Raw genomic sequence first — 507,532 nt, 5'->3', positions numbered from 1 at the left:
GGCTTCCTCTTACTACCCTCTTCCTGAATGTTCTTTCCTCTAGATTCAAGGTGTGTGGCTTGCACACATACCTCATCTAAGTTATTTGGATTAAACATAAGAATAATATGTTTCAGATAGGAATGTAAACCCCAATATATTTTAGCAGTGTATCTTGGGAATTCAAATTCACTTCTAATAACAAGGCCCTTTTCCTAAACTCTAGTGTATAATCTTGGACAATTTGGCCTTTACGCTGCCTAAATTTTTTCCAACTCATAATGGATTTTTGCATGTAGGCTAAAGGATAAAACTATATTTTAATTGCAGAAACAAATTCAACCCAAATAATGGATATCTTACCATGGATTCTCATTTCCTCTTGAGTCTTTGCTTCCCACCAAACTAGTGCAGCTCCTTCTAGCCTCAGTGAAGCCAACTGAATCTTTATGTCGTCTTATTGAAGGTTCTGAATTCTACAGTATACCTCCAATTGTCCAAATTTTCTGCATTCACCTCTCCATTGTACATGGGAAGTTCGAATTTTATGTCCAATTTAAGTAATGGAGTCTTTCCTTTTGGGGTTTTTGAATGAGTATGGGCAGTTCAGTGGTGGTAGTAGAAGATGATGCTCTGTGAGATGATGAATATGATGAGAAAGATGATGAGGATGGTGGAGATGGAGGTGGCTTTCCACCATTCCCTTTGGAATTCTTCTTCTCATCTTTTTTTGTCCTCCGAGCTCTCTTCTCCATGTGGAGGTTTAGAACTCTCTCCAACCATTCTAGTGTTCCTCTCTTCATAGAGGACTTTAACCATCTCAGTCAAAATATAGAATCTTTTTTGAATTCTTCCTCTTCTGAGGAGGGACCTTCAGGCTCTCTTTCTCTAGACATAATGGTTGTGGATTCAGGCTCAGAAATTGGTACTGCTTGCACCTCTTGAATCTCAGTTGAAGGCAAAACTTGAGGAGTTTCAAGTGCATCTGCAATTAGAACTTTGGGTAGTGGAGATTGTGGCCTTGTGGCTCTCCTTCTTCTGGGCATTACCTTAGAAGTTGCAACCACTAGCTTCCCTTCTCATTTCTGCAACTTTAACCTTGTAAGCATCACAATTTTGCAACCATTAAAACCCTAATTGCACAACTCAAGAAATAAAGCAATTCAACCTTTGCTCTAATACCAAATTGATCGTTTTTGTATGATTAATTTTCTCGTGCTAATAACAATTACATATTTCTAAACATATGCTTGCTTATTGCTTCTTGTATCGGGGTTTCCTGAGCTGTTTGTGCATATAATCAGGTAAATTTCCTTAAGTTTAAAAAGACATTCATGAGAAAAATAGCTTCAAACGCAAATATTGAACAACAAACATTCAAAGTACAACAAATGTTCAAAGAGACACTTTAACACAGTGTTTTGAAGGAGTTCACCCCTCCTGGGCTACATCTCCTTGGTCCAGCTTCCATGGCTTGGGCCTCTGTATTAGGTCAATGTGGAAAAATGTTGTTTGAAAAAGCTCTATGGCTCCTGATACCTGCACCAATGTGTTTAGAATGTCCAAATTAGTGAATAAAAGCTCCTCCTAAACTCAATTTGGTTGAAAATTGGCTTCTTTATGGCTCAGTCAATCTTTTCCTATAAAAGCTCCGCTAAATCTGGAATGACTCCAGTTAGCGCGCTAAATTTGGAGGCAGGCCCGAATTTGGGGGCACCGCCAAAACCTTCGCCAGATTAACTCAGAGTTAACTGGTTGTTAAACTACGCTTAATGCTTTAAACCCAGATTAATTAATTTAAATCCCGTAATTAGCGCAAACTGCAACCTTTATATCTGACAGTTTTGGTGGGGTTGTCACATGTGATGGTTAACATCGCATTAACCATTGGATTGGAGTCGTCGGAGTACTGACCGTTGAGGTTGTGGTGATAGCGTTCACATGTGAAGACTTAAACTATCGCGAAGTGGTTTGGATAACCTCCGAAAAAACCGTTTGATGTAACCCCCCACTGCATTCACATGTCAACTGTCGTGGTTTTGGAGTGTTGGAGCCCATCGGTTTTCATAATTGTTTGCGGTTTGTGACATTGCATTCACATGGCGGAGGGTTGTCCTATGGGCTGGCCCTCCCCTAACTGCTAACCCCATAACCATTACACGTTAAATTGATGCAGAGAATAGTTATGGTAAGAACTACCAGGTAGCGGAGACGGTTAAGGCGTATGGTTTGTGTGCCGGAGGTCATGGGTTCGACCGGACCTCCAACCATAAGTTTGTTCCACTATATATACCTCTAACCCGACCTTTGGGATGTGACACGTGGCAGCCTCTGGGCTTGCCACGTGGCATTCTTCCATTGGTCCAAAATAAACCAATAAGAATGCCCCAACACACCACTATACAAACCAACCAAATGATGCCACTTGTCCATCCCTGATTCACCGTTGACCATTCCTAGTCACCTGCCACGTCAGCAGTACAGACTTCTAACTGTGCAGTGACTGGGCATTTTTTTTACAAATTTCACCTGTTTAGCAAAGCGATTAGAACACAATAACTTTCTCATATGAACTCGGTTTTCGACGAAACGAGTTGCATTAGGATCGTTTTTCCGAGATGGACACGGTCGTTCAGGTTTTGAACCATTCTAAGAACTTTGATTTTTGAGCTAAATACTAAGCACTTGATCACTGCAATTCAGCTTCAACTTTTCCCATAGGAAACTGCTTATCTACTTAGTGTAATCACATTGTAAAAGAAGGTGTTCATGAGACTCCTCCTATAACTTGCACAATGTGCACCTATTTGGACCATACCAGGCCCTTCTTTGTAGCTCGTCCCATGTTAGAAGTTTGTTATTGAAAGCCAACCACAAATGTATTTTGGATTTTTATCTGTGTTTTGAGCCTCCGAAGAACCTTCAACCACCAAGATCTTGATCCAGTGAAATTTTCTTTAAACCAAGAGTTGTATCCACATTCACTGTAAAATCCCCATTTTGGGTATTATTGGTCCAACAATGAGAGTCTGCTACATTTTCACGAAGGTGAACTTGTGACCCAACTAATAGATCCACAAAATTGTCCCATTCATTTACCAAATCAACTTTTAGCCCCAATTCCCTGGTTGTCTTCCAACCTTCCCTTCCTCTTACCCGAGGGCGTTGTAAAGCCGCATAAGCCAAACTCATAATATTATGTTGTCTCAATTCTTGAATAAGTGGTTCAAATGGCCTGTAATTATTCTCGGCACCATACTAGGGATCATAACCTATTTTAATAGCTTTTCCATTCCCCACCATCCAGGGCAGCCATTGGTTGACTAAGGGAAAAGCCTTAATTAAGGCTTTCCAAACTATCGAACCTGCAGAAGATTTATCAACAATTCTAAAGTAGTGATTATTGACATGCTTGAGAAATACTTATTCTACATGACAGTGTACCAAAGGGATGACTCTCGAGTTAGTAGCCACATGTTTTTTTCCTGCTGACGCCTTCATCCAGATCTTGGGGGGAGGCCTCAAGATCTAAAATATTGAAATGGATCTTGGGGGGGAAGCCCCCAAGATCTGAAAAAAATGAAATTACCAGAAGAAAAAGAGTAGAATGCCCAATAAACAAAATCACAAAGATTTTTTTATTAAAATAGATAATAACTGTAAGGACTACGTTGTGGTGGACAATCTGTCCTTTTACAAAATGCGACTTGTTACTTATAGTATTTTTAGTTACAATACCACGAGTCAATTCCATGGGTGAATGAATACCATGGATGGATGTCACAATACCACAGGTCAATTCCATGGGTGAATGAATACCATGGGGGGATGTCACAATACCACGGGTCAATTCCATGGGTGAATGAATACCATGGGTAGATGTCACAATACCATGGGAAAATACCATGGGTGAATGTCACTTACAATACCATGGGTGAATGTCACTTACAATACCATGGGTGGATGCCACTTACAATACCATGGGTAAATTCCATGGGTGGATGAATACCATGGGTTGATGGCATTTTCCATTCGGATCATTCCTCCCTCCTTAAGAAGCAATGGTCCCCATTGCGTGAAGTTCCCTCCTGGGAAGCCTTTGTTGAATATGAAGAGCCACTGAAGAGAAGGGTTTTATGTTGTTAGTCCACAACCATGATGAATGAAGATCCGAGGATAGAGATACCCTGTAATGATTGTGACCAACTGTGACATTGACAGTATGCGACCTAGCAAATGGACTTCGATGAAGTGTGGGTTTGTGGATGACTCATAACCATGACAAACGAAGATCCGAGGATAGAGATACCCTGTGATGCTTGTGACCAACTGTGATACTAATAGTGTGCGGCCTAGTAAATGGACTTCGATGACAAGGATATTGTGCGGTTGACCCATAACCGTGATGTTGGTGGTTGATGAAGTAGCAGGTGCCTACATAACCTGGGGTAGGAGGGCACGTCTCCAAAGAACCCAACCAAATTCTGTTATGCTAAAACTGATGAATGTGAAGCAGGTGCCTACTAAAGTGGGGTGGGAGGGCACGTCTCCAAAGGGAACCTGCTCCGAACGCTGCTCCAGAATTAGAATGGACATAAATCAGTCAATATAACTCAGAATATTTATTATAACCTATTTTTGGAAATAGAAGGACTATTTTGAATCTTCCCATGGACACTTTAGAATCTCATATTCGCGCTACAATTTTTTTGCCGCCACAAAAATTCTCAAAAAATAGTTGATTTTAAATCAATGATATCTCCCACATCCGAACTCCGATTTGCCCATTTTTTTTTTTGAAATTGGGCGATTTTTCAAAAGGAGCTCAGATCTACAATCATTTTTCTAAAATTATGCACAAAAAACTTCAAAAAATTATAGGAGAGTTGTTGTCCACCAGTTGTCGTCAATATATATATATATATATATATATATTTATATATAATAATATATATATATATATATATATATATATATATAACATAGCTGATTTTAAATCGCGATATCTCCCTCATCCAGACTTCGATTTAGCCAATTATTTTTTTGAACTTTGGTATTTTTCGCAAGGAATCCAGATTTGCTACTTGTTTTTGTAAATATTGCACCAAATGTTTCAGATCAGATCTGCAAACTCGCCGCCCAAAAAAAAGTCCTGCAAAAAAATGAAAAAAGAAAAATCTTCGTGCTTGGCCCAAGACAGTTCTCTTTGGATGTTGTAATGCATGCTTGATGTTTGTTGAATATTGCTGCAAAAATTTGAAACTGAAATATGCATGAAACCCTCATTCCCAAGGAATCATAACCCGCTCTGATACCACTAATCTGGATCTTGGGGGGAGGCCCTCAAGATCTAAAAGATTGAAATGGATCTTGTGGGGGAGGCCCCTAAGATCTGAAAAACTGAAATTACTAGAAGAAAAAGAGTAGACTAAATAAAACCACAAAGAATTTTTTTATTAAAACAGATAATAACTGTAAGGACTATATTGTGGTGGACAATCTGTCCTTTTACAAAATGCGACGTTAATTATAGTATTTTTCAGTTACAATACCACGGGTCAATTCCATGGGTGAATGAATACCATGGGTGGATGTCACAATACCACGGGCCAATTCCATAGGTGAATTAATACCATGGGTGGATGTCACAATACCGCGGGTCAATTCCATAGGTGAATGAATAACATGGGTGGATGTCATAATACCACGGGTCAATTCCATGGGTGAATGAATGCCATGGGTGGATGTCACAATACCATGGGAAAATACCATGGGTGGATGTCACTTACAATACCATGGGTGGATGCCACTTACAATACCATGGGTAAATTCCATGGGTGGATGCCACTTACAATACCATGGGTAAATTCCATGGGTGGATGAATAACCTAGGTGGATGAATACCATGGGTTGATGCCATTTTCCATTCGGATCATGCCTTAGCAAAAAGGTGGATCTCCTTGAGCCCCCAACCTCCAAGATCCTTTGGTGTCAAAATACGCGATCCTTTTACCAAAACAATACCTTTGTGATCACCAAAACTTGTCCATAGAAATCTAAGTTAATCTTTGATAGCTTTTCCATTCCCCACCATCCAGGGCAACCATTGGTCGACCAGGGGAAAAGCCTTAATTAATGCTTTCCAAACTATCGAACCTGCAGAAGATTTATCAACAACTATAAAGTAGTGATTATTGACATACTCGGGAAATATTTATTCTACATGACATTGTACCAAAGGGATGACTCTCCAATTATTCGCCACATGTTTTTTCCTGCTGACACCTTAGCAAAAAGGTGGATCTCCTTGAGCCCCCAACCTCCAAGATCCTTTGGTGTCAAAATACGCGATTCTTTTACCAAAACAATACCTTTGTGATCACCAAAACTTGTCCATAGAAATCTTAGTTAATCTTTGATAGCTTTTCCATTCCCCACCATCGAGGGCAACCATTGGTCGACCGGGGGAAAAGACTCAATTAAGGCTTTCGAAACTATCAAACCTACAGAATATTTATCAAAAATTCTAAAGTAGTGATTATTGACATACTCGGGAAATACTTATTCTACATGACATTGTACCAAAGGGATGACTATCCAGTTAGCCGCCACATGTTTTTTCTTGCTGACGCCTTAGCAAAAAGGTGGATCTCCTTGAGCCCCCAACCTCCAAGATCCTTTGGTGTCAAAATACGTGATCCTTTTACCAAAACAATACCTTTGTGATCGCCAAAACTTGTCTATAGAAATCTTAAGCAAGCTTTCTAGATGTAATTAAGAATTCCTCTGGGGATAACATGTACATTTATATTCATTATAAGACAGATATCTAATTCCTTCACTCTATGTGTGTGTGTGTGTGCATGTGTGATCTTAGCTTGAGTGGTTTAGCGAACAATTTATTTCCCTAGCTGCATGGGTTCAAGTCTGCAAAGACATGTTGTAACTGGTTTGAAGTTACCGATTCTCCATAAATTCTCATTCTGGTTAAAAAAAATTAAGAAAAACTATATTTCAATATCACCTATATACGAGAAAAATGTATAAGTGAATACATAATATTTAAAAAAATATCAATAATAAAAAATGTTTCAAATACAATATTTCAATTTCCACCTTAAATAATATATATATATATATATATATATATATATATAACAATTGAAAGTACCTGAGATGGGGGTGCTTAAGAAGTGAGAAATGCAGAGGCGTGTTGCCTCAATCCACTAGTTGAGAAAAGGGGAGGTGTGTTGCCTCATTCCCACTAGTCAAGAAAGTGGGAGGCATGCTGCCTTAATCCCACCTGCCCACATGTCAACAGGATGTGGCAACACACCCCCATAATAGTTCATTTCCTATCATGTAGAGCACACAAGCTAGCAATAATGTTCCACCATTTGACGATTTGGTTAGTTAATCTTTGTAGGGTTTATACATCAATGCAGATGGTAGAAGGTATGGGGAAATCTAGAGACGTTAATGATGGATGTACTGGGTTGCTAAGTGAGCCTGCCAAGATGGTAGCTCACACTAGAATGACATTCAATTGGAAAAAAAAAATAAAAAAATATATCTATATTAATAATAAAAAATTATTTGTTAAAGGATCTTAGCTCGAGTGGTTTGACGAATAATTTATTTCCCCAGTTGAATGTGTTCAAGTCTTCAGAGACATGTTGTAATTGGCCCAAAGTTATTGATTCTCCATAAATTCTCGTTCTGGTTAAAAAAATAAAAAATAAAGCGAAAATATATTTCAATATCACCTATATACGAAGAAAATGTATAAGGGAATACATAATATTTGAAAAAACTATAAATAATAAATAATATTTCAAATACAATGTTTCCATGTCCACCTTAAATAAAATATGTTAATAGCATATACATAACAATTGAAAGTACCCCAAATGGGGTGCTCAATTGGGAGGTGTGATGCCTCAATCCCTCTAATTAAGAAATGGGGAGGTGTGTTGCCTCAATCCCACTAGCCCACATGCCAACATGATGTGTGAACACACCCCCATAATAACTTATTATATATTATGTAAAGCACACAAGCTAGCATAATGTTCCAACATTTGATGATCTGGGTAGTTAATCCTTGTAGGGTTTATACATCAATGTAGATGGTAAAAGGTATGGGAAGATGTAGAGATGTTAATAGAGGATGTATTGGGCTGTTGAGTGAGCCTGCCAAGTTGCAACTTCACACTAGAATGACATTCAATTTGTAGCGAAAGGTGGACACTTAGTCTTAGATAACATCTTTGAGAGCGAAAATTCATCTTGTGCATGGTACAGGGCATGGCTATGGTGCATTATCATCAAAAAGGGGGTTTTTAGGCACCCCAGAGCTTGGGGGTTCTTATTAGCTAACCCATAATGCGTGAAGGTTAGTCCTCTCCTTCGTATTTTTTGGTTTTTAGGGTGAGCGTTTATGTATTCAGATGTCTATCCTAGGAGGATATGAAGGAAAAGTCGACTATGCCAAGATATTCCATCTCCCTCCTTGTTGTTTAGGCTTACTCTAGGCTTTTCGAGAAGTCCCAAGCTAATCGAATTGTGTCGTAGTGGAAATTGTTATCCCAACTACGATTTCTCGAGTTTATGCTCATTCTTTCTCTCCTTGGCAAACCACCTTAATCTGACTGCAACTTAAGGTGGCATACGGCTGTGTTTTATTTCTCCTCTTTAGTGGGCAATTCTGATGCTCTTTTTATTCCAGACTCAATATTTTTTCCCCTCAAGGTAGCTTTTGGATCAATTGGCCCATCAATGTGATTGAGCCTCACCATAGTTCTTGCATGGTTGACATTAAGAGGTGGAGCAAGGGCTTCATAAACACAATAGCATTACGAGTCCTAGAACCGAGCGAAGAACCTCCCAACTTCCTCGGTTCTCTGGTATAAGATCACCAATCAATTATAGTTTGGGGTGGCAATTTGTTGACACATTGGAAAAACTTTCTCAACTAATGTTCACCATGCCCCAACATAGAGCAAGGGTGTGTCGAGATGTGACATATTATCAAGAAAGGGGGCACTTAAGGGCACACGTGAGAGTTGAGAGCTCGACTGCTAGATATAGGGAGTTCACCCTTCAATTGGTTGAAGAGGAAATCACCCAAGCAAAGAGGGAATTAGCAGATGAGAGGTACACTCTCACAGACATTGAGGTTTTTGCAGAGGTGGTAGACTGGGTTCCAGATGTGGGGCATACTACTGGCTGCTACAATAAGTACATGTACATTATAGACATCTATTTGCATTCAAAATTTCTCCTAAGTAGAGTACTTATTGGCAAAAATGAAATCAAGGAGGACATCCTCCTGATTCTGAATCAAATGCAAAGGCACATGATATCAATGAATCAAAGGCGGGGCCACATACCTTCCCTTACAATATCAAAGTCTCGATCATGATCAAGTGAAATGATGACCTCTTCATCGTGCATCTCTTTGTCAGAATTGGATGAGGTCCCTTTGGATTAAGAGGGAGATATTTCCCTACAGAAAGTGCAGGAGAACGGCGGGAGCTCTGGTAGGAACTAGGGTTTGAAGATCACGGTTTCTACAGCAATCGAAGTATTAACTCTGGAGAAGAACAGGGCCAAAGTGGTAGAGATTCACAAAAGGGGACAAACTCTGACCAGACAGATGGAAAATGCGGGGTCCATTGGGACCCCATCATACAAACAGATAATGATGAACAAGAAGACAACACAGGATGGGGTGCAGATAGTAGGGTATGAGAAGTCAGATCAGGAGAATCCATCCAGCAAGGGGAAGAGGAGTAATGAAGGTAAAAATACCAAAAAACTGAAGGAAAATGATGAAAGCAAAAGTACAGAGTACAGAGACAGCAAGAATCCCTCCCAAGTACAGTTTTCTCAAGGAAACAAACCGGAGAAGGAGCAGGCAGGGGCAGAGGAAGAGGTTCTAAATCAAGATAAAGAGGAACAGGGGGGGCACAACGTCAGCACCCAATGGAAAAAACCAGGGTCTGTGCAAGCCCAAAGCCATAGAAACCCTAAGGGTTCTGATTTCTGATTCGGAAATTCAGTCGTACCGGGATCACATGGTCGAACATGCAGTGATTTGTAGGGTCATGGGGTTTTGGCCAACAGAGCAAGCACTGTGCCAGTGGATAAAGCAACAATGGAAACCTAGAGGTGATGTAAGGCTGCACTTAGGAGCCAAGGTTTCTTTACTGTTGTTTTCTCCAATCTAGAAGACAAGGATCGATTATTCCATGGAGGGCCATATTTCTTTGCCTTAGCGGGTCTTTACATAAGGCCATGGAAACCCAACTTCGTACCAGAAAAGGAAACCTTCAAGCAGGTACTAGTTTGGATACTCCTTTTTTCTCTTCCAATTGATTATTAGGGACATGCAGCTCTGGAACAAATAGGTAACAAGCTAGGGACCTTCATCAAGGCCTAGAAGCGACATTACAAAAAAGGTATACCTCTTGTGCTAGAATCTACGTGGAGATGGATGTTTCGGGAGCATTGCATGAGGGCCTATGGCTAGAATACAGAGACGAGGATTATTTCCAAGCCATAGACTATGAACAAATCCCGTTCCGTTGTAGAAAATGTCATGAGCATGGTCATTTAATCAGAGAATGCCCACTGAACAAAGTAGCAGGGGAAAATAAGGAAAACAAAGGAGAGAAGAACAAGGAAATCTTCACAAGACCGAAAGCCAAACAGAGAGCAAATAAAAAACGCCAAACCAAGGCAAGTACTTCACATGGCAGTATGCGCAATGCATTTGAAGTATTAGAAATAGAAACGGAATCAGAGGACAACAATAAAGAACAAGAAACCATGGAAATAAGCAGATCTACAGCAATAACCAGATGCGAACCCTTTAAGTATCATCCATCAGGTTCAAGAAACAACGGAGGGGGTAGAAGAAAATTTGGAGATGTTCACCAGTGAAATCAGGCTCGAAGATATGGAGTTAAGCGACATACTAGAGCAAGAAGGTATGGATCTACCAAACATGGTTGAGAACTGGAAAAAGAAGGGAATGGAACATATATCGGAAGAGGAGGTAAAGAGAATCAATGACATATTCATAGCACGACAATGGGCAGAGATGGAGCTGCAAAGTAAGTGCTTAGGAACAACTAAGGGGCTAGGGGTCCACACACAGGGATTGCATCAAACCTCCATCAACTCCAAGCACCGGAAAAAGAGAGGACGAAGGACTAACAATGAGGCACTACAAGAACTGGGACAAATGCTCTTAAATTCAGGTAAGATGAAAGCCCTTGAAGCTTTTTCACTAACCACCTACACTCTATTTAAAATGAAATTTCTTTCTTGGAATGCTAGAGGGCTAAATAGCCAAACAAAACAACGTCTATTAAAGAAGAAGGTCCAAAAGGAACAACCAGACATAGTGCTTGTGCAGGAGACTAAGTGCACAAGCAACACGGTAGTCAATGTTAGCAAAAAATTAGGTAAACGCATAGAATACTTGGAGACAGCTAGCAATGGATGGGAGGGAGGCTTGATCGTTTTGTGGAATCCACAGGTAATTCACTCCTTTCCTCTGAGGCAGCCAAATCCTACATAGCTATAGAAGTCCAAGTAGTAGGGAACTCAGAGACTTATCTTTGCACCAATGTCTATGGCCCCCAGAAACTAGAGGCGAAACTTCTATTTCTAAGAACACTATTCAACCTAAAGCTAAGATATCCTCAAGCAAAGGTGATCTTTGGAGGTGATTTCAACATGATCACTTCACTCACGGAAAAGAGAGGAGGTATCAGAAAACTCAACAGAGACTCTGAAGCTTTCCTAGACTTCATTAGATCGGCCAATCTGGTGGATGTTTTCCCCAAGAGCGGCGCTTTCACGTGGAATAACAAAAGGGGAGGTGAAAGGCAAATAGCCTCTCGTTTGGATATATTTTTAGTGACAGAAAGCATTCTTATGGAAGGAATCATTATTGTTGAATTGGACATTCTTCCCAGTGGAGGGTCAGACCACTAGCCCATCACAATGACTGCAGCAATCCAAGGCACTCCTAAAAATAAACCTTTCAGATTCGAAAAATTCTGGCTCACTCATCCTGAGTTCATTCAGAAAATTAAACAATGGTGGAAAGAACCATTGGGTATAAAAGGTACCAAAATGTATCTTCTATAGGCTAAGATGAAACACATCAAAGCCAAAATCAAAGTTTGGAATCATGAAGTCTTTAGGAATATATTCAATGAAAAAAAGAAATCTGGAGGAGCAAATGGAACATATTCATGAAGGATGGATTCAAGGTAACATAGACCAAGACACTGTGGACAGGGAAAAGAAGCTCATGCAGGACTGGCAACTACGATGCCAACAGGAGGAAACACTTTGGAAGCAAAAGTCTCGAATCCAATGGCTTAAGGAAGGAGAACAGAATACGAAAATCTTCCATAGATCTGCCATTGACCACAGAGGGGCTAACAAAATTCTAAGCCTTAAAGATGAACAGGGAGCCACTATATAGACACATTAAGAAATCTCCAACCTTCTTATAACCCACTTCAGCAGAATTGCTCAGGAACCTGGAATTGACAGAGAGGAGGCCATTGAGGAACTTATATCCTCCATCCCCATGCTAATTACAGAGGAGCAAAACATAGCTTTAATCCGAGAAATTTCCCTGAAAGAGGTGGAAGAGGCAGTAAAAGAGATGCCAAATGGTAAAGCACCTAGGCCTGATGGATTTACCATCAACTTTTAAAAATCTTGTTGGGAGATAGTCAAGACAAAAGTTTGGGAAGTAGTGGAGGATTCATGGTGCTCCTCTTCAATCCTCAAGTCCCTCAATTCTACCTTCCTTGCGCTTATTCCAAAGGAAGAGGAAGCTAACACACCCTCAAAGTTTTTTCCAATTGCGCTATGCAATGTCCTGTACAAGATTGTCTTCAAAGTCATAGCCAATAGAATGAAACCCATCCTTCCAGGTATTATTTTGGAAGAGCAATCAGGCTATGTAGAGGGGAGACAGATTTTGGACAACATCTTATTAGCACAAGAGATGATTCACACACTTCAAATGCAGAAGAAAGCAGGTATGATGATGCAACTAGACCTGTAAAAGGCTTATGATAAGGTAAACTGGCACTATCTGGAAACTATTTTGGAATCCTTTGGTTTTGCTAAGCAATGGATAATTTGGATCCTAGATTTGGTCAAATCCACAAGATTTTCAGTATTGGTTAATGGAGCCCCTACTACCCAGTTCTCTCCTTCGTGTGGTTTGAGGCAGGGTGATCCCTTATCCCCATTACTTTTCGTGATTTTGATGGAAGGTTTAAGCATACTAATCAGAAAGGCTAAAGAGGAAGGAGTCATTGAAGGATTTCAGCCCTTGCCCTCAAATACAACAACTAATCATCAACAGTTTGTAGATGATACAATGCTGCATGGCACTCCCTCAGTTAAAGAAGCTTTGGGATTCAAAAGTATTCTCAATCTCTTAAGCAAAGCCTCAGGTATGGAGCTAAATCTCTCAAAATCCTCTATCTTCTTTTTTAATATGCACCTAGCTGTTCAAAAAAATCTCTCTACCATCCTAGGCTTCAAAAGAAGTAACCTCCCCTCGAGATACCTCGGAGTTCCGCTAACGGACAAGCCCTGGCAAAAATTGCACTGGGAAAAGCTTTTAGCTAGCCTGGAAAAAAGATGTCATCATTGGACACACAGAGCCCTTAACTTCGCAGGTCGACTGGTCCTCACCAAAGCAGTCCTCCAGGCCATTCCACAATACATGCTTTCCATTCTTCCAGCTCCCAAGGGAGTTCTGCAGAAGATAAGGGTCATCCAAAGGGCTTTTCTCTGGTCGGGTAATTCATAGAAGAAGAAATGGTTGCTAATGGCGTGGAATAAGCTTTGCAAACCCAAACATCTGGGAGGGTTGAACCTGCAGGACCCATTCACGGTTAACCGTGCCTGTGGAGAAAAATTATGGTGGAGGTGGCTAAAGGAACCCAAATTACCATGGGCCAAACATTGGAAAGAGAAGTACGCTCAAAATTACAGATTGCAGAACTTAATCTGAATGCAAGATACTCCAAAAGGCTCTCCAATTTGGAACTTGGTGAGAACCAACCGGCATATAATTCAGGAGCAAAGTTTTTGGGAAATTCGAGACGGAAAGACAACCCTTTTCTGGGAAGATGCATGGCAACAACTCCCTAAGCTGGAAAGCCCTGAATTCTTAGATATCCAAAGAAGAAACTAGGAGCTAGGAAGAACCATAGTGAATCAATACTGGAAGCCTAACGAAAATGACCAGGCATGGAGAACATGGATATTCAATGAGACAGAACCTCTGGCAGAAGAAAACAATAGTTTAAAGGACCTGCGAACACAGCTGGCCAAAAGAAGGATAAGGAAAGCAGGGGATAATGACCAATTACGCTGGGGAAAGCTTGAAGGGGGCAACTTCACACTTAAAGAAGCAAGAACACATATAGAAGGCACTGAGCATGAAGAAAAATTCAAGTGGCACAACAAAGTATGGGACGCCCAACTATGGCCGAAGATTAAAACGTTCCTCTGGCTCCTGATGCACAGAAGAACGCTTACATGGGAGAATTTCTGTAAAAAAAAATTCATAGGTCCTTCTCGCTGCCCCATGTGTTGAAATGAGGAGGAAACCATGAATCACCTCCTCAATACCTGTGAATGGGCTGACAACATATGGAATTGGGCGGAAACCATTCTTAAAAGAACGGATAGGGTAAGGAATTCAATTCAAGAAACAATAGAGAATTGGAGAGGTAATTTCTCCAACACCCAACTGGTTAATACAATATGGAAACTTATACCAGGGTTTATAGCATGGAGAATTTGGAAAGAAAGAAACTGGCGAGTTTTCCTAAATGAAACAATAGGCATAAATTACACAAAAGACATAATTCTTCAAAATATCAAGCAAACAATTCTCTCTAAAGGGAGAATGGAACAGGACAAGAACATCTCTATTTTGGACTTACAGATTCTGAAAGCTTTTGACTTTAGCATGGAAACCTTCACGTCTTCTTCGAATCCCCCTCAGGAACTAAACACCAATGTGAATACCTGGATTCCTCCGCTGACAGGCTTCCTCAAACTCAATTTTGATGGAGCCTCTAAGGGAAATCCGGGACCTGCAGGTATTGGGGGTGTTCTCAGGGACAACAAAGGTGAAAATTCAGCATATCTACAGTCAATTGCTGGGGGAAGAGACTAATAACGAAATGGAATTTGCAGTGCTTGAGCAAGGTTTGAGAATTCTCAGAAGACTGAAAGCTGGAGCCACTGTGGTGGAAGGGGACTCTCAACTGGCGGTCACGGCAGCAAGAAGAATGTATACATGAGCTAAACCAAGTAAAGTCACACGGCACTGGAGGCTTGCCAAGGTAACAGAACTCATCGTAGAACACCTATCATGCCTGGACGGATTAATCCTTCATGCAGTCAGACGTAAGGCGAATGCAGTGGCAGATCATTTGGAAAATTACAGAATCGATAATCCCTCAGCCCACTTGGACACCTGTTGGCAGGAGATCACATGCACGGAGCTAAGAAACAGGTGCACTCTTCTTTCAAGGCAGGACATTATTTAACGAAAGAAGTGGCGAAGGGGTACGAAGAATTTCCCCATATGAGGAGAATGAATTCACCCAATCGAAGGGACATAAGGATAAGTGGATGGCAGGCTCAAGGAGTACAAGAAAGGAAGTGGCAATTAATTCACAAGAACGTAGGGCTAGTACCAAGGAGCACAATGAACAAAAATTATGGGCTGCGCCGGCATCAAAATACAAAGGGAGACACTTGGCAATCCGTGAATTGGCTCAAGCGTGGCAAAGTAAAGAATAAGGATTCGTATTATCAATAGAATTGTGGGGATAGGAGCAACATTTATTATGACTAGACGGGCGCTCATCAGACGAAGAGGTGGGAAGCCTTAAGCAGTTCAAGGTTTCCATCTACTATAACTATGACTTCCCATAGCAAGGGTAATGCACTGCTTTCCCACGACACTCAGCATAGTATCAGTTGCGTTCTCAGAAGGCTTCGAATTTCTGTTCTCTGCCATAGAAGCATGGCGCGTGAGGGTAGCCGTAATGCCTCGGCTAATAGAGACCTGCAGAGTGCTCAGGACTCTTATGAAACACGAACCTCCCTTAAGGAAAAGCGCAAAATTGAGGAACTTGAAGCGATTGTTGCAGAGGAGGAAGAGCACCTGGAGGAACAGGATTTGGAGAAGGAGGTGGAGTGGATCCAGGATCCCGGAACGGCAACCACTCGGGCAACCCAATTTGTGCATACTCAGGCGGAGATGTGGCGGATGAAGACTATGTTAGCAAAGGCAATTAGTATGCAAGGGGAATACCTTAATCAGGCTCATCAAGCTATTTCCGTTATTTCCTCAGATCACACGGCGAAACTGGAAGCCTTGGATTTCAAGCTCAGTGCTCTAGTGCAGCAAGTCGACAATCTCTCCCAAAAAATGAGTGTTTTAATCAGTCTTCTTAGACACACCATTCGCCAGGATTCCTCTGCTGTGGGGGAGGGTGCGGAGGAGGCCACAGGAACCAGCAGGGGAAGCGTACATCTCAGCGCTCTCCTTTGCCTGGTAATTCTATTGCTTCAGCCAACCCAGGTACCACCACCAAAGATTATGTCATCCTCAAGCTGTAATGGCTTGTTTTGGCAGCTTCAGTTTGCTATTGCTGCTCAGAACTTGTTTTGTCTCTGTTTCTCAAGTTTACTGGTCGCCTATCTATTTTGTCTTTTTTCTGTCTCGGAGGTCCATCTGGTCTACTTTTTATATGTTTTCAAGTTTCCAAAAAAGGGCACTCTGTTTTGCAGGCCCCAACCTTTCTCTGTGCTACCCTGCGTGGTATGCCTTGGGGTAATTTCGACAGAATTTTTGCGGCTGTTAAGCGTTGTAAACGGGCAAGGTTGTCTCTCTTTAGTCTGCTTGAGCAAACCCTTTTGTACTCTATGTATTCTATGAATTAATACAAAATGCTAATTTACAAAAAAAAAATGAATCAAAGGCTCAGATTTCTTGAGAAGCACATGGGCATTCCACCTAATCCCCACTACTCTCAAGGAAACAAGGAGCACATTCTAGTTGAAGTCATCGATTCAGATAAATTTGGTTGAATATCTTTTTGTTGCCTTGTTTTTAATATTTCTTTGTTTCAATTATGTAGTTTTTTGTTTTTAGGACTTTGAGCTTTTGTGATTTTGAAACAACTAAAGTTCTATATGTGGTGTGGTTTCCCCAATGGCAAACCACTTCTGAAGATACAAATGTACACCTCTAATTAAAAAAAAGGGAGAAATTTACATTACAATTTTTATTTTTTTTCTCTCGATTCTATAACATTTCAATTACACGAGGGAGATTTGCAAGTCCTTCCGCACTGAAAGTGGAATTGACTCTTACCATATATATAGTTAAAACATTTAAATACATATTGCTTAAAATGAAAAATACATATAATTTCTTTCATAAATAACATGGAATTAACACATACATACATATATATGCTCCCAAATCTCAATTTTCAAAATGAACAATACCAATGCCTTTGAAGGTTGTGGCTAACTCTATTAGATAGACTTATGGTTAAGAAAGAAAGAAAGAAAATTCTTTTAATGTCCATGAGGCTAAAGATAGCTTATGGGACAAATTGCTTCTTCATTTGCTTGATGTATTTGATCGTTTTTCTGTGAAGCCTTGCAATAAATTCTCCCAGCTTCTCGACAAACCCCTCGCTAAATAGATTATCCCAAGAGCTAGCTGCTAGCATATCTGCATAACTTTCCTTATTGTCTTTGAAGGCCTCACATTCTAACATGAAATGTTTTTCTGTTTCCACTTTTCTGGAAGAACAAAAAATGTATACTCTTTCCTCCCACACTTCTTTTGGCCTTTTCTAGTGCCTTGTTTCACAATGTAGTTGATGAGAATTAGTCCTTAACTGAGCAATAATAATTTTGGCTCTCCAAGAAATATTGGCCTCTATGTATGCTTTTGGTCGATGACTATGAGTGGGATTAAACACTTCAATATAGTATTTTTTCTTTCTTCCTAGCTCCTTATCCCAAGTACGTTTGTGGAACTTATCCATAACAAAAACTTTATCTCTTTGTTGTTTATGGGGCACATGTTCAAACAAATACCCCATTTACTAAACAATTTGTTATTTTGTTGCATCCAAGTATTTTTTCTGTTACACAATATGTCATTAAAGACAACCTTAGGCCATCTACCCTCTTCCATTTGCTCATTTTTTTTAAATACCTTATGATTCACACCATAACTATTGCTTCAATAGGATCAACCCCTGTTTCACTTAACAAAATAGCATAAGAAACTGCACTTTTAATCTTGAATTTGTTTGTAATCAAATGCTTCTGAATTTTCTCAATTTGTTTCCACTGCATGTCGGATGCACTGCTAGCCCATAGTTCACAACCATAGAGAATCACCGGAATCACTAGAAGCCCAAAAAGAGTTTGAGATGTTTTCGAGTCCCATAACTCTGTCTCTATACATCTATTTTGAAAAGCATAAAATGCTTTCCAACCCCCCAAAGTTCTTTTCTTTCTACAACCATCCTAACTTAGATTTTTTTTGAGGTCAATTCTGAGGTATTTATAATCCACAACTTCTTCAAGAATGTTGCCTTCAAAGTAGAACTTACGTTGGTTATGTTTTTTTTTTAGAGAAAACCACTACTTTCATTTTGCTAATATTGACTTGCATCCCCACACTTCTACAAAAATGCTAAAGGGATTGTAAGTGCTCTTGCAAACCAAGAGCCGATTTAACAATCAGAATAAGGTCCTCTGCACACAAAAGAAGCCTTATAAATTTTTTTCCCAAATAGATACCATCATCCCCTTGTGAATTTAACCACTCCTCAAGCTTGTCGATATATAAACCAAAAAGGGTAGGAGACAATGGGCAACCTTGCTTGACCTCGATATCGCTTCTTAAACTTTCAGAAATGCCTATTGAAGTTATAATTTTGACTTTCACCTCTTCATACAGCCTATGCATAGCTGCTCTCAAATGTTTAGGAACCCAAAGTTCCTCCATTCTATGCCAAAGCTTATCCCTAGGAACCCTGTCAGACGCTTTTATGAAATCAACAAAGCAACAAAAGACTTCTTCCTTTTTCTCCCAAACTTTTTCAATGATGTGCCTTAAAGTTATACAATGATCACCTGTGGAATGTTTAGGTCTAAAACCTGCTTTCTCTTTAACAAGATTATCTCTTTCTTATACCTACTTGCTAATTTTATTTTCTAGAATGCTTCCAAATAACTTTGGAAACAAAGGGTTTATCATTATGGTCCTATAATTGGAGGGATTATTGACGTCACCACTCTTGAAAAGAGGTGTTTCTATACTAGTTCTCCAATTTGTGGGGAGCCCTTGTTGTATGATGTTGTTGAAAATTTTTGTAATGTAAGGTGCAAGAATCTTTGAGCCCTACTTTAGATATTCTGCTTAGAGTTCAACTAAGTCTTTTGCTTTTCCAACACCCAACTTCTTGTTACCCATCTCTACCTCTTGCACCGTGAAGAGTTCAATATCAATGTTGACCAGGGGGGGGTGTCAACTTTGGGATCCTGTTCATAGAGTTGTCTTGCATAGTCAAACCATTTAGAAGTTATAATACTATTTCTAGTTTGTATCTTTCTCTGTTTGAGCTCCTTCCAAAATAATTTGGGATTATTTTCCCAAGGAAGATTAGTTCTTCCCTCCTTGAAACCATGAAATCGACCTTTTTCTTGCTTAATAACTGCTTGTAAGTTTTGAGCTTTATGTTATCATTGTTTGACTCTTTCCACATTCTCCTTGCCTTTTTGCATTCCTCATTAAACCAAGCATTAACCGGAAAACAATTTGTTTCAGACTTCTTAATTTTTTCTCTTTTGCACTCTGCAAGTGCGCATTGAATTAAATGTGTTAATTCATGACTATGAAGGTTGTGAATTGTGATTTTCTCCTTCTCAAAGAGCCTCTCTAGCGCCATTTTGAAGGTATTACAATTTTCTGGAGACAAAAGAATTCTGCCCTTTGGGAGATTTTGTTGGACATGCTGAATTTTTGACTCTAATTGTTTATTTCCGGTGAAAGAAAAGCTTAAATAAATTGGCTTGTGATCTGATTTTAAGTCCCAAAGCTAATCTCCAATCAAAACTTCCTCCATTTTCTCATACAAACCATGTGAGCAAATTACATAATCTATTACACTTGCTCCATTGTAAGTATTGTAAGTGAAATTACTAGACTTTGCCCATCTAGTCAAGCCATTACAAATGACTAAATCAAAGGCCTCACATAGAGTAAGCAATTGTTCATCCAAGAGATTGCAGCCCTTGTCCTCTGAAATTCTTTCCCACTGATGATTACTCTCCTCTGTAAGCCAAATAGGGTTGCAATCTTCTTTACAACAAAGAATGCTAGCTTGCTCACTTACAATCCTAGCATTGAAATCACCCACTATAAGGACTTCACCTAGCTGAGAATATGTTGCAATATCTATTTTTAAGGCTACAAAGGGATCTTTGTGGTCAAGCCCTCTACCTTTGTAGATTTTTGAAACTTGCGGCGCAAAATAACATGCTGCAATTCTGATGTGGTTTCCATTTTCTGATATTTTAAACCAAATGAATTGCTTATTTGAGTCTTCTTTTTCTAACTAAATGAAGCGACCACCTTTCTCCCCCACTAAAACCATGATACCCCCGTGCCCTTTGCCATTCCCTGCTACCTTGTTCCACATTGCCATCTTCCAATATCCCTCAAACAGAGGTGTCTTGCACCCTTCATGCTCATGTGTTTCTATGAGGCAAATTATGTCTCTATCTTCCGCAATAGGCCCTAACCCAGGTCCTCGTCTCCATGGGTAACCTCTGCAGTTCCAAAAAACTAATCTTAAGGAAACCTGAGTATGACTTGATTGCTATTTATTTTGACATGCAAGACTCACATTTGAGTCTTTGTCCCTACTTACCCATACTGACCTTGCTTCCTGATTTCCTGTTGAAGAGTTTGTTGCCTCTTCTTTATTACCATCTTGCTACTCTGCTTTGGAAGGAGGTCCAAATCGCGCTATCACAACTTTACCTTTATAAATCCATGCTCTCTTGCCTTCATCTCTTGCTGCCCTAACCTTTAACATTTCCTCCCTCCTTTCCTCCTGTTGTCTTACAGTTAAATCTTCTTCTAGAAAAAACGAGAACCCTCAAGAGATGCTTCTTGCTTAGAATGATATATTTATCACGCAAGCTAGGCATGATGACTTTTATGAGCCTGGTTCTCTCACCATTAAACTTACCCACCCTCCATGCTTGACATATTTGTCCTTGCCATAACAACTTGTTTTTCAAGAAGCCTCTTGCAAGGTCAAGAGTACATTCATTTTTCCCATAATCTTTCACCCCTTTAATAATTCTCTATCTTGCATATTGTCAACCAATATTTCTTTCTCCTTCTTTATTAAGAGAATTGCTAATAACTTGAGCTCAAATTTTGAAAATTTGGTGAAATCTCAAATTTATAAAACCCATAAACAACCATCAATTGGTAAAAAGTGATCTCAAATAAAAACCATTTGATTAACTAGCAAAGTAACTGAAAACCATTAAATTAAATACCAAAATAACTGAAAATCTTTTGTTTAATTAACAAAGTACCAAAAAACTTGCTTTGGTATGTCTGCAGTAAACTCCAATTTATTGTATGTTATTTAAAAAATATTAAATTTCAAGAAATTTAATATTTTTAAACATTTATTTACACGATAAATGCATAACATTACAATAAAAATGTGAATGAGGAATGAAAGGGATCATGAGACCATTTCATAAATTTATATATATAAAAACATAGATTCCATCGAAATGCTTATCAGTCGCTGGAAAATGTAATAAAAAATATACAGAAACTGCGAATGTATTTTAGCATTTCGCATTGACCATTAGGTGGCCATCATCTCCACCGCTCGTATCTTCCATAAACTGACAACAGAGCAAAAACGAGATTTTTGCCTACACGCTATTTCCAATTTTAAAATTTCCTGACCAATTACTTGTAACTCAAATGCTCTTGAAAATCAATTCCTGCGAGCGGCCATAGTCTGTCGACAGCAACTCAAAGATCCGACCCTCGACCTTGTCCTGCTTTCATTCAACAGATGTTTTCCTAGCGGAATAATTCAGTTTTGGTCCAAATGAGTGTCGGGCCCTGAAATCGATCTCGTGCCTCCCTCCCGAATGTTCTAGAGTTAAATTAAGCGGAACACCTGCAAGACTTGCATTGAAACCCTAAACAAAACCCTGGATGCAGGAAATTTTGCTAATGCGCGGTGAATTGTGAATGTAACGAAGATTTTGAGGGTGAAAATGGAGAGAACGAGGCCAGACACAGGCGTGGATAGCAGTCCATTGTTGGAAAGCGGCAACACTAATAATGATGCTCGAGGGACAGTTTTCCAAAGCGCCGCGCGATTCATTCGCAGGGCGGGTGGCAGAAGAATGATGAGAGAGCCGTCGATGCAGGTGCGCGAAAACGCGGCGCAGCAATTGGAAGAACGGCAGAGCGATTGGGCGTATTCCAAGCCCGTGGTCATATTGGACATCCTGTGGAACCTGTCGTTTGTGGTAGTTTCGGTCGTGATTTTATCGTCGACTTTGGACGAAAGGCCCACGACGCCCTTGAGGATTTGGATTGTAGGCTACGCCCTGCAGTGCATCTTACATATGATTTACGTGGCTTATGAATATATGAGGAGGTATCGGCAACGTTTGCCTTCGGTTGTCAGTGCGGGGGGTTCTGAGAGCGCTTCCAGTGCAGGTGAGCAGGTCAATTCCCAAGGCGGTGGGGTGCCTCGAGAGGCAGAGACAGGCCGCCAGGAGACGGAAGAACGCAGCAGGTAGATGGACTTTGAATGAATTTATCCGCGTGAGATGCTCTCAACTTAACTTAGAACTAGCTAATTGGCTAAAATTAAAGTGTACATTTTTAAGTGGTGAACATTATTTGGGTGATTGATAAATTATAAGTTAAATCAGTTTTGCATATTAAAATGCAAGGGCCAAAAATATATGGCGCATTTCAACTTGCAAATGATCGCACATCCGTTATCTCTAAAACACAGAAACAATTTACCGTTTAATGCTGTATTTGTATCTGAATTATTATGTGGAAAAAATAGGACGAGGCCTACGATGTGGCCACACACTTGCTAACATAGTGGTTTTTATGTGTAGCTGCTTGAACGCATGTAAAAAATCCAGTTTGCACGCATGCATGTGCAACCCCTCCAACTGCTTGCTTGCTTGCACGTGTGTGTACTGCTTTTCTTTCTTTCTTTCTTTGATCTTTGAAAGTGCTTCAAAAAAATGTCTCAAGGGCTGCAACACAAAGAGGGTCGTAGTTCCTTTGGCTTAGTTTCCAGGACTGAGGGGTAGTTTGCTCCTAGCCGCATTCCTTTTAAAGTCATGCCATATGTATGGGGTAGGCCGTGGCAAGAATGGAACCTTGGTCAATAGCTTAGCACATTGTCAACCTCGCCAGGGAACAAATGGCTCACTGGCATGTGTTTGCTTTTGTGACCAGCAATCCATTTTAAAATGATCGTATCTTTTTAATATCTATTCCCAGCAAGAGTATCACACATGAAAATTGATTTTCCATGGTTATAGTTATTAAGTTACTATATAAAACAATTATTATGGCTGTGTGTTTGTAGGTTTCCTCTACAATTACTGGCTTACTCTATAGCGTGAATGTATGTGAGATTTTAGAATCCTTGAATGATAATTGACTTAAAAGTTCCATATATTTCTTGGTATTAATTCCTAAATATTCCACCATTTATGAAAATTGGTTTACTTTAGATGCCTTGCAATCAAAGGAATGTGACTTGGACTCGACAAACAAATTGAAGAGAGTCAACTTTGTAAACATGACAATAACTCCATGTTAGCTCCGCATATTAACTTGAGAATAATAGACAACTAATTCCAAAAAACTCGTTGTGACTCAACAATAACTCTCGTGTGTCTTGAGGCTGACAAATAAGTTGATTCATTGAGGTTGCAGGGATCTCAAAAGTGCCTTATTGAATGGTGGTTTGGAAGAGGAAGTCTGTATTAGGTCACATTAAGTTGCTTAAGATTGGTGAGTCTTGAGGTTGACTGGTAAGTTGACCAATTGAGGTTATTGGGATCTCAAAAGTGCTTTATTGAATGGTGGTTTGGAAGAGGAAGTCTGTATTAGGTCACATTGAGTTACTCAAGATTGGTGAGTCTTGAGATTAACTGGTAAGTTGACCAATTGACATTATTGGGTTCTCAAAAGTGTCTTCTTAAATGGTGGCTTGGAAGATGAACTTTGAGGTGACAACTCCAAGGTTTTTTGCAAAAAAGGTGCTAGTCTTGAGGTTGACTTGTGACTAGACCAATTAAGGTTGTGGAAATTTCAAAAGTGCCTTTATGAAAGGTATTTTGGAAGAGGAAGTCTACAACTCCAAATATTTTTGCAAAAAGGGAAGGAGAATCTTGTAGGCAAACATAAAAAGGCACTATATGGTCTTGAGCAACCTCCTAGAACTTGTATCCAAGAATTGATGATTTTTTTAAGGCCAAAGGTTTTAGAAGAAGCCCATAATTTTTATGTCAAAAGTAATGATATAGATGACATCATGGCTGCCATCTTTATGTTAATGGCATCACTGTTATGGGGGGTATATGACAAAAAAAGTATTGAGGTGTTAAACATCAACTTGTATGAAGCCTTTGAAATAATAGATGCAAGATTGCTTCAATATTCTTTAGCATTGGAAATATGGTAGAAAAAGGACAACATCATTATGCCTCAAGAGTCAAAACTAAGTTTTCATGAGTGATACTTATTGTTTAGGAATGGAAATATGGTAGGAAGGGACAACATCTACTAATTGAAATGATTGCATGAGAGAAATTGATGGTACTGTAATCATTTTGGTCCTCAGTATCTTTGGCACATTGACAATCTTTGGCCACTGTGGAAAAATGTGCTCATTTGTTTTGCAGTGTTAGCAACATATTTGTGGGTGTGAGCTTGTATAGAATTTGACCTAGACCTCAAATATTTGCTTGACAATATCCACCCCAAAAATGACCCCTAAAAGCATGGAAAATGAGAGAAAACTCCAAGAATGGAAGCGAAAAGCTCCAATGTTTTGTAGCTATAGAGGAGAAAAATGTTGTCTCACATGTGAAATCTTGATGAGAATTGGTTGCCAAAAAATCGTGACGGTCATTCATTTATACTCAAGGGTGGTGAAGCACTCAATCTTGTGTTGCATCATGTAATTTATTACTAACCTCTCTTTATATTACATAACAATAATAAGGAGGCATATATATTATATAGGTTACATGCACATTGAAGGTTTACAGGTGAAGAGAATCCAGGCTGACCAACGATCAAAGTTTATTGAGGTTTGTATATGCTAAAAGCACTGGAAAAGCACCAATGAAGTAAATGTAGGGCCTAGAAGGCTCTGGTATCATAATATCCAAAAATAATAAAAAAGGAGTTGCAAGATGAATTTAGGCAATTGAGGTTATGGAAATCTCAGAAGAATCTAGTTGCAAATCTCATCAATCTTGTGGATGATATGTAGACCGCTGATGTAGATTCTTGATCTACTGAAATCAATCCATAAATCAGCTCCAAGTTCATGCCAAACAAACTCTCTTTCTCATGGCATGGAATATCCAAACTCTTACAAATGATCAATGAGAAAGGACAAGTAGAGGATAGGTGGATGCATGATCAAATAATCTTCCATTAGGGTTTAGAGGGTTCATGCTTTTCAAGGTTTTTTTTTTTTTGGGGTGAGCTTATGCTCCAAATACATCACAGGTCTATATCGGTTCTGAAACAAATTAAATTGGCACCCGTTTGGCAAATGACCACATTGAACTAGTATCAATTTGGTTTGTTCTATAATTGGACATGTTTTCTCTCTAAGTTGTGTAAATCAACGAGCCTTGATAACTATGCTTTGTGCATTAAATGTGGTGTGGTAAACAAATTTATCCATCTATCAGTGCTCGAGCTCAAGTATAGATTTATGACCAAGTCTAGGATTTGACATCACATTGGTGATAATATGTTGAAATTGCTTATTGAGTTATTTTCATTCTTTTATTTTCATGTCTAAATGATCAAGGATGATCTCAACATACAGAATCCACTTTAACATCAAATCAATCATGATTATACAAGTCAAGAATTAATATTTTATCCTTACTAGTCTTATTATTATTATGATACTATTATTTATAAAATAGTCTAAAATCATTCATATTTAACGGATTAATAAAAATGAATTTTCAATAGTCTCATGGAATAAGTCAATTAAATTGAGAATCTTTTACTTGGAAAATCAAACCTCTCTCTTGGAATAAAATAGTAACTCCACACTTAAGAGAATGCAACTCTCCCTCACTAATTCGATGTATGGAAAAAGTGTAACTCATAAAATGCACTTGTAACTCCCTCACTTAATTCGATTTATAACTCTCACCAAATATTCTCTCATGTCTAAGTGTAACTTTCTCTCTCTATTTCGAATTGTAACTCCTCAAGACAAGTGTACCTCTCTCTCTATTCTTGGGATGAGTTACACTTCTCCTCAAGTAACTCCTCCCTCATGGAATTCGATTTTCTTATTGTTGTCTCAAGGCATGAATTCATTTTGTAACTCCTCTCCTTTCTCATATATTTAAGCAAGAGCAAGTGAAAGTTGAGAGTAGCATGCTCATTGTGAAGAAGGAGAGCAAGTGTTGAGTGTGTGCAAGAGAAGTGTGAGAGCAAGTGAAGAGCAAGAGCAAGGAAAGAGCTAGAGCAAGTGTAGGAGGAGATCTTCAAGCAAAGAGCAAGAGCACTTCAACTGCAAGTTGATCAAACATTGGTGACTATTCATTCTCATTCTCTCTCTCTCTCTTTGTACTTTGAACAATTGAAGAAATTTATTAGAAGAAGAATCATTTGGGTTTTTCCCCTTGAGAGGTTTTTCCTTGGCCATTAGACCTAAATCTCAGTGTCTCATATTTGTGCTTGATTGTCTTCATATGATCCTTAAGTTTATGTTCTATTTACAATTGTTGATCTGAAAGTTTTGAAGAAGAAATCTGCATTTTAAGTAATTGTAACAACATAGAACATTTAGTCTTCTGCAAAGTACTTTCAAGTCCCAACATAGAACATTTAGTTTTCTGCAAAGTACATTCAATTTTCTACAAAGTACACTCAGTTTTTTGCATAGAACTCTCCAGTTCTTGCAAATAATTTGTAAGTTTATGCTCGCATTGATAGCTACCTGATGAAGCTTGGTTTCACTAGAAGCAGTGCAGAACCAAACCTCTACTTCAAGACTGTCCAAGGTATACCTTTGATTTTGGTATTGTATGTTGATGATTCATTCTTGATAGGAGGAGAACCTCTCATCCTCCCGTGTAAGAGGGAGTTAGCTTCTGAATTAGGGTTTGGTGCATTACTTTTTGGGTCTAGAGGTCTGGCAAAGACCTGGTGAAATTTATCTTTCTTAGGGAAAATATGTTGTGAAACTTCTTGAAATATTTGCTATGGTAGAATGTAAGTCCATGCATACTCTTATGGAAATGAACTTTAAGAAATTATGTGGCAAAGTTGCAGGACCTAATCTGGCAAATCCCACAGAGTATAGACAACTCATTGGTGCTTTGATGTTTTTGGTAAACACTAGCCCTGGCATATGCTTTGCTGTAAACACTTTAAGTCAACATATGATTGATCCCTTTCATGCCCACTGGATTGCTGCAAAACATATACTCAGATACTTGCATGGAACTATCAATCTAGGATTGAAATACACTGTTAAAAATGTAAGACTTCATGGATATATTGATGCTGATTGGGCTAGTAACTCTGCTGATAGAAAGAGCACTTTTGGGTGCTGCTTTAGCTTGGGATTTGCCATTATCTCTTGGATGAGCAGAAAGCAGAAGTTTGTTCCACTGAGTACAACTGAAGTTGAGTACGTTGCTGCTAGCATGGCTAGTTGTGAGGTAGTTTGGCTGAGAAAGCTTTTTGGGGAACTATTTGAGCAAGTTTTAGACACAACAGTCATATATTGTGGCAATAAGAGTGAGATTCGTCTTGTAGAAAATCTTGCGTTTCATGACAAGTCCAAGCATATTAAGATCAAGTATCACTATATCCGGGATATGGTGCAGAGAGGAGCAGTGAGGCTCCATCACATCTCCATTGATGATCAGATAGTTGACATTCTTACCAAGCCTTTATCGAAAGGAAAGTTCTTGATTTTTAGAGAGCAACTTGGACTTATGGATGTGTCCCTTCTAGGAAGCAGTCACAATTGATCGAGAACACAAAGCTTCCTTTCCCCCCTGTCAGAGCTCAAAAGATTAGGGAATAATGTCGGAAAGCTCTTGAGGCTGAGGGATCTCTTGTGTAGTGTGTGCCAGAAGAGTAGTCTTAGTATGCATTTGATCCATAGTCTAGGATGTGGGAATAACCACCTATCTGGCCAATAGGTGTAGTGAGACTTGTCTAGGATGTAGGCGTTTCACCACTTGACAAAACTTGGTTGTGTTTGATTCTTGTCTGTGTGACTTGTTTGAATCCTGTCTATGTGATGCCTCTGTTCTATAACTTAATCTCGAAAATTGATTGAGTGTAATCCTTGTCTATGTGACATGTGATGATCCTTTCCTTTCCAAATTTGTGTCAAGTGGATGATTCTTCCTTAGATTGCGACTTCATTGTTACAAAGCAGAGTTCAACTGAGATGAATGAAAAAGATCAGAGAAGCAAAGATCTTTGATGCAAAAATAAATTCCTCCCTAGCTGAGAGGGAGTGTTAAAATTTGGCAGCTTAGGGATGAATTTCTCCTAGAAGAAATCATATATTTTAGTTCTGTTTGAACCACTTATAATAAAACTTCATTTCTAACAATTTAATATAACTTTCCCAAAATAGTAAGTATCGTCTCAATTTGGAAGTGACTTTCCAAAAATAGAAAGTCATGTCTAAATGATCATGGATGATCTCGACATATGGAATCCGCTTTAAAATCAAATCAATCTTGATTATACAAGTCAAAAATTAATGTTTTATCCTTACTAGTATTATTATTATTATGATACTATTATTTATAAAATAGTCTAAAGTCATTCACCTTTAATGGATTAATAAAAACAAATTTTCAATAGTCTCTGTTAGCCTTGAGGTACAACGCTGACGTTTTGAAGGCTAAAGAAAGGACATGGTTTGCTTTGCTGTCCCAAAAGAGGGCCCCACACGGGCCATTACCCCACTTTCCTCACTCTTCCACTTACATTTCATTCTGCTCGTTTCCTAACCCAACCCTCAGATCCCGACAAAACACTCTTTCGCCTTGGCCTTAAGCAAATTAACCCAAAACCCTCGCAAAATCCTACCTTTCCGTCTTACATGCCCTCCGCACATTTCCCGAGGACATCTCGTACCTCCGGGTCCCTCCGCCGCCGATCTTCCCCCCGCCGATCCGACAGCCCACGTTTCACCCGATCAACAAAACATGCTCGATCGCTCCCTGCCATTAGATCACCCTCGCCAGATCTAACGGCTGTTACCCATATCGCGCGAGCAACAAGCGAGAAGAGTACCCGCCCAATAAATGCGATTTTTCTCTCTCCTCCTCTGCGATGTGTCATCCACTGAATGGAATTGGGCGGACTCCGCCATTTACCACTTACCGCATGATGCCCTTCTGATGGACACCATAACCACCCGAACAAAACCACCCCCATACTTTATCATTTGCACACCTCCACCACCCTATAGCCGTTCGATCTGCTCACTCGAGATCTAACGGCCCGGACATGTTCGCTCTCGCCACGACCTCAGGCCTCCTGCGCCTAATCTCTGCCGTGCATTCCCCGTGATCCAATTGCCCTCGTCCATGATCGCTCCCGCTTGTCCTCCTCCACTCTGTCATTTCTCCATCCTTCCGATTTGGCGCGTCCCTCTGCCCATGCACCTCGTACTCCACTTCCTATCAATTACCCGAGGAAGAAGGTGGTTGACTCTGACAGTATTGTAATAGTCAGACCATCGAACCGAATTAACTGAAAGCATGGCCGAAGGGAGAAGGACATAGCACAATCTCAGCAAACATAATTAAATAGTCATGGAGCCTCACCAACACAATCAAGCCAACCACCTAACAAGGCAGTGTTGTACCAAGATTAATTACCGCTTTCGTGATGAAGGGGAAATTGTGTCCTTGAACGCAACCAGGCAGTTAATGACAACAGGGGATAGATTAAGACACCTCCAGCCCTAAAAAGCTGGAGACTGTAGATATTCTGTTCCTTGCAGTGTCTCCTTCATTCTCAGTAATACAAAGCTTCTTTCGTTGTTACATGTTCAATGTCCATTTCCCTCCTGTTCTAAACTTGCACTTGGATAGGTTTATTCATACTTTCTCCTATGTCTAATGCTAGATAGCTGTCATCTTATCTATGCATTGGTGAATATGATTTGCTATTGAATAGATCATCTATGTTTCTACTGTATCTAACGCTAGATAACTGTCATCTTATCTCTGCTTAGATAGATTGGATTTGCAAGCTTCATTCACTGGCTGCAGCTGGCCATCATATGTTATGTATGCATTTGCTGCTGTGGTTAGTATTCTTTATTCATTCACTTAACCTGCAAACTATTGAGCATTAGTGGTCTAAAGCCTTGTAGGCTGAGGGTGTTCATGCATGTTTGGAGTGAAAACAGAGTTGAAGTGGTTATCTGGCTTGAATCAAACCATCATCCATTCCAATAATTCCTAGAACAATATTGAAGATTATATGTTACTAGGCATCTCCGAGCTACAACCTAGGAGAGTTTCCCGGAGTGATAACATAATTGGCGCCGTTGCCGGGGAGAGGAGATTGAAGCCCAGCTTCCCTAGGAGACGACACAGATCCAAATTTGATAATAGACAAAGTCTGGACACATTTTTGGTTGTAATCATCTATCTGGCGACTCTACTGGAGGCCGAACCTCTTGGCGACTCCACTTCATAGTTCTAGCTCAGTTTGTGAGGCATACTCGGAGAAATCCTCAGAAGTCACCAGCTGTCCCAGTACCTGATCCTGAAAAGATTATCAAAGAAAGAAAGATATCACAGAAAGGAGCATCGGGATCAGGTAAACCTAAACAATCCTTTATACCTCTGCAAGAAAGGCTAGTAATAGAACAAATACATGTTGAGAGTATAGCCTCTGACACTAGCAGTGAAGAAAAACTTTCAGAGATTCATAAAGCTCCTTATCCTTTAGGTTCTCCTTTTGCTTTAAGCCCAAAGGAAACCTCACCCCCTACCCATCATATTCCTTTAGTCCTGTCAGTCACTCCTCAATTCCCTACCTTTCAGACTGCCAGTACTCTTGTATCCACCACAGCCATGGCAGGTCCACAGGCACTCACCAAAATGGAAAGAATCATAGCTGCTAGGTATGGACCTCTAGTACTGCCCACTCCTTTGAATGCACTGCCCACTCCTTTGAATGCAATGCCTACTAGAGAATACCAGAAATACATGCCTAAGTTCACTGGGACTGAAGGAGTTACACCTGAAGAACATCTTGAGTCCTTTTATAGCTATGCTGATAATCTAGACATTAGTGAGGATGATGTATGGATGAGAGTATTTGTCCAGAGCCTAGATGGAGAGGCCAGAAAATGGTTCAGAGAATTGACCCGTATATCCATAACAGATATTGAGGCTTTGGATGATGTATTCCTAAAGCATTGGGGGGATAAGATCTGCTCTATTATCATACTGAGTTTGCGAATCTGAAAAGGGAAAATGGGGAGTCACTTTCTGATTTCAATAAAAGGTTTAACCGCATGTACAACAAGATACCAGCTGAAGTGAAACCGACTCCTACCTCTGCTAAACTCACTCATGCTAATGCTTTCGATTTCGATTTCTGTCTACTATTAAGGGAGAGAAGATGTGCTTCTCTGGTTGAAATGCAGGATGCAGCCTTGGAAGTAGAGTCCAACATCATAGCTGCAGAGAAACTCAAGGGACATGTTGACTGAAGGAGATAGAGAGGTGAATCTTCCTCATCTTCAGACCCCAAGATAGATAAGATGACCAAGATGATAGAGTCACTAGCCTCTGAAATCTCCAAATTAAAAGTGGAGCAGCACCCTGTGAAAGGAAGAATTCCTAATACTTTTCCCCCGAGAAATCCGAATCCATATAGAAGAGCAAATGAGCAGTTGCAGATCGTGCAAAGGAGCAAAGATGTCAATGAAGACCAAAGAGTGAAGACCCCTTTCCAGAATGTAGTCATGTAAGAGGAGCAGTTGGATGAAGATGATGAGATCCATTGCATGGAAGACAAAGGCAGTGCCTCCTTTTTGGCGTTAGCCGCCTATGAGAAGTCATTATTCAAGGACCAGGCCAGCCAAGAATGGGATGGTGGGGCTGTTCTGCAAACCGAAGATCAGCAAAGATATAATCTGAGGTCGAAGATGAACAACGCCAAAGAAACCCCTATTCAAAGCGCTGCTGTTCCTGCAATACAACCGCTCAAGCAAAAACGAACTGATCCCATCATTCTAAAAGCTCAGCTCAAAAGAAGAATCCAGCCAGACATCAAAACCTAATCAAAAATAATGATACAATAACATAACAAGCAATAAAATACAATATATACAACACAATACAAAAACCAAAAACAACAACAACGTCCCATCATTTTAAAGCTACTCAAATCATAATCCAAGACTTTGAATTACCAATCCTTTCAGTTTTGAATCAGAAATCAGAAGCTGAAAATATCTATATCTCTAGTTGAACTAGTAAAGAATGGAGCCTTTAAGAGACCCATCCTTGAGGTCCTCGAGCTTAAGCCCACACAAGCATCAAACGACTTTGTGAATTTACAAGATGACAAACCTGCAGTTGTTCTTAGCCCAATGACTGAACCTCCTGATGACAATTCCCCATCATTCTATGTCTCCTTGACTATCCATGACAAGATCCTTCACAACTGTCTGCTGGATACAGGTGCCAGCCATAATCTAATGCCCAAGGCTATCATGGATGAGTTAGGCCTTGACATCACTAGGCCTTATCATGATTTGTTTTCTTTTGATTCTAGAAAGGTGAAATGTTTGGGGTTAATCAAAGACCTAGCCATCACCTTGGCTCAGCTGCCCATGAAGAGCATGATGATGGATATAGTAGTAGCAGATGTTCCCCCTAAGTTTGGCATGCTTCTTTCTAGGGGATGGATTAAAAGATTGGGTGGAACGTTACAAAATGATCTGTCCTATGCTACTGTCCAGTTTTTGGAGGTGAAAGTAGGAGATTATACAGGGAAGCTCAGTTAGCTTATATCATCAGTGATGAGAAGAATCCCACTAATCACCCCATCTATGCTGTTGACACTGATTTTGGAGCTTGTATTCTTCAAGTGGAACAATCCCAGTTGGCCTCCATACAACTCAGGAAACCAGTTTGTCAAATCATGGAAGAAGAAGGCCCACAAATTTGGGACATGTTCTTTGATGGAGCTTTCTCTAGGGAAGCGACAGGAGCGGGTGTAGTTCTGGTATCTCCCACACAAGAATGCATACATTTATCATTCAAGCTGACTTTTCAAGTCACAAATAATATAGCAGAATATGAGGCTTTGATCTTAGGCTTGAATGCGGCTAAAGAAATGGGCATCAAGCATCTGAAGGTGTTTGGAGATGCAGACCTTATTATTCAACAGGTGAATAAGACATTCCAGGCGAGGCATCCCAGGCTGAAAGCATACAGAGATGAGGTATGGAGGCTCAAGGATTCGTTCAATAGCTTTAGTATTTCATACATCCCTAGGGCTGAGAATCAGCTTGCTGATTCCCTTGCTGTGTCTGCTAGTATGTTTGTTCCTCCTTTACCCCCTAGACTGACTTATGAAATCCAAGTAAAATATAGACCGTCATTACCTGATAATGTCAAGTATTGGAAAGTCTTTGAAGATGATGATGAGGTCAATAGGTTTCTACAAGTCATTGATGAATTCTCTGAAATGAAAATTGATCAAGAGAATGAAGCCATGGAGGAATGCCATCAGTCCCAGCTGAGAAACAAAATTGGTCAAGACAGCATTGTACAACTGCCTAGTAACCATATACCCAAAGGGCTGGTGCCTCTAGAGAAGTTGTTTGATCATAATGATGTGCCTTATAAGCCTGCCCAGAAAGAGAATGAGTCTGCAGTCCATAGACACAATATAGGGAGTCTAGATCACCCAAAGTACATAAATCTATCCGCCCACTTGTCTGCTGCCCAAAGCTCTGAATATTGCTCCCTGATGAAGCAATTTGCTGATGTCTTTGCCTGGGAGTACAGTGACCTTAAGACTTATGACAAAAACATCATCCAACATAAGATTCCACTAGAGAAAGACACCATCCCTTTTAAGCAGAAGCTGAGACCTATCAACCCTCTATTACTACCTTTGATCGAAAAAGAAATTAAGAAATTGTTGGCTGCCAAAATCATAGTTCCCATAAGGTATTCAAAATGGATAGCTAACTTGGTGGTAGTAAGGAAGAAAAATGGAGAAATCAGACTTTGTGTTGACTTCAAAAATCTGAACAAGTGCTCTAAGAAAGACAACTACCCCCTGCCCAAGATGGAACATTTGCTGCAAAAAGTTTCAGGGGCTAGAGTCATGTCTTTCTTAGACGGTTTCTCAGGTTACAATCAGGTTGCTGTACACCTAGAGGATCAAGAGAAAACTGCCTTCACTACTCCTTGGGGCACTTTCATGTACTCCAAGATGCCTTTTGGACTAATGAATGCTGGGGCTACTTTTCAGAGGGCCATGGATATAGCCTTTGTGGGAGAGAAGGACAAGTTTGTCCTTATTTACCTTGATGACATAACAATCTTTTCCAATAGTCACATGGAACACTTGCAGCATTTGAAGAAGGTGTTTCTGAAGTGCAGAAGGTTTGGAATCTCAGTAAATCCCAAGAAGTCACAGTTTGCTCTAGAAGAAGGCAAACTGTTAGGACATGTTGTTTTTGCTGCAGGTGTCAAGATTGATCCAGAAAGGGTTCAAGCAATACAGACATTGTCCATCCCAAGGTCAAAAAAGGACATTCAATCTTTTCTAGGTAAGATTAACTTTGTGAGGAGGTTTATTCCAAATTTTGCAGAACTAGTGAAGCACATCACCTCCATGCTAAAGAAGGGGTTGGAGATAAAATGGACAGAGGCTGCAAGAAGATCGTTCGAAGCCATCAAAAGAGCTATCATGGAGGCTCCCACCTTGGTCAGCCCAGACTACACCAAGGAGTTTTATATTTTCTCTTTCGCTTCTTATGATACACTTGCAGCAGTCTTGTTACAGAAAAATGATGAAGGTATAGAACACCTAGTGGCCTTCTTTAGCAAAACTTTGAGGGATGCTGAATTAAGGTATGGCCTTATTGAAAAATAGGCATATGCTCTTATAAAGTCTTTAAAGGCATTCCGAATTTACATCCTGCACTCCAAAGTGGTTGCCTATGTACCTTCGGCTTCAGTAAAGGATGTCCTAACACAGCCAGATGTTGATGGAAGAAGGGCCAAATGGATTGCAAAACTCATAGAATTCAGCATAGAGGTAAAGCCCACCAAGCTTGTCAAAGGCCAGGGCCTGGCTCAACTTATGGTTGAGGAAATTGCAGTTTGCTAGACATAAATTGCATAGGTGCAGATTCAGATGTTGAACAGGCAGAGGAAGCAACAGGAGAACAAGGGCAGAATCAGTCATTGGCTGAGAATTTGGCCACTTGTGAGTGGTATTCCAGTATATCTCATTTCTTGTTGAAGCTCGAAGTCCCTCCAGGGCTTAGCTCAAGTCAGGCTAGGACCATCAAGCTCAGAGCAGCCAAGTTTTGTATTAATAAGAACCTGCTTTATTGGAGGGACCCATCTGGAATCCTCTTGAGATGTCTAGACAAAGAACAATCTGTGGAAGTCATGCACCAGTTTCATTCTAGCATCTGTGGAGGGCATCACTATTGGAAAACCACAACCCACAAGATCCTAAGGGCTAGGTATTATTGGCCTACTCTATTCTCTGATGTATTTTCATTTGTGAAGTCTTGTGACAAATGCCAGAGGTTTGCAGGAAGACAACAACTGAAATCTTTGCCCCTGAAGCCAATACACACCAATGGTCCTTTTCAGTAGTGGAGTTTAGATTTCATAGGGGAGATTAATCCACATTCCAGTGGCCAACATCGGTGGATCTTAGTAGCCATTGACTATTTTACCAAATGGATTGAAGCCATACCCACTAAGAAGGCTGATCACCAGGTTGTCATGAAGTTCTTAACTGAGAATATTTTTACCAGATTTGGCTGCCCGACCAAGATAGTTACTGATAATGCAACAGCTTTCAGAGCAAGGGAATTGGTGGACATGTGTGAATCAATGGGCATTAGATTAGTGCATTCTACCTCATATTATCCTCAAGGCAATGGCTTGGCAGAATCATCCAATAAAAGCCTGGTAAGGATAATAAAAAAACTGCTGGAAGACAACAAACGGAACTAGGATTCCAAGTTGAAGTTTGCACTATGGGCTGACAGAGTTACCACCAAGAAATCCATAGGCAATTCTCCATTCAAGCTGGTGTATGGTACTGAGGCTGTTTTTCCAATCCAATTGACCCTCCCGTGGCCAAATTCTTGCAAGAGGAGCAGGATGAGGAAAGTGACATGGCAAGGAGAATGAGTGACTTAGTTGAAGTTCACTAGATCAGAGATCAACTGATTGAGAAGTCAGTAGTGCATCAAAGGAAGATCAAGGAGGTCTTTGATAAAAAAGCAAAGATGGATAGTTTTCAGGTTGGTGACTGGGTTCTAAAATGGGATGCATTGAAGGAAAAGAAGGGAAACCACGGTAAATTTGATGCCTTATGGATAGGACCGTTTATCATTGCTCGAGCTCAGATGAACAACACTTTCACTTTGCAAAATTTAGAGGGGGAAGGTGTTTTTGATGGCCCAGTCAACGGGTGGTTTTTGAAACTTTATTTTGTTTAAGGATTTAAAGCCTTGGTATTGTAAATATGTTGTTCAGTTTTATTTCATAACTAGTTAGACTCCATGCCCAATGGAATGCTATATAGTAGTTGTAATCTTGTTGTTTACTGGGCAGGCAGTGGTCTACAGTTCTTGAAACCTCACAGGGAGGCTTTCATCTCCAGAAGGAGCCAGTGTTAGCCTTCAGGTGCAGCGTTGACATTTTGAAGGCTGAAGGAAGGACATGGTTTGCTTTGCTGTCCAAAAGAGGGCCCCACACGGGCCATTACCCCACTTTCCTCACTCTTCCACTTACATTTCATTCTGCTCGTTTCCTAACCCAACCCTCACATCTCGACGAAACCCTCTTTCGCCTTAGCCTTAAGCAAATTAACCCAAAACCCCCGCAAAACCTTACCTTTCCGTCTTACGCGCCCTCTGCACATTTCCCGAGGACATCTCGTACCTCTGTGTCCCTCCGCCACTAATCTTCCCCCTGCTGATCCGATGGCCCACGTTTCACTCGATCAACAAAACATGCCCGATCGTTCCCCGCCATTAGATCACCCCCGCTAGATCTAACGACTGTTACCCATATTGCGCGAGCAACAAGCGAGAAGAGTACCCGCTTGATAAAGGCGATTTTTCTCTCTCCTCCGCTGCAATGCGTCATCCGCTGAATGGAATCGGGGGGACATCGCCATTTACCACTTACTGCCCGATGCCCTTCCGATGGAAACCATAACTGCCCGAACAAAACCACCCCCCTACGTTATCATCTGCACACCTCCACCGCCCGATAGCCGTCTAATCTGCTCACTCGAGATCTAACGGCTCTGACATGTTCCGCTTTCGCCACGACCTCAGGCCTCCTGCGCCCAATCTCCGCCGTGCATTCCTCGTGATCCAATGGCCCTCGTTCATGATCGCTCCCGCTTGTCCTCCTCCACTCTGTCATTTCTCCATCTGTCCGATTTGGCACGTCCCTCTGCCCATGCACCTTGTACTCCACTCCCTATCAGTTACCCGAGGAAGAAGGTGGTTGACTCTGACAATATTGTAACAGTCAGACCGCTGAACCGAATTAACAGAAAGCATGGCCGGAGGGAGAAGGACACAGCACGATCTCTGCAAACAGAATTAAATAGTCGTGGAGCCTCACCAGCACAATCAAGCCAACCACCTAACAAGGCAGTGCTGTACCAAGATTAATTACCGCTTTCGTGATGAAGGGGAAATTGTGTCCTTGAACGCAACTGGGCAGTTAATGACAACAGGGGATAGATTAAGACACCTCCAGCCCTAAAAAGCTGGAAAACATTGTAAAGAGCTATAAATAGCTGAAAGCAAGATGTAATCAGGATTCAACCTTTGGAGATTGTAGATATTCTGTTCCTTGCAGCGTCTCATCTTCATTCTCAGTAATACAAGCTTCTTTTGCTGTTACATGTTCAATGTCCATTTCGCTCCTGTTCTAAACTTGCACCTGGATAGGTTTAGTCATACTTCTTCCTATGTCTAATGCTAGATAACTGTCATCTTATCTCTGCTAATATCTGGTGATGATATAGTGATTTGCTATTGAATAGATCATCTATGTTTCTACTGTATCTAACGCTAGATAACTGTCATCTTATCTCTGCTTAGATAGATTGAATTTGCAAGCTTCATTCACTGGCTGCAGCTGGCCATCATATGTTATTTATCCATCTGCTGGTGTGGTTAGTATTCTTCATTCATTCACTTAACTTGCAAACTATTGAGCATTAGTGGTCTAAAGCCTTGTAGGCTGAGGGTGTTCATGCATGTCTGGAGTGAAAACAGAGTTGAAGTGGTTACCTGGCTTGAACCAAACCATCATCCATTCCAATAATTCCTAGAACAATATTGAAGATTATATGTTACTAGGCATCTCCGAGCTACAACCTAGGAGAGTTTCCTGGAGTGATAACAGTCTCATGGAATAAGTCAATTAAATTGAGAATCTCTTACTTGGCAAATCGAACCTCTCTCTTGGAATAAAATAGTAACTCCACACTTAAGAGAATGTAACTCTCACTCACTAGTTTGATGTATGACAAAAGTGTAACTCCTCATTAAATGCAATTGTAACTCCCTTATTCAATTCGATTTGTAACTGTCACCAAATATACTCTCATGTCTACGTGTAACTCTCTCTCTCTCCCTATTTTGAATTGTAACTCCTCAAGACAAGTGTACCTCTCTCTCGCTATTCTTGGGATGAGTTACACCTCCTCAAGTAATGCCTCCCTCATGGAATTCAATTCTCCTATTGTTGGCTAAAGGCATGAATTCATTTTGTAACTCCTCTCCTTTCTCATCTATTCAAGCAAGAACAAGTGAGAGCTGCATGTTCATTGTGAAGAAGGAGAGTAAGTGTTGAGTGTGTGCAAAAGAAGTGTGAGAGAAAGAGCAAGGGAAGAGCTAGAGCAAGTGTAGGAGGAGATCTTCAAGCAAAGAGCAAGAACACTTCAATTGCAAGTTGATCAGTCATTGGTGACTTTATTCATTTTCATTCTCTCTCTCTCTTTGTACTCTGCTGAACAATTGAAGAACTCTAATAGAAGAAGAATCATTTGGGTTTTCCCCCTCGAGGGGTTTTGCTCTGGTCATTGGACCTAAATTTCAGCGTCTCATATTTGTGCTTGGATGTATTCATATGATTGTTAAGTTCATGTTCTATCTACAACTATTGACCTGAAAAGTTTTGAAGAAGAAATATGCATTCTGAGTAATTGTAACAACATAGAACATTTAGATTTCTGGAAAATACTTTCAAGTCCCAGCTTAGAACATTTAGTTTTCTGCAAAGTACATTCAATTTATTGGATAGAACTTTCAAGTTTCTGCAAAGAATTTTTAAGTTTATGCATCGAACTTTTAGATTTTAACATTCGAATGGGGTCGAAAAGGATTCTCAGAGATACAACGAGAAACATGAGTAACTTAGAGCTCCAATGGGAGGAAACTTAGCTTCAAGGTGCTCTCTTGATTTCACAAGTCAACAATTTTTTCTCCCCAAACTTACGATAAATGGTTAAGAGGGCTTCCCTATTAAACTATTCAATCGACACAAGTCCACTTGGAATCCTTGCAATGGATGAGAGCATAACAAGACTTGGAGGGGAAAGATTTGTTACTTTTGCAAAAAAGGAAATCTAATCTAAAACAAAAATGAAATCTAGTCTGTTAAATCAAATCAAACTAATCTAATTGTTTTACAGTGCATGGGTTAATTTTAGTCCAAAAGGCAGACCGTGACAATGAGACAACAAGCACACAAGGCCCTCTCTGGGTAGGGGGAATGGGATGCCTAGGAGACTCCCTAGCTCCCTCAAAATTACAATGGTTTTGTTATGCTAGGTATCCCTTGTGAATAAAGGGAAAAAGGGACTTTTTGTCTTCTTTTACAAGTGGAGAGTAATTTGTTTTTTCTTGGTGCCTTGGATGGTCCAAACTGGTGAAAATTCAGCAGCACCTTCCCTTGCATGTTTGTAGACCTGCAAAAATTCAGTGAACAAAAATGGTGAAAGATGCCCCAAAACACTTTGAGAACATCCACAATATTAGTAGAAACAATATATAAAATTCCAAGTGAAAATTCCAAAGAAACAAAGGGGAATTTCTACTCTAAAACAACCAAGAAAAGCCAAATTTAATCAACTTTTCTTAGCTGATAGGACAGCAACAAAATTTGTTGAAGAATGTAACTAGTGTCAGTCTTCATAATTATATTTGTCAAAAGAAATTTTATTATTAAAGAAAATGACTTGTTAAAGCATGTGTTTCATGCTTGGGTCAATGTTTTTTAGGTCAAAACCTCCATTGTAGGCTCCTAAGTTTTGTATCGAGTCAATAGAGTCATTGTCACTTTTATTAGACCCTTCTTGGGCTTTTGTATCATGTAAAAAGAATTAGTTTTTAGTCAAAAAAGTCATTTGTCACCTCCACACCAAGTCGGCCTTTTCCTCATGAAGTTGGCTTAAATCAAGGGAATTTGACCCAACAAAAATGCTATATATAGAGAGGCAACTCGATCTATTTGGAGCACTCACTCAACAAGTTTGATCTACAAGAAAGAGAAGCCAAAAAGAGAGCGAAGTAGCTGGAGAAGAATAGAAGAAACTGGAAGACCTAAATTGAGTTTTTGGGCAACCTTTCTCTCATACGTGCGAAGTTATTGGGCTGTAGCTGGGGCCGAAATTCTATATCTAGTGCAAGTTCGAAGTTCTAAAGTTGGGGTCGAAAATCTGTAGTATGGGGGCTGAAATTCTGGATTGAAGTTGCTATTGGGAAGCTGTCACTTGGAGACTTTGACAGGGATCATCTATTGGAAGGAAGGGCTGACTTGGTGATTGGAGGAGGTCTTTGTCTAGGTCTATAAGGTCTTGGATTGTCTCATCTTGATTTGAATCTACTAGTGGAAGAGTTGGATTGGGTTTTCCCCTTGGAGGGGTTTTGCCTTGGTTGAGTGCCTACATCTTGTGTTTGTTGTTCTTGTGGTTTTCATATACATTTATTTTGGTAATTGCTTGATGAAAGATAAGCTAATAAAGAAGTAAAAGAAGCCAACATAATTCACAAGTAATTATCAAGAAAAAAGAATCAAACCTTAATTCATATAAGCATTGGTTTCTCAACAAAATTAGCCTTTAGTGTGCTAGATTTGACAACAATATTTCATAAAAGTGAACCAATAATTTTATGAGATTTCGTAGAATTTGTATGCAAGAAGAGAATAAAAGAAGTGGGTGGAATTTTCAAAGCATTTGGAGACTAGACTTGGTGCTTGGTGGGAATATAGCTTCTTATATGTTGAAGAACAATGGATACTCCACCCAAGGAGGATCCAATACTTCAAACTTGAGACACCTACAACTTCTTAAAATCTTGCAAAGGGATTAGTGAAAATAGGTGATGCTTTGCATATGGAATTTGGAATAAACATGACAATCAATCTAGAAGCACATGTGAATTTCAATTCCAAAATAGAAAACAACAAAAAGACAAACAAACCACTGAGTTTGTTTATCTTCTCCTATGGGCATAAATGCCCTTATAAAGGCCTCCTATAACAAATAATTTCAAGGCAATGCATTACAAACAATTATACCTCACATGAGATTCAAGCCACCACACAAAGATCAATACACCTTGTAGCCGCCAAAGCCTTTTTACTCAAAATGATAAGCAACAAAAAGACAAACAAACAACTGAGTTTGTTTATCTTCTCCTATGGGCATAAATGCCCTTATAAAGGCCTCCTATAACAAAGAATTTCAAGGCAATGCATTACAAACAATTATACCTCACATGAGATTCAAGCCACCACACAAAGATCAATACACCATGTAGCCTCCAAAGCCTTTTTACTCAAAATGATAAGCAATTACAATAGCAACAGCGCTTCGCTAATCGTCCAACCCTTCCACACTAGCTTGCACAAGAGGGGAATGCTTTGATTTATAGAGAAGAGGGAGGAGATCCCAAAGAAGAAGACATGGATCTCAAGAAGGGTGAGAATCCCAAGAAGAGTGCGTATCTAAGAGGGCATATGTATCTCCATGAGGGAGTACGTAGGTATGAAGGGGGAGTGAACTCAGCCTGTGCCCACTTGACTTGTGGCGTAACTTGGCTTAAACTTACTCCAACTCATCCTTATAACTTGAGAGCCCAACTCGGCCTCACTGGGAGCCAACTCGACCTCCCAACTCGGTCGCTTGACTTGGCCTCCATCTCATCACTTAACTTGCTCTTGAGTGCTTACTTAACTCCTCTTTTGTGGTTGAGTGCCTTAGTTTGACTAGAGACAATGAGAGAACTCAGCCTGTGCCCACTTGACTTGTGGCGTAACTTGGCTTAAACTTACTCCAACTCATCCTTATAACTCGAGAGCCCAACTCGGCCTAACTGGGAGCCAACTTGACCTCCCAACTCGGTTGCTTGACTTGGCCTCCATCTCATCACTTAAGTGCTTACTTAACTCCTCTTTTGTGGTTGAGTGCCTCAGTTTGACTAGAGACAATGAGAGACATGTTTTTGACATGTTTCCTTTTATTTAATATCCTAATTTTTTTGTCTTTTTCCTCACCTTTTTGAGTAAAATTGATTTTTCATAAGGAAAAGTCAATATTTTCCACCCAAAAGGCAATACTAAGGTAATGTTGGCACACTAAGGATGAAAAAATGAGTACCTACATGCCATACAAAAATTTCTAGTACCACTTTTTTATTTGCTACATAAAAATTCCCATTATGCGGGAAATTTTTAATTATTAAAAAATCCTATAAAAAGCTAATGCAATTCCGCGAGACTCAAGATATTGCCTAACATGGTCATATACATCGACCCTAGACTTAGAAAACACCCCTAGGGCCTAGTTATTAAAATTTAAGACACATTCTAGCTTTGGAGGATGTGAGTGAAAAACTGAATTAATTATTTATTGCTAAAAAGCAAGAATAATTAATTAAGTTAAAAAAACACTTTGGAGCAACTTCCTTCGTAGTTAGGTCCCAAGGGGCTAAGCCTTTTACAAAAGTTCATCATGCTAGTGGCATTTTTTACAATTTCCCCATGGGGTACGAAAATTGCATAGAGAAAGAAGAGAGAAGAAGAAGGGGCAAATTTGCCTTGTAGGACTTATGGATTTGAAATTTGATCAATGCCTTCTCCAACCTTGATGTTCTTCTTCCTATCTCTGCTAGGCACATCTGGCAAGTAACACTTCCCACATGTGCCATGCAATATCTTTTTCGGTAAGGTGAGGTATTAAGTGATCCTTGACTCCATCAAGAATGATCAACTTGGCCTTCGCATTGGCTTTGTTATGCAAAGCCAAAGTGTTGGAAATACTGAGAGGGGGGTGAATCAATATTTCTTTTCAATTATTGTTTTACTAGTTAAAACATTTATATTCAGAACACAAAATGAACAGCAAGTATCAATGCTTTTATTAAATATAATCTTTACAATAAAATAGATACAATATGTAGATGGTTGCAATCAGTTGCCAAGCACCAACTTGGACTTTTGTGAGGCTCCAACCTCCTGACCTCCAACTCTGTTTTGCCAAGGCAACAATCTTGCACTTAGGAGCACCAACTCCCAAGGACTTCTATCCTTCCAGTTCTTGAGAAACCAGTCCTAAGGACACCAAACCTTCCTACTTCTGAGGCACCAACCCCAAGGACTCCAATCCTTCTTACTTTTGAGGTACCAACCCCAAGGGTTCCAACCCTATCTTGTCAAGGCATGTTTGATAGTGATGTTCTGCTCTCAGACCTCTTCTTTACCGAGTTATGTCTGTTTATAGCTTCACTGTAGTCTCCATGCTATAGCATCAATGACAGCCAATCTTCTTATGAAGGAGTCTTTACAGCTCTTCATACTGTCCACACAGAGTCTCCAATAGCCTTCATGACCTCTGATAATATCTCCACACAACTTTAGTGAGTCCACTTTTCGCTACACTAAGCTCTGCATAAGAACCAGCTTTTTGTTCAAGCATATGTTCTTATTGTCACAGTGAATGCTTCAGCATCACTGTTTCTCTGCTGGCTACTTCTCCCCTTCAACTGTCTCCTGTCCTATTGGTCCTTTGACCCTTTTTCTGTTCTGCTAGACCGTCTAGCTACCTTTGTTTCCTCCAGCTTACTTCAACAACGTTCAACTCCACTTTGTTCTCTGTTTTTCCTGTTTTATGCATTCTTGATGCCTTTGTCTGTTGGTTTCCTCTTTCCGCTGGTTCTTTGGCTTCCTCCTCGATCTCTGTAGTTTCCTCTGCCACGCTTGATCCTTCAGCGTCCCTCCTTGGTTGCTGTGGCTTCCTCTGTCTCTTTAGATTAGCCACTGCTTCACGGACACGTTAATACAAAAGAGCAGGCCGTATTACAAAGGAAATGATGCTCATTAACCGATATCAGAGAGAGCCCTTTTTTTCTTTAATAACGTTCATACATAGGACTTTATTGTTTTACGGAGAGACTGTACTAGCAGGACGGACCCACATGCCACGTCCCAATCACAATCGCAATTGGCTTTCGTTCAGGCCTCTTGAACTATCGGAATCGTTATCATAAGCCTTTTGGCCTAAAAACCCTACGCAATACAATTACTGGAATACACATGAAAATTATGACCGAAACTCTAAAGGGTGGACTTCAAATTTATTACGCCCACATTAATACCTGTATTGGGTCTGCAGTGTAATTACAATTGGTAGTCGCAACTTGTTGCGGTCCTGTATAGGTTGAGCCCAGAACATCGCCGATGGCCAATGGCCCTGCTGGACGCGACATTGTATTGAGCTGTGCTACAATCGGACCATTGGGTCCACAACATATATCGCAATTGGCGCTTTCGCAGCGGCAAGGCCTTAAGCTCTTGCGATATGGCAGGCGACATACAATAAACCGTTTCATAATGTGCAGCGGGTCCGTTATATATATATATATATATATATATATATATGTTGCAATTCGCAAGTGTTAATGCGACAAGGCTTAGAGCCCAAATATAACTATATATATGAAATACACTTAAACCTGCTTTGAAGCACTTACCTGGTCTTCACCTGTTTATACACCGGGACATATATGTCGTTGGGTCCGCACATATATATCCAAAGGGGGGTTTTGGGGTGATGGCATATAATCGAACCCGCCAGTTACAATATGGCCGATCCCATAGTGTATTCCTCTATATCTACACTATTCTCCGCTCCGATAGTGTATTTGGATACAGCTATGAATTCCGCCTTCAATAGTGTAAATGCCTATATATATGTGTTTGTGCTTCCGATAGTGTATTTGAATGCATGTACACTATATTATATATAGCTTCGCTCCTTTTAACTCTTCCGCTTTTCTTTATGCTCCGCTCCTTTAACTCTTCTGCACATATGTATTATGCTCTTCTTTGGTTGACATACATTATTCCCGATAAGACTATTTGGCATGTATTACTCCCGATAAGACTCTTCTTGAGCTCCGATAGCTCTGTTTTCTCCTCCGATGGCTCTGTCTGCTCTTTGCTCCTCCGATATGCTCTCCGATAGCTCTGTTTTCTCCGTTTGCTCCTCTGTTTGCTCCTTCGATATGTTCTTCTTTGGCATATATATATGACATATATATATGGCTCCTCCTGTAGCTCCGATTGTGGCTCATCTTGCTCCAGTTTGGCTCCTCTAGCTTGGCAATGTCTTTCAAAGACCTCCTGTGATACCTTCATACTTTGATGGCTTCTACCTTTTCCAATATGCCTCTCTTGCTCTGATATTCTGCAATATGCTTTGATATGCCTCCTTTGTTAACTCCTCCGTTAACAGACTCTTACTTATGGCTTGGCTATCCTGATGGCCTTGCTCCTGTCTCTTCATGGATCTGCTTTGCTTCCCGTTGGCTTCATATCATCATCTAGTATTTAGAATATTGCCATATTTACATCAATGACAACCTAGGTCAACAATCTACCCTTGTTATTGATGGCAATATTCTTCTTTTCTCCCCCTTTGACATTGTTGACCACTACGTGTCAACTACCCATAGCAGTACACTCCCTTTTTCGACAAAGGGATAGCGCCTGATCGACGTGTCCATGCCATTCGACTGTCATCATTAGTGCGATCATGTTATGTTGTAAACCTAGTCTGGATGTGTAAATTGTAAATAATCTTAGGAGATCTGAGTCATGCATGTAAATTGCCTAGGCAAACCTAATTTTCTCGTGATAATCTACGTTCTGGAAGGTTTTTTGTCTCACCGATCCATGATCGACAGAGTTTTCCTTCAGCCTAACCACAAAGCTGGAATGAGTTTTGTCATTAGAATCTTAGGGGAATCCTAGTGTGCTTCGAGTCTATGTAAAAGTAATTTGGAAATAATTCTAACTATTTGGTTAAGTTATTACAAATTGCTTGATCTGCTAGATTATAGTTGTGTTGCAGAATTGGGTGGTCTATGAAGGTCTATGTCAAATGGGTTTTCCCCCTTGAGACATAAAATTGTAAAAGTCATGATGTAAAGTGTCTTGAGGGTTAGAAAATGTTTTAATCCCCTCATAAGTCCTAAGTCCTAAGTCCTAGGTCCTAGGTGATTTTTCCAAAGGCTAAGTTCAAGGATCCAAAAAAAAAAAAAAAAAAAAAAAACAATAAAAAATAAAAGATATAAATAATAAAAAATAAAATTAAAAAATTAAAAATAACTAAAATAAAATTAAAAAAATAAATAAAATAAATAATTAAAAAATTAAAAAATAAAATAAAAATAATAATAAGTCAATTTTTGAGAAAATAAATGCAAAGTTTTAATATATTAAAATGCATTTAAAAATTCGACTGATGAGATTAAAAGGGATTTTGATCCTCATCGACGGTCGAGATTAGTTTGACATGGATCACTCGAACTAGCTGTTGGGAATTTTTCCTTTAAGTAAGGTGTTAGGGGTCATTTGAGATCAGATTTGATCTGAGAGTCTGGTGCTAAATAAAGCTCTCTTGTAGTCATTTTTTGTGCAATAAAGAAAGACTTTGGGGTTAAAAATCTTGCTGGTGTTACTCTTTTGGAAGTGCTGTAAGATGATTTATTTTTCTGCATAATTTTATTTTCAGCGATTGATAATAGCTTGATGAAGATTGATTTAGTCACAGGTATCTTGTCTGATCTCTGGGGTTTGAATGATCGTTTATATTCTGAAATATAATGGTAGGTATCTCCATTTGATCTCGATTTCACTATTGTTTTCTCCCTCTATGTTAATGGTTGATTTTAAGCTGTGCAGGAAATCTTATTTTTGAGTTTACCAGGCGTTAGGGGAAGTTCTCGGCTGAACCAGCCAACTCCCGGATTGCGTTTTCTGAAAGAGCCCAGCGAGTTTTAATTCCGGGCTTATCATTTAAATTTTTCTTATGAATGCAAGAAGGGTTTTCTGAAGTATCTCACATTAAAATTAAATTATGAGCATATTACTGTGGATTATTGACAAATCTGGCTGCTTAAGAGTCGAAAATCTGTAAATATTGTAAATTTTTAGTTGGTTTTAGGGTTTTCAGTTTATTTTTGGCACATTTTACTTCTGGGTTTTCTGTTTTTGCCAAACGCAGGTTGCAGGTACAGGTTTTGAGAAATATTTCAGGGTTTCATTCAGGCAATCTGGAGCAGGAAAGATTTTAAATTTTGATCAAGTTTTTGGACTACGGGTCTGCAACCCGTGTTTTCATTTTTTATTATTGCTTGGGGTTTCATTAAAAAAATCCAAAGTACATGCATGAAATCCGTTTTCTGGAATTTGGGATATTTTTATGAGGGTTTCAGAATTGTTTTATCATTCTGGCATGCTTCAGAATTTTTCTTTGTTGCTGTGGTCACCCTTAATCATTGCCTAGCACTCCCTTCCTCACGCTGTCAGTCTCAGCGTATTTCTCAGCACCTCTATTTCCTGCAAAGAATCCCCACGTCCCTCAAATCTCCTCAGCTCCCTGCGTCCAAATCTGCAAGCAAAAACTTCAGCTCTCCTCCACGCATTTGGCTTTCTCCCTACTGCGTCCCTTCACCCTCGCTCTCTCATCATTTTCTCCACGCAGCCTCACGTCCCTCTCACTCTGCGTTTCCTCTGTTATACCCTGTTGCAGCTCCAGTCATCCTCACGCAGCCAGATCTGCATCACTCCACGCAGCGATCATCGTCTTTTGAGCCACCTGCGTGTTTCATTTTCTCTCCACACTGCCTATACCCAAATCATTTCTGCCGTCCAATCTTCAGCCCGCAGTCTTCACGCAGTTTTCCAGCCATCGATTCACCCTTGACCTTCATTTCCATGGCTTCTGCAAGCTGCTCTCATTCGTTTCTACCATCCCGTCAAGCTGCCATTCCATCCAACTCCCAAACCCTCGGACCTACACACAATAAACAATCAAAACAAATTTCGATTTCAATTTTTTTTTTTTTTTGCCTTCCTACGTTGTAAATGTAATATGCTTTAGTTATAGTTCTATGTATATGCGATTAGTGTTAGATCTTTTTTTTTTTACAAAAACGGTTATGGAGCTTTTATATTAATCTTGGGCTGAATGCCAAAATCTGATTACATTATGAGCTTCTTTGTCCTGATGCATTTCTCTGCTAAGGATGTAGCTGAAGCTTACAGGTTTCTTCCTTGGATAGACACCCACTGAGTTGATTTCAGAGATTTTCCCCCACTTGAAGATACAAACAAATTTGTTTAATAACAGACAGTAGAACATGGCAGCAATCTATTTATGGAATGGGTTCCCATGATTCTTCTTCCTCTTTCAGCTTGACCCCGGCAGAGAGAAGGGCAACTTTATTGGCTTCGATGTCCGCCTTTTTGTTATGAGTTCTCAACACGTGATAGTACTTCAAGTTCTGAAAATTGTTTTCCATACCTTTGATCCTAGTAATCAACCTTGCTAGATTGAGGTTCGATACTAGAGTATTGGAAACCATTGCGTTTATAATGACTTGAGAGTCGCCTATAACAATTGCTTCATTTATGTCCAGATCTTTAAGGGTCTTGAGCCCTTGGAAGAGGGCCAAGGCCTCAGCTTGAATGTTGGTAGTGTATCCTAGTCCCCAAGCGTAGGAGTGAATTTTTTCCCCAGTTTGATTTAGAACAACGCCTCCTGCGCCAGCTTTGCCCGGGTTTCCCTTTGCTGCTCCATCAAAGAAAAGGAAGTGCCTTGCTTGCGATTTAAGCCAATCTTGAAAGTCATTCTCAGGTTTCCTTATTTGCCATTCTTTGATAGTGGGGGCTTTTTTGACTGCTGGATGAAATTGAAGTTCTAGCGTTGATCCCCATGCTATGTCCTGTTGACTGAGGTTGGAGTCGTCTTTTATATCAGTCAAGCACTCCTTTATGTGACATTTAATCTTGGCTTCTAAGACTTTGTGGCTCTGTTTTGTATTTCTAAAAATTCTTCTGTTACGCTCTATCCATAACTGCCAACAGATGATCTTTGGGAGAACAACCCATGCTGCTTTAATAATCAGATTTTTAGGAGGAGAACCTGGAAATCTGTTTGTCCATTCAGAGAAAAGTTCAGAAGTGGAGCAAGGGATAGTGAAGTTAGGATCCAGATCATGAGTAAAGAAGGACCAGATCTGCCTGGAGAAGCTGCATTCTAGAATTAGGTGAACTGCTGTCTCAGCGTTTTCATTGCACAGTGAACAGATGGATGGGCCGTGGAATCCTTTCTTCTGCAAGTTATCATAAGTTAAGATTTTGCCGTGACAGTAAACCCAGGCAAAGAAATCAACCTTGGGCCATGAGGACAGATGCCAGACACCTTGCCAAGGAGCTGGATCCGGAGGAACGTATGGTCTCTCGATCAATTTAGCATACCCCAGTGAGACTGCGTATCCTCTGGCTTTCGGCCCCCAGCCCATCTCATCTCTTTTCCTCGAATGCGTGGGCGCCAATCCGTGGAGGGAGTCGAGGAGCGTGATCCACTTGGAGTTCAGGTTATTCGGCACCTTTAAATGTTTCCAGCCTGTCCATATCGAATCGTTCCAACATGAGATATCCCACAATTTTCGCAGTTCTTCTCTGTCCATCCAGCAGCGCAGCGAATTAATGGAGGCTCTGACTTCTATTGGCTCCTTGTTCATGATTCTGTCAGACCAGATATTGAATTTTTTCCCGTTTCCTGGTATCCAGTAAGAGTGGGCAGTGATGAGAGATGCAACTCTGTCATAAATTTTGAGGAATGTCGAGTTTGGCAGATGAATCACATTTTCTAAGCATCTGGATCTTGGACCTCTGAAATATTTTTTCCAGAGCACCTTTTGGGCCCAGCCAGGATTGGGCGCAATGATCCTCCAAATGATTTTTGCAGCCATTGCCACGTTCTGTTGACGAAGATTTTTGAAATTTAGGCCACCTTCCCACAACGGCTTGGAGATGATATCCCAGCTGATAAGAGGGATCTTTTTTTCATTTTGTTTCCCTCCCTTCCAGAAGAACCTCCTTATGTATTCCTCCATTTTGTTTAGAATGGATGCCGGAGCGAGAAGCCCAGCGAATTGAAATAGAGGCAAGCTGTTGAGAACAGATTTAATTAAGACTGTTTTGCCTGCAGTATTCAGCCAGGAATATCCCCAGGCTTGGATCTTTGCCTTGAATTTTTCTAACTGTGGGAGCCATTCTTTGCTAGTAGGTCTCTTGTGAGATATTGGGAGGCCCAAGTATTTAAAAGAAGACCAGGAGGTGGAAGCTTCAAAGCCCAAACATCTGGAGATGGCAGCTAGCAGTTTAGGCGTAGTATTCCAATTGAAAATATGGCATTTGCTCTTGTTAACAACACTGCCTGAAGCTTCACTGAACTCATTCAGGACCTCTTTGAACTTTGTGGCAGAGGGAATAGAGGCAGGACCCAACAGCAAAGTGTCATCCGCGAACAAGGCATGGTTAATATTTTTGGTCCTTCTTGCAATACACAGTCCATTGATTTCTTGTTCATGCAACTTTTTGTCTACCAGGAAGCTAAGGGCTGAGGCTTGGATGACAAAGAGCAGGGGGGATAGAGGACACCCCTGCCTAAGTCCTCTCGAGGCTTTAAAAAAGTCTGTGGCTCTTCCATTAACAAGAGGAGCAATCCATGGCTCCGAGATGCATGCCCGGATCCAATTAATGAAATTTGCTCCAAAGCTAAACTTACACATAACATTTAAAAGAAAGCTATGATTTACTCGATCAAAAGCATTTGCTAAATCAAGTTTAATTAACATACCTTGCTCTTTTCGAAGGAGACTTGAGTGAATTGCCTCTTGTACCAGTGAAAAGTTGTCCACGATTTGCTTACCATGGATGAAGCCTCCTTGATTCTCTGGAATTATTTTGGGGAGAATAAACTTCAATCTGTTTGCAATTACTTTGGTGATTAATTTGTACCTTGTATTACATAGAGAAATCAGCCGGAATCTGCTGAAGTTATTGGCACCTTTTTCCTTAGGTATGAGTGCTAAAAACGCAGAATTAGTACTGCCTCCTATTTTCTGAATATTTTGGGATTTTTGTACCATTTTGAGTAGATCTTTTTCAATAATCGTCCAGCAAGCTTGAAGGAATCTAGCTGAGAAACCGTCTGGCCCAGGGGCCTTATCCGGGTCCATATCGAAGAGAGCCTTTTTCACCTCATCTTTAGTGACTTTGGCCTCAAGAGATTCATTACTTCGCTGAGAAATTACAGAGGGTATATTTTCTAACAGATCAGGATAGTGGCTTGGATCCTTGTCTTCACTATATAAGTTCTGGAAATGGGTAAACGCTGCTCTCTTTATGTGATCAAAATCCTTATGGATATCTCCCTCTTCTTTAATCTCTGAGATGGTGTTGAAACATTTCCTTGCCTGGGCTTGTTTGTGAAAATAAGCAGTGTTCCTATCCCCTGCTTTAAGCCAGAGGTTCCGGGATTTCAATCTCCAATACTCTTCTTCAGCTAAGCAGGCTTTGTGGTATCGCTGTTGTAACTGGGTTTCTTGTTCTAATAAATCCTTTGTGGGCATTGCGTTTTCCATACCATTTTGATGAGAAACAAGAGCAGCTTTAATGGTTTTCCTTATTGTGGCCGGATTGGACAGCGTTTTGGCCCATCTTTTTAGAGCTCCTTTCACCCTTCTGAGCTTTTCCTCCCAAATATAGAATGGCGATCCTTTAACTGGTTGGTTCCAACATTCCTTGACAGTTTGCATGAAATCGGGCTCCTTTACCCAAAGAGGGCTGAATCTAAATGGGATAGGGCCCAGATCATGATGAGCTAAGAGATCTAGCTTTATGGGCTTATGATCAGAGATGCTGTTGGCAAGAATATGCATTCTGGGCTCTAATCCTAGCAGCAGATAGGAACTTTGAATGATAAACCTATCTAGCCTGGCAGCAATGTGTCCAGGTCCCACTCTTTTATTAGACCAAGAGTACTTACCTGAAGAGGGTTTGATGTCCAGCAAATCCCAGTCTTGCACTATGTCCTCCACCCATTCTCTAGCCGGATCTCTAACTATGCTGCCTCCCCTTTTTTCTGATGGGTGCAGGGTGAGGTTGAGGTCGCCAGCAATTATTATATTTTCCAGGTTTGTCAAATCTGCTTGATGTCTTATAGAGTCCCAACAGTCTTTTTTTCCCCAACGTTGACTGGAGAGTAAACATTGAATAGACAGAACGTTTCCTTAGTGTCCAGGTTTTGCATTTTCAGCAGCAACCAATGGATATTCCTGGCCTCGAATAGGACTGTAAATTTATTGGCGTTCCAAAGAGTGCCTATCCCTCCTAAGGCACCCCGGGCGGAGATTGCTCTTGCTTCGCTTTTATTCCAAAGTTTCTTGCTTGTTTGAAGGAAGACTATGTCTTCCAGCTTTGTCTCCTGGACGAGAAGTAGATCTGGGGTTTCTGTCCTGATTAGACTTCTGATGGCTTCTTCTTTAGCTTTGCTCCCCATACCTCTGCAATTCCAGGACATGGCCTTCATTATTTATGCTTTTGGTGGGCTCCCTTGGAGCCTTGGGGCAGATTTTTCAATATCTTAGGCTTTGAGGCTAGCATTTTCTCCAAGGTTGGTTGACTGCCCTGAAGTTTCTCTTTGTAAGTCTCTTGCTCCCTTTTTCCCTATCGGTTTTCCGGCCTCTTGTTGATCTTCTTACCGAGGTATGGGACTCTCCTATTTCTCCTTCCTCTTCTGATTCTTCCGTTTCCTGCCCTTCTTCTTCATCTTCTATGATCATGCCTTTTGGATCTTCAACACTTGTTCCTTTGTGGGAGGTTGAGGGAGTACCTTTGCTTGTGGGGTGAGCCTTGGTCTCCTGTGTTGCTTCTGCCTCCTTTTGAACTTCGCCCTATTGTGTGCTCTCTGGATGCAAACTCAGGGGATCAAACTTGTTTTCAGGATTGGATTTGGTGGGGATCTGCTGAGCAGTGGTTTGCTGGGTTCCTTTGCCATTAGGGCCTCCTTGCTTTTGATTCTTGGGATAATTTTTGGATCGCTTGACTTGATTCCATCCATCCTCTTTCCCCTGCTTAGCCTCTTGGTTAGTTGGGCAGCCTTTGGCGAAATGTCCATAAACATGACATTTCCGACATTTGAAGGGCAGCTGCTCGTAGTCCAGTTTCTGCATGTGCGTCCAGCTTCCGACCTTTATTGTGATGGCCTCTGGTAGTCCCACCTCCAGATCTACTTCTACACAGATCCTGGCACAGTCGTACTGATCCTTGTTGTTTGCGCGATCTATGAGTTTTCCCAGGGCGTTTCCAATGTGCTTCAGCGAATCCCAGTTCCAGCAGTGCACTGGGATATTTGGGAGCCTGACTCACACCGGGACTGCTTTGGGCACATCTACTTCCGGATCGAAGTCCGGGGTACATTTGTTCAGATATAGTCCCTGAGGGCCCATGAAGTAGGGGCCATTTTGGAAGATCAGGTATTTATCTTCTTTTGATGTGAATTCAAAGAGGAAATAACCTCTCCCCATAAAGTAAGAGGTGACGCTTTCTTTGATTAGAGGTGCCCAATTTCTGTTAACCCAACTTTCTGTGGTTTTTGGAGACGACCATAGCCCGATGAACTGGCCGATGAGAGCCCTTTCAGCCAGTGACAGGGCAACTTGGATCGGGGTTTCTAGAGGGAGGGAGATCACCGGAATATTGTCCAATCTCTTGACAAACTTCGCAGCTTCAGTGTTTTTCTTCTTTGGCAGTCCTGCCAAAAGCCTGTTAAAAGCCTCAGAAGGTGAGGTCGGCAGAGGAGGCGGAAGAGGCGCCTGAGGAGTGCCCAGCCCCTCCATGGCCACAATCTCTGAGAGCGGATCTGTCAGTCTGCTGAACGATCCATGAAAGGCAGACCGCAGCAAGCAGGAGGCTCACCAGCGGACGGGTTCGCAGGAGCCGGGCCAGCAAAGGGCAGGGCTCGCTGTCTGCAACTCGCGGAGGATGCGGATCTCGTTTTGCAGGGCCGAGGGTTGCAGTGCTCGTCGGTCAATCGAATCGAGAAAATTGTGATTAGTGTTATATATATATATATAAAGTATGCTTTAAAAAAAATGTAAAACATTTCGAATTTCATTTTTAGCCTTTTATTTAGTTTGTATATAGTCGGCGTATGCAATCTCCTTTTAAATTTCATTTTTTTCAGTTGGTAGAATTTTGATTTTGTTTAGTTTTTATTTTATTCAATATTTAAAATCAAAAAAAAAAAAAAAGGTTAGGTTTAGGATATTTTTTGATTTTGTATATATTGGCGTGTATTGTCATGAGGTTAGGATTGATGTTTTAATTTGTTTAAGTTTCATTTAGTTTAAGTTCTAGTTTGATTTTTTTTGTTTGTTTTGATTAAGTTTTGATTTCAATATTATATAAAAAAAATATAAAAAAAAGGTTTTTCGATTTTGTTTTCACTTTTATTTTTCTGATTTTGTTTTGTCTTTTGATTTAAACTTAGGCTCAAAAAATATCAAAGTAACAAAACATCTAAAAAATAAATAAATAAATAAAAAATATTTAAAAAATCCTAAAAATCCTAAATCGTTTAAAAAAATAAAATTAAAAGGTTCCTTTTCATTTTTAGAAATTTAGTTTAGAGTAGATTTAGGCTTTTATTTATTTATTTTTTAATTTTAAAATTAAAAAAATAAAAATAAAATAAAAATATAAAAATAATAAAAGTACAAAAAGGGCATCTAAAGGTTCTTTTTAGATTTTAGATTAGGCTTTAGTTTAGATTAGATTTTATTTTTATTTAGGATTTTAGTTTTGTTTTATTTTGACTTAGAAATTTATAAAAAATATAAAAATTAAATTTTTTTGAAAAAGCTTAACAAAAATTGAAAATTCATTTTTGTGGTATCTATGTTCCACTTCTTTATAGTTAAATGCGCTTAAATGTTCGTCTAAAGTTAGCTATATGGAAGTGGTAACTAGTAAGCATTTAAATTTTATGATCACTCAAAGCGTTTGATTTTTCTTGAAGTTTACTTGATGATAAATGATTGTTTTACAAAGTTCATATTACTACAACATCTAATAAATAATCATTTAATCATTAACTCTATAAGGCATTGGTACTTTAATTTCCAAAAATCAATCAGGTGCTAAATCGCCTTGTTGTGTCTCCCAACCCAACTGATCCACAGTTGGTCTTCATTCATCCCATAGGGTCTACCCCCCTTAGCCTCGGGAGACGACTTAAACGTAGGGATCGAGGATCAGGGTGACAGCCCCCGGTCTAAGTGTTGTCGTGACAATCTATGCGACAACAGACATCAATGGCAAAGGAGTGCTCTTCTTTTTACTCAAGATAGAAGGATTGATGCTTTATCATCAATTAGCACATTATTCCTTTTTCATGTCTCAGAACTACTTTATCATGGCTTCAACAATGCTTAAAGATGCTCTACTTCAATGCTTTCAATCAGATTGCAAATAGCCATACACCAAGTGTCCAAGTCCAGGTTTTTATGCTTCAATCCATGTTGTTATCTCCATAGTCAGAATTAAGAGGCCTTCATAGTCCAAATCAAGAGAAAACGCCACTGAAATTTGCTTTCTTGCCATCTTTCTTCAGATCCGAGTTCCTTTGTGTTTCTGTGCTTCTCCTTAAGTCGCTGTCATCCAATATTCAACATCATTGCATTTGGATGAGATGGTGAGAGGTTGTGCTCCGATACCATGTTGCTATATAGCTTAATACTATATTGCGTCCAACAGTTTTCCCTTTAATTCTATTATAACCCTCGTATAATGGAAATATACCTAAACACACGGGAACTTGCATTTTCCGCTTTTCCATAGCCTTGGCGCGTTTATCGATGCTTACCTTTTTTCGGTTCAATCCTCCAATGTAGATCCTACCATCCCATCCGACGGTTGATATTACACCCGACCATCAAAGTTGCTTGGTGATCCTGCACCATAGATCAAAACCATATTTGATCCAATGCTCGACAACGATATCGGGTGAGTTATATGCACGAGGATTACTCACTCGATAAGGCGGTTTCCTCTCTCCTTCTCCTGCCACGTGTCGGTCGATGAATGGTATCGGGTGATCAACCCTAAATATCACTCACAGCCTTGAGTCCGCTCGAAAACTGCTGCGACTGTTACAAACCCGCCAGTTAGCTGTTGAACGCGGATACGATGTCATATTAAGGATTGTTGCTATATTTTCTAAGTGACCAGTATTAGCATAAGTTATATTTGACTGCACAACATTCTCCTTTTTATGAGCCATCTTTTCCTTGTGTTCTTGTACACATCTCTGCAAGTTATTTCCGCTAGCATATTTAGATATCTAATCTGTGACTGTCTTTTAAATTCATTTTGCTGATTTGCATTTTCTTGCAATGCTTTAGTTTTTGTTATATGCTACCACCTGCTCTTACTTCAAATTCCATTCCAGATGTATTTGTTTGTTTGAAGATTGCCTCTATTAGTGTCCATAATTTATCTGTTCTCACATTAAATTCCTGAGTCATGACATTTAACATCTGTGATATCAGCACCATAGTTATTTGCCCTATTTCTCTTAGCATTAGATGACCTTCTCTGTTGCTCCAAATACTACTTAGTGATTAAGTGGAAAGCATTCTTTAACAACAGTCCAAATAATTGTTACAGGATCATGTTCTTCAATGGAATACTCCTGAGAACTGATCTTTATCAAAGAATGACTTTTAATATAGCTCAACAAGGATTTCATAGGGATCCTTTCACTAATAGTTTCTGTAATAATGATCAAGAATCACAGGCTCCCCCTAACTGTATGCATCATCTCTTTTGCTTCCCATCAAATGCTTAGATCGTCAAAATTTAGGCCAATGACATGTGCTGTGGGCTGGAGAGTTCAAGGGACTTTCGGATAGTATTTTCTTCCTTCTCCATACTTTCGGATTGTATTTTCTTCCTTCTCCATACTTGTGTAACTTTCTTCTTTTGCATGGTTCTAGCTTGTGTAAGAGCCCAAGTTAAGTTACAATCACGTGCCATATGACCAATGTTATGACCCTTGAAGCATTCTTCATTGTTCATGAATAAGAGTTCATGATTTCTTCCTGCAAAATTGTTTCTTGGAGATTGTTGGGGACCACAATATCTATCTTTATGATATGCTTTACAGTCTTTTGCCATGTGACCAAAGTTTGTACAAGAATAACAATAACCAAAAAATGAACTTTGGTACTTGGGAGATGGAGATTTCCTTGATATACTTCTGAAACCTTTCTGCCTTGAGATCCTTTGATGATAACCATTGCCTCTCGCATCTTTGACATCATCTACATTTCTTCTTGGAGCAGGATTTCCTCCATTGTAGCCTTGATGTTTCTCCTTGCCTTTGCTGGAACTGGGAGCATCACCATTTCTTTCTGTCTTCTTCACATCCCTTTTGTTGAAGCATTATCATTCTTGTTTAAGGATTCACCTGCATACCTGAGACCTGATTTATCAAATGGACATCTGTGATAGCTGAGCATGTCATTCAAGGCCTGAGAGCTCTTCAAGATTTTGTTCATTCCTTCAACCTTTTTCCTGAGGAAGATAATCTCTTCTTCCAATCTTTCATACTCATTGTTCTTCTTAGCAAGTTGTTTCTCAGTTTCTTCCTTGATACGAGTAGCTTCAGCTATTTCTATTTTAAGGGAGATGATATCTGTCTTCATTTTGAAGATTTCTTCATTCTTTGCTTTTGGTTGACATATCATGGTGTTTCTTTCCTTTCCTGCTTCATCAACCTGTCCTTCTATGACTTCTAATTCTTCCCTGGTCTTTTCAGCTCCTTGTGCTTGTTTCCTTGCTTCTTGTAGTTGAGATTTGAGAGAGGAGACCTCTACCTTGTACTGACCAATCTCTTCTTCAAGTTTATTCAAGCTCTTGTGCCTTTGTTCAAGTTGACTTGACAAGGTATCTTCCCGTTTCTTTGCTTTATCCAATTGATTTGTCATGGATATGACTTCTTCATAATGCTTTTTTTTGCTTTGACGAAATTCCTTCTTAAGCTTAGCAAGCTCTTCATCCCTTTCTTGTACTTGAAGCTTGACAAGGTCAACTTTATCCCTTGTTTGATCTTGGTCACCAACTAGTGCTATCTTCTTAAGTTCCTCAATTTCCTTTTTCAAATTGTTAATCTCTTCCATGGCAACCATAAGTTGAGCGAGGAGATCTTCTACGAAATCTTTTTCATTCTCTTCATCTTTTAGGTCTGCTTTGGCTCTGATGTCATCATTCTCATTTTCAGCTTCTATGATGGGTTCTGGATTTCCTTCTTGATTTCCATCATCTTCTTGATTGATGGTCATGGTCAATGCTCCTTTTGAGTGAAGGTCATGAAGTTTGTCCCATATACCCTTTGCTGATGAATATTTTCCTAGATTGTTCTTTATAGAATCAGGTAGTCCATTCAAGATTGCCTTCATTGCTTTTGCATTGTAGTCCTTGGATTCTCCATCCATCCTGCTATCATCAATCACTGATTTCCAGATTTCAATGCCTTGAGTCTGTAAGAAATTCCTCATTCTTGCTTCCCATATATTAAAGTTCCCATTGAACCATGGAGCCTCCTCAAATTGATTGTCTTCTATTTTAGTGGTAGAGGGAGACACATCCTTAGGAGGATTGGAGACTTTCTTCCTTGACTTAGCCATTTGTGTTCTAAAGATCAACCTTCAAGTTGTTAGGCTTTGAATGAAGGTACTGGCTCTGATACCAATTGTTGGAAACACTGAGAGGGGGGGTGAATCAGTATTTCTTTTCAACTATTGTTTTACTAGTTAAAACATTTATATACAGAACACAAAATGAACAACAAGTATCGATGCTTTTATTAATATAATCTTTGCAATAAAATAGATACAATATATAGATGGTTGCAATCAGTTGCCAAGCACCAACTTGGACTTTTGTGAGGCTCCAACCTCCTGAGCTCCAACTTTGTTTCGCGAAGGCAACAATCTTGGACTTAGGAGCACCAACTCCCAAGGACTTCTATCCTACCAGTTCTTGAGACACCATTCCCAAGGACACCAAACCTTCCTACTTCTGAGGCGCCAACCCCAAGGACTCCAATCCTTCTTACTTCTGAGGCACCAACCCCAAGGGTTCCAACCCAATCTTGTCAAGGCATGTTTGATAGTGATGTTCTGCTCTTAGAACTCTTCTTTACTGAGTTCTGTATGTTTATAGCTTCACTGTAGTCTCCATGCTACAACATTAATGACAACCAGTCTTCTTATGAAGGAGTCTTTACAACTTATTGGGATACAACTATGAATTCTGCATATATGTATTCCGCTCTTCTTTGGCTGACATACATTATTCCTGATAAGACTCTTTGGCATGTATTACTCTCGATAAGACTCCTCCTGAGCTCAGATAGCTCTGTTTTCTCCTCCGATGGCTCTGTTTGCTCTTTGCTCCTCCGATATGTTCTTCTTTGGCATATATATATGACATATATATATGGCTCCTCCTGTAGCTCCGATTGTGGCTCCTCTTGCTCCAATGTGGCTCCTCTGGCTTGGCAATGTCTTTCAAAGACCTCCTCTGATACCTTCATACCTTGATGGCTTCTGCCTTTTCCAATATGCCTCTCTTGCTCTGATATTCTGCAATATGCTTTGATATGCCTTGTTTGTTAACTCCTTCGTTAACAAACTCTTGGTTATGGCTTGGCTATCCTGATGGCCTTGCTCCTGTCTCTTCATGGATCTGCTCTGCTTCCCCTTGGCTTCATATCATCATCTAGTATCTAGAATATTGCCATATTGACATCAATGACAACCTAGGTCAACCCGAAGTTGTTGCATTAGTCAGTGCCTTGATCTAGCTGTTGGCATAATCCCATGAAGAAAACAATGATAAGATTTCTAGAAATGTGGATAAGAGGTGGGATCATGGAAGGAGAAGTGACAGGGTTGTTTGTGATGTGCTTTGTACTCATTATGATACCACTAGATAATAGGGATATATTTGGACTTTTGAGAATGGGATGATGAACTGGTGGTATGGGGATAGGAACTAAGGGTTGCTTCCAAAATAGTTGAAGAGACATGGGTGTCTTTGGAGGAGGTTGACTCAAGGAATGTAAATTGGGAGTGGGGAAAGAGTAGTGGGTGGAGATGAGAAGATCAGGCATCTGGGTCACCTTCATCAAACAAAATAGTGGTTCGAGGGGCCCTCAAGGTTGGGGGAAGGTCAATTTGGAGGGAAATGGATAGGAGGGTATGTCAAGGATAGGGATAAGGATACTTAAAAGTTAGTTGATATAAGGGAGAACACCTTGGCTACCTAGGACATAGTTAAGCACACTAACGCTGCCCCCCCCACCCCACAGTGAGGGAGACATAGGGGTCTTGAACCCAAAGAAGAATCATTCAAGGAGTTGGGACACTAGAAAGTTCCATGACTTGATGACATTTTGCCATGAGAAAGCTCCAAATCATTTTGTAACAATTACCATTCATGTTGTGTATTGCATAAGTTTGTTGCTTGATTCTCTACATATAATTTCAATTAATACATTGATTATTGTTTTCCTTAACTACTATTGCAAAATTGAGGTCAATTCAACCTTTGTTTAGCAACGAATGTTATTTATATTGTGTTGAATTACGTGGCACTGTAGTAAGGTTTGACAAACAATGTTGGCATTGAACTTGATTGAGGTTGTTGCGTTGCGATGAGTAGATGCCTCCTTTGGTTTGAATAAATATTCAACTTTAAAATGTGGTGTGAGAATCTTAGGTTGTGATATGGTTTCAAAAATTATGATATGGATTTATAAAGTAGGTGGGGACTCATTTTCTCATGTTTTTTAGTGAACTAGTTTGCAACATCATAAATGTTTCCTTGATGATGGACCAAATTGATGGTTCAATATATCGGTTTGGAAAATAGCATGTAAGTTATTCTAAAAGGGTTAAAAACAGATCAATTTTATTGGAATCAACCAAATCAAACCAGAACCCTCTTTGGATTGGTTTGGGGTTTTTCGGTCAACCATACCTCCAAAGGCACCAAATAGGCTTCAAATCAGTTCAGGGACCAATTCTTTTCCCCTCCCTCATCTTGATGGAAGACATTAAATTTCTCCTTTGCTCCTAATCTCCTGCGTTTGCTTTTCAAAGTGAGTAAGTCATTAAAAAAAGAAGAAAACAAAATTTAAAGGCAACTTTTTCTCGACCATGTGTGGCTTGTCCCAGACTGGTTTGGAACTGAACCAATAATGTACCAAACTAGTAGGTTCGATTTTTCCTCATGTAAGATGTTGAATTTCCCCTTTTCTGTCTATCCCTTGCTTTTGCTTTTCAAAACAAGTAAAAAAGGTTAAAAACACCAAATTTTATCGGCAGTTTGTCCCAGACCTTATGCCACTTGTCCTAGATCAGTTTTGGTTTGTTCCATAATGAATTGGTCCATCACAGGCCATGTAGGTTGTGGAATAAGTTGCCCATAAAATCTGATTTCTTGACTTTTTTTGAGTCATTTTGAAAAAATAACAAAGGGATTGAGAGCAAAAGATAAATTCAACATCTTCCATTGATTTGAGGAGGTTAAATCAAGCATTTCTATCACCATTAGCAAATTTATTATGGAGAGAGATTGATGCATTGATACTATGGGAAGTTAATGGAAATTGTGCGAAACGGACTTAAAATTTTCAAAAGAAAAATGAGGGCTTTGCTCTTGACCTGCCTTGTAGTGGCATAGAGAGGCCGCAAGGGGATTGTTGCTTTCCTAACCCCCAAAATGGCCCTTGAAAGTAAAAAACCCCTGGACTATCATCTTGAATGAATAATAATCAAATAGGGGGGATAGAATCATATTCCGTTTTGGCTATAGCATGTAGACTCAGATAAGTTGTTAACTAACATAAAATTCTTGCACATGTGTCATAGAGTCTATTTTGGCAAATAAATTCACTTAAACAAAGAGTACAATATGCGCAAGATAAATGGTTTGGAATTTTGAGTGTGCATGACTATATTTTTTTCTTTTACATTTTCGCATTTCATGTATTTCTTAATAAACCATTTTATAAAATATAAACTGGTCCTGTTTCGATTTGAGTTGGATCGACATCCAATTAGACACTTGACCTATTTCAACTTTAACTTTGACTTCTAAAACATTGTTTCCAAAAGGCTTATAAATGAATCAATTTTATTGGGATTGGTTGAACTAGACTTGAAGCCTCTTTGGGTTATTTTGGGGGTTTTCTAGTTGGAATCGTTTACTCAAACCATTTTGACCAATTTTGTCTTGAATTGGTTGGTTTCGTACAAAACTGGTGCAATGCTGACTGGTTATATACCAACATAACACCACTCATGAAAAAGTAATAGCAAAAACAAAAGTCCTAAAATTGATCTAAATTTTGATTTTCCTATATTTAATGATGAAACATTTGCTTCCTTTCTAGATTGGTGAATCCTTTGATAAGGATTCCATCAGAGAAACTTGAGGATCTTTCATATCCTCACCCAACAAATGTTTCCTTATTGACTATTGTATGATGATCCTAGTCGATGATGACCTCTACTTCTTTCTATAAGTATCACTTGAGATTTCAATGAGGTTTCCAAGAGCTCTTATTCTTTGTAATCAATAGAATTTATTCCAGACATTCTTTCTGCTTCCCATGTCAAGAGCTCTTACTTCTAATGCTTCTATCATGATGCTATTTTCTAATCTGATGCATCCTATCTTATTTACACTACTTCCTATCTATAAATTACAAGTGAAAAGTACCTTCTAGTGAAGAAGATCATCTCAGTCATAGTAGAGATCTTTTACTTCTTCCTTCTTAAGTTTCTTTGTCTCAGGTTCTTTCACTTCCTCGGTAATATGGGCTTCTTCCCTATCCCTCTTGTCCTTATTATGTTTAGGACAATCTCTTCTATAGTGCCCAAGTTCCTGACAACCATAGCATCTTATCTTTTAGCTATGTTCTTCTTTTTCTTTGGAGGACCAAACTTTCCAATTACCCTTTTATTCTTGTCATAGCAGCCTATTCTTGATTCTGTCATTTGATCCTACATCAACTTTTGCCTTCAGTTTGGTTTCTTTGATCTTACAGAGACCATAAATCTTGAAATGGAGTAGTTTCTTTCTTCCCATATAAATTTGAAGTGAAGTTACCCCACTCTTTCGGTAGTGCATTTAGTACCACTGTGGCCATATCTCTATCAGACATAACTTCTCCCATTTCTTGAAGTTGATCTCGAATTTTTGATATCCTCATGAAGTATGAGGTTATTCCTTCTTCCTTGGATAATTTCAGTTTGTAGAGTTCTTGCCTTAATGAGATTACTTCTCCACCAGTACTTACGACAAAGAACTCTACCAGTTTGTCATATATAGCTTTTTCAGTCTCCAACTTTGATACATATGGGATTAGAGAGTCTTTTATAGATTCTATAAGAATCCTCTGGGCTCTCAGTTCTCCCTTCATGAATCTAGCATGTGCTTGAGTATCTTCCTTTGGAGGCTGGGTTATCGACCCCTTAATGTGATCCATGACATCATTCTCAATAAGATTTAGGTCTGTCCTTTTCTTCCATGCAAGGTAATTTACGTTCCTAATCAATTTATTCCTTTCCTTCCAAAAAGACATTTTGATGTTATCAGATATAGTCATAGACTTACTTGAGTGATTGTTTCTTGTTTCCTCCTTAATCTTGACGTTGATAGAGGATTTGCTTCTTGAGTGATTGATGAGAGAGAGCTCGATTCACAATCCTTCTTGAATGTTCTAGTCTCCTTTCTTGAAGATGGTTTCAAGACTCTTGCTGGTGTAGATTTCTTCGATCTAGGGTTTTGAATATTTTGCGCTCGGTAGCCCTTGAATGTGCTACTATCCTTTTTCGAGGCTTGATGTCTTCTTGATTGAATGCCCTTTCTTGACTTCAACACCTAAGCTCTGATACCATGTTGAGAAATCTAGGGCATGAATAGTTAAAAGATTTTTCTGCTTGATAATTGCTTGTGATATACTTTTACTTCTTAGCTTATAGTCTTTTCTTCGTTATGTTATTATTGTGTTCTTTTCATCATGACAATTACCAATATGCACAATAAAAGACAAGTGACAGTATGTAGGCTTGTCAGCCAGGGCCAAAACCTCACACCTCTTAAGAGGAAAACCCGATCAAAATTCTTCTTCTAGATCTTCAATTGATGAGTACCAAGACCATGACAAAGACCCTTGACTCTAGTATCCTCCCAAGAACCTTGTCACTAACCTTGAAGCTTTGCCTCTTCCCTTTCTCGACTTTCTTCGAACTGCTCCCCAACTTGGTCTCTATCCTTCACACTGCTCTTTCTCGTTTTCCTCTAGGAAACTCGATCTCTATGATCTCACTGGCTTCCTCTAGAGAATCTCGTTCTCTAGATCTCTATCTCGGTCACCCAAAACAAGTACCCCAAAAGAACCCTTCCTTTGTTGACCCCAGAAGAATCCTTTCTTCGCTATCCCAGAAGAAACCTTACTTCACTAACTCCAAAAGAGACTTCTCCTTTGCTATGCCTAGAAGAGACTCTCCTTCGCTTGCCCAGAAGAATACCTGCTTCGCTGCCCTAGAAGAATACCTTCTTCGCTGACCCAAAAGAATCCTTCCTATATCTTCTTTTCATTTCTCTTTGTAGCCTCTTCTTCTTCGCACTTATTCACCGAATTCTTGTCGATTTGCTTGCCTCAAAGTGAGGCCGAGTGTGGCTATATATACACATCCACACATGTCCTTTAGGTCGACATGTTTACTAGTGTTTAGGCCGACTTCTTCTAACATGTTCTTCCATCGTTGTAGGCCGACTTGAAGAGCATAGGTGACAAGGTCTCAGAGGATACTTTACATAAACAAGATTGACCTTTTACAAAGTGTAAGATGACTTCATTACATGACAAGGACTCTATCATTTTATGACTAGATGACAAATAATTCTTAAAGATTCTCAATGGGAGTCTTGACTCAAAAAAAAATCTCTTGCTCATGAAACCCATGAAGCAAGCAATACAATAAATTTATTTTTCTTCTTTACATCCCATTACATAAAATCATAATTGCATGTCATTATGAAGACCGAACCTAGTTACACTTTTCAACATGTGGTAGAGATGTTGTAATGTCCTATCCTATCCTGTAAACATTTTGATTGGGTCAAATTACATAAAAGCAAATAAAATAAATTAAAATTAAAAAAATAGTTATAATTATAATTAATAATTAAACCATCCTAGATCCATCTTAACTCTGGATCTACCAAGCCATGAGAGGGATCAAATCTCTTAAAGGGCAAACCTCCTTAAGAGTGGAAAGAGATTTGATCCCTCTCGGTGCTTGATAGATCCAGAGTTACGATGGATCTAGGCTGGTATATGTTAATGTTCAGTTTTTGGGTAAAATAGTCTATCCCACATTCATAGTTAGAAATGGTTTGCTTAATGAACACTGATATATAAGGAGGTAAACTCCATTTTAATAAATGAATCAATTATTCATTGATAATATGATATATCATATTATGTTCTATGTTGTAGGAAATGTGCCCCTTCCTCGTCCGCCCATTGTATTGGTTGTGTTTTCATATCGAAACACTGAAACACAATAAAAATGTGTTTCAATTTGTACAAAACACTCTTCATGTGTGGAAAATGCATTTCGTATGGATTGAAATGTGTTTCAAGTGCATTTCAACATTCGTATAACACGTTTGCTCAAAAGAAAAGTTTGATTTTTCCTTAATTTGATTGTTGGGACCCACATTTTTGGTTTTAATACCTAATTTGAGGGCACCAAAAATATTGGCAATTAATGGCCATCTTAAATTCTTGAAGTAAAAGGGTAAAATGGAAAAATAAGGAAATGTTAACTATTGAATGAAAGATAAAGGAAATGTCAACTTTCGAATCAAAGATAAAGGAAATGTCAACTTTTGAATGAAAGATAAAGGAAATGTCAACTTTTGAATGAAAGATAAAGGAAATGTTAACTTTTAATTAAATTTAAATGTTACCATTAAATGTTTCAAGACATTTGAGAGCAAGAGATTGAGAAGTGCAACATGACAAGTTAGTTGAAGCATTTTCATCTTCAAGCAAGGAAAGGGAAGTTGCTGAAGGAAGCCTAGATGATCACATGAAGGAAGAGGTATGCATATATTTGTTAACTTTGATAGATGGATAAAGCCATGTCATCACTTAATTGCAGATAGAATGGTTAGAATGCTCTATCTCATGAGCATGATTGAAAAAAAGGAAACTCTTCCTTCTAAATGATACATGAAGGCATAAATACAATATGCCTTGAACTCTTCTATATGATGACATGATAGAATCAACATTACATGACCTCATGAAAAATATGAGGTGGTTGGCAACCATTGTTCCTATGATGAAGGAACTATGTATTGAGATCCCGAGGAAGCAGTATATGATGAAGCTGGAAGAAGAGTTCGTAAAGATGTACCTATAGTCACTTGAGATAAGATGAGTAATCAACATCTGATAACAATTAGAAGGATTAGCTATGACATCTCCATGGAGAAGGTATGAAGACCCTGATAAGTATGATGAAGAAGGAGAACCTTGATAGTAAATGTCTTGGAGATGGGTTCGAATAGTATGCAGGATGTTGATGTTGTAGAAGTTGATATTATGACGAAAGGCCATCATGAAGAGGTAATTATATTTTGAAGTTCACTTTTTGATTTTGAAAGCAAGCATCTGGTTGGGTTGGAACAAGGCTACCAAAAGAGGGTTGTAGAAATTCACCTACAACTAGTACACATAGATTGGATGGATGATTTCGAAAGAAACATGACTTGGAAAGTGGTAGCATTATGAAGGATAGCCAGATGATGACGAAAAAGGTCACTTCCCGATGAAAAGAAAATGGCATGACTAGCATTACCTCATTCAACACTACAAAAAGGAAAGGGAAAGTGATGTAGAAGATGGCGAAGACCTACGAAGAAGTTGGCTCCATGATGAAGAAGTTGAAGTTTATCCATGACATGATGATGCAGAAAGGAGGATTCGTACAAGCAATGGATAGTACCATGATCTCCACTAAAGTGCAGATAACTGTTGTGGGAAACAAGTCCCTAGTTAGGAGGGAGCTTGGGTATATTCCTTTTATAGGAATGAGTAGATCCTCCCTAGTTGAGAAGGAGAGATAGACACATCATTCTTGTTTTCATATGATGAAGAAAGAATGGAGGATTGGGTAAGCATATGAAACCAATAACGATACTCTTTGAGGATGAGGTAGGGCATCCAATATGCAAGAGTAGTCGAAGAGGAGATTCTTGAAGGATGTGTAAATCCAAGACAGGAATGGTCCTAAAAGGACAATACCTTGTGAACATTTGGATGGGGTATGTGCCTTGAGAGACAGTGATGAAGGTGCCTACAAATGATGAAGTCGGTCTCATGAAGGAAATTCGTACCCCTTGGAAGCCTATATATAAGTGCATTCAACCTCATTTGAAGAACACATCAAAGCAATTCAATAAAGCAAGAGAAGAAGTTCGATTACAAGAATAAAAAGGCAAGAAGGAAAGAGAAGGACAAAGAGCAAGAAGAAGAAGAAGGAAGAAGCTGGAATCGAAGTTTTTGGGTCTCTATCTCTCACATGTGCGAAGAAAATCTAGGGCTTTTGAAGTTGCGAAGTTGCTGGAAGTTGCTAGGTCGAAATTGTTGGAGAAGTTGCTAAGTCGAAGTTGTATGAGAAGCTGGGGGTCAAAGTTGTAGGAAAAGCTGGGGGTTGAAATTGCAATAGTAGCTGGAAGGCCGAAAATCTGTTGCTGGAAGTTGTTTTGACTTTGAAGGAAAGCTCATCAAGAAAGAAGGTTGACTTGGTCTTGGAAGGGTCTTTGTCTTGGGTCTAAAGGTCTTGTAATTCGTCATTTAAAGATTCTATAAGAAGAGAAGAATTACTTGTGGGTTTTCCTTTTTAGGAGAGGTTTTGGCCCTAGCTAGCAACCTATATCCTGTGTTCACTTGTCTATTGATTTTCATAGTTTGGTAATTGTTTGATGATAAGAACATTATAATAATCAAGTGAAGAAGAAGATAATTACAAGTACATCAAGTTAAAGTAAAATAACATCACCAGTAGTTATCAAAGTAAAGAGAAATCACCGTATTCTAACTGCCATTGATTTCTCAACATTTTTGAATTGGATATTGGCACAAATTTCTTGACAAATTGGATTTGTAAACCTTGTTGGAGAATAGATTCTCCTAAAGAAAAGTTGTTGGGTTTTTCCCAGGGTAAAAATATTGTCTCTATTGTGCATTACTGTCTTTCTATGATCTTTACTATTTTTGCTGCTTTTATTGTTGATACTTTCTTAAGTGTAATTGGTCAATGATATTAATGGCATAAGAATACTGTGTGTAAGATCATTAGGAAGTAATTATCTAGCAAAAACAGAATTCTATTGTGTACGTTGTAGAAAATTCAACATGGTATCCAAGCTTTCTTGAAAGAGCAGCCATTGAAGTTAGCAGCTTGATTGGTTTTTGGATCTCTTGTCAAAATGGCATAGTTTCAGAGTTGAAGACAGGTTAGATGGTGTGATCGACTTCAGATCTTGGAAGACCAGGATACTCCTTATCTTGGAAGAGAATGAGCTTCAAGATCATGTGGAGAAATTTATTACAGAGTCAGAAGGAGCTGAGGAGAAAGCCAAATATAAGAAGAATGAAGCCAAGACAAAGAGAATCTTGGTAGATTCCATAAAGGACCACTTGATTCCTCATGTTGTTGCATTGAAGACTGCCGAGGAAGTATATGATGCTTTGATAGGTTTGTATGAAAGCAACGACACTAATAGGAAGTTAACCTTGAGAAAACATGGATGACTAGATCAAATTTTGTTGTCTCTATCTTATGAAAGTTCCCAGATAAGAGATGAGCTTGTAGCCATTGGAGATGACATTGATGATATAGAGCTAGTTGCAGTGACTCTCAATGGATTTCCTTCCTCATGGGAGTTATTTATTTAGGGACTCTCTGCATGAGAAAATTTGCCTACGTTTGATAAGCTATGGACTGATTGTCTCCAAGAGGAGACCAGATTGTTGTCCAGGAATAACTTGTAGAATCTGCAGGATGAAGAAACTCAAACTCTTGTAGCTCATACAAGGAAAGGAAAAGGAAGAAGGAACTTTGGAATGTTTGATAAGAAGAATACATGTAGAAGACCCGCTCTTGTTCAAGATAAAAAAAAGAAGGATATGTCAAACATCAATTGGTTCATTTGTCATGATTTTGGACACTATGCCTTCCAGTGTGTCCTGAGAAGAAAAGGGAGGGAAAGTAGCATGCATCAACATTCAATGTCAATGATGATGATGATGAGCATCCACCTTAGAAGAAGTCAAAGGAATTCTTCCTTTAGGATCTACTACCAATAATGTTTGTGGACAATTGTGCCTCTAGGCACATGACAAGTTTTTGAGTTTCTCTTATAGATTTGTTAGAGAGGAAGTTGACAATCCTCAACAGTTTCTTCCTTAATCAAGAGATAAGTACTTCATATTTTTTTCTTGATTATTTTTATTTTTTGGTCAACCTCTTGTCCTTGTATTTTGCCTCATTATAATTCTTTTTTCTTCCATGGCCTCTTGAGTGAAGTTTTGCAGAAGGAAGAATTGTGGAGATTGCCAATGCAATGATTCATGCAGTAGATGGCAACATCAAGAAGTACAAAGCAAAGTTTGTGGCAAGAGGGTTCTCCCAGAAAGAGGGAGTGGACTATGAGGAGATTTTTGCTCTAGTCGCTAGATGATCAGGTTCTTGTATGACTTAAGAGCTTGAGCATAGAATCAATAGGAGTGATTAATGTTTGAGAGGGAGGATTGTATAGATTGTTAGGACATCTAGGACCGTGCCAGATGACCGGAAGAGCTTGTAGTTCCGAGGAAGCAGACAATCAAATAGAATGGAAGGAGCAACCTTCCAAGAGGATGTCATGGGTTGAGATTGTCAGAATAGATGCTTAGAGACGGGAGGTCTCTAGGAGCAGTATGCCTTCTATGAGGGGACCATGCCAGACAACAAGATCTACTTCATTGTCAGAGGGAGCACACATTCTGGATGACCAGAAAGAAGTTGTGGTGATGGATTCAATGAAGGAAGCTAACCAGTTTATGGTTGAGCCAAGGCATGCAATGAAGCAAATGTTGAGGTACCTGCGTAGTACAATTGGATATGGTTTGAGACATGTCTTAGGTTGTGAAGTGAGGTTGCAACTTGTAGGGATATATTGATTTAGATTAGGCTGAAGGTGCAGAAGATAGAAAGAGCGCCTTGGGGTGCTGCCTCAGCTTGGGATCAACTATGATTTCCTTGTTTTGCAGGAAGTAGACATTCATCGCACTCAGTATAGTAGAGGCAAAATATATCGTAGCTAGTGTCGAGCTTCGTAAAGCAGTGTGGCTTAAGAAGCTTCTTGTAGGACTCTTTGATCAGGTCACTTCATTGGAGACATGGTGGAGAAGGGAGCAGTGAAGCTCCAGTACATATCCATAGATGAGCAAATTGCAGACATTCTCACCAAGTCTCTGTTTAGAGCAAAGTTTGTATACTTTAGAGACAAGCTTGCCATTATGCAAAATGTCTCCCTCGTTGAGAGGGAGTGTTGATGTCTTTGCAGGATTGGGCATGTTGATTTTTGGTAGCATCAGATATACTCTAGCCATGAAAATTGGTGGAGAGGCTAAGGCACATGAGATCTCCATGACCCAGAAATCGTTTGGGGAAATTCCACCAAGATGAAGAGATATTAAAATAATTAATATTTTTAATGGCGTTCCTAAGTCTAAACTTAGGAAAATTAAAATATTAATGTATATTAATATAATATGGGTAAGAAAGTTCTAAATAACGAGGATCAAGCCAGATCTAATCTTAGTCGTTGATTAGGGACTTAATCTCAGCCGTTGAATCGTCAACAGGAAAAGTATAAGAAGAGGCTTGAGGGCCAGTTGGAGATACACCAAATTGATTAGTCAGTTCGATTTTCTGGAGTGGGGTTTTGCTGAGAGAATCGAGCTAGTGATTTGTTGTAGCGAGGGGCAATTCGGCACGAGGTCGAGAATACATTGCAGAGAGGCAGAGATAGTGCCAGAGAGACAACGTAGAGCGTGGAGAGGCTGATGTAGAGGCAGTTGGGACTTTCGCAGAGGCTGAAGAGGCTAGTGTGGGTGACACAGAGGGTCAGAGGTCTGACGCAGAGAGCCAAGGGGTTGACACAGAGGCATCAGTAGCTACGCGGAGGCTACCAGAGCTGACGCAGGGCCAAGAGACAGCGTTGGAGATTTTTCGTGGGGTAGACTGGAGTTGGGAAGGTTGACGCAATCCCTAACTGAGTAACGCAGAGCAGTGGAGAAGCTTGGAGCAACTTTCGTTGTCCAGCTAAGGAGCTGCAGTAGTTTCTATGGGATCGATCATCTAGCGACTAGCCGGAATATCTGTCTCTGAGGAGAGGTACTTCTGCTGAGGGCATTCTCTGTTGGGTGAGCCATTTCTGGCACCCTAGTTGTATTCAGAAATTGCATAATAATAAAACCCTCATATCTGTTGCACTGGTTTTCTCGCATTGGGTTTTTTCAGGGACGATTGTCCAAAAATAACGGTGTCCCTTGTGTGTTTGTCTCAGTTATTTCAGTTGTTGTTTTGTATATGAGTTAAGGCTGCATTTGTGTTTATTTTAGTATTTATATTTATAAATAACTTCTTAATGGAATGAATGAGTAGGAGAAGTTAAACCAGATAATGTAGTAGGGATTTCTAATGTGTCAGACTTAGAAATTTCAACAAATCAGACCATCTCCTCAGAAGCCAGACAAACTTGGTTGGGTCATGTTGATTTGACCAAGGGAGATGGATACATTCACTTGAGTATCCGTGAAGGACTTTGGCTGGGTCATGCTGATTTGACTAGGGGTGAATGGCCCAAGGCAATTGTAGGATTGAACAGATCTTTTCGTGAGAAGCCATAAGGACTTGGATAGGTAATGTTGATTTGACTAGTGGAGGATGAAATTCCCCTGAGAAGCCGTAAAGGACTTTGGCTGGGCCATGCTAATTTGGCCAAGGGTGAATGGTCCAAGGGCAGATCCTCTCTTGAGAAGCCATGAAGGACTTTAGCTAGGGCATGCTAATTTGAATAGAGGAGATTTACTTGAGGAACCATAAAGGACTTTGGTCAGGCATGCTAATTTGGCCATGGGTAAATGGTCCAATATACTCACATTGCCTACTCTAAGATGGAGTGATCTATAGACGTGCATGTGAAGAGTTGCATTGCCTATCTAGGATGGAGCAATCTATAAACATGCATCAACATAGCAAGAGCATGAACTTTTCTTATGGAGGAAAAATTTCAGCTAAGATGAAATTGTTGCAGCTAAGGAGAATACTTCTCTTGCTAAGAGGGAGTGTTGATTTTTTCATAGCGTTGGGAGCTATTCCCACTTGCCAAAGAGGTCTCCAAGTCATCTTAAGAAATTAAAAATATATATTTTTTTTGGGACACCAAGTCGGCCCAATTCATGAAAGGTTGTGTCCCTTGGGGTTAATTTACCCCCATTCAACTAGTACATCTCTTTTTCTCCACCAAGAAAGTGAGTTTCTTCATCTTTCTGAGGTCTCTTAGAGAGTTGCACATGTGGAGAAAAGGAGGACAAGTTGATTGTTGGCTGAGCTACTTGACTGAGATTTGACTAGGCTGTAGGAGTTGACCACAAACCACAGGAGTTGACAATAGACTACATGAGTTGACCACAGTCGCAAGAGTTGATCGAAGCCACAAGAGTTGACCACAGACCATAGGAGTTGCCTGTGGACTGTAGGAGTTGACCACAAACTACAAGGCCAAATTTAATCGCAAGTTGATTGTTTGACTGGTGTTGACTTTTGGTTGGTTTGACCAACATTGACTTGCTGGAATTTGACCAGGATTGACTATATTTTTTACTTGGATATTGGCACAAATTTCTAGACAAATTAGATTTATAAACCTTGTTGAAGAATAATTTCTCCTAAAGAAAAGTTGTTAGGTTTTCTCCCAAGGTCGGGTTTCCCATGTTAAAAGATATTGACTCTATTGTGCATGGTTGTCTTTCTATAATCTTTACTGTTTCTGCTATGTTTACTATTGATATTTTCTGAAGTGTAATTGCTCAATGATATCAGTGGCATAAGAATACTGTGTAAAATCATTAGGAAGTAATTATTTGGCAAAAAATAGAATTCTACTGTGTACCTTGTAGAAAAATCAACACATGACGCCCATTGGAGATGATGTGTGGCACCCATAGCTGGATTTTGGACCCTCAGAGCTACTTTGATGAATAATTTGGGGATTTTCCTCAAATGGAGGATGATCATGATTCTTGGAGACATTTTTAGCCTAGATTTTGCCTTGATGGACCATTTGGAGCCCTGAAAGGGCATGATGTCATAACACTTTTAGCCTTACGGATCACACGTGGGCTTATAGTGGCAAATTATGTTGTAAAGCTAAATGATTGGTTTGTAACCCTAATTTACTTTTTGTCCACTCAAAAATCAAACTTGTGTAGGGGCTTTTAGTTAGAAATTAAGTGAGGTAGACTTAATATAAATAGAGAGTCACCTCACACTCATTCATTCATCGTCACTTTGTGGAGAACTCAGTCTCTCTTAGAGATTTCGACCTAGCTTGTTGTACTTCGCTACTTTGTGGAGATGTGATCTTTTGTGGATATTTGGCTACTAGAAACTAGTGCTTGTTGTGGAGATGTCATTTTGGGATAAAGAAGGCTTGTTTCTTGGATATATTGTGAGTACCTTATTATTGAATATCTTTCATGATTATTGCATGTAATGTTGCTAGGTTTTTCTATGTTCCATGTCTAAATGCTTATGTTTATATGAAATACTTGGTTAATTTTTGCATGCTTTAATTTGTATCCTTGAACTTCCCTAGAGAACCTCCTAGAGAGCTTTTCTCTAGTAAATTTATCCCCGCTTAAAGTGATAGTTAGGGTTAGCAAGTGAAAAGCGAGGCTTTCCCCCTTACTCCCTTCAAGGATTTCATATTTCTGTGGTTAAATTCCCTTAAGACTCCATCACCCAGGTAGATAGAAGGCATTGGCATCCATATTTGTGGTCAAAACTCAAAATCTTATCTTTTTACCCTCCTTAAATCTCAACCGTTCAAGGCAAGTTGCTAGGGTTAAGGTTTGAGGCTAAATTCAACTAGGGCATGAACATTGGGCTGGTTCGAGGTCATTCTACCTTGTTGAGCCTTAAAACACCAAAATCTAGCAATTTGCATGGTTGGAACTCCTCTGTAGGGTTGACGTCATCAACCCTAGGCAATTCTAGGGCTAGAAAAACCCTAATTGTGCAGCAAGGCTTCAACTTAGGGTCATTTGAAGGTTTGTGACTCCCATTGTTGATCATATCCTTATAGCAAACCTTTTCTCTTTCCTTGTATGCCTAGTTGTATACTTTTGATTATACACAAAAAACCCTAGGTTACATCCCCATTGTACGTTGCTTCCTAGGTATGCTATTCCTTGTCCCAATGATTTTAGCCTTGTTCTTAGCCTGAGTACCTTGAGTAAGCCTATTGAAGTGTCACCTTTGAACCTTTGACCTAGAATATCGTTTAGGTGACCTATGCTGGGAAGCCTCCCATGTGGTGAAATTCCACTAAAGAGCAGGAGGTGCAGTGTTGAGGTGACGGTGGCATCTACCTCATTGTTGTGTCTTAGTCTGGCTCTCATGTTGTGAGGCATCTCAGAGGACTGGCTAGATTTTGAGGAACAGGGCTAAACTAGTATTGTAGATTAAAATCCAGTTTGTTTAGGCATGAAGCTTTTATCCAATGGTACAATGTTGGAATAAATTTCAATTGGTCTTCTGTTAGGTGTTTACTGCTTCAAATTGGTCTTGCGTTGAGATAAATTGTGCAAATAATATCGGTGATCATGAAGGTGGAAGAACACCATTTGTTGTATTGTTGAACTTTTTTTAGATATAGGTATCCCATGTTTAAATCAAATAGATATTCAGAAGAACCATGTAGTGCTGAGGATGCATCCCAAGAGTTTCTCTGTCCAAATATGTCCCTTTTTGGCACAGACTGCTTCCCTTCCGAAGGACTTTTCTTGGAAAAGGGAATATCTGTGGGAATAACGAAATGCCCCTTAATGGTCCTATGGCGTCTAGGCATTCTTTGTCTAAATTGATACCTCGTAGGCACCGGTTGTATGGACTATGGATTGTGGAAGAGGTGTAGAAAACTCCAATATATTAGAATCCTATGGAAGACTACTAGTGTGGGTAATTGGCCGAGATGTAGTATGGTAGTTTAAAATCCAGTTTGTCTAGGCATGAATCTTTTATCCAATGGTACAATGTTGGAATAAATTTCAGTTCGTCTTCTGTTAGATGTTTGCCGCTTCAAATTGGTCTTGCTTTGAGAGAAATTGTATGCAAATAATATTGGTGATCATTGAGGCAGAAGAAGACCATTTATTGTATTGCTGGACCTTTTTTTAGATATAGGTAGCCCATGTTTAAATCAAATGTATATTCAGAAGAACTATCAACTATGTAGTGCTGAGGTGCATCCCAAGTGTCTCTGTCCAGAGATGTCCCTTTTTGGCGCAGATTGCTTCTCTTCCGAAGGACATTTTCTTGGAAAAGGGGATATCTGTGGGAATAACTAAATGCCCCTTAATGGTCCTATGACATCTAGTCATTATTTGTCTAAATTTATACCTCTTAGGCACTGGATATAAGGACCATGAATTGTGGAAGAGGTTTAGAAAACTCTGTTGAAGAAAGTTTAACTAGGTTTGGTATTTACAAATGTAATTTTGATCTTTGTACTTGTCAAGAAAAAGAATTTTTTTTTTTGTAAATTATAAGAATGAGTTTCTTGCTCATTTCATAGGTCTAGGAAAGTAGCAGAGTCAAAGACATGTATAAAGAGCTCTTCTTGAGCATATATGTAATGTATATGAGTCTACCTAGTGACTAGATTAGCTCTCCAAGACAAGCACAATCCTCTTGAAGAAGGCAGCAAGCAAAACAATGAAGAACACAGTCATGTCGGCTTGCAAATGAATTAAATAAGCTAAAGAAGTGATGTTGGCTTGCAAATAGAGACACATCGGTTCACTGTGACATGTCGGCTTATTTATGGAGACATAACTACTATATATACCCCACTGAACTTCGCAAAAGTACAGGTGCAGAACTCGTATCCCTCTGAAGTTTCGGATGTCAGTTACAGGAAGGTTTTTCGTATGCCACAGTAAGGTAATTGCGGAGTCTGTCCATGATGCAGCATGTGCATTTTTCAGATGAGTAGCACAGTTACAGTCTTGACACAATTGCGATGGAGAGGATCACGATGATCCCACAGTAGCACACAGTCTCGGCACATTTGTTATAATACCCTCTCGGCATGTTCACAGTCACAGTCTTGGCATGATTATAATGATGAGGATCTCGGTGCATACTCTGTCTCAGCATACTAGACAGACGCAGCATATCTATGATGGTGAAATGCAGGGAGAAAAATCACAGTCATGATCTCGGTATATCTCACAGTGACTCACCATGTCTTGGCATACTTATAGATATAATCATGATCCTGATAAAGACACAGATACAAGGAGAAGATCTCAGTGAAGATGTGACAATAGTGCAGCAGTAATGATCTCGTTGTTATAATGAATATCTCAGTAAAAGTGCAGCAATATTCTCGATGAAGGTGCAGCAAGGTGTCAAGATCTCAGTAATGCAATAATGATGACTTCGGTGGAGCAGCAGTAATGAAGATGATCTCAGAAGTGACAAAGAAGAGGATTGGTGTCTTGGTCTTGGAGTGGCTTAATAGGTCAGGGGTCATGGTCTTTGTATTCGTCAATTGGAATCTCTATAAGAAGAATTTTGTGCTGGTTTTCCTCACAAAGAGTGAGAGGTTTTGGCCCTTGCAGAAAGCCAACATCTTGTGTTCTTGTCTCTTTGTTTTGGTAGCTATTTGATGAACTAAGAAGACACACTCTAATATTAAAGATTGTGCTAATAAGAAAATTAAAAACACCTCACAAATAGTTATCATGATAAGTAGAATCACATCAACTCTAACTGCCCTAGATTCTTCAACAAACTCCAATATTTTAGATTGTTAATTTTGGCTCTCCTATGGAAGACTACTGGTGTAGGGTATTGGCCGAGATGTTGTAGGATGAGTCTGTTACTTGCATGAGTCCCCTTATGCAAAAACAAAATTAATTTTGAGTTTATCGTGATTTGCAATGGTATATTCATATATACCGTGCATTCCATACTGGTTGAGCCACCAAAGTACATTGAACTTCACTAGTGTTGGCTGGTCAGTTAGATAAGAAGAGTTCCATATTTAAAGTTGGATGTTTAGCAGTTGTTTCTATCTTGGTCCATTTAAGAGGAATCCTCTCTCGTGTATTTATTAATGCTACGACACATTCACATTTTACCAAGATGATTCAATGTATTTCGATGCTTTATGTAACTCTTGTGATACTTTGCTATGATAGTGGGATGGCACTTATAGTTTGGTTGTCTGTACTTTGAAGTTTATTTTATATGCTCATTTACTCCATGTTTTTATGGACTTTTATTGCATATTGTTTACATCCTATGTGCAAATATGAGATGCTACAACTATGAACTGATGGAAATATAAGGGGAAGCATATTTCATAAATTTTGCTACAATTAGTAAAAAGAATCATTGCAATTCCTTACCATAAAGGATCAACCTGAAGAAAAATTGAACATTAATTGGCAAATTTACGGTGGGCAGTGTCAGATCACACGAGTTGAGTTCTAATCATGCCTCAAAACTAACCAATATGTAATAGAGAATCGACAAATTGCAAGTTTGGAGTAAGGTTTAAATGTGTCCTCACTAAGCGTGCGATGCTGCGAAATGTATGCATGACAGTTAGTGTGGGATGGCCAACTCTGTCAGGAATGATATTTGATTAAGATTTATACAATATTTTTTTTTTTCATTTTTAAATATACTTTTTGCTGTAGCTGTCTTCTTGTCCATCCACACCTGCCTCCCTCATCCATGAAACTTGATGGACTATATTAAGAAAACTTGGGGAGTGAAAATAATCCGTATCCCAACAGTGTAGTTAGCCAAGAGAAGTGGATGGGATGTCAAAATCATTGGTTATGTCCTTGACATTGTAAGCTACAACTGAATGAAGTTGCCCTTAAAGTTTACAGTCTTAAATGTTGAAATAACTATTGATTATGTGGGGGTCAACTCCCTTTGACAAAATGCTGAACCTTTTACACACTCTCCAGTAAGTGGGTCCCTTGAGTATCTGAATACTTGCCTGCCAAAGGCAAAAGCCCATGTGCCTGGAAGCTATGGCTGTTGCACACTGTTTCAATTTTAAACAAATCTAAGCCACTTGTGCTATCTTGGGGTCATGCACAATGATTGCATACAATCTACTGTGTTACCTCCAATTTATCGTCAACTCATGTATAGTTGACATTAGCTTGAGTGAGTAATATTATATAGCTTTAATTAGATTTTCCAAGCCATAATTCATACCAAATTCAACATCTCTTTTTAGTGTTTCATCTGGAGTTTGCTGGCTATCTTCATCAGCCATTGTCATAATGTGATCAAGTTACTTTGTTTTTTTCAATTCAGAGTATGTAGCTATATTATTTTCGTAAGCTGTTATCAAATTGTTGTGTGTGTTCCTCCGCAAACTATATAAACATGACTCAATCTTCTTTTTCCGAAATCTGGTGGAGCATATTGTATCCTATGTGCTTCATCGTGTTGTGTGTTGTTGTTGGGTGTGTTCCTCCGCAAACTATATAAAACATAACTCAATCTTCTTTTTTTAAAATGCTGGTGGAGCATATTGTATCCTATGTACTTCATCGGAAAGTATGACACAAAAGAGCAGTGGTGGATATGGCATATTCAATGTGAAATCATTAAATGGATATTTCGGAGGATGCTCTCTTTTAACATTATATCTCCTTGCTTAATCACCTAGCGTGAATTTGGTCTTATGATGAATAACTGGTGTTTTAGAGTTACTTCTTGTACGGTGAATAATTTTATACATTATTTGATTATTTTTCTAGAATAAAAATAAGTCCAATAAATGCTTGCATATGCGATTCTTATTTATCTTGTCTTCCCATATTTTTATCAACTAGGCATCACATGTTATACCATTATTGTAAGTCTTACCCTATTACTTGTTTTAAAATATAAATATATCCGACATCTCATTAATTTCAATCACTTTTAAAGTTCTTGTTCTGTCCCTTTGCAATGTATCTGTGACATGAAGCACATGTACACAATTGTGAATCCATGTCAAATGATTGAGATATGATATTCTCCCATAGTATGCATAAGTTGACAACCAACGCACACTCGTGATGCTTCTACGATCATTGATGCTTTCTGCAATTTCATGTTCATGCTTGGCCATGGGAAATTTGAATCCTTGACATCATGAATTTTTGTGTTAGATTTTTATAAATACATAATTATTTAATTCTTCCAATATATAATTATTTAATAATTTCCAAATCAAAGATAAATGTTTTGTGCATGTCTAATATCTTACTATTTATTTTAATGCCAAAAATTTGGAAATAAAATCTATGTATGATCCAAGGTAAGGGGTATGTCTAATATCTTACTATTTATTTTAATGCCAAAAAATTGGAAATAAAATCTATGTATGATCCAAGGTAAGGGGTAGGAAGATAGTTATTTTTATCGATGTCATTGTCTCCCTTTGTTCTCCTCCCTAGCCCACTCTCACACGCACATGGTGATGGTTCTTAACCTTGATAACACATTATTTTGACTTTTGTGTTGAGAGGTACATCCTACAGCCCAGTATGGTGGAAAGATGTCTCATATCTGTCGATACACTGATATTGGTCATTTTTTAAAAATTATTTTATTAAATGCTAATATAAACAAAGTCATATATATATATATATATATATATAAACAAACAAACAAACGAACGTAACCAGCATAGATCCCACTCTTGGTACTTAATAGATCCAAGTTGAGATGGATATAAGCTGGTATTAACTTAGAAAAAGGGTATTCTTGTCAGCGACTTATGCATAGTTGGATAAGGACAGGCAACATTAGCATGGTTTCTGAATTTTTGGAACTTGATCAGTGATGCAATTTTGTTTGTTTGTTTGTCAAGTTGTCTGAGTTTGACTTTAGGCTTGACTTGTGGCTTGATAAACCGCAACCCAGGGGCATTTAAGCCGTCAAAATCACCCGGGGATCACACCCGGCCTGGGCCACACCAGCCCTTAACATGACTGAATTTTTGGCCACAGAGTTTCAAACTGGTGACGTTCACATGATGGAGTGACTTAACAGTACACCCCATCACCATCTATTCTATGCCCCTTGATCAGTGATGCAAATTGAATGAAGGGATTTTATGCAAATGTGTAGAGCTCTTTTTATATTTTTAACTCTTGAAAGATTGGGGATACCGCTTCCCGTGGAAGATTTTACAAACATGCTATAAATCAAATTGTTTTGTGAATGCTACTTTTATTTAGAACTACTTTATTGTCAGGACAACACATTTAAATCTTGAAACTTGCAAATTGATTATTAAGTTGGAAGTTTATTTCATTCAGGAGAACTACTCTATTGTTAGAACTTCGGACAACAAACTCAGATGTTGAAATCTTCAAAGTAATTATTAAGTAGGAAAGTTAATCAATCTTGACAATTGTCTTTCCCAGTTATATCATGTATCCAAATAATCTGAAGGGTTGTTTGAAGCTTATCATTTTTTGACATGGTAACTGAATGTTCTTCATTTTTACATCAGCTTTTATCTTGTACAAAAGTGTAGTTTTTCAGATTCTTACGCACTAATGTTTTTCTATTCAGTATAGCAAAGCGGCTGGAATCTGTGAACACAATGTTTTCATTTTTTTGGTGGATTGTTGGATTTTATTGGCTAATTGCTGGTGGGAAATCTCTTTCAGAGGATGCTCCACGGCTATACTGGTACATAAACTTATGCTTTCTAGTATTTGTTTCCAACAAATGGAGTTAAGGGCTCAAAATTTTTATATAATGACAAATTTCTTGAACTAATGGATTGCATGATTGTATGGTTACATTGCAGGCTCTGTATCGTGTTTCTGGCATTTGATGTGTGTTTTGTTGCATTTTGTGCTGCGGTGGCATGTATGATTGGCATTGCTGTCTGCTGTTGTCTACCTTGCATTATAGCCATTCTATATGCTGTGGCTAACCAAGTAAGTCACTTGACAGTGATTTTGTTGCAATTTCAAGTTCAAACTTAATAAACACTTTGTTTATTGATTCAAGTGTCTGCAGTATTTAGGTTTCCAGTCCACCCAAGAGTATTAGGGGCATTAAAATGACTGTTTTCTTAAATAAAATGAGAAAATCTAAGTACTGTTACATGTTTATGGAAACTTGGAACTTTCTGAGTTCAGTGCAGCAGACACAATATTTGCAAAGTTTGTCCTAACATATTGACAGTTGATCATAGATGTGGCTCCTTTGCATTTTAACTACGTTCAAGATGATATCCAGCACCATGGCTCATTTCTCTCTGTAACATGGAAGCCTCAAATCAAGTGGTCGATCAAGAGAAACAGTGCAAGTGTTTTATTTGTCAAAGGCCAGAGGCAAAGGCTGTCAAATGCAGAGGCAATGGGCTATATTCCAGAAATACTTACTTTTGCTACTATTGCCATCTGCATTACATGTTAACAATCTCCAACAAGCTATATTCAGTGGTTTAGACTTGAAGATGGATCATGTTAAAGCAGTTACCACTACCTTGCAAGAAAAACCCATCGCCCCTTCATACTGAAGCCAGCTGCCAAACACTGAAACAGGTATGAAACATGTTCAAAATTTCCCTGAAATACTAATCCCCTTTGTACCAAATCCCAGAATGAATCGCCGAAATGAGTAGAAGACATATCTGAAACGTTTCTGCTGTCAATCTGGGAATGTGGGGTTGTATGGATCAGTGGGTTTTGTCCCTAGACCTCTGTGTTTCGGTTCTTTGTTTAAGTTTTCAGGTCCACTCAAGTGCCCAGGAGGATCAGGGACCCATAGAAAGACTAAAACCTCTAATATATGGAAATTAAGATAAATTGACCAATAATTCATTTTTGAACTCGGTTGTTCACATTCATTCGAAAAAAAGAAATCTATAGAAACTCTGACAGACTTTCGTTTCCAATAAGAAACCTTCTCTTCTCATTCATTCCTCACAACTCCTTCAACAACAAGGGTTTCCGACAACCACAGCAAGCATTTTTTTGTGTTTTTGAGCATTGGAAACAAGCTTTTGTGCATTTCTAGTGAGAGGATGGTTGTGGGCATCCTTATCTTTGGTTAGCAGCTTTCTTTATTGTTTTTGTAGCATTAATGGCTTTTAAAAGTGGTGTTAGTCATGTCCCTAGACCTGTTGAAATTTGGGCAGCTTCGGGATGAATTTCCCAAAGGGAAACCCAGCTATCCCAAATGAAGCCCATTGTGCCCGAAAAGAGAATTTATAATGGTCAAAGGAAAATTCAAATAGATAAAAGTAATATTAATATTAATGTGTTGGGCACTATTTAATGTGACAAATCATGGCACATGGAAAAATATGTTTAATATTAGTTTGAGCGAAATTTGAATTTAAATATATTTCACTCCAAGTCACAAAAGTTGGCTTCATGTTTGCCGCCTCTAATGGATGTGTCGTCTGGCACTTGGAAACAACTATAAATTAGAGCCTAACCTTACATTGGTGTGACAATTTTATATATTTTTGCGGATCTCAAATTTATGAGCTTCGCTTTTAGTGATTCACTCTCCTACTTTGTGGCTCGTTCATACACAGAAGCTCACATTGGATTTCTACAGAAGCTTGTTCTTGATTACTTTGCGGCTCGTTCATGCACAAAAGCTCGCATTGGATTTCTAAAGATGCTCTTGATTACTACAGTGGCTCGCATGTATACGAGGCTCACATATGTTAATTCTATTATGGTTTGTGTTTTAGTACGCTCTTAGGTTTGCATGATGCTTTGAAGCTCACTTAATGGATCAGAGATATATCCCTGTGATTGTTCGATGGCATACTTGTATGGATCACATACTATTCTTGTGGCTCATTCTATATTCTTTGACTCACGGTACAGGGATTTTGAATTTTTCTCTATAGTAACTATGAGGCTTGCATTATGATATCTTGCATTGTGATGGTTCACATTTGTTTACATTGGTTTGTGGTGTTTCTCAATAAATTTCTGCGTGGATCGCATATGGTATATGGTTCGATTTCTTTATGGTTCACTTTTCTATGGTTCACATTGAAGCTTGCATATGGTATACTATGCAATCTCTATTCGTGGTATTCTCTGAAGGATAATTTCTATGACTCGCATATGTGACCTTGCTCTCCTACATAATCTGTATATGAATTTTGTGATGACAATAACTCAATGTGACAATGATTTAGTATGGCAGACCGTAGTGCATGTCCTTGACAGTAATGTGACATGATGGTTGTCACCTTGTATGGTTGTAACATTGACTTGGAGAAATAATAGGGATCCTCATGACAATGACCTATTATTGTTAGAAAATCAGAAAGGTAGAAAGATTTTCTTACATTGACAATTGCTTGTGATATTCTTATATTCTTATTAGATTTCTTTATGTTCTTCTTTATCTTCTCATCAAGCAATTATCAAATCAAAGCATGAAGATCAATGACACCAAAAGTAGGCACTCAACTAGGGCTTAAACCCTTATGAAGGGGAAAACCCAGTGAAACTCTTTCATTAGTAGTTTCAAATCAAATTGAGACAAAACCAAGACCTTTGACTAGACCAGAAGACCTTCCTCACTCCACCAAGTCAACCTTCCAAGATGGTTATGCAAACTTCAGCAGTCCCTTCATGTCAATCAGCTTCAACACAACAACTACACAAAATTTCGCCCCCAGCTTCCAGAATTTCAGCCCTACTGCAGATATGAAATTTCGGCCGCTCAGCAATAACCCAGGAACTCGCATGTGTGGCAAAAGAGAGAAATTTGACTTCCTTTTGCTTGACAAGTATCTCCTTCTTCATAAGGGTTTTCTCCTTCTCCTTAGGTATTTTGCTCTCCTTTTTCTTCTCCGTCTACTGCAGATCGAACTTGCTTGTCTTATGCTTCAAATGAGGTCGAGTTGCTGCCTTTATATAGTGGATTTTGGCTCCCAATTAGGCCGACTTGTCTTCCTTGAGGCCGACTTGTTGGAGGAGGCCTAAATGACTCATTTTTCATAAAAATAATTTTCCTTTCTTGATAGACAAAGCCCAAGAAGGGTCTATTACATGATGACATGGACAAGGACTCTTGATATAAATCCTAGAAGCCTACAATGGAGGCTTTGACCTAGAAATGAAATAATAAAGCATGAAAGTTTGAAACCCATGCTAATAAATAATTTTCTTTCACAATAAAATTTCTTTTTCTTTCCGTGGATAAATACATTATATCTTGACTCAAATACAATTATGAAGATCGACAATAGTTACATTCTTCAACAATTATATGACAATGTGATCTTTGATAACCGTGATATTTGGAAGTGAATATGTGAATAACCGTGATATGTGATCTTGTCTTCACTTGGGAAGAAAGAATGGAGGATTGGGTAAGCATTTGGCATCCAAGATAAGAGTAGTCATAGAGGACCGATATTCTTTGAGGACTGGGAATCCAAGATAAGAATAGTCCTGAAAGGACATACCCTGAGAGAACCCGGTTGGGGTATGTTTCTTGAGAGACAATGATGAAGGTGTCAATAAATCATTGGTCTTGCCAACATTGTGCTCTGATCTTGTGGAGAGATAGAGTTGTTAGTTAAGGCCTTGCTATGTGACAATGCTGGATGATATGATACTAAATAGATAGGTTACCAATCTGACTCTTCTTATGAGAATTCTTCAGATTGAGAATGTCCAAGTACCTTGTATGGATTATGAATACCACCCTAGTTAAGAGGGAGTGTTGAAATATGTAACTAATTTCGGTCTTCATAATGACATGTAATGTTGATTTTATGTATTCAATGAAAAGAGAAAATTAATTTTATTATTATTGTTCTTGAGGCATGGGCTTCATGCTCAAGGGAAATATATTTTAGGTCAAACTCCCATTGAGAGATTCTAGGATTTGTCATTGAGTGTGTAAAGTCAAAAGAGTCATTGTCATGTATGAATAACCCTTCTTGGGCATGTTACATACTGTAAGAAAATAATTTGATTCAAATTAGAGTCGAAAGACCTTCCAAGACCATGTCAAACATGCAAGCATCAAGTCGGCCTCATGAAGCAACAAGTCGGCCCAAGGACATGTCAAGTCAGCCTAATAGGAGGCTCAAGGAAGCCTATATATAAGGCACTCGGCCTCATTTGGAGACACTTCACTCTCACACACAAGTTCGATCATAAGGACAAGAAGAAGTGCGAAGAAGAGGAAGACAAAGGAAGGAAGAAAAGTCGAGTTATTTTGGATTTGTTTTGGGGCTACTTCTCTCCACATGTGCGAAGAAATTAGGGCACATATTGCTGCAGTGAAATTGAGTTGCAGAAGTGAAGTTAGGTCATCAAGAAGAGTTGTTTTGAAGCCGAGTTATCTAGGAGAGAGAATCTAACCAAGCGAAGAAGAGAAGTTGCAGTTTTTGGGCAAGTCGAATTTGCGGTTTCTGGGCAAGTTGAAGTTGTAGTTATTGGGCAAGTCAAAGTTGCAATTTTTGGGCAAGTCGAAGTTGTAGTTGCAGTTCCTGAGTAGGTCTAAGTTGCTGGATGGAGAAGCTATTGAAAGAGGAAGCATGGACTTGGTCTTGGAGGGGTTCCTGTTCAAGGGTTTAGGTCTTGGAATTTGTCAATTGAAGATTCTATAAGAAGAAGAATTCTGGTGGGTTTTCCTCTCAAGTTGGAAAGGTTTTGGCCCTGGTTGATCGCCTACATCTTATGTCCTACTGTCTCATTATTCTTTATGTTTTTGGTAGCTATTTGATGATAAAGAACACTAATTATAATAAAGGAAAGAAGAAGTAAATCAAGAAAAGTAAAAATACATCACAAGCAGTTATCAATAAGAAGAGAAATCTCCTACACATGCTGCTCCTAGATTTCTTGACATATACTTGACATAGGCAAATGACAGTGATATGATAGCTCAGACTTTGGATGTGTTTCACTCGGTTCACAAATGAAAATGTGAACTGACTTAGATTGGCCCTAGGAGGCCTGATGTAATGATGTATCTCACTATGAACGTACTTTGTATCTCAACTGAACAATTGATGAATATTTCTTAGAAGAATAATTTGGTTGGGTTTCCCCCTTGTGGGGTTTTGCCTTGGTCTCTAACCTAAATCCCAGTGTCCCCTTTGTGCATGCTTTTCTTCTGTTGTTCCTTTATGTTCCGTTGCAATATTGATGTTATTGTTCTTTCTACATAATTGCGATTGATGTTAAGATGTTATGGGGTTAATGTGACATGAAAATGATGAAAACATTTAAAATGCAATTATCTATAATAAAGAACAATATAGCCCTAAGGAAAATCAACAAGACCCACTAAAGCAAGCAAACAAGATTAATATTATCCTCTTTTGAAGTATGTTATCAAGCTCAAACAAATGATTGGTGGGGGTTCATGTGGATGGAGGTGTGATCTATGCAAAATAGAAAACAATTTCAAGGGCTTTTACACATGATTGAGGTCTCATATTTTGCATGAAAGGGGATTTTTTGTTGATGTTTGTGTACATACAATAGACTTAGAGGTAAGGGTCGAGTATGAGAAAGAGTATAAGGATGCTCGAAAGATGGAAAGATTGAAGAAATAATCTTGGTAGCACTACTTGCTTCGATATGGGTTGTGAACCAAGGATTTTCCATGAATCAAGGGAAAGCTATGTGGTGTGGGCTTAAGAAGAGCCATCAAAAGCTCTAACCGCAATTGAAGAAAGCAGATTGGAAAAAATGCCCAATGTTTAAGGGAGTGCAAAAGTTAAGAAAAGAGTGGCAAGGGCCATCTATGCTTGTGATATCCTTCTAGAATCTAAATGTCATTTGGTCTCCCTATTTGTAGGATTTGGTGATGGTAATTAACACATCCCCAACGGTGAAACTATGAAAATTTGTAAATCGTTTTGCTCAAGAAAAGTGGCTTATTGAAGATGTTTTAAGACCATTCACACGAGATGTAGGGGTTTCCATTACTTCAAATGAATGGATGGATACAATGCGTAGTCCATTGGTCACTGTCATTATGTCAACACTAAAAGGAGTAATGTTTTTGAAGGTGGAATATTGTTTAGGTAAGGTAAAAGACTAATCTCATTGTTGAAATTTTAATGTTTGCTATTGAGCAAGCAAGCCCAACCAATGTGGTGCAAGTTGTTACATCTAACACCACAATTCAAGAAAGCAGATTAACAAAAATGCCCCAATGTTCAGGGGAGTGCAAAAGATAAAGAAAAAAGTGGCAAGGGCCATGTATGTTTGTGATATCCTATTAAATTTGGTTTGGTTTCCCTATTTACAGGATTTGATGAGGGAAATTAACACAACCTCCAATGGTTTCAAGGGGTGAAACTATGAATATGTATGAATCATTTTTCTCAAGAAATAGAAGTGGCTTCTTGAAGATGTGTTAAGACCTTTCATACCACATGGAGGGGTTTCCATTATTTCAAATGGATGGATGGATAAAATGCCTAGTCCATTGGTCCTTGTCATTGTGCCATCACTAAAAGAGGTAATGTTTTTGAAGGTGGAAGATTGTTTAGGTGAGGTAAAAGAATAATTTCTTGTTGCTATTCAACAAGTGGGCTCAACCAATGTGGTGTAAGTTGTTACGTATAATGCCCCTATTTGCAAAACCATGGGTTTGCTTGTTGAGTAAATTTAATCACATTTTTTGACTCTTTGCATTGTCCATAATTTAAATATTATTTTAGAAGAGTTTGAGGCTAAAACTCCATGGATTAAGGAGCTCACTATGCAAGTTAAGGACCAAAAAATTCATCACTAGCCACTACTAATATTTAGCAATATATCAAGAATACACGAAAGTTGTTGAGACAAGATATGTCTCAAACTTCACCATGCTGTGTTGTCTTATTGAGGTCAAATCTACATTAGTGACTATGGTGGTGGTGTGACTTGCGCTAAGTGGAGATGAGGAAATTCAAAGAGGGGAACAAGATAGATTTTATGGTCATGTTCACATCACTTGCATTTGAACTTCTTTAACATGTGAACATGGAAACCTTTTTTGGGAGAGATGCGGTGTCATTTATAACATGATTGAGAAACTTGTGAAAGTTATTTCTCAAGAGGCTCTCTTTATTTTGTTGACACTGATTTTGCAAAGCTTATGAGGTCCATCGTTGTTAAGAGGCGGAACAATTTCAATACTCCATTGCACACTTTGGCACATGCGTTGAATCCAAACTTTATGATAAAGACCTCATAGCTAAAAGTAGTGGGAAGAGGAGGGCTTCACATAAATATAGGGAAGAGGTTAATGGAGTTAAGAAGGTTTCAAAGGTTGTTTCAAATTTCTTTACAAATCTAGGTGAGGAAAGAATTTTCTTGCTTTGCCACTGGATTAGAAGAATTTTTAGACATATCAACTTTGGATGAGAGGACCATGGATTCAGTTAAGTGGTGGGACTTATCATAGGGTAAATGGTGTATAGTTCCAAAATCTTGACACTTATATTCTCTGGCAACTAACAAGCTCTTCATCAACACAAATGAATTATATCCCCTATGGTTTCATTCAATCTATGAAGTGCTACAGGCTGGCATTCTAGAATGTTGGGGATCTTGTCTATGCACATATGAAACTATCCCTTATGTCTTCTAGTGTTGAATTATGGTATGTTCTATGCTTAGAGCAGTTTACTTCTTTTCTTCTTATTATCCACAAATTAGCAATCACATATACATTAAGTAAAGTGCAGATAGAACATTAAACGATCAACAAAAAACAAGCCAAGACAAGAGACACAAGATGTAGCAGCTAGCCAGGGACAAATTCCAATGCCAGGAACCCTTTGATCAAATCTTCTTTTATCTTCAATAGTTCAACAGAGAAATATTACAAAATCGGAATTCTGTAATTTTATATCAGCAGCAGCAAACCCTAGATCAGCAAAGTCAAACTTGGTCAAACGAGTTGAAATTGACCTCCAATATGCATGGTCAATTTCTAGTCAAGTAGTCCTCGAATAGCCTAAAGAAACAACCCTTGAATAGCCCCAAAAACATAGTCAAACTGTTGTTGACTGAAGTCAACTTGCTGCCCAAAATTAGGGCAGTCAAACTGCTGTTGACTAAAGTCAACCTGCTACCCAAAACTAAGGCTGTCAATACTGGTCAAACTTGTGGACGGATTGCCTCGATTTTTGTGCAGCTTGCTTAGGAGAGGCAGCCACACCAAAACTGCACCCTTGATGAGTCAACGCTTGGTCAACGCAGGTCAAAGATGCCTTCAGCTACTTCTACGTCCTCTGTACCCTAATGCGTCCTCCTCCTTCCCACGTGTGAGTTGCTCCTTGTATAACCCAAAGCTAAGGAGAGAGAGAGAAGAATGAGTGAGATGAGATGATGAGAAAATGAATCAACCTCTCTTGTATTTATATGATTCACTGGGCATGTGTGCCACACATTTAACTGTTGGCCGACCTTGACAATTTGTCAAGTAAATACAAATAAATTCATATCTCCATAAATACTCGGAATTAGATGATCTTTAGATCAATCCTACACCTCTTCACAAGAGGAATCTAGGAAAAATATTATCTGCCATAAATGAGGTGACCCACATGGAGTTTGGCCCTAGTTTCCAATATTAACACTCCCTGTCAAGTAGGGAGAACTCCATCTGCAATCTGTCTAACCGTCGCTACTATCCCAACCATCAATTGCACTGCCCTACACTGCTAGGTCCTGCTCTGCTCAAACTATGAAGAAGAAGAAATGATTGAGGATGTATCATACCATCCTCCATTGACCCGAAGTCAGTCTCAGAGTGTGTCAACCACTCTCACTGATCCCAGATCAGTATCATTGGTCCCAGATCAATGGAGGTCATCTTAGCATAGGGAGTACGGTAGATACAACGATGCGTCAATCGATAGTACTACTAATGGTCCCTAACCCCATTTCCCTACTCATTGATCAGGTGAGAGGTACTTCGCATGAGTCCCAGACTGCATGGGTAGGATGCATCGACAAGAGAACTAATCATCCTGTCCACAGGAGAACGAATCATCCTGTCTAACAATCACCACAGGAGAACTAATCATCTTGGCCCACAAGGGAACTAATCATCCTGTTCCATAGTCTCCACGAAGAACTAATCATCCTGGTCCACAGGAGAACTAATCATCTTGTTCCATAGTCGCCATAGAGAACTAATCATCCTGGCCCACAGGAGAACTAATCATCCTGTCCTACAGTCGCCACAGGGTGTCACAGGGGAAGTTTGAACCTTTCACCCTGTACATAGTGCACCACCAGGGGATGGTGAGTCGCCCTGTGGTCGCATGTCGCTCCAAGAAGTACCCCATGCCCCCTGGAGCTCCCAGAGCTCAATACATCATACTTGACCCTCATAAGAGGGTCTCTGAACGACACCAAGTCGTTCTCGAAAAGTCAGGAATTTGACCTTTCCCAGGGGCTTCGTCAATTGGCGACCTGTTCATTTGTACCAATATGTTGGAGCCTTATTGCTCCCCGCTACACCATATCCCGCATATAGTGGTACTTGATATTGATATGCTTGGAGCGATCATGAAATACAAGATTCTCCGATAAATGAATCTTGCTTTGGTTGTCACATAGGATCACGCTGGTATCCAATGTAAATCCACACAACTCATTAAAAAGCTTTCGCAACCAGACCGCCTCATAAGAGGCCATACTAGCAGCAATGTACTCTGCCTCGACGGTGCTCAAAGCCACTGGCTTCTGCTTTTTGCTCATACAGGATATCAAGGCAAATCCCAAAGAGAAACAACACCCAGAATTGCTCTTTCGGTCCACCACACTGCCTGCCCAATCAGCGTCGGTATATCCAAGTAGTCTCACATCTCTGACAGTGTATCTCAACCCATGAGTGATTGTGCCACGAAGATATCTCAACAGATTCTTGGCACCAATCCAATGTGTGTGGTGAGGCTCAACCATATGTTGACTCAACGTGTTGACTGCAAAGTATATATCCGAACGGGAGTTCACCAAGAACATCAATGCTCCGACGAATTGATGATATTTAGTAGCATTTTGTAAAACAGGTCTGGCAGCACTATCGCTTAACTTCTTGAAGTCAAGATCCATCGGGGTAGTCACGGGTTTCCAGTCCACCATACCGAATCTCTCCAATATTTTCACCACGTATTTTCCTCGAGATAGGAAAATATTCCTTGGTTTCTGCCAGACTTCCAGTCCTAGGAAATAGTGCATCAGTCCTAGGTCTTTCATCTCGAACTTGGAAGCCAACTCCCTCTTACATTTGAGAATGAGAGGGTCTGCACTTGTTAGAAAGAGGTCGTCAATGTACAACACCAGTATGAGAGGTTTGTCATCTTCAACCTTAAAGTAAAGGTTAGGGTCGGCTTCACTCCTAGTGAATCCTAGCTTCATCAGGTGGCTATCGATCCTCTCATACCACGCTCGGGGTGCCTGCTTTAGCCTATAGAGGGCTTTCTTCAACATGCACACATGAGATTCTCAATCACGAATCTCAAATCCTTCGGGTTGCTCCACATAGACCTCCTCTTTGATTGAACCAGGCAAGAACGCGGTCTTGACATCCATCTAATGTAGGTTCCATCCTTGCGAAGCAATAAGGGCTATGATTGAGCGGATGGTGGTATATTGAGTAACAGGTGCAAATATCTCGTCATTGTCTATACGTTCCTTCTGAGAGAAGCCATGAGCGACAAAACGAGCCTTATATTTTTCCGCACTTCCATCAATTGCATGCTTTATCTTGTAAAGCCATTTCGAAGTGACAATTGCTTTGTCCCGGGGGCTGGGGACCACATCCCAGACATTGTTTTTCATGATGGACTCATATTCCTCAGTCATAGCATCCTTCCATACTTGATGCTTGACAGCTTCTGCGAATGACGAAGGCTCATTTTGGATGATCGTGCTCATGATGGTCAAGTATCCCTGATACCTGGTCGGCTTCTTACTTTCCCGGAAGGTTCCCCTGGGTGCAATGTGCCCTTCAGCATCATCAAGTGTCCCCCTTAGCCATGAAGGCCTCTTCCTAGAAGAGGAAGGCTCTTGTGGAGGGGGATTAATAGGATCCATAGGTTCTTCCACATTGGGCATTGTCTCATCTTTCTTTTCCTTTGGTTCCCTAGTGTCAGCTTCTTTAGATTCCCTTTGAGTAGGAAGATTGTCAACTTTGCTAAGAGCCATATCTTCGTCAAAGGTGACATCATGGCTAATCTCGATTTCCCTTTGCCCAGCCACATAGATTCTATAGCCCTTAGTGTTTGCGCTATAGCCCACGAAGATTCCTTTCTTTCCAGATGCACCCAATTTATTCCTCTTCTCCTTTGGCACACGAAAGTATACTGGACTTCCAAAAATTCTAAAATGAGATACGTTAGGTTTCTTACGAGTGAACATCTCTTCTGGAGTCTTGGAACCCAATGCTTGATGAGGGCATCGGTTTTGCACATATATGGCGGTATTTGCAACTTCGGCCCATAGAAACTTCGGAAGTCTTTGATCGTGAAGCATAGCACGGACAACTTCCACAATCGTATGATTCTTCCTTTCCACCACACCATTCTGCTCAGGAGTATATGGTGTTGTAGTCTCCCTCTTAATGCTAGCTTCTTTGCAAAAGTCATGGAACTCATTGGATTCATACTCAGTCCCATTATCAGTCCTTAAGATCTTGATTTTCTTTTCGGTTTGATTCTCGATCAAGGCTTTGAAGTGACGAAACCAAGTGAACACTTCATCCTTCTTTTTCAAGAAGTATATCCAAGTCTTGCGAGAATAGTCATCTGTAAAAGTGAGGTAATATAAATATCCTCCCAAGGAGTTCACAAGCATCATACCAAATATGTTTGAGTGAACCAACTGCAATATATCGGAGGTCTTGCTTTGGCTTGAGGGGAATGGTCCCCTTTTGAGCTTCCCTTTGGCACATCCCAGACATACACCTTCTTGCTCTACTCGGAACTCGGGCATCCTTGTCACCATTTGTCTCGCATTGGGTAGAGCTTTATAATGAAGGTGAGCAAACCTCCGATGTCATAGTTTGGACTGAAGTGATGTGTCACAAGACATGACACCTAGTGGACTTTCTCCAACCTGATATAATGAATCGACTCGAAACCCAAGAGTGAAAGCTTCTTTAAAATTCTTTTTCCATACACGTACCTTGCCATTGATGAAGGTTACCTTGTAGCCTTTGTCTTCCATTGCCGAAACGGACACCAAGTTCTTTTTGAGATCAGGTACATATAGGACTTCTTGCAAATGAATTGTATTACCTTGATTCAATTGAAGAGTGACATTCCCTACGCCTTTCACGGGATATTTAGCATTGTCCCCAAGAACAATTTCCAGGTTGGTCTCCTTCTCTATTAGATTAGAGAGAGCTTGTTTGAAACCGGTGAAGTGCCTTGAGGCACCACTATCAATAAGCCAATTTCCCAGCGTGTCCGGGGGAGCAATAGTAGAGAGGGCCGCTGGTAGACAATATTCATCTTGCTTATTGTTAACAACGTTGGATTCATACCTGGAGTTTCTTGCCTTCTTGAAGGGTTGTCCCCTTCCTTGATTTTTGGCATTTCTTTTACCTCTGCCATTGGACCTGCCATTCCTTTGATTGCCTTGAGAGTGATTTTGGTCATCGGCATGGTGTGAGTCCCTTTTATTAGGGCACTCCCTCGCATAGTGGCCCATTTTATTGCAATTGTGACATCGTCCTTTTCTTCCACCCTTCGGTCCAACCTTTCCTTTGGATTTAGCCCCATAATTGTTTCTTCTTTTAGCATGAGAAGAAAAGGCAGACGGATGGCCTTTAAGTGCAGGGATTTCTTGCTCTTCTATCCTTGTCTCTTCTTGAATACATCTAGCCATCAATTCCTCAAATCCTGGGATGACATTATTGTTGAGAAGAGTAGTCCTGAATATATACCATTCAGGTGGCAGTCATCCAAGAGTTGTGATAGTCATTTCCTTGTCAGGAACTACTTCCCCAATAGATAGGAGATCATTCTTGATCTTGGTGATCCTTAAGAAATATGCTTGCATACTCTCATCTTTGCCCTTCTTAATTTCCTTCAACTTGTTTCTAAGGAACAGAACTTGATTTGCATCATTAACTTTAAGTAAACTCACCAGTCTATCGTAGATTTCCTTGGAGGTTGTCAGCTCAAAAACATAGGCCACCAGGCGCTTGCCGATAGAGTCCTGGATGATCTTCCTTGCTTTGACTTCTCGTTTGGACCACTTGCTTTTGGCGACAGTGGATGCATTTGATGGAGGCGCAACAATATTGCCTCTCACATGGTCCAACACTTCCTGATCTTCTAAAGTCAGATCGAGAGACATCTTCCATCTGTGATATTCAGACTTCTCATAGAGCTTGTCTTCAGCGGGGAAGAGTGTTGAGGACCTCATGAAGTTTTTAGGATAGCCTTGCCAACCTTCTCTTCGATGATTGCTCTTGCTCTTGCTCTTGGCTTTGTCTTCACCTCAGCGACGATACCATGTTGAATTATGCTTACAGCGGTTTACTTCTTTTCTTCTTATTAGCCACAGATTAGCAATCACATATACATTAAGTAAAGTGCAGATAGAACATTAAACGATCTGTTGGACACCTAATCCTAAAGGGTTAGTGTGGAAGCCGAAAGGACAAGCAGTCCAAGAGACCTTGGGATCTGAATCCCAAGAGTCACCTATTGTACTATAAATGTGTATCTTATGTTAATAAAAGATGTACTACATGATTTATCTTTCACAATTGTTTTTCTGTCCATGTGAGATTAACATGGTATCGGAGCCATGATGTGTGGCCTGTGCAGTTTTGTGCAACTGGTCTGAGCACTGGCCTTTGTCATTTTGACGTGAGCACTGTCCTCAATGCCTCTGTCCTCTGAAGGATTAATTTGGTGAATGATTACTTGGTCCAGAGCGGAAGGCAGAAGAATGCCTCTGTTGAATCGACATACCACCGCAGCCGCCACCACTGAAAGCTGTCCGAATCGCTGCTATATCCTACGAGCTGCCACGACTGTTAGCGAATCAGAGCCGCTGCCACCACCAAAAGTTGTCGCATTAGTTGTTGTATCCTATGAAAATATTATTTTTTTACTTGAATCTGCGGCCGCCGTTGAAGCATGATGATTCATGTTCGAAGATCTCTGAAGGAGTGAGTTTAATAGTGTATCACTGGCATCCATAAGGAATCGGGCCATCATTTTTATGACCAGTCTTCTGGCGTGGAAGATAAGTTTTTTTTTGAAAGTAAAAAGTAATTAAAGTATTTGCAGAGCATAACGTATTTTAAGATTTGGGATCATTAAAACTAGATATATTGGCAGAGAAGTAATCGGTGAAAAGAAACTATAGTGTACTTATCAGTAAAATTTTTGAATCAAAAAAAAGTTTATGGAGATGAAAAAGGAATTCTCTCTTAAAAAAAAAAAAAAGGTAACAAACGAAACGAAATCCTATATTTTGTGTAACTGCCGAGTGTGACAGCCCAGAATAAGACAGCGAAGAATACAACAACGAGCGCATTTGATGGAGAGAAGGGAACGTTTGCTGCCTCTGCCATATGCGTTTTAAAACCTGCCGCCTTAGACCAACTTGGAAATCTGTGCAGATCCGTTGAAGGTATATACGTTACCTCGGTCCCTCGGCCTTCCTCCTCCTGTGTAACAGCTTTACTGCCATATAACGCATCTGTCCTCTGCGTGATTCTCTGCACCTCCTGCGCTCTCTGTCCATAAACGCCTCCGTCCAGAGCGCTACTCTGCCATAACGCCTAACAGGAGCAAATTGGTCAAGGAAAACTGCGTTCCTCACACTATCAATCAGCAATTCTACCATCTCCGGGAAACAAAGTGTCACGGATCGTTTCACCCTGTGCAGCCGATCCTTCAAGAACGTACACAGGGTTACATGTAGAATGATATTACGAATTAAAGACTGGGAATAGATGGCGTTGAGAAAGGAGTAGTTTGTTTTGCAGTAACCCCGCGGTCCTTTGATTCAATCATACAACACTACTCTTCCCCATTGCAGGTTGGAATCTCTGTGTGTGCGCTCCGAGAAACCATCGATCCCAAAAGTCTTCTGGGCGAGAAGGGACTTTTGGTAAAAATCAAATGGCTTACGGAAATCAGGAGTGCCTCATGGGTTGTCAATGCAGAAATATAATAAAATAGGGTTTCTATATGGTTTTCTAAAGTTTTCCTTTAATTCACATTGGTATATATGTTACATGGCTTTTGTTGAATTCCATCATCCGCAAACATCTGGCCATTAGTTTGAGCAAGTTGCAGGTTTTGTTGCGATGCTTTCATCTTGTACTGTAGAACTTTATGCATTTCACGTCTTGTGTATTGAAGAATAGCTTCTTTCTCTGTAAGTTGCTTCTTAAGGCAAGCTATCTCCTGCTGAAGATGTGTCTTGTCAAAGTCCTCTCGACGTATATTATCAAGGTTCTTAATGTGACTTGAATAAAAGGAAAGACCACTATTTGTTACATCGGAAAATTGCCTTCCACCAACGGTTGCTCTTGTTGATCCAGCTCCGTGGTGCTACAAACTGAAACTTTTCTCCAGTTGTTCCTTTCAAGGAATACATCTCCGGGCTTCACAGTCTAAACAATCGAGGTGTATGGTTGGGCGTGCTCTTTTTTAGGGTTGAAGAGTTCTGAAGTCCTGGCACATTGATTGGAGGCTTAGAGTCGGGGATTCTTGACGAGTTGGTATCGAAGGTATGCTGAGCTTATTCCCTGGTGTGGCATAACCTATTATTCTTCAAATCAGCATACTTCACTGCTCCATATCCAATTGCTTCAGCGGCATTATCAAGTTCTTCCGCTGTCCACTCATCTTCCCTGCCAAGAGCTATCAGTTCCCGAAGGCAGACAACATCTGTGCATGGACTCCATCAGATTTACCATATATTCATGAGCATCTTCCTGTCTTGAAATGCGGAAATTACGAGATATGCAACGCAAGTTCTTCACCAGATGAGAAGGTGCCAAAATCTTGCCACTTGAAGCCAAAGCATTCATGACATGGTTTTGTATTGCACACATTGCACAGAATCCAGATGCACGGAAAATTTTCTTATGCCGACCGCTCTGTAAATAAGCAGCCAAAGGCTCTGTGTAAGTGAGACATTGTAGAACCGAATTTAGAAAACAGGTATTGCCGAGGTTTTCCAAGCCAGCACCAATTTTCCTAAACTCAATTCGCCCTGTGAGCTCTAGATCCATCGACTGTTCTGTGGGTTCGTTTCTGGTGCATATATCATTATAGAATAGAATTTTTAAAGGGTCATGGGTCGAACCCATGAAAACCATTGGTCCGGCTACATTCTGTGCATTTAAATAATGAAGCCTCTGTAATTTGCATGCCGGTCATTAAATTGTGATTGAACTCTGCCTCTGCACTCAAAATCGTGAATCGTGCTGCATTGAAATGTTTATGAAATCAATGGTGTGAGACAATTCAGAATAATGATTTCCAGACTCCATGATCCTCCTCTGCTTGCGCAATCATAAATAGTACTAGTGCATCTAGCCAAAGATAAGTTTGAGGCAAAGTCCCCACTTGGTAACATCCAGCTTACTCAGGTCCTGCTCCATCAACCATTTTCGCGACATTGTTGCCACTTGATAAGCCCTTACAATATCTTGTAGTAAGAGTACAATATTATTTTTCTGTTGCTGTTGCCTCAGTTGTGTTTTTTAAGTGACATTGAAGAAAAATGGCCAGACTTGAAGATGCATTAAAGTTATTGAATATCCTAATTCATTCCACTGTTGATGAGATGGTCAAAGTTAACAAAGAAACTCTCTTTGACATCCAAACCTCTCTGCAAACTGCACATGAGAATATTGAGTTTTTGCAGCTTGAAACAAAGCTACAGCAGGAAGAATTACAGCAATGGTGTCATCATTCTGAACCTGTTTCTGTTCAGAAGATTGAAACAGACTCCCATAAACAGCAAGTCAATAATGTTACAGTTCATTCAGATAAAGCAGCAAAGTTACATGCAGATGCAGAGGTTCAGTCTGCACTTCCCAAGCCCATCATCAGACCTTGGGAACAGCTTGTCCACAACAAGCACAGAACTGGTCTTGGATATGACAAGGACTTGTCCTTTCATATTCCAGACTACTCAAAGCCCATTCAGTTTCAGAGTGCTGGATTCATTGATGACAGTTCACCTGCTTCTCATGACAGTTCAGCTTCAGCTGTTCCAGATTCTGCCCCTCTTCTACAGCAACAACAACAACAACAAAAACAACAGATCGTGAAATGCCAACACTGTGATCGAGTTGGCCATCTGAAAGATCACTGTTTTGATCTTCATCCATGTGAGCACTGTCATAAAACCAGCCATTCTTCACACAGATGCTTCAAAAACAAACGTCCTGCAAGAACAAAGATTCATCTTGGATGGATCGCTTCTTGGCAATGGGCATCAACAGCCAAGAAGATATTCCAAACACATGTCAGAACTTGTTCCAGAATATTGAACAGTCTTGCATTTGAGTTTTCTCCATCTTCTCACCTTGTACCTGACAGGGGGGGAAATGATGGTCATCTACAAGCTTCAAAGTCACATCAAGCGAGCCTGAGCCACAACCTGCCACACCAGTTTCAGAGTTGCAGCCAGAGACAAAGATGCCTGTGAACACAGATTGAGAACACTTCCTCTAGCAGAAGACTCCAGCTTCTTGCCAGTTTTGGAAGAGTTCCAGAGTTGTTGGTCATCCTTAAACCATCACAGATTGAGAACACTTCCTCTAGCAGAAGACATCAGCTTTTTGCCAGTTTTGGAAGAGTTCAGGAATTGCATTAAGCATTCCAGAGTTGTTGGTCATCCTTAAACCATCACAGATTGAGAACACTTCCTCTAGCAGAAAACTACAGTTTCTTGCCAGTTTTGGAAGAGTTCCGGGAACTGCACTAAGCGTTCCAGTGTTGGTGGTCATCCTTAAACCACCGCCCTTTTTTTACCAACATTTCATAGAGCACATTCAGCCTAGTGCTGCCATGCATTTTTTGCACATTTTGTATTACAGCTCTCTTCTTGGACTCATACATAACCCTTCGGATTAAGGGGGGGAATGTTGGACACCTAATCCTAAAGGGTTAGTGTGGAAGCCGAAAGGACAAGCAGTCCAAGAGACCTTGGGATCTGAATCCCAAGAGTCACCTATTGTACTATAAATGTGTATCTTATGTTAATAAAAGATGTACTACATGATTTATCTTTCACAATTGTTTTTCTGTCCATGTGAGATTAACACGATCAACAAAAAACAAGCCAAGACAAGAGACACAAGATGTGGTGGCTAGCCAGGGACAAACCCCAATGCGGGGAAACCCTTTGATCAAATCTTCTTTTATCTTCAATAGTTCAGCAAAGAGAAATAGTACAAAATCAGAATTTCGTAATTTTATATCAGCAGCAGCAAACCCTAGATCAGCAAAGTCAAACTTGGTTAAACGAGTTGAAATTGACCTCCAATATGCATGGTCGAACAACCTAAAGAAACATCCCTTGAACAACCCCAAAAACACAGTCAAACTGCTGTTGGCTGAAGTCAACCTGCTACCCAAAACTAGGGCAGTCAACGCTGGTCAAACCTGTGGACGGATTGCCTCAATTTTTGTGCCAAAATCTGCGGCCTGCCTAGGAGAGGCAACCACACCAAAACCGCACCCTTGATGAGTCCACACTTGGTCAATGCAGGTCAAAGATACCTTCAACTACTTTTGCGTCCTCCTTTCAGCATCCTCCTTGCCCTAATGCGTCCTCCTTCCTCCCACGTGTGAGCTGCTCCTTGTATAACCCAAAGCTCAGGAGAGAGAGAGAATAATGAGTGAGATGAGATGATGAGAAAATGAATCAACTTCTCTTGTATTTATATGATTCACTGGGCATGTGTGCCACACATTTAACTGGTGGTCGACCTTGACAATTTGTCAAGTAAATACAAATAAATTCATATCTCCATAAATACTTGTCGAAATTGGATGATCTTTAGACCAATCCTACACTTCTCGACAAGAGGAATCTAGGAAAAATATCAGCTGCCATAAATGAGGTGACCCACATGAAGTTTGGCCCTAGTTGCCAATTTTAACATCTAGGGAGGAAGAATATGCAAGTGATCCTCATAACATTGTGATGTTGATCTAAAATCATTTGACTTGGAACTCTTTTGCTGCTCTTAATATTGATGGTGATGAAAGTGAAATTGCAACTTTATCTTCCTTTAATCTACTCTCTAGCATTGATTTTTTTTTTTTGTTTCTTTTTGGTTGATGAAGATGAATATTGAATGGATATTCCATAGGCATTAGCTCATGTTATATTTTAGCACATATAGACTCATATAAAAAGGTTGATTGTGGATGTATAGCCTCATCTTTTTTTTTTGAACTCTCTTTAACCAATGAAAACCACAAGACATGCCCCCTTCCATGAAATCTGTAGATGAAAGGAAACTCAATTGCTAGCCTAAATAGGCGTTAGTAACCTTGAGGGACTCGACCAAAGTTGCGCTTGTGACTTATGGCATCCTTGTCAACAACATGCCTTGGGTAGATTTTTCAATTGATTAACTAACCCTTGGGATTATGTATAATCTCTTCTATAAATGCCACATTTGGATTTTTCTTAATGTTATCATTTATGGTATTTAATATATGCATGGATTTCCTTCTAAAATGTCACTTACGCATATCATTTTTATTTCCTTGCAAAATAATGTCATTTAGAAAATTCCCCCCCCATCCAATATATATTGTATATTTTATACCTTGAATTTCCCTAATGTACTCATTTGTTGCTTGGGGAGTGGGGGTGTAGGGCAGGTGGGGCCCTATTTATATTTCTATGATGTTCTCTTTTTAATTCCTAAACTTGTTTCCAAGTTTTGTGCAACATAGAATTTCCATAATGATTATATCTACTAACTATAGAGTATATTTATTAACAAAATGATCAACAAGGCCAACTCGCACTAATGGAAGCAAGAACCACCAATGCTAAATGCAAATGGATAATCCTTGAAGTAAACCTTCATCGAGCTTTATGTCTTCGATCAATTCTATTCTAAGTAGTGAGGTGATATCTTCTCAACAAGTGATTGTCTTATCAATTTGTAGAGAAAGTTGTTGCAAAAGCATGTAATAAATCAAAATGAACCATTGGATGCCTAAGTTCATAACAATAATTTGTTGAGATTTATATAAAGATCAACAACAATTTTCACTCAAAATTTAAGGAGTCTCTTGATAAGTGCGTTGGTGAGTACAAAACCAAACACAAGTGCATCTAGGAGAAAAATACTAATCGCAAGGAAAATGAAAAAACTAAGCACCCTTAGGTTTATAACACTTGGTATTTCAAAGCAAGAAGATTGCAAGATGAGATGATATAAATAAGAGTTTGAGTCGTTATAAATACACACCTCAAGTGAGGCATCCCTTAAAGAGCGGGCTATGGGTCCACAATGTTTATTTTTCGAATGGTCTTCTGAACGGGTAATTACTTCAAATGATTTAATTTGTTTTCCATATTCTCATCCATCATTAAGCAATTATACAGAAGAAATCAACATATAACACATATGACAATAGGATTATGAAGAGACAACCAAACAAAGTACACAAGAATTTACCCTGGGAAAACCTAGATGGGGGAAAAACCCAACAACCTTTTCCTTAGAGAAACCATCAAGTTTAACAGAGATACATCAGTCAAATACAAAGTCAAACATACCAACAACATAGCTAGGTCAAACCTGGACCAAAATCCTTCCTAGTCAAGTCAAGCATGATCAAAATTTCAGTTTGCTTCTTCATTCATGAATTTTAGTGCTGCAACTTGTCATACCTCAGGACAATTCGGTCCTACAATTCGTCCATCTGCACCCAAGACTTTGATCCTGCAACTCGTCTTCATTACCAGAGATATGTCCTCCCTTTTCAACAGAAAATCGTGCCTCAAATAACCTTTCTTTCAGCCTCAGATTAGGCACTTCTCTTTTCCTCAGGCTAAGCTCTTCGCTTGCTTCAGACTAGGGTCTTTTGCTTTGCCTTAGACTTTCGCTCTACCCCAGACTTGTGCCTGTGCCTTAGACCTTCACTTTGCCTCAGACTTTTGCCTGTGCCTCAGGCCTTCGCTCTGCCTCAAACTCGTGCCTTTGCACCTTCGCTTGCCTCTTTTGTTGACCTCAGATAGACCAAATTGACTTGCCTTAGAAAGATTCAAATTTCTTGTTTGGAGGGAGGCTGAATGACACATATAGATAATATTTTGTTGGGCCAAATGGATGCCTCTTAGGTTGGGCCAACTTGACTAGGAGGAGGGCCGACCTAGCTTCTTTGGAGCCAAAAATTCAATTTCAAAATTTCAAATTTTCTTCTTTTTTAAAAAAATCGACACGAGGACCATGTCAAATATTTTTCTCTTTTGACAATAGCATGAAGAACATGCTTTACAAATACATCAATAACTAAAATAATTATGAATACCGACCATAGCTACAAAATTCAACACTTCCTCTTAGTTAGGGAGGTATTCATAATGACTATTTAGATGTTCTCACGTTGACAAATTTCTTGACGAAAAGGTTATAACAAATCCAAGTACCATAATTGGGTCAACACTTTGTGACACATGGTAAACCAAGTTACCATAATCAAGCCAACAATTGTGACACATGGTACATCAACAACATCAAACAAATACCATAATTAGGTCAAACAACTTTGACACATAGCATCAACAAGATACCATCATTCGGGTCAGTACCTCAGACCTATGGTATGTCCTTACCATAATTCGGGTTACTAATTCAGACACATGGTACATCCACACCATAATTTGGGTCATTACTTCAGACCTATGGTATAACCTCACCATAATTTGAGTTAGTACTTCAGACACACGGTGTATCATTTAGCATCAACTAGTTGCCATAATTCAGGTCAGTACTTAACACATGGCATCCAAACTAGTCTTGGTTCACCATTATTCGAGTCAACATCTTGACACATGGTGAATCGCCAAAGGCCACACTCTTATTAGAGTATTTTGAGGCCTAATGATAAATGAGGGTGATGCTCCAGGACCATTCTTCCTAATTTGGGTGATACATGAGTCAGGAAGAATGCCATTCCTTTGCCAGATCATTCTCCCTAATTCGGGTTAGTGTACTTGACACAGGGATAATTTCCCTGATTTGGGTCAAAGTACTTGACACAGGGAGAATGTCAGTCCACGATGCTATCTCATCAGTGCTATCTTTGAATGAGAGAGGCTTCTTAACAAGTTCAAGCTTGTCTCTGAAGTATACAAACTTCACTCGGGATAAAGGCTTTGTAAGAATATGAACATTTTGCTCATCATAAGAGACATATAGGAGCTTCACTGCTCCCTTTTGCATCATATCTTGGATGAAATGGTACTTGATCTCGATGTGCTTCAACCTGTCATGTAAAACTGGATCCTCTGTCAGCTTCACACAACTTCACAATATATCATGGTCAGCTTGAGCACATGATCAAATAGTCTCGTGGGTAACTTTCAAAGCCACATTGCTTTGCAACTTGCCAAGCCAACTGCAATATATTTTGTCTTAGCAATGTTGAGTGCAATAGATGCCTGCTTCCTGCTCATCCACGAAATCATTGCGGAGCCCAAACTGACGCAACCTTTAGATGCACTTTTCTTGTCTTCAACACTCCCTACCCAATCTGTATCTGTATAACCTTGCAGTTGTATATCATTGTTTGAGACAAATCTGAAACCATAATTGATTTTGTCATGAGCAACTGTACCATGTTGGTACTCTAACTCATGTTGAGTAACATGCCTTTCACTGGGTTCATCTCCACAATTGCTTTCTTGTCACCCTGACTAGATGCTCCCTCTCACACTAAATCATATTGTGCTGTGTGTTAGTGTCGGTCTTGAAAGCCCTCCATCAGTGATCAAAGCTCTTTGCATTTGCATAGGTAGGTGTCTCATCAGTGTTAAATTTTGCATCCCGTTAGGCATGCCATAACCCTGATGGAGGAGCTGGTTTATTTATACCCCTCTTGGTTTTGCTGGATCAGGTCATATCAGTCATTAAGCTCTTTCAAGCTTGTCTTGTTTTGTCTTGAGGTCAAAGGTCCTAGGTCTAGGGTTTTGGTCATTTATCTCTGCAAGGACATGTCTTTGAAAGTCCTTAAGTGCCCAGCAAGCCAGATGGAGGATTGTAAACATGTTTCTTTGATATTTTCATCATGTACAGTTCATTTTTAACCTTGGATTTAAAAACTCTGTTTTTAAAGCCAAGGTCATGTTAAATTTTTGTAAAAAGAATGAAATTCCAAAAAGTCTTCAAAAGGGCAGCAGTAACCCTGGTCCCCTTGCTAAAGTCCCTCAGATGATCTACCTGCAAAAAGAATCAAGTCAAAGCACTCAATGAGTCAAATTCAAGATAAAGGAAACCAAAAATCAGTGTTATAAAGTGTCAAAAGAAAAAACATTAGTAAGTGGGTTTGTAAATTAAATTTTTTCAAATGAGACTTATAAAAGCCCAAATTCCCTCCTTTCACTCTCATTGTGCATTCTAACGCTTGCAAGAGAGATAGAGAGAGTGATTGAGAGAAAGGAGCGAAAGAGGAACAATTTCGGGCAGCAGAGAGGGGCGCGACCCGTCGAACTAGGTGCGCGACCCGTTGGGTGGTGCGCGACCCGTTGAGAGTTCTTCCGCAGTTCAGAAAAGCAACGTGCGCGACCCGTTGGGCGGCCTGCGCGACCCGTTGAACTGTTTTGCTGCAAACTTCAAACAAAATTACCCAATCTTTCTCCAAGCCACAAATTTGTTCGAGGTAGGTGGTCTAATCTTAAAAAGCTTGTTGGTTATGAATGGTGGATGTCTTGAAAATGTTTGAATGATCAAATCATGCAAGTGAAAAGACATTATATGGCTGCAATGTTAATGAGCAAACTGTGCTAGGGTTTATGTTGTTTCAAGCTATTTTTCCCTTTGGTTTGTTTCCCTCCTTTCCCTTTCACTCACCCTTATATGTTCATCTCCTTTCCCATATTATTTTACAAATGAAATGCAAATCTTTCCCCATCCCTAATGACTAAAAATGTAAACCCTACCCCTTTCCCAAAGCATACAAAACCCTAATTTCCCTCTACCATATACATGTGTAAACAAAGGAAAAATTCATGTGAAAACAAAAGAAAATGTTGATGAATATATCAGCAGGTTTTGTGTATGGTTTCCCTATTTCCCCTATTAATACATGTATGCATATTCCCATGTTCACTTTCATACATGTTTTTTCCCATATGTAATGATCTTCGCAAATGATTTCCCAATTACAAATATGTGTTCCTATATGCATAATGATTTGCAAAATTTCCCTTAAAAATTCCTTGTAATATTTATATATTCCCATTCCTTGTTAAAAGATCCCTCCCCTAACACTTCCCTCATGTCTTTTTCCCCTTGAAACAGCATAGAGTTCAGCACTTTTTGCAGGCAGAGACAGCAGTTCAGTTTGTCCACTTTGCTCCTAAACCATGTCAGAAACTGAAACTTATGAGCAAAGTGATGACCATTCATCATCTACAGAGGCTGAGGTACAGAGGAGGCCTCGTAAGGGTGGTAAGGGTGGACATCATAAGCGAGAGGAGCCCACCTCTTTGGCAGAATTACAGGCCTGTCCTATGGCAGTCACTTGTTTTCGGTACATGTCTTGTTATGAGTTCTGTGAGAGGATTTCTCAGATTCAGCACCATAGAGAGTTGGCCCGCTTGTTTGTTTTACACCTCCATGATGGACATGTCACTCTGGCAGGGGTGAACTTTACATTGACACCCGAGGTGATCTCACAGGCTACAGGGATACCGAATGTGGGTGAGGTGTGGCCTAAGCGCAGGTTGCTAGATTTTGTTCACTTTGAGCCCTATGTCCGGCCACCATTCGTGAGACATTTGGCGGGTGTTTTTCCATTCAGATTTCTCCGGAGCGAGTATGCTCCCATCATGAGGCTTATTATGCATTATTTTACCTGTGAGGGCAGATTTTCACAGGTGTACTCATATCACATTCGCCTTTTGATGCATTTCACCCGAGTGAGGATGATGAACATCCCGGTCTTCTTCTTTCATAACATTCAGAGGATGGTGCCCATGTTGCAGAAGAAGACCCCGGCCCAGCAGTACAGGAGCTTATGTCATTATGGTTTGATTCAGCTCATAGTCTCACATCAGTTGACTCAGCAGGGCATCTCACGGGAGGAGTTCATCTCTCGTGAGTTTTTCACAGCACCACCCTAGCCACATCCCGAGGTCATTCATGAGGAGGGTGGACCGTCTCAGCAGCCTGATATTCCGGTCACTAGACATGTTGTTTCTTCACCTCAGCTCACATATCAGAAAGGCCCGAGGGCCTTATTTGCAGCAGCTAGGCGAGTACTATCTCCACAGCAGGTGGAAGGGGTCTCGCCTTCATCTTCAGCTCAGCGAGTGTTATCTCCACATCAGGTGGAAGGGGCCTCGCTTTCTTCACCAGCACAGGTACTACAGAGGGGCAAAGAGCCCATGATTCATGAGGGTCCGGTGATTGATCTTGAGGCCAGTTCTCCTAGCCAAGAGGCGAAGGAGATCATTCAACATCTCAGGGCTGAAAATGATGTTTTGCAGAGGAGACTTGAGGGTGCCCAATGGACTATCACTTACCTGGAGCAGCGGAACAAACAATTGGAGGAGGAGAAAGCACTTGATGAGCTATGGAGGATTCGTAGTGACCGAGTCTTGAACCGTAGAAGACCCGTTGATCCATTGCCTGCTGACCGAGAGTCTATGCTCATTCAGGAGAATGCCCGCTTGGAGAGGCTGTTGGCTAAGGCCAACCAAGAGAAAAAGCTGCTGAGAAACATGAAGAATCACTATTGGGCAAGGATGCATGTATGCAAGGCCAAAATGAAAATGTTCCAAAGGAGGTTGTCCGAGGCTCTTAGGCTGAGGAAGAAGACCAATCCACTTCGTATCTTGGCTGAGGCATCCCTCAAAGATCATGGCACTCACTAGCTCAGCCACAGCACAAATCCCAAATTTTTTTGAGAATTTTGGGTAATTTTCTCATTTTTTGGAAATTTACAGGTTTTGGCTCCTCAACGGGTGAGACCCTTTGTCATGGCAGCTCCTTTTTGCAAAAACTCAGCATTTCTAGGTTTGTCATGCAAAGTTACATATGCCCATGGATGGACTTGAGTTTTTATGGGGTTTTGGGCCTCCAGAAGGTCAAAATACATGCAAAATTTGACTTTCTTCCCCTTTTTTTGAGTTGCAGAAAGCAGTCTTGGGAGAATTGAGTTTTGACTGGGCAAATGACCTCCAAATTCAAAAATTCCAGTTGGGTTGGAAAGTAGACTCACAGACCTTTCCAACGAGCTATCCTGCACCCAATTCTGACACCTGCAAGTGCCCCAAACAGAGCTCCAAAGGGGCGCGACCCGTTGAGCAGGGGGGCGCGACCCGTTGAGCAGACTTTGCCAGATTTCACTGTACAGCTCGGAAAAGCACAGTTTGACTTGGTTTGACTTTTTGGGGTTGAAGATGATTATCTTTGATGTAATTTTGGTAACTCTAAGACACTTTTACTCTTGTTTAACACTTCTAGAAGATTCATTCATGTAAAGGGTAAAAATTGATTGTATGAACTGGTTTCCAAGTTTATAGAGGCAAGTTGTTTTGACTGCCTATTTTCTAGTGTCTAGTTTAGAAGTTGTTGAAACAACTCCTAGGATAGTGAGCTCGACCCATGGAGGCAGGGAAAGAGGTTAGATCATCTATATTATGTACTTTCTTGCTCATTTTCATGGTTGGACTCTTGAGGGAGAAGCTATCATTGTATATTTTCACTGTATCTCTGCAATTTTTGGCTAAGGAAGACCAGGGTTTTGCAGTCATCTTTGGGATTCTTGTGGACTCATGTGTTGATGGTGTGTTTTCTCAATGTTCTTGTAAGCTTTGTTATGTGATTCATTTCCTTTCTTTACTGCTGCACATTAAACAAATGAAGTGTTAAAGTATGAATTCATGCTAGCCATGCTCTGCTTTTAAATTTGTTTAATTTCAATGTTTTCTACTGTCTAAAGGGAATTCAAAGTCATTGTTTGCTCTCTTTAGCTCCTCATCTTTCATTCCTGATCATCCATCTCAATCAAAGGCATCAATACGGTCTCCTACCTCGCCCCAAAGAACCCCCTGCAGAAACTGTGTCAAATCCCCGCACCCAAAATTGCAATTCCTCAATTTGCCACCAAAAAACCCAAAAAAACCCCAAATCAACCTTTTTAATCAGTTTACTAGCCTAATATCAGTGTTACCTTGTTGGTCATCTCATCCCATTGAAGATCTACCGAGATTGACCGGAGAGAGCCTTCTCCTGCCCCGTAGGGCTAGCTACGAGGCTGAATGGTTTGATGTAGCCTTGAGGTTTACCTTTCTCAGCCTGAGGTGAAATTTCAAGCGCTAACATACTGGCGACCATACTGGGGAGAACATCTAATCCTTTGCTCATTGACGTGTTATTTCATAGGTCTTAGACGGAGCCTGAAGTTACGCCAGGTAGCCTTCGAAAACGCTCTTGTTTTACATCAGCGCAAGTAGATAAATGCTGCTTCAGTCAATCTCCGTGAGCTTGTGAACATAGCGCTTCATTGACATCCTATCCCAGTGTAATTGTTAACTCTGAGCCGTGGATGATAGGTTGAGAGTTTTCACAGGCTGAATGCTTTTTCTTTCCTAGTATTTTTGAGAAAACAAGCTGGCTACAGATCCTAGACCCATTTTCAGATCTCATTCATGCCCAGCTATCTTTGATTATCTTGAAGATTTAGATTTTGACGAAAGCTTTGAGTTATCTCTGTTTAAGGCTAAGTCTGAAAGTGCGCTCGATTCTCTAGTTCTTGACCCTGATTTTGCAGCTGCTATTGAGTTTGAAAGACATAATAAATTGGTTGAAAATTTCATCTTAAGACATCTTCAGTCAAGTGTTCAAGCTACTACCCTTGCTGATTTTGTTGAGAGTATCTCTGATCACATTGGATCTACTATCACGGCTCACGAAGAATCTTACCCTCCTTATGTTTCAGTTTCACCTATAATTACCTATCCCGAATCAACAGTTGGTTCTCCTCCTTCTTCTCCTACACCTCCGACTCCCCCAACTCCACAAACTACACCTCCTCTTGTTATAATCCCTGCTATCACAGCTCCTCCTCCTCATACTCATCCTACTCCCCCTCCGAGAGCAATGGCTGCCCGGTTTGCCCCACTGGTTTTACCTGCAAATCTTCATGATATGCCAGCTGATTATCAAAGTAAAATTCCCATGTTTGATGGCACTCCACAAAGCATTACCGCTCAGCAGCATATCGACAAGATGACCACATTCTTTGATCTATATGAATTAGATGAGGAAGATGTCACCATGCGGTTATTCGTGCAAACATTTGCAGGAGAAGTTAGAAAATGGTTCAGAGGATTGACAGCTAACAGCATCACTACTTTGGAAGCACTTCAGAATCAGTTTTTAGATCGGTGGGAAATCAGAAAGGATCCGCTTCAAATTAATGCCGAATACAACAACCTCAAGCGTAATCCGGGTGAGTCTGTTCAAGATTACATAATCAGATTCAATACAGTTTATAATGCTATTCCCGATGATCTGAGGCCATCTAGAAAATCAGCACTTCTTAAGTTCCCGGATGGTTTTGATCCGGAGATGGCTTATTCATTGAGAGACAGAGATCCACCTACATTGGAGGAAATGCAGAAAATTGCTGTCAGCGTTGAGGCAAATTTGAATGACAAAAGAGCAAGGATGAAGGCAGAAAAGCGAGTCACAATCAAAGAGGAAGCATCCACTTCAAATCAGTTACATCGTGATGTTGAACAGATAAAGAGGGCACTTGAAAAGATTACTATTGACAAGCCGGAGCCTCAGATTCGTAATCCCAATTTCAGAGGTCAACAGCAGCAACAATATAGGATCAAGCAGCGCGAAACAAAGGCACAAGACATAGCAGTTCAGCAGCAAATGAAACCTCATTTTCAGCAGAATTTTGTTAGCCAAGAATCTGAAGATGAAGGTGATAATGTTGGCGAGGAAAACCATTTCTTCACTCCTGATGATATGCCCACATATATTACGGAAGAAGATGAGTTGGTAAGTAATTCTGTCTTTCCCCAAGATGAGCATTATATTTTGTCAAATGATACAATACTTGAAGAAGAATCTGAAGAATATCAAAGAGGGTACTTAAATGCTTTATCAGCTCAGCAAGGACAGCAAAGGCAATTGAGAAGCCGAGCTATTCCTATAAATCCCGTGCAGAAAAGGAAAGACATTGCAGCAAAGAATGATTCGGTTTCCTCAAAAGGTAAAGATATAGTCGGTCCATCAACAACTCAATCATTACCAGCAGCAAAGATAGACCAGCCATCAAATGCACCGAAGGATAAAGCTGAAAAAAGAGATAATCCGGCAAAAGAAGGTGAGAAGCTTCCAGTTTTCAGTTTGGAGAATGAGATTGCAAAGGTGAAGATATCTATTCCTTTGACGGAGGTCATGAAGAATGCCACTTACCGAGGCCAAATTTCCAAGTTGCTGAATTTTGATCCAATGTTAGACATGGTTAATGTACAAGATGATCAGCCGGAGTTGATCTTTGGGCCAGCTTTAAATGGTGAGTCTCCCGAAAGTGATATTCCTCCATTTTATATCAGTTTGCGTTTGCATGAGTTTGTGTTGCACAATGCCATGTTTGACTCGGGAGCTTCACATAATTTGATGCCGAAAACAATCATGGAGAAGCTGGGACTGGACATCACAAGAAAGTATCATGATTTGTATTCATTTGATTCCAGCCGGGTAAGATGTATTGGCTTGATCAAAGACTTAGTGGTGAGTCTAGATCAAATTCCAGCGAAGAATGTTTTGATGGATGTGGTGGTGGCGGACATTCCTCCACGGTTTGGCATGTTGTTGTCGAGATCATGGGGAGCCAAACTCAAAGGTACAATTCAGCTTGATTTTTCATATGCTACAATTCCAGTTTTCGGTCAAATGAGGAAGTTATATCGGGAACAAAAGATGAAATACATGATCACTAGTAAGGAAAAGCCCGTCAATCATCCTGTAAATTATGTACAAACAGATTTAGAATCTTTTGTTTTGTTTGCGGAAAATTTCAATGAGGTAGATAGTCAGTTAGTTCAAGTAGAAGATATACCAGATATTTCAGAAAATTTCAGGGAAGTTTTGAGAAAGGAAAGTGAAGAAAGGTCTGCTGTCATAAGGCCAATTGCAGAAATAAATGGGCAGCAAGCAGAACATGAATCAAAATCAGATTTTCAGCACTTAGAAGATGATGAGGATGGTCTTTGGACCATGGATTTTGACGGGGCAGTAGGCAGCGATGGTGCTGGTATAGGTGTGTGGATTCGAAGCCCATTCTCAGCCCAAAATCAAGTTCCAAGCAAGGTACGGGTATGTTCTTATAAATTGGCATTTGATTGTTCAAATAATGAGGCGGAATATGAAGCTCTTATTGCTGGTCTGAAAATCCTTCGGAAGTTGAAGGCAAAGAAGATAGCGGTATATGGCGACTCCGAATTAGTTATCAAGCAAGTGAAAGGTGAATTTCAGGCCAAACATCCTCGCATGAGAGCATACAGGAATGCTGTTTTGGACATTTTAAAGAGGTTTTCTGAACATACTTTGACATGTGTGCCCCAGATTCAGAATGGTGTTGCGGATGCATTGGCTAAGGCAGCGAGTAATCTGAAAATTCCCATGAATTCCAGCAATAAGTTTGAAATATATGTGAAGCATCGTCCTACAGTTCCAGATAATCAAAGGTGTTGGCAAGTTTTCCAAGATGATGAGGAGATCAAAGATTTTCTGCAAATTGAGGGTAAATTCGAAGACATTTCAATAGACACGGAAGCTGAAGGAGTAAATCAGATGGATGTGTTGCAGCTCAAAGACAATTATATTCCTAAAGGATTGATTCCTTTGGAAGAATTGTTCGATCAAGATGATGTGGCTCGCAAGCCAACTTTGAGGCCTACGGATGAAGGAGTTGAAGATGTAAATCTTGGGACAGCTGCAAATCCAAAGTTGGTAAAGCTTTCAAAAGCTTTGCCGCCTAAGGTAAAGCAAGAGTATATCAGATTATTGTCTCTGTATTCTAATGTTTTTGCATGGGACTATTCAGATTTGAAAACTTATGACACAAGCATTATTCAGCATACCATACCCATAAAGCCAAATCAAAAGCCTTTCCGGCAAAAGTTGAGAAGAATTAATCCTAAATTGCTGCCATTGATTGAGAAGGAAGTCAACAGGTTGTATAAGTCTGGAATCATAGTGCCAATCCGGTTTTCCGATTGGATCTCAAACTTGGTGCCCGTGAGGAAGAAAACTGGTGAGATTCGCTTGTGTATAGACTTCAGAAATCTGAACAAGGTGTCATTAAAGGACAATTATCCGCTGCCCAAGATGGACCACATATTGCAGCGGGTTGTGGGGGCATCTAGAATGTCATTGCTTGATGGTTACTCCGGATATAATCAGATTTTGGTGCACGAAGATGACCGTGACAAGACAACATTTACTACTCCATGGGGTACATTTCATTATGCCAAGATGCCGTTTGGATTGAAGAACGCGGGTGCCACATTTCAACGTGCAATGGACATGGCCTTTGCAAATGAGAAAGATGTCTTTTTAGTTGTTTATCTTGATGATCTGACCGTGTTTTCTAAATCAGATGAAGAGCATTTGTTTCATTTGACTAAGGTGTTTCAAAAGTGCAGAAAATATGGCATCTCATTGAATCCGAAAAAGAGTCTTTTTGCTATGAGCGAAGGCAAGCTGCTGGGCCATATCATTTCTAAAGACGACATTCGTATAGATCCTGCACGAGTAAAAGCAATTCAGCAAGTGGAGCAGCCCCGTAGCAAGAAAGAAATTCAGTCCTTCAATGGTAAATTGAATTTTCTGCGTCGTTTCATCCCCAATCTTGCTGAACATCTTAGAGAGATAACAAATATGCTAAAAAAGGACAGCGAGCTCAAATGGACCGAAGAAGCGGTGAAATCTTTTAATTTGATAAAGGTAATCTTATCTTCAGCTCCAACTTTGATTAGCCCAGATTATACACAGGATTTCATTTTGTTTTCATTTGCCTCTGAGCATACATTGGCAGCCGTGTTAATGCAAAAGAGAGATGGAGTTGAAAGGCCCATAGCTTTTTTCAGTCGCATCATAAGAGACGGAGCGCTGAATTATAATATCATTGAGAAGCAAGCATTGGCGCTGATCAAAGCTTTGAAAGATTTCCGGGTTTACATATTGAATTCTCATATTTTAGCATATGTTCCTAATGCAGCTGTGAAGGATGTTTTAGTACAAACGGAACCGGAAGGAAGAAGGGGTAAGTGGATCGCTGCACTATTAGAATATGATGTAGAAATTAAGCCTACCAAGTTGGTTAGAGGTCAAGGTCTTGCTAAGTTGATGGCTGAAGCAAACCTTCACGTTCTTGATATCAATTTGATTGCTGCCTTGTCCGATGAAGATGAAGAAAATTCAGTTCTACAGGTGTCCGATATCTTTGTGTCTTCTCCTTGGTATGCTGATATAGTTTATGTGCTTCAAAACTTATCTTCACCTCCTGGAATGCCTAGAAACAAAGCTAGAACGTTGAAGCTAAAGGCTGCCAAATTTTGCATTATCAAATCTGCACTTTATTGGAAAGATCTCGGTGGCATCTTGCTGAACTGTTTGGTCGAAGAGGAAGCAAAGACAACAGTAGATGATTTCCATAAAGGTGACTGTGGGGGTCACTTATTTGGAAGACCACGGCTAATAAGATCTTGAGAGCTCGTTTCTATTGGCCTTCTTTATTTTCTGATGTGTATAAAGCGGTAAAGAGCTGTCATGAATGTCAAATTTTTCAAGGAAAACAGAAATTACAGCCATTGCCTCTCAAGCCGGTTGAAATCAGCGCACCATTTCAGCAGTGGGGCTTGGATTTTATTGGCGAAATCCACCCAGCATCTTCCGGGCAGCGTCGATGGATCCTGACCGCCACAGATTACTTCACAAAGTGGATTGAAGCCATTCCCACCCGGCAGGCTACGGATTCGGTAATTATTTCTTTTCTTGAAAATAATATCTTGTCACGTTTCGGCTGTCCACAAAAGTTGATTACAGACAACGCAGCAGCATTCAAATCGAAGAAGTTGGTTGATTTTTGCTATAAATATAACATTAGCTTGGGGCATTCAACCGCTTATCATCCGCAAGGCAATGGGTTGGCTGAATCTTCAAACAAATCTCTAGTGAACATCATAAAGGAATTGCTGGAAATAAATAAGAAGAGCTGGCACAAGAATTTAATAAATGCATTATGCGCTGATCGGGTAAGTCAAAAGAAGTCAATTGGTATGTCACCTTTTGAATTTGTTTATGGAGTAGATGCAGTGTTTCCTACTTCACTTAGTGTTCCAGTAGCCAAGTTGTTTCAAGAAGCTAGTGGTGAGGAGGATCCTATGCAACGGCGGATCAGTCAAATGATTCATTTACAGCAGACACGAGATGAGGTTCATCAGAATTCCCTTAAATTGCAGGAGCGCATAAAGAAAATCTATGACAAAAAGGCTAAAGCAGATGATTTTCAGATTGATGATGTTGTGTTGCGGTGGGATGCCCGCAATGAAGATAAAGGGAAGCATGGAAAATTCGACAACTTATGGAAGGGTCCTTACAAAATTGCAGCATACCGTGGTCCAAATGCTTTTCTTCTCAAAGAAATGAACGGTGATGAATGTCTCGGTGGGTCGGTGAATGGCCGGCTGCTCAAAAGGTATCATGCTTGAGCATTTTCTGCTCTAATCACTCTCATTGTAATTACCATTTTATTTTCATTCTGCAGTAAGTGTGAAACTGATCTCTCATCTTCAGTTTGGGGCCCGCGGTGAAGGCTATAATTCTGAAAATGGTGATTAGTTGGTGTGAGTTTTACAAGTTGTTTCATGTCAGTTCATTTTCTGCATAAAGTAAGTGAGTTAGTGTCAAAGTTAGTCTAGAATTTCAGTCAATTGTCCAAGTCAAATAAAGTTGTTTTAAATTTGGTCACATGTGAATAAGTTGACTCCATTGCCCAATGAATAAAGCACTGGTCTGCTCTCCCAGAGGTCTAAGGTTCTTGGTACCTCCAAGGAGCTACCATCCCCATTGGAGCCAATGTTAGTGTCGGTTTTGAAAGCCCTCCATCAGTGATCAAAGCTCTTTGCATTTGCATAGGTAGGTGTCTCATCAGTGTTAAATTTTGCATCTCGTTAGGCATGCCATAACCCTGATGGAGGAGCTGGTTTATTTATACCCCTCTTGGTTTTGCTGGATCAGGTCATATCAGTGATTAAGCTGTTTCAAGCTTGTCTTGTTTTGTCTTGAGGTCAAAGGTCCTAGGTCTAGGGTTTTGGTCATTTATCTCTGTAAGGTCATGTCTTTGAAAGTCCTCAAGTGCCCAGCAAGCCAGAGGGAGGATTGTAAACATGTTTCTTTGATATTTTCATCATGTACAGTGCATTTTTAACCTTGGATTTAAAAACTCTGTTTTTAAAGCCAAGGTCATGTTAAATTTTTGTAAAAAGAATGAAATTCCAAAAAGTCTTCAAAAGGGCAGCAGTAACCCTGGTCCCCTTGCCAAAGTCCCTCAGATGATCTACCTGCAAAAAGAATCAAGTCAAAGCACTCAATGAGTCAAATTCAGGATAAAGGAAACCAAAAATCAGTGTTATAAAGTGTCAAAAGAAAAAACATTAGAAAGTGGGTTTGTAAATGAAATTTTTTCAAATGAGACTTATAAAAGCCCAAATTCCCTCCTTTCACTCCCATAGTGCATTCTTACGCTTGCAAGAGAGATAGAGAGAGTGATTGAGAGAAAGGAGCGAAAGAGGAGCAATTTCGGGCAGCAGAGAGGGGCGCGACCCGTCGAACCAGGTGCGCGACCCGTTGGGTGGTGCGCGACCCGTTGAGAGCTCTTCCGCAGTTCAGAAAAGCAACGTGCGCGACCCGTTGGGAGGGGCGCGACCCGTTGGGCGGCCTGCGCGACCCGTTGAACTGTTTTGCTGCAAACTTCAAACAAAATTACCCAATCTTTCTCCAAGCCACAAATTTGTTCGAGGTAGGTGGTCTAATCTTAAAAAGCTTGTTGGTTATGAATGGTGGATGTCTTGAAAATGTTTGAATGATCAAATCATGCAAGTGAAAAGACATTATATGGCTGCAATGTTAATGAGCAAACTGTGCTAGGGTTTATGTTGTTTCAAGCTATTTTTCCCTTTGGTTTGTTTCCCTCCTTTCCCTTTCACTCACCCTTATATGTTCATCTCCTTTCCCATATTATTTTACAAATGAAATGCAAATCTTTCCCCATCCCTAATGACTAAAAATGTAAACCCTACCCCTTTCCCAAAGCATACAAAACCCTAATTTCCCTCTACCATATACATGTGTAAACAAAGGAAAAATTCATGTGAAAACAAAAGAAAATGTTGATGAATATATCAGCAGGTTTTGTGTATGGTTTCCCTATTTCCCCTATTAATACATGTATGCATATTCCCATGTTCACTTTCATACATGTTTTTTCCCATATGTAATGATCTTCGCAAATGATTTCCCAATTACAAATATGTGTTCCTATATGCATAATGATTTGCAAAATTTCCCTTAAAAATTCCTTGTAATATTTATATATTCCCATTCCTTGTTAAAAGATCCCTCCCCTAACACTTCCCTCATGTCTTTTTCCCCTTGAAACAACATAGAGTTCAACACTTTTTGCAGGTAGAGACAGCAGTTCAGTTTGTCCACTTTGCTCCTAAACCATGTCAGAAACTGAAACTTATGAGCAAAGTGATGACCATTCATCATCTACAGAGGCTGAGGTACAGAGGAGGCCTCGTAAGGGTGGTAAGGGTGGACATCATAAGCGAGAGGAGCCCACCTCTTTGGCAGAATTACAGGCCTGTCCTATGGCAGTCACTTGTTTTTGGTACATGTCTTGTTATGAGTTCTGTGAGAGGATTTCTCAGATTCAGCACCATAGAGAGTTGGCCCGCTTGTTTGTTTTACACCTCCATGATGGACATGTCACTCTGGCAGGGGTGAACTTTACATTGACACCCGAGGTGATCTCACAGGCTACAGGGATACCGAATGTGGGTGAGGTGTGGCCTAAGCGCAGGTTGCTAGATTTTGTTCACTTTGAGCCCTATGTCCGGCCACCATTCGTGAGACATTTGGCGGGTGTTTTTCCATTCAGATTTCTCCGGAGCGAGTATGCTCCCATCATGAGGCTTATTATGCATTATTTTACCTGTGAGGGCAGATTTTCACAGGTGTACTCATATCACATTCGCCTTTTGATGCATTTCACCCGAGTGAGGATGATGAACATCCCGGTCTTCTTCTTTCATAACATTCAGAGGATGGTGCCCATGTTGCAGAAGAAGACCCCGGCCCAGCAGTACAGGAGCTTATGTCATTATGGTTTGATTCAGCTCATAGTCTCACATCAGTTGACTCAGCAGGGCATCTCATGGGAGGAGTTCATCTCCCGTGAGTTTTTCACAGCACCACCCTAGCCACATCTCGAGGTCATTCATGAGGAGGGTGGACCGTCTCAGTAGCCCGATATTCCGGTCACTAGACATGTTGTTTCTTCACCTCAGCTCACATATCAGAAAGGCCCGAGGGCCTTATTTGCAGCAGCTAGGCGAGTACTATCTCCACAGCAGGTGGAAGGGGTCTCGCCTTCATCTTCAGCTCAGCGAGTGTTATCTGCACATCAGGTGGAAGGGGCCTCGCTTTCTTCACCAGCCCAGGTACTACAGAGGGGCAAAGAGCCCATGATTCATGAGGGTCCGGTGATTGATCTTGAGGCCAGTTCTCCTAGCCAAGAGGCGAAGGAGATCATTCAGCATCTTAGGGCTGAAAATGATGTTTTGCAGAGGAGACTTGAGGGTGCCCAATGGACTATCACTTACCTGGAGCAGCGGAACAAACAATTGGAGGAGGAGAAAGCACTTGATGAGCTATGGAGGATTCGTAGTGACCGAGTCTTGAACCGTAGAAGACCCGGTGATCCATTGCCTGCTGACCGAGAGTCTATGCTCATTCAGGAGAATGCCCGCTTGGAGAGGCTGTTGGCTAAGGCCAACCAAGAGAAAAAGCTGCTGAGAAACATGAAGAATCACTATTGGGCAAGGATGCATGTATGCAAGGCCAAAATGAAAATGTTCCAAAGGAGGTTGTCCGAGGCTCTTAGGCAGAGGAAGAAGACCAATCCACTCCGTATCTTGGCTGAGGCATCCCTCAAAGATCATGGCACTCACTAGCTCAGCCACAGCACAAATCCCAAAATTTTTTGAGAATTTTGGGTAATTTTGGCATTTTTTGGAAATTTACAGGTTTTGGCTCCTCAACGGGTCTCACCCCCGGTGAGACCCTTTGTCATGGCATCTCCTTTTTGCAAAAACTCAGCATTTCTAGGTTTGTCATGCAAAGTTACATATGCCCATGGATGGACTTGAGTTTTTATGGGGTTTTGGGCCTCCAGAAGGTCAAAATACATGCAAAATTTGACTTTCTGCCCCTTTTTTGAGTTGCAGAAAGCAGTCTTGGGAGAATTGAGTTTTGACTGGGCAAATGACCTCCAAATTCAAAAATTCCAGTTGGGTTGGAAAGTAGACTCACAGACCTTTCCAACGAGCTATCCTGCACCCAATTCTGACACCTGCAAGTGCCCCAAACAGAGCTCCAAAGGGGCGCGACCCGTTGAGCAGACTTTGCCAGATTTCACTGTACAGCTCGGAAAAGCACAGTTTGACTTGGTTTGACTTTTTGGGGTTGAAGATGATTATCTTTGATGTAATTTTGGTAACTCTAAGACACTTTTACTCTTGTTTAACACTTCTAGAAGATTCATTCATGTAAAGGGTAAAAATTGATTGTATGAACTGGTTTCCAAGTTTATAGAGGCAAGTTGTTTTGACTGCCTATTTTCTAGTGTCTAGTTTAGAAGTTGTTGAAACAGCTCCTAGGATAGTGAGCTCGACCCATGGAGGCAGGGAAAGAGGTTAGATCATCTATATTATGTACTTTCTTGCTCATTTTCATGGTTGGACTCTTGAGGGAGAAGCTATCATTGTATATTTTCACTGTATCTCTGCAATTTTTGGCTAAGGAAGACCAGGGTTTTGCAGTCATCTTTGGGATTCTTGTGGACTCATGTGTTGATGGTGTGTTTTCTCAATGTTCTTGTAAGCTTTGTTATGTGATTCATTTCCTTTCTTTACTGCTGCACATTAAACAAATGAAGTGTTAAAGTATGAATTCATGCTAGCCATGCTCTGCTTTTAAATTTGTTTAATTTCAATGTTTTCTACTGTCTAAAGGGAATTCAAAGTCATTGTTTGCTCTCTTTAGCTCCTCATCTTTCATTCCTGATCATCCATCTCAATCAAAGGCATCAATACGGTCTCCTACCTCGCCCCAAAGAACCCCCTGCAGAAACTGTGTCAAATCCCCGCACCCAAAATTGCAATTCCTCAATTTGCCACCAAAAAACCCAAAAAAACCCCAAATCAACCTTTTTAATCAGTTTACTAGCCTAATATCAGTGTCACCTTGTTGGTCATCTCATCCCATTGAAGATCTACCGAGATTGACCGGAGAGAGCCTTCTCCTGCCCCGTAGGGCTAGCTACGAGGCTGAATGGTTTGATGTAGCCTTGAGGTTTACCTTTCTCAGCCTGAGGTGAAATTTCAAGCGCTAACACTGTGGTAATTCAGGTTGTTCCCTTTGCAACTGTTGTCTTTCAACGTATTAGCTATCTAGCCTGACAATCCATCAGTTTGGAATTAGAGGTCAACTCCCTCTAAAGCTAAAAACAAGGCTCCCTGACTGCTCCCCTGTTACGAAAGCAATTTCTTTCTGCTGCAATTGCTCCCTCTGACACGAGTCCTCCTGCTTTCGTCATAGAGAAGTCATTATAGAATCAAACTTGATCGATCAATCCAACTAAATCAAGTCTTTGGAGCTTGTACAAAGCCTTCTTCTATTTTGCAAGTATAAGACTTATGTGCACTTCTTCTTTCATCGAGGAAGACGATTTGTACATCCATCTGATGTAATTTTCAACAGAAATCATAAAGATATGAACTTTTAACAAAAGTGTACCTGACCTCATAGTCTTCTCCCTCTTATTGGGATAATCCTTTGCTTTGTACTTTTTCTTAAGTTGCTATCTATTGCATACTTCATCACAGAGGTCACCATTGACTTCCTTTTGACATAGATCAAGACATACTTCACTTTTTGCTGATTTGTTTGCTGCCTCTAAGTCCAAATCTCATCTAGTACAATATCTCTCAACAATAACCATGATTCTAGGAAATTCCTCTTGTCACATTCTTTGCCTCGTTCTTCCAATTCTTCCATCTGGTGCCAAAGTCTTGGTAACCTTTAAAAAATATCTGCAATCCTCAGTAGGAGGCCATGGAAGAACAATTATGACTAAGCAAAGACCACAAAGACAAGAGACTAACTACTAATAGTAACAATAATAATCAAAGAAGAGAGATATAGGTTACTTATCTTTTGAGGATATTACGGAAATGTTAGCTCCCTCTTGATCTTAGCCTTCTTACATTGAACTTGCAACTTTATCATCCTCGTCCTCATCATGATATCATTCCCTCCTTGCTAGGGTTAGGGTTTCTACTTTTAGCAGAAACATTTATCTAGGTTCAATCCTAGAGTTTTGTCCATAAACCCTAAACCTTTCTTGTCCAAGTCCATTTTTGCCTGCTAGGGTTTACAAACCCTAGATACTCAAATGTCCAAAAAACTTAGAACGCATGTGATGATATTTATCATTGTCATCAAATAGGAAAATGTGTCAAGATCAATGATATTCCAATGAGATGACAAATCCATATCATGATATCTTCTTATATAAGCTGCACATCAAATTTTACTTTTTCAACCTAAGAGATTATCCTTCATTATTGTAATACTTCCAGATCTGCACAACCTTCTTCAATAATACTGAGGTTTATTTCGACTTTTATCTGAGGCTCAGACCGAGGATTCTCAGATTTCGGCCTGTTGCGAATTGCACTGAGATATTTCGACCTTTCCTGTAGTCAATTTTGAGGTATTTCGGTTTGTGGAGATTGAGCTCTGAGAAATTTCGTTCTTCTGCAATATTTCTTGATGTCTACAAACTCAGAGACCTTCACATCTTCTTTTCCCTTTGAAGACTTCAACACTCCTTTTTGTACATATAAACAAGCAAAGACAATTTTTCTCATTTTCAGACCCTAGTTAAGGCACAAATTACACAGTGGCATTTCTTCCTAGATTTGGTCAAAACAGAAGATAAGCTTCTAGTGCTAACTTGAATTCATTTGAAGTATGTTTCTAGGGCTTGTTGACAAATCATTCCCTAAAGAATTGCTTGAAATGAAGATGATTTCCTCTTTTAGCGCTGCTCTTACACCATGAGCTCTGATACCATGCTGATTTTTCGAATGGTCTTCTAAATGGGTAATTGCTTCAAATGATTTAATTCCTTTGCCATATTGTCATCCATCATTAAGCAATTACACAAAAGACATTAACAATATAACATATACGATAATAGGATCATGAAGAGACAACCAAACCAAGTACACAAGAATTTACCTTGGGAAAACTTGCGTGGGGAAAATTCCAACAACCTTTTCCTTAAAGAAATCGTCAATTTCAACAGAGACACATCAGCCAAATACAAGGTCAAACAAACCAACAACATAGCTAGGTCAATCCTGGACCAAACTCCTTCCTAGTCAAGTCAAGCATGATTAGAATTTCAGTTTGCTTCTTCATTCATGAATTTCAGTCCTGCAACTTGTCATACCTCAGGGCAATTTGATCTTGCAACTCATCCATATGCACCTAAGACTTGATCTTGCAACTTTTCTTCATTACTAGAGATACATCCTCCCTTTTCAACGAGAAACTGTGCCTCAGATAACCTTCCTTTCAGCCTTAGATTAGGCTCCTTGCTTTGCCTCCAACTAGGCTCTTCGCTTGCCTCATACTAGGGTGTTTTGCTTTGCCTTAGACTTTCGCTCTGCCCCAGACTTGTGCCTCTACTTTAGAGCTTTGCTCTTTCTCAAACTTGTGCCTTTGCCTCAGACCTTCGCTTTCCAGTTTTATTGACCTCAAATGTACCTCAGATAGACCAAACTGACTTACCTTATACAAATCCAAATTCTTGCTTGGAGGGAGGAAGAATGACACATATATATAGTCTTTTGCTGGGCCGAATGGGTGCCTCTTAGGTTGGGGCTGAGTTGACTAGGAGGGTTAACCTGGATTCGTTGGAGGCAAAAATTCAATTTCAAAATTTCAAATTTTCTTCTTTTAAAAAAATCAACATGAAGAACATGTCAAATATTTTTCTCTTTTGACAATATCATGAAGAACATGCTTTACAAATACATTAATAACTAAATGATTATGAAGATTGACCATAGCAACAAAATTTAACACACAAAACAAGGGCACACACCTTAGAGGGTTATCAAGTTTGCATATCAAGTTTGACTAGGTCAACCTTAACCACAAACCTAAATATAACAAATGAAATAAAATATGGCTTTATCTATAATTACAAGTACATAGTGACACATATGAATGAGTTTTAGCCACACATATAGATTACACCAAGAACACCCCATCTTGAGCTAAATAGGTAGCAATGGAGAGAATTCATTGTGATATGAGATTACAAAATTTACTTCCCCTTTTAATGCTGAGCAAAGGGTTAGGTTGACCCCTTGAACTACCATTGCTCCATGAAACCATCAAATCATTAATGACCAACACAAAGTTTTAGAGAGATTTAGGTGGGAGATGTTGTAGTTTGACAAGGCCATCAAAATATTGGATAATGACATGTGGTGGAGAATATTCCCTCTTATAGTGCTCAAATTGGCCAACAAGAAACTAAACTACATCAGATTCATTGTGGAAACAATGTGTGATTTGAGAAAAAAGGGCTTGAGGTGGAGGAGATTCCTCTTGATAGTTATCATTGATGGATGAAGAAGAAACTCTATCACATCAACAAGAGTGTAGATAACCCACTTAGATATAGGCTTTGAAGGCTTCGACCTCTATTTGAAGGAAAATTAATCAATGCAAGCGAATCATGTAGGGTGTCCCTGTTATCGACTTATCATTGATTAAGGAGTTGAACTATAAGAGCATATATGACATGAAGATTGGTATCATTGATTAAGGAGTTGAACTATAAGAGCATATGTGACATGAGGATTGGGTGAACCAGTTGACAAGAGCATCCTTATTGGCAACATGAGGACTTGATGAGTCACTAACAAGGGTATCTTGAAAAAGTGAAGAGACGTTTGCAATAAGAAGATTAGATGAGTCATGAATAGGGACCATAACAATAATAGGAGTTTATATAACAACTTTCATTACATCTAGGGTTTCAATGTTTCTTTCAAAGGTAAGAAATACCCAACTACAACATATTGCAAACCCTAGAAACAATTTAAATATAGATCTACAAAGCAACTTTCAAAATTCATATGTTTCTTACTAGGTTTTCATGTAAACCCCAGATTTTATACATGATCTCTAACAATCAAAATCAATCACAACTCAACAACATGAATAACTACTACTAGGGTTTGATGTACACCCTAGATTTCTCATTTTCACAATCTCAACAATCATTATATAAATTCATAGATTCCAGATTGTCATATCACACACACTAGAGAATTTAACTAATACTAGGGATTCGCTGCAAAACCCTAGTTTTACCAATCAACATCATCCTAGAACTTCAAACTCATACAAGAGCTTATAGATTAAACCCTAATACTTATGACCATTAATAATTAGGTCAACACATTTAGAAATTTATCATCAATCATAAGCATAACATATGCCAAGCAACATATTAGACATATACCGACCTAGACCAAGCTAGGGTTTCAACCATATGGACACATATAAACCTAGGGTTTCATTCCTAGGATCTTACATTACATAACAAAGGTTTTGCTTATAGGCCCAACCAAATGTTGAAGAATCAAGGGCAATTATGTATAGGAGGATTCTTTTAGATTTGATAACAATTTGTGAAGCACTTTTACAATTTATCTTTGTTAGCTTGATCTTCTTCTCTTATTATGAGTTTGTGTGTTTACTTCGTCAAACTGCTACCAAAACATTAGGATAAGTACACAAGATGTTGGCTCCAAGCCAGGGCAAAACCTCTCCTCTTGAGAGTAAAACCCTTGAATCTCTTCTTATAGATATTTAGATGCTGAATACCAGGACCATTAACAAATAGATTCAAAGTTACCTTCAAGATGTTTGTCACTATCTTCTACACTGTTTGATCTATGATTCATTGTCTTGACACCACTGTACTCCTTCTCCTTATGTTTGCATTGCCCTGTCACTGTCTTTGACATCTTCTCTTCTTGAATTGCCACAGTGCTTTGATTCCTCGTCGGTTATACCAGAGATAAGTTATGCCACCAGTTAACGTTGCATTGAGCACTTGTTACTGTGTGAGTATATGCGCAATCCTTTTATCAGTCTTGAGATATATACATTACAATGGATGATTTTTGCACTTCTGAAGGATGTCATCGAAGATCCCTTTCAGGCTTTCGAGATATATATCCGAGTATGATTGAGAGGTTTTTGAGATATCCTTACAGGCTTCCGGGAAACATACCAAGCTTCACATATAGACTTTGAGAGATATACCGAGACTTTGAGATATATACTGAGACTCTGAGAGAAATACCAAGACTCTGAGAGATACACCGAGACTCTGCCTTTGAGATTTGTCCGAGCTTTAATTACAGACATTGAGAGATATATATCGATCTTCTGAGAGATATATCGAGACTTTGTCCTTCGAGATATGTCCGCTGTCTATTTGATGACTGTAATATGTCTTCCGAAGACTTTTTCTTCATTGATTCTATGTTACCCTTATATCTATATATGTCAACGATAATGCCTCAAGCTGATAGGAGACCCTTTGAATCTAAGCCGACATGTCAAGGAGATATACTGTAGTTTGTAGAGAAAATTTGCATGATGATGGTGACACTTATCTTGGAGTGTACCCTTCGATCTTTGACCTTTTGAATTTCATAATATTTATGATGAATCATAAAAATCCTAAAGACATAAGTCTTTGACCTATGGTAAACACATCTTGCTCATGAAACCCATGATGCAAGGAATAACAATTTTCTTCATAAAAGTATTGTAACAAGTCATAATGAAAACCGAACCTAGTTACTTTTCTTTGAACACTCCCTCTTAACTAGGGAGGTATTCATTAAATGGTACATGGCTATTCAACACTAAAGAGATTTCATAAAAAGAGTCGGACTAGTAATCCATTTGTATAGCATCATTATAACCAACATTGTCACATAGCAAGGCCTTGACTAACAACTCTATCTCTCAATAGATCAGAGCACAATGTTGGCGAGACCAATGATGATAGACACCTACATCATTGTCTCTCAAGGTACATATCCACCCGGGTGTTCATTGAGTATGACCTTCTAGGACTATTCTTATCTTGGGTTCCCAGCCCTCAAAGAATATTGGTTTTCTTGCCTACTCTTGTCTTGGATGACCTACACATTCTCAAAGAGTATCGGATGCTAGATGATCACCCAATCCTCCCATTCTTTCTTCCCAAGTGAAGATAAGAATGTTGTGTCTATCTCTTCCTCTTAATTGAAGAATACATGCCCAAGTTTCCTCTGACAAGGAACTTGTCCAAGCTCCTTTGTAATTCGAACTTGTTATAACTCCCTCTTAGCTAGGGACTTGTCCATTCATCAACAACTTCTTCTTTGTGGGTCCTTCAGCTGCTTGATCTCCTTCCTTCCTTTGATGTCATGAAGTCTTTTTTTGAACTTCTTCTTGGTAGGGCACTGGCTATCGATCACTTTCCTTCTTCGCTGGTCATGTCATTGCTCCTTTGTGGAAAGTGGCCTTCTTGATGTAGGTCAGTTTCTTTTGTCATCTGGCTACTCCTTTGTCATTTGTCTATGCTTTAGAAAACTTATCACATAGATGCTTAGTTGTACTTGCTTGTTCCCATTCTAAGATTTAGTAGCCCTTCATGACTTTTATCCTGATATTGCTCCAACATTAAATAGTGCTTTTGTTGGATGGCTTCTTCATCATGACATCTTTGTAGAGTTGAATCAATTATCTGCACCTCAATATCTCTAGGGCCTTCATAGGTGTCAAGGGTCTTTTGATCTTTCTCTTCCTTTGTCAGAGTTGTCATGCCTTCTTTCAGGAGATGTCTTTAATGGATCTTATCAAATAGTGATTCCTTATGACCATGGTGTTCTTCACATGCTTGATTTCTTTCTTCATTTGCTTCTTCTTGAATGGTTTAGATAACAACCTTATACTTCCTCATGAGAGCACTTTCTTCTTTACCTGCTTCTTGGACTAGTCAACATTTCTTCTTTAACTTACTTCTTAGTCAACAATCTTATACTCCTTAAGAGATTCTTTCTTTATGTTGACCTTTATTGTTGTACATGCCTTTGAGCAAGTCATTGGTGAAAGAGATTCCTTTTTATACTTGATATTGCTATAGAAATGTTCCCATGACCCAATAATATATATATGACTTTAACCTTTGATGCATACATACCTCATCTTGATTTTGCTTGATCATCTTGGCTTCATTTGATGGTCCTTCTTGATTGATGTAGCCTTTCTTGCTTCATCTATTCTTGCCTGCATATCATCCTTCCTTGTATTCCATGAATGGAATTCTTGTTGATACATCTGCTCTTATTTATGAACCTGAACCTTCTTTTGAGGATTCTTGTAATAGGATCTTGAAGATCCTTATTCTCCAAATGTTTCTTGCCTTTGATGATGGAGGCCTTCTAGGATTTACAATGATGATCAATTATTCTTTTATCATGGATGAGGTCCTATAATAGGTATGCTCCTTCTACATGGATATTTTGAGCTATATGTACACCATGCTCCTATATTCTAGAAGATATTTCTAACCATGCATTTTGTTCTATTTCTACACACTCCTGTTCTATTTCTACACACTCCTATCCTATCTAGTGACATGAATTTTCTTATAATGTTCGTGATTCCTCTACTAGCTTTCCTAATGTCTACCTTCATGAACTCAAAGGAGACCTTATTCAATGACTTCATTCATATATGAGGACCATAACTATCGTCCTTATTTCATGCAAGGATCTTGTCATGAGTATTATGACTATCCTCTAGCATTTCCATTCCCTTGCAAATCCAAGTCATTAAATCAAAAATTGATTAAACATGAGAGATACTTACTTGGCATGTGAAGAGGAGATCTTCACCTTGATGCTTGCTTGGGCTGCCCACATGAATCACTAGTATCCTTTTACCAAAACTTCTTTGGAGACCTTCTAGCATTATGACTTTTGTGATCGTGACATCACCGGAACTGCTTTATGATCTTGAGATCATCTTGACTCCTAATCATCTTCAAGGTACTTTCAACTCCTTTTATGCTAGAGCTATTGCTATCTCACAAGTGGACTTTATCACACTCAATGTTCCCAACAGTGTATGAGCATCATTCAAATTATGATTGTGATATTGAGAGATTCATATTCTGATCCAAGCACCATGCTATTGAGATCATGTTCAGATCTGAGCTTGTGATAAGTATATCAATATGACACTATAACGAGATAGTGATGTCTACTATACGAGTTGTGTAGAGAAGCACAGTGTTTGTGAGCCCGAACTTCTCACCGAATGACTGCTGCTCCATTGCTATAGCTTCACTCAGATCTTCTTCATATTGATGTACGTATATACCCATGGATGTTGTATTGAGATTCTGCCGTTGTTGTAACTTGTGATTGAGTTTACTCAATTACTCGAGTATCAAGACAGAGTATTAAAGGATCACCAAGATCCTTATCATCATAATTATGCTGAAGCGTGAGAGTATATGATCCTTTACGTATGCCGAGACCATGAGTGCTTCAACGTGATCCATTTATGCGAGACCGTGATTATAGTTATATTGAAATAGGGATTAGTGTATATGTGAAGACACTGTGTGTGTCACTGTTAAGTCTGCGATTTACATATATCGAAATCAGGACTGTATGCCGAGATTGTATTATAATGACTATGATTGTGATGCCGAGACTGTATATTCTCTTCTTCACCGAGAGTATTACGATTGTATGCTGAGATATCATGCTGTGCTAATCAAGATTGATAGAGGAGTTCGAATATACCATTGAACTTCATCATCGAGATTCTGTACCATCTGAATATTCATAGTGATCCAACTTCTAAGCACGAGTATTGGGACTTCACTTTAACTGAGATTGATCTTGACTTGTCTTACTATTGTATACTGCTTGTGTCTCTTCCTTCCTTAAACTGCGACCATACCTCTGAAACCATGTTGAAGAATCAAGGGCAATTATGTATAATAAGATTCTTCTAGACTTGATAACAATTTGTGAAGCACTTTTACAATTTATCTTTGTTAGCTTGATCTTCTTCTCTTATTATTAGTGTGTGTGTTTACTTCATCAAACTGCTACCAAAACATTAGGATAAGTACACAAGATGTTGGCTCCAAGCCAGGGCAAAACCTCTCCTCTTGAGAGTAAAACCCTTGAATCTCTTCTTATAGATATTTAGATGATGAATACCAGGACCCTTAACAAAATAGATTCAAAGTTACCTTCAAGATGTTTGTCACTATCTTCTGCACTATTTGATCTATGATTCACTGTCTTGACATCACTGTACTCCTTCTCCTTATGTTTTCATTGTCCTGTCACTGTCTTCGACATCTTCTTTTCTTGACTTGCCACAGTTCTTTGATTCCTCGTTGGTTATACCAGAGATAAGTTTGCCACCAGTTAACATTGCATTGAGCACTTGTTGTTGTGTGAGTATATGTGCAGTCCTTTTATTAGTCCTGAGATATATACATTACAGTGGATGATTTTCGCACTTTTGAAGGATGTCATTGAGGATCCCTTTTAGGATTTCGAGATATATCTCCGAGTATGATTGAGAGGTTTTCGAGATATCCTTACAGGTTTTTGGGAAACATACCGAGCTTCACATATAGACTTTGAGAGATATATCGAGACTCTGAGAGAAATACCGAGACTCTGAGAGATACACCGAGACTCTACCTTTGAGATATGTCCACTGTGTAGTTGATAACTGTAATTTGTGTTCCAAAGACTTTTTCTTCATTGATTCTACGTTACCATTATATGTATATAGGTCAACGATAATGCCTCAAGACGACATGAGACCTTCGAATCTAAGCCGACATGTCAAGGACATATACTGCAGTTTGTAGAGCAAATTTGCATGATGATAATGACTCTTATCTTGGAGCGTACCCTTTGATCTTTGACCTTATGACTTTCATAATATTTATGATGAAACATAAAAATCCTAAAAGATTGTTTATGTGATTTTGCCGAAGATTATCTAAACAATGTTATGGATCACAGAAGTCTAAATTCCTTAATAATCCTAAAGACATCAAGAAGAAGTCTTTGACCTATGGTAAACACATCTTGCTCATGAAATCCATGATGCAAGGAATAACAATTTTCTTCATAAAATTATCGTTACAAGTCATAATGAAAACCGAACCTAGTTACTTTTCCTTCAACACCAAATCCTAAATATCTAGGATTTCATAACGTAACAAAGCAAACCCTACTATATCAATCCTTCAGAGATTCAAGATTTTAGACAACATCATTTCAACTCGAATAAGTTAGGGTTTTCATGATCATACCAAAACTCCAAACATGACATCATCAACAAAAGTTTCAAATAACATTTCCCAATAACCCTAAGCATTTTTAGGGTTTTGATCTTCGCTAAAGGACTTCGATCTTGGCCCAATACAACTTCTTGAGGTAGAAACACCCAACAATAGCAACTTCGACCCATACTTGATCTAGAAGCAACAACATGCAACCACTGGCTACGAAATCAACAAGAGAACTTTGATCTTCCAATCTAGGGCACGAGAGAGAGAGATTTAGATGTGCCAAAACTTTGATTTTCCTTTCTTCCTTCTCCTAGACCAAACTCGCACTTCCTTTTGTCTTCCTTTCTTGATTTTGCACTTTTTCCTAGCTTCAAAGAGATATCGAACTAGCTTGAGTTGATTGTCCTCAAATGGAATTCGAACTACTTCATATATAACCTTTAGGTGAGGCCGAATAGCCTTCCTTGAGGCCGACTTGATCATCTTAAGGCCGACTTGCTATGGAGGTAACATAATTCATATTTGACTTAATACTTAACTCCTTTACATGATTCAAAAGCCCAAGAAGGGTCTCTTTAAATGTACAATGACTCTATTAACTCAAAATAAACCCTAGAAGTCCTCAATGGGGACTTTGACCTAAAACAAGATGACCCAGGCATGAAACCCATGCCTTAATAAGTCATAATAATAATAATAAAATTTCTTTTCTTTATTCTTTTGACAAGTACATTACATGATGACTTAAATACATTAATGAAGATCGAACCTAGTTACATTTTCCAACAATTTGCTTCTGTGAGAAGCCTGGAGTGATTAAGAATTGCTCTCAGAGAGGGAGCATTGATTATATAGCATCATGAATCTTCCCTAGGTTGTGACTGTGAGACCAATGGATTGGTTGGGAATATTGTCACTCCCTTAGGTCATTGACCGAGAGACCAGTGAGTTTGGTCGGGGAGATTGGTTTTGAGGCATAGAATGATCCCTTAGGTCATGATGACTGTGAGACTAGTTTGGTCAAGGACACTGAGTTTGTGATCTCTCCCTTAGGCAGTTGTTGTGAGACCTATGGATTGGTTGGGGAGATTGATCTCGAGTTCTCTCCCTTAGGTCATGGACCATGAGACTATATAGTCAGGGATTGAGATAGGGATTCCTCCCTTAGGCTGTGGGTCAAGAGACCTTGTTTGTGGTCGGGGAGATGTACCTTGTGCATATGATTGGTTTGGCCTCATTGATTGATCCCATTGGTTAGTTGGGCACTGACTTGGATGCCATAGGGTTGTGGCTTACAGGATGTGTTGGATGCTATGTATCTTTCCTTACGATACCTTAGGTTGTGGGCTGTGAGACCTATGAATTGGTCGGGGAGATTGATTTTGATGGAGAGAGAGACTTGTACTTGTGATCTGTCCCTTAGGCTGTGGCTGTGAGAGCTACGGTTTGGTTGGGGAGATTGATCTTGAGAGAGAGAATGAAAAGTACTTCCTTGGCTAAGAGGGAGTGTTGGAAATATAATAACCATTGTCATATTTTCATCATGTGAAGAAATAGAAAATTTAAATTTAAATTTTGCCTCCTAAAATATTCAAGTCGACCTCCTTTTGTTCAAGTCGGTTGGGCCCCTAAGTGGTAGCCATTCAACCCCCTTTGAAGACTATATAAACGAGACCACCTCACCTCATTTGACACATTGATCTATCAATGATGATCACTGTTCCAGTGAAGAAAGGAAGGAAGATGGGGGTCGAAAATCTCAGGAGACTTGGCACTTGTTTCTGGTCAGCTATTATGTTTTTGGTTTTTTGGATGTATTGATGAATTGAACTCTCTCTCATAAGGAAAGACTTTTATGGGTTTTCCCATTTTGGGTTTTTCCCTAGCCTCGAGCCTAATTTTTGCATCTCTTGTCTTATTGTCTCATGGTTATTTTCTATTGCTCCTTCATGTTTATTGGTTAATATTTTCTTATAACTGCTTAATTGTATTGAATGAATACAATGTGGAACTAATGCTAACTAATCATTAGAAGTAGTTATCTGTTGAAGAAAATTTTTCTAGCATGTTTGCCCTAGATAAATCAACACTTCTCCCTCTCAAGAAGAGATAGAAGAGATCTAATAAATGTTCAATGCTATCGTTGCCAAGCATATGGTCACTATCAAGCTCACTGTCCTCAAAGAAATCAAAGGGATGACTATCAAAGGAACAGAGATCGAAAAAGGAAAGGGAACCTTCATGGCTCTGCATTGACCTTGATGAATCCTCTCATAAGAGGAGGCCTAGAAAGAATGATTCTGATGATGAATACTCATTTTATTATACTTTAATAGGTTCAATTGCATGCCAAGATGGAATATGGTTGGTGGACAGTGGTGCCTCTAGGCACATGACTAGAAATCATGATCATCTCTCTGAATTGGTTGAAAAGAAGATTGCTCAAAGGGTTGAACTTGGGGATAATGGCAAATATGAAGTCAAAAGTATTGGCTCATCATCTTTCCAATTGGAATTAGGAGGTGATGTATCTATTAACAACTTTTTATATGTTCTTGGTTTGAAGAAGAATTTGTTGTCTATTTCTTCTCTTGAAGACAAAGGATATATAATTTCTTTCGTGGATGGACAAGTTCTAGTATGGAAGAAGGATGCCTCCTTTGAATCTACTAAAGTCATTGGTGTATGAATTGGAGTCTTGTATCGTCTCCTTGGACATTCAATTGAAGCCCTATTACACAACACCACTGATCTGTGTGAGCTATGACATCGAAGGTACGCTCGTGTTCATTACAAAGCATTGTCTAGAATGAAAGATTTTGTTAAAGGTGTACCAGAAATCAAAATTGAACATGATGGAGTTTGTAAGGGATGTGCCCTTGGAAAGAATGTTAAAGGAAGATGTACTGGTACTGATAACAGATCCAAAGGAATCTTGGATCTTGTGCATTCTGATGTTTGTGGGCCTATGTCTGACAAGACCTTGGGTGGCAATTTGTATTATGTCTCTTTCATTGATGATTACTCTCGTAAACATGGATTTACCTCTTAAAGTCCAAGAATCAAGTATTTGAAAAGTTTCGTGAATTCAAAGCATAGGTTGAAAATGCTACAGGAAGAAGGATCAAGACTCTAAGGTTTGATAATGGTGGAGAATATGTATCCAAGGAATTGATTGCTTTCTGTAGAGATGCTAGAATTAAGAGGGAGCTGATAGTTCCCTACTATCCTCAATAGAATGGTATTGCTGAAATAGAGAATAGAACCGTTATTGAAGCTGCCAAGGCCATGCTTCACGATCAAGAGATACCTATGTTTCTTTGGGGAGAAGATGCAAGAACAACTGTTTATGTTCAAAATAGATGCCCACATTGAATCTTGGACTACAAGACTCCTAAAGAAGCCTTCACAGGCGAGATACCAAATGTTGAGCATTTAAGAATCTTTGGTTGTCCTGTTTGTGTTCATGTGCCCAAGGAGAAAAGGACGAAGATGGTTCCTTCCAGGAAGAAAGGAACCTTTGTTGGCTGCAGTGAAAGTTCAAAGGTCTTCAGGGTCTATGTCCTAGGACAATGTTTTATTGAAACATGCAGGGATGTTATATTTAATGAGGATGCTACTTTTTGGAAGTCCAAGGGTTCACACTTGGACCCTGATGATGAGATGCATGTGGCTCTGAATAATGTGGAATCGAAATCTAAAGAACCTGAATCGATGGAACTAGATCCTCATGAAGAATTTGATGATCATGAATTTTGTGAATCTCCAAGAGCCATTGTACCTAAGACTAGAAAGAGACTTATCTCTCTTGAAAAAACATTGAAGGAAGCTGAAGGACATGCTGTACTTCGTGGGACCTTCAGGGAAAGTAAGAAGCCAAATAAATATTCTAATTATTCAACAATGATGTGCAAAATCGTTGTGTCTGAGGCATCCACATACGGGGAAGCAACTGAGCATCAAGTTTGGAAAGATGCCATGATCAAAGAGTATCAATCTATAATGAAGAATGATATTTGGGAAATCGTGCCAAGACCTGAAGGGAAGTTTGTTGTGTCTTCAAAATGGATTTACAGAATCAAACATGCATCTGATGAAAGTGTCGAGAAGTACATGGAAATATTTGTGGGAGAGGATTATGAAGACACGTTTGCTTCTATTAGATCTGTCATTGCTCTTGACTCTATTGCAAGTTGGAAATTGCATCAAATGGATGCCAAAACTTCGTTTCTCAATTGAGTCATTGAAGAGGAAGTCTATATTGAGCAACCTCAAGGTTTTGAGGTCCATGATATATAAACACATGTTTGCAAATTGAAGAAAGTCCTGTATATGCTGAAGCAGGCTCCTCGTGCATGATAGTCTCGTATTGATGGCTATTTGTTGAGTCTTGGCTTCAAGAAGTGAAGGCAAGCCCTTGATGTTGCTGTTGTATGTAGATGGTTTATTTTTGGCAGGGGCTAAAGTTTTGATTGTCTAGTGTAAGAGGGAGCTAGTTTTTGATTTCGAGATGAAGGATCTTGGTCTCATATATTACTATTTGGGTTTGGAAATTTGGCAAAAGCCTAATGGAATCTTTTATTGGCCAAGGAAAATACACTATTACGATCCTTCAACGATTTGGCATGATGGACTGCAAGTCCATGGACACTCCTATGGTGACAAATTTGAAGAAGATTCGGGATTGTGACTCTGATTTGATTGATCCCTCTATGTATCACAAATTGATTGGCTCCTTGAACTATTTTCTGAACACTAGACTTGATATTTCTTATGTTGTGAACACATTGAGCCAATTTTTGGTTGATCCTCAACATGTGCACTAGGTTGTAGGCTTGCAACAAAACATATACTGAGATATTTGCATGGTACTGTTGAATATGGTCTAAGATATGATTCTAATAGAGAATGGGAACTGCTTAGATTCACTGACGCTGATTAGGCTAGAAGCTTTGATTATAGAAAGAACACATCACGATTATGTTTTAGCTTGGGCTTTGCTATGATTTCATGTTCTAGTAGAAAGCAAACTTATGTTGCTCTGAGTACGGCTTAAACTGAATATATAGCTGCATGTTCACCTTGTTGTGAAGCTGTGTGGCTTCGAAAGTTGTTTGCTATTTCTTTGATCAAGTGTTGGAATCAACCATTATATATTGTGATAATCAAGGTTGTGTGAAGCTTTTTGAGAACCCTATGTTTCATGATAGGTCGAAGTACATTGACATCAAGTATCATTGCATTCAGAATATTATCTAGAGGGGAGCTATGAGGCTTGAATGTTGTTGGAAATACTAAGAGGGGGGTGAACTAATATTTCCCTTAATTTTCACAATTGGTTAGTTTATTTAATTATTCAAAGCATTGAAATAGAAACATGAAACATCATCACATCAAAGATCAGTACACACGATATGTTGTCGAAGGTTGTTTGCTAGTTTCTTTGATCAAGTGTTGGAATCAACCATTATATATTGTGATAATCAAGGTTGTGTTAAGCTTTTTGAGAACCCTGTGTTTCATGACAGGTCGAAGCACATTGTGATCAAGTATCATTACATCTGGAATATTGTCCAGAGGAGAGTTGTGAGGCTCAAATATGTTGTTGGAAATATTGAGAGGTAGGTGAATTAATATTTCCCTTAATTTTCACAATTGGTTAGTTTATTTAATTATTCAAAGCATTGAAACAAAAACATGAAACATCATCACATCGAAGATCAATACACAAGATATGTTGTCTCAACCAAATGTTGTGTTATGTATGATGTACATACATGTTTACCAGATGAATCTGGAAGGAAGTAGAAGATTCCCCAAGGGTTTTACCAACAATGCTGGTGTTGAGAAATCTATAGGGCAATAGATAGGATGATTTCTCTTCTATGGTAACTTCTTGTGATATCTTTTTACTTTTTCTTTACTTATTGGCTTCTTCTCTTAATATTATATTCTTATCATCAAACAACTACCAAAACAAGAAGAACAATAGTACACAAGAACACAGGATATATGCTGCAATCTAGGGCCAAAACCTCTCCAATCCTAAGAGGAAAACTCGTAAATCTCCTCTTCTTATAGATTCTTCAATTGACGAATTCCAAGACCTATAGAACAAGACCAATACCCTTTAAGACCAAGTCCAACCTCTCCTAATGATGTTGCTTCCTTTGTCCAAGTTAAACCTAGTCAAATCTCTTCCAACAACACAACTTCGACCCCCAACTTCAGAATTTTGGCCTCTACTACAAGTCTGAAATTTTTGGCCCCCTACAACTGCTACTGCATCCACACAAGCGAGCGAAATTAGCCTTCCAAGGCCTCCTAACAACTTTGCTTGCCTTGCTTCCTTGTCTAGGGCTAGTGGGAGACCAATAAGGTCATTCTTCTAACAATTTTGATCCTCTTCTAGTAGATAGAGAATTTCGACTTTGAAGTAGCAAACCCTAGCCTTCCTTCTTCGCACATGTGAGAGAGAATAAGCCTAGAAACGATCTTTCTTTGTCCTCTTCCTTCTTCACTAGCTTTCTTGGCTTTCTCCTTCGCTTGAATGAGTGAGAGATGAGTTGTCTAAAGGAGGTCGAGTTCCCTCCTTTATATAGACTTCCCAAGGTGGACATGGCTCCTCAAAATAGGTCGAATTCTCAGCTGCCAGGTTGACTTGGTCTTGAATGGTATTTTGACACTTTTAAATACAAAAATAATTTTCTTTACAAGTTACAATGTGCTTGATGGGGTCTTCAAATTATGACAATGAATATATTTACTTCTTGACCTAGGATAAACCCTAGAAGCACTCAATGGGTGCTTGAATTCTAAAATAAAAGAACTTTGAGCATGAAACCCATGCTCCAAAAGTAACAATAATAATTTTTCTTTCATTTTACAAAATACAAGAATCAAAAGTACATTTCATATTTATGAAGAGCAAACCTAGTTACACATTCTTCAACACTCCCTCTTAACTAGGGAGGTATTCATAAATGGTACATGGACATTCTCAATCTGAAGAGATCTCATAAGAAGAGTTGGTTTTGTAACCCATCTATTTAGCATCCTAACAACCGGTGTTATCATATAGCAAGGCCTTGGCTAACAACTTTATCTCTCTGTAACATCAGAGCACAATGCTAGCGAGACCAATGATTTATAGACACCATCATCATTGTCTCTCTCGAAACATACCCCACCCGGGTTCTCCTAGAGTATGTTCCACTAGGACTATTCTTACTTGGATAGCCAGTTCTCAAAGAATATCGGTCCTCTAGGACTACTCTTATCTTGGATGCCCAACCACATCCTCAAAGAGTATGGGATGCCAAATGCCTACCCAAACCTCCATTCTTTCTTCCCAAGTGAAGACATGAATGATGTGCCTATCTCTCCGTCTCAACTAGGGAGGATATATCAACCAAACCAAGCTTGTCTCTCAAATACACAAGCTTCTTATTAGGAAGAGATTTTGTCAAAATATCAGCTACCTACTCATCGGTGGAGATATACCATCGCTGCAGTACACCATCTTGTACTAGCTTTCCAATGTAGTGATACTTGTTGTTTATATGCTTTATCTTTCTATGAAACACTAGGTCTTTAGACGATCTTATACAACTGATGTTATCACAATGTATCACTGTAGGGTCCATTGGTCCTTCAAACAAGTTGAACAAGAACTTCCTCAACTAGACAACTTCTTTGCTTACTTCACAGGCTGCAATGTATTCAACCTCAACACTACTCAAAGCAACCGATTCTTGCTTTCTGCTCATCCATGAGACCATGGAGGATCCCAAACTGAAACATCTTCTTGTAGTGCTCCTTCCATCTTGCTCACTGCCTCCCCAGTCAGAATCTGTATATCCAATTAAGTGGACATCATTCCTCCTATTATATTTCAGGCAGTAGTGTATTGTTCCTTGTAGATATCTCAGAATATGCTTGGCTGCTACCCAATGATCATGCTTCGGATCCATTTGGAACTGATTGAGAATATTTGCTGCAAAAAATATCTCTGGTCTAGTATTTACCAAGTACATTAATGAGCCAATCAATTGTCTATACCTAGTCAGATCCACTGGGCTTGATTCATAACTCCTTAGTCTTTTCAAGTTTGTGATCATCGGGGTTGTCATTGGTTTGCAATACATCATGTCAAACCTCCTCAACATCTCGATCACATACTTCCCTTGACCTTGATAGATCGCATCAGGTCCTTGCCAGACTTCCAGTCCCAAATAGTAGTGCGTCAACCCCAAATCCTTAATGTCAAATTCTGCTGCTAGTTGTTTCTTACATTCTTCAATTTGACCTTCCACACCTGTCAAGAGAAGATCATCCACATACACAAGAATGATTATAGGCTCACCCTTCACAACCTTGATGTAAAGATTCAGATCAACGGATCTTTTTGTGAAGCCCAATCTTTGTAGGTGTATGCATCCATCCTAGCATACCATGCCCTTGGTGCTTGCTTAAGGCCATATAATGCCTTCTTCAACCTACAAACATAAGTTTCTCTATCCTTGACTTCAAATCCCAAGGGTTGCTCTATATAGACTTCATCAATTGTGCCATTCAGAAATGCAGTCTTGACATCCATTTGATGAATGTTTTATCCCATCGACGCTGCCAAGGAGACCAACAAACGAATGGTTGTATACCTTACTATAGGTGCAAATTTCTCTTCATAATCGATGTCTTCCTGTTGAGAGAAGCCTCTAGCCACAATCTTGGCTCATATTTGTCAATATCTCCATTTGCTGCATCCTTGATCTTGTAGAGCCACTTGGAAGTCATCACAGATTTGTTTTCGGGCCTAGGTGTGATCTCCCAAACTCCATTCTTTATTATGGATTGATATTCTTCATTCATGGCATCTTTCCATTCTTGATGATTGACAACTTCTTCAAAGGTAGATGGCTTTGCTTCTATTGGTTTTGTCATATACGCTGCATACCCTGAATATCTTTTGGGTTTCTTGCTTTCTCTAAATGTGCCTTTAGTTGCTCCATGTCCTTTGCATCTAATAGAGTAGATTTCAACTAGTTAGGTCTCTTTCTAGTTTCGGGGATCACCACAGGTTGTATAGGTTCATTGGGACCTTCATCTTCATGATTTGATTCTTCTTCCTCCCTAGTAACTTCCTCTTCAATGCTGGAAGTTCTTCATCATCAAAGTCCATAGGGAGATCCTTTGATTTCTTGAATGCAATACTTTTGTCAAATATCACATCTCTACTGACTTCTATTTGGTGTCCTTCTTTTATGTAGATCCTATAGACCTTAGAAGAATTACTGTAGCCAACAAATGTTCCCTTCATAATTGATGGATCCAACTTCCTTCTTTTGTCCTTTGGTATATGAATATAGACAGGACAACCAAAAATTTGGAGACGATTCACACTTGGTTTCTTCCCAGTGAATGCTTCTTCAGAGTCATGTTATCTAGTGACTTGTGATGACTTCTATTTTGAATATATACAACTATCTTCGTAGCTTCACCCCACAAAAATTTTGGTAAATCTTGATCATGTAGCATAGCTCTTAAACTTTCCTCAATGGAATAATTCTTTTGTTCTGCAAATCCATTTTGCTTGGGATTGTATGGGACTATCAACTCTCTCTTAATCCCAAACTCCTTACAGAAAGCTATAAATACCTTGGATGTGTATTCTCCTCCATTATCATACTTGATTATCTTGATTCTCCTTTCTGTAAGGTTCTCTACTTCAACTTTGAATCCCTGAAATTTGATGAATACTTCATCCTTGGATTTCATTAAGTAAACCCAAGTTTTCCTTAAATGGTCATTTATGAATGTGACAGTATAGATGACCTCCAACTGATTTTGGAGTCATGGGACCACAAACATCGAAATGAATAAGATCCAAGATTTCTTTTGACCTTGAAGCACTGCTTCCAAATGGTCTCTTGGTGTTCTCACCAAATGCACATCCCTTGCATACGCCTGCATGATCTTCTTTTATTTTGGGGATGCCATTTACTATAGAATTTAGAGTTGGAAGGATTTTGTAGTGGAGATGACCGAATCTTCTATGCCAAAGTTCACATGGGCTAACTTTAGTGTGAACCAAAGCTTGAGCAAGGAGAGTTAATAATCTATAAAGTCTTCCTTCACGGATTCCAATCATTCCCGCATCTTCTATGTTTGAGTTTTTACCCCATACTACAAATTTTCTATCAATGAAAGAAATTCGATCACCCTTGTCTTCTAATCTTGAAATGTAAAGTAGATTCTCGTGCAAACTTGGAACAAATAAGATATTGTTGAGATGAATGTTTCTTCCATTCTCCAGCTCTAGTGAGGTTGATCCAATTCCTCTTACATGGTAGCTCTTATTATCTCCATGCTCTACGGAGTAAGAGGACTTTCCTGTTGATAATGTCTTTAGTTTCTTGTGATGACTCGCCATATGTCTTGATGCTTCACTGTCGATTACCCAAATTCTCTCATCTTGAAATGTGCCAGTGAGTGCTGAGAAGAGTCCTTCGTCCTTTGTAGATGTCTTGGTCACTTTCTTCTTTGGAGTAAATAGGAGATCCCATAACTCTTGGATTCCTTTCTTAAGATGATTTGCTGCCTTTGAACACTTTTCTAGGAACTTCTTTGATGTAGTAGATATCTTCATCATGCCCTTAGTGTTGATTTGGGGCAGCATCGGATGTGCTCTAGCCACGAAAATTGGTGGAGAGGCTAAGGCACATGAGATCTCCAATACCGAAAAAGGGTTTGGGCAGATTCTAAACAATTTGGGAGATATTAAAATAATTAATATTTTAATGGAGTCCCTAAGTCTAAACATAGGGAAAATAAAATATTAATGTGTATTAATATAAAACTGTGTTAGAATGGTCCAAAAGTCATGGATCAAGCCAGATCTAATATTAGCCGTTGATTAGGGACATAATCTCGGCCATTGATTTGTCAATGAGAAAAGTATAAGAGGAGGCTTGAGGGTCAATTGGAGAACACACTAAGGAGACCAGTCAGTTCAATTTCTGAAGCGGGGTTAGCTGAGAAATTGAACCAGTGGTCTGGAGAGCAGTCAAGAGGCAACAAGTACGGAACAGAGAGACGGGAGATCAGCGCAGAGGCAGAAAAGGCAGACGCAAGGCCAGAGGGAGCCACGCAGAGGCAGCACAGACTGTGCAGAGCTAGTAGGGCTTGCATCATCCACGCAGAGGTTGCAGGAGTGATGCAGACAGAAAGAGAGGTTGTGCAGAGTCTCAACAGGTTGACACAGAGGTCAGTAGGGCTGTCACTGAGTTCAAAAGAAGTGCTGGAAAATTTATCTATTTGTGGGTAAGCCATTTTGGCACCCTGTTGTACTAGAAAATTGCTGAATAATAAAATCCTCCCTTGCTGCACTGATTTTCCCACATTGGGTTTTTCCGGGGACATTAGTCCAAAATAACTGTGTCAATGTGTTGAGTCTTGTGCATATGTTTGTTTCTGTGTTACAATGTGATATTTGCAACAGTATTTATTTTAATGTTTATTGAATTAATTTCATGAATAACTTATGGTGAAATAAGTAGGAAAAGTAAATCAGTTGCTGCAGTGATGGAATTTTCACATGGTATGAGGAAGTAATCAGCGACAAAAAGGGAAAATCAGTTATGGGTCGAGACCATGATGCAGAGGCATCCACCTCAGGGGACTCACAGATTTTCAGAAGATTGCACAAGAGAGAGATTTCGATTTCTCTATCTTGGCTTCCAAGCTGGAAGAAGAAGTGGCGTGCATGATTAGTGTTGCATCATTAGAAGTATGGTATATAGACAGTGGAGCCTCGTGGCATATGACGGGAATCGGGGAGTGTTTCTCAGAATATTGAGAAGAGAAGATGAACTTTCAAATCACCATGGGGAACAAGGCAAAGTGTATTCCAGTAGGGAAGGGTAACATAGTTTTTTTAGGCAGAATCGGGAGAGTGGTTCTGTGTCAAAAATGTTCTGCATGTATCAGTATTGGGGATGAACTTCTGTGTCACAACTACAAGGCAAGGGCTATGACGTCTACTTCATCAAGGAAAAGGTATACATCAAACACTCGAGCTGGAAAAAGAAAGTGCAGATCGGGATCAAAAGTAATCGGTTGTATAGATTACAACTAGAATCACCAATGGCACTAATAGGCAGTCATGGGGACAAGGACTTGAACGAACTATGGCACAGAAGGATGGGTCACTTGCACCATGGAGCTCTGAGAATTCTCAAGAGCACTATAACAGGAGTTCCGGATCTGAGTACGGAACAAGATGATGTATGCAGGGGATGCACTCTAGGAAAGTATGCCAAGACGGCATTTCCTAGGAGCAAACACAGGGCCAAGAGTGTACTAGGATTGATACACTCAGATATCTGCGGACCTATGTCCGTCAAATCTCTCAGTGGTGCCGAGTATTTCCTTACCTTCATTGATGATCACTCGAGGAAAACTTGGATTTATTTTTTGAAAATCAAGGATGAGGTTTTCTGTTGGTTCAAGGAGTTCAAGGCTCTGGTGGAGAATCTGACTAGGAAGAAAATAAAAGTTTTGCGCTCAGATAATGGTGGAGAGTATGTCGATAAGGATTTCACTGATTATTGCGCTAAGGAGGGCATCAAAAGAGAGTGGACACTCCCTACAATCCAGAGCAGAATGGGGTGGCAGAAAGGAAAAACAAGACTATTGTAGAAGTAGCTAGGGCCATGCTGTATGATCAGGTAATGCCAAAATTCTTGTGGGCGGAAGCATGCAATGCAACTGTCTACATTCAAAACAGGACTCCTCATTGAGCATTGGGCAAGATTACTCCAGAGAAAGTCTTCACTGGGAAGACGCTTGAAGTCAGTCATTTCAAGATATTTGGGAGTTTAGCATATTGCCGCATACTCGAAGAAAAGAGGAAGAAGCTGGATCAGACTGCAGAAAAGGGATATCTAGTGGGATATAGCGAGAACACTAAGGCATACAGAATCTATCTTCTAGGGAGTAGGAAGGTAGTAGTACGACAAGATGTAAATTTCATGGAGGACAGAGCTTTTAGAGGATCTCGCGAAATGCCTTCCGAGGAGTAGTCGAAAGAGGATTTGTTGGTCATGCCTCTTCAACCAACAGAAGTGAAGAATTCTTCCTCAGGTCAGGAAGATTCTTAGGATGAGGAGGAGGAGCGAATAGAAGCACCTGCTGGCAGAGGAAGAACTAGCAGGGAACTTCGTCAGATTTTGCATGATGCAGAGAACTTTATCGGTGAGCCAAGGAACAGTAAGAGGGAGCGAAAACAGCCAGACAGATATCAGACGTTAGTAGCTCAAGATGGAGAGCCTGCCAGTTTCAAGGAGGCAGCTCAGCATCAGGTCAGGTCTGGTAGATGCGATGGTAGAGGAGTATAACTCCATAATGGTGAACGATGTCTGGGAGGTGGTGTCAAGGCCTCAAGACAGATCTGTGGTAGGTTCAAGATGGATCTACAAGATCAAATATGCTGTGGACGACAGTGTTGAGAAATACAAGGCCAGGTTTGTGGCTAAGGGGTATGCTCAAAAGGATGGGATTGACTATCAAGAAACCTTCGCCCCGGTAGCCAGGTATACATCTATTAGGACTGTGATATCTCTTTGCAGCCCAGATGGGATGGGAGATCCATCAGATGGATGTTAAGACGACATTTCTGAACGGGGTAATAGAAGAGGAGGTATACATTGAACAACCAGAGGGCTTTGAAACTCATGAGAAGAAGTCTCATGTGTGTAGATTGAAGAATGCCTTGTATGGGTTGAAGCAGGCACCGAAAGCATGGTATGGTCGAATAGATGGCTACTTGCAGAAGATGGGGTTTGTCAAGAGTGACGCGGATCCAATCTTTACTATCTGGTCGTAGAGAACAAGGTGCTTATCTTAATATTATATGTGGATGATCTCTTTCTAATAGGATCATCCAAACTCATTGAGGACTGCAAGAAGAATCTAGCCACAAAGTTCGATCTGAAGGATCTGGGACGAATGCACTACTTCCTAGGGTTGGAAGTTTGGTAGCAGAAAGGAGAAATCTTCCTTGGGCAAGGGAGGTATGCTACAGAAATCTTGAAAAGGTTCGGGATGGGAGATTGTAGACTTATGGCTACTCCAATGATCATCAACTGGAAGAAGATTGATGCATCAGAAGATAAGGATGTCGATCCCACCCTATAGTGACAGCTCATAGGGTCCCTGATGTATTTGGTCAATACCAGGCCATATATTTGCTACGCTATCAACACCCTCAGTCAGTTCATGGTGGAACCAAAGAGGGCACACTAGGCAGCAGCCAAATACGTTCCCAGGTATTTACAGGGAACAGTTGATTATGGGCTCTTATATACCAAGGGGAAGGATATCAGGTTGAGTGGATTTACTGATGCAGATTGGGCAGGAAGTTCAGTGGATCTGAAAAGTACCTTTGGGTACTGTTTCAACATTAGATCAGGAATGACCTCCTGGTGCAGTAGGAAACATAAGTTAGCAACACGAATGAAGAGGGAGTTGCAGTGCAGATGCAGTGTTGGGAGAAAGGACCAGCAACAACACAAATGCAGAGGGAGTTGCAATGCGGATGCAATGTTGGGAGAAAGGACCAACAACAACACGGATGCAGAGGGAGTTGTCGTATAGATGCAGTAGTGGCAGTAGCAGAGTCATGGGCAACAATACAGGATGCAGCAGTGTAGAGGATGTTGGGCAGCAGTACATGATGCTTAACATCAGCACAGGGATCGATGCCGGATGATAAGAGTGATACTCAGTGAGGAGTATTACTAGAGCACAGTACTCGCTAAGAGGGAGTGTTGATTTGGGGTAGCATCGGATGTGCTCTAGCCACGAAAATTGGTGGAGAGGCTAAGGCACATGAGATCTCCAATATTCAGAAAGGGTTTGGGCAGATTCTAAACAATTTGGGAGATATTAAAATAATTAATATTTTTAATGGAGTCCCTAAGTCTAAACTTAGGCAAAATAAAATATTAATTTGTATTAGTATAAAACTATGTTAGAATGGTCCAAAAGTCATGGATCAAGCCAGATCTAATCTTAGCCGTTGATTAGGGACTTAATCTCAGCTGCTGATTTGTCAACGAGAAAAGTATAAGAGGAGGCTAGAGGGTCACTTGGAGAACACATTGAGGGAGACCAGTCAGTTCAATTTCTGGAGCAGGGTTAGCTGAGAAATTGAACCAGTGGTCTGGAAAGCAGACAAGAGGCAACAAGTACGAAATAGAGAGACGAGAGATCAGCACAGAGGCAGAAAAGGCAGATGTAGGGCCAGAGGGAGCCATGCAGAGGCAACAGAGACTGTGCAGAGCTAGCAGGGCCTGTGTCATCCACGCAGACGCTGCAGGAGTGACGCAAAAGTAAAGAGAGGCTGTGCAGAGTCTCAACTGGCTGACGCAGACGTCAGTAGGGCTGACGCTGGGTTCAGAAGAAGTGTTGGAAAATTTATCTATCTGTGGGTAAGCCAGTTTGGCACCCTGTTGTACTAGAAAATTGCTGAATAATAAAATCCTCCCTTGCTGCACCGATTTTCCCACATTGGGTTTTTCCGGGGACATTAGTCCAAAATAACTGTGTCAATGTGTTGATTCTTGTGCATATGTTTGTTTCTGTATTACGGTGTGATATTTGCAACAATATTTATTTTAATGTTTATTGAAGTAATTTCATGAATAACTTATGGTGAAATAAGTAAGAAAAGTAAATCAGTTGCTGCAATGATAGAATTTTCACCCTTAGCCAACCTTAGCTCTGATACAGTGTTGAGAAATCTATAGGGCAATAGTTAGGATGATTTCTCTTTCTATGATAACTGCTTGTGATATCTTTTTACTTTTTCTTTACTTATTAGCTTCTTCACTTAATATTATATTCTTATCATCAAAGTTCAAACAACTACCAAAACAAGAAGAAAAATAGTACACAAGAACACAGGGTATAGGCTGCAAGCCAGGGCCAAGACCTCTCCAATCCTGAGAGGAAAATCTGTAAATCTCTTTTCTTCTTATAGATTCTTCAATTGATGAATTCCAAGAACTCTAGAACAAGACCAATACCCTTCAAGACCAAGTCCAACCTCTCCTAATGATGTGCTTCCTTTGTCGAAGTTAAACCTAATCAAATCTTTTCCAACAACACAACTTTGACCCCAACATCGGAATTCCGACCTCTACTGTAGGTCTGAAATTTTCGGCCCCTGCAACTGCTGCTGCATCCACATGTGAGCAAAATTAGCCTTCGAAGGCCTCCTAACAACTTTGCTTGCCTTGCTTCCTTGTCTAAGGCTAGTGGGAGACTTATTAGGTCCTTCCAACAATTTTGATCCTCTTCTAGTAGATAGAGAATTTCGACCTTGAAGTAGCAAACCCTAGCCTTCCTTCTTTGCAGGTGTGAGAGATAATTAGCCCAAAAGCAATCTTTCTTCATTCTCTTCCTTCTTCTCTAGCCTTCTTGTCTTTCTCCTTCGCTTGAATGAGAGTGATGAGTGTGTCCAAAGGAGTTCGGTTCCCTCCTTTATATAGGCTTCTCAAGGTGGAGGTGGTTCCTCAAAATAGGTCGACTTCTCAGCTGCCAAGCCGACTTGGTCTTGAAGGGTATTTTGACACTTTTAAATACAAAATTAATTTTCTTTACAAATGCCAATGTGCCCGATGGGGTCTTCAACTTATGACAATGACTTTTTTGACTTGTTGATCTAGGAAACCCTAGAAGCACTCAATGAGTGCTTGACTTCTAAAATAAAAGAACTTGAACATGAAACCCATGCTCCAAAAATAACAATAATAAATTTTCTTTCATTTTACAAAATACAAGAATCAAAAGTACATTTCATATTTATGAAGACCGAACCTAGTTACACATTTTTCAACAGCTGGAAGGACGCAAATGCTCCCTGAATGGCTTGGGTTCTCGTACCTAGGATAATGGCCCAAATCCATTCTTCAATGCCACTTCTATCCACTGCTACAACCTCTGTCACTCACTGCTGCCGCTACAACTGTTGCTACCACTGTCTCCACTGTTACCACCGCTATCCATTTTTGCCCACTACTGTTATTGCCTCTCTGCTACCATTGTTACTGCTGTGACTATCTACAATTGCCTGTTTACTCCTCCTGCCACTTCACTACTATTCCGCTGCTGCTGTCCATTGTCAACTGTTGTCATTGTTTGTCACATGTCATGAAGATCAGGGGCACTGTTATAAGAATCAAAGTTACTGTCCACAGTTGTTTATCAAGTTCACAAGAATATCAAAGGTCACTGCAATAGCTCACTGTCATACATCAATCACACAAGATCATTTTTAAATTATGGTATATTCTATGCTTAGAGCGGTTTACTTATCTTTCTTTTTATTATCCACAGATTAACAATTACATGTACATTATGTAAAGTGCAGATAGAACATTTAAACGATCAACAGAAAGCAAACCAAGACAAGAGACACAAGATGTGGCGGCTAGCTAGGGACAAACCCCAATATGGGGAAACTCTTTGATCAAATCTTCTTTTATCTTCAATAATTCAGCAGAGAGAAATAGTACAAAAGTCTGATTTATATCAGCAGCATTGGCGGCATCAGCCCTAAACTAGGGCTGTCAATATCTGTCAAACCGAAGGCTGGATCACCTTGATTCCTGTGCCAAAAAATGCGGCCTTCCAAGGAGAGTCAGCTTCACCTACTGCACAGTCATAGAGAGAGAATGTTGGTCAACGCTGGTCAAAGTTTCAATCTGCAGCTTGTAAACCCTAGAAAACTGCGTCCTTTCTTCCCACGTGTGAGAGAGAGAGAGCTTTCTGCGCAGGAGAGAAGAGACTCTTTTTCTGCGCAGGAGAGAGAGATGTGTGATGAGAAGTGAAGTATGCAAATGAGGAGAATTCTCCTTGTATTTATATGCAAACGTTGATGATGAATAGATGCGTCTGTTAGGCTTCTAAGTCTACATAAGTTGCTGGCCGACTTTGACAATTAGTCCATAATCTAAATAAATTCACATCTCCATAAATACTTATTGGAATCGGATGATCTTTAGATCAATCCTACACCTCTCGACGAGAGGAATCCAAGAAAAATATAATCAGCCATGAATAAGGTGACCCACATGAAGTTTGGCCCTAGTTTCCAATTTTAACACTCCCTCTCAACTAGGGAGAACTTCATCCGCAATCTGTCGGATTGTCACTGTTGTCCATCCATCAAATGCACTGTCCGGTATGGCTTGACCCTTCTTGCTTTGCTCTGCTCGGTTCTGCTCTGCTTTGCTCGAATGAAGAAGAAGAAATGATCGAGGATGTATCATACCATCCTCCACTGACCCGAAGTTAGTCTCAGAGTGTGTACCACTCTCACTGGTCCCAGACCAGCATCATTGATCTCAGATCAATGAAGGTCATCCTAGCATAGGGAGTACGGTAGATACAACAATGTGTCCATCGGTACTACTATGGTCCCTATCCTCATTTCCTTGCTCATTGATCAAATGAGAGGTACTTCCCATGAGTCCCAGACTGCATGGGTAGGATGCCTCGATAGGAGAACTAATCATCCTGTCCACAGGAGAGCGAATCATCTTGTCCACAGGAGAGTGAATCATCTTGTCCAATGGATGCCACGAAGAACTAATCATCCTGGCCTACAAGAGAACGAATCATCCTGTTCCACAATCGCCATGGAGAACACATCATCCAGGCCCACAGGAGAACTAATCATCCTGTTCCATAGTCGCCACGGGGTGTCACAGGGGAAGGTTGAACCTTTTACCCTGTACAAAGTGCACCAACAGGGGATGGTGAGTCACCCTATGGTCATATGTCGCTCCAAGAAGTACCCCGTGCCCCCCTGGAGCTCCCAGAGCTCAGTACATCATACTTGACCCTCATCAGAGGGTCTTTGAACGACACCAAGTCGTTCTCGGAAAGTCAGGAATTTGATCTTTCCTAGGGGCTTTGTCAGAATGTCGGCGACCTGTTCATCTGTTCCCGATATGTGGGAGCCTTATTGCTCCTCTCTGCACCATATCTCGAATATAGTGGTACTTGATATTGATATGCTTGGAGCGGTCATGAAATACATGATTTTTTGATAAACAGATCCCGCTCTGGTTGTCACATAGAATCATTGTGGTATCCAATGTAAACCCAAACAGCTCACTGAAGAGCTTTCGCAACCAGATTGCCTCACAGGAGGCCATGCTAGTAGTAATGTATTCTGCCTCGGCGGTGCTCAGAGCCACCGACTTCTGCTTCCTGCTCATCCAGGATATCGAGGCAGATCCCAAAGAGAAACAGCACCCGAATGTGCTCTTCCGATCCTCCACATTGCTTGCCCAATCAGCATCAGTATACCCAAGTAGTCTCACATTTCTGGCAGTGTATCTTAATCCATGAGTGATTGTGCCACGAAGATATCTCAGCAGATTCTTGGCACCAATCCAATGTGAGTGACGAGGCTCAACCATATGTTGGCTCAAAGTGTTGACTGCAAAGCATATATCCGGACGGGAGTTCACCAAGAACATCAATGCTCCGACGAGCTGTTGATACTCGGTAGCATTTCGTAAAACGGGTCCGACAACACTACCGCTTAACTTCTTAAAGTTAAGCTCCATTGGGGGAGTTACGGGCTTGCAGTCCACCATGCCAAATCTTTCTAGTATCTTCACCACATACTTTCCTTGAGATAGGAAAATCTCCCCTGGTTTCTGCTAGACATAGAGTCTTAGGAAATAATGCATGAGTCCTAGATCTTTCATCTCAAATTAAGAAGCGAGCTCCCTCTTACATTTGTGAATGAGAGGGTCTGCACCTGTTAGGAAGAGGTTGTTAACATAAAGCACCAGTATGAGAGGCTTGTCATCTATAACCTTAAAGTAAAGGTTAGGGTCGGCTTCACTCCTAGTGAATCCCAGCTTCAAGTAGCTATCGATCCTCTCATACCATGATCGGGGTACTTGCTTTAGCCCATAGAGGGCCTTCTTCAACCTGCACACATGAGATTCTCGATCATAAATCTCAAATCCTTCGGGTTGCTCCACATAGACCTCCTCTTTGATCGAACCATGTAAGAATGCAGTCTTGACATCCATCTGATGTAGGTTCCATCCTTGCGAAGCAGCAAGGGCTATGATCGAGCGGATAGTGGTATATGGGGCAACAGGTGCAAATATCTCGTCATAGTCTATACCTTCCTTCTAGGAGAAGCCTCGAGCGACAAAACGAGCCTTATACTTTTCCGTACTTCCATCAGCTGCATGCTTTATCTTGTAAAGCCATTTAGAAGTGACAACTGTCTTGTCTTGGGGTCTGGGGACCACATCCCAGACATCGTTCTTCATAATAGACTCATATTCTTCGGTCATAGCATCCTTCCATACTTGATGCTTGACGGCATCTGTGAATGATGAAGGCTCATTTTGGATGATCGTGCTCATGATAGTCAGGTATCCCTGATACCTGTTCGGCTTCTTACTTTCACGGAAGGTTCCACGGGGAGCTGTGTGTCCTTCAGCATCATCAAGTGTCCCCCTAAGCCATGAAGGCCTCTTCCTTGAAGAGGAAGGCTCAGGTGGTGGAGGATCAATAGGATCCATAGGTTCTTCCACATCAGGCATTGTCTCATCTTCCTTTTCCTTCGGTTCCCTGGTGTCAGCTTCTTTAGATCCCCTTAAAGTAGGAAGATTGTCTACTTTGCTAAGAGCCATATCTTCGTCAAAGGTGACATCATGACTAATCTCGACTTCCCTTTGACCAGCTACATAGATTCTATAGCCCTTAGTATTTTCGCTATAGCCCACGAAGATTCCTTTCTTTTCAGATGCACCCAATTTATTCCTTTTCTCTTTTGGCACATGAAAATATATAGGGCTTCCAAAAATTCTAAAATGAGATACGTCAGGTTTCTTACCGGTGAACATTTCTTCAGGAGTTTTGGAACCCAGTGGTTGATGAGGGCATCGGTTTTGTACATATACGGTGGTGTTTGCAGCTTCGGCCCATAGAAACTTCGGAAGTCCTTGATCATGGAGCATAGCACGAACAACTTCTACAATCGTACGGTTCTTTTTTTTTGCCACACCATTCTGCTCAGGAGTATAGGGTATAGTGGTCTCCCTCTTAATGCCAACGTCTTTGCAAAAGTCATGAAACTCATTGGATTCATATTCAGTCCCATTGTTAGTCCTTAGGATCTTGATCTTCTTTTCGGTTTGATTCCCGATCAAGGCTTTGAAGTGTTGAAGCCAGGGGAACACTTCATCCTTCTTTTTCAAGAAATATATCCAAGTCTTGTGAGAATAATCATCTGTAAAAGTGAGGTAATATAAATATCCTCTCAAGGAGTCCATAGGCATCATACCGGATATGTTTGAGTGAACTAACTGCAATATATCAGAGGTCTTGCTTTGGCTTGAGGGGAATGGTCCCCTTTTTATCTTTCCTTCGGCACATCCTGGACATACACCTTCTTGCTCTAATCTGAACTCGGGCATCCCGGTCACCATTTTTCTTACATCAGGTAGAGCTTTATAATGAAGGTGAGCAAACCTCCGATGCCATAGTTCAGACTGAAGAGATGTGTCACAAGTCATGACACCCAGTGGACTTCCTCCGACTTGATATAATGAATCAACTCGAAACCCAAGAGTAAAAGCATCTTTATAGTCCCTTTTCCATACATGTACCTTGCCATCGCTGAAAGCCACCTTGTAACCGTTGTCTTCCATTGTCGAAATGGACACCAGGTTCTTTTTGAGATCAGGTACATATAATACATCTTGTAAGTGGATGGTATTACCCTGATTCAATTGAAGAGTGACATTTCCTACGCCTTTCACGGGATATTTTGAATTGTCTCCAAGAACAATTTCCAGGTTGTTTTCTTTCTCTACCAGATTATAGAGAGCTTCTTTGTAACCAGTGAAGTGCCTAGAGGCACCACTATCAATAAGCCAATTTCCCAGCGAGTCCGAGGGAGCAGTGGTAGATAGAGCAACTGGTAGATAATACTCATCTTGCTTATTGTCAATAGTGTTAGATTCATACTTGGAATTTCTTGCCTTCTTGAATGGTTGTCCTCTTCCTTGATTTCCAACACTCCTTTTACCTCGGCCATTTGACCTGCCATTTCTTTGATTGACTTGAAAGGGATTTTGACCATCATCCCGGTGTGAGTTTCTTTTATCAGGACACTCCCTTGCATAATGACCTGGTTTATTGCAATGGTAACATTGTCCCTTTCCGCCCTTTGGTCCAGCCTTCCTTTTGGATTTAGCCTCGGAATTGTTTTTTCTTTTAGCATGAGAAGAAAAGGTAGCAGGATGACCTTTAAGTGTGGGCATTTCCTGTTCTTCCATTATTGCTTCTTCTTGAATGCATCTAGCCATTAATTCCTCAAATCCAGGAATTACATTATTATTGAGGAGAGTAGTCTTGAATATATACCATTCAGATGGTAGTCCTCCAAGAGTTGTGAGTGCCATTTCCTTGTCAGTGATTACTTCACCAATAGATAGGAGATCGTTCTTGATCTCTGTGATCCTTAAGAAATATGCCTGCACATTTTCATCTTTTCCCTTCTTAATTTCCTTCAGCTTATTTCTAAGAAACAGAACTTGATTTGCATCATTAACTTTAAATAAACTCACCAGTCTATCGTAGTTTTCCTTGGAGGTGTTCAGCTTAGAAACATAGGCCACCAAGCATTTTGTCAATAGAGTCCCGGATGATCTTCTTTGGTTTGACTTCTCCCTTGGTCCATTTGTTCCTGGCAGCAGCGGATGCATTTGATGGAGGCTCGACAACGCCGCCTCTCACATGGTCCAACATTTCTTGTTCTTCTAACGTTAGATCGAGAGACATCTTCCATCCGTGGTAGTCAGACTTCTCATGGAGTTTGTCTTCAGCAGGGAAGTGTGTTGAGGACCCCATAGTTCTTTTTAGATAGCCTTGTCTTCGGTGATTGCTCTTGCTCTTGCTTGGGCTTTGTCTTCACCTCAGCTCTGATACCATGTTAAATTATGGTATGTTCTATGCTTAGAGCAGTTTACTTATCTTTCTTTTTATTATCCACAGATTAGCAATCACATGTACATTAAGTAAAGTGCAGATAGAACATTTAAACGATTAACAGAAAACAAGCCAAGAAAAGAGACACAAGATGTGGCAGCTAGCTAGGGACAAACCCCAATATGGGGAAACCCTTTGATCAAATCTTCTTTTATCTTCAATAATTCAGTAGAGAGAAATAGTACAAAAGTCTGATTTATATCAGCAACATCAGCCCTAAACTAGCACAGTCAATATCTGTCAAACCAGAGGTTGGATCACCTTAATTCCTGTGCCAAAAAATGCAGCCTTCCAAGGAGAGTCAGCTTCACTTACTGCGCAGTCAGAGAGAGAGAGAGAATGCTGGTCAACGCTGGTCAAAGTTTCAATTTGCAGCTTGTAAACCCTAGAAAACTGCGTCCTTCCTTCCCACGTGTGAGAGAGAGACCTTTCTGCGCAGGAGAGAGAAGAGACTCTTTTTCTGCGCAAGAGAGAGAGATGTGTGATAAGAAGTGAAGTATGCAAATGAGGAGAATGCTCCTTGTATTTATATGCAAAACGTTGATGATGAATAGATGCGTCTGTTGGGCTTCTGAGCCTACATAAGTTGCTGGCCGACTTTGACAATTAGTCCATAATCTAAATAAATTCATATCTCCATAAATACTTATCGGAATCGGATGATCTTTAGATCAATCCTACACCTCTCGACGAGAGGAATCCAAGAAAAATATAATCAGCAATGAATAAGGTGACCCACATGAAGTTTGGCCCTAGTTTCCAATTTTAACAATCATTGTTTATGTCATGAAGGTTGCATCATGCTTATTTGGGTCACTGCTATGCAGACTCTAGGGAATATCATTGTAACTTTTCATCAAGGCCACTGCTGTTGCCATCAAGGTCAGGATTAAGTATCATGGTCAAGTGCTTCCCATCATAGTCATAAGATCACTCTTTGCCTTTTATACAAACTCCTTGTCGGTGCCTTTGTATTTGCCTTCTAGAGTCTTCATCTGATGCACATTTCTATTACAACAAAACTCTGGTCAATATTGACCTTTGCATAATATACTTCCAGACCTTGCCTTCAAAAGCAATCAACCAAGAATCCTGAAGGGGTCACACAAGATTGCATTAAACTTCAGAGATACATCTGAGAAGAGAGACCATATCAAGTTTGTTTGAAGAATCAGTTTCAATACATCATTAAGGATGTATTCCAGTGCAGAGAATGGTTTAAGATCATATCTCTTAACTTATGTCAAGTGTGCTCCAGCCACAAAAATCAATCGTAATCGATCTGCGTTCATGCGTTCAGGTTATTGATCAAATTCTAGTGATTACCGATTTCCTTTTAGAATAATACATGGTGCAATTACTGAATGGTGTAATGGAGCTAATTAATGCTACAAGTTTACACTGCTGTTCATCTCTGTCTGTAATGATTCTGTCTCATACACTGCTGCTACACCTTACCACACTCAAATTTGCATTGAGCATACCATCTGTCATCAATCTTGTGTACTTTTACTCCTCCACAAGTACTTAAACTACTGCTGTAGCACATTACAAAGATCACCTTACACTTGATGAAAATGAATGCTTCAAGGGACTAGGGCTTGCGGAAAGGTTTGTTCACAAAGAAATGCCTTTCACAAGTGTTGCAATGATTCTATAGGGCCGCAACAGAAGATTGAATTTTCTGGACACACCACCATTCAAGACAGACTTTACCCTTGGATTAGTTTGATGGATCCACAGGCACACACACACACACACACACACACACACACATATATATATATATATATATATATAACAGGTAGCTCAGATCTTTGTATAGTGAAGTTTCATTCTACAGGAGCAGTACTAAAGTCGATCCAACATTTGTGAGGTAATCCTTAACGGTAAGGAAGGCGACATGACTTTTCTTCTATAATAATTTCAAATTTCTAAACCGTGAATCCCTCCATTGGCATGGAAGAAGATTTGTGCAGTTCTTCAATAATATATATAGAGCTGTCTACTCCAGAATTTAAGCTTCAAGCTGAATTGAATGATGGATTATTAATACTCAGGCCAAGAGTAAAATCACAGACTTGATCTGTCAGCATACGACTGCACATGGTTCCTTAGGTGATCAGATCATGCCTCTGTCCAATGTAACGGTGATTCAACAATATATAATGCCTAGCCTCTAATTCGTTGCTGAAACATACTGATATCAGGTCTGCACTATGCTTTGCATACAAGCTTCATTGCACAAGTCGCAAATCCTTCAAGGCTATATTGATTGCAGCAAGAGTCTTATAACAAGCTTCAAAACTTCAGGGAACAATTCAGCTGCAGACGTTAGCCTTAAGTCCATAACAAAGTCAATCCATATGTACATCTACGGTAGCCTCAATGAGGCTCAGAAATGACTTCCGCAAAGGAGATGACATTGCCTATTGACAATGACCGCAGAGCTTGGTGAAAAGAAATTACCTGTAATAGATTGCAGATCATAACCCAAACGAAACCCTGTTCAAATCAAAACCAAAAGAGAAATATCCTTCGCTGGCCTGTAACCAAACACCCATCGAAACCCTTATCCAGAGAAATCATGACGCAATTCATGAAACAAAAACTCCAAGCCTTTCGTCAGATCTTCCAATGACACCTTAAGGCCGGAGATCTCAGAGCAATATCACCTCCTCGATGAGCATTTTAATTGATACCTTGGAAGTGAAATAAGATCCCTTATATAGTTTTTGGAAGGTACCAAAATGGTCAACCGACCTTATGATTTGGAGGGAAACATTTTAAGAACAAATTCAAATTTAATTTTGGAGCCCAAAATATTTTTCAAATTGATTGGAGGCTGCCTTACATTTTTATTTGAATTTTGATTTTCCTCTTATTTTGGACCAACTTTTCATCTGAAGAAATCATGCCTGGAGCAACTCTCAGGCATACATAGTCCTGCCTGGGATTGGACCGTGGGACTTGTGAGGACCAAACTTAAATGTAGGAAATATAAATGTATGGAATATAAATAATTTGCTATACTATCAATCCTTATTGGCCACATCAATATGCTTCATTTGCCAAAGCCAATTTTATGCTGCCACATCAACAACTCATTTGGGTTTTTGAGCCACTGATTGGGGTCACTAATTTTGTCTGCGCATATCTCATAAACCGTGAGGGCCCACAAAATGCTCCACATACCGTCAAAATCAACATGACAAGGATAATCCAATGATGAGGGTCTTCAGGACAACTTTAGTGATTTACTACTTCAAAATCGTCCAAGGAAAACAAACCCTAGAGCTAGGGTTTCATCACTGCATCATCAAGCTATGGACATTGCCACATCAATGACCTCCAGCTAACCTTGACATCAATGACGATATCTGCACTCACTCTACATCCTGAACCTGCCTGCCCTTGTTGCCCTTTCACTCACTTTGACATCAATGACAACATACTTAACATATGTCCCTACTAATGAGCAAGTTGTTGATGAGTTGACAAAGCCATTGTCTCCGATGAGGTTTGCTTATTTCAAAGAACAACTTGGAGTTGTTGGGAACTCCTCTATGAGAAAGAGGGAGCACTGATTGTATAACATCATATGATTGACAACTTTCCTTAGGCTGTTGTTGTGAGACCTTTGGATTGGTTGGGAAGATTGTCACTCCCTTAGGTCAATCGACTGTGGGATCAGTGAGTCTAGTCGGGGAGCTTGGTTTCGAGGCATGGAATGATCCCTTAGGTCATGATCACTGTTAGACTAGTTTGGTCTATGACACTGATTTTGTGATCTCTCCCTTATGTGTGTGCCATGAGACCTATGGATTGGTCGGGGAGATTGATCTCAAGTTCTCTTCCTTAGGTCATGGACCGTGAGACTATATAGTCAAGGATTGACATAGGGATTTCTCCCTTAGATTGTGGATCGTGAGACCTTGTTTGTGGTCTAGGAGATGTACCCTGTGCATATGGTTGGTTTGGTCCCGTTGGTCAATTGGGCACTGACCTGCATGTCATTGGGTTTTGGCTTATGGGATGTGTTGGATGCTATGTATCTTTCCTTATGATGAGACTTGTGATCTTTCCTTTAGGCTGTGGCTATGAGACTTATAGATTTGTCAGGGAGATTGATCATGATGGAGAGAGAGACTTGTACTTGTGATCTCTCCCTTAGCTTGTGGTTGTGAGACCTATGGATTGGTCGGGGAGATTGATCTTGAGAGAGAATGAAAAGTACCTCCCTAGCTAAGAGGGAGTGTTGAAAAATATGGTAGCTATGGTCAGTATTTTCATTGGAAAATTGATGGAGAGACTTCAATTTTTTAATGAATGACCAAGTCAACCTAAGGGGATCAAGTTGGCCCCACATGTGTGAAAAGCCACTTCCAAAATCACATATAAATAAAGGCTTGTTGGAATTCATTTGGCATACATCACATCCATCACATCGATCTAAAAATTGCAGAGATACACCCACACGTGTGAAAGAGTCAAAGGAGTCTTTTTTTGTCTGCGTTGACCAACTTCTTTTCCACCGTTTGACCAACATTGACTTGGACTAGTTTTCATCTATTTGACCGAAGTTTTCACTGTCTTTGAAGGTCAAAGATTGCAGAGACTGGTTGACCTAATTTGACCGAAATTATTTCCTTTTTCTGGCTCGTTGACTTCGGTTGACCACAACTTTGATTGAGGCATTTGATTGAGAATTGTAGGTGACTATTTCACTGGGGTTGCCTGAATTTCGACACTATTATTTAGATCTTACACAGTCTGAAATTTGGCCCTGTTGATGCACATCAAACTTCGACTACAATTGACTTTTTCTCTTTGTTGACTAGTTTTGACTTGGATATTTTGAGGTCATATTTTTGGAATATTCTAATGTACTATTGATGAACATAATTTATCTCTCATTAGGAAAGATTGGTTGGGTTTTCCCCTTGTGGGTTTTGCCCTAGCTATGACCCTAATTTCTAGGGTCTCTTGTCTCTTGATTTATTGTTCATTGTGATATCTATTGCTTAATTGATGAAAGTGAATGGTTGAAGTTTTTCAAGTATAACCGCTTAATGATTAGAATGCTATAAAAAGATTAATTGGATCATAAGAAGTAGTTATCAATTTTGAAAAACTATACCAGCCTTGAATGCACTAGAATATCAACAAGATTTACTTCTCTTGACTTTGCACGTGTGGATTAAAAATAGAAGAGATGTGTGTGATTCAAATTGATTAAGTTGAGGAGGTCAACTTATGTTTTTATATTTTTCAAATGGGTGATTTTTGACCGAAAGTCTCACCCCTTCATGCTGGGGCCGACTTGACCATTTGGGGCCTTCATGAAGCCCAAAAATACAAATTTTAGTTTTTCATTTTCATATGTTTCTTTGGCCTGTGAAAAGTTTGCTGCAATAATTGATTTATTTCTCCTACTTATTTACAATAAGTTATTCACCAATGCTTTAGTACATATCAAAATAAATTCAGCTAGAGAGTTCACAAATTAAGAACTGAAAATTAAAAGGCAAGAGAAACATCAACATATGAACAATCACATTAACACACTTGTTTTTGGACAATCGTCCACAAAAAAACCCAATGCGGGAAAACTGGTGCAACAGATCTGAGGGTTTCTATTATTGGCAGTAAAATTTTGAATACAATCTGGGTGCCCCAAGAGAAAATGGCAATCCACTCAGAGAAGATAATTGAGAATTCTCTCACACTGAATCTGGAGATTTTATACTGTCCCCAACTACTAGATGACCCACTGTGCAGTCCTTGCGTGAGCCTACGCAGCCACTGCGTGACTTCTGCGTGAAGACTCCCTCTGACTGTGTCAACCTTGGCTGCTGCCGCTGAGAAATTAAGATTTCTCTTGCCAATCGCTCACAATGATTCCTGGCACTGATCTCTGCTATCCCTCAACACTTCTGCGTCAACCTCCTCCAGTTGTTGCGCTGTCCCGCCGCGCCAATCTCCTCTAGTTGCTGTGCTGTCCCTCCTTGGCACAACACTGGCTTTATTATCCTTCACTGTCTTTCTGACGTACATTCATTGGAACTGGAAATCATTTCCTTCCAGTACTGCCTCTGATCCTCACTGCTTGATCATTGGTTCGAATTCCTTAGCAAACCTTGCACTAGGGAAATTGAACTGACTAATCAACTCTATGTGTGTCACTAAATGAACCCCAAGCCTCCTTCTTATACTTTTCTCGTTGAGACTTCAACAACCGAGATTAAGTCTCTAATGAACGACTAAGATTAAAATTTGACTTGATCCGCCTTCTAGATCATTCTCACCCATATTTTGATTAATACCCATTAATATGTTAATGTTCCTAAGTTTAGACTGAGGAACCCCATTAAAAATATTAATTATTTTAATAAAATACAATCCAGGTGGAATTTCACCAAACAGTTTCTGGGTTCTTTAGAACTCATGTGCTTTAGGCTCTCCACCAATTTTAATGGCTAGAGCACATCCGATGCTACCAAAAACTAACATTCCCTCTTAGCGAGGAAAGTGCTCTAGCAACAATGTCCAACTGCGTGCTGCTTTGTCCCTGAAGCATCTCCTTTTCCGCACTGTTACTGCCACCAACACTGTGCTGTTGCTGCTACTATACTGCTGCCCATGATATTGCTACTACCGTCGTTGCATCTGTACTATAGACCCCTCTCAAATGTTGCATTAAGCTATTGAAAGGGATTTTCCAACAATACCCATCTATTCCTGAAATTGAACAAACTTTGTTCTTCCTAGAGCCTTGGTGAGTACATATGCTACTTGATTTCCTGTGGGAGTATACTCCAACTGTATCGCCCCATGCTGAACACAGACCTTGATAAATTGACATCGAATATCAATGTGTTTTAAGCGATCATGAAACACTGGATTTTCAGAGAGCTTGATACAACTGTGATTATCACAAAAGATTTTTTTCGCTTCCATCCTTTCCCTGAATAGATTTACAAGCAGTTTCCTGAGCCATATAGCTTCACTTGTTTCTTTGCTAGCTACCATATACTCAGCTTCAGTAGAGCTCAGTGCTACAGACTTCTGCTTCTTACTGCACTAGGAGGTCATTCTAGATCCAATACCGAAGCAATACCCAATGGTACTTTTCCTGTCTACTGAAATTTCTGCCCAATCTGCATCAGTGAATACACTCAATTTGATATCATCGCCCTTGGTGTATCTTAATCCAAAATTGACTGTTCCCCACACATATATGAGAATGTGATTTGATGCTACCCAGTGCGCCCTTTTTGGTTCCACCATGAACTGACTAAGGGTGTTGACAACATAACATATGTCTGGCCTGGTGTTGACCGGATACATAAGCGACCTAATGAGCTATCTGTATAAGGTGGGGTCCACTTCCTTATCTCTAGAAGCATCTATCTTCTTCCAATTGGTAATCATAGGCATAACCACAGGTCAACAATCTTGCATTCTGAATGTTTTTAAAATTTCTGACGCATATCTACCTTGGCCAAGGAAGATCTCACCATCTTGCTGCCAAACTTCCAATCCCAGAAAGTAGTGCATTAGCCCCAAATTCTTCATGTCAAATTCTGTTTCCAGGTTCTTGCAATTCTCTATGAGTCTTGATGATCCTGTCAAAAATAGGTCATCCACATACAATACCAGAATCAATGACTCACCTTCTACCAACAGATAATAAAGATTGGTATCAACATCGCTCTTGTTGAATCCCAACTGCTGTAAGTAGCTGTCAATTCATCCATACCAAGCTCTGGGTGCTTGTTTCAGCCCATACAAGGCTTTCTTCAATCTACACACGAGTTCTCTTTTCATGTGTTTTGAAACCATCTCGCTGTTCGATATATACCTCTTTTTCTATCACCCCATTCAAGAATGTTGTCTTGACATCCATTTGGTGAATCTCCCATCCCATTTGTGCTGTAAGGGATATAATGGATCTGATAGAGGTATACCAAGCTAATGGGGCAAAGGTTTCCTCATAGTCTATTCCTTCCTTTTGAGCATATCCTTTTGCGACTAACCTAGCCTTGTACTTTTTTACGCTGCCATCTGCAACATACTTGATCTTGTAGATCCATCTCGAACCCACAACTAATATGTTCTCTGGTCTTGGTACAATTTCCCAGACATCGTTTGTCATGATGGAATTGTACTCTTCTACCATGGCATCCACCCATACCTGGTGTTGTACGACTACATGAAAATTAGAAGGTTCTTCGACCCGAGCTACCAATGATTGGTCCCTGTCAGGTTGTCTACGCTGCCTTTTTCTCAGCTCTGGGAGCTCCAACAAATTCCTCTGTGTCCCTCTGAGCCTGTCATACCTCTCGGCTAGTCCTTCCACTGGTTGTGGGAGGTTCCATCTATTCCTCCTCCTATTGTTGTACCTACTGTGACACTCCTGGCTCCTCTTCTCTTGAGGAGATGCTAGTACTGGTTACAATGCTTGAACTAGATACCTGTCTTCCTGCCAGATATGATCCCTGTTGCTGGACCAGAGGAGCATCCTCAACCTGTTTTTCAAACGACATCTCTGGAGATTTCCCGAAAGCTTTATCTTCCATGAACTTACATCCTTCCTTACTACAATTTTCCTATTGCTCAGAATGTAGATTCAGTACGTTTTTGAAGTCTCGTTGTAACCCACGAGATATCCAACTTCGACAGTGTACTCTAACTTGATCTGCTTCTCTTTCGGAATATGACAATAAGCCACACTTCCGAATATCCTGAGGCGACTTACTTCTGGCTTCTTTCCCGTGAAAACACCCTTTGGCGTCTTCTTTCCTAAAGCCCTGTGAGGAGTCCTGTTCTGAATGTATACAACTGTGCTGCATGCTTCTGCCCATAAAAACTTGGGTAGATTCTGATCATATAACATCGCCTTTGCTGCTCCAACAATAGTTATGTTCTTCCTTTCTGCGACTCCATTCTGCTCTGGATTATAAGGTGCTGTCCATTCTCTTCGGATCCCTTCTCTTGCACAGAAATTTGTGAAGTCTTTATCCGTGTATTCTTCGCCATTGTCTGAGCGCAATATTTTGATCTTCCTTCCTATTAGGTTTTCCACTAGAGCCTTAAACTCCTTAAATCGATCAAAGACCTCATCCTTGGTTCTTAAAAAATAAATCCAAGTTTTCCTGGAATGGTCATCTATGAAGGTGACAAAATACTCAACACCACTGATAGCTCTTGTAGACATTGGACCACAGATGTCTGAGTGTATTAAGCCTAATACACTCTTAGCTCTATTGTTGCTTCTGGAATAAGTTGCTTTGGTGTACTTGCCTTAGTACCCAACCTCTGCATGTGTCATCATGCTTGGTAGTAAGCACTGGAATCCCCATAACAGTTTCCTTGAGCATCCTTAGTGCCCCTGATGTAAGTGTCCCATCTGTCTATGCCACAGCTCATTTTAGTCTTTTTCTTCACTGACATTATTTCTTATCAGTGCCATAGGAGACTCGAGCTGCAACTTGTATAACCTGTTGCTTCGAGTTCCAATCTAGGCCCTCTTTTGCCACTTAGTATGCTTGACATATACTCTGTTACTGATGAAGTATACATCATATCCTTTATCTTGTAATTGATTTACATAAATCAAATTCATTCCCATACCTAACATATGCAGTACATTCGTGGCCCGAAGACCATCTCCTGCTATTGTCTGGAATGTAACAGTTCCCTTTCCTACTAGGGTGCATTTTGTCCTATTACCCATTGTGATTTGGAAGTTGTTTTTTTCCTCCTGATAGCTCGAGAAATATTCTTGTTCTCCAGTCATCTGAGTTGAAGCCCTGTTATCAATGTACCAATCCTCGGTTGATGCAGAACTCGATAAGCAAGCAAATTCCTCTTCTAGCTTGGAAGCTAATTCGGAAATATTCTGATCCCTACTGTTCTTCGTGCTTTTTTTGTTTGCTTCCATCTTCCCTGGACCTTGCTCTGATACCATGTGAAATTTTTGCTGCACTAATTGATTTATTTCTCCTACTTATTTACAATAAGTTATTCACCAATGCTTCAGTAAATATCAAAATAAATTCAGTTGCATACTTCACAAATTAAGAATTGAAAATTAAAAGGAAAGAGAAACATCAACATATGAACTATCACATTGACTCACTTGTTTTTGGACAATCGTCCCCGGAAAAACCCAATGCAGGAAAATCGGTGCAACAAATATGAGGGTTTCTATTATTGGTAGTAAAATTCTGAATACAATCTGGATGCCCTAGAGAAAATGGCAATCCACTCAGAGAAGATAACTGAGAATTCTCTCACACTGAATCTGGAGATTTTACATTGTCCCCAGCTATTGGATGACCCACCGTGCAGTCCCTACGTGAGCTTACGCAACCATTGCGTGGAAACTCCCTCTGACTGTGTCAACCTTGGCTGTTGTTGTTGAGAAATCGAGATTTCTCTTGCCAATCAACCACAATGATTCCTGGCACTAATCATTGCTATCCCCCAACACTTCTGCGTCAACCTCCTCTAGTTGTTGTGCTGTCCCTCTGCGTCAATCTCCTCCAGTTGCTGCACTGTCCTTCCTTGGTACAACGTTGGCTCTATTATCCTTCACTGTCTTCTCTGACGTACATTCACTGGGACTGGAAATTAGTTCCTTCCAATACTGCCTTTGAGCCTCACTGCTTGATCATTGATTCAAATTCCTTAGCAAACCCTACCCTAGGAAAATCAAACAGACTGATCAACTCTCTGCGTGTCACTAAATGAACCCCAAGCCTCATTCTTATACTTTTCTCGTTGAGACTTCAACGACTGAGATTACGTCTCTAATCAGTGGCTAAGATTAAAACTTGACTTGATCCGCCTTTTAGATCATTCTCACCCATATTTTGATTAATACCCATTAATATTTTAATTTTCCAAAGTTTCGACTTAGGAGCCCCATTAAAAATATTAATTATTTTAATAAAATACAATCCGGGTGGAATTTCACCAAATGGTTTTTGGGTTTTTTATAACACACGCGCCTTAACCTCTCCACCAATTTTCATGGCTAGAGATCATTCAATGCTACCAAAAACTAACATGGCCAACTTGGGAGGCCTTTTGGCATGCAGGAATACCTCCTGATGCTACACAAAAATCAACACTCCCTCTTAGCAAGGGAGGTATTCTCTGCAACAAATTTCTTCTTTGCTAAAATTTCTGCTTAAGAATTTTTTTTAGCTTGTCATGTTGATGCATGTTTATAAGATAACTCCATCTTGGATTGGGAAATGTTACTGTTGATATGTACGTGAGTATCCATGACTTTTGGCCAAAGTCCTTATGGCGCCTTAGGCAAATGTATCAATCTCCTCTAGTGATAACCTAGCCAAGTCCTTCTGGCTTCAAGGTGAATTAGTGAATTACATCTATCTCCTTTGGTCGACCTAGCCAAGTCCTTATGGCTTCAAAGGTGAATGTATCCTATAATTTGACCTTGTAATTGCTTTGGGCCATTCACCTTTCTGGACAAGGTCCTTTTAGACCTAGCCAAGTCCTTCTAGCAATCAAGACTTTTTGGCTTCAAAGGTGAATGTATTAATCTCCTCTTGGTCAAAGTCTTTTATGACCCAGCCAAAGTCCTTTATGGCTCCTAGAGATGATCAACCCAATCCTGCAAAGACCTCATCATTCCCTTCCAATAAGGGAGACATTCAACAACATACTAAGCTTGTCTTTGTCCAAAATCTACACATTTGTGGAGATGTATTGCAGCTCTATTGCTCCTCTTTGCATCATGTCTCAAATGAAGTGGCCCAGCCATGTCCTTCTGGCTTCTGAAGCCTCATTGCTTCATGACTTGTGATATTCCTGCAAAGATTCACTTCACCTCATGAGGCATATCTCAAACCACACTCAACTATACAACACAGGTACCACATGCTTTGTTGTCATCCACTGTATATATGCCTCAGCTCAACCATTAACTGATTCAAGGTGTTCACTGCAAAGTGAATATTTGGCTTGGTGGTAACCAAGTACTTCACGAATCTAAGCAACTGTCTATACGTTGTGGGATACACCAAATCTAAATCTCCAATCCCAAGAAATAGTGTATCTGCAATAATCCTTCATTTCAATTTTCGAGGCCAAACAACCTCCGATACTAAAGCAGGGTTTCTTATGGTAGTCCTCATTGCTTCCTTTGTCATGGAAGTAAATACTATTGCTCCCTCTATCACGCAAGCAAGTCCTTTTGTTGAAGCTGTAAGCAAGTCCTTCTGTTGGAGCTGCTCCCTTTATTATGTTAGTAAGTCCTTCTATTATCGTCTCCTTTGGGAAGACACACTACTCCTAGAGACCTTTTGTCTCTGAGCATCTAGTCTGACAATCTCAATCCCATGACATCTTCTTGGAAGGTTGCTCCTTCCACTTTGCTGGACTATCGACTCCCTTGGAAGCACTTCCTATTATCGGACATGATCTTAGATGTTAATTTGTACAATTTCTTCCCAACATTCTTAAGAATATGACCATCTGTGACGGGAGAAAAAATCTTCTCGTAGTCCACTTCCTCTTACTGGGAGAACCCTCTTTTTACAACCTTGTCTTGTACTATCTGATGCTACCACTTATGTAATGGTAGTCTTCACAAATGACCCGTTTTTTCATAAAACTCACTCAGGAGGTCATGGAAAAAGAAAAATCATAATGGAAGTAAGAAAGAACTATCAAGGCCATACAAAAAAAAATGAAAAAGACAAGAGGCTGACTAAATAAAAAATAATAATAATCAAGAGAGAGAAAAATACTTATCTTTTAATTTAAGAAGAAAGAATTGAGAATTGAAGGGATTTGTCAATTCCTCAATAGATCTAAAGGAAAAAATCTTTTGACTTCTTTTGAGGTGGTTGCCCATCATCATCGTTATCAACGTTGGCAGACAATGCATGTTGCCTTTCCTTCCTTTTTCTTTCAGGACAATTGGATGCATAGTGTCCAAAATTTTGGCAAGTGAAACACTCCACTTTTGACACATCCTTTTTATCTTGAGCAGGAGTAGGGCTTCTATCTGAATTCTTCTTGCTAAATTTTCTTAAGTCCTTTTTGTCAAATTTTCCAAAGTTCCTTCTTCCCTTTCCTTTCCTAGTATGCTCTGCAAGGGCTTGTGTTTCTTCATTCTATGGAGTTTGTGAGTTATTTCTGGACAATGATCTTGATTCTTCTTGAACACAATCAATCCATAGCTTATCAAATGTTGATAGTTTTGATCGTTTATAGATTCCTTGAATAAATGGCTCCCATGAGGGAGGAAATCCATTGAGAGTAATTGAAAGAAGCTCTGGATCTTCAATCGTGTCTCCAATGGCTACAAGCTTGTCTCTGACCTGTGAGATATTCATAAGATACAAGGCAACAAAATATGATATAGTCATTGTGATATTATGGAGACGATTTTTCAAGACTAACTTCTTGTTGGTATCGCTGCTTGCATAAAATTTCACTAGAGTATCATATACTACCTTAGCGGTCTTTGATCTAGCTACATGAGGAATCAAGTGATCTTTTATGGAATCTACCAAGATTCTCTTGGCCTTAGCTTCATTCTTATTATATTTGGCTTTCTCTTTAACTCCCTTTGGCTCTGAAATGACTTTCTCCACATGATCCTGAAGTTACTTCTCTTCCAAAATAAGGATTATTTTGTTGTTCCAGGGTTTGAAATTGATGGCACCATCCAACCTGTCTTCAACTATAAGATTTGGTGCCATTTTAGGCAAGAGACTCAAAAGCCAATTTAGCTTCTTGAACGCTTGTCTCTAAGGCTTACTTCACTGGCTGCGCTTTCAACAAGTCTCTTATATCATGTTGATTTTTCTACAATAATGCACTGTAGAAACTGATCTTTTGATCTGATAATTACTTTCCAATGATTTTTCAATCTAAGTTGTCTTATGCCACATATATCATCAAGCAATTACACACAAAAAATCTCAACAGTAATGCAATAAAAACTGTGGGATCATAAAGAGACAACCAAGCACAATAAAGACAACAAATTTACCTTAGGAAAAACCCAACAACTTTTCTTCCAAGGAGAAATTGTTCTTAAGCAATATTTACAATTCCAAGAATACTCTAGAAAACTATGCCAAAGTCCAAAATACTAGTGAAACCTGATCAAGTACCAACTAGTGACTACTAGTCAAAACCTCCAAAGAACCGAGAATTCAATGTTGGTCAAGATCATAACTTCAACTTGAGGTCAAGCTCGGGCTTGTGGTCAACTTCAGTGAACTACAGTTGACTGTCCTTCAATTTTGTAGTCACATGTGGACAGAGTATTGGTCAAGATCAACTTGATTCTTGGTCAAAGTTAGCAGGGCAAGACTCTGTCAACTGCAGCTAATTCTTCAGTGAAACTTCAGATTTCCTTCTCTTGACTTAGCATGTGTGGATCAAAAATAGAAGAGATGTGTGTGATTTGAATTGGTTCAGATGAGGAGGTCAACTTGTGTTTTTATATTTGTCAAATGGGTGATTTTTGACCAAAAGTCACACCCCTTCATGGTGGGGCCGACTTGACCATCTGGGGCCTACATGAAGCCCAAAAGTACAAATTTTTCATTTTCATTTTATATTTTTCCTTGGTCGACATAGGAAGCCTTTTGGCATGCGGGGATACTTCCCAATGCTACACAAAAATCAACAGGAGAAGGGCCTATTAAAACACATTAGGGGTCATCCAAAATTGGACTTGCATAATGATGAGAAGCATGATCCATGGAAGCATGTTGAGGTCCATTTGAATAATCTTCTAATAGTTGTGGGAAGGATCTTGGTGGATCGTGAGTAAGAACCTCATAAAATATAGCCTCTCGATATTTAACCACTATGTGAGTGGTCAAACCATAAAAGTAGTATCATTGAAATGTTTCACTATAGTGAACCAAATTATAGCAAAATTTTGGAGATGTTGATGTCTTTAACCTTTCATTAGGAGTATGGATTCATGCACTAGATCCAAAAATTCCAAAATGCAAAATACAAGGTTTTTTGCCATACCATTTCTCATAAGGAGTCATGCTCATAACAACACAAGTAGGTTTTTTTTATTGATGATATGAAAAGGCTTACCCATGGAAAGGATGAAAATAGCTTTGCTTGCATGAGCACAACAACATTACTATAGAAGCACTTGTATACGTCATGTGCCGTTGAATCTTCTGATCTTTTTCCATAGTTGCATAAGCTTTGATGTTAGGTGGATAATGAAATAATAATGTTTTTTCCAGTATGAAATGAAAACACGAGTAGGTGTTTTATTGATGATATGAAAAGGCTTGTTCGTGGAAAGGCTGAAAATAGCTTTGCTCGCATGAGCACAACTTTACTTTGGAAGCACTTGTATTAGTCATGTGTCGTTGAATCTTTTGACCTTTTTCAATTGTCGTACAACCTTTGATGTTTGGTGGACCATGAAGTAACAATGTTTTTTGATTATGAAGTGAAGCTTTGCTTTATTCTTTAGCGCAAACATGCAATGTAAACTAAGAAGCATAAAATGTAATTTGCTACGAAAGTTGTTTTCCTTTTTGTTTGTTTGTTTATTTTGAGAAATCTTAAGGGCAATGATTAATGCGTTCTCTTACTTGATCACTGCTTGTGATGTCTTTTTACTTATTAGCTTTGTTACTTATTCTTATGTGTGTATATCATCGAACAATTACCAAAACAAGAAGAACAAGAACACAAAATATAGGCTGCAATCTAGGGCCAAAACCTATCCACTTGAGAGGAAAACTCGCAAATCTCTTCTCTTCTCTTATAGATTCTTCAATTGACGAATTCCAAGACCTTAAAACTGACACCAATACCCTCTAAGACCAAGACCAACCTCTTCGAATGATGTGCTAACCTTGATCCAGTCAAACCCAGTGAAAGCTCTTCCAGTATCACTTCTTCGACCTTCTGCTGCAGAAATTTCGACCTTAACTGCAAATCTGAAATTTTGGCCCCCTTGTAGTAACTGTTGCCACACGTGTGAGGTTTGATCTTGCCTTTCTAAGCCTTCCTTTGATCTTTGCTTGCCTTTCCCTAACTTCTAGGGCTAGAGAATGACCCTTGGTGACCTTCACTTGACCTCTTTTCCTTCTTTTCTCCAAGATCGAACTTGTAGATAGAAACCCTAGTCCTTCTTAGCATGTGTGAGAGAAATAGCCCAAACAAAGATCCTCTTCCTTCTTCGCTGCCTCTTCCCTCTTCTTTCTTCGCTAGAATGATAGATAAGTGTATCTCAAGGATGACGAGTTCCCTCCTATATATAGGCTCTTCAAGGTGGACGTGGCTCTTCCTTTTAAGTCAACTTCCTAGCTGCCAGGCGGACTTGGTCTTGGAGGGTATTCTGACACTTTTAAAGACAAAAATAATTTTCTTTTCAAGTTACAGTGTGCCTAATGGGGTCTAAAACTTATGACAATGACTCTCTTGACTTCTTGACCTAGGACAAACCCTAGAAGCACTCAATGGGTGCTTGACCTATCAAATAAAAGAACCCAAGCATGAAACCCATGCTCCAAAAATAATAATAATAAATTTCTTTAATTTTACAATTTACAAGAATCGAAAGTACAATTCATATACATGAAGACCGAACCTAGTTACACATTTTTCAACACTCCCTCTCTACTAGGGAGGTATTCATGATAGGTACATGGACATTCTCCATCTGAAGAGATCTCATAAGAAGAGTTGGATTGGTAACTCATCTGTCTAGCATCATATCAACTAACATTGTCACATAACAAGTCCTTGACTAACAACTCTATCTCTCTACAAGATCAGAGCACAATGCTGGTGAGACCATTGATTTTTATAGACACCATCATCATTGTCTCTAAAGGTTCATACTCCACTCGGGTGTTCATAGAGTATGGCCTTCTTTGGACTATTCTTATCTTGGATAGCTAGTCAAAGAATATTGGTCCACGACTACTTTTATCTTGGATGCCCTACCTCATCCTCAAAGAGTATCAGATGTTAGGTGATTACCCAATCCTCCATTCTGTCTTCCCAAGTGAAGACAAGAATGATGTGCCTATCTCTCCCTCTTAACTAGGGAGGATACATCAATCAAACCAAGCTTGTCTCTCAAATACACAAGCTTCTTATTAGGAAGATATTTTTTCAATATATCAGTGACTTGTTCATCAGTGGAGACATATTGTAGCTGCAATACACCATCTTGTAATAGCTTCTAAATGTAGTGAGACTTGTTGTTGATATGCTTTGTCTTTCCATGAAATATTGGTCTTCAAACAAACATATACAACTGGTGTTATCACAACGTATCATTGTAGGGTCCATAGATCTTGCAAATAGGTCGAATATCAACTTCCTTAACCAGACCACTTCTTTGTTTACTTCACAGGCTGCAATATAGTCAGCCTCAACACTACTCAAAGCAACTATATCTTGTATTCTGCTCATCCATGACATCATGGAGGATCCTAAACTAAAATATCCTCTTATAGTGCTCCTTCCATCCTACTCATTGCGTCCTTAGTTGGAATTTGTATATCCCATCAAGTTGTCATCATTCCTCCTATCATATTTCAGGCAGTAGTGGATGGTTCCTTGCAGATATCTCAGAATATGTTTCGCTGCTATCCAATGGTCATGCTTAGACTCCACTTGGATTTCGCTGAAAACATTCACTGCAAAGCATATGTCTAGTCGATTATTCACCAAGTACATTAGTGAGCCAATCAATTGTCTATACTTGGAAGGATCCACAAGGCTCGATTCAGAACTCCTTAGTCTTTTCAAGTTTGTGATCATCGGATTTGTCATTGGTTTGCAATCCATCATGTCAAACCTCTTCACCATCTTGATCACATACTTTCCTTGATATAGATAGATCTCATCAGGTTCTTGCCAGACTTCTAGTTCCAGATAGCAATGCATTAGCCCTAGATCCTTCATGTCAAATTCAACTGCTAATTGCTTCGTACAATCTTCAATTCGACCTTCTACACTTGTCAAGAGAAGATCATCTACATACAAAAGAATGATTACTGGTTCATCCTTCACAACCTTAATATGGAGTTTCAGATCAACATAACTCTTTGTGAAGCCTAATCTCTGAAGGTATGCATCCATCTTGGCATACCATGCCCTTGGTGCTTGCTTGAGGCCATATAATGCTTTTTTCAATTTGCAAACATGTGCCTTTTTTGTCTTTCACTTCAAATCCCAAGGGTTGTTCTATGTAGACTTCCTCATTAATTGTGCCATTCAGAAATGCAGTCTTGACATCCATTTGGTGGATGTTCCATCCCATTGATGCTGCCAAAGAGACCAATGAACGAATTGTTGTATATCTTGTTGTCAGAGAAAATGTCTCTTCATAGTCTATGCCTTCTTGTTGAGAGAACCCCCTAGCCACAAATCTTGTCTTATACTTGTCGATACTTCCATCTGCTGCATGTTTGATCTTATAGATCCATTTGGAAGCTACCACAAATTTGTCTTCGGGCCTAGGCACGATCTCCCATACTCCATTCTTCATTATAGATTGGTATTCTTCATTGATGGCATCCTTCCATTTTCGATGGTTGACAAATTCTTCAAAGGTGGATGGCTATGCTTCTATTAGTTTTGTCATGTATGCATATCCAAAATATTGTTTGGGCTTCTTGCTTTCCTTGAATATGCCTTGAGTTGCTCCATGACCTTTTGCATCAAGTAGTGTAGACTTCAACCAATTAGGTCTCTTCCTTTATTTTGGGATGACCTCAGGTTGAATAGGTTCACTGGGACCTTCATCCTCATGGTGAGATTTTTTTTCTTCCCTGCCAACTTCTTCTTCAAATACTGGAAGTTCTTCATCATCAGAGTCCATGGGAATTTCCTTTGATTTCTTGAATGAAATACTTTCATCAAATATGACATCTCGACCGACTTCTATATGGTGTCCTCCTATAATGTAGATTCTATAGGCCTTAGAGGAGTTGTTGTAGCCAAAAAAAGTTCCTCTCATGCCTGATGGATCCAACTTCTTTCTTTTGTTCTTCAGTATATGAATATATACATGACAACCAAAGATTCAGAGATGATCTACAGTTGGTTTCTTCCAATGAATGCTTCTTTCAAAGTCTTGTTATCTAGTGATCTGTGGGGACTTCGATTTTGAATATATACAATTGGCTTTTCCCCATATAAATTTTGGTAGATCTTGATCATACAACATTGCTTTTACACTTTACACTTTTACACTTGCTTCAATGAATCGATTCTTTCGTTCTGCAACTCCATTTTGTTTGGGATTATATGGGACTATCACCTCCCTCTTAATCCCAGACTCCTTACAGAAGACTATAAACTCCTTGGATGTATACTCTCCTCCATTATCGAATCTTGTTAAAATTGGCAACCAGGGCAAAACTTCATGTGGGTCATCTTATTCATGGCTAATAATATTTTTATTAGATTCCTCTCGTCGAGAGGTGTAGGATTGATATAAAGATCATCCAATTCCGATAAGTATTCATGGAGATATGAATTTATTTCGATTATGGAATTATTATCAAACCGACCTACAACTCATGTAGGCTCAGAAGCCCAACAGTCGCATCTATTCACCCACCAACGTTGTGTATAAATATAAGAGGACTTTTCCTCATTTGGACTCACTCATCTCATCACATCTCTCTCTCTCTACTGCGCAGATATGAGTCTCTTCTCTACTGCGCTGAAATGGGTCTCTCTCTCTCACACATGAAGCCGGAAGCTGTTGAATTTGAAGCTGCAACTGCAGAAGTAAAAGATTGACTTGCGTGGCCTAGAAGATCTCCTCTTTGGAACTGTGCTGTAGGTTCATCTGAACCTCCTTTGAAAGCCGCAACTTTTGGTGGTGGAATGAAGTCAATCCGACGAACGGTTTGCAAGATATCGACTGCCCTAGTTTGAAGCCGGAAATTGCTGAAACTGAAGCTGCAACTGCAGAAGTAAATATTGACTTGTGTGGCCTAGAATATCTCCTCATCTGAACTGCGCTGTAGGTTCATCTGAACCTCCTCTGGAAGTCGAAACTTTTGGTGGTGGAATGAAGTCAATCTGACTGTCGGTTTGTGAGATATGGTCTGCCCTAGTTTGATAATGAAGCCGCTAATGCTGATGCTACTGATCTAGGGTTTGCTACTGCTGATATGAATCAGATTTATTGTACTATTTCTCTCTGCTGAATTATTGAAGATAACAGAAGATTTGATCAAAGGGTTTCCCCACACATTGTGGGGTTTGTCCCTGGCTAGCCGCCACATCTTGTGTCTCTTGTCTTGGCTTGTTTTCTGTCGATCGTTTAATGTTCTATCTGCACTTTACTTTATGTACATGTGATTGCTAATCGGTAGAATATAATAAGAAAAAGAAGTAAACTGTTATAAGCATAGAACATACCATAACTTAACATGGTATCGGAGCTGAGGTGAAGACAAAGCCCGAGCAAGAGCAAGAGCAATCATTGAAGAGAAGATTGGCAAGGCTATCCTAAAAGAACTATGGGGTCCTCAACACACTTTCCTGCCGAAGACAAGCTCCGTGAGAAAGTGGACTATCACGGATGGAAAATGTCTATCGATCTAACCCTTGAAGATCAAGGAGTGCTGGACCATGTAAGAGGCAATATTGTTGAACCTTCATCAAATGCATCTGCTGCTGCCTGGAAAAAATGGAAAAATGGAGAAGTCAAAACAAAGAAGATCATCCGGGACTCTATCGACAAGCACTTGGTGGCCTACATCTCTGATCTAGACACCTCCAAGGAAATCTACGATAGACTGGTGAGTTTATTTAAAGTTAATGATGCAAATCAAGTTTTGTTTCTTAGAAATAAGCTGAGGGAAATCAAGAAGGGTAAAGATGAAAGTATGCAAGCATACTTCTTAAGAATCACCGAGATCAAGAACGATCTCCTATCTATTGGGGAAACCATTACTAACAGAGAAATGGCACTCACAACTCTCGGAGGATTACCATCTGAATGGTATGTGTTCAGGACTACTCTTCTGAACAATAATGTAATTCCTAGTTTCGAGAAATTAATGGCTAGATGCATTCAAGAACAAACAAGGGTAGGAGAGTAGGAAATGCCCTTGCCTAAAGGTCCTCCTACTGCTTTTTCTTCTCATGCTAAGAAAAGAAATAATTCTGGGTCTAAATCGAAAAGAAAGGCTGGATTTAAGGGTGGAAGAAAATGACGATGTTTCATTTGCAATAAAGCAGGTCACTATGCAAGGGAATGCCCTGATAGAAAGGACTCTCACCGTGACGATGATCAAAATCCCTCTCATGGTAATCGAAGGAATGGAAAATTCAACAACAAAGGAAAAGGAATGCGGGAAATCAAGGAAGAGGGCAACCATTCAAGAAGGCTAGAAATTCCAAGTATGAATCTAACACTGTTGACGATAAACAGGCTGAATATTATCTACCAGCTGCTCTATCTACCTCCGCTCCTTCGGACTCAATGGGAATTTGGCTCATTGATAGTGGTGCCTCAAGACACTTCACTGGTTACAAAGAAGTACTCTATAATCTGGTAGAGAAAGAAACTAACCTGGAAATTGTCCTTGGAGATGACATGAAATACCCAGTGAAAGGTGTAGGCAATGTTTCTCTTAAACTGAATCAAGGTAATACGATTCACTTACAAGATGTATTATATGTACCCGATCTCAAAAAGAACCTGGCATCCATCTCGGCAATGGAAGACAAAGGCTATAAGGTAACCTTCAGCAATGGTAAGGTACGCATATGGAAAAATAATGTTAAAGATGCTTTCACTCTTGGGTTTCGAGTTGATTCTTTATATCAAGTCAGTGGAAGTCCGCTAGGTGTCATGTCTTGTGACACAACGCTTCAGTCCGAACTTTGGCATCGAAGGTTTGCCCACCTTCATTACAAAGCTCTATCCGATGTAAGATAGATGGTAACAGGGATCCCTGAATTCCAAGTAGAGAAAGAAGGTGTATGTCCGGGATGTGCCGAAGGAAAGCTCAAAAGGGGACCATTCCCTTCAAGTCAAAGCAAGACCTCCGATATATTACAACTAGTTCATTCAGACATATCAGGTATGATGCCTGTGAACTCCTTGGGAGGATACTCATGCTATCTCACTTTTGCAGATGACCATTCTCGAAAGACCTGGATATACTTCTTGAAAAAGAAGGATGAAGTGTTCCCTTGGTTCCGACACTTCAAAGCCCTAATCGAGAATCAAACCGAAAAGAAGATCAAGATCTTAAGAACTGACAATGGGACTGAATATGAATCTAATGAGTTCCATGATTTTTGTAAAGAGGCTGGCATCAAAAGGGAGACTACTACACCATATACTCCTGAACAAAATGGTGTGGCAGAAAGGAAGAACCGCACAATTATGGAAGCTGTCCGGGCCATGCTACATGATCAAAGTCTTCCTAAGTTTCTATGGGCTGAAGCTGCAAACACTGCCGTATATGTACAAAATCGATGCCCTCATCAAGCATTGGGTTCCAAGACTCCTGAAGAAAAATTCACCGGTAAGAAACTTGATGTTTCTCATTTTAAAATTTTTGGAAGCCCTGTATACTTTCATGTGCCGAAAGAGAAAAGAAATAAATTGGGAGCATCTGGAAAGAAGGGAATTTTCGTGGGCTATGGTGAAAATACTAAAGGCTATAAAATCTATGTAGCCGGTCAAAGGGAAGTCATAATTAGTCATGATGTCACATTTGACGAAGATATGGCTCTCAGCAAGGTGATCAATCTTCCGACTTTGAGGAGCTCTCAAGAAGCCGAAAGAAAAGGATGATGAATCAATGCCTGATGTATAAGAACCCATGGATCCGATTGATCCTCCTCCATATGAGCCTTCCTCTTCTAGGAAGAGGCCTTCATGGCTTAAGGGGTTACTTGATGATGCTGAAGGACATGCTGCACCCCGAGGAACCTTTTGTAAGAAACCTAATAGGTATCAAGGATACCTGACCATCATGAGCACGATCATACAAAATGAGCCTTCGTCATTCTCAGATGCCGTCAAGCATCAAGTATGGAAGGATGCTATGACCGAAGAATATGAGTCTATCATAAAGAATGATGTTTGGGAAGTAGTTCCCAGACCCCAGGACAAGACTGTTGTTACTTCCAAATGGCTTTACAAGATAAAGCATGCAGCAAATGGAAGTATGGAAAAGTATAAGGTTCATTTTGTTGCTCGTGGTTTATCCCAGAAAGGAGGTATAGACTATGATATTTGCACCTGTTGCCAGATATATGACCATCCGCTTGATCATAGCCCTTGTGGCTTCACAGGGATGGAACCTACATCAGATGGATGTTAAGACCGCGTTCTTGCATGGTTCTATCAAAGAAGAGGTCTATGTGGAGCAATCTGAAGGATTTGAGATTTATGATTGAAAATCTCATGTATGCAGGTTGAAGAAGGCTCTCTATGGGCTGAAGCAAGCACCCCGAGCATGGTATGAGAGGATCGATAGCTACTTGATGAAGCTGGGATTCACTAGGAGTGAAGCCGATCCTAACCTTTACTTTAAGGTTGAAGATGACAAGCCTCTCATACTGGTATTGTATGTGGATGACCTCTTTCTAACAGGTGCAGACCCTCTCATTCACAAATGTAAGAGGGAGCTGGCCTCTGAATTTGAAATGAAAGACCTAGGACTGATGCACTACTTCCTAGGACTTGAAGTGTGGCAAAACCCAGGAGAAATTTTCCTATCTCAAGGAAAATATGTGGTGAAGATATTGGAAAGATTCGGAATGGTGGACTGCAACCCTGTAACTACTCTGATGGAGCTTGACTTCAAGAAGTTAAGCGGTAGTGCAGCTGGACCTGTTTTACGAAATGCTACCGAGTATCGGCAACTCGTCGGAGCATTAATGTTCTTAGTGAATTCCCGTCCAGATATATGCTTTGCAGTCAACACGTTGAGCCAGCATATGGTTGAACCCCACCACATACACTGGATTGGTGCCAAGAATCTGCTGAGATATCTTCATGGCACTATCACTTATGGGTTAAGATACATTGCCAGAGATGTGAGACTATTTGGATACACAGATGCTGACTGTGCAGGCAATGTGGAGGACCGTAAGAGCACTTCCGGGTGTTGTTTCTCCTTGGGATCTTCTTCAATATCCTAGATGAGCAGGAAACAAAAGTCGGTGGCTTTGAGCACCGTCGAAGCAAGATATATTGTTGCTAGCATAACCTCGTGTGAAGCAGTCTGGTTGCGAAAGCTCTTCAGTGAGCTGTTTGGATTTACATTGGATACCACTGTGATTCTCTGTAACAACCAGAGGTGGGATTCGATTATTGAGGAATCCCGTATTCGTCAATTGCTCCAGTAGATAGACATCATCTGGGATATGGTAAGTCGATGAGCAAGGAAGCTCCATCACATTAAGATGATGTACAGGGTGATACACCTTGTCAAAGCCCCGAGGAAAGATCTAATCTGTGATTTTCCCAAACGACTTGGAGTTGGCAAGAAACCATTCTACAAGGGTCCTGCATGCTGCATACATTGAGCTCTGGGAGCTTTGAGGGCTTGTGGTTATTACTGGAGCAACATACGACCACAGGGTGACTCACCCTCCCCTGGTGGTGCACACTGGAACAAGATGATTCGCTCTCTTGTGGGACAAGATGATTCGCTCTCTTGTGGAACAGGATGATTCGCTCTCCTGTGTAGCAGGATGATTAGTTCTCCTGTGAGGCCTGGATTGATGTGTTCTCCATGGCAGCCTGGATTGATGTGTTCTCCACGGTGATTGTAGCAGGATTGATGTGTTCTCCTGTGAGGCCTGGATTGATGTGTTCTCCATGGCAATTGTAGCAGGATTGATGTGTTCTCCATGGCAATTGTAGCAGGATTGATGTGTTCTCCTGTGAGGACAGGATTGATTAGTTCTCCTGTCGAGGCATCCTACCCATGCAGTCTGGGACTCATGGGAAGTACCTCTCATCTGATCAATGAGCAGGGAAATGAAGTTAGGGACCATAGTAGTACCGATGGACGCATCGTTGTAACTACCGTACTTCCTACGCTAGGATGACCTCCATTGATCTGAGATCAATGATACTGGTCTGGGACCAGTGGTAGGAGTTGTACCATACTATGATGCTGACTTCGGGTCGGTTGAGACTGGTCTGGGATCAGTGGTACATACTCTGAGACTGACTTTGAGTCAGTGGAGGATGATATTGGTCTGGGACCATTGGAGTTGTACTCACTACGACGCTGACTTTGGGTTGGTTGAGACTGGTCTGGGACCAGTGGTACATACTCTGAGACTGACTTTGAGTCAGTATGATACATCCTCGATCATTTCTTCTTCTTCATAATTCGGACAAAAGCAGAGTAGAACATAACAATGCAAGAACAGAGCAGAACAGAACAAAACAGTACAGATCAGTGCAGGGCAGAACAAGACAAAGCAGAACAGGCAAAATAGAGCAGAGCAAGGCAAGGGTCAGGCTGTACAAGGCAGTGCATTTGATGGATGAATAGTAACGACCGATAGACAGACTGCAGATGAAATTCTCCATGGTTGAGAGGGAGTGTTAAAATTGGCAATCAGGGCAAAACTTCATGTGGGTCATCTTATTCATGGCTAATAATATTTTTATTAGATTCCTCTCGTCGAGAGGTGTATGATTGATATAAAGATCATCCAATTCCGATAAGTATTCATGGAGATATGAATTTATTTTGATTATGGAATTATTATCAAGCCGACCTACAACTCATGTAGGCTCAGAAGCCCAACAGTCGCATCTATTCACCCACCAATGTTGTGTATAAATATAAGAGGACTTTTCTTCATTTGGACTTACTCATCTCATCACATCTCTCTCTCTCTACTGCGCAGATATGTGTCTCTTCTCTACTGCGCTGAAATGGGTCTCTCTCTCTCACACATGTGAAGCCGGAAGCTGTTGAATTTGAAGCTGCAACTGCAGAAGTAAAGATTGACTTGCGTGGCCTAGAAGATCTCCTCTTTGGAACTGCGCTGTAGGTTCATCTGAACCTCCTTTGAAAGCCACAACTTTTGGTGGTGGAATGAAGTCAATCCGACGAACGGTTTACAAGATATCGACTGCCCTAGTTTGAAGCCGGAAACTGCTGAAACTGAAGCTGCAACTGCAGAAGTAAAGATTGACTTCTGTGGCCTAGAAGATCTCCTCATCTGAACTGCGCTGTAGGTTCATCTGAACCTGCTCTGGAAGTCGAAACTTTTGGTGGTGGAATGAAGTAAATCCGACTGTCGGTTTGTGAGATATGGTCTGCCCTAGTTTGATAATGAAGCCGCTAATGCGGATGCTACTGATCTAGGGTTTGCTACTGTTGATATGAATCAGATTTATTGTCCTATTTCTCTCTGCTGAATTATTGAAGATAAAAGACGATTTGATCGAAGGGTTTCCCCACACATTGTGGGGTTTGTCTCTGGCTAGCCGCCACATTTTGTGTCTCTTGTCTTGGCTTGTTTTCTGTTGATCGTTTAATGTTCTATCTACACTTTACTTTATGTACATGTGATTGCTAATCGGTAGAATATAATAAGAAAAAGAAGTAAACTGTTATAAGCATAGAACATACCATAACTTAACAAATCTTAGTATCTTAATTCTTCTTTCTGTAAGGTTCTCCACTTCAGATTTGAATTCTTGAAATTTTGTAAATACTTCGTCCTTGGATTTCATCAAGTAAACCCAAGTTTTTCTTGAATGATCATTTATAAATGTGACATAATATAGATGACCTCCAAGTGACTTAGGAGTCATAAGGCCACATACATAAGAATGAATAAGATCCAAGATTTCTTTTGACTGTGAAACACTGCTTCCAATTGGTCTCTTGGTATTCTTTCCTAATGCACATCCCTTGCATACTCCTTCATGATCTTCTTTCAATTCAGGGATTCCATCTACTATGGAGCTTAGAGTTGGAAGGATTTTGAAATGTAGATGACCAAATCTTCTATGCCAGAGCTCACATGGGCTGATTTCAATGTGAACTAGGGCTTGTACAAAAGGAAATATCAACCTGTGAAGTCTTCCTTCACGAATGTCAATAACTCTAACATCTTCTATGCTTGAGTTCTTACTCCATACTACAACTTTTCCATCAATGAAGGCTACTCTATCACCTTTAGCTTTTAGACTTGAAGTGGAGAGCAAGTTTTTATGCAAACCTGGAACAAATAGGATGTTGTTGAGATGAATGTTGCTTCCATTCTCCAACTCTATTGAAGTTGATCCAATTCCTCTTACGTGATAGCTCTTATTGTCTCCAAGTTCCACTGAGTAAGAAGAATTTCCTTTTGATAATGTCTTCAGCTGTTTGTGATGACTAGTCATGTGCCTAGATGCACCACTATTGATTATCTAAATGTTCTTGTCTTGGAATGTGCCAGTGAGTGCTGAGAAGAGATTTTCATCCTTGGCCTTGGTTATTTCCTTCTTTGCAGTGAGTAGAAGATTCCATGCTTCCTTGATGCCTTTCTTGAGATGGCTTGCTATCTTTGAACACTTCTTGAGGAACTTCTTCAATGTAGATGAGATCTCCATAATGCCCTTAGCCAACCTTAGCTCTGATACCATGTTGAGAAATCTTAAGGGCAATGATTAATGCAATTTCTCTTACTTGATCACTGTTTGTGATGTCTTTTTACTTATTAACTTTATACTTATTATTGTGTATATCATCAAACAACTACCAAAACAAGAAGATCAAGAACACAGAATATAAGGTTGCAAGTTAGGGCCAAAACCTCTCCACTTAAGAGGAAAACCCACAAATATCTTCTCTTCTAGATTCTTCAATTGACGAATTCCAAGACCTTAAGACTGACACCAATATCCTCCAAGACAAAGACCAACCTCTTCGGATGATGTGCTAACCTTGGTCTAGTCAAACCTAGTCAAATCTCTTCCAATAACACTTCTTCGAATTTCTGCGGCAGAAATTTCGGCCTTCACTGTAGATCTGAAATTTCGGCCCCCTTGCAGTAACCGCTGCCACACGTGTGAGCTTCGATCTTGCTTTTCTGAGCCTTCCTTGATCTTCACCTGCCTTTCCTTGACTTCTAGGGCTAGAGAATGACCCTTGGTGACCTTCGCTTGACCTCTCTTTTTTCTTTTCTCCAAGGTCTAACTTGTAGATAGAAACCCTAGTTTTTGCTGTAGAAACCCTAGTCTTTCTTAGCATGTGAGAGAGAAATAGTCCAAACAAAGATCCTCTTCGTCCTCTTCCTTCTTCGCTGCCTTCTTCCTCTTATTTCTTCGCTAGAATGAGAGATGAGTGAGTGTATCTCAAGGCGGACGAGTTCCCTCCTATATATAGGCTCTTCAAGGTGGACGCGGCTCTTCCTTTTAGTATGACTTGTCAGCTGCCAGACTGACTTGGTCTTGGAGGGTATTCTGACACTTTTAAAGACATAATTTTCTTTACAAGTTACAGTGTGCTCAATGGGGTTTTCAACTTACGACAATGACTCTCGACTTCTTGACTTGAACATGAAACCCATGCTCCAAAAATAATAACAATAATTTTATTTCATTATACAATTTACAAGAATCAAAAGTACATTTCATATACATGAAGACAGAACCTAGTTACACATTTTTCAACAGTTTATTCTATTCACATAAACACAACAACTTTACCATGGAAGAACTTGTATACATCATGTGGCATCGAATCTTCAGACATTTTCCAATAGTTGTACAACCTTTGATGTTTGGTGGATCATGAACTAAGAATGCTTTTGCAGTATGAAGTGAAGCTTTGCTTTATTCTTAGGGCAAACGTTCAATTTACATAACATTAGATATTATTGGAGATGTCTGCATGCTCAGTCTTGTTGGGCACACATCAAATATTACAAACTAAGAAGCATAGAATGTAATTTGCTACGGAAGTTGTTTTCCTATTTGTTATTTATTCTAGTTACAGAAAATACCAGTTAGCATCAGATTGGCACGAGTGTTTCGTCCACAGAATGTTTACCAATATTTCTGTTTCCACTAGAGATTGATATGTGTTAGTCTTCCATATATTTAAAACTCTGATATTTTGTATATCCAGAGCCACAACCCTACCAAAAAACCGGGGAAAAAATTAGGGCTTAACATTCATAAATGGACTAATTTTCGATGCTTTCTCCAATAAAAATATTTGTCAATATCCATTTTTCTCTGAATATTATTTGCCCAAATTTTATAGGATAAAGTAATTGATCTAAATCATCAAAATTTTATAGAATATTATATAAAATCATTAGAAATTTGAATATTTTTTCAAAAATATCACCAAACATTTTATAGTTTGCATATTAGGGCCTAGTAAGATCGCCAACGTTCCTAAACTTCAAGATAAATTTCCATTCTCAAAATTTTGGTTGCAAAAAACCCAATATATGTTAGTAACAACATTGTATAATTTGTCATCTTCTATCACTTTTGATTCAGGTTTTGGCATAGACACGTGCTATGCAAATTTGTTATTACCACTAATTATGCAGAAAAGTGTTGACTATTCTACTGGTCTGAAAACAGGATGGTGCATCTGAAACAGAAATTAGCCTTCTTCCTAAGTTTCGGTTCTGTCGAATTGGCCCATCTGAGAAAAACAATGGTGAAAAATCTACATCCTACGGAGGAATTATGACTTCGACAGGTGGAGAATCTACATCTGAACGAGCTCTTAGTTCAGAGGATGCAGTAAGTGTTTTTATCTGTGAAAAAGCTCTGCTAGTATCTAACCCTCAGATTGTGCATGGATGTTGTATGATTCAAGACCTATCTTTGTTATAGATGAGAATATTTTGCATGTGTTACCTGCTGCATGGTCAATAATAACCATCTTTGCTACCAATAAACATGATTATTCCACTAGCACATGAACCATTGCCAGAGTGATTATTCTAGCGTATATTCATAACTGCAGATTTGATTCCTAGTTCGTGGTATGTGTACTTATTTTTCAACGAATGCTTTGCAGGAGTGCTGTATTTGTATTTCTGCATATGAAGATGGAGCGGAATTGTATGAACTTCCTTGCAACCACCATTTCCATTGCGGATGCATTGCAAAGTGGCTGCGAATCAATGCCACTTGTCCTCTTTGCAAATACAATGTTGTCAAGAATGGCAATAATGGCAGTGAGGAGGTGTAATTTATATGGTGCTTGCTGATGTATTTTTTGGATGATAAGGAAACATTACAGTTTTTAGAGATTGGCACTGCTCAAAATGTGGCTACCCAATAGAATTAGTCTAGACCCTTGAATGTAATTCTCATTGAATATTTAATTGAGGAATTGGCATTGTGCCAATTCATTATTATTTGCATGCAAAACATTTTCATGATGAGCAGCAGGAATGGAAAGCATATTGGAAAGAATTGTTAACATCGATCTTTTGGAAGGTGTTTGTCACAAACGTGTGTGGAAAACACTAGAATATTTCGAGCAAATTTTTGGGAGATAGAATCACGTGGTTTTCTCGACCATGTCATATTTGATATTTGAACCATTTGTTATACTTTATCTCTGAATCCTGGGGCATATGATATATTTGCACATCTTCCATTTAATCTATTTTTTTTTTCTTTTTCAATCAACAAAGTTGTTCATTCAGCAATATTTTCATGATAAGCAGCAACAATGGAGAAGCATATTGGAAATGTTTTTGAACATGATCATCTGGAATTTGTTAAAATGTTACCACAAATGTGTGTGGAAAGCACTAGAATATTCTGAGGAACATTTGGTAGATAAAATTACATGGTTTTCTCTACGATGTCATATTTGAACCGTTTGTTATACGTTTATCTCTGAATCCTGGGGCATATGATATATTTGCACATCTTCCAGTTGGATCTATATTTTCTATTTTATATGTTTTCAATATTTGCAAATCCTCCATTTAATCTTTTCTATTTTAATTTCTTGTGTTTTCAATTAACAAAGTTGCTCATTCAGCGACATTTTCATGATGATCAGCAACAATGGAGAAACATATTGGAATTTTTTTTGAACATGGTCATCTGGAAGGTGTTAAAATGTTAAGACAAATGTGTGTGGAAAACACTAGAATATTCTGAGGGACATTTGGTAGATAGAATGACGTGGTTTTCTCTACTATGTCAAATTTGAACCGTTTGTTATAATTTATCTCTGAATCCTGGGGCATATGATATATTTGCACATCTTCCAGTTGAATCTATCTTTTCTATTTCATGTGTTTTCAAGTAACAAAGTTACTCATTCAGTTTAATTTACGAATTTCAAGCAACGCAAGCTTCATTAAGTACATAATGAAATTTTACTTGATCAGATGGACAAAAGTTTGCCAAACTTTTCGTTCGACCATTCAAGAGTTCGTAAAATTTTCATTATACCAAAGACATAACGACACAAGATATTTCCAGTGTCCACTGCCTATGCAGTCACCACACTTCATATTGGCAACAATTTCGTAAATGCACTAAAGCCAGCAAAACACTTAAGTTAATGGAAGGGGTATTGGGTATTCTGCACATCGTCATCTGTTATCTGCATCTGCATCTGCACTTCTGTGCATATGATTCGTAGAATCTACGCTTAATGTCATGCTGCAATAACAAATTCCGCACGTGTATATGATTTAAAAATCCATACTCTAATTTCGTGCTGCAACAATGGGATCTGTACTTTTTGAAGCTAAAACAGCATCGGCAAATTTAACGTGGAGTGCATGACTTGCCTGCACATAATTGAAAATGTGGTCAATAAACAGTCATTTAATGTGGCAGAAACATTCTATACCCATCACAACAAGAAGCCAAATCCAGATTTGCCTGGGTTAAAAAATACTAGTCACGACTCGCAGAAACGTCCTTTATCCATCACAACGAGATACCAAACCCTGATTTGTCTTTGACTAATGAATACCAGACGTATGACTTTGTTAAGGCTTAAATGCCTACCAGGATTAACCAAAACCCAATGTTCATGTTTTTGTTATAACACAAATGTTTACAGACGATCTTTGTTATAACGCAAATATTTATCCATCACAACAAGATACCAAACCCTGATTTGTCTTTGACTAATGAATACCAGACGTATGACTTTGTTAAGGCTCAAATGCCTACCAGGATTAACCAAAACCCAATGTTCATGAATGTTCATGTTTTTGTTATAACACAAATGTTTACAGACGATCTTTGTTATAACACAAATATTTAGAGACGATCTTAATTGTTTGACCGTTGTATTAGTGAGAATTCAGAGTTGTAATGGACTTACTACCCCCTGCAGGAGCAGGTACAATGCTATAATTGAGATAAACTATTTGCGTAATACCCCGTAACCTGATTCTATCGTCTCATTTTTAAAGTTCCTTTACACTTCTCAAATAACCTGAATCTGAATCAAATTGAACTTGATTGTCTTGTTTTTTAAATTCTATTCGACATCACGAATAATTTTGAGGTTTGTTTCCAAGCAGGTTGAACTTGATTGTCTCGTTTTTAAAATTATCTCTAACTTCTCGAATAATTTTGAGGCTTGAATCATAAATTAGATGGTTATTGTTTCATTACTTTGTTTACTGAATACAAATGTGGGATGTTTAAACTTTATATACTTATATCTCCTTGTTGCCAAGCATGGTTGAACCATAATGTATTTGTTGTTTCATTAAATTGTTTGCTGAATAGAAACGTGGGACACTTGTAAAACATATATCTAACAAATTTGGCTTGTGAGTAGTTTGCTTGCTGAATTCTATTGAGGACTCCTTTTGTTAGTATGTGAATCGCCCCTGAAATTTTAGTTAAATTGCATGGACGATTGGGCTTGCATGGTTGATTTTCTACAGGCCATGTGGACAGTTTTAATTGTGGATGGATTAAGAATGAATTGGATGATGAAATTGTAAGTTTTGGATTTGCATTTTCTGCTTAAAATAAAATATGGGTGTACTTGCATGTTCCATATTTCACAAAAATATGGAGATGGTGAATAATTTAATTGTGAATGGATCAATGAGTTGGATGATGAATATGGAGATTGTGAATGGTCAATGGGTTGGATGATTAAGTCAGAAGGTTCATCTGTGTATGGATTTCTAAATGTGTGCATAACATTACCTTCTAAATTGTTATGTGGCCAATAGCCATATTTTCTTGGGATACATAGAAGTTTTTGATGCCCATTTTGTGTTGCTTGGCCTATCATGTCCAGTCAAAACTAACCTCATTTTGTTTAAACTAAAAAATAGTTTTAATAAAAATAATTTGGGAACCATTTATACATCTAGATATTTTTTTTTTGTTTGGTGTCAAAATATATTATAGATTTAGGCAAAAATTGAATTATAATTATAAAGTGCATGACTGAGAAATTATTTATCTGGCCTAAATATTTTAATGACTTTGTTTTTTAAAGCTATACTTCAAGGGTGTAGATCTTTTGTCAATGTATCAGAATTGAGAATAAATTTTACCTTAGTATCAGAATTGAGAATCTAGAATGCATATACTACTGGTGATAAATTATTACCTTAAGATGGTGTGTCCTAAATATTTATTTTTTCTTGAAATTTATGTTTAGTTTCAAGTATCAAGCATGCAGATATTTTCTCAATGTGGCTTATCCTTTTCTTGAACTTCTACAGGTAAAAACACAGTTATCAATGGGTAATGGCTGTGGTAACTTAATTCATCTGAAAGTCCTTATGGAATGGGATTTAAGGAGGTTTTGTTTCTTGCCTAAATTACTTACCAATTCTATGGAAAAATATTATCTAGGTTGTTGGAGATATAATCTCCTTGAATGCAACACCAACTAGTAATAATAAATTGAAATGCGTTGAAAAAGAACAAAAATGAAATATCAACAAGAGAATTTTAGTTATTTTAATGATATGATTTATGTCTTTGAATCGCTATAATTATTGCATTTATAGTAGCAAGTGCATTAAGCTTCACTATTGTTAGAACTGCGTCTTTGAACAACAACAATTTCTCATTTAAAATTGAAGTGCATTTTATGTGAATGATTTTAAATTTGAAACTATGTATAACTGCATTATCTTTGAACAACAACAATTTCTCATTTAAAATTGAAGTGCATTTTATGTGAATGATTTTAAATTTGAAACTATGTATAACTGCATTATTTGCATGGAATTGCCCAGTTTTTTTTTTTTTTTTTAACATTTAAAGTTGAAAGTGTGTTTTATGACCAATGATCATGGACCACTAAAAACCACACATATTGGTACCAAAATAAATCAACTTTAAAATTTATGTTGAAAGTAATGATTAAAATCTCAAATTTTATAGGGAATTTCCTCAAAGGTACTATTATTGTAATTTACAAAGAAGTCTCTTTGTGATTTCATTACTTCATTTATTTAATTGCATGTTATGCATGCATTGCCATAATCCCCATTTTGCGGCTACATTGTTAGTATTTCATTTTCCTTTTTCATATTTGAGGGTTTTGTTGTGTTTTCATGTATAATGGAAGGCATAAGGCAAAGCCTTCGGCTAAGACTTTGTTAGGATTTTATTCCTTTCTTTAACATTATTTTGATATATTGATTCATTGGTTGAAGCCATGACCAATGATCATAGATGTTACAAAAACAATAAATAAGGGTAGAAACATAAATGAACTTCAAAATTTATGTTGAAAACTATGGCGTTTAAAATCACAACTTTTGAAGGGAATTTTGTCAAAAGTACTAATATGTTAGTCTAATTTCCAAAACTACTAGTGCAATTTACAAAGAGTATTTTTTGTGATTTCATTACATTATTTATTTAATAGCATGCATTCCCATAATTCCAGGTCTATGGGTACTTTGTTAGGATTTCATTCCTTTTTTTTTCATATTTCAGGGTTTCATTTAATGTGGAAGGCATACAACAAAGCCTGGGTTTACAACTACTTTGTTAGGCTTTCGTTCCCTTTTATATTATTTTGATATATTGTGGAAGCCATGAGGGAAGATGTTGAAATATTTTTTTCAAGGCAATCCTTCTGGATTATTTGGTTTGTCAAGACATTCTATAACATCTTAAATTTAGGTGATATGGTAATTTATTTTTATATCTTCTTATATCAATTGTTGACTAAATTAAATATTGTGGTGTCCAACTCCTAAAAAAGGAGGAATTGATCATATGTGTTGGCCACATGCAGGTTTGTTGATGGTCATATTTGTTGGCATCAAATTAAAGTATTTAATCATCATTACTTTAATCATCATTACTCTTTGTAGAGACTACGCAGCTGCATTTATGCTAATATTTGATAATAGTGGAAAGCAAGACCAGCTCATAATAGTGAGATCAAATCTTAGGCAATAAGTTGACCTCTAACGATCAAAAGCTTAGCTATAAGAATGTCCAAATATGGTAATATAAACACTAAGTGCTCTATTTCATGCATTCAATCATTACTCTTTGTAGAAACTGTGTAGCTGCATTTATGCTAACATTTGATAATAGTGGAAAGCAAGACCAGCTCATAATAGTGAGATCAAATGTTAGGCAATAAGTTGACCTCTAATAACCAAAAGCTTAGCTATAAGAATGTCCAAATATGGTACTATAAACACTAAGTGCTCTATTTCATGCATTCACTGAAACATAAATGCTAGACTATTATTAGTAACACTGAAACCCAACATAATAGAAAATACAGTTTCTTTTTGATAAAGGCAGAAGGTTGGAAATATTTGGTAATACCAAATTTTAACGGAGTGAAAAATCACCATCATAATAATAAAAACACAAACCTTGGATGTATCTTTGGTTCCATCGACTTTCTATTGTGGTCATTTGTTGGACATGTGAAAAATCACCATCATAATAATAAACACACAAACCTTGGATGTATCTTTGGTTCCATTGACTTTCTATTGTGGTCATTTGTTGGACATTAATAAATTCGCTTTTTAATCTTATAAGCAGTAAATTTATTACTCCCTAAATAACCAAAAAAACAAGTTGACTTGTAGTTACACAATTAATGCTAATCACAATATAGCACTTTCGGGGCCATGATGTTTGTATTTGAAAGGTTAAATGGACAATGGCTAAATTGAGAGTACAAGGCCAACCAATTACAAGAACATTTGTTGGAGGTTTTATTCATGTTGATACGCAAATGACCCAAATTTGGTCTAATTAATTAAAAATCTTGCAAATCATCACTTTACCCACAATACAGTATAAGGGAGATGCGTAATTCCTTTAGTGCTCAACCTCGAGTTAACACTTAAATAAAAATAAAATAATTTCTAAATAAAAAGAACTATGTCAGCTATAATATTAAAAAAATGAATATACATGTTTAGTATGAAGGAGATGTGGTAAAAATATTTCACTCCCACTCTTCAGCAAAAATAAAATATTTAGATATATCCATGCGAAGTCACATAATTTTAGAATACAATGATGGCTTGGGCTATACTTTTCACTTCAAAAGGTAGGGGTCAATTTTGTGTTTCAACTTGTTTGAAAGCATATAAATCCCATCTCTTAAGACAATGATGGCTTGGGATATAATTTGATACACATAATCATTTGATAAAGTTTTTACCATGATGATACATAGATGGATTTTGATTTTAATTGCAATTCAAATTTATGTTATAAAACACTAACCATTGGCTCCATGTGAAAATAGACTTGAGGTGGTGATAATTTATGACTTATTTTTGAAAGGCACATTATAATAACAGTTATATAAGTGATGACATGTTGTGAAAATAGACTTGAGGTGGTGATAATTTATGACTTATTTTTGAAAGGCACATTATAATAACAGTTATATAAGTGATGACATGTTGGTAATGCATAGCATTTGCGTTATACAAGTTGGTTGGATGTCATAAAGTATGTCATAAAAGTTATAGTGACACTGTGGCATAGGTTAAAAGTTTTGAAGTGTCTGACATATGTGCTCATGTATAGGGTTGATAACTTTTTATTGCACAAAAATAAAGGTATAATGTTATAATTCTGTTATGGCATTGAGGCATTAAGTGAATTTTTTATATTATGATATTTATGGTAAGGCCTACGATCATATGCTATAAGCTTGCATGGGAGGCTGATAATACAACGTAATATGGTTTAGGTTCATGGTATAACATACTATGTTGTATGTTTTGGCACATTGGTGTTATGATGTATACATTTGAAAAAATATTGAAAAGGTCATGACCATATGTTACAAGTTCATGATAAAGGTGGTATATTGATGTCACAGATTTGACACATGTTTAAAAGTTTCAAGCTTTGATAATTGCCATATGACAATTATGTTGATACCTTGAAATGTATAGAACACATTTAGTATGAGAGATTTTCATGCATGACAAACTATGGGACATGTCAGGGCATGTAAATTGGTTGGTAAGTGTTCGCTATTTCATGGGTGATAGTAGAGTTGGGAGGTCACCTTGCTCTTAGGCTTAGTTTTTGATGCAAATTTTGGTGGATACTTGTAGCTTTGCAACTGATTCAAAGAGAAATTTAAGGGCCTGCTTTGTTGTGAGGTGATAACACACAACTAAGAGAAGTTTTCAGCAATTTGAAGTAGAGGTATGCCAACTATATCTGCTTATTGTAGATGTAGATGATAGTTGTCGTTGCTTTTTGTTCACTATTGAAATTTTTTATGACTCTGAGCTTTTCATTCATTCTTTTCCTCCATGTTATGCATTTTTTGTTGGATGGTATTCTCATTGATGTCAACCCTGGGGTTTGACTTTGACTAAAACACTTGTCATTGATGTCAAAACAGTTAATGAACACATATTATATTTGTCTAGATTACATCAAGTTGGAAGCTCCACCGTTGGATGGCTGGAGATCCTAAGTTCTAGGTTTGGGTTCCCTAGTCAATGGACATACCAAGAATTTGTCAGAGTTTTTTGAAGTGGCAAATCATTAAGGTTCCCTTGGAGATCCTCGTCATTTGGATTATCCTCGTCGATATGTTTCCAATGGTATGTGCCACGTCTCAAGAGGCCTCCTGGTTTGAGAGATATTCACATTTGAAATTGAAGACCCAATTTCTTGGCTTAAAATCCCAAATTTTAAGGCTCAAGCAAAACCCCAAAAGATCAATAAGGTGATCAAGTCAAATGGTCAAATGATCTAGTAATGGTTATAGGTGGATTGTATATGGGGTAAAGGGCTTGAGAAGGTCCTTTAGATATAAAGTCAAACATATTTAAAAACCTAAAGCCCTCAAGGGGTTTTCTCCTTAAAATCCTCCATTAACGAACCATGGGTATTAGGCGCTCTTCAAAATTTAAGCATAATATAACTCTTTAAAAGTTCTCAAGGACAATTCTTTTAAGGGTTTTAATTGTTCTATTTACAAAGGGCTTGATTTAAAGAAGAATTAAAACCCATCCCTAACTTAGGTTTCAAGTTAAATAAAATTTGATTTTAAAATGGGATAAACCTTCCCAATTTCTTCCAACGAATCTTCTAATTGGAATCCCTTCCATCCCAAAGAAAAATCTATATAACACCTTCTATTAGACTTCAAAAGTTAGAACCGAAATGAAATCCTTAGCTTTGCAATTTGTCTTTGAACAGAAAACTGAAATACTTGAGGCTTGGGTTTTGGAAACTTTGGGTGTTTTTCATTTTATCTTGGATTGGGGATCTTGTTGGGTAGGTATACAATCTTCGACTCTCATAAGGATCAGGACATGGCACTGTATTGAAGACCTCAATATTCTTAGATTCATTGTGGTCCTCTTAGGGCACCTTTTCACTGAGGCAACGAGGTAAATTTTCTTATAAATCTTGGTCTTGTAGGTTCAAGTCTATAATTGACCAATGAAAATCTCTACCCTTTCATTCTTGCAGGCTAGTTACCTGAAGTAGGTCTCTAAATGTGATTATACCTATGACTAGGGCACTTGTCACAGAACCAACGAAATGTGTTGCTTCCATCATAAGCTTGTATACTCATATGTGGTATGATGTTTGATCAAATTTTACGGTTAGGACTTGAGGCAACAATTTTTATCTCTATAATAGTAGTATGAATATATGTATTTACTTCCAAATTCCGAATAGCAAGAAGGGTTAGGAATTAGGTCTTGGTCTTGGTCTGCATTTAGTTTGATTACAAAGCAAGAGAAGGGTCTTGTTGTTGGCTCTAAGCCTATTAAGGACTTGTTACAATCTGTTGGCATCTACTTTACAGTATGGACAAAGGTTCCCCTGTTAATATATGACATTGATTCTCATCACTAGACAGTAGCAACAATCTCATTATGTATCCGTGAACAACTTCAAGGATCAAATGCACTAAGCCAATCATTGGTTTTGAATTTTGTTGCGATTTGGTTCAAAGTGACAATCTAATGTGACTTGACTTGACTGAGCAGCCTTGGTCTGACTATGATATAGATTAGCAGTAACTTTGTATGACTGATATAGCAATGAATATAAACACTGATAATAATGATTGTAATAGAAGTGTGGATATGCATGACACTGATGAGTTGTGTTGAGTAGTATGGCCATTACAAATAAGTATTCAATAAACAATGATTTGATTTGATAATATCTCTCTTTTGATGACTTTGACAGTAACATGATTTGACATTGGTACATTGATAGTGACCTTATGATAGTAGTGGTATATGTATAGGGTTTTTATCATTTCATTCATAGATTACAGTAGCTAGACAAGGATATTGACATAATGCTTTGACTTTGAATTGACATGACTAAGCAGTGAAATAGGGACATCATTGTATGGCAACAACATGGAAGGTACTTCATAGCTACATCTGAGCAACTATAGGACATATGTTAATAGCCCTCCTTGGGAAAAGTTTGAGACAATTGCAAGCAGGTCATAAGGATGACCTAAGGCATCTTGGATTGAGCTATCATTACACATTAGTTCCCAGTACTTGCAACAATACTAGCAGCTTGGCACAGTGGTTTGGACAAATTGCCACATCAACCTTTGAACGCATATTCATTCGTGAGCAGTGCAATACAATGTTATTGACCATTGCAGGTTGTTGAGTACAGAACTATCTGATACAGAAATCAGATTGATTGGTTGTTGCAGAGCAATGGATTTGTTGTTTTGGTACGACTTGGGTTTACAACTGATGCAGGAGCAAATCCTTAGTTTAATGAGCAGATCGTGTGGTTGCTTGATTTGGCATTGTGATTGAGTAGAGACAGGTTGGGTGAACAATGGTTGGATAGTGCAGTGGTCAGTTTGAGCAAGTGTTGTACAGTGAGGTTGCGAGGACTTGACAGGGTACACATATCAAGCGGTGCAACATAATATTCATTTCAACTTTCTTATATTGATTCAAAGAACAGGGGGATCTAGTCTAATGATTGTGAAATGTGGTTCGCCAGTTCTTCAGGGTGGCGGGGTGACACAAGGTAGGGGATTGGAGTCACCTTCAGGTTGGAACCTGAGAACACTTTAGGGTGGCAAGGTGGTGCTAGGGCAGGTTGGAGCCTGCAGTAGAACGTTGGAGCGTCCTTTCAGTAGGAGCTAATAAAGTCCAGGGCATTGGAGCATCCTTCCGGTTGCAATTGGTAAATAGGGTGTAGGAGCGTCTTACAGGGGTGAGCCTGTAAATCATGGGGTTGGAGCCTCCTTTAGTTGGAGCTAAAAACTTGATGTAATTATTTCTTTTAAAAAGAAGAAGACAATTACAAAGAAGCATTCGATGGTTTTTAACCTGGAGGGGGTTTTCCACCTAAAATATTTGTGTCTACTGTCTCTATCTTTCTACATTGTTGTATGCTGTTGTTTACTATTGATGAATGTTTATGATTATCCGAAGATAGTAATAATAATAATATTATTGAAGATTAACTAATGCCCTGAAAAAAGATTAATAAGTGCTAATTGCTAAGAAATATTGATTCACCCCCCTCTCGGTATTTCCAACAATTGGTATCAGAGCAAGTTCCTTCAATAGTAGCTTAATACCTTGAAGAAAGATCTTAGAGTACAAAGATGGGAAAATCAAAGAAGCAAGCCACCAAGCATTCAAAGTGTTGAAGACCGTAACTAGGTTCGGTCTTCATAATTATATTTGAGTCATAATGAAATGTATTTATCAAAAGATAGAAAAAGGAATTATTATTATTACGACTTATTGAAGCATGGGTTTCATGCTTGGGTCATCATGTTATAGGTTAAAGTCCCCATTGAGAACTTCTAGGTTTTATATTGAGTCATTAGTCATTGTCCATTTTATGAGACCCTTCTTGAGCCTTTGAGTCATATAAAAATAGTTATTATTCAGTCAAATAAGTAATTTGTCACCTCCACACCAAGTCGGCCCTCACCTGATCAAGTCGGCCTACATGAAGGTAACTTAGACCCCAAAAGAGGCTATAAATAAAGAGCAGTTCGATTCATTTGAAGGAGATCACTCACAAGTTCGATATCCAAGAAAAGGAAGCAAAAATATACAAAATTGCAAGAGGGGAAGAGGGATTGCAAGATCGAGGCTTTTCTAGGTCATCTCTCTCACATGGTGAATTTACCAGGACACTGTTGGAAGATTGATGTCTCTACTGCTACTACCAGGTCGAAGTTGTTATTGCTACCAAGTTAAAGTTTTTTGTTGCTACCAGGTCGAAGTTACTACTACTGCTATTAGATCAAAGTGTTATTGTTGTTGCTGCTACTGTTCTCGGTTGAATTTGTTGCTAGAAGTTTATCATCTGCAGAAAAAGGGGAGGACTGACTTGGTGATTGGAGGAACCCTGTGTCTAGGTCAAAGAGTCTTGGATTATCTCGTGAAATTATTAAAGGGAAGAGTTGTTGATTGGGTTTTCCCCTAGATAGGGGTTTTGCCCTCGCTGTCCGCCTACATCTAGTGTCTCTGATGTGCTATGGTTTTGGCAATTGCTTGATGAATTAAGATAAAAGAAGAGTACAAGAAAGTTAATAAGAACATAAGAATATCACATGTAATTATTAAGGTAAAGCAAATCCTTCTGCCTTTATGATTTTCTAACATGGTATTAGAGCTAAGGTGAAGAAGAAGGAAAAAGGCAGCCTGAAGATCTATTGAAAAGAGAACAAGGAGATTTTAAAGGTTGAATAATGATCATATAAGAAGACAAGCTTTTTTCAAGAACCATGTCTAACTCATTGAAGGGAGAAAACAAATTAGAAGGAGCCTCAAATTATAAGACATGGAAAAAGAGGATAGATCTCATCATCGAGAAGAACAAAGTCTTGGATCTAGTCAAAGGAAAAGTAAAGCCTACAAATGAATCAAGTGATGCAGAAAAAACAAAGTTTAGAGAGTAAAAAATATTGGCTATTAGCCTAATGGTAGATGGAATAAAAGGTAACTTTATCCCATACATTTCCAACATAGATTCTGCTCAAGAGATGTATGAGGCCTTATCCAAATTGTTCACAGCTAGCAGGAACCTCCTGCATTTGATCAATTATGGAATGCATGTAGTCAAGAAGAAGTCAAAATTTCGTTAGTAAGCAACAAAGAGAATCAAGAGAAGATTTCAAATGCCTATTCCACTCATCACAAGAACAAAGGAACCTTCAAGAAGTCTAAAGGGCCAAAAAGGAAGGTAGACTTTTCCAAGATAGAATGCTACAATTGTCACAAGATGGATCACTATAGAAAGATTGTCCCGACAATCCTAGAAACAAAAAGAGAAAAAAGGATCAAGCGAATGTTGCCAAATAAGGATCTCCAAAGAAGAAAAAGACCGAAGAATTGGAAATAAAGGACTTATACTACTAAGTCCCTCTACTCTAAGTTTTGAACTGTTTTCCTTTGTGTTTTGATTTCTAGTACTTATAGGTTCAACATGCTTTGGAAAGACATTTTTGAATTGTTTTGTTAAAGTTACAGGTATCCATCGAGATTGGATTAAGAGGGAGCCCTCAACATTTTTCCAAAGATAAGTATCTTACTCCTTGTATTATCTTTTATATCTAGTTTTCATTTTCTTATCTAGATGTGCTTGTATTAGACGCTAATAACATTTCTTTTATATTTTTCCTTGTTTAAAAAGCTTTCTGAATGCTCAAGGGTTATGGAGAAGACATCACAAGACAAAGCATGATTCTATTGAAATTAATGTCCTACAAGGTTTGTTAAGAAAAACAACTCTTAGGTATGTCTTAAACCATAAGCTATGATAAAGGTATATTCATTTTTTTTAATATGTTCTATATTACTAACATCGTTATGTCTAGGACCTTTGAATCATAAAGATTCTTATTTGGGTGATTAATCATTAGATTGAATCTAGCCTCATTAAAATTATTCATCATCTTTGTGGAACCCTAAAAGGTTCTTTGTAAAACCCTAACCTAAAGGTATGTCGATGCTTATGTGAAAACCCTAGTGTACTTAGGGTTACTAATAAAATCTAGAAAATACTATTATTTTGATGTTTGGGGTTTTGATGGTAATGTCATGTTTGGAGTTTTGATAGTATTATAGAAACCCTAGTCCTTTAGGGCTTGATGTGTATTGAAATCCTAGACCTTTAAGGTTTTGGTTGTTGATTTTGGGTAGCATCGGATGTGCTCTAGCTCCGACATTTTCTGGAGCTCCAAGACCCAGAAATCGTTTGGAGAAATTCCACCCGGATGAGAAGTTATTAAAATAATTAATATTTTTAATGGGTTCCTAAGTCTAAACTTACGAAAATAAAAATATTAATGGGTATTAATAAAGGTATGAGTGAGAAGCTTCTAAGAGACGAGGATCAAGTCTGTTTTAATCTTAGTCGTTGATTAGAGACTTAATCTCTATCGTTGATTCATCAACAGGAAAAGTATAAGAGAAGACTTGAGAGTCATTTGGAGACACACTAGGCAAATACTTAGTAACTCGAGGGAAATCTATTCTTAAGGAGGAGTTCGATTCAAAGGGAGAGTGGCAAGGTGAAGGAAGAGGAGGGTTTCAACACCAATCAGAGAATGACGAGGAGGTGATGCAGTGCCTCAGAGAGATAGTGCAAAGGGAGAGCTCTAAGAGACAGTGCAGGCAGGTATGAGATCTCATGCAGTCGTCACTCAGATGATGCAGGGATGCCACAGTCCTCACGCAAATGATGCAGGGGTGACACAGTGAAGGATAGAGGGTCTCTGTGGTGTCAGAATTTCTCCTAGCTGAGGAGGAAAATTATTTCAAGTGTCTTCTTGAAGGTTTCTCTATGTATTGCAAAATTATTCCTTGTAAAGAGATTGTTGTGAAGAATAATAAATAAACCCTCATTTGCTACATCGATTTTCCCACATTGGGTTTTCCGGGTACAATTGTCCAAAAATAACTTTGTTGATATGATTGATTCTTGTGCTTGTATATCTCTGTTATTTTCCTCTATGCTATTATGTGATAACTGCACTAGAATTTATTTTAACGTTTGCTGAAGGGTTCTGTTAACAACTTGTTGTGAGAAATAAATCAGTTACTGTAGTAGAATTTCGTGTCAGAAATTCTAACATGGTATCAGAAGAAGGTTCAGGCAACAGGAGTAAAGAATCTGCTATGATTCAGGAGCATGATGTCGAGGCATCAACTCAGAAGGACCCATGTATATCTCTAGAGGGAGAAGAGAGCACAAGGAACATGGACCATGATTATTCTATGTTAGCTTCCATACTAGAAGAAGAAGTCGCTTGCTTAGCAAGTTCTGCCTCCTCCGAGGTTTGGTATATAGATAGTGGAGCTTCTTGGCACATGACAGGAATACAAGAATGTTTTTCAAATTATCAGGAAGAAAGGATGAACTTCAAGATCACCATGGTAAATAAGTCAAAATGTACCCCCATAGGAAGAGGTACTGTAGTATTTCAAACAGAAGTAGGGGATCAAATTTGAGCAACCAATGTGTTGCATGTTGTTGGAATTTCTAAGTCTAACTATGAGAAATCCTTCATGTACTTTTTGATTTATTTTTGCCTACTTGTTCTGTTTAATTAACAAGTTATTTACCATGTAAATACTGAAAATAAATACAAATACATGCTCAACACATTACAAATCATCAACTGAAGGAAAAAAAGTGACACCATTATTTTTGGACTAATGTCCCCAGAAAAACCCAATGCGGGAAAACCAATGCAGCTATTTGAGGGTTTTATTATTAAGCAGTTTCAGAATACAATCTGGGTGCCAAACTAGCTTGCCCAACAGAGAATGATCTTGGCAGTAGTACCTCACAATCGGAGACAAATGTTCCAGCTAAAACCACGGATGAACAATCTGCCCCACGAAATCTCTAGCGTCTGCCTCTAGGGACTGCGTCAGCCTCTCTGGCCCACCGTCACCCCAACTTGCCATGTGTTGGCCTCTAGAGCCTCTGCGTCACCCACGCTGGCTCTCTCTGGCATTGCGCAGCTCCTGGCTGGCTTTGCATGGCATCTAGCTGGCTCTGCGTCTCTCTCTCTCTCTCGGCTTCTGCGCTGATGCTCCGGTACCCTCTTTGCTTCTCTGCTTCTGTATTCACTGCCCCTCAGCTGCAACTCTGATCACTCCTTCGATTTCCTCAACAAGCCCTACCCCAAAAAATTGAATTCTTGATCAACTCGGTGTGTTCTCCAAGTGACCTTCAAGCCTCCTCTTATACTTTTCTCGTTGACAATTCAACGGCCGAGATTAAGTCCCTAATCAACGACTAAGATTAACTTTGGCTTGATCCATGACTTTTGGACCCTTCTAACACAGTTTTATATTAATTCACATTAATATTTTATTTTCCCTAAGTTTAGACTTAGGGACTCCATTAAAAATATTAATTATTTTAATATCTCCCAAACTGTTTAGAATCTGCCCAAACCATTTCTGGGTATTGGAGATCTCATGTGCTTTAGCCTCTCCACCAATTTTCGTGGCTAGAGCACATCCGATGCTACCCCAAATCAACACTCTCTCTTAGCGAGGATTGTGCTCTAGTAATACTGAGCATCAACTTGATCATCCGGCATCGGTCCTGGTGCTGATGCTAGGCCTGCTGCCCAACATCCTCTGTATTGCTGCATCATGTATTGCTACCCATGGCCTTGCCACTGCCACTGCTGCATCCATACGACAACCCCTCTCATCATGCTGGATCGTGCTACCCATAGCACCGTTACTGCTAACTGCTGCACTGCAACTCAGTTACTGAGAAGTAACCGATCTCCCAACTCTGACATCTCTGTCAGGCTAGAGACACCCATGATGTTGAAACTCCTTCTATCACTGACAAGTGATCCCTCTCTGACCTCTACGCTGCTGCAACAACTCCATGCATCTCGCGCTGCTGCCTCACGCTGTCCTGGAACTCCTGCACTGTAGCTCCCTCTGTCGCTCCATCCGCATCTGTCTCTTTTGACATCCGCCAGTACTGCTACTCCTCTTCGGGGCTCCCGTAGCAGGGTATAATACAAGAGGCTGGGTACCTCAAGGATCCTGCCCCTCATCGCTTGTAGTCCATCTGACTACAGCTTGATGTCTCCCCACTTCCTCTCACGAGGTGCATGAGCACTCATGGCACAATCATCATCTGTCTCCACTTCTTTCTCCGCCCTTGTTGGCGCAGCCTTGGTCTCGGAAGCCACTCCCTTGCTCTTCTTCCTTGGACACTGGCTCGCATAGTGACCCAGTTCCCCACAATGGAAGCATTTGACCTTGGAGAGGTCCTTCTTCTTCTGTTTCTCCTGCTTTCCCTTAGATGCTAGGGCAACATCCTCCTCTTCCTCCTTCTTGATTCTGACCCCTTTGTTGCTGCTTCCCACCTTGGTCAACCTTCTGATCTCTTCTTCGCGAAGAGCCGCCCATAGTTCCTCCCAATTTGGAAGGGTCGACCTGTCCAATATGCTCTGGACAAACACCTCCAGTCTTTTGAGACTACGTTTAGGGTTGTCCTCACCATCAATTCTTGGTTTGGCATGGCCCCTATGGAAGTTAGCTGATCTCGGATCTCCTTCAATCGATCGAGGAAGGTGCCGATCTCTTCTCCCTTCTGCATTTGGTATGACTACAACTGATTTTCTAGTAGCATCTTCCTCTGCACGAAAGCATGCTGATACAATTTCATCAGGGCTTCCCACATCGCATTTGCCGTTTCCTTTTCGACAATATGTGCTACTACATGGTCCTTGACCCCGTCAAAGATGATGCTCTTGGCCCTCGCCATTGCCTCCTCGTACTTACTGTTCTCAACCGGGTCAACTGGGATCGCTATCGTCTTCAAGGCAAAGTGCTTGAGACGATTCCAGTCTAGAACGAACAAGATTCTGGCCTTCCAGACTACGAAGTTTGAGGCTCCATCCAATCTGTCTTGGTCTCTTACCCCATTCACAGCCATTTCGCTGCTCCTCTACTTCCCTCCTGGAAGTTCTTGGTGTGATTCCCTCTGAGCCTTGATTTCCCTCCTGGAAACCCCTCTACCAATGTTGAGATGCCCCCACTTCGATCGTTAGTGCAACTGCACCACTGATCCGGATTTCTTGGCTAGAAATCCTCGGCAACAACTCTCTCCTCCTTGGTCTTGCCCTGTTAGGTACTGTTCTGACCACAGTACCCCACTAGCTTCACTCCGCAACTTACCCACAACCTCCTATGCCTTAGCAAACTGAAGGTTAGAGCTTCTAAGCTCAACACAATCCCGGCACTAGTAAAATTCACACCTCCTGGCCACGGGTGTCAATCCTTCCTGACTGAGAAAGATGACTGGGCACTGCGTAGATAAGGTCTGCTCCCTTCTGCCACTGCGCTGATCTGCCTCTCGACTCAAACTTGATGACGCAGGCACTGTGTCACCCCTTCCTTGCTGCTTCTTCGTTAGGAACAACTTCTGTCACTCGAGACAACTGTTTCTGCTACTGCTGCTCTGCTATGTTGATGCCCTCAGTTCTCTTGTGATCTGCAACCTCGCTCTGATACCATGTTGGAATTTCTAAGTCTAATGGTTAGAAATCCTTCATGTACTTTCTGATTTATTTCTGCCTACTTGTTTTGTTTAATGAACAAGTTATTTACCATGTAAATACTGAAAATAAATATAAGTACATTCTCAACACATTACAGATCATCAACTGAAGGAAAAAAAACAAGAACACAAGTGACACCGCTATTTTTGGACTAATGTTCCCGGAAAAACCCAATGCGGGAAAACTAGTGCAGCTATCTGAGGGTTTTATTATTAAGCAGTTTCAGAATACAATCTGATGCCAAAACGGCTCACTCAATAGAGAATGATCTCGGCAGTAGTACCTCTCAGTAGGAGACAAATATTCCGGCTAAAACCCCGGATGAATAATCTGCCCCACGAAATCTCCAGCGTCAGCCTCTCTGACCCAGCGTTAGCCCAACGTCAGCCCAACTCACCCTGCGTCAGCCTCTGGAGGTACTGCGTTAGCCTCTAGAGCCTTTGCGTCACCCATGCCAGCTCTCTCTGGCATTGCACAACTCCTGGCTGCCTCTGTGTGGGCCCTGACAGACTTTGCGTCCCTCTCTCCCAGCTTTTGCGCTGATGCTCCTGATACCCTCTCTGCCTCTTTGCTTTTGTATTCACTGCCCCTCAACTGCAACTCTAATCACTCCTTCGATTTCCTCAGCAAGCCCTGACCCAGAAAATCGAATTCTTGATCAACTTGATGTGTTCTCTAAGTGACCCTCAAGCCTCCTCTTATACTTTTCCCGTTGACAATTCAACGGCCGAGATTAAGTCCCTAATTAACGACTAACATTAACTCTGGTTTAATCCATGACTTTTGGACCCTTCTAACACAGTTTTATATTAATTCACATTAATATTTTATTTTCCCTAAGTTTAGACTTAGGGACTCCATTAAAAATATTAATTATTTTAATATCTCCCAAACTATTTAGAATCTGCCCAAACCATTTCTGGGTATTGGAGATCTCATGTGCTTTAGCCACTCCACTAATTTTCGTTGCTAGAGCACATCCAATGCAACCCCAAATCAACACATGTGCCGGGATTGGGGATGAAGTTACTCTCTGTATCTCAGCTTCAAAACAAGGGCTATGATGTTTTCTTCATTAAGGAGAAAGTATATGTCAAACACCTGAGTTGGAAAAAGAAGGCCCAAATTGAAGTCAGAAGTAACAAACTGTATCGATTACAGCTAGAATCCCCAATGGCACTGATAGGCAGCAGTGGGGAAAAAGATTTGAATGAACTATGGCATATGAGGATGGGACACTCACACCATGGGGCTCTAAGAATTCTTGGGAGCAATGTTGCACACATCGCGATCGGGATTTAATCGGCGCCGGGAAAAAATCGGAAAAATCGTTAAAATCGGGAAAAATCGGGAAAAAATCGGAAAAAATCGTTTGGCACAAAAATATTCATTTTTTTTCATTTTTTTTCAATTTTTTTAATATCTAAACCATCTACAACATAAAATAAATACATTGACACATAAATATGATAAAAAAACTAATATATAAGATGTTCAATATCATTTCTAGCGCTAAAATCACACATAACATTGAATCATGTCCTGAATAGTAAGTCCTGAGTCCCAAGTCCAACTCAGCCTCAAAATATCAACAAAAAATATGATAATGTATCTCATCATGTCATAATGTCATATACAATAAAATGAAAGTCTAATCCTATTGATTTCCTCTGCCCCTCTTGCGAGAATATGGCACAGCTTTCTCTTTCCCTCTAGATGTAGAAGCTGGTGCCTGTGGTGGTGGAAATGGCAGTGGAGTCTGACGTGCTCTAGAAGCTGAAGAACTAGTAGTAGCAGCTACAAGAGGCTGAGGTGGACGGAGACCACGTCCTCTACTGGTGGTAGTGGTAGCCCGGGTAGGCGGTGTCACCTCCTCCTCCTGCTCCTCCAACTCCTCCTCCTCCTGCTCCTGCTCCTGCTCCTCCTCCTCCTCCTCCTCCTCCCCCTCCTCCTCCCCCTCATCCTGCACTAACCAATCCTCAGTGGGATCCATGAGAGGCCTCTCGGTCTCAACCCTCCATTCAGCAGTGGTGTCAATCCCATCCAATGAGATGGCTTCCGTATCAGGTGTCTTCTCTAGTTGTTTCACCCACAATCGAAGATTGTAGTAGACATAGACCATGTCATTAAGTCTATGGGACTCCAACCTGTACAAAGTTCATGAAATAATAAATTAATAATTAATATTATAAAAAAAATATTGTTTAAAACTTTAATGAATTCAAAAATTTATTTGGAAATTTGCAATATTTTAAATGTTTAAGTGTTAACCTATTGCGCTTCTTGTTGTGTATTTTTTCAAATACACTCCAATTGCGCTCACATCCCGAGGAGCTGCATGTTTGGCTGAGGATGCGCACGGCAAGATTTTGCAAAAGGGGTACTCTGCCACCATACATCTTCCACCATGCGTCTACAACAAAATTACAAAGAAAATTTTAAATAAACATAAGAAAAAAATGGAATTTGAAGAAACAATGAAATTTGAAACAAAGTTACAAAGTACATACTACAAACTAAAAAATACCTGGGATTTTAACCGTCCTATCATTGATAGCCATCTCAAAGCCAAATGTGCCACCTGACAACTTATATTGCTCAATTTGTCTAGAGACCTCCATACGTTCTTCTGGAGTTTTCACCATCTTCTGGACACAGGTTAATAATCCTTCCACGACCTCAACATCAAAATTAAACCCACATGCATAAGAAAATGCAGGGTTCAGGAAAAGGCCAGCAGCATGAATGGGACGATGGAGTGTGTTGTTCCATCGCTCATCAATGACCTTCCATAGAAGGAGTTGTCTCTGGAACCCATCATCTCCCTTGTCATCATAGTAGGACCGAATGGCTTCTTTGGCCCTATCCATGGCTTCATACAAATAGCCCATTGCGGGCTTCTCACCATCTACCAACCGAAGAACCTTTACCAAAGGTTCTGTGACAGCGCACACCTCCTGCACTCCCGCCCAGAAGTCTTCTTGGTATGAAACAAGTCTGCAGACGGCCTCTCCTTCTGGTTTGCGGCTCATTGGCGAAGAACGCCACTCCTCTGAAACAAACATTCTCTTCAAATCCCACATAGAATTCAAGAGGGATTGAAGAGATATGAAACTCGTCGCAAACCGTGTAATGGCGGGGCGCACCAACTCTTTGTTGTTGGTGCATTTTCTCATCAAGCTAAGCACAGATGTGTGATTGTAAATAAATTTTGTGATGGTTTTTGATGAGTCAACAGCCTCTTTGACAAAGGGAATTTTCCCTATGTCCTCTAACATCAAATCAATACAATGGGCAGCACAAGGTGTCCAAAATAAAGTAGGATGCCTGTCCATAAGCAATCTACCAGCAGCAACATAATTTGCAGCGTTGTCCGTTATGACTTGGACAACATTTTCTGCACCCACCTCCAAAATAAACACATCCAGCAAATCACATAAATTTTTTGCATCTTTGATTTGATGAGTTGCATCAACAGATTTGATAAACATAGTCCCCAAGGGACAACTAACCAAGAAGTTTATAAGGGTTCTCCCCTTTTGGTCAGTCCAACCATCTGACATAACAGTGCATCCTGTTTGTGCCCATGATGCCCTAAAATCCTCCAATCTTTGGGTGCAGTCACGCTTTTCATCTTGAAGAAGCCGGCCTCTGAAATCATGAAGAGAAGGGAGTTTGTACCCCGGGCCAACACTGGCAACAGCATCAAGAGTAGGTTGGAAAAATGGATTATTCCTTATAATGCTGAAAGGAATATCACTCCAGAGGAGAAATTTTGTCATCAACTTGTCAGCTTTTTCTTTTTCAGTTCTTTTCATCATTGAACCGATAGTTGGTTGTGAACCAGGTGTGGTTCGAGGAACAAAATATGATGATGCAGCAAACGGATTGACTGACGCTGCAGTAGAACCTGTGCCACTTGGCCCACTTCCTTCAACTGACCTTCTTAGTTGCCTTTTGAGTTCTTCTTTGGCGTCTCTAGTGTGCTCTAATTCTCCCAATGCTCTCATGGCTTTTTGGATAATTTCAGCATTTGTCTTTAGACAGGGCCCCACATCACGTCCAGGGATTTGTGCAAGGTGGAACTTCAACCTGTACACCCCCCCGAATATTTCCTTTCCACACAACTTGCAAATCAAGTTTTGTCTATCATTCGGAGTTTTAGGGTCACCATATTCCCAGAAAGGATCCAATTTCCTTGGCATGTTTGTTTTTGAATTTTGAATTTGCAAACCTATGGAAAAATAAGGATTAGGAAATAGGAATTTAGGATTACATAAATGATAATAGTAAATAGTAAATACAAATTACAATTTAGCATTTGCAAAATTACAAGCTAATTATTTCCAAAATCCCAATTTGAATTTCTAAACCCAAAAAACAATGAAAAATAAAAAAAAATAAACAATGTTTAAAGAAAATGAGAAAATAAAAATCAAAAATTGGTTCTCATAGTCATAACAAATAACCCATCCCAAATCAATGAAAAATTTCTAAAAATTCTTTAAAAACAATGAAAAACAAAGTTTTTAGAGAACCAAAACAAAAAAAAATTAATCTACATACCTGGTTTATGGACAAATTCGCGATCTTGGCTTGGATTCCTCCTAAAATCGGCTCCCACAAGCGACGGCAACCCTCTCCCTCCCTTCTTCTCCTTCTCCTCCTTCTCCTCCGCGGCGGACTGCTGAATGAATAAACAAAAAATCGATTTTACATATAAAACCCCCGCTGCCCGCGCCTCCCGCGATTTTTTCCTTAAAAATCGCGATTTTTTCGAAAAAATCGCGATTTTTTAAAAAATCGCGATTTTTTCGATAAAAATCGTTAAAAAAAATTTCCGCCGATTTTTTGGATAAAAATCGCGATTTGAATCGGCATTTTGAAAAAATCGCGATTTTCCGATTTTATCGCGATTAAATCGCGATGTGTGCAACACTGCTTGGGAGAATAGTATCAGGAGTTCCAGAGTTGAGTACCGAACGAGATGATGTATGTAGAGGATGCGCACTAGGAAAGTATGCCAAAGCTATATTTCCAAGAAGCAACAATAGGGCTAAGAGTGTTCTGGGATTGATACACTCAGATATCTGTGGACCCATGTCCACAAGAGCTCTTAGTGGTGCCGAGTACTTCATCACCTTCATTGATGACCATTCCAAAAAGACTTGGATCTACTTTCTAAAAACCAAGGATGAGGTTTTTGGTCAATTCAAAGAGTTCAAGGCTCTAGTTGAGAATTTGACAGGAAAGAAGATAAAGATATTGCGCTCAAACAATGGTGGAGAATACATCGACAAGGACTTCATTGATTTTTGCGCAAGGGAAGGCATCAGAAGAGAGTGGACAACCCCCTATAATCCGGAGCAGAATGGAGTAGCAGAAAGGAAGAACAGGACTATTGTTGAAGCAGCTAGGGCAATGTTGTATGATCAAGATATGCCCAAGTTTCTATGGGCAGAAGCATGCAACACAACAGTGTATGTTCAGAACAGGACTCCTCACAGGGCATTAGGTAAGATTACTCGGAGAACGTCTTCACCGGCAAGAAGCTTGAGGTGAGTCATTCCAGGATATTTGGGAGTTTGGCATACTGCCATGTACCCGAAGAAAAAAGGAAGAAATTGGATCAGATTGCGGAGAAAGGATATCTTGTGGGATATAGCAAGAATGCTAAGGCATATAGAGTCTATCTTCTGGGGAATAGGAAGATCGTTATTCGACGGGATGTAAAGTTCATGGAGGATAGAGCTTTCAGGAAATCTTGAGAAATGCCTTCTGAAGAGCAGTCAAAGGATGATCCGTTGGTCCAGCCACTTTGTCCAGCAGAAACTAGCACCAATATTTCTCCTAAAGGCAAAGCTCCAGAGGTATCACAATATGTGCAGTCTTAGGAAGAGGAGGAGCAGATAGATATACCCACTACTAGTGGTAGAAAGAGCCAGGAACTTCGACAGATACTACGAGATGTAGAGAAATTCGTCAGTGCACCCAGGGATGAGAAAAAGGAGCATAGACAGCCAGACAGATATGATGCCTTGGTGGCTCAGGTTGGAGAACCCTTTAGTTTTCAGGAGGCCTTTCAACATCAAGTATAGGTAGATGCTATGGTGGAGGAATATAGTTCCATAATGGTCAATGATGTCTGGGATGTGGTACCTAGGTCTCAAGACAGGTCAGTTGTATGTTTGAGATGGCTCTACAAAGTCAAATATGCTGATGATGTCTGACCTGTTGTCCACCAACTACTATGTTGTTGCTGCTACTGTACTGCTGCCATTGACACTGCCATTGCCAATGCTACATCTATTCTATAGCTCATTCTGCATCCATGCTATTGTTGGTCATTCCTTTGAACACTGCATTTTCACTGTAACTCAGTTGTTGAGAGAAGCAAATGAAAACACCCAAAACTAGACAAGTATCTAGTGGATACTCCTTAGTGCTGAAATCTTAACTGCTGCTAGTCCCATGCTGCCTCTGAAGCCACTGTGCAGCTGAAGCTCTTCACTACTGCCTCTTTGCTCTGCACTGCTCAGTCTCTGGCTCTTTTAGCCACTGCATCTGTCGAATCAACACTCCATGGCACCAACTGAAACTCCACCAATCATGGGTTCTCGTAGTGAGGTGATGATCCAAGAGGTGGGCTCCTCAAGGATCCTGCCCATCTGCAGTCCTCTTGACTACAGCTCTTTGTCAGCCCACCTTCCTCTTGAAGGTATCTCGGTTGTCATGGCAAACTCCTTGTCGATCTTCACAACTGCAACCTTGGGATCATGCTTCTCATCCTTGTCCTTTTTCTTCGAAGGACACTGCGATGCATATTGCCCCATCTCGCCACATCTGAAACACTTCACCTTGGAGATGTCCTTCTTTTGTCTCTGTTGCCCCTATTGTCCCTCTGATGTAAGGGTTGTGTTATCCTCTTCCTCCACTTTGGGCTTTGACCCACCGCTGCCGCTGCTCGCGTCAAGTCTTACCTTGAGCAGGTCTCTCCTGAACTCTTCTTGTTAAAGAGCTGCCCACATCTCGTCCCAATTTGGCAATGCTGCTCTGCCCAAGATACTTTGGACAAAGATTTGCCAATCATCTAAGATGGAGTTCAGAGCAAGTCTCACTAACTTTGAGTCCTGAGGCGTTTTCCTCGTAGCGGACAACTCATCACAGTTCTCCTTTAGTTTTGTGAGGAACGGATCCACGTGTTCTCCCTTTTGCATTTGAGCAGATCTCAAGTTCTTCTCTAAGTACATCTTCTGCTACTCGAAAGATCCCTGATACAATGTGGAAAAGGCATCCCACATCTCCTTAGTGGTCCCTTTTCTAGCAACATGGGACACCACATGATCCTTGACTCCATCTAGGATCATTCTCTTCGTCTTAGCCATCTCAGCGTTGTACTTCTTCAGCGGATCTGCATTCGCCGAGACAGCTACCACAGTATCAACATACATCTTGAGGGCATGCTCATCTAGAAGGAAAGTCATCATCGCCTTCCACGTGGCATAGTTGGAAGCCTCATCCAACCTGTCCTGATCCCTCAAGCCACTGGTTGCCATCTCCTCTGAAAATTGTCGAACAACTCCCTCTTTCTCCCTACTGCGTAGCTCCTAGGCTAACTTACACATTCCCTAATGAAGCTGGTAAGCTGCTTCTCAACAATTGAGAAATGCTGATTTCCTCAGCAAGAAATCAGTGAGGAAGTATTCCCTCACTATGCACTTCTTTCTTCTGACGTCTTTCAGCCCGACAAAACTGTCCACTGAAAATTCCCGTCCCACCAACTGCTCCTTGCGCTGAGACTCAACGTTGCTCCCTCTGCCATGGCAAAATTTGAACTGTAAGCCCTTTCTCTTCGTCAGCTCATTCGAAGAGAGGCTACCTCGATCTTTTGGCCCTCCGGCTACAACTACGCAAACCCTCTAAGGTTTCGACTTGCTGCCTCCTATAGCTTTTGGATTTCCCCTTCTGCTTAGCACTGGGGTTTCTGGTTCTGCTCCTCTTGTTTCTCTTGCACTAGCTCCAATACCATGTGAAAATTCCTCAACAAAAACCCCTACTCTAGCAAACTGATGTTACTTCTCCTACTTGTTAATTCATGCAAGTTATTTACTATACTCTACGGCAAATATCAAAGCAAATACATCTGCAACCTTCACTCAATTAACATATATGCGGAAACAAAATACTGAGCAAGAAAGAAAAATACAACACATAGACACAGTTAGTTTTGGACAAATAGTCTTCGGTAAAACCCAATGCGGGAAAACCAGTGCAGCAACTTTGAGGGTTTTATTATTATGCAGGAGAAATTCTGAGTACAATTCTAGGATGCTCAACTAGCAATCCGATACAAAGAGAACACTGAACAAAAGATTGGTGAAATGATCTCACCCTGTCATTGGAGAATTAGTGGCTGATCTTGTTGCTCTGGAGGCTCTGCGTCATCCTCTGTGCAAAGTTGTGTCACATTGGGCAGTTTTTGCATCACCCCTCTTGGGTATTACGCTGCCTCTCCTTTGGATCCTCTGCTAGCTACGAAATCGACCTTTTGCCTTCCAGAATCACACCCTGGCTTCCGACAATTGAATTTTGACTTGCCTCAGCAGGAACTCGACTTCCCCTTAAGGACTGCGCTGCCTCTGCGTCAGCACTGCGTGGGTCAACTGCAACCTTCCTCTGGATGTCTTTTTGTTCTCCCTCTGCCTGGTACTCTCCAGAAATTCCTTCTCCCAAATTCTCACTGCCCCTCTGCTGCAAGATCTCCTCAATCAATTTTCCTCTTGAGAACTTCTCACTTCAAAAAATCGATTTTCTCAATCTCTCTGTGTGTGATCCAAATGACCCTCAAGTCCCTTCTTATATCTCCCTGTTGGACAACCAACAACTTAGATTACATCTTAATCAAAGGCTTAGATCGTTTTAACTTGATCTGTGGTTTTTTCTAGAAGTTTCACCCCTGATTAGATTAATACCCATTAATATTTTAATTTTCCTAAGTTTAGACTTAGGAACCCCATTAAAAATATTAATTATTTTAATAAAATCACTTATGGTTGGAATTTTTCTGAGTTCTTTGTAATACTTGTGCACAAGCCTCTCTGCAAAATTTGAGGCTTAGAGCATATCCGATGCTACCCCAAATCAACAATATGTTTGTTTGATCAAAACCCCAGATTGATCAAGTTTGTTGTATGTCTAATTTTAATGTTTTTATCTTGAATTTGCCTATTATATGTTTTTGTGATATGCTTGTGCATGATTATGAAATCCTAGATATGTATATGAGCTAACCTAATTGTTTATGATCATTTTTCTAGGGTTTGTAACTAAACCCTAGTAAAAGTTTGAGATTATAGGATATGATAATGATGATAAAATCTAGGGTTTACAAAAGGTTGGTCATGTTGACCCTGCCGCCTACACCTACCTACAAGTTAGTGAGAAAAAGCCTTCAACCCCACAAGGTGTGGGTGGTGGCAGGGAACTCAGAGAAGGGGCTGTCACACTAATCCCGACTCTTTCCGTTTGAGCTATCTCCTAGGTTAGCTAAGGGGGGTGGTCCCTAATGAAAAGTTAAATTAAAAGATGTGAGTTTCTAGGAGAGCGTTATAGTGAAAATGGATTACTTTTAAGGATTTATGAGAAAATATGAAGTGAGCAACTTGAAATAACAATGCCAATCATTAATATGATTTAAAACCATAAAACCAGTGCCCTATAAGGAATTTTCTCAACAATTTAAATATATATTTGCTCAAAGTAAAAATGCAATGCTCTCAAAAGATAAAACAAAGTAACCCTGAAATGTAAATAAGAATTGTTAGCACAAGATATGTAAGATACAAAATGCTTTTGAGATAATCAACTTTATAAATCAAAACATGTGAAACAGGTCATATTGTTGAAACCTTAGATTGTGTTGTGATTGGTATTGATTGTTGATATCTAAGGCTTAGTATCTCAAAGATAGAATCTAGGATAGAAGACTAACATATGAACTCTGAAATTGTTAGATGCATTGTAGAATTGTACTTGTTTGAATTACTTCTAGGGTTTGCAATCTATCATAGTAGAAACTGTCATATCTATGAAAGTAATATTGCTCCTAGATATAATGAGACCGATATCTTGATTGAGTTACTAATGTGATCTAGGGTTTATGACAAAACCCTAGCAAGAAATTGAAGTATGTGTCTCTTGCTGATTATGAACCTAACTAAGTTTAGGTATTTGATCTAATGCTTCCATGACTTTGATATAGTTAACTTCATGCTTCTATGTATTTGGTTGTACTTGTTGTTTAAGTTATGCAGGAACATAATGTTAAAAATATTCATAAAGAGGATTTGATTGATAAGCATGATAAAGGAAGTTATGATGATGATCAAGATGACGCTGATAAGAAGGATTGAAGCCATGAAAGATTCTCCATGTCATAGAAAGTAGTTGGTCTCCCTAAGTTAAGAGGGAGCTTGGATAGAAAAAATCTTCCTAAGTTGAGAGGGAGGGCATATCGTAATGATCGATACCTTAAAGATGAAATTGGAAAATTTATATTGAGGTGTCGCTGAAAGAAGGAAGGCAAGATCCGATTATAGAATATGTTGTTGCATGTGAAATAGGAAAGGAAGTTGTATGGTTAAAGAAAATTCTGTTAAGATTCGTTTGAAAGGTCTCTAAGTCCTACTGTGAAAAAATTGTGCAGTAGCATCAAGATAATTGAAAACCCCGAAGGTTTTTGTTTACTTATGTGTGTTTGAAAAGTTGTTACAAATTGGGGTTGTGTTTGTACAGGTAAATCTCTTGGAGTTTTGGAACATGTTTTACATGCTTGAGATTACCGATTTGTTTGATCGGGAGAGATTTGTTACTGATTTGAATAATCAGGAGTGTTGAGGCATTGTGTAATGCCTAGGAGGACACTTGGTTGGCTTGTGTGTTGATGTATAGTTCCCAAAAAAGGGAGGGTGGCGTTGGTTATAGAGCTCTGACCTTGCATTACACACCTAGTTCCCTGAGTTGATGGTTAGCAAGTAAGCCTGATGGTACATAGAGTGACTGAAAGCTTTAGTCCATCTTAGTCCCACCCGATAGATTGCCCTAGTAAAGAATCTAGTCTGTGGCATCGTGAGTACCTAAAATCTTCATGGTTCATGTGTTTTGAGATCTTACATGTACTTATGAATACCTCCCTAGTTAAGAGGGAGTGTTGAAGAATGTAACTAGGTTCAGTCTTCATAATTGTATTTGAGTCATAATGAAATGTATTTATCAAAAGAAAGAAAAAGAAATTATTATTATGACTTATTAAAGCATGGGTCATCATGTTATAGGTCAAAGTCCCCATTGAGGACTTCTAGGTTTTATATTGAGTCATTAGAGTCATTGTCCATTTTATGAGACCCTTCTTGAGCCTTTGAATCATGTAAAAAGAATTATTATTGAGTCAAATAAGTCATTTGTCACCTCCACACCAAGTCGGACCTCACCTAATCAAGTCGGCCTACATGAAGGTAATTTGAACCCCAAAAGAGGCTATACATAAAGAGCAATTCAAATCATTTGAAGGAGATCATTCATAAGTTCGATATCCAAGAAAAAGACGTAGAAGTGTACGAAATTGCAGGAGAAGAAGAAGGATTGCAAGATCGAATCTTTTCTGGGTCATCTCTCTCACAGGTGTGAATTTACTGGGCTACTACTGGAAGATCTAAGTCTCTACGATTGTATCTAGGTCGAAATTTTGTTGTTGCTTCTAGGTCGAAATTATTGATGCTACCGGTCGAAGTTGTTGTTGCTACCAAGTCAAAGTTTGTTGTTGCTACCAAGTTGAAGTTACTGCTACTGCTATTAGATCGAAGTGTTGTTGTTGCTGCTACTACTACTGATCTAGGTTGAAGTTGTTGCTAGAAGGTTATCATCTGTAGAAGAAGGGAAGCGTTGACTTGGTGATTGGAGGAAGTCTGTGTCTAGGTCAAAGAGTCTTGGATTATTTCGTGAAATTATTGAAGGAAGAGTTGTTGACTGGGTTTTCCCCTAGATAGGGACTTTTGCCCTAGTTGTCGGACTACATTTGGTGTCTTTGATCTTCGTGCTATGGTTTTGGTAATTGCTTGATGAATTTAGATAAAAGAAGAATGCCAGAAAGTTAATAAGAACATATGAATATCACAAGTAATTATCAAGATAAAGAAAATCTTTCCGCCTTTCTGATTTTATAACACAAAGGATTCAAAGGAACTTCCAGGTATTAAAATAGGTTCTGATCCGATTAGCGTCGATGAAGATGTTGGTCCAATTTCTATGTTTAGTGAATTAGATTTTGTATTATGGAAAGATAGGATGGATGTCTATTTGAAAGCTCAAGGATATTGTGTATGGGATTCTGTTGTTTCTGGAAATACCTCTACTGATGAATCAAGAAAATACAATTCCAAATCCATGAATATCATCTTAAGTTCCTTGCCAGATTCTATGAAATCCAATGTAGGACAATGCTCATCTGCCAAACATATTTGGGAGAACATTCAAGATCTCTATGAAGGTCAAAAGCATGCAGGTCAAGATAAAGATGTTGATAATAATGTGAATCCTGATATCAAAGAATTGAACAATGAAGAAGAAAAAATGATCGAAATTACAATTTAGAATGAGATAATAAAAATTGTAAATGATCTCAGGTTTGAAAAAGAAACTGTTAAATTTCTGAAAGCAGAATTGGAGATGGCAAAAGAACATGTCAGGAGCCTTTATAAGAAGAATGGAGAATCAAAGGAAATCACCAACAGCCTTAAATTGCAACTGGAAGCAGCTAGGAAGGTTGAAGAGTTAGAATGGAAGAACACAGAGAAGGAAAATTACACACTCAAAGAAGAAGTTGCTCTATTGAAACTCTAGATGCAGGAAGCAGAAAATAAAGAGAAAGACCTGATAATCCAACAAAAGGAATTTGGTAAAAGGTACGTACCTAAAGTTGATCAAAAGCAAAAGGAATTGGATACAATTGTTGCAGAAATAGATAAGCTCGGGAAGGATAATGGAAGGTAGAAGGAACAGATACAAGTTTTCAACAAAGAAGCAAAAAAGGTCACTCTTCTAAAGCTACAAATAGAAGAAGTAGAAAGAAGAAGGAAAATCTTGAAAAGCTAGTTTCAAGAAGACCTTGCTCAAAAGCACGAAGAACTTGACGCAGGTCTTAATGAAATCAACAAGTTCAAGGATTGGCAAAAAAAACACTTGTAGGTCATTGATAGGAATGATCAAGCACTGGCTCAGTGGCAGATGAAGGCAGAAAGAGCGGATAAAGCTCCACGTGATGAAAGCACAAGCTCCAAGGCTTCACAAGGACAGAATGAGGAGACGACTAATCAAAGTGAAGGACCAAAGAGGATTAAGAATGTTGCAGCTCCAAAGAATGTTGTTGAAGCAATCAAGGACAAAGGACTACACCACTGCCTCTGAAGAAGAATGAATACAGAAGACCATCCATACACACTAATTCATTTAATGGTTATTGTTTTTCATGTACTAACTTTGGACATATGGCTAGGGATTGTGAAGTGTTTGATAGGTACAATTATCGAGGGTACTATCAAAACCCTAGAAGCAGGTTTACTGAACCACGAGAAAAATTTCACGATGACTTTGTTAACATAAGGTACATGTCAACTAGGCCAAACATTGAATGTTTCAAATTCAATAACTATGGCCATATAGCTCACGATTACAGCTATAAGATGGAATCTTCCATGAATGGCAACCTCAACATTGAATGTTACAAATGTGATAACTAGGGGCACATAGCTCGAGATTGCAGGTACAAGATGGAATCAACCATGAATGACAAGCTTGACATCAAGTACCTAAAAGTATGGAGAAGGAAATGTTGAAGGAAGTGTAACTAGGTTCGGTATTTACAAATGTAATTTTGATCTATGTACTTGTTGTTGAAGAAAATATAACTAGGTTTGATCTTCATAATGATATGATCTTTGTAAATGATGTAATAAAGAATAAATTATATTTGTATGCCTTGCTACATGGGTTTCATGAGAAAGAAGTGCCACTAGGTGAAAGGCTTCTTCTTGATGTCTTTAGGATTTATTTATATGTCAAAGAGTCATGTCATAAGTATAGAAACTCTTCATGAGTTTATGTAAATGTAATACAATGTGGAAAAAGTCCCGATAAAATCGGGATTTATTCCCCAAAACGCGATTTTTTCAAGAAAAGGATTAAATCGGCCGATTTTTTGCCGACTTTTTAAGAAACGAAAAAATCGGGATTAAATCGAAAAAGTCGGGATTAAATCGGGACTTTTTCCAAAAAATCGTGGTAGTTTCTTTAATGATTTTTTTTTCTTTGAAAAAATCGGGATTTTATTGAAAAAATCGGGATTTTATTGAAAAAGTCCGGATTTTATTGAAAAAGTCCGGATTTTATTGAAAAAGTCCGGATTTTTTAAAAAATGAATATTTTTGTATTTTTTTAATTTTGCCGACTTTTTCGAAAAACTCCCGACTTTGCCGAGTTTTTCAACTTTTGGACCCTTGCCGAATTAATCCCGACTTCGACTTTTTCCACATTGAAATGTATACAAGTCCACAAAGTTGTGAAGAAGCCCTCCAAAGACCAAGCATAATCCTCCAAGAAGTCTGCAAGCAAAAACAAGAAGAAACTGTTCATGTCGGCTCCAAAATAAAATTAATTAAATAAATGAAATTCACGCCGGCTCAAGGAAATAACCATGACAATTCATGGGTTCATGTCGGCTCAAATATAGGTGGCTCACCACTATAAATACCCATCAAGGTATCCACAAAATGCAGATCAGTTTCACATTTCTCTCTGAAACTTCGTGTGAAGATGGGTGCAAATCTCTACAAATAAGAAGAGACAAATCTCATATTCCTCTTTGAAATTTTGCATGAAAGAAGGAATATATCCACATTGCTTTAGGGCAATCGTTTTAGGGTCTGTCTGCACCTCGGATGGGTTTAAGGGCAAACAGACTAGGTCTCAGATAAATGGAGGCAAGTCCCTGCAACTCGCACTACAGGAGAATGTATATTCAAGCAGTCTAAACATTGGTATCTTCGACCTGTCTCCTACAACAGCATACCAACTCGGAGTTCATTCCAGAACACAGTCACTATGAATGGATCATCCTCAACATACACATATATTACTATCTCGGCTTAACAGAGATCCCGTTGATCCTAAAGGTGGTATCCCTGTAGCAGCCTCGACATGATGAATTACAGTGGTTAGGGTTGCGTGAGGTGGATCTATACTATCTCGACAGAACCATGAAATGAGTTTCCATGATGACAGTGATTCTCGACATACTTGAATAGCACAGTATTCGGATCTGAGATCTCAATCTGAATATGTATCTCAATACAATACACTTCCTCTGCATATCAGGATGCAGTCAAAATGACAGGATCATACGCTGTAATAATCATGATAGTTACAGTCTCAACATGATGAGAATGATAAGGGTAAATAGTCTCAGATCATGATGTTATGCAACCTACAGTAAGGTACAACTACAAAGCTTGATCTTGTTCTTAAAGATCATGATCTCAAGAGAATGTGTAGAGATCGCCTCGGTAGCAATCTCAAGGAGCAGTCATGGTGTAGATGTTATTAATAATGAAGAAGCAATACTGAAGATCTCAGTGATGCAGTGATGCAACGAAGACGATGATCTTAGAAGTGGCGGAGTAAGGGATTGATGTCTTGGTCTTGGAGAGGCAGAATGTGTCAAGGTTCATGGTCTTGGTCTTTGCCAATTGGAATCTCTATAACAAGAATTTTGTGCGGGTTTTCCTCTCCAAGAGGGAGAGATTTTGGCCCTGGCAGAAAGCCAAATATTTGTGTTCTTGTCTCTTTTGGTTTTTGGTAGCAGTTTGATGAAGTAATTTCACACACTAATAATGCAAAGAAGATCAAGCTAAGATTAATTGTAAAAACACTTCACAAATTGTTATCATGTCAAGAAGAATCAATCCAATTTCAAAATGCCCTAGACTCTTCAACACTTGTCACGAAAAAGAAATAATATTTTAAATTATGAGAATGAGTTTCTTGCTCATTTCATAGGTCTAGGAAAGTCAGAGACAAAGAGTTCTTTCTTTGAGCATATATGTAATGTATATAAGTCTACCTGGTGACTAGATTAGCCCTCCAAGACCAGCACAATCCTCATAAAGAAGACAAGAAGCAAAATGAAAAATACAGCAGTCATGTCGGCCTCAAACGGAATTAAATAGACTAAAGAAAGTCATGTCGGCTCAATAGAAGGACACAACACTTCACACTGTCATGTCGACTCAAATACAGAGACCTAACTACTATATATACACAGTTAGGGTCACCACCTAAGTCACCTGACACGGGGATTCGGGACACGTAGGATTCGAGATTCGTGGTGTCGGATTCGGACACGCTGACCCCCCGGAACAGGACACGTTATATATTATTTTATTAAAATATATATATATATATATATATATTTAAAAAATATACATATATATTAAAAATTAGATATTATCATATTTCTTACACAAATTTTAATTAATGATACAAATTTATTGATTTCAAACATAGATCTTCATCTATAGCTATTAGCATGCATATTACATACAAAATTCAAATAAATGTCAGTGGTATTGGTCACATAAATGATAAATCTATTAAAAATTTAAATCATGATTCATAATTCATAACTGAAAGACAACTTACAACTACAAGATAGTAAGATAAACACACTGAAAACTGTAGTTTTCTCATTAAGTCATCAAATCAAAATGTGTTACATAGGTAGTGTTGGTGCAATGCCAATGGCAAATAGAAATAGAAAATATAAAACAACTACAGGTATACAAACCTCAAGGCATCAATCAGCATCAGAATCAGCATGACTATCCCCATCATCATGGTCCCCACTGCTCTCCTCTACATCCTCCTACTCCGCTGTATCCATAGTCGCCTCTGCATCTGCTGGTATGGAGGTTGACCCCTCTAAGGCATCAAATCTAACAGGCTCTAGCACTGGATCATTGAGATCCATGTTGGCCAATGCCAACTCAACAGTGGTGTCCAGACCCATATCATCAGGAACAGTGTTACTTGGGAGCGGGAGCGAAAGCGGGGAGCGGGAGCGAAAGCGGGGAGCGGGAGCGAAAACGGGAGCGGGAGCGACATATTCAGAAGCTCTTGGTTTGGTGCTCTTGATTAAATACGAGTTCCATACCCTAATACATGACAAAATGCAACGGAAACATTGCAATCCATCGAATCCTGAATTCCTGAAAAACTGTTAAGTCTGCTAGATTTTGAATGAAATCTAAAATTCTACTTTCTCCATATGAAATCCAATGAGGCCGGAACCACTCTCAAACATCCTGAGTCATTTCATGGTAATGTTAAAAATTTAAGTAAAAGGATGAAAATGAAGATTAAGGAGAATGTCACTTTTACTTTAAGAATTTAACATTACCATGAATAGCATATCAATACTAGGGCCTAGACTTGATCATGAAGTTGCCAAAATGCTCTACTCCTTGCTCCAACAGCACAAATCACTTGCCAACAGCACAAATCACTTGCCAAATGACAATTTTAATGAGCAAACACGCCCTTTTCATTCCCGCGCTGAGCTTAGCGAGTCCTGGAAACCGGACACGTGTCCTAAAATCGCGACACGCTTTTGAAAATCGCGACACGCCCTCGGACACGACGTGTCCTGTGATTTGGACACGAATCCAGACCGAATCGTGTCGGATTCGCCGGATTCGGGATTCGCAGGGGGTTTAGGACGAATCCGGTGACTTAGGTCACCACAGAAAAGTAAGATTTTAGATTCTTCTCTGAAATTCAGATGGGTGCAGTAGGTACAGGAATCTCGGATCAAGGCAATAGAACAGTGTCTTAGATCTCTGAAACATCGGGTAAGTACAGGACCTTAGATCCTCTCGGATGGGTATAGGAATCTGAACCTCTCATTACAGAAGCATACCTTGCTATTTCAGATATAATTTCAGTAAGTAGATTGCAATCTTCTCCTCCTTGGTGGTGACAGTCTAGGGTGCAAGGAAAGACCAGTGACAATCTCGTTATAGATGTAATGACATAGACCTTAGTGTTGATAACTGTCTCGGTATGTTTGTTATGAAGAAGATGAAGATGATACAATGATCACTGTCTCGACATAATAGTAATCCCACAGCAATCCTCTCTCAACATACTGTACACAGTTATGATATCGACATAATGATCTTGCTGAAGACAAGGGCATGATGAAGACCTCAGTGCATCGATGAAGACATGATGATGATAACAGAGAAGAATGCATAAATGATCTAGGTAAAGGAACAACAATGGTGCAACAATAATGACCTCAATGATGCAGCAGTGGTGGCCTCAATGGTGCAGCAATGATGATGATCTCAGCAGTGTCAAAGATGAGGATTGGTGTCTTGGTCTTAGAGTGGCCTAGTAGGTCAAGGGTCAAGGTCTTCGTATTCATCAAATGGAATCTCCTTAAGAAGAATTGTATGTGGTTTTTCTCTCTAAGAGGGAGAGGTTTTGGCCCTGGCAGAAAGTCAAACATCTTGTGTTCTTGTCTCTTTGGTTTTGGTAGCTATTTGATGAAATAAGAAACACACACTCTAATAATGTCAAAGAGAAGATTGTGCTAAGAAGAAAATTAAAATACCTCACAAATAGCTATCAAATTAAGAAGAATCACATCAATCCTACTTGCCCTAGATTCTTCAACAGGAAATAGGTATACGAAGATTAAGCAAATAAGAGTGTCTCAACAGTCATGCTTTCATGTTTCGTAAAGGCAAAATATCACGAGGAATCAAAAGGTACATTGGATGATGACATGGTTTAGGAAGATCAATTGAAGAGTTGGGAGATGCATTATTTTGAAGAATCTAGCATGATGACTCCCTGAATATTGAAGAGGGGGATTCTAAGCAGCAACAATTGCACGTTTGAACATCAATCTTTGACAGGTTGATAGTTGGCAGATGTGAAGAAGTGTCATGGGTGGTTTCAGTGGAATCACAATTTTGGCAGGTAGAGTTAGCAGTGGCAATTCGTATCAAGCATAGCATGATAGTGGGAGACAAGTTGTTGCAACAAGTATTGAGGAAAGCACTTCAAATACTGACAGATTAATACAAGAAGATAGAGAAGGTACTTCATCAGTGGGAGCACATGTAGATTACAGGCTCACATTAAAGAGGAAGCACAAGCAGGTTACAGGTCCACAGGAAGTAGGCAAATTGTAAGGGGGAGTCACCCTTTGATATTGATGTCAAAGGGGGAGAGAAATCACAAGAAGGAGATTGAAGCATGAAGTCAGCAAGAGTTGTACTCGCAGAAGGAGTACGTGTGTTGTCATTAATGACAAAGGGGGAGATTGTTGGATGGTGTTGTCATTGATGTCAACCTTGGGGTTCGATTTGACTAAAACACCTGTCATTGATCCCAAACAGTTAATGAATGCTTCTTATATTTGTCTGGATTAGATCAAGTTGGAAGCTCCACTATTGGATGGTTGGAAATCCTGAGTTCTAGGTTTGGGTTCCCTAGTCAATGGACATATCCCGAATTTGTCAGAGTTTTTTTAAGTGGAAAATCATTAAGGTTCCCTTGGAGATCCTCTTCATTGGATTATCCTCGTCGAGATGTTTCTAGTGGTATGTGGTATGCCCCAAGAGGCTTCCTGGTTTGAGAGATATTCGCATTTGAAGTTGAAGACCCAGTTTCTTGGCTTAAAATCCCAAATTTTAAGGCTCATGCAAAACCCCTAGAGATCAATAAGGTGATCAAGTCTAATGGTCAAATGATTTAGTAATGGCTAAAGTTGGATTGTATATGGGATCAAGGGCTTGAGAAGGTCCTTTAGATCTAAATTCAAACATATTTAAAAACTAAAACCCTCAAGGGGTTTTCTCCTTAAAAGCCTCCATTGACCAACCATGGGTGCTAGGCTCTCATCAAAATTTAAGCATAATATAACTCTTGAAAAGTTCTTAAGGACAATTCTTTTAAGGGTTTTAACGGTCCTATTTACAAAGGGCTTGATTTAAAAAGAAATTAAAACCAATCCCTAACTTAGGTTTCAAGTTAAATAAAATTTGATTTTAAAATGGGATAAAACTTCCTAATTTCCTCCGATGAAACTTCTGATTGGAACCCCTTCCATCCAAAAGAAAAATCTATATAACACCTTCTATTAGACTTCAAAAGTAAGAACCGAAATGAAATCCTTAGCTCTGCAATTTATCTCTGAACAAAACAACGAAATACCTAAGGCTTGGGTTTGGAAACTTTGGATGTTTTTCCTTTTATCTTGGATTGGGGATCTCGTTGGGAAAGTATACAGTCTTCGACCATCATCAAGGATTTGGACAATGGCACTGTATTGAAGTTTGACTTCAATCTTCTGAGATTCATTGCGACCCTCTTAGGGCACCTTTTCACTAAGGCAGCGAGGTAATTTTTTCTTATAAATCTCAGTCCAGTAGGTTCAAGTCTATAATTGACCAATGAAAACCTTTGCCCTTTCATTTTGCGGGCTGGTTACCTAATGTAGGTCTCTAAATGTGATTATACCTGTGGGTAGGGCACTTGTTACAGAACCAACGGAGTGTGGTTCTTCCATCATAAGCCTGTAAACTCATATGTGGTATGATGTTTGATTAAATTTTATGGCTAGGACTCGAGGCAACAATTTTGATCTCTATACTAGTAGTATGAATATATTATTTACTCCAAATTTCTAAGCAAGAAGGGTTATGCACTAGGTCTTGGTCTTGGTCTACATTTAGTTTGATTACAAAGTAAGAGAAGTGTCTTGTTGGGTTGAAATATGTAACTAGGTTCGGTCTTCACAATGTCTATTATAATCATGATTTTATGTATCTGATATTAAAGAGAAAAGAAATTTATTATTGTGATTCTTGATGCATGGTTTTCATGCTCAAGATAAAAAAATTTGTAGGTCAGGCACCCATTGAGTGCTTCTAGGTTTGTGATAGAATTATGAAGTCAAAAGAGTCATTGACATACATGTAAGACCCCTTTGGACATCTTGCATTCTGTAAAGGAAATTTATTTAATTCATAAAAGACCGTCCAAGACCTTGTCAACGAGTTGCAACAAGTCAGCCTACATGAAAGATCAAGTCGGCCTCATGGAAGCAATTTGTACCCTTGGAAAGCCTATATAAAAGTAGGAACTCGACCTCATTTGGATACAACAAAAAGCAAGTTCGATCTCCAGAAGAAAGAAGCAACAAGACCAAAAGAAAAGGACAAAAATCAAGGATAAAAAGAAAAGAAACAACATCAAAGTTTTGGACCTCTCTCTCTTTTGTTAGGGTTTCTAAAGTTGCTAGAATTTGTTGGGCAAGTCGAAATTGCTGGAAGTTGTTGGGCAAGTCGACGTTACTAGAAAAGTTGTCGGGGTTGAAGTGGCTCGAAAAGGTTGTTGGCATCAAAGTTGCTAGAGAAATTGCTGAGGTCGAAGCTATTGCTGGAAGGTCAAAGTTTGTTGTTGTAAGCTGTGTAAGGAAAGCTCATTAAGAAGGAAGGTTGACTTGGTCTTGGAGGGGTCTTTGTCAAGGGTCTTAGGTCTTGGAATTCGTCATTTGAAGATTCTATAAGAAGAGAAGAATTCTTGTGGGATTTCCTCTCAAGAGGAGAGGTTTTGGCCCTGGCTAGCAGCCTACGTTTTGTGTCCTCTTGTCTCTTCGATATTCATTGTTTGCTAGTTGTTTGATGATAAAAAATACAATAATAATCAAGTTAAAGAAGAATCTAATCAAGTTAAGTAAAACGATATCACAAGCAGTTATCAAAGTAAGAGAAATCACCTAATCTAGTTGCCCCTTGATTTCTCCATATGGTTTCAGAGCTAAGGTGACTACTACAAGAAGAAGGGTTAGCTTGAAGATCATTATTAAAGAAGGATACATAAGGGTCGAGCACAAGGAAATCATTAAGGAGGACTAAGAAACACCAAGGAGGAGTACTCATCTCAAGGATTACATCATCACGAGGAGAAGAAGACCTCAAGGACCCTAGCTCCACCCAGAAAGAAGGACTACATAATTGAAGCATCTTGAAGTCTCCATATTCTACATTTCTACATCCAAAGAAAGCAAGAAGAAGCATTACCATCATCATCAAAGAAATCAAGTTGAAGCAAAGATAACATCTCAAAAACCTTGAAGAAGATCATCAAGGAAGCTATATCATCAAGAAGGCATCAAGTTGAAGACATCATCTACAAAAGGACGATCTTCACTTGACAAGTAAGTATTTTCTATTAATGTTTGAATCTACTATCAATATGAGTTCATTTTGCAAGGAGAGCAACAAACTAGTTGGGTCATCTGCTGAGCAATCCAATAAAGTGGCAAGTTAATTGATTTCTCTTATTATGACATTATCTTGTGACGTTTTATTATTAATTTTCTTCTTTCAATTTATCTTATTCTTATCATCAAGACTAATGCTAATCAATAAATAGAAGAGGACACGAGATGTAGGCACCCAGCCAGGGTAAAACTCAGTCAAGAATTCTTCCTTCAGTAGATTCAAAAACAAAACTGAGATGACTAAGATTCTCATAACCTAGACCAAAGACTACCTCCATCCATCAAGTCAACCTTGTCATACTTGTTGGAATTTCTAAGTCTGACATGTTAGAAACCCTGCATGCAGTTTCCTGATTTATTCCTACCTACTTGTTCTGTTAATTAACAAGTTAATTACCATGTAAATATTGAAAATAAATACAAGTGCATGCTCAACACATTACAGATCATCAACTGAAGGAAACAGAAACAAGCACACAAATGACACCATTATTTCTAGACTAATGTCCCCAGAAAAACCCAATGCAGGAAAACCGGTGCATCTATCTAAGGGTTTTATTATTAAGCAGTTCTTTTTTGAGTACACTGGGTGCCAAATTGGCTAACCCGATAGAGATAAAAATCTGGCAGCAATACCTCTCTTCGGAAACAGGTATTCGGAAAGCTAGCTCCACAAAATCCCTCTCTAGCACAATCTGAAGCTCAGTGTCAGCCCTGCTGGCCTCTACGTCAGCCTGAAACCCTCTGCGCAACCTCTCTGGTTCTCTGCGTCACTCATGCAGCCTCTACGTGGATGACGCAGGCCCTTTTGGCTCTGCCGCCTTTGCGTGGCTCCCTCTGGCTCCGTGTCTGCCTCTCTCTGCTTCTGCGCTGGTCTCTCGACACTGCCCCTACTTCTTTGCCTCGTAATAACTGCCCCTCGCTGCAACTGATCACTAATTCTATCTCTCTTAGCAAACCCCGCTCTAGAGAATAAAATGATTGATCACTCTGGTGTATCCTCCAAGTGACCCTCAAGCCTCCTCTTATACTTTTCTCATTGACATATCAACGGTCGAGATTAAGTCTCGAATCAACGGCTAAGATTAGATATGGCTTGATCCATGTCTTTTGGACCATTCTAACACAATTTTATATTAATTCACATTAATATTTTAATTTCCCTAAGTTTAGACTTAGAGACTCCATTAAAAATATTAATTATTTTAATATCTCTCAAATTGTTTAGAATATGCCCAAACCCTTTTTGGTATTGGAGATCTCATGTGCCCTAACCTCTCCACCAAATTTCGTGGCTAGAGTACATCCGATGCTACCCTAAATCAACCCTCCCTCTTAGTGATGACTGTGCTCTAGAAATACTCCCTACTGAGTATCACCCTAATCATCTGGCATTGGTCCCTATGCTGATGCTAGGCCTCCTGCCCATCATGCTTTGCACTATTGCATCCTGTACTGCTGCCCACAACTCTGCCATTGCCATTGCTGCATCTGTACGACAGCTCCCTCTGCATCCGTGCTGTTGCCCATCATCCTTTGCACTATTGCATCCTGTACTGCTGCCCATAGCTCTGCCATTGCCATTGCTGCATCTGTACGACAGCTCCCTCTGCATCTATGCTGCTGCCCATGGCCCTGCCACTACCACTGCTGCGTCTGCACTGCATCTCCTCTCATCATGCTGCCCATAGCACTACCGCTGTTGACTGCTGCACTGCAACTTATTTACTAAGAAGTAAGTAACTGATCTCCCAACTTTGACCTCTCTGTCAGGCTAGAGTACTCTTGATGCTGAAGCTCCCTCTACCGCTCACAAGTGCTCCCTCTCTGACCTCTGCGCTGCTGCAACAACTCCCTGCATCTCGCACCCTTGCACACCTCTCTGTGCCATCCTGCACTGGTGCAACACTCCTGTGCCTCTCACACTGTTGCAACCTGCTAGCCTCATGTTGTCCAGAGAATTCTGCACTGTAGCTCTCTCTGCCGCTTCATTCGCATCCATCTCTACCTACATCTGCCAGTCCTACTACTCCTCTTCGGGGCTCCCGTAGCATGGTCTAATCCAAGACGTTGGGTACCTCAAGGATCCTGCCCCTCATCGCCTGTAGTCTGTCTGACTACAGATCGATGTCTCCCGACTTCCACTCAAGTGGTGTGTGTGCACTCATGGCATAGTCATCGTCTGTCTCTAGTTCCTTCTCTGCCCTTGTTGGCGCTGTTGTGGTCTCAAAGGCCTCTCCCTTACTCTTCTTCCTTGGAAACTGGGTCACATAATGACCCAGCTCCCCACACTCGAAGCATTTGACCTTAGAGAGGTCCTTCTTGTTCCGTTTCTCCTGCTTTCCCTTAGATGCTAGGGTAGCATCCACCTCCTCTTCCTTGATTCTGATCCCCTTGCCGCTGCTTATTGCCTTGCTCAGCCTTCTGATCTCTTCTTGGCGAAGAGCTGCCCACATTTCCTCCTAATGTGGAAGGGTCGCTCTGCCCAGTATACTCTGGACAAATACCTCCCAGTGTTCTGAGTCTGTGTTTAGGGTTGTTCTCACCATCAATTCCTGATCTTGCATGGCCCCTATGGAAGTCAGTTGATCTCGGATCTCATTTAGTCGACCGAGGAAGGTGTCGACCGATTCTCCCTTCTTCATCTGGTATGACCGCAACTGATTTTGTAGTAAAAGTATGTTAGTACAATTTCTTTAGGGCCTCCCACATCTCATTTGTCGTTTCCTTCTCGGCAATGTGTGGTACTACATGGTCCTTGACCCCATCAAGGATGATGCTCTTGGCCCTTGCCATTGCCTCCTCATACTTGTCATTATTAGCTGGGTCAACTAGGATCACTATCGTCCTCAACGCGAAGTGCTTGAAACAATTTCTGTCAAGTACGAATAAGATTTTGGCCTTACAGACTAGAATGTTTGAGGCTCCGTCCAGTCTGTCCTGGTCTCTTACTCTGTGTAGTGCCACGTTGCTCTTCTACTTCCCTCCTGGAAGTTCTCGATGTGACTCCCTCTGAGCCTTGATTTCCCTCCTGGAAACCCTTCTATCGATGTCGAGATGCCCCCTACTCTGATCATGTGTGCAACTGCACCACTAATCCGGATTTCTCGGTTAGAAACCCTCAGTAGCAACTCCCTCCTCCTTGGCCTTGCCTTGTTAGGTACTGTCCTGACTACAGTACCCCACCAGCTCCACTTTGCAACTTACCCATAGCCTCCTAAACCCCAGCAACCTAAAGGTGAGAGCTCCTAGGCTTTGGGCAGTCTCGACACAGACAAACTAGCTCCCTCATCTAGTTGTGTCAGCCCTCCTGGCCTCTGCGTGAGCCTGTCTTTGCCTCCTTCAGCCTCTGCGCAGCCTCTTCTTGGCTCAAACTTGATGATGCAGGCACTACGTCATCCCTTCTTTGCTGCTAGGAACAACTTCTGTCACTCGGGACAACTGTTTTCTGCTGCTGCTCCTCTACTCTGCTGATGTCCTCAGTTCTCCTGTGATCTGCAACCACACTCTGATACCATGTGTTGGAATTTCTAAGTCTAACACGTTAGAAAACCTCCATGCACTTTCTTGATTTATTCCTACCTACTTGTTCTGTTAATTAACAAGTTATTTACCATGTAAACACTGAAAATATATACAAGTGCATGCTCAACACATTACAGATCATCAACTAAAGGAAACAGAAACAAGCACACAAATGATACTGTTATTTTTGGACTAATGTCCTTGGAAAAACTCAATGCGGGAAAACCGGTGCAGCTATCTAAGGGTTTTATTATTAAGCAGTTCTTTTCTGAGTACACTAGGTGACAAATTGGCTAACCCAACAGAGCTAAAAATCTGGCAGCAATACCTCTCTTCGAAAACAGGTATTCGGAAACCCTACTCCACGAAATCCCTCTCCAGCACAATCTGAAGTTCAGCGTCAGCCCTGCTGGCCTCTGCGTTAGCTTGAAATCCTCTGTGTTAGTCTACTGAGGCCCTGCGTAGCCTCTCTGGCTCTCTGTGTCACTCCTGCAGTTTCTGCATGGATGATGTAGGCCCTTTTGGCTCTGCACAGTCTCTGCTGCCTCTGCGTGGCTCCCTCTGGCTCTACGTCTGCCTCTCTCTGCTTTTGTGTTGGTCTCTCGGCACTGTCCCTGCCTCATACTCACTGCCCCTCGTTGCAACTAATCACTAATTCTATCTCTCTTAGCAAACCCTGCTCTAGAGAATAGAATGACTAATCACTCTAGAGTATCCTCCAAGTGACCCTCAAGCCTCCTCTTATACTTTTATCGTTGATATATAAACGACCGAGATTAAGTCCCGAATCGACGACTAAGATTAGATCTGGCTTGATCCATGTCTTTTGGACCATTCTAACACAATTTTATATTAACTTACATTAATATTTTAATAACTCCATTAAAAATATTAATTATTTTAATATCACCCAAACTGTTTAGAATCTACCCAAACCCTTTCTGGGTATTGGAGATCTCATGCACCCTAACCTCTCCACCAAATTTCGTGGCTAGAGCACATCCAATGCTACCCCAAATCAACAATACTTTAGTTTTGTCGTAGTCCAATCATACTTCGTTCCTGTAGCAACCTATGTAACAACCTTCTTCATGCTTTGGTCCTAATCATACTTCGATCTGAGGTATTCCAGATGTACTTCGATCCTGTGGTGGCAACATTCATATGATAACCTCATATGCTTCGATCTTGTAGTGGTATTACACAATCCTTTAGCAAATGCAGTTCTCAGTCCTGTAATGATAGTTCAGTCCTTCAATCCTGTAATGATAGCAGACACTGTAATATAGTCATGCCTTGTTCCTGTGGTGATAGCTCAAGATTCGGTCATGTGGTGGCAGCCTATACTTCGGTCTGTAGTGGTGGTAGTCCATACATGCCTCGGTCCTCTTATCTGCCACTGTGATACCCGAACTTCCTCCCACCATATTGCACCGAACTTGTGTCTCATCTCTGCCTGTAACTAACCGAACTTATTCCTCTGCAATTGACCGAACTTTATCCTCTATAACTAACCGAACTTGATCACTGAAATTGTTCCACACTCTTATCTCTATTCTGCCATTTGAGAGAAGTCTATACGTATACATATAGTAGTTTCTCACTAAAAATAAGCCAACATAAGTTTATTTAGTGAAGCCGACTTGATGACTATTAATTTGAAGGCCGACTGTTAGGAGACTTGATAGAGGAGGATTTTGACATAACAAAATAGACTTTCACTTAAATAAAAATCCTAAAGCCTACAATGGAGGCTTGACCTATGATAATTGAGCCAAGCATGAAACCCATTCTTTAACAAGTCAATTTAATTAATAATAAAATTTCTTTTTCATTCTTTTGATAAATGAATTTCATTATGACTCAAGTACAATTATGAAGACCGAACCTAGTTACATTCTTCAACATCAAATTTCCTTGCATGGAAGAAGAGGATAGATTTGATTCTCATAGAGAATGAAGTTATTGGACATGTTAAGGTATCAATCTCCAAACCATCACAAGAGGAAGCTCAAGCACTATCGATGTATATGAAAGGGGAAATAAGGGCTCAAAGAATCCTCATAGAATCAATCAAAGATTCCCTCATCCCTTATGTAGCAAAGTTGGAGAAATCGAAAGGTATATATGATAAGCTAGTAGAATTGTTTCTAGTAAGCGTTGTAGGAGAAGTTATATGATTGAGAACCAAGCTATACAAGATGAAGGTATCAAAGGAAGGTGATAGCCTCATACCTTATGAGGGTACTTCAATAACTAGGATAAATAATGTCTGATAAAGAAATGACCACCATTGTGCTCAATGCACTATTTGATGAATGGGGCAACTTTGTATCAAGTATCTATGGAAAGAAGCCACCCATTCAGTGAACTTTGGTCATTATGTAAGATTGAAGAAACTAGGTTGAAGGCGAAAAGCGATGTTGGATCAAAAGAACAAGTTCAAGCATATGTTGCCATGGCCACGAGAAAAGGAAAGTTTGGAAAGCTTGATCCTTGGAAAAAGAGAAAGATTGATCTGTCAAAGATATAATGTCATGAGTGTAATGAATATGGGCAAATCAAAAGGAATTGTCCTAAACTTAAGAAGGACAACAAGAAGAGAAAAGAAAGAAATGAAGCCCATGTCACCAAAGAAGTGGAAGAACTTGAAAAGGAGAAGACAAAGAAGGAAGAGGTGAAAGACCTCTATTATGACTAAAATATAATTGAGTTCCTTTTAGTTTTGTAGAAGATAGCAATCATGATGGAAAGCATCACAAACATCAAAATGCAATAGAGTTGAAATAGATATGACATTGTCATAGAAGCTTGGAAGGATAGTTGAAGTAGAAGTCTACATGGTTGTAGTAGTCATTATGATAGAAAGAAAGTAGTTCATGACATATCCATTGGAAGCATATAAAGATAACCACGTAGCAGTATGTATGGTTGGAAGAAAGTCATCTAGCATGACAAAAGATAAAGAAATCTTCTTGCATCATCATCATTAGAAAGGAGCATTTGCAAAATAGGGATCATAGAGATCCGCCACTAGAATCTTTATGAGAAGGTTCACTTCTAGTTGGAAGAAGCGTCTCACTGATTTTCTACATTCCACCATGTGTGGGATCCATTGTTTAGAAGAATGATGGTATGGGGACAAAGGAATGTAGCATGGTTGAAGTGCTTTCATCTTCGAGCAAGGAAAGGAAGTTGTTAAAAGGAAATTTAGATGACCAAAAGAAGGAAGAAGTATGTGTATATGGTAATTGATAGATAATATCATGTCATAATATGATTGCAAATAGCATGGTTGAATGCTCTATCTCATGAGCATGATCGAAGAAGAAGGATCTCCTCCATTAGAATGATGCATGAAGGCATGCAGACAATATGCCTTGAACTCTTCTACATATTTACAAGATGAAATCAACATAATATGACCTCATATGGAATATGAGGTGGTTGACAATCATGGTTCCTATGTTGAAAGAACCATGTAAAGAAGATCCCGAGGAAAGCAATATGTGAAGAAAGGAAGAAGAGTTCGTGAAAGATGCAACTATAGTCAAGTAAGATAAGATAAGTGATCAACATCTGATAACTAGAAGACTTAGCTATGACATCTCCAAGGAAGAAGAAGGTATGAAGACCTTGATATGTATACTGCAAAAGAAGAATCTTGGTAATGAATGTCTTGGAGATGGATTCATACATGTGCAGGATGTTGATGTTGCAAGAAGTTGATGTCATGATGAAAGGCCATCATAAAAAGGTAATTTTGATTTGATGTTCATTTTGATTTTTGAAATCATCTGGTTGGGTTGAAACAGGGCTACCAAAAGAGAGTTGTAGATGTCACCTACAACTAGTACTCATGTGATTGGATGGAAGATCCTAAAAGAAACATGACTTGGAAGAGGTAGTTGTATGAAGAAAAGCCAAATGTGGACTAGAAGATCACTTTTTGATGAAGAGAAGGATGACATGACTATTGGTTCAACACTATGGTTCGTTGAAGGAAAGTGATGAAGAAGATGGTTGATGCCCTATGAAGAAGATTTGGAAGATGAAGGCTCCATGATGAAGAAGTTGAAGTTCATGACATTAGAAAGAGGAGCCCTACAAGGAGTTGGTACTATCATGATCTCCACCAAAGAGCAGAGAGATGATGTCGTTGGAAACAAGTCCCTAGTTGAGAGGGAGCTTGGGCAAGTCCCTGGTTAAGAGGGAGCTTGGGTATATTCCTTTTATAGGAATGATTATATCCTCCCTGGTTAAGAGGGAGTGACGAATATGATTCTCTACTTCATGTGTCATGCACTAGACCAAGACTAACAACCGTAAGTCTTAGTGAAGGCCATGAGGGAGAGAAGGACACATCATTCTTGTCTTCATGTTATGAAGAAAGAATGGAGGATTGGGTAAGCATCTGGTTTTCGATACTCTTTGAGGATGTGGTAGGGCATCCAATAGGTAAGAGTAGTTGAAGAGAAAATTCCTTGAGGATGTGTTATTCCAAGACAGGAATGGTCCTAAAAGGACATACCTTGTTAACATCCGGATGGGGTATGTGCCTTAAGAGACAATGATGATGGTGTTTATCAATCATTGTTTTGCAAGCATTGTGCTATGATCTTGTGGACAGATAGAGTCGTTAGTCAAGACCTTGCTATGTGAAAATGCTAGTTAATATGATGATATGCAATGAGATCAACTGAATTAATAGCTTATGAGATGGCTTACCGATCCGACTCCTCTTATGAGAATTCTTCAGTATGAGAATGTCCAAGTACCATGTATGGATTATGAATAGCTCCCTAGTTAGAGGGAGTGTTGAAAATGTAACTAGATTCGATCTTCATAATGTCTATTGTAATCATGATTTTATGTATTTGATATTAAAGAGAAAAAAATTATTATTGTCATTCTTGATGCATGGATTTCATGCTCAAGGTAATTTTATTTGTAGGTCAAGCACCCATTGAGTGCTTCTAGGTTTATCATAGAATTATGAAGTCAAAAGAGTCATTATCATACATGTAAGACCCCATTGGGTATCTTGTATTATGTAAAAGAACTTTATTAAGTCATAAAATACCCTCCAAGACTTTGTCAACGAGCTACAACAAGTCGGCCTCATGTAAGCAATTCCTACACCTGGAAAGCTTATATATAAGAAGGAACTTGACCTTATTTGGATACATCAAGAAACATGTTCGATCTCCAGAAGAAAGGAGCAGCAAGACCAGAAAAAAAAGGACAAAAATCAATGATAAAAAGAAAAGCAGCAAGATCGAAGTTTTGGACCTCTCTCTCTCTTGTGTTAGGGTTTCTAAAGTCGATGGAAGTTGTTGGGCAAGTTGAAATTGCTAGAAGTTATTGTAAGTTGTTGGGCAAGTCAAAATTGTTGAAAGTTGTTGGGCCAGTCGAAATCACTGAAAGTTGTTGGGCAAGTCAAAGTTGTTGGAAGTTGTTGTGCAAGTCGAAATTGTTGGAAGTTGCTGGGCAAGTCGAAGTTGTTGGAAGTTATTGGGTAAGTCGAAATAGCTGGAAGGTATTGGGCAAGTTGAAGTTGCTGGAAAGGGTTGCTAGGGTCGAAGTTACTGAGGTCGAAGTTGTTGCTAGAAGGTCAAAGTTTTTTGCTAAACATTGTGTAAGGAAAGCTCATCGAGAAGGAAGATTGACTTGGTCTTGGAGGGGTCTTTGTCAAGGGTCTTAGGTCTTGGAATTCGTTATTTGAAGATTCTATAAGAAGAGAAGTATTCCTGTGGGTTTTCCTCTTGAGTGGAGAGGTTTTGGCCTTGGCTAGCAGCCTACATTTTGTGTCCTCCTGCCTCTTTGATATTCATTGTTTGGTAGCTATTTGATGATAGAAAACACAATAATAATCAAGTTAAAGAAAAAGATAATCAAGTTAAGTAAAGAGATATCACAAGCAGTTATCAAAGTAAGAGAAATCACCTAATCTAGCTGCCCCTTGATTTCTCAAAACATTATTGGCTCTAAGTCTATTAAGCACTTGTTATAGTTTGTTGGCATCTACTTTATAGTATGGACGGAGGTTCCCCTGTCAATATATGACATTGTTCCTCACCATAAGACAATAGAAACAATCTCATTGTGTATTAGTGAACAACTTCAAGAATCAAATTCACTAAGCCAATCATTGAGTTCGATTTTTGTTGTGATTTGGTTCAGAGTGACAAACTAATGTGACTTGGCTTGACTGAGAAACCTTGGTCTAATTATGATATAGATTGGCAGTAACTCTATATGACTGATATAGCAATGAATATAAATGGTGACAATAATGATTGTAACAGAAGTGTGGATATGCGTGACGGTGATGGGTTGCGTTTAGTATGATCATTGTAGTAAAGATTCAATAAACACTGATATGATTTTACAATATCTCTCTTTTGATCACTTTGACAGTGACATGATTTGGCATTGGTACATTGACAGTGACCTTATGATAGTAGTGGTATATGTACAGGGTTTTTATTGTTTCACTCATAGATTGCAGTAGCTAGACAAGGATATTGACATAATGGTTTGACTTTGACTCGACATGATTAAGTAGTGAAATAGGGACAACATTATATGACAACAATCTGGAAGGCACTTCATAGCTACATTTGAGTAGCTATAAGACATATGTTAATAACCCTCCTTGGGCAGAGTTTGAGACAATTGCAAGCAGGTCATAGGGATGACCTAAGGCATCTTGGATTGAGTCATCATTACACATTAGTTCCCGGTACTTGCAGCAGTACTAGCAGCTTGACACAGTGGCTTGTGTTGGAAATACTGAGAGCGGGGGTGAATCAGTATTCCTTAGTAATTAGCACTTTTAAATCTTTTCAGAGCATTAGTTAACCTTCAATTATTTTTAATGTTTATGTAGTAATAACAGTAAATAAAAGAACACAATAGACACAAGAATTTTAGGTGGAAAACCCCCTCCAGGACAAAAACCACCGAACGCTTTTCTAATAAATTCTTTAATCTTCAGCCCCAACTGAAATGAAAGCAACAACTTCCTATAATTCTAGAAAAGCATTCTTCTCCAGCTCCCACTGGAAGGATGCCCCAACGCCCTGGTTTCTTCAGTAATCAACTGAATGGATGCCCCAACACCCTAGCGAGCCACAACTCGCCCTAGCACCACCCTACCACCTTGAAGTGTTCACAGGCCCCAACTTGTAGGCGACTTCATACACCTGCCTAGCACCTCCTTGCCACCCTATAATGACTGAAATAAGACAAGACTGTGGATTCCCAAACCAGGGACAACGATCCACGATACAATATGATATACAATGATTTTGACCGAACACCCAATCACACTATGACTTGCAACCCAACCATGACATCATCCCAACGGAGACTCCTATACCTCCCAATAATACCTTTTTGACTCTAGGCAGATTGACTCCTTTACAATAATGACTCTTCTAATGATGACACTTTTACAAATGACTCCTTTACAACTTTACAATGATGACTCTTGGCCTTGACACTTCTTCACAATATACGGATGACTACCATGTCTTCAAAGGATGTTCCGCTGCAATGCTTCCTTTGATTTGATACTTCTGCTCTTGAATTCTTGCTTGAAGTTGTACTTGAATCTTCTTCTACTTGAATGCAAAATTTTCCTGGCGAAACCAATCCCAAAACAAAACAAAATGCCCTTCAGCTTACCTCTGTCTGCAAAAGACATGTAAGTATAAATACAAATTAAAATTACACTACGTACCTGAAATTTTCTTGTCACTTTTGTTGTTGACTTGTTGCAGCAGTAGACAAAGACTCCCACTCTTGATATAGGCTTGGACTCTATGCAAGACTATATCCAAAACTGACCTAAAGATATATACAATAGAAACTGATGACAGACCCTAGACTTGTAATGAACCAAGTTCTAAGTACAACAACAGAGACCATTCTATCAACTATGACAAGACAAGTAACATGGAGATACAACATCATATAGATTTAGCAGACTTGGTGTAGCATCAAATGTGTAGAATGAAGAATAGGACATTTGAAATGTGGTATCAAAACTAACTGTGACATATAGAGAGAAAGAGATATAACCGAGACCCTGTATATACTTACGTTGTCCTGCAAAAACATATGTCAAAGATGATACTCAAAATTAAAATGTAAACACTTAATAATACATAAATTGTTGTAGGAGACTTACCCTTGATTGTTTATGTGTGGTCCTTACTGCAGTGATCCTTGAATGCATTCTTTTTCTTGCTTTCTAGGAGCTCGATATTGAATCTGTTGTATCTATGTAATTTGGATCTCCAGGGTTTGTAATTTCGTCCTATGGTAGCCCTCTGAGTCCTCTTTGCAACCCCACAGATCTGATCAAGTTTGGATTCTTCAAGAAAGAGTTATGCCCAATCTCACACAATGTCCTGATTATAGCCTGGTTCAGTAGAGCGAACTTGTACGAAGTGCCACGTGTCACTGTTGTGACCTTCGGCCCTGAATATGCTACTCAACAAACTACAGTCTGTTCTCTTTCTGTGACTATTTATGAAATTTGAATCCAATGCTCAGAGAGAAAGTTATGAAGATTTTCCCAACATCATCTCTTTGACATGCAATTCGGGAGCCTGCAAAAACCCTAACTACCTCAGATCATATCTCCAAAAATATAGCGAACCAAGATCTGAAATTTGGTCACGAGGTTCATCAAGAATTTGCCTCAAATGAGTTTTAATTTCAGCTTCTGAAGCTTCACAGAAAAAAGGTTATAGAAAAAATGCCACGATGTCTTGTTTGAAGCCACAAAATCCCCGCTAGAGGAGGATATGAGGGTCATTATTTATATGAATGTCTTGAGTTGAGAGGGTCCTCAACAATTGAACGTTGGAGGGATTTTAGGAGAAAAATAATTTATTAATTATTTACTATTCAATGACCACAACCAATTATAAGTGCCATGCCACAACCCCATAGGGTTTTAGCCCACTAACTGGGGTTACTAACTTCAAACATGAATATCTCGCAAACCGTTAAGAATTATTTGGCGTGCCATATATCAACGGAAACATCTCGATGAGTAGAATCCATCTAGAAGATCCTTGACTCATAATAGAGTAAGTTGTCAAGTCAAAATGTCCATGCAAAAACGGGGTAGCCCCTGGTGCTGCTTAGGTTGACATCAATGACAACCACTAATTAACAGCTTGGACAGACTGCCTCATGAGCCTTTGAATGCATATTCATTCGTGGGCAATGAAATACAATGATATTGACCATTGCAGGTTGTTGAGTACAAGACTATTTGATACAGAGATCAAATTGATTGGTTATTGCTGAGCAGTGGATTTGTTGTTTTGGTACAACTTGGGTTTACAGCTGATGCGGACAAAGATTCTCAATTTGATGAGCAGATTGTGCGGGTGTTTGATTTGCAATTGTAATTGAGTAGAGACAGGTTGAATGAACAATGGTTGGATAGTGCAGTGGTCAGTTTAAGCAAGTGTTATGCAGTGAGGCTACATATCAAGCAGTGCAACATACTCTTCATTACAACTTTCTTATATCGATTCAGAGCATAGGGGGATTCAGTCTGAAAATTGTGAAACACGGTTCGCCAACTCTTCAGGGTGGCAGGGTGGTGCAAGGCAGGTGATTGGAGTCACCTTCAAGTTGTAGCTCGAGAACTCTTCAGGGTGGCAGGGTAGTGTTAGGGCAGGTTGGAGCTTGCAGTAGGGCATTGGAGCGTCCTTTCAGTAGGAGCTGTTAAAGTTCAGGGCGTTGGAGCTTCCTTTTGGTTGCAGCGGGTAAACAGGGCGTAGGAGTGTCCTACATGTTGGAGCCTGTAAATCAGGGAGTTTCTGCCTCCTTCAATTGGAGCTGAAAACTTGATGTAATTATTTATTTTAAAGAGAAGAAGACAATTACTAAGAAGCGTTTGGTGGTTTTTGACCCAGCGGGGGTTTTCCACCTAAAATATTTGTGTCTAATGTCCCTATCTTTCTACATTTTTGTATGGTGTTGTTTATTGTTGATGAATGTTTATGATTATCTGAAGATAATAATAATATTGTTGAAGATTAACTAATGCTGTTAAAAGGATTTATAAGTGCTAATTGCTAAGAAATATTGATTCACTGCCCTCTCAGTATCCAACATTTTTCATACTTTGTCTTTGAGTGTATTGAAATAAAATCAAAAGAAAAGAAAACAGGGCCTTACCCATTCATTACATTCTCTACCTGTAACATCCTTTCTTTTCCTCATATCCAAGTTATGAGCTCCCGTGCATGTCAAGAAAAGATAATTTCTTTTATCCATTAAAGAAGACTTGTTCACTCTATTCCTATCACATAGTACCTAGTTGATTATGCATATCACTAGTATATGTTTGGTTTTGTAAAATGAACAGTTTATACTCCCTTATTTCCTTCATACCTAAATGTTGTTGAAAACTCAAGTGCATATATCGTTGTTTGCCCATTAATAAAGATGATACCTTACCATATCACTTGCCTTAATTTCTTTCAATAATTTGTTTAAACAAGGGAAAAAACACATGCGTGGTAAGCATACTCTAAACATGCATTTTGTTTGAAATTTCAACTACATAAACAATAATATTGTGTAGGTTATATTCATTAAAATGAAAGGAACATATAGGTCTTGACCCCTTTGTGATAGCTATATTATACCTATGATCATTCCAATACTGCCTTTTCATTCTACACCCCTACTATTCCATATTCTATCTTTCCAAAGAAGAAAATCATGTAAATAGAAACAATATATTAGGAATATATTTTAAGGATTTTATGGGCTCTAAATGTGTGTGTATTGAGCTCTTCCATGACTTCATTTTAAAGAAAGGATTTTTAGTTGAAATGGGCACTTGAGTATGCTATTAAATCCATCATTTCCCTTTCCCAACCCCATGATCACTCAACCATGGTTAGCAACAAAAAGATTTACAATGAAATGTTATTCCACCTTTGTCAAACAAAAGTGCCTTTGACACAAGGAAATGCTTGGTATAAATTAAGCCTATACTTTGTAAAGTTTGCATGCAATTCAACACTTTATCTTCTTGGGCTTCACACTTCATAACCCTCGTTATCATTAAATTGTATAAATGAACACTTAGTGAAGTACTATCTATTTATGTTTATATTACTTTAATAGTGTGTACAAGTTTGGAATGCTTTGTGGAATAGAAAATGACTATATTTATGTGTGCTACTAGGGGAGTTTCCTTAGTAGAGGTTCTCATGGATCTCAAAGAGGACACGGCGAGAGACTTAATGTCATTTGGAAAGAAGGAAGGAACAATAGGATACTTTTTTTATACATTTCCATGCAAATTCTAATGAGTTTAACCATTTGGGACAAATAGGGCATCTTTTCCTAGGCGGGCAAGCTTTACCTCAACCATTCATCATTGCTAATGCCCCCTTGTAGCCTTGGCCTAGCATAACAGACATCCTTAAGGCTCAGCAAGACCTTGTGAATGATGGGTAGGGGAAATCCCAAACATAGCTACCTTTGGAATTGCCAATTGGCCAAAAATCATAAGAAACCACCTGTGCCAACCTCTGCCCATGTTGCTACCTCTGCGAACTCATTTGCTCAAAAATAACAACCCATTAAGATCAAGTCTTCCTCACTAAAGCCTCCAACTACTAAAAATGAAAAACAAGCTTTGGTCAAATCCCCTAGTACTGAGTCTTCTTAGTCTATCTCTGCTCACTCAAAAATAAACACTAAAATGAGACGAGACATTAGGAGAGATATTTCACATTTGGACATGCACCTAGAATTATCTTAGTATTGATGTTTTTATTTTCATTATGGTCATGTTGATGGTATGCACTTGATTTTGGTTGGATCAAACATTTAAATATTTTTTACTACAACTTTAATACTTCTAATAATTTTTGAAGATTAAATTTTATATGTTAAGCTTATTTTCATATATGGAGGGAACAGGTTATGGCACTAATATATCTTGATGGTTGTCATATATGTCATTTTCATGGTGTGCATATGGTTTTATATATGTTGTTTCAAGATGATTAGCGAGAGTTACAAGGGGTATAGGAATATAATGGGAGACACAAGTTTATTTCTTTTATGAGTTTAGTGGGACCCTTATGTTGAGAAATCTAGGGGTAGCAAATGTAGGTGATTTCTCTTGCTTTGATAATTGCTTGTGATATCTTTTTACTTAGTTTGATGAGCTTCTTCTTTAGCTTGATTATTATTAGTGTTCTTTTATCATCAAACAACTACCAAACAATAAAATCAATGAGACAATAGGACACAATATGTATGGGATCAACCAGGGCCAAAACCTCTCCAACTCGAGAGGAAAACCCACCAGAATTCTTTCTCTTCTTATAGACCTTCAATTGACAAATTCCATGACCTTTGACCCTTGACCAAGACCCTCCCAAGACCAAGTCACACCTTCGACCTTCTCAATAGCTTCTTATGCAACTTTGACCTTCCTAGAAGCTTCTTCATTGTCACATAGCAAGGCCTTGACTAACAACTCTATCTCTCAACAAGATTAGAGTATAATGCTGGCGACACCAATGATTTATAAGCACTTTCATCATTGTCTCTCAAGGAACATACCCCACCTGGGTTCTCTCAGGGTATTGCCTTCCAGGACTATTCTTATCTTGGATCCCCAATCCTCAAAGAATATCAGTCCTCTACGACTACTCTTATCTTGGATGCCCTACCACATCCTCAAAGAGTATTGGATGCCAGATGCTTATCCAATCCTCCATTCTTTCTTCCCAATGTGAAGACAAGAATGATGTGTCTATCTCTCCCTCTCAGCTGGGGAAGATATACCCATCCCTATGAAGGAATGTACCCATTCCTATAAAAGGAATGTACCCAAGCTCCCTCTTAACCAGGGATTTGCTTCCAGTTTCATTCTGCTCTAGGTGGAGATCATGGGACTATCAGCTGCTTGTAGGGCTCCCACTATTCCATGTCATGAAGTTCATTTTTTAGCATTATGGAGGCTTCATCTTTTGGGACTTCTTTGTAGGGCATAGACTACCCATCATTTTCATTCATGAATCACGTCAGTCATGTCATCCTTTCTTTCATCAGAAAGTCATCCACTAGTCCATATCTGGCTTTCCTTCATACAGCTACCTTCTTCACATCATGTTTCCTTCAAGATCTTTCATCCTACCACATGAGTACCAATTGTAGTTGACATCCACGACTTTCTTTTGGTAGCCCTGCATTAGCTCATCCAGATATTTTAAAAATCAACAATGAACATCAAATCAAAATTACTTTTGTGATGGCCTTTCGTCATGGCATCTGCTTCTTGTATCATTAACATCCTACATACATATTGACACATTTCCAAAAATATTAAATGTTAAGGGTCTCCTTGTTGATTTGTGTAGCTTGGGAGGTACTCCAAGCCCTAGTGTTCAAGGGTTGGAGGTCAAAGCACCACAAATGAGCTTGTGGGCTTGAGATCCAAGCTTGGGGGTTTTGTGCCCATCGTGATTTGGGCCAAAACCGTGATGGAGGTACAACATGTGATGGATGAGGATGATAATGCTTGGTGATACGATTCCAACGCATCTAGAATCGTCTAGATCCGAGTTGTCATTACAGAGAAATGAATTTTTGAATTTGACTAATTAATTATTGGCTACCAAGCCATGTAGGCTTGGTGTAAATATAGTTTAATAGAAGGGTCTATTCATCAATTCATTGAGCCCTCATATGTGTATAAATATGAGGTGAAGTGATGTGTTTTAGGGCATCCATTTGTCGTAATACATCACCAAGGATATCTCTGAAACTCGCGTGGAGAAGAAGGCTTGGAACGGCGTGAGGAGTCTTCCCTATACAGTGTGGAAGGAGTTGTAGGAGACAACGTATTTTTGAGGAATGTTTGTGGGCTAGACAGATCCATTTGGGCTTGTTTCAAGTGCGCATTTAGTGCAAGGAAGGCTGGTGATCAAGGCCAGAACAAGGAAAGCGAAAGGACAAGGTGAGGAGGCCTAGACAACATGGGTATATTTGTGATAACGTTGCAATGTTGTAGGTGATAGCGTGGCTTTTTCGAGAGCTGTTTGGACGTGATTAGGGTTGTTCTTGGGCTCAGTTTGCAGGGAAGAAGAGGTCGCAGAAAGGAGGAGAAGGACGTTGTTGTTTAAGGGCTGTGTGGTGGATTTTTGAGGGGGTTGTAAGCTATAATAGCTGTTGTGCTAGGCCACAGGCCTTAGCCAGCAGCTACGCTGCCTTTAAGAGCTATGTTTGGGGTCAAACAATGCTAGAAGGAGCAGCGTAGGTGTGGAGGACTCTCTTTGAAGTAAAATGTGTAACTAGGTTTGGTCTTCATAAATATGAAATGTACTTTTGATTCTTGTATTTTGTAAAAAGAAAGAAAATTATTATTGTTATTTTTTAGCATGGGTTTCATGCTCAAGGTCTTTTATTTTAGAGGTCAAGCACCCATTGAGTGCTTATAGGGTTTTCCCTAGGTCAAGAAGTCAAAAGAGTCATTTTCATAAGTTGAAGACCCCATCAGACACATTGTATCTTGTAAAGAAATTTTTTTTTTGTATTTAGAAGTGTCAAAATAGCCTTCAATACCAAGTCGGCCTGGCAGCTAAGAAGTCGGCCTATTTTGAGGAGCCACGTCCACATTAGAAGCCTATATAAAGGAGGAAACTCGACCTCATTTGTTCACTCACTCACTTCTCATCATCTACTGGAAGGAGAAGGACAAGAAAGCTAGCGAAGAAGGAGAAGGACGAAGAAGAAGTGCTTTTGGGCTCATTATCTCTCACATGTGCGAAGGAAGGCTAGGGTTTCTACTGTTGGTTAGGATTTTCTTGTTGCAAGATTGAATTTGAAGTAAGTGAAGAAAGAAGGTCAACAAAGGGCTCATTTAGTCATCCTCGAGCACTAGAAGAAGGAGAAAGGCAAGTGACGGTCTGAAGAAGCCGTGGAAGGTTAGATCGAGCTCACGCGAGTAGTAGCAGCTGCTGTTGGGAGAGTTGAAAATTTTAGACCTGCAAGAGTCGTTGAAATTCTGAAGTTGGGGATCGAAGTTGTGCTACTAGAAGAGATTTGACTAGGTTTGACTTGGACAAAGGAAGCACATCATCAAGAGAGGTTGGACTTGGTCTTGGAGGGTATTGGTCTTGGTCTAGAAGAGGTCTTGGAATTCATCAATTGAAGAATCTATAAGAAGATGTTAGACACACACATGGCAGAAAGAGTATGAAAGATAAAACATGAGAGTACGTTTTTATTAACAAATGATCTACATTTATAGTGCATGGTTTGACTGTTGTGTTCTACATACCAAGGTCTCTTGGAATTCCTTAGTCTAGTCCGCTTCCACACTAACCCATAGAGGATTAAGTGTCCAACATCCCGCCTTAATCCGAAGGGTTATGTATGAGTCCAAGAAGAGAGTTGTAATACAAAATGTGCAAAAATGCATGGTAGCGCTAGGTTGAATGTGCTCTCTAAAATGTTGGTACAAAGGGCGGTGGTTTAAGGATGACCACCAACACTAGAATGCTTAGTGCAGTTCTCGGAACTCTTCCAATTCTGGCATGAACCTCATGTCTTCTGCTAGAGGAAGTGCTCATGTTTTGAAGAGGGAAACCTTCAACCAATAAAGGGAGGTCTCACCCCGCATAAAAGGGAAAACTTCAACCTGAAAAGGGAAGTCTCAACCTGTGATGGTTTATGGATGACCAACAACTCTGGAATGCTTAATGCAATTCCTGGAACTCTTTCGAAACTGGCAAGAAGCTGAGGTCTTTTGCTAGAGGAAGTGTCCCCAATTCTATTCCTGGAATTCTTTTGAAACTGGCAAGACGCTGAAGTCTTCTGCTAGAGAAAATGTCTCATATTACCAACTGAAGGCATGCTCAGGGGCATCTTTGTCTCTGGCTACAACTTTCGATCTGGTATGGCAGGTTGTGTCTCAGGCTCACTTGATGTGGCTTTGAAGCTTGTAGATGACCATCATTTCCCCCCCTGTCAGATACAAGATGAGATGATGGAGAAAACTCAACTGCAACACTGTTCAATGCTCTTGAACAAGTTCTGACATGTGACTGAAATATCTTCTTGGATGTTGATGCCCATTGCCAAGAAGCGATCCATACAAGATGAATCTTTATTCTTGCAGTAGGCTTGTTTCTGAAGCATATGTTTGAAGAATGACTAGTTTTATGACAATGCTTACATGGATGAAGATCAAAATAGTGATTTTTCAGATGGCCAACTCGGTCATAGTGTTGGCATTTCACAATCTGTTGCTGTGGAAAAGGGGCATCTAAAGAGAAATCTGCATTAAAGATTCAAACCCTCTGTTGATTTGGTCAAGATGTTAGAAACAAAGAATAAAAAGAGTGTTGATGCTCACAGTTTTACAAAAAGCCTGAAGGAAATTCATGAACAGAATAGAACGAAGCAACAATAGAGTAATGACAGCGGCAAGAACACAACAAATATGACATTGATATTTCATAAAGAATGAAATACGGTAATGGTGCACATAAGAAGGGGCAAATTTCCCAGACAATAAACAAGTGCAAAAGGATTGGTCTGTGTAAGATTTCCAAAAGGATGTGTAAGACTCTGATCCTCCCTTCATGAGTTTGTGGTTCAGCACACATGAGCAAAAGGTTTATGTTTTTCTAACCAAGGATCACTATGCAAGGGCATCCTTGGCAACGAGCAATCAACATCACAAAAAAAAAAGATTTATTTTCCTGAAACAAGGCCCAGATCTCTCAGTGCAGAGGCTTTGCTATTCTTATGAGCTAAGGTGGTCCCAGACGAGAATGATAAATACACTTGTGTTTATGATTCAAACATAGAAACCAAGTAGAGTGGGTGCATCTCTGTTTCTCCTTCTAAGCTAGATACGGATAATGGATGTCATAAGAAATATATACTGTGAAAGTGTTCTCAAGCCAGGAGGATGCCGTGCATGCAGATGACTTCATCATCGCAAGACTCATTTAGCTCGTAGTGGAGCAGCGTGAAAGATCACATATGAAAAAAAAACAGGGGATATTTATAAAAGTCTAATCTTTCTTGTGAAACACTGAAAAAAACTATATTTGAGGAGAAGCATTTACAGTGTTTGCCTTGATTCTGAGCAAGCTGTAGTATGTGAGCTTTGCTACAACCAAAGAATGTGGGTGGGCACCATACGGTAGAGAATCTTCTATTTCGATGAACAACTTCGATTAATAACAGACTTTGGAGTAGAGAAGTCATCACTTTATTCTTCGTGTTGTACACATTTATGTCACTCTTAACCTAACTGTTTCTATACTATAAATATGCAGAAGAGGGTGTTTATTATAAGGTAGTATTCACAAAATGCATCCTTCGCTTGCATGTTGTCAAACAAATTTAGATTTCAATACAGATAGACGGTTACAGTGTTAAGCGTTCAAAAAGAAAAAAGGAGGAGGTTATAGTTATTGCAGTTATAGTCCATTTGGTCTGCAAACTTGCAAATTCTCATTTAATCAACTAGTTTTCTGAAAATTATAGCCTAAGGTATTAATAGTATAGTTGGAGAAAATGGCTAAATTTGATGATGCATTAGAGTTACTGAATACGCTAATACATTCCACTATTGGTAGGATGGTAAATGTCAGCAAAGACACTCTTTGTGACATTTAGACCTGCCTGCATGATGCACAAGAAAAAAATTGATTTTTTGCAACTAGAATCTCAGTTCTAGCAAGATGAGCTTCAGTAGATTTGTCATTCTAAATTGTTTTCTACTCACAACAATATGTTGTTCAAGGTTAAAACAACACCCATCAACAACCAGCAAGTGATGAAATTAGTAAGATTGAGGTTGAATCAGATCCAGTACCCAATGACGCAACAGTTGTACATGTAAATGCAGAAATTCAGTGTGCACTTCCCAAGCCCATCATCAAACCTTGGGAAGAACTTGTCCACAATAAGCACAGAACAGGTCTTGGATATGGCAAGGACGTGTCCTTTCACATTCCAGACTACTCAATGCCCGTTCAGTTTCAGAGTGCTGGATTCATTCATGATAGTTCACCTACTCCTCATGACAGTTCACCTCCAGTTGTTCCAAATCCACTGATCTATTTAAAACAGAGGGCCAAATTGCAGCAGGGAAAAAATGCAAGTAGATGTTAACCATTTACGGGACATTATAAGTCGAAATTCATTCGGTGGAGCCGAACAAACATTTGCCTCAAAATCTAAAATATATGAAGCCAAGCCATGTGCGAGAGGTGGGGTTTCAAATGCAATTGTAGGAGATGCATTCTGGAGCTCTCTCTGAACGCAACCCTGGAGCCTAGAACCTGTTAGTGTCAGTCTTTCCAGCCTTCCCCCTGTGATCAAATATACTCTTACAAAGTGGTCTCAGAGTTTCCAAGTCAAATTTTGTCATTTCAAAGAGTTTTCAAGCAAAATTTGGTCACTAGGCATTAGGTCTAGGGTTTGCTTTAACTCCTTCTAAAGTTGTCCAAATGTCGGTCCATGTCACCATTAAGCTGAGTCTATCATCATTCATAGGGTTTTCATTATCATCTCAGTGTCTAATGAGTCATTTTACACCTTGTCCATGCTTCAGTTGCGCCTAGGCATGGTCATTTCCCTCTCCTAGGGTTTTGAAAGCTAATTTCTCTTGGGTGGTCAAATCACTAGCAAAACTTGTATCCAGATGTTCATACACCTTCCCCTATCTTTCATGTACCTTATCCAACACTTCCCATCACTGAGATCCCCCAAATTCCTCATTTTTGCACAAACCCTAGTTTCTAGCTACAACCTGGCAATTTTCTAGGTTTGGCCTGTGTTTTGCCCTTTTGGACCCCTTCCCCTCGCTCAATCTCTGAGATTCCACTTTCTCCTGCTTCCTAACATCCCTCCCCACTCCCAAAAATTTCCCCAAGAATTTAGAAGCCCCCTATCCCCTTCATTTCGCTCCATTTCGACAAAATTCCTTGTTTCACACATTGGGACAAGTCGCACTCAAATGATGTTCCAGAGCAATAAAAGATGAATTTTGGAAAACTGAGAGAGGTTTTTGTCCATAACATGCCAAAGAAGAAAAACCTCCTTCACTTTTTGCACAGGTGTCATGGTTTTAGATAAATGTCAAAATTGCAATCGCCAGATCCAAGGAGGTTGGCCAAGGCACTAAAACGACGGAAAAGGCCCGATCCACTCCAAATTTTGGCCAAAGTCTCTTTCACTGAGCATGGCACTAAATAGCTCAGCCACAGCACAAATCCCAAGAAATTTTGAGCATTTTGGGTAAATTTTGGTTTTTTCAGGCAATTTACAGGTTTTCTCCATTAACGGGTCTCACCCCCCGCGCGACCCTTCATCTTGGCAACTCCATTTTGCAAAAACTCAACATTTCCAGATTTGTCATGAGAAGTTACATATGCTCATCCATGGACAAGAGATTTTATGAAGTTTTGGGCCTCCGGAAAGTCAAAAAACAAGCAAAAAATGACTTTCTGCCACATTTTTGAGACACAGAAAGCAGTCTTGGGAGATTGCACTTTTGGAGGGGCAAATGACCACCAAATTCAGAAATTCCAGTTGGGTTGGAAAGTAGACTCACAGACCTTTCCAACAAGCCTACTCTTGCTCAATTTGGACACCTGGAAGTGCCCCAAAAGTGGTCCCAAAGGCGCGCGACCCGTCAGGCAAATTTCTCCAAATTTCAGTGTACAGCTCAGAAAAACGCAGTTTGACCCTGTTTGACTTTTTGGGGTGGATTATTATCTTCTTTGATGTAATTAATGTACTTTTATGACACTTTTACACTTATGTACCTCTTCTAGAAGATTCATTCATGAAAAAGGTGAAAATTAAATGAATGAATTGGTTTCCTAGCTTATAGAGGCAAGTTGTTTTGACTGCCTAGTTTGTAGTGCTTAGTTTAGAAGTGGTTGAAACAGCTCCTAGGATAGTGAGCTCGACCCATGGAGGCAGGGAAAGAGGTTAGATGATCTATATTATGTACTTCTTTGCTCATTTTCATGGTTGGACTCTTGAGGGAAAAACTATCATTGTATTATTCACTGTATCTCTGCAATTTTTGTGTAAGGAAGACCAGGGTTTTGCAGTCCTTTTAGGATTCTTGTGGTTACATGTATTGATGGTGTGTTTCTCTATGTACTTGTAAGTGTGTTATGTGAATCATTTCCTTTCTTTTCCTTCTGCACATTAAACAAATGAAGTGTTAAAGTAGAATTCATGACTGTCATGCTCTGCTTTTAAGTTTGTTTAATTTCAATGTTTTCTACTGTTTAAGGAGAATTCAAAGTTATTGTTTGCTCTCCTTAGCTCCTCACCTGTCTTTCTCATCCATTCACCTCAATCTAAGGCATCAATACTATATCCTATCTCGCCCCAAAGAACCCCCTGCAGAAACTGTGTCCTATCCCCGCACCCAAAATTGCCACCCTCAATTTGCCACCAAAAACCCTAAAAATCCCAAATCAACCCTTTTGATCAGTTTACTAGCCTAAAATCAGTGTTACCCTATTGGTTATCTCGCCCATTGAAGATCTTTATCGAGATAGACCGGAGAGAGCCCTCTCCCGCCCCGTAGGGCTAGCTACGAGGCTAAGTGGTTTGATGTTGCCTTGAGGTTTACCTTTCTCAGCCTGAGGTGAAATTTCAAGCGCTAACAAAACCCAACGGTTCGAGGAATTGTATGACAAAGCATTGGAGGAAACAAATGCTACAAGGTCTCCAGAGGGTTTTGACACGGATCTTCCGGCATGCGCAGAGTTTTTTAGTAGAGATGATAGATAGAGGAAATACGTGGAGGAATGGCAGAGCACTTAGGTGCAGTTCAGACAGACAAAACTGACGTGCAGAGAAAGGTTCATCAAAATGCTCATAACTGATATCAAACGCATATGCCAAAGATATGATTTCACTCAGACTTCAGGATGCACAAAATTTCAATGGCCAGTAGATTAAAACTTCCCACAGAGATGCGCCTGGGAAGAGCTGAGAGACGTTACCTCTGTTCTGACAAATGCTCTGAAACCGCATAAAAAACGTATTAAACACATATGATAGGTATGGCAACATATGGCAGGTATGGCCTAGGTGAGCAGTGCAGCGTGGGAGGAGAGGCGTTCAAGGCAGCGTTCGAACTGACCACGTCGAAGATCAACCAACAATCCTCAGGAGGTAGCGCTGGATTCCACTCAGATAATACAGGAATAGTAATGACAGTTTTGACACTCAGGAAGGCAAAATTGATGGCAGAAATGACCTGCACAGAAAGACCATAAAACAAATGGCTCAAAGTAATTATGCAGGGCAGGAATATGCCTGTTATGATACCATGTTAGACATACACATGGCAGAAAGTGTATGAAAGATAAAACATGAGAGTACGTTTTTATTAACAAATGATCTACATTTATGGTACATGGTTTGACTGTTCGGTTCCACCTCTCAAGGTCTCTTGGACTTAGTCTAGTTCGCTTCCACACTAACCCATAGAGGATTAGGTGTCCAACAAAAGAGAAGAAATTTGCAGGTTTTCCTCTCAGGTTTGGAGAGGTTTTGGCCTTGGCTTGCAACCTATATCCTGTGTTCTTGTGTACTATTGTTTTTCTTGTTTTGGTAGTTGTTTGATGATAAGAATATAACATTAAGAGAAGAAGATAATAAGTAAAGAAAAAGTAAAAAAATATCACAAGTAGTTATCATAGAAAGAGAAATCATCCCAACTATTGCCCTATAGATTAATCAACATGGTATCAGAGCTAAGGTTGGCTAAGGGCATAACGAAGATCTCCTCTACATTGAAGAAGTTCCTAAAGAAGTGTACAATAGTGGCAAGTCATCTCAAGAAGGGCATCAAAGAAGTATGGGGTCTCTTATTTTCTCTTAAGGAAGAAGTGACCAAGACATCTGCAAAGGATGGAGGACTATTCTCAGCACTCACTCGCACATTTCAAGATGAGAATATTTGGGTAATCAACAAAGGAGCCTCAAGAGATATGAATAGTCAACACAAGCAATTAAAGACTGTCAAAAGGAAAATCCTCTTACTCCATAGAACTTGGTGATAATAAAAGCGGCCCTATGAGAGGAATTGGATCAATCTCACTTGAGCTAGAGAATGGAGGAAACATTCATCTCAACAATATGTTATTTGTTCCAGGTTTGCACAAGAATTTACTTTCCATTTCAAGTCTAGAAGACAAGGGTGATAGAGTTGGTTTCATTGATGGAAAAGTTGTAGTATGGGGTAAAAAATCAAGCAAAGAAAGCAAGAAAAATTGGAATCTGTGAAGGAAGACTTTACAGATTGTTAACTCCCCTCGCTCAAGCTTTCATTCACATTGAAGTTAGCCCATGTGAACTTTGGCATAGAAGATTCAATCATCTCCACTACAAAATCCTTCCAACCCTAAATTCAATAGTAAATGGCATCCCCGAACTAAAAGAAGATCATGAAGGTGTATGAAAGGGATGTTCATTGGGTAAGAACACTAGGAGACCATTAGGAAGTACTACTTTGAGGTCAAAAGAAATCTTGGATCTTATTCATTCTGATGTCTATGGTCCTATGACTCCAAAATCACTTGGAGGTCATCTATATTATGTCACATTCATAGATGACTATTCAAGGAAAACTTGGGTTTACTTAATGAAATCCAAGGATGAAGTATTCATCAAATTTCAAGAATTCAAAGCTGAAGTAGAAAACCTTACAGAAAGGAGAATCAAGATATTAAGGTCTGATAATGGAGGAGAATACACATCCAAGGAAATTATAGCCTTCTGTAAGGAATCTAGGATTAAGAGGGAGTTAAAAGTCCCATATAATCCCGAGCAAAATGGAGTTGCAGAATGGAAAAAAACAGTCCATTGAAGAAAATGTAAAAGCCATGCTACATGATCAAGATTTACCGAAATTTCTGTGGGGTGAAGCTACGAAGACAATTGTATACATAAAAAATCAAAATCCCCAAAGGTCATTAGATAACAAGACTCCTGAAGAAGCATTCACTGGGAAGAAACCAAGCGTAGATCATCTCCAAATTTTTGGTTGTCTTGTCTATATTCATATACCAAAGGACAAGAGAAAGAAGTTGGATCCATCAGGTATGAAACGAACATTTGTTGGTACACTAATTCTTCTAAGGCCTATAGGATCTACATAAAAGAAGGAAACCAAATAGAAGTTAGTCGAGATGTGATATTTGACGAAAGTATTACATTCAAGAAATCAAAGGATCTCCCTATGGACTCTGATGATGAAGAACTTCCAGTATTTGAAGAGGAAGTTACTAGGGAAGAAGAAGAATCAAATCATGAAGATGAAGGTCCCAGTGAACCTATACAACCTGTGGTAATCCCTAAGACTAGAAAGAGACCTAACTGGTTGAAATCTACTCTATTAGATGCAGAGGGACATGGAGCAGCTAAAGGCACATTTAGAGAAAGCAAGAAACCCAAAAGATATTTAGGGTATGCAGCATATATGACAAAACTAATAGAAGCAAAGCCATCCACCTTTGAAGAAGTTGTCAATCATGAAGAATGGAAAGATGCCATGAATGAAGAATATCAATTGATAATGAAGAACGGGGTATGGGAGATCGTACTTAGGCTCGAAGACAAATCTATGGTAACTTCCAAGTGGCTCTACAAGATTAAACATGAAGCAGATGGAAGTATTGATAAATATAAGGCAATATTCGTGGTTAGGGGCTTCTCTCAACAGGAAGGCATCGACTATGAAGAGACATTTGCACCTACAACAAGGTATACAACCATTCGTTTGTTGGTCTCTTTGGAAGAATTGATGTGATGGAACATTCATCAAATGGAGGTCACGACTACATTCCTGAATGGCACAATTGATGAAGAAGTCTATATAGAGCAACCCTTGGGATTTGAAGTCGAAGAAAGAGAAGCATATGTTTGCAGGTTAAAGAAGGAATTATATGGCCTTAAGCAAGCACCAAGGGCATGGTATGCTAGGATGGATGCACACCTATAGAGATTGGGCTTCACATAAAGTTTTTTTGATCCAAATCTCTAAATCAAGGTTGTGAAGGGTGAGCTTGTAATCATTCTTTTGTATGTGGATGATCTTCTCTTGACAGGTGTGGAAGGTCGAATTGAAGAATGTAAGGAGCAACTAGCAACATAATTTGACATGAAGGATCTAGGGTTGATGCACTACTATTTGGGATTGGAGGTCTGATAGGGACCTAATGATATTTATCTAGGTCAAGGAAAGTATGTGATCCAAATGTTGAAAATGTTTGATATGATGGAATGCAAACCAATGACAACCCCGATGATCACAAACTTGAAGAGGTTGAGGAGTTTCGAATCAATCCCTGTGGATCCAACCAAGTATAGGCAACTAATTGGCTCACTAATGTACTTGGTGAATACTCGACCAAATATATGTTTTGCAGTAAATGTTCTCAGTCAATTCCAAATTGAGCTAAAGCATGATCATTGGATAGCAACAAAGCATACACTGATATATTTGAAAGGAACAATCCACTATAGCCTAACATACGAAAGGAGGAATGATGTCCACTTGATTGGATATACAAATTCCGATTGGGGAGGCATTAAGCAAGATGGAAGGAGCACTATAGGAGGATGTTTTAGTTTGGGATCCTCCATGGTCTCTTGGATGAGCAGAAAGTTAGAATTGGCTGCTTTGTGTAGTGCACCCTGTCAAGTAAGCAAAGAAGTTGTCTAGCTAAGGAAGTTGTTGTCCGACTTGTTTGAAGGACCAATGGACAATTGTGATAACACCAGTTGTATAAGATTGTCTGAAGACCTAGTGTTTCATGGAAAGAGAAAGCATATACACAACAAGTATCACTACATTCGGAAGCTAGTACAAGATGATGTACTACAGCTACGGTATATCTCCATCGATGAGCAGGTAGCTGATATTTTGACAAAATCTCTTCCTAACAAGAAGCTTGTGTATTTGAGAGACAAACTTGGTCTGGATGATATATCCTCCCTAGTTGAGAGGGATAAGCACATCATTCTTGTCTTCACTTAGGAAGAAAGAATGGAGGATTGGGTAAGCATTTGGCATCTGATACTCTTTGAGGATGTGGTAGGGCATCCAAGATAAGTGTAGTAGTAGAGGACTGATATTCTTTGAGGACTGGCTAATCCAAGATAAGGATAGTCATGGTGGAACATACTCTGAGAGAACCTGGGTGGGTTATGTTCCGAGAGAGTCAAGGATGATGGTGTCTATAAATCATTGGTCTCGCTAGCATTGTGCTCTGATCTTGTGGAGAGGTAGAGTTGTTAGTTAAGGCCTTGCTATATGACAATGTTGGTTGTTAGGATGCTAAACAGATGGGTTACCAATCCGACTCTTCTTATGAGATCTCTTCAGATTGAGAATGTCCATGTAACATTTATGAATACCTCCCTAGTTAAGAGAGAGAATTGAAAAATGTGTAACTAGGTTCGGTCTTCATAAATATGAAATGTACTTTTGATTCTTGTATTTTGTAAAATGAAAGAAAATTATTATTGTTATTTTTTAGCATGGGTTTCATGCTCAAGGTCTTTTAGTTTAGCGGTCAAGCACCTATTGAGTGCTTCTAGAGTTTGTCCTAGGTCAAGAAGTCAAAAGAGTCATTGTCATAAGTTGAAGACCCCATCAGGCACATTGTATCTTGTAAAGAAAAATTATTTTTGTATTTAAAAGTGTCAAAATATCCTTCAAGACCAAGTCAGCCTAGTAGCTAAGAAGTCGACTTGTTTTGAGGAGCCACATCCACCTTAGAACTCTATATAAAGGAGGGAACTCGACCTCATTTGTTCACTCACTCACTTCTCATCATCTACTATAAGGAGAACGACAAGAAGGCTAGCGAAGAAGGAGAAGGATGAAAAAGAAGTGCTTTTGGGCTCACTTTTTCTCACACATGTGAAGGAATGCTAGGGTTTATGCTGTTGGTTAGGGTTTTGCTGCTGCAAGATTGAATTGGAAGAAAGTGCAGAAAGAAGGTTAGCAAAGGGCTCATTTAGTCATCCTCAAACACTAGAAGAAGGAGAAAGGCAAGTGAAGGTCTGAAGAAGCCTTGGAAGGTCAAATCGAGCTCACATGTGTGGCAGCAACTGTTGTTAAGAGGGCCAAAAATTTTAGACTTGTTGTAGAGGCCGAAATTCTGAAGCTGGGGGTCGAAGTTGTGTTGCTGGAAGATATTGTGTTAAGTTATGGTATGTTCTATGCTTATAAGTTATAACAATTTACTTCTTTTTCTTATTATATTCTACAAATTAGCAATCACATGTACATAAAGTAAAGTGCAAATAGAACATTAAACGATCGACAAAAAACAAGCCAAGACAAGAGACACAAGATGTGGCGTATAGCTAGGGACAAACCCCACAATGTGTGGGGAAACCCTTTGATCAAATCTTCTTTTATCTTCAATAATTCAGCAGAGAGAAATAGTACAATAAATCTGATTTATATCAATAGTAGCAAACCCTAGATCAGCAACATCAGCATTAGCGGCTTCATCATCAAACTAGGGCAGACGATATCTCACAAACCGATCGTCAGATCGGCTTGATTCCACCACCAAAAGTTGCGGTTTCCAGAGGAGGTTCAGATGAACCTACAGCGCAGTTCAGATGAGGAGATCTTCTAGTCCACACAGGTTCTGCAATTGCAACTTCAGTTTCAATAGCTTCCTTCAAACTAGGGCAGTCGATATCTTGCAAACCGTCTGTCAGATTGACTTGATTCCACCACCAAAAGTTGCAGCTTTCAGAGGAGGTTCAGATGAACCTACAACACAGTTTAGATGAGGAGATATTTTGGTCCACGCAGGTCAAACTTCACTTCTGCAGTTGTAGCTTCAGTTTCAGCAGCTTCCTTCAAACTAGGGCAGTGGATATCTTGCAAACCGCATGTCGGATTGACTTGATTCCACCACCAAAAGTTGCAGAGTTCAAAGGAGGTTCAGATGAACCTACAACACAGTTCAGATGAGGAGATCTTCTGGTCCACACAGGTCAAACTTTACTTCTGCAGTTGCAACTTCAGTTTCAGCAGCTTCCAGCTTCACATGTGTGAGAGAGAGACCCTTTTCTGCGCAGTGGAGAAGAGACTCTTTTCTGTGCAGTAGAGAGAGAGAGAGAGAGATGTGATCAGATGAGTGAGTCCAAATGAGGAAATGTCCTCCCGTATTTATACACAACGTTCGTGTTTGAATAGATGCGACTGTTGGGCTTCTGAGCCTACATGAGTTGTAGGTCGGCTTGATAATAATTCCATAATCAAAATAAATTCATATCTCCATGAATACTTATCGGAATCGGATGATCTTTATATCAATCCTACACCTCTCGACGAGAGGAATCTAATAAAAATATTATTAGCCATGAATAAGATGACCCACATGAAGTTTTACCCTAGTTGCCAATTTTAACATATTGACTAGGTTTGACTTAGACAAAGGAAACACATCATCAATAGAGGTTGGACTTGGTCTTGGAGGGTATTGGTCTAGGTCTAGAGGTCTTGGAATTCATCAATTGAAGAATCTATAAGAAGAGAAGAGTTTTGCAGTTTTTCCTCTCAGTTTTGGAGAGGTTTTGGCCCTGGATTGTAGCCTATATCCTGTGTTCTTCTGTACTAGTTTTCTTCTTGTTTTGGTCGCTGTTTGATGATAAGAATATAACATTAAGAGAAGAAGATATTAAGTAAATAAAAAGTAAAAAGATATCAGAAGTTATCATAGAAAGAGAAATCATCCTAACTATTGCCCTATAGATCAATCAACATTTTCATCCTTGAAATTTTCCTTATGGTATCAAACTATATGAAATAATCTTGGTAATGGTTTAAATAGAACTTGATTCTATCATATCTACAAGAAGGAGAACATTTCAACAATCTATATTCCTTGTAAGGACATTTTGTTGAAGGCATTAACTTTCTATAGTTATTAGAGTGATTCATGAGGTAATCTCTTTTCATTTTATTAATTTTTTAAATTGCATTGTATGCATCCATCAATAAGCCTTAGTCTTTTATTTTGAAGTGGTGAACAAAAGATATGCTCGTATTCTAAACATGGGGATTCATTGTCCTCTTGTTTTGGGTTTCATCCCTTTTCTTTAGGATAATGTGGGAGCCTAGAGGTGTACTATGATAAAGTTGTGCCAATACTCAGGAATTAGGGTTTAATTCCCTTATTTTGTGTTGGATTTCATCCCCTTTTCTTTGGTAATGTGGGAGGTGTAAGGAGTTATTGTGAGATTGATGTATTCGCTCAATGGATCCACTTGAACTATTCAATTTGTTGAGGATTTTCATAGCATAAAGATGGGCACTTGGTTGAGACCTAGATTAGGCAACCCAATTTCTAATAGGGAAATTAATGAACATCAAGCAGTATTGACCATGCAATTTTCAATTGCTTGGTAGGTTTGTTGATGTCCATAATCTATTCCCGCAAATATCAAAGATCACTAGCCCACAATGAGTTACAAGGCACACATTTGCATACCAACCCATTTAATGACTATATTTAAGAATGTCAGATCCAAGGATCATTCACGGTTTTCTGCTAAATCCAATCTCCATCTAGTCTTGAAATGTAAGCATAACCGATTAGGATTCAATCACAACCACAATCAACCCCACTTGTTGAATTTAAGGAGTATTTAGCAAGATACATATTATATGAAAATATGTATGTGAAAAATTACTTCATAGACACAACCACATGATATACAAAAGTGTTTGAAGACATCGAAACCAAATTTAGGGTTATAACAACCTTAAAACCAACTAATAATCGTGCTTTAAAAAATATAAAAACAAAATATGGAAGCATGGTTATTTGGGGATTTCCAAAGGATAGCGAATAACAACTAGCTAAAATTGTTGGTTTGTATGCAACACCCCACATTAGTTGAGTTGCCTCCTATTGCCTACTATTAATCAGTGTTGCACACATCGCGATCGGGATTTAATCGGCGCCGGGAAAAAAGCGGAAAAAATCGTTAAAATCGGGAAAAAATCGAAAAAAGCGGGAAAAAATAGTTTGGCACAAAAATATTCCTTTTTTTTCAATTTTTTTCAATTTTTTTAATATCTAAACCATCTACAACATAAAATAAATACATTGACACATAAATATGATAAAAAAACTAATATATAAGATGTTTAATATCATTTCTAGCGCTAAAATCACACATAACATTGAATCATGTCCTGAATAGTAAGTCCTGAGTCCCAAGTCCAACTCAGCCTCAAAATATCAACAAAAAATATGATAATGTATCTCATCATGTCATAATGTCATATACAATAAAATGAAAGTCTAATCCTATTGATTTCCTCTGCCCCTCTTGCGAGAAAATGGCACAACTTTCTCTTTCCCTCTAGATGTAGAAGCTGGTGCCTGTGGTGGTGGAAATGGCAGTGGAGTCTGACGTGCTCTAGAAGCTGAAGAACTAGTAGTAGCAGCTATAGGAGGCTGAGGTGGACGGAGACCACGTCCTCTACTGGTGGTAGTGGTAGCCCGGGTAGCCCGGGTAGGCGGTGTCACCTCCTCCTCCTGCTCCTCCAACTCCTCCTCCTCCTGCTCCTGCTCCTGCTCCTGCTCCTGCTCCTCCTCCTCCCCCTCCTCCTCCCCCTCATCCTGCACTAACCAATCCTCAGTGGGATCCATGAGAGGCCTCTCGGTCTCAACCCTCGATTCAGCAGTGGTGTCAATCCCATCCAATGAGATGGCTTCCGTATCAGGTGTCTTCTCTAGTTGTTTCACCCACAATCGAAGATTGTAGTAGACATAGACCATGTCATTAAGTCTATGGGACTCCAACCTGTACAAAGTTCATGAAATAATAAATTAATAATTAATAATTAATATTATAAAAAAAATATTGTTTAAAACTTTAATGAATTCAAAAATTTATTTGGAAATTTGCAATATTTTAAATGTTTAAGTGTTAACCTATTGCGCTTCTTGTTGTGTATTTTTTCAAATACACTCCAATTGCGCTCACATCCCGAGGAGCTGCATGTTTGGCTGAGGATGCGTATGGCAAGATTTTGCAAAAGGGGTACTCTGCCACCATACATCTTCCACCATGCGTCTACAACAAAATTACAAATAAAATTTTAAATAAACATAAGAAAAAAATGGAATTTGAAGAAACAATGAAATTTGAAACAAAGTTACAAAGTACATACTACAAACTAAAAAATACCTAGCATTTTAACCGTCCTATCAATGACAGCCATATCAAAGCCAAATAAGCCACCTGACAACTTATATTGCTCAATTTGTCTAGAGATCTCCATACGTTCTTCTGAAGATCTCACCATCTTCTGGACACAGGTTAATAATCCTTCCACGACCTCAACATCAAAATTAAACCCACATGCATAAGAAAATGCAGGGTTCAGGAAAAGCCCAGCAGCATGAATGGGACGATGGAGTGTGTTGTTCCATCGCTCATCAATGACCTTCCATAGAAGGAGTTGTCTCTGGAACCCATCATCTCCCTTGTCATCATAGTAGGACCGAATGGCGTCTTTGGCCCTGTCCATGGCTTCATACAAATAGCCCATTGCGGGCTTCTCACCATCTACCAACCGAAGAACCTTTACCAAAGGTTCAGTGACAGCGCACACCTCCTGCACTCCCGCCCAGAAGTCTTCTTGGTATGAAACAAGTCTGCAGACGGCCTCTCCTTCTGGTTTGCGGCTCATTGGCGAAGAACGCCACTCCTCTGAAACAAACATTCTCTTCAAATCCCACATAGAATTCAAGAGGGATTGAAGAGATATGAAACTCGTCGCAAACCGTGTAATGGCGGGGCGCACCAACTCTTTGTTGTTGGTGCATTTTCTCATCAAGCTAAGCACAGATGTGTGATTGTAAATAAATTTTGTGATGGTTTTTGATGAGTCAACAGCCTCTTTGACAAAGGGAATTTTCCCTATGTCCTCTAACATCAAATCAATACAATGGGCAGCACAAGGTGTCCAAAATAAAGTAGGATGCCTGTCCATAAGCATTCTACCAGCAGCAACATAATTTGCAGCGTTGTCCGTTATGACTTGGACAACATTTTCTGCACCCACCTCCAAAATAAACACATCCAGCAAATCACATAAATTTTTTGCATCTTTGATTTGATGAGTTGCATCAACAGATTTGATAAACATAGTCCCCAAGGGACAACTAACCAAGAAGTTTATAAGGGTTCTCCCCTTTTGGTCAGTCCAACCATCTGACATAACAGTGCATCCTGTTTGTGCCCATGATGCCCTAAAATCCTCCAATCTTTGGGTGCAGTCACGCTTTTCATCTTGAAGAAGCCGGCCTCTGAAATCATGAAGAGAAGGGAGTTTGTACCCCGGGCCAACACTGGCAACAACATCAAGAGTAGGTTGGAAAAATGGATTATTCCTTATAATGCTGAAAGGAATATCACTCCAGAGGAGAAATTTTGTCATCAACTTGTCAGCTTTTTCTTTTTCAGTTCTTTTCATCATTGAACCGATAGTTGGTTGTGAACCAGGTGTGGTTCGAGGAACAAAATATGATGATGCAGCAAACGGATTGACTGACGCTGCAGTAGAACCTGTGCCACTTGGCCCACTTCCTTCAACTGACCTTTTTAGTTGCCTTTTGAGTTCTTCTTTGGCGTCTCTAGTGTGCTCTAATTCTCCCAATGCTCTCATGGCTTTTTGGATAATTTCAGCATTTGTCTTTAGACAGGGCCCCACATCACGTCCAGGGATTTGTGCAAGGTGGAACTTCAACCTGTACACCCCCCCGAATATTTCCTTTCCACACAACTTGCAATACAAGTTTTGTCTATCATTCGGAGTTTTAGGGTCACCATATTCCCAGAAAGGATCCAATTTCCTTGGCATGTTTGTTTTTGAATTTTGAATTTGCAAACCTATGGAAAAATAAGGATTAGGAAATAGGAATTTAGGATTACATAAATGATAATAGTAAATACAAATTACAATTTAGCATTTGCAAAATTACAAGCTAATTATTTCCAAAATCCCAATTTCTAAACCCAAGTCACCCAACCAAATGCCAAAAAACAATGAAAAATCAAAAAAAATAAACAATGTTTAAAGAAAATGAGAAAATAAAAATCAAAAATTGGTTCTCATAGTCATAACAAATAATCCATCCCAAATCAATGAAAAATTTCCAAAAATTCTTTAAAAACAATGAAAAACAAAGTTTTTATTGAACCAAAACAAAAAAAAATTAATCTACATACCTGGTTTATGGACAAATTGGCGATCTTGGCTTGGATTCCTCCTAAAATCGCTTCGATTCGCTCCCACAACCGACGGCAACCCTCTCCCTCCCTTCTTCTCCTTCTCCTCCGCGGCGGACTGCTGAATGAATAAAAAAAAAATCGTTTTTTCCATATAAAACCCCGCTGCCCGCGCCCCCCGCGATTTTAACCGAAAAAATCGCGATTTTTTCGATAAAAATCGCTATAAAAAAAATGGGCGATTTTTTCGATAAAAATCGCGCTTTGAATCGGCAAATTTAAAAAATCGCGATTTTCCGATTTTATCGCGATTTTATCGCGATGTGTGCAACACTGCTATTAATATAGGCAAAGCAAAATGAGAGAAAATGGAAGAAGGTACACTTGAAATATTTGATGAGAGTTCGCACTGCTCCAATGAAGGTTTGAGATGCTTACAATGCTATGTTGCAGGAAACACCTTAGGAGGAGTCGAAACATCGAAACGACCTTGAAACGAGCTCAAAACGTCGTCAGAACAACAACCGGCGTTTGGGGCCTGTTTCGGCCACAACGGGTCGTGTTCCGAGCACACAAGTTATTTTTTAATGCTTTTCGGGCATTATAAAGGATTAAGAAGGACGTGGGCCACTTCTATCACCCAAAGACACTAACTAAACACTTTTTTATGTCGTTTTTTACAAAGTTTAATTAAAAAAAATAGAAATAGATTCTCTAGAGAAAAAAAAACTCTAGAAACATTATTAGCCTTTTCTTTTCTTTAAAAAGGCACATCATTCACTCATTTCTCACACATTCTTTTGCAAGAGGAGATTTATATAGAGACAACAAGAAGTTTATTTGTATTTTGGAGCGTGGGTAGCAAGAGAACGGGTTGTGGGTGGCAAGAGGAAGGGGTTTGGGTAGCAGTTGTTTGGGTGAGTGTTTCATTTTCTAATTTTGTAGCATTCATGGCTTCTCAAAGTTGTGTTTCCAGTGCCCCTAAATCTACTCAATCAATCAAGCAGCAGGAATATTATCCTCTATTGGAAATATGTTACCAAAGTGAAGCAAATGGGTTCCAGTGGTACGTGGGAATGGAAGTGCAATTTATGCAAAAACGATAAGACCTTTAAGGGCTCTTACACAAGAATGAAGGCTCACATTTTGCATGAAGAGATAAATGGTATTGAAGTGTGTGCACATACCAGAAATCTAGAGGTGAGGGCTAAATTCAAGAAAGAGAGTGATGATGCTCAAAGGTTGAAGGATCAAAGAAGCAAAATTGGAACTAGCACTACGAATCCTCGCATGACTAATAACATTGAGCCAAGGATTGTTCAGGAAGCAAGAATGAGGAGGGCGCTAGAAGTAAAAACAGAGTTATCCAAGCCATCAAATCCAATTCAAGACAACATATTGTTGAAAATACTTGATACTCAAGCGAGAGAAGAAGTTTACTCAAGAGGCAAGGGCCATCTTTGCTTGTGGCATCCTTTTTAATGTGGTTCGATCCCCATATTGGCAAGATTTGGTGAGAGCGATTAACAAAGCCCCTTGAGGTTACAAGGGGCCAAACCATGAAAAATTTTGATCAATTTTGTTGAAGAAAGAGAGGCAACTTCTTAATGATATTTGGAAACCAATTTGTAACTCATGGAGTCGTATAGTGCTTTCCATTATCTCAGATGGTTGGACTAGTACGAGGCGAAGGACTTTGATTAATGTCATTACATCATCACCAAAAGGAGCCACGTTCATCAAAGTAGAAGATTGTTTGGGTGAGGTAAAGGATAGTAAGTTCATTCCTAATATTTTAATTTTTGCTATTGAACAAGTAGGGCCAGAAAATGTGGTGCAAGTTATCACAGATAATGCACCTGTTTGCAAAGTTGCAGGCTTAATTGTTGAGAGTATATACAATCACATATTTTGGACTCCTTGCATTGTTCACAATTTGAATTTGATTTTAGAAGAGATTGAGACAAAAATAGAATGGCTTAAGGAGGTCACAAGGCAAGCTAGGGAGATTATAAAATTCATCACCAACCACCACCAATCTCAAGCAATATATCGAGAATACTCCAAATTGGAGTTGTTGAAAGCTGTTAAGACAAGGTACGCCTCAACCTTCATCATGCTGCATTGCCTCATTGAAGTTAACACTGCATTAATGAGTATGGTGGTGGGTTCAACTTGGGCTGAGTGGAGACAAGCAAATTCGGAGGTCAAGTATGGTGAGGAGGGTGTTGATTGATGAAGATTGGTGGAGCAAGATTGATTTCTTGCTCAAGTTCACATTACCTGCATTTGATCTTCTCCGAGATGCAGACACATGAGAAACCTTTCCTAGGAGAGGTTTATGATGGCATGGATACCATGGTTGAAAAAACTGTTGAAAAAATTACAAAGAGGCTCCCACTCTTTCTTTTGTCTATTTTGATTTTGCTGAACAAATAAGGTCCATTATTGTAACAAGGTGGAATGGCTTCAACACTCCATTGCACACTTTGTCACATGCTCTGAATCCAAAATTTTATAATGAAGAATTCATTGCTGAAAGCAATGGGAAGAGGAAGGCCCCACATAAACACAAGGAGGTGGCCAATGGAGTTAAGAAATCCTTTTAGAGGTTGTTTCCAACTCCTTTACAAATTGATGTGAGGTAGGAATTTGCTTGTTTTGCTACTGGATTAGAGGATTTTGTACACATATCAGCTTTGCAAGGGCGGACGACCATGAACCCGATTAAGTTGTGGACTTGTCATGGGGCAAGTGGTATTTATTTGTAAAGTCTTGCGACCTGTATTCTATCACACGTGGCAATATCTTCATCAACAAAATGAAATTGGAGCACCTACAATTTCATTCATAGCATGAAGCACAACAGGTTGGGATTGCAGAAGGAAGAGGACCTTGTATATGTGCATTCAAACCTATGCTTTGTGTCTCGTAGGGGTGAAGAATATACAAGTGGATGTCATAAAGATTGGGATGTGGATGCAGAATTTCTAGATTTAGAGCTCTCTCTTTCTGCTCTTGATTTTAGTGTCAATGGTGATGCATGTGCAAGTACTAGCATTAGAGAAATTTTGAGGTCTAAAATGGGTCTCCTAAGGAATATTATAAAATAATAGTGGAAATAATAAAATAATAATGGATTACCTCATGAAATTTTGGAGGGAAAAAAGAAAAACTGCTTCTTCAACTTATCTCCCCACAGTTTTACTCAAATTTCAAGCAGGAGCACTCGTTGGATGCATAATTTAATTCCTCATCCAAGGAGTACCCACGTTGCATACTTTTGATGGACCCCACTACACAAAAAATGAGAAATACATGAAAAAACTTGATTGCAATCACATTTTTTCATGTATTTCTCAATTTTCGTGTAGCAATGTCCATCGAAAGTATGCAACATGGGTACTCCTTTGATAAGGAATTAAATTTTGCATCCAACAAGTTCTCTCGCTCAAAATTTGAGTAAAACTGTGGGAAGATATGTTGAAAATACGAGTTGAAAAAATAGTTTTTTTTTTTTTTTTACCTTTTTACTTCAAAAATGGTGAATCATCCCCCATGGTTGACATCATCATCATGAATCCTATTGGTTCTTATAAAGTTGATTTTGGTTGTACATTTTTGTTTTGAGGCTCATTTTTGACCTCAAAATTTCTCTAATGTAGAGTTGCCTCTTTTGTTGAACAATCATCTTGTTCTATCTTTGTTGATGAGGATGAGGAATTTTATTAGTAATGATATGTTAATGTAGCCATTCATTGTCTTTAGCTCATGTTTTATTAGAGTTTTAGCACATATAGCCCCACATATAGAGGATGAATTTGGAGTCTTCTTTGTAAAGCCTCATCTATAAAGGCTAATTTTATATTTTTGCACCATGTAATCATCTATTGGAGATAATATAAATTTGGATTTCCTTCTAACACGTCATTTATATGTGTGTGTGTGTGTGTCTGTGTGTGTGTGTGTGTGTATGTATATGATGTTTCGACCAAGGTCACTTGGAAGTGGGGAGCAGGAGCAAACTTGGGAGCGGGGAGCGACATTGGCAAAAGCTCTTGAGTCAGGAGCGAATTTTTATATAATATATAGTTTTATATATTTTGATGCATATATGTCAACAAAAGCATGTAGAATGATGAATTAGATATAAAAAGCATAAAAACATGGATTAAACCATATAACATCAATCATCTAGAAGTTATAATCTTCATCAACCACGTCCACAAGTTATAAGTTCTCATTTATATAGCATGTAAGGGTGCACATAACCAAAATAGCATCAAGTGCAATCCATCTCTGAATCGAAAATACATCAACAAATAGGCTCTAGATGGCCTCTAGCATCCAAAAATATCATGTTATAACAAATACTTACATATCATCAAAATCATTGCTTATCTTGGGATCTTTGTCATTAATATCACCCACTAAGCAATTAACTTAAGACAGAAAAAATGTAGCATGTCAAGTCAAGATTTTGTTTGAGTGATGGGTATATTTTTAGTAGGGTCATGATAGAGGAGTTCAATAACGAATGTCACTAACGTCAACATACATAGAGGGCTGGTGCTCTTGATTAAATATGAGTCCCATACCCTAGTACATGACAAAATCCAATGAAAACATTGCTATCCTCCCAATCCCAAAATCCTGAAAAACGATAAGTTTATTAGATTTTGAGTGAGATCTAAAATTCTACTTTCTCCATATGAATTCCAATGAGGTCGAAACCACCCTCAAACATCCTGAGTCATTTCATGGTAATGTTGAAAATTTAAATAAAATGATGAAAATGAAGGTTAAAGGGGAATGTCACTTTTACTTTGAGAATTTAACATTACCAAGAATTTCATATCAATACTAGGGCCATAGGCTTGAATCTTAGGCTGCTCTACTCAAAAACTCTTGTTTCTTTGAAAAAAAATTATGTTTGGAACATCTTTGTGAAAAATTTTGTGAAAAAACTAGGGAGCAATTTATTTTGCGAGAGCGCACTCTGGGAGTGATTCGAAAAGGGGAGGCGCTCCCCCGCAACCATGGTTTCGGCCGACATTTCCATTTTTCGAAGGTCGTGTTTCGGGTCGTACCCGTATTGGAAACTTCTAGACGTTTCATGTAGCTTAGTTACAATGGGTTTCTTTACATTCAGTAACTGGAAATAAGAAACTCAAGTTCTACCAAGCTTGCATGGAAAAAGATTGATCTTTCATAACAATAATTTTTACCGCTACAGAAAAAACTACTCTACCACATGAAAAAAAAAACAGAAAATCGAAGATGCATGCAATAATGACCCCTTGACAACCCTCTAAACTGCTTTTGTAGTTTTTTTCTCTATTTTATCTAATCTCAACAACCTGAGAAGCATGCCATAAAGTATGACGCCATCCTTCGAAGATTTTTCCCTGCCCTTTGAGTGAAAAAGTCTACTTCTACTATAAATAACCCTAAAACCAACTATAGCACCATGCTCTAAAAATATAAGAGCAAAAAATAGTAATATGGGTTAGATGGGGGTGGGGGGAGGAAGAGGCGGGAGGAGTAAGGGGGTGGGGGGAGGAAGAGGCAGGAGGAGTAAGGGGGTGGGGACAAAGTCACATGGTTCGGGTTCGAAAATGATTAGGTTCGGTTTGTGTTCGAATTTTTTGATGAGGTTTGCCATTAGGTTTGTCTATATACATTTTCTATATATATATATATCTATGTTGCCAGGAAACGTGGGTGCGGGGACGGGGACGGGGACGGGGACGACATTTTTGGAAACAGGGTGCGTGGGTTCGTCGGGTAATATAATAATATTAAATTTTAATAATTATATTTTATAAATTATAGATTATAAATTTATAATTAATAATATATATGAAATTTGAATTTGTATATTTTTTCGAAACCCATTCTGATAATGCATAAATGGACCTGCTTACCATTTTCATCTGATGGCAGTGTAGCACATGCCTTCAGAATAATAGTGAAGATCACCTGGTTTGGATTTATGCCAAACCAAAGCATTCTGCCACAAATTGGAAAGCATCCATGCAACAGTTGTGGTCAGCATATCCTGCTGTCATTGAGTTCCACGAAACCGCATACCACGCAAGCATCCTATCAAATACAGTTTTGCAGGTCAAACTTGTTCCCTAACTCTATATTGCCATAATAACATTGTAGGCATCATTGTTTGTCTGATCACACTGCTATAATGTCCATCCTTTTCCATGCTTCCAATTTCTCTTCCTATGCTTATCTTTCATTTTATTTTCCAAATCCAACAGAATTTCAGACCTTTCTCAATTGTTATGTTACCTATTTGACCCTCAAACACAAGTCCCCAGTATTAGCTACCATAAAAAAGAGTGAAGATATTAACTAATGTTTTATACAGACAAGCATAACATCTGTTGCTTGATGCAATTAACTTATTCAATTTAGAGCTGCACCATATTTTCATCCAAAAATGAAACACATGAAATCAGTACAAAGTCAATTATACAGCTTGTTGGCAAGCGTCTTTTGTCAAGCCAACATATGGAATAATACATTACAGCTATAAACTATAATTCTTGTGTGCATCTCTCTATGTCCATTAATGTTTGTCTATGTGTATGCATCGATTTGTGTGCATACATCTACATCTTATATGTATTTATGTGAGATTTGAATTTCAACACTTCTCATCATGAGCAAAAATAGAACAAGAGTGTCTCTGAAAATGCCTTTACTGCTATTTATAAGTCATTACCTGAAGCTCCAAGGAAAAAAAAAGGTCTCTAACTGAAGCCCGATCCCTATTCTGCCCAGACAAGCTCTCTGCAATCATATATCCAAGGAGGTCGACAGTCCACTCACATCTTTTGTTCACTTGAATATCTTGATGTAACTTCAACCTAAAAATTTTGAAAATACCCATGCTACTTCAAACTTGTTGTATGGGCTCTTGTCCTTGAGAAATGCCCTAGGGAGATATAGCCTTTGGCATGATACATGAAAACAGTAAACAGTCCTCAAACCTCCACTCCCTTTGTAGAGACACCAACAGAATAATATAGCACTTCCAGCTAACTTATTTTACTTAAGCCTCAATATAAATCCCAAAAAAGCAGAGTTGAGGAAATAATGAAGTGGATTAAATCACTCAGTACGGTTTCCTGCATGGTGACCTCATTTATGAACTTGGAAGAATAGTGGCAATTACAACATATGCACTTCTTGCGCTTTTGATGAGACTTCAGTGGTCTTTACAACTTGCTGAAAAGCACAAACAAAATATAAGCTTCTTCCTCTTGTAAAACAATGCAGATTCCCACCACTCCTATTGCACATCATGTGATGATCACTACCACCTGCTCCTGTTTCTTATCATGCAGCATAAAGTGCACATCAGGTACATCCCCTGATTCCTTCATCAACCCTGTCAGTCACTGCAATTCTGCATAGATCTCCTCTGTCTGTGGGTGTGATCTATCTCCTACAACAAATGTATGCACTTTGTTCTTAACCTCAATCCAACTACATATTATTAATTATATTTTTAATATAGTTTTTTTATGAAGAACTCAAAGAACCCGAAGAACCCAAAGAACCAAACCCAAAGAACCCGAAGAACCTAAGAACCAAGGAACCCGTTAAAGGAAAAGAACCAAATTTTTTTTTTGAAGAACCCAGTTCTTCATGGAAGAACCCCTACCCGAATCCGGTACTTGGGTGCGGGAACCTGGGACAGGTTCGAGAACCCCACCGCCGGGTGCGGGTACCCGTGCAACACAGATATATATATATATATATATATATATATATATATATATAGATATATATATATATAGATATATATATATATATTAAGTTTAAACTGAAATATAGGATAAAGTGGTAAGCTATCAACATCAATAAACATAAAGAATGAGATCACGAACATAGAAATTGCAAGGACAGATTACAAGCTTGAGTTGTGATATGAGGTTATGAGTTTTGATCTATGGACTTCGTCAATGGCTATGAGGTTCAATGAGGTTCGCCAAAATTCGAACCTCAAGGTTGAAGTTCGCCGAAACTTGTGTCATAGGGTGGAGAGGGGATTTCTATGGGACAGCCAATGAAAACTGCCTGAAAACGTTGGCTTGTATGCAACCCTTATTGGTTGAGAAAGCTCCTATTGTCTGCTATTAACATAGGCACACCGAAATTACACTTAAATTTTAAAAAGGTACACCTAGAATCTTTGACAGGAGTTGGAACTGCTTCCATGGTGCTCGAGATGCTTACAATGGTTTTCTTGGATATTTAGTAATTCCAAACAAGAAAATCAAGCTCTACTAAACTTCAATTAAAAGAAGAATGGTCTTAAGGAAAAAACTACACTGCATAAAATAAACAGAAAACTGAGGACGAAAGCAATAATGACCCTTTGACCAACATTCTGAACTGCTTCTATAGTTGTTTTATGTCCTATCTAATGTTAGCAGACCTGAGAAACTTGCCATAAATTAGGATGAGATCCTTTTAAGATTGTTTTCTGTCCCTTAGGTGCAAAAGCCTACCTCCATTATTAAGTATAAGCCTGTAGGACAAATCATCCAACAAAGGATGCAATTACGATCTTTTGGGGGCTTTTTTACAATACTTATATTATAAGAAGTGGCCTTCTATCTCTGGCATTACTTGAGATAGTTACATCCTTGATTGAAGATAAACATTCTTATAATCAAACAACCTTGGTGTCATTCCAAACCTCCTCCTGTATTGTCTAAACTGTTGATTTTTAACTCCATGCTTTATCTTGGATCATTTCAATCTTCTTTTCATGCATGTTTCCTCAATTTCTGTTTTCATATTCAAACTCTTTACACCCACAAATTTGATACATTAATTTTTTGATATTTCTCATTTATTAATCAATATCTAGATATTTTATTTCGTTTCATTAAAAAATGACAACCACCAGCTATCTTAGTATCTAGGTATTTAAAAAAATTCTCATGTTTGAACAAGAATGGCTTCTTAAGATGTTTTCCTGGATGAACTGAAAACCTAATTACTAGAGAGTGTCATAGTTGGCAATGATATCCTGTATACTCTAGTCTAAATAGATGCAATAAGCCATGTCCTAGTCTTAGTGGGGTTGTGTGTGCTGAGAGAGAGAGAGAGAGAAATACCTTATAAGCAACTATGTGGGCAATTGGAAGACCTTGGTGACCATTTTGAGCACATAAAGAAAGATCTCCAATGAGATCCAAAAGCTTATGCCGACATGGCTCTTCAGGAAACCGCAATGGGGGATTCAGCCAACCTTTTTCTATGCTTCACATTCAAAACGATAAATTACAATGTGCTTTCCAAATATTGGACCAACCAATTGTGCAAGCAGTAGTTTGAACTTTTAACAATGTCAACTTATATCCACAACTACTCGTTTACAGAAGTTTTGAGCAATGATGGATATATTAATAATGAAATGCATGCTTTATGAAGCCAAATCATTCATGCCCCTGACTGATGACTATATTTGATTGTACAAAACTGACAAACATACTTAGAGAGAGAGAGAGAGAGAGAGGATCAATGAATCACACACACACACACACCCTAGTGATAGAAATCCAAAAGCTCTGCCATCCTAAAAATCACTGTTCCAAAGTAAAAGTTTTATGCACTTGCAGAGAGATGTACTTAGTATGATAACTTACACCAGAAATCACTCTGGTTTGTGGTTCAATTTTATTGTATAGAATCAGTCAGCCTAGACTATACATTTTTTAAATTTTTTAATTAACGCATCTTGATAAAATACAAATCTTCAGCAATATTTGGAAGCAAATCATTGATGCAGGAGCAAAACAAACTTAGAAGAAATACACTAGAAGCCCTGATTTTTTCTCTGCACTAAATATAAAAACCTGAATATCTCACTTCAGTATAATGTATCTTTAAGAATGTGTGTTGTTCCTTGATAACTGAAACAGAATATTCAGAGCATGATAGACACAAATATAACTGGAGTAAATAAATAGAACCAGAATATGGAAATAACAACAGTAAGAAAACCTTTATTGATTTCAGAGCTGAAACCAATGTTCACTTGTCCCTTTGCACGAATAACCTAATATTCACTTGGCAACCAATTACATAGCTTCTACTACTATATAAAAATTTTAATTCATCAAAACCATAAAACCTAGTGGACTTCCATTAAACCTCAATCACTAACTTGTGGACCTTCTTTAATGAGGCCACTTACATTTATTGATTTAATACTCTACCACCTCAGGGGCCTTATTTAATAAAGATTGCCGCAATACATTAAGTGAGAAAACATTCTCCTATCCAGTTGCAATTATCACGATAATATCAGAATTATCATGATAATATTGCCAAAATCAATCTCGACGATAATATCAACAGTAATTATCATGATAATTTTCCTTTTCAAAAATATAAAATGCCTAACCTCATAGGCTTAGCATTTCAATATCTGGGGATACATATGGGGCTGAAGTACCTTGTAGAATCATCCCATAGCCCAATCCTCATCTTTGGAGGGGCAAAGCTGCATCATCAAGGTCAGAATTGCTCTTTGAATGGGGTACAATGACCTATGGAGTGTTGCTGAAGGAGATTAAGACCAACTCTCAAGCGGTCTATGCAGTTGTGATAACACCACCTGACAAAAACCTCTTAAGATCAAGTGAGACCATTAATCATTAGGGACAAAAACCACTTATGCATCATAGTGGATCATACCTAATGCTATGGGCATAAGAATACTTCACACAAAATGCTCCTTTGAATGTCTAATGAGATCCAGACAGGTAAACAAGTTACTCACTTATCTTAGGGATGATTAGGTCAACAACCCTATTAGGTGTTTCCAGCCCCGAGGGTGAGTGACATGTCCCAGCACAAACCATTATTTCAAAGGTGTGTGTGACAATGTTGGTTATGAAGTGGGAAAGACTTCAAGGCAAGTGCCACAACCATACGACTAGCTAATGAGGATCCAATACCCTAAGTGTATCAATGTAAAGAGGGAGAAATTGTGTAGCCATGAGTTATCCCTTTCCTTGGCCAGCTTTTTCCACCCCTTTGGTGCACCTTTTACTTTTAGTGATTTGTCTTTATTTGGTGCATAGATTAGGAGCACAAGCTTGCTTTTGTATTTTTCCAGTACCCCTTTAAGATGAAGTAGTTTATTGCTTATCAAGGTTGTGAATTTCAAGAGTTCCTTTCTTTAGATGAAGCACTAAATGCTTAAGGAACTGGGTGATGACTAAAGAGGGGGGTAGAGCTCATGCTAGCCTTCTGCCCATACACTAAATAATGTCCCAGCCATCTTTTGCATTTTCTATTTTTCTCTCATTGTGGGTTTCTATGTTTTTTGCTTTTAGCTACATCAACCTCCAAGACCAAGTTTTCGAGCCCTAACTCAATGATATGGATGAAGGGTACCAACTCCAATGACCAATGACCACTAGCTCGAAGAATGGAGGTGGATAATAGGGATAGATGGAAAATGGTAAGTATGGATTACCTTGGACATGCTACATCAATTAGTGCCTTCCCAATAGTGCCCTTCCTAAACCCTATGGCGTCAAAGGAGGTCCCACTAGATTACAGTCAAACACTGACCTCCCAAGTGAAGTGAAGGAACAAGAATACAATTGGGATTGATCAGTTATCTATTTTTCCTCGTGATCCATATTAGTATGCCCATAACATTAAATGAAAGAACATGATTGCAAAAATGATTAAAGTACCTCTAAATGGATGACCCCCCTTCCTTCAAGAAAAATTACCAAATGGGAGAGATATAAGACAGGAACAATAGGTGGAAAACCTTGGCATAATGTTAGGTGTTGATCATATAGGGTTGTTGGTTGGTTGGTTGTCCAAAGAGGAAAAATAAATTCTCCTTGGGGCTACACATTTTTTGGTGGGTAACATCTGGCTCCAACTTAGGGACATGCATTGACCATAGAGCACATGATCTATGTGCTCAGATGAAGACTGCATGAGAATCCCAATAGTCCCTAGAGCTCATAGACCTATTACCTACACACTAACAACAACTTGTTGATAGCAATTGAGCAGGTTGTTGATCGTCACCCTTGCGATATAGAATAAGGACAATACTAAAATAAAATGTTAGTTAAAATATACATGATATCTAACTACTATGTAGACACATCAACATAGTCAATATCAAAAGAAGGATGTGTTACCTACCAAAAGTGGGTAACCCCATAGGAGAAATAATTTCTCATATCTTGGACAACTAGCCAACCAACATCCCTATGCGTTGCTCAGTCACGATAATATGCCACATTCCTTCGCCATTTGCAGTGGTCATATACCTCTCACCATCTAACATTCCTCTTGAAGGAAGGTGGGTTACCACTTGGCAGGTACTTTAACCATTTTGCATTCAAGTGATTTTACTTAATGCTTTAGGCATTCTAACATGGATAAAGGGCCAATCTGGTTTAATGATCAATCTTGACTATAAATTTGTTCTCTCACCTTACCAGTGGCGTTAGTCTTTAGCGCTAGTCCAATGGAACCTCCTCCGATGCCTTAGGGTTATAGGAGGGGCACTAATTGGGAAACTTGGATTGAAGTAGCATGTCCATAACCATTCCATACTTATCACTTTTCATCATTTTGATTTCACATCCATCCATTAGGCTTATTGTCATTGGTTCATTGCGATTTGGCACCCTCACAACCCCATCCCTTAATTAAGGCTGAAGAACTTCCCCTTGGAGGTTAATATAGCTAAAAGAAAGATAAAAGCATAAGATAGCCACAATGAAACAAAAATGAGGAACGCATGGGAAAAATCCTACCATGAGCTCTACCCCCTTCATTAGCCATCACTTGATTCCTAACCACTAGACGATCAATCACATAATAAAGGAACCCTTGTATGTCCCAACCCTGATGAGCGAGAAATTGAATCATCCTTAAGGGATAAAAAATGCTACATCATTAAAAGAAAGCTTGGACACCTAAGTTAAGCTCCTTATCAAAGCTTTCTCAAAAAGAAGTAAAAGGTGCACCAGAGGGGTAGAAAAAGATAGCCAAGGAAAGGAGTATCTCATGCCTCCACGATTTCTCCATTCGTACATTTATACACTTAGGACGATGGACCTCCATCAACTGATCCCATGGCCATGGCACCTACCCATGAAGCCTTTCCCCTTCGTTGCCACCACTATCACAAACACCTATGAATTGAAGGGTTAACTTTGGACATGTATCCTCCCCTTAGGGGTTGGAAGCACCTAATAGGGTTGACCATCTTGCCATCCCTAACAAGATAGGGAACACTTTTACAGGACTTGGTAGTTAGATATTTGAAGGTGATCCCAGTTTGACATTTTATTATGCCCTTCACAATTAAGTATTGTCCACTATGATGCACCTATGGTCATTGTCTCTAATGAATGGTTACTTTCACTTGAGTTTGAGATGGTTTTTCCAAGTGGTCCTTCACATATCTGTGAAAGCCTTGAGGGTACCCATTCCATCCTTTCACTCAGCATGATAACCAGGCCTTTCTACACTTCCGGAGAACAGTGATGACCTTGTAGATGTAATGTTTGCCCTCCATAGCAAATCATTGGGAACTTTGATGATTACAGTATTTGATTGACACCTTAGAGCATCCCAGAAGCTGAAGCACTAAGCTCACTTTGCTTAGTGTAGGAGATTCTTAATGATGTACCTAGTGGATGTAGCATGCACCCGGGTTGGCCTTGACACCGTTTGATGGGCTTAGCTTACTTCGTGCTAATTACAGTATGAAAAAGAATGAAGATGAAACTGTTAAAGAAATTAATAGGAGGTTCAATGGAATTATAAGAGAATTATCTCAAGGTTACAAGCCTCCTGATAGACTTTTGTTAGACCATTACATTGATGCATTTGATGCTGACACTTCTTACGAATTGATGCACGGAACACCTGCTAATGTAAGGGTTGCTCAAGCTTTAGCTGAGGAATCAGAAAATGACAAGAAAGCATCCGAGAAGTTTGAGATTCCAAATATTAAAGAAGAGGAAAATGATCATGTTAAAGAACTAGCTCAAAGCATTAAAAGTATGCAAGATGAGCACAAAAATCAAGTCATTGTCATGCAAAATTTAGTTAACATGAAGGAGTCTCACGAGAATGCGCCGCGTGATAATAATGATCAATCCTGGCCTTGCTGCAGTACTTGTGAAAGTTTTCATGATTAATCTACTAGTGCTTTTGCAAGAGGAAGAATGGTTAGTGGCACTGCAGGGACTAGTAACCAGATTAATCATTTTGACAATGAAAAGGAAAATTATATGCATCTTGTTAAGGAAATAACTCAAATGATCAAAGACATGAAATCTAGTCAAGCAAAATTTATAGCAGATCACGCTAGAGAAATGAGTTCGATGGGGAATAGGTTATAGGCAATGGAAGTTGCTCAGTATAATCAAAGGATCAATTTTCAAGACATGATGGATACCATAAAGGAAGGACATGTTGAGGAACTGGAAATCATGTAGACTAACCATTCTAAATAGATGACCACCATGAAAGACCATTTGATCACCATGGAGGAAAATCATGCCAAGGAAATCAGTACTATCAAGCATTAGCATTCCAACCAATTGAATTACATTAAGGATAGGTTGCAGAACTCGAATAAGACCATGAAGGATGATCACACACAACAAATAAGAATAATGGAAGAAAGGCAATTACAGGTAATTAGTGCCATGGAGGTTAACTACTCTAAAAAGATAAAGACCATGGAGCACAATCACACACAGGAAATGAAAGCCTTGGAAGCTAAGCATTTCACTCTTTAAGATAGATTCATGGAGACAAAAATCGATCAAGCAAAATTAATAGTAAGACATGCCAAGGAAATGAGTTCCATGCAGAGGAGGTTGGAAGAAATGGAAAAATTACAAAAGATGGAAAGGTTGCAGATACAGGAATTTCAGCATGGATCAGATGATGAAAGGAACAAAGAACTTTCGACAGATCATAAGCCTCCCAGTCCGCCAAAACGATTCTCATCTCACTGCAAAGAGGTCTCTTGTCCCATTGAAAACAGGTTGACTGAAAATGCCATGATTGGAAAAGAAATTAAGAAAGATCAAACTTATGTATCACCTTTGTCAGAATAAGGTTGGGCATACTTCAAGCTCTTCAGATCTTTCGCCCAAACACACTTAAGATCAAGACAAGAAATCTACAGGGGTCTTGCTATTGACATCACATCCCACCAGGAACAAAAGTAAAAGCCAGAGAAAGAGAAGAAAGAGGTTTGATGCATCTGATAGTAGAGAGCAGCTCAATATTCGGATAAGACAGAGTCCCACAATATACAAGATTGAGCATGGAAAATCAGAGAAGCAGCCTTCAGACCTGCCAGAGAGCTAGCAGATGCTCAGTATGTACTATGTACTATGTTGAAAACGTCTAATGCCATGGGGCACCATTTGTATAGTATCTCTAATCTTACTCTCTTTTATTATATGTCATTAGGTAGTTTTATTTCATGCATTTATATTATGTCTTCTATATTTCACTCTGATAGGGTAGAATTTCTATTCCAGTGGTATTTTCTATATATGCATGATGATTTCGATCTTGAATGGATATCTATTTGATGAACCTATGTTTTCTTGGATGCAGGATTCTGGGGTTCTCACAATACTTCATGGAAGCAACGTCTTCCCATATGGAGCAAAATGTTGCACTCAAATTGTCAAAGTTCCAAGGAAGCGGAAGTACCAAATTTTTTTCAAATGGATCAAATTACCTATCAGCAATCCATGTGTCATGGTTACCCCATTTTGCAATTTATATGATGTAAATGATCCTGTAAGACCTTGAGTATATGTAACGACCTAGGTAAGCCTATGATTTTGGCGACAATTTTCATCCTAGGAGGTTTTTTAACCTCGCTGATTATCTGTGTTTCTAAACACAGCTAATCAGAAGAGTTTTTCCACCTCCATCTTAAACCCCCAAAGCTAGGGCAAAATTTATTTTCGAAGTCTTACGTGAGTCCTAGTGATTTTAGTCGAGTCTAATGGAAAAGTGATTCGGGAATAATTTAAGCTAGTTGGCTTAATTATTTTATTACAAATCACTTGGTCTAGTAGATCATATTATGTCACGGGTGGGTTACGTGTCTTGAAGGTCTAAGCCAAATGTGTATTCCCCCTTTGAGCATTGTAAATATAAGATCTTATCTATTATAGAGTGGAAAAATAATTAAATCCCCTAATATGTAAATTAATTAATTTTTCTAGCAAAATAAAATTAAATCCTAAGCTAGAAAATTAATTAATAAAATCAAAATTAAGTTGTTTTAGGAAAAATAATTCTCCAAGTGGAAAAATTTGTGGGTCCTAAAGGAATCAATTTTTAAAGGTCCTCCACCAAGGGAATATTGTATCTTTCAAGAAAAATTGGACTTTTGGAGGTTGGTGGTTAAGTCAAAGTCCATTTTTTGAGGAAATTAACTCAAAATAATTAATTTTGAGTTAATAAAAATGAAATTAAATGACAAATTCGAACAATTCTTCAAAAATAAAAAATCAAGGGCCAAGACTAAAAGATCTTGAAGTGTTTATCAACAGCCAAGATTATTTTGACAAGGATCAAAGAAACTAGCCACTATTTTTCCACTTGGAGGATAAACCTATAAATTAGAGAGTCATTTCAGTCTCTAGTATCTTGATCTCTGGCTAAAAAATTTCTGCTGAAGCAACTTTGTAACTTTTATCTCGCCGGGAACTATTTTTCAATCATAATAAAGGCTTTGGGGTGTAATTCAAGGTGTTCTTGCTTATTGATTTGTGGTATGGATTGGTTGTGCATCTCTATGTTGTGTTGAATATTGGTAAGATTTGTTTTTTCATTAGATGGAGATCAAACCATACTATTGACAGTTTTGGGCTAATCTTAGGTGGTTTGATTCCCCATGTGATCTAACAAATTATTTTTGAGATAAATTCATAGTGCTTTGTTAAAATTGGCAACAAGGGCCAAACTACATGTGGGTCATCTTATTTATGGCAACTGATATTTTTCTTGGATTCCTCTCGTCGAGAAGTGTTAGATTGATCTAACGATCATTCGATTTTGACATGTATTTATAGAGATATGAATTTATTTGTATAAACTTGAAAATTTGTCAAGGTCGGGTAGCAAGATAAAGTGTTTGGCACACCCCCAGCTTAACTTCAATGATTCATATAAAAGGAAGATACCTTGTGGCATTATTTCACATCATCTCAACACTCATCTCCTCTCTCCAAATCTCATTAGGCTAGCGTAGGAGCAGTTTCTCTCACACGTGCAAGAGGAAGGACTAAAATTTTGTTTAGGGTAGCATTGACTTTTTGGGCTGCATTGACCAAGGTGTGGGGCTGTTAGAAGATGCGTTGACTGAACGTTGACCAGCGCATGTTGTTTGGGTGTCGCGTTAATCAACATTGACCAAAGAGTTGACCAGCGTTGATTGGTTAGGGCTGACTGCAGGCTGCTAATTTGTTGATTGTTGTTTTGACCATTGACTGAAGGTTGTTTTGGGTTGCTGAAGTTTGTTGTTGAAGACCGAGTTCTTCAAGGTTGACTAGAGGTTAATTCGGGGCTGTTTGACTAGATTTGACTTTGCTGGATGCTGATTTATTATTGCTGATACAAAATATCAAACTTGTGATACTGTACTATCTCTCTCTCTCTACTGTATTATTGAAGATTATAAAAGAATTGATCAAAGGGTTTTCCCACATTGGGGTTTGTCCCTGGCTAGCCGCCACATCTGGTGTCTCTTTTCTTGGCTTGTTTTCTATCAATTTATCTACGTTCTATAAGCATTTTACTCCATGTTAATGTGATTGCTAAACAGTGAAATTGACATTGGGCTAATAAGAAGAAATTGAAGAAAATTGTTCTAAGCATAGAACATACCATAACTTAACATGGTATCGGAGCTGAGGTGAAGACAAAGCCCAAGCAAGAGCAAGAGAAAGAGAAATCACCAAAGACTATTGGAAAAAGTCTAAGACTTCATGGGTTCCTCACCACACTTCCCCGCCAAAGACAAGCTTCGTGAGAAGTCTGACTATCAGGGATGGAAGATGTCTCTCGATCTGACATTGCAAGAGCAGGAAGTGTTGGACTATGTGAGAGGTAGAATTACAGAGCCTCCATCAAATGCACCGGATGCTACAAGGAACAAGTGGACTAAGGGTGAAGTCAAAGCAAGAAGATCATCCGAGACTCTATTGACAAGTGCCTGGTGTACTACATTTCCAAGCTGAACACCTCCAAGGAGATCTACGATAGATTAGTAAGCTTGTTTAAAGTTAGTGATGCAAATCAAGTTTTGTTCTTCAAAAATAAGCTGAAGGAAATTAAGAAGGGCAAAGATGAGGAAATGCAATCCTACTTCTTAAGGATCACCGAGATCAAGAATGACCTCCTATCTATTGACGAAGTCATTCCTGACAGGGAATTGACTATCACAACTCTAGGAGGGCTCCCATCCGAATGGTATGTATTTAGAACCACTCTTCTCAACAATAAACTAATTTTGGGATTTGAGGAATTGATGGCGAGCTGCATTCAAGAAGAGACTAGGATGGAAGAGCAGGAAATGCCTTCATTTAAAGGCAACCCCACTGCTTTCTCCTCTCATGCTAAAAGGAGAAATAATTTCGGGTCTAAATCCAAAGTAAAGGCCGGAACGAAAGGTGGAAGGAAGGGAAGATGTTTCGTTTGCAATAAATTCGGCCACTATGCGAGGGAGTGTCCAAATAGAAAAGTCACATCTCATGACAAAGATCAAAATCACTCCAGAGGCAATTCCAACCACAATCAAATGAATGGCAGGTTCAATGGGAAAGGAAAGAGGAATGCCAGAAATCAAGGAAGTGGTCAACCCTCCAAGAAGGCAAGGAACTCCAGGTATGAATCTAAGGTTGTTAATAATAAGCAAGATGAATATTATCTGATATCGGCCCTCTCTACTACTTCTCCTTTGGACTCGTTGGGAAATTGGCTTATTGATAGTGGTGCCTCAAGGCACTTCACTAGTTGCAAGGAAGCTCTCTCTAATCTGATAGAGAAGGAGACCAACCTGGAGATTATTCTTGGATATAACTCCACCTATCCCGTAAAGGGTGTAGAGAATGTTACTCTTCAATTAAATCAGGGTAACACAATTCATTTGCAAGAAGTCCTATATGTACTTGATCTAAAAAAGAACCCAGTGTCCATTTCGGCAATGGAAGACAAAGGCTACAAGGTGGCCTTCATCGATGGCAAGGTACGTGTATGGAAAAAGAATTTTAAAGATGCTTTCACTCTTGGGTTTCGAGTTGACTCTCTATATCAAGTTGGAGGAAGTTTGTTGGGAGTCATGTCTTGCGACACATCTCTTTAGTCCGAACTATGGCACCGAAGGTTTGCCCACCTTCATTATAAGGCTCTACCTGATGTAAGACAAATGGTGACATGGATGCTCAAGTTCAAAATAGAGCATGAAGGTGTATGTCCGGGATGTGCCGAAGGAAAGCTCAAAAGGGGACAATTCCCCTCTAGCCATAGCAAGACCTCCGCTATTTTGCAATTGGTTCACTCCAACATATCTGGTATGATGCCCGTGAACTCTTTAGGAGATTATTTATATTATCTCACTTTTACAGATGACTATTCTCGCAAGACATGGATATACTTCTTGAAAAAGAAGGGTGAAGTGTTCTCCTGGTCCCATCACATCAAAGCCTTGATCGAGAATCAAACCGAGAAGAAGATCAAGATCTTAAGGACTGATAATGGGGCCGAGTATGAATCCAATGAGTTCCATGACTTTTGCAAAGAGGCTAGAATTAAGAGGGAGACCACAACACCATACACTCCTGAGTAGAATGGTGTGGTGGAAAGGAAGAATCGTATGATTGTGGAAGTTGTTCGTGTAATTCTCCATGATCAAAGGCTTCCGAAGTTTCTATGGGCCGAAGCTGTGAATACCGCTGTATATGTTCAAAACCGATGCCCTCATCAAGCATTGGGTTCCAAGACTCCCGAAGAGATGTTCACTGGTAAGAAACCTGGTGTCTCTCATTTTAGAATTTTTGGAAGTCCCATATATTTTCATGTGCCAAAAGAGAAAAGGAATAAATTGGGTGCATCTGGAAAGAAGGGAATCTTCGTGAGCTATAGCGAAAATTCTAAGGGCTATAGAATCTATGTGGCTGGTCAAAGCGAAGTCGAGATTAGTCATGATGTCACCTTTGAAGAAGATATGGCTCCTAGCAAAGTTGACAATCTTCCTATACTAAGAAAAACTAAAGAAGTTGACACTAGGAAGCCGAATGAAAAGGAAGATGAGACGATGCCCAAAGTGGAAGAACCTATGGATCCTATTGATCCCCCTCCACAAGAGCCTTCCTCTTCTAGGAAGAGGCCCTCATGGCTTAGGGGGACACTTGATGATGTCGAAGGACATTGCACCCAGAGGAACTTTCCGTGAAAGTAAGAAGCTGACCAGGTATTAAGGATACTTGACCATTATGAGCACGATCATTCAAAATGAGCCTTCATTGTTCGAAGAAGTCGTGAAGCATCAAGTATGGAAGGATGCTATGAATGAGGAATACGAGTCCATCATGACGAACGATGTCTGGGATGCGGTCTCCAAACCCCAAGACAAAACAATTGTCACCTCGAAGTGGCTTTATAAAATAAAGCATGGAGCTGACAGAAATGCTGAAAAGTATAAGGCTCATTTTGTCACTCGTGGCTTCTCTCAAAGGGAAGGTATAGATTATGACGAGATATTTGCACCTATTGCCCGATACACAACCATCCACTCGATCATAGCCCTTGCTGCTTCGCAAGAATGGAACCTACATCAAATGGATGTCAAGACTGCGTTTTTGCATGGTTCGATTAAAGAGGAAGTCTATGTGGAACAACCCGAGGGGTTTGAGATTCATAATTGAGAATCTCACATATACGGGTTGAAGAAAGCACTCTCTGGGCTGAAGCAAGCACCCCGAGCTTGGTATGAGAGAATTGATAGCTACTTGATGAAGCTAGGATTCACTAGGAGTGAAGCCGATCCAAACCTTTACTTTAAGGTTGAGGATGATAAGCCTCTCATACTGGTGTTGTATGTTGACGACCTCTTTCTAACAGGTGCAAACCCTCTCATTCACAAATGTAAGAGAGAGTTGGCTTCCGAATTTGAGATGAAGGACCTAGGACTGATGCACTATTTCCTAGGGCTGGAAGTTTGTCAGAAGCCAAGGGAGATTTTCCTATCTCAAGGAAAATATGTGGTGAAGATATTGGAGAGATTCGGTATGGTGGACTGTGTTGACCACTGGAGTGGCACCTGATGATTATATGAAGACTCCATGCCCAAGGATGATCCAAAGGACACTTGTACCATCAGATATCGTCAGTCAACAGAGTTTATTAACTCTACTTCTATCTTCTCATCATCTTTCTTGTACCCAGATTCCACACCCTATGGGGAATTGTAATAAGTGATACTAGTAATGATGAGTTTTGAGTCTGTAACAGACCTAGGATGTTGGGACTCGATCAGCAAACGAGTACACCTTGGAGTGTTTTTTTATCTGATTAATTATCCCTTCTTTTTCAGAGGCGGATAATTTTTTAGGTTTTTTCACTCACATTTTACCCCAAAGCCAAGGTGACAGTTTGAAGGTTGAGTCTCTAACACATCTTAGTGTCTAAAGTCGATGTATATTTATTATTACCATACTAGATCACACAAAAAATTTCATGGAATTTGGTTAGGTCTAGGTAGTCATTTTTTAATTTTTTAGATTTCCCGCAGGTCAAAAATTGCAAATAAAATTGAATTTAAATTGTAATAAGTGTAGTCTAGAGAAGTTGTATGGGATATGAGTAATCAAAATTACACCTCTCGCCCTCAACTTTCTATTATAACACACTTTGATGGGTTAATAATGTGTTTTGGACCCTCAAAACCCACTTTTTCCAAGTTTAGTGGGAAATCCGACAATTAATTAAGCGAGAAATTAAATAAATGGAGAAAAATAAATATCCACACATGCTAAATGAGGTGGAAAATTATGGGGGAGTTAAAGTGAAGTCCCAAGGTGATGTGGACTCCTAAAATCAAGGAAATGACATGTGCTCAAATAAAATCGAATTTTTGGCATTAAATGAAGACGCTGCTTAGAAATTCGAATTTGTGAAGTTAATGCACATTTGGGAGGATTTGGGAAAATATTTGGTGGAGATTTTTGTGGGAAATTGTCCCCACATGGGTTACCACCCATATACACTTGGCATTCCACTATAAAATTCGCATTTGGCACATAAGGGAAGAAGAAAATGATGTCCACTTGCCAGAATTTGATTTTTACACTTGGCATTGGAGGTCCATTCAACAAATTCGAATTTTTCTTTGGGATTGTCACCTCATGCCTCTTGTTTAATCACTTCTACATTGGGATTGGCTCCAATGCCATTTGTCATTGTCATTATTCATTGTGATTTACTCCCAACTCCCTATATAATAGAGCCATGGACTCTCACATTGATAATATTGTTACTAGCTATCGTGCTTGCGGAAGCGTTGCTGCCTTGTACACTTTTAGAAATATCAATAAAGACTTTGGGGTTTCATTCATGAGGCCTTCCTCCTTTTCGAGTGTGATGAATTGTTGAGCATTGGTATAATTCCTTTTACTCATGCTTTAAACTAGTTTTCTTCCATATGCTCTTGTAAATTTGTTAATGTAGAGCTATCTTGCATTGACATTTGATTTAGAAGTATGCTCTAGGTATAGAATGCTTTAGTTGGTTTTAAATAAATCTCTAGAGTTTCTTATCATTGTTTATTACTAAATCTATATGGAATTAATTCTTGATTGAAGTTTTGTAGAGGGAACATCTTGTTGGGATTACAGAATCAAGCATGAGGGGAAGTCTTTGGAGAAACCAACCCACTCTTGATACATTTTTAAAGGAGCTCTCATTTGTTCTTTGAACCTTCATAGTCTTATTTTACAGTGGTTTTGCGGGGATTTCGGCACATAGCTTGTATACAAGCCCAGAACTTCTAAATTTAAATCTCTTTAAAAAAAAAATTGTACTTCATTTCTTTCATTTTCTATATAAGAACTTGAAGATGGCTAAGCAAAGACGAGAGGTTACTCTCACTCTTTAGCTTAGCCTTTTGTAAATTATAATTGTACATATACATTTTATCTTGCTGATTTTTCCATTAATACTTAACTTATTTTGCATCCATTGTTTGGATTGTTTGCTAACTCTTGTGTGGCAGATTTTGAAAAGAAACTTCCCGCAACATCTAACAAGTGTTTGCAGGACCTTTGGCTTATTTTGGCCAAGTCCTTTTGAGGCTTATTTTGGCCAAGTCGAGTTCACTAGAGGGCTGTCCATTTTCCTCTTTAAGCTGTGGGCGTTTGGAGGAAACTCACACCTTGTTTCCCTTACATAAGTTTTGTGAGATCTTGCCACTACTTTCTCAAGAAAAGAGGTCTAGTGTCCAAGTTTCAAGCATTTATTGTGAGGACTCTCCTTGAAGTATAGTTGAGAACTTTGAAGGGCCCTCTTCTCATTGTAATATTAATAAAAGATCTAACTTGCTTATGGGAGCTTGGAATTTCTCCCATGGTACCCTATCTCCCCATTTAGAGGGAGGCTTCTCTTGGGAAGATTGGCATTTGCATGGTTTAAGCTTTCATACTTCATTCACTTACATGCATGTTTTAGATGAGAATTAACACAACTTCACTATCACATTTCATTAAGTTAAAGTTTGTTACAATTATAAAGAAGTTCTATGGGGAACAGGTTACAGGCAATAGAAGTTGCTCACTATAATCAAAGGATCGGTTTTCAAAACATGATGGATACCATAGAGGAAGGACATGCTGAAAAACTGGAAATCATGCAGACTAACCATTCTAAACAGATGACCACCATGCAAGACCATTTGATCACCATGGACGAAAATCATGCCAAGTAAATCAATACTATCAAGCATGAGAATTCCAACCAAATGAATGCAATTAAGGATAGGCTATAGAACTCGATTAAGACCATGAAGGATGATCACACATCAAATAAGAACAATGGAAGAAAGGCAATTACAAGTAATCAGTGCCATAGAAGTTAGCTACTCAAACCAGATAAAGACCATGGAGCACAATCACACACAGGAAATGAAAGCCTTGTAAGCTAAGCATTTCACTCTTCAAGATAGATTTGTGGAGACAAAAATCGATCAAGCAAAATTAATAGTAAGACATGTTAAGGAAATGAGTTCCATGCGGAGGAGGTTGGAAGAAAGGGAAAATTTACAAAAGATGAAAAGGTTGCAGATATAGGGGATTCAGCATGGATCAGATGATGAAAGGAACAAATAACTTTCGACAGATCATAAGCCTCCCAGTCCACCAGAACGATTCTCATCTCACTGCAAAGACGTCTCTTGTCCCATTGAACACATGTTGACTGAAAATGTCATGATTGGAAAGGAAATTAAGAAAGATCAAACTTATGTATCACCTTTGGCAGAGTATATTCAGAATAATGTTAAGCATACTCCAGGCTCTTCAGATCTTTCACCCGAACACACTCAAGATCAAGACAAGAAATCTAAAGGGGTCTCACTATTGACATCGCAACCCAGCAAGAACAAAAGTAAAAGACAGAGAAAGAGAAAAAAGAGGTTAGGTGCATCTGATGGTCGAGAGCAGCTCGATATTGGGATAAGACACAGTCGCATGATATGCAGGATCGAGCATGGCACATCACAGAAGCAACCTTCAGACCTGCCAGAGAGCCGGTAGATGCTCAGTATGCACTATGTTGAAAACGTCTGATGCCATGTGGCATCTTTTGTATAGTTATCTCTACCACTACTCATTTTATTTTATGTCATTAGGTTGTTTTATTTCATGCATTTATATTATGTCTTCTATATTTCAGTTTGATAGAGTAGATTTTTCTATTCCAGTAGTATTTTCTATATATGCATGATGATTTTATGTTGAATGGATATCTATTTGATGAACCTATGTTATCTTAGATGCAGGATTCTGGGGTTCTCACGTTACTTCATGAATAATTTTGTAGATTGAACTTGTAAATTATTTTTTCTAACTTGGGTTTTGGGGATTTTTAGTGTTTTGTATATATTTGGGGTTTTGGATTTTTGTGCAATGTATGGGGTTTTGGGGTTTTGAAATTTAAATTTTTTATATTGGGTATTTGGGGTTTTGAAATTTAAAATTTTTATATTGGGTATTTGGGTTTCTATTCTAAATTTGTTTCAAGATTGAGAAAGAAATTGGCATGGAGACCTTCAAAACCCTAGACGTCTAGGGTTTTCAAGTTATTTTTGCAGGTTGCTTATTTTGAAATTGGGGAAAAACTCATTTTCTGAAGGCCCTAGCCCTTACCCAACCTAGAAGGCTAGTGTTTGGGATATATTTTGCAAGCATTAAGAAGGCCATAAGCCCTACAACGGCTAGATCTCGTTGCAAACAAGGGTTTCTTCAAAGGATTGGCATTTTATCTCTAAAATTTTGTTTTCCAACAATATTGGTCCAAAGCTTGTGTTTTCAGGTGCCAAGTACATTAGAGAAATCTTGGCGAATTTGGGCAAGTAATCTTTTAATTTGGGCCTAGGGTTTGATCTCTAAACCCTAGTTTTCTCACTGTTTTTCTATTGCTGTAATTTTTGTCTCATCACAATGATAAATTAGCCCTAAAATCACATTTAGTTGGTCAAAATACTCTAAAATTGCAAAGTTTAAATTTTCTAGAAATTTGGCCACTTGGGCATCAAAGATCTAGCTTAGATCTAAAATTTTGTTTGCTGGAATCTTTTGTGTAAATCACTGAATCAGATCTCTAATTTTCTGAATAATTTACCTTAAAAGGCTCAAAAACTAAATTTTTCAGTTTTGGCAAAAAAAAATCGCATTTTGGGCAATTTGGACACTTCTTGTAGCATCAATAACTTACTGATTTGCTGATTTACTTCCTGCTATAATAAGTTATATAAGATCTGATTTATTTCTGAATAGTGCATCTTAAAGTGGTTTAAAACTCATATTTTACTTTGGCAAGTTGTTGGATATCTCACTAATCATATCTAGTCATTATTAGATTATTGTTTCTTGGATCTAAGGTGTTTTCCTTACTGTTGTTATAACTTTCTTACTGCTGTCATAACAGTCATTTGTTACATCTTAAGAGGTCTGAAAATCATAAATTTACATTGGCTAATCATTGAGAAATTTTTTGTTTCATATGCTTGGCAAATTTAATGATTTAAAGAGATTTTCCTACTGCTGAGATATGACTAATAAGTGTTGAATTTCCAAAGCATTACAGTTGATCTAACATTGGGTTGTCTTAAGTTGAATTTGAAATTTTTTTAACTTGGCACTTAGTCACTCAAGCCTAAATCTTCTAATCTTGCCTAAGTTGTTTAAGATATTGTGGTTATAAGCATTGATTGAATCCAATTGAGCATCTCTTGATAGTTAACATTGAATAATAAGATCACAAAATATCTTGTTGAGATTCATCTTTGGTAATTGCAGTTGACATCTTGTAACCATTGGTTAATTGATAATTGGATAAATTGCTCTAAGTTCTTATCACAAACTGGTTAAACATCTTGTAGATTAATCTATAGTTAAAATTTGCACTTGTATCCTTAAGCATTTATCTTGTTTAAGATTGTCATATCATTATTGTTAAGTACTCTTACTAGATAATTTACATTAAGTACTTAAAGAGCCCAAAAAAATCTTAACTCAAGATAATTTCACTCATTATCATTACACAAGAATTCTAGGAACTAGTTGCATTAAAACTTACCTCCAACCATAAGCTTGGTTGATAGAAACATAGGGCCACCCTTCTCACCTAGCTTGAGGAGCTTAGCAACTCTTCAGTGGTTAACACAGTGTCCTTGCAGTGATCAGAGCCACTATCTTTGCAGCGCCGAAGGTATCCACTGATAGGAGCCCAACTAAAGGTATCATTAATCATGCATTTGTCTGCTTTCTGTTGGCCTCTTTCCCACAACCTACCTTGGAGCCTAGCTTCAAAACAGTTAAGGGAAGGTTACATCTAGACATAGTTCCACTAAGTTTCTAGGACATGGGAATGGGGAAGCGAGGAAACACAGGAGCAGCCTATGCAAAAGCTCCCCACCAATTTTTAGGAAATGGGGGGGATGTCAGGGTCTTTAACACAAGGGACCCCAACAAAAATAGTGAAATACTAAAAAATTATAAATATATCATTGCAATTTTATAATTTAACAGTATTTATCGTTATATAACACTCACAGCATGAAGGATAAATCGATGAATCATATAGCTTAAACAAATTTAAAATGAAAAGCATGATAGAATCATACATTTAACTGTAACAATGTACAATGAAAATAAAACTTTTGAACCATATTGAAGTTCCAACAATGAATACTGAATATTGAAATAAAAGTCAAGTCTGATACATCAAGATTCAAATTTTTATAGAGTCAATTCTAAAATATCATATATCATAGATCAAGATTCAAAACAAATTAAAGTCTACAATTGAAGTCTGAAACAAAAAAGCAGATAACATAAGAACATATCAAATGACAAATGAACATAACTGCTCAAGGTAATGCCCCACTAGTCTCTACATCCAGTTGTTGTATGAATAAATCAAGATCAACCATGTCACCATCTCAATCAAAACCACTTGCATTCTCAAACATGCTAAGTGGCACACTAACCAACCTCATATGTTTCTCATCAAGTCCCTCCTCCATATCTACTTGTGCATCATCCTCTGTCAACATCCCATCATGTTGTTGGTCCCTTCAAAAACTCAGGTGTCTTCCTATGGTAAAAACGTAAGGCATTGTGCACAACAACTAATTTCTCTATTCTTTTAGAGGTAAGCATGTTCCTCTTGATAGAATGTATGAAGCTAAATGTACAACAATTCCTCCCTGCTACAAAGGAACTAGCAATCTGAGACAACAAACGCATAGCTAGATGTTTGAGCTCTGGAGCACCATCACCATGCATCCTCCACCAACCACTTGGGTCATCTTGGTCTAGATCTATGCAATCTACCTGAACACCACGTGTGTTGAAGGGGCCACTAAGAGATGCAAGTCATAGTTTTGACTTTGTTTTATGATTTGACCTCGTTTTTTTGGAAACGCCCCCCCTTCAAGTTTCCTCACATTTTCTTTTTTGGGGGCATGGGGAAACATCCCCACGTCCCCAGAGCGCAAGGAAGCGTGGAGACGCATTTCCCAGTAGGGAAATGCATCCTCGTGGAACACTGCATCTAGACTAGGTATATAATTAAAATTAACCAAGATCCTTGCATCACACCTAGATCTTAGGATTTCCATAAGCATATGGATTAGCTAATCATACAAGCAGCGGCTGTCCACCCGATTACTTGATCATAATTTATAATAAGAAATAACTCTACACTCCATAAGGCACTAGTCTCAAACTCTAAATCTAATCAAATCATTAATCTTGTTAAATTTTTACCAAGTGGTTAGGCCACTCAACTGTCTCCTGGGCAAGTTGGTTTCCAACTTGTTTTCCTTCATCTCATTTCCATAGGGATTGCCCCCCATAGTTTGTTGTTGGTAGACATCTAAAACGGAGAGCTCGGGGATCATAGTGACTATCCCCAACCTAAGTATTGTCGTGGTGCCGATACAATCCAAGCGACAACAAGAGGGATTTGCACGAGTGGTATTTGAACCAAGAGGATAAGTACTTGCAAGACTAAGCAATTGGAGATCGCGTAGGCTTGGAGGGAGTTTAGCCTCAGAGGGAGCAGCCCAATGGAGGTTTGGGATCTTCAAGTTCAGATGTGATGAGGAAAACGCACTACCATGATTGCAAGGCTCATTCAACATAGTATGTTGCGTGATGGACGCAAGATGGGCTAGTGTTGATATTTGTGGTTTGGGAGATACTCCAAGTCCCAGGCTTCGGCGATTAGAGGTTAAAGCTCCACAAGAGTCACTTGTAGGCTTGAAATCCAAGCTTGTGGTTTTCCACCCATCAATTTTGGGGCCAAAACCATGAAGAGAATTTGGCATGTGAGTGATGGAGATGATAGAAAACTCCGAGAGCAACCAAAGACATCGAAAATCATTGAAATTTGAGTTGCAAAATGTTGATTTGTGGTAGCATCGGATGTGCTCTAGCCATGAAAATTGGTGGAGAGGCTAAAGCACATAAGATCTCCAAGACCCAGAAATGGTTTGGGGAAATTCTACCCAGTTGGAGAGATATTAAAAGAATTAATATTTTTGATGGGGTTCCTAAGTATAAACTTGGGAAAATTAAAATATTAGTGGGTATTAATATAAAACTGGGTGAGAATGTTCTAAATGACATGGATCAAGCCAAATCTAATCTTAGTCGTTGATTAGAGACTTAATCTCGACTGTTGAAGACTCAACAGGAAAAGTATAAGAGGAGGCTTGAGGGTCAGTTGGAGACACACCAAGTTGATCAGTCAGTTCGATTTTCTAGAGCGGGGTTTGCTGAGAGAATCGAACCAGTGATTTGTTGCAGCGAGGGGTAGTTCGGCACGAGGCCACGAATACATAGCAGAGAGGCAGAGATAGTGTCAGAGAGAGCGCAGAGCTTAGAGGCTGATGCAGAGGCAGCTGGGAACCACGTAGAGGTTGAAGAGACCGGCGTGGGTGATGCAGAGGCAGCTGGGAACCACGTAGAGGTTGAAGAGGCCAGCGTGGGTGACGCAGAGGGTCTGAGAGATCACGAAGAGGCTTCAGTAGCTACGCAGAGGCTAGCAGAGTTGACGCAGGGCCAAGAGGCAGCGCCGGAAGAATTTTTGTGGGACGGACTGAGTGCTGGTGAGCCGAGAAGGGTGACGCAGTCCCTACAGAGTGACACAGAGCAGTGGAAGCTGCCATAGTTGTTGTAGGATCGTTCATTCGATGATTGATCAGCCGAAATATCTGTCTCCGATGAGAGGTACTACTACCAAGGGCATTCTCTATTGGGTGAGCCATTTCTGGCACCCTAGTTGTATTTAGAAACTGCATAATAATAAAACCCTCATATTTGTTGCACCGATTTTCCCGCATTGGGTTTTTCTGGGGACGATTGTCCAAAAATAACAATATCCCTTGTGTGTTTGTCTCAGTGATTTCAGTGGTTGATCTGTATATGGGTTAAGGCTACATTTGTGTTTATTTCAGTATTTATATTTATAAATAATTGGTTAATGGAATAAACAAGTAGGAGAAATTAAACTAGAAAATGCAGTAGGGATTTCTAACATGTCAGACTTAAAAATTTCAACATGGTATCAGAGCATTGCAGATCACAGGAGGACTGAAGGCACCAACAGTGATTTGAAGAATTTACAGCAGTAGTAGATGTCCCCAGAGACAGCGTTGTTCCAAAGCAGAAGCAATAGAGAAGAAGTGACGCAGAGGGTGTTAAGTTTAGGTATGTTCTATGCTTAGAGCAATTTATTTCAATTTTCATAGTTAGCTCAATATATTTTCCAAATTAGCAATCACATCAACATTAAAGTAAACTATAGATAAAACATAAACATAAATCATAGAAGACAAGAGGACACAATATGTGACGCTAGCCAGGGACAAACCCCAATGTGGGGAACCCTTGATCAATTCTTCTTTTATGTTCTTCAATAGTTCAATAGAGGGAGAGAGAAAGAGATAGTACATTTACAATAGAAGTCAACACTTTGACTTATCTAGATAAGAGCGGAGATCATCTCTAGGAAAATGATACATGAGATTAGTTGAAGAAATGTTGCCTCAACTAGTTCTCCAAGGTGACTCCTTCACCTCTCATTGTGCTACATCTCGTCATCATGCTACACCTCACTATGATGCACCCATCATCACAATGTTGCATCTCATCATGCTTTACTAAACATGACTGTACTCATCACTGTACTGCATCTTCTCTTGTTGCACTATGCTGGGCTCTTCATTGCACTATGCTGCACCCAAATGCATGCTGCAATACCTCAGCATCTTGTTGTTTCTTCCATCACATCATGCTGCATTATGTATCATTGTGTTGCACCCCTGTTACTATGCACTATGTTGCACTATCATACAACTATAGTATACCATGTTGCTGCTTCCATCACAACATGTTGCACTATGTATCACTGTGTTGCACCCCTGTTACTGTGCACTATGTTGCACCATCATACAGTTGTAGTATACCATGTTACTACTTCCATCACAACATGCTGCACCCCTTTTCATTCATCCATGTTGTCTTCGGCATGCTACTAACTATGGGCTGCGACCTAGCCCAGCATCAAGACAACCCAGCTATCTTTAAATCTTCTCTTGCACACTCAACAATCAAGGTACATGAGACCCCTCCTAAGACTACAGTCTAGAATAGTGTTAAGGTCTTCACCATAACTTCAACATCACTGCGTTTAGGGCAGCTTCAATATAACAGCGTACATGACTATTACCTAGAACCATGACAGCGTAGAGGGCAGCTAGATCCATTACAACATTTGGGTCTCTCTTCTAAGTCTACGATTTAGGTGGCATCCTCTTTAGGCAGTGTAGCTTCTTCTTACCCAAGACATCAACTATGTCTAGGGCATCTCCTTTCCCTTTAGTCCTGTGGCTAGGGCATTCTGCCTTCATGACTATGTTAGGGACATCATTAGGTTCTTTATGACTGTGCCTTGATCTTGTAGAGAACAACAATTAGGGCATCTCTTAGCCCTATGTTTCCCACATTGTTCTTCCAATTATTACAGCGTATTATGATCAGATCAAGGTTCTCTTCTTGTTGTGTTTGAGGGTTTCTTTTAGGACAGTGTTAGTGCTGTTATGGCTTCTCTATACCAGTGTTGAACCCTATCCTTGTTGCGATATAAGAGCCTCCTTTTTGGGCAGCGAAGATTCTTCTCCATGAATGTAGATTAGGGCAGCGTATAGATCTCTTCGTCTAGGGCTGGGGCAAACCTCCTAGATCAACATATTCTCTTAGGGATTCTTCCTTCCATTAAAACCCAAACGAATGGAGAGAAAGAGATCACAAGAAAGTTGTGAGGGTGTCCAAATGACTTTCAAGGCACCTCTATTTATACTAAAACGTTGAGCACATGTGGAGTTTATTTGGTTGTTGGCCGACCTTGACGAATTTTCCCATAACACAAATAAATTCATATCTCCATGAATACTTATCGAATCAGATGATCTTTAGATCAATCCTACACCTCTCGATGAGAGGGATCCAAGAAAAATATCAGCTGCCATTAATAAGATGACCCACATGGAGTTTGGCCCTAGTTGCCAATTTTAACACTCCCTCTCAACTAGGGAGAACTCCATCCGCTGATCCATCTGCCAGACTATACTATCTTTGCCATCAATGCCCTGCACTGCTCTACTGAGCTTTGCTCTGCTGAACCATGAAGAAGAAGAATTGATTGAGAATGTCTCATACCATTCTCTATTGACCTGAAGTCAGTTTTATTGATCCCAAATCAATATCACAAGAGAGTGTCTCAAACCACTCATATTGATCCCAGATCAATTACATCGATCCAAGATCAATGGAGGTCATCCTAACAGAGGGAGTGCGGTAGATACAACGATGTGTCCATCGATAGTACTACTGTGGTCCCTAACCCCATTTCTCTGATCATTGATCAGACAAGAGGTACTTCCCATGAGTCCCAAACTGCATGGGTAGGGTGCCTCGACAAGAGAACCAAACATCTTGTCCCTAAGTCGCCTCGGGGTATCACAGGGGAAGGTTGAGCCATTCACCTTGTACACAACGCACCATTAGGGGAGGGTCAGTAGTACCCCAAGCCCCCCCGAGCTCCCAGAGCTTAATGCATGCAACATGCATGGCCCTCATAGGAAGGTCTCTCAACGACTCCAATTCATTTGGGAAAGTCACAAATTTGACCTTTCCCCGGGGCTTTGAGAGAATGTCTGCGACCTGTACATCAGTGTCAATGCGATGGAGCCTCCTCGCTCATCGACATATCATATCCCAGATAAGGTAGTATATGATGTCTATATGCTGGAGCAATCATAGAATACATGATTCCTCAACAATCAAATCCCCCCCTGGTTGACAGAGAAGATCACGGTGGTATCCATCATGTGTACAAACAACTCACTTAAGAGCTTCCACAACCAGGCAGCTTCACACAAGATCATACTTGTAGCTCTGTATTCGGTCTCAATGGTGCTTATAGCAACCGACTTCTGCTTCCTGTTCATCCAGGTTATCGAGCAGAAGCCAAAGAGAATCAGCACTTATAAGTGCTCTTGAGATCCTCCACACTGCCTTTCTAGTCAGCATTCGAATAATCAAGCGGCTTCATCCGGCAGTGTATCTCAATCCATGAGAGATTATGCCCCGAAGATATTTGAGAAGATTCTTGTCACCAAACTAATGAGGCTCAACCATATATGAGCTCACCATGCTAACTGCAAAACATATATCCAGACGGGAGTTCACCAAGAACATTAATGCTAGTATGAGTTTATGAAATTCAGAGGCATTTCTGAAATCTGGTCTAGCATCACTACCACATAACTTCTTAAAGTTAAGCTCCATCGAGGTAGACACGGGCTTGCAATTTACCATTCCAAATCCGGAATCAAACTCCCTCTTACTTTTGCAAATGAGAGGGTCTGCACCTGTCAGAAAGAGGTCATCATTAGAAGGTGTCGGTATGAGAGGTTTATCACCCACAACCAATGTTTTTAAAACCGGAACCAGTGACCGGACCGGTCCACCTAATGAACCGGTTTACCGACCGGAACCGGTCTAACCGGGATTGGTTTGGTCTAAACGAACCGGTTTTAAAAAAATACATTAAATAATTAATTTTTAATGAAACAAAACTATTTTTAAGTTGTAAAACCATGATTCCAAGTCAATAGAGACAAAATATGCAAAGTTTGCTCATTTATATACCATGTAAAGGTGAATATATCAAAATGGCACCGAGTACAATACATATCATCGACAAAATAGCAAAATACATAATAAATGAGGCTCTAAATGGCCTATAAAGTCCAAGAACAATGTTGCAAGCTATGAGGCCATTGACCTACTACAAGTCTACAGTGTACACATGATCAATCATCAAGTCCATCACCACTACTAGACACAGGATCATCATCAAGAGCTACATAGACATCATCTGGTTCAAAGTCTGAGGATGCCTCAGCCTGGTCTGCAACCTCAGTATCAATGCCACCAATGACAATAGAAGTGGACCTAATGGAAGCACGAGTTTGTCGACCTGCACGACTAGTGCCTTCCATTGGTTCCTTGCCTTTCCTTGATGCTGCTACTAATCCTGGTTCTGATGCCACCACATAATCTGCCTCATCCCCCGCTAAAGCCATGTCGATATCAAAATCAGCCTCAAACACAGGATCTTCAGTCTCCTCCACCCATTCTGATGTTGGATCAATATCGTCCAACACAATGGGATCTAGATCAGGTGATTTGCTCATCATTTGGTTCCTACTCAGTCGAAGGTTGTATTGCACAAAAACAAGATCATTTAACCATTTTTGTTCCAAACGGTTTCTCTTCTTCGTGTGTATGCGCTCAAAAACAGACCAATTGCGCTCACAACCTGAAGCACTGCAAGTTTGACTGAGGACTCTAATTGCAAACCTTTGCAATTGAGGACACTGGCCACCAAATGACTCCCACCAATGTGCTGCAAAGAAAAAGACGTTAATTAGTAACTTAGTTTATAATTTGAATTGTAAAGAACGTAAACAATTTTAACTTGAAATGAAAAACAAAATGGAAATCGGAATTGCTTACCTGGTTGGTCCACATCTCTTGCCATCTTTGCCAAGTTTTTGCCAAAAGTACCACTTGCCATATTGAAAATAGTAAGTTGTCTATGTATTTCCAACTGGTCTACATGGCTAGGGACCATGCGCTCCAAGCAATCAATCAATCCAACTCTGAACTCCCCATCATGCTGATCTCCTAGCCGATTTTTATAGTGATACCTTGGGTTCAAAAAATACTCGGTTGCATGTATAGGACGATGGAGTTGATTGTTCCATCTGTTATCAATGATCTCCCATATATGGCCATATTTAGCTAACCTGTCCTTGTAAGATGCCCGTATCTGCTCCTTTGCCTGATCCATAGCTTCATAAATGTAGCCCATGGCCAATCTTTCCCCATCCACCAACCTTAGCACCTTAACAAGGGGCTCGATAATTTTCACAAGCTCTACAGATCTTTTCCAAAAATAAGTGTCTAACACTTTCTTTTTGGTGTCTTTTCCATCTGGTCTACGAGCCCACCGAGATTCAGACCATTCTTCAGAGGAAAACATTTTCTGCAAGTTTTTATGTTGACCATTGAGACATTGCAACGTGAGGAAGTGAGTTGCAAATCTCGTAATTGCAGGCCTAACAAGCTCTTTGCCTCCAGTGCGTTTCCTCATTAGGTTCAATAACCATTAGTGGTTGTAAATGTATTTTGTAATGCACTTGGCATGCTCTACAGTGTTTTTTTACCCACTCCACTTTGCCTATATCCTCAAGCATGAGGTCTATGCAATGTGCAGCACATGGAGTCCAAAATATGGTCTTATATTTGGCCTCAACCATCTTTCCAGCAAGAACATAGTTTGAGGCATTATCAATGATGACCTGCACAACATGCTACTCCCCAACTTCCTGAATAACGTTATCCAAAAGCTCAAATAGAAGGATTGCATCCTTTACCTTATCAGATGCATCAACTGATTTCAAAAACATGGTTCCTTGAGGGCAAGAAACAAGGAAATTAATGATAGTGCGGTTCTTTCCATCGGACCATCCATCTGACATAATGGAACAACCTGTTTTGAGCCATGAATCTTTAAAATCAACCAAATACTCATCAATGGAAGATATCTCTTTTTGCAAAAGAGCTCCCCTCAAGTCATGCATACTAGGGCCTTTGAAGCCCTTTCCTGCAGCTATAACAGAGTCCCACATAGCTTGGTAATAAGGTGAGCGAGCAGCATTAAATGGGATATCTGAATCATACCACCATCTAGCAATGTATTGGTGAGAACTTTCTTTGCATTGTCTTTTCCAATGTTGAACCAAAGTGGGTTGAGAACTTGGCTGGGAGGAAGTGGGATTAGAAGACGCAATGTTGGCAGAAGATGAGAAATAATTTTGGATGTTTGTTCTCTTTGTTCCTTTTGATGGTTGGCCAATAGAAGGATGAACATAGTGAAAGGGGTCATTGGTGGAAGGGATAGACGTGGAGTCTTGAATCTCATAATCATCATACCCACTCTCTTTCATGGCTTCAAATAATTCCCTCTTCCTTGCAATGTCATCTTGGATGGCCTTCTCCCTAGCCTTATCCTCATAAAAAATTTCAAGCTTGGAAATGTATTCTGCCCTAATAGGACCTAACAGTGCATTTGGTGCATCACATGGCTTTACTTGGCCTCTTATCCCAGCCAAGTGTTGTTTCAACCTAAGAATACCCCCACCTCCAATAGATTTATGGCATAATTTGCATATCATTTTTCCATCAATTACATCACAATGAGCCCATGCACTGTCCTTTTCTTTTGGAGCCATGTTTGCTTGAAATAATAACAATTTGCAAAGAAATCTGCCATTTAAAAAAAAAAATTGCAGCTAAGCAAAATGGAAAACCAAAGATAAATGTAGGAAAACAAATGCACATGCAAGGCTCAAGCTACAAAATTTGATAGCATAGAGCTAGAGAGTTTATAGCATACATGATAGATCATAGAAGTGAGAAGTTTATAACACATAAAAAAAAAATTCATGGACAGCAGACTCAAATGAGGAATTATCAAGTGCAAATCCTTACCTGGAAATGCAAACTAGCTCCCTTAGCCTCCTCTTGAAGATGGCAACTCCACTGACAGCTACACACTATCTCCAAAATAGCTCCAACTCCAAGATGACTACTTCAGCAAAAACTCCACACTCTCCAAGCTCACAAACAAACTCACAAACACTCCAAATCAGTTGTGTGAGACAAATGAGAGTGAGAGGGGTCTCTTATAGCTTGGAGAGGGTGTTTTTGGAGGGAAAACACCTTTACCTCCCCCCCAAAACCCCTAAACCACAAACCAAATCCGCCTTTTTGCATGGTTCGGTGGGCATGCCAAAAATCGGCCGGTTTAGGACGGAACCGGCCGGTTTTCACCGGTTAGGGCCCAAAAAAGGCGAAATGCCATGTAGAACCGGGTTTCTTGGCCAGTTCGGACCGGCCAGCTTGCTAACCGGCTGGTTTGACTGGTAACTGGTTTTTGAAAACGGTTTTTAAAACACTGCCCACAACCTTCGAGCAATGGTTTGGATCGGCTTCACTCTTAGTGAATCTTAGCTTCATCAGACAGCGATCAGTCCTCTCATACTAAGCCTAGGGTGTTTTGCTTCAAGCCATAGAGGGCTTTCTTCCACCTACATACATGAGATTCCCGATCATGAATCTCAAACCCCTCAGGTTGTTCCAAACATGTGGACCTGCTATATGAGGGGAATGGTCCCCTTGTAAGATTTTCCTTCGGTACATCTTAGACATGTACCTTCATGCTCTTCTTGAATTCAGGCATTCCTGTCACCATCTGACTCACATCGGGTAGGGCCCCATAATAAGTAGACCTCCGGTGCTATAAATGAGATGTGTCAACTGACATGGTCCCCAATGGACCATCTTGCAATTTGATATAAATTGCCAACCTTTGAAATTTTCATTTTCAAACACGTACCTTTCCATCGATGAATGCCACCATGAAATGTTTGACTTCTATTGCCGAAAAGGACACCAGGTTCTTATTGTGATCAGGTACATAAAGAGATTCTTGTAATGAATCGAGTTACCCTTATTCAATTGAGGGGTAACATTCCCTACACCCTTTCTGGGATAGGTGGCCTTGACTCCAAGTATAATCCCACGATTATTTCCATCCCTACCAGATTAGAGAGAGCACCCTTCTATCCGATGAAGTGCCTTGAAGCACTACAATCAATAAGCCAGATTCCCAAAGAGTCTAAAGCAAAGGGCCAATACAAGATAACACTTCTTATCTTATTAGAAACAACATTTGATTCTTCATACCTGGGGTTCCTTGCTTTCTTTAAAGAGTCGGCTATTTCCTTAATGACCTGCATTCCTTCAATCATTGAAGATATCCCTGGAATGATTGTTATCATCATCAAGTGATGTGTCCCTACCATTTGGACCAGTGTGGAAAAAGTCCCGATAAAATCGGGATTTATTCCCCAAAACGCGATTTTTTCAAGAAAAGGATTAAATCGGCCGATTTTTTGCCGACTTTTTAAGAAACGAAAAAATCGGGATTAAATCGAAAAAGTCGGGATTAAATCGGGACTTTTTCCAAAAAATCGTGGTAGTTTCTTTAATGATTTTTTTTTCTTTGAAAAAATCGGGATTTTATTGAAAAAATCGGGATTTTATTGAAAAAGTCCGGATTTTATTGAAAAAGTCCGGATTTTTTAAAAAATGAATATTTTTGTATTTTTTTAATTTTGCCGACTTTTTGCCGACTTTTTCGAAAAACTCCCGACTTTGCCGAGTTTTTCAACTTTTGGACCCTTGCCGAATTAATCCCAACTTCGACTTTTTCCACATTGATTTGGACACTCCTTCGTATAAAGGCCGAACTTATTGTAAGCAAGGAATTTGCCTTTCCTTCCACCCTTAGATCTAGACTTCACATTGAAGTGATCTTAAGGAAGGCCATCAAAAGCTTCCGCTGCGCCATTCTGATAATGTTCTCTGCTTCGACTTCAGCCTTGGTGAATATGAAGAGGGATGAGGAATCCATTGCTTCGACTTCAGCCTTGGTGAATATGAAGAGGGATGAGGAATCCATTGATCCTTTTGTCCTTTCCCAACTGTCTTCGGTGATTGCTCTTTCACTCTTGCTTGGGCTTTGCCTTCACCTCAGCTCTGATTCCATGTTAAGTTTAGGTATGTTCTATGCTCAGAGCAATTTATTTCAATTTTCGTAATTAGCTCAATATCTTTCCCAGATTAGCAATCACATCAACATTAAAGTAAACTGCAGATAGAACATAAACATAAATCGCAGAAGACAAGCCAAGACAAGAGGACACAAGATGTGGCACTAGCCAGGGATAAACCCCAATGTGGGGAAACCCTTGATCAACTCTTCTTTTATGTTCTTCAATAGTTGAGCGGAGAGAGAGAGATAGTACATTTACAACAGAAGTCAACACTTTGACTTATCTAGATAAGAGCAGAGATCATCTATGGGAAGATGATACATGAGATCAGTTGAAGACATGCTACTTCAACTGATTCTCCAAGGTGACTCCTTCACCTCTCATTGTGCTGCATCTTGTCATCATGTTGCACCTCACCATGCTGCACCATGCTGCACCCATCATCACAATGCTGCATCTCATCATGCTTTACTAATCATGACTGTACCCATCACTGTACTGCATCTCCTCTTGTTGCACTATGTTGAGCTCTTCATTGCACTATGCTGCACCCAAATGCATGTTGCAATACCTCAGCATCCTGTTGCTGCTTCCATCACATCATGTTGCACTATGTATCACTGTGTTGCACCCCTGTTATTGTGCACTATGTTGCACTATCATACAGTTGTAGTATACCATGTTGTTGCTTCCATCACAACATGCTGCACTATGCATCACTGTGCTACACCCCTATTACTGTGCACTATGTTGCACTATCATACAATTATAGTATACCATGTTGTTGCTTCCATCACAACATGTTGCACCCCTTTTCATTCATCCATGCTATCTTTAGCACCTTACTGTCCCATGTTGCCCATGCACCTTATTCCATTGTGTTATACCTAAATATCACTGCGTTGCACCAAAGTCAAACTTTAATTCTCCATGCTGCTGGCTATGGCCTGCAGCCTAGCCCAACAACAAGACAACCCAGCTATCTTTAAATCTTCTCTTGCACACTCAGCAATTAAGGTACATGAGACCCCTCCTAAGACTGTGGTCTAGAACAGTGTTAAGGTCTTCACCATAACTTCAACTTAATTGTGTTTAGGGCAACTTCAATATAACAACGTACATGACTATTACCTAGAACCATGACAGAGTAGAGGGCAGCGAGATCCATGACAGCATTTGGGTCTCTCTTCTAAGTTTGTGTTTTAGGTGGCATCTTCTTTGAGCAATGTAGCTTCTTCTTACCCAAGACAACAACTATGTCTAGAGCATCTCCTTTCCCTTTAGTCCTGTGGCTAGGGCATTCTGCCTTCATGACTGTGTTAGGGATAGCGTTAGGTTCTTTATGATTATGCCTTGATCTTGTAGAGAACAGCAATTAGGACATCTCTTAGCCCTGCATTTCCTACACTATTCTTCCAATTATGACAACGTATTAAGATCAGATCAAGGTTCTCTTCTTGCTGTGTTTGAGGGTTTCTTTAGGACAACGTTAGGGCTGATGGGGCTTCTCTATACCAGTGTTGAACCCTATCCTTGCTACGATATAAGAGCCTCCTTTTTGGGCAGTGAAGATTCTTCTCCATGAATGTAGATGAGGGCAGTGTATAGATCTCTTCGTCTAGGGCTAGGGCAAACCTCCTAAATCAGTGTATTCTCTTAGGGATTCTTCCTTCCATTAAAACCCAAACGAATGGAGAGGAAGAGATCACAAGAGAGTTGTGAGTGTGTCCAAATGAATTTCAAGGCACCTCTATTTATACTAAAACGTTGAGCACATGTCGGGTTTATCTGGTTGTTGGCCGACCTTCAAGAATTGTCCCATAACACAAATAAATTCATATCTCCATGAATACTTATCAGAATCGGAAGATCTTTAGATCAATCCTACACCTCTCGATGAGAGGGATCCAAGAAAAATATCAGCTGCCATTAATAAGATGACCCACATGGAGTTTGGCCCTAGTTTCCAATTTTAACAAAGGGTCTGCATCATCATTTCGAGCCAGGAGGAGGGTCAACGCAAAGGCAGCGAGGGGCAGATCAGACCTACGTAGTGCCCAGTCATCTTTCTCAGCCAGGACGGATTAACGTTGTGGCGAGGAGATGCAAATTCTCTTGTTGTTGGGATTGTGCAAAGCCTGAAAGGCTCAGTTTCTTCAGTTGTCAGGGCTTGGGGAGTTGTGGGCAGATTGTGATTGAGAAGCTGGTGGGGTGTTGTTTCTGTAGGTGCATAACAGTACCTAAGGGGACAGAACGAAGGTAGAAGAAGTCGCTACCTTGACGGATTTCTAGCCAAGAAATCTAGATCCAAGTTGCAGCTACAAGGAGGATTCGAGAGGAGCGATTCGACATTTGGCGGGAGGATTTCCAGCAGGGAAATCAGGACTTAGCGGGAGATTTCCAAGAGGGAAGTCGAAACTTAGAGGGAATCCAGAAGAGGAGCTAAAATGGCAGTGAATGGACTGAGGGATCAAAACATGTTGGACAGGGCTTCCAACTTTGTCATCTGGAATGCCAAGATCCTGGCAGTCCTAGATCAACATCATCAAGGACTTTGCCTTGAAAACCATGGCTATCCAGATCGACCCAGCTCAGGATGCAATGGCGAGGGTGAAGTGCATGATCCTTGACGGGGTCAAAGATCATGTCGTACCACATATTGCTGAAAAGAACACAGCAAAGGAAATGTGGCATACTTTGACAACCTTCTATCAAGGCACTTTCGTGAAGTGGAAGATGCTATTGGAGAATCAACTGTGGACGTATCAGATGCAGAAGGAAGAACAGATAGATTCGTTCCTCTTCAGATTATAGGAAATTCGTGACCAACTTACTTCCATAACGTCTACATCAGATCTAGAGTTCATGGTGAGGACTGCCCTGAATGCAGACTCCAAGGAGTGGGAAACATTTGTCCGAGGCATTTTGGGCAGAGCTACTCTTCCATGATGGGAGGAGTTGTGGGCGCTCTTCGCCAAGAAGAGAACAGACATATGACCAAGGCAGGGAGTAGTGGCAAGGGAGGATGAATCAAGAAAGAGGAGGAGGAAGATGCGGCTCTAGCATCTACGGGACAACAAGGGAAGAGGAAGAAGAAGGATATCTCCAAGGTGAAGTGCTTCCATTGTGGGGAGCTGGGACAGTATACATCCCAATGTCCAAGGAAGAAAAACAAGGGAGAGGCTTTTGACTCCAAGGCAGCTCCAGCTAAGGCGAAGAAAGAGGATGAGACTAATGACGACTGTGCCATGAGTGCTCATGCACCTCTAGAGAAGAGGTGGGGAGACATCGAGTTGTAGTCAGGAGGACTACAAACTAGGGGCAGGATCCTTGAAGTGCCCAAACTCTTGGATCATATCCGGCTACGAGAGCCCTTAACGACAGTAGCAAAATGACAGATGTCGAGTGGATCAAAGTGTAGTGGAGTAGCAAGGCAGTGCTTGGGTGCAGAAATCTAAGGCAACGTAGTGGAGGGTGCAGCAGTGCGAGAGACACAAAGTTGTATGCAGCAGCGCAGTGGCAGCATAGGATAGCAACAGAGGCAGCGTCAGTTTCACGTGGCTTCCAGACTGACTAGGATGTCAGTGTTTGGGAGAAATCAGTTACCTACTTCTCAGTAAATGAGTTGCAGTGCAACAGTTAGCAGTGGTAGTGCTAGGGGCAGCATGGGTAGCATATTGAAAGGGAGCTGCAATACAGATGTGGCAGTGGCAGTGGCAATGTCATGGGCAGTAGTGCAGATGATGTGAGGCAGTATGCCTAGCATCAACATAGGTGCCGATGTGGAGGATCAGTGTGATGTTTCCATGGTGAAGCATTACTAGACCACATTCCTCGCTAAGAGGGAGTGTTGATTTGTGGTAGCATCGGATGTGCTCTAGCCATGAAAATTGAGGCTAAGGCACATAATATCTCCAAGACCTAGAAATGGTTTAGGGAAATTCCACCTGGTTGGAGAGATATTAAAATAATTAATATTTTTAATGGGGTTCCTAAGTATAAACTTAGGAAAATTAAAATATTAATCAGTATTAACATAAAACTGGGTGAGAATGTTCTACATGACATGGATCAAGCCAAATCTAATCTTAGTTGTTGATTAGAGACTTAATCTCGATCGTTGAAGACTCAGCAGGAAAAGTATAAGAGGAGGCTTGAGGGTCAGTTGGAGACACACCAAGTTGATTAGTTAGTTCGATTTTCTGGAGCGGGGTTCGCTGAGAGAATCGAACCAGTGATTTGTGGCAGCGAGGGGCAGTTCGGCACGAGGCAGAGATAGTGTTAGAGAGATAGCGCGAAGCTTAGAGAGGCTAACGTAGAGGCAGCTGGGTGCTAAGCAGAGGCAGTTGGGAACCACGCAGAGGCTAAAGAGGCCAGCGTGGGTGACGCAGAGGGCCTAAGAGCTGATGTAGAGGCTTCAGTAGCTACGCAAAGGCTAGCAGAGCTAACGCAGGGCCAAGAGGCTGCGCCGAAAGAATTTTTGTGGGACAGACTGAGTGCTGGTGAGCCGAGAAGGGTGACGCAGTCCCTATAGAGTGACGCAGAGCAGTGGAAGCTACCATAGTTGCTGTAGGATCGTTCATCTAGTGATTGATTAGCCGGAATATCTGTCTCCAAGGAGAGGTACTACTGCCGAGGGCATTCTCTGTTGGGTGAGCCATTTCTAGCACCCTAGTTGTATTCAGAAACTGCATAATAATAAAACCCTCATATCTATTGCATCGGTTTCCTGCATTATGTTTTTCCGGGGGCGATTGTCCAAAAATAATGGTGTCCCTTGTGTGTTTGTCTCAGTTATTTCAGTTGTTGATCTGTATATGAGTTAAGGTTGCATTTGTGTTTATTTCAGTATTTATATTTATAAATAACTTGTTAATGGAATAAACAAGTACTCCAAGTCCTAGGCTTCGGGGATTAGAGGTTGGAGCTTGTAAGGTTCTAAATAGTTTACTCTAAAATTTACCTTAGATATAATAGGAAAATTGTTATCAGGATCTAACTAGCATCTATAATATCAGAATAATATTAGTTGATATTGAATACCTACTTGAATTTATGTGGTTGGAGATGTTACTGGTTTACTCTTGCTCTCGTTCTTGCTCTCGTTACCAAAAGACCAAAACCTCCCAACCAAATCGAGTACAACCTAGGTACTCAGTTCCAGAGCGTGTTCCAATTGATGTAGTCTGGTCCCCTGTGCCCAAAATCTTAAGAACAATTGAGACTCTCTAGGAAATTTCTTCTTATTTTTCCCCCTTCCTCAAGATTTTCTTCCTTTTAATTCCTTGTCCACCACCTTCCTCCCATCTCCATGTCCTTGTTTTTTTTACGTGTAACTTTTACAAAATCAAGTCTCATTTGATTTTGTTGATTTTATTTGGATCCGTAGCCTTGATTTGATTAAAGTTTATATTTAATAAATTTATTTAATTTATTTAGTTTATAATTTTGATCAATTCATATTATTATTTTATTTCTTTTAATGTTAAATATAAATTAAAATTAACATTTTATTTTTAGTTAAGGGTTTATCATCTATATATATGTATTTTTAAAGTGGTCTATGTATTGTTTACCTAATTTCATCTATTCGAGCGGATTTCTTTCGATAATCAATTCATTACTTTAGATTATATATTTCCCTGTAGTAACCAGCATATATATATATATATATATATATATATATATAGTTCAATACATGTGGGTCCATGCATATGTAGCTATCGTATGGGGTCTCGCATGTATGCTAATATTTGTATTTTATTTATAGTTATAGGTGGGTCATGACTCATTACATGAGCTCCACAAGAGTCGCTTGTGGGCTTGAAATCCAAGCATGTGGTTTTGCACCCATCAATGTTGGGGCCAAAACCATGAAGAGAATTTCGCATGTGAGTGATGGAGATGATAGAGCACTCCGAGAGCAACCAAAGGCATCGAAAATCATTGAAATCCGAGTTATAGAAATGAAGATATTAATTTTTGAAGTTTGTGTGTGGGCTTGTTGCTCATGTTTGAGGTCGGCTAGGGCAATATTAGCCCTCATGACAGTTGGATAAGCCCACCAAGGGCATTCGTTGGATCCCTTGAGAAACCTATAAAAGGAGCAGAGATGTGAGGCATTTTGACGCATACAAGTACCATCAAAGCATTCCAATACATCTTTGAAATGTGAAAATTCCTGAATCTAACACATCAGAAACCCCTACTGCAATTATTGGTTTACAATCTCCTACTTGTTCTTTACATTAACAAGATATTTAATAACATAAACATCGAAGTAAACACAATTGTAGCCTTCACAAATATACAGATCGACAACTGAAATAAACCGAGACAACACAAGGGGCACTGTTATTTTTGGACAATCGTCCCTAGAAAAACCCAATGCGGGAAAACCGGTGCAGCATATATGAGGGTTTTATTATTAAGAAGATTTATAAATACAACTAGGGTGCCAGAAATGGCTCACCCTTCAGAGAATATCTTTGCCAGTAGTACCTCTCTCTAGAGACAGATATTTCGACAAATCAACAACTGGATGATCAACCCCACAATGACTCTGATTGTTCCTTGTGCTAGACAGTGAAAGTTGCTCCAAGCACTCCTCTGGAACTACGTCACCCTCTCCTAGTGGATCTGCTCTCAGTCTGTCCCACAAAACTTCCTCAGCACAACCTGTTTAGCCCAGCGTCATCCTCTACATCCCTCTGCGCTGTCTGTGTCAGCCTCTGCAACTTTCTGCGTCCTCTGTGTCTACCTCTATGACTTCTGCATCCTCTGTGCTGGCCTCCTTAGCCTCTGTGTCAACCCTCCTAGGCTCTACGCTGCCTCTTCCAGCACTTTGCTGCCTCTCTGATATGTATTCTTTAGCCTTGGATCGAAATCCCTTGCTGAACTGCCTATCACTGCAACTGATCTCTAACTCGATTTCCTCAGCAAACCCAACCTAAGAAAATCGAATTCTTGATCTCTCTTGGTGTGTCTCCAACTGACCCTCAAGCCTCCTCTTATACTTTTCCTACTGACGATTCAACGACTGATATTAAGTACCTAATCAATGGCTAAGATTAGAACTGGTTTGATCCTCGTCACTTAGAACTTTCTCACCCATATTATATTAATACAGATTAATATTTTAATTTTCCTAAGTTTAGACTTAGGAATTCATTAAAAATATTAATTATTTTAATATCTCTTCATCCAGTGGAATTTCTCCAAATGATTTCTGGGTCTTGGAGATCTCATGTGCCTTAGCCTCTCCACCAAATTTTGTTGCTAGAGCACATTCGATGCTACCCAAAATCAACATGAAATAGCCTGAGTTTTAGAGGAGGGCAAGGCGTCGGAAAAGGAGGACTAGTTTAGCTTTGTTTTGTCTCATTGCAGGTCCAAACAATTGCAAGGGGAGGACGCATGGTGTGAGGGTGTCTTTGGGTCTGTTTTATGGTGAATTTGTGGGTGAAACACCTCTGTTCTATAGGCCACGTGATTTTGCGTTGTTACAGGAGGCGTGGAGCATGTTTGGCAACCAAACTAAGGAGCAGTAGCCCATACCTTGTCTTGTAGAGGGACAAAACTATTTGGAAGGGTGTTGTAAGGTCTTTGGAAGGCTGGAAACCATCCTCAAGGGCAGCGTCTAGCAGCAAATACAGAACATAGGAGGGTCAGAGTTGTTAAGAAGGGTTTTGGAGGCAAAAATGGGTGTTGGAGCAGCGTGTTATTAGCCCTAACCAGGACCAGGATCTACAACAGTTGAACAGACCCAAGACAAAGGTATGTATTGATGAAGTTATAGTTGTTTTCATGTAGGTGGATGGTGTCCTATAAGAGGACAATTTGTGGATGATTGTAGCAGATAAGAGGTAAGGCTGACATTGCATGTTAGACGCCCTAACCAGTGGGCAGGTGCTATAGTGGTGATTAGATGCCTAGATTTGCGCAATAGCTCCTCTATTACAAAGCAAAGGGCATATCTTTAGAGCTATAGTTTGATGATGATTGAGCGGATCAAAAGGACATGATATTTGGTATTGTATTAGGCATTTGAGGTTTTTTGTAGGGCAGCGTGAAAGTGCCCAAGTATGAAGCCCTAAGTGTAGTGCAGGGAAGGACTCTTGGCTGCTTGGAGCTCATAGGCCTAATCAGCCAGAGGAGCAGTTTGTTGCAGCCCATGTTCATCATTGGTGAAGCAACATTTGATGGTGATAGGTGGCAGCCCTCCTCCTACCTTCATTGGAGCAACACAGGAAGACTATAGTGGGAAGAAGTTTCTGAGGAGCAGTAATGGGCAGTTGTAAGTTGTTCACAAACGGAGTTGTGAACAACTCGACAGGAGTCTCGATGTGTTGTGCCCTTGATGAACTAAGGCACAACTAGTGAGCAGATTGGATAACCGAGGTTCAGTGGCCAGATGGACTTTGAGCATTGATGGAGGCAGATGTTGCAGATGGTGAGTCGAAGGACCGACCAAATGTGTAAATGGTATGACCAAGGTAGTTGTGAGGAGCTCTACATCAACTAGACAGTCAGAGTATCTTCTATTGGGTAAATTGGTGGTCATCACGACAGACCTATGTTGCGGGGGAGCGCTCCCCCCCCCTCGATCCCGCTCCCAATCCGCGCTCCCCGCAGGAGCGGGTCGGGAGCACGCTCTCTAAAAAAAATTTCGCTCCCTGCCTTTTCGGGGGCGTTTTGCCTTTTTTGCAATTTTTTTTTGTAGTAATGTTCGAAATGCATTTTTTTTAAAGAAACAAATAATTTTTTAGTGCGGCAGCTTAATGATAAAGTCTAGGCCCTAGTATTGATATGCTATTCATGGTAATGTTAAATTCTTAAAGTAAAAGTGACATTTTCCTTAATTTTCATTTTCATTCCTTTTACTTAAATTTTTGACATTACCATGAAATGACTCAGGATGTTTGAGAGTGGTTTCGGCCTCATTGGATTTCATATGGAGAAAGTTGAATTTTAGATTTCATTCAAAATCCAGCAAACTTATCAGTTTTTTAGGATTTCAGGATTGGGGGATTACAATGTTTCCATTGAATTTTGTCATGTATTAAGGTATGGAACTCATATTTAATCAAGAGCACCAATCCCTCTATGTACCTTGATGTTAGTGACATTGGTTGTCGAACTCCTCTATCATGACCCTCCTAAAAATGTATGCATCACTCAAACAAAATCTTGACTTGACATGCTATGATTTTTCTATCTTATGTTAATGCTTAGAGGGTGATATTAATGACAAATATTCCTATACAGATACAGAGGTAATGACAAAGATACCTCTGGATATTAATGCTTAGAGGGTGATATTAATGACAAAGATCTTGATTTTCCAACAAGACTAAAAAATTAGACATTTCTTGTGGTGGCAAGAGGCCCAAGCATAAGAAATAGATAATAGATTTACTTCTCTTTTCTAGTTTCTAGTAGCTTTTATAACTATTGACTCTTTCATATTTATTATGATATATTTTTAAACAATATATGACAATTTAAGTTTGAAGTTGGCAATTATAACTCATTAGTAATGAATTATGAATATGATGCTTCATGAAAGTTGAAAGTTGTTTCATTTCATTTCATTTTATAACATTTCATTTCATGTTAAATATTATTTGTTGTAATGGTTACACTTAGCTTACAAGTACAAGTTTGGTGATCAATGATGATAAATGTTATATATTGAATTTTGAAAGCTTGAAACTTTAAGATTGATGAATCATGAGACTCAATATGTTGTATGTTACTATGTTACTAACTTGTGGACGTGGTTGATGAAGATTATAACTTCTAGATGATTGTTGTTATATGGTTCAATCTATGTTTTTTTGTTTTTTATATCTAATTCATTATTCTACATGTTTTTGTTGACACATATGTATCAAAATATAAAAAATATATATTATATAAAAAACACTCCGGGATTCGCTCCCAAACCGGGAGCTTCTGAAAATGTCGCTCCCGCTCCCGTTTTCACTCCCACTCCCTGCTTTCGCTCCCGCTCCCAAGTAACATTGCGACAGACACCAAGCCCTAGTTGTTATATATCTTGTATCAATGGATGTATGAGGGCCATTATCACTAGTATGCAAGCTCTAGACTATTGCATTATTCAGGTTGATTAATATCACGAAGTTGGGTTGAAAATTTGTAAAAGTTGTGTATATTTTGTGCACTAGTAGATTTACGGCTATTTATATTCCGTTGTGCAAAGTAGACTGGTTGTGATACTTGGTTTGGTAGCGTCAATGATTTAAGATTCTATCCTAGACACCAGTATCGTAGAAAGACAAACCTATTGAAGGCACTAACCCCCAAAATCTTAGTGGACCTCCCTTTCATAATATTTCAAACTGCATCTATAAGCATTAACCCAATCATCAAATCATGATTCCACTTTGCTCAACAACAACCCAATTCACAACAACAACAAACCAAACACCATACTTCATACTCAATAAAACTTTATTACTCATACTTCAATAGAATAACAGACTTCATGATCGTTAATGGATAGCAGACTTTATAAACTTAACATTATAACCAAGACAACCAAACTTCATTAAATGTACAACAAATTTCATTTGTATCAGCTTTATAAGCAGGCAAACTTCAGGTCAACATTCAAACCAATACTCATCCTCTTTGCTCTTCATTTCGATTGTTCATCAAGAAAATCCGGTCACAATAGTAACCAAAAGATCTCAATCAAGTAAACCTAGTCACATAACGAAAATAAGCTCAAACCTGTCACAACAAAACTAGACCACATGCCACTATCCTATAATGAATTTGGCCCTATGTACAATATATAAGAGTCTCAACCATACGCAGTAAAAGCTCGATCCAATAAGCAAATTCAAACTCAACCCAGGTTCCAAAGTCTATGCTAGATTTCTGCTGTCACTTCGCATCCTTTTTCTAGACAATCTAAGGAATAGAAGTAAAAATCTTTGATGTATGGTGACAATATGATAATTTGAGATTGTTAAAATCTGAATTTTGGTTGGGATTGATGGTTAATCGGAAATCTAGGGTTTGCAACTAACCCTAGTGGAAGTTGGTCATGTTAATGACTAAGATGTGATTGACTTTAATTGATTCCTTTGTATGAAATCTAGGATTTGTATGAAACCCTAGTAATCTAACATCTGAATTCTGAAAGTTGTTAGATGATTTGTAGATCTATATTTGTCTGAATTGTTTCTAAACTTTGCAATATGTTGAAGTAAGGTACATCATACCTTTGGAAGAAACATTGAAACCCTACATGGAATGAATGTTGTTGTGAAGTAGTCTAGGGTTTATGACAGTCCCTAGCAAGATGTTGAAGAGTATATGTCTCTGATATGTATAAAGATGAAATGCTTCTGTGATTCTGATATGGCTAACTTCATGATTCTATAGATTTGGTTGTACTTGTAATCTAAGTTGTGTAGGTACACAATCTTCAACCTGGTGAAGATGCTCGATGTGATAAGCATGATGTGGATATAACTTGATGAAATGGTTGGAAGCCACAAAAGCTTCTCCAATGATGAAAAGAAGAAGTTGATCTCCCTGAGGAAGCATGAATAGAAGAGATCTCCTTAAGATTAAGAGGGAGTCTAGATAATAAGATGCTCCCTAGTTGAGAGGTAGGGCATAGCTTGGTTTTAATTGAAGAATGAATTTCGGAGGATATGTTGCTGGATGAGAAGTAGGAAAGCATATAATTGAGGGATCTTGTGTCAAAGATTTGGTTGATAGTCCTACTAAGTTGACAAGCAACATCAAGTTGTCTGAAAGACCCTGGAGGTTTATATTTAATTATGTACATATAAAAGTATATTATTGGGGTTGTGTTTGTACAGGTAAATCTATCGAAGGATTTGATAGCATGCTGGTTATCAATCAATTTGATTGGGAGAGATTGGTCATCTTTGATACGCTGGATCAAGGGGCGATGAGGCTTTGTGAGTGAAGCATCGCTTGGGAGGACATCTGGCTGGCACTTTGTGTTGATGTCTAGGTCACGAAGTTGGAAAGGTGACTTTGGTCATTGAGCTCTGACATGCACCTAGATTCTTGGGTTGATGGTTAACTAGTAAGCCTGATGGTACCTAGAGAGGCTAATATCTTGAGTCCATCTTAGTCCCACCCGGAATGATTGCCTTGGTCAGGAATCTAGTCCGTGGCATTGCGGTGCCTTAATTGTTGAGAAACCAATGGATAGATTACCTTGGTCAGGAATCTAGTCCATGGCATTGTGGTGCCTAAACTTCTTCATAGATGATGTGTTGAGATCTTCCATGTATCTCGTTGACTATATGTAAATATGAATACCTCCCTAGTTAAGAGGGAGTGTTGGAAAATGCAACTAGGTTTGGTCTTCATTATTGTACTTGAGTCAAATGAAATATATTTGTCAAAAGAAAGTGAAAAGAATTTTTATTAAATTGAATTGACTTATTAAAGCATGGGTTTCATGCTTGGGTCAATTATAGGTCAAGCCTCCATTGCAGGCTTTAGGTTATTGTCAAAGTCATTTATTGTTGGGTCAAAGGCTCCTCCATCAAGTCATCCTCTTCAACAAATTACCTACTCGAAGTATTCAAGTCAACCTCAATTAGATTATCTACAAGTCAACTTCAATTAATATAACTCAAGTCGGCCTTACCATAAATTGGAGACATAACAGTTCATAATGGTTATGTCGACTCATTTAAGATGGGAAACTACTATATATACCAGGATGAGGTTTTGCATTCCCTACCACAGAACAGTTCGAATTTCAGAGTAGTAGTTTCAGTGAATCAAGCAAGTTCGGAGGTAATGTTTTGGTGCTACTACAGGACAGGGAGTTTGGATAGATCACAGAGATGCCCACAACAAAGAAGAGTTTGTATAAATCTCAGAGGAGAAGTTTCAATGCTATCTCTCGGTGTTCTCTCAGAGGAGAAGTCTCGGTGTTATCTCGGGAAGAGGGTTTCGATGCATTCTCAAAAGAACATTTTGATAAAGGTTTCGGTGTCTCCACCAAAGGAGAAGATCTCGGCGTCATGATAATAATGTGATTTGGTAGAATCACAGTGAGGAGATCTCGATGTCATGACTGTGATAAGGATGATATCTCAGTGCAAATACAATGACAAGTACAGTGAAATAAAGATGACTTGATGGAGGGAGTCTAGACTAGTTTGTAAGAGTCATGGTCGTCTTATCTTGAATCTAATGAAGGAAGAATTTTGTGACTAGGTTTTCCCCTTGAGGGGGATTTTTCCATGGTAGCGTGGCTATATCTTGTGTTCTCTTTTATTTGTTGCTTGGCATTAATCTTGATGATAAGAAAAGATAACTAAGAGATTAAATATTAATAACGAAAATACCACAAATTAATGTCATTAAGAGGAAAATCGTTTAACTGCCACTCATATAAATTTTCCAACATCTTGCTGACTATGAACCTAACTAGGTTTAGGTATTTGATTTCTAAACTTTAAATGCTTTGATGCTTCCATTGTAATAATATGATATGATTGACTTCACGCTTCTATATATTTGGTTGTCCTTCCTATGAACATTTTGCATGTACATGATCTTCAAGATGTTGAAGATGTTCGTGATTCAAGATGTTTACAATAATGAGCATGATGAAAGGAAGCTATAAGAATGATGATGATCAGGATGACCTTGATTCCATAAGAAAGATAAAGCCTTGAAAGAATGAAGTTTCTCCGAAGTTATGAAGTTGTTGATTTCCCTAAGTTAAGAGGGAACATGGTTACAAGAAAAGAGTACATCTCCCTAGTTAAGAGGGAGGGCATATTCATGATGGATATCTTGAAGAAGAAATTGAAGAATAAATGAAAGTACTACAAAATAGATTTGCAATGTATTGAGGATGTCTTGGTGTTGTTGAAGAAATAAAAGAAGGAAAGCTTCTGATATGAATAACTTGATATAAACAAACATCATGATGATTGAGGACCCCGAAGGTTTGTGTTTACTTGTATATGTATTTGAAAGTTTATTACTGATTGGGGATGTGTTGTACAAGTAAATCTCTCCACAAGAAGGTTGAACACTTGGGAAGCATGCTTGGACAAATAGATATATCTGACTTAGTTCATTAGGGAGACATGAAGCATCTAATGGCGGATGCTTGGGAGGACATTTGACCACCCTATGTGTTGATGTCATGATCTCGAAGAGAGAGGGTGGTGTCGATCATGGAGCTCCAACCTTGGATACGCACCTAGATCCTTCGGTTGATGGTTAGCAATTAATCCTGAAGTTATCTTGACTCGTTGAAAGCTTGACTTCATCTTAGTCCCACTCGGATAGAACACCTAGTCAGGTTTCTAGTCCGCAGCACTGAGTGTGCTAGAACTCTTCGTAGTTCATTTTGGAGATCTTCCTTGTACCTCTATATGTATGTAATTATAAATACCTCCCTAGTAAAGAGGGAGTGTTGAAAAAAGTAACTAGGTTCGGTCTTCATAATTGTATTTAAGTCATGATGTAATACATTTATCAAAAGAAAGAAAAAATAAATTTTATTATTAAAGAAATTCACTTATTAAAGCATGGGTTTCATGCTTGGGTCAATTGTTTTTAAGTCAAAGTCTCCATTGTAGGCTTCTAGGATTTATGTCAAGTGTCTTTGTCCATGTCATAATGTAAAGAACCCTTCTTCAGAATTATTTGTCAAGAAATAAATTTATTTTCATGTAAATTAAGTCTTCTAGACCTCCTCCACCAAGTTGGCCTAAACTAAGGGGCATAAACTACTATATAAGGGCAACAACTCAACCTCATTTGACACACTCTCTCATCAAGTTCAATATATATCTTTTAGGGCCAGAAAAAGTATGAATTTCAAGAAGGAAGAGGAAGAAGGCTAGGGAAAAGGAAGGAGCTCTCTCTGAAGCACTGGAAATCAAAATTATCTCTCTCTCTCTTTCTCACACATGTGAAGCTGTCAAGTTGCTGGAGAGGCTGAAATTCTACAGTAGTTGGGGGGTCGAAAATTATGTAGCTGGGAAGCCAAAATTTCTAGGGTGATGCTGGGGTGAAGCTGCTGGAAAAGAAGAGAATTCTAAATATTCTTGGAAGGTTAACTTGGTGGAGGAGGAAGGTTTATTGATCTAGGGTCATGGTCCATCTCATTTTGAATTAGCAAAAGAAGAGTTCTTGACTGGGTTTTTTTCCTATATAGGGGTTTTAGCCTGGGTTGATTGCCTACTTTTGGTGTCCTTGATCTTTGTGTTTTGGTTTTGGTAATTTCTTGATGAACTAAGATAAAAAGGAACATAAGAAAGATAATAAGAATTTAAAGACATCACAAGTAATTATCAACTAGGAAAAATCTTTCTGCCTTTTAGATTTTCTAACATGAGGCACCACTATCAACCAACCAACTGTCACAAGAATTTGCAGGAGAGGAACTAGAAAGAGCAGTAACGAAAAAGTATTATGATTGTGTTTCAGTTGTGTTGTTGTCATACCTTGGGTTCCTTGAAGAACAATAGCTTTCTTTACGAGAAAAAGGAGCTTCTCTTCTTCTTCTATAATCAAAATCGTTGGTATGGTTATTGTAGTCGGATCTTGGTGCTCTTCTGCTTTCTGGACAGTCACGGGCATAGTGGCCATGCTTATGGAAATTGTAGCACTGGACTTTTAACAAGTCTTTGTTCCATTTGAAGGAATTGTTGGGTTTGGGAGCCGACTTTCTCAAACAGTGATGGCCTCTTCTTCCTTTCTGCTTCTTGCCTTGGATAGCAAAGGCAGTAGGTTCTCCCTCCTCATGCTTGGGAATTCTTACTCTAGAAATCATTCGGGCCTCTTCTTTACTACACTTTCCCAGGAGCTCATCAAATGTAGGAAACTTGTCATTGTCGCTGATGGTGGTAATATAAGTTTCCCAAGTTGGAGAAAGACCTCCAAGTGTAACCAACACAAGCTCCTTATCAAATACAATTTCACCAAAAGTAGACAATTGATCTTTAATTTTAGAGATCCTCAAGTTATTCACTTGATACATTCCAATTAACTTATCATACATTTCTTTAGATTTCTTCAAGTTGGAGACATAGGTGATAAGATGGTCTCCAAGAAAATCAAGGATAATATTTTTAGCCTTGACTTCTTATTTCTTGTGTCTGGCCTTAATAGCAGTGTTGGAGTTTTCTATTGGTTCTGCTCAAACAAATTTTGACAACAAATATAAGGGGCAACAAGTGATATTTCAGCAGCAAATAGAATGGAGAGCAAGAGATATTTTAGCAGAAAATAAGTTGCAAGTAGTAGGGATAGCAAGAGATATTTCAACAAAAAATGAGCCGCAAATAGAGTGGATAACAAGAGATATTTCAGCAGAAAATGAGATGCAAATAGAGTGGACAGCAAAAGATATTTCAGCAGAAAACGAACAAGGGCAGCAAATGATATTCAACCAAAAATGAAAAGCGAGAAGCTCTTGACTCCTTGGACTTGTCTTCACCAAACCTCTAATACCATGTTGAAACTTGATGTTCTATGTTGAAACAATTACTTAAAAATGAAAATCCTTCAAGCTGCAATATCAGTTAAGCAATTGTAGATAGAACATACACCATATAAACCATATGCAAAATAGAAGACAGCCAAGAGCACAATGAAACACAAGGAATTTAGGTCCAATGACCAAAGAAACACCCACAAGGAGAAAACACAACCAGATTCTTCTTTTATTAGGAATCAATTGTTATGCAGACAAACAAAATACAATGAGAGAATGAAGAAGTTCAACCAAATCTGAAGAAGATCTCTGATAGCAGCAACTGATGCAAACACTGAATCACTTTGGCTCACCAAGTTCTGCTCTTACTCTCCAAGTCTCTCTCTCACTCTCTCAATCCTTCTCTAGTCTCTCCAACTCTCTCTTTCACAAGTTCAAAGTCTCCTTTCACAATGCACAAGTAAGTAAGTGGTGAAAATGAGAGGCACATATATATAGGACGAGCAAGGAGTTCGAGCCATGAAGGAGGAGTAACTCGCATGCCTTGAGGGAGAGTTACATATGCCATTTAGGGAGGCACGCATGCCTTTGTAACCGATGCCATTAAGGATGTTCGCTTGCCTTTGTAACTCATGCCATAAAGAGGAGTATGCATGCCTTGAAGGAGAGAGACTAACTTATGCAATGAAGAGTGCGTAAGAGGAATCTTTTATGACGAGTCTTTAATGTGCGTAAGAGTAGTGCAACAAATCCATTAAGAGAGAGAGAGAGGGCTATGAGTGCCATCAAGGAGAGAGAGAAGTGCGAAGTGGCATGATTGATAACCAAGCAAGAAAGGTGACTTGTATTTTCATTTTGATAATAATATTATAGTATCATAAGGATAATAATAATAATGATGATAATATTGATGATTAAGTAAAAATTGAACAATTAAGATTGATTAAGGATAACTTAAATGATTTTCCATAATCTATACTTGATTACCAATTGAAGCAAGGTGATTTACTAATTTTCGAAAGTCATGTTTGAAATGATAGACATGACTTTCTATTTTTATAAAATCACACTAGAATTGTTAGAAATGGGATTTTATTCAAGGAAATTCATCTCTTAGCTACCAATTTTCAACACTCCTCCTGAGCTAGGGAGGAATTTCCATTAAGAGAGAGAGAGAGAGGGTAGCGCATCATTAAGTGAGAGAGAGGGGTAAGAGTGCCATCAAGAAGAGAGAGAAGTATGAAGTGGCATGATTTACTGCCAAGTAAGAAAGCTGACATGTATTTCCATTTGGATAAAAATATTATAGTATCATAAGAATAATAATAATAATATTGATGATTAAGTTAGAATTGAACAATTAAAAGTGATTAAGGATAAGTGATTTTCCATCATCTATACTCGATTACCAATTGAAGCAAGGTGATTTACTAATTTCGGAAAGTCATGCTTGAAATGATAGACATGACTTTCTATTTTTAAAAAGTCACTTTAGAATTGTCAGAAATGGGATTTTATTCAAGGAAATCCATCCCTTAGCTGCCAATTTTCAACAGATAGATGCCCAACATCCATCTCAATGGCTAGATTGTGGGTCAAATTGGTCCATAGTACAACTCAATTTGCTTGGAAGTGATTCAAACTTCAAATTGGTTGAAAGGAAGATATTTTGACTTTGTAATGACTGTATTTGCATCCACATATCGATTATTGGTCCCATAGAACCCCAAATTCCATTCTTGAGCTTGTAATGGCTAGTATTAACTTCAAATGGCTACTTTCTTTGAGCTAAAGGGTTAGTAAAAACTCGACTTTGTTGGGTGTGGAGCCTGATTATCTTCTGTATTCAAAGGTTTCAGCCAGATGTATACCCCAGGAAGACTGTACACCCCTCCATGCGGGGCAGTGCGAGGGGGACTTGCCCCCCCCGCGGGGGTCCGGGGGCCAGCTGTCCCCTGGCAGGGATTCGGGGGCAGCGCCTCCGAAGCCAAAAATAGTTGTAAAATTGCCTTGTAAAAGTCTAGTAATTTCTAGTCAATCTGGGCCGTTCATTAGGCAGATGATCTGACGGTAGAAATTATGTTTAATTTAGGGTTTTTTGCCCTAGAAGGCAACCCCTCACTATATATGAGGGAATTGTATTGCGTCTATGTAGATCTGTATTCTAAGTGAGAAAGAGAGAGGAGATTGAGAGAGAAGAGGGTGTTACAGCGGATCTGCTATAGGTTGTATCTCTTCAGTTTGCTGGATAATATAATAAAAGAAGGACTGGCTGTTTCTCCGTGGATGTAGCCCAAACTGGGTGAACCACGTATATCTATGTCTCTCTTGTTTTATGTGTTTTTTGTGTTTATATTTCTGCAATATTTTATGTGTTCCATTGCTCTGTAATATATAATTTTCTAACAGACTTGCCACCTTTAGCTTGATTCTCCAAAATCCCAATGAATTTTGCATGATTGCACTTGATTTTGCTAATATTTTCCTTGATTTTACCTGTAGTTAGCCCCTTTCGCTAAAATAGTTCCTTATGTTGCCACATCATCACGCCTGATCACTAGATTTCTAACGCCCTTGGATATTTTGGAAATCGGCCACGTGGGTTTTGTTCCTCTCGTTTTCTATACCAATAATGATGTAATGCATGCAAAATTCTAACAAGACTTGTCGATATTTTTCTACTTGGAAGCCCCTGCCATTTGACCAACTTTGACCACCAGTTTCTCCATCATGCCTTCATTATTTGGAAAATTTTCAATGTGGCATGCCATCTCCTCAACACTATGAGCATTTTGGGACCAAATTAGCTTTTTTTACTTTTGGGACCACATGTATAGAGAAATGTGAACTACCTCGAGAAATGTGAAAATGTTGGATTTGTGAGATTGCCATGTTGAGCATTATCCGAGGAATAATGCACCAAGGCCAAGGCCACATATAGACTCGATGACACAAATAACCATGCGAACAGACATAGGTGTACCCTAACATGCGCTAGACTAGCCCATACACTAGTGATCACCCCTACATAAGCAAGGCTCTTCCAAACCATGAGTCCCCTTGAGATCCATCCACAAACCCCTAGTCCTATATAGGACAAAAGGACCAAGGACTTAGCCTAAAAGGATAGACCATGGCTCACCATCACAAAGCCTAGGACACTTAAATACAAAGACTCACATGGTTTTTATAAGGCTTGTGACTTGTGACGTTGGGCTTACAATGGTGATAATGCAAAGTGTAAAAGTATATGTCCCTGTTGACATGAGGGATAACTAAATAATTAGATATTAGACATAGGCATTGATAAATCCACTTCGACTTTAGCTTATTTTATGCTTTATGTTTTATTTTACTTTATTGTGTTTCCCAGTCTATCCAACTTTCATAAAGAGCATTGACTAGACTATCTTGTAACCCTTTATAAAAAACCTTTTCACTTTCTCATTATGAATGCAATCTCGGTTTTCTTTGTGTTGGTGTTATGATTATAAAAACATTACAAAGAACAAATCCTTTAATATAATAGTCCAAGTATGATTTTCTAAAAAAGCATGGCATAGGGATTGTTGCCACACAATCTAGAAGGGATCCTAGGAAGGGTACCTAAGGGGCAACCACTAGACCAAATGACAACAATGGGACAAAGACCCATTGTCACCTCAGTCAATGTCCCCTACTCTTTATGGACTTTCACCGATGGGAGGAGTCCTGATATAAAGGAAATCACTCAAATGATAGAATCAGTGGCAAAGTATAAGGTGATTTCCAATGCCCATTCAAAGGAGAGACTCTGATAATGGCTCGGTTGCTTCAAAGGCAAGATAATGACTCTCCAAGAAAGGCTTTGAAGAGGCCTACACCTAGGAGGAAAGGATACTAAATATAAGGTACATTCCTAAATCGAAGTCTTCCTAAGGGAATGGGAAAGACCTCTCCTAGGGTTACGCATGATAACAACCATATAAAGGTTTGGGACCACAAGAGACCTGGGAGAATCCAAGCGAGGCCTAGGATTTGCAAACTTACAAGAGGAATGATCTTCAATGAGATCCCTAGGTCAAGCAACGATGAAATAAATCAAACAATGATTAACCTCCTCCAAGTTATCAAGAACAAATGACCTTTGGAATGTCGCTAACCCAAGAAGCTTAAGGGTAAAATCAATGTTAGAACTGTTGAGACTCTAGGGGGCAGCTAAATATATGATTTCTCTTATTTTGATAATTGTTTGTGATGTATTTTTACATAGCTTGATTAGCTTCTTCTTTCACTTTATTATTATTATTAGTGTTCTCTATCATCAAATAGCTACTAAACAATGAAGATCAACAAGACAAGGAGACACAAAATGTAGGTTGTCAGCCAAGGCCAAAACCCCTCCTCTTGAGAGGAAAACCCGTAAGAATTCTTCTTCTTGTAGAATCTTCAAAAGACGAATTCCAAGACCTAAGACCCTTGTCACAGACCCCTCCAAGACCAAGTCAACCTTTCTTTTTGATGAGATTTTCTTCCAGGAACTTTGACCCAAAACTTCTCCAGCAACTTCGACCCCAGCAGTTTCTTCAGCAACTTCGGCCCTAGCAGTTTCTTTTGCAACTTCACCTACTGCAAAAACCCTAGCTCTTGCACATGTGAAAAGATGGTGATTTCTTCCTTCCTTCTCCTTTGCTTAACTTGGTTCTTTCTTACAAAATTCGGCTTGCAAGGTATTCCTATTGATGCCTAACTCGACTTCACTTAGCAAGTCTGCAATTCAGTTTAGTTGTTGCAATAGGTGCCCTAATTTTCTCGCACTTGTGAAGGATGATATACCAAAGACAATCCAAAAACTTTTCTTTCTCTCTTCTTCTCTTCATTGGGTGATGAGGCTCCTTTATCTGTCTTCTTATCTTCCTTGATCGAACTTGTTGATGCTTGATTGGATGCCCTTCAAGTGAGGTCGAAGTCTCTTATGTATAGACTTCTCTTCTAGGTCGAATCGCTGCTTGTAAACCGACTTGTCCACTCATGAAGGCTGACTAATTCTTTTGATGATGACAAGGTCTTGGATGGTCTATATGGCACTTTTGACTTTACATAAATTTTCTTTACAGGATACAACATGCCCAAAGGGGTCTTACATGTATGACAATTACTCTTTTGACTTCATAATTTTGTGACAAGCTTAAAAGCACTCAATGCGTGCTTGACCTACAAATAAATTTACCTTGAGCATCAAACCCATGCATCAAGAATGAAAATAATAATTTTTTTCTCTTTCCATCAAATACTTAAAATCATGATTAATATAGACATTATGAAGACCAAACTTGGTTACACATTTCAACACTCCCTCTTAACTAGTGAGGTATTCATAATCCATAAATGGTACTTGGACATTCTCAAACTGAAGAATTCTCATAAGAAGAGTTGGATTGCTAAGCCATCTCATAGGTTACTATTTCAGCTTATCTCACTGCATCTCATCATACCAACCAGCATTGTCACACAACAAGGCCTTGACTAACAGCTCTATCTCTCCACAAGATAATAGCACAATGTTGGCGAAACAATGACTGATAGACACCATCATCATTGTCTCTTAAGGCACATACCCCACCCGGATGTTCACAACGTATATCCTTCTAGGACAATTCTTGTCTCAGAATAACACATCCTCAAGGAATTTCCTCTTCAACTACTCTTACCTATTAGATGCCCTACCACATCCTCAGAGTATCGGAAACCAAATGCCTACCCAATGTTCATGTCGGCTAAATTTTATGGACGAACTACTATATATAAGAGGCTAGGCTCTTCGCATTAGCCTGGTTCAGACTTCGCATATCTCTGAGATTTTCGCAGAGAAAAAGTTCAGAATATACTCTAAATTTGAATGGGCAGTCACATTATATAATTCAGATGATAGTGCAAAATAAAGTTCGAATAGAAGAGGAAGGTACAGCAAGAAAGAAGTGACGAGCTGATCTCAGTCAATAGAATTCAGATCCCTCTCTTTGTATTTCGAATGCACAATGACACATGAGATAACAGTTTGGAATGAAAAAGTGTTGAAGGGAATTAGGATCCCTCTGACAACAAGACCAAAGATTCGATCACAGTGGCAATGAAGAGGTTCGAATGAATTAGTCGAAGGAAGATAAAGGGATAGCTAGATGCTACCCTACAGTGACATATACCTTTGTCTCAGTGTCATATCAAAGTGCAGTAAGGAATCATTAATGACATAATAGATCATTGGTGATACTATTATGGTAAAGTATCATCTCTGTGATAAGGGGCTCATAAAGGAAACAGTGTTAAGGTAGTGATGAAGATCTCGGTATCAAAGCAATAATGAATATCTCGACGGAAGAGGAGTCAAGAAGAGGTTTGACTAGAGAACATATGTCTTGGTCTTGGAGTGGCTCTAGGTTAGGGGTCTTGGTCCTGGTATTCGTCAATTGGAATCTCTATAAGAAGAATTTGTGCAGGTTTTCCTCTCAAAGGGAGAGGTTTTGGCCCTGGCTCATAGCCTGCATGTTGTGTCTCTTGTCTATTTATGTTCATGCATTGGTTATTGTTTAATGAAGAAGAACACTAATAATCTAACATGAAGAAGATCCTAATCTAAACAAGTAAAAAGCATTCACAAGCAGTCACTAATAGAAGAGAAATCACCTAATGCCAATGCCCTATAATTCTCAACATGGGATCAAAGCTAAGGTATTGAAGTCAAAGGAAGGGCATCTAATCAAAGAGACACTCAAGGATCGAGTTTCAAGAAAGGCATCAAAGCAAGTTGAAGGTTATCAAAGCAAAAGATCAAGATCTGCATTGAAGAATCAAATCCTAGATCGAAGAAGAAGTCTACAATAGCAAAAGTTTTGGATCCTATAGTCATCATCAAAAGACCACAAAGACCCTCATCAAGTTATGTACAAAGCAAGGTAGCTAGAAGTACTTTAAAGTTGAAGATCACATCATCTTGGAGAGAGTTGAAATCCTAGAAGCATTTCTGATCTACACTACAAGAGAAGTCGAAGTATCTTTAAGGCGAGAAGGCATTGTCATCATCTTCAAAGCTATAAGGCAAGCCGCCTATCATTGCAGCAAGGATGCCCTCCTTATCCTTGTAGAAAATCATCCGAGGAAGCATCAAAAGATCCTCATCAATCACCATCAACAAAGGAAGTTAGATCTAAAGGCATTGACATCAAAAAAGGAGCAATCCCCTTTATTGAAGAAGTGGTTTTTCATTTGAAAGAAGATCATCCAAAAGGAGCACTAATACATCTTCTTCAACCACCATCAAAGTGATCAAGTTGAAGATTTCATCTTCGCTTGTCAAGTAAGTATCTTTCATTCTTTAATCAATTTGGTAAAATGACTTTGTGTCTGCAAAGAGATCTATAAGTTGGTTGGGTCATTGAAATTCCTTGCATGGAAAAGGAGGATAGACATAGACCTCAAAGAAAGTGAAGTCATTGAACATATCAATAGAAAGGTCTCCTCTGAATACATGGAAAGGGATTCTTATGAAAGGTCCCCTCATAAAGCAGTATTGGAGACATAAAAGAGATATATATGATAGGTTGGTAAAGCTATTCTCTGAAGATGCGAAGGTCACATCAATCACATCTGATCTACTCAAATTGAAGGAATCGAAGGATAAGGATTCAGACACTTTGTCGAAAGGAAAGAAGAACATAGCTAAAGATTCAGTGCTATGAACATTACAGGAAAGATTGACCTTAGCTTAAGAAGGGCAATAACAAGAAGGATTGAGAAGAATTCCATTTCACCGAAGAAGTGGAGGAAGCTTAAAGAAGGAAGTCCAAGGAAGAGAAGCAAGAGCTCGTGACATCACCATAGGGAAACACAAAGGACCACTGGAAAAAATCTATGGTAATCAACTTTGAAGGATATAGCTCTTGGTGACCTCATTGAAAGGTCAAAGGAAGAAGTCATCCAGAACAAGTCTCATCATACATCAGTCAAAAGGGAAACATCCACTAAATAAGGATATGCGAGGTCCTCAAGATTCTCTAATGGAATCATCACCGAAGGATTCACAGATCTAGAGTAGAAGCAAGTGTTTCATCAAGAACTCCAACTTGTGGAATTCATGGGATGATGGTATGCTGACATAAGAGATGAAGCAGATCAAGGGGTTGAAGATCTTGTCATTCAAGGAAGTTGTTAAAAGAAGCCTAGAAAACCTAAAGGTAAATGAGGCATGTATGCTTATATTTCATTTTATAACGCCATGTTGTATGGTTGCAGGTAACTTGGATCACTGCTCTATCTTCAGAAGCATGATCGAAGGAAATGAATCTCCTCTTTCGAAAGGATGTCGTAAGGCAAGGTTCACATTAGATGAAATCAACATAATATGTCCTCATATGAAGTATGAGGTGGTTGACTACAATTGAGGAACTCTGATTGGAAGCAACTGGGAAAGAAACATGTGAAGAAAGGAAGGAAGAGCTCATGAGACATGCAACCATGGTAAAGGCAATCAACATCCAGAAGACCAAGAAAGATTTGACTAGGAAATCTCCTTGAAAGATATGAAGACTCTGATGGAAGTCTGAAAAAGATGGAGACACTTGACTATGGATATATTTGGGAGATGTGTCAACATGTATGTAGGATGCTAATACCTATAGGAAGATGTCATGATGAAAAACGATCACAAAGGTAATTTTGATTTAAGTGTTCATTTCTTATTTTTGAACAAATATCTAGATGGGCTTATGCAGGACTGGTAAAGGGAAGAACTATGGATGACTTCCAAGAGGACCATATAGAAGCATGCAAGATCCTTCTGGAAAATATGGCATGAAGAAGGCAGCAAGACATGAAGCAAGGCCAGATTAAGACTAATGAATCAATTTCTAATTGAAGGAATAATGATATGACTAACCCATGGATGAAAGTCATGAATGGTTTGTGCCTTATGAAGAAGCCAAAAAAGATGAAGACTCCTTGACAAAGAAATTCATGACATTGAAGGAAGGATCTCTTCAAGCAGCTAGTTGTCCCATCATCTCCACTTGAGGAGTTGTAGGTCCCTATTTTGAGAGGGAGCCTGAAAAGTTTCTTACTTGGAAGAAACTTGGAAATTCCTAAGCCAAGAGGGAGCTTAGGTACATTCCTTGTGTAGGAATGAGTAAATTCCTTTATTGGAATAGATATATCCTCCCTAATTGAGAGGGAGAGATAGACACATCATTCTAGTCTTCACCTGGGAAGAAAAGAATGAGAGGATTGGGTAATCATTTGGCATCCGACACTCTTTGAGCATGAGATAGGGTATCCATGATAAGAATAGTTGTGGAGGACTGATATTCTTTGAGGACTAGGAATCCAAGATAAGAATAGTCCTAATGGAGCACACCCTAAGAACCCGAGTGGGGTATGTTCCGAGAGAGACAATGATGAGTGTGTCTATAAATCATTGGTCTCGCCAGCATTGAGCTCAGATCTTGTGGAGAGATAGAGTTTTTAGTCAAGGCCTTGCTATGTGACAATGCTGGTTGATAAGATGCCAAACAAATGGGTTACCAATCAGATTCTTCTTATGAGAAATTCTTCAGATTGAGAATGATCGAGTGCCATTATGAATACCTCCCTAGTTAAGAGGGAGTGTTGAAAAGTATAACTAGGTTCGGTCTTCATAATGACATGTAATTATGACTTTTGTAAAATGATGTAATGAAGAAAATAAAATTATTATTGTAAGCCTTGCTTCATGGGTTTCATGACCAAGTGATTTTATACAAGAGAGCTTAGTCATTTATCCAGCCCTGCAATGCCCATTGTTTCTCTACACCAAGAGAACTTCTCAAAGCTCACAGATTTTGTCAATGCATCTGTAGTATTCTTCAAAGTGTCCACCTTGACCAGCAACACCTTTTTGTCTTCTATCATATCCCTCACAGAGTGATACTGAACATCAATGCGCTTTGTCTTTGAATGATATGTAGGGTTCTTTGCCAAGAAAAATGCACTTTAACTGTCACAGTCTATCCTTATAGCTCCCTGTACTAACCCCATACTTGAACACAATCTCTGCAACCAAACTAGTTCTTTGCTTGCATGAGTGGTTGCCATGTATTCGTCCTCTGTAGTTGATAGTGCCACTACAGATTGTTTCTTACTCATCCAACTGACTGCACCTCCAAATAGGTTAAACACATACCCATTTGTAGATCTTCTTTGATCCAAATCTCTAGCCCAGCCTGCATCAACAAAGCCACAAATATCCAACACTCTGTCTAATCCTAATCTCCCTTGGTAGCACAAACCATAATCACTAATACCACGCAAATACCTGAAAACCCGCTTCACTATTGTCTAGTGCTCCTACCCTGGTTTTGACACAAAACCTACTCAATACTCCCACTACATGTGCAATGTCTGGTCTAGTACAGACCATCGCATACATCAGGCTACCGACTGCACTTGCATATCGAACACGAGACATGTCCTCTTCCTCTTTTTGTGTCTTGGGACATTGTTCAGCAGATAACTTTACACCTACAGGAATAGGAACCTTCACCAGTTTAATATCCTGCATATTAAACCTCTGCAATATTGTCTCGACATACTTCCTCTGGTTTAACCAGAGCTTCCTCTTTGTCCGATCTCTTTTAATTTCCATGCCCAAAATATAGTTTGCAACACCAACATCTTTCATGTCGAATTTGGAGGACATATAGGTCTTCAAATCATAGATAATTTCTTTGTCATTTCCAACCAGCAACATATCATCCACATACAAGTCCAGATAAATAACACGGTCACCAATTAATTTAAAATACACACAGTGATCTAATTTGCTTCTGGTGAAGCCATGTCCCCGTATAAATGTATCAAATTTCCGATACCACATCTTTGGTGATTGTTTTAACCCATACAGAGACTTCTTTAACTTGCATACCAGTTATTTTTTACCCTTCACCGCAAAGCCTTTAGGTTGCTTCATGTAGATCTCCTCTTCCAGATCCCCGTGAAGAAATGTTGTCTTCACATCCATCTGTTCTACCTCAAAATCAAAAGCAGCAGCAACAGATAAAAGTAATCTAATAGAAGTTACCTTGGCAACAGGGGAAAAAATATCACCAAAATCAATTCCCGCCACCTCGGAATAACCTTTTGCTACCAACCAAGCATTGTATTTCTCCACCTTTCCTTCTGCATTTGTCTTCTTCTTGAACACCCATTTGCTACCAATGGGTTTCCTTCCAGCCGGCAACTCCACTAGATCCCAAGCCTCATTTTTGTGCAAAGATGCCATTTCATCAACCATGGCCTCTTTCCAGAGTTTTTCATCCTCTGAATCTATTGCTTCCTTCACAGTTTTGGGATCATCATCAGTAATAGATAAAGCAAAATTTGAACAGAAAGCAGATGGACTATACCTTTCTGGCTGCCTTCTTTCTCAAACTAATCTTCTCACACCCGGAGTTTTTGGCTCTTCATCTTCTGATTCCTCCTCTGCTGTAGAGTCTGATTCTTCCTCCTTTCGCTCAAACTCTATCTTCTCAGGTTCCTTTGTTTGGACTTCATGTTTAATAACATTTCTCACCTCTGTGAACACCACATCTCAGTTGTACACAACCTTCCTTGTTACTGAGTTCCAAAGCTTATAACCCTTTAAACCATCCTTATACCCAATAAAGATGCACTTTTCGGATTTACTATCCAACTTGGTTTGTTTCTCCTTTGGAACATGTACATATGCATCACATCCAAATACCCTCAGATGTGAAAGAGAGGGTTTCTTATCAATCCATACCTCTAGTGGAGTCTTATCCTCCAACATTGATGAAGGTGATCTGTTGACCAGGTAACATGTTGTATCCACCGCCTCTGCCCAAAATTCTTGTCCTAACCCGGCACCACTGAGCATGCTTCTTGCCCTTTCCATCAACATTTTGTTCATTCTTTCTGCAACTCCATTTTGTTAAGGTGTATATGAAGTAGTCTTCTACCGTGCAATACCACACTTCTTACAAAATTCTTCAAATTCCTTACTGCAAAACTCTCCACCGTTATTTGTCCTCAGCACCTTTATCTTCTTCTCTGTCTGGTTTTCCACCAGAGCTTTAAATTCTTTAAACCTGTCAAAGACTTCAAGTTTCTTCTTAAGGAAATATATCCATGTATTCCTTGAGAAGTCATCTATAAATGATACATAGTACACAGACTTACCTAGTGATGGAACCTTCACAGGTCCAAACACACCATTGTGCACAAGCTCTAATATCTATTTCACCCTCTTACCACCAGAGGGGAAACTCACCTGATTCTGCTTCCCATATACACAATTTTCACAGAAATCAAAATCCAGAGAGCTATTTCTCATACCTTCTATCATAGCTTTACCATTAAGTATTCGAAGGCCCTTCTCTCCACTGTGTCCAAGCCTTTGATGCCACAACATGGTCTTCTCTCCAAAGACCACTAGATTTTCTGCTCCACTTTTAGGAACCATAGAATTGTTGCACCCATCAACAACAGTGCTACCTTGCAGCTTGTACAGAGTTCCAATTCGAACTCTCCGCATCAATACCAGTGCTCCCCGAACCATCTTGCGGTATCCTTCACGAACATTGTTTTTACACCTACATCATCCAGCTTGCTTACAGAAATCAGATTTCTGGCCAATGCAGGAATATGTAGAACACCCCGAAGTGTTCTAACCCTTCCACCTTGCAACTTCAACTTTACTTTTTCGCGACCAACGATTCTAGCCTTCCTATCATCCCCTAAGAAGATATCACCACCATCATATTTCTCATACTCATAGAACCACTCTCTATGGGGAGTGAAGTGAAAGGATGCACCTGAGTCAATCAACCATGCCTCATGATCTACATGTGTGCTTGAAGAAGCCAAGTACACATCCCCACCTTCATCTGAGGTGGTTTTCGCCTCTGCAGAAAGAGCATCATCAGATCCCTTTCCTTTGTCAGGAGCTTTAGATTTACAGTCCCTTTTGTAGTGTCATTCCTTTCCGCATTTCTAGCACACCACCTTTACAGGTTTTCCTGGAGATTTAGATCTCCCACTCGATGACTTATTTTTGTTTTTGTTCTGGGACCGTCCTCGTACAGACAAGGCATCACCATTCTGGCTCTCCATATTTTTCCGTCTCATCTCCTCCGTCAGCAAGGATGAGACTATTTCATCAAACTGCAAGGCAGTAGCATTGCTACCTATTGCAATAACCAGACTATCCCATGAATTTGGTAGAGAACACAACAAACTAATGCACTTATCTTCATCTGAAATTTTGATATCAACAAACAATAACCAACTTACCACAGTATTAAATGCATTCAGATGCTCTATCACCAAATCTCCATCTTCTATCCTCAAGCTATACAACGTTTTCCATAGGAACAATTTATTCACCAGAGACTTAGATTGGTACAAAGTCCCTAACTTGTCCCACAAAGCCTTCGTCATAGCTTCCCCTGATACATTCAGCAATACTGAATCTGAGACACACAATCATATTGTGCTCTTTGCCTTCTGATCCAACTTTTTCCATTCTTCATCAAACACTCTTGTTGGTTTAGTACCCGGATCTACTGCGATCCACTGATCTTTATCCACCAACAGATCCTCCATCTTGAGTTTCCACAGCTCAAAACTTTGACCATTAAATTTCTTGATCTCTATCTTTCCACTGCTCACCATCTTCTTTCACTACCAGAATCGATCCCGCAGATCTCCCACTGAACGGGGTCTACCACAGGCCCGAGCGAAACCCCTCAGCACCAAAGGCGTCCCCTTGAAGCCAAAATAGCTCTAATACCAAATGTAGGTTTTACTCCCGCACAGAAATTACCTGCATACGAATTCTAAAACACAGAAAATAAACAATGCGAGAGCATAACACATAAAACACATAAACACAGAGATTTTCCCCCGGATCCCAAAACCGGGACTACTAGCTTGATTTTTCATTATATTCCTTTCAATGTTACAATACATATTTATACATGCCGAAGCATCCAATAACATGGACCAAAAACCATCGCGTCCAATCGGTGCAAAGAAGGGGGGGCTCCGACCCCCTTCTAACCCCCTGGCTAACTACGTGGGCTAGTCGTAGAAAGAATATAACACAACTCAACACCTAGTTAAGAGGAAGTGTTGAAAAGTCTAACTAGGTTCGGTCATCATAATGACATGTAATTATCAGTGTTGCACACATCGCGATAAAATCGCGATTAAATCGTAAAATCGCGATTTTTTAAAATCGCCGATTCAAAGCGCGATTTTTATCCAAAAAATCGCCTCTTTTTTTTATAGCGATTTTTATCGATAAAATCGCGATTTTTTCGCTTAAAATCGCGAGGGCGCGCGGCAGCGGGGTTTTATATGGAAAAAACGAATTTTTTTTTATTCATTCAGCAGTCCGCCGCGGAGGAGAAGGAGAAGAAGTGAGGGAGAGGGTTGCCGTCGGTTGTGGGAGCGAATCGAAGCGATTTTAGGAGGAATCCAAGCCAAGATCGCCAATTTGTCCATAAACCAGGTATGTAGATTAATTTTTTTTTGTTTTGGTTCTATAAAAACTTTGTTTTTCATTGTTTTTAAAGAATTTTTGGAAATTTTTCATTGATTTGGGATGGGTTATTTGTTATGACTATGAGAACCAATTTTTGATTTTTATTTTCTCATTTTCTTTAAACATTGTTTTTTTTTTTTTTTTTTTCATTGTTTTTTGGCATTTGGTTGGGTAACTTGGGTTTAGAAATTGGGATTTTGGAAATAATTAGCTTGTAATTTTGCAAATGCTAAATTGTAATTTGTATTTACTATTATCATTTATGTAATCCTAAATTCCTATTTCCTAATCCTTATTTTTCCATAGGTTTGCAAATTCAAAATTCAAAAACAAACATGCCAAGGAAATTGGATCCTTTCTGGGAATATGGTGACCCTAAAACTCCGAATGATAGACAAAACTTGTATTGCAAGTTGTGTGGAAAGGAAATATTCGGGGGGGTGTACAGGTTGAAGTTCCACCTTGCACAAATCCCTGGACGTGATGTGGGGCCCTGTCTAAAGACAAATGCTGAAATTATCCAAAAAGCCATGAGAGCATTGGGAGAATTAGAGCACACTAGAGACGCCAAAGAAGAACTCAAAAGGCAACTAAAAAGGTCAGTTGAAGGAAGTGGGCCAAGTGGCACAGGTTCTACTGCAGCGTCAGTCAATCCGGTAGCTGCATCATCATATTTTGTTCCTCGAACCGCACCTGGTTCACAACCAACTATTGGTTCAATGCTAAAAAGAACTGAAAAAGAAAAAGCTGACAAGTTGATGACAAAATTTCTCCTCTGGAGTGATATTCCTTTCAGCATTATAAGGAATAATCCATTTTTCCAACCTACTCTTGATGCTGTTGCCAGTGTTGGCCGGGGTACAAACTCCCTTCTCTTCATGATTTCAGAGGCCGGCTTCTTCAAGATGAAAAGCGTGACTGCACCCAAAGATTGGAGGATTTTAGGGCATCATGGGCACAAACAGGATGCACTGTTATGTCAGATGGTTGGACTGACCAAAAGGGGAGAACCCTTATAAACTTCTTGGTTAGTTGTCCCTTGGGGACTATGTTTATCAAATCTGTTGATGCAACTCATCAAATGAAAGATGCAAAAACTTTATGTGATTTGCTGGATGTGTTTATTTTGGAGGTGGGTGCAGAAAATGTTGTCCAAGTCATAACGGACAATGCTGCAAATTATGTTGCTGCTGGTAGAATGCTTATGGACAGGCATCCTACTTTATTTTGGACACCTTGTGCTGCCCATTGTATTGATTTGATGTTAGAGGACATTGGGAAAATTCCCTTTGTCAAAGAGGTTGTTGACTCATCAAAAAGCATCACAAAATTTATTTACAATCACACATCTGTGCTTAGCTTGATGAGAAAATGCACCAACAACAAAGAGTTGGTGCGCCCCGCCATTACACGGTTTGCGACGAGTTTCATATCTCTTCAATCCCTCTTGAATTCTATGTGGGATTTGAAGAGAATGTTTCTTTCAGAGGAGTGGCGTGCTTCGTCAATGAGCCGCAAACCAGAAGGAGAGGCCGTCTGCAGACTAGTTTCATACCAGGAGGACTTCTGGGCGGGAGTGCAGGAGGTGTGCGCTGTTACAGAACCTTTGGTAAAGGTTCTTCGGTTGGTTGATGGTGAGAAGCCCGCAATGGGCTATTTGTATGAAGCCATGGATAGGGCCAAAGAAGCCATTCGGTCCTACTATGATGACAAGGGAGATGATGGGTTCCAGAGACAACTCCTTCTATGGAAGGTCATTGATGAGCGATGGAACAACACACTCCATCGTCCCATTCATGCTGCTGGCCTTTTCCTGAACCCTGCATTTTCTTATGCATGTGGGTTTAATTTTGATGTTGAGGTCGTGGAAGGATTATTAACCTGTGTCCAGAAGATGGTGAGAACTTCAGAAGAACGTATGGAGGTCTCTAGACAAATTGAGCAATATAAGTTGTCAGTTGGCACATTTGGCTTTGAGATGGCTGTCATTGATAGGACGGTTAAAATGCCAGGTATTTTTTAGTTTGTACTATGTAGTATGTACTTTGTAACTTTGTTTCAAATTTCATTGTTTCTTCAAATTCCATTTTTTTCTTATGTTTATTTAAAATTTTCTTTGTAATTTTGTTGTAGACGCATGGTGGAAGATGTATGGTGGCAGAGTCCCCCTTTTGCGAAATCTTGCCGTGCGGATCCTCAGCCAAACATGCAGCTCCTCGGATGTGAGCGCAATTGGAGTGTATTTGAAAAAATACACAACAAGAAGCGCAATAGGTTAACACTTAAACATTTAAAATATTGCAAATTTCCAAATAAATTTTTGAATTCATTAAAGTTTTAAACAATATTTTTTTTATAATATTAATTATTAATTTATTATTTCATGAACTTTGTACAGGTTGGAGTCCCATAGACTTAATGACATGGTCTATGTCTACTACAATCTTCGATTGTGGGTGAAACAACTAGAGAAGACACCTGATACGGAAGCCATCTCATTGGATGGGATTGACACCACTGCTGAATGGAGGGTTGAGACCGAGAGGCCTCTCATGGATCCCACTGAGGATTGGTTAGTGCAGGATGAGGGGGAGGAGGGGGGGAGGAGGAGGAGGAGGAGGAGCAGGAGCAGGAGCAGGAGGAGGAGGAGTTGGAGGAGCAGGAGGAGGAGGTGACACCGCCTACCCGGGCTACCACTACCACCAGTAGAGGACGTGGTCTCCGTCCACCTCAGCCTCCTGTAGCTGCTACTACTAGTTCTTCAGCTTCTAGAGCACGTCAGACTCCACTGCCATTTCCACCACCACAGGCACCAGCTTCTACATCTAGAGGGAAAGAGAAAGTTGTGCCATTTTCTCGCAAGAGGGGCAGAGGAAATCAATAGGATTAGACTTTCATTTTATTGTATATGACATTATGACATGATGAGATACATTATCATATTTTTTGTTGATATTTTGAGGCTGAGTTGGACTTGGGACTCAGGACTTACTATTCAGGACATGATTCAATGTTATGTGTGATTTTAGCGCTAGAAATGATATTGAACATCTTATATATTAGTTTTTTTATCATATTTATGTGTCAATGTATTTATTTTATGTTGTAGATGGTTTAGATATTAAAAAAATTGAAAAAAAATGAATATTTTTGTGCCAAACGATTTTTTCCCGCTTTTTTTCCGATTTTTTTCCCGATTTTAACGATTTTTTCCGCTTTTTTCCCGCCGATTAAATCCCGATCGCGATGTGTGCAACATTGGTAATTATGACTTTTGTAAAATGACGTAATGAAGAAAATAAAATTATTATTGTAAGCCTTGCTTCATGGGTTTCATGACCAAGTGATTTTATTTTAGATGGCTCTCATTAAGAGCCTTAGGATTGGTCATTAAAAGTCAAAGAGTCTATGTCATGTATGAAGAACCCTTCTTAGGCATGTGTCAATTGTATATAAGTCTAAATAGCCCTCCAACAACAAGCACACAATCCCCTCTTCCTATGTCTGCCTCAAGACGTATTAAGGAACTCATGTCGGCTCACATTAAGGAGACACACCCATTCAAATGTTCATGTCGGCTAAATTATATGGACGAATTACTATATATATGAGGCTAGGCTCTTCGCATTAGCCCAGTTCAGACTTCACATATCTTTGATATTTTTGTAGAGCAAAAGTTCGGAATATAATCTAAATTCGAATGGGTAGTCACAGTATATAATTCAGATGATACTGCAGAAGAAAGTTCAAATAGAAGAGGAAGGTACAATAAGGAAGAAGTGAGCTAATCTCAGTCACTAGAATTTGGATCTCTCTCTCTCTCTGTATTTCAGATGGGTAGTGACACATGAGATAATAGTGTGTTATGGCAAAGTGTTGAAGGGAATTCAAATTCCTTTGATAGCAAGAACAAAGCTTGGATCACAATGGCAGTGAAGAGCTTCGGATGAATTAGTCGAAGGAAGATAAAGGGGCAGCTAGATGCTACCCTATAGTGATATGTACCTCTGTCTCGATGTCGTATCAAAGTGCAGTAAGGAATCATTAATGACATAATAGATCATTGGTGATACTATCATGGTAAAGTATCATCTCTATGATAAGAGGCTTGTAAAGGAAACAGTGTCACAGGCAATGATGAAGATCTCAGTATCAAAGCAATAATGAATATCTCGGCGGAAGAGTCAAGAAGAGGCTTGACTAGAGAACATAGGTTTGGTCTTGGAGTGGCTCTAGGTCAGGGGTCTTGGTCTTGGTATTCGTGAATTGGAATCTCTATAAGAAGAATTTGTGCGGGTTTTCCTCTCAAAGAGTGAGAAGTTTTGGCCCTGGCTGATAGCCTACATGTTGTGTCTCTTGTCTATTTATGTTCATGCATTATGTTTGATGGAGAAGAACACTAATAATCTAACATGAACAACATCCTAATCTAACCAAGTAAAAAGCCATCCAGAAGCAGTCACTAATAGAAGAGAAATCACTAGTGCTAATGCCCTAGATTTCTCAATATGGTAGGCCCTATTTCAACCCAACCAGATGATTTCAAAAATCAAAATGGACATTAAATCAAAGTTACCTATTTATGATGACCTTTCATCATGATATCAACTTCTAGCAGCATCAACATCCTACACATGTATGAATCCATCTCCAAAACATCAATTGCCAATGTTCTCGTTTTCCAACATACCTATCAAGGTCTTCATACCTTCTTCATAGAGATGTCATAACTAATCCTTTTTGTTATCAGATGTTGATCATGTATCTTATCTTACATGACTATAGTTGCATCTTTCACGAACTCTTCTTCCTTTCTTCACATATTGCTTCCCCAGGAACTTCTATACATAGTTCCTTCATTATAGGAACCATAATTGTCAACCACCTCATCTTCCATATGAGGTCATATTATGTTGATTTCATCTTATCAATATGTAGAAGAGTTCAAGGCACATTGTCTACATGCCTTCATGCATCATTCTAATGGAAGAGATCCTTCTTCTTCGATCATGCTCATGAGATAGAGCATTCAACCATGCTATCTGCAACTATATGATGACATGACTTTATCTATCAAATATATACATACCTCTTCCTCCTTTTGGTCATCTAGACTTCCTTCTAGCAGCTTCCTTTCCTTGCTTGAAGATGAAAGTACTTCAACCAACTTGACATGTTGCACTCCTTTGTCACCATACCATCATTCTTCTAAACAATGGATCCCACACAAGGTGGAATGTAGACAATCAACGAGACACTTGCTTCTTCCAAGTAGAGGTGAACCTTCTTATAAAGATTCTAGTGGAGGATCTCGATGATCCTCATTCTACAAATGCTCCTTTCTAATAATGATGATGTATGATGACCTTTCTTTATCTTCTATCTTGCTAGATGACTTTCCTCCAACCATATATACTTCTACTTGGTTGTCCTTATATGCTTTCAATGGAGATGCCATTTCTATCATGATGACTGCTATAACCATGTAGCCTTTCTACTTCAGCTATCCTTCCATACTTTTATAATGAAGTCATCTCTATCTTGCTATAATGCATCCTATCATACTTGTGATGCTTCTGATCTATAACTGAAAAGAACTGAGGAGATTATCTCAGTCATAGTCGAGATCTTTCACTTCCTCCTTTGGTTTCTTCTTTTCAGGTTCTTCTACTTCGTCAATGATATGGGCTTCATTTCTTTCCTTTCTTTTCTTGTTGTCCTTGTTGAGTTTGGGACAATTCCTTTTGTAGTGCCCATATTCATTACACTCATAACATTGTATATTTCACATATTGATCTTCTTCTTTCTCTGAGGACCAAAATTTCCTTTTCTCCTAGCCATGGCAGCGTATGCTTGAACTTGTTCATTTGACCCAACATCGTCCTTTGCCTTCAACCTAATTTCTTCAACTTTACATAATGACCAAAGTTCACTGAATGGAGTGGCTTCCATCTTCCCATAGATACTTGATACAAAGTTGCCCCATTCATCAGGTAGTGCATTGAGCACAGCGGTTTTCATTTCTTTATCAAACATTATTACTCCCAATTCTTGTAGTCAATCTCTTATTTGAGACACCCCCATAAGGTATGAACCTATCCCTTCTTCGTTTGATAGCTTCATTTTGTATAATTTAGCTCTCAATGATATAACTTCTCTTGCAATCCTTACAGAAAATAGTTCTACCAACTTTTCATAGATTTCCTTCTATGTCTCCATCTTTGCTACATAGGGGATGAGTTGATCCTTGATTGATTCTATGAGGATTCTTTGAGCCCTTATTTCCCCTTTGATATACTTTGATAGTGCTTGAGCTTGCTCTTGTGATGGTTTGGAGATTGAACCCTTAACATATTCAATAACTTCATCCTCTATGCGGATCAAATCTATCCTCTTCTTCCATGCAAGGAAATTTGATGACCCAACCAATTTATTGCTTTCCTAACAGAATTAAGTCATTTTGATAGTAGATTCAGACATAAATATAAAGATACTTACTTGTCAAGTAAAGATGTTCCTAAATGATGATATCTTTAACTTGATGCCTTCTTGATGATGTTTCTTCCTTGATGATCTTCTTCAAGCATGTTTGAGATGTGATCTTTGCTTCAATGTGAGGGAGATCACCTTGATTTCTTTGATGATGGTGGCAATGCTTCTTTTTGCTTCCTTTGGATGCAGAAATGTAGAACATGGAGACTTCAAGATGCTTGAAATATGCAGTCCTTCTTTCTTCGAGTGGAGGTAGGGTCCTTGAGGTCGTCTTCTCCTAGTGATGATGTGATCCTTGAGATGAGTACTCTTCCTTGGTGCTTCTCAGTCTACTTAATGATTTCCTTGTGCTCAACCCTTATGTATCCTTCTTCAATGATGTGATCTTAAGTTGCCTCTACTTCTTTGTTGTAGTCACCTTAGGTCTGCTACCATGTTGAGAAATCTAGGGAGCAACTAAATAGATGATTTCTATTTTGATAGTTGTTTGTGATGTATTTTTACTTAACATGGTTAGCTTCTTCTTTCACTTGATTATTATTAGTGTTCTCTATCATCAAACAACTACCCAACAATGAAGATCAATGAGACAATGAGATACAAATTGTAAGTTGTGAGCTAGCGCCAAAACCTCCCCTCTTGAGAGGAAAACCCATAAGAATTCTTCCTGTTATAGATCTTCAAATGACGAATTCCAAGACCTAAGACCCTTGTCACAGACTCCTCCAAGACCAAGTCAACCTTTCCTCTTGATGAGCTTTTCTTCCAACAACTTCGACCCTAGCAGTTTCTTCTGCAACTTCGACTACTACAAAAACCCTACCTCTTGCACATGTGAAAATATGGTGATTTCCTCATTCCTTCTCCTTCGCTTGCCTTGGTTCTTTCTTATAGAATTCTTCTTGCAAAGTATTCCTATTGATGCCCTAACTTGACTTCCCTTAGCAAGTCTGCAATTCGGTTTAGTTGCTGCAATAGGTGCCCTAATTTCCCCGCATGTGTGAAGGATGATAGGCCAAAGACAGGTCAAAAACTTTTCTTTTTCTTTTCTTCTCTTCATTAGGTGATGAGGCTTCTTTCTTGTCTTCCTTGATCGAACTTGTTGATGCTTTATTGGATGCCCTTCAAGTGAGACCGAAGTCTCTTATATATAGACTTCTCTTCTAGGTCGAATTGATGCTTGTAGGCCGACTTTTCCACTCATGAAGGCCGACTAGTTCTTTTGATGACGACAAGGTCTTGAAGGCTCTATATGACACTTTTGACTTTACATAAATTTTCTTTACAAAATACAACATGCCAAATGGGGTCTTATATATATGACAATGACTCTTTTGACTTCATAATTTTGTGACAAACCGAGAAGCAATCAATGGGTGCTTGACCTACAAATAAATTTACCTTGAGCATGAAACCCATGCATCTAGAATGAAAATAATAAATAAATAAATCCCCTTTCATCAAAAACATAATATCATGATTACAATTGACATTATGAAGACCGAACCTAGTTATACATTTCAACAGGAACTAAGGATTAGGATTTCTCCTAAACTAGCCACAGGAATTGCATCAAAATTGGAGGGAGAGTAGAGGACTCACTGTCGCAGTTGCTTACCAACTCGCTCTTAAAGACACACCTCCTAAAGTAATTTTCACTATGCCCTAGGTAACCTTCTAGGGTTAGGGCAGAAAAAAATTGAAAAAAAGAAAAAAGATGGTTCAAGGTTAATCAACTAGGATTAGGATCAGTGCCTAGACAATTGGGAGAAATGGAGTCAAGATTAGCCTTGATGAAAGAATTTTGCTCTACTAGGGAGACCTATGCAGCTTTTCCTGACCCTAGGAGACAGCAACACAATTACAAAGTTATTTATACTTCATTTGGCAAAGGACGATGGAGATTCAAGGATGCAACATGCAAAATGAAGCTCTATGAACATTCATTCACATTATCTAACATGTATGCATGCAATACTTCAAAAATCCTAGTGTTTTCATGAATTCGCATTTAATTAAGGCACATTTAAGATTTTGACAAGACATTCCATACATTAGTCATGCAACGAAGTAAAGATATAACATTAAAACAAGACTTACAAGATAATGCGAGTATATCCATCCATCATATTTGCAAGTAGAAGCTCCAAGATAAGATAGCGCAAATCCCAAACATCAAAATATCAAAAACTACCAATTTCGTCCATCAACTATCTTACAGAGAAATCCCAATCCAATGATGATGATTTACAAATGAGGCTCACCTTTTATTTATATGAGCCTTTAGGAATTTGATTTAGTCTAATTAGCCTAATAAGCCCCTAAAAATAACTTTAATGCGCAAAATAACAACCCTATTTGTGACAAGCCCACCAAATAGCTCAAAAGTGTACAACAAGCTCTACTAATGAGGCCGAAATGATAAAATAATGGTGTAAAGGGTCATTCGAAGGCCATGATAAGTCCTCCATGCACTAAGATGAAGAGGAGGGCTCCGAAAATGATGACCAAGGGGTTGGCCTCTTGGTTTCCAAGCAAAATATCTATGGTGCTCCCAAGTGCCTGTGGAGCACAATGAATAGCCTCATGGGTCTCCAATCGGATCAAACATGAAGATGCTCCATCAATAAGGGCTAGAATGATGATACAAACCCTCCCATGTCTCTCCAGATGAGACAACACCCCATTTGAGCCCTAGATCAACTGCCAAGTGTCATGTGCAAATGTGTGGTCGGTTGGGCAACGTGATCCAAGTGCGTCATCATCTTTGTATCGCAGGGGCACGAACAAGTAATATGTAGTGTTGAAGAAGCCCATTGCATGGCAATCAATGCTTTGTTGTGGTGGAGGCCCATGGCTCTCAACAATCACCCTACAAGCGTCATTATGGCCATCTTAAGGGCTTAGACCCCGTATAGGGAGACCAACTCCAAATGGAGACCCACTTGCAATCCTGTATAAGATCCAATATGTCTCCTCACCTTCCAGTACGACAATTCATTAGTGCAATTAAGTAAATAAGCTTACAAATCAAGGGCAAAAGTGGACACTTCATAGTGGCATGCCCTTTCAAATGGGGTTTAGAAGGTATTGATGTTTCTTTTCTCAATAATAGAGGTTAATAAAAGAACCCTATTAGGTGGTTTCAACTTCTAAGGGAGTGACAAGTCCACAATACATCCATCAAATGGCAGATGTCATGTGAAATGATGGTGGAAAGGAGTGGGGCAACAAGAAAGGCTCTAAGCCACATGCCATGGTACAAGGGCAGCTATAATGGGGGAAGCCCACACATGGGTGTATGAATGTAGAAGGGATCAATCGTGGTGCATGAGTTACCCCGACCTTTGTTTTTCCACCCTTCTTCATATGCCTTTTGTCCTTTATTGACTTTTCTTTCTTTTAACCGCTCAAGGTTCCAAGGGATGAGAGCATGATGTGTATGATAAGTACCCCCTTAAGGTTGGGCATTTCATCGCCCACCAGGTGTTGGGGCAATCATGGGTTCCTTAATGATGCAGAGGGCACATATAGGGGCCCTATGAACTAGGGTGATGGCCATAATGATATGGGTAGAACTCATGTTTGGCTCTTGCCCATGCTCTAAATTCTTATGTCTAGACCATCTTTTGCATTTTTTGGTACATTTCCTGTTGTAAGTGGCCAAATTATTCTTTTAGCTTTCTTTTAATTTGCATCAACCTTCGAGGCATCGTTCTAGGCCTAACACAAAGTGTGGACAAGGGGAGGGGGAGGCTAACATCTTATGGACCTATTGACCAGTCTGTGTCAACTACGCTATAGCAATGCATATTTTTTCAAAGGAATTCCATCATGTTCAAGCAGTCAGATATCCAAAATTCGCCATCATCATTCATCAGTTTATCAAAGTTGTAATTCCAAATTCTACGGCCTTGTGGGCCATTGTAAAAACAATTCTATTATGTCTATAAAGCCATGTAAAACACCTAGGTAAGTTTAAGAATTTTTGCTAAAGAGTTTCACCCTAGGGAATTTTTTAACCTTGTTAATTATTTTGTGTTTCTAAACACAAAATAATTAATAGAGTTTTTCTCCCTGATATACCCCCAAAGCTAGGGTGGGATTCGATGGTGATGTTTTAAGTGAGTCTTAGTGTATCGAGTCTATGTATAAATATCGTACTCGATCATATCTTGAGTCTCGCAAAATTTGGTTAAGTCTAAGTGCCTATTTTTAATTATTAAAATTTCCAATTGTTCGGAAATTTAATAATTATTTGAATGTAAATTGTAGTTTATAAAAGTTGAAGAGGGTAGAGAACTCATAATTAGAACCTCTACACCTCAAATTTGTGTTTAGAAACCTTTACCTTTTAAGGGTTGAAAGTCATGTATCCCCTTAAATCTCTTATACTTGTTGCTTCAACAAGTTTTCCTTCATTAATCATCCTTAGGAACTACCCCCCTTGACTTAACTAGGAGAGAGTCTAAATGGAGTGAGTAGGGTTCAGAGTGACAGCCCCAACTATGAGCGTCGTGCCTTAGGTGTACACTGTAGGCGACAATAGGACCCAATGGACAAATGTGGACCTGGATGGGAAAAGTGTGAAAAGGGGTTATAATGAGCCGAGGGGAGTGAGATGTATGATGTCAGAATACAAAACTACGCAACCAAAATCGGGTTTTCCCATGTAGTGTCGCTCCTAAAGCTAGTAGCCAGTAGAGGAGATCCCACGGGACTAGGATACAAGATTAACCACCAAGTTGGGACAAGGGAACAAGGGTACAATCCAAACCCATTCTTTCCGCCGAATCCCGCCAATTCAATTCCAAATGTGTCCAAGAAAAGCAAGCATAAACACCCAATTTCTTAATGAAAAGTTATACCTTCGGGCCGGAAGGCCCACCTTCAAACATATGATCATAACAGATGGGCGAGGGCACATAATGGCTGGCTCAAGTGGTGGAGAATGGTGACACATCGATCTATCTGGTGGTTGCAATGGGCAGTTGGCTGCCGGCTGAAGACAAATCTGGGAGAAAAATTCTCATATAGGGGTCACCCACAGGTGGTGGGCAACAGGGACAAAAACCATTGGCAATTTGAAACTAAAACATTGAAAATGAAAAGCAATATTATTTGACGTCTAAAATAGTAAAAACGATACAAAGAATAAATTCAGTAATAAAATAGTCCAATTATAATATTCAATATTCTAGTAATGCAGAGCATACAGCTACAAGAAGCATAGTAATTTGAAACTATAACATAGAAGATCATTGTTTACAAGTCTACTATACAATGCCCCATATCCTCAGTGTACTTCAAACCTACCTTCAGAAAAGAATGCATGCCAGGGCCTAATTTCTGTCAGAACATTGGCTAATATCTTACAGTTGAGAAACAAGACTTGTGTCTTAGGCAATTCATTATCCATAAGAATATATATTTATCGTCCTTTAAGCAATTTCTATGAAATGCATATTTGGCTTGTTCACATATGTAGAATACATTTTATAAATGAAATTCACTGTCAATCTTTTATGTAGTCCCAGAGCTGTTCAGTACACTAACCTGCAAACTAAGGCATTTTCCACGGATCCTCCCTTTATGAATCCAGCTGTCCGTAATTGTTGAATCTGCATGTATTAGAAAATCTGACCACATTCAAGAACAATATGGGAACTGCATACGTAATAGAATAAGCACAGCTCAAGAAATTGGTTGTACAAATCACTGAAGACAAAGAATATGCACATTTCAAATCAGTCTTTAATAATTCTTAAAACAAAAGAAATCACACTGTATTTGCAAGGAACAAACACAAAGATGAGCAGCTCAATCCATATTTGCATTTTCAAAACTCTCAACATCCTCAACCATTCATAATTTTCATTTAAGTCATTCTCCAAGTCAGCTGATTTAGAGAGGCACATTCAAGAATAATATTTAATAGTGATCTCCTTCATAGGGTATACACAATCCGAATTACATACAAAGTTGTAGTAACACTTCAAAAAGGTTTATAACAACTATTTCAAATCAAATAAATTTTGAGTGCAAAAAATGGTGAAAATTTCTGGAAATACCAATCTTTCAGTTGCCTTTAATTGTATTATCTGTTTCATTCACATCATTTAGCATTTTCTTTACAGATATTAGAAATTGCAGATGAAACAAGTTGTCACCAACATGGAAAGTAAGTTATAACCCAAGGACAATCCACATTTGACTCATCAGTCTGATATAAAAAAACTGTTTATCAAATAAAATACTTTATCTCCACCTTCTTTATGTCTGGAATGATGTCCATTAACTAAATCTAGACAAAGTGTTCTGAGTAAAGTAGCATCTGAGGCACAAACAATCAAAACCACTCTTGTTCTATTATTCTTAAAGACACTTTATTCGGATCTAAGCTATTCAACGCATTGCTTACATTAATTGAAAGAAACTCCTTCCTTTCCTTCTGCTGACATACCCCCATTCTTCTTCTTCCAATGTCTAGACTCCGATCTAATGCACTTCTCTGAAAACCATTCTTTCCCAGATGCTCATCAATATTCAAGTACCATTCCCTTTTTGCAACTTCAAGACATTTTACCAACATGCAAACCAACTGATCCTTACCTTTGTCCTCAAACCCTTTCAACTGAGTCATGTACACCCTTCCTTCAAGGTTTTCATTCAGGAATGCAGTCTTCACATCATACTGTACTGCCAATGATAACACCAACCCGATACTATTTTTTGCTTTCGTGGAGAAATCCTCCCCAAATTCCACCCCTTCTTGTTACGCATGCCCCTTTGCTACTATCCTTGCCTACTGCTTGTCTATGAAGTCATCTGACTTATACTTCATTTGAAAGACCTTTTCCCAACCAATCAGTTTCCTCCCTTTAAGCAACCCAACCAACATCCATGTCTTTTTTTCCTAAAATGCTGCAAACTTTGCATCCATTGCATCAATCCATTCCTTATTGTTCTTAGCCTACTGAACAGTAATTATTTCAAATGAAGAAGAATTTACAATTTCACTCATAGAGGTGAGGTTCGTGGCAAGAGGCTACCTCCCAGAAGGAGGCAGTGGACTACGAGGAGACTGTTTGTACCTGTCAACAGATATGCATCTAATAAGGCGATCATATCTACTACTTCAAAGATGGGGTGGAGGATACATCAGATGTATGTGAAAATTGCCTTTCTACAAGGGGTGATTGAGGAAGAGGTGTATGCTGAGTAGCCTCAGGGATTTGAGGTGCATGGGATCGAGTCCCATGTATGCAGATTGAAGAAGAACCCATTGCCCCAAAATTTAGCAAGCTTTCTGAGAGGCCTCACAAAGGAAAAAAAACCAGACTAAGACACAACAATGAGTTGGTTTCCACTATCACCTTAACACTCCACCTCCTGCTCTTTAGTGGAATTTCACCACAAGGGAGGCTTCCTAGCATATATCACCTAAAAGGTCTTCTAATTCAATAAGTTCAAGGTGATGTAAGTGAATAGCTTAATCAAGGTACTTATTTGGATTAGGTAACAAATCTTTATGTCAAGGAGCAATGTACTGTAAATTAAGCCTAGAGAAGAGTACTTGAGGCCTAGGGTATCAAGATATGATTCAGTAAGGGTGCACCTAGGCATAGAAGCACAAGGAAAACGTTTACTTAAAGGTATGATCAACAATAGGATATCGTAAACCTTCGTAAATCCCTAAGTTGAAGCTATTGTGTAGAACTAGGGTTTTATGAGGCCTTAAATTGCCTAGGATTGATGACATGAGCCCTAACGAGGCAATTCCCAGCATGAACAAAGCTAGATTTTGAGTTTGTAAGGTCAACCAAGGTGAAAGGATGCCAAACCAGCTCCAATGTTTTAATAGTAAAAGCCCTATTTGAATTCAGCCATTGCCCTAGCCCTAAAAGCATGCCTTGAAGGGACGAAAAAGTAAGAAAGAAGGGATACATGAAAAATCTCAAGAGTTTTGATCATCAATGGATCCCAGTGCCTTTACCTATTTTGGTGATGTAGTCTTAGGGATTTAAGCCATAGAGATATAAAATTCATGCATGGAGTAAGGGGAAAACCCTAGTTTTCGCTTCCAAACCCTAGCTATATTTTTATAACGAGAGAAATTAACTAGAAGAATGCTCACAAGAAATTTCCAATAAAAATTTGCATTTAAACAAGGAACACTTACAAACCCCAACAACATTTCATTACATGTAAAACCATAAAATATATACAGTAAATACTCACAAATTTTCCAAGAACGTGCCTTCTTTCAATCCCAAAAAGATGTCTCCAATACACATACTAGTCTCCAACAACCAAAATCCACATAAGATCACATCTCCACAAGTAGAGAAGTACAATAAGTTAAATCAAGCTCTTTAAGAAAGGCTGAAATCCACAAATGTGATGATGAAAAATGAAATGGAGTGATCCTCCTTTTATAGGAGGTCTATCACTTCCAATAATTCACTAAAAGCCCTAAAACAAGTTTAGTTTTGAGTAGACACAAAGTAAAATGGGTTACAAGCCAACCCAATAGCTCAACAAATAAAATATGCAAATAAATGCCTACACATGTGAGCCATAAGCCTTCAATACGCATGACATCATGCCTTTTTAGGACTCAAAAAGCTCCAAAGATGCAATGGAGGGTTGGATGAGTCTCCAAGCATCATGATCAACCTCAATTTGAGGAAGAGTCCTCAAATCAAGCCTCAAAGCATCTCCATGTGTACAAAAGCCAGATCTAGGTGCCATGTAGACAACGTGGTGTACTCTCTCTCTCTCTCTTGACTTGGGAATCAATCAGGTACAACAAGCCTTCCTTAAACATCCCGGGGCATAATCATCCTCATTTCGGCTTTGTATCAAGGAATGCGCATCAAGTAGTTTCCATCCAAAAGTCACAGATGCATTCATCAGATCAGTTGTTATAGAGGTCGATGCAGCATTGTTGTAGATCTCTTTGGGGCCATCACCTTAGCCATATTCTCGTTTCTTGTACCAGCATATTCCCATAATAGATCAAATAAGGTTGTGATTCTTTGCATGTTAATCTTGTTTATTCTTTAGTTGCAGATTATATTTTCTAGTTTTTGTTGTTAATTTTATGGTTTAATCTACGTAAAATTGTTTGTCAACTGACAATGCAAATTTTTGAAGCAATATCCATAGTAATCAACAAATTTATAATTTGGTATATTACAGTGCTACCAGAGCTAGTTTCCCTGCCAGCCTAAGGGTTTATTGCAAATTGATCAAGGACCTTGAAGACAACTAGTTTTAGTGATCCATTATAATCACCCTGGCTAGTATTTGTTCGTTCATCAATTTTGGTGGTTTTCTCGACAACCACCCTAGTTGGCCAATTATTTTCTTGCAGAAGGATAAAATTTGTATTTTCCAGATCGAAATTGGCATTTTGTTGTGGATTGAATTCATCATCAAGCTAAGGCAGAATTATCAAATATCCAAGGTTATTATTTGGGCAAAGCTCCTCTTATTACCTGAAGCACGAAGATCCATTCCAGGAGACCAAAAACTATTGGATCTCAAAAGTAAATTGAAGATCAGATTGTCATCAAAAAGGGATCAAATCGCACCAATAATCAGGAAGTTCATTTCACCATGGGAGGCAAAGTCCTTCTCTCTATAGTCCTAGTCATGACTATCTCTCTCTTTGGGCGTGTGTATCTCCTCTTGGCAAATCGAATTCTTGGGAATTTTGAGCGCACTGGCAGACTGCGAATTTCCTTTAATTATGGGTGAGTCATTCATCCCACTGGCAAACGATTTCCTATATCTATCTATATATATATATATATATATATATATATATAAGGAATGAACTCCCTAAATTTCCTGAGCAAATTCAGACTGTAATTCAGGGTCAGATTATCGATCCTTGGCGTATTTATCAAATCATTATTATTACTGGGTGTGTTTCACTGGTTAATTTGACAAATCAAGGGAGCCATGAGGGCTAGATCTATTGTTAGTCATCTTGTTAGCGAAAGAACAAATTTGATGATTGGTGGGTGTTAATTTTTCATAGGGCGATTGTTATGAACATAAATTATGTAAAAATAATAAATATAGATAAGAAATAATAATCCTAATAATATATAATTAAATAATAATTAGTTAAACAAAGAGGCATGTCTCTACAAACATGACCCTTCATAAAAGGGTACTTACTTGGCTATATATATAGGACCCTCATTCTCATTTGCATCATCCTACATCTACATCAATTCTTTATACAATATACAATTTACAATTACTATCCTATGATGGATTTCCTTGTCTACGAAGTATTTTAATATTTCCGTTGCGTATACGACTTTTGGTCATTACATTGGTATCAAAGCCACATCTGATCCTGACTTTTAGCCATCAAACTTCGTCAACATTGTTGTCGTCAAGACAAAAGTGTTTTGCTATGAAGTGGGAGGTTCTCCATTCAGCCAATTTCGCTACTAGGCCCTTGGCCATAAAAAAAAAAGGAGAGAAAATATTAAAAATAAAAAATAAAAAATCAAATACTTATATTAAAAAAAACAAACAAACAAAACAAAACAAAAACAAAAAGTTTACATTAATAAAAAATAAAATAAATAATAATAAACAAATCATTTGATATATTAAATATATATATAGATAAATGTAATAAAAATAAAAATAAAAACGTGACCACGGTACAGCGAAAACCGCCACCTGATAAAGCCACGATAGCCATGACCACTCTGCAGTCTGCCGATAGACCCCACCTCCAGCAGTGTCGCAACAGCACTGGTTTCACACACTAGTCAATGTTAGTTTTTGGTAGCATCGATTGTGCTCTAGCAATGAAAATTGGTGGAGAGGCCAAGGCACATGAGTTCTAAAGAACCTGGAAACCATTTGGTGAAATTCCACCCGAATTGTATTTTATTAAAATAATTAATATTTTTAATGAGGATCCTAAGTCTAAACTTAGGAAAACTAAAATATTAATGGGTATTAATAAAAATATGGGTGAGAATGATCTAGAAGGCGGATCAAGTCAAGTTTTAATCTTAGCCGTTGATTAGAGACTTAATCTCCACCGTTGAAGTCTCAATGAGAAAAGGATCTGGAGTTCGATGGCTAGGAAGCTGAGATTTTGAACTGAGTGATCATTCGGCAACAAAGGGGCAGGGATAGTTCAAGAGTACTGACAAAGAGGCAGAGAGAAGCTAGTGGAGGCAGCGCAAGAGCTAAGAGGACTGACGTTGGGCCAATTTGGGCCCACACAGGCCTGACACAGAGCCAAAAGGGCCAGCGCGGAGTAGACGCTGCCCTCCACACAGAAAGTCGAAACTGTCGGGAAACTACTAGAACAGTCGGGAAGGTTGACACAGTAGGCAGAAGAGACAACACAGCGCTGACGCAGAGCCTGTAAGGCTGATGCAAGGCCAGTGCAGAGATAGTCGGGGTTAGCCAATTTTGTCGCTGGTTCAGTGGGAATCTGCCGGGTGAAGTGAGGTAAAACTCACTTAGTTTTCCGCCATTGTATTTTCTTTGTCACTGGTATATCGGGAGGGCAACCAACAATGTATTCAAAATTACTTCTTAATAATAGAAAACCCTCCGAGTTGCTGCACCGGTTTTCTCGTATTAGGTTTTTCGAGGACTATTTGTCCAAAAATAATTGTCCTATGTATCTTGTTCTTTGCTCAGTTTCTTATTTCATATAATCAAATTAAATTGGTGTTGGCTGCAGAATTAATTTACTTCAGTATTTTTCAGAAAATTACTTGATAATGTATATTAAAATCAAGTAGGAGAAGTAAATTCAGTTTTGTTGCAGTAGGGGTTCCTTGAGGGTAAGAATTTTCACAACCAACACCTCTACTGCCCTATTCGTGGCATTGGTAGCCGCAAGCAACCGCAAAACGAGCTAGCCATTTCCTCACCTCTATCAACGTCTAACTGCAATCTTCTCTCTATCATCGCCACCAAATTGCTTGTTTTCTTCATTGCTGCAAATCTGCGTCCAGGCCCACGCCCATGTCCACGTCCGTGCATACCACAGTGCTACTCTGACTTCATCACAGGCCCAACTCCACCATTCCTACTACGCTCCACCATCACCGCCTTACCACCGATCATCCAACGAGCTCCCAAATGTCGTCGTCCTTCCTACATTCACGTCAAATCACCGCCTTGCCTCACTGACCTTGATTCATCGTAGCCGCCTCCCATAGCCCACACTTCAAACATACCAATCGATGCACATTCGTACAATTCAATTTATCTAGCAGCCAATTTCTCATCATTTATTTGGCCAAAAATTGGATTTGAGTCACATAAAAACGAGAAGAATTGGGATTCGTAACCTACTTATGCCCTTACGCAATAGCAATTGATAACATACTTGACTCAAGTGATAATTAAAAATTAGTTTTACACATCAAAAATAGAGGGGTGAGTCAACCGATAATCACTAGGAATTAAAGCCTTTATTGTCTGAAGAGGGCAATATATAAATAAAAAGGAAAAGGTATTTAATATATATATATATATATTAAAAAATATGGAGTTTTCTTTATAACTTATGAAAAAGTATTAAAAATACATTTTATAAAACAGAGTATTATAAGGTGGAAGTGAAGGTTTACATATAAAAAAAAGGGGCAATATTATAGACGAAAATAGTATAGGAATTACAAGGATTACCTTTAAACCCTAATCTTAGCAACAAACACAAAAGGATGTTCATCACTGAAGCAAGATGGAGTCTAATTTGAGGGTGAACAGAGAAACTATGGATTCCATATACAACTCTACATTTTGGACCAGATGTACATTTTGTAGAGCAGGAGATCAGTATTTATCAATTTTTAAAAATCACCCAATACCTCGTCCCAGATGTCGAAGATTGTTTACTTTAGAAGAATATCAAGATAGTACCTAAACACAAAATAAAAAATTAAAAGAAGAAATCACAAAACTTCAAAAAAAGAATGAAGCATCAGAAAAGAAATATAAGGATCTCCAAGATCGGTTTCATGAAAAATCAATAGAAAGCAATGAAGAAATTTGGCATCTAAGGAACCATAATGAGAAACTTGTTGCACAAGTCAAAAAGTGTAAAACTAAGAAGCACAAGTTAGAACAAGAAAAGGAAAGTTTTGACAAAAAATTAAACAAAGGTCTATCAAAGAAAGAAGAGAAAAATTTATGCTTAAAAGACCTTAACAAAAAATTATTAGAACAAATCAAGTGTTTAAAAAACGAGAAGCTTGAAGACCAAAATAAAGTTGGCTCAGAAAATGAGGAACGATTACGTCTCAAAAATTATAACCAAAATCTGCTCAAACAGATTAAAAAACTTAAGGATGATAAAATATCATTGACAAATAGATTCGAAGAAATTGTCACAAAACAAGCATCAAAAGCACTAGATGTATTAGTCAAAATTGGGGAAGAAGAAATAAACATTGATCCCACTAATATTATAGTTCAAGCAAATCCAAATCCTACTGAAGTAAAGGTGTACTCAGAGATTGTCATTCAAATGATGAACATTCCAAATGATGATTCAGTCGTTAACTCAACAACAACAGCGCCTAAAGAAAACATCAACCACTAACATGATAAGGGAAAGCTAACCCCAAGGAGCTATGTATCGGCATCCAAATCACAACAGCAGACTTTCCAATCACGCTACGTACCAGTATCAGTCAGAAAAAAATAAACAAAAAATTTATGTTCCTAGGAACACTGAAGTTTGCAAAATCCAGTCATACGATAACTATTCACCACACATCTCCATAGATCAGAAATTCCCAAAAGATTAATCTAGGATGGTCTAATCTGTTCTCAGTCTGACAATTTTATATATCACTACAAGGATCATACCAACTTGCATCGGCAAATATGACTGTCCCGAGACCAGAAGACACACGTAGCAGATAAAGAAATCAAGTCCTGGTTACCGGGTGCAAGCCCCGGAAGTGATGATTGATGCTATGTGATTCGTTCTCCACATTTCACTAGTTTCAATCCCACTTCTTCACCCCTGTGAGCATCACCCGATGCAATGAGTGCTAAGTGAACTATTCAAAAATCATGAGAAATTAGTCAGTTACGACTACCTCTCATGGAAATGGTCATACGTGAATGATCTTACTTAACGCAGTTGAATCCCAAAAATAATATAATGCACTGCGTAAAACCCCCATACTTAAATTCAAAAAGAGTCAAGGGATCTCTACTTGAGTGGTTCATGAGGCACAATACTTGCTAAGGTTTTGCAAATGGGGTAGCAAGCTAAGTGGGCTTGATTGTGGGGAAAAACTCCACAGTTAAGCGCGCTTGAGCCAGAGGAGTTCTGGGATGGGTGACCTCCTGGGAAGTCCTGGTTACTGGGTGCAAGCCCCGGAAGTGATGATTGATGCTATGTGATTCGTTCTCCACATTTCACTAGTTTCAATCCCACTTCTTCACCCCTGTGAGCATCACCCGATGCAATGAGTGCTAAGTGAACTATTCAAAAATCATGAGAAATTAGTCAGTTACGACTACCTCTCATGGAAATGGTCATACGTGAATGATCTTACTTAACGCAGTTGAATCCCAAAAATAATATAATGCACTGCGTAAAACCCCCATACTTAAATTCAAAAAGAGTCAAGGGATTTCTACTTGAATGGTTCATGAGGCACAATACTTGCTAAGGTTTTGCAAATGGGGTAGCAAGCTAAGTGGGCTTGATTGTGGGGAAAAACTCCACAGTTAAGCGCGCTTGAGCCAGAGGAGTTCTGGGATGGGTGACCTCCTGGGAAGTCCTGGTTACCGGGTGCAAGCCCCGGAAGTGATGATTGATGCTATGTGATTCGTTCTCCACATTTCACTAGTTTCAATCCCACTTCTTCACCCCTGTGAGCATCACCCGATGCAATGAGTGCTAAGTGAACTATTCAAAAATCATGAGAAATTAGTCAGTTACGACTACCTCTCATGGAAATGGTCATACGTGAATGATCTTACTTAACGCAGTTGAATCCCAAAAATAATATAATGCACTGCGTAAAACCCCCATACTTAAATTCAAAAAGAGTCAAGGGATCTCTACTTGAATGGTTCATGAGGCACAATACTTGCTAAGGTTTTGCAAATGGGGTAGCAAGCTAAGTGGGCTTGATTATGGGGAAAAACTCCACAGTTAAGCGCGCTTGAGCCAGAGGAGTTCTGGGATGGGTGACCTCCTGGGAAGTCCTGGTTACCGGGTGCAAGCCCCGGAAGTGATGATTGATGCTATGTGATTCGTTCTCCACATTTCACTAGTTTCAATCCCACTTCTTCACCCCTGTGAGCATCACCCGATGCAATGAGTGCTAAGTGAACTATTCAAAAATCATGAGAAATTAGTCAGTTACGACTACCTCTCATGGAAATGGTCATACGTGAATGATCTTACTTAACGCAGTTGAATCCCAAAAATAAATAAATCAAGTCATTTTCATCAACAAGCTTTGAGGACAAAGCTTTCTGAAGAAGAAGGGAATGTTATGAACATAAATTATGTAAAAATAATAAACATAGATAAGAAATAATAATTCTAATAATATATAATCAAATAATAATTAGTTAAACAAAGAGGCATGTCTCTATAGACATGACTCTTTGTGAAAGGGTACTTACCTAGCTATATATACAGGATCCTCATTCTCATTTGTATCATCCTATATCAATTATTTATACAATATACAATTACTATCCTACGATGGATGTCTTTATCTACGAGGTATTTTAATATTTCCACTGCATATACAACTTTTTGTCGTTACAGCGACATTGTTCTTTGCTATGATAGTTGCATTTTATCATTAATACATTAAGTTCACCCCATATCATCATTACATTATTTAGATTTACACCATTATACTTAAGCATATGCAATTATATAGAAAGAAACAACATCACCATCATCATGAATGCAGTGGAATATAAAAGGAACAGTAGAAGAAAACCATGCACACACATAGAGACACAAGGATTGGTCCGAGACCAGGGCAAAACCCACTATAGGGAAAACCCTTACAATCTTCTTCTTCTTAGATTGTCATCAAATGATGCAGTAAAAGAGAGTGCAATGATCCATAACTTTATCTATGCAGCAAAACAATAATGATATCTATGAAACAGATGTAGTCATGCTAGGAATCAAAACCCTCACACTGATGCTTGTAATGTGCTGTCACAAACTGATGTCAACTATCGTATATTGTTGTCACTGTGGAAAACACTGTTGAGCAATGTTGTCATTGTCAATGAGCCCAATACATATGTTTGCAACGGATATTAACAAATCAGATCTACAGATCTATATAACAGTAGAGAGAAACCCATATCTACCAGATCACTGAAATCAACTGAATCCAAGATGTCAAACTCTAGATCTAAACTCTGGTCACTTTCATCAGAACTTTCTATGTACGACCGAAACTCCCTGGTCACTCTCTTGGCGACTGTGACTGCTGGGTCGCACTCATGAAGACTCTGTGGGTGCGACCGGGGTGCAACACACCTAAAACCCTTGGTTGCTTTCTTGAAGTTATTGTGCATGCGTCCGGGGCAGCCTAGTCGCTCTCAGGACCACTCTATGCGAGCCACTAAGGACCGATACCTCTAGATCTGCTTATGAAACCATAGTCGCTCCCATAGGCTTGTGTGTTATCACCAAAAAAAGATCACCTGGCCATTTCTAACTAGGTGGATCGAAATACACCGTGTGGATTTAATTTTACCACAGTAAAATCACTTTCACTTTGGAAAATAATTTAATAAACCACTTTTATTAACTTATTTTCTGATTTAAATCAAAACACCCCATGAGAATAATTAAATAAATCATTATTTATTTAATTTTCTCTAGGAAGTATTATTTAATAATTATTCCTTGTCACATTTGACTATATCCCTTAGGAATATCTAAATAAATCATTATTTATTGGAATTTCCTTATTGTTGTTATTAGAATAATTATTAAATCACTATTTAATAATTATTTTGATTTCACACCTTTCTTGTTTCTCGCAAAATAATTAATAAATCATTTTATTTGTTAATTATTTCGAGATAATGGAATTTAACCATTTTAAGTTCCTTTTCCCTCTCCAATAAATATAATAAAGTATTCCAAGTAGTTACATCTAAATTTGGTAAATAATATTTTATTATTCTCCATTTTCGAGATTAACTCCATACTTTGTTAAATAAAGGAGGGTTATTATCTATGTTGCACGGGTTCCCGCACCCGAGGCTGGGGTTCTCAAACCCGTCCCGGGTTCCCGCACCCAAGTACCGGATTCGGGTACGGGTTCTTCCCAGAAGAACCCAGAAGAACCGGGTTCTTACTTGAAGAACCGGGTTCTTCAAAAAAAAAATTGGGTTCTTTTCCTTTCTTGGGTTCTTGGATTCTTCGGGTTCTTCGGGTTGGGTTCTTTGGGTTCTTCGGGTTCTTCGGGTTGGGTTCTTTGGGTTCTTCGGGTTCTTCATAATCACTATGTAATAACTATGGAATTGAGTTGAGGGTATGCAGTTTTGCAGTGTAATAACTATGTTCATATTGTTCTTGATTTTCCCGTCAACAGAGGCGTCTTCTGTGAAAAAATCCTTCTCATCTTTCAATGCTTCGCACTCAACTTCCTTTTGACATCCCCGGAATGTATGCTTTGAGTTGAGGGTATGTGGTTTTCCAGTGTAATAGCTATGTTCATATTGTTCTTGATTTTCCTGTCAACAGACGGAAATTATGCCTGCAAAAGAAAATTTGTTTAAAATTTGTATATTTTGTGTAATTAAATATATTATTATATACATATACTTTCAGTTTGCTCAAGAAATTCGTGGCAATTTTTTTCCTATAAAGTAGTGTCTTCGATAAAAAGTGATTAGGCAATCCCAAGGAAAATCTTTATTGTAATTTGTATGACATCTTGATTTTGAAATTTGAATCAATAAAATTAACAAAGAATTACATTATCAAATGGAGAATGTACATGACAATATTCATGATTTGGTTTGTGAGTATAACAGACCCAGATTAGGTGTCTGATTTTTAAAATTGGGTTTCCAGGTTTGAATCAAAATAGCTAAAAACAACTATGCCTAATGTGGCCTACAGATCACTGATATACACTGCATCTTCTCATTTGAGGATCTTAAATATTTTATATGTGTGTAGGGGGAAGTAAATATTTGCACGATTGAATGATGTAGGGTTGGTGGAAGTTACAGTGAAACTTATTCTCATACTTCATTAGAATTGGTTGAAAGGGTCTTTGCTCTGGATCATAATCGTCTAAATCATGCCACTGTTTCATCCCTGAAGCTTGAACTGTAGGAATAACATGCCTATGAGTGTTTGCTTCAGTTTATACGACTGTAGTCAGATGGTTGTTCGTTGATTAAAAGGAGAAACTTAGCACATTATTAAAACACCTGATTCTGAGTATCTGGCTTCCTTCTTTCAAATTGCCTTAGGAGTCATATTCAATCTCAGGCATTGTTAGTGTTTACTTTTCTTCCTAGTGAGATCTGAGATGCTAACCTTGGTACAAGCATCCTTCCTTTGTCAGTTGACATAGATTTGACTACAATCATTCCACTTCAAAATGATGCTTTGGAGACCTGGACTCAAATTAACTTTAAAATGACTCTCTAAGTGACCTGGACTCTAGTCAACTTTTACTCATATGTTGGCACAAGCGATGATGTACTTTTGGATCACGCTAATGTCAAGGTCTAGAAATTACCTCCAGAGCATTTCCAACTCACTGTTACATTGCAAGTTCCAAAGAAAGAGAATGCTTACTCTTATATTCGCATATTCCTAATAAGGAGAGGGTAATTGTGCAGGGGCATCCAGATAAAGATTGAAATGAAAAACCAGTTATTAGTAAACTCCAAAAACCAAGATGTAAGAAAGTGGCAAACTCACCCCAAAACCAGGGGCTTTTGAAGATGCCTTAAGGCAAATTTCGAATGTAGTATGACAATGGACATATATCATGATTCATGTTAATATGTAAGCAATGAACAGTTTTTTGGTGAATGTTGAATGCTCAATGATGTGCATGTTTAAATGATTAAAGTTTTCTTGTTTAAACTTTAAAGTTGAAAAAATATACAAATTCAAATTTCATATATATTATTAATTATAATTTATAAATTTATAATTTATAAAATATAATTATTAAAATTTAATATTATTATATTACCCGACGAACCCACGCACCCTGTTTCCAAAAATGTCGTCCTCGTTCCCGTCCCCGTCCCCGAACCCACGTTTCCTGGCAACATAGGTTTTTATCCATTCTTCACCATGATCATTATCATCGTCAACACAATCGTCATTTTCTTGAGCTCCCATTTGAGTTCTTCATCCTTGTTTGGGTTTTTCCACACGATTGAGGGAGGGAATTCTATTTCTGAAGCATCAAGGACATCAAAGGAACCATCCCACGGAGGGGGACTTAGAGACCAATCTGTAGATCTCCTTCACCAGGTGTTGTCAATAAAGATTTATTCATTTAAAATTGTGTTTCCAATTGGGTTATTATTCTAGATACATTATTTTGCTGCTATTTGTTTTGGATCTTGTTTTCTTTTACTGCAGAATTCTCAGTTGTATTGCAGATCTAGAACGACGGCGGTGATCAAATTGTTGTTAGGGTCACTTGTCACCTAGTGACTTAAGTGAAGATTTTTGGTACACCTTCCAGGAATTTTCACACTATCAGATCTACCAGATCACTGAAGTCAATTGAATCCAAGACGTCAAACTCTAGATTTGAACTTTGGTCCCTTTTATCAAAATTGTCTGTGTGCGACCGAGGCTCCCTGGTTGCTCTCTTGAATATTGGGTGAGGGCAACTGTGACTATGTAATATCCCAAACGAGATATTTGACTGATTTTGCAGAAATTTAACTCAACCAAAAATTTCACCATTAAATTATTATTCGATTAATAGAAGATTGCCATATAAAATATAACAAGTAGAGTGCATGCAATTCAACAACACAATGAGCAGAAATATTCTCAGCTTTCATTATAATAAATGACTGAAAGAGTGTACATGATGATATAGCTAAAATCGCTGAGATAGACAATCTGGTCTCCAAAATTGATCTGCTCTGACGCTGAAGCTAACCCTCCCAAAACTGAACTGAAATCAATCACTGCACCTGTGAATTCTAGCTGAATCCACCAAGGAGATGAGATGGGTTTTCGTCCACTCTCACCATGACCCCCGAGGGTTCCCGTCCTGGGGCTACTGCTGAAGTAGAGAACCAAGTTCTCAAACCTCTCCACAAGAAGAAAATACAAATCCCAGATGTCCTCTAATGGCCTCCTCCTCCTCTTTTTATAGATTTGACAGACCCCTCTAGAAGCTCCTATTTTATTATTATTTTAATCATTGGGCACATTTCTCTTAATTAAAATATTCTTTTTAATGTGGGAAAATGGTAAATTGGCCACCATGCCTCCTCAAGCCACTGAAAATCACTTCTAGCCATCCCATCCTATAGATATTCTCATTCCGATTCCAACGAGCTATTACACTAAGGTGTTTCGTCAAGTATTCCTCCCAAAATGCCACCTTAAGCGTAATTAATTGAGTTAGGCCCATTAATAACTCAAAATTTGAAAGTTATCGAAATGCAACAGAATGAAAGGAAAATTGTGTGGATGATGGAATATACCAAGCGAAGGCCATGGGACCTCATAAAAACTCCTCAAGACCCAACCAAAAGCCTCGAGGTCCACCAGTGACGCAAACCTGCACCTGTGACCTGTCTGCCCCCAACTCTAAAGGTCCATCCTAACCATGCCATAAAGAACACCAGAAAAAGGAACATTACAGACTACTTGGTCGCTCTCAGGAAGACTCTGTGCATGCGATCGGGGTGCAACATACCAAAAACCCTTGGTCGCTCTCTTGAAGTTACTGTGCATGCATCCGAGACAGCCTGGTCGCTCTCAGGACCACTCTATGCGAGCGACCGTGGAACTATACCTCCAGATCTGCCTCTGAAGCCATCGTCGCTCCTGTAAGCCTCTGTGCCAGTGACTACGGGTCTTTGGTCGCTCTTATAGGCTTGTGTGCTAGCGTCCAGGGACCAGAATGCCCTGTTTTGTGCCAGCGACCAAGATCCAGAAGACCCTAACTCAAAGCGAACCTTTTGCCTGTGATTTCAGAACCGTGAGTGAACTCCTTCTCTCGAACCTGTGCAAACCAAGACAAAAGAGAAGAGAAGATATGTCCAAATGATCTCGAGATCTCTTCTATTTATAAGCTTTCCTGAGGGTTCACTTGGGGTTAAGATTGACCCAAGCAATTACTCATGCGGTTAAGGCCGACCCATTCCATAATACATGTACGAATAAAATAATTCATAACTCAACTTTCGGTTGACCAAATTGCGTGATCTTTAGGTCGATTTTGGTCCTCTCAAAAAGAGAAATCCAATGCAATCATTACCTCAGTCATTTGAGTTGCCGAGGGTGGAATTTTACCACAATTGCAAAAATTAATGCTCCCTCTCAACTAGGGAGAATTCCTCCTGCCAATATCTATCCATCGAACAATATATCATCACAGACCATATTTGTCATGTAGTCATCGTGCCATGTCCATCACAAATCATCATTGTACATCTTGATCTATCCTTTGCTTATTCTTGCTTATCTCTTGATTGTTCTTGCTCATATGTTGAACATTCTCAGATCTAGAAGAAGAAGAATTTGTTACCGGAGGGGAGCTCAAGCTACCACCCTCTATCCATCAGGTTGCTATCTGGAATCTCTGTCGACGGGCTGCTACCTGGAATGTTATCATTGATCGTCATTGGAGAGCATATCATCAGGGAGAACATCTCAACTTGGAATCACATCGGGGAGCAATAGCTTCCACCCATACCAAGCAATAGGATAACTCATCACACAGGGGAGTAAACACTCAACCCTGGATAACATAGGGGAGTAAACGCTCGACCCTGGAATTTCATCAGGGAGTAAACGCTTGACCCGAAATCCTATTCCCTACCGATCTTCCCAACGATGACCCTGAATAGTCATGTGGTAGAACACTTGCATCATAATTGCCTTCAGTTGTACACCGCCAAGTACACTCTCAATTTATTGGCCAGACGAGGAGCGATACTCCCAACAATTCCGACTTGTGGGTATGATGCCAACAGGGTTATACTCTGCAAAGACCAGATAGGGGAGTAAAACGCTCAACCCTATGGGTAATAGATAGGGCTAACACCCTATTGTCCAGAGTTCCCTCAACCCCAGAGCCCTCTATCTTGATTCCTCACCCTGGGAGCTCAAACAGGGTAGGAAGAGTTGGCTTATTATCCTCAATCAGTGTTGCCCCTCATCCAAAAGGGATGCTCTCTGAAAACCAAGAACTTTCTCTTTGGTAATACCTTTGTGAGAATATTTACAATCTGCTTGTCTCAATAGCAGTTGTTTCCTGTTCATACAGAACATCAAATCAAATATCATGTCAGATCATATATAATCATATAAATCACAAAAGGATACCATAATCATCCTCCCTCTCAAGGAGGTGCCAACCACAAGCTTGAGCTTGTTTCAAACAGCTGCACTGTCTCAATATGTGAGAGTATCTCGATCCCAACTATATATGTGTGTGTGTGTATGTAACCATGTCATATCTAGATCATGCTCAAACAGCTCTCTAAGGAGCTTATGTATCCTGCCTCACAGCTAGCCATGCTAGCAGCATCATGATCAACTTCGGTCATACTATGGACCTCTCATCCAAGATATCATAGCAGATCGCATACTAAAGCAGCGTCCAACAATAATCTCAAATATCAATAATACATCTATGCAGACTGATATTATAGGAGAAATATCTCATTCTCAAAACTAGAACACCTCATGCAAATATTTCAAAAGATGCTCGGTGACAACTCTATGTGCATGACACAGCTCAATCATTTAGTCAGGTTCTATGGACATCATATATATACACAGATGTTCAAAAACAGAACATCAAAGCTTCAATCAACTGTCGGATGCCATGCCAAGTTCAATAGCAATTTGAACTTCAAATCAGAGTATCCAAAGATTTACAAAAACATTTTCTAGTAGCTTTGCAATATCGAATTTGTTTCCCAAATTCCAAATATCAGTTCATCGTGCCATGATACATCATTTCAGGCTTCATAAGCCATCTCCCTCTAGTTTAGATCATCAAAGGCTTATCACCTATCACAAGTAAATCATCAGGATATAAAACCAAAACCATAATCAATATCAAATTCATACCTTGGAACTCATCATCCTGACTAGACATATCTACATTGCAATGCTAGAAGCATAATGACTTGCTAATCCAACATAATCATCCTTACATAACTCAATGTTGTACCATCAACAACAAAGTCAACTCATAAGAGTTTAGAAGCCAAATCACGACCATTATCAAAGTTATCATTATCATAGTATTAATACTTTCAACCAGGTGACAGATGGAGCTCATATCAAATCAGGACTTCATCATGCCAACAAGTCATGCATTATCAATCCAAACTTGATTAGGTCATTCTCATAATCATAATAAAAGTCATCCTGTTACTAGGTGAAAATGCATACATCAAGGGTGAGTCATGTGGGTTCCATTTTTCATGCCAAATCACAACTATCATTACTTCAACCATTGTGCTAAGAACAAGGAGGCCAATTTCCGAATACCCACATAAGTCATAGTGTCCACATAGCATCGATATCACGGCGATCAACAATCGTCAAATCAGATCACTAGACATCAGGTCAAGTCCAAATTCCTATTGTAGAGAGATCTATAGTCAGAGCACATCTTCGACATCAATTCAAATTTATTTTCAATCATCATGTCAAAATACTTTTCATATATACCAAAAATGCCAAATCATGCCAACCTCTTGTAAGCACAAACATAGTGACATATCTATATGTATGTCTCGATCACCTGCAAACACAAGTTCAGTTTGCATGTTCATGTTATGTCAAACATTCAAGCTTTTCCTGCTAGCAGATCTTGCTACAAATCTACAATACATCTGTGGTACTGACATCTTCCAGGTGACCATCTAATTTCATGCACAATACTTCATTATATGATTAACAATTTAACTCAACAACTTCAAAAATCAGTTAACAATGGCAGAATATGTCAGGGACATCATGATTCAGAGTTTAGACAGCTTTAGAAAGCTTTAGATGATGGTCAACAATAGTCAAACCTCTGGTCACTCCCTTCAAGTTAGCATGAGAGCGACTTTAGCTGCATGGACATTGTTTAGGCCTTAGAATGTGTGCATCTAGGGACGAGATCTCCTAGATCTGTCACTGTGTCCAAAGCAGAAACCCTAATTTTTGTATGGCCTTCAGATCTAAAACTATGCTACAAATCAATACATAAATCATACTTGAACAACATAGAATACAAATAGTAATAAGGGTATGAATCTTGAGAAGAGATTCTCCCTCTGATTGGGGATCTGCATCATTCATCTTCATTCATGTAAGCAACCTATCTCTACTAAAGTCATGCAACAGCAAATCATAAAGATCATAAAGATGTGGCAATCAGCATCATGACATCAATCTTTCATCAAAGGTTAGACTCAAAGCGGCAGATAGATGCAACATCCTATCTCAAAGATTATGAACACAATAACACTTTCTATCAAGTCACTCCATCAAGTTAGGACATTCATTTTAACCATATGCTATCAAGACATGACCATAGTTAGTAAGAGATCTACTTATCAATCTTACACTTATGCTTCTCATATCAAGGTTACTAAGCTCCACATGACCAACAAGACAAGGTTGCACAAAACGGGGAAACAGGTACGAGTTTCCGAAACGGGAAGCAATACGAAACGCGACCTCCCCAAATTTTGGAAACGGGGAAACACAAATATATATATATATATATATATATATATATATATACACACACATTAGGACATTTAAGAAATATGTGCAATCATAAAGCATATATGATACATTCTAATTTATTACATTATGATAAAATTGTCATTTGTCAATGCATAAACTATAAGTCTCTAAATTTACATCACATTTACCCATGAATGATCACATAATGAAAATAGAAATATCCAAAATCAGCCATGAGAAATTTGTAATTTCTTGTCTCGTGCTTGATTGGGAGTCTCCTCCTACATAGTCAAATGACCTTAGTGCTCTCGATTAAATACAAGTTTCATACCCTAGTACCCTACATGCTCTTGGTTATTGGGAGTCTCCCCTGCATAGATGGCTTGGTTCTCTTGATTAAATACAAGTTCCATACCCTAATACATGATAAAATCCAATGGAAACATTGCGATCCCCCCAATCTTGAAATCTTGAAAAACGGATAAGTCTGTTGGATTTTGAGTGAGATCTAAAATTCTACTTTCTCCATATGAAATCCAATGAGGGCGAATCCACTCTCAAACATTGCGAGTCATTTCATAGTAATGTTAAAAATTTAAGTAAAAGGATGAAAATGAAAATAAACTTTAAGAATTTAACATTACCATAAATTGTATATGCCTCAAACTTGTTGATGAACTGCATATCAACACTAGGGCAAAAGTTCACTTTTATAACTTTAAATAGGTATCTAGAAGCAACTAGAAGTCACTAGGATAACCTAAAAATAAATTAGAAAACAAATTTAAAAAAAAACACAAGTAAAATGTTGAAATGTGAGTCGTACGGCCGTGAAACGCGTTTCCGGCCGTACTGGCCATGTTTCAATGTCGTGAAACGTGGCAGTACGGCGTGAAACACATTTCACGATTGTACCACATGCATTTCAGCGTTGCGTACTCGTTTCCATACTGAAACGCCCTCCTGCCCTACATTTCCTGCAACATAGCCATAAGATCAAGTTGGGTCATTCAATAAAACTTTATCAAAACAACAAGAGTGTCAATCACTCTTATGCTTTCATCATGCTTATCGTAATCATTACCAGCAGACTCATGTATAAGAGTCAATGAACTATCCTTCTATATGAAATCCATCATGACAAGTATCAAGAGTATCAGTTTTTAGAGCCAAGGTGCTAGCCTTCTTTATAGTATAAAGATATCCAACAGATATATCATAGATGTTAGCCAAACATCAAGTGTATCAATGTATCAACATTAGATAGCCTCATAGAATTCAAATCAAAATGTTCAATACTAAGTGTATTATTTCATCACAGGAAACATAAATCCAAGTCACTTTCATGTGCATGTATGAGCCATTAAAGAAAGAGACATTCTCATCATACCTTAGGGCTTACCGAGCCAATAGCTAAAACATACCATGCATACCTTGTGGTATTACCTGTGCACCTTTTCATTAGACATAGAGCCTTGAAGCACTTTGTCATCTTTTCATCAAGTACCTCTTTGTCTCTTTCTAGATCTGCATCTCAAAATGATCCTCAAGAAGGATCTACTCATCACATCTCATCAAGGAGGTTAGAAACATCCATATACTCAAATACATATGCAGGAAGTACAAGCAATAAACATAATCATCATATCTAACAAGTAAGAAGCATCATAAGTCAAGAAATACTTATCTTCAATGAGAGGTGATCCTCTCCCTCTTGAACCAATCTTCAAGAGCCATCAGTGGCCATGGTCCATATACCAATGTTGCCTTCAAGTATCCAACCAGGTCTATTAGGGATCATTCCATCAAGGGCTTCATGTCTCATATTGTTTCTAGAAACCAGGTCTCTCCAACCTTAACCTCATATAATCCATCAAACCCTAATTATCAAGATGCATAGGGTTTTCTTCAACACACAAAATTCTTTTAGGTATCCACCATCCTCTTCATGCTTCCATAAAAGGTGTCATCATCGGGTGATCTCCATGACTTTTCATCAGCCCAACTCTGATCCCATGTTAATTTTTCATAGGGGGACATTGTTCTTTGCTATGATAGTTGCATTTCATCATTAATACATTAAGTTCACCCCATATCATCATTACATTGTTCAGATCTACACCATTATACTTCAGCATATGCAATTATATAGAAAGAAACAACATCACCGTCATCATCAATGCAGCGGAATATAAAAGGAACAGTAGAAGAAAAGCATGCACACACATAGAGACACTGAGATTGGTCTAAGACCAAGGCAAAACCCATTATGGGAAAAACCCTCGCAAATCTTCTTCTTCTTAGATCGTCATCAAATGATGCAGCAAAAGAGAGTACAATGATCCATAACTTTTTCTATGCTGCAAAACAATAATGATATCTATGAAACAGATCTAGTCATGCTAGGAATCAAAACCCTCATACTGATAGTTGTAATGTGTTGTCACAAACTGATGTCAATTGTTGTATACTGATGTCACTGTGTCGAACACTGCTGAGCATTGTTGTCACTGTGTCGAACAAAGCTGAGCACTATTGTCATTGTCAATGAGCCCAATACATATGTTTGCAGTGGATACTAACAAATCCGATCTACAGATCTATATAACAGTAGAGAGAAACCTAGATCTACCAAATCACTGAAGTCAATTGAATCCAAGATGTCAAACTCTAGATCTAAACTCTGGTCACTTTCATCAGAACTGTCTGTGTGTGGCCGAAACTCTTTGGTCACGCTGTTTTAAAAATCAGTCGAGTCGACTCTGATTCGGTCGAGCTGACGGAGCCATATCCCCAGCCAAACCAGCTCGGCAGAAAAACCAGTCCAATGGCTAGTTTGTTACCGAACCGGCCAAGCCGGTCACCGACTCGGCCGATTCGGTAACAAACCAGCAGGCTTGGTCGCGCCCGAGTTAAACCAGCCAGTTCGGCCACCTACGCCCAAACACGCCCAGCAAAACTTTTTTGGGGGGAAAATGGATGCCAAAGTTCATTCTAATTGGGTTTTAGGTTATCTTGAAGGCCACTTACCTCTACCAAGCCTATAAAAGCTACCCAACCCCCTCACATTTCCTCACAGCTATCTCATTACATTTGTGTGAGAATTTGTGAGTACGTGAAGAGTTGTGGAGTTCATTTTTGAGCAGCAGTAAGGAGTCTTGGGCAATCATTGGAGCAGCAATGAGGAGCTTCTTGGGCAGCCATTGGAGCAGCATTAAGGAGCTGGTTTGTTGGAGCAACATTGAGGAGGCGGTTTGTGCTTAGAGGTATTTTTTTTCACTTCTAAAATATGTTTTTGCTTCTTTTTTTTGGTGCAAATCTGGAAATTGAAGTGTCTTTTTGTAAAAGAAATGAACATTGAAGCAATGTTTTCTTTTCATTTTCAAATTTTTTCCTTTCATTTCCAAGTCCAAATATCAGAAAATGGCTCCTAGAGTGAAAGATGTTTCTTCGGCATATGCTGAAATGATTGATAATCAAATGCATTGCAAATTTTTTCATAGAAAAATTAAAGGGGGTGGAGGGGGCATTCATAGGCCGAAACAACACTTCGTTGTTGTTAGAGGCCAAATTACTCCATGTGAAGCACCATCAGCACAAATTGGGGAGAGTAGGAAGGAGTTGCTAGATAACTTTGAGAAGTTTGAGCAAGAAAAAGTTAGGCAAAAAGAAATAGAGGTTGAAATTGGAAGGAAGAGGAGTATACAACAAATGATAGTTTCCAACCCCAATTTTGATTACAAGGGCTCTTCATCTATCCCTTGCACTGATGTATCCAACCCCTTTCGCTATGTTCCTCCCTCTTTGAAGTCTATTCAAGAGAAGGGTAAGGGTAAAATGAAAAAGAAGGGTGATATCAAAAGTTGTTTCACACCCTCCTCTCCATCAGATGCACATGGTCCTCAAGCTAATAGAAGTCATATGCAGCCCACTTTACATGACCATTGGAAGAAAGAATTGAGAGAGACTACATGTGATTACATAGCTAGATGGTGCCATGATGTTGATATCCCCTTCAATGCTTCTCATTCACCATATTATGAACCTATGTTTGATGCCATATTTGCTGCTGGAAAGGGCTTCAAAGGCCCTACCTACTCTGCATGAGTTAAGGGGATCTCTTTTGCAAAAGAAAGTTTCCACCATTGATGAATATTTGAAAGATTTCGAAAGCTCATGGGCAAAAATAGGATGTACCATCATGTCAGATGGATGGACTGATCAAAGGAACTGTACCATCATAAACTTTATTATATTTTGCCCACAAGGAACCATGTTTCTAAAATCAATTGATCCATCTGATAGGGTGAAAGATGCACACTTCTTGTTTCAGCTTTTGGATGAGGTTGTTGAAGAGGTGTGGGTGTCTAATGTTGTTCAAATCATCACAGATAATGCCTCTAACTATGTTCTTGTTGGTAAAATGTTAGAGGAAAAACACAAAACCATCTTTTGGACCCCATGTGTTGCATATTGCATAGACCTCATGATTGAGGGTATTGGCAAAATAGATTGGGTCAAGAACATTGTAGAGCATGCCAAAAGCATAGCAAAATATATCTACAATCACTCATGGATTTTGAGCAAAATATATCTACAATCACACAAGGGTGTTAAAATTGGCAACTAGGGCCAAACTCCATGTGGGTCATCTTACTAATGGCAACCGATACTTTTCTTGGATTCCTCTCATTGAGAGGTGTAAGATTGATCTAAAGAACATCCGATTCCGTTAAGTATTCATGGAGATATGAATTTATTTGTGTTATGGGACAATTCGTCAAGGTCGGCCAGCAACTAAATAAACCCCACATGTGCTCAACGTTTTAGTATAAATAGAGGTGCCTTGAAAGTCATTTGGACACACTCACTTGGGATCTCTTCCTCTCTACTTGTCTTTGGGTTTTAGTCGGAGGAGAGATCCTAAAGGATAACGCTGCCCTAATGAAGAAGCCCTAATCAGCCTTAACGCAGTCATGGAGGAGACTACTATAGCGCAGCAAGGAGAAGTTCTAAACTGCCCTCAACGCTGGTCTAGAAGAGACCTAAGTTGTTGTCCTAAAGAAGAGACTTAGCCCTAGCCACAGATCTAAATGGAGCCACAAACTAGCCCTAGATGCAGTCATGATAAAAGCCCTAGCTGCAGGTGGAAAGGAGACTCAGTCGCAGATGGAGGAGAGCTCTAGCAGCAGTTAAAGTAGAGGTCTAGCCGCAATTAAAGAAGGCCTAAATCCACAGTTAAAGGAGGCCTTAATCCGCAGTTAGAGGAGGCCTAAGTCTGCAATAAAGAGACGCCATATTCATAGCAATTGAGGAGATCTATATGCAGCTAGAAAAGGAGACCTAGCCATGTAAGAAGGACCCTATGTGTGTTGTAGGTGACAGCATGGAAATCTATGTGTTGTAGGTGTTAGAGTGGGCCAGCAGTATAGCTATACATGATGCAATACATAGACAGCAAGTACATGAAACAAAACATGGTGTAGCAAGGTACAACATGTCTAGTTGGGACAGCTAGTGAATGAAGCAGCAAGGTACAGCATGTCTAGATGGGACAGCTAGTACATAGAGCAGCAAGGTACAACATGTCTACATGGGACAGCTAGTACATGGAGCAGCAAGGTATAGCCTGTCTAGATGGGACAGCTAGTACATGGAGCAACAAGGTATAGCATGTCTAAATGGGACAGCTAGTACATGGTGCAGCAATGGCACAAGGTACAATTGTGCTAAACACTAGGACAACAGTGACAGCATGGTGCAGCAGTGACACAAAGTCCAACAGTGCCAAACACTGGGACAGCAGTGGCAGCATAAGGTGCAGCGGTATGATGTGTACAGCATGAGGTCCAACAATGTGATGATGTGTACAGAATGATCATGAGGTCCAGCAATGTGATGATGGGTGCGGCATGGTGCAGCACGGTGAGGTGCAGCATGATGACGAGATGCAGCACAATGATAGGTGAAGGAGTCACCTTGGAGAATCGGTTGAAGTAGCATGTCCTCATCTAATCTCATGTAGAGATGATCTATTCTCTTATCTAAAAAGTCTAAGTGTTGACTTCTATTGTAAATGTACTATCTCTCTCTCGCTGTTGAACTATTGAAGAACATATAAGAAGAATTGATCAAGGGTTTCCTTACATTGGGGTTTGTCCCTAGCTAGCGCCACATCTTGTGTCCTCTTGTCTTGGCTTGTCTTCTGTGATTTATGTTTATGTTCTATCTGCATTTTACTTTAATGCTGATGTGATAGCTAATCTGGAAAAAATATTGAGCTAATTGTGAAAATTGAAATAAATTGCTCTAAGCATAGAACATACCTAAAATTAACAAAGGGGCAGGGATATTATTAGGCCTACCATCACTAGATTTGCAACTCATTTTTTGACATTGCAATCTATTCTTTCCCAACATTGAAACTTGCAAGGGATGTTTTTCAATGAGGAACGGAATGAATGTCAATGGTCTCGCAAACAGGATGGGAAAGATTTGAGAAAGAAATTTAATGAAGAAATATTTTGGAAAAAGGCAGCAGAGATTGTGAAGGTTGCTGAGCCATTGGGTAAGGTGTTGCGGTTGGTGGATGGGGAAAGATTGGCTATGGGCATCATTTATGAGGCTATGGATCAAGCAAAGGAGCAAATAAAAGCAGTATATAGGATAGAGTGGCTAAGTATGGGCCCATTTGGGAAATCATTGATAAAACATGGAACAACCAACTCCATCACCCTATACATGCAGCTGGGCTTTTCTTTAACCCAAGGTATCATTATAAAGCTATGGAGGCAGAAGCTTTGACTAGGGAGGTTAGAGATGGATTGATTGACAGCATTGACCGCATGGTCTCTATGGAGAGTGATCAGCTAGAGATACACCAACAGAGCAATTGTTTCAGCAGAGCCACAGGTACCTTTGTTAAGAATCTAGCAAGGATTGCAAGGGAGCAGATGAGCCAAGTAAACAAAAATTTCAATTTTCAAATTCTTATTTTTTAAATTGTTTATAATTTTAAAGTTGGATATAATTTGTTGAGGTAACTAATTACACTACTATGTTTTTTGCAGCACAATGGTGGGAGGCTTTTGATAGCTATTGTCCTCAATTGCAAAAGTTTGCAATCCGTATTTTGAGTCAAACTTGCAGTGTTATTAGGTGTGAGCGCAATTGGTCTGTCTTCGAGAGAATTCACATGAAGAAGAGAAACCATTTGGAACATAAATAGTTAAATAATCTGGTCTATGTCTAATACAACCTCCAACTAAGACGCAACCAATTGTTGAACAAAAGACCTGATACAGATCCCATTGTGTTGGAAGATATTGATTCAACATCAGATTGGGTAGTGGAGAGTCATCCAGCAGAGTTTGATTTTGATGAGGATATTGGTCTTGATTTGGATTTACATATGGAGGCATTAGGCCCAGCCCCAAGTCCTCCAGTTGTTGGCACTTCCTGTACTCAGTGACAACGGAAGTGCATATCTCGTCTATCTCAGCGTGCAGCTGTTGTGCCTACTAATGCTACTACTTCTATAGTTGCAGTTGGAGATGGTGATGAGGAAGAGGAGGAGCATGGGTTTCCCTGTTTGACTTTGATTCAGAGTCTGAGCCAGATGATGTTGGCTTCTCTAGCAGTAGCCAGTAGTACTGGTGACTAGCGATGTTTTACAGTTTACTTTTGTTGTAGAGGCCATTTAGAGCCTATTTGGTTATGTGTTTTTGTTTTGATCTCTATATCATGTATGTATTGGACAATGCACTGGGTGCCATTTTGATATAATGGATATATTCATGAGCCGACTTTGATCATATGTTGTCTTCTCTCTATATTCTAATGCTTTGAGTTTGTAAACATAAATGAAAATCTTTAAAATTATGTTTTTTCATAAAAAAATATATATAATGTATTTTTTACAATGACTGAGTCATTGAAATCCAACTGGCCGTGTCGATACCGAGTCAAAGTCATAGTTGGAGCCGACCCTCAGCCGATTCCGAACCCGAGTCGAAGTTTTAAAACATTGACTGTGACTACTCAGTCACTCTCAAGAACACTGTGCGTACGACCGGGGTGCAACACACCTAAAACCTTTGGTTGCTCTCTTGAAGTTACTGTGCACGTGTCCGAGACAACGTGGTCGCTCTCAAGACCACTCTTTGCGATTGACCGAGAACCGATACCTCCATATCTACCTCTGAAGCCATTGTCGCTCCCATAAGTTTCTATGCCAGCGACTATGGGTCTTCGGTCGCCCTCATAGGCTTGTGTGCCAGTGTCCAAGGACTAAAATGCCCTATTCTGCGCCAACAACCAAGATCCAGAAGACCCTAACCCAAAGCGAACCTTTCGCCTATGATTTTGGACCATTGAGCGAACTCCTTTTGTCAAACCTGTGCGAACCAAGACAAAAGAGAAGAGAAGATATGTCTAAGTGATCTTGAGGTCTCCTCTCTTTATAAGCTTTCCTGAGGGTTCACTTGGGATTAAGACTGACCCAAGCAGTTACTCGTGTGATTAGGGCCGACCCATTCAATAATACATGTATGAATAAACTAATTCATAACTCAAATTCTGCTTGACCAAATTGGGTGATCTTTAGTTTGATTTTGGTCCTCTTAAAACAAGGAATCCAATGCAATCATTATCTCAATCATTTGAGCTGTACAGGTGGAATATTACCGCAGTTGCAAAAATTAACACTGGGCGAATCAAATCAAGTTCGTTGATTCTGCGAGTAGAGATGGAATGGCAGATTACATGAAGTTATTGGCAGACGGCCACATCAGATCCTGGATTGAAGCAGTGTGATTGGTTTTATCGTCGTTGATATTATTGGAATGGCGTGCAAGCCATTGTTGTGACTATAACAGTACTGTGGAGGGCTAGATGGGCATAGCTAGGCCTTAAGGACGGAGCATATCGTGTAAGGTGATTGACACCATGTAGTAGAACATCAACGCAGGAGATGGACGGATGAGTGGAATTCCACGACATTTGAGGGATGTAACATGAGAATGCATCGATCGAGTCCATTAACAAATCCATTCATAATCATTACGAAACCAGAAGTTTTGAAGGTCGACAGCAATTAAAAAGAGGATGAGGGAAACAATTTCTATCATTCTGGGAGTTGTCTGTTTATCTGGTGGTGACAGAATGTATCAAAACCGCATTCTCCTTTAGTAGTTTTGTGTCGAATTTATCCATCTGTGGACTGGGATCGGCACTAGAAGGGTTATATCAGCAATTTCAGAAGAAGCCAAATTATTTAAGGGATCCTGTAGTTGATATGAAGAAGATTGATTGTCGAAGTCGAACTACCTGTCAGGCATAACTTTTCGTTGAAGACCGAGGTCATTTCTAGACGGTGTCATCATTGCAAAGAAGGAAAAACCTGTTGTCCTCAATGGAGAAACAATTCGAGGTTCATTTGCATATTCTTCCATTATAAGTCGACAAGTTTTTTATTTGTCCTTGAAACAAATTCATGTTTTGTCCCCGAAATTGTTAATTGTTTAAAGGAAATGTGGGGGTCTGTATGCATTTTGCCAATAATGGATTTGTACTAACACAAAAGTCCTGGAAAAAGAAGTGTAATAGTTTAAGATAAACCCCTATGTAAATTTCCATACATGTATGGGGTTGGATTGCCTAATGTATAGAGAAGAGGGAGTTGGTTAAGAGTATGTGATAATTTGTATGCGTCAAAAAGAGTTGAGCAAAGAGCTTGTAGCCATAATCATTGAATTGTTAAGAGACTATCAGGGAGAGTTTGTGTGTTGTATATTGCCCTGTATCTTGTGCCAAAACCATAGGGTGAAGGGATATTGAGTTGAAATTATTGCCAATGCGTTATCCTATTGAAGGGATGCTCTAGTTGATATGTAGAAGTTGATAAGAAGATTGATTGATGGCATACATATGAATATCAAGAATCAGAGATAAACTCTGAACTATAGATAAATTTGTCCTAGAAAAGGAGCTAGTAATCATCGCTCTTCAAGGACTACCTTTGCATTATGACTCAATAGTTGGAAGGATATTGCAACATTTGAACAAATGTGGAATGCATGTAGCCAAGAAGAAGCTAGAATTTCAATAATAAACATCAAGAAGGAGGATGAAGAAGAAAACACCTCAAATGCCTATTTTGCCCATCGCCAGAAGAAGGGAACTTTCAAGAAATTAAAGGGGCCAAAGAAAAGAATGGACCTATCCAAAGCCGAATGTTACAATTGCCACAAGATGGGCCATTACAAAAGCCATTGTCCAGAGAATCCAAGAAATAAGAAAAGAGAAAGGGAACATGCAAATGTTGTTGATGAAGATCCTCCTAAGAAGAAAAAGACCAAAGAATCAAAAATCAAGGACTTATACTACTAATTCATCCAAGAAATAAGAAAAGAGAAAGGGAACATGCAAATGTTGTTGATGAAGATCCTCCTAAGAAGAAAAAGACCAAAGAATCAAAAATCAAGGACTTATACTACTAATTCCTCTCTCTTACACATAACCCTCTTAGTCTTTTACTTCTTGAATTGTTTCTCTTCGTGTTTTGATTTCTAGAATTTGTAGAACTAACATGTCTTGTTAGAACATTTTACTTTTAAATTTTGATAAGCTGTAGGTATCCCTCAAAGATTGGATTAAGAGGGAGCCTTCACCATTTTACCAAAAGATAATTATTTTATTCCTTGTCTCCTCCTTTGTATTTGGTTTCTCTCTCATATCTAAATTTGTTTGTATTGTATACCAATAACCTGCGCTTCATGATTTTTCTTGGTAAGAAAAGCTTGCAAAATGCACGAAGGCTATGAAGGAGACCTCAAAGGATAAAGCTTGTAGCATGGAAGAAATTATGCCCCTTATGAATTGAAGTCCTACCAGGTTTGTTATAAAACATCTCAAGGTATGCCTTAAATCATTATTGTAAGGTTCTATTCATGAAAAGATATGTTCTTTCTCTTTTAAAATTTGCTTTACAATTCTAACATCATTATGTCTAGGGTTTTGAATCCTAAGAGATTCTTGTTTGAGTGATTAATCATCAGATTGAATCTACCCTCGTCGTATTTTAATCATTCTTACGGAACCCTAAAAGGTTCTCTATAAATCCCTAACCTAAGGGTATGTCAATATTAACTATGAAACTCTAGTCCACTTAGGGTTGCTAACGAAACCTAGAAAACCTATTCATTCTATGTTTAGGGTTTTGGTCTTGATTATGGCAAAAATCCTAGTCTTTAGGGTTTAATGGTATTATCCAAGTTACACACCAAAATCATAGTTCTTTAAGACTGTGAGTAGATAGAATTTACTATTAATGTTTAATGAAACCCTAGATCTTTAGGGTTTGGTAAATTAGGGTTTATAAGTAAAACCATTATAGTGGTCATCGTAAAATCCTAGGAATGAAACCTTAGTTGTATACTTGTTGTCTGATCAAAACCCTAGTCTTGATTGTTATATATCTAATTTTAATATATTGATGTATGTGTCTTGGGATTACCAAAAAATATTTTTGTGATATGCTAGTGCATGATTATGAAATCCTAGATATATGTATATACTAACCCAATTGTTTGAAAATTCTAGGGTTTGTAACAATGCCTTAGTAGAAGTTTCATATTCTAGGATATGATTATATTGCTTTTGATATGCTCAAGTGCCTGCAATAAACCCTAGTAAAGTCTAACATTCGAAGTGTTAGATGCATTATAGGATTGTTATTTGAACTATGTATAAATGAAATCTAGGGCTTGTAATGAATCATAATGAAACTTGTCATATATTTCTAAAATGATGATGAGGCCCTAAATAGAATAAGACTAATTTCTTGATCAAGTTGCTTTATGTTGTAGTCTAAGGTTTGTAACAAAACCCGAGGCAGAAGTTGAAAGGTATGTGTCTCTTACTATGAAACCGGATTCATTGAAATGGGTCAACGTGTCACAAATTCGGCAAATCCGACACGATTTGTACCAATTCGTGTCTGGAAATCGGGACATGTCGTGTCTACATTGGACTTTCTTTCCATTTCTCTCCTGTTTGGTAAACCCACTTTTATACAAGCTCCAACTCCACAACCTGGTAAAGCCAACAAGTGGCCTTTCACACGGAAATGTGTGCTCGTGAAAGTATTGTGGCAAAAGTTGCATCTCCAATTCACATTGCCTCCTCCCTTCACCTCGCTACTTGGTCCTTGTTCTCTTGTGACATATTTCCACAAGGGATATTTCTCAATGTTACATTGAGGAGGAAGTCTTCCCTCAACATTACTTGCAATAGAGGGAATACTTGCAGCAGACTCTGATGAAATTGGGGGAGGAGGGGCATCTCCAATGGGGACATTCTTCCCCTTCCTTTGCCCCTTCCCTGCTACCCTTGATTGAGCCATGAATACTGTAAAAAAATAAACCAAAAATGCACAAATTTGTAAAAGAAATGCATATGCAAACTGTTGTAATAAAAATGCAAAAAAATAGAGAGGAAATGCACTTACCTGTTGCTTGAATCTCCTTGAAAACGCTCCCACACCCTTTGCTCCTTGCTCCAAACCCCTCACAGCAAACCCACAACAAAAGAGTGAAGTGAAAATGAAATAAAAGAACAGCAAGTTGCATTTTTTTATGCAGCGCGACTATCTTTTCCGAATTCGTGTCTCGGAATCAGGACATGTCGTGTCTGATGATCGGGATTGTTGTTGTTTTGGACTTGAGTTTAATTTGTGCCTTCTGTTAAGATTTGGAGTCGTGGCTTCTATTTAAAATTGTGGCTCCTGTGAAAGACAATAAAAATTAAATTTAAAAATGATCCAAAAATTTAAAATATGCTAGAAATCTAAAAAATTAAATGAAGACAGATGTCAGTAAACATATATATTATAGAGACTATGCAAAAGGCGAGTGAGGATCACTGTTATGGAGCAGTATTCTAATGTACTAGGAGATAGATAGGTGTGAGGATCACTGTTATGGAGCAGTATTGAGGATCACTGTTATTCTAAAAAAATAGAAATGTTGCCTTTCAATAAAACCAGAAAAACATATTGCTTGATACATGAAATGCTTTATCTTCTTAGTATACTGAAAGCATTCCAAATATAACCACCAAGATTGGAGTCTTGGGAAGCCTATGCCCTCCTCCAAGGGCTTCTCTGTGTGACTCTCATAATATAATTCGACATCTCCATTTGGCCTCTTTCCCTCAGAATCTCAAATTAAAATCCATATTCACTTTTACTTCACTTTCACTCCTAAATGAGACTTGGGACAACTTCTGCATGCTTGATAACTAGCCTATGCAAAAGCACCTGTCTGCTACTAAACTTCAACATTAACAAGGAAAATTAACATTTCCTTACCTACAGCCATCCCTTGAGATTGGTTCAAGCAAAAAGACTCTCAAACAAATGAATATACACCTTTGTATCATGGAATAGTGATAGCAATGAGAAGCAGTGTTTTTTTTTTTTTTGGAACATTGCTTGAACATATACATGTGTGTGTCTTTTTGAATGGATGGAAGGAATGGTTGAATGCAGTGTTGTGTTTGCACAGTTGAAAACATGGAGCGCATTGTCATGTTAGCATATAGAATTATTGTCCTTGGTTCTGCACAAGAAATATGTCACGTAGGCTCCTGGAGGCTCCTTTTATTAATTTAAATTAAAGTATATGGAGATGTCACACAGGTGTATGTCAACAATCCAACTCTATAGTGTCGAATGCAGCTCTGCGGTGTACGTCAACAATCTGGCTCTGCGGTGTATGGAATGCCTCTGCGGCTTTGCGGTGTATGCATTGTCAACAATCCGGCTTTGCGGTGTATGGAATGGCTCTGCGGCGTCGGCTTTGCGGTGTATGGAATGGCTCTGCGACGTCGACGGTGGAATGGCAACAATCCGATAAAGTGACAATCTAAAACCCAATAAACCCTAAACCCAAAACTAGCGGGACTCGGGAAAAAACGCGGAATCGGCAAAATCACAGACTCACGAGTCAAACTTGTTCAACGCGATTTGACTTGCAGAGTTTTGACTCGGATCGTTTCACGAGCGATCAGATTTGAACTCGCGAGTACTCGCCGATTCCTGTTACACTGGCCAGATCTCTTCATAGTTTATTTTGGAGATCTTCCATATACCTATGTAATTATGAATACCTCCATAATTAAGAGTGAGTGTTGAAGAATGTAACTTGGTTTGGTCTTCATAAATGTATTTAAGGCACAATATAATGTATTTGTCAAAAGAAAGAAAATGGAATTTTATTATTATTAAAATTGACTTATTAAAGCATGGCTTTCATGCTTGGTTCAATTGTTTTTAGGTCAAAGCCTCCATTATAGACTTTCTAGGGTTTGTGTCAAGTGTCCTTGTCTATGTCATAATGTAAAGAACCCTCCTTGGGAATTATTTGTCAAGAAAGAAATTTATTTTCTATTAAAATAAGTCTTCTAGGCCTCCTCCACCAAGTCGGCCTCAAACTGGACAAGTCGGCCTAAATCTGGGCAGCAAAATTACTATATAAAAGCAGCAACTCGACCTCATTTGACACTCACACTCAAGTGATTCAATCCGTAGTTACTAGGGCAAGAAAAGGTGTGAATTTCAAGGAACAAGGAGAACAAGCATAGCGAAGGTGAAGGAGGACGCTCTCAAGCACAAAAGTAAAGATTCTCTCTCTTTTTCCCACACATGTGAAGTTGCGTAGATGTTGTAAGGGGGTCGAAATTTCTGCAGTTACTGGGAAGCCGAAATTCTGCTATTGCAGGTCAAAATTTTGCATCTAGAAGGTCTAAGTGTTGGATTGTTTTTGGGTTGAAGCTATTGGATAAGAAGAGTCTACTACATCATCTTGGAAGACTGACTTGGTGGAGGAGGAAGGTCAATTGGTCTAGGGTCTTGGTCCATCTCAATTTGAATTACTAAAGGAAGGGTTCTTCACTGGGTTTTCCCCTATATAGGGGTTTTAGCCCTGGCTGAGTGCCTATATTTGGTGTCCTTGATCTTTGCATTTTGATTTTGTAATTTCTTGATGAACTAAATTAAAAGAGGAACATAAGAAAGATAATAAGTATTCAAAGATATAATAAGTAATTATCAACTAGAGAAAATCTTTCTGCCTTTCTGATTTTCTAAAATGGTATCAGAGCTAGGGTGAAAGAATGAAGAAAAAGGCAAATCAAAGACCTATTAAGGAAAAGGAGATCAAAGGAAGGTCATTAAGCAAAAAGGATCATATAAAGAGGTAAGTCTACTATCTACAGGAACCATGACAAACTCAATGAAGGGGGAGAACAAATTAGAAGGGGCCTCCAACCACAGGGCCTGGAAAATGAGAATAGATCTCATTCTTGAGAAGAACAACGTTCTAGATAATGTTCAAGTAAGAGTCAGAAAGCCTATTGAAGAATCAAGTGATGTAGAAAAGGAAAAGTTTAGAGAAATTGAAATTGTGGCTGTGAATCTAATAGTGGATGGAGTTAAGGATAACTTAATTCCATACATTTCCAATATAGATTTCGCACAAGAGATGTATGAGGCTCTCTCCAAGTTATTCACAATCAAAAACATTGGTCAAATAGCAAACCGTAGAAATGACCTAAGAACTGTTAAGATGACTAATGATGACACTGTTTCATCATACTTTATAAGAATATCAAGAATCAGAGATGAACTACAAGCTATAGATGAAGTTGTCCCAGAAAAGGATCTAGTAATCATCGTTCTTCTAGGACTACCTAAATCATGGACTACCTTTGCATCAGGACTCAACAGTTGGAAGGATATGCCAACATTTCAACAAATGTGAAATGCATGTAGTCAAGAAGAAGCTAGAATTTCAATAGTAAACAACAAGGAGAAGGATGAAGAAGAAAACACCTCGAATGCCTATTCTACCCATCACAAGAATAAGGGAACTTTCAAGAAATTCAAGGGGACAAAGAAGAGAATAGACCTATCCAAAGTCGAATGTTACAATTTCCACATGATGGGCCATTACAAAAGCCATTTTCCAAAAGAGAGAAAGGGAACATGCAAATGTTGTTGATGAAGATCCTCCTAAGAAGAAAAAGACAAAAGAATCAGAAGTCAAGCACTTACACTACGAAGTCCGCTCTCTCACACATAACCCTCTTAGTCTTTTACTTCTTGAATTGTTTCTCTTCATGTTTTGATTTCTAGAATTTGTAGATCTAACATGTCTTGTTAGAACATTTTACTTTTAAATTTTGATAAGTTGTAGGTATCCCTCAAAGATTGGATTAAGAGGGAGCCTTCACCATTTTACCAAAAGATAAGTATTTTACTCCTTGTCTCCTCCTTTGTATTTGGTTTCTCTCTCATATCTAAATTTGTTTGTATTGTATAAGAAAAAACTGCTCTTCATGATTTTTCTTAGTAGGAAAAGCTTAAAGAATGCACAAAGGCTATGAAGGTGACCTCAAAGGATCAAGCTTGTAGCATGGAAGAAATCCAACCCCTTATGAATTGAAGTCCTACCAGGTTTGTTATAGAACATCTCAAGGTATGCCTTAAATCATTATTATAAGGTTCTATTCATGAAAAGGTATGTTCTTTATCTTGTAAATTTTGCTTTACAATACTAACATCCTTATGTCTAAGGTTTTGAATCCTAAGAGATTCTTGTTTGGGTGATTAATCGTCAGATTGAAACTACCCTCATCATATTTTGATCATTCTTATGGAACCCTAAAAGGCTCTCTATAAAACCCTAACCTAATGGGTATGTCAATATTAATTATGAAACCCTAGTCCACTTAGGGTTGCTGATGAAATCCATAAATCCTATCCATTCTATGTTTAGGATTTTGGTGTTGATTATGGCAAAAAACCTAGTCTTTAGGTTTTAATAGTATTATCTAAGTTACACACCAAAATCATAGATCTTTAAGACTGTGAGTAGATAGAATTAACTATTAATATTTAATGAAACCCTAGATCTCTAGGGTTTGGTAAATTAGGGTTTATAAGTAAAAACATTATAGTAGTCATCGTAAAATCCTAGGAATGAAACCCTAGTTGTATACTTGTCTGTCTGATCAAAACCCTACTCTTGATTGTTATATATCTAATTTTAATATATTAATGTATGTGTCATGGGATTACCTAGTAAATATTGTTGTGATATGCTAGTGCATGATTATGAAATCCCAGATATAAGTATATACTAACCCAATTGTTTGAAAATCCTAGGGTTTGTGACAATGCCCTATAGTAGAAGTTTGATATTCTAGGATATGATGATATTGTTTCCGATATGATCCAAGGCTTGCAACAAACCTTAGTAAAGTCTAACATTTGAAAGTGTTAGATGGATTATAGGATTGTTATTTTATTTGAACTATGTATCTAAAATGAAAGCTAGGACTTGTAATGAATCATAATGAAATTTGTCGTATATTTCTAAAATAATGATGAGGCCCTAGATAGAATAAGACTGATTTGTTGATAGAGTTGCTTTATGTTGTAGCCTAAGGTTTGTAAAAAAACCCAAGCCAAAAGCTAAAAGGTATTTGTCTCTTGTTGATTATGATGTTAAAAGTTGGAATGTTTCCATGATTCTGATATAGTCAACTTCATGCTTCTATATATGTACTTGGTTGTACTCATTATTAAAGTTTTGTAGGTACACAATTATCAAAATAATATTCGTATAAGCATGATGAAGAAAGCTATAAGGATGATGACAAAGATGACCTTGGTAAAGACATCAAAAAGTTGAAGCTTCTTCGATGTTATAAAAGAAGAAGATTGTTGATCTCCCTATGTTAAGAGGGAGCATCGTTAGAAGAAAAGATTATAACTCCCCAGTTAAGAGGGAGGGCATATTATGTGAGAAATGATGATATACCATGTAGAAGAAATTGGAAAATGAATAGATCTGTGATATATTGAGGAATGCCTTGATGTTGCTGAAGAAATGAAAGAAGAAAAGCTTTTTAATAGTTAAATAAGAATAACTAAGTGGCATCAGTATGATTGAGGACCCTGAAGGTTTGTGTTTACTTGTTTATATATTTGAAAGTTTATTATTAAATGGGTTTCGTGTTTGTACAGGTAAATCTCTCCATAAAAAGATCAAACTCTTGGGAAGCATGCTTGGACAAATAGATATATCTAGTTTATTAAGGAGAGTTGAAGCATCTAATGGCGGAAGCTTGGGAGGACATTTGCCCGACCTATGTGTGTTTGATGTCCTGATCCCGAAAAGGGAGGGTGGCATTGGTATTGGAGCTCTGACCTTGGATACACATCTAGATCCCTGGGTTGATGGTTTGTTAGTATGCCTAATGGTACCTAGACTGTTTGAAAGCTTTAGTCCATCTTAGTCCCACTCAGATAGATAACCCTGGTCAAGTATCTAGTCCAATGTTGCACGAAGCGGGAGCGAAGCGGAAGCGGGAGCGAAGCGGAAGCGGGAGCGCGGAAGCGTCATTTTCCAAAAATCTAGGAAGCGCAGCGTCCGCGGAAGCGTCTGCTATATATATATATATATATATATTTTTATATTTTTTTGCATTTATACTCAAAACAAACATCCCAAATACCAAATTAATTGTAGAAGACATGAAAACATGCATATTTTTGCATAAATCAAGATAGATATGGCATCCATTATTCCATTGTAGTTACTAGTATGTACAACAATCATCTATATTCTAGCTATTACAAACATACATCAAATTTTTAAGCATATTATAAAACATAAAACATTTAAGCATATTATAAAACATAAAACATAGAGCATATTATGATTTATCTAGCAAGTGAGCAACTGTCAACATTTGTCATGTCCAAAATTCAAATAATAATGTTTACAAAATATGTCACTTGGTCACCGCCAAGCCAAAAAGGTTCAAAATTCAAATTCACAAGTCTACAAGTCTAATGAGTAATCTATGACAAAAAGTAGTAGATTGTGAATATATCTACTAATCTCTCCTCCTTCCACCACGAATAGAACGTGGTGGCGGGCCTCCACGTGGTGGCAATGAAGAAGATGGTGCCTGTGGAAGTCGTGGCACTGAAACTGATGAAGAAGAACCCCCTGCTGTTGGTGTTGAACCATGGAACCTAGGAACCAAGGGACCAGATGGGGTGGGGGGTGGTGGCATATCAACACGGTCATCATCATCCTAGAATCGCTCAAAAAATTCATGCAAAAAAAAAACACTAGTTAACAAAAAAATTAAAAACATGAATTAGAGAAATGCTTTATAAGGGAAAATTGGAAAATTAATACCACAATGGACATACCTGGAAAAGAGCATCCTCTAATTGCTCTAGTCGCAACACTCCATCCTCCAAATTGGGCTCCTCTGGATTCTTGTCCCAAATCAACAAGTCTTTATAAGACTTTGCATCTTCACAGTAATGGGACAACAATCGCAAGTTGTAATGAACATAAACCAAGCTCTCTGCCCGGTCTAAACTCAACCTGTTCCTTTTAACACTGTGGATGAAAGAATAAGAGCTCCAACACCTCTTTGCAGAAGAAGTGTTTACCACCTGTGATAGCACCCGCAATGCCAAACTCTGTAGAAGTGGAGTACCCCCTCCATGCATGTTCCACCACTCAAGAGCAGAAAAAGTCTCTCGATCTTTAATTGCATGCATGCTCCCAAATGGACCAGTGTTGAGCGTATAGTTGCTCACCTGTCTCCGTACCAATGCAGCGTCCTCCTCATCAGGGATTAATTTACTCAATGCAGCCATATATTTTTGGTGAACCTCTTGATCTTGGTGTGGTTTTCTCCTGCTTCCCCCCCCAGGTGCTGGTGTTGAAAGCCATGATGGATGATAGTATTTAGGTGTCAAAACATATGCTAATGCATGCAATGGAATATTTAGCATTTCCCATCGGTTTTGCACCTCTACACGAATATAATTGTACAAGGTGGTATCTCTAGGCTCAACAATGTCTTTAATCTGCCCCAACATGCTATCCATTTGCTCATACACCTCCCCAATTACTGGTCGATCTGAATCTGCAAACTTGATCATGTAATAAATTGGTTTGGTGAATTGCAAAACATATTTAACCTGTGACCAAAAGTAACTGTCAAGAACAGTGTCCTTGACTGCATTAGCACCATCTGTGTCAGTGTTAATTCCATCCCATGTTTCAGCACACACCAGATTAGTTAAAGCTTGTCTCACCTTCACTAGCAGCCTAAAGGTGAGGTAATAACTAGCAAATCTTGTCTTTGCAATTTTAAGCAATTGCAACTTGGAGTAAGTGCCATAGAAGTAGTTTACCCTTGTATGCCCTGTGATGAATTTAATGAGCTGCTTCTCTTTCCTGTAAACCTCAGCAATCCACCCACATTCTTTGTGTTTCACAATATCATGCATCAAAAGGTTCAATGTGTGAACCAGGCACCCAGACCAAAAGATGTGTGGATGAGTACGCTCAATAATTTTTCCTGCTGCCTTACAATTTGCTGCATTATCTGTGATCACTTGAACCACATTATTCGGACCAACATCTTTGATTGATTTCAATAGGAGATCTGCAATGTTTTGTGCAGTTGCAGTGATGGAGGAGGAGTCATGACATGCAATAAATACTGCACCACTAGAAGAAACACCAAGAACATTTATCAAATGTTGGTTTCTAATATTTGTCCACCCATCTGATACAATGGATACCCCAGAATCCACCCACTCATTTGTAAAATGTGTCAAAGCTCTTTGAACCTTAGCTTTTTCTCTTTCTAATAACACTGTTCTAGCTTTCTCATAGTTGGGGGCCTTGTATCCTTTTGGGGCTTCATTGATGGCCTTTACCATGTCATGCCAATAGGGAGAGTGAAGCACATTGAATGGTACACCGCAAGCACAAAGAAAACGGACTATCTTTCCATCCACATCATCCCTCCCAGCAACATTAAGGAAATCCCCTATTGTTCTTCTACCTCCAGAACTTGCAAAAATACCATGAGGAGATGAGCAACTACCAAATTTAGAGGTTGCAGTTGCACTTGATTCAGAATGAGTTTTTTGTTTCTTGTTTTTTTGTTGTGCAGCCATCTCTATTTGGATGTATTTTCTTCTTTCTTCAGTTGAAATGTTTGGGCAAATTTGTACCCCCACAGAACCCTTTTTTTCATCACTGTCCAGCACCCCACAAAGATGCCTCCTCAGACGGGTATATGAACCACAATATGGTTTTCCTCCATGACAACCATGAGGGCACACAAATTTGTAAGATCCACCACCCTTTCCCCCATCAAGTTTGGTCACATAGTTCCACAAGGGTGTTGATGTAGCTTTCCCATCTTGTGTTTCAGTGTCCCCTTCAAGTTCATCCCCTTCCTCTTCAAACCCTTCCTCCTCATCATACATTGGGTCACTCATATTGGTACCATCACCACTGCCCTCTTCTGTTTCTTCCCTTCTATTCCTATTCACCTTTGCCATCATTAGAACCAAGAGTGGAATGATACATAGAAGCCAAAAGAACACCATCTTGGAATATGGATATAGGTGGTGGACAACCTGTAAATAAAGGAGCAAGTAGAAACAATGGGAAAGAGTAGGAGAGGGAGGAGAAAAATACAAAAAAATTGTCACAAAAAATAAGGGAGTTTGGGGTTTGAACTTACCTCTTTAGCTCTTGTAGATGAAGTCCTCCAAGCTCTTGCTCCAAGCTCCTCCTCCTTCTCCTTGCTCTTCCTTCTTCACTCCTCCAAGCTCTCCTCTCTTCTCCTCTCTTTTCCTCTCTTCTCTTCTCCTCTCCTCTCTTCTCTTCTCCAACTCTCATAAACTCAAAGTGAGAAAATGAGGAATGAATGGGGGCTTTATTCTTTTCATTCCTCACATTAACCTCACTCTAACCTCACCCTAACCCACCCCCTCAATGCTAACTTAAGTTAACTTTAAAAAAAAAATTTAAAAAAATGATGTTTTTTTCCCTTGGGCGCGCGGTTTTGGAGGAAGCGCTCCGAAGCGCTGCGTGAAGCGCACGCTTCCTGGCCCGAAGCGCCATCCGAAGCGCGCTTCGGGGCCGGCGCTTCCTAATTTCCAGGAAGCGCATTAAAAAGGCCGAAGCGCGCTTCGCCATTTTCGGAATCGCGCTTCCGGGGGCGCTTCCTGAGCGCTTCCGTACGGGGCGCGCTTCGGGCCTAGGATCCGGGGGGGGCGCTTCCTGCAACATTGATCTAGTCTAAGACACTAAGTGTGCCAAAACTCTTCGTAGTTCATTTTGGAGATCTTCCATGTACTTCTATAATTATTAATACCTCCCTAGTTAAGAGGGAGTGTTGAATAATGTAACTAGGTTCGGTCTTTATAAATGTATTTTTGACAAAATATAGTTTATTTGTCAAAACAAAGAAAATGGGATTTTATTATTATTAAAATTGACTTATTAAAGCATGGGTTTCTTGCTTGGGTCAATTGTTTTTAGGTCAAAGCCTCCATTGTAGGCTTCTAGGGTTTATGTCAAGTGTCCTTGTCTATGTCATAATGTAAAGAACCCTTCTTGGGAATTATTTGTCAAGAAAGAAATTCATTTTCTATTAAAATAAGTCTTCTAGGCCTCCTCCACCAAGTCGGCCTCATACTGGACAAGTTGGCTTAAATTTGGGCAGCAGAATCACTATATAAAGGCAGCAACTAGACCTCATCTGACACTCACACTCAAGTAGTTCAATCTGTAGTTATTGGGGCGAGAAAAAAGTGTGAATTTCAAGGAACAAGGAGAAGAAGGATAGTGAAAGTGAAGGACTCTCTCAAGCACAAAAGTCAAGATTCTCTCTCTTTTTCCCACACGTGTGAAGTTGTGCAACTACTGCAAGGGAGCTGAAATTTTTGCAATTACAGGGAAGCTAAAATTCTGTTGTTGGGGGTCAAAATTTTGCATCTAGAAGGTTGAAGTTTTAGATTGTTGTTGGGTTGAAGCTACTGGATAAGAAGAGTCTACTACATCATCCTGGAAGGCTGACATGGTGGAGGAGGAAGGTCAATTGGTCTAGCATCTTGGAACATCTCAATTTGAATCACTGAAGGAAGAGTTCTTCACTGGGTTTTCCCCTATATAGGGGTTTTATCCCTGGCTAAGTGCCTATATCCAGTGTCCTTGATCTTTGCATTTTGATTTTGGTAATTGCTTGATGAACCAAGTTAAAAGAGGAACACAAGAAAGGTAATAAGAATTCAAAGATATCAACTAGTGAAAATCTGCCTTTCTGGTTTTCTAACAAACCAGTCAAATTGGAAGGACTTAAATTTGGCCCTAAAAGCAACCTTGCTTGCCCTAATATAGCACAAGTTCTTGGAGCACCCTTTTGGAGGGGTTAAACTTCCAGTTGCCTCCTATCTCAGTAAGATCATAAGGCTACACTCACTTATACCCCCCTACAACGATGACATTAAGAAGAAATTCTTTAGGATGCTATTACAGACCTTCCAAGACTTAGATAACATTGAGGGTTCTAACTTTGGGAAAAAGCGCAAGGTTTTAGAAATCATGGTCAAGGTCAAATCATATGACATCATGTTTGATCTAGAGTGTTACGATTTGGTTCTTCAAAACTTCCCTTGCTTCTTCAACATTAAGAAACATCATTTCGACACGATCAAAACAAACATGCAATCCATTTTGTCTTTAGTTATGGGAGACCATGATACCATTTGCAAGAAGCTACAATCTAAGTTGTTGGCCATTTGGCGGAAGGAATGATTGGTCTCTCCCACTGCTTATGAACTAGCCAAAAGGTTGGTTGAGCAAAAGATAAAATTGTTCAGAAGACAGTTGACCAAGGAGGAGTTGTTGAGGGTTTGTGGTGATGACATGGAAACAAGAATCTGACCTTGCAACAAGAATGAGTTAAGGAGGAAGGGTCTTTACTTCATCTGCAAGGAACATTGGGGACCTAACCACTCCTCCATGAGTGACACAGAGGAGATGACAGAGGTAAATCGGCAAGAGATTCCATCTAACCCTTCTGATGAGGATTATTCTATATTTGAGTCCATCAATTTTCACGAGGACACTTTTGTTGAGCATGAGCAGGCATGTGGAGATCTTGACCGCAACCCTGATATGCATCCATGTCTAACAGATGAGTATGATGAGTAGGAGATTGTCCCCATGAGTGAAGAATTGATAGTATGCTTTTGGTATCACGTATTTTGCTTGGTTGTATATGTCAATAAGTATTGGAAGTACAAAGATTATGGCTAAATTCAAAGAGAACACTTCAAAGGAAACCCTACAAGGTTTGTAACAAGAGAAACTCCATGTATGTCTAAGATCATAAGAACTTCTTCATTAAAGTATACAATCATTTTGAGATCTATTACTAACTTTCTTATGTTTAGGTTCTTGAATCATAAAGATTCTTGTTAGGGTGATTGAATCTACCCTTATCATACTATCTCTTGTTGAGTCATTTAGGTGAAACCCTAACTTTTAGGATTCACTATAATACCCTAGCCTCTTGATGTTTAGGGTATGTTGACAATGAAACCCTTAGTCTACTTAGGGTTTGTTGATAAAATCTAGAAATGAGATTCTACTCTTAATCTTTATGGTTTGTTAATGTTATGAAACCCTAGTCTTTTAGGGTTTGTTATTAATGTTTAGTATATATAATGAAACCCTAGATTCTTAGGGTTTGGTAAATTAGGGTTTATGATCAAAACTCTTAAAAGTAAAGTCCTAGGAATTAAACCTTAGGTTTATAATATTATGCATAATTGAATCCCTAATTTGGTCAAAACTTTTGGGGTTTAATGTTTGTATCTAGGGTTTACGATAAAATCTAGAAATGAGATTCTACTCTTAATCTTTATAGTTTGTTAATGTTATGAAACCCTAGTCCTTTTAGGGTTTGTTATTAATGTTTAGGATATATAATGAAACCCTAGATTCTTAGGGTTTGGTAAATTAGGGTTTATGATCAAAACTCTTAAAAGTAAAGTCCTAGGAATGAAACCCTAGGTTTATAAGCTTCTGCATAATTGAAACCCTAGTTTGGTCAAAATTGTTGGGGTTTGATGTTTGTATCTAGGGTTTACGATAAAACCTTAGTAGAATATTGATATGTGAAAACCCTAGATATGAATTGCTAGTTTGCTAATTTGATTGTTGATATTCATTAATGAGATCTAGGGTTTGTAACAAAAACCCTAGTAAAGTCTGACATGAAATTCTATGAGCATATTGTTGAAACCTTAGATGTATAATATGATTGGATTACTAACTTGCTTCTATTGATGATATCTAAGACTTTAAGTCTTGGTGAAAGAATCTAAGGTTTGTGACAAAAACCCTAGTAAATAAAAGTTGTAACCCGTATTGATTATGAACCTAACTAATTAATGTCTAAAACTTGATTATGCTTCCATTGTAATGACATGATATAATTGACTCCATGCTTCTATGTATTTGTACTTTGTTGTACTTGTTGAAGATTTGCAGGTGCATAATCCTCAAGATGTTGAAGATGTTCATAATTGAAATGATGAGCATGTTGGATAAAGGGAGTTGTAAAAATGATGATGACATAAAAGATGATAGATGACGTTGTTGTCATGCGAAAGAATGATGTTCTTGAAGAAATGAAGCTTTGAAAGGTCGAAATTTCTCCGATGATATGATAAACAACCTGTAAGAATGAAGTTGTTGATCTCCCTATGTTAAGAGGGAGGTCGGATGAAAGGAAGCGTAAATCTCCCTAAGTTGAGAGGAAGGACATAATGTGACATCTACAATAAAGGCCTTGAAGAAAGAATAAAGATCATGGTTGAAGCATTACAGATAAATATTCGTCAATGGCAAAATTGTAAACAAGACTTGAATGTTCTAGAAAGGCTGAGTTTGGTGTTGTTGAAGAAGTTAAAAAAGAAAGCTTCCAAAGAAATGTGGTTGGATGATATGATTTAAATAGGATCAAAATGATAAAGGGCCCGGAAGGTTTGTAACATATATGTATATATTGAAAGATTATTATTAAATGGGGTTGTAATTGTGCAAGATCTCTCCATAAGAAGGTCGAACGTTTTGAAGCATACTTGGACTAGCGGTTATAGATGATTCAGTTTAGAGGGAGAGAAGAAGCTTCTTAGGACAACATGACGCTTGGGAGGACATCTAGCTGGTCTGTGATGATGTCTAGATCCCGAAGTAGGGAGAGTGTCATTCGTTTTGGAGCTCTGACCTTGGATACACACCTAGATCCCTGGGTTTGTGTTAGAGTGGAAGTGTGATGGTACCTAGAATGGTTGAAGCTTGGAACACACCTTAGTCCCACTCGATTAGATACCTTGGTCAAGTATCTAATTTGTAGCATTACGTGTACTGTGACTTCATAGAACTTATCATTTTGAGATCTTCTGTGTACTTTTCTATATATGTAATTATGAATACCTCCCTAGTTAAGAAAGAGTGCCGAAGAATGTAACTAGTATCGATCTTCATAATTTGAGTCATTATGTAATATATTTGTCAAAAGAAATTTTATTGACTTATTTAAAGCATGGGTTTCATGCTTGGGTCATTTGTCCATAGGTCAAAGCACCCATTGTGTGCTCTAGGAATTTTGAATTGAGTCAAAGTCATAATCTTTATGTAAAAGAGACCCTTCTTGGGCTCATTGTGTCAAAGAAAGAAAGTATAGTTATGTGAAAAATTAAGTCTAGCTTCTCCTCCATCAAAGTCGACCTCCTCAAGCAGCTTAGTCAGCCTCATGAAGGGACATCTCTACCATATATATAAAGGAGCATTCAACTTTGAAGTGAGCAACCAACGAACATCTATTTTTGACCTGCAATTTCTATCGAGAAAAAGAAGTTCGAAGTAGCACAAAAGAGATGAAATATCTATTAATGAAAGGGGGGGCGAAGTTTGCTAAAGAAGTTGCAAAACCGAAGTTTGTCAAGGCTATTACCTGATTGAAGGCTTGCCCAAAAGAATTGCAGGATCGAGCTTTGTTAATATGTTGACAAGTAAGGGCCAATTGTCTTAGTGAACTGTTTGATGTTAATTTGTGAGGACATGAACCAGAAGAAGTCTATTTGGAAGGTTGACTTGATGGAGGAAAGTTTTTAGGTCTTGGATGTGTCTTAACTAGATTTGATTCTACTAAAAGGAGTTTTACTAGGTTTTCCCCTTCATAAGGGTTTTTCCCTAGTTGTGCACCTATCTCTAGTGTCTTTGTGATCTTCTTATTTGACATCTCTCTTGATGATGGAAAGAACATAATAACAATAATGAAGAACAAATTAATAATCACAAGAATTTGTCAAAGTATAAGAGAAATCAAGCTAAAGAACTAAGTCTAAATGTTGCCCTAGATTTATCAACAAAAAGGACCAAGCCCAAATGAATTTAGTATCTTGTTCGGTGTGTTGCAGTAGACAGAAAGTAGTACTGAAGATCATGGGCTAAAGAAACATGCCCAGCAAGTACTTGCTCATTGTATTTTGTAGGTGAAGGATAGCCATTTGTATTTCTATTTGGGCAGATGAGGACCTGATGGACTAGGCCTCAGCCCTAGTTGTATCTAGTCAAAGGACAGTCTTGTATACTATGTAGTATAGCATTGTATCAGGGTTTGTAAAGGGCCATGGTCCCAAGTAAGGAAGCCATATGGTTTTCTTATTAATGGACAATAAGGAACGTTTTGGGCCAAAAATCTTGTGTATTGTTGTTTATCTGTTTGTTGTTATATTTGATTGTGCAAAGTACTTCATAATTGAGCATCTCCAGTGTGTTTATGTGCTTGGTTAAGTCATAGACCTTACCTAGGATGCAAGGAAGTTTCAACAAAATCCACCTATGAGAAAGAGATGATGCCCATCATGCATGCAACACAGACTTGGCATGGATATCTCATTGGGAAATGTTCCCAAATCAAGACTAACCATCGTAGTCCAAAGTACTTTCTCAAACAAAGGTTTTCCTCACTAAAGCAACATAAATGGGTCACCAATTTGCTAGGGTATGATTATGAGATTATCTATCAAAAGGGAAAAGACGATGTGGTAGTTAATGCCTTATCCCGACAATTTTAGGAGGATAAATGTCTCTTTACCTTATGTTTACCCATTCTATGTTGGCTTGAGGAAACTCGTGAAGAATGGTTGGCAAATGACAGTATCATTCAAATCATCCACAACCTTCAACAAGATCCCAACCCTCCTAAAGGGTATAAATACCAGCTAGATGCATTTCCATATAAAGGCGCATTGTTCTAGTAAACGTTTTTTCTTTAATCAAAGAAACATGGAAGAATCCCATTCATCACCTATAGCAAGTCACTCTAGATTTCATAAAACATATGTATGAACTAAGCACTTTTCTTTTAGGATGGCATGAAAATCGACATCCAAGATTTTGCGGCAACTTACGACACCTATGAATGAAACAAGAGGTTGACAATAAAGAAAACAAAGGCATTGCAACCACTACCAATCCCAATACAAATTGTTGATTTCGGGTAGCATCGGATGTGCTCTAGCATCGAAACTTGGTGGAGAGGCTAAAGCACATGAGATCTCCAAGACCCAGAAATGGTTTGGGTAGATTCTAACCGGTTTGGGAGATATTAAAATAATTAATATTTTTAATGGAGTTCCTAAGTCTAAACTTAGGAAAAAATAAAATATTAATGGGTATTAATATAAAACTAGGTTAGACGATTCCAAAATTCATGGATCAAGCCAACTCTAATCTTAGCCATTGATTAGAGATTTAATCTCGACCGTTGAAAGACCAACAGGAAAAGTATAAGAAGAGGCTTGAGGGTCAGTTGGAGAATGCACTGAGGGAGACAAGCCAGTTCAATTTCTGGAGCAGGGTTAGCTGAGAAATTCGAACTAGTGGTCTGGAAAGCAATAAGAGGCAGCAAGTACGGAGCAGACATTCGGGAGCAGCACTAGAAGACCAGAGCAGAGGTTGGCGAGGCAGACGCAGAGACACCAACAGACTGTGCAGTGACTGGACGGCCTGTGTGAGTGACGCAGAGAGGCCCACGGTTGACGCAGAGAGGCCCACGGTTGACGCAGAGAGGTAGGGGTTGACGCAAAGTGTCTGGAAGCTACGCAAAGGTCAGCCAGGTTGATGCTGAGACTGGGAGAAGTGCTGGAGAATTTTTCTCTCTATAGGGTAAGCCAGTTTGGCAACCTGTTTTCTACTAAAGAAATTGTTGAATAATAAAATCCTCCCTTGCTGCACCGGTTTTCCCACATTGGGTTTTTCCAGGGACTGTTGTCCAAAATATTTGTGTCCATGTGTTGATTCTTGTGAATATGTTTGTTTTTGTATTATGGCGTGATATCTACAGAAGAATTTATTTTTAATGTTTATTGAAGGAATTTTATAAATAACTTATTGGAAAATAAGCAAGTAAAGTAAATTTGTTGTTGCAGTGATAGAATTTTCACATGGTATCAGAGGAAGTAATCAGAGACAGGAAGGGAAAATCAATTATGGGTCGAGACCATGATGTAGAGGCATCTACGTCAGGAGACTCGGACAAATTTTAAAAAAATTACACAAGAGAAAGTGATTTCGATTTCTTTATGTTGGCTTCTAGGCTGGAAGAAGAAGTGGCTTGTATGACTAGTTCTACATCATCAGAGGTATGGCACATAGACAGTGGAGCCTCTTGGCATATGATGGGAATCCGGGAATGTTTCTCCGATTATCGGGAGGAGAAGATGAACTTTCACATCACTATGGGGAACAAGGCAAAGTGTACTCCAGTAGGGAGGGGTACCATAGTTTTTCAAACAGAATCGGGAGAGCGGTTTTGTGCTACCTATGTGTTGCATGTACCAGGATTGGGGATGAACTTACTTTCCGTGTTGCAACTTCAAGGCAAAGGCTATCACGTCTTCTTCATCAAGGAGAAAGTATACGTCAAACACCCGAGCTGGAAAAAGAAAGTGCAGATCGGGATCAAAAGTAACAAGTTGTATAGACTACAACTAGAATCACCAATGGAACTAATAGGTAGTCATGGAGACAAGGATTTGAACAAACTATGGCACAAAAAGAATGGGACATTTGCACCATGGGGCTCTGAGAATTCTCAGGAGCACTGTAACAGGAGTTCCAAATCTTAGTACGAAACGAGATGTTGTATGCAAAGGGTGTGCTCTAAGAAAGTATGTCAAAGCAGCAATTCCTAGAAGTAAAAACAGGGCCAAGAATGTACTAGGTTGATACACTCAGATATTTGCGGACCTATGTCCACTAAAGCTCTTAGTGTTGCCGAGTACTTCCTTACCTTCATTGATGACTACTCAAGGAAAACTTGGATGTATTTTCGGAAGACCAAGGACAAGGTTTTCTGTCGATTCAAAGAATTCAAGGCTCTGGTGGAGAATCTGACTAGGAAGAAAATAAAAGTTTTGTGCTCAGATAATGGTGGAAAATATGTCGATAAGGACTTCACTAATTTTTGCACTAAGGAGGGCATCAGAAGAGAGTGGACAGCTCCTTACAATCCGGAGCAGAAAGGAAGAACAGGGCTATTGTAGAAGCAGCTAGGGCAATATTGCATGATCAAGATATGCCAAACTTCCCATGGGTAGAAGCATGCAACACATCAGTCTATGTTCAGAACAGGACTCCTCATCAGGCATTGGGTAAGATTACTCCCGAAAAAAATTTCACAGGGAAGACGTCTAAAGTCAGTAATTTCAGGATATTTGGGAGTTTAGCATATTGCCGCGTACCCGAGGAAAAGAGGAAAAAGTTGGATCAAAATGCGGAAAAAGAATATCTTGTGGGATATAGCGAGAATGCTAAGGCATACAGAATCTATCTTCCAGGGAGCAGGAAGGTAGTGGTTCGATGAGATGTGAGCTCATGGAGGACAGGGCTTTCAGAAAATATCGAGAAATGCCTTTCAAGGAGCAGTGAAAAGAGGGGTCATTGGTCAAACCTCTTCAACCAGCGGAAGTAAATAATTCTTCCTTGGGTCAGGAAGATTCACGGGATGAGGAGGAGCTAATAGAAGCACCTGGGGCAGAGGAAGAACTAGCAAGGAACTTCGATGGATTTTGCGAGATCCAGAGGACTTCATCGGTGCACCAAGAAACAATAAGAGAGAGCGAAAGCAACCAAATAGATATCGGGCATTAGTAGCTCAAGATGGGGAGCCTACCAATTTCCAGGAGGCAACTCAACATCAGGTTTGGCTAGATGCGATGGTAGAGTACAACTCCATAATGGTGAATGATATCTGGGAGGTGGTGCCAAGACCTCAAGACAGATCAGTGGTAGGTTCGAGATGGATCTACAAGATCAAATACGCTACAGACAGCAAGGTTGAGAAATACAAAGCCAGGTTTGTGACTAAGGAGTATGCTCAGAAGGAAGGAATTGACTACGAAGAGACCTTCGCCCTGGTAGCCAGGTATACATCTATTAGAACCGTGATATCTCTTGTAGCACAGATGGGGTGGGAGATTCATTAGATGGATGTCAAAACGACATTTCTGAACGGGGTGATAGAAGAAGAGGTATACATTTAACAACCAGAGGGCTTTGAGACACATGAGAAGAATTCTCATGTATGCAGATTGAAGAAAGCCTTGTATGGGTTGAAACAGGCACCTAGAGCATGGTATGGTCGAATCTATGGCTTCTTGCAGAAGATGGGATTTGTCAAGAGTGACGCGGATCCAAATCTCTACTATCTAGTTGTAGAGAATGAGCCGCTAATCTTAGTATTGTATGTGGATGATCTCTTTTTAACAGGATCATCCAGGCTCATCGGGGACTACAAGAAGAATCTAGCCACAGAATTTGATATGAAGGATTTGGGACGAATGCATTATTTCATAGGGTTGGAAGTTTGGCAGCAAAATAGGGAGATCTTCCTTGGGCAAGGGAGATATGCTACAGAAATCTTGAAGAGATTCAGGATGGAGCACTGTAGACCCATGGCTACTCCAATGATCACAAACTGGAAGAAGATTGACGCATCAGAAGACAGAGATGTTGATCCCACCTTATACAGGCAGCTCATAGGGTCGCTAATGTATCTAGTCAATACCAGGCCAGACATTTGCTACATTGTCAACACCCTCAGTCAGTTCATGGTGGAGCCAAAGAGGACGCACTGGGCAACAACGAAACATGTTCTCAGGTATTCACAAGGAACAATCGATTATGGACTCTTGTACACCAGGAGTAAGGATATCAGATTGAGTGGATTTACTGATGCAGATTGGGCAGGAAGTTCAATGGATCGGAAAAGTACCTCTATGTATTGTTTCAACATTAGATCAGGAATGACCTCCTCGTGCAGTAGGAAACAGAAATCCATGGCTGTGAGCTCATCTGAGGCAGAATATATGGCAACAAGCACAGCTTCGTGTGAGTCCATATGGCTTAGAAAATTGCTTGTGAACCTATTCAAAAGAAAGATGGAAGCGACCAGGATCATGTGCGATAATCAGAGTTGCATCAAGCTCTCTGAGAATCCAGTGTTTCATGATCAGTCAAAGCATATTGATATCTAGTGTCACTTTGTCAGACACTGTGTCCAACCAGGAGCTGTACAGTTGAGCTACACTCCTACAAGAGAATATGTGGCAGACATCCTCACCAATGCCCTTGGAAGAACAAAGTTTGATTATTTCAGGGGAAAGATGTGGATGATAAAGAATCCATTTCAGTAGCAGAAATGGGGGTGATGTTGCAGTGCAATAACAGTCAGCAGTAGCATGATGCAACATGGTGAGAAGAGGTTGCAGTGCAGATGCAGTGTTGGGAAGAAGGACTAGCAGCAGCACAGATGTAGAGGGAGTTGCAGTGCAAGATGCATCAATACAGAGGATGTTGGGCCAGAAGGCCTAACATCAGCACAGGTACTGGTGCCAAATGATCAGTGTTATACTCAGTGAGGAGTATTACTAGAGGACAATCCTCGCTAAGAGGGAGTGTTGATTTGGGGTAGCATCGGATGTGCTCTAGCAACGAAACTTGGTGGAGAGGCTAAAGCACATGAGATCTCCAAGACCCAGAAATAGTTTGGGCAGATTCTAACTTGTTTGGGAGATATTAAAATAATTAATAATTTTAATGGAGTTCCTAAGTCTAAACTTAGGAAAAAATAAAATATTAATGTGTATTAATATAAAACTGGCTTAGAAGGTTCCAAAAGTCATGGATCAAGCCAAATCTAATCTTAGTCGTTGATTAGAGATTTAATCTCAGTCGTTGAAAGACCAATAGGAAAAGTATAAGAAGAGGCTTGAGGGACAGTTGGAGAACACACTGAGGGAGACCAGTCAGTTCAATTTCTGGAGCGAGGTTAGCTTAGAAATTCGAACAGTGGTATGGAGAGCAGCAGGAGGCAGCAAGTATGGAGCAGAAAGTCGGGAGTGGCACCAGAAGACCAGCGCAGATGTTGGAGAGGCATACGCAGAGGCAGCAGCAGACTGCACAGTCAGTGGAGGGCCTGCGTGGGTGACGCAGAGAGGCTCAGGGCTGACACAGAGTGTCTGGGAGGTATGCAGAGGTTAGCCAGGCTGACGCTGAGATTGGGAGAAGTGCTGGAGAATTTTTCTCTTTGTTGGATAAGCCAGTTTGGCACCCTGTTGTACTGAAGAAATTGCTGAATAATAAAATCCTCTCTTGTTGCACCAGTTTTCCCACATTGACTTTTTCCAGGGACTATTGTCCAAAATATCTATGTCGATGTGTTGATTCTTGTGCATATGTTTGTTTCTGTATTATGGCGTGATATCTGTAGCAAAATTTATTTTAATGTTTATTGAAGGAATTTCATAAATAACTTATTGGAAAATAAGTAGGTAAAGTAAATCAGTTGTTGCAGTGATAGAATTTTCACACAAATATGGGCTAACATCACTAGTGGATTTTATAAAGGGATGTCTAAGGGCAAGCAACAAATATGTGATCATGACGGTAGTCAATTGTCTCTCCAAATATGTTCATTTTTGTGCCTTACCACATCCATTTACCCCCTCTTCAGTTGCCCAAGCATTCCTTGATCGGACTTAAAATTACATGGCATGCCCACTTCCGTTGTCTCGAATTGGGAACGCACCTTTACTAGCAAATTTTGCAAAGTGTTGTTTAAACTATAGCATACACAACTGAACATGAGCACCACATATCACCCCCAAACAAATGGTTAAACTAAAGTGCTCAACAAGTGCCTAGAAACCTATTTGAAATGCTTAACCTCTAAAAAAACCACACCAATGAGCACAATAGCTTCCCCTCAGAATGGTGGTACAATACCTCTTATCGTGGAGCTACCAAAATGATCCCCTATGATGATGTTTATGGCCATAAAACATTGTCAGTCACTTCATATTTACCAGGAACTTCCAAGGTTTAGGCAGTGGATCACAAACTCAACAATAGAGAAACCATTCTCTGCATACAAAAGGACAATTTGGTTATGGTTCAAAATAGAACGAAGCAACAAGAAGACGCACAATGCTTAGAATGTTCTTTGGTGGCAAACGATCAAGTGTTTCTTCACTTTGAACTTTAAAAACAAACATCACTTAAAAACAAAACAGCTCATTGATTAGCATCAAAGTTCAATGGATGTTATGAGATCATCCAACGAATTGGACAAGTGACCTACAAACTAGCTCTTCCATCCCACCCCTGATTCATCCAGTATTTCATGTGTCATTTCTAAAGAATGTTGTGGGATCGAAGTGCAATGTACAAACTAGCTTACCGAAACTTGATGAAGAAGGATCTATTTTACTTCACACAGTATTGGACACTAGAGAGTACCATTTGCACCAACGCATGATTAATGAAGTACTAATCCAATGGAAAGACATGCCACATGAGAACCTGCCAGATTTTGCAGCAATTGCCTCATCTTCACCCTTGAGGGCAACATTCCTTTCAAGATGAGGGCATGTTAGCATCCTACCCTGATTTATCTAGTTTAGGAGACCTAGGAGATAGTTAATTGTGTATGAAGCCATCCTCTTTCAATAAGGACCCTTCGATAGTAGTGGAAAGTTATTTAATGCCCACTAGGTAGTTGTCACCAACTAGTGACAGGACCACAAGCAGTTAGTTTATTTGCTATTGAAAAGCTATTTAAAGAAATAAGAGACAATGGAATGCATGTCTTGTGTTCGTGTATTTGGAGCTCTCCTCAATGAAAGGTTGCCCCACCTTAAGAGACAAGTGAACATTATTTCCTTCTTCAGATTATCTCAATACAAGGGTATCTCTTAAATCTTTCATATCACAGTGTCTTGTATCTAGTTATTGCAATTATATTCTCTGTATACTTGTGTTTAAATTTCAAGGGTTAAGGAATACACTCCCTCTTAACTAGGGAGATATTCATAATGTACAAATACAATGGAAGATCTCAAACTATATGAACCATGAATAACTTTAGGCACCGCAACGCCATGGACTAGATTCCTGACCAGGGCAATCTATCCAAACAGTCACTCAAAAGTTTAAGTACTGCAATGTTATGGACTAGATTCCTAACCAAGGCAATCTATCCAAGTGAGACTAAGATGGACTCAAGCCTTCAGCCCCTTTAGGTACCCTCACGCTTACTTGCTAACCATCAACCCAAAATCCAGGTGTGTATCCATTACAAAGCTCAATGACCAACACCATATTTCCGACTTCAGGACACAGACATCAACACAAAGTGTCAGCGAGATGTCTTCCTAGGCAATGCTTCACTCACAAAGCTTCAACACCCCTTGATCCAACAGATCAAGAATGACTAATCTTTCCCAATCAAACTGATTGGAGACCAGGATGCTCTCAAAACCTTCGAGAGATTAACCTTCCTACTTCATATGCAACAACATATTCTTCAATCGGATCTTGTTTTCCTTCTTTCACTTGCACCTCAAAATGCATTCTTCGATTTCCTTCTCGTACTCATGGCCTTCACTAAACCTACCATTGTTAGTCCTGGTCTAATGCATGACACATGAAGTAGAGAACCATATCTATCACTTCCCCTTAATGAGAGAGGATCTAATTATTCTTGTACAAGGAATATTCTCCATCATCCTCTTATCCTAGGGAGATTTCATTCATTCAGGCTCCCTCTTAACCAGGAAGCACCTCTTCATCCAGACTCCCTCTTAATCTTAGGGAGATCTCTTCTATGCAGGCTTCCTCCAGGAGATCAGCTTCTTCTTTTTGTCATCAGAGAACCTTTCGTGGCTTCCAACCATTTCATCAGAGTTATCATTATCCTTATCATGCATATTACATCAAGGAGCATCTTCACCATTTTGAAGATTGTGTACCTACACAACTTAGATAGCAAGTACAACCAAATCTATAGAAGCATGAAGTTAGCCATACAGAAGCATTTCAACTTTTGCATATCAGATACACAGACTTAATTATACACAAGAAGCATATACGTTTCATCATCTTGCTAGGACTTTATCATAAACCCTAGACTACTTCATAACACTTTTCATTCCATCTAGGGTTTCAATGTTTCTTCCGAAGGTATGACATACCTTTCTTCAACATATAAAAAACCCTAGAAACAATTCACAAATATAGATCTACAAGGCATCTAACAACCTTGCAAAATTCATATGTTAGAGTTCTCTCTATGGATTCGTACAAAAGAATTGACCAAAGTCACTCACAGCTAAGTCATTAACCTGACCAGCTTCCACTAGGGTTAGTTGCAAACCCTAGATTTCCAATCAACCATCAATCAATCACTAAACTGACCAGCTAGCACTAGGGTTAGTTGCAGACCCTAGATTTTTTATCAATTGTCAATCTTAACCAAAACTCAAATTTCAACAATCTTTCACAAATCTCAAGTTATCATATAGTCATCATATATTAGATATTTCTACTTCGACTAAGGTTTAACTGTAGAAATTTTGAATAATTTAACACATATTCACAGAGATTATCCTGATCATACAATTATAAGCGGAACATGTATAATACATAATCTCCTCTACATTGATCATCAATTTACAGAAGCAGAAACATTCACAGACACAGATAGAAGCATCAATCAAACTCATAAACACAGTATGTATCCCGGGGAAAGCATCTCGCTAAAAACCCCACACTATATGTATATTATATTGATTGAATCATGTAACAATACAAAGCATAATACTTCTCACAAGTATCTCCACCTGTTACACACAATACAGCTCAGATTTGATCTCCAAATCTCTCCCGCTGCTTGCCTGCCTCCACTGCTCAAACCTGCTCGAGAACTGATGAGAATAGCTTCCCAAACTCGATTTTACACTGCAAAATAGTCACCCACACTATGTTGGACGTGAGCAATAGCTATAATATCATGAAGATACGTGAGCAAACTCATTGGCATACTCAATCCTTTGATTGTGCAAATCATCATGCACAGCTATAGTCACAACTGATAGCAATCTGATCCTCTAACACCTGTCCCTGCTGAACTGAACATGCACTGACATGCAACTGAGTTAACTGATGTATTCTATAGTTGCATTATGAGTTAATAACTTGTGAATTAATTAATAACTAATTCACCCAACTCATCTTTAGTCTATTGATCAGTTAGACTAAATACAACCAGTTTAACAAAGCTAAACTGAACACAACTCCATCAACTGTACCTCCAGTCCACTAAACTCAACTCACTTGAGTTCTAACTGAAGTCATGCATGCAACAACTCAACTGACTCATAAGAAAAACGAATTTCCTTCTGACAGCTGCATGTGCCACTTCCGTAGCTCAAACTGAAGTGCTCCAAGAGAATAAGATTAAGTTTATAGTCCAAATATTATTGTGAGATAATAATATTTGACTTTTCTATTTTTTACTTTGATCACTCACACTGTGATCACTCACACTGTAATCACTCACACTGTGATCACTCACACTTTCATCAAAAATAGAAGTCCATCTATTTTTCCCAACTTGATCAATCATCCATAGACATGATCCATATGTCTAAAAATAGACATAGTCTAAAAATAGACTTGCGCCAAAAATAGCCTGCGGGCCCACTTAGTGAAGGCGACTCTTTTCACTAAGCTCCATCATCTTGTTGCACTCTCAACAAGCATTTCTTGTTGCACACTTTTCAACATTAACTACAAAACCCTAAAATTCCAATTTAATAATCTTAGCAATCTTACACAGATCTCAAAGCATCATATTTTAGAGATTTTACTTTGACTACGGTTCAACTCCAAAACCTTAGAGTACCATATTCAATCATTAAATACATAGATCTCAGATTGTTGCATTACACACATTAGATAATGTCACTACTAGGATTAACTGCAAAATCCTACATTTTAATTTTCAACAATCATTTAAATAGCCTTCAGATTGTTATATCACACATACTAGACAGTTTAACTTCACTAGGGTTGAGTTATAAAACCCCAGATTTCCAAATATCATCATCATAGAATCTCATACAAGGACTTCCACTAAATCCGAAAATTCATTACCATCAATGACAAGGTCAACACACATATCTAGGAATTCATAATCAAACATAAGCATATTATATGTTCAGCAACATTAATACAATAGACCAAGACCAAGCTAGGGTTTCAACCAAAGGACATATCTATGTATGCCTAGATTTCATCATCATGCAAATACATTTCACATCATGTGTTAGTCAAACCCATATTCACATCAATATCAAATAAGAGTAGACACATAACAATCTTGATTGTACTAGGGTTTGATCAGACAAAACCCACACATACCAAGGAAATCACTTCTAAGACAATATAAGGGTTTTGCTCACACATTCTACCAAACCCTAATGAGCTAGGGTTCCAAAGTAGAAACATAGCAAAACCAACAATCACCAAGACTTCAAGGGTTCAGGATTTTAAACCTCATCACTCAACTCTACCAAGTTAGGTTTTTTTATCATAGCAAAATTCCAAGCATGACATCATCAATAAAGACTTCAACTAGCATTCCACAATATCCATAAGCAGTTTAGGGTTTCAGACATTCACATTAGCATACACTTCGGTTAGGGTTTTCGAGAACCTATCTAGGGTTCTACATAGTCAATCAAGAATATGAGTGGGGTGGGTGGATTTATCAAGAGATGAATCACCCAAACAAGAATCACTAAGATTCAATATAGCTAATCAAAACAAAGTTAGTAATAGATCATTAAATGAATAATCCTTTCAATCATTGTATTTAAAGCATACTTTTGTTTCTTTGACTAACCTTGTCTTGAGAGATCCCCTTTCTTGCAAATGTTTTTCCTAATCAAGACAATGGAGGGAGAAAGGTGATTAGTATCTAATATAATCAAAACTACATGAGTATATGAACCCAAAACTGAAAAGACATGAGATACTTATCTTTAGTCATCTTCCTGGTCCTTAGCTCATTCTTCAAACTTGCTACTTGACCAATATTCTTAATAGTAAATAGCTTCGACAAGGCTTCATACATTTACTAAGCATGATCGATGTTAGCTATGAATAGGACAATATTGTCCTTTATCCCTTCTACCATCAGAGTCATGGCCACCAATTCTAATTCCCCATATTTCGCATTGTCATTGGCTTCTTTTGTAAGCTTCTTTACATTTCCTCTTACCAAGTCCAGCACCTTGTTCTTTTCAAGTATTAGGTCAATCCTCTTTTTCCAGGACCTGAAGTTAGAGGCTCCTTCAAGTTTGTTCTCACCCCGGATTGAGTTAGACATCTTCCTTGAATATAATTGACTCCTTCCTTGAGATACTCCTTTTGAATTGTTCCTAGATCAAGTGCTTGAGACTGGCTTTTACTTCCTTCTTCACCAAAGCTCTGATACCATGTTAGAAAATCAGAAAGACAATAAAGATTTTCTTGTTCTTGATAATTACTTGTGATGTTTCTTATTATTATGATTATTTATATCTTCTTTCTTTAGTTCATCAAGCAATTACCAAAATCAACAGCACATAAAACAATAGACACCAGATGTAGGCACATGCCAGGGCAAAACCCCCTTCAAAGGGAAAACCCAATCAAGATAATTCTTCCTTTCAATAGCATTCTTTGAGACTCTTCACCCTAGACCAAGACCAGACCTTCCCTCCACACCAAGTCGGCCTCCCATAATTTCGACCTCTTCCAAGCAACTTCGATTGTGCAGCAACTAGCAGCTTCTGGCAACAATGAAACTTGGAAGACTTCGATCTCCCAATCCAGGACACGAAACAGAGAGAGAGAGACACCAAAATTTTGATTTTCCTTGTCTCCTTAGACTTCCCCAAACTCGCATTCACTTTGGCTTCCCGGCAACAGACTTCACACCTTTTCCCAGCTACAAGAGAACTTCGCACTTCTACCCAGCAACAAGAGATTTTCGCACTTCTTCCCAGCTACAAGAGAATTCGAACTTGTGAGAGAATGATGCTCCAAATGAATTCAATGAGCTTCCTTTTATAGGCTTCTTGTGGGGTCGAATAGGGTCCTTAGGCCGACTTGATCTTCTTCTAGGCCGACATGGTGTGGAGGTTACATAATTCATATTTGACTCAATACTTAACCTTTTTACATGATTCAAAAGCCCAAGAAGGGTCTCTTTAAATGTACAATGACTCTATAGACTCGAAATAAAATCCTAGAAGTCATGTTAAAATTGGAAACTAGGGTCAAACTCCATGTGGGTCATCTTATTTATGGCAGCTGATATTTTTCTTGGGTCCCTCTCATCGAGAGGTGTAGGATTGATCTAAAGATCATATGATTCTGATAAGTATTCATGAAGTTATGAATTTATTTTTGTTATAAGACAATTCGTCAAGGTCGGCCAACAACCAAATAATCCCCACATGTGCTCAACGTTTTAGTATAAAAAGAGATGACTTGAGAGTCATTTCATACACACTTCTCTCTTGATTTCTCTCCACTCGCTTTGGGATTTAGTGGAAGAGAAATCTAGGAGAGGAAGCCCTAATGGAAATCAGATCTCAGTCATGGAAGGAACCTCTACGCTGCCCTAACGCTGACCTAAAGAAGCTCTAACTGCAGTCCTAAGGAAGCCCTAACCACAGTCCTAAGTCTACCCTAGTCGCAGTCCTAGCAAGCCCCAGCCTATGACAGCTCTACGTATCCACCTTGTGCAACGCAATCTCTAGAAGAGGACTCGTTGGAGAAGGGACATCTCTATGCCCTAGCCATAGCATAAGGAGGCAGGAACGGTGTACTGTTTTGGGTTTATTACAGGGCCAGAGTTGTAGTTAGGAGGGCCGAGGAGCTGGGCTAGAAGGCGCCAATACAATATCTACTTCTGCAAAGGAGAGGGGACGTTAAGGTCACTCTTGTGACTATTGGAGAGTGGAATTACCTTGCTGCTGGCTGCAAAGGAAAGAAGCTCGGATTTGCTCCTTGAGGACTGTTTGAAGAGGCAGCAAGGTCTGTGTGAAGGCCGCCCTCATAGAAGGTTGTTCTGGGCAAGAAAACCAAGGAGAATCCTCCCTGAGATAGGCTGAGTAAGGGATCTTGTTGGGATTTGTTTTGAGGGTCAAACAGCCCTATACATGGAGCTGTAGGTGCCTCCTCAAACAGTGAGGTCACTTACCTTGTAAAGAAAGGGAGGTCGTATAATTTAAGGTGGGCTTTAGCATAATCGTTGAGCTGCTGAAGGTTATAGGAGGATTCGCTAACTAGTGACCAGAACTCTGCCCATGGACAGCAGTATGGCAAACATGGAATAGCAATAACTAGGGACAGCAGTGCTAGCATCAATGGCATAGTGCAATGATGGCACAACAGGGACAAAAGCATGGTAAGTGGTACAGCAGGACATGGTACTTGTTGGAGCTTGGCACTTGGGACAGCAAGCTATGACATGGCACAACAATGCTAAACAGTGGGACAGCAGCAAATGCAATCATGGTGGAGCATGGTAGATGGGACAGCAAGGACATGGTGCTTGCATGGGACTACAAGCAATCATGGTGCATCAGTATGATGAGTGCAATGTGGTAATGAGGTCCAGCATAGTGATGATGAGTGCAGCATGATGACAAGGTGCAACACTATGATGGGTAATGGAGTCACCTGGGAGAATCAGTTGAAGCAACATGTCTTCAACTGAGTTCAGCTACCTCATGTATCATCTACTTAGAGATGAACTTGCTCTTAATTAAGATAAGTCAAAGTGTTGACTTCTGTTGTAAATGTACTATCTCTCTCTCTCTGTTGAACTCTTGAAGAACATATAAGAAGAACTAATCAACGGTTTCTCCACATTGGGGTTTGTCCCTGGCTAGCGCCACATCTTGTGTCCTCTTGTCTTGGCTTGTCTTCTGCGATCTATGTTTATGTTCTATCTGCAATTTACTTTAATGTTGATGTGATTGCAAATCTGGGAAAGATATTGAGCTAACTATGAAAATTGAAATAAATTGCTCTAAGCATAGAACATATCTAAAATTAACATGGTATCAGAGGTGAGGTGAAGACAAAGCCCAAGCAAGAGTGAAAGAGCTATCACCAAAGACAGTTGGGAAAGGACAAAAGGATCAATGGATTCCCCATCCCTCTTCAAATTCACCAAGGGTGAAGTCGAAGCAGAGAACATTATCAGAATGGCGCAGCAAAAGCTTTTGATGGGCTACCTAAAGATCACCTCAATGGGAAGTCCAAGTCTAAGGGTGGAAGGAAAGGAAGATGCCTTGTTTGTAATAAGTTCGGCCATTATGCGAAGGAGTGTCTGAATAGCAGGGACACATCATTTGATGAAGATAACAATCATACCAAGAACATCTTCAATGATCTAAGGAATGAATAGCAGGGACACATCATTTGATGAAGATAACAATCATACCAAGAACATCTTCAATGATCTAAGGAATGACAGGTAATGCAAGTCATCAAGGAAATAGCCGACTCTTCAAAAAAAGCAAGGAACCCCACGTATGGAGAATCAAATGTTGTTTCTCATAAGATAAAGAAGCATTATCTTATATTGGCCCTCTCCTCCAGACTATTTGGGAATCTGGCTTATTGATTGTAATGCTTCAAGGCACTTCATCGAATAGAAGGGTGCTCTCTCGAATTTGGTAGAAATGGAAACAATTGTGGGATTATACTTGGAGTCGATGCCACCTATCCCGAAAAGGGTGTAGGGAATTTGAATGAGGGTAACTCGATTCATTTACAAGAAGTACGTGATCGCAAGAAGAACCTGGTGTCCATTCCAGCAAAGGAAATCAAAGGTTTCTAGGTGGCATTCATCGATGGAAAGGTACGTGTCTGAAAATAGAATTTTCAGAGATGCTTTTACTCATGGGTTCAGCATTGGCAATTTGTATCAAGTTGCAGGATGGTCCATTGGGGACCATGTTAGTTGACACATCTCATCTATAGCACTGGAGGTCTACTTTATGGGGCGCTACCCGATGTGAGTCAGATGGTGACAGGGATGCCTGAATTCAAGAAGAGCATGAAGGTACATGTCTGAGATGTACCAAAGGAAAATCTTACAAGGGGACCATTCCCCTCATGTAGCAGGTCCACAGGTTTGGAACAACCCAAGGGGTTTGAGATTCAAGATCGGGAATCTCATGTATGCAGGTGGAAGAAAGCCCTCTATGGCTTGAAGCTAACACCCCGAGCTTAATATGAGAGGATTGATAGTTGTCTGATGAAGCTGAGATTCACTAGGAGTGAAGCCAATCCAAACCATTGCTTGAAGGTTGTGGATGATAGACCTCTCATACTGGCACCTTATGAGGACGACCTCTTTCTGACAGGTGCAGACCCTCTCATTTGCAAAAGTAAGAGGGAGTTGGATTTCGGATTTGGAATGGTGAACTGCAAGCCCGTGACTACCTCGATGGAGCTTAACTTTCAAAAGTTGTGTGGTAGTGATGTCGAACCAAATTTGGGAAATGCCTTTGTGTTCCATAAACTCATTCGCATTGATGTTCTTGGTGAACTTCCGTCCGGATATATGTTTTGCAGTTAGCATGTTGGGCTCATATTTTTGTTGAGCCTCACTAGATTGGTGCCAAGAATCTTCTCAGATATCTTCGGGGCACAATCTCTCATGGATTGAGATACACTGCCAGAAATACGAAGCTTCATGATTATTCGAATGTTGACTGGGCAAGCAGTGTGGAGAGAACTTCTGAGTGTTGATTCTCTTTGGGTTCTACTCGATATCCTGGATCAGCAGGACGCAAAAGACGGTTGCTTTGAGCAGCGCTGAGACCGAATACATAGCTATGAGTATGACCTTGTGTGAAGCTGCCTGGTTGGGGAAGCTCTTCAATAAGTTGTTTGTACACATGATGGATACCACCGTGATCTCCTATGTCAACCAGGGGGGGATTCGATTGTTGAGGAATCTTGTATTCTATGATTGCTCCAGCATATAGACATCAGATACTACCTTATCTAGGATATGGTACATCGATGAGTGAGAAGGATCCATCGCATTGAGACTGATGTACAAGTCGCAGACATTCTGTCGTAGCCCTGGGGAAAGGTCCAATTTGTGACTTCCTGAACAACTTGGAGTCGTTGAGAGACCCTCTTATGAGGGTCCTACATGAAGCATGCATTAAGCTCTGGGGGGCTTGGGGTACTTCTTGGAGCAACAAGCAACCATAGGGTGACTCACCCTCCTCTAATGCTGCGTTGTGTACAGGGTGAATGGTTCAGCCTTCCCCTGTGATACCCCGTGGCGACTTATGGACAGGATGAGACGTATGGACAAGAAGAGTGGTTCTCCTATCGAGGCATCCTACCCATGCAGTCTGGGACTCATGGGAAGTACCTCTCATCTGGCCAATGAGCAGGGAAATGGGGTTAGGGACCATAGTAATACTATTGATGGACGCATCATTGTATCTACCGTACTCCCTATGTTAGGATGACCTCCATTGATCTAGGATCAATGAAACTGATCTAGGATCAGTATGAGTGGTTTGAGACACTCTCTTTTCACATTGATTTGGGATCAATGAAACTGATCTGGGATCAGTATGAGTGGTTTAAGACAATCTCTTTTGATATTGATCTGGGATCAATGAAACTAACTTCGGGTCAGTAAGAGTGATATGACTCACTCTCACTGAACTTATCTAGGATCAGCGAGAGTGGTATGACACACTCTCTTCATAAGGAACTAACTTTGGGTCAGTAGAGAATGGTATGAGACATTCTCGATCAATTCTTCTTCTTCATGGTTCAGCAGAGCAAAGCATAGCAGTGCAGGGCACTGATGGCAGAAATAGTACAGTCTGGCAGATGGATCAGCGGATGCAATTCTCCCTAGTTGAGAGGGAGTGTTAAAATTGGCAACTAGGGCCAAACTCCATGTGGGTCATCTTATTTATGGCAGCTGATATTTTTCTTGGATCCCTTTCATCAAGAGGTGTAGGATTGATCTAAAGATCATCTTATTCCTATAAGTATTCATGAAGTTATGAATTTATTTGTGTTACAAGACAATTCGCCAAGGTCGGCCAACAACCAAATAACCCCCACGTGTGCTCAAAATTTTAGTATAAAAGGAGATGACCTGAGAGTCATTTCATACACACTTCTCTCTTGATTTCTCTCCACTCACTTTGGGTTTTAGTGGAAGAGAAATCTAGGAGAGAAGCCCTAATGGAGATCAGATCTCATCCATGGAAGGAACCTCTACAATACCCTAACGCTGACCTAAATAATCCCTAACCGCAGTCCTAAGGAAGCCCTAACCGCGGTCCTAATTCTGCCCTAGCCGCAGTCCTAGCAAGCCCTAGCCTATCACAGCTCTACGTATCCACCTTGTGCAACGCAATCTCTAGAAGAGGACTCGTTGGAGAAGGGACATCTCTATGCCCTAGCCGCAGCATAAGGAGGCAGGAACGGCGTACTGTTTTGGGTTTATTACAGGGTCAGAGCTGTTGTTAGGAGGGTCGAGGAGCTGGGCTAGAAGGTCGCAATACAGAGTCTACTTCAGCAAAGGAGAGGGGATGTTAAGGTCACCCTTGTGACTATTGGAGAGCGAAGTTACCTTGCTGTTGGCCACAAAGGAAAGGAGCTCGGATTTGCTCCTTGAGGACTGTTTGAAGAGGCAGCAAGGTCTGTGTGAAGGCCACCCTCATAGAAGGTTGTTCTAGGCAAGAAAACCAAGGAGAATCCTCCCTGAGATAAGCCGAGTAAGGGATCTTGTTGGGATTTGTTTTGAGGGTCAAACAGCCCTATACATGGAGCTATAGGTGCCTCCTCAAACAGCGAGGTCACTTACCTTGTAAAGAAAGGGAGGCCACATAATTTAAGGTGGGTTTTGGCATGATCGTTGGGCTGTTGTAGGTTACAGGAGGATGCCCTAACCAGTGACCAGAACTCTGCCCATGGACAACAGTATGGCAAACATGGAATAGCAATAACAGTGGCGCAGCAATGGCATAGTGCAATGATGGCATGACAGGGACAGCAGCATGGTAAGTGGTACAGCATGACATGGTACTTGTTGGAGCTTGGCACTTGGGACAGCAAGTTATGTGACATGGCACAGAAATGCTAAACAGTGGGACAGCAGCAAATGCAATCATGGTGGGGCATGGTAGATGGGACAACAAGGACACGGTGCTTGCATGGGACTACAAGCAATCATGGTGCAGCAATATGATGTGTGCAGCATGGTAATGTGGTCCAGCATAGTGATGATGAGTGCAGCATAGTGAGGTGCAGCATGATGACGAGGTGCAGCCAGTGTTTTAAAAGTCGGCCGACTCGGAACCGACTCGGCCGAGTTGGTCCGAGCTGGTAAAAAAATTTGCAACACAGTCGTCGAACCGGTTCGATCGACCGAGTCCATATCACCTCGGTCGAGTCACTTCATGCAACCAATAAACCCCAAAAACGCAATTTTTTTTATGTTTTTTTTGAGTGTGGGGGACTCCAAATGGTTTTATTAATTGGTTTTTTGGTCTTTGGGGTCCATTCCCCTCTCCTAGTATTGATATGTTGTTCAAATTTCATGGTAATGTTAAATTCTTAAAGTAAAAGGATGAAAATGAAGATTAAGGAGAATGTCACTTTCTCCTTAATCTTCATTTTCATCCTTTTATTAAATTTTTAACATTACCATGAAATGACTCAGGATGTTTGAGAGTGGTTCCGGCCTCATTGGATTTCATATGGAGAAAGTAGAATTTTAGATTTCATTCAAAATCCAGCAGACTTATCTATTTTTCAGGATATCAGGATTGGGGGATTGCAATGTTTCCATTGAATTTTGTCATGTATTAGGGTATGGAACTCGTATTTAATCATGAGCACCAATCCCTCTATGTACCTTGATGTTAGTGACATTGGTTGTCGAACTCCTCCGAGATTCGCTCCCAAACCGGGAGCTTCTGAAAATGTCGCTCCCGCTCCCATTTTCGCTCTTGCTCCCCACTTTCGCTCCCGCTCCCAAGTAACACTGAGCCAAATGATGTTGGCAACTCTAGCAGTAGCCAGTAGTACTAGTCACAGACTTTTGTCGTAAAGGCCATTTATAGCCTCCTTGGTTATGTGTTTTTGTTTTGATCTCTATATCATCATCGTGTATGTATTCGACAGTGCACTGGGTGCCATTTTCATATAATGGATATATTCATGAGCCTACTTTGATCATATGTTGTCTTCTATCTATATTCTAATGCTGTGTGTTTGGAAACATGAATGAAAATCTTTAAAATTATGTGTTTTTATAAAAAATAAATATTTAATGTATTTTTACAACGACCGAGTCATTGAAATCGAGCCGACCGGGTCGATACTAAGTCGGAGTCAAAGTCGGAGTCGGAGTCGGAGTTTTAAAACATTGGGTGCAGCACTATGATGGGTGATGGAGCCACCAGGGAGAATCAGTTGAAGCAGCATGTCTTCAACTAAGTTCAGCTACCTCATGTATCATCTACTTAGAGATGATCTATGCTCTTATTTAAGATAAGTCAAAGTGTCGACTTATGTTGTAAATGTATTATCTCTCTCTCTCTCTCTCTCTCTGTTGAACTATTGAAGAACATATAAGAAGAATTGATCAAGGGTTTACCCACATTGGGGTTTGCCCCTGGCTAGTGCCACATCTTGTGTCCTCTTGTTTTGGCTTGTCTTCTTTAAAATATTTATGTTTTATCTACAATTTACTTTAATGCTGATGTGATTGCTAATCTGGGGAAGATATTGAGCTAACTATGAAAATTAAATAAATTTCTCTAAGCATAGAACATACCTAAAACTAACAAGTCCTCAATGGGGACTTTGACCTAAAACATGGTCGCTCAAGCATGAAACCCATGCTTTAATAAATCACAATAATAATAATAATAATAATTCTTTTCTTTATTCTTTTGACAAGTACATTACATGATGACTCAAGTACACTATTGAAGACCAAACATAGTTACATTTTCTAACAAATACAAGGAGGAGGCAAGATGCTAGAGAAGAATGGAAGATCTCTGAATGGCACTGATCATTTATTCCCCTTGCTACTAGATGCTTGCAACTCAAATCCACATTTGAAATCTAAAGCAAAATTGAGAATGATTTTTATTCATCTAATTACGCATGTGATCTCACCCATGTGGAATGCCCTCATTAAATGAAGTTATTCCAAAAACGTGCATGAAAAAGGTCATAAATTTAACATCCCTTTCTGCAGAAAATAAACCACCATAATAGTAAGAAAAGCATAATAAATCAAACAAAAAGGCAATTCCCTTCTCTCTTTGTCTGCTTGCTAAAACAAGCCTAAAAAAAGCTCCTAACCCTGTGCCCTGCTTGTTGGTATCCATGCATGAAGATCTTTAAAATAGCACTGAAAGAAGCCCTCCTCTTGTTGGTAACAAATTTCTAAACAACTAGCGACAGTGACATGGAAATAGTCCTAAAAATGGCACTCAAAACAATGCCTAGCATATTGGTTTCATCCCTCCAAAAGTGCACCCTTAATCGCTGATCACTGAGCCTATATACGGTGTTAGTTTTTGTAACATCGATTGTGTTCTAGCCATGAAATTTGGTAGAGAGACTAGAATACATGTATTCTCCAAAACCCATAAATCGTTTCTAAAAATTCCACCTAGAGATGACTTAATTAAAATAATTAATCATTTTTTAATGTTTCCTAAGTCTAAACTTAGGAAATATGATTAATTAAAAGGTATTAATTATTTCATGGTGTGAATGTTCTAGAAACTCACACAGATCGACAGGGAAATGATATGGGCCATCGCTTATGTTTTAATCTTGGTCATTGGTGCTCCAACAGAAGATTATAAGAAGAAGTCAATGGGTAGATGGGGAACACACCAGTGCAAATACTCAATTGCCCGGGCAGTTCGATTTTCTCAGTGGTTGTAATTCAGGAGAGGAGGAAGAGCCAGAGGGTGAGTAGCAAGTGAGAGAGGGAGCAGCAGAAGTCCAGAAGGAAGATTTTCTAGAATCTGGAAGAGGTAGAGCAAGAAAGAGCGAATTCCACAGGAGCTCTGCGTAGAGAGTGACGCAGAGGAGACAACGTAAAGGCTAAGGGTCCATCTCAGAGCCAGAAAATTGTTGTGGAGTGTGAGAAATTTCTCACAATTTTTTTCTTAGTATTTCCTTCAGTTTAGAATGTCAGTAAGACATCTAAAATTCTTGTATTCAGATTTGTTGCCAAAGATTAATAAGAAAACCCTCATCTGTTGCACCGGTTTTCCCAAGTTGTGTTTTTCAAGGTATAATTGTCCGAAAATAACAGTGTTAATATTCTTGTCTATGTGCTAGAATTTCTCAGTGTCCAGCATTTTATTTTCCGCAGTAATTTTGTTGTGAAAATTGCAGTTGTGATTTTATTTGTTGTTTGTTGTAGCAAATAAACTGCATAATTAAATTTACAGTTAGAAGAATATTTTCCAGTTGTTGCAATAGATGAAATTTTCACATGGTATAAGAGCACAACTAGAAGCCAGAGAGCTCAGTTGCAGAAGGGAAGAGGAATTTCGAAGCTCTGCGTAGGCAGCAGTTCGAAACCCTTAGAGGCAACGCAGTTCCTTTTGGCCAGCAGGGTCAATTTTTTACGAAAATTTTAATTCTCTGAGAGATTAGACAAAGAATAAATTTTCCAGATCAAAGGTTACTAGAGGCAGAGGGAGCAACAATAGTTTTTTTCTCTAGAATAGATTTCCAGCTAGGACGCAGTATTTTGCAGCAACTAAAACATTAGGAAGGAAAGGAGAAATAGCACAAAAAATCATGGATAGAATCAATAGTCAAAAAACCTCATAATTATCTTCCAGGTTGGAAGATGAATTTGCGTGCTTGTCAGGTTCGAAATCATCTGGTGTCTGGTATATTGATAGTGGAGCTTCAACTCACATGACAGGAGTTAGAGAGTATTTCTCTAGCTATCAAGAGGAGCAGATGGACTTCCAAATCACTATGGGCAACAAAACTAAATGTACTCCAGTAGGGAGAGGCACCATAGAATTTCAGACAGAAACAGGAACCAACACCAGTGCTACTAATGTACTGCATGTGCCAAGATTAGGTATGAACCTAATTTCAGTGTCCCAGTTACAGGACAAGGGGTACGATGTACACTTCATGGGGAAGAAAGTGTACGTCAAACACTCTAGCTAGAAGAAGGTGAGACAGATTGGAGCTCGGAGCAACAGGTTATACAGGTTGCAACTCGATTCTCCAATGGCACTAATAAGCAGTAATAATAGCGATGGGAAGGGTTTGAACGAACTATGGCACAAGATGATGGGATATTTACACCATGGAGCACTTAATGTGAAAATTCCTAGACTCGAAGGAACCCATACTGCAGCAAATTTGAATCTACTTCACCTACTTGATTTTTTATTTTTATTTTTCCATTACATTCATCAAGTTATTCTTCTGAATACTGAAGAAAATTACTTCTGCAGCCTACACTAATTAAATATTTGATCTCATGAAACAAAAAAAAAGAGCAAAGAACAAGATATATAGGACACACTTATTTTTGGACACAATAGTCCCCGGAAAAACCCAATGAAGGAGAAACAGTGCAGTAGTTCTGAGGGTTTATTATTATGCCGGAGAAATATCTGAATACAAGTCTAGGATGCTCATCTAGCAATCCTTTACAGAGAAAATACTAGCAACAAATCTGAGTGAGTTTTACCTCACTTCACCCAGCAAAATCCCGGCTGATCCAATGCAACACTTGCTAACCCCGACGATTTCTGCGTTGGCCCTGTGTAGGCTCTGCATCAGCTTCTCTGCCCTTTGCATCAGCTATCCCAATTGTTCCGGCAGTTCTGACAGTTCTGGATTCTGCATGACAAGCAGTTTTTCTGCTCTGCATCAGGACTGTGTGGACCAAGACTGGCCCAACGTCAGCTCTCCCAACTATTGCGCTGCCTCTCTACAAGCTCTCTCCGCCTCTCTATCAATATTCTCCAGAAAATCCTTCTCCCAAATTCTCACTGCCCCTCTACTATTGAATGATCACTTAGTTCGAATTTCTCAGCTTCCTAGCCCCAGAAATCAAACTCCAAATCAATTTTCTCTCGCTGTGTGTGTTTCCAAATGAACACCAAGCCTCCATTTTATATTTTTCCTGTTGAGTCTTCAACAGCCAAGATTAAGTCTCTAATCAATGGCTAAGATTAAAACATGACTCGATCCACCTTCTAGATCATTCTCACCCATAGTTTGATTAATACCCATTAATATTTTCATTTCCCTAAAAGTTTAGACTTAGGAACTCCATTAAATACAATCTAGGTGGAATTTCACCAAACGGTTTCTAGGTTCTTTAGAACTCATATGCCTTAGCCTCTACACCAATTTTCAAGGCTAGAGCACTTCTGATGCTACCAAAAACTAACACTTAGGATGCTCAAAGAAACTGTACTGGGAGTTCCAGTTCTCAACACAGAGCATGATGATGTGTGTAGAGGATGCGTACTTGGGAAATACGCGAAGGCAACATTTCCTAGAAGTGATAGCAGAGCAAATGACGTGTTGGGATTGATACATTCAAATATTTATGGCCCTATGTCCAATAGAGCTCTTAGCGATGGTGTTAAAATTGGCAACCAGGGCAAAACTTCATGTGGGTCATCTTATTCATGGCTAATAATATTTTTATTAGATTCCTCTCGTCGAGAGGTGTAGGATTGATATAAAGATCATCCAATTCTGATAAGTATTCATGGAGATATGAATTTATTTTGATTATGGAATTATTATCAAGCCGACCTACAACTCATGTAGGCTCAGAAGCCCAACAGTCGCATCTATTCACCCACCAACGTTGTGTATAAATATAAGAGGACTTCTCCTCATTTGGACTCACTCATCTCATCACATCTCTCTCTCTCTACTGCGCAGATATGAGTCTCTTCTCTACTGCGCTGAAATGGGTCTCTCTCTCTCACACATGTGAAGCCGGAAGCTGTTGAATTTGAAACTGCAACTGCAGAAGTAAAGATTGACTTGCGTGGCCTAGAAGATCTCCTCATCTGAACTGCGTTGTAGGTTCATCTGAACCTCTTTTTAAAGCCGCAACTTTTGGTGGTGGAATGAAGTTAATCCGACGAACGGTTTGCAAGATATCGACTGCCCTAGTTTGAAGCCGGAAACTGCTGAAACTGACGCTGCAACTGCAGAAGTAAAGATTGACTTGCGTGGCCTAGAAGATCTCCTCATCTGAACTGCGTTGTAGGTTCATCTGAACCTCCTTTGAAAGCCGCAACTTTTGGTGGTGGAATGAAGTCAATCCGACGAACGGTTTGCAAGATATCGACTGCCCTAGTTTGAAGCCGGAAACTGCTGAAACTGAAGCTGCAACTGCAGAAGTAAAGATTGACTTGCGTGGCCTAGAAGATCTCCTCATCTGAACTGCGTTGTAGGTTCATCTGAACCTCCTCTGGAAGCCGAAACTTTTGGTGGTGGAATGAAGTCAATCCGACTGTCAGTTTGTGAGATATGGTCTGCCCTAGTTTGATAATGAAGTCGCTAATGCTGATGCTACTGATCTAGGGTTTGCTACTGAATCAGATTTATTGTACTATTTCTCTCTGCTGAATTATTGAAGATAAAAGAAGATTTGATCAAAGGGTTTCCCCACACATTGTGGGGTTTGTCCCTGGCTAGCCGCCACATCTTGTGTCTCTTGTCTTGGCTTGTTTTCTGTCGATCGTTTAATGTTCTATCTGCACTTTACTTTACGTACATGTGATTGCTAATCGGTGGAATATAATAAGAAAAAGAAGTAAACTGTTATAAGCATAGAACATACCATAACTTAACATGGTATCAGAGCTGAGGTGAAGACAAAGCCCGAGCAAGAGCAAGAGCAATCATTGAAGAGAAGATTGGCAAGGCTATCCTAAAAGAACTATGGGGTCCTCGACACTCTTTCCTGCAAAAGACAAGCTCCGTGAGAAAGCTGACTATCACGGATGGAAGATGTCTATTGATCTAACCCTTGAGAATCAAGGAGTGTTGGATCATGTGAGAGGCAATATTGTTGAGCCTCCATCAAATGCATCTGCTACTACTTGGAACAAATGAAAGAATGGAGAAGTCAAAACAATAGAAGATCATCCGGGACTCTATCGACAAGCACTTGGTGGCCTACATCTCTGAACTGGACACCTCCAAGGAACTCTACGATGGACTGGTGAGTTTATTTAAAGTTAATGATGCAAATCAAGTTTTGTTTCTTAGAAATAAGCTGAGGGAAATCAAGAAGGATAAAGATGAAAGTATGCAAGCATACTTCTTAAGAATCACCGAGATCAAGAACGATCTCCTATCTATTGGCGAAACTATTACTGACAGAGAAATGGCACTCACAACTCTTGGAGGATTTCCATTTGAATGGTATGTGTTTAGGACTACTCTTTTGAACTATAATGTAGTTCCTAGTTTCGAGGAATTAATGGCTAGATGCATCAAGAACAAACAAGGGTAGAAGAGCAGGAAATGCCCTTGCCTAAAGGTCCTCCTGCTGCTTTTTCTTCTCATGCTAAGAAAAGAAATAATTCTGGGTCTAAATCAAAAAGAAAGGCTAGATTTAAGGGTGGAAGAAAAGGACGATGTTTCATTTGCAATAAAGCAGGTCACTATGCAAGGGAATGCCCTGATAGAAAGGGCTCTCACCGTGACGATGATCAAAATCCCTCTCATGGTAATCAAAGGAATGGAAAATTCAACATCAAAGGAAAAAGGAATGCGGGAAATCAAGGAAGAGGGCAACCATTCAAGAAGGCTAGAAATTCCAGGTATGAATCTAACACTGTTGACGATAAGCAGGCTGAATATTATCTACCAGCTGCTCTATCTACCTCCGCTCCTTCGGACTCAATGGGAATTTGGCTCATTGATAGTGGTGCCTCAAGACACTTCATTGGTTACAAAGAAGTACTCTATAATCTGGTAGAGAAAGAAACTAACCTGGAAATTGTCCTTGGAGATGACATGAAATACCCAGTGAAAGGTGTAGGCAATGTTTCTCTTAAACTGAATCAAGGTAATACGATTCACTTACAAGATGTATTATATGTACCTGATCTCAAAAAGAACCTAGTGTCCATCTCGGCAATGGAAGACAAAGGCTACAAGGTAACCTTCAGCGATGGCAAGGTATGTATATGGAAAAATAATGTTAAAGATGCCTTAATTTTTGGGTTTAGTGTTGATTCAATATATCAGGTCGATGGAAGTCCGCTAGGTGTCATGCCTTGTGACACAGCTATTTAGTCCGAACTTTGGCATCGGAGGTTTGCCCACCTTCATTACAAAGCTCTACCCGATGTAAGACAAATGGTGACGGGGATGCCCGAATTCTGAGTAGAGAAAGAAGGTGTATGTCCAGGATGTGCCGAAGGAAAGCTCAAAAGGAGACCATACCCCTCAAGCCAAAGCAAGACCTCCGATATATTACAATTGGTTCACTCGGGCATACCTGAGGTTGGCATTAAGAGGGAGACTACTACACCACATACTCCTGAGCAGAATGGTGTGGTGAGAAGGAAGAACCGCACGATGATGGAAGCTGTCCAGACCATGCTACATGATCAAAGACTTCCGAAGTTTCTATGGGCTGAAACTACAATCACCGTTGTATATGTACAAAATCGATGCCCTCATCAAGCATCGGGTTCCTAAACTCCTAAAGAAATGTTCACCATCGGTCAAAGGGAAGTCGTGATTAGTCATGATGTCACCTTTGACAAAGATATGGCCCTCAGCAAGGTGGACAATCTGCTGACTTTGAGTAGCTCTCAAGAAGTCGACACTAGGGAACCGAAAGAAAAGGATGATGAATCAATGCTTGATGTAGAAGAACCCATGGATCCGATTGATCCTCATCCACATGAGCCTTCCTCTTCTAGGAAGAGGCCTTCATGGCTTAGGGGGATACTTGATGATGCTGAAGGACATGCTGCACCCTGAGGAACCTTCCATCAAAGTAAGAAACTTAACAGGTATCAGGGATACCTGACCATCATGAACACGATCATACAAAATGAACCTTCATCATTCTCAGATGTCATCAAGCATTAACTATGGAAGGATGCTATGACCATAGAATATGGGTCTATTATGGAGAATGATGTCTGGGAAGTAGTTCCGAGACCATGGACAAAACAATTGTTACTTCAAAATGGATTTACAAGATAAAGCATGCAGCAAATGGAAGTATGGAAAAGTATAAGGTTCATTTTGTTGCTCATGGTTTATCCCAGAAGGGAGGTATAGACTATGATATTTGCACCTGTTGCCAGATATACGACCATCCCCTTGATCATAGCCCTTGTGGCTTCACAAGGATGGAACCTACATCAGATGGATGTCAAGATCGCGTTCTTACATGGTTCTATCAAAGAAGAGGTCTATGTGGAGCAACCCGAAGGATTTGAGATTTATGATCGAAAATCTCATTTATGCAGGTTGAAGAAAGCTCTCTATGGGCTGAAGCAAGCACCCCGAGCATGGTATGAGAGGATCGATAGCTACTTGATGAAGCTGTGATTCACTAGGAGTGAAGCCGATCCTAACCTTTACTTTAAGGTTGAAGATGACAAGCCTCTCATACTGGTGTTGTATGTGGATGACCTCTTTCTAACAGGTGCAGACCCTCTCATTCACAAATGTAAGAGGAGCTGGCCTCTGAATTTGAAATGAAAGACCTAGGACTGATGCACTACTTCCTAGGACTTGAAGTGTGGCAAAAGCCAGGAGAAATTTTCCTATCTCAAGGAAAATATGTGGTGAAGATATTGGAAAGATTCAAAATGGTGGACTGCAAGCCTGTGACTACCTCGAGGATCTTAACTTTTAGAAGTTATATGGTAGTGATGTCGGACCAGACTTGGGAAATGCCTCTGAGTTTCAAAAACTCATTCGCATTGATGTTCTTGGTGAACCTCCGTCCGAACATATGTTTTGCAGTTAGCATTGTGAGCTCATATTTGGTTGAGCCTCACTGGATTGATGCCAGGAATCTTCTGAGATGTCTTCAGGACACAATCTCTCATGGATTAAGATACACTGTCGGAGATGTGAGACTACTTGGATATACTGATGTTGATTGGGCAGGCAGTGTGGTGGACCGTAAGAGCACTTCCGGTACTGTTTCACCTTGGGATCTGCTTCGATATCCTGGATGAGCAGGAAGCAAAATTCGGTGGCTTTGAGCACCGCCGAAGCAGAGTATATTGCTGCTAGCATGGCTTCTTGTGAGGCAGTTTGGTTGCGAAAGCTCTTCAGTGAGTTGTTTGGATTCACATTGGATACCACTGTGATCCTTTGTGACAACCAAAGTGGGATTCGTTTGTCAGAGAATCCCGTATTCCATGATCACTCCAAGCATATTGATATCAGATACCATTATATTCGAGATATGGTGCAACGGGGAGCTATAAGGCTCCATCATATCGGTACAGATGAACAGGTCGCCGACATTCTGACAAAACCCCTTGGGAAAGTAAAATTTCTGACTTTCCGTGAACAACTTGGAGTTGTTCAAAGACCCTCCAATGAGGGTCATGTATGATGCATTGAGCTCTGAGAGCTCCAGGGGGGTGCGGGGTGCTTCTTGGAGCAGCATATGACCACAGGGTGACTCACCCTCCCCTAGTGGTGCACACTGGAACAAGATGATTCGCTCTCTTGTGGGACAAGATGATTCGCTCTCTTGTGGAACAGGATGATTCGCTCTCCTGTGTAGCAGGATGATTAGTTCTCCTGTGAGGCCTGGATTGATGTGTTCTCCATGGCAGCCTGGATTGATGTGTTCTCCATGGCAATTGTAGCAGGATTGATGTGTTCTCCTGTGAGGCCTGGATTGATGTGTTCTCCATGGCAATTGTAGCAGGATTGATGTGTTCTCCTGTGAGGACAGGATTGATTAGTTCTCTTGTCGAGGCATCCTACCCATGCAGTCTGGGACTCATGGGAAGTACCTCTCATCTGATCAATGAGCAGGGAAATGAAGTTAGGGACCATAGTAGTACCGATGGACGCATCGTTGTAACTACCGTACTCCCTACGCTAGGATGACCTCCATTGATCTGGGATCAATGATACTGGTCTGAGACCAGTGGTAGGAGTTGTACCATACTATGAAGCTGACTTCGGGTCGGTTGAGACTGGTCTGGGATCGGTGGTACATACTCTGAGACTGACTTTGAGTCAGTGGAGGATGATATTGGTCTGGGACCATTGGAGTTGTACTCACTATGACGCTGACTTTGGGTTGGTTGAGACTGGTCTGGGACCAGTGGTACATACTCTGAGACTGACTTTGAGTCAGTATGATACATCCTCGATCATTTCTTCTTCTTCATAATTCGGACAAAAGTAGAGTAAAACAGAACAATGCAAGAGCAGAGCAGAACAGATCAAAACAGTACAGATCAGTGTAGGGCAGAACAAGACAAAGCAGAACAGGCAAAATAGAGTAGAACAGGGCAAGGGTCAGGCTGTTCAAGGCAGTGCATTTGATGGACGAATAGTAACGACCGATAGACAGATTGCAGATGAAGTTCTCCATGGTTGAGAGGGAGTGTTAAAATTGGCAACCAGGGCAAAACTTCATGTGGGTCATCTTATTCATGGCTAATAATATTTTTATTAGATTCCTCTCGTCGAGAGGTGTAGGATTGATATAAAGATCATCCAATTCCGATAAGTATTCATGGAGATATGAATTTATTTTGATTATGGAATTATTATCAAGCCGACCTACAACTCATGTAGGCTCAGAAGCCCAACAGTCGCATCTATTCACCCACCAACGTTGTGTATAAATATAAGAGGACTTTTCCTCATTTGGACTCACTCATCTCATCACATCTCTCTCTCTCTACTGCGCAGATATGAATCTCTTCTCTACTACGCTGAAATGGGTCTCTCTCTCTCACACATGTGAAGCCGGAAGCTGTTGAATTTGAAGTTGCAACTGCAAAAGTAAAGATTGACTTGCGTGGCCTAGAAGATCTCCTCATCTGAACTGCGTTGTAGGTTCATCTGAACCTCCTTTCAAAGCCGCAACTTTTGGTGGTGGAATGAAGTCAATCCGACGAACGGTTTGCAAGATATCGACTGCCCTAATTTGAAGCCGGAAACTGCTGAAACTGAAGCTGCAACTGTAGAAGTAAAGATTGACTTGCGTGGCCTACAAGGTCTCCTCATTTGAACTGCGTTGTAGGTTCATCTGAACCTCCTTTGAAAGTCGCAACTTTTGGTGGTGGAATGAAGTCAATCCGACGAACGGTTTGCAAGATATCGACTGCCCTAGTTTGAAGCCGGAAACTGCTGAAACTGAAGCTGCAACTGCAGAAGTAAAGATTGACTTGCGTGGCCTAGAAGATCTCCTCATCTGAACTGCGTTGTAGGTTCATCTGAACCTCCTCTGGAAGCCGAAACTTTTGGTGGTGGAATGAAGTCAATCCGACTGTCGGTTTGTGAGATATGGTCTGCCCTAGTTTGATAATGAAGCTGCTAATGTTGATGCTACTGATCTAGGGTTTGCTACTAAATCAGATTTATTGTACTATTTCTCTCTGCTGAATTATTGAAGATAAAAGAAGATTTGATCAAAGGGTTTCCCCACACATTGTGGGGTTTGTCCCTGGCTAGCCGCCACATCTTGTGTCTCTTGTCTTGGCTTGTTTTCTGTCGATCGTTTAATGTTCTATCTACACTTTACTTTATGTACATGTGATTGTTAATCGGTGGAATATAATAAGAAAAAGAAGTAAACTGTTATAAGCATAGAACATACCATAACTTAACAGATGGCGAATATTTCGTCACCTTTATTGATGATCATTCCAAGAAAACCTAGATCTATTTCTTAAAGACCAAAGATGAGGTCTTTGATCAGTTCAGAGAGTTCAAGGCTCTCCTCGAGAACACGACAAGGAAAAGGATCAAGGTGCTACGTTAAGATAAATGTGGAGAGTACACAAATAAAGACTACACAGACTACTGCGCAAAGGAAGGCATCAAAAGAGAATGGACAGCTTCATATAATCCTCAGCAAAATGTAGCAGAGCGAAAGAACAGAACGATAGTTGGGGTAGCAAAGGCTATGTTGTATGAATAGGATTTGCCTAGATTTTTGTGGGCAGAGAGGCATGCAACACAGCAGTGTACGTTCAAAACAGAACACCTCATAGAGCATTGGGGAAGAAAATGCCAGAGGGGGTCTTCACAAGAAAGAAGCCTGAAGTAAGTCATTTGAGGATATTCGGAAGTGTGGATTACTGCCACATACCAAATCAAAAGCGCAATAAATTGGATCAAACTGCACAGAAGGGGTTCCTCGTAGGGTATAGCAAGAGCTCAAAATCCTACAGGATCTACATTCCTAGTAGCAGGAAGATTGTAGTGGGGAAAGATGTAAATTTCATGGAAGATGGAGCTTTCAAAAGATCTCGAGAAATGCCTACAGGTGATCAATCAACAGAAGTTCTGTTAGTCCAGCAGTAGGGACAGCAAGTGGGACAAGCAAGAGGACAAGCACAGGGATCTAGTACGGTGACTAGTACCAATATCTCCTCAGGGGTAGGAGATCCAGGGTGTTCTCAGCAGACAGAGTAGCAGGAACAGGAGGAAGAAAAGCGTCAGACCTTGAGGGACTCAAAGGAGTTTGTTGGAGCTCCTAGGATAGACGAGACAGCGCAGGCAGTCTGACAGATATCAAGCCTTGGCAGCTCAAGTTACAGAACCCTCCAGCATTCAGGAAATCGCATAGCATCAGGTCTAGGTGGATGCCATGGTAGAAGAGTACAGTTCTATCATGACAAATGATGTCTGGGAGGTAGTGCCTAGACCAGAAGACAGATTAGTTATAGGTTCTAGATGGACCTACAAGATCAAGTACATTGCAGATGGCAGTGTAGAGAAGTACAAGGCTAGATTGATGGCAAAGGGGTATGCACAAAAGGAAGGGATAGACTATGAGGAGACCTTCGCCCCAGTTGCAAGATATACCTCTTTCAAATCCGTTATATCCTTAGCAGCGCAGATGGGATGGGAGATTCACCAGATGGACGTCAAGACAACATTCTTGAACGAGGTGATGGAAGAAGAGGTATATATAGAGGAACCTGAAGGCTTCGAAACTCATGAGAAGCACACTCATGTATGCAAGTTGAAGAAAGCCCTATACGGGCTCAAACAGGCACCCAGGGCATCGTATGGTCGGATTAACAGTTATTTGCAGCAATTGGGATTCATCGAGAGTGATGCAGATCCCAATGGTGGAGAATGAGCCTCTCATTCTAGTTTTGTATGTAGATGACTTGTTTTTGACAGGGTCATCAGGGTTCATAAAGGACTGCAAAAGGAACCTCAAGGCGGAATTTGACATGAAGAATATGGGGTTGACACACTATTTTCTAGGATTGGAATTATGGCAGCAGAATGGGGAGATATTCCTTGGGCAAGTGAGATATGCTACAAATATTCTGAAGAGATTCAAAATGCAGGATTGTCAACCCATGACGACGCCCATGATCACTAATTGGAAGAAGATAGATGCATCAGGGGACAAGGAAGTCAACCCCACCTTGTACACACAGCTCATTGGGTTGCTCATGTATCTGGTTAACACTAGGCCAGACATTTGTTTCGTTGTCAATACACTTAGTCAGTCCATGGTAGAACTAAAAAGGGTACATTAGGCAGCAGCTAGACATAGCCATATGCGAGGAATAGTGAGATATGGGTTGAAATATGCTCGAGGCGTTGACGTCGGATTATGCAGATTCACAAATGCAAATTGGGCAGGTAGTTCAATGGACAAGAAAAGTACCTCCGAGTACTGCTTCAGTGTTGGATCAGGGATGGTCTCTTGGTGTAGCAAAAAACAGAATTCAATAGCGCTAAGCTCAGTAGAAGCTGAATATATGGCAGCCAGCACAGCTACGTGCAAAGCTATATGGCTTAGGAAGTTGCTCGTGAGTTTGTTCAGGAAGAAGATGGAAGCGACCAATGTTTACTGCGATAATCAGAGTTGCATAAAACTCTCTGAGAATCCAGTATTTCATGATAGGTCGAAGCACATTGATATCAGATGTCATTTCATCAGGGACTGCGTTCAGCGTGGAGCAATCCAGTTGCAGTATGTTCCCATAGGAGATCAGTTAGCAGATATACTCACAAAAGCTCTAAGGAGAACTAAGTTCATCGAGTTCAAGGAACAAATGGGTATGGTGGATAACCTTTTTCAGTAATAGAAACGGATGGATTCTCAGTTGCAGCAACAACAGATGAGAGGGAGTTGCAGTGCAGATGCAGTAGTTGACAACAGTACAGCAAAGTCAGCAGCAGCACAGATGCAGCGCATATCAGAGTTGCACAATAGTTGGTGGCCAGCAGTAGCCAGACATTAGCAGCGAGATAGGAGATGGTGCAGAAATAGTGTGTTGTGGCAGTAGTTGCAGCACTAGAACACTTTCCTCGCTAAGAGGGAGTGTTAGTTTTTGTAGCATCGAATGTGTTCTAGCCAAGAAATTTGGTGGAGAGGTTAGAATACATATATTCTCTAAAACCTAGAAATCGTTTCTGGAAATTCCACCTAGAGACTACTTAATTAAAATAATTAATCAATTTTTAATGTTTCCTAAGTCTAAACTTAGGAAATATGATTAATTAAAGGGTATTAATTAAGTCATAGTGCGAATGTTCTAGAAACTCACATGGATCGACAGGGAAATGATTTGGGCCATTGATTATGTTTTAATATTGGTCGTTGGTGCTCCAACAAAAGATTATAAGAAGAAGTCGACGGGTTGATGGAGAACACACCAGTGCAGATACTTAGTCACCTAGACATTTTGAGTTTCTCTATGGCTGTGATTCAATAGAGGAGGTAGAGCCAGAGGGTGAGTAGCAAGTGAGAGAAGGAGTAGCAGAAGTCCTAAAGGAAGATTTTATGGATTCTAGAAGAGGCAGAGCAAGGAAGAGCGAAGTCCACAGGAGCTCTTCGCAGTCACTGCGCAGAGAGTGATGCGAAGGGGACAAGCGTAAAGGCTAAGGATCCATCTCAGAGGCAGAAAATTGTTGTGGAATGTGAGAAATTTCTCACAATTTTTTTCTCAGTACTTCCTTTAGTTTAGATTGTCAGTAAGACATCTAAAATTCTTGTACTACCATTTGCTGCTAAAGATTAATAAGAAAACCCTCATCTACTAACCGGTTTTCCCAAGTTGGGTTTTCTCGGGGACAATTGTCCAAAAATAACGGTGTTAATATTCTTGTGTATGTGCTAGAATTTCTCAGTTTCCAACATTTTATTTTCCGCAGTAATTTTTTTTGTGAAAATTGCAGTTGTGATTTTATTCGTTGTTTTTCGTAGTAAATAAACTGCATAATTAAATTTACAGTTAGAATAATATTTTCCAGTTGTTGCAATAGATTAAATTTTCACATACGGCACAAAAGTGAATGCTCTCTTCACCATCACCCACCATGTTGAACGTTAACAAAGGAAAGCATCTTTCATCTGCTAACCTAGAACTTATAATAAACAAGGCCCTCGTGCTACTAAATTTGACAGGCACGGGTCTCACAATAGCCCTAAGGGGAGTACCCCATTAATCTTGTTTGTATGTTGATACTAAATGCAAGAATAACCATGCAACTCAAAGATATTCTGAGAATAAAAACATCACCTCCACATGCACATTTGAATCAAAATTAGCATGTATCTCAACAAGAACAAATTCAAGATCAGTAGCTAACTTGTTGAAAATAGACTACAACAGCTAACTCTAAGGTCATGCAGATATCTTTCCAAACCTAACTCAGCATGCCCATAATAGCAGCACTTTCCTCAGCTTCCTTGTTCCTTAGGAAAAGTCACCAAATCTGCAAGTCTATTTTGACTTTGCTTGACTAGCAAGTAACCTTCTCTAATCTGATCTACAACTGGAATATCTTTGACAAAATTTGATCTCTGTTGATTTGGGGTAGCATCGGATGTGCTCTAACCATGAAAATTGGTGGAAAGGCTAAAGCACATAAGATCTCCAAGACCCAGAAATGGTTTGGGCAGATACTGACTGTTTTGGGAGATATTAAAATAATTAATATTTTTAATGGAGTCCGTAAGTCTAAACTTAGAAAAAATAAAATATTAATGGGCATTAATATAAAACTGGATTAGAAGAGTCCAAAAGTCATGGATCAAGCCAAATATAATCTTAGCCGTTGATTAAAGATTTAATCTCGGTCATTGATGGACCAACGAGAAAAGTATAAGAAGAGGCTTGAGGGTCAGATGAAGAATAGACTAAGGGAGACCAATCAGTTCTTTCTGGAGCGGGGTTAGCTGAAAAATTCGAACTAGTGGTCTAGAGAGCAGCAAGAGGCAGCAAGTACGGAACAGAGAGTCGGGAGCAGCACCAGAAGACCAGCATAGAGGTTGCAGAGGCAGCAGCAGACTGCGCAGTCACTGGAGGGTCTGTGTGGGTGACATAGAGAGGCCCAGTGCTGACGCAGAGAGGTAGGGGCTGAAGCAGAGTGTCTGCGAGCTACGTAGAGGACAGCCAAGCTGATGTTGAGACTGGGAGAAGTGTTGGAGAATTTTTCTCTTTGTTGGGTAAGCCAATTTGGCACCCTGTTTTCTACTAAAGAAATTGCTAAATAATAAAATCCTCCCTTGCTGCACCGGTTTTCCCACATTGGGTTTTTCCAGGGACTGTTGTCCAAAATATCTATGTCAATGTGTTCATTCTTGTGCATATGTTTGTTTCTGTATTATGGTGTGATATCTGCAATAGAATTTATTTTTAATGTTTATTGAAGGAATTTCATAAATAACTTAGTGGAAAATAAGTAGGTAAAGTAAATCAGTTGTTGCAGTGATGGAATTTTCACATGGTATCAGAGGAAGTAACCAGAGACAGAAAGGGTTAATCAATTACGGGTTGAGACCATGATGCAGAGGCACCTACGTTAGAAGACTCGCACAAATTTTCAAAAAATTGCACAAGAGAAAGTGATTTCGATTTCTCTACGTTGGCTTCCAGGCTAGAAGAAGAAGTGGCTTATATGACTATTTCTACATCATCAGAGGTATGGTATATAGACAGTGGAGCCTCTTGGCATATGACGGGAATCCGGGAATGTTTCTCAGATTATCGGGAGGAGAAGATGAACTTTCAGATCACCATGGGGAACAAGGCAAAGTGTACTCCAGTAGGGAGGGGTACCATAGTTTTTCAAACAGAATCGGGAGAGCGGTTCTGTGCTACCAATGTGCTGCATGTACCAGGATTGGGGATGAACTTACTTTCTGTGTCGCAACTTCAAGGCAAAGGCTATGACGTCTTCTTCATCAAGGAGAAAGTATACGTCAAAAAACCGAGCTAGAAAAAGAAAATGTAGATCGAGATCAAAAGTAACAAGTTGTATAGACTACAACTAGAATCACCAATGGCACTAATAGGTAGTCATGGAGACAAAGATTTGAACGAACTATGGCACAGAAGAATGGGACATTTGCACCATGGGGCTCTGAGAATTCTCAGGAGCACTGTAACAGGAGTTCCAGATCTTAGTACGGAACAAGATGATGTATGCAGAGGATGTGCTCTAGGAAAGTATGCCAAAGCAGCGTTTCCTAGAAGTAAAAACAGGGCCAAGAGTGTACTAGGATTGATACACTCAGATATTTGCGAACCTATGTCCACTAAAGATCTCAGTGGTGCCGAGTACTTCCTTACCTTCATTGATGACCACTCAAGGAAAACTTGGATTTATTTTCTAAAAACCAAGGATGAGGTTTTTTGTCGATTCAAAGAGTTCAAGGCTCTAGTGGAGAATCTGACTGGGAAGAAAATAAAAGTTTTGCGCTCAGATAATGGTGGAGAGTATGTCGATAAGGACTTCATTGATTTTTGCGCTAAGGAGGGCATCAGAAGAGAGTGGACAGCTCCTTACAATCCGGAGCAAAATGGAGTAGCAGAAAGGAAGAACGGGACTATTGTAGAAGCAGTTAGGGCCATGATGTATGATCAAGATATGCCAAAATTCCTGTGGGCAGAAGCATGCAACACAGCAGTCTATGTCCAGAACAGGGCTCCTCATCAGGCATTGGGCAATATTACTCCAGAGAAAGTTTTCATAGGCAAAACACCTGAAGTCAGTCATTTCAGGGAATGTGGGAGTTTAGCATATTGCCGCGTACCCGAGGAAAAGAGGAAAAAGCTAGACCAAACTGCGGAAAAATGGTATCTAGTGGGATATAGCAAGAACGCTAAGGCATACAGAATCTATCTTCCAGGGAGCAGGAAGGTAGTTGTTTGACAACGTGAAGTTCATGGAGGACAGGGCTTTCAGAAAATCTCGTGAAATGCCTTCCGAGGAGCAATCAAAAGAGGAGCCGTTGGTTAAACCTCTTCAACCAACGGAAGTAAAGAACTATTCCTCAAGTCAGGAAGATTCACAGGATGAGGAGGAGCTAACAGAACACCTGCTGGCAAAGGAAGAACTAGCAGGGAACTTTGTCAGATTCTGCGAGATGTAGAGGACTTCATCGGAGCGCCAAGAAACAATAAGAAGGAGCGAAAATAGCTAGATAGATATCAGGCATTAGTAGCTCAAGATGGGGAGCCTGCCAGTTTCTAGGAGTCAGTTCAACATCAGGTTTGGCTTGATGCGATGGTAGAGCAGTACAACTCCATAATGGTGAACGATGTCTGGGAGGTAGTGCCAAGGCCTCAAGACAAATCAGTGGTAGGTTCGCGATGGATCTACAAGATAAAATACGCTGCAACGGCAGTGTAGAGAAATATAAAGCCAGGCTTGTGGCTAAGGGATATGCTCATAAGGAAGGAATTGACTACGAAGAGACCTTCACCCTAGTAGCCAGGTATACATCTATTAGGACCGTGATATCTCTTGCAGCACAGATGGGATGGGAGATTCATCAGATGGATGTCAAAACAACATTTCTGAATAGGGTGATAGAAGAAGAGGTATACATTGAACAACCAGAGGGCTTTGAGACACATGAGAAGAAGTCTCATGTATGCAGGTTGAAGAAAGCCTTGTATGGGCTAAAACAGGCACCTAGAGCATGGTATGGTCGAATCGACCGCTACTTGCAAAAGATGGGATTTGTCAAGAGTGATGCAAATCTAAATCTCTACTATCTAGTTGTAGAGAATGAGCGCTAATCTTAGTATTGTATGTGGATGATCTCTTTCTGACAGGATCATCCAGGCTCATCGGGGACTGCAAGAAGAATCTAGCCACAAAATTTGATATGAAGGATTTGGGACAAATGCATTATTTTCTAGGGTTGGAAGTTTGGCAGCAAAAGGGAGAGATCTTCCTTGGGCAAGGGAGATATGCTACAGAAATAATGAAGAGATTCAGGATGGAGGACTGTAGACCCATGGCTACTCCAATGATCACCAACTAGAAGAAGAGTGATGCATCAGAAGACAAGGATGTTGATCCCACCTTATACAGAGAACTCATAGGGTCCCTGATGTATCTGGTCAATACCAGACCAGACATTTGCTATGTTGTCAACACCCTCAGTCAGTTCATTGGGCAGCAACCAAACATGTTCTTAGGTATTTACAGGGAACAGTCGATTATGGACTCTTGTACACTAGGAGTAAGGATACCAGATTGAGTGGATTTACTAATGCAGATTGGACAGGAAGTTTAGTTGATCGGAAAAGTACCTCTGGGTATTGTTTCAACATTGGATCAGGAATGACCTCCTGATGCAGTAGGAAACAGAAGTCCATGGCTCTGAGCTCATCTAAGACAGAATATATGGCGACGAGCACAGCTTCGTGTGAGGCCTGTGACTCAAAAAACTGCTTGTGAACCTATTCCGAAGAAAAATGGAGGCGACCAAGATCATGTGTGATAATCATAGTTGCATCAAGCTCTCTAAGAATCCAGTGTTTCATGATCGGTCAAAGCATATTGATAATCAGTGTCACTTTGTCAGAGACTGTGTCCAACCAGGAGCTGTACAGTTGAGCTACACTCCTACAGGAGAACAGGTGGCAGACATCCTCACCAAGGCCCTTGGAAGAACAAAGTTTGATTATTTCAAGGAAAATATGGGGATGATAAAGAATCCATTTCAGTACCAAAAATTGGGGTGATGTTGCAGTGCCATAGCGGTCAGCAGTAGCACGGTGCAACATGGCAGAGGGAGTTGCAGTGCAGGAAGAAAGGACCAGCAGCAGCACGGATGCAGAGGGAGTTGCCATACAGATGCAGCAGTGGCAGTGGCAGTACAATGGGCAATAGTACAGGATGCAGCAGTGCAGAGGATGTTGGGCAAGAAGGCCTAGCATCAGCACAAGGACCGATGTTGGATGATCAAGGTCATACTCAGGGAGGACTATTGCTAGAGCACAGTCCTCGCTAAGAGGGAGTATTGATTTGGAGTAGCATCGGATGTGCTCTAGCCATGAGATATCCAAGACCCAAAATTGGTTTAGGCAGATTCTAACCAATTTGAGAGATATTAAAATAATTAATATTTTTAATGGAGTTCCGAAGTCTAAACTTAGGAAAAATAAAATATTAATGGGCATTAATATAAAACTGCGTTAGAAGGGTCCAAAAGTCATGGATCAAGCCAAATCTAATCTTAGCCATTGATTAAAGATTTAATCTCGATCGTTGATGGACCAACGAGAAAAGTATAAGAGGCTTGAGGGTCAGTTGGAGAATAGACAGAGGGAGACCAGTCAGTTTGATTTCTAGAGCAGGGTTAGCTGAGAAATTCGAACTAGTGGCCTGGAAAGCAGCAAGAGGCAACAAGTACGGAACAGAGAGTCAGGAGCAGCAACAGACTGCGCAGTCACTGGAGGGCCTACATGGGTGATGCAGAGAGGCCCAGTGCTGATGCAAAGAGGCCCAGTGCTGACACAGAGAGGCAGGGGCCGACGCAAAGTGTCTGGGAGCTACGCAAAGGTCAGCCAAGCTGACGTTGAGACTGGGAGAAGTGCTGGAGAATTTTTCTCTCTGTTGGGCAAGCCAATTTAGCACCCTGTTGTACTGAAGAATTGCTGAATAATAAAATCCTCCCTTGCTGCACCGGTTTTCCCACATTGGGTTTTTCCGGGGACTATTGTCCAAAATATCTATGTCGATGTGTTGATTCTTGTGCATGAGTTTGTTTTTGTATTATGGTGTGATATTTGCAGCAGAATTTATTTTAATGTTTACTGAAGGAATTCATAAATAACTTATTGGAAAATATGTAGGTAAAGTAAATCAGTTGTTGCGGTGATAGAATTTTCACAATCTGAACCTCTGACTTTTTTATTGCAGCTTCTGAAGATAACATAATTTAAATTCCTGGACCACCAGACATTACAATTATCTTTCCCTCACCCTTAATTTATCTTACACAGAAAATAAATGGGAAAGTCTCAAGACTAAGAGAATGGTGATGGTTAATAGCTCCTCCAAATAACAACAGTTATAAAGGTCTATTATTGGCTGGGAGAATTGAAAGGAGCCAGATATTGATGACCTTACTTCTCACATTACCGCCACTACAGATTGACTTTTCATTCAATCTATGGATAGTTGTACACAAATTGTCCAGGGTAGTCACTGCTCCTGCCTCCATACGCCCAGACTTCAACCTTGTACTAGTTAAGTGTTTGCTTGGCTAATATATAGATTAGCAACTAGTATTGTTAACGTACCATGTGTAGGGCAGCAAAAACTGCTGTGTGCCATCCTCATCACTCTGTTCATTCAAAATAGCTGCAATTTTTTTCTTAAAACCATTGCATATGATGACATATGATACCAAAAGGATTAGAAATTCATTATTTCATAGTTAAAATCTATTTATCAACTGATTTTAGCAAGAGGAGTTGCAGCCTGTTGCAAAGTATTTAAAATACAGCCACACTGACTTGCAATGCAAAAGTTGTATCAGATATTTTTCTTCCATAGTTCTAGAGACAAGGATCATCTGCCATTCAGTCCTGCATATGCCCATTTGTAGTTAAAATGCATTTAAAAGGAGTAGAAATTCATTATTTCCTAGACATTTTACCACTGATTTTAGCAAGAAAAGTTGCAGTCTGTTGCAAAGGCTTTAAATGCAGCCAAACTGACTTGAAATGCAAAAGTTGAGTTTCAAATATTTTTCTTCACATAGCTCTAGGACCATCTGCCATTGAGCCCTTCACATGCCCATCAAAGATCTATAACATGCAAGATGTGCATAGCAGAAAAAATCCTACAATAGCACAAAGACAGTGGAGAATGTCTGAAAAAACAATCAGGCTTCAAGTCTTTCTAGTCAAATGAATGCAATGTTTCAAACAAATTAAATATGTGAGGCTGCAAGTGTTTATCTATTCCCTTATTTTAAACCCTAGAACAGCTTTAACCTGCTCTTACGAGATACTAATAATATTAAGGTGCAGATGCAAGATGTGCATAGCAGAAAAATAAAATCCTACAATAGCACCAAGACAGTGGAGAATGTCTGAAAAAACAATCTGGCTTCAAGTCTTTCTAGTCAAATGAATGCAATGTTTCAAACAAATTAAATATGTGAGGCTGCAAGTGTTTATCTATTCCCTTATTTTAAACCCTAGAACAGCTTTAACCTGCTCTTACAAGATACTAATAATATTAAGGCGCAGTTCGTGTAGATTTAAATGCTAAAAATTAAAAATGACATATGAAAGTGATTTGTTACAACAATCTCTTTTCAGAACGAGTACTTCATTATGAATAGCTATTAATTGGTATTTCAAAATAGAAAATTATTCATGGAGAGAAATAATCATGTATCTTCAAAAATATAACCATTGGCCTAAAGAACTCCTGAAATTTTAATTCTAAAAGAGGCATAGATTACACATTATATGAGATCATTATTTAAAACCAAATAGAACCTGTTCATATATGCAAAATGTTCTGGAGGGTGCAATATTTTGCTTGTATGCCATGCTATCTACAGGGCACCAAGAGAACCACTGGCAACCAATTGCAGCTGCCTGCATGGCATGAGGATCTGTTGTTAGAGAACCAAAAAGCTTATCAGATAACGTCCATTGGATGTCATCTGGGTATAAACTTTAAAGCACCCAAAACCTTCAAACATTAAACTAACTCAGAAATAACAGTTAGATGCATAATTAACTGACAAGCAGAATGTTAAACATTGGATATTTTATGATATTCAAAAATACTCTAGCAACAAAGAAAAGAAATAAAAAACTTAAATAGTATCTGTAACGTACCCCATACCACTTTATATACTTTGAGATATGGGGTACTTCTCATAACCACCCAATTCGAACCAATTTAACTGAAAAACCAAACTAACTGCACTGTTATTAACTAAATGCTATCAGCAGATGTCACACTACAGATTTATGCAAGCTAACAGGCAGTCAAATGAACAAGCTGTTAATTCAACCATGACATAACCATAACAATTGAGTAATAAATTCAATACAATTCACCGATACAATTAAGAACAGAATTGTTCACCAACTGGCTGGAGAGATATTCCACCCAACCATAGACTCCCTGCTGCACCAGCTCTCTCTGCAACAGAGGCCACCCCCAAGTTGAGGCTATGAATCTACAAGGGACACACTCTTCTTATGTTTGTCTCTAATTTTCTCTTCTCACAGCCCAATTTCCAAGCTAAGAGTCACATATAGCAATTCCCAATCCACAACCCCCTTTCCCATCAGCGTGCACAACCCAAGTAATAGGATTGCCTACTCTGCTCAACAGTCTCTCAGGCTATCCCGCGCTGGAGGAAAATCTCACTTGCCAGGATTCCAGGGAATTATTTGCTGGACCCAATTTTCCTCAGTTACAGCCAGAACAATTCCATACAGGGTGATTATTTTGTGTCTATGTTTTTTCAAGGTTCGTGGTGAATTGTTTAAGATCGATCTCAGGAAAGACGTTTATGTTAATTTTTCAATGTTCTATGCTGTAACAATCACTTTAACAATTTTTTCTTTCAGTAGCAATCCCCTTTCCTATTTATTTTCAATCCACCAATAACAGTAAGCAACTGTAGATAGAACAGTAGATAATATGCACAATAGAAGACAGCCAAGATCAATGACACAAAGATTTAGGTCAAAGACCAAAGAAAAACCCCACAATGGAGAAAACCCAACCAGATTCTTCTTCTATTAGATGTTCATCAAATGTTCAGCAGAGATACATAGTCCAAGTATATCCAACAAGAAGTCAAAGGTCAAAGCCTGCAATTTTCGGCCCTGTCAAAGTTCAGTCAACAGCAGTCAATGCAGCCCTAACCAATCAAAGTCAGCAGTCAAATGTGCTCAGAATAGTTCGTTCAAAGCAGCAAACAATTCGGCCTCTCTTGCTCAGTCAAACCCAGTCAAAACAGTCCTCAAATCTGCCTCCAAATTCGGTCAACTCACAAAGTCAACCTGCGGTAACCCTAGCTTCAGATCTCCATTCAAAGTTGGTCAAAGTTCCCAGAAAAAATTCGGTCAATATCCCAGTCAATGTGGCCTTCCAAAACAGATCAGATTCCAGTTAAAACGAAGTCAAATTCATCCCAAGCCAACACTGGTCAAAGGAGGCTGAAACTCAGAAAGTCAATGCAGTCAACAGAAGTTTCCTCTCTCTCCTTCGCATGTGTGAACTCGGCCCTGCAATTTCAGAAGTGATTGAACCAAATGAAGAAGATTTGATGTGTGATGAGATGCCTCCAAGTGATGTCAACTTAGGTCTATTTATATGAGAGTTAGGAGGTCGAATTTCTCCTCTAGGCTGACTTGACAAATTTGAGTTGACCCCAACCAGCATTAATAATAATAAAAAATCCATGTGCAAATTCAATTTTTTTTTCAAGTGGAAGAGGGGTCTCCTTAGGGCTTGCTGGGCTTCTCCAAGGAGGGAATTGCTCCCTCAGCTGCCAATTTTCAACAGTTTAGAAATTAGTAATAATTCCAAAAGGAGAATGATTATTTTGTGTTTCTGTGTTTTTTGGAGGTTCTTGGTGAACTATTTAAGTGAGATCTTAGGCCTGAAATGTGCCCTTTCTGGCCAGAAACACAAGCAGAAATTTCAATCTGTGTTTCCAAATTGTGAAACGCCCCCAAAATGTTTTGAGACATTTTAGGTTGTTCAAAATGCATTTTTTGCATTTCAGAACACTTCAGGCATGGAAACAAAGAGGGGCCCACATTTCCTGCAACTTAGTTGTTGGAACATGGTCATCATTTTGGCTTGAAACTTGTTTAGCTATTGTCACTAGATAACGAACTCCTCCATCAAGAGTTAACTCTATTCACGTTTTTGTTCTTGCAATTATTCCACCAAAGAGTTTAATGAGACTGAAGTCTTGGGAGTTGTATGAATCTATAGAACTATGGGGAGCCATAACATAGTACTGAAATATAGGCTATGTTGATCTGGATCTGAAAAGTGTGAAACCACAAGTAGAAACTGCAGCACGTACTTGGCACAAATTATTTCTCTAGATGTTTTAATTGCAAAATATTGAGTTGTTACTACCATAGTGATCCGGTGCTTACAATCAGCAGGGAATGTGTTATTATGACCCATCTATTAATCAATTTAAAGAAGCAAATCAACCTCCCTGATGTTCCTGATGTTCCTGATGTTCTAATATTAACAATTGTAGATGGGAGGCCAGGTGAACTGTGCTCTGGTTGTAGCACCAGAGTGGCATGCTTCCACTTGCTCTTGTGAAAATGAAAAGGAACAACAGTATAGCAAGTGATTGAAGTATTGTGTCATCCATCTCATATGCGTTCATTAGTTGTAACTGTGAGAAAGAGGTTCACTGCAATGGCACCGCTTCTATTTATAAATATTAAATATTGAAAATGTCAATGCTCATTTTAATAATTATTTTTAGAGCAGTTATTACTTTTATACAGATTTCAATAAAAGGGAAAAAACATTCTGAAATTGTCAAAGTTGAAATTCAGTATAAAAAGATGCCCTTCACAGAAAAATTAGGGAAGCCCTTCCATTTGGAAGGTTGATGTTAATCCTAAAATAACTCACTAGGGTTACCCATGTAAATCACAGATCTACCTACACAGTGTTACTCCTAATTTGGGTTCATAATATTGTCATGAAAATGTCCAAATCATCATGGACTTTAGTTACACAGGAACCATAAGAAAGGGCAAATGGTTTAACTGTTACACTTCTAGGTTAAAAACAAATTTATACTATTGGGTTGAGACAAGCATGTAAAACACGGACAAACTAAAAATCAAGAGAAATTTAAACATGTTGCAGCCAATAGGCAAAACATTAATCTTGCTATCTATTTGTCAAATCTACTCACCTGTGGAAAATCAATACCATAACTTATGCGAGTAGATGGTGCTGGGAAAGCTGCTATAAATGACTCATCCTTCAGAACATGAATTGGTTCACAGAGTAAAAGAGCCATCTTCTCCATGTCATTTCCAAACTTGTCCCTTGCAATACATGGGCCAGATTCTTCTATTGCTTCCACCCATTCTTTTGAAGATCCGTCTAACAAAGGTACCTGCACATTAATCAGACTAAAGTTACATGTCATTTAATTTTAGATACCAAATAGAAAGCTCAAGCTCCCTGGGTAATTTAGGTCCAGGTTGACAGGCATGTCCATCTTAAGAGTGAGAGTATGTGCTATATTTGAAATTCAAATAATTCCAGGGATTCAAAATAGCAATCATTAATTGACCATAATCACTATGATTAAAGCTGGAAATTGATTTCATGCATTACCTGAATTAAACAATATACATTATGTAATTCAACAATATGAATCCCTGAAATTACAATTCTTTTTTGTAATGTTTCTGATGCATTGTTAATGCCGCTGTTTCTGCATAAATATAACTTGAATCTATCTAAGAGCAAACTAAATTACCACAAAAGATATGCAAATTAAAGCAAACAACAAATGGAGAGAACTAATGTTGAATCAAATTCTACAAAATATGCATAATTTGATGTAAATTGTCAATTGTGCAACTATCCAGAAGTAGAAAAATAGAAAATGAGTGTGATCACCATATATTATTTTAATTTGCAATGTTTATTTTCAATTTCTGTCAGAAAAGAAAAGAAAGGCCCAGAGCGCACCAGATATGCAAAAAAATTTCTTACACTGTAAGTATGAGAAAGATGATGAAAAAGTCCTGAGTCCGCTAGCTAAGGGTCAAATATCCTACATGTTTCTAGTAGATATAATTCTAGAAATAATTGAACTTGACATTTCATCAAGTTTTTAGAACTAGAAAAAGCTTGCTAGGACTCATCAATTTTTAGAAGAAAAAAAACGATTGTTAGCACTCACTCAATGTTTAAATAGAGCTCAACAACACATTTCAAACAAAATGTTTCTGACGCTTCATTCTTATCATCAAGTTTCCAGAACAAAACAGAACTTATGCTAAGGCTTGCTTGATTTCACTGTAGTATTCAACACAACATCTGGAACAAGTATGTTCTCATATATCTCATTCCCTCCCTTGACTTCAATACAGCAAATACAATTCAACAAATATTTGTAACAAATCTTTTCTGACACCTTGTTCTATCATCAAGTTTCTAGGACAAGAAACGAGTTATATGGAGGCTCACTCGATTCCACAATATTATTCAACACAACATCCAAAAAGTGTTTTCTCCTACCTCATTGCCACCATCAACTATGATACAGAAGTTGTCAATCCTCATTCAAACATAATTCAATAAAACATTTAAAACAAAACTTCTCCGGCACCTAATTCTTATCATCAAAATTCTAGAACAAGAAAGGACTTAAATGAAGGCTCACTCAAATTTCACAATAGTACTTAACACAGCAATAGAAACAAATATTTCTCATACCTCATTGCCACCTTCAACTTCAATCCGGCAATTGTCAATCCCCATGCCTTCCAAAGCAGAGAGCAAGTGCTCTACAGTGGCCACGCTTGACTCACCCCTACCAATGCAGACACTCAGAGTGGTATCCGTCACATTCTTTACAGAGGCAGGGACCCTAACATCATGCCTATTGATTATAAAATACCTTCCCTCCCCAGCCATGGCAGGCAATACTCTCACAACAGCTTCATCTCCTGAATGAAGTCCCTTCCCTGCTTTAGTAATAACGCTTGAAATTGTATGCTGGAGCTCTCCGGTCTGCTGCCATGCTTCATTTCGTAAAAACAAAATAGATGTATGCAAAATATAACATGAAAAAGAAGTTATCAAATGTCCGGATGTATTGCATAACCCTAAAATACTTTATACCATTATATGTTGGTGCTGCCACATCTGTATTCATATTTCATTCTGTATTATAAATTAGATGTATGCTAAAAAACGAAAATAATTCAATAAATGTTTGGATATTTTCCATCAAAACAAATTATTAATATTTCCCTAAAATGTGCCCCCGGAAGTAGCTCACTTGGCGAGCCTGTGCAATGTAAAGTAATGTGAGCGATGAAGGTGTTGAAATTGTAACTAGGGTTGGTCTTCATAATTACCATTGTCCTTGTAACAATATGTATTTTATGTAAAAACACAAGAAGAAATTTTTTTTTCTAACATGTTCTTCGTGACCCTTGTATAAGAAGTAAATTCGAATTATTGGAAGTGTCATTTGTCCCTCTAGTTTGCCAAGTCAGCCCTCCAGGGAACAAGTCGGCTCAGCCCTAAAGAGGCACTGCTTCGCATGTATGGAAGGCTATAAATAGCCCATGAGTTTCCTCCTAAAGCGCACTTCAATTTGGTTAATATATCTGTCTGTGCCAAGGCAAGGAGTCCAAATTATCTCTTTGTGGAAAGCGAGAGGTCCGAAACATCTGTCTCTCTGTGGAAGGCTGAGATAACCTCTATGTGGTACGAAGTTCTGTCTCTCTGAAAACTACAGATCCAAAGTTCTGTCTTTGGAAGGTATACAGTCCAAGGTTCTGCCTCTGGGAAGACATGCAAGTCAGAATTATGTCTATCTATGGAAGCATCAAAAGCCCGAGTTTATGGTTCTCTGAGGTCCGATATTTTGGCTCTCTGTAGTCCGAAATTATTCCTTCTTGTGGAAGTATCAGATGTCTGAGATTCTTGCTCTGTGATCAAACATGAAGATGATCTTGTATCTGTTGCTAAGAGAAGAATTGTTTGGAGGGCTGACTTGGCATTTGAAGGAATAGCTGTCATGCTTCTACTGGTCAGTTTGTCTATCACTTGGATTTCTCTCATTTTGATCTGATTTTATAAGGAAAGAATTGCTGGGTTCTCCCCTTTGTGGGTTTTTCCCTGGTCATAGACCTAAAAAAAATGGTGTCTCTTTGTGCATTGTGGGTTTTTCCTGAGGATGGACCACATTAGTTGGTTCGAAACATCAACCAAAACCTTATTATGTGATTAATCCAAAAGACATCTATCTACATTATGGATCACAAAAGTCTTAGATCTAACGATCTCTATCTTCTTGTACTTATTTGGTTAAATTGATAATTGCTTGATGACATAACTAAATGAAGTGAATACCTAAAAGAAAAACATATATATCAGTCACGAGTAATAATCATGATCAAAAATTCAACTTGCAATTGAATTTCAACATAGCATCAGAGCTAGTTTAAAGGAGTTGAAGAAAAATCTGAAAAGAATGGCATCGAAGATTACATATCTGTAATATGATCCAAGCTCACTGTGGTATGAGAAGCAAGTGAAAATTTTTGACTTATCACTATGATATCCGAACTCTTCAATCAAAGCATACCTTTGGAAAGATTCAATCCAACTCAACTGTCAGTGTTAAAATCTCTGTAATGTGTAATCTAACTCAACTGTCTCTGTGTTAAAATCTCTATAATGTGGTCCGAATTATGCCTGTCTGGAGGATCGAGTCCTCTCCATGATCCGAAGTCATCTCTGAAGTAATCCGAGCCTCTACGAAAACCATGACAGGATCAAACTGTGATAGATCTAAGCCTCTTTGGGACAGTGGAATTATTGTCTCCCTTGATACAAAATCCAAGCCTATTGAATTTATGAAACTTGATCTAGTCATGTAGTAGACCTATCAATTTTAGTTAACAATGGTATGTTCTATGCTTTGCAGAATTACTTCAATGTCTTTTAACAGCCCAATGATAATTTCCAATTTGGTTTCCAATAGCAATCACATTGACAGTGACTGTAGATAGAACATGAAATAACAAAATGCAGAAGACAAGCCAAGACAAAAGGACACCAGATTTGGCGGATGCCAAGGAAAACCCCCAAGATAGGGAAAACCCTTTGATCAATTCTTCTCATTATTATATCAAATGTTCAGCAGAGAGACAGTACAAAAAGTCAAAATTGACTTGCCAAATCAAAGTCAAAACAGCCCTGTCAAATCAGCAGTCAAATTCTGCCCTAACCAGAAAGTCAATGGTGGTCAAATCAGCAGCAAACTGTCCTCTTCGGAGCTCGATCAAAGGCATTCAAACTCAGCCTTCTTTGCTGGTCAAATTCAGTCCAACAAACAGCAGTCAAACTTGGTCAACTGAAGTCAACTGCAGCCAAACAGACCGGTGGTCAATGCAGGTCAAAGTGCCCAGAACTTCTCGGTTTCTGTGCCAAACAGTATGGCCTGCCAAAAATGAAATTTTCCCACAAAAATCGCAGTCAAAGTGGATGGTCAACGCTGGTCAAACCCTGCAACAGCTCTGTAATTTCGGCCCTGTAATCTGCCCCGAAAATTCGTCCTTCTTGCCACACATGTGAGAGAGAAGAGCTGCCCAATAGCTGTACGAACCAATGAGAGGAGGAGAGAGAAGAATGCATGAGTGAGTGAGGTGCCAAATGAGGTTGGAGGTCACTTATATTTATACAAGTCATTGACGGTGAAATGACATGTCTCTTGGGCTTCATGAGCAGACATGATGATGTGGCCGACCTTGACAATTTGCACATGTGTGGGCATAAATTCAAAAACACATTTCTGCTTATCCGAATTTGATGATCTTTAGGTTAATTTTGGTCCTCTCGAAAAGAGTAATTCAATGCAATCATCATCTCCATCAAATGAGTTGTCCAAAATGGAATTTGGCCCTAGTTTCCAGTTTTAACACTCCCTCTCAACTAGGGAGAATTCCACCTGCCAATCCATCGATCATCATGCCATCCTGTCATCATATACCATCTTTGAATCTCATCTCTGCTATGTTGAACGCTGATATAAATAATGAAGAAGAATTGATCGAGAGTGAGTCACAAGACCTTACCACTCTCCATAGACAAAAGTCAGTCCAGGGGTAGAACCCCAATCAAACTTGATCCCAGATCAAGTTGTTGAACACCATGCATCCTATACATAGGAGCACGACAGTACATGATGCGTCCATCTGTAGTGCTATGGTCCATATCCTCTTTTCCCAACTCATTGGCCAGATGAGAGGTACTTCCCATGAGTCTCGAACTACATGGGTAGGATGTATGTTGGGGCATCCGCAGGAGAAGGTGAACCACTCATCCTACTCATATGCCATAGGAGAAGGTGAACCACTCATCCTATGCATATATTGTCAATCGTAGGGGAAGGTGAACCAATCACCCTACACATGTCATCAATCGTAGGGGAAGGTGAACCACTCACCCTACACACATGTCAACCATCATGGGGTATCACAGGGGAAGGTGATCCACTCACCCTGTACAGAACGAACCTATAGGGGAAGGTAAACCACTCACCCTATGATCGCTCACAGCTCCAAGAAGTACCCCAATCCCACAGAAGCTCACAAAACTCAATGTCCAACTCAAGCGGGACCCTCATGAGAGGGTTCATCCACGACCCCAAGTCTCTCTCAAAAGGCTATGAATTTGACCTTCCCCAAGGGCTTCGTGAGAATGTCTGCAACTTGCTCATCAATCCTAATGTGTTGGAGCCCTATTGCTCCCTATTGTACCATATCCCGAATAAAGTGGTACATGATGTCAATATGCTTGGAGCGGTCATGGAACATGGGATTATTTGGAAGGCGAATCCCACTCTGGCTGTCGCAATAGATCAAAGTGGTGTCCAGCACGTGCTCAAATAGCTCACTGAAGAGCTTCCTCAACGAGATAGCTTCACAACAAGCCATACTAGCAGCAATATATTCCGCCTTGGCGGTGCTTAAAGCAACCGAATTTTGCTTCCTGCTCATCCAAGAAATCGAAGCAAACCCCAATGAGAAGCAACATCTTGACGTGCTCTTTCAATCCACCACATTGCCAGCCTAATCGGCATCAGTATATCCATGTAGCCTCAAATTCTAGACAATGTATCTCAGCCTATAGTTGATTGTGCCATGGAGATATCTCAAGAAATTCTTACCAGCAATTCAATGTATGTGATGAGACTCAACCATAAATTGACTCAACATATTCACAACGACGCATATGTCCGATCGGGAGTTTATCGAGAACATATGGGTCCCCACAAGTTGTCGATACTCAGAAGGGTTTGCCAATTCGAGGCCCAGCAGCACTTCCACGTAGTTTTTTGAAGTTGAGTTCCATTGGAGTAGACACAGACTTGCAATCCACCATCCCACATCTCTCTAACAACTTCATAATGTATTTTCCTTGAGAAAGGAAAATCTTGCCTAGCTTTTGCCAGACCTACAAGCCTAGGAAGTAGTTCATCAGACCTAGGTCCTTCATCTCAAAATCGGAAGCCAACTCCCTCTTGCATTGATAAATGAGAGGGTCTGCACCGATCAGAAAGAGATCATCAACATAAAGGACCAAAATGAGAGGCATGTCCTTTTCAACCTTGAAGTGTAGGTTTGGATCAGCATAGCTCCTTGTAAATCCCAACTTCATAAGATAGTTATCAATCCTCTCATACCAAGCCCTAGGGGCTTGCTTCAACCCATAGAGGGCTTTCTTCAACCTGCATACATTTGTCCATCAATCTTGAACTTCGAACCCCTGAGGTTATTCCAAGTAGACTTCCTCCTTAATTGAGCCATGCAAGAAAGCAGTTTTAACATCCATTTGATGTAAACTCCATCCTTGAGTGGTAGTGAATGCAATAATAGATCGAATAGTGGTATATCAAGCAACTGGAGCAAACATCTTGTCATAGTCCACTCCTTCCTTTTGAGAGAAGCCACGAGCAACGAACTTGGCCTTGTATTTTTCAGCACTCCCATCAACTCCATGTTTGATTTTGTAAAGTCGTTTTGAGATGACTACGAACTTCTCCTTGGGTCTAGGCACCACGTCCCAGACATCATTCTTCATGATCGATTCATATTCCTCATTCATCGCATCCTTCAATATTTGGTGCTTTACGGCTTCTTCGAACGTGCATGGTTCAGCATGAACAATTGTACTCATGGCAACCAAATATCCTTGGTACCTGTTCGGCTTCTTACTTTCACGAAATGTCCCTCTTTGTGCAATATGTCTTTTAGCATCTTCGAGAGTATCTTTGAGCCATAGTGATCGTTTCCATGAGGTGGAGGGATCACCAACGGGCAGATCTTTAGGAGCCACCGGACCATCAACATCGAGCACAGGTTCATCTGTCAGAGGTTCTCTTGATTTTCCGCAGCATCATTATTGTCCTTCCTTGGGATAGGGATATCTTTAGCGTTCCCAAGGGCAGTGTCTTCATCAAAGGTGACATCATGGCTTACTTCCACATCTCTTTGAACAGGTACATAGATATTATATGCTTTTGAATTTTCAATGTAGCCAACGAATATACCCTTCTTCCCAGATGCTTCCAACTTGTTTCTTTTCCCTTTAGGCACATGAAAATACACGAGACAACCAAATATTCTAAAATGAGAAACATCAGGTTTCTTACCAATGAAGACCTCTTCGAGTGTCTTGAAATCCAATGCTTGATGCAGGTTTCTATTTGAACATACACGGTAGTGTTGGCAGTTTCTCCCCATAAGAATTTTGGCAGGCTTTGATCATGGAGCATGGCACAGGTGGCTTCCATGATTGTTCAATTCTTCCTTTCAGCAACTCCATTTTGCTCAGGATTGTATGGAACGATTGTCTCCCTCTTAATGATAGCCTCTCTGCAAAAGTCATTGAATTCATTTGATTCATATTCGGTTCCATTGTCGGTCCTCAATATCTTGATCTTCTTCCCTGTTTGATTTTCCACGAAGGCTTTGAAAGAATGGAACCATTTAAACACTTCATCTTTCTTCTTTAAGAAATAGATCCATGTTTTATGTGAGAAGTCATCCACAAAGATTGCATAATATAAGTATCCTCCCAATGATGTTATGGGCAACATATCAGATAGGTCAAAATGGACCAATTGGAGAATATTGGTGGTCTTACTTTCATTAGAAGGGAATGGTCCCTTTGTAAGCTTCCCAGTTGCACAACCCTGCCAAACACCTTCATGGTTCATATTGAATCTAGGCATACTTGTGACCATCTTCCTTACCCCAGGTAAGGCTTTGTAATGTAAGTGGGCGAACCTTTGGTGCCATAGCTCAAATTGAAGAGAAGTATCGCTTGCCAAGGCTCGCAAAGGGCTTCCTCCAACTTGATAGAGACCATCAACCCTAAATCCAAGTGTAAATGCATCTTTAGGGTTTCTTTGCCAAATACGTACCTTCCCATCAATGAATGCTACCTTGAAGCCTTTATCTTCCATCGCAAAAATAGTTACCAATTTCTTCTTCAAATCAGGCACATACAATACTTCTTATAGATGAATGGTTTGACCTTGATTCAAGTGAAGAGTGACAATACCTATCCCTTGCATGGGGTAGGTGGCATTATCTCCAAGTATGATCTTCAAATTAGTCTTCTTTTCAATCAAATTTCAGAGAGCCTCCTTGTATCCAGTGAAGTGCCTTGAGGCTACACTATCAATCAACCAATGATCCAACATATCCGGAGGAGAGGCAATAGATAAAGCAAAAATAAGATAAAACTCATCTTGTTTTTCTACAATATTACTTTCATCATACTTGGTATTTCTCGTCCTTTTGGGAGGTTGACCATTTCCATTTGAGCAGTGGGAGCATTCCTCTTTCCTTTGTTGTTGAACCTATTGTTCCTTTGATTGCTATTGCCTTTGAAATTATTGTGGTTGTTGTTGTCGTCATCCCTTGGAATTCTTCTTGTGAGGGCATTCTCGAGCATAGTGACCGAACTTATTGCAATTGTAGCACCTTCCTTTGTTTCTTTCTTTGAATCCCTTCTTGAATCCTTGACCTTGTCTCCTTGGACCAGCATTATAATTCTTCTTTGCATGAGCATAGAAGGCAGTATGTTCATTTCAATTTGAGGGCTTGTCTCTCTCCGTCATCCTAGTCTCCTCTTGAGTGCATCTAGCCAATAGCTCATCGAATCCAGGTATCCTGTCATTGTTGAGAATAGTGGTGACAAATACATCCCAAGGTCTTGAAAGACCTCCAAGAGCAATGAGAGTGAGCTCCCTGTCACCAATAACTTCTCGAATGGATAGTAGGTCATTCTCAATTTGTGTTATTCTCATGAAGTAGGATTGAATAGACTCCCCTTTATCCATCTTGATATCCTTCAACTTGTTCTTGAGAAAGAGGATTTGATTTGCATTGTTCACTTTGAACATCCCAACCAGCTTATCATATATCTCCTTGGATGTTTCCAAATCAAAAATATAGGCAACCAAATGCTTTTGAATAGAATCAACCAAAATTTTCTTTTTTTTTACCTCACCTTTTCTATACTTCATGTTAGCAGTTGTTAGTGCATTTGAAGGAGACTCCACCACTTTTCCCTGCACATAGTCCATTGCATCATGCTCTTCCAAAATCATCTTCCATGCATGATAGTCATATTTGTCATTGAGCTTGTCCTTAGCCTTGCAGTAGGATGTAGAAGGCGTTGATACTTGTCCAATAGATCTCTCTTGGTGATTGCCTTTCTCTCTCTTGCTTGGGCAATATTTTCACCTGGGACCTAATACCATGTTAATTTTAGTTAACAATGGTATGTTCTAAGCTTAGCACAATTACTTCAATTTCTTTTAGTAGCCTAATGACAATTTCCAATTTAGTTTACAATAGCAATCACATTAACCATTAATCACATTGACAATAATTGTAGATAGAACATGAAATAACAAAATGCAGAAGACAAGCCAAGACAAGAGGACACCAGATTTGGCAGATGCCAGGAAAAAACCCCAGGATGGGGAAAACCCTTTGATTAATTCTTCTTATTATTATATCAAATGTTCAGCACAAAGAGAGTACAAAAAATCAAAATTGACTTGCCAAATCAAAGTCAAAAACAGCCTTGTCAAATCAATAGTGAACAGCAGTCAAATTCTGCCCAAACCAAAAAGTCAACGGTGGTCAAATCAGCAGCAAACTGTCCTCTTCGGAGCTCGATCAAAGGCAATTAAACTCTGCCTTCTTTGTTGGTCAAAAGTCAGCCCAAAACAGTGATCTAAACAACAGTCAAACTCGATCAACTGAAGTCAACTTTTGCAGTCAAACAGAGATGCAATCAAAGCAGGTCAAAGCGCCCAAAAATTCTCGGTTTTTGTGCCAAACAGTACGGCCAGCCAAAAATGAAATTTTCCCACAAAAATCATAGTCAAAGGATGAGTCAAAGTGTTAGGTCAACGCTTGTCAAACCCTACAACAGCTCTGTAATTTCGGCCTGTAATCTGCCCAGAAAATTTGTCCATCTTGCCACACATGTGAGAGAGAAGAGTTGCCCAATAGTTGTATGAACCAATGAGAGAAGGAGAGAGAAGAATATGTGAGTCAGTGAGGTGCCAAATGAGGTTGGAGGTCACTTATATTTATACAAGTCATTGAGGGTGAAGTGACATGTCTCTTGGGCTTCATGAACCTACATGATGATGTGGTCGACCTTGACAATTTGCACATGTGGGCATAAATTCAAAAACACATTTCTGCTTGTCCGAAATTTATGATTTTTACGTCAATTTTGGTCCTCTCGAAAAGAGGAATTCAATGCAATAATCATCTCCATCAAATGAGTTGTCCAAAGTGGAATTTGACCCTAGTTGCCAATTTTAACAAGACCAAATCACTGAACTCTCAACAGTGGTACTATTGTGAAGAAAATTCAAATTATGTAGTGCGAGTAGAATTGTGTTAAGTCTCTATGGTGAGGTCTAAGTTACCTCAGAGCAAAGTGATCTCTATGGTCATAACCATCTTTGTTTTATGCACAAGACTAAGATACTTATTCTCTGTGGAAGCGCAAGTCTATGTAGAATGAAGCATTTATCTAAGATTTGTGGAAGTGTTCTAAAGTCACTGCACTAGTCCGAGGTATGAAGAAAAGATACAAACCTTATAATCTCAATCTCTATAGCATTGCAAGGATATTTCTTTGAAGCAACCCGAAGAAATTGTGACTAAATGCATCGAATCTCTTTATGACATCTCTCTTGAAAACCAAATCTTTTTAAGGTTCATCTATGTGTTATAAGGGTTGTAATCATTGTGATTTGTATCCTAGTTTGAAGGTCGAAGGTCTGAGGTACTTCTGTTGGAAGAAGACGATATACATCATTTGAAGAAAGTCAAATTATCTGTTGCAAAGGACCGTAACTTTGTGAAAAGGGTCGAGCTTCTGAAGTTGATCTCTATGATAAAAGGACTGTAATGTTGGACAAGTAAGGTTGAAATAATACTTCTTACACTCTACAAGAGGTACGTATAATCTTTTTATATCACATCACAAGAACTAGGCATAGATCTAAATTGCAAGTCCATTCCAAGTTCTCTTGCAACTAATGACTCCTAAGTTCATCTAAAGAATGATCTAAGAGATTTGTAATCTTAGAAGTCTATGTCAATCATATTGGATGGAATGATAATCTTCTATGTGATGAAGAAATCTCACTTAGGAAATAACATGAAATATAATTTAACAATCTTATGCTCCATTGAAAGATATTATTGACATCTATATGTTGAGAAATCTAGGGCAGACGGTTAGGGTGATTATTAAATTGATTTCTTTGTAATTCTTGACATTTTCTTGTGAGTTACACTAGAGCATTAACATTATTATTCAGTTATGTTCATCAGCAAGACAAATGCCAATAAGAAGATCACAATGCAAACACAAGAACACCAGAAGTAGGCTACCAACCAGGGCCAAAACCTCTCCTAGAGAGGAAAACCCACAAAAAACTCTTCTTATAGAATCTCAATGAAGACTTCCAAGACCTTGACCTTGACCCAAGACCAAACCTTCCAAGAGATGAGCCAGCCAAACCCTTAAACAACTTCTCTGCAAAACAAGGCTAAGGAAACCCTAAGTTCTCCAAAACTCGCACATGTGGGCAGCAGGGACAGATATTTCCTTTCTTAAACAATTTTGTTGATCTTCAAAGAACTTCATTGGCTTCCAAGAGAACTTCGCTCTTCTTTCTTCCTTGCCAAGCCTTCGCTAGAGAACAGAGATACTTCACTTGATCGATGTCTTCCAAATGAGATGAGGTTCCTCTTTATATAGGCTTTCAAAAGAGCGAATTAGGCCTCCTTGAGTCGACATGAAGAGGGTTGGCTGACTCATCCCTTAGAGGCTTCTAGACATCAAATCATACAACAATAATTTTCTTTTTTTCTTACGTGAGCCTTCAAGGGGCTAGAACATCATGACTTTGACCTTTTGAATTGTCAACAAGACCCCTAGAGCACTCAATGGTTGCTTTGACCTAGGACCATAACATGATGGGCAAAAAACCCATGTCAATAAAATAATTTTTCTTTTTACAAAAAAAATTTCTTTTCTTTTCTTTTGACAAGTACATCAATAATTACATCAAGTCATAACTCAAGTACAATTATGAAGACCGACACTAGTTACATTTCAACAGTCCCTCTTAACTAGGGAGGTATTCATAATTGACCACAAGTACAAAGATAGTACTTCCATTGAATTATTCTCATAAGAAGAGTCAGATTGGTAAGCCATCTTAAGCATTGACATTATGATCAATATACAACCAGCATTGTCAACATAGCAAGGACTCGACTAACACGCTCTATCTCTCAATAGATCAGAGTACAATGCTGGGAGGTTTTACGTGGGACACTACACTACCTCTTAAGGAACATATCCCATCCGGATGTTCACAAGGTATGGCCTTCTAGGACAATTCCTGCGTCAGATTAACACAACCTCAAGGAATTTCCTCTTCGACTACTCTTACTTATTGGATGCCCTGCCTCATCCTCAAAGAGTATTGGTCACCAGACTACTTCCTATCTTGGATTTCACATCCTCAAGGAGTATCTATCTCAGATGTTTACCCAATACTCCGGACGCCATTCTCTCCTCATGGCCTTCACTAAGACTTACAGTTGTTAGTCCTGGTCTAGTGCATGACACATGAAGCAAAGAACTATATCCGTCACTTCCTCTCAACGAAGGAGGAACTCCCTCTCTACTAGGGAGAAGTGTCAATCATCAGCTACAATGATAGTAGCTCTCAGGGCTTTATTATCATCACATGTGCAAGCTTTCTTTGAACTTACAGGGTCCTCTATATACAGCTTCATCATCATGGAGACTTTCTTCTTCATGACTTCTTCGTACGGCATAGGCCATCTTCTTCATCACTTCCCTTCAACAAACCATAGTGTTGAACCAACAGTCATGTCATCCTTTTCTTCCTCGGAAAGTGATCTTTTAGCTCACATCTAGTTATCCTTCATATAATTACCTCTTTCAAGTCATGCTTCTTTCAGGATCTTCCATCCAATCACATGAATACTTAGTTGTAGGTGATATTCTACAACCTTCTTTCAGTAGCCCTGTTTCAACTCAACCAGATGAGTTCAAATATCAAAATGAACATCAAATCAAAGTTACCTTTTTATGATGGCCCTTTGTTATGTCATCATCTTCATCACTTGCATATTCACGAGCTAATCATTATCAAACTCGAATATGGATTCCTCTTATCATGACACGATCATCAAACTATCTGCAACCTGCTATCATATTTGATATCATGATGTACATTAGCTCCTTGGACTAAGTACCAAGGTAGCAACCCAATGGAGTCATTAAAGTGGATCTTCTTGTTAAAATTGGCAACTAGGGCCAAACTTCATGTGGGTCATCTTATTTATGGCAGCGGATATTTTTCTTGGATCCCTCTCATCGAGAGGTGTAGATTGATCTAAATATCATCCGATTCCGATAAGTATTTATGAAGATATGAATTTATTTTGATTATGGACAAATTGACAAGTCGGCTAGCAACTTATGCAGGCTCAGAAGCCCAATAGTCATGTCTATTCAACCTCTATGTTTTAGTATAAATAGAAGAGGACTTGAAGTCATTTGTCACACACACACTCACTCTTGTTATCTCACTTCATCCTATTTTGGTTTTGATGAAGATGAGAGCTAGAGGGAGTGCCCTAGGGTATACGCTGCTCTAGATAACATGCCCTAGATCTAAATGCAGTCATGGGAGAATAAGCTCTACATTGATCAAAAAGCCGGAAAAGCCAGAAAAGCCGGAATTGCCGGAATTGTCGGAACTGCCAGAACTGCCGGAAAAGCCAGAATTGCCGGAACTACCGGAAAAGTCGGAACTACCCGAAAAGCCAAAACTATCGGAAATGCCGGAAAAGCCGGAATTGCCAGAAAATCTGAAACTGCCGGAAAAGTTAAAATAACTGGAAAAACCAGAAAAGCCGGAACTATCGGAAAAGCTGAAACTGCCAGAAAAGTCGGAATTCCCAGAAAAGTCGGAACTGCTGGAAAAGTCGAAACTGTCAAAACTGCCAGGAAAGCCGGAAAAGCCGAACTACCGGAACTGCCGGAAAAGACGGAACTACTAGAAAAGCTAGAAATGCCGGAAAAGTCAAAACTGCTAGAAAAGTCGGAAAAGCCAAAAAAGTCAGAACTGCTAGAAATGTTGGAACTGTTGGGACTGCCGAAACTGCTTGGAACAACCGATGCCAAGAACAATCGAAATTGTCGGTAACATTCGGAACTACCAGAACTACCGGAACTGCCGAAACAACTGGAGCATCTATCTCCGAAGGAGAGCAGCATGCAAGGGACAGCTAACTAACATTAGGACAGTTGTATGGTACTTAGCAGCAAATACACCAAGCATGCAATGTTACAGCTAGCATGCAAGGGACAACTAGCATGCAACAACAAGCATGCTAAGGACAACAAGCATGCTAGGGACAACAAGCAAGCAAGGGACAACAAGCAAACAAGGTGCAGCCAACACATAGGTCAAGATGGCAACATGGTGCAGCAATGGCACATAATGCAGTACAGTGATGGGTACAGTCATGATTAATGAAGTGTGATGAGATGCAGCATAGTGATGATGGGTGCAGCACGGTGAGGTGCAACATGATGACGAAATGCAGCACAACGATAGGTAAAGGAGTAACCTTGGAGAATTAGTTGAAGCAGCATGTCTTCAACTGATCTCATGTATCATCTTCTTATAGATGATCTATGCTCTTATCTAGATAAGTCAAAGTGTTGACTTCTGTTGTAAATGTACTATCTCTCTCTCTCTGTTGAACTATTGAAGAACATATAAGAAGAATTGATCAAGGGTTTCCCCACATTGGGGTTTGTCCCTGGCTAGCGCCACAGCTTGTGTCCTCTTGTCTTGGCTTGTCTTCTGCGATTTATATTTATGTTCTATCTGCAGTTTACTTTAATGTTGATGTGATTGCTAATCTGGAAAAGGTATTGAGCTAACTGTGAAAATTGAAATAAATTGCTCTAGCATAGAACATACCTAAAATTAACACTTCTCCATATAGCAGGATCGTGCAGAGCATAACATGTCTTCATCAACTACATGGTCTTTAATTTTCTCATTGGAGTCTTTAGCGGAACATATCTCAGCCAGTCATCTAGCCTTGCTCCTCATTTCCAAGATGAGGTCCATCATGCTGCCACTGAACCAGCAAGCTTGCCTGCTCCAAAAACAATGATATCATCATAGTCATTCTTCCCATGGTGAAGAACTCATTTCATGTCATCACAAAGGAGGATCCATAAATGATCCTTATTATCGGTTTGCAACAAAATATTTCTATCAGCTAGCTAACTGTTATATCATGAATTCTTTTGTATGTTGTCATTGACTCTTCCAGGCATCCATAGTTGCACAATTATATCATGGATCTATCTGAGTGCCCAAGGATCCAAGGGTCCTTACAGTTCCCTCCTTCCATCATGCTTGTCAAAAACAAAGGATTTTCCCATCCTTCTTTCCTTACTTCCGGTACCTACAACGTTTATTTTCAAGTACACCCAAGCAAAGTATACAATAACAAAGCATGAGGTCAATCTATCAATCACGAGACTTCGAGGTTGTACTTCTAGGATTTTCAAGTACCAACCCTAGATCAAGAGTTCCATATCTTACCAACCTTATCCACGCTTACTTGACATGAGCCCTAGATTGTACACAAACCCTAAAGACCAAGGGATAGGGCTTCATTGAGGGAACAAAGATTTAGGTTTCTATATGACTAGGGTTTTACTAGTGTCAACAATTTTAACAACAAACCCTATTCAATCAATCAACCCTACAACAATTCATGTTGAACCCTTAACAAAAATATGCCATACATACCTCATGGTTACATACCTGTAGTGACCTGCAATTTCAGATGCCATGGTTTCTTTATTGTTTTTCCTTCAAGGTGTGCATCAACTCGAGACATCCTTCTCTTTTTTTGGTTTATTTTTTCCTGCTCCATCATATTACTGCTCTTCTGCTTGTTTATCAGTGATGCACAAATCTCAGAGAGCCATCTGCAACGATATACCATTTACCCAAGAATTTCTAGAAGTTTCCAGGATGTCAGTGAATGAAACTTCTTTTGTTGTTAGCAACAATATCCCCTTCCCATGATGGAACAGATTCCTTTCCTCCACAATATGGTGACCCTACATACAGCCTCTTGGACTGTTATTTTCTTCAAAGTCAATAGATTGTGATTCCCTTGTATCCACCTTAAAATGCACAGGACCCACAAAATGTGACAATATTTCTTATACCCAAAAGTTAACTTACCATGACTGACGACATACACAGAATTATTTTGCACTGATCACTATCACAATGATGTGACCTTACTACTGCCTGTAGCTTGCCTCTTTCTCAATGTGACCAATTAGATATGTAGCTTTTGTTGAAAATTGTAACTAGGATCGTTCTTCATAATGACATGTGTAATTGTGATTTTATGTAATTGATGAAAAGAAGAAAAATAAAATTAGTAATGCTTGTCTCATGGGTTTCATGAGCAAGGAATTTTATTTTAGTGATGGCTCCCATTGTGAGCCTTTAGGATTTGTCATCTAGTCATAAAAGTCAATTAAGTCTGTCATGTATGAAGGACCCTTCTTGGGCATGTTACAATAAATGTAAGTCATTAAACGAATCAAAGAGACCCTCCAAGACCAAGCTAAAGCTCCTCCAAGAAGTCGGCCTCAAGATGATCTCCAAAAGGCATGTCGGCCTACTCTACAAGTCAGGTCGGCTTATATTCATGAGCAGACCACTATAAATAGGCAGCTCGACTCTCATTTCAAGACAAGATTTCGGTGAAGGTAATCTAAGTGAGAAAGGTGTGAAATAGTTTGATCTAAGGGTCAATAGAAGCCCTACATCCAAGCGAAGGAAAGAGATCAAGTTCGAAGGGAAGATCGAAGAGATTACAGGTCTGTTTATGCACAAAGTTTGTCACACGTGCGAGGAAAGGTAAGGGCAGATACATATTGCAGAAAAGCAAAAATTGCAGAAGTTAAAAATCCGAGTTAAGGCAAGAATGCTTCATGCCGAGTTAACATAGCGCTCCTCTCTAGTTAAGCGAAGAAGTAAGGGACAGAAATTCATGCCGAGTTAACATAGCGCTCCTCTCTAGTTAAGCGAAGAAGTAAGGGACAGAAATTATCCTTTATCAGTCCCACGTGCGAGAAAAGGGAGTTTCCTACAGCAGGCCGAAGACTACAATCAAGGAGGCCGAAAAGTTCAGATCTGAGTTGGAGAAGTGAAGGCTAAATTGCAGAAAGTTGACTTGGTCTTGGAGAGGTCATTTTTGTCAAGGGTCTAGGTCATGGTCTTGGTATTCGTCAATGGAATCTCTATAAAAAGAAGAATTTGTTCGGGTTTTCCTCTCAAAGAGTCAAAGTTTTTGGCCCTGGGTGATAGCCTATACTCTGTGTCTCTTGTATCTTTATGGTTTATGCATTGGTATTTGTTTGATGAATAAGAACACTAATAACCTAAGTAAAAGAAGATCCTAATCTAAAGAAGTAAAAAGAACTCACAAGCAGTTACTAATAGAAGAGAAATCACTTAATTACTATGCCCTAGATTTCTCAACAGCTTCTTTACTGAGGTCTATACCCTAGGGCTAGGGTTTTTAATATAGACCCACACTCAACAATTATTCCAAAACGAATGTTGTTGTAAACGTACCTTTCCAATATGAGTCGGTTTTACTGACTTTTGTAGACTTCAGATTATATATATATGTGCCAATTTTTGTCCCTGTAGTATGTACAAGTTCTTCATAAGCTCGTGGGTCTCATATCTTAGGGTTTTACACCATTTCCTTAAGTCAACAAATTTGCAAATTCTATCTTGATCACTGGTTATTGTAGCTAAAATATATGCACCTTCAGGATAGGCCTATAGCCTTCAGTACAATTAGGTCTTGCAAATTTCTGAGATGGATAGGATAGTATGCTTGAACCCAAGCAAAAGGAGGTCTCAACCTTCTTTCAAGGTGACAATGAATACACTTTGCATTAATCTAAGGATAATCATGCCCGGGACTTTCGATTCCTCCGTTAGGGAGACTGTAGTGAACTTGAAGATGGATGGTAGACCTTTCAAACAATCTGTTTATAATGCACAAGTTTAGTATGGGTCTCGGTCTTCTTATAGGATGACTGTGATTGCGCTTTTATGCTCAGGTAGGAGGTTCAGTTTCTTTCTCCAAACGAATGTAGCTTCACGCTATGTTTCTCAATATGTATATTTATGCCCAGAACTTTGCAAATAGGAGTCTCGGCTCCTCCTTTCAAGGTGGCAACAATTCAACGAACTTGGTCTTGGAGATTTAGCCAAAAGTACTAATATTCATCCTCAGAAAAATTTGGATTTGAGGTAGCACAGAGATTATGGATTCCTATAATGTTAATTTCAAGCAACAATGGTTTGTTCTATGCTTCAGAGCAATTTTACTTCAATTTCTTTATTAGCCCAATATCAATGTCCAGTTTAGCAATCACATCAACATGATAGTAAAATGCAGATAGAACATAAACATAAACAGTAGAATACAAGCCAAGACAAGAGGACACAAGATGTGGCACCAGCCAGAGACAAACCCCAATGTGGGGAAACCCTTGATCAAATCTACTTTTAGTCTTCAATAGTTCAGCAAAGAGAGATAGTACAATTTACAAATTTGGTAATTTATGACAGCAGCAAAATAGCCCTAACCAGAATAGTCAACACTGGTCAACAGGGTAGATTTGACCCTCAGCAAATCGGCCAACTTCAGTCAACTTTGGCCTCCAAACAGCAAGATAAAACAACCCTCAAAACAGTGAAATTCAGCCCAGTCAAAGTCTGGTCAAACAGCCCACCTACGATCAGCCCTAGTTGCAGCCAATGATGGTCAACAGTCAACGTTTAGCCTCAATTTTTGTGCACAGAAATGCGGCCTGCCCAAACAGAGATAGTCCTCACAAAAACGCAATCAAAAGAGGTCAACACATGCTGGTCAACGCTTGGTCAAACTGTCTTGAAATTTCGCTCTCCTGAAATTTCGGCCTCCTGAAATTTCAGACGTGTGGAGAGAGAGAGACCCAGAAATTCGTACCCAATCAATGAAGAGAGAGAGAGAGAGAAGTGTGAAGATGAGTCTATCCAAATGAGGCTAAGTCACCTTCTATTTATATGCAACGTTGAGGATGAATAGATGTGATTGTTGGGCTTCTGAGCCTACATAAGTTTGTTGGCCAACCTTGACAATTTGTCCATAATCAATATAAATTCATAACTTCATTTGTACATGTCAGAATCAGATGATCTTTAGATCAATCCTACACCTCTCGGAGAGAGGAATCCAAGAAAAATAGCAGTTGTCATAAATAAGATGACACATGTGGAGTTTGGCCCTAGTTGCCAATTTTAACATATAACAATGATTTCAGACCATGAAAAACATCCTCGAGACTTTGATCTTTTGCTATATGAATTCCACGTTCCTTGAGCTAGAGGATCAGCCCCTCAAACCTTGAAAATAGATCTCTTAAGGTTCTCAAAAACTCTTCAATCTCTTGGTACAGGGTTGCAAGTTTATCCATGCAACAAGGGGTAGAAATTATGCCCAGAATTTCGAAATCCTTTTCTAGGAGCTCGGTCCTAGCCAATAATGTTCCTTTGATTGTGTTGAAGCCTTTAATTATCTCCTTCCTGCCCTTATGCAAGCGAACCAAGCTTTGATACCATGTTGAGAAATCTAGGGCAGACTGTAAGGGTGATTAATTTTACTGATTTCTCTGTAATGTAATTCTTAACATTTTATTGTGAGTTATATTAGAGCATTAGCATTATTATTCAGTTTTGTTCATCATCAAGACAAATGCCAATAAGAAGATCACAACGCAAACACAAGAACATCAAATGTAGCCTCTTATCCAGGGCCAAAACCGCTCGTAGAGAGGAAAACCCACAGAAATCTCTTCTTATAGAATCTCAATGAAGACCTCGAAGACCTTGACCTTCACCCAAGACCAAACCTTCCATGAGATGAGCCAGCCAAACCCTTAAACAACTTCTCTACAAAACAAGATTGAGGAAACCCTAGGTTCTCCTCCAAAACTCGCACGTGTGGGCAACAGGGACAAAGATTTCCTTCCTTAAACAATTTTGTTGATCTTCAAAGAACTTCGTTGGCTTCCAAGAGAACTTTGATCTTCTTTCTTCCTTGCCCAAACTTCGCTAAAGAACAAAGATACTTCACTTAACCAATGTCTTCCAAATGAGGGGAGGTTCCTCTTTATATAGGCTTTCAAAAGAGCACCGAAATGAAGAGGGTTGGCCGACTCATCCCTTAGAGGCTTCTAGACATCACATTATACAATAATAATTTTCCTTCATTGTTACATGAGCCTTCAAGACGCTAGAACATCATGACTTTGACCTTTCGACTTGTCAACAAGACCCCTAGAGCACTCAATGGGTGCTTTGACCTAGGACCACAACATGATGGGCAAGAAACCCATGTCAATAAAATAATTTTTGTTTTTAAAAATAAATTTTCTTTTCTTTTCTTTTGAAAAGTACATCAATAATTACATCAAATCATGACTCAAGTACAATTATGAAGACCGACACTAGTTACATTTCAAGACTATAGGGCTTGTTGTATAAGAGGTCGTGTCCTCTCTCTCTTGAGGACAGTGACATAATCAATATGATAAATGCTCGATTCTCTCCTTGCATATGAAGGCTAAGTTTTGTGCTACAATTAGAGTAAGACAATCAGTGATCAAAACATCAATGAGCTCCATCTCAAGTATAGAAGGCATATAAATGGCATTTCTAGGGTTTGTAGCTAACACATTAGTATACATGTAGAACTTGCAATTTGAAAGATGATAGATCTTGAAGACTCTGGATTTTGAAGCATCTATGGTTTGTAAACCCTAGCAAAGTTTGAACTAAGAAAACCCTAGGGAAAAAACCCTAGGGTTGATTGTTTTCGTTGAAAGAAGCCCTAGCTCTTGGGAATGACAGAAATGACATCATGGTGAAAACTACAAGAAGTCCAAAATTAAGAGGGAGTTGACTTTTCTCAAAATATAAGTATTTAATAACTTTTCTCTTTGATTAAAACTATTGTTATTGTCTTTAATTTTCAATTAGTTTCTTGTATATGTATCCTTTGCTTTGTTGTAATCATTCTTTAATATCCTCTCTAAGAGGATTGCAGAACAATGGCTAGGGTTGCTTAGGCATTCGCAGCAGATGGAAGAACTGGAAGAATGAAGGTAAGCATGAGAAATTTCTAGATGTGTACTAGAAGAACCGAGGAGCTGGCAACTTAGAGTATGCCTTGATTGATTGTAGAATGCAGCAAATGACAGTATACAAGAAAGAAGGTTCTCACGGTGAGAGGGAGAGGATCATGATAACGTGAAAGTTTCTAAACTGAAATTCTACTACAGCAAATAACTTATTCACAATAAGTTATTTATGAAATCCTTTAACAAATATTAAAATAAATTCTACTGCAGTTATCACACAATTACCCAGAAAATCACATGCACAAGAACCAATCATATCAACACAGTTGTTTTTGGACAATTGTCCCCGGAAAAACTCAATGCGGGAAAACCAGTGCCACAGATGACGGTGTTATTAATCTTCAGCAGCAATTGCTTTTGCAAGGAATGAATTTATAGAGAAACTGAAAGAAAACACCTGAGACTTTCCCTTTGAGATTTTCTGACACTTTGGAGACCCTGCTCCACTCTTGCGTCACCTCTGTGGCACTTTGTGTGGCTCGGCGTGGCTCTGCGTCCCTCTGCATCAGCGTACATGAGAGCTACGTCTCTCCTCTGGACTGCCTCTCTCTCTGCGTTGTCTCCCATTGTCCCTGTGTCACCTCCTCCTCAGTCACTGCCTGTTGTCAATACCCTCCTCTTCCTCCACCCTGCAACTCTCCCTTTGAAATCAATCTCCTTTACTTGAGAATCGATTTTCCTAGAGATATTGAGTATCTGTCGGTGTCTCCAAATGATCCTCAAGTCTTCTCTTATACTTTTCTTGTTGATGAATCAACGGCCAAGATTAAGTCTCTAATCAATGGCTAAGATTAAAATAGACTTGATCCTCGTCTCTTAAAAGCTTCTCACCCTTATCTTTATTAATACCCATTCATATTTTTATTTTCCTAAGTTTAGACTTAGGAACCCATTAAAAATATTAATTATTTTAATAACTCCTCATCCGGGTGGAATTTCTCGAAACGATTTCTGGGTCTTGGAGATCTCATGTGCCTTAGCCTCTCCTCCAAATTTCAAGGCTAGAGCACATCTGACGCTACCAAAAATCAACACTCCCTCTTAGCAAGGAATGTGCTCTAAGTTTCTAACAATGCTTCACTATAGAAACATCACACTGATCTTTCGCATCAGTACCTGTGTTGATGCTTGGCCTGCTGCCTCACATCCCCTGCACTGTTGCTTCCTGTATTTTTGCCCATGACACTGCGACTACCACTGTTGCATCTGTACTGTAGCTCCCTCTCAACATGCTGCGCATAGCACTGACACTGCTAACTGCTGCACTGCAACTCCCGACAGTTATCCATTTATGCTTCTGAAATGGATTCTTTACCATCCCCATCTTCTCCTTGAAATAAACAAACTTTGTTCTTCCTAGAGCCTTGGTGAGGATGTCTGCCATCTGTTCTCCTGTAGGAGTGTACCTCAACTGTACTGCTCCTCGTTGGCTATAGTATCTGACAAAGTGACACCTGATATCAATGTGCTTCAACTGATCATGAAATACTGGATTCTCAGAGAGCTTGATGCAACTCTGACTATCACACATGATCCTGGTCACTTCCATCTTTCTCCTGAATAGATTCACAAGCAATTTCCTAAGCCATATGGCTTCGCATGAAGCTGTGCTAGCTGCCATTTCTTCTGCTTCAAGAGCTCAGAGCCACAGATTTCTATTTCCTACTACACCAAGAGGTCATTCCTGGTCCAATGTTGAAACAGTACCCAGTGGTACTTTTATGATCTACTAAACTTCCAACCCAATCTGCGTCAATGAACCCACTCAACCTGATGTCATTGCCTCTAGTGTACAATAGTCCATGCTCGACTGTTCCTTGTATATACCTGAGAACATGTTTGGTTGTTGCCCAGTGCGCCCTCTTAGGTTCCACCATGAACTGACTAAGGGTGTTGACAGCATAACAAATGTCTGGCCTGGTATTGACCAGATACATCAAGGACCCTATAAGTTGTCTGTACAAGGTGGGATCAACGTCTTTATCTTCTGATGCATCAATCTTCTTCCAGTTGGTGATCATTGGAGTAGCCATAAGTCTACAGTCCTGCATCTTGAATCTCTTCAAGATCTCTGTAGCATATCTCCCTTGTCCAAGGAAGATCTCACCCTTCTACTGCCAAACTTCCAACCCCAGGAAATAATGCATCTGTCCCAAATCCTTCATGTCGAATTTTGTGGCTAGGTTCTTCTTGCAGTCTTTGATGAGCCTGGATGATCCTGTCAAGAAGAAATCGTCCACATATAACACTAGGATTAGAGGCTTATTCTCTACGACAAGATAGTAGAGATTAAGGTCTGCGTCACTCTTGACGAACCCCATCTTCTGCAAGTAGCCATCAATTCGACCGTACCATGCTCTAGGTGCCTATTTAAGCCCATACAAGGTTTTCTTTAATCTGCATACATGAGATTTCTTCTCATGTGTCTCAAAACCTTCTGGTTGTTCAATGTATACTTCCTCTTCTATTACCCCATTCAAGAATGTCGACTTGACATCCATCTGATGAATCTCCCACCCCATCTGTGCTACAAGAGATATCACGGTTCTAATAGAAGTACACTTGGCTACTAGGGTGAAGGTTTCTAAATAGTCTATCCCTTCCTTCTGAGCACACCCCTTAGCCACAAACCTGGCTTTGTATTTCTCCACACTACCGTTTGCAACATATTTGACCCTGTAGATCCATCTCAAACCTACCACTGACCTGTCCTCAGGCCTAGGTACCACTTCTCAGACATCATTGACCATTATAGAGTTGTATTCCTCCACCATAGCATCTATCCATACTTGATGCTGAACGGCCTCCTGAAAACTAAAAGGTTCCCCAACCTAAGCTACTAAGGCCTGGCATCTATCTAGCTTTCTTCGCTCCCTTTTGTTATTCTTGGGTGCACCAATGAAGTCCTTTGCATCCCATAGAATCTATCAAAGTTCCCGGCTCGTTCTTCCACTAGTAGTAGGCACATCCAATTTTTTAAAACTCCGACTCTGACTCCGACTTGGGATCGACTCGGTCGGCTCGATTTCAATGACTCGATCATTGTAAAAAATACATTAAATATTTTTTTTTTATAAAAAAAACATAATTTTAAAGATTTTCATTCATGTTTCCAAACACACAGCGTTAGAATATAGATAGAAGACAACATATGATCAAAGTAGGCTCATGATTATATCCATTATATCAAAATGGCACCCAGTGCGCTGTCCAATACATACATGATCATGAATCATGATGTAGAGATCAAAACAAAAACACATAACCAAGGAGGCTAGAAATGGCCTCTACAACAAAAGTAAATTGTGACCAGTACTACTGGATACTGCCAAAGGAGCTAAGATCATGTGGATCAATCTCTGGATCATCATCAGAGTCAGACAGGGGGGCCCATGGCTCCTCCTCATCATCTTCTCCAACTGCAACTATAGAAGTGGTAGCACTAGTAGGTTGTGCAGCAAATGCAAGTTGAGATAGACGAGATATGCACTTCTGTCGTGGTTGAGCAAAGGAAGCATCTGCAACTGGAGGACTTGCTGGCTATGAGGCTGAGGCTGGTACAAGTGGATCAGGATCTGCATTCAACTGAACATTATGTTCGAGTGATGCTATCGTTTGTAATTCATAATCCATATCCTCATCAGAAGCAAACTCTGTTGGATGACTCTCCACTACCCAATCTGATGTTGGATCAATGTCTTCCAACACAATGGGATCTGAATCAAGTCTTTTGTTCAGCAATTGGCTGCGCCTGAGCCGGAAGTTGTATTGGACATAGACTAGATCATTTAACCATTTTTGATCCAAACAGTTTCTCTTCTTTGTGTGAATCCTCTCAAAGACAGACCAATTGCGCTCACACCCAGTAGCACTACAAGTTTGACTCAAAATACGAATTGCAAACTTCTGCAATTCAGGACAATGGCTACCAAAAGCCTCCCACCATTGTGCTACAAAAAACATAGGAGTGTAATGAGTTAGCTCAACAAAATTACAAATTATATCCAACTTTCAAATTATAAACGATTTAACAAAATAAGTATTAAGAATTTGAAAATTGAAATTTTTGTTTACCTAGCTCATTTGCTTCCCTTGCAATCTTTGCTAGGTTCTTCCCAAAGGTACCTGAGGCATTGGTGAAGGTTGTGACCTGTCGGTGTATCTCCAGTTGATCACACTCCAATGGGATCATGCGATCAATGCAGTCAATCAGTCCATCTCTAACCTCCCCCCTCAAAGCTCCTGTCGCCTTAGCTTTATAATGATATTGTGGGTTCAAAAAATACCCAACTGCATGTATAGGGCGATGGAGTTGATTGTTCCATATTTCATCCATGATTGCCCAAATGGGCACATACTTAGCCACTTTATTGTATGCCCTCTTTATTTGCTCCTTTGCTTGATCCATAACCTCATAAATGAAGCCCATAGCCAATCTTTCCCCATCCACCAACCGCAACACCTTAACCAGTGGCTCAGCAAGCTTCACAATCTCTGTTGCCTTTCTCCAAAATATTTCTTCATTAACTTTATTTTTCAATTCTTTGCCTTCTAGTTTGTGAGACCACTGGCTTAGATTACATTCTTCACTGGAAAAAATCTTTTGCAAGTTTCTATGTTGTGAAAGCATAGATTGCAATGTCAAAAAATGAGTAGCAAATCTAGTGATGGTAGGCCTAATAATATACTAGTAGGTTGTGCAGCAGATGCAAGCTGAGATAGACGAGATATGCACTTCTGTCGTGGTTGAGCAAAGGAAGCATCTGCAACTGGAGGACTTGCTGGCTGTGAGGCTGAGGCTGGTACAAGTGGATCAGGATCTGCATTCAACTGAACATTATGTTCGAGTGATGCTATCGTTTGTAATTCATAATCCATATCCTCATCAGAAGCAAACTCTATTGGATGACTCTCCACTACCCAATCTGATGTTGGATCAATGTCTTCCAACACAATGGGATCTGAATCAAGTCTTTTGTTCAGCAATTGGTTGCGCCTGAGCCGGAGGTTGTATTGGACATAGACTAGATCATTTAACCATTTTTGATCCAAACAGTTTCTCTTCTTTGTGTGAATCCTCTCAAAGACAGACCAATTGCGCTCACACCCAGTAGCACTACAAGTTTGACTCAAAATACGAATTGCAAACTTCTGCAATTCAGGACAATGGCTACCAAAAGCCTCCCACCATTGTGCTACAAAAAACATAGGAGTGTAATGAGTTAGCTCAACAAAATTACAAATTATATCCAACTTTCAAATTATAAACGATTTAACAAAATAAGTATTAAGAATTTGAAAATTGAAATTTTTGTTTACCTAGCTCATCTGCTTCCCTTGCAATCTTTGCTAGGTTCTTCCCAAAGGTACCTGAGGCATTGGTGAAGGTTGTGACCTGTCGGTGTATCTCCAGCTGATCACACTCCAATGGGATCATGCGATCAATGCAGTCAATCAGTCCATCTCTAACCTCCCCCCTCAAAGCTCCTGTCGCCTTAGCTTTATAATGATACTGTGGGTTCAAAAAATACCCAACTGCATGTATAGGGCGATGGAGTTGATTGTTCCATATTTCATCCATGATTGCCCAAATGGGCCCATACTTAGCCACTTTATTGTATGCCCTCTTTATTTGCTCCTTTGCTTGATCCATAACCTCATAAATGAAGCCCATAGCCAATCTTTCCCCATCCACCAACCGCAACACCTTAACCAGTGGCTCAGCAAGCTTCACAATCTCTGTTGCCTTTCTCCAAAATATTTCTTCATTAACTTTATTTTTCAATTCTTTGCCTTCTAGTTTGTGAGACCACTGGCTTAGATTACATTCTTCACTGGAAAAAATCTTTTGCAAGTTTCTATGTTGTGAAAGCATAGATTGCAATGTCAAAAAATGAGTAGCAAATCTAGTGATGGTAGGCCTAATAATATCCTTGCCCCTGTGTGTTTCCTCATGAGACTCAAAATCCATGAATGATTGTAGATAAATTTTGTTATAATTTTGGCATGATCTACAGTGTTTTTGACCCGATCTAATTTTCCAATATCCTCAAGCATGAGGTCTATGCAATGTGCAGAACATGGGGTCCAAAAGATGGTCTTGTGTTTTTCCTCTAACAATTTACCAGTAAGAACATAGTTAGAGGCATTATCTGTGATGACTTGAACAACATTAGCCACCCCCACCTCCTCAACAAGCTCATCCAATAGCTGAAACAACAATTGCACATCTTTTACCTTATCAGATGCATCAACTGATTTTAGAAACATGGTTCCCTGTGGGCAGAAGATAAGAAAGTTTATGATGGTACGGTTTCTTTGATCAGTGCATCTATCTAACATGATGGTACATCCTGTTCTTGCCCATGAGTCCTTGAAATCTTTCAAATAGTCATTAATGGATAAAATTTCTTTCTGCAAACGATTCCCCCTTAGCTCATGCATAGTAGGGCCTTTGAAGCCTTTTCCAGCAGCATGTATGGCATCAAACATAGGCTCGTAATATAGTGAACGGGAAGCATTGAAGGGGATATCAGCATCATACCACCATCTAGCTATGTAATCACAAACAGTCTCCCTCAATTATTTCTTCCAATGGTCATCTAAAGTGGGTTGCATTTGACTTCTACTAGCTTGAGGACCATGTGCATCTGATGGAGAGGAGGGAGTGAAATAACTTTTGATATTCATATCACCCTTTTTCATTCTACCCCTTCCCTTTTCTTGAATAGACTCAAAAGAGGGAGGAACATATCGGAAGGGTTTGGATGCATCAGTACAAGGGATAGAGGAAGAACCCTCAAAATCAAAAATCAAAATGGGGGTTGGTAGCCAGCATTTTTTGTATATTCCTCTTCCTCCCAATTTCAGCCTCTAACTCTTTTTGCCTAGCCTTATCTTCTTTAAACTTCTCAAAGTTGGCTAACAAATCCTTCCTAATCTCCCCAATTTCTCATGAGGTATATGGAATAATTTGGCCTCTAATCCCCGCCAAGTGTTGTTTCAGCCTATTAATGCCCCCAGGACCTTCCTTAATTTTCCTATGGCAAAATTTGCAATGCATTTGACTATCAACCATTTCAACATATGCCCAAGCAGCATCTTTCACTCTAGGTGCCATTTTTTGACTTGGAAATGAAAGCAAAAAATCTGAAAATGAAAACAAAAACAAAAAACATTGATTCAATGTTCATTTCTTTCACAAAAAACACTCTTTAGGATTTCAAGATTTGCACATAAAATTTAATAAGCAAAAACAAATTTCTACAAGTGAAAAAAAATACCTCCAGGCACAAACTGCCTCCTCAAGCTTGCTCCGAGAAACCAACTCCTCAACTGGCTGCCCAAGAAGCTCCTCACTCCAGCTACAATCTTGCCCAAGACTCCTCACTGCTGCTCCAAAAACAAACTCGACAACTCCTCACAAACTTTCATTCAAATGCATGAGATGGCTGTGAGGAAATGAGAGGGGTTGGGTGAGTTAAATAGGGTTTAGGAGAGGGGAATGGACCCCAAAGACCAAATAAACAAAAAATAAATTGCTTTGGAGTCCCCCACACTTAACATTTTTTAAAAATCGCAGTTTTTTTGGGTTGTTGGGCCGCTGTAGGCAACCCAGCTGAGTTAATACGGACTCAGCCGAGCCGGCCGGGTTAATACCGAGCCGGTCGAGTTGTTAGACAACTCGGTCGGCTCGGTATTAACCCGGCTGGCCAAACCGTTTCCTAGGCCGGGCAATGTTGGGAGGTTCGGCTCGGACCAACTCAGCCGAGTCGGTTCCAAACCGGCCGTTATTAAAAACAATGGGCACATCTATCAGCTCTTCCTCTTCCTGAGATTCCTCCTATTCTGAAGCTTTGTTTTCAAGAGAATTTCTGGTACTAGTTTCTATTGGTCGAAGTGGTTTGACCAACGGCTCGTCGTTCGACTGCTCCTCGGAAGACATTTCTCGAGATTTCCTGAAAGCTCTGTCCTCCATGAACTTTACATCCCGCCGAACTACTACCTTCCTACTCCCTGGAAGATAGACTCTATATGCCTTAGCATTCTCGCTATATCCCACAAGATATACTTTCTCAGCAGTTTGATCTAATTTCTTTCTCTTTTCTTTGGGTATACGAAAATACGCTAAACTCCCAAATATCCTGAAATGACTAACTTCAGGTGTCTTCCTTAGGAAGACCTTCTCTAGAGTGATTTTTCCCAATGCCCTGTGTGGAGTCCTATTATGGACATAAATTGTCGTGCTGCATGCTTCTGCCCAAAGGAATTTAGGCATATCCTGATGATACAACATTGCCCTAGTTACTTCCACAATAGTCCTATTCTTCCTTTCTGCTACTCCATTCTGCTCCTAATTGTATGGAGTTGTCCACTCTCTTATGATGCCTTCCTTAGTGCAAAAATCGATGAAGTCCTTGTCAACATACTCTCCACCATTGTCTAAGCGCAACATCTTTATCTTCTTTCTTGTCAAATTCTCCACTAGAGCCTTGAACTCTTTGAATCGACCAAAAACCTCATCCTTGGTTTTCAGAAAGTAGATCCAAGTCTTTCTGGAATGGTCATCAATGAAGGTGACAAAGTATTCAGCATCACTAAGAGATTTTGTGGGCATCGATCTGTAGATATCTGAGTGTATCAATCCTAGCACACTCTTAGCCCTATTGTTACTTCTTGAAAACGTTGTTTTGGCATATTTGCCCAAAGCACACCCTCTGCATACATCATCTCATTCGGTACTTAGTTCTGGAACTCCTGATACTGTTTTCCTGAGAATTCTCAAAGCCCCATGGTGTAAGTGTCCCATCCTCCTATGCCATAGTTCATTCAAATCTTTGTCTCCATTACTGCCTATCAGTGCCATTGGTGATTCTAGCTGCAACATGTACAACCTTTTACTTCTGATTCCAATCTGGGTCTTCTTTTTCCAACTTAGGTGTTTGACATATACTTTCTCCTTAAAGAAGAAAATGCCATAGCCCTTGTTTTGAAGTTGAGATATAGAGAGTAAGTTCATCCCCAATCTTGGCACATGTAGCACATTGGTTGGTCGAAGTCGCTCTCCTGCTTCGGTTTGAAAGACTACAGTACCTCTTCCTACTGAAGTACACTTTGCCCTATTTCCCATGGTGATCTGAAAATTCATTCTTTCTTCCTAATAATCTAAAAAACATTCTTGGATTCCTGTCATATGCCATCAAGCTCCACTATCTATATACCAAACCTCAGAGGAGGCAAAGCTGGCTAAGCAAGTGACTTCTTCTTCCAATCAGCAAGCTAACATAGAATAATCGTAATTCATGTCCTTTGCATTCTTCTGGAAATCTGCGTGAGTCCCCTTGAGTGGATGTCTCTGCATCATGCTCTTGACACATAGTTGATTTTCCTCTCCTGTTGCCAGATCTCTCCTCTGATACCATGTGAAAATTTCTAAACTAAAATTCTACTGCAGCGACTGATTTATTTCACCTACTTATTATTCACAATAAGTTATTTATGAAATCCCTTTAGCAAATATTAAAATAAATTCTACTACAGTTATCACACAATTACCCACAGAAAAATACATGCACAAGAACCAATCATATCAACACAGTTGTTTTTTGACAATTGTCCCCGGAAAAAACCCAATGCGAGAAAACCGGTGCAGCAGATGGGGGCTTTATTGATCTTCAGCAGCAATTGCTTTTACAAGGAATGATTTTACAGAGAAACTGAAAGAAAGCACCTGAGACTTTCTAACACTTTGGAGACCCTGCTCCACTCCTGCGTCACCTCTGCGTCACTCTGCATGGCTCAAAATGGCTCTAAGTGGCTATGCGTCCCTCTGCGTCAGCCTACATGAGTGCTATGTCTCTCCTCTGTACTGCACTGTCTCCCACTGTCCCTGTGGCACCTCCTCCTCAGTCACTGCCTGCTGCCAATGCCCTCCTCTTCCTCCACCTTGCAACTCTCCCTTTGAAATCAATCTGCTTTACTTGAGAATCGATTTTCCTAGAGATATTGAGTATCTATCGGTGTGTCTCCAAATGATCCTCAAGTCTTCACTTATACTTTTCCTGTTGATAAATCAACAGCCGAAATTTAGTCTCTGATCAACAGCTAAGATTAAAACAGACTTGATCCTCGTCTCCTAGAAGCTTCTCACCCTTATCTTTATTAATACCCATTAATATTTTTCTTTTCCTAAGTTTAGACTTAGGAACCCATTAAAAATATTAATTATTTTAGTAACTCCTAATCCGGGTGGAATTTCTCAAAACGATTTCTAGGCCTTGGAGATCTCATGTGCCTTAGCCTCTCCTCCAAATTTCAAGAATAGAGCACATCTGATGCTACCAAAAATCAATAGATAAGACATTGACCTTAATTGGAAGAGTTACCCCAAATTTCTAAAAAGCATGAATAAGGAGCCTAATGATTGAAGAAGACATCATACTTTGGGATTGACTAAATGATTTGTTTATGATGATAGAAGGACTCTTGTGTCAGAGGAAAAGGTGTTGCCTTTAGAGGGAGCTGGAAGCAGGATTTGACATGAAGGAGATCAACCAAGCAGAGCAATAGCAATAGAAAACAACTATCCCGAGGTAATAGAAGCTGGTTCTAACAAAGCAGCAACAAGAAAGGGTGACGCAGTGCCGCGTCATCAAGGGTGACCCAGGAAGAGGCAGCGCAAAGGTAGCACATAGGCGAAGGAAGGCAAGAGAAGCCTCACGCAGAGCCACGCAGTAGCTGGGAGGGCTAACGCAGTTGGTTGAGGAGGCTGGGTTGCGGTGCCAAGATTGCACAGAGCCTAGGAGCTCTCACCTTCAGGTTGTTGGGGTTTAGAAGGTTGCGAGAATATTGCAGAGTGGAGCTGGTGAGGTACTGTAGTCAGAACAGTACCTGACAAAGCAAGGCCAGAGGAGTTGCTACCGAGGGTTTCTAGTCGAGGAACCCGGATCAGTGGTGTGGTTGCACAAGACGATCAAAGTAGGGGGCATCTCGACAGTGGCAAAAGGATTTCCAGGAGGGAAATCAAGACTCAGAGGGAGTCCAGAAGAGAACTTCCAGGTAGAGACTCAGAGGAGTCGAACAGAGAACTTCCAGGAGGGAAGTAGAGGAGCATCTGGCACTACATGGAGTAAGCGACAAGGATAGACTGGACGGAGCATTCAACTTCGCAATTTGGAAGGCCCAAATCTTATCCGTACTTGACAGGAATCGTGTCAAGAACTTCGCCTTGAAGGTAATAGTTGTCCCAGTCGACCCCAATGATAATGACAGGTACAAGGAGGTGATGGCGAGGGCCAAGAGCATTATCCTTGATGGGGTCAAGGATCATGTTGTACCACACATAGCTGAGAAGGAAACAGCGTTTGAGATGTGGGAAGCTCTCAAGAAGTTGTACCAACATACTTTTGTGCAGAGAAGAATGCTACTTGACAATCAATTGATGAAGAAGGGAGAACAGATTGACAACATCCTCGGAGGACTGAATGAGATCCGATATCAGTTGACTGCTATAGGGGCGATACCAGATCAGGAGCTGATGGCGAGGACAACCCTGAACACTGTCTTAGAAGACTGGGAAGTATTTGTCCAGAGTATACTAGGCAGAGGGACACTTCCACCTTGGGATGAGATGTGGGCAGCTCTTCGCCAGGAAGAGATCAGATGACAATCGAAGATGGGTAGCAACGGCAAGGGGATCAAAGTCAAGCAAGAGGAGGAAGACGTGGCCCTAGCATCTGAGGGAAAGCAGGAAAAACCGAAAAAGAAGGATCTGTCCAAGATCAAGTGCTTCCACTATGGGGAGTTGGGTCATTATGCGACCCAGTGTCCAAGGAAGAAGAGTAAGGGAGAGTCTTCCGAGACTAAGGCAGCGCCGGCACGGGCAGAGAAGGAAGTTTTGACAAACGATGACTGTGCCATGAGTGCACATGCGCCACTTGAGAAGTTGGGAGACATTGAGCTGTAGTCAGGCGGACTACAGGGGATGAGAGGCAGGATCCTTGAGTACCCAACCTCTTGGATTAGAAATTGCTACGGGAGCCCCGAAGAGGAGTAGCAGCACTGACTGAGTCAGGTGGAGACAGATGCGGATGGAGCGGCAGAGAGAGCTACAGCGCAGGAGTCCCGGGAAAGCGCAAGGCTAGCAAGCTGCAACAGTGCGAGAGGCACAAGAGTGTTGCACCAGTGCAAGATGGCACAGAGAGGTGTGCAATGGTGCGAGATGCAGGGAGTTGTTGCAGCAGCGCAGAGGTCAGAGAGGGAGCACTTGTTAGCGACAAAGGGAGCTTCAGCATCAGGAGGGTGTCTCTAGCCCAACAGCGAGGTCAGATTGGGAGATCAGTTACTTACTTCTCAGTAACTGAGTTGCAGTGCAGCAGTGAGCAGCACGATGCAGCATGATGAGAGGAGGTGCAGTGCGGATGCAGTGCTGGGAGAAAGGACCAGCAGCAGCACGGATGCAGAGGGAGTTGTCGTACAAATGCAGCAGTGGCAGTGGCAGAACCATGGGCAACAGTACAGGATGCAGTAGTGCAGAGGATGTTGGGCAGGAAGGTCGAGCATCAGCACAGGTACTGATGCCGAATGATCAGAATAATACTCAATGAGGAGTATTGCTAGAGTACAGTCCTCGCTAAGAGGGAGTGTTGATTTGGGGTAGCATCGGATGTGCTCTAACCATGAAATTTGGTGGAGAGGTTGGGGCACATGAGATCTCCAATACCTAGAAAGGGTTTGGGAAAATTCTAAACGGATCAGAAGATATTAAAATAATTAATAATTTGGGAAAATAAAATATCAATGTGTATTAATATGAATTTGTGTTAGAATGATCCAAAAGACATGGATCAAGCCAGATCTAATCTTATCCGTTGATTAGGGACTTAATCTCGGTCGTTCATATATTCACAGGAAAAGTATAAGAGGAGGCTTGAGGGTCACTTGGAGAATACACCAAAGGGATCAGTCATTCTATTCTCTAGAGCGGGGTTTGCTAAGAGAGATAAAATTAGTGATCGGGAGATGCAGTTGAGGGGTATTTGAGTACATAGAGACAAAGAGGCAGAGATAGTGCCAAGAGAGCAGCGCAATAGCCAAGGAGAGTGATGCAGAGCCAACCAGGGCTCACGCAGGGCCACGTAGAGGCAACCGGGAGTTGCGCAAAGCCTCAGAGAGGCCAGCGTGACTGACGCAGAGGGCCAGAGGGTTGACACAGGGCCTCCCAGGGCTGACGCAAACCCATCTGGTGTGATGCAGGGCCAGCGTGAGGTAGAGAGGGGCTGATGCAATCCAGAGAGAGGCTGACGCTAGGGTTCTGGGACAAATTGGTGCTGAGTAGCTGTCGGAAGGATTATCCGGGGTTTCAGCCAGTAGATTTGTCAAAAACTAAGAGGTATTACTACCAAGGAAATTCTCTGTTGGGTAGGCCAGTTTCGGCACCCAAATTGTACTCTAATATTGCTTAATAAGAAAACCCTTAGATAGTTGCACCGGTTTTCCCACATTGGGTTTTTCTGGGGACATTAGTCCAAAAATAATGGTGTCATATGGTGTGTTTGTTTCTATTTCTTTTAGTTGCTGATCTGTAATATGTTGAACATGCACTAGTGTTTATTTTCAGTATTTACATTGTAAATAACTTGTTAAGGAAAATAACAAGTAGGTAGGAATAAATCAGATAAAGTGCATGGAGGGTTTCTAACTAAGTAAACTTAGAAACTTCAACAGGATTTTGTTGCACTAAGCACTGCGGAGGTAGAATATATAGCAGCTTGCGCAGTTAGTTTTAAAGCAGTTTGACTCCATAAAATGTATGATGAACTGTTTGATGCCATGTTGGATTCAATTGTGTTACTTTGTAATAAGCATGTATGAAGATTTTCATAGAACTTGGTTTGTCATTAAAGATCAAAGCACATTATGATTTGAGATATGATGCAGATGGGAGTCGAAAAGCTACAACAGATCTCCACAGATAAACAGGTAGTTGATGTAAGAGAAGCATGAGTACTTCTGAAACAAGCTTGGGCTTGTGGAAAGCTCCTCCCAGGTTGAGAGGGAGTGAGGATGGACACCTATTTTCTCCCTGTGTCATGTACTATGACTAGGACTAACACCCTAAGTCAAGTACATGGACCAGGATAAGGACAATGGTAGTTTGAATAAGCATCGAGGAATGACATTCTTGTGTCATGTACTGTGACCGATTAGGACTAACACCCTAAGTCAAGTACATTGACCCAATTTAAGAATCGTCCGGTGGACCGACATTTGCTTCTGACAAGTAGGTAATGGTCTTGTGGAGGACATACTCTAGTGAACCTAGGTGGAGTATGTGCCTCAAAGAGGCAGTTGTGTGGTGTCCTATTGAATGCCTCAAGCATTATGCTCTGATCTAGTGGAGAAATAGAGTTTACTAGTCAAGGCCTTGGTAATTTGACAATGTTGGTTATGATGATGTTATCATCAATGATGCTTATCAATCTGGATCCTTTCTTATAGAATATTTCAACTTGAGAATATCTCGATGAGTCATTATGAATACGTCCCTAGTTAAGAGGGAGTGTTGAAATTGTAATCAGAGTCGGTCTTCATTATTATCATTGTACTTGAAACAGTATGCATTTTTTGTAAAAACACAAGAAGAAAAATTATTTTTATTTTCTAGCATGTTCTTCATGCTTTGTTTTGGTCAAACGAAAAATGTAAAAGGGCATGTTCTTCGCGACTTGTGTAAAAGAAGTAAATTTGAAGTTTTGAAAGTGTCATTTGTCCCTCCAATTTGCCAAGTTTGCCCTCCAAGGAACAAGTTGGCTCAACCCTCAAGGGACACACCCCTTCGCATGTATGGAAGGCTATAAAATTATAAATAGCCCATGAGATTCCTCCTAAAGCGCACTTCAATTTGGTTAATATCTCTTTGTGGCAAGGAAAGGAGTCCAAATTATCTCTTTGTCGAAAGTAAGAAGTCCAAAACATTTGTCTCTTTGTAGAAGGTTGAGATTACATCTCTGTGGTATGAAGTTTTGTCTCTATGAAAACTACAAATCCGAAGTTTTGTCTTTGGAAGTTATATAGTGAAATTCTACCTCTAGGAAGACATAAACATCAAAAGTTTTATCTATCAATGGAAGCATCAAAAGCCTAAGTTTATGGTTATTTGAGGTCCGACATTTTGTTTCTCTGTAGTCCGAAATTATTCCTTCTTGTGGAAGCATCAAATGTCTAAGATTCTTGCTCTGTGATCAAACATGAAGATGCTCGTCTTTGTGCTAAGAGAAGAATTGTTTGGAGGGTCGACTTGGCATATGAGGGATTAGATGTCACGCTTCTACTAGCCAATTTGTCTATGACTTGGATATCTCTCATTTTTATCTGATTTTATAAGGAAGGGATTGTTGGGTTTTCCCCTTTGTGGGTTTTTCCTTGGTCATTGACCTAAAATTTTGGTGTCTCTTTGTGCATTATGATCTCTATTTTCTTGTACTTGAAAGGTTAAATTTATATTGCTTGATGACATAACTAAATGAAGTGAATACCTAAAATAAAAACATATATATCAATCATGGGTAATTATCATGACTAGAAATTCAACTTGCAATTGAATTTCAGCCCCATGTTTCATACCCCAGAGCAGACTTGTGTTGCCATCTTTGGAGCAAGACCATATCTAGAGATTATTGTTAATATTGTATCTCGGACAAGTCTTCTAGCCTTGAGAGGTGTCACTGAGGCTAGGAACACAAAGAAATGAATTATCTCCAAGCCCCTGTAACTTTTCCTAAGTTTCAACTAGGGAAAATGTCTTAATTAAGTTAATTAATGATTTTTTAAATATTTCCTAAGTCAAAATTTAGGAAAATCGGTTAATTGGCATTAGTTGAGATAAGGTCCATTTGCCTCTAGAAGCTTCTTGAAAGTTTCTAAGATGATGTTAGCCATCGATTGGGACAAGATAACTTCTATTCTTCGTCGTTCATTTGTGAATTAGAGATTATAAAGGGAAAATCGATGGGCAGCATTAGAGCACATTGAGTTGAGTATTGTTGGGTGAGATTTCAATGAGACAACAGGAAAGGTTTCAGCAGCAGTAAGTGAGAAAGTTTTTTTCAGGGTTTATTCTTTGTTGAATTTCCACAGCACTCGAGATTATGGAATGGGTCTTAGAATCTCAAACACAAACACACTCAAAATGCCACAACAATACTACTTTGCACAGCGGAAAACAATAGCAGTGAATCAACTTGTACACAAGACACAATTTTTTCAACCCACCTCCGTTATATTAACAATCTTTATTACAACTATCTAGGGCTCCCGTACCACGGATAATGGCTCTTGATACAAGACAACGAAGGCTTGGTATCAACAAAAATTATGATAACCAATCAGCCTTGAAGTAATTACAACTGACCTACTTTTGTCAATGCGCATCCACAGTCCTTTTGGTCCATGTACAACACTTTTGTTGGTCCTTTTGCTTCCCAATCCGCAGCTCCTCAATCTGCTTCTATCAGTGAACATAGCTCCTTTAGGTCACTGAACTTAGGTTCGACCAACTCTGCCCTCTAGCTGCTCTTTTGTCCTTCAAGGTCTGCAACATATAAGGTCTTCTACTATGCTACCCACTTTTGTCACACTACTGCTCCTTGTTGACAGACCTTAGGGCAATGAAGGTTGCCCACTTTCCACTGAAGATGTCCTCTGCAACTCCACTGAACTAGGGTTAATTCACCAACCTTCTTGGCTTTCCTTTAGTCCTTCAAAGTTTAGCTCCTTAGGCTCCAATAACTTTGCCTCTCCTATCAGCCTTGTAGTCCTTCACAATGACTTAACTTAAGGCATTATAGGCACCTTTTAGCATCCCTCCAAACTGTACTTAAGATGCCCAACAATTATGTCCCAAACCTGGACCATCAACCTAGAATATCATCAAACATGGAAGACGCATGCCTCTAAAATAGGACGTCACAAACTGCCTAATAATTGGCTCTGTGCATGCTACAGGTCTGAAGTATTTCGGACCTGGTTAGGGCACCAAACAAACCCACGTCTTGGCCTTAATACCTCTGTAATCTCTACGCTCAACCCTCTCTACAAACCCTCCTTTCTTGCTCTATTGTTCGGCCCTTTCCCAGCTGCTTGCATGGCTATTTGGTCCTCCAAAACAGACCTTTTGGCCTCCAAAACAAGATGCTTCAAGGCTCAGCCCTACCTCCAATAAACACACAAAAAGAAATCAAGAGGATTCAAGCCCAAACACATGTCCAGATCTGCTCCTATTCCACACTACCTAAGTCAGCCTTCAACCAATCACAATATAAGATACAAATTGTGTCCATCTCAACTCCATCTAGGCTCTAATAGGTCTACAGCCACTTCAGATGCTTCCTTTATGACGAATTGCACTTGTGATGTTTCCAAATCAGGTGTCCTTCTCATTTAATTATACGTTTCTTTAGGCTCAACAATTCAAACCCGCTCTATAAAATAGATCACTCCACCCTAAAGCTAGCAATGTGAATTTCGTGGGTCATTTACCCCTAGACAAATCAACATGGCCCCATGGGTAACCGTATCAATCTCCCTTGGTCAAATCAACATGACCCCATGGGAGATGTCTATCCCCTGGGTCATTCACCCCTGGCCAAATCAGCATGGCTTCTTTGGGTGAATGTATCATTCCCCCACTAGTCAAATCTGCATGAACCTGTGGGAATGTCTTCTCGATACTGTAAAAACATCAACACAAGTCACATGCGAACCCCAATCATCATCGTAGAGCACAAGCTTTAGTCGCAGGAAGAGAATACTTAAATCGAACCTAAACGAATTTCAACATATTTTTTTAGGTTTGTCGAATTTTGAACCTCATGGTTCAGGTCCAATGAACCCTGTGACATAGCCACCACGTGACAAAATTAAAGAGACGAGATTGGGGTGGTGGAGAAGAGAGGACAGTGCCCATCCCCCTTGAAAATCGAGGCAACCAAGCAGCCCCTCAAAATCGAAAGAGGAAGGTGGTGCACAGAGTGGGCTTTCGAATGGGAAGAGGAGGCTAGGCAAGGGATTGCTCCTTAAGAACAAAAAAGACAGCAAAACACAGATAGAAAAACACATGGGAGTGCAAGGCATTGGACACACAGGGAGACAGTGATAAACGAAAGTGCGCTCGATAAGAAAGGAACACATAGCTAAGGAAACACTCATGTTGGTTCTTATGCATGAGCTCTCCCTTCGTTGGAGGATATAGACACTCAAGACTACTCGTGGAATTGCGTGGAGTTGGGGAGTAATAACAATGGGAGGCTGAACCATTTTGGACTTGATTTACGAACACTGTGCCTGATTTGAGCTATGAGTATTAGAGTGTAATCTCGGTATATTTGTTTGAGGCCACTGGACTCGTAGTCTAAGCCTTTGTAGACTGTAGGAGACTTAATGGATGACCAAATCACTGGAGTGCTTGTTGTATCGCTAATAAACCACCTAGACAAGGCTATCTAAGTCATTATGGTGATTGTTGAGTAGTTGACAAAGCATGTAGACAATGGACATTAGACCCCTGTGGCGCTTGCTATGAAGAGACAGTGGATAAACCACTTGAACAATGATTTAATCTCTTGGACTAAGCAATACCCCATATGGACCTAGATTTGGTGTGAATTTCCCTAAGAAACATCGCCTCAAACTTTGGATCTGGCTTGGGGGTGGTCAACTGCAAGAGAGTTTCACTGTGGTTGGCCTATGGCTTAGTGGAGAGTGGAAATCCCTCCTTTAATTGTCATCTACCTTAACATGCACAAAAAAGTATAATTGTTGATGCATGTTGGATTTCATACTATCACATTCCTTGTTGTGCTTATGATTAATACTTAATCATGTATGTTCATGTGTGAATGCCCGGAACTCTTTGCCATGCTAATGACTAACCAGTTGTCTTGTGTGTTATAACTATAAGGTTGTGTTTGAAGTTTGAACTATGTAGTTCACTGCCATATGCATAATTGCAAGATATCTTAAATATATATAACTGAGTCCCTGAATTCACTATTATACTTAGAAGTGATAAGCTACCTTACAGGTCTATCATTGTGTTAAATGCTTGACTAACGAAAATTTTTACCATACTTATGAATTGCAACTATCTTATCTATTTACAGTTGAAATAAATTATGGGTTGTGTTGGTTAAAACTATGTTCATGATGGAGGTAATAAACTATCATTTTATGTTCTCTTTCTCTTTACTTGACAATCATGATTTTATAAATAATAAATCAACGTGCTCAAGAGAATTTTTTTGTGATGCCTAATGGCCAGGCCATAGCTCTCTTTGAGCAGTCATGTCACTTGTGAGTTTCACATCTAAGACAAATTGGCAGTCACATCTCCATGAATAAGTTTTAAACAACCTATACAAGAGGGCAATAGAATTGGGTTGATTGGTATTTTATTCCATGTGTGGCTTTTACAAACTAAGTGAAATTTGGGTTGGGGCCTTGCCCCTCTTCTTGTCTCAACAGCGTGTGAATTAGGCATTTTGGGCGCATATTCCTTGTATTGATTACCAAGCCGAATTTTGAGGAATCACGACTTTAGGCACTTGGGCCATAATTCACAAACCTTGGTGTTGGTACAATTCGCCCTATCTTTCACAGAATTCTAAAGATGGGTGAATTTTCCTTTACCAATCACCGGATCAGAGGATAGTGTGATTTCCACACACTTGCACAAGAAAGTGTCCAGTCACAACAAGCCGGTACCTGGACACCTGTCTAACCAGACTAGGTATATTGAATATTGCAGTGTGGTTTGTGGACGCCAATAGTCAGGCCCCAGTCTATCATGCCCCTGGTCTAATGGACCACTGGAAACATGGATAAGTTAACAAGCATGTAGAGTGGGGAGGTCAGTCTTCCAGAAGAACCCCACCCAGTGTAACTTCACCACCAGACAACCAACCACCAGGACTGTTACTCAACAAAAGTGGGTACCCTAGGAGAGCTTTTCTCCTACTCATCTTCTTCAGCCTACAGCTAGCAACCCCTGAGAACTACCTTGTAGTTGATGTGATGCGCCACTTTATCTCTACTCCCTACATCATTTGTATGTTTCCTCGCCAATCAGTCAAGAGCACATGTTGGGAGGTGGGTAATCCAACCCAAAAGGCATGTTTTTCATTGTGTAATTAGGTGCTTATGTTTGTTTTTCATTTGGGCATTCTGGGCTTGGATTATTGGGTGACTTGGAAGAAGAAAGGGCCTTGATCATGGTTTTGTTCCCTCACCTTAAATGGGGGGTTAATCTTCAATCCTAGTCCTATGGGATCTCCCCTATTAGCCTATGGCTTTAGCAAGGGCACTACTTGGGAAACCTGGGTTTTGGTAGCGTAGTCACGTTTTTCCGTTCCACATTTTTCACTCCCCCCCCCTCCCGCACATTACAAGCCTTATTCCACCATTTTTCTTCTCTGGGTTCTCAAGGCACTGGCACAACCCCTCCCCTTGTCCACATATTTGGGTCGAGCATGGAAACATTGCCCCGGAGGTTGAAGCTACTAAAAGAAAGTTAAAAGCATATCATGTCCACAAGCAAGAAAACAAAAATGCAAAAGATGGTTAGGACACGTAATATAGCAAGTGTGCAAAAGCAAAACATGAACTCTACCCCTTATCATCATGGTCATCACCCTAGTTCCTAGGGCCCATGAGTGCCTCTCACATCACTAAAGGAACCCATGCACGATCCAAACCCTAGTGGGCAATGAACTGCCCCACCTTAAGGGGTTAACCGCTATAGATCATTCACAACATGCTCTCATTTCCTAGAGCGACAAGCAGTAATACAAAGAAAAATTAAGAAAAGGCAAACAACAAATTAAATAATCTATAAAGATAGAAGATTAATAACTAATAACTGCAATAGAATTTTCACATTGACAATGCCTTCATTGTTAGGAAAATTTCCATATGGCATGTCATCCTCTCATCAAACTGAATAAAATGGGACCAAGTTGATCTTTTGACCTTTAGGACCACTTGCATCAAGAAACATGGACTGCCTTAAGCAATGTGAAAACTTGATTCTGTGAGACCGCCATGTTAAGAAACCTCTGAGGAATATTGCAACAAGGCCAAGAGCACATACAAACTCAATAGACACATAACCATGTGGAAAGACATAGGTGCACCCTTTCACGGGCTGAACTAGCCTATACACTGGTTATCACCCCTACATAAGCAAGCACCTTTGAAAACATGAGTCCTCAAATAAGCTCATCCAAGGTCCTCCAATCCTATCAAGGGTAAACGGAACCAGAGATGAACCCAAAGGGATCGACCATGGCCAACCATACACAAGGTCTAGAACACCAAATACATGGCCTCACATGGTTGTTACAGGGCTTTCACTTGTAATATTGGGCTTACAATGGTGTGAAATGCACTACGAAAATATGTGTAACCATGCTAAAATGGGGTGATAGGTCCCATGTTATTTTTAGAGACTCCCTTCCTCCCCATAGTTCATAGATCTTCAATCCTTTGCTAAAACTTTTCTAATCATTAGTCTCTTTGCTTCTTGGCTTCCCAACAATAATTTCACAAACAAGATTTAGAATTGGCCTATTTTGGATGATGCTCCCTTAAATCATTTCCTAAGTTTTCGCCCCTCAAAAATGGCTTTCAAACAATAAGGTTTGTTACCCACCATTTTGTGGGTGATATCCCTAGGAGAAAAAATTTCTCCATGATGGTCCTCAGTCGGCAACCAGTAGCCCCTCGCAGCCACCAACTAGCTCGATGTGTCATTTCTCCGCCACTTAAGCCAACCATGTGGTCCCTCACCCATCTGTCATGATCGTATGTTTGAAGGTGGGCCTCCCAAACCTAAAGGTATGCCTTGTTATTTGGTAATTGAGTATTCTAGTTTATTTATCATGGAAACTTTGGGCATGGATTAATGGGGGAATTCGGCGGAAAGAGTGGTCTAGGTCTGTGCTCTTGTCCCCTAGGTCTCTTTTGGGATGTTAACCTTGCACCCTAGTCCCATGGGATCTCTTTTACTGACCTATTGGTTTTAGGGATGGTACTACATGGGAAACCCTAATTTTGGTTGTGTGGTCTCGCTCCCTGATTCGCATATATTACTCCCCTTCCACTCATTACACCCCCAATCATCTCTCCTCCCACCTGGGTCCACATTCCTCCACTGGGTCCACATAGGGTCAGCCACCCCCTCCCCTTACCCCACATCTTAGGTCGAGCCTGGAATGATGCCCGGAGGTTGATGCAGCTAAAAGAAAAAGAAAAAGAAAAAGCATAATTGGCCACACTCAACAGGAAATTGTAGCACAAAATACAAAAGATGGTCGAGACAAGAGAATTTAGCACATGGGCAAAAGCCAAGACATGAGCTCTACCCCATTCCATGGTCATCACCCGGGTTCCTACATGGCCCTTAATGAGCCTCCTTTATCATTCAAGAACCCATGATTGTCCCAACCCCCAGTGGGCGATGAACTACCCCACCTTATAAAGGGGTATCCACTGCTATACTTTACGCATCATGCACTCATTACATAGAGCCTCGAGCAGTTAACCAAAAAAAATCATAAAAAGGCAATAGGCATATGAAGAAGGGTTGAAAAATTAAAATTGGGGTAACTCATGCACCACAATTGCTCCCTCCTACACATTATTTACCCAAGTGCCAACTCCCATTTTATTAGCTACCCTTGTACCATGGCATGTGATCCAGGTTGCCCCCTTTTATTCCTACTCCATTCCATCATTATGCACCATTTGAAGGATGTACCACAGACATGCCACCCCCTTTAGAGGTAGAAACCACCTAATAGGATGTTTGGTTAACCCTATTTGGAGTTGGGAGACATTAGCACATGCCAAAGCCCACTATGGAAGGGCATGCCACTATGAAGTGCTCACTTGTTATTCGTGGTTTATAAACTCTTTTACTTGATTCCTTTAATGACTTGGTGCATTGGAAGGCACAGGGACGCATTGGATCTTATGCAGGATTGCGGGTGGTTTCCATTTGGGTTTGGTCTCCCTATACGGGGTCCTGACTCCAGAGGGCTACATTGGCACATGTAGGGTGTGTGTAGAGAGCTATGGGCCTCCAAAGTAGCATACAACACTCCATGGATCCCCACAGCCATTTAGAGATTGCTCATGGTTCACTTATTGGACAAGGAAGATGCACTTGATCCATCATGCCCAATTGGCCCCAGAGTTGCACCATACACTTAGTAGATGATCCAAGACTTGCACAATGATGTGGCATCACCTACACCATCATCCTAGCCCTTGCATGCGATCTACAAGCATCTTCGATTTGTTTGGAGACCCATGAGGACACTTGGGTGCCCCCACAAGTCATTTGGAGCACCACATGTTATTACAAGGGGCCAACCCTTTATCCACTGCTTTTGGGAGTTCAACTACACATTATGGCACATATGGACTCCAATAGGCCTCCTCCAAGGCCCAACAACATGCACTATTCATTATTCGATCTCCTAAGAAGCTTATTCTTTTGTTTATGAGCTAGTTTGGTGGGCTTGTCAGAAAAAGTTAGTTATTTTGCACAATATTTTATTGTAGGGGCTAGTGTAGGCCTAATTAGCTAAATCAAACTCATTAGAAATGTATAAATACAAGTGATGTGAATTCATTTTAGCATCATCACTTGGTTGGACTTGTATCTCTTTAGAGAACTTCGTTATCCTTCTTGGTGGACGAAATTTTGGAGCATGGAATGAATTTTGATGTTTGGATCATTTTCTCTTGTCTTGGAGCTTCTTGTTTGGCAAATTTTTTATGGTTGGATATACTCTAATACATGTAAGTGCAGTTTTAATGCTATTCTAAGCTCTATTTTTGTCACATACATTGTTGTTGGGATTTCGTTATTCTAGGGCTATTTTGCTACATCTATTATTGTGAAGTGTGGAAATTTTGTTTCTAGATAGGGATGCTTCATGTATGGGCCATGTATGATGAGTGAAAGTTCCTAGGTATATTTCATGGTTGAAATTGATCTTGATAAGCCATCTATTTTGCAAAACAAAGTATAAAGTCTTTGAAGTTGCTCTCCTTTGCCCTAGTGCTAAGTGAAGTTGCCTTTAAGACCTCCTTGACCAAGAAAATCAAATTTGAATCCATAATCATTCTTGACTCCAATCTCCCCAAAGGATTAGGCATTGGTCTACCAGAGGTGATCACCCTAAAACTTATTTTTCTTCTCCTTCTCCTCTTCTTTCTAGGTCTAGCCCCATAGGTCACCTAAGGCATCGAATATATCACAACCTAGCCATCCAAATACTTCTATTTTTTGTCCACAATTGCGTTGGTGTGTCCTCAAGAAGCCCTCCAAATTTCATGAGATTCCGACGGTGGGATCTTGAGATATCACAAGCCCTAGCTCGAAGACCAATTCTTGCCCTTGGTTTCCCTTAGGCTAGAAACCTCACTGGGATCCTTGCACCCTTTCCCCTCCCTAATTAGGTCAAGCATATCATTGGTTGCTAAATCCTATCCTCTTGACCTAACCTGGGTCCACTTGGTCTCGTGTGGTCCCATATCTTATCAAAGTCAACTCTTCAAAAACCACTTGGGAAACCAAGTTCCACAAGGATTTTAGGGTTTAGGAAGCTCCTTTGCAAGTCACATTCCCTAAGCCAAGCCCTCAAATCCCTATTCCCCTATCCTAGAGAACCTTGTACCTTGCTTAAAAGGCAAGCAAGTCCCACTCTTGAGTCTCTCCTAGGAAAGGGTCATCGAGATCACTTCACATCCATCTTAGTTGATCTATCCCTCATAAGTGATTCTCTATATATCGGGTCTCCTCCCATCAGTGAAAGTTCGTAAAGAGTAGGAAGCTTTAGTTGTGGTGACAGTGGGCTTTAGCTTCATTGTTGCTCTTGACCTAGCAAGTGCCCCTCTAGGATCCCTGCTAGTTTGAGCGATAACAAGGTTCATATCTCACTTTGGTCCTCTTCTGATCCTCTGAGTTGGGAGGGATGAAAGCATCCTAGAGATCTTCTTAATGGCCTCCCCCTCTTTGGAATTCACTAAGCTCCTCCCTTTCTAATTTAGCCCCAATCCCACAGGGGTAAGTGACTTTGTCATTTGGAGCACTTATGCAAGTCATTACTTAGTTAAATAGTTTATCTTGCCTTATTCTTCCAAAACCCTCCACCAAACCCGCAACACCCCCCCCAAACAACCTTAAATTCATTTCCTAAGTTTTTTCCTCTCAAAGATGGCTTTCTGACAATGGCTATAAGCTTCATATCTTGCTTTGGTCCTCTTATGATCCTCTAAGTAGGGAGGGATGTATTGAGAAATCAAGGGTAGCTAGATTAGGGTGATTTCTCTTACTTTGGTAACTGCTTGTGATGTTCTTTTAATTAACTTGATGTAATTGTAATTAGGTTCTTCTTTCACTTGATTATTATTGTGTTCTTATCATCAAACAACTACCAAACTATGAAGAGCAGTGAGACAAGAGGACATAAAATATAGGTTGCTAGCCAGGGCCAAAACCTCTACTCTTGAGAGGAAAACCCACAAGAATTCGTCTCTTCTTATAGAATCTTTAAATGACGAATTCCAAGACCTAGGACCCTTGACAAAGACCCCTCCAAGACCAAGTCAACCTCTCCTTTGACGAGCTTCTCTTCCACAAAGTCAATGCCAATCAAATTGCTTCAACACTTCAGATTTTCGGCCCTTCAGATTTTCGGCCACTTCTTCAAGTCTGCAATTTTCGGCCTCTACTACAGAAACCCTAGCTCGCACATGTGGGTGAAATGTGGTAGTTGGAGGCTCGTTTCTCCTTCACTTGGTGTGTTTCTTCTTCCTTTGTAACTCAGCTTACAAATGTGATCTCTTTGATCCTAAACTTTGGCTTCTCTAAGCAGATCTGAAATGTTGTAATGAGATAATGCCCTAACCCTTTTCGCACGTGTAAGAGATTCAACCCTAAAACAGTCCTCCAAAAAATCGATTTATCTTCCCTCTTGTTCTCCCCTTCTTCGCTGGTTATTAGGCTTCTTTTTTTTGTAGTTGAACTTGATTGGATGTTACTTCAAATGAGGTTGAGGTTTTCTTATATATAGGCTTCTCTGAGAAGGTTGAGTAGCCCTAATGAGGCCAACTTGTCATAGCTAGGCCAACTTGTCTTCTAGTAGGGCCGACTTGGTCTTGGTGGAGGACATTTGACTCTTTTAACTCTAAATAAATTCCTTTTACATGATACAACATACCCAATAGGGCCTTTTACATATTACAATGACTCTGAATCTTAGACTTTATGACAAAGCCCTAGAAGCACTCAATGGGTGCTTGACTTATAAATAAAATGACCTTGAGCGTGAAACACATGCTACAAAAATAATAATAATAAAATTTCTTTTTCTCTTTACATCAAATACATAAAATCATAATTACAATAGACATTATGAAGACCAAACCTAGTTACATTTTCCAACACTCCCTCTTAACTAGGGAGGTATTCATAATACATACAAGGTACATGGACATTCTCATACTGAAGAATTCTCATAAGAAGAGTTGGATTGGTAAGCCATCTCATAAGCTATCTTCTCAGCTTATATTTGTGCATCTCATCATATCAACCAGCATTGTCATATAGCAAGGCCTTGACTAACAACTCTATCTCTCCACAAGATTAGAGCACAATGTTGGGGAGACAAATGATTTATAGACACCTTCATCATTGTCTCTCAAGGCACATACCCCATCCGAATGTTCACAAGGTATGTCCTTCTAGGACCATTCTTGTCTTGGATTAACACATCCTCAAGGAATTTCCTCTTCGACTACTCTTACCTATTGGATGCCCTACCTCATCCTCAAAGAGTATCGGTATTAGTCTCAGATGCTTACCCAATCCTCCATTCTTTCTTCATAAAGAAGACAAGAATGATGTGTCTATCTCTCCCTCTCAACTAGGGAGGATCTACTCATTCCTATAAAAGGAATATACCCAAGTTCCCTCTTAACTAGGGACTTGCCCAAGCTCCCTCTTAACTAGGGACTTGTTACCAACAGCAGTTATCTGCTCTTCGGTGGAGATCATGGTACTATCAACTGCTTGTAGAAATCCTCTTTTTTGCATCATGTCATGGATGAACTTCAACTTCTTCATCATGGAGCCAACTTCTTCCAGAACTTCTTCTTAAGGCATCGACCATCTTTCTCCATCACTTCCCTTCAACGAAACATAGTGTTGAACCAATAGTCATGTCATCCTTCTCTTCATCAGGAAGTGATCTTCTTGTCATCATCTAGCTATCCTTTATACTGCTACCTTTTCCAAGTCATGTTTCTTTCAGGATCTTCCATCCAATCTTAGTTGTAGATGAACTTCTACAACCCTCTTTCGGTAGCCCTATTACAACCCAACCAGATGCTTTCTTTCAAAAATCAAAAATGAACATCAAATCAATATTACCTCTTTATGATGGCCCTTTGTCATGACATATGCTTCTTGCAACATCAACATCCTTTCGCATATTGTATGAATCCATCTCCAAGACATACATTGCCAAGGTTCTTCTCCAACATATCAAGGTCTTCATACCTTCTCCATGGAGATGTCATAGCTAATCCTTCTTGTTATCAGATGTTGATCACTTATCTTATCTTACGTGACTATAGATACATCTTTCACGAACTCTTCTTTCACCTTTCACATATTGCTTCCTTGGGATCTTCTATACATAGTTCCTTCATCATAGGAACCATAATTGCCAACCACCTCATATTCTTCATGAGGTCATATCATGTTGATTTCATCTTGTCAATATGTAGAAGAGTTCAAGGTACATTGTATTCATACCTTCATGTATCATTCATAAGGAAGAGTCCCTTCTTCTTCAATCATGCTCATGAGATAGAGCATTCAACCATTCTATCTACAACTATATGATGACATGACTTTATCAAATATATACATACATCTTCCTTCTTTTGGTCATCTAGACTTCCTTCTAGCAACATCCTTTTCTTGCTAGAAAATGAAAGTACTTAAGTTCAACCAACTTGACATGTTGCACATCTTTGTCATCATACCATCATCCTTCTAAACTGTGGATCCCACACAAGGTGGAATGTAGACTATCACTTGCTTCTTCTAAGTAGAGGTGAATCTTCTAACAAAGATTCCAATGGAGGATCTTGATGATCCTCATTCCACAAATGCTTCTTTCTAATGATGATGAGGTGTGATGATCTCTTATCTGGTTATTTTGCTAGATGACTTGCTTCAATCATTCAATCTGTTACTTCGATTATTCTTCTATGATTCTAATGAAGATGCCATGAGCTACTTTCTTTCTATCATGTATGATGATTGCTTCAACCATATAGACTTTTACTATGGCTATCCTTCCATGCCTCTATGATGTCATCTCGATCTCTGCTATAATGCTTCTTATAATGACTGTGAAGCTTCCTACTTTTACTTGCTAACTTCTATGCACTTGAAAAAAGATCAAATGTGTGAGAGACCTTCTAATAGTGGAAGTCTATCACTTTCTTTCTTTGTCTTTTTCTCTTCTGGTTCTTCTACTTCTTCGGTTATATGAGCTTCATTTCTTTCCTTTCTCTTCTTGTTGTTCTTCATGAGTTTAGGACAATTCCTTTTAAAATTCCCATATTCATAGCATTGAATCTTAGACATGTTGATTTTCTTTTGAAATATTTTCTAAGACTTTCCTTTCTTCCTTGTCATATGCTTGAGTTATTTGTAGATGCTTGAGCTTGTTCACTTGATCCAACGTCGTTCTTTGCCTTCAATCTGGTTTCTTCAATTTTGCACAATGACCATAGATCATTGAATGGAGTAGTTTCCTTCTTTCCATAGACACTAGATACAAAGTTGTCCCATTCATCAGGTAGTGCATTGAGCACAATGGTCGATTAGACATTACTTCTCCTAGCTCTTGTATTTGATCACTTATTTGAGATACCCTCATAAGGTATGAGGCTACCCCTTCTTCCTTTGATACCTTCATCTTGTATAGTTCGGTTCTTAACAATATAATTTCTCTAACTGTACTTACAGAGAACAATTCCACTAATTTTTCATAGATCTCTTTCGTTGTCTTCAACTTTGCTACATAGGGAATGAGGGAATCCTTGATTGACTCAATAAGGATTCTTTGAGCTCTTACTTCTCCTTTCATATACTTTGATAGTGCTTGAGATTGCTCTTGGGAAGGTTCAGTGATTGAGCAGGTGACATATTCACTAACTTCATTTTCTAAGAGGATCAAATCTATTTTCTTCTTCCACGCAAGGTAATTCGATGTCCCAACAAGTTTGTTGTTCTCCTTGCAAAAAGAATTCATTGTAGATTGAGACATAAGATATAGAATACTTACTTGTCAAGTGAAGATGTTTCTTTGATGATGATGTCTTTCACTAGATGCCTTCTTGATGATGTTGACAATTGAAGATGCCTCCTTGATGATGATGAAGTGCTTCTTCTTGTTTTCTTTGGATGTAGTGTAGAATGTGAAGGCTTCAAAGAATACTTCAAGTGTGTAGAGTCTTTTGAGTGGAGGCGAGGTCCTTGAGGTCTTATTCTTCTTCAAAGTGTTGTTCCTTGTAGATGATATGATCCTTGTGATGAGATGGATAGTCCTCCTTGATGATCTCCTTGTGCTCGGCCCTTATGTATCCTTCTTCAATGGAGTGATCTTCAAGTTGCCTCTTCTTCTTCTTGTCACCTTTGCTCTGATACCATGTTGAGAAATCAAGGGCAGCTAGATTAGGGTGATTTGTCTTACTTCAATGATTGCTTGTGATGTTCTTTTACTTAACTTGATGTAATTGTAATTAGTTTCTTCTTTCACTTGATTATTATTGTGTTTTTATCATCAAATAGATACCAAACTATGAAGTTCAATGAGACAAGAGGGCACAAATATAGGCTGCTAGCCAGGGCCAAAACTTCTCCTCTCGAGAGGAAAACTCACAAGAATTCTTCTCTTCTTATAGAATCTTCAAATGACGAATTCCAAGACCTAAGACCCTTGACAAAGACCCCTCCAAGACTAAGTCAACCTCTACTTTGATGAGCTTCCCTTCCACAAAGTCAATGCCAGTCAAATTGCTTCAACAATTCATATTTTTTGGCCCTTACTTCAAATTTTCTAGCAGGTCGACTTGGTCTTGGAGGAGGACATTTGACTCTTTTGAATCTAAATAAATTCCCTTTACATGATACAACATGCCCAATAGGGTCTTTTACATATTACAATGATTCTTTGACTCTTAGACTTTATGACAAAGCCCTGGAAGCATTCAATGGGTGCTTGACCTATAAATAAAATGACCTTGAGCATGAAACCCATGCTACAAAAATAATAATAATATATTTTCTTTTTCTCTTTACATCAAATACATAAAATCATGATTACATTAGACATTATGAAGACCGAACCTAGTTACATTTTCCAACAGGATGGAGGCATCCTAGAGATCTTCCTATTGGCCTCCTCCCTCTTTGGAATTCACTAACCTTTACCCTTTCTAGGAAAGCACCAGTTCCCCGGGGGTAAGCGACTGTCATTTGGAGCACCCGTTCAGGTCACTACTCAATTAAATAGGTTATCTTGCCTTATCCCTCCAAAACCTTCCCCCCACTCCCCACACAAGTGTCCTATGGAAAAGATTTGGCTACCTTATTTTATCCCTAAAATAGATTTCTTCTTTTGTACACTAGCTCATGGTAGGATTCATACAACTAAACATATAGCAAAAATAAGGGTATCGTTGGCCCATCTAGATGTGACCTTTAATTCTCAAGTGAGGAGTCTTCTGTGCACCTTCTCCTAACCTGTTCACCTTTTCCTCTCGTCTAGGGTCTCATTTTTTCAAAATTAGGGTGTCCTGCCTCCCTCTAACCATCCTTATGGTCTCGGATTAACCAAACCTGGTATTCTAATTATCTGGGGTGCCTCAAAAAGAAACAGCTCATCCAAGAAGAGTGGAAAATTATTCCTAGGGAGGTTTCATGGAAAATATGGCTATCTTCAAAGGGCAGACTGCACATCTGGATTTAATCGAAGCAACCAGCATCAATCTAAAAAGAGAGAATGCCATTAGAGGAAAAGAAAGAAGAGAAGATTTAAGCCCAAGGAAGAAAAACTGGATGAAGAATTGGGGCCTATTAGATTGGACTCCTGCATGGAAAGACATTCAACATGAAGAAACTATAGTAGATCCTATCAGACCGACCATCACAGTACCGATATCTCGTCCTGGATCCAATCCCTTCATATATTTGTCATATTCTTCAATGGAGCTTCTAAGGGGAACCCAGGTCCCTCAGACTCTGGAGGGGCGATTCATAATCTGAAAGTGCAGCTCGTTTTTAAATATGGATGGAGTATGTGTAAGTCAATAAATAATTAGACTGACGTGTCAGCACTTCTAAAGGATCTGCAATTACTGAAAGGGTTTTCCAGCAGAGAAATCACGGTGGTTGGAGAATTGCAAATAATTATCATGCAGCTCCTGATACACGTTGAAACCTCCAACATCCAGATAGAGAGAACAGTGACTAGAAGCAGAGAGATTCTCACTCATTTCCTAAATTAGCAGGCATTCCATGTCCTCCAAAATTTCAATACACAGACCGATCACATGGAAAATATAACAGTCAACATTCAAGAACGCCAAATTGAGTTCATCTCACCAAATGCAAATGATGTTCCGAAAGAGTACAAAAGCCCAAGATCGAGGGATCCAGATGCATTTTGGATCCATCAGTTTATGGATCTCGATCTCTCTTCTAATCCACCGAGCAGTCCATCAGGAGACTCCTCTTCAGATGACTCCATGCTTGATGGATACAAACCAACAAATGAAGAAGGTCCTGTGAATGGAAGCAATTTAGGGCAAGTCCAGCCTGCAGTAGACCTGATTTCGTCAGGATAAGATTGATGGAGGCGTTATCTAGTGTTTCAGTCAGGCGTCTGCAGATAAGTATTCTGTGTGTATGATTCTCAATGTATCCTCCTGTCTCAGAGCTAGTGTCATAGAAGTTGGTACTTCTACTTATCTGTCCCTATGCAATACTTGCGTTGATACGACAGTTATGAATCATGATAAAATTGTGTTGCAGAACTCAGCATCGGCAAAACAACTGCGGGGTTCATCAACTCGGAAAAATCGGTAAAACTGGGGAAAAATCTAAAAAAGGGGGCAATGGACGGTAAGCATAAACTTGGCTTTGAAAAACTCAGAAAACTCAGCCACCTGAAAAACTCAGAAAAACGGAAAATTCAGGATAAATTGGAGATTTTTGCAACACTAGAGAATATGGAGAATATCTCAGGAACAATAACCAATTATGATATTCAGGGTGAGATATAATTGGTCTTCGAAGCTAGCCTCTGCTAGATTTAGGAGCAAAGTTTTGATCAAACAAAAAGCCAGGCTGAATCATATAAGCTGTAATTTTGGTTGGAACACAATTTTTCGAAGTCAATCAAATTTGTTCGTCCGAGTCACTTCTATAAAAACAATTTTATTTATGCTTTCCGGCGAAGATGTCTGGACACCTTATTGTAAAACAAATATATCAAATGCGTCAGTTTATTAGGCTGTGTGACGCGGTGCATTGAACCTAAAATTTGCGAAGTTCGCTGCAAATTTCAGTTTAATATAATGCTCGATTCATGTTCATATGTTACATGCAACATGAAACTCTTTTGTTTTCCAAAAATAGCCGTATAATACCAGCGTTTCTTTATTTTTAAAAACGATGAGAAATATTGCACTGCAACGCTTTGCATCTTTCATAATGAATAAAGAAAGCGGTACCTTCTTCCATACAGTTTTGGCAGAAGTAGCACTGGGCTTAACAGGCGCCGTTACGCTAAAGCCTCGTACAGTTGAGAGCTGTTTTGCACAGAGAAATGGAAACGAGAATAGCATGGGTTGCCACACCTTACAAACCCTGACCATTGTTGGTATTGATTGGTAGTCGCTATTGGAATCCACATGAAAATGTCCTGAAAGTTGCGTTGCAGAGGAGAAAACGCCGGACCAACCCAACACGAACAATGTGACCTGAAATAATGAACATTTGAATTCTCTATAGCTAAGTAACTCCACAGTGAGTTTGAGTTTGAGAGTGAACGGGCATTTTCAACTCTTAATGTACTGTACTTTTAAAGTCATTAATGTTTTGAACTTAAAACATGGTTAAAGTTATTAGTAATTACCATGTTAAGGTTATTACTATTTCATTCTCATTTTTAAATGTCTATGAAACTTAAAATAATTTATGGGACAGATTGTTTCTTCATATGTTTTATTTAGTTTTTCTTAATGTGATTGTTTCTTCGTATGCTCTATTTAGTTTTTTTAATGTGATGCTCCCAGTTTCTAGACAAACCCTAAATAGATTATTCGGTCGAGTATAAAGTTATAAATTTTAATTACATTTTAACTTTGGAATTTAAAATTGTTTTGAAAAGTTATTTCAAAACACCAAATATAATGTTTATTCACAATTTAACAGTTCTTTCTTTGATAAAGTGTTTCTACACATAGATTATGGATTAATCTTTAATTGAATGGATAATATTCTACACATAGATTATGGATTAATCTTTAATTGAATGGATAATATTGTGAAGAATTTGTTCCACGGTTTTGATATTTTATCATATATTTATGTAAATGTTTTTATTATTTTTTATAATGTAAAAAATCATATTAATTTTTAAATATAATGAATTTACACTCAATTACTTAGAACACATCACTTCCACATTATGTTACAGAATATATCTCTCAATGTAATAAGCAATAACTTTATTTTGTAGTTAACTAAGTTAAAACTAAATTTTATCATTTGAAAAGTTTTTTTTTTTTTTTTTTGACAAAAATAAGTAATTATATTGAAAATTTGTGCCCGGTCACGGCTTGTTACCTAGGGGATACAACTTCAAATTCTAGAGACACTGAGCTCATATTCCAGAACTGTTTTCAAAATTAACTTTGACAACATATAGAAACAGGACCCCAATGACTAATGTGACACTACAATTATGCATATATTGAACATATAATGTATCCACGCCTCCAAGGCAGATAGAACAAATAGTACACAACCATAAACCCCACCAAGACCAACAGACCATACACAGAGACCGAACACATAGACCTTAACCAAGTCGCTACAATATCAAATAGTGTCAACAAGTTGTAACGGAAGGAGTCGTATCCGACCAAGAGCCATAAGAGATCATTAGACCAATTGCACCATAAAAAAAATACCAGACCCATTTCCACCACAACATGCCACCCAAAATTGTGTCACTGCCAAACTAAAGAGAGCCATAGGAAACAAAATTAACAAAAACCACTGCCACTAAGAAGGAGCATTATTTTGAACTTGTTGCTCGAAGGTTGAGGTCGAATTCCATTTGACCCAACCCCAAATCCTGCACTTCCAAGGTAAGTGAATTTTCAACTGAAAACTTCAAATCCATAAGCATGCTTCTAAGAGCAAAAATTTCATACAATACCCCATAAATTTGGTTTTGTAGAGCCGAAATCTTGTTTGAGTGATATATTTGAGAGTGAGATAATTGACGCACTTGAACATGAAGATGATAATCAACCTAGTGTAGGGCTTCGTGGGAGTCACAGTTGTGGGAACAAATGGTGATCGATGAGAAAGACTTAGAAGCGTAATCGAGCTCCATGGAAATTGTGTTGCTACCAGCCTTCGCCATACTAACACGATGACAGAGTTGAAGAGAACAAAGAATTGATGAGAGAATAAAAAAGCACAACCGCCTATAGCTCAGCCTCCAAAGATAGTTAACACACCACTTAATCAAAGAACGTAATCCCAATTGGAGCTCATGGTAAGCTTCTAAAGCAGAATTCAGATACCAAATACTCAAATAGAAACTATTGAGGGAGATAGCAATATCAAGAACCTTATGTCGAGCTGGAAAATGAGGAAAATGACCGAATAAAAAATATTTATCGTGAGACTGTCATAGCCAGCTCCAAATACCCCAAATTGATGGGAAGCTTCTATAATGGCCCTCCTTCCCCTTTGCATACCAAAACCAACATCAAAAGTTCTTGTGTCTTTGACCAAATTTGCCAGCAATAGTGTGTATTATCCAAAGACCAAAGCAAATTTTCACTAGAGCACTCATACCATGTACCATATTAGAGAATTGCATAAGGTAGGCACATAAAAACAAGTTTACCCTTGCAAATCCATCATTCCCACCTCTATTTTGCACAGATTCATTAAATTTTCGAGAGAGCAAGCTAAGAAAATCCATCATGAAACCAAGGGAATCGCACATCCAGGTATGAGAATAAATGTTGAGAGCATGCGATTTCAAGAACTCTGAGCATGCATGACACTCTTTCTCATACACTACCACGTTCACCGTGGAGAATCCGCCATCAAATGCCATCTTGTTAGGAGTATGTAAACCAAAAAGTTCTCCCTCACGCAATTGATTATCATAAGTTCCCCCTTTGTGCCATGGATTTTTATAAGATCCTCCATCATTATAATGAGTTACACCAAGGAACCTTGTCATCATTTTTAAATTAAAGACCTTAGGGAATAGTGCATCATCTCTTTTTGTTATTGGCCATAAGATATGCTTCCCCCAGGGTGGAAGCCACATTTGCCAAATTGCCAACCTTCTGGTTGTTGTCTTAAAGAATGTGGAAAATTTTATTCATGGAGAAATTGCTCAAAATATATCTTATTCTAGAAAAGGAACAACCCAATAGGGAGTCCTTGGGGTTAGTTCCTTTGATGAGAATTTAATAGAAATCATAGAGTCCCCTAGTATGACAATATTGTTCACATTTTTCCTTTTGGCAATGAGCAGACCTTGGAGTAGCCCGTATGTTTCTAGTTGATTATTAAATCTAAATCCCAACCCCGAGACATACCTAATATCAATTATTCCCTCGGGATTAACCATAATCCCAACCCCTCCTATCGCCCCTTTTGAAAAGTTAAACAAGTAGAATTGATTAAATTATGGGCACCAAAGCATAAATTGAAATTTAGAAAAGTATAGATTATAACATACCTAACCAGCTTAATGCTTGATTAAGGAAGTGGGGTGATGGCTACTAAGTTGCACTTTGCAAATATTGTGAAGACTCCATAGCCCATGACACAGAGTGTACTTCAAAAAATTTCAGAGTTCAGAAGTCAGCACGGCCTTCCAAACCCTTTCTCTCTCCTCTTTCTTCTTCTGTCGTCAAATTTTGCAACCCTATGGGGAGTTGTAAAATGTCACTATCATGATTACTAAAGCTATGTAACAAGCCTAGGAGACTTGGGACTTAATCAACAAGTGAGTACATCCTAGAGTGCTTTTTTCACTTAGATAATTATTTTCACTTTTTAGCAATGAATAATTAACAGAGTTTTTTCACTCACTTATACCCCCAAAACTAGAGTGATGACTTGAAGGTTGAGCTCTAAGTCCATCTTAGTGTCTATGATCAATATATATTACCATGCTAGATCATCCGTGAAATTTCCCGGAACTTAACTAAGTCTAGATAAGTTTTCTTAATAATTAAAAATGACCCACAAAACAAGATTTTTTTAATTATTTTTTATTTAAAATACAATAAAGTGTTGTAAGAAAATGTCGAGGGTGTATGAGTATTCAAAATTCATCCTCAATACCTCAACATTCTTCTAGGACACATTTTAAGGATTAAAAAAATCACTTCTAGCCCCTCAAAACTATAACGACCTATCTATAATATAGAGAACACAAGAATATTAGCATGCATGTGATACATGCATATGTAGCTATCATATGCATGCATCGTATGCATGCTAATATTCTTGTGTTCTCTATATTATAGATAGGTCGTTACATACACCCCCCCTTCAGAAAACTTCGTCCCGAAGTTAGAGTTTTTATCTTATATGAATACTTATGATAGCAATTAGTACATTCTTCTTAGGATTGTGTATCGAGGTTAAATTATTACTTAATGTGAGGACACTATAAAATTGGTGTTTTGAATACTTCTAGGTTTATAACTTTAATGATCATGCCTTACTTCAATCAGGTTCCCAAGCTATTACAAAATCATCCTATCCTTCCTAATCTCTTCCGCCCCCATCCTATCCGTCCTCTACTGGAGTATGCCATGGCGTCAGTTATACTGACCTAACCATTCATAAACTCTAAGGATGGCAACATCGGCTATACCGACTTGATTCCCAGTAGGCATCCGATAGTCATCATCACACGTCTAGGGGAGCGTGATTCGCACAGTCCTCCCATGACTCCAGAGTTCTGAGGATAAACGGTGGGCAACACCTCCACCCCTCCCAATAGAATTAGGGTTAATACCCTATCATGGAATCTCTTTGAGCCTCAATTGTTTTGAAGTTTTTGTCATCACGTGGTCATTTTGGTAATGGATATTATCTGCAATCATCAACACTTGTCCATGCATTTATAAAATGTGCATTAACATATTCAAAAACAAATAGTTTATGTATAATTCATACATGTCAACTACAACATAACATACTTTGCGATATTCTATTCATGTCATTAGCTTTCATATTAAAACGTAATCATTCTTTGATTTCTATCTCATCAATCATATTGATATGCATAAATGAAACAAAATTATAATATCTTAATTTTCATCAACAGCAAAATTACTCAAATATTTAAACTTTACTTTGATAACTATAATTTAGTAAGATCAATAACATATTTCGTCTTGGTATCCACGTACCAATGGGATTAAACAGATAACATATCATAAAAAAATTCACGTTTATATGTGATCATTCCAAAATGGTTCTGAGTCTCTGATTTAAAGTAAAGTAAATATATACAAAACATGGTTTAAAGTTCTTCAAAATTGACACAAGTTGGGGTACTTTTGACATATGATTTCCGTATCTTCCCAAGTAGCCGATCCAGGACTATACTTGTCCCACTGGACCTTAACTTGGTCTACCAGACGATTCCTGAGCTGTCGAACCCTACGTTCCAGTATACATAATGGTTCGACCGATATGATTCCTTCGTTCGATACCTGCAGTTCCTTCCATTGAAGGTTATGAGATTGGTCAACTATGTAATGTCTTAATACAGATACATGAAATACATTATGAACTTTATGCAAGTGAGGTGGCAGTGCAAGATGATAGGCGACAGGTCCAACTCTTTCCATGACTTTAAATGGTCCAATAAATTGGGGTGACAACTTTGTCCCTTTTCCGAATCGAATAGTGCTTTTATTCGGTTTGATGCGGATGAAAACCTGATCCCCTACTTCATACTTCCTATCAGTTCTGTGAGCATCAACATAACTCTTTTGTCTATCCTGTGCTTCTTTTAACCATTTCCTAATTTGTTTTACCTGCTCCTCCATTTCTTGGATTAATTCTGGCCCTACTATCACTCGATCTTCTAACTTGTCCCAACTTAACGGTGTTATGAACGGTCTGCCGTTAATGCTTCAACTGGAGGCATTCCGATTGAGTTGTGGTAATTGTTATTGTATGCAAATTCGACTAAGGATAAGTACTTTTCCCAGTGCAATTGCTGATCCATAACATACATCCTCAACATATCTTCAAGTACTTGATTTACCCTTTCTGTTTGCCCATCAGTTTCAAGATGATAAGCTATGCTCAAATTTAGTTGAGTACCTAAGGCTGACTGCATGCAAGTCCAGAATCTTGAAGTGAATCGCGAATCTCTATCTGATATGATCTTCTTAGGTACTCCATGAAATCTAATAATTTCATTTATGAATACTCTAGCTATGTCAGCAACTTCGTAAGTATCTCTTACGGGAATGAAATGGGCGTTTTTCGTTAATTTATCCACTACTACCAGAATGGCATTGTGTCTTTGAGAAGTAAGAGGTAGCCTAGTGATAAAATCCATAGAAATGATCTCCCATTTGGTCATAGAAATGTTGTGAGGTTGTAAGAGACCCGTTGGATGACAATGATCTACTTTTACTTGTTGACATTCCAAACATCTTGCAATGAATTGAACGATATCATGTTTCATGCCCGACGAAAAGAAGAGTTTCTTGGTATCCGTATACATTTTCTTTACTCCAGGATGTGCACAATATACTGCTCTATGGGCTTCCTTAAGGATGGTGTCTCGAAGATCCCTATTATCAGGGATATACATCCTTCTTTGAAATCATAAGATTCCATCATCTTCTAGTTCATATCCTTCAAACTTAGATTCTTTTGGCTTTTTACTATCAAGACTAGATCTTACCTTTAAATACCAGCTATCTTTTATGAGATGTTCTAGTACTCGTTGCCTAAAGTCTACTTTGATAGGTATGAGGGAGAATATACGTGGTCTTCTCCTTAAAGCATCTGCTACTATATTTTCTTTTCTTTTTATATATGATATTCCAAAGTCATATTCACTTAGGGATTCACTCCATCGTCTTTGTCTAGCATTCAAGTCTCTTTGGGTAAACAAATATTGTAGACTTTGATGGTCACTTTTAAGCATAAAACTTCGCTCCACTAGATAGTGTCTCCAAATTTTTAAAGCTAGTACTACAGCGGCTAACTCTAAATCGTGAGTAGCATAAAGTTCTTCATGAGGCTTTAACTTTCTTGAGATATACGCTATTACTCCTCTATCCTGCATTAATACTGCACCTAACCCATGTTTGGATGCATCAATACATACCGTAAAATCTTTGTCCATATCAAGGACTCTTAAGATTGGTGCACTGGTCAGTAGTCTTTTGAGTTCAGAGAATTCTTTATTACATTCCTCAGTCCATTCATACTTAATACCTTTACGCTGAAGGGTTGTAATCGGCTTTGCAATTTTGGAGAATCCTTCCACAAATCTTCGGTAGTAACTGGCTAAATCCATAAAGCTTCATACTTCATGTGCGTTTTTCGGTATTGGCCATTCCATGATTGCTTTTACCTTCTCAGGGTCTACTGAGATCCCTTCACCTGATATGATATGACCTAAGTAATGAATCTTTTCCTGAAAGAACGAACACTTGGATAATTTTCCATACAACTGGTGTTTTCTGAAGCAGGATAACGCTATCCGTAAATGGTTTTCATGCTCTTTCTCATTCTTGGAATAGATGAGTATATCATCTAAAAAGACTTGTACAAATTGATCAAGATATTTGCGGAAAATATTGTTCATAAGATTCATAAATACTACTGGTGCATTCGTTAATCCAAATGGTACCATAGTAAATTCATAATGTCCAAAGCGTGTTCGGAATGCAGTCTTAGAAATATCGCTTTCAGAAATCCTTAGCTAATGATAGGCTGATCGAAGATCAATTTTTGAAAAGACAGCATCTCCTTTCATTTGATCGAAGAGATCATCAATTCGAGGCATAGGATATCGATTCTTTACTGTAGCTCGATTCCAGTCTCGATAAGTATTCATATAAGATAAAAACTCTAACTTCAGGATGAAATTTTCTGAAGGGGGAGTGTATGTAACGACCTATCTATAATATAGAGAACACAAGAATATTAGCATGCATATGATAGCTACATATGCATGTATCGCATGCACCGCACTAGTATTTATATACTAAATTAACTATAAGTATTAAATATCATGACACACCTTCAAATAGAAGTTATATTCACCCATCAACACCCATATTGCTTAATGCATCATGATTAATGGGCAAATACCAATGATATAAATTTAAAATGTATAACGTAAAAATAATTATAAAGAGATAGATGTTAAAATTAAGCTAATCTTAAAAGATGGTTATATAATTATATATCATAAAATATTAATAAATTAATAAAATTATAAAAAAAATAAATTAAAGATAAGGTACCTAGTATGAACCTAGGACCTTTATATTAAAAACAAACAAAAAAGAATATTAAACCAAAACTCATAATACATATCAATATACTTTTTAAAAAAATGCATATCACGTGACATGGGAAGGGTGTCACCATAAGGAGAAGCGGTGGGTTGCTAGTAGAGGGGGTGGCCATTGCCAAGAAACAGCATATAGGGGGCATCAGGAGCAGAAGAAAGAGAAAGGGAAGAGACATACTGAAGAGGGGCGAAATTTATAAACCAGAGTTACCAACAGAACGAGAGCCTTGTTGTTCTGAGGTTTCTGGGCACGGGGGAACAGTCTGCTTCAATTGAGGAGCTTACTGGACTGAGTATCGAGGTTATGCTCAGTTTGGTTGGGTGGTTTTGGTCTTTTGGTAACTGGAGCGAAAGTTGGAGCAATTCTGAAGCCTCTTCATCCACAGGAAAATAGGTAGGTACTTCTCATTCCTTGATATATGAAATTTGTTAAATTTCAGAGCATGTTCATAAAGATTTCATATCCTATTCAAAGTAAAAATCTGTTTAATTTATATTCAGTCTTTACAAAAACCCATTTTTCTTAAGTCTGGTGAGTAAATTGGGAATAAATTACCCATAAATTAAATAAGTGGTGAAAAAATAAATATTTCCACAAGCCAAATAAAGTGGAAATGAGGTGGGAAGTAAAGTGAAATCAAAGGGAAAAATCATGATGAGTTGGGTGATAAGTGGGCATCCACCTAAGGCCCACAAATTTGGTTGTCGTTTGGAAGTCCAAGTTCCAAATAGCCAAGTCAAAGAGGCCCACGTTGAAGTCTTGAATACCCACGAATTGTTGAAGATAAAATTTAACTTGATTTAGGATATTGTCCAAAGTCTAAAGTACATGAGTTGGCAGTGTGCCATATCCCCACTTGGCCACACGTATTTCTAATGCAGCAAAGACACCTACGCAGGCAGGGAAGAAGCCATACGCACAACTCGGAAAGATGGTAAGCAAGTCCATATTTGAGGAGATTTTATTTGAGTTTGGATGCCATCCATTTTGAGATTCAATTCCCCTTCACATTACACTTGGCATGTAGTTGAACTAACACACAAGGGTCTACACTTAGCTAGAAGGGGATACACTGGCCAACGAGGGAGATACACAGATTTGTCAAATGCCACCTAGAGTAGTTTGATCCACTTGAAGATTTTTCTCATACACATGGCAAATTTGACCTAGCATAGAGATGGACCCCTTGTGCCACTTTCATTGGGATTTCCTCCCAAATTCCTATAAATGTAAATCCAGTTCTCATTGTTTTGGTATGGTTGGAAGTTTTATGCTCATTGTTATTTTATTGGAATTTTTATTGAAATAATAAAAGTTTTTGGGATACTTTTTGGTCTTCTGATGTTATTGCTTGAGGATGAGGTAAAATGTTTCATTGATTTTGTTTTTCATGCTATGATTAGGTTCCATTGAGTTTATATTGCTTAGTTAGTTGATTTTGTGCATTACTTAAGAGTATTATAGTCTAGAGAGGGGAGATTTGTAACTATTTGCAATCTTTTTTGAGTTTGGCATATCCTGAGCATTGTTGTAATTTGTTGTTTTCGGTTGAACAATAAATTCAGCCTTGCCTTCATATGACAAGACTCCTTTTGCACTAACAATTGGTTTTGCAAGTGTTTCTTGTCTTCAAAGGTAGTTTACCGAGTCCCCTTGGAGATTGGGGACGCCTTCGGTTGGACCTTCCATCTCCAATGGCCGCAAGGAGCTCATAAGTCTCTTAAGCTAAGGGTTATCCAAGGATATCATTAGATAATTGATAAGGGGGTTTCTATAAGCCTCATACTCTTCCTTCCATCAAATTTTAAATCCAATTTCTATTGATTACTGTAAATTTTGCTTCATTTGTATCAAGCATATAAGGCTAGATCAATGGGCTTAAGCCCATTTTTCTCTCATTAAGCCAACTCTTGCGGGTTGATTTTAGCGAGGATATTTGTAATATAAGTTTATTTGCTTTAGTATTGGATCTATAGCTTCTTTTATATCATGCATTCAATTTCCTATTGTATATTTTACCTCTTTATCTCTAACTTGTTCTATCAATTGTGCATAGGGATTGGAGGTGATTTTGATTGGAAAGGGATTAGAGGTAATTCAAGTTTGAGAAGGGAAATCAAAGCACATGCCTTTTGGTCATTTCACCTTTGAACCTTCAAGGTTGATATTCTATCCTTGTTATTCATCATTTCTTCTTCTAAAGCCTCACATGCTTGAGGAAATTGTAACCTTCTCGTATCTCATTATTCACTCAATGCTTTTAAGCCTTTTCTTTTGTAACATCTCTCACAAAGATCTTAAAATCATTCATCTGTAACTTGTTGGGAAAGAGTGGTTTGGGTTTCCAAACTCATATTGTAAGCTCTTCCCAAGCTAATCCCTCATTTCTATAAGAGGGTATTCACGTCACTTAACTAATAATAAAGAACTAATTTTTCCTTGGGAGCTAATGGGCAATTCTCCCCTTGGCATTCCACCCCTTCTCTCTTTTGAGAGAGGGTCCCTCTTTCTGTGGTGTTTGATTTGGTCTCTATTTCACTCTTGAAGTTAGAACTAGTTTGCTAACTACTCACATTTTTTTTTTTTTTTAACCGCAACGGATATTTTATTAAAGGGTGGCCAAAGCCATATCAAGTTTTACAATTTCCTGTTTCTAAAAGAACAGATTTCTGCATTTACAAGATCAACTTGTCCTTTCAAGGAATGGCTGCCATGTACGGTTCTCCTGCATCTATGCTGATCATGTTCTTTTCTAGATTACATCCAATATTTGCCAGGCTGTCTGCTTCTGTGTTTAATTCTCTTAGGATGTGGTAAATTTGAACTGAAGAGAAGTCCTTCAAGAGTCTATTCACTCTTAAAATCTGTTTGTTCAATATTGGATCCTTGAGCCCTTTCTTATTTAATAGAGATTTTATCAGCAATTCTGAGTCTCCAAACACTAGAATTTCCTTTGGGTTTCCTTTTCTGACCTGTTGGCAAGCTTTTAAAAGACTGAGGACTTCTGCCTGATTGTTGGTTTTAATTCCGAGACCCCAGCTGTAATCCTCTTTTCGTCCATTCGGGAAGTAGATGACCCCCCCAGTTCCTGACCTGCCTGGATTACCTTTCGAAGCTCCATCAAAGAAAATAGTGCATTTTCCTTGAGATTTCCACCACTTCTGGAAGTTTTCCAAAGTGTCTCGAATCTGCCAGTTTTCCTTGTGTTTTGGGCGATTGATTATAGAAAGGCTCGGTGAAGGAATGTAATCACCCAGCCATGCTCTTTCTTCATCTCTTAGGGAGCTATCTCTGACATTGGTTTGTCTCAGAGTTTCTATAAGTAGTTTCTTGGCCTTTTCTGCGACATTTCCTGCAGACATTTCTTTTTGATTAAAAACAATTTCATTCCGGGAGAGCCACAACTTCCAGCACACATATTTTGGAGCTGCAATCCACACCTTATACCAAAGAGTCTTGTCTGCAATGCTGTAAGGATACCGAGCTTTCCAAGACAGAAACATGTCTGTTATTGAACAACGCACCGGTGGACTAACATTCAGTCCCGCCAGGAAGCTGGCCCAGGCCATCTGTGCATACTCACATTCAATGAACATGTGAGCTGAGGTCTCCAAGGCTTTTTTGCAGAACACGCATCGATGTGGACCTGCAATGTTCCTTTTACAAAGATTTTCTCCAGTCAGTATTTTGTTATGAAACAAGGTCCAGAAGAAGAAATTGATCTTCGGGATGCTGAAGTTTTCCCAGATCTGCCTCCACACTGCTTCCGGATGCAAAGAGTCCTTTTTGCCTTGCATCTGTAAGTACCCTTGCTTAGCTGTGTAAACCCCTGTTTGTCCCCAACCCCATGAATCTTCCTCATCTTTGTGCACTGGAGTGAAATCTGTGATTGCATCCATGAAATAGTTCAGCTGATTTTTTAGGTGTGTTGGTATGTTGGGCAGAGTCCAACACTGCCAATTGCCTTTATTATCCCACTCTGCAATGTCCTCGATTTTCCTTATTCCTTTTGATCTTAACCATACTCTTAGATCTGCGATTTCGTTTATGACCGAAAGAGGAGGGTGGCCCATGATTCGGTCTCTCCACAACAATGATTTTTTGCCGTTCCCTGGAATTTTATACAAATGTGTCCTGAAGAATTCTAACCCTTTACAACAAAGACTCCAAGCCTGTGTTCCTCCAGGAGAAGGCGCTGGGTTATAGGAAGTGATCGACCGATTTCTGAGATATTTTAAATTTAGGAGCTGGCTGATTGGATGCGTGGGTTCAGATATAAGCTGCCACAGAAGTTTGCAACCCAAGGCGAGATTTGCATGTTGGGGGTCTCTGATTTGGAGTCCACCTTCAGCAATGGGGCGCTTCACCATTTCCCAATTAACTAAGTGAAAACGATTGTTGTTCCCCTTCCCTCCATTCCACAAAAAATTCCTCATTAAACAAGAGATCTGGTCTGCGATTTGCCTTGGAGCCATTAACAAGGAGGCTTGGAAAGTGGGCAGTGCAGAGAGCACCGAACGGATGAGAGTGAGCTTGCCGCCTGTGGAAAGCCAGACTCCGCCCCACGCTACTATCTTTTTTTTAAACTTGGATATTACCTCCTCCCATAAATAATTTCGGTTGGATCCCATCGTCAACGGGAGACCAAGGTACTTTATTTTATCCCACTCTGCATAGCCTTTGAATCCCAATTCACTGGCTATCCTTTCAATTGTTTGTTGATCGGTATTCCATCCATAGACTGCACTCTTCCTCTCACTGATAAGTGCTCCAGTGACACTACAGTACTTTTGGAGAATTGTCTTGAAGGATTTATCAATTCTCATGGAAGCGCCCCCGAGCAAAAGGGAATCATCGGCAAAAAGCGCATGGTTTACTGGGGCTGCGCCTTGAACGATTCTTATCCCAGGGATGATGCCACTTTGTTGCTCCCGTGTCAACTTTCCGCTTAAAGTGTCCACCATCAGAATATAGAGAAAGGGAGACAAGGGGCAACCTTGCCTCAGTCCCCTGGTGGCTAAAAAGAACTCTGTTGGTCTCCCATTTACCATTGGAGCTATCCAGATGTTTTCAATGCAGGCTTTAATAAGGTTTATGAATTCTTGTCTAAACCCGAAGGCTGCAAGCACCCTAAGCAGGAAAGAACGGTTAACACGATCAAAAGCATTACTCATATCTAGTTTAATAATCACACCTTGCTCTTTCCGAGAGTGGCTGGAATGGAGAGCCTCTTGGATTTGAATGACATTGTCCAAAATTTGCCTGCCTTTCACAAATCCTCCTTGGGCTGGAGAGATGAGTTTTTGAAGAAGAGGCTTAATTCTGTTTGCTAGCAGTTTAGCTACGATCTTGTATGATGTATTACAAAGAGAAATCGGCCTGTATCTGTCAAAGGATCCTGGGTTTGTTTCTTTTGGAATTAAGGCAAGGAATGTCGATTTTATTCCTCCACCCACTTTTGCCTTTCTCAAGGTTCCTCTTATCATTCTGAAGAGGTCGGTTTTGATAATCTCCCAACAAATTCTATAAAAATGTGCTGTGAAGCCGTCGGGACCTGGGGCTTTGTCTGGCTCCATAGCCCAGACTATATTAGTTATCTCTTCTTCCGTTACAGGTCTCATCAGAGAGTCATTATCTTCCTCACTGACTAGGTTTGGAATGGTTGAGAGAAACTCTACTTCATCCTCCTCATTCCCATTACTTTCTGCACTCAGAAGATTCTGAAAGTGATTTACAGCTGCTTCTTTGATTTGAGAAAATCCTTTATGGACCTGACCACTGGTGCTGGTAATTTCTGTTATATAATTACGCGAAAGACGGGCCCTGCACTGTCTGTGAAAATATGAGGTATTTCTGTCCCCAGATTTGAGCCACAGGCTTCGAGACTTTAAACGCCAATATTCCTCTTCATTTCTGAAGGAACAATATACATTCCTTTGTGCAGATTTTTCATTAGCTAAATCTGTAGATGAGGGATCTTTCTCCTCCATTTCAAGTTGTATTCCTTCCAATTGAAGAACTGCCTCCTTCCTCTGTCTATTAGGAGATTGCATGGATTTCTTTATCCAACTTTTGAGCTCTTTTTTTGTGTTTTTCATTTTTTGTTCTCACACATAGCTTGGGGAACCGAATACATCTATCCTCCATGCTGCTTGAACTGTATCTATAAACCCTTCTTTCCCTGCCCAAAGGGGGTTGAAGCGAAATGGAAGGGGCCCTAAGTCTTCTTCTTCTTTTAGGCATAAGAGAATAGGCTTATGATCCGATGTGAGCTTTGGGAGAATCTTGGTGAATACTATTCTTTTGTCCATCATTAGAGAGCTGCTGATGAGAAACCTGTCCAATCTGGCAGAAATATGATTTTCTCCGGTTCTATTGTTTGTCCAGGTGTATTTGCCTTTCACTGGTTTGAAGTCTACCAAATCCCATTGCAGAATCAGATTACCCATTGTATTGATGAAAGGATCTCTTGACTGAATCCCTCCTTTCTTTTCTTTGGGATCTAGAGTCATATTCAAATCACCACCTATGATTAAATTTGAGGGGCTGATTTGCGCTATATAGTCCAGGAGTGTCCTCCAACACTCTCTCTTTTCTTCATACTGAACAGGGACATACAAGTTGAACAGAGCGAGGGAAAGATTGCTTACTGTGTGTCGCAGCTCTGTGAAGATCCAATGTTGGGTTGCTAAGAATCGTTCAAGGGAGAAGTCTTTTGTCCAAAAAGTACCTATTCCTCCAGCTGTGCCTCTTGCACTAACAGCCTTTCCTGAATCAAATTTCCATTTCATAGCACTGGTGTTTAGAAGAGTTTCCCCTTCTACTTTGGTCTCTTGGAGCATTAGGATGTCCGCGGTCTCCATCTTCAATAAGTCTTTGATAGCCTCTGCCTTGTTGGGATTACCCAGACCCCTACAGTTCCAAGAGATCAACTGCATCATTTACCGCTAAAAGGGATAGGCCCTCCTCCTTTGGAGGCTCTAGGCCTGATATTCCTCCCTAGTGTCATTTCGATAGTAGCTTGACTGCCTAGGGTTTTTTGTCTTTCTGACTCCTCTTCTCTAGCTTCCTTGTTTGATCTTCTCCCAGCTCTTTTTGTTGACCTTTCAATTGTTTCATCATCTGATGATCCCATATTCTCTACTGCTTTCTTCTTTTTTTTGATTATATCTGCGTATGTAGGGGAAGAGATATTGCATGAGTTGGTGATTGGGTTATTACCTGGTTCTGTGGATTCAATATTCTCCTGCTGTGGAGGTTCTTCTTCCCCTGCATCCGGTGGATCTGAAGGAGGCGCGAGGATTTCAAAGGGGTTTTTGTCTCCCTCATTGCCTTTTTTTCCACTGCTATCAGCGTTTTGGTTACTCGTGCTTCCATTATCTGTTTTGTTCTCTGTCCCTTTAACCTTGTTTTTGTTATTCTGCCTGCTGAATGTTGTCTTCTTTGCCTGTTTCCATTGTTCTTCTTTTTCCTTCTCTGATGTCTCCTCATTTCTTTTTTTGCAGTATCTTGCAAAGTGCCCGTACTCATGACAGAATCGACACTTGAATGGCAGCTGTTCATAATCAAGCTCTTGTATGTGTGTCCAGTTTGCCACCGATAGCTGAATCGCTTCGGGTAATCCTGTTTCCAAATCGACCTCCACGCAAATTCGTGCACAAGAGTACTGATCCTTCCTTGGGGCCTGGTCTATGTATTTTCCAAGTGCATTTCCAATGGATTGGAGGGAGCTTTGATTCCAGCAATGCAGAGGAAGATGCGGGAGGCGCACCCAAACAGGAACCGCCTTGGGCACGTCTTGCGCTGGATCAAAATCAGTAGACCATTTGTTCAAGTAGAGACCTTGAGGCCCCATGAAATATGGCCCGTTTCTGAAAATCAGGCCTCTGTCCTCTGTACTGTCAAACAAGAAGACAAAAAACCCTTTGCCTACAAAATAGATCTTGATTCCTTCGTTTACCAAGGGTAGCCAATTCCTTTTGACCCATTCTTCGACTGCTCTCGGGGATGGCCACAAACCGGTGAACTGACCGATCAGACCTTTTTCTGCAAGGTTTAGCGCAGATCTGCAGATTTCCTCCTCAGGTAAGGCTACCTTGGGTATGCTGTCCAATTTTTTTTACGAATTTTTGCTGTTGGCCAGAGGCCTGACGTTTTCCTGTTGCTGAAACGAGAGCCTTGAAGGCTTCGATCTTCGGAGGGAAGGGAGGAGGGGCCGCAGGGCCGCCTCCATGCTCCATGAGGGAGGGCGCAAGCGGGATCTCTCAGTAGATGCGCTAGGGTTGCAGACGCGTCAGTCCAGATACATCC

The 507,532-nt window shown here is 39.5% G+C and overlaps 4 protein-coding genes across 8 annotated transcripts in view; 2 read left to right on the top strand and 2 right to left on the bottom strand.

Moving 5' to 3' along the window:
* LOC149236253 (protein unc-13 homolog) overlaps positions 1-15,347 on the top strand; it is a 129,577-nt gene extending 114,230 nt beyond the window's left edge. Inside the window, exons 12-13 of the mRNA XM_089368821.1 lie at positions 14,987-15,143; positions 15,241-15,347. Of these exons, the coding sequence (XP_089224947.1) occupies positions 14,987-15,143; positions 15,241-15,347 (264 nt within the window). The remainder of the gene's footprint in view (positions 1-14,986; positions 15,144-15,240) is intronic.
* Positions 15,348-21,916: 6,569 nt separating this feature from the next.
* Positions 21,917-185,159, top strand: LOC149236252 (E3 ubiquitin-protein ligase At4g11680-like). The gene is made up of 5 exons (XM_089372355.1): positions 21,917-22,943; positions 82,155-82,274; positions 82,396-82,528; positions 184,307-184,471; positions 184,752-185,159. Exons 1-5 carry the CDS (start codon positions 22,414-22,416, stop codon positions 184,923-184,925), a joined length of 1,122 nt encoding a protein of 373 aa, XP_089228481.1. The 5' UTR covers positions 21,917-22,413; the 3' UTR covers positions 184,926-185,159.
* Positions 185,160-185,973: 814 nt separating this feature from the next.
* LOC149236250 (putative UDP-3-O-acyl-N-acetylglucosamine deacetylase 1, mitochondrial) lies at positions 185,974-491,427 on the bottom strand. Of its 5 annotated transcripts, none has more exons than XM_089461534.1 (7): positions 491,120-491,427; positions 438,020-438,319; positions 436,479-436,685; positions 433,048-433,149; positions 343,244-343,308; positions 270,174-270,318; positions 185,979-186,495 (listed from the first exon to the last, which is right to left on the bottom strand). In XM_089461534.1, the coding sequence occupies exons 1-7, from the start codon at positions 491,261-491,263 to the stop codon at positions 186,412-186,414; spliced, it is 1,047 nt and encodes a 348-aa protein (XP_089317660.1). In that variant the 5' UTR covers positions 491,264-491,427; the 3' UTR covers positions 185,979-186,411. The 5 variants fall into 5 exon arrangements, with proteins under 5 accessions (XP_089317663.1, XP_089317664.1, XP_089317660.1 ...); XM_089461536.1 differs by having other exon boundaries at positions 438,020-438,327; positions 491,120-491,262; XM_089461535.1 differs by having other exon boundaries at positions 185,985-186,495; positions 438,020-438,316.
* Positions 204,210-210,298, bottom strand: LOC149236251 (uncharacterized). The gene is made up of 4 exons (XM_089460995.1): positions 210,080-210,298; positions 205,270-206,149; positions 205,014-205,155; positions 204,210-204,889 (listed from the first exon to the last, which is right to left on the bottom strand). The coding sequence occupies exons 1-4, from the start codon at positions 210,296-210,298 to the stop codon at positions 204,400-204,402; spliced, it is 1,731 nt and encodes a 576-aa protein (XP_089317121.1). The 3' UTR covers positions 204,210-204,399.
* Positions 491,428-507,532: the final 16,105 nt, after the last annotated feature.

Source organism: Pinus tabuliformis, chromosome 8 (assembly GCF_031772625.1).
Source record: "Pinus tabuliformis cultivar Carrire ecotype Pingquan chromosome 8, CPIR1, whole genome shotgun sequence".
Taxonomy (NCBI): Eukaryota; Viridiplantae; Streptophyta; class Pinopsida; order Pinales; family Pinaceae; genus Pinus; species Pinus tabuliformis.
This window is presented reverse-complemented; position numbering and strand designations above follow the sequence as displayed.

Bases quoted from the DNA above. Each gene is read 5' to 3' on its own strand.
- LOC149236250 (XM_089461534.1), bottom strand. From the start codon at position 491,263: ATGGTCAGGGTTTGTAAGGTGTGGCAACCCATGCTATTCTCGTTTCCA. The intron at 343,309-433,047 runs GTTCTATTTGGT...TAATACATGCAG, and splicing joins CATTTTGCATATATGAACAG to ATTCAACAATTACGGACAGC. The intron at 270,319-343,243 runs GTTAGTGTACTG...TTGAATGTGAAG, and splicing joins GAAAATGCCTTAGTTTGCAG to CATAGAAAAAGGTTGGCTGA.
- LOC149236252 (XM_089372355.1), top strand. From the start codon at position 22,414: ATGGAGAGAACGAGGCCAGACACAGGCGTGGATAGCAGTCCATTGTTG. The intron at 82,529-184,306 runs GTAAGTCACTTG...GTCTGAAAACAG, and splicing joins TATATGCTGTGGCTAACCAA to GATGGTGCATCTGAAACAGA. The intron at 184,472-184,751 runs GTAAGTGTTTTT...AATGCTTTGCAG, and splicing joins CTCTTAGTTCAGAGGATGCA to GAGTGCTGTATTTGTATTTC.
- LOC149236251 (XM_089460995.1), bottom strand. From the start codon at position 210,298: ATGGCAACCAGTGGCTTGAGGGATCAGGACAGGTTGGATGAGGCTTCC. The intron at 205,156-205,269 runs GTATTTTTTAGT...ATTTTGTTGTAG, and splicing joins TAGGACGGTTAAAATCCCAG to ACGCATGGTGGAAGATGTAT. The intron at 204,890-205,013 runs GTTAACACTTAA...AACTTTGTACAG, and splicing joins CACAACAAGAAGCGCAATAG to GTTGGAGTCCCATAGACTTA.